Here is a 556,554-nt window from a genome sequence, read left to right as displayed (position 1 = left end):
ACTACTGGAATTAATCATGGGTGGTTTTGGTATGAGATCTGGGATGAGATAAGGGATCAAACAAAACATGCACTAGTGATAGAACCTCTCCGTGCATCCCTTGTAATCAGTGAAGCTCTTGAGGAGCATTTGTATGGTCCCATTACCCCTAGAGCAGAGGATGGCCATAATCCCATGCCCAAGACCATGCGGCAGCCATCCAGGAGCGCGTGACTGCAGCCGTGCCGGTGGAGGTGCCTGTGCTGGATGCGCCCGGCCCCCTCAGGAGCGCGCTCCTTATCGCGGACCCCATCCCTGTCTCGGGGTCCCCGGCCACGCGGCCGCGAGTGAGGGAGCGATGCCGCAGGCGCCGCGGGTGCCGTGGGCCACGAGCAGCCAGGAACCGGCATCGGCGTGGCAGGAACCGGGCATCGGTGTGGCAGCCCGCTCTGAGCACACGGCTCAGAGAGCCCTGCGGAGGGAGAAGCGGCGGTTTCCACAGTGACACGAGAAGCCGCGCAGCGCAGCGCCGAGCCGGAACGGGGCTGCACCCAAAGCAGCGTGGAGCTTGCGGAGCGGAACCGCTCACAGGGCACGGAGCCAGCGGCGATGGCAACGCGGGGCCGCGCAGAGCCCAGACACGCCGGAGCAGCGCCGCTCGGAGAGCGCGGAGCAGCCGCAACGCGGGGGCCCGGCCGAGACGTCGGAGTCGGCGAGGCGGCGGCCACGCGGGATCAGCAGCCACGACGAACACGCAAGCACATGATAGGAGGAGTTATAGCCACGAAAGTCACAGGAACTGTGAAATGGTACAATGTCAAAAACAACTATGGTTTATAACATGAGATGATACAGGGGAAGATCTGTTCATCCATAGAACTGCCATTAAAAGGAATAACCCTAAAAATTACCTGCAAAGTGTAGGAGATGGGGAAGTTATACAATTTGATATAGTGCAAGGAAAGAAGGGTTTACAAGCAGCAAATGTTACTGGGCCTGGAGGTATTCCAGTCAAAGGCAGCCGTTATGCACAAAATTATAAACAATATCCATCCCAGCAACTTCCCTACCCACAGCCTAATTTCCCCTTTTACCCTATACCCAATATGAACCCTTTCCTAAGTTTATCCCATCCCCAGTTTATTCCTAATCCGTTTTTCACCCCATGGCTTCCGTATACAATTCCCTTTCCCTACAATTCCTCTCCGATGCCGAGGGGGGGATGAAAAGGGGAGAGAAGAAATTAAACCCTCTCCTGCCTCAGTTTCCCCACAAAGCATGCCCGGAGAGTCCTGTCTCCCTTCTGTCAGCCTTAAGATGTTCCACAGAATCTGTTTGGACATTTAAAGACTCAGGAGGGTGGCTTGTTTTGTTTTGAAACTGTCCTGGTTATCTCATGTTTATCCAGTTGTTTTCAATGTTAAGTTTTAAATTCTTTTTGTTAAAAATAAACGGGTGAAATGTCGGGGTCCCTTCCCCCTGCCATGTAGCCCTGGCAGAGGGGTCCTGGGGGCAGACATGGGGTTTCCCTGGCCCTGGTCAGCCTCATTCCCCATTGGTTGTTTTGTGTTCCCCTGCGAGGGCAAGGACCCTCGGGTCCCGTGATTGAGAGAGTTCCTCAGCAGAGCCCCAGCCATGGGGCTGGAGAAATAAACATCTCTGAAACATCTGCCAAGAATTGGTCCATAGATATTCTTTTCCACAGGCCTCGTTGATTGATATGCGTGTTGCAGTATCCACACTGTAACAAACCTCCTCTATGCTGTTTATCAGGAGAAGATCAAGAGCAGAAAACATGTCCTGAGCTGTCATAAAAGCCCCATCATCTGTGATGTTACCCTCCAGTACACTGCTAGGGTTTAACAAGGTATACTGCATAGGGGAGACATGCAAGGTCCCATTTGGCAGGTGTATAAATGCTACTGGTGGAGAAGAATTTCAGGTCTTGGGGTCTCAGCAGTTGCTCAGCTCAGGGTCTTCTAGGAAGGAGCCAAGGCAAATCAGACTGGGCCAGGTTTTTAGCATATCCTTCTTCACAGTGCAATGTCTTGATCCCAAATCTATCCACCTGTGTGCTCCTTCTCCATCTCAGGGCTCCCCACTTACCCTGGCAATGCTCCCCCTCTCACAGATCCATTCACTGCAATTTCATCTGCTTAGTTTTCCTTCTTTTCCATACTCAACTGCACAAAAATATGTTAAGGCAAGTTTCCCATACCTAATCAGCAATGTAAGGTCCTCATGTTTCAATGAACCCAGCCTAAACTCTCCTGAAGGTGGATTCTGGCAAGAGCAAAGCACCAGCCAGCCCAAACTACAGACCAGTTGAGATCTCCACCATGAGGAAACAATATTTCCCTAGTACAGTCACAATCCTGCCCTTTAGTTCTTCACTATTTTGATAAACCCTTTTTTTTTTCTCTTTATACTCTTAGTGTTGGTCTCACTAGTTGTCCTATATTTTTTTTGGACCTCTAATGTGTTTATTCTAACAGCATTTGTTAAGATTTGAGCCTCATCTCCTCTGAGTACTACTCCTGTCCCTTTTTTGTCCACTTGTCACTCTGGGATTCTGTATGTTTTGTTACCTCTTCTTTTTACTAAGTACTCCTCTTAAAAATACTGCATTTGATTTTGCATAATGGTAGATCTTGCTCCTGGAACAACTCTGCCACCTTTCTTTGGCCAAATTACACATACATCAGTTATTAATGAAACATTATCTAACACGACACTAGGAGCTTTAAAAATCTATCCAAAAATCAACATTTAAGTACTTTAATTTTGCCATCACTCACCTGGCTATTGTGAAAAAGCATTACCCTCATTTTTAAATCACTGCAGGTGTTTTTGTGCAATAAAATGAAAACTGTACGTACTTGTCTTAAAAATCATCAGGGTTACTCATTATATTCTCTGTGTTATCACTAGAGATTTAAATGTACCGTGTGCTCTGCGGCCAATTAAAACACGTGCTCTGTGATTTCTATTCTAATTGCAGCAGTCAGATTGGAGTCTGGGTTTGGAGGGGTTTAGGGAGAATGGAGCAGGTGGGAAGCAGGATGGCAACAAGGGTCAAAACTTTGTTAATTCACACATGAAATACAGGAATATGTTTCAGTGAAATAGAAATTAAGCCTTAAGGAATCAAACCTTCTAGCCCAACCACATGGATAAATATCAGATGAGTCAGAACTTTATTATTGCTTTCATTGGTCTAGAAAGGCAGACAAAACTGTCAAGGTTTTGGAAGTGCACCTGAGGATCTCAACTGGTAATTGTAAAGTCAATGCAATTTGCTCCCTTTATCTCAAAAGCAGGGTGGTTCTGAAGTGCTGCATTAGAAAGGTGTCAGATACAAGCTGTTCCAGTGACAACCACCCTGTTTGAGAAGTCCAGCTACTGTGAGAAGAGGAGCAATACAGAGATTTCTGTTTTCTCACTCCAGCATGATCAGCTGCCCCTTTACACACCCCTTAACATCATGCAGGTATTGGTAAAACCTGCTGTGTTAAGCCTCACATGAGTTGTATCTCAATGGGGTTGAAAAGGTGACTTTAGCTCCTTTAGGTGGGTGGCTTTGGAGAGGTGTCTCTGTTCCAAATAGACTTGTTATCTGTTGCCCCTTTTCTGCCTGTACCTCTTCCCTTGTAACCAGGGACTGCATGGGTTATCTCCACAGCCCTGTGTAAAGAGTCTAGAGTAGCAGCCTCATTTCTTGCTCAAGGTTAAGGTCTTCACGACAGGAGCAGAAGTGGGACTCCTCACACACCTCTTCGCCCAGAAACACAGCAGCACGTGAGAAAATGTTGTCAGTGCCTCTGCTTGTCCTCCCCTCACTGCCTTTAAGTTTATCCCCCAAAACTGGGAGGTGAGATTGCAGTAAGACATGGTGCAACCTTACACGTTTGTTGCTCTGCTCTTTTTCCAGGAGGATGCTCAGTGGTTTTGGGCGGCGTCGTGTCTGTGTGAGTCCATTGCAATGCAGATTTTGGAAAATGGCTCAAACGATCTTTTTTTTCCTTGAATGCCTGGATGCGGGGGATGCAGGGAGTGCGTCCGCACGGCTCCCATCCTCCTCCACCTTTGGCTGCCACACTGGCCGCTCCAGCAGCAGCCCAGCGGGGTCTGCGCTGGGGATGCTCACCCTTGCCGGGAGGAATTGCCTGGGCGCGCTCTGTGCTCCCGTTTGCCGCGGAGGAGCGGCGGGGACCCTGGGGAGGGTCTGTCCCCTCCCGGGGTGCGGGGGCGCGGCGGGGCCAGCAGAGGGAGCGCACACGACGCGGTGCTGTTGCGGCCCCGCTCCCGGCCCCGCTCCCGGCCCCGCTCCCGGCCCCGCTCCCGGCCCCGCCGGGGGTGTTCGGGGAAAATGAAGGCATTTCGCAAACCGCTCCGTCTCGCCCTTTCCCCATCCCGGCGCGAATGCGATTTTTGCATCGTTTTACTTTGTAACGTGGTTTGGGCAGTTCCTGCTGTGGGGCTGAACCTGCACCTAAGGGTTGTGAGTTTTGGCTTTGTCCTCCAGAGCATCTCTTGTCTAGCCACACTACCAAATCCGCAGATACCTTTCTAAGCAGACACCATGTCTAGGAATGTCATCCTCAGTATGCTATTGAGGCTTTAAACGTGACCATCACCTCTGCAGTCCCCATGAGCATCTCTGATTACAAGTGCTGGAGCTTTCAAAGTCCCATAGAACATGCAGCCCAGAGTCACAACTGAGCTCTGTCCCAAACTCCAGTGGCCCTTGATGCAGAATTGGTTGGAATAAGTCTTTTGCATGAAAATGATCAAAATTTAAAAAGAAAACCAGGTCATACAAAGAAAAGAAAACTCTTGAAAAGACTTACTCATTAAAAAAAAAAAAAATTATTTCTGCATCTGCCACTCAGAAAGGACCAGCTGCTTTATAGACAAAATCCACCCCAAAGAGCCTGTGATATGAGACCCCAGACTCATAAACCAATGGGGAGCTCCTCCACCTTCACAGAAATCCATGGGTTTCAGGGGAGTCTGCACAAACCATTTTGCAGGAGTAGACCTGAAGCCAGTCACACAGATGGGCAATGTGACATCGGTTTGTCCATTGCCCTTCATTATATTCTTAGCCCCCCCTCCCCGTGCCCTAGCTAATCTTTATTTTCCATGTACAATGAGGGAAAATGGCTACTCCAGATGTCTCTAAGCTCCTCTCAAAAGCCATTATCTGGCAGGTCTCTCTAGAGGACTGTGCTAACTGTGGGAGTGTTGCTTAGTGGATAATTGTACCTATCCTCTATTTTCATGCTCCTAACAGTGAAAGATCTGGAGTTGTCTAATACATTTTCAAGCAAATCACCGAGACAAGCAATGGCAAGGATGATGGGGAAGGGGAAGAAAGCAAGTGTTGGAAGGACCTGGGCATTTTTGAGGAGGATTAAGACTAATCAAGCTTAGATCTGCAGAGCTTTTTTTCTTCTTCTTCTTCTTTCCTTTCCTGACAAGCCTCAAATACTCAGGCAGTGCCCTCTGAATATTTCTGCTCTCTACTTTTGTGTTCTTACTGTCTTTCTCTGACCTCTCTAAGACTTGGCTTGCAGCTGCCAAAGTTCCCCTCCATCCAGGCTGTTTCACTCCCAAACTGTCTTCAACTGCACCTTCTGAATTTGGAGAGATTAGGCAGTCAAAAGGAGGTAAAGAGAATGGTTTCTGGCTTGCAGAAGTCCCAAGTGTTTAGTGAGGTGGCAATACCTTCTAACACAGTGATTTCTTCTGCCACTTCTCATTTCTGAGTGCAGTCCCATCAGAAGAATATAGAGGGGAACCATGTGAAGGGGAAAGGAAGAAGCTTGTGTTGTTCCTCTCCTGTGCACTCTCAGAAACCTGGGGCTCCTTGGAGGCAGACACAAGGCAAACCTGGAACAGGCTCATCCTGGAGGAGACTGTGATTGCCAGTACAAGTCCTGCTGCTGTGCCATCCTCTCTCTAATTCCCCTGGTGGGACCAAAGCATTTCATACCCTCTGCCAGGAGTCCCTGATGGTCCCAGCGGCACTCACTCCATGCTGTGGGCCAGCAACACAAGAGGAATTGCAGGGATGGAAACTTGTTCCACTGAGCTGTATACATATTAATGTCCTGTCCAAATCCATCCAAAAGGCATAAATATGTATGCTGGGATTTCTGTACTAAGGCTGGAGGGTGGAAAAAAAACCTTTGAGACTAAGTCAAATCCATATGATTCTTCAGAGTTTGCCAGTAGACAGGGCTGTCTCAGGACACGAGGTGGGCAATTCCTTTAAGCGAGGGACTGCTTGAGGCAGCAAACCAGCCTGCAGTCTGTTCAGCTATTCCAGGGCACAGTGGCTGCTCTGGTCAAGGGTGGGATGCAGGAGTAGGCATCAAGGAAGAGCACTGCCTTGCAGAGGTAGGTAGCACTGTGTGCTTCTGGAATTGCTCCTTTTCCCACCAGGAAGCAGACTGTGTCAGTGTGTTTTGGCAGTGTCCATGGAGCAGCAAAAAGCAGTCTCACCTGCACTGACCAAGATCTTCCAGCTGGCTCTGCCCTAGGCTGTTGCTCAAATCAGGTAAGACGGTGAACCACATAAAATCAGATACTGAAGTAGCCACATAGATACATGCAGATATAAATAGATACCACCTATGCAGCAAACACAGAGAAAATAGCCTCCTCTTAGATGTATGTTTGAGCACTTCTGCTTTGATTATTGCACCAACAAATATCTTTGGAGGAAAACCTCTCAGCCTTTCTATCCTTTTACCAGAGAGGACATAGATTTACCTGTGCCTACGCATCCAAATAATACATAAGCCAGATTTACCTTACCCTCTTCTAAAGATCCCGTGACTTAACAAGATGTAGAAATTTGTTATTCTGTTTGTAATGTCTTCAAGACACACAGCTTATTGTAGGCTGTAGTACTGGTGCCTTACCTAAGATTGGGTCTACAGCAGCTCAGGCAGGCTTTTCTTTTCTTGTTGCTGGTACAGGTCTTTTTAGTCCTATTGGTATGTGACAAAAACTATGCACATGGCTGCAGCACTCTGATCCATGTTTGATACCAGGTTTGGAAGTGGTTGTGGCTAGTACATCAATCACAAGGGTAGCCAGAGGAGCCAAGCCATTGCCTTCAATTAGGTGGCCCACTTGGCTATGGGTGCTGCTGCTTGGTTCAATAACCTTTACGATATTTTTTCTAATCATCGTGTGCTTTTTCCTGTCTCTTACAAAACCAAATCCGTATTTTCTGTCTCCCTCAAGAAAGAAACTCAACCTTAACCACTAATAAATTCATTTGGGGGACCAGAGAACATTAATGCGAGGCAAATATGAGGCAAAGACGCAAAATTAGCCTGCATGCCACCCGTGTGATGAGGATCTATCCAGCTGTGGAGGGTTCTTATTTTACAGACAGTAGCATCCGCTGTGCTTAAAATACACCTCGAGGGCACAGCAGGAATTGTAACGTGTTAGAACCCTGTGCTGAATTGAGAGCCAGCCCCAGACCTTGCAAAAAGGGATGGTTGCTGCTCACAGCTTCAAGTGCAGCGCAGAAAGGACCTAAGAAAGAGGGGGAAAAAAGCAGGAAAGAGCTTATGCTTGGATGTCTAGGGCCATCTGCCACCGCAGAAGTACAATACTGGATTCTTGAAATGTAAAAATAGATCTCAAAAGAGACATGTTTTAATGAACTGAACACAAAGAAACATGGTCGAAATAAACTGAAAACAGAAGCAAGGTTCAAGGATCTGTTTGTTAAATGAACACCCAAAGCCAGAATATGTTTTTAGTGCTGGAGAATGCTGGCTGTCTGGTTTCTGCTAAAGCCTCCGGTCTCTCTTTGGGATGCATGTGGGAGAAGGAGGGGGTGAATGGCAGCCCTTGTTTGTCCTCTCTTGAGGAATCTAATTATGTATCAATTGATTTCAAAGCCTGGAATAGTAACTCTCTAGAAAACACTCGCTCAGAGACATTGTTCCAATTTTCGCCTGTTCATAATTTATTCACCTCCAGTTTCAATGAGAAGGGTGCTCCCTCATACTGATTCGCTCCCCACAAGTTGCACAGAAAATCACAAGTTTGTGGACTTTTAAAAAAACAAAACCAAACAAAACATGCACACACAGAGCAGCGCTGTGAGGCGAGGGGAAGGCGTCTGGGCAAGCAGGAGGGAACAAAACGCAGCCCCTGCATCACAGGGCTCGCCCACACCACTTTGGTGGGCAGCCCCCACCATGCCCAGCTGGGGCACAGCTCCTGCCCTTGCCCCTCGCTGCCAGCACAGCCTGGAATTACCGTGGGGGGCAAGGAGAGCTGTGCACCCCCAAAGGAGCATTGCCACTCACAGCACTGTGGTGCCCTGAGCATCGGGGGGGTGAGGTGCAGGCTGCTGCTGGTCTCCAGATGCTCAGTGGGCAGAAAAACCAAAGATGTTTTGGTAGCCCACCCTGCAGCCCTGCTGCCACCCCACCTGCTCAGGGCTGCCGGCTCACGGCCATCCTGGGGTTTCCCTCTGCACTGTGGCTCTGTGGGACCCCACGAGCCTCCAGCCCCCATGGAGGACCCCATCCCTGGGTACCCACGGGTCACCCCCGGGTCATCCCCGGCACCCGGTATGGAGGGTGACCAACCAGGCCCATTGCCCTGTTAGCCCACAGGCTATGTGTATGTGTGGGGGGAGTGTTTGTGGTGGGGGGGGGGGGTCCCCCGAAACTACAGCTGTTTGCTCGCAGCGGGAGGCACCCGGTGTCCAGTGCCCAGCGGCGCTGCCTTGTGCCCACCGAGGGCAGGACCACGGCCTCCAGCCGGGCAACCCCTCCCCCAGGGGCTGGGCCCCCCCAAAACCCCGCAACGGCAGCGGGTCGGGCGGCTGGAATCCATCCCTCCCCCCTCCCCAGAGCGGCCGAGCCACGAGTCTCCTGTCATTCAGCCTTCTGCCCGGCTGATCACTGTGAAAAGAGCCGCCCCGGTGACAGAAACACATGAATATTGACTGCAAACAAACCCCGGGGGAGCGGCACCTGGGGGGCTGCGAGCGCCGGTGCCCCCTCAGCCCGCGGGGAGCGCGCTCACCTGCAGCGGGGCGCGGGCACACGCGCGGCCCCGCACACGCGTGCACCTACAGCCGTGCACCTACAGCCGTGCATCTACAGCCGTGCATCTACAGCCGTGCATGCTCACACACATGCACGTCCAGCTCTGCACAAGCCCCTGCACGCCCATCCAGCCATGGCCGGCAGCCCCGGCCCGGCCCGGGCGGAGGGTCCGGCCGGCTGCAGCCCCCCGGGCCGCTCCTCCCCCGCGTACCTGCCGCGGGCCGGGGAGGCGGCAGCTGAGTCTATATAGCTGGTGGGTTATAATGGGGCTGTCCCCCGGGGGGGAGGACCATAAAAGAAACACGTTTCATTTACAAGTTTCCCCCAGCTGGCCCCCGACTTTAGTCCTTATTCCCTTTCTGGAGAGGGGGTGGGGGGAGATGGCTTCCCCCCTGCCCTCCCTTTTCATGTATCTACCCCAGGCCAAAATCTTTGCTTTCACTTCCAAATCCTCAAGCTTTCCCAGTTTAAAGGCAAGAGTCATGGGGGAAGGGGGGGGTAGGAGATAAAAACTCTAACCCGCACAGTTTTCTACTTCTTTTTGGGCCATGGCATCCCTGATTATCCCTTTCGGCTTTATCATCTCCATTAAAAAAAAAAAAATTATTAATAATTGCTTTAGAAAACTACTTTGGAACAACCCTTTACCCCCCTCCCCTCGAATTAAATAAACAGCATCTGGAAGCTGATATATCACCAAATGCCCCCCTCTTTTTTTTATTTCTTCCCTATTGTTTAGGATTAGGGCTATAAATAACGTGTCGGGTGGGTTTTATGGCCGAGCCACGTTTCTAAGGTGTCCCCCCGGTTATACCGTCAGCGCGGGCTGTAGGGTCGGGGGTGCAGGGGGCCGACTCCCCCCGCCAAGCCCCTATTAACCGCCTATTACTGCGGGTGGGGGCAGGGAAGGTGCAGATTTAAATGGCCTCTCCCCCCTCCCTTCAAACGCAGACAATTTTGATGAGTGGGTTTTTGTCCGGATGGTTTGTAATGGTGCCTGTTTTGGGGTGTCCCGGGGGGTCCGGGAAGCTTTAATTCGCTCACAAAGGCTCATTTGCAGGTCAATGCCATGGCACACTCGCCTCTCCCCTTTGCCTAAATCTCCTTTTGTTCCCCATCGCCTGCTCCTCATGCCAGATGGCCGCGGAAAATGCTAATTTTCTCTCTCCCCCCCCCCCCCCGCCCCCCGCCCCTTTTTTCTTTTTTTTCTTTTTCTTCTCTTTTTTTTTTTTTTTTTTTTTTTTTTTTTTTTTTTTTTGCATTTAATTGCAGCCCTTTGCAGATGGGGGCTGCGGAGTGTGTGCTTCATTCAAATGAGGTTTGCTTTTTGGTTTCCAGGCACGTTTCTAAAAGTCCGATCTGAGTCAGGCAGGGATTAGCTTGACAGGGAAGTGATCAGATTAAAATCCGTGCATGAGCTCGGCCTCCTCCCTCCCTCCCTTTAAAGCTCTCCTCCTTCCCCGCCGCTTTCCTCCCAGCAAAAAGGCAAATTCCTCTTTCCTGAGCTGGGGCAAGCGATTTAGGGCGAGAGGCAGAGTGGATTTCGCCTGAATCTAGGCAAGATTCCAGGGAAAATTCATCTTCTTGATGCCCATAGATAGCATCTTGCCATCGGTGGGGTCATAAGGCTGGATTTGCCTTATGAATATGAATGTATATGAAAGTTTATGAATGCAAATATAAATGCTGTGAAAATAGAAGTTTTCCCTCTTTTTGAAACTTTCTTTCGAAAAGGCAAGCGTTGGTCTTGATGGGCGGTGGGCAGCGGGTGCCACCACAGGTCTGAGTGTGTGAGGGTGGGGACTGCAGGGTACACGAGGGCAGCCGCTGGCACCACAGCATTTAAAACCCTCTGGGGGAAGCCGGCTGCCTCCAAACGTGTGGTGGAGACGGGAGAGCCACCGAAACGGGTCGGCAAGAGATGCTGAGAGAGGTGTGCTCTCTTCTTCGGAGGTGTCACTCAGTTTCAGCAGGATGAACTTGTCCTCGAATGGGGTCCGTGACCTTTGAAATGCCTTAAAAATGGTCGCGCTTAAATACTTGCTCTCAATGAGCAAAACAATGCCAAAAGAAGAAAAGTGGGGGTTTTTTGCTCACTTTAAAGACAGGTACACAGTGCTCGCAGCAACTGCACAAGATGAAACCCAAAGCCCTTCTCACGTCCTTTTTATCACGACGCAAATTATCGTGTCCCACTGCATGGTGGCAGCCGGCTGCTGCAGCACGGGGTAAGCCCTGGGCTTGGGCTTCTCCTTTTTGTGGGTATTTAAACGCCCTACTCACGGCTTTGTAACCTAGGGGGAAAGAGAGGAGGTTGTGCTGCTCTTGTTCACCCAATGGCAGGGTGATTTTGCCCCTGGGGTGGGTTTGGCTCCTGAATTTTCAGCTAGAAGGAGCCTTGTTCAAGGTAGGTCAGCCAGACAAGAATTTTAAGGCACTTCTGCATTTTGGGTGGCACTGGGTTTGGAACTGTGCTCTGTAGCAAATCCCTCAGCAGTAGAAAAGGCCCAAGGATCTGCCCCAGTTGCTGGTGGGGTTGGATGTGGTTTAAGGCACCACCAAGATTTTCAGATGGACCAAGGCTGGGGGTGTGCAGAGGCAGAGCTGTGGGTTGGCTCATAGTGAAATCAAAGGTGGCACCTTCACAGAGCTGTAGTAGCTTGGCAGGTGAGCGTTGCAATCTGGGCTCACAAAGGTACATGGTGGAAAAAGGAAATTAATGTCTGAAAAGCTTTAAAACTATTTAGTTGTGCAGAGAGGCAAGCTTAACAGACAGCTTATCATTTTCTGTGCAGTCACAAACCTTGATTTTTCCCATACGATTTGTTTTGTTATAGCAAGATGCTGACGTTTACTTGCTGATGTTGGATCATGTTAATCAACTGCATTGCTTGAGTTCTCCTTAGATTTCTGGCTTAATTAAAGCCACCCTGCATACACTGATCCAGGTGTTATCCATGGCTTGCAAATGGCTGGCACAGACACCTGGATCTGTGTGTGCAGGCTGGGGGAACAGCCCTGCAGCAGCAGTTGGCTGTCAGTACAAATTTATATATATATACACACACTTTGAATATTTGGGTTTTGAATGACCTGCCTATTGTGATTTTTGGACCTTAAGAAAAACACCCTTTAAAAAAAAATCCTTATCATCTGTGACTGACTGTGCCCCAAGAGAAAAACCACAGCTTCAGCTTTGGGACTTTTAGGTGTGAAGGAATTAAGCAGTGCCTTTGCCTACCAGGTAGGACTCTGAAGGAAGGTGGGGAGTGTGCATGCCCTCTGCTTTTTGCCTCTCTCAGTGCTGGGAAATCACAATTGGTCTGTTAAAAATGAATTATTGCACTGTTCTAATATTTATTTATTATATTGCATTACCCTAATTATTCTATTATTTCTGATATTGCATTACACTAGTTACTATTAATAGATCGTTGTGAATATGTGGAAGCAGCCATTCTCTTTGGATTAACTAGCAAAAATAAAAGCAAAATTACAGTAGAAAAAAGATTTAACCCTAGTATCCCTTAAATCTTTAGTAATTATTTCTTTCGCTCTCTCTCTCTCTCTCTCTCTTAAATTTGTGTTGGGGAGGGGCAAATCCCATATATTCTGGATTTTTGTTTAAGTTAGGTTTGTTTCTCTAAGAATTCAAGAACATTTATTTGCTTAAAGGCTTGCCAGTAAAAAGGCCCCAGGTCTAATCCCCTTTCTGCTACACACCAATGAAACTTAGGAAACTCTTTGACTATTGACTTTTTCACGTGGAAACCGATCTGCTCAAAGTGAAAAGAAACCATTTCTTGGAAGGGGGAAGAAAAAACTCTGTGAAACTCTATTTTGAAGAAGTCGCCGTCCTTGGCCTGTGGAGTAGCAGCAGAAGCAAAGGCTTTTTGATCCTCAGATTTGTAAACTTGTAGACATAATAATGCCATTTCTCTAGTGTTAGCAGGTGTCCTGTCTGGAAGTTGCTGCCTCAGCCTCCAGCAGAGCTGGGAATTAGAAAATTGTCTGTCTTTCCTGAACCGTGAAGTGCTGCTCTTAAATAAAGGCCAGGTCAGATGTTAAAGGGACATTCTTGTCTCCTGAAGCCGAAATAATCTACAGTCACGTCGAGAAATGAAGGCATCCTCCTCCCAAAATGGTCAATCTCTTTATCTCCCATTATAGTCCACAGGGTCAAGAAAAAGCCCCTTCCGTGCCGAAATTTTGCAATATTTCTGCTAAATCTGTAATTATTCTGGTTCTGCACAGCTGAATTTCAGGGAAATATGATAATTGGGAAAGTTTTATTCTCTTCCTTTTTCTTTTCCTCCCCTCCGCCCCCACTCCCCGTTGTCCTTCCTCTGATAGAATAGTTCAGTGAACTTAGATCAAGCTTCATATATAAATCCTGTATTTTCTCTCTGCTTGTTAAGAGCCTTCAAGTGAAACTAGGATTATTATTTTTAATTTAGTATGGTTAAAGAGAACTTTTGCACCAAGTCCTCGAAATCCTGCAGACGGGCACAAAACCCAAACCAACAAGCACGTCTTTTAATTCGCAGCCAACTCCCTCTGATAAGGTGTCTTTGCCCGCTGTGTTTTATGGGTGTTTGCTAACAGCTATTGTTATGGAAATGATCCCCAAATCTCCTGTTGTATCCCCCTGCAGAGGTGACTGCTGCTGCTTGGGGCTGCGCTGCACACCCGAGAGCAAACACGGACGGCTGCTTTTATTTTATTTACGCAGCAGAAAGGCTGTGCCGGGCTGTTTCTCAGGGGAGCGCCCAGCCCTGCAGTTGTGCGGAGAAAGGGATCCCACTTCCAGCTTCGGCGTGTCCCGCCTTTCCCCCCTGCCCTGCCCTGCTCCACCGCTCATGGGCTGGGCGCTGCAGGGGGAACGTGCAATTTGTCAGGGGAGCAGATTTTGCGTCAGGCAGTCTTTTGCCATCTCAGCTCAAATTAAATGTGTGTTGCCCCGTAACATCCAGTAACCTGCTGCATTCCCCGGGTTCCTCCCTTGTACTGCATAGGGTGGTGTAGAAATCCTGTATGGTTTGGAGAGGAAGGGTGAGAGTCTAGGAAGGCAGAGGTGTGGGTGCCACTGCACCCTCTCGTACAGCTCTCCAAGCAGAAAAGCCTGGTCATAGCAGCTCCTAAAGGTTTGTTCTTGGCACAAAAGACAGGCTTCTTCCTTTGGAGGGATATGTGTCTGGAGTCCCCCAGTCAGAGGGAAAAAGAAACAGGTTTTGCCTCCTGATGTGCAGAATAAAACAGAGAACCAGGTGCCAACACTCCCAGTCCTGCTCACTCATCTGGGTGAGAGAAAAACAAAAACAAACAACAGAAAAATCCAAAGCTTTTGGGATCACCAGTCAGAAGAAGGAGTGCTGTACAGCACCAGCAAAACTGAAATGATGTTAACTATATCCATTTTGAAAACATCTTGACTGAAGATCCTAAGAAAAGCTGGCTTTGCTAAACCAATTACCAAATGTATGAAAACAACTTAATTCATGCTCATTGTTTTCCAGAGCAAATTGCCCTAGATCTCAGTTCCCAGTATAAGGCTGCTTGATGTGACCCAAACAGGGACTTTTCCTCAGTACTTTCATGTAAAAACAGAGGCAGTGGTGGAGGTGTATTCTTGGGGAAGGGTGGTTTTGGTATCATTTGTTGGTTTTTGAGGTGGTTGGTTTGCACATTTATTGCCACCAGCCCCGGCAGAGAACAGCATGCAAGAGGAGCTGGGTACTCATGTTCCTCTAATCCAATATCACTCAAAACCAGCCCCAAACAAAGCATCTCCCTGCTCTGAAAAACTCCTCTCCTTCCTCCCACCTCTTAGCCAGGTGCAGAGGTGATTTCCTAGGCTTGCTGTGATGTCAACGATGGTGGAGACCACAGGCTGGGGCCGAGTGGCTGCACCTGCAGGAGTCTGGCAAATGGTCAGCAGGGTGAAGGTGGGACCTAGGGGTGACAGACAGGGATAAAAAGGTGAAAAGACTTGTCAAAGCTCAGGCAGTGATTTCTGTTAGTGCAGGGGCTTGGGGAAAAAAAAAGTTGAATGTTTTTTAGATTCTTATTGTAGATTACATCCAAGAAATACTCCGGTGTGATTGATGCGGAGCAGGTGAGGATGAGGGAAGACAGGGCCTTGGCTCTGCCCCCTTGTGTCTGTGCATGATGATAAAATCTTTTAATTAAATGATCGCATTGAGTGCACAGAGTGAACGGTGCTCGCTTTAATGAGCAGTTGCTCAATTTTGTTTTTCTCGACGTTCAATGGACGGTGCTACATCTTATTAACTGGGCACTATTCAAACCCTGCTCAAAGACATTATTAATGTCCCCACCAGATTTATACAGTGCTGCTCACGGTAGTAACCCATCACTTTCCAAATATTAATGGATTAAAATACAAGTGATGAGTGCTATTATCCCTGTTTAATGATGGGGAGGTAAATACCAAGAAATAGGAGCTAATAATTAATTTGGAGTGTTGGTCCAAGGTACCCCATGGCTGTTCCTTTTCAAAGCATGGGCTTCATCTGGCCAAAACCACATGCAGAGCCAGGCACTCAGTGACCCTGGCTGCAGCTGTGGATGCTCAGCACTTTCAGAAGTCAGACCCCAGCAGCTAGTATTAGCTGCCCAACAAACCTGGGCACAATTAGTGGCTGCTCATGAAAACTTGAAGCACCTGGTCCTGAACTGCACAAAGCCTCTGTTGCAGGAACAGGTCAGGAGGAGCCAACTGCTCTCTGAAGAATAAAAGCCTGTATTCAAGTGTTGGCATTGGATTAAACATGAAGGTATCCTTTAGGCTCTTGTTTTACTTTCTATGGCAGGAGTTTATCTGGAAGTTTCTCCTTTGCCGCATGGCCCAGATTCATGTGGCAAGGTGAAGCATTGGGTGAATTGGGTACTGTGTGTATCCCTGGGGGAAGAAATGGTGTGTATGGCCGTGAAAATGCACTGGGAACAAAAGATCTGGGCTGAAATTGTACAGACAGCTTAGGCACTTCCAAACCTTGAGGGCCAAACCTCCTTCTCTGTGTAATACAAGTGTAATGCATATGACAGGGAGCATCAAGTAGGCTAAAGAAAATCTGGAAGGGGAGAGTGAGTAGTCGTGTGATGATGTGAATGAAACCTAGTGACTCCTCAGCAGGCCTGGGGCATTTTTAGATCCCACACTGACCTGGGACACAGGGACAAAAAGGAGGAGATTATTGTCAGCACCCATGTGTAGATGAGTTGAGGGGAGGGATGGGATGTTACTGGATGAGTGTCATGGGTGTTTGCTGATAGCAGAGATGTGTTGGGGCTAGGCAGCCTCTGGAGGAATGTACAGGCTATAAATGTTGTGACCTGCTCCCTTCTCTCCTTCCCTTGGTGGAGTTTTGTGTCCTCTGCCCAGCCTCTTCCAGTGTACCCCAGCTGTGCTTCTGCTCCACCCATGCCTTGTTATCCCCATCCTAGGTAGTTTTTGGCACTGCCTCCTGATCCTCCTGTTCCCTCTCCCTGCAAAATGGCACCCACCCAACACCACAGATGTAGATGTGAAGCCACTGGTTTTCCTGGAGCAGAGGCTTGGCCATGTGGATTGTGGAAAGTGGCTCTGAAATTTAGTTAGTTCTGTGTTTAAAAGAGTTTGAGTCATTTCTTAATTCAGCAGGGCCTGTTTCAGGGCTATTTTTTGATTCAGCAGGGCCTGTTTCAGGGCTTTTACATTCTGTATAGCTCATCTAACTGTTTTACCATCTTTCATTCTCTCTTTTTCCCCAAAAAATCTGTCCCAACAAAGGTTTCTTGGAAACACATGCCTAAAAATCCCCCTTAGTTTAAAAAACAACTGAATAAACCGAAACACGAAGAACTTTCCATTGGGAATTTCACCACTGACACCAAAAAAGATTGTGTGGTCTTCAATATTAGATATTGTGTATATGTGGGGAAAATACTTAATTCTTTTCCATCCTCTGTGAGTCAGATATAATCCCATCCTTTGGTCTTAGGTAAAGACTTTTGGTTTGTGTTTTGACTCGCTCTGTTCCAAAAATGATTGTCAAGAGTAACATTTCTGAAAAGGTATAGGAGGGGAAGGCATTGGAAAACCATTCTAATTTTATCCTGTAGTGATGGTTGACAATGTGGCTTGAAAAAAATCCTGTTCCCTGATGACTTATTTTATACTCCATGAATAATTATTTCTTGTATATATATATATTTGCATATATGCTACTACTCTTCATATCTGTTTCTTTGCTTAAAAATGGTCAATCCAATTTGCATCTCTCTTTGTGGATCCTTCACATGAATCTCCCTGTGCAGCCATCCTACCAAGCAATCACAACTCATTGCAAGTGATTTTTTTATTTCTGTATCAAAACATAAGAAATTATTCTTTAAAAATGATGGGGTTTTTTCCCCATCCTGTTACGTACACCTCCTGCTCATTAGTAACAAATATTTGCTGAAGAACTGGAAAGCAGCTTTTTGTTTATTTTAAGTGATAATAGAACAAGTTTTGGCCCAGAAGGAAAAGTTGTGGCTAAGAAGGAGAATGATTCCCAGTGTCAACCATATGTTGCATTCATTTAACTGAAGTGGCTTAATTACTGGTAGATGTTGCTGAGCTCATAAAGATACCTTTTTGCCAAGATTGTTTGCTGATAATTGCATTCCCTAAAAAAAAAAAAAAAAAAAAAAAAAATCTGAAAGACTTCCTCCCGCCAAGTTTCCCTTCCAGGCTTCCTTCAGAGCCCTTTCCCTTTAGGCACCCACTACGGACTCATATCGAGAGATGCTTGTATGAAAAATTTCTGGAGGTCCAGCATTGTTAACGCCCTTCTCTAGGTCTCTCTTGGGGCAGAGAAGGAACTGCAGTAGCTGTGCTCCAAATGCACGGCCCTGCTCCTTGGGAGAGGGAGCGGTGGTGATTTTGGAGTAGATTATTCCTCTAATTGCGTAGCTGGTTTCAGTCTGGGATTAAGGCAGCTCAAATAATGACCTGACTTTTTGTAGCTGTAATGAGCAGCAAGCTCGGTCCTTCAAGACCCCTGATATTTTGAATCCTTTCCAAAAATATTCCTGTCGTCAAATCCAAAGTGGAATTTGGGATTTAGCGCTAAGGGGTAAGTGGGTTGGCGGTAACAACCAGCAGCCTCCCTCTGCTTCTGCCTATGCATTCTCATGATAAAGGGCACTTTAAAGCCCCTCTGACAATGAATGAGTCCTAGTTAAATATTTCAAGAACTTCTTTACATGGTTTCCTCTGATGCATGTACTGTTGAGACATCTGTCTTCCGTACTAATAAAGTAGTCTAGATTTAAAATGAACTTCATTGGATTGCTTTGAAACTATAGGCACATATGGTTCATAATTAGCTGGATATCTCTTATAGTTAAATGATTTTTTTTCTCTCTCTCTCTCTCTCTGTCGCCCATTCGCATCAATAATAGAAGCAAACAAAGTTCCAATTGTTCCCTGTTGCGGGACATTATGTGCCTGAATAAATGGATGTTGGCTGTGTCTACATGGATTTGCCATATGGCTACAAAGGCCGAAAGAATAGGGGCAGTGTGCTTTGTGCCGGGGCGAGCAGGGCCGGCCGGGCTGGGTGGGGCAGGGCGCGGGGGCGGCCGCACACCTTCCCGCACCCCCGGCCCTCCCGGGAGCCGGAGCCCAGGGGGCTGCGGGACGCGGCCCTCCCTGCTGCGGGCTGCCAACCCGACGGCTGCTCTAGGGCAGTGCCCATGAGCTGGAATTATTTGCTTTAGAGCCCCGTGCCTAAACTGTCCTCGCGGTGAGGGCTTTCCTCCTGAGCCAGGCTGGGCACACCTCGTGGCTCCTCCGGCCGAGGTATTTGGGAGCTCGGAGCAGGGATCTTTCATTGCAAAAAGTCCTATTATTAGTTGCGGGCTGGGACAATGGAGGTCCCAAAGGCACCTGCTTTCATGAAAGCGAGAGAAAAGCCCATAAATCCTGGAGGATCCAGCTGCCTCACTCCGGGTATTGTTGGCTTTCATAAGGAAAGGGAAAAGCTATTTTTCTTTTCAAAGCAGGGGAAAATCGTATTGAGTCAGCGGCCACTGATGCGGGCGTGTAAAATAATCCCGTTCTGATTAAGCGATCACGGAGCTGGAGGTAATCAATGTTACTTTTACAGCCAGGAGCGTTTGGCGGCCGTGACAGCGGGGGGAGAGGTTGGGGGATAAAGGGGGGGCAGAGAGGAGCGCTGTGACAGGGGAAGACCATGTGGGTAAACCTTGAGCCTATTCACCCTGAGCCTTACTCTCTCAGTCTCCCTCCCCCCTCCGTGGAAGTGTATCATCTAGAGATCAGAAAGCCAGGGAGTGACGCCCTCCTGGTCCCCCCCCAGCTGCTGGGTCCAGTGTGGGGGTACAGCATTTCAGAGGTGCAAGGTTGAGAGGTGGAGTCGGAAAGACAAAAATCAGTCCAGTCAGTCCCCACGGCTCTGGGAGCCTGGTCCTCCTCCCCAGCTGTACTCTCCAGCATCCCAGTACTGCAGCACCTGCAGCCAGCACCAGACCTGGTCTGTCCCCCTTTGCCGGGTAGCGCAGGGTTGGGGCCCAGAGCAGGGCGTGCGCCCCGACCCCCGGGGGCTGCGTGCAGATCCCACGGCTTTAACCTGCCCTCAGGCCACGGGGATGAGGTGATGTCGCCAAGTGCTGCGGGTTCATGGTTGTGACAGCACTGTCACCAAAGCACTGTCAAAATGCTGGCTATTTTGGCTGGTGGGAGGGTTCGTGTGTGTGTATTGTTTTGCTTTTTACGTCTTTTAGGGCGAGCTGAAACTGCTGCCTTTCCCAGAACTGTTGTTTGTCCTGTAAATCATTGCTGGGCAAGAGGTACCAGGAAGTGCTTCCCTGCAGTAGCCAGGGCTCTGGGCTCCAGGCTGGGGAGTGAGGGCCCGCGGCCGAAAGGCGGGGGGAAGGGGGAAGGTCTGCACAGCCAACACAGGGGCGTCCCCACCCGTGCTGACCCGCTGCACCAGTCATCCCCCGAGGCCGTCCCCAAGAGAGGGAGGCAGCAGCCCCAGCCCCGATGTGGGGTGAGGGGGGGCTCCCCGAGGGGGGCAGATCCAGCCCTGGGAAGAAAGGTTACTAAAAGTAACCATTACAACGTGCCAGGCCGAAGTCAGGGTGTGATGAAGGGCGTGTGCTCCCCTCATGCGCAGTTAACTCCAGCAGCGCGCAGCAGTTTGAACTTGTTTTTAAGGGAAGATGCCCTCCTCTCCCCTCCGAACCCTACGCCAGCTTTTCGCGGCGGGGCGGTGGGGGAAGCGCCCTGCCCGTGGCGGGGTCGTATTCCGGCGGTGCCCGTGGCCCCGCGGCGAGGGAGGACCCCCTCCACCGAGAGACGCAGAGCTGGACTTGGCTCCCCCGCCCAAGCCGCCGGGGCTGTGCCTGCCACCCCCCGCCCGCCGGACTTCCCCGCCAGCACACACCAAGCAGACTTGCGGCCGTTTCCTGACTTTTATTTGATTTTATTATTGAAGTTGTGGCATTATTTGCAATGGCAGTGGTACAGACCGGCTCAGGATCCATTGAAACAGATTTGCCTTCAAGTCTAAAACATATTTTGATTCGTAGCTACATCTTGTGAATGCAAAAAAAAAAAAAAATTCCACTATAAAAATAAATTTACATTTTGTGAATAACAAAAGCAAATATAGTGCCCTTTGGCTTAACCAAAAGAAAAAAAAAAAAAAAGACTATTGGATGTCAAAGTTATCCACGTTTCTGACATAAATAGAAAATATAAGTTAGTATAACTCTTAAAAAAAGTTTTGTACAAATATACACTTGTTTTTTTAATTTTTCCTTTTTTTTTTTTTTTTGCACTGAGAGCTCAGCAGAGATTAAACATTTCTTATAAATGACTTTTAAAGCTTTACACTTCTGGCCAGTGTACTCACATTAGGCATAATACATTTCTATACAGAACGTCATACATTGCACTGTTGTACGATAACACTGCTCCGTGCGCGGCCGGCGCTGCGGCTCCGCTCCGGCTCCCGCTCCCAGGCCGGGCGGGCGCGGGGGGGTCCCGGCTCGCCGCGCCGCCCGCCCCGACCCCCCGCGCCTCCGGGGCGTCGCGCCTCCCGAGGCGGCGCGCCTCTCCCGTGGGTGCAGTAGTGCAAAAGTCTAGGAAGAACAAAAAAGGAGGAGGAGGGAAAAAAAATAAGCAGGGGAAAAAAAAATTGGTCGTGGTATAGGAAATAACTAAGCGCCGCAGAAAGCGCCCAGATACCCTCGCCCGCTCCCGGGGCGCGTCTCACCTGGCTCACCGGAGCCGCTTGCGGGGGGTCTGCTCAGCCGGCACGGCGGCGGGGGGCGGCGGACAGCCGGCGGGGCGCTCCGCCGCCGCCTTGGGCTCCGCCGGCCTTTTTCTCCTCGCGAAGAAATCTGGATGGGGGACGGAGAGGAAAGAGGGGTCCGTCAGCCACTGCGGCGGCGGGACGCCCCCCGTCCCCCGCGCCCCCCGGCTCCCCACGCACCTGTGATGCGGGCGGTCGGGCCCCTCCGGCGGAGCCGCATGCCGCGGCGGCGGGGCGCGGCGCGGTTCTCCCGGCTCAGGCGGCCCCCGGGCCCCTTGCCGGCGGCGGGCGGCGGCGGCGGGGAAGGGGGTGCCCGGAGGAGGGGGACGCGGCACCGTCCCACCTGCAGAGTCTCCCGGTAGAAAGCGGGCACGGCGCCGGCCTCCACCTCCTCCCAGCGCAGGCGGCCGGGCCCCGGCAGCGGCGTGTCGGTTTGGAAGTTGTAGTCCCAGCGGCGCTGGTCGTCCTCCCCCATCTCCCGCAGGCGATCCCGCAGCTCCCGGCCCAGCTCCTCGTGGTCCACCGGCCCGAAGAGACTCCTGCAGACGGGGCTGCGGCCGTGCCCGGCCAGGGCTCGCCGGGCAGAGAGGCGCTCCAGGGCGGCGGCGCCGGAGAGGTGCACGTTGGACATCGCCGCCAGGCAGGACGCGGCGGGCCGGGAAGGCGTCGGTGCCCCCCCGCCGCTCCTCTCCTGCCGTCCCGTCCGCTCGCCCGCTCGCGCTCACACCGGCCCTGCCTCCCGCCTTTGAGCCCCTGCCCCCCGGCCCTGCCTTTTAAACCCCGCTCCCCGCGAGTGCGAGCAAAACACCATTAGCATAATAGTGTTTCCCTGCCGCCAGCCCGCCGCGATTGGCGGGGCCCCCCCCGCCGCCCCCCGGCCCCCGGCGGCAGGGCTCCTGCCCGCCTCCTCCATTGGCTGCGCCGGGCAGCGCCGCGCCGCCGCCGGCCGCATTGGCCCGCACTGGTCGGGCCCGGCCCCGCCGGGGACCGGGGGCGGCCCCGGCGCTGGCCCGGCCCCGGGGGGCGGCCGCCGCGCTCCCCACCCGCTGCCGGGCCCGCTCCTTTTGTCTGCCGCCGGCCTCGGCTCCGCTGCCGCTTGGAACCCGGCCACTTTCTGCGTTGTTCCCCCCCCTCCCCCCCACTCCGTGTTGCCTTTTCCGCGTTAAGGGTGCGTGTGGGAGTGTTTTTACTATTATTCTTACTATTATTTTGTTTGGTTGGGATTTTGTTTCTTCTCGAGGAGTGTCGCCAGGAGTTTCTCAGCATCCGTGGAGCGCGGGGGCTTGGGGCGGGGGAGATGATGCGTGTGGAGGAAAACGGGATCGTTTCTGGCTCGGGGATTTTTATTACACTGCTGCAAAACAAAGCGAGATGCTTGCAGATTTCAAAACAAGCTGAAGGCTATTTTTAAAAATAGGGCTTCTCAGCTGCATGGAAATAATAACTTGCAGCCTTAGTGAATAGAAGTACATGAAAACCACAGCATTTTCCTCTCCTAACTTTAAAACCCGCATAATACGTGTTTGTTCACTGCAGATGAACTAATCTCGCTATTGTCTTGCCAGGGATCAGCTGGCTTGTGCTTTACATTTTCTGCAGGTCACTGCAATCATTGCCTTTTGTTGTTTTGGGATGGAGGAGTATGAAAGGAAAAGAAGGGGGAGCATAACTGACACCATGCTAAAATTCATCCCAGAACATCATCACACTGTTGATGCATGTCTCAGAGGGTCATCATGGCAATGATTTTTTCCTCTGCAGACAAGGGGAAAGATGAACCTCTTTCATGCAGTGTGTTTGGGAACCCCCTCACTCCTCGTGTCCCTATGGCTCTTGCCTTTGGGAACTTCAAACCCTTGAGCAAAGACAACTTGGATCGTTTTATTCCCTAAAGGGAATAAAATTAATATTAATTCCCAGAATGTTCTGGCTCTGCAGAGACTGCCTCAGGTGCCAGCTTACTGTAGGGCTGGAGGGGTTACAGCTTTAGGCCCCATAGGTAGATCAGCTTCAAGAAGAGGAGCATTTGTCTTTGAATCCATGGAAAGGCCTTGCCAGGTGCACCAAAGTAAGTCTTTGAATGTGGTGTTTCCACATTCAGCCCATGTCTGTGACAGAGCAGCCCTCTGGCTGGGGACCTTCACTCCTGCACTTGCCATGCCAGTGAGGAGCCTGTGGCAGCTGGGACAGCTCCCACCACCTCCCAGGTGCTGCACCTTCAGTGGTGCTTCCAAAGTCTGCCCACACCAGGAGGTACCAGCAGTGCCCGTGGGTTTGGACCCATGGACCCAGGGTTGGCTGCTGCTGGCAGGGAGAATGTTGGAGCCTGGCTCACTGCACAGGAAGGATCTATCCATGCTCAGGCTTCTGAGCAATGAGATGCCGTGACAGGTTTGATCTCCTGAAGTCATTTCCTGATGTTTGTGAGGACAGGTGGGGTGCTCAGTGGGAAGGGTCTGTAGCTTCGTGATTGAGAGAAGAAGAGGCAGCAAGTGCCTTCAGGGTGCAGATCCCCACTTGTTTCCTGGGCAGGCATGGCGTCACACCTGGCAGAGGACTTTGCTGACCAGTGGTACAGACAGACCACTTTCATTTCACTAATGGTGGAAGCACTGGTGTTTTAGGAAATGTGAAGACTTTTTTCTTTCAAAGATGCCTGTTCAGATGTTATGTTCTCAACAGCCATTCTCAGTTTCCCAGGTGAGTTGGACAACCTACCCATGTGGCTGTTTTGGGTGGCTATTACCCCACTGTCCTTTCTGTCCCAAAATGGCCCTTGAAGGTAGCCATATGGGGGTCTCTTGGCCCCAAGGATATGATTTAGGGAGCAGGTCATGAAAAGGCTCTCTGAGTTCCTCATCACTAAGAGCACATCATCTTAAAAAGCAGGAGGTGAGCATCAGTTAGGCACAGGTTGAGCCAGGAGAGGTGAGTCTCACAAGTTGGGATGGTTGGAGAACGTGGTGAACATGGCACAGTGTTCACCTGGGGACTTCTCTCAGCAGCCATCAAACGCATCTCTCGGGATGTAGGTTGGGGTGGTTTTAGGAATAAATGTGCTATGCAGAGAAAATGCTCTGAGTTCCCCAAGAAACGTGCTGGAAAAGTGCCCTCTATTCAAGACTCAAGCCGAAAGGCAATGGCCAGGTCCCTGCAGACAGGGGCTCTTTGTGAGGAGTCCTCGCAAACCTGCTGCTGTTCTTCCCCCGTGCCGGCGAGGCCTTTCCTGTGTTCTGCCTCCTCCGTTTTAGACATTCCTGCCATGAAAGCTGAATGAGCAAGATCCCCTGCTATTTGCAAGATGTGGGCGTGCCCTCTGCAAAATCCAGGTCGTTGTCCTTCCAAACCCTTTCCAGAGGTGAGCCAATATTTACGCAGTGCTTGAGGGACGCAAGGAACGATGGTTCCAACGATCAGGGGTTGCTTTGTGTCTGAGGCCACTTCACTTCCAGCTCACCTGGGAGGTAAAGCAGATCAGGTTTGAGGTTACCAGCCCTGCTTTTTAGTTCAGCTTCCTCACTGTTAATTCTCCCTAATGCTTTGACTGGGGTTTTTTTGTCCCAATATACGTTTAGGTTTTAGCTGGTGGGGACAGTCCTGGGTACTTTCTGCTCACGAGCTGCCAGTTCTAGCAGTGTCTGGTTTTTTGTGTGTGGAGATAGAGAGCATCCAGCCCATTTGAGGAGGAAATACTGCATGCACAGAGAAATGTTTTTAATTTAGTGAATCTGTGAACTCTCAGGACAGAGGGGTAGGTTATGATCCTCTAAACCAGCAGTTTGCCTAACATGAGCTACAAAATCTTACCCAAGAGCTCTACCACCAAGCCTATTAACTTCGGTAGAAATTCCTGCTCCAGAACACTGAGCAGAGTAATTACTGCTATGGTTAGAACAATGCCCCATAAGAATGAAACATTTTTGCTCAAAACATCCAAGTCATATCTGCTTATGTCAGAAAACATAATGACTTTACCTATTGTGTATTCCTGCTGGCTTCTCTGTTTCAAAAGGGTGAGGGGAGGGAAAAGCAAACTCCTTTATGGCCTGTGCATCATTGCAAAGGGATTGCAATTTCAGGAAGTTTATTGCATTTGACTATTCCTGTTTGGAAAGGGTCCAGGTTGTCAGAGCCAGGGCTGAGTCTGATGGCTTGGCAGACAGGGGAAGAGAGGTCCTTGCACTGTAAACTGAGCAAGGAGTAACCAACGAGATTTGATAAGAAGTTATGGAGGTAACAAAAGAGAGATTCTCAGTGCTGTCATGCTGATGGGGCTAGCTCTTGTGCAGCTCCAGGTTAACTTATTCAGAGGAGAGGGTTTAGTGAGATGCTTATGTATAGAGGCAAACAGTGCCCATGACATGGTGCCATGGAAGAGCACTCCTCTGTCTTTTGGCAAGTCTTGGAGTGAACTTCTCCTGCAGGGATTGTCCTTGGCATGCTGTCAGACAAGCAAACCTGTTGTTGGGCCCTTGAGGCAGGGAGGTTTGTGCTTTGCTCTCTTCTCTTTTCCTTTAGTATACAGTTGTCATCTATGCTAAGCAATGTTTAACTGGGATTCTTCAAACATTGTGTGATCCACACGTGATTGCTTCATTTCAGAACGTTTTATATCCCATAATTGCTTTAGCAGAAGCACAGACCAATAGATATGGGTGCTTTATCTCCTTTGCACTTCTCTTTTACTATGCATATGATCATAAGCAATTTGCATTTATACCAGTGGCAATTTTGCTTGGTACTTTGGAATCCTGCTTAAATAAACTGATTACAATTAAGGTTCAAGTTAGGACAGACTACTCAAATCCTCACTGAGGCTTTTCTACCACCAAAGTGACAATTCAAATTATTCAAACTGGTATAGACTCAGAAATTTCCATTTCTTGACAAGGTCATAAAATGTCAAATTATTAGATTTGATAGCTAGGCAAAACCACACTAGATCAGGGGTTAAAATGGGGAAAGGCAATCTGAACAGAACCCTGAAAAATTCTGACAGTTTAATTTGGTTTGAATTGCTTTTTGTTGTGTTCTCAAAAAACCAAAAAGCATAAGCTAATATCTCAGAAAAAAATTGCTTCTTTTCATTTAATCTTCTTTAATTTTCTTTTTTATTATTCTTTCTCTTCTTGGTTGTTAATAGAAGTGCCAGCCTTGCTGTCCAGCTGCTGTGCATCATTAGGGTAGCACAAAGGTAGCAGTGAATTTAGCCTAATCTATTGATGGACCTGCCAGAGCACCAGGGGCCATTGCATTCTCTCTTCACACCCCTCTTTTGCTCTTTCCATCATGTTGTTTTACTAGATGAACTCCACTCACCATCTGGCCCTTCATCCTGTCTGGAAGCCCAACTCATTTGCAGGATGCTGTGCTGTTAACTTGGAAAGGCAGGCTGGGAATGGCAGGTACCAAGCAGCATTTTGAGCTCGCAGTACGTACCTGTGGAGGGTGGCTCTTCTCTGCTTACTGTCTGTGTAGTTACATTGGAGCAGTAGTTAAATACTCCGTTTATTTATATTCCCTGCTTTTCTGTTGGTGTAATTCCTGTCAAAGTCATGCTCTACGCTCACAGGTCCTGTTCATTGACACCCTTTGCATTAAACGAGAGGTTTGCATTTTGCTTGTTTTGACATTCTCCTCACCTTTCATCTTGATCCATGGTAATATTATTTTTGGAGTAGCTTTTCATAGGTTATTTCTACTTGATGTAGAGGGAGGTAGTGGTGAAGGGGCCATTACACAGGTTTTATTTTTGGTTTCATGTTTCTTAAGTAAACAGGTTTTTTACTGCTGGTAGTCTAGCACGAGTCCTGAAGCAGATCGTTCATGGCCTGGCCTGTTGCAGAGGGGAGGTGCCTGGTCCAAAAGCAAGCGGTAAGTGCACCAGAGGCATCTTCATATGGATCCTAGCACATGCCTAGAGGGAACAAAACCTAAAGAGTATGAAAAACTTCCCCAAAGCCCTATAAAAGCCTTGAAATCTGACTTTGAAAGCAACACACACTCGAGAAGTGGAGGGTGTCTGAAGAATCCTGACGATGAAGACCTTAAAAACAGTGTGAAGGGACAGTAGCCAATCCAAGTTTTACTCGCCCCAGTCCGTGCGGCGCTGGCGGAAAGCCGACCGGGGCGATCAGCGCTGGGGCCGTGCCCCCACCTCGTCCCTCCCCGTCCCGCAGCTCTCTGTCCCTCGCCGCCAGCCGGAGCCCCTGTCCGGCCGCGGAAGGATGCGGCGATGCGCGGGGCAATGGTGCCCTCTAATGTCGGCCGACCCGGAGCGCCGGGCGCTCGCCCGCCCCGCTCCCCCGCTCGCCCCGGGGAGCGCGGCCTCGCCCCGCCGCCGCCCCACCTTCCCCGCACCGGCAGCCCTTGTCTTCCCGCAGCCCCCCTGGCTTGTCGGCGTGCTGTCCCGTCATCCAGTCCCCGGGGGTGGCTGCGGGTGACCCAGAGGCCTGAGATGCTCTTCACCGCGTAAGGGAGCTCCGGGCTGGGCTGTACTTGGTAACAGGCTCTCTGCTTCCCCACAGAGATCTCTCAAGGGCATAGTTTGCTGGGGACACTGCTCTCCGGGCCACCAGCCTGCAGACAGCCCTGGGAAGCTCAAGGGAGACCAGGTTATGGAAAGGTGTGGATTTTAAATCCATACGGTGTGCACAGTGCTTCTAGAGTAAGGAAATACATCACAGCTATAACCACCATCCTAGAGATTTTTCAAGTTGCTCCAAGTTTGTGTGATTCTTTGACAAGATTTATTAATAGAAGAATACACTCACTTTACTTTGTGAAAAATTAGGGTTGAGGTGTAACTTGGCTATCATTGAATCATAGAATGGCTTGCATGGCAAGGGACATTAAAGATTATCTTGTTCCAATCCCCCTGCCATGGGCAGGGACACCTTCCACTAGACCAGGTTGCTCAGAGCCCCATCCAGCCTGGCCTTGAACATTTCTGGGGATGGGGCATCCACAACTTCTCTGGGCAACCTGTGCCAGTGTCTCACCACCCTCACAGTAAAGAAATTATTCGTAATATCTATTCTAAATAGGTATTTTGGTTTAGAACCATTAGCCCTCATTCTGTCACTACACTCCCTATAAAAATCCTTTCCTATCTTTCCTTTAGGCCCTTTTTAGGTACTGGAAGGCTGTTCTAAGGTCCTAGCTGTTCTAACTGTCCCAGTGTGTCACCATAGGAGAAGTGCTCCAGCCCTCTGATCATCTTCGTGGGCCTCCTCTGGACTCACTCCAACAAGTCCACGTCCTTATTTTGGGAGCCCCAGAGCTGGATGCAGCTCTCCAGGTGGGGTCTCATGGAAGTGGAATAGAGCAGCAGAATCCCATCCTTTGACCTGCTGCCCATGCTGCTCTTGATGCAGCCCAGGATGCTGCTGGCTTTTGGGCTGCAAGAGCACATGGTCAGGTCATGCTGAGCTTCTCATCTACCAATGCCCTCAAGTCCTTCTCCCCAGGGCTGCTCTCAATATGTTCTCTGCCCAGTCTGAATGTGTGCTTGGGATTGCCCTGACACGCAGGACCTGGCGCTTGGCCTTGTTGAACTTCAGGAGGTTCACACAGTCCCACCTCTCCAGCCTGTCGAGGTCCCTGTGAATGGCATCTGACATCATAAGGTATGGAATATCCCTTTGGTTAATTTGGGTCGGTGGCCTGGTTTTGTCCCCTCCCAGGATAGCGCTGATGCTGTGCCAGTGCTGCTCAGCAGTGGCCAAAACACTGGTGTGTTACCAACACTTTCTAGCCAAATTCCTTTTTCTCCTTTTCAGAAGTGAGCATTTTGTTTCCCCTTTTTCAGTCACCGGGAACTTTGCCAAACTGCCACTTCTCAAATATGACAGATAGTGACTTTGCTCAATGGCAGCTCTAATCCTGGCAGTCAAGACAAGCAGATACAGTTGTAGAGGATGCAGACCTTGAGACACTTGTCTGGCTTCACAGAGGCCTGGCATGTCTTGAGGAGTCCCAGGAGTTTTTTCTCTTATACATTTTCCTGCGGCAGGTTCCCTCTCCGTGAGCAGTTGGCAAAGTAATACAGTGCTGTGGGATCTGGCTGTTCCTTCTCTTGCACCCCAAGCTGGATTCCCTCTTCTTATCTGCCTCTCCCTCAGGGCTTGCTCCCTCCATTCCCTTTGATGGGGTGTTGAGATATCCTGCAATGACGCAGCATGATGAGATAATCTTTCCTCCCTCCTCACCCCCCAGCTTCTTGTTTGTATTCTTTGATTAATTTATCTTCTCGCCTACAGCTTTAAATTTGCTTTAAGGGTAGTAACTTTCTGAAGACGCAGCACTAAAATTTTATTTTTTTCTTAACCTAGAAAAACAATCACCTTGTAATCTCTCTGCTAGAATCATAGCATTAATTTTGCTGCGAGCATTGAATGTGGACCAAACATTGCCCAGCCAGTGGTGAAGCTGCAGAGGGAGTGGTTCAATGAGCTCCCTTGGGGAAGTCCATCACATTCATTTTACAGCAGTTTAACCATAATAGGGCTGCCATGCCCACAATCAGGTGGGGAGTTAATTGTACCTGGATCCAGCAGCACACCACAAGCACGTTTATACAATGCAGAACAATTGGTGCTGTGACTCATTGCTGGGAGCTCAGCCTATGTTATACGAGGGGCAGCATCTAGGGATACGTATGTGCCATCCACAACAGCACTCAGTACACATCCCATTAGTCTTCAGCATCCCACACATCCAAAGAGAAAACAATTGCCATGTCCCCTAACAGAGCAGAAGAGGTGGAAGACCACAGGTAACACTGGCCTAAAGGCTTTCTCTAATGATTTGCAGTACACCCACTGACACAGCTATTGCTTAATGAGACAGATCTTGAGTTTTGCACAGAGGCTGGAAGGACCTGTTTCCTGAGGTCATGGTTGGAAATGTTACTAAATACTCTGATTACATGTGGTTGTAATGTCCTTTGGTGGATGGTGGAGGCCAGGAGAAAGTCAAGTTTTTTCCTGTGCTATGACCAGGTTGAAAAATCATCAGATTATTCTGTGGCCTTAAAAGTTGCCCTTAGCAGTGGCTCTGAAACTTGTTTTAGGAGCTATTGCTAAAACAAGTGTGTAGGGCACTGAGCTCCAGGTGCCTGGTTCTGTTTCAAGTAGGATGAATTTTAGACTTTAGGACAGGACAATCAGGCACAAAGAGATGAATTTGTACTTCATTCTCAATTAAACTTTAATTCCATAAAGGTGCAATTAAAGACACACCCTGATGCTGTGCAAGATAGTAGATATCTCGCTGCCCCTCAGTGAGCGTGCATGTGAAGGCATTTCAAAATTACATGGACCAAATTCTTCTAGTGTGAACCATGAGACACATTCTCAAACATAGTCATGACCACATGGATCTGAAACAAATGTTTTCCTAACAGTAAAAGCAGAAGAGGAGCTGGATGAAAGACTCGAAAGTTAAATCCTGGCAGCATGGAAATCAGAGGCAAAATTCCCAGTGAACTGGGGTCAGGGTTTCAGTCTGAAGCCAAGTAATCCAGATTTTGTACTTCTCAAAGTAAAAGTGAGTCAGCTGGTCATCATTGGTATTCAAAGAGAAAATAGAAACCAGGTGAAATCATTTAAGCTGACAGTGGCCAAATGGTTGTGGGTTTGCTCTGGAAGGAAAGAAATATATCTGGAGGTGTTATGTTTACGGAATCTCATTGCTTTCTAAATCAAATGCACTTACTTTGCAGATGGAAGAATGGTGCTTTTTTCTTTCTTTTTTTCTTTCTTTTTTTCTTTCTTTTTTTCTTTTTTAACCACGAGGCTGCAAATTTAATCTAGAGTCTTTTCTTTTCATGCACCAGAGCCATTAAGCAAGATTTGCCTCTGACCTGCCCCAGCAATCCTGCAGCTTCTGAGGGCACCTCCAGTGGATTTGTGGTGGTTGTTGCTTCACCTGCGCAGAGATGGCTGAATTTGGCAGCTTGATTGATGAGGCTCAGAAGGAACATAACCCACTACTCCCCTGGCTGTACTGGGCAATAAATAAAAGGAATAAATCCTTATTGTTTTGAAGTTAGTGAGGAGAGAGGCTGGGCAGACCTGCTGAGTAGATTGGTGTCGGTTTTAACAGGAGCCTTCAGGACCCAGTCAAGGTTGGAAGTTGGGGAATTACTTCCCAGCACCCTCCCTGGGGCAGTTTTACAGAGCTAATCTAAAAATTTGTAGAACTTCCTTGATTTCTGGGTTGTGAGCCTGTGATCATCTTGGGATAAGCTTTAAAAGTATTTTGAAATAATTTTTAAAAACAAATAGCTCTTAGGGATTTTGTCTTGGGAAAATCTGTGTGTGCCACTCATGTCGTGATGCCAGGATTGGATCCTAACAGTGTGCAACGTTTGCTCTGATTCTTTACAAAGAGAAATAAATTTAATTCACAGGTCCTGGTGTTGTTCCAAAATAATTCTGAAGAATTATTATGAGAAATGAGCTTTCAAGAGAGAACAATTGAGCAGGTTTGGTGTTTTCTTGTGTCAGACATACCTGCAACATGTTAGAAACACATCCTCATCCTTTGTTCTGAAGGAAGGCCATGCCTATAGAGGTTGAAATTGGAAAGAAGATAATTGAATGGTACTATGCATATTCTGGCTTCTTACAGCAAAATTTCAGATATATTTGAAGTGGGATTTAAGTATATGGTAGAGTAGGTTGAGCATAGGGATGTGTCTTCTAAACTTTTCCACTCTCATCTATCTGTCCATGCTAGAGTTGTATTCAGTGTTCAACATTGGTTTTGCTGAATTACCTTGAAAATTTTCCCCAAACCACTGTGAGGATTCATCATATACCCCTCAAGAGCCTTTAGTGGGTTCCCCCTACAATCTCAGTGCTAAGGAGTCCATGAGGAATTCCCACTTCCAGCAAAGGTGGTTTGATTTCTTTTTGTCTCAGGTAAATTCAAGCAGAGGTTGGATGGGCAGGCCAGAAGGAAACAATGAAGCATCTCCAAAGCCTTTTGGTGGTTTGAACAAAAACCCCAGCTTTTGTAGGACTGTCATTGCTCTTGTATTCCTAACTAAAATCAAGATGGTAGTAGTTCTCCCCAAGTAGCCCTGGCTACAGCCTTTATTGCATATGCAGGGAATGCAGACCACCTAGCTGGCAGAGAGGATACCTCCAGGGACTGGTGTCTTTCAGAGCTTTGAAAACTTTGGTTTTCCTGGTTCAGTTGACTGACAGGCAGGGGTGCATGCTCTGTTCCAACTTGCAACAGTGTGAACTCCAGGATTTGGTCTGACCTTACAAGACCATTCAAGCCTTCATCTGAAATGAGGTGTTTTGCTTAGGGGGAGAAGAATAAGGACCTTGGATGAGGCTTTTAAAGTCATTTAGAGCCCAGCTAGATCAGGGGTTGTGTAGTCATGTTTGCACATTTCACCACTTTCAAGCTGCTGACAAATCCAGCCATGCATGACCCTGGATACCTCTGTTTCTTCCAGCCATAGGCAGCAAATATCTGCAACACAGGTTTATCCCCCACTCATGTAGGGGATGAAGCCATGGGGTCAGCTGTCCTCTTTCCACTACATGCTATGTTAGTTCCATGCAAGGCTGGGCAAGGATTTGTCTTACCCTTGTGTGCAGGGAAGCTGTATCTGGGATGTGCAAGGTTTTACAGACACATGCTTTGCCCTTTTCTAGTTGCTCTATACAGAAACACGCGCTAGCAGGAACACTGGATACACATCCGTGTTTTGTTTGTGCTGTGTGTAGCTTTGTTGGAAGGCTGAATGACAGAGAGATTCTTGTTACATTGTGTTGCTGGTGGTCTCCTGAATGCTTGAGATTTATAAATCAGGCAATTGTTTGATTCTGACACAGGAAAATGTTTTGGTAAAGGCAGAAGCTTGAGACTAGCTGAAAATGTCTGGGACTCCCATTGTGTGCAGAATGTAATGTGTGCAGAGGAAATCTGCAGCATTCCTACAGCAAACCACAACAAGAAGCTCCATACAGCCCCAATCAGTCACAATTCTCATATAAATTATAATGGCCTAAATGTTATTTAAATGATAAACAGCTTTTGCATTCCAGACATTGCTGCAATTCCAGGAGGTGGCTGCGCAATACCAGCTGAATGAAATATTGCATGTTGCAGGCAAAGTATGAGGCTCTATTTGTGTGTGCATCCGGATTTGTCACTTCTAGCATATTCTTTGGCTGTGAACCTTGGACTCCCAATGCACTGTGTGTATCTTGGAGCCCAGGGCTCCATCCATTATCCAGCAGCAAGTTGTCTGAAGACTGGGCATGCCAACATGCCAGGAAGCTGAAGACACAACCACAGAGGCAGCAGAAGCATTCATTGATTCTGCGCTGTCACCACGGCTTATTAGTGTGTGGAGCTTTGCCTGGACCCTGCTCAGCAGCTGATGGAATAACCAGACCTTCATCACAGTTTCCTACACAGATGGACAGGTCACACTTCCTTAAAACAAGTGTGGCTTGTGGAAGAAGAATGTCAAGTCCGGGGGAGACAATCATTTGCCCAGCAGCGAGGTCATGCAGCAGACTTGGGCTTTCACTAAGGGTCATCTAATTCTTGCTGATTCTTCAATGTTCTGGCATAACAGACTGGAGGCATTTGCTGTTTTTTGATGTCCCTGCTTGAAGGAGAAGCAGCCCAGCAGCCCTTCTGCACTGCATGGCAACAGCTCATTGAAACTTGAGGGGTTTCTGTTTGCTCGGGAGATTCTGGGTAGGGAGATGATCCAGAGGTGAGTTCTCTGGCTGAGCTGAAATCATCCTACACAAGGTGGCACTCAGTGTGAGCAGGCACAGGAGACTCCTGCCCTGGTGAGGTCCTGCTGGAGCCCAGGAGACTGGATGGGTACAAAGAACTGAGTTTTTCTTCCTATTTGGTCATGTTATTTTTGGTGTAACTCTCCTGAATTCAGGCCACAGGATTTTTCCAAAACTCTTTTACAATTGACACAGTCTCTGTCTCATCTGCATGTTCTGTTGTCAAATTCCAATATTCAGAAATGTTCTCTTTTAATTTTTCCAGAATATTAGAGAGAAGAAACTGCCCTGTGGTTAAACAAGGGAACCAAAGGATGATTGAATCTGACTCCAGCCTCTTCCACAGACTTCCTCTGTTTTCAGGGAAGTCATTAAACCCCTCTGTCTGTTAGAATCCCATCTGCAAGACAAGGAGGATTTAATACTTTTCCCTCTTCTGAGTCTCAACCTCTTTTTGTGTTTACAGGGCACCAAGCAGGGCCTCAATATTAGTTGGAGCTTTGGGAGTTTACCATTAAAAAGTTAATAATAACCAGCCATATTTCATAGAATCACAGAATGCTTTGTGTTGGAAGGGACCTTTCAGATAAAATGTGATTTGCAGTTTAATATGCTAAGTAACAAAGGCTTTACCAAGAGAATGAACAATAGGCTTTTCCATTTCACAAAATAATTTGCTAGGCATAATAAATACACCAGCATTTTTATAAAAACGAATTATAAATAATTGCTTTTTGCTATTTAATACACACATAGAAAAAGCCAAAAAAATACAGCAGCCACCAGGAATCTGATTTCATTGTCAATTTGGACTGTCTCTGCAGTTTTTATGAAAATCCCTGAAGACTGTGCTATTTTTTAAACTAAACATGGCTGGTTTGGTTGGGTTTTTTTGCTGGCCATGTGAAGTCTTTTTCCGTTCATTAGTGAGCTGCTTTTTTCATGGACACAATTAGACAAAGGAATAAATCAGTCAACAAACTTGGGATACAATTTTGGCAATACCAGGCCATCTATGCTCTTATTTGCTTAACTGTATAAATCTTTCACCAGAATACAAATGAGGCCCATTCCCTTAGTCTTGGGGTCGGGAAAAGAGAGGGATCAGGCCAGATCCTGCAGATTTGATGATTACCACCGACCATGGCTGGTGTTAAGCAGTTTCCCTCATTACAGCCGTTCAGCATTCCCACTATTGAGGAATCACTCTGAGATAATTCTTCCATTTCCTTTCTCATATTACAGAGTTTAAGAAACATCCCCAGGACAATGGCTCCCTGAGGACTGTGTCTCTGTGAAGGGTTGTTATGTCTCTCCTTGTCTGAATGCTGCCTGCCTCACTGTTTTTGGTGAGGTGGCCTCTCAATGCTCTTCCAAAGAGAGGAAGGGTTATCTCTGCTGCTTCTTGGGCAGGGAGATGAGGTATGTTCATAACGATTCATCTCACACCTCGTGTCCCTCCTGGCACCCCCAGTACACAGCACAGAGAGGTGCTGTTTCTCTTTGCAAGGAGAAATGAAGGTTTTGCTGGCAACAAGAGGCAGTGATTCCCTCCCTGGCATTCCCAGCCAGCTGTCATGCTTGCCATGGCTATGGATGTGTACCCACAAGGGCAGGGATTTGTGACTGATCTATGTTGGAGCAGGATTTGCTTTATCCCACTGATTTTTTGTGTAGCTAAAGAGACCAACCAGTTTAAATTCGTAGAGGATTGAGGCCTGAGAGATGCCCCTCATTTCTGGGTAATACATTTGCATTTTCATCCCTCTTCAAGGTTCTTTTGAGGCTGTAAAGCTTGTTTTGACCCTCTGCAGACTCCCACCCAGGGGACCTTGTATTCCTCCAGATCATATCAAGCTCCCTCTCTGAAAAAATACAAGGTCAGCGAAGGATTTGAGATTTATTTCCCCCCAGTTTATCATTTTCCAACCAACATTTTCAACTTGCGCTATTGATGTGGGTGGATTTTCCTTCCCTATGCATGTGCTAGCCTTGCTTCCCATTCCAGTAATTTAAAAAAAAAATCTGCCCAAGTAACATAAACAGTGAGCCTTTATGATTTTAAAAGATGTTCTCAGGTTTCCTGCTCTATTTTTTTCAGAGATCACCAGATAAATAGGCCTCAGGAAAGATATACCAGGAAGGGCAACTATAAATACTCCAAAATTGCTGAGAATAAGTGTCCAGGCTTAATGCATAACTAATGGACTGATCTGCAATTTTACCACAAGATATTTATCTCCTTGCTTGTTTTCATGGTAGTCTCCCTGAAATATATGTCTATTCAAAGTTTATTTATCCTACCCAAGAAAATTCATTTCCTCTTCATAACCTTTCCTCCCCAGTTTCAAAATTAATTTTGTGTTTCAAAGATGGCTTGTCTGTGACTGAGTGCTACCCATGGTGTAGTCTATAATTGAGCCAGAAGGAGCCTTTAGATAAAAGTGCAGTGCCAGCTTATGCCATCTGTCATTAGTGGTGCATTATCACTACAGGTATAAATGAGCTGGCCCCGAGCTGCATGGCTGCAAACGTGATGTTCAGCAGAGCATAGCTGGGAACAGGGTTAATCTTCATCATACTTAGGCTCCTGCAGACATTTTCAGTCAGACTTCTCACTCAGGGGAGGAGGAGAATTTGCCTTGTGTTGTTCACACTGGCTATATTTCCATCAGTGCTCCTGCTGCCACATTCAGCCCTTAGACCGACTGATTCATGGGGCAAGAGTCTAAAAATCAGGTGCTGAAAGTCAGGGAAGTCCCAGTTCCTGTGCAGAAGACCTTGCAAGAGGATACTGAGATGCTTTGAGGCTGCCAGCATCTGGGCCAGGTTTGGAGAATACAGCTCATCCCTGCATCCTTGGGGCCAGGGCAGCATGGACATGACCTGGCTCATGACTTGCAAAGATGGCTTAAAACTGCCACCTTCTTGCCTTTGTCCTGTGTGGGTCAAAGTGCTGGGATGGGGAGAGAAATTATCCTGCCCGAGGAGACTACTGCTAGAAGAGGATCACCTAGCTGGGCCCAGGGCACTTCCTTACTTGCAGCCTGATCTGGGATGCTAAGGAGCAGGCTTGGGTGCTGAGTCATCCAGGGGTGTACAGGAACTGATGATCAGAGCTTATTCTCCACGGACATCTCCACACCAGGCACCAAGTTTAGCTTCCTGCTTTTTAGAACTGTGCCTTTTGCCCCAGAGGCTGGAAATTAAACTCTCTGGTTTTTCACTCCACTTCCCTTGTCAATGCCAGTAAAAAGAAGCCAAATCCAAGGGAGAGCATGTGGCTGGCTAGCTGTTTGCACTGGCAGGACGAGGCTCCTATCTGGTGGAGAGTGGCTGCATCTGCAAGTCATTGCTTCCCCGGTCGCCTTGCTGGGATCTGTTTTCAGTTGCTGCTGAGACAAACTCACCAGTCAAAACAGTCCCAGGCAGGAAGGTTTCCTGTAAGCACTGTTTTACATTGCATTTGTATGAGTCTCTTTTTTGGTTGTCTTGAAACATCCATAAACAGAGTTCTGTCATTAATTTTACTCTTCTATTCAATGATAATTTGTGCACTGTGTCTATCCAGCACAAACCAGGGAGTGATGATATTGGTACTGTAGTGAAGGACATTCAAAGTGCAGGCGAATCCATTGTTTTGCTCTGAGATGAACCAAATGTTGAGCACTGATCCCTTGCTAAACTGGGACACATGCTGGGTAATCGTCCTTGCTCAGTAACAAATACAGATTCTGGCATCTTGTGAGCTGGGTCTGCTTGAGTGCCAGTATTGCTGTAGGAAAGTAATTTTTAAAGGTGCTTTTTTCACTCATGCTCTGCGTTTGTGAAGGGTTGTTTCTGTGCAATCTCCAGTGATATGGTACCCAACCCTTGTGAGAGATTTAACCTTTAGACTTCTCCCTCCTTTGCCAGGAGGTGGAGCCTGGCAGCCTTCAGCAAATCCCAGAGCTCAGTGGTGATATGTTGAGCAAAAAGGTGTGCCCAGAGATCTTACAGTTCACTCTCCCCGGGCTTGGTTGGAATCCTAGAGCTCTGACAACCACTCCAGACCCAAGCCAGCAGACATCTGTGTTGATGTGTCTGTGTCAGCCTTCATGGCGAGTCAAGACTCTGTTTCTGAGCAGAGGTGTTACTAAATTAGGGGGACTGAATGACATGGTCAAGCTGCAGCACAAGAAATTCAGATTGGGCAGTAGGAAAAACTTCTTTCCCAGATACTTAGAGAAGGGGAAAATCTCTTTTCTTGGAGATTTTCAAAGCTTGCCTAGAAAAAGCTACAGTTGAACTGATGTGTTCAAGCAGCAGGGTGGATGAGATCTCCAGTTCCCTTCCTTCCAAAAGTTCTATAATTCTACAAAGTCAGAGCATTGGAATCTCTGCCTTCTTTTTCTCTTCAAAATAAAGATAATCCTCAACCAGACTTCCAGGCTTCAACGAGTGAGAAAACAAACAAATAAACCCCCAAGCAAACAAGCAAGCAGACGAACAAATAAAGCCCTAAGTAAACAAGCAAGCAAATAACAAAACTCCCAAAGGCCAAATAAGTCTTATTTATTTCATTCCCCAGTCGGCAGTCAGCCTCATGATTTGTGTGGATTTAATACCTTTTTTTTTTTTAATGTTTTTGACCTTGGCTGGTAATCTGTAGTCTGAGTGGAGTCACATGTGAACATTTGCTAGCTCAGAATTACTATAAATTTGCAGCACCTGGTAAAGGAGGGAAAATGGCTCAAGTAAAGGTGTTGGTGAGAGGGGGTCTGACTGCATGTAAGACCTGTGTTCTGGGATCTGTATAAACCTTCTGGAATTGGAAATAGCTGTTCTGCTGTAAGCTTCACTTGCAACCTCCAAAAGTAAAAGCAAAGTGCCTTTAATAAAGAATTAAAACAGTCATCTCTCCTGAGCCACCAGAGGCAATAGAAGTGAAGGAAGTGAAACAGTTAAAAGAGTTGAAGAGCTTATCATGTGCTCTTGTTTGGGGCAATGTTCACTTTCACTTCCCTGGGACACTCCAGCTGATCTTTGTTGTGATGGGGCTTGGGGCAGTGAGCCCACCTGGGACAAGGCTGAAGAACCAGATCTGTGGTTTGATGCAGGGTTATTTTTGATCCTGCCTAGCAAGTAAGCAAAGGGAAGAGGAGAAAAGACAGAAAGAAACATTAAATCCACGGCATGCTGGCTCAGCACCTTTCACACTGTAAGCTTTGAACTGTGCACACAACTCCTGCGCCTTATCTACGCTTCACATTCTCAGCTAGGAAGTGCCTTCGTGTCATTTTCCAGCCTGTCCTGCAACAAGTCATTGTGCTGTGAGCATTATGAATGCAAAAACCAGCTCTGAAGGTGAGGAAGAAGCCTCAGGAATGAGGAATGAGACGCTGGGGAAGAGTGGCTACTTAGGAGAGGCCAAGAGGGGACAAGTGATCCGTGTTGCCTATGTGATTGCAGCCCTAGACCTGACCTTTCTCTTCATGCAGATGGGAGTCATGCCTGTGAGTATGGGTTCTCTTGCTTCACAGCACATCTCCTTCAATGCCAGGCTCTGTAGTTTTCCAGCAAAGTCAGAAGATAGCTTCTAGCAGGAAAGAGGAATGGTATTCTTGAAGCGGAAAGGAATACTTGGTATCCTTACTGAGCAGGCAGGCTGTGTCTCTCTCCAGGGTACACCCAGGCCATAAAAGCTGCTTTATTACATGGGCTGTAGTAGCACCAAGAGCCCTTTCCTGGCCTGAGGGCTCTGGGTGAAGCTGATGTAATTTGTGTCTTCTTGCTTGGACTGTGAGAGTGACCCAACCAGCAGCTATCAGGAAGCAGAGGTTTCAGATCAAAGGTGGGTTTTTCTGAGTGTGTAATTAACCAGCTCAGTGGGATTCATTGCTTCTCACTTACTGGACTCTTCTGTCTGATTTTATAGAATCAGTGAGGACTTTTAGTTGGAAAAGACCCTTAAGATCATTGAGTCCAATCAGAAACCTAACACTGTCCCTAAGTGCCACATGTACACATTTTATGATACCTCCAGTGATGGTGATTCCACCACTTCCCTGGGCACTGTGTTCCAGTGCTTGACAATCCCCTCAGTGCAGAAACATTTTGCAATATCCAATCTAAACCATCCCTGGCACAACTTGAGGTCATTTCCTCTTGTCCTATTGCTAGTTTCTTGTGAGAAGAGACTGACCTGACCTGGCTACAAATCCCTTTCAGGTGGTTGTAGACAGAGATAAGGTCTCCCTGCACCTCCAGGCTAAACAAAAATGTGACACAACAAAAAGATGAATCAGAAATAGCTGTCCCTTGAATATAAAGTATTTAAATTAAAAACTCCAAAGTATTGTGGCTCTTCAAGGTGTGCATCAGTGTTTTTTGCAATCTCAGGCTGTGGGTGTACCATCCAGTAATGGCAATATTTGCTCATCTTGTATTGATTCTGGCTTGCTTGATTAAACAACAGCTCCAAGGCTTTTCCATAGTCATCTCCCAAAGGATGCTTGGGCTGCTTCAGGTGCAGGGTCTGGAGGCAGGAAGGCACTTAAAACTTCCCTCATCCCCCTTAGCAGTTGCTGAATATGTGCAGCTGTGTTGAACTGCAAAGGTAAATGGTGATACAGACTTGTCACCTGGTGCAAAATTGATGATTTTGATCACATCCCCCTGTCCTTCAGGGTATGGGACAGAGACATTTGGTCTTTATTAACCAACCAGTGTCTGGCCTGAGGAAGATTTCATCTATAGGGGTGGGGAGCTGATGGAAGTCATTGTTTGGAGCTGTGATCTTCTCCACACAGACATTAATATGTTTATTCATAAATATAACATGATTCTTTTCAATTTATTTGTTGGGTTTGGTTTTTGGGTTTGTTTGTTTGTTTTTTAGTACTTGGCAAAGAGCCTAGGTTTGGACTCAGTGGGGTTTGGCTACCTCCAGACAATCTTCGGTGTCCTCCAGCTTGTGGGAGGCTATATTTTTGGAAGGTAAGTGAGAACGTTTCTCATGACCCTTTACATAGCTGAAAAAGGCCAGGCATTTTTACACTTTCATAAAAATCATTTAGTTCTTGATTGTGGTTCTGTTGAAATGTTTGAGGATTTCATAATAAGCAAGGGAAAAATAAATGCTATTATTAGAAATACTGCAGCATAGAAGCAGCCTTTATATTAACTTAGCTACCTTTTAATGACACACATTTAAGTGTAACAATATCCTGGGAATGGGCTTAAACCACCAGAGCCCTCAGAGCCCAGGTCCTAACAGCTTAATCCTGCAACTATTTTACAGCCATTTGTAACCTTAGAAGTGTCTTGTGACTGGGAAACCAAAAAAAAGAAGGGTCTTTATTGATGTTAAGTAGAGCTGTCAATGAAAATAATTGAATGTTGTGTCATTTCTTCAGCTGAATCTGCATCCATGTTGAATATGAATTTAGACTTGCATGGCCATTTAAGAACATCTAAGAATCTTTTAAGATTATCTATGAACTCAGCTATCAAAATAAGAAAAGAGTGGAAAAGACTAGGGTTTTCTGCCTCTTTACCCCATGGAACACACTTTCCTGTTCCATGTAAATAGCCCTAAAAAATTTGAGTGGTGGGAGAATGCATCCCTAAAGACCAGGAAAAATAAAACCTTGAAAAAGATGTATAATTCAGTGACAGAAAACTAAAATGAGACTGAGCAAATCTAACATCTCTTCTTAATCTTGCTACTGATTAACAAATTAATAAATGGATAGGGAGCTGGTGTGTGCTTCAGTTTTTGTGCATGGAATTGACTTTTCTGGCTGACGTAGATTGGGAGCTCTACAGGACCCTCTGGTACATGGGGTGTGGTGCTTTGAGCATCTGATCTCAGCCCTTGGACAAATTAAAAAAAAAAAAAATAACACCAACATTTAATTCTGCAGTACTGCTTGGAAGAAAATGTGTTCCTAAAAATGGAGATGGTGAAAAGGGCCCACTTTTAATGCTTTTTCTGTTAATACACAAACCTAGAGTAGTGTTTCTGTACTGGATGTGGTGCCACCTGCAATCTGGTTCTCCTCTGTGCATGTCATTCACTAATACCCAGAATCACTGCTGAAGGGAAGGAAAAAGGCAAACCAGAATCTGTCTGGGACTGAAGGTGTCTATTGCCAGATTGAAGCCAAAATTTGCAGTGTAGGTTTGAGATAAAAAGGATTTTTCTAGACATGAGACTGCTTTGATATCAGTGTAAGGGTAAATTAAATAGAAAATAGGAAGAAAGGGGAATTGGAGAGAATGTGTTGCTTAGCTCAGTCCTTTGGGTTCTTGCTTGATGCTGCTAAACCGACATGAGAACATAAAGCACTGTCTTTACCCTTAAGTAAAAAAAAAAAAAAATCCCCACACCAACAGTGTAATGATTTGTGGTCTTTAGGTTACAAACAGCAAATGTAAACTTCCCTGGCTTACATGTAAACAGCAAAGTTTTGACCTGTACCTCTCCCTCAACACAAAACCTTTTAATTACTTAAGCTTAGCTCTGTTTGTAGAGCAAACATGGCATTTTTAGGGAGCTGTTCCTCTTAGTGTAAGCACAACTAATTGCTATGCAAGGTAATGTTCCTCTGCCAGCTGTAATACGTAGCTTCAGTCAAGTGAAGGAAGGAGGAATTACCCTGAGAAACTCTAAGGCCTGTTTTATGGCCATCTTAGCCCCTGTTGCTCAGAGCCCTTTCTGTGGCACTCTCAGACTTTGTCCAACTTCAGCTTTTTAAGCATCTTGGACTTGAATTACAGCAAAGAGTTGGAGCTGGGTCAAAACCTGATCCAGCTGGGCTTTTTGCTTGTTTGTGTTTTGGGGCTTGGGGGGTTTGTTGTTGTTTGTTAGTCTGTTTAGATGTGGTGTTGTTTTTTCCCCTTAAATAGAAGCAAAACTGATATACTCTTATGAAGTCTTTGGGGTTTTTTTAAACCTAAACAGAAACACGACAACCTTGTGCCATTTCTGTACCAGGTTTGCGGATCAATTTGGTGCCCGAGCAGCCTTAATCCTCTCCTGTGCATCTGGAAGTGTCTTCTTCCTGCTTATGTCCCTCTCCACCAGCATCCCCCTCCTCTTCCTCTCCAGGCTGCCAGGAGTGTTCATGCATGGGATGCCAGGTAAGGTCAGTCAGGGATGAGTAGCTTTCCAAATTGCTTTTACTGCCTGATTCCCCCGCTTCTTGCTTGTTTTAGTGGAAGTCAACAGTTCAACAGCATGAAGGAAGGCAGGAGATCTCAGGGTACTGGTCCTCAGGGATTAGATGGTGGGAACATGAAGCAGCAGGTGGATTGGCTATGGAAAGCAGTGTTTAGTAGTCTGTAGTTCCAGGCCCATCTTCCTATATAATCTTGAGGAAATTGTTTGGCCTTGACCATCCAGACATAGGTAAAAGTCACTTGCTGACAGCAGTGTTATCCCAGACTTCTCAGATGCCTTCAGGAAAGCTTTTTTTACAGGAAAGCTTTTCCCTTTCTCCTGGTAAAATGAGCATACTGGTAAAAGGTAAAACATTATTACAAAAACACCTTCCATTACCCACTAAGCTGTTCTGTTTTGGCTGGTTCTGTTTTCCTATATATTTCATGTAAAAGACATAAACTTCAGCTACTAGAAGTCCATGTAACTCATGCAAGAGGACTTGATAATGCTTCTTGCCACTTCTGAAGTGGTTTACTTGAGTGGTTTGAATGGTTCTGTTTCTCATGACTGATGGGCTGAACCAATTCCACTCAGTGATGTGCATGAGCATGTGCCCTGGGATTGAAAGGACCATTTTGTGGCAGGCACTCTTTCTGTGGCATAAAGATCTGTATAGAATCATTGGGTTGGAAAAGACCTTTAAGATCATCGAGTCCAACAGAAACCTGGTCTCTGTAACTCTCCCCCACGCCATCACCACCAGGTACTCCCAAAGGGATTTGTGTCTCCACATTAAACTGATGGAGTGTCCCAGTGTAGCTGATAATCTCTGCTAATCAGGCTGTTGTGTTCAAAACTGATGGACTGTGGGGCTTCCAGAGGGGAGGGCCATTGTTTAGAGGTTCTCTTCCATGCAGAGTATGAAAATTATGAGCTGGGGAAACTGTCTGTGGCCAGAAACCAACCCAGAAAAGTTTTAATTGGGGAAAGAAATCCCCAAAAAACAACAACAACAAAAAGCTCTTAATGGCTTAGCAATAAAGCCATAGGAACTGCTGGAGCATCTGCTCAGACCCCGTGGCAAGCTTCTTTTAAGGGATATTTTTTCCCCCCTGCAGGTGCTCAGAAGGTTATTACAGATATGACTACTCCTTCCCAGCGTGCTGGTGCTTTGGGGAAGCTGGGCCTTTGCTTTGGAGTGGGCATCATTGCTGGTTCTGCCCTGGGAGGTGTTCTCTCCACCAAACTCGGGTGAGTGGCTCACTTGTTTGGTATTGATTTTGTTGCAACCATTGAGGGAGCTGGCTAAGAGATATTTTGCTGCCCTACAGCTTTTGGTATCTTACTCCTGGTGGCAGTAGAGGACCATACCAGAACTCAAAATTTTGCTTTCCATGCTGCTACAAAGAATGCTCCCACTGTTTTCAAGGAGATCTTGTTGAAAATCTCACCTTCTCCTACTTAAATATATTTTAAAACAAGCTGAATTGAGAGGTGGATTCTGTCCTTCTCCTGAATGTCTTATCTTCGGAGCAGAGTGTGGTAAAAAGCAGCACACAGGGCATAGCCTGCTTTTAAGAAATGGTGTTGTACAACTGAGAAATGGAAATGAGGAGCACTGTGAAGCTTGTGGAGAAAATTGAGTCCTTGGGGGATGCTCAGTATAGGGCAAGATCTTGGGATACAAGAAGGCAAGCTTGGGACAGTGGGGGAAGAGAGTGAGGAGGTCTAGCCCTGTCACAGCAAGATGAAGCACACACCTGACAATTCCATATTACCCTTCCACAGCCTGGCACATCATAGCAGGCTGCCACCTTCTCTTATAATGTGCAATAGCAAAGAAATGCTCAAAAGGTATGGTGTGCCAGAGAATTTTGCAGGCAGTGAAGTGCATGTGGCTGCAATCTCCTTGGAGGATTCCCCAGCAGTGCTCTGGTGGGGGGAAAAAAATCCCTTGTGAACTTTCAAACTTTTGTTTTGCTCTACTTCTTTTTATTATGGATACTTGCTTCTGCAGATTCAGGTTAAAATAACTCTACAATAACTCTACAGAATAGGATAGAGGGTAAAAATCCATACCATACCATAAGCTCTGTGGACTGTGTATGGTGACCATGATCCCCTGGGTGTTTTGCACAGGGCATGCTGGATTATGATGTGGGGTGCCATGTGTTGCTCTCTAAACCCCATTGTGCATTCTGGTGCTGCAGCAATGCTATTTTGTGTGTGAAATCCTTTCATAGGTTAATGGAGTAGAACACTTTAACCTTGCAGCCTTAGGGAGCAGCCCTGAAACCTGTTGGCTGCTGTACCTTGGCTGTGTTGGACAAATGACACAAGGCTGGCCAGGAAGATTCATTTTGTAGTTACATGGTTACATAAAATTAAATTGGAGGCATACATAACATTAACTGATCAGCATTTAAAAGTATTTGTAGACGTTGCTGGCTGAGTGCAGGTTTTAATACGTATTATTTTTTAATCAAATACAGTGATTGTAGACTTTTATGTGTTAACTGAAAGTAAAGGTTACCTCAGTTCTCAGCTTTGGTTATATGCCTGTATTTAAACATCAACATAGAAGCAGCATTGTTATCTAGCAAAAATTTATGGGGTTTCAGTTTCAGCGTGTGCATCAGTCACAGGTTTATAGAAAACCGGCATTGGGAGGCAATCTCCTGCTTCATTTAATTAGTCAGAGGCATTTACTTGAAGGCAGCCTAGCTTTTGGGTGTTAGGGCTTGGTGCTGTCAGACAACAGGAGGCTCCCAGACTCCCTGCTCTCTTTGAAAGCTTCTGGACCTTAAACTTTGTGTCTGCAGCGTAACGCAGAGAAAAGTGAACCTTGTCCGTAATTGTGGGAAAGTAAGGCAGCTGCAGGTGGAAAACGACCTAACTCTTTGCTTTCCCATGCAGGGGGTTGTTTCCTTTGCATCCTGCGGAGGGCAGCTCCGGCTCGCTGTTCCTGCCTGGCAGCCGAGCAGCCCGTCGCAGTGGATTCGGGGCTGCTCTTCAGTCCTACCTACGGCAGGACTGGGGAAAGCATCCTGTCCGCCAGCAGCATCTGTTTCATTCCGTGAGGATCTGTGCATCCCCCTGGAAGGACGATAGACGTTTCTATTAGCAAGGGACGAGCTCTACCGTGCTGGCAGGGCCCGCCTGAGCACCCCGATGCACAGAGAGGGTTGATACGGTAGCTTCAGGCTGAGAAAGCTGCTCTGGTGTTTGGTAGCGACCTTTGCTGCAGCCAAACCCCACTGTGCTTAGCTCCTCTGCCTGATTTCAGTGGAAAGATTAGAGGAACAACCCACCGGGCTTTAGTGTTTTGGCTGATATCGGTGGAGAGCAGGAACTGAGCTGACAAAAGCTCTGTGCCACCAAAGAGCCCCCAGAGCATCGCCATCGCCTCTGGCTGTGTCTGTGGCACCGACCTGGAGGGAAAGGAGTGGGTGTTGCATTATGGACACGCCCGAGGCTCCTTGGCCTTGCTGCTGTATCCCACAGCCTGGATGTTAATCCTCCCTCCCTGTTTCCCACATTTGTACAGGAAGGCTCCAGTTGTACTTAGAGCTGCGTAATCACTTCCATTTTTTTTCTTCCCCAGAAGAATGACCCAATCACCTTCCATTGAAAAGAAGCGGTTCTGCTGTATCATGGAAGAGCAAAGCTGGAGATTTCTGTCCACTCTGTGTTCTTTGCTTTCCCTCACCACAAAGCTGGCCAGCGTTCCCCGTCTGTTGTTGGCAGCGTTATTCATATGTTAGCAGTGCTTTGTATACAAGAGAGGGAGTAGAAATCAGTCTCAGTTGCTCAGCTGATGTAATTTTGGTATTATTCTTCTGTATTGTATTTACCATTGATGTGTTTGACCTAAAGAGCTGGTCTGTTCTTGTTTTCATTGTTGGAATAATATTTGTCAACTCTTATTTATTAAGGGAGCCCTGGGGAAGTTGAATGTCTTGTTCTGATTTGCATAGGATTTTTTGGATGTTAGATCCTGACCTCTGCTGTTAAGCTGTAACCGCCAGCTCCAGCCCTTCCTCTTCTTCTCTCTAAAGTGCTATGTTTCCCCTCGTGTTTTCCAAAACTTTGATGGTCAGGCAAATTTCACCACCTGAGGATGAGGTATAAGCCAATTTATTAACACAAGCAGTTGTAATCTTAACCATTTGGAAAGTGTTTTCTTTTTAATTGATGTTTTCTGGTAATTGATCAGTTGGGTCAGGATTGTGGATATAAAATACCTATCTTGAAAAGAACTCCTGTAGTTCAGCTGAGGTCTACACAGGTTCTTGGAGAGTGCAAACTCCCTAACAGCTCATCCACAAAAGGTGACTGAGAAAAGGAGTTCTGTTTGCACTCTGCAGAGGTTCTCCCTCCCCGTACATTTTCTGCAAAGCCATTGTGGGGCCACTTGCTGCAGGTGAGTGCATCCCTGGAGAGAGGTGATTTCGTATTTGCAGCAGACCCTGTGGGTGAAAGGTGAAAGAAGGCAGCTGGATTAGTTTTCAAAAGTGGAAAGATGAGTCTAGGTAGCTAATTACAGAGATTTCATCCTTTCTTCTGGGACTATGATTAATTGCATTTGGCTGCTTTTTGCTTTCCTTCTAACAAGGCTGTAGAGAATCTGTGCTGCATGACCCAGGAATTGTTTGCTTTCTATGGACACGGAGATGTGTCTTCATTTTAGTGACTCAGCTGTAGGCTTAAATCTCTTGGAGCAATTATTCTTTTGATTACAGCAGGCTTTGGGGATAGTTTGCTTTTTTTTTTTTTTTTTTTCCCTCCGGCTGTGCTATTATCCTTCTTCCTCATGGGGAAAAGAAGGAACTTGTTTGCCTGGAGTAGGGAATTGCATTTAATTTTTAAAAAACCCATTTGAACAATGTCCTCTGGCCGGGAATTTCTCATCGCTTCACGGCAGAGTGGAAAAACTGTGGGTGTTGAAAGGACTGAAGGTTGGGAGCTGGGAAGGCGGGTGGGAGCATGGCAAAGGGTGAGAGGGTTGTGCTCCCTTTCGGGACAAAGCAGGGCATTCTGCTTCTGGGAGCTGCTCCTGCTCCCTTCCAGCAAAAACTGTGATGTTTCTCTGCCTGGGATGATGCTGATCAGCCACGCATCAAGGACTGGGGACGCTTGTACAGGCATTGCTTTGTCCTTTGTATCAAGGCACTTGGGAGAAAGAGAGATGGAGTCTGCTTGCTAGCAAGCAAGTCATCCGTGATCTGCAACATGGCCTGTCACTGCTGGTTGAGCTCTGTGGTGCCCTGGGAGAACTGGGGACAGAAGTGCAAATGGGCTGGTTTTTTCAAGGAGCTGATAGTTTGGGGAAGGTGCAGAGGGCCTCAGTTGTGGCTTTCTCTGAAAAAATAAAACAGAATCTAAAGGGTTATTCTTATCACTTACTCTACATGGCAGCTATCTTAATTTGGAAGCCATGGCCCCAAACTTTATCTGTAAAGTCTGTGATAGAGGATCATGCATATCATCCCTCAACAACTTGCTGGTTCAGAAGTCAGGTCTAGGGCTTCTGTCCTCTATTCCTAGCACCAGAGTTTTCTCGTTCTGATGACTTGTTTAACCTATTCTTGAACCTAAGAAATGCCTCAGCGCAGTTTGGGTGGAGTTCACCTAATCTTAGACATCTACAGTGGAGATAGCTACATCTAAATTTGATGTTCAGGCTCTGTTGTTGGCAGAGAGGTACAGGTGCTTCTGCAGCATCGTTTACCTCCTCCTCATGAAGCTGTTCTGAAGTGGCTCAGGGTACAGTCTGCTTCCTAAGCTTTTTCTTGCTTGACGCCCAAGTCCCAGAACATTATTTCTGGCTATCAGCACATTGTACCTGTGGTCAGTGTCCTGGAGTTTGATGCTGGATTGTGAACTTACCAGAAGTCACCAGGATGCAGGCCCTGAGTAGTTTTCTGTCTGTGCTGCATTCATATGACAGATAGGTCTGCACTAAGCTCTTTCCCAGCTCTTCCTTCCTGCAAGTCTCTAACCTGCCTCCTGCATCTAGGCCACCAATTTTTAGGTTTGGGCCCCCTGGCTTTCTGCTATGTACCCGCTGGGAGATGATACCACCACTGCAAAGGTGCCCTTTTTCCCCCTTAGCCCATCTTCAGCAAACCTGGTTCTTCTGTGCTCTCCCTACAACCCCTGGTCTGAACTCCAGTGGAGGGAGGTGATGATGGGGCCAAGAGCTCCTCCGTGGTCCTTCACCCGTAGGTGGGGCCCTTTCCCAAGGGAGGAAGAGTGGGATTTAGGACAGGAGCCAGCAGCTCGTGGGAGGGAGAGCCCGTGCCTTGTGGCTGCCCTCAAGGCTATGGGGTGTGGCTGAGGAGGGCTAGGCTTGGGTTGAGCTAGTGGGGGGCCTGTTGGCAGCCCCTTCCTCAGCCTTATCAGGTGTACTCTCCATTTTCCTTCAAAACCCTCATTCCCACGTATCCTTCTGCAGGGATTTTGGTGGGAGGGCTCAGAGTGTGACTGTGCTGGCTCACAGGGGATGGCCACCTGCCCCTTCTCCTCAAAGCACCCTCCTTCCTCCTGGCATCTCTACCTTTAGGGGCTAGCTGCTTCATTTTCCAAAAGTAACTATGGTGAAAAGATATTTTAGAAAAAAAAAAAGTATCCAGAGCTTCCTCCTGTGACTGGCTTGTGCTGCTTACAGAGAGCTGAGGTTTGGAGGCTGCTGGGAATTGGCTTGCACCAGAGCCATGGGAAGAGGGACTCCTGGCAGGATTTGCCTGGTGTCCCTCCATGGACTGACAGCAGTTACCCAAGCAAACAGGCAGATAGAAAATAAAAGGCAGAGGGGGAAGGATATCTCCAGGGTAGCTAAGGAAATTTCCCTGCTTCCTTTTCCAGCTTTCATCATGCTTGTGCACTGGGGGAGGCTGCCCTGCCTTGCCACCCCATGCCTGGAGTCAGAAAGTGAGGGGGCGGTGGGTGAGCGAAACCCTGGTTTGTGTGCGTGGTTGCCAGATCACAATCAAAAGCGTGTGTGTTTGTGGAGTCAGCTCTGCTAAACAATTATGGATGTTTGAACGCTACTCCCCTCTCCTGATGCTTTGAAAGCCCTGGGTTTCTGTGCAGCACAGGGCCCTGCCTGGTTTGTCCTTAGCTGAGTCCCTGCGAGGCTGTGCAGAGATGGTGGCTGATTTTTCTTGTTAAACCTGGCTTAACAGCCCCAAGGAATAAGTAAAAAGTGGGGGGAAAAAATCCACAAAGAAACCAAGACTGGAATTTTATAAAAAGGCACAAGGTATTTTGGGTCCAGCCCTGCTAGCAGAGGTCGAGTTGGAGGGCTGAACGTGACCCTCACAGCGCAGGTTGCACAATGAGGCAGTGTCTGCTCGTGACTCACTAGAGCTTCATCTGCTCTTCCCACTCCTGGAATATTTCACAACTGGGCAGCAAATCCAGCAGTATCACTGGGGATTGAAATCCAGGAAAATACTGTTTTCTTTGTTAACAGAAAATAGAAAGCACAGAATAGCCTGTGGTTAGGTCCCTGAATTGGGATTTGGGATTTGGCTCTGCTGTGATTTTCCCGTGATGCGAGTAAGTTATCCCATCTTTCTGCACTGCTGTTCCTCATGCATAATACAGGGCAATGAGGTAGTGTTTCCTTCCCTCATCCAATACATTCACAATATTGCTATTTAGATTATACAGCCTTTGGGATGCAGACTTCCTCTATCACGATGTATGCTCATGCACATATCTACTACCTTGAGGGAATACATCCCACTTTTCCTGGATGTACACTCTTTTTCATCCCCTGGTGTCCTAGGCAGGCAGAGTCTTTGTCAGCCCAATTACCATCCCATTCTGGAGGCCTCGTATCTCTTTTTTTTCCTTTTTTTTTTCTTAGTTGTTTGAAAAGAGCCAGTGCCAGCTTTTTTTTTTTTGTCATGGGAGAGTCCCAGGTGCTGTGGGCTGAAGCACAGGGCTGAGGCCAGCAAGACGTAGCAGAGGAATCTTCAGGACAACCTGAGGTGGCCCTAACTTCCTCCCTTCGTGTTTGTACATATTCAAATGGGCAGCTCTCTCCTTTACTTCTCCTAATCCTTGTGATTCAAAGGGTCATGCTTATGTTTCATTCTGATCTGCTTCAGTGAACAAACCCAGCTTTGTGGCGAGGCTGGGGCAGGAAGGATGTGGTGCTTGTGTGGGAAGGACTATCAGACAAGGGAGGGAGGGAAGGTCAGGATGAACGGAAATGTGCGGATGTGGCATGTGAAGGGTGGACTGGGAGGAGTTAAGACTCCTGGAGTTAGGGAGATGAGGAGTGAAGCTCTGCAGGAAACAGATTCAGTGATTTTAGGTGTATTCTGTCACGTGGGGCAGTAAGATTAGGGCACCAAGGGGCTTGGGCTGCAAGGAAGGAATGTTTAAAGAGGCCTTCATGTGCCTCAGGGGAAGAAGGGAGCAGCACACCCACTGCTGCTGCTTTGCCTGAAATATGACTGCTGTAAAGGATGGGTGGAAAAGCAGCCCTTTTGGAAGACTTTGGGCTTGGCTTTTAAGCCATTCCCAGTGCTTTTCTTGGCTATTGCTGCTGGATTGGTGGCATGAGCAGGAGGTTGCGGGGTGGCTGGAGAGACCAAACACCCCATTGTCATGAGGTGCCAGTTCACTTGTAGGCCAGGGTGAAGGCCAGACTGCTTGAATGGGGTGTTTAGAATGAAATTAAATGGGTGTGACCTTCTCATGACCTACACTAGCTTCTGTGGCCCCACCCAGGGTTTTTGTTTCCTCACAGTCTCCTTATGAAACCCTGCTCACAGCCACACCACCAGAGCCAAAGGTATGTGAAGCATCCGGGCAGTGAATGCGGCCAGAGGGCAAAGGAGTTGCTGAATGGCCATCTCCAGGCTACCTCTGGCACTTGTTGGGGCTTGTCTCTTCCACCTGATAAACCATGGGATAGTGCAGCCCAGCAAGAAGGTATTTCCAGCATCAGAAACTTCTTGGTGCTCCTCAGAGTCCTCTCTGTCAGTGAGCAGCTGGAGTGCCTGGAGCCAGTGTGTGGAGCTCTGCCTGGGGATGGATGAAGAGATGACCAAGAATTTATGGGTCAGGATTAAAGGGAGGACAAGACAAGTGACATTGTAGTCTGGGTCTGCTGTAGGCCATCCAACCAGGAAGACTGAGCAACTGACACCCTCTATTCAGAGAGGAGCGGCCTCATGTTCACAAGCTCTGGTCCTGGGAGGGAGAGCATAGCTGGGCATAAGCAATGCAGGAGGAGAGAACTTCCTGTTCCAAGTAATACAGGAGCCAATGAGGAGAGGTGTTATGCTGGACCTTGTTCTCAGCAAGGAAAGGCTGGTGGGGAAGGTGAAGCTCAGGGACAGCCTTGGCTGCAGTAACCATGGAATGGTGGAGTTTGAGATCCTTAGTGCAGCAAGGAGGGTGCAGAGCAAGCTTTCTGCCCTGGACTTCAGGAGAAAAGACTTTGGTCACTTCAGGGATCTATTTGCTTGGTAAAGTACCATGGGATAAAGCCCTGGAGGGAAGAGGGGTCCAAGCAAGCTGGTTGATACTCAAGGTTCACCTCCTCCAAGCTTAGGAGAGGTGTATCCCAACAAAGCTGTCAGGAAAAAATGCATGGATGAACAAGCAGCTCCTGGAGAAACTCAAACAGAGGATGCCTCAGGGAAGCCTTCGGAGGGTAGAAGCAAGGGCAGGTAACCTGGGAGGAATACAGAGAGATTGTCTAAGTAGCCAGGGATCAGCAAAAGCACTGATGGAATTAAATGTGACCAATGACAGCGAGGGCAACAAGAAAAGCTGCTTATAGGCATGTGGTTGATAACAAGATGATGGTGGAAGATGTGGATCCTCTCCAGAAGGAAACAGTAGACCTGCTTACATGGGATATGGAGAAGGCTGAGGCATCAATGATGTTTTTGCCTCCATCTTCACTGGCAAGTGCCCCAGCCACACTGCCAAAGTCAGTGCCAAGAAGGCAAAAGCAGGAACTAGGAGAATCAACCTTCTGCTATAGAAGATGAAGCTCAACATGACCCAGCATGCTTGCAGCCCAAAAGGCCAACTGTGTCCTGGGCTGCATCAAGAGCAGTGTGGCCAGCAGGTTGAGGGAGAGGATGCTGCCCCTCTGTTCAACTCTCAGGACCACCTGGAGTGCTGCATCCGGCTCTGGAGGCCCAAGCATAAGAAGGATGTTGACCTGTTGGAGTGAATCCAGAGGAGGGCCACAAGGATGGTCAGAGGGCTGTAGCACCTCTCCTATGAACACACTTGAGAGAGTTGGTGGTTTTCAGCCTAGAGAAGAGGAGGCTCTGGGGACACCTTAGAGCATCTTCTAGTGCATAAAGGGGCTCTATAAGAAAGATGGAGAGGGACTTTTTACAAGGGCATGTAGTGACAGGACAAGAGGTAATGGCTTTAAACTCAAAGAGGGCAGGCTTAGATTAGATATTAGAAGTAAATTCTTTACTGTGAGAATGGTGAGACACTGGCACAGGTGTTGTGGGTGCCCCAACCCTGGGAGGTGTTCAAGGCCAGGTTGGATGGAGCTCTAAACAACCTGATCTAGTAGGATGTGTCCCTGCCCACGGCAGGGGGTTGGAACTAGGTGATCTTTAAGGTGCCTTCCAGCCCAAGTCATTCTGTGATTCTATCAAATGTTCTCTGTAGCATTCAGATTACACACTCCTGACTGCTTGGGCTGAGCCCTGTGCTATGCCAAGCGGTGCAGGAAATTACCATAAGCACTGCTGGCAAGCCGAGATGCTGATCCAAGAGGAGGGCAGTGCTCATAGTGGGGTCTGAGAGGCCAGACACCATGGTGAGAGTCCATTAGTGCACAGGGCTCAGCAGTGTGTGTTGAGCCAGCAGTGTGTCTGTGCCACAGCACACGCTGAAACACTCCCAGTTTGCCCAGTTAGCACTTGCAGGTGGCAGGACAAGGTCTTATGGGGTTGTATCCCACTTGGGGGGATATGGAGCAGCAGATTTGGAAGAGTAGCATGTCTTGCTATTAACTATTGCTTGGGAGATGGCTTGCGTGGCCTGAGAGAGACAAAAGCCTTATATGTTCATTGGAATTATTTACTTTGCTTTATCATCATGTAAGGGGCTCAACTCTCCGCTTTAGCTGCCCTCTTATGCAGAAGCAGTCACCAGCCTTTCCAGAAATGCCTGTGATTTTCTATGTCTCCCACTTGGGGATGCCTAATGTGGATTTTCAGCAGATAGGAATTTAGCACTTTTGGAAGTCTGATCCCTTCAAGGTAGTTCAGGATCTGAAAACTGTGAGAATTTTTGAGAATCAGAGATTTCCTTGTTTAGCTGTTATTACAGCAACTGTTGCTTCAATTTTAATTTATTTTTCTTTGAGGAGAGGGGGATTGTATGTCCAATTCATTGTGGCCTATATGCACTATTAACTTTCTCAGTCTCACTAAATGTTCCTTTATTCCATAATATTCTCGGCTAAAACTTCTGGTCTAATTACTTCTTTACAAAACTTCACTGTGAATCCCTTTGAAATCTGCACCATTTTTATTTTTATGGGATTTGGTTCAATTCTCTTTTACCCCAGGGTATGTGATCTGAGACATATTGAAGTCATTGTAAGCGTTTCCTTTGAGTTTGGTTTTAAATCAAGCTCTGGGTAAAGAAATTTTAGAGGAAGGAAGGAAAGTCCCAGAAACCTAAAAGATTCCTGCAGGATATTTCTTTAAAAGACCCTGAACAATTAGAAATCCCCTTGGAAAAGCCATCTGGGGAGCATCTGAGCAATGCTTGCAGGAGGCCAGAGCTTAAGTGCTGTTCTGAGACTTTAAAAAAAGGGGAGATGAAAGACAGTAATGGTTATTAAAGCTGAGGATGTTCATGCATCAGATGTTTAAACTTACTTCCTACAGAAGCTTGGAGAGGCTCTTTTCTGATATAAAGCTGTATAACAGATTCTGTATTGTGTGTGATGGGTTTCTTTCCCTCCCCTTTCCAGCTGTCCAGACACAGTTGGATATGAGGCAGATGATAGATCAATTCTTCTGGCTAATGTTTTCCAGTGCACTCCTGGTGGTTTCCCAGTCTTTCAGGAATTACTTCTCATGACAGAAAGAGGCCATCTTCTCGAAGGACCTATTGATTAGAAAAGAAATTTTTAAAGCATTTGTTGAATGACTGCTTTTGGGTAACTGGAGGAGCCTGTGGTTGGTGACACCAGGCTCACACCTTGCAACACCCACATGTGTTCTCATTGCATGTGATTACACAGTCTGGGATGTGTAATTGCCTGATTGTAATCTGTACACCCTACCAAAAATTGCATCATTTTGATTTTGCCTGGGTGCTGTGTGGCAAGCACTTTGCAGACAGAGTCTCTTGGCCCTTGAAGGATTATGTAAATTTTTTTCCTGTACTTTTGTATAAAGTCAGATCAGTATTTTTTTTTTATAGTTTTATTTCTTGGAGATGAAGGTTCAGCTGCGGCAGGGAGGAATTTGCAATAGCTACAGGAGTACATCCAAGGTGCAACACTTTTCTGAATAGCAGTGGGGCTGAATTGTTTCAAGGTCTTTCAAAACACAAACTCTTCCTTGAATATTGCATCATCCAGTGTGAGCAAATCCCATTTGTTCTTCTCCAAAATCCCATTTGTTCTTCTCCAACTGTGCTGGTGAGAGGCCAGGTGCCCACTGGGAAAGCAATCCAGAGCCCTGTGCTGCATTAGTCACTTACCTCAGCCTAACAGGACCCAAGGTCAGATGATGGAAAAATGAGTGACAAATACCTACCAAGAATAATCCAGCTGGGAGATAAGGCCTCACTTCTCTGCAGGGAGCTCAGTGGTGGCACCAAGTGAGGGGGAAAGCACAGGAATGCAAATGGCACGCTGTGACAGGGCAGTGAAGCCATGATGGCACACTCAGGCACTCTTTTACTGGGGAATGGGATCTATTTCTGGACTTTGGACATGAGCCATCCAAAAGTAAATGTTTAGTCAGCCTTGAAAGCTGTCTGAAATGCGTGACGTGCCTGTGACAGGGTGATTTTATGGGGATCAGGCTGACCTTTATTTGTCAAATGTGATTCTGCTATAAAGAAAATCTACAGTCAAAAGAGTTGCTAAGGTGTGGGAGAAGTTTAGTTTTCTGTTCTTGAAAGCTGAGCTGTAGGGGAGAAAAGGGAATCTGCTTCTTCTGCAAGCACTCATAAAGGGCATGGGGGGCTTTGCCTTGCATGGAGGTTGTACCCTTCAAAACAAGCCCTAAATCTGCAGATTTGGCACAAAACTGGGGGTAGCTGCCAATGTTTGTCTCACAGGCATGAGTGGAGCCACTTGGCTTTGAGTTAGGGCAGGCTTCTTGCTTTGACCAGGAGCTGTTGCCTGCGAGGGCAGGGAGAAGGGAGTGCAGTGACAAGCTGGGCTTGGTCACAGTGCTGAGGATGCCATGGCTGCTGGAGCAAATGGGGATGCCAGGGAACAACAGCCAGCTCTTGAGTGGAGCAGAGTGGGCCCACAACAGGACACTGGGTGGTGTGGGGTGAGAGGAGCAAAGGGCACCAGCAGCTGAGCACAATGACTGGGCCAAAACCAGGCTGAAAGTAGAAACCCAGATCTCCAGCCTTTGGCTGTTAGAAACCTGTAGCTCAAACTGTGGGCTGGGTTTGGGGCTGCATTTTACCTCATTTGGGAGAGGAGAGAGTTACAAAATGCGGATCTGGGTTCAGGTTACCGTTCTGCTCCCCTGGGCTATTCCAGGTGTTCAAATATGAACTTTTGGCCCAGGCCCATCTCTAATTAGGCATATTCTTTAAAAGTATTTTCCTTCCTTGGCTCCTGTGCTCTTGGCTTGCCTCCACTAGCCCTCTTTGCTATGCTAGAGCACGGTTTGCTGGATATATTAATTGAACTGTTTACACACCTGGTTTCCTGCAAGAATAGACACTTAGCTCCGTCTTTTGAAAAGACAAGCCCAGAGGCTGTAAACAGGAATTGTGCTATGTCTGGAAAAGCTGAACTGCTGCTTATCTGCACTCCCCCGGGCTGTGGGAGAAGCAGCTGCTGCAGACATGGGTCAGTTGAGCATGGAAACCAGCTTGTACACTCCTCCCGCCAGTCCTGTCCTGCCGCCCAGCTCAGGACCTCTAGCAGCTGAGGAGTCATCTTCTTTGCAGGGTTATTCCCTTTTATTGTGCCGGTGACAGGAGAGGCCCCACCTGGAATTTGGGTCAGCTTAGATGCATATTTTGTCTTGTGTGTGAAAGCTGGGGTGTCATCCTGCAGTTACGTCCTGTGCAGGATGGCTGAGGGGACCCTTCTTCTCTTTTCATGGCTTTATCTTCCAAAGTTTGTTTCTGTAGAAGCTCCCCAAAAGCAGTGGTGTGTTCATCACCCATTTTACTCTTCCAGTCATGGCCAAGCGACATCTTTCATAAGCCATCGTGTGGCTCAAAGAATGACTGTGGAAGACAAGGTTGGTACAGCTTGTGTGGTACTGAGCAGATGGAATCATCCCTCACAGTCTCTTGGGTTTAAAAAGTAAAAACATAAACATGGGCCATTGCAGAGTTTTGGTTGCAGAGTATAAGAGGATGACCTTAAAATACATTGATTTCTCTGGTCTTGCTCTCCGCCTCTGACTCCTGCTTTGCAGCTCACTGAGTTTTACGTTGCTGCTTCATCTCTTTGCTGAATGTGACTTGCACTTCACCTGGAAGGTACCAGCTCCCTGCTGTGTAGGGCCATGAGCTGGGAAGGTTGGTGTGCTGTGCTGCTGGTGTTACATAGGCCATGGAGAGCGGTCCTGATGTCTTGGGCCTTGGAATCTTTAACTCTCTGCACTATTCAAGGTTTCCAAGTCTGATGTAGGCCTCTGGAGGAGTCCCCCCAAGGCAGACCCTTGGAAAGGGGCATGCAGATCAATGGGCTGGGAATAGGGAACAGGAAATCAGATGCACCTTAGGGTAAAATTTGATATCCAAATTCCAGTCCAGCTAGGAATGGAAAGTGCTGCTGTTCCCAAATCACTGGGCTGGACTGGTATTACTCCAACAGCCTCCAGAGTGGACACAGTCATTCACTGGGGAATGCAAGAAGGCATGAGGGTAGCTTCTTGATGCTTGTGCTTGGGAGAACTCCAACAACTCTGCCCAGGAGCAGCACAGCTCCTAATCACCCAGCAAGCAGTGACTTTGTCATTGAACTTTATGTTGGCGTTGATCCCTGCTTGGCTGCTGAGTGTTGGTTACATGCCATGAGTGTTACAAGCTGCAAGGGCTGGGAAATGTCAGCTCTGGAAAAGGGGCCTGAAAGGACAAAGGTGACAGGTACTTTTGTCCAGGCTTGCGTCAAAACCCCTCAAAGAGGAAGAGAGGCTTATGCTATCACCCTGCTTACCTTCCCTCCTGCGCAATCAGGCCCCTCTGCCAAAACCAGGAATTGGGGCTTTTGCTGGAAGCCAGTGGCTACTTACAGCCACTGTAGTGTGGAGCGGCACAATCGCTCACGCTGCGCTCTGTGCTCCTGCTAATGGTATCAAATCAAGCAGGAAATTATTTTTGGAGCAGTGAAGCATGTTGAAACCCAGCAGAAGGCAGCTGTTTGCGTAACTGGAGTTGTGGGAGAGCTGCCTCCCTTGTTGCCAAGCACTTGACTTCCTATACTGGTGAGAAACGGCTTCCCCGCTCCCGGCGGCGTGAGCGAATCCCCTTAGGCTTGGGAGGCTGGGCTTGGTCCAGCATCCATCCTTCCTGTAGTGCCTGCTTCACTGCACTGAAAGTCCCCAGACACTTTTTTGGGGGGCATGGGAGGGGGATTCTTACTCCTTAGATCACTGCTGAGCCCTCTTCTTAAAAACAAGTTACCTCTGAAACAAAGGGTTTTCTCCAGAATTTCAAATGCGTTTCGGTTATCTCTCAGCAGAGGTCCATATCTGGCAAACAGCCCATGCTGGAAGTGAAACAATAGCTCTGCTTCAGTCTGATAATCTGCACCATGTGTTTACAGCCTGGCTGGGTTTCCAGCACCAGTTTGGTGCCCTGGCGGCACACACAGTGCCTTCGCAAGGATGTGCCCTGGCATGCAGCTCCTCTGGCTGCACTTCAGCACCTCCTTTTCAGTGCAACTCTTTCAGCAGCTCCCAAGTGTCTAACGGGGCTTGGGTTTTTTCTGTTTTTGGGGGGTGGGGTGGGCAGGGGCATGATCTTGGTGTGCTGCTTCTTTTTCACTCTCTAGCAATACCGCTTCCGTCTTCTCTTTCTGCTCCATCACTGCACGCTGGTGTCTGGTGTCTGGTCTCTGGCCTTGCCTTCACCTGTATGTTGATGTTTCTCTTACCCCAACAGGTCTCTCACCCTGGGCTCTGCCTGCCTCTTATGCCCTCCTACCAGAGCAGAAATAAATCCCTTCAGTAGTCTAGTGATATGCTGTGCCCCATAAAATGGCATTGTTAATGTGAGTTGTAGGATTGCGTTAGCCAGAAAGAATGAGATAAAACCATGGCTGCAGAGATGGGGCTTAAATTCCTGCCTCCAAAATGTGATGCTACTATACAGAAGGGAAGGACTAAGTGCAGAGAGGTTTTGAAAGCCACCATGTGGGTATAAAGCCTTTTTTGTTTGCGGAATTATTATGTCATCCCTCAGTCATGCAAATGTCGTCCCAGAAGAAGGACTTTTTCACATTGCTGCCCTGTTCTGGAGAAGTCCCTCCCTGATTATTCATGACCGCTGACTCCTTCAGCCATGTGCCCCTTTCCTCAGGGCTGTAGGGGGGAAAGAAATTCCCTGACGTAGTGAAAGGCAGGAAACATCCAGTGTACACAAAATGACTCAGTCTGAAATATTAATGGCTTTTCAATAGGGTAATTAAAATCTCATGCAGCCCAGTTATGGTCAAAAAAGGTGTCTGTCCTGTGTGAGGTTGAAGTTTGTAACAGTAACACGAATGTTTGTCAGCAATGAGAGCCCAGAGCTGGAACGATGGGCAGTGTGAGTTCCGTGTTCTGTCAAAGTCTTGGTGTGAAGTAGATTAAGAAATTATTTTTAAAGACACTGTTGTTTCACTTTATTGCAACCTTTCAGCACAAGTGCTTGATCGTTTCTGTGTGGTTTGGTACTAGATGATGGAGCCTTTTGTTTCTGTCTGTTCCATCCATGTCTACATTTGCAGCTATCAAATGTTTTGCTGTTTAGTGCATGTTTTTAGTTGAAGATCCAAGTAATTTCCCCTTGCTGCTTAATTGCTCCCTGTGGCGTCATTATGCCCTGTGCCTTTGGTTTTGCTTCGTTTGGTTTGTGAGGGACAGCACAAGGTGGGAACACCCTTGGAGACCTCCCAGGTCCATCGTGAGTATGCTTCCTGCCTTGTCTTTTAGCTCTGTTTCTTTTCTTTGTCCCCTTCATTGGCCTGAAGGGATGAAAGAAAACCTTTGAAAATCTCCTGTTTGGTGGCTGCTTTAACTGGTCCCTCAGGCTTTGCCTGCTCTAAAGCCATCCTTGGTCTACAGTGCTTTAGCCCAAATTTCTTGGGATCTAAACTGAAGCATTTATTAAGATGTAATCCAAAAGGGAATCATGTTTCCTTACAATAAAATCCAGCCCATGAAATGAAGTTAGTGTGAGCCTTAGAGGCAATGCAAAGAAAGGAACAGCTGCAGAGTGTGAGGAACAGTACATTAAATCGATCAGCTTGAAACCTCTAAGGTCAGTCCTGTTTCCTCAGATGAATGCCATAGGCTCTGTCTCAATGGTGCCTCAATTTCTCTGCTGATATTTTACCAAAGTGTCGCTGTAGGGAAGGGTTTAATTTTATTTTGTCACCTTATCTCTGGGAACCACTTCAGCTCCATTTCCATGACGTTCCTGAGGAGCGTAAGACTAGAAAGGGATTTATTGTGTCTTTGAACTGCCTTTTGCACCGAGGAATGAGGATATAATTGTAACATAGGAAGGACAAACAGAACATGTTCAGGCTTGTCCTGCCTGATCTTTCCCTGTTTCTTTTTTTTTTCTTTTGCCCCTTGCAGCTAGCACTCATGACTGGGACTTTCCAGCCGATAAAGTCTTGGCTTGCCTCGGGGCTAATTTGCTCCTAGCAAAACCAGCTCTCTGGCCGTCTGGATGTGTGGTTTCTTTTGATGCCAGCAGGACCAGGATTTGCCACCAGAGCATCCATCTCTCACTGTTCACATCTGTGGGATGAGTACAGGGGGAGTCCAAGGCAGATGGCTTTCATATTCCCCCTGGGATAATTTTTTCCACATGGTTAGTGATCTTTGAATGCTCTCTTCTCTTTTGGTTATGTTTGGATTTTACAAGAAGTAGGTCTGGGGAAGAAGTTAAAGGCATGTATTAACCAGATTTAAAAAAACCCACAAAGAACATCCCTAGAGCCTTCAAATTCCATGGTACTTTGCTTCTACGATATCACAGTGTAGTTGTAGGGTTTGTTGGCTATGTCTGTAAATACAGTAAGTTGTGCTCAGTTTGTGTAATTTAATTTTTAAAAATTGCCTTTGTCGGAGACCACTGCTAGACTTGATCTGAAGCAGGGATTAAAGGTAAAGATGTTGGTACCAAGCTCATACCACCTATTTACTCAACTGCTGCTCTCTGATAATTTATTGAAGAGCAGTGTATTTCAAGTCCTTTCCTGCTGCTAATCCCTATCCTTGTGCTCTGGCTGGGATCTTTGGATTGGGTGCTGCCATTTTGATTGGGACTGGCAGTCATCGCATCTACACTACTGATGTTGGGCATGATCTTAAACCATTTTTAGCTTTTACTGACTTTCATCTTTTCCATAGTGCCTGCAGTTGATCTATTCCAGCCCCTTTTCCATTATACCTCCTGCTGCAGCCAGGATCACAGCTTTTCTTACTAATTTCTCAGGATCTGCATTGCTTGTTTTACTCTCATCCTGTGGTTTTTGCTCAGTCCTTCCTCAGACAAGTTTCCACTGACTCAGATTCGTGCTTAAATTGAGTCAGGGCTCTAGGATGTGTCTCCAGGGTAAAGCCTGTTCCTAGGGCAGCTGGTTCTCGTGGAGCTGGGCCAGCTGACACCCGTGTACAACGTCAAGGCTCCTGGGGAGGAATTCTTGAAACAGTAATAGGGATGTCCCACATTTCAAAAATCTATGTGTGTGTGCATCTCTCATCAGTGGTGGTGTAATATGTAGGTGCTGCTGTTGTGTTGTCAGGGTGCTGCAAGACACAGCAAGCTGTGGGTTCCCATTGCATCACTGTTATGGCTGGGGAAGAAAATGGCTTTTGGGAGATCCAGGGAAAAGAAAGAGAAGAGGAAAATCGTGGTACTCTGGTCTGAGCACTAAACTTACATGTGAGATACCTGATTTTTAAGGCTTTTTATTTTCCACCATGGTCTTTATGGAATATTACTAGGGCACTCAGGTTTTCTGTGCTTCATTTCCCTGTGAGTACATCTGGGGTGTTTGCACCACCACTACCCACAGGGATTTTATGAAGATAAATTGTTAGATTTAAAGTGTGAGGTTTTTCAGCTGCCCCTGCATTAGGTCTGTTTCTGCAGGTAAGAAAGGAAAACTTCGTAACAAGACTCTTAAAAGGACTGATGCAGACACAGGTCTGGGGATTTGTGTACTTTGGACATCCCAGTATTTCCCTGGTGTGTACAGATGTATGTCCAACAGACTTGGCAGCACTCTGAAGTCCTTGTTTCCATGGTTTTGCCCTGCTGAAAATAAAATTGATGTGAAATGAAGACATAATTTTTTCCCCTGTGCATTGAAAAGAAAAAAACCCGATAGTCTCAAGGTAAACAATTTCCTAATCAATAAGTTTGTCTAAGTGGATGTCTTTGGTGCACTGAAAGCAGCCAGCTTCTGCAAGACTTCAGGATACCACAAACACCAGTCTAAAATTATCATTACTGCCGGCCACTAAATAACATGGCCCCTTGCTGTCTTCATAGCACCTGGAATACAGGTGTTCCCTAGGATGTCCTGCCAAAGAAGTGTGTGGCCTCTGGCTCTTGCACCACCAGATGGCTTGAAATGTAAATCTTCCAGCCACAGCAAACCCCAGAAGTGCAGCGGGCCAGCGCTTCTCCCCACAGAGCTACAGCAATGGGTAATCGGAGGTTTCCAAACTCCTCTGCAGACAGCTGGCAGCTCACACCTTGCTCACCCCTCCTTATTTCCAACTGCTAATTTGCAATTAAATGCAACTAAAAATACAGTAAACATTCTGCTCACAGTTTTCCCTACAAGTCCATGGGGTAGCTTGCTGCTGCTGCCATTTGGTGGTGAGCAGAGCGGGCTTGTGCCGTAAGCGAGCGGCTGGGTGGAGAGCTGTCCGTGAGGCTGCCTAAGATGTGGTTCCCACTGAGAGCTCCCACAAATACCAGTTCAGCATAATGCAGCTGATGCTAACTGGCATCCCTGTAGGTGGTCTCTGTAGCGGGGCCAAGATGAAATGTGGTGTGAAGAAAGAACTGAGTGCTTTCTCTCCCTAAGGGGAGTTCCTCCAACTGAGAGCAAAGGTGTGTGAGGCAGAGCTCAAGATGCAACTGCTGCAGCAGCTCTGTGGTTAAAGGGTGTTCTTGTTCAGGGCTTTGGCAATGCTGGAGTCCACCAAAACGTGCATAGGATGCATAGAAGCGTCTGCAATTATGTTTGACTGGTATGAAATCCATTAAATTTGCGTTCAATTCATTGCTCCAAAACGTGCAAGCAACTTTAGTTAATATTGAATTTGCTTTTTAACCCAAATAATTTTCTACTGTGCTAAACAAAGTAGTTGAGAATACATCACTCAGTGCAAAGTTTCTTAGCCATTCCTTGGCTAGTGTTTCTCCTACCAACTTGTAGAGGAGAAAGCTACTACAATTTGCAAATGCGAAACACAGAGCAACCTCCTTTCTGAATATATTTAACATGCAGAAACCATTGTCATTATGGATGAGGGAAACAAAGTACTTAATTGGAGGAGTTCAGTAAATACAGCAGCAGTGAGACCACTCCTGGCTAGGGCATACGAAGCCTGCCCAAACAAGCAAACTGTGCACCTTCAGTTAATGGTTTCGCCCATTATTGAAATGGAGTGACTCACTCATCTCATCCAGATGCCTCCTTCTGGGGTCAAACTCTTCAAGACATCAAATCAGCTGCCCCACAGCCCTCAGGCTCTGTCTTTGCTGAAGAAAGGATTGGTTTCAAGTGGCCTGTTGTGCAACCAGAGAGGTTGCAGTGGGATGCTGGAAAGTCTCCCACCTGACCCATGAAATGCCTTATTTGTGACTTTTGGGTATTAGTGTTTCAACACTGCTTCCCATACAAAATTAGTCTTAATGTGTCCTATTTCATTAAAAGGTCTTGCTAGACAAAAATGCTGGGGCCCTTCATTAGGCATGGCAACGTTTTTCACACCTTGAGGAAGGAGGTGTTGGCTGCCACTACTTGTTCTGAGGCAAGATCAGTCTGTGCCATACCTCTGGTAGGATGCTGCATTTACAGTTACTTACCTCAAGGTAAAGAATTAGCTTGTTTTGCCAGGGATTACGTAGCTTAAAAATGTCATTCACATGAGCACGGTCCTGGTAAGAGATGAATTTTAAGTGTCAGACTTGGCTAGCCAATGACTTCTCTACTTATTTACCTCAAAGCCTGTGGGTGTGGGGTGCAGAGGGACTCCTTGCTTTTGTGTGACACAAGGGTCACTCTCAGGGGTCACTGCAGTAGCATAACCAGAGCCCGGCTTGCAAAAGGGACTGACAGAGGCAGAAGCTAGAGTCCTTTGGTGGGCTGATGGTGGGACCCCTCCAAGTTTGGCAAAATAGGTTGTTACCTGTAGCATCAGACTATCTGCCTACAGTCCTGTTGTCTACTTGCCAGAGTGTTGAGAAGGCACAGTCTTTGCAGAAAGCCAGAGCATCTGGTGTCTGTGTCTGCTTTTGGATGGTGGGTGAGGTCCTCTTGGAAGTAGCAGTCACTGCCTCACTCCTTAGCGCCAGCAAAAAAGGCAGTGGCTTGCCAGAACTCTCTTAGTGCTTTCTTTGCCAGCCAAATCCTACCCCTTCCCCTCACAGGAACTACCCAGACCCCACCCCTCATCCTTGGGCAGCAAAATTCAGCTCTACCCACACACTGCTTTGAGCCAACTTTGAGTGAGTGAGTGAGTGCATCATGATAGGTGAGAGGTAACAACTCCAACCGATGCCAGGCTTGCAGATCTTCCAAAGCCACTGCTCTGAGTCGAGACTTGATGTGCTGGGAGTGCAGCTCAGGTTACTATAGCAAATCCTTAACAGTTTCCTGCCTAGCTGAGTCTTCTGGAGTCTGAAGCATTGTAACCTCATAAAAGCTGGAAAAAGCTTGAACTCATTCAAAGATTATTTCACACCACCTACGGTACTCTATGAAGTCAGACATGCTGTAACATATAATTAACGATGTGTTTGGTGGTGAGTCACTGAGTAGTCTAGCAAGCTCACCTTCAACCAGTCTGTGTGTGGGAGTCCTTACCCAGTGACACACCCAAACTGAGCATTTTAATAATTTACCACATTCTGAGCTTGGAAGAGTAGTTTTTGTTGCTTAATTAAGCAATTAAAAGAAAATACTTAAAGGCTTTGCTACCTGTTAGGGAACAAAGCTCCACCATGAAGGAGAAGGTGGGGGAGAACCCCAAAAAACTATTAGTTTGTAATACAGTTTTATATTACTTTCTTTGGTGTATCCAAGAAAAAGGTCAAGAGATGGGAGACTGCACCTTTGTGTTATATTAAACAGTCACTCGATAAGGTAGATGAACATTTCTTGGACTGAAATGTGGCATTACCCTTTCCCAACTGCATGTCCTCCCAAACATAAAGTTGAGAGCTCTCGTTATTCTGATTTATTCTCTAGAATGTTTAAGGGTTGCAGAAAAAAAAGCAGCATTTTCCAGGGAATGAGCAAAGATGTGCCTATCCAGCTTATGACATGGTGGTGGGAGACACGGTTTTGATCCCCAGTGTAGAGAAGGAAATTGCATTTGCATCTCAATGTGATCTGGTATCCTTATCCCTTCTCTGACAAAAATCTCAGTAAGAATCCTAGTGAAGAGCAAGAGTTGGACAAACTTGCATAATACTTCTCTGATTACTTTTCCAGCCTCCAACTATTTTCAGCTCAGGGGATTTCCTGACATGAATGAATGAATATGATTCATGATGCTTTAGCAACTTTCAGTGCATCATTCTTCTCAGTGCTTATCTAATCTCTCCTTGTACCTGTCCAAACCTTTTGCATCCACAACAACATAAACAACAAACTCCACTGACCATCTACATGTTGCAAGAAGAATTAGGCCTTTCTCTTTCCTTTGAACCAGTCTCTGACAGTTTTGTTCGGTGCTTCACAGTTTTTGTGGTGGAAATGACCATGTCACATCCTGTCTGCCTGCTCCAACTTTATTAGATGTCCCTTGGTCATCTCCTTCCTGGGATGAAAGCTCTCAGTCTCCTCAGGCATAAAACCAGTTACCATGAATTGTCCTTGTTGCCATCCTCTGAGCCTGTCCTACTCCTTAGACACCTTTCTGAGGGGAGGGCACCAGGATTCCATGCACTACTCAAAGTACTGGTGAACCAGAGGGTTATGGAATGGTCTAATGAAGTTCTGTGTTCATTCGCTGTTTCTTTCATGGCAATCCCTAATGTTTGATTAGCCGATGGTTTTGTGGAATAGTCCACGATAGTCCAAAAGTCTCATGCCTGAGTAAAAACAAGCTGTTCAGAAACTGTAATTTCATGTATGAATTTAAGACTTGTTTAGCCTGTGAGCATCTAATCTAACTTTAAATCTAATCTGCATTGACTTTCAGCTGCCATGCTATTGCCCAATCCCTCAGCCCTGTGAGGGCCATATGCAATTCCCCACTGGCTGTTCTTTTCCCCAGTACTCTTCTAGTAGCATATTCTCAGGAAAACAACATACTTCACTGCTGTGCCAGATTGTTCACAGATAGGTTGAAGAGCACATGTCCCAGCCTCACCAAGATGCCTCTGATGTGAGCACTGACCACCAACACGTACTTTCTGATGCCTATCTTGGCTTGTCCCAGCTCATCCAATATTAGCACTGCTGGGATCAAAGCCAGGTGTTGCAAGCCCCCATTCAGGGAGTGCAGATCATACTTGGTCCTTGTCTAGACTTCTCCATTTCTAGGCACACAGGGTGATACTGTATATAAGTGTGAGGCAAGCAATGCCTAAGCTGGCTAAAATCTTTTGGAGAATGCATCTTATTCCCCCATTTGTTATAAATTCATGTAAATGTGCAGGTGTTCAGTGAACCGAGATGCCAGTGGGATTGTCTATGCTGTGCAATAGGGAAGAGCAATAATCACACATACAAGTGAAGCTTTGAATTACGAAAGTGCAGTATTTGGAAATAGGGTGTTTTACCAAAAAAAGAGCACGCAAGACTAAATGATACTTGAAATTAGCAGCAGATTATGGGCCAAGCATGCAAATCCGCCCACATCTTATTGAAGCGTAACTGATATCCCTCTTCCGGCAATTAGGCGAGTTCCGCAGAAGAGCTGTGCTGGATCAGGCAGCACAACAGTCTGGTACGGCCAGGCTGCTCCAGCTGCCTGGGAATTAGCATCCTGCCACAAGGATCTCCTTCATGCTCCGGCAGCGGGAGCTGCCGTGCCTGAGCCGGGGCAGGGGCTGGCTCCTTCCAGCTGCTTTTCATTGCTGGGATTGTCTCTGCAGCAGGCACTCGGCGGGGACAGATCCCTTTGTTGCTGCAGAGCCCCTGATGGACAGCCAGCCTTATGCATTCACACAGAGCACTGTGTACCTAGGGAGCTCTGCCAAGGAGGATTTTCCCCATGGAAGAAGCCCAACTCTTTTTATTCAGTGCCCTGCATTGACCTAGTGTTTTTTCTTCAAGGTTGAGTGTCAAGCCCCACCAGCAACCTTCCTTGGGCTGGGTCAGAGACACACAGGAGTGAATGTCCTTTAAGGGAAGTTAATCCACAGGTGGCTCCAATGGCTTGGGATGGCTGTGAAGTCCTGTCCCTGCCCCATTTCTGATGTCCCCAGCACACGGCAGCTCTGATGTACTGCTGTGGTTGCACTCCTGGCTCTTTGCCCTGTTAATGCACCAGTACCAATCTTCAGCATCCCTCCCTCACTCAGTTCTGATGGAAGCAGGTCATGGAGGCTGCCCATACCCCTCTTCATATTTTTTTCCTTCCGCACCACACGAATTTTCCAGATGTGGCTGCCACTAGAAATAAGCAGTTGAATGAGCACTTGTCTGCGGGTGACTCATTCTCACCCTGTGAGGGGCTCTCTTGAGGGTGTGGATGTGAAGTCTCACTCCCTCCATGAGCAGCCTGCAATGATGTCAAGCTCATCATAGTGAAAAAAAGCCTCCTGCTCTGCCTGAAGCAGTGGCAGCCAACGTCTGCTGCTCCTCATCTAAAGCATATATGGCAAAAAGAACTCCCTTTTTGGTCATGGTTTCCAGTTCCATCAGGATGATGAACTCCCCCCTTTTCCTGGTGATGCATGGGAGGGGGTGGCTATCCACTCAAGTTTTGTGTTCTGTGTCAAGAGACAGAAGACACTTATCCATGTCTTTGTGTGATGTTTCTTTCCATGGGCACAGGAGTAGGAGCTGTAGACAGGAAGACTTGGGGAAGTTTTGTTTTCCTCTCAAAGGCATGGATAATGTGATGGGTGGTCCTTCTTCCGTAGTGCTGCCTTGAAGTCTGCTGAGCACTGGGTTGTCTGAGTTTATGTGTGTTATTGTGCTGTTTCTTGCCCTGGGCTGGGGAAGCTGGACTAGCTCTGTACATTGGCATGAACATCCTAGGAAATGTGGGAAAATTCTGTACGCTCAATAAGTCTTTTTTTGGTTGAGGCTTTTGTGGGTTTTGTTTTTTAAGAAGGCTTGGTGAAATTCTGTTGCTTGGGTTTCTTAGGGGTGTTTTCAGTTGGTTTTTGGTTTTGGTTTTTTTGTCTTTAGGCAGAATCTCCACAGTATGGACCAGACCACAATGGGTCAGAGATGAAATGCATTCAGTAAGGCAGTAAAACAGAGTTCCTTGAACAAAACTATCACTAATTTACAATAAGTTATGCAGTAAGTTTATATATCACTAAGTTACCAGGAACACAGTGGTCATTGCTCAGTTTCTTACAGACCTAAAGCTGGTTACCACAGCCCAGGGTTTGGCATAATGATTTCACCTGAGCATTCTTTTTTTCACTTCAGTTTTTTGCTTTGCTTTTCTTTTTAACTCACCAGCTTTTTTTCACCCATAGCTGCCCCTCTAAGGGTATGAGGGGATAGTGTGGCCAAACTGCAATCAAAGAAATATTTTGAGAGTCCTCTCAGAGCTGTTTAAGGAATCTGGGCCGGCTATGAATGCCGGCTTTATGCAGCACAGTTTTGAAGTAGGAGTGAGTCACTAAAAAACAATCTGTGCTGTCTCCATGTTCAACTTTGACTTTATTAAGAAAAAGAGAAAGAAAACAAACACAATCCCATTCACTGCTGAAATACACATTGATCCTTTAATCCCCAGGGAATCACTGGGAGCTGCCTCCTTCTCGAAAGAATCGCCGTACTGACGCAACGTTTAATTGTGCAATTACACGCGTGTGTTCTTCTCCTGGGCTTTGCAGAGCCGGGCTCTGTGGCTGGAATGCTAATGGGGAAGCCACTGATACCATCTCGTGGCACATGCAGCCTGAATGCAGCCTCCTGGCTGGCAGCAACCCCTAGGTACCTGCCTCCATGGTCTGTCCCAGGCTTTTCAGGCAGGAAATCAAAGATAGGAATTGCAGCTGGGCAAGAACTGGAATTTGGGCTGGAGCCCAAAACTGTGTCCCCTCTTGGTTTGTTGTAGCTGCCCTTGGTGGAAGCAGGAGATTCCGGTGCCCAATCCCTGCTCGGCGCTGCCTGAGGGTGGTGGCTGGCAGGTACCAGCTGGGATTCTGCTCAGGCTCCCTCTCTGTGAGCTGGGAACATGCCTGCAAATGCCTGGCCAGTGGCCTCTCTCCTGCTCCTGGTCCACTGCCTGATGCCCACATGCTGCACATGCCTTTGTGGCATTGAGTTTTTCATGGAAGTTTTGCTGAAAGCATTGCTTCAAAGCTACTGGGAAATGCTCTGCACATGTATTTGTACATATGTGTGTACCTATATACACCCACACGTGCTCGTTTGGCCAGGCCCTGCTTTCCATGAGCTGCATTTGCTATAAAGTTTGCCAGGTTATTCGGATGCTTCACATGTGCCACCTCTGACTTCAGGGGCGTGTGACAGGAGCTGGAGAGCCTCTGTGAGCCCTTGCTGTGTTACTGTCATGTCTTGATTCAGAAACTCTGGTTGCATTCATTTGGCTCATACTAATTGACCCTGATGGGAGTAGGTGGTGAAGGAACATGGAATAGCTCCTCACTTTGCTGCCCTTGGGAGGTGTAGTGAAGGTTGGGATTCACCTGCCAGTAAATACAGGGGCTGGCTAAGAGTTAGATGGGAAGAAATGCAACCCTCCTCCAGCTGGCTTTGGATCCCAGGATTTTTTGGGGGTTAATCTGTTTACCAGTACATTTCTATTAGTGGTTTCATCATCAGTTCTGCTTTCCCACCAGCATTAAGGATGGAGTTTCCAGATGGGTAATCCTAGCTGTCAGCCTCTCGTCCGTTTTCCACGGCCACAGGCTACCAAGTGAGCCTTGCACTGGGCCACACCATGGGTCCTGTGGCACATGGCCATCCCACTTTTTGAAACCATTTAGAACTCTTTAAAAGGATGCTTTTAATGCATCCACCACATTTTACCTATTGGCTTCAGGAAGGTGAAAAGGAGAGGCTTTTGTAGGTTGTGAAGCAGTGCTTGGCTGATGTTACGGATTCCTGGCCTCCAGCTCCCTCTGCTCATGTTCTCTTCCTGTTTCTCTGAAAGTTTTAAGTCAGGACAAGCTGCAGATAGTCATGTTGGCAAAAACTAGTCCTCCTTGAGCCTAGTTCCTCCTAGTCCTAGATTCAAGTGTTTGCCCCCTGCAGCCAAAATCTTTGCATCCTCCTGAAAGCAGGATCTTGGCACACATCAGTCCCATGCAGGATAGGAAAATGTGCTTTATTCCTCTGTTTCATGGCAAGACTGAAAACACAAAAAGAATAGTGGGCAGCTGTGGTCTTAGCTGACAGCTGAGGGGCTTTGCTAGCAGAAATCCCCAGGGAAGACCAAGGAGGCTGCTGACAAATGTCAGGAAGGGGCTCTCACTACAGATTAAAAAGCAGAGGAATTATAAATAACATGCTGAAGTACACAGATAAAGTTACCCAAGTTATTCTGACCATAAAGCCCAGGACAGTAAAGGCCCTTAATCTCTTATTAATCAACAAGAAGCTGGAAGAGGCCATATAATGAACTCAGCTGCCAAAGCTGCTGTGCCCTTTTGCTCCCTTTAATTTAATTGTATTAGTCCTGCCCGCAGCCTTTGTTCTTCCGCCCTGCTCAGGAAATCTGCTGCTGGGTTTGGCAGGGCTCACTCTGGTTCCACATGGCTGCTTTGTGGACAGCCAGGAGGGATGAGGGGGAGAGCAGGAAGGTGAAGAGGATGGGAAAAGGTCCCACGGGAGCAATCTGCTTGATGTACTTCATTTATCTTAATAGTGCCATTGCATCCCTTCCTGGTGAAGCTTCCTCCTGATAAGCCAGACAGACAAAACTGAATGCAAAAGGATTCTGGCTGATATCAGCAGAGCTGGGAGTTCATGTCTGAATTTTAAAATAAAAAAACAGTCGAGTGACCACGAGCCAGCTCTTGTTCAGCAGGAGCTCCTAACCCAGCAAAGCATTTCTACCACCAGCTCCCTTGGTTTCACTTCATCTCTCTTCAATGAGCCAACAAACAAATGCAAAAAGTGGTTTCCTGGACACAGGTGAGTTATGTCAAATTTCAGCATTCGTCCCTGCTGAAGGATGAGACAGTAGAGCAGCTACCTGGAGGCTGTACCTTCCTCACCTTTCCATCAAGGAACAACAGTGCTTAATGTGTGGAAAAAGATGGAGCACTTACAGAAAGATGTGCTTAGGAAGAGGGATTTTCAGATGACTTTGAATGCTTCAGGCTTGTCTGGGAAACACAGTTTTGAGCTCCATATTTTACTGGATTTCTCTGATTCCAGCAACTGGCAGTACAAAATTCCACAAAGCCATTTTATCAAGGCCAAGTTTTCCCAAATATGTAAATTGTCAAGGTTCTCCTCTCGCTTTCACAGCAGTGAATTAACGGTTCTGTGCTTGCAGTGAAGTAAGCACAGGGCATTGTTTGCTTATAGTTTTGCAGAGGGATCCTTCCATCATTGCTTGCTGTAGTTCTTCTTGGATTTAAAGAGTAAAACATGTTTACATTTGTATGTGGGATTCTGGACTACCTCGGGAGAAAGTAGAACTGGAAAGGAAGTTTTTTTGGCTGATGAAAAATTTTGAGATGTGTTTTTTACATATCAGAATGAAAGCTTGAAATATAGAAGCTGCCGGAAAAAAAAAAACCAAAAAAAAAACCAAAAAAAAACCCAACCAAACCATAAAACCCCTGCACATTTAGCCAGCTGCAGCTACTTATTTTGGGTTATTTTATCCTTTTTATTTTCTTAATAAATTTACTTTATGTCACAAGGCAAAGCAGAAATTCTGGATGTCTTGGATAAAAATTTTTCTCCACAAATTTGATTTCAGTAGTTTGGGAACTGCTTGGCATATAATTTTAATTTAGAAAGTGGCAATCTGCTGCACTAAAAATGAAAAGTAATGATCCAGTAAATGACTAATTTTGTGGTCTGAGTTAATTAGTGAAGCAGCTTGGTGGATAGAAGGCAGCAGGTCTAAATTACTGTGCTAAGTCCTTTTGCAGTAAGATATTATCTAGCTTTGTTGTTTTAATAATAATTAATGAGAATTAAAATATTCAGCTGGGATTTTTGCTGTTACTGTTAGCAGGAATATGCGTGTGTGTGTATATATATATTTATATTTGTTCTTTGATGCTTTCCTTGCTTGTTTGCATCTCAATCCTTGACTGTCTTGCTCTGTGACTTAAATAATACTCCAGAAATTATTCAGACTGTGCCTTTGTCTAGCATGGAGGAAACTTGAGGCTTTTACAATTAGTGCTGCTGGTTATTCCATGAAAAACATACACCGTAGTCTGACAAGGAAATCAGCAGTAAAAAGTCAGAATATCAGCAGTCTCTCATCAGCAAGCTCACAGGGAGCACCAGCTGGGGGCTCGCAGCTCACTTTTACATCTTGTTTTTGGCAGCACAGGTTGCTGAAAATGCAGGGATGGCACAGTCACGTCCAAGTCTGCATGGACCTGCACAACTCCAAAGTCCTCTCTGGTGAAATCCAGGCATTACTTTTCTGAAGTCCAAAATGCTTAAATTTTGGTGCCTTCAAGGCACCATGGGGGTCACTTTGTTTTTTGCTCTCCATGACACCAGCCTTTGGTGTTTCTGCTGGGCATTCCCACCCCAAACTTGCTTGCTGTGGTTGGTTTTAAGTACATGTTTTAGGAAACCCTACAACTAACTGGGTTCTCATGATGGAGGAGACTTTTAATGAGCTGGTTTAGTGGATAATTGCTTTCACTGTTAAAACAAGCTTCTCTGTGTTTTCAGCTCGACTTTCCTCAGTTTCAGTCTTCCAGCCCTGGACTTTGCTCTACTGTGTTTGTCAAAATTAAAGCCCTGTAGAGTGGAACCTTCCCACATACCCTTAAAGACTAGGAGGAGTCATTTCCTAATCTCCTTTTTTAAGAGGATAGTGATAATTGAGGACTAATTACAGGCTCTATTGACTTTTTGTGTTTGTGTTTTTTAGATAAGTTGTAATTGTTCCATTTTATGATTGTACAACTATAGTTAATAGCTGCTGTTCACTGTGCCTACATCCAAGGATGTGGCCCCACTTCTGTCTGGGGCTCTGAGGGACAGTTGAAGGGGTATTGGTTTGGTTTTGGGCACCTTTGGAGAAAAGTAAGTGCATCAGTCAAAATGCTGTTTACCTTCTCAGAAAGTTTTGTAATCATGTTTTTTATTTTTAACGCCTCCTTTTCAAATGGTATTGTGTCTCTGGTGGGTTTATTTCTGCTTGTAGGCCGTATTCTACCATCCTTAAACATCTGGAGTACTTTCTTCACTTTCCCTAGCTTCATTTGATTTCACTGAGAAATTTCAAGGAGTGAGATGATTACTTAGATGAATGAAATTGGGGATTAGACGGGGATTAGATGGATTCTAATAAGCAGATGCTGTGCTTTCTGTGGGAAGATTTCTAAGCTTCATTAAACTGAAAGAGCTCTTTTTCCCCTGACACTTAGGATTTAAAAACATTGTATAATACACTATTATTGATAAAAATTATAAACTATCTTGATGGCAATATCCATTTTTTGGTGAAATTTCTTACTGTGGTCATATCCAAACCCTCCATGAAAGGATGTGAGTTCTTTTAATGCCTTATGTACTGTGACTTCAAGAGGAACTGTTCCTCATCCAAATGCCCAACCCTTTGCAGGATGGAGGCATAAATATCTTGTTTATAGTATTTATCCAGTTACCTGTATTTTTTCTGTTTGCAGCATTTATTCTCCTACGTATGTTGGGCTGGTGGGAAGTCTCATCAACACCCTGATAGCAATGGTTTGGATCCCTTCACAGACTAAACCAAAGTCAGACCATCATGTACCAGAGAACAGTATGTATATGGTGTTTCTGATAAATAGTACATGAAAAGGGACAGGGGATTGACATGCTGCAAGAACTGCTGAAGGACCTTGGGGCTGCATTTAAGGACAAAAAGGTCCCAGCCTCGAGATGCTGGCACTTCAGTGTCTAAGCTGTGCTTACAGAAGAGTATTATTCTGGATATATAGATCACTCTGCCATGTAGAATTGCAGTCTTCCAGCCCAGACTTGTGTCTCAGAAAAGGTGATTGTGGACCCCTTGCTGGGGGTTAGTTTGGTCTGACAGGGGAGGCAACCCCACTGTCTCAGAGGGTTCCTCCGCATGCAGATGTGGCACCAGCTCCCAGCCTCCTGAGATGTGGCTTTTGGGTGGTGAACCTGAGCAGAGTCTCAGAGTTTCTTGCTTTCTACCCTTAACCTGTATAAACAGAGTATAAACCCATATGTCATCTTCTGCAGGAACATCTGGCAGCTTGTTTAGCATCAGAGAAATCCTGCGCCTGATGAAGTTTCCAGGAGTAATGGAAGTTTTCATAGTCAAGGTCTTTGCTGGACTTCCCATAGGTAAATCTCACCCATTACCCATGATTGCTGATGTATTTAAAATAGGATGACTTACACTAGACCAGGCTTGTCTCAAGTTACTGAAAGCACATTGCTTTTGATCACAGAGCAGTGAGGATTCACCTCCTAACTTCATGTTGGATATTTTCAGGTAGTCTCAGCTACAAGGGATCAAAACCCTGGGTCTTAATGTCAAACCCACTACTTGTCATAGGCTGCATCTGGGAGTTTTGGCAAATCACTTAATCTCTCCATCCCCCTCACTGCAAATGTTTTTGCCTCTTGTCTGTCACTTCTCTTAGGGCTGTAAGCTCTTCAGAGCAGCAGAAAATCATTTGTCCTCTGCCAGAGGAACTGAGGTCCTTCCTGATTTTACTTAGTGACTTTAAGTTGTACGTGTATCCTAACCTTTTTCCCAACAACTAAAAATTATTGATGGATGAGAGGGTCGGGCTGCACCCAGGGGAGCCACAGCATGTTCCTTCCCTTGCACATTCATGGTGGTGCTTTTTCTTCTCTTCCTCATATGTTTTGCTGGGGTTTTTTGTGTCATGGTAGGAACCTGCTGCTACCTCAAACCCTTCCAAAACCCATCTGTTTCCCTGCTTCCTCTGAGTCAGTTGCTGTCCTGGCATGGTCCAGATCTCCCTATTTGCCTGACTACATATCCTTGGCCATAATTTAATAATCTTCAGTTTTGCCTACCCTCTAGCTTCTTTCCCCACATACTTGACTAGAGGCAAGCTGCATGTCATCCTTGTCAGTGATGTGTAAGGACAAGGTGATGTTCTCTGCCCTTCCACACACAAAGCCTTCATGGCCCTTCTCCCAGTCAAACCCAAAAATGCAGTTTCTCTTGATGATGATTTCAAGAACTAAGTTTTGTGCACATCATAACACCTGTGTATCGTGCATCTGAACAAACTAAGACACTTCCCTTCCAAACAGGGATCCTAAGAGGGGACTTAAGGCACCCTAGCTTTTAGACTTTGCATCTTTTTCAATTCAGTTTTGTCTGGAGAAGCCCTTGAAGTTTAAATAACGTGAAGCATGATTTAAAAATCAAATTATAATTTGTCAACTTTGTAAATTCAGTTTAGAAATGAAAGTAAATTTGGCTATGGAGTGTGGCTGAGTCGGAAGGGGATGGCATTCCTGGGCTTGGTCAGGCTCATCTGTTATTCCTTGCTATGTCTCTGGGGGAACAAGTCCAACTGGAGTTGGAGAATAACATGCAGGGAAGTAAAGGATTTCTGATTTTTTTTTTTCTTTGTTGTGTGTAGGTGGTACTGGCAGAGATCACTAATGCCAGCTGGTCCTACCCCTGCCACTGGAGACAGGATTCAGTCTCAAACCACTGCTGGCTTGACCTAATAGTGTGATTTTTTTGGTTCTTAAGAAGATAAACTTTTAAAACTGTACTCCAAAAACTGTACTCTATAAAAGGACAGCATTTCACAGAATGGGAGAGATGTTTTAAGAGGGTTTTCTTAGCTGATTCTGGCTCATTTCTCAACTTAAAGCAGCATTCATTTCTCTGTTAAAAATGCCTGAGACTGGATCCATATGAGCTCTGCACAGTAATTTCCTGTGTGCTCTCTTTCTTCCAAAGGCCAGGCAAAATGCACTTTGCTTTAGTCATTCCTGCTGAAATGCAAATTCCTGCCTGTTACAGAATCCATTCTTTCTCTGTGCAAAGCAAAAATGCTCACCCAACCGAAAAAAACATCTCCTGCCCAAAACTGCAAGGCAATTCCTAGGCAAAGAGGATGGAGGCAGTGAAGCTGGGATTTAAGGCAGGCTAACAGTCTGTCACTGAATGCCTGGGAGTATTTCTGTAAGGGTAGGAGATGGTTCACTTGAGGCATTCCTGCTGTAGCACTCACACCACAGTGAGGAATGATTAAAATCCTACTGACTTCTCTTTGCAGGCCTCTCTTCTCTTCAGATCACTGACCAACTGATGGCAGCTGAAAGGGGTTCTGGCCATCACTAACTCTCTGCAGCTCACAGCTGGAGGCTGAGCTCCTCATGAGCTCATTTACCTTTCATCTCCAGGCTGCAACTGTATAATTAATTAGATTGCCCAAATTACAGACTGTTCTCTATTTACTTTGTAAACAAGTTTGTGATATACAGCAAAGAAAATCTTTTGTCCCTTATGGATCTCATTGTTGTCTAAAATTAGCTTGTTTGAGACTGAAAGAACCTCCCCAGGAGGGCTGCAGGGCTGGGAACCTCCTCCCTCTGTTGCACAAAAGCAAGGATGTGGGCTCTGTGCCTCTTGCAGGAAAGGAGCTGCCAGGGATTGGACAGGCAGCAGACAGCTCCAGCACAGCCAAGTTACCTACTCAGCTGACCTGGGAAAACAGAGCCTCATTACTTCGTGGTAGATAAGGGACAGAAAGAAAAACAAGAGGATAAAAATATCAAACGTAACTCTCATTGACAAGAAATCACCAGGGCCTTGAAAATACTGAAAAATAGCTGCTTGTGTGAATCTTTGGCTGCCTAATCCCTTTGGAAAATCTGGTTTTGACATGATTGCTTTAGCACCTGCATCCCATTTTTAAAGGATTTTCTTTCACACGTGGAGCAGGGTTTCGCAGTGAGCCTTAGGGGTCTGCATCCCATCACGTTTCCAGTCCAGCGTAGGAGGGCTGGGATGAGCTCCCAGAGGCTGTGCTTGCCTTCTCACACCATCTTGCAGTAAGGATTGCTAAGCTGGCCCTCCAAAACCACAGGCTGCTTTCAGACATGTCACATCGTGGTTTTTGGGTTTTTTTAAATAGGGTTTGCACTCCTGATTCTCCTTGGTGCTTTTTCTCATCATTCCTGCATCTCACAAATCATTTCCCTGCCTTCTGCTGCATAATCCTTGTTATTCATCCCACTGATGCCAGGTTTTCTAAAGAGTTCACTTCTTTCTTAGACCTCCTCAAAAAAGGCAAGGTTTCTGAGGGTATTTTATGCCATTTCCATTTTTTTTCACGCTGAGCCTCTCAGTGTAGACTGAGGGTTATCATTATTTATGTGGCTGCACTCAGCTGACCTGCAGCCTACTCAGCTGGGAACCTGCTGAGATCTTTGTAAGAAATGCTTGTTTCAATGAGTATAACATCTTTTTTAGTTCAGTCTGGGGCTTGCCTTGTGGGTTTCATCAAGAAATGTGTTACCAGTGGGAGAGACCCCCTTAGCTGCTGAAAGGAGAGGGTCAAAAGGGTCTCCCTCCTCCAGGTAGCTTTAAGGGACCATGCAGGCACAGGGGTGACACCCATCTAAAAAGGAGACCTTTGCATCTCCAGGGGAGCCATGCAATGTGTAACTCTAATTAAAGAGCAGAGCCTACTCCCCTGCTCTGAAAGCAAGCAGCTTGTTTGGAGGAGAAAGATCCAAATCTGCCTTAACTTGATGAGGGACTTCAAAGGGGAGAGGAGCTGTAGAAGCTGGAGCGAAGTACCAGGAAGAAGCATCAGGTATGTAGGAAAGCTGAGCCCCTCCTAGGTGGTACCTGCAGTGGGGTGCAGGATGAAGGGCAAGCGCCTGCCTCGATCTAATCTTCCTACAAGTGAAACCAAGTGTGGTTTTTCTTTCATTTCATCACGTGTGTCTTTTATAAACATGTGCAACCGTGTTGCCTGATTTGGGTGTTGTGAGTAAATAACTGGTATTTGCATGTTACCTTAAGCTGGCTTGAGCTGAGAACAATTTCAAAGTAACTGGGTAACGACGGGTACTGTCCATGGAGGGGTGTGGGGAAGCCATAGATCTTCATGAGCCCCAGCTCCCAAGCACCTTCTCCACATCCCTCTCTCCCAACTCCATGGAGCTAGCTGGGGTGCAGCCACTCCTGTTAAGGAGTAGGACATGTCTCCAGTAGGGTTCAGGAAGGCTTTGTGGCAGGTCCTGGATGGGAGGGCAGTGCTGCCTCCAGGAAAAGGCTTTAGGTGCTTGGAGGGAGGTTCTCCTTTCTGCAGGTGCTGCACTTGTAGTGCTGGGGTTGGGCTGCTGGAGTTGTGCTTGTTTGTTCAGGAGCGGGTCCCCTTCAGCATTTGAACCAGCAATCTGGAATCACTCTCTTCATCCTTCCAGGAAAAGCTGGCAAACCCTTCCCATGCCATGTCACTTTGCCAGGCCATCAGTTGTCTTCTCAGTCCTCACACATTGCCTCTTGGATTCTGTATTTTTCAGGAAGGAGAGGAACGCGGCTCCCTTTTTACCCAGTCTTTGTAACTCAGAGGCTCTTACAAGGAAAGGCAGGACTGCTAAAGGTCATCTGGGCTCTTCTTCTGTCCCAGAAGGATCAGTGATCTCCAACAGGCGCATTGTGGGGTTCTTCACATGCAGAGAGCCCCAGTTTCCTATTGTCTTGGTCCGTCTCAGGTGCACAAGACACTAGGGGAAGCAGCAGACTCTTACCCCACACCACAATTGAAGTGCAGTGTTTTGAGATAATATTTTTAATTTGATGGCTCTCTGTGTAGGATGGGAGCATGTGTGAGCATGCCTGTATTTGTGTGTGTTTGACAGTGAGGGAAGTGCACACTATTGTATTTTCATTTGAGATTGAGTGGACGTTCTCTGTTACACTTTCCAAAAATTGCCTCAGTTGAAAAGCAGAGTTGGTCTGTGCTCTTTCTGTCCATACTTTCCTGACTGCTTGTGTTGACACCGCTATCAGTCCCCACAAGAGGTTTTTCATGTGCCACCGACATCATTGCTGAGGTGTGCAGCGAAACCACTGCACTTTGGCTGATGTCACTGGGCTGTTCCCCATGGTGAATATCTGAAGTCAGGCAAAAGGGGCGAGGAATCCAATCAGATTATTTTTATGGTTACAGTCTTGTCTGAACAAATGTTTTCTTGCCGTCTTAATGGTTAGCCTGGCTTTGGTGATACAAATATTTACCAGTTTATAATTAACAGCTGAAACTACAGCCTACATAGTCACATTATTTAAAGATGAAAGTAAGGGGGATAAAAAAGTTAACATTTAAAGATTAAATTACTACAATGACTTTGGATAGGATTCTGCTCGTGTTTATACCCAGTGCTGGCAAACCCAGGGAGAGCTGCTGACTTGGACTGGTGGTGACTGGGAGCAGGATTTGGGCTATTACAGGCAGTGCAAGTATATTGATGTATTCTTTGCATTAACCCTCCCTCCAGGTTTGTTCATGATTATGTTTTCCATCATCTCAATGGATTTCTTTGGCTTGGAAGCAGTGGAGTCTGGATATCTGATGTCATATTTTGGTGTCCTTCAAATGGTAAGTGAAGTGCAAGTCCCTCTCTTAGACAGATTAGCTTGCCACACTGCTACATAGTTCACTACCTTTTGGACACATGCTCGTCCAAATCCAGGTGCATTATTGACAGGCAAATCCTAGCTCTGCCATATGGCATTTGGCTTCAGAAAGAGAAGTGACTCCAAATTTATTCTGGTTTTGGAATGGGAAGAAATTGGGGCAAGGAATGTCCTGAAAGCTTTCTTCCCCTTCTCCCTCTTTGTGGATCTTTAAGCTGTAGAGCTAAAATTTCCTTGGACTGGTATGTCCTGGGTGTTTTAACAAAATTTACATTAAAGCTAAAGTGCCTTCCTTGGCTGAGGTTTTGCCTGGTGCAGGTTAGTTGATTTACATTTATATAGTAGCACCCTGTACACTCAGGAAAGCAGACAATCTTACTGGTGTTTTCACCGATCCCTTCAGTGTAGAAGAACTTGTTTCTGCTGCATGGAAACAAGCACAGCAAGCTTGTGATTTCCAGAAAAGAAAAAAAAAAAAAAACAAACAAAAAAACAAAGCACAGAAAGGTGGGTGATGGAACACAGTTAAGAGACTACCAAAATAGATAAAAGGGAAAAGTCAGCTGAACTAGGCAGTAACAGGGTTGTGTTATAGCAGAGTGTTCCTTTTGGAGGAAGAGGCTTAATGATTTTGCAGAAAGAGCAGCAGATGGTTATGACCAAGCCCCAAGGTAGGAATGCGAATTAAGCAATATCCTGAAAAGAGAGTGGTCTTGTTATTAAATCCTCTTCATTTCCTGGATATTGCTGCAGAGTTCCTGTGGGATCTGGAGGAGCTTCTCATTTGGGGAATGGCAGCTTAAGTTGCTTCCCTTATGATTTGGATTTGGCATGGTGTTGTCAGTCACTTGGGCTCTGGCCTGGTCTCACCAAATCTGGGCATCTTGGTAGAGCGGCTGTACATCAGCAACTGGATTCTGCAGAGTAAACTGGCTGGAGCTGAGGAGATGGTGCCTTTGCCTTTGCCTGTGAGGGTGGCTTTGGACTTGGTCCTGTGAACATCTCCAACCAGCTGGATGCAGTCCCATTCAGCCTCATTGGAAAGAAGACCAGTTTGCCAGTCCACAGTACGGAAACAGTGTAAAAAGTGGGGAGATCAGCAGCTGCTTTCCAAAGCAAGCTTCTGACCCAAACTCCACTGCTTTCAGAGGCTTTCCCTATGTTAGCCTTGTATGCTGCCTGCTAGACCAGGGTCTGCAGGAATCACTCAGGTTTTAGAGGGACCAAGCCACTGTCTGATATCTTCTTCCCCATTTGAATGCAGAAGGACTCCCCACAGCTGGGCATTTAACTTAAGAAACACCAGATAAACTCCTGTTACATATGTCTACACTGAAATAAAATTTGGAGTTGCAGCATGGCTGTGGTTGTTCAGAGTTGGGTAACATGGACAGGAATAGCTCTTGTAAGGAGTGGCTTTGTGTTGCTAGATGGAGCCTGGATGCTGCTGTTAGGTCCAGGATATCTGTCTTGAGGACACTGCTGTTATGTCTGGAATATCTGTCTGCCTTCACTGCTATTGTTCCCTGGGTTAGTTTGGTTGAAACTGCTGTAGATAAGGTTACCTCCTCTGCTGTGCTGGGGCACCCCACATAGAGACACAGCCCTGGAAGATACGGGAATTACAGCATCCACTCTGCTTCCTAATGGATAATCAGATGCCAGTGCTAACCAGGGACCTGACCCTTCCCAGAGTCAAAGAGCTGCATCCCACAGAAGCCAATCATGCCTATTGCTACAGTTCAACCCAGCAGGGGCCTGCAGTCTCAGGTGAAGTATCTACTCTTCTGGGGAGTCTTTGCCTTGGGACATTTGGCACAGAAACTGGCTTTTATCAGCCAGGCAGTTTTCTTTCATCTGTCCATGTAGTTTCTATCCATGTTGCTATTCCTATTCACAGTGCATGGCTGCAGACATCAGAAATACAGGAGTGAAATGGTCACAGGGTACAAACTTCTTCATGTTGGCACTTTGAGGTTTGCTATCAGAACACCAAAAGGGGAAAAAATGCTCAATTTTTTAAAAGCCCAGGAGACCTGATTTTCGGCAACAGCAAAGCCATCTCACCTGAGAGCTTGCAAAGCACTGTTTTCTGCTTTGTCACTTCTTCTCTCCCCTTTATCACTGGCAGTTCTAAACTCTACTCTGGTTTATGCAGGACAAGATCCTCAAGTGGACCAAATTAAACTCTTCCTATTTAAATTATTTTAAAACATTAGAATTTGTGTCTTTACTTTCAGGTCTCCACCCACAGATCTCTCTTGAGGATGGTGTCGGGGTTAACATTTTATGGCTGCCTTCTGTTTGGGTTGCTGTAGCATGCAGGGAATAGAAGTGTGCTGGCTCTGTCCTGCTGAGCCCCAGAGCTGCTTGTGTGCCTTCCTGCTGCCTAAGCTGGCATTTCAGATGCATTTGTTTCTGCAGTACAGCGAATTGATACTGCTGAGATACAAATGCAGATTAAGGTGCAAGTGAATTCCACCAATCTGAGTAGGTGAACGATGATTAATATCTGCTGACTGGCTTCCCCACTTCACTGAGTAAATTATAGCTTTATTCATAAGGAATATAATATAATTTTCAAATTATTTCATCAACCAGATCCTCAGCTTTGATTTTTTTTTATTATTCCTTAGTTTGCCTTTCTGTAAATCATTGTAAGGATTTTCCCATCCTCTTGGACTTGTCCTGAGCCCTACTGTTAGAGGAAACCTGTCCCGCACGTTTGTATCTCTTCTTGGACTTGAAAAAAAGGTAGCATTTAAGGACTTTTATAGCTGGAAGGAGACATCAAAGAAATTAAGGGGAAAATTATTTCTTTGTGTTATTGTAGTTTTTATTTTTTAAATTAAATATTCTCAAAACTAACATATTCCTCTTTCAGAAGGCAATGTTGCACTCCCTTTCCCAGCCCGATCAGCAATTCCAGGATGACTCAAACAGTGATGGTGTCTTCCTGCCTTCCTCTCCCACCCCAAGGATATTATGCTCCAATTGCTTAATGTAGTTTTTCAGCTTCCCAACCTCATTTGACCTGCTGTGGTGAGAAGTGGCCAATGCACTGTAAGAATCTGTTTCTTCTTATTCCTCTCATTCAAGCCAGCTGCAGAGTACCTAGAGAGGAGATTTTGAGAGGCTTTGAGTCAGTCCTCCTAATTTTAAGTAGGCAACTGAAGTCCTTTGTCATTGCTATCTCAAACAGCTCTTTGCATGGGGAATCAGCACAGAATCACAGACCCTGCAGGAGGTGATGGGTTTTCCCTCTTTGCAGATGGAGGATGTTAGTTTAGGCACACCACTAATTCAGCCATCACCCAAGGGATCACATCCAGAGCTCCTCAGCCTCACCTCATCATGTGGTGAGCATCATCTAATAGCAGGGGATATGGGAAAGTGCAGTGAGGGTGGGAAGGAAGGTCTGGGTCAGGACAGAGCCAGGCAAAGTCAGAAAAGGGGAGGCAGTGGGACAGCATTGAGACAAAGAATTGTCTGATGAGGAAACAGAGTTGTGGCTTAGAAAATGGAATATGACCAAGGCTGGAACAGACTGATGGGGAAATGAAAATAGCACATGGGGGTTACTCAAGCAGTCCAGGTGTCTGCAGGGATTCTTGAGGCACCCTGAAAGTGTGGGGCTGTCTGATGAGCTGGGACTGTGCCAGCTGAAGAGAAGTCATATGGGAGATAACAAAATGAGGAGAGGAAGGCAGACAGCAGGAGAGCTGCCTCTGCACCAGGCAGCCTGCACTGCAGAGATTCCCTTGCTCATGATGTGCTTGAAGCATCTTTATCTGATCACTGATAGGTCTCCAGGCAAGAGGTATGAGAGCCTGTCAGGGACACAATCCCTCTGTCCTCCAGGGCTGGGCTTCCAGAGTCCTCTCATCTGAGAAACCATGCGAATGAAATTTCCCTCATAGTGAATGCCTGGGAGTGTGAAATGCCATTCAATCTCCCTCCAGAGAAGAATGAATTTCATACTGGCTTAAAATAATTTAATCTCGTGTAATGGGCAGAAATGAGCCTAGATTCCTTTTGTTTTTTGGAGTTTGCAAGTGTGATAGCATGGAGACCTTCCAGGTGTAGTATGTGGCTTGGAAAGTGCTGCTGGAGGATTAGGCAAGTGAAATACCTGGAGTCCCTGGCTGTATCTCAAGTCACATCTGATGCTTAGATTTCAAACCACAGTAGGGGGTGGGGGAAACTTTCCTTTAAGAACGTTTTCTCCAAAAAAAAAAAAAAAAAAAAAAAAAAAACCCAAAGCAAAATGCACCAAACAAAACTCTGGGTGGGACAAAGGGCTAGATATTTATAACCCTGAGGATCAAGAAATCATAAGACATCTGTTCTATTTACTGCATTTAAATTTGTATTGTTATACAAACTCCACCTCTAGCTGTGCAGCTTCTGGAGGGACAAGTTGGTACGGAGTGATCCTGAAAAGATGAGAGAGATTCCTGGAGGAGAGATTTACATTGCGTATCATCTTATCACCAGTCTGTCCCTCTCGCTTTTTTTTCCCCTGCACAGCAAAAGAGATGATTAAAGAGCCAGGGTTTTAATTACAGCCAGGTATGCCTAGGGGGAAAACCCACTTTGTGAAAGGACCTTGCAACAACAAACAGAAAGTTCTCCAGTTTCCTTGCTTTGAAGGATTTATATCTGTGGAGGGGGGTGGGTTGGAGGGGGAAAGAAAGTGATTAGGCTGGAGTTTGCAAAACACACCATCCTCTTCCCCGTTTGGCAAAGTGCTGCCTTCAGCAGTTTGGTCCTCACCATCAGCCCTCCTTCCAGTCCCACCGCCCTCCTGCTCCTCCACAAGACCTGAACTCCTCAAGTGATTTCTGGCATCGCTGTGTCAGTAAAACAGCTCCCTTCTCCCCCAGCCAGGGCTCTGCACCACGTTCAGCCCGTGCAGAGAAGCCCTGTGGTTTGTGCTGACCGCCGTGCTCTGCCCCAGCCGGTGCCCACCCGCGCGTCCCTCCCCAGCCGGCGCTCGCCTGGGAACTGCCAGCCGGCACCATTTCAAAGGCGAGATACGGGTCCAGGGCGTGGGAGGCTGCTTCTGATGTGAATCATGCTATCTGTGCTAGGGATGGGGCCCTGCATCTTCTCTACGAGGCTGTACCAGCTTATCGAGCCTGCTGTGTCTGCCTTTCCGACCTTCTCACAGCTTTTCACTTCCAAGCTGTCGGGTGAAAGGGAACTTATTGTTGCTGGGCTCTGTCAAGCTTTCAATTGGTGCTGATGGAAGAACCTTTAGAAACAGTCCCGCGTCTCTGAGCGCAGAGGACCAGCTGAGCATCTGCATAACTCTTCTAACCTCCACAGGTGAGGCCAGCTTCTTGCAGGTGCCAGTCAGCTCAGCAGCAGCTCCGTGCAGTAAGGCTAGTACTTCAAAAGTCTTCTGAAAACTAGCCCCTTGGACCTTCAAACAGAAACAATCTTTTCCATCCTGTAAGGAGTTCCTCAAATTTGTTAGAGGTTAACAGTCAAATGGGTAATTGGCCTTTCTGAGCGAATGGGAGCTGCTGCTTTCCCAGAACCAAATGCAATGATGGAGGCAGAGAGTATCTTTCCATGTGATTTGCTGGACTAGTGTAACAAATCCCCAGCTTGCTGAATCTAGAAAATGATGAATAGAGATTTGGCTGTCCTTACGCATTTATTGGGAGACTTATTTGCCTTTAAAGAAGGAGAGGGGGGAGAGAAAAAAGGATGAGTTGGTTTTTCCTGTGACATGTGTACACAGCCACAGGCAGTGCCTGTTATTTCACTTGCAAACAATTTCCTCTCTCTTTTGTTTATTGATGACAGAAGGCATTCCAGCCAGGTACACTGGCTCTTCCCCGACTTCAAAGAAGGTCAGGTTACAAAGGCAAGCACCATCCAGGCAAAATGAAATGCAGGAGGGGAAAGCCCATTGCAGTCGATCTCAAGGGGAGTTTATGTGCAAGCAAAAGCCCAGAACATACCAGTAAGAATAAAAATAAGGATAAATGCCATTTATCAGCTACCAGAGCTTGTCCATGGGAGCGGTGATGGCCAGGTCATCTGGGTTGTCCCTGTTACCTGCTGGTAAAGGCAGCACATGTCCAAAATCTTGCATGGGAGAGTGCACATGAACCGCCTTTCACTTTCACCTTCCCACAGGTGCCTGTGCAGGCGGTTGCTGCTCATGCAAACCCAGGGGCTCTGCACCCAGGGACAATTGCAGGCTGGAAGTAAATGGGTTTTCAGGTCTAAATTCAGACTGGAAAGTGAGGTCAGAGCTCCTGGTGACTGGAAGCGTTATCCAGCGCCTAAATCAAGGCTCTGCATCCAAAATCAGGATGATGGGCCTTGCCTGCCTGGGACTAATGGCTGGATCAGCAGTGCCTGTGCTGGGGAGGGAGGAAGGCAGGGAGCCCATGGGGGGGGAACTACCGTCTGTACAACCCAAGGATTGCTGCCCAGACCCAAGGGGAAAGCAGGTGACTTGAGCTCATGCCTGTGCTTGGAAATAGTCTCCTTGCCAAGCTAGTTGATTCAGCAGTGATGTTTTACTTTGTGCTTTTATTACCACAGCCCAAGCTATGGGAAAGCCATGGGGAATGCCAGCATTGGCACAAGGACCATCCCTCTGCTCTGCTCGCTCAGGGGACAGCTCATCCTGCACATCTCCAGGTCCTGCCTGCTCAGAGCCTGCCTCTGCTGCAGTGGTGCTTGTTGCCTTCACGCAGGGGCTCGTGTGCAGTGACGGCAACATTTTTGGGAATGCCACTCCCATGGCCATCGCACCAGGGATGTTGCTGATGATATACCCTAATGACTCAAGGAAGGGCAGGGACAGGGCTGTGCCTGCAAGGTGCATCCCAATTAAATACACCATTCAAGTCTGGGCAAATTGGGAAATGTTTCCTCTCCTCCAATGGCTCAGCAGAGCTGAACTGGGGCTCAGGTGATGCCACCCTTGAGTCAATCCATGCCCTGTGACAAGGCTCAGCCCCCATCCCATGTGACTCAGCACAGCCCCGGCTGGGGAGAGCCAGTAGGAGGGACTGGGGAGTTGCAAAAAGTTAATGACAATTCTCCCTTTTTGGAGCACTCAGCTTAATGAAGCGTTACTCAGCAGCTTCCCCACCCACCCCCGGAGTAGGAGCTGCTGGGGCTGGTATCAGCCTCCTCTCGTGGCCACAGCAGGGCTTTTGGTCAGGATGACTCAGGTCACCTTAGGCACTGTCCAAGCCTCGTGCCACAGCAAGTCCGCCAGTGTCCCAGAGGCCGCTTGGCAGGTGACATGACCTGGGAAGGACACACAGAGCCTGTGCCAGTGTCACGCCACAGCTGGGCACACGTGAGCCAAGATGTCGAGCCCTGGCCAGAGGCAGGGACAATGACAAAAAGGAGGCAGGAGCCAGAATGTCTTCCTGGTGTGACGTGCCCTCGTGTCAAAAATCCTTTGTGCTCTGAAGCAAAGGGAAGGGTTGAATTTTGATGGGTTTCCATTCAGTTGTATACTGTTGGAAATACTTTCATTCTGTAGCTATTGTTCTTTATGTCAACTTCATTTTCACTCTATTACTATTTGCTTTTTGGTTTGGGGTTTTTTTCTCTCTCTTTTTTTTTTTTTAATTTGCTTTAGTAATTAAATTGGGTTGTTTTTCCTGGACTGTTTATGATAGATTAACATTTCCTTTCTGCTTAATAACTTGCTTTCTCATTTATTTTGCACTCATTTCCTTTCAGCTGAGTTTGGGTTTCTGCCTCAGGATTAACACAGCAAGGCTGAGTGTAGTGTAGTGTCATTCCCGGTCCAAGCAGACCACTGAAGTTTTCTCCAGGATGGACTGCCACAGAAATGAAGCCCACCAAAGACACCCAACAAAGCATTTTGAACTAGAGTTCTTCTTTCAAGTCAGAGAGGTTTTCATTTGGATCAAACAAACCCTTTCAAGGCAGGGAAAGCTCAGTAGATTCTTATCTGTCCCTTGCAGTCAGTCAGATTTTGTTTTTACCATGATCTCTTCCAGCCTCTCTCCTCCTGTGTCCACTTGGGCCAGCATCACCTGAAGTATGGGAGATGCTGAACAGATAAATAAAAGAGGGAATCCTTGCTCTGCAACGTGCTGGAAAAGTCAAATAATTTCTCGGATTTTAATATTTTGCTCTTCCTTCCCTCCCCTTCCCCCCCAGTTTTTATTTAAAATCTGTAGAACCAGTTCCCCATCCTTTACATCTGCGTGTACTGCTGGGACTGGATATTAGCATCTCCGTCATACTTGTTTCCTGCCTAAAAATTATGAACCACCCAATTTGTATATTTATAGTTTAAAATAATGGCAAGAAAAGGTAGAGACATTTTCCTCCTCTGCTCTACAAATGTACAGTTTTTCTTTGGGAGGACTTGTCAAGAATGAAGACCGTGGTATTAACTGTATTTCACAAACACATCACAGGTTAGAAAAGATCATTTGTATCTGCAAGTGTTTTTAGAAAGTTTCAGTCACTGTTGCTGAGTAGGCAGTGATGGTAAACTCAGGCATACACACTAAGACTTCCAGCTGATAGGATGGATCTCTCTCTAGAAGGCAAAATGCTTGAAATAATGGATCACGCCTTCCAATCATTTAGTGTGGTAGTGCAGTCCTTTTTTGTCAAAAAAACCCTGATGGAAGAACCTGTTTCTTTGAAGAAAGTTCTCTTTTGAGTTTGTTTAAATGATGGTAAATATCAGGCTCATGGTGCTTATGTGCTTCTTTGCCAGGTTGTCCAGGGTTTGGTTGTTGGGAAACTCGCTAGTCACTGCACAGAGATGACCCTGCTCAGACTCAGCGTCCTCGTCTTTGCCGGCGTGGGCCTAGGCATGGTAAGGCGGGTGTGAAATCACCCACGAGGCCTTTAATAACGTCACAACCAGTGACATGAGGTCTGTGAGACCTGGCTGTGAGCTCTGCCCCTGGAAATTCCACCTCTGGCTCTCTCGGGTGGTCTTTGGGGCAGGGAAAACCAACTCTCCTGGGCCTCTGTGCAAACAGAGCTGCGCTCAACGTCAGCATTGCGCCAAACCGTGATAAAGAGCCGTGTGAGTAATAGTTATGGGGATTAAAAAATATATTAATCTTGCACAGAAACTTGCTAAGTCCCTCCTGAGTCACCGGATTTGCACAGAAATCCTGGCCTGGTCTTGTCAATGACTGCATTTCCTGAACTACCCAGAAAGTAAATGAAGATTACGGTGGGGAAAAATCATTGCCGTTGTATATTGCAGTGAGACAGCGGAGGTTGTGTGCTCTCCTTCTGGGGCTTTATTTTTGTCTAATCCCCCCACATAAGAGTATTTGGGGAAGGAGGTAGCAAGGCAATAATTTTGTTCCTCCATTTTGGGATAAGTGATGTGCTGGTTGTGTCCGCGTGGGCAACGGTTGATGCCAACCTCAAACAGTAATTGGAAAAGCGAGTGGATGTAGGCAGCTCTGCTGAGAACAGTGTTTGCTCAGACAAGCCATGTTCAGGGCACTGACAGCTCTGCCCAGGCCATGGGGATGGAGGAAAGGTGCTCACAGTCCCCAGTGGACCCAAAGGACAACTGAGCTGCATCAGCCTTTCAACATTCCCTGCAGGATTTGGCCTCGAGCCTTGCTGCCAAGACACTGGAGCTCCCACTGCTGCAAGTAGGATGAGTGCCATTCCCACTACCGCAGCCGTGAGGAGGTCAGGGCCAAGTCCTGGAGGGTGTTGAGGTTTGTGGTTCCCAGCTACATGGATGAGATGAGGCACCTACACACCTTAGCTAATCTGAGGCTAAATCATGTCTGAGATGAGGCTGGGAAGGGAGGATGCATGCCGACCAAGGGTTGGCTCTGCAGCTGGAGCGTGGTCCCTCTGCCTGGGATTTTGGAGGCTCACGGGGATTCTGTCAGGTGTAGAATGCTTGGGAAGGGTCTCTTCCAGTTGGTGGCATGCTGTTTTGGCTGAAATCAATATGCCCCCTTAACATGGGACATCTGCACAGAGCTTGATGCTTCTGAGCATGGCCTGGGAAGGACTTTAAAGGTCTCCCCACTGGTTTTGGGTCATTTGTGGGAGTAATTAGGTGGGACTAAGGTGGACCTGGCCCATCTGGAGAGCTGAGCACCCCTGACTGGTACAGGGCAAGGACTGAATCCTTGTGCTGAAGTCTGGTCCCATGGGAATCAGGCAGAGCAGCAACATGAATTATATGTTTTCTGTGCACTGAGGTGTCACTGACCTCCAGGGAGGGCTGGAGTCAGGTGGAGGTAGGAGAGAAAGCCTTGATGGAAGTGGAGGGGCACACAGGGCAGCACACATGTCCCAGGGCAGGAAGGCTCACATTGGCTGCACAGGAGGAGAACGAGGAGCCAGGAAGGGAAATCATCTTAGAGCTGGCAATTATGCCAAGCCTGGAGGGCTATGGACATCCTGACAGCACGGGCCTGGGGACAAGGGTCAGCAGTGACTTCCCACAAGAACTATTCATAGGCAAATGCAGCTGCGATCCTCTTTGCCTGGGATGCCTTGTTAAAAATGCTCTGTCCAAGTGGCTGCCAGGAAAACATCCGCTTCTGGGGTGGCTTTCTGTCTCGGTGGGGAAGAGTGCTGTCACAGCAGCAGCCCCAAATGCAGAAGTTACTGGGTGAAGCTTTTAATCCTGCACAGCTGCTGGTGGAGGAGTATCCCACCTGCTGTGCCCTTGCAGCATGTGGCCTCCAAATGCAGCAGTTCCCCTTCCCGAAGGATAGAAGTGAGGAGAAAAGCTAGCTGTTAAGAAAAGACACTCCAGAACTCATCCTGATGTCACTGGGAGGGGAGGTGGGCTGAAGCGTTTTTGGAAGGCTGGCACAAGCAGCAGCAGACAGACAGCACTGCAGCTGGGAAGAGGCTGCAGGATGATCCCAGCAACAGGCAGCTGGAGAAGGGAAGGGGTGGGCTGGGAGCTCAGCAATAACACCTGGATGAGGAGAGGAGGGAAGAACCCGTGTCTGATCTGCAGATGTGAGCTGGGAGAGCGTAGGCAGGGCTGTAGGAGGGCTTGGCAGTTGTGATAGGGAAGTTTTTCCCTTTGTCTGAAGGCACGGCTGTGCCTCATCCTGCCTCACTGCCTGCATTTCCCAGGCATTTGCTTTTTCAGTTGTCTGCTGAGGCTCCTGGTTCTGCCTCTCACCTAAAAAATGCTTTCAGATCTGCTCACCTCAAAAAAACTACTCACTACCCAGCAGCTGAGGAGAGGAAAGACTCGGCTCTGCCTGGCTCTGTTCTCCCTCAGCCCCAGGGAAGTGAGGAGCCATTTCCCCTTGTTTCACAGGAGACACAGACATGCCTCTGCTCTTTTCTGCTCGCTTGCTCCAGCCCATGAAGGAGTCTGTACAAAGCAGGAGGGATTAAAACTTTAAAACTGATTTTTTCTATGAGCTCCACAATGTTGTCCTGCAATGACATTTGCCCTAGCAAGGAATTACTCTCCTTCCTTTTGTTTATGTACCAAATACCTGTTCCTCTGTCTTTGTTCTCTGGTTCCTTAATCAGAAGTGCCTAGATCTTAACCAAAATCCAGGCAAAGAGCCCCTTTGAGGAGAAAAACCTGGCTGTGTGTGACTCTAGAGGGGAACTAGGAATAAACCTCAACATTTCCAAGCCATTAGTGTGCAATGTCTCTGGGCTCCTCCATCTTCTGTAGCCAAGAGGCAGGGACCAGATCTTAGGACAGAGAACCCCAGAGAATGAAACTTCTGGCTAAACCAGTGACAGAAATGTTTTCCAGCCACAATAACTCACCTTGAGACATGGGTTAGGGCAGGAGACTTGCAATAAAGGGGGAATTTCCTTTCCATGCCCCAGAGAAATCCATTCATTTGACCAGCAGGGCTTGTGAATGAGCCGGGAGCTACTCCAGCCCTACAGCTTAGGGAGCCTCACCGCTTTTGTTTCAGCATTAAACAGCTGGAGGGATGTCTCTGCTAAGAATATGTGCAATAACAAAATCATTACTCTCCCTAATTATGCTCGCTAATGTGCACTCATGGCCAGAAGACCTATTCCAGATTACTGAATTCGGTGAATTTATTAGCGGGGAAGCAGCAGAACAGGATTAGAAATCCCAAAGGTACGGTGTTACATAATACACCGTGCTCATTTATTTTGACAGGCTCAGTTTAGTTTTAATTATTTATGATAATGAACCAAAAAGCCTTCTCTAGGCTGTTTTGTATAAGTAATGGAAGCTTCCTGAAGTACACCACACACATCTGCTGTTCAACATTTCCTCGGGAGTTGGACAGAAGACAGAGGGAAGGGTGCAGGGACGTCACTAATTCCCAGACACTAAAAATACCCCCAGCAGTGCCGGGGAAATGTGCTGCCAGATTGTAGGGTATCGTTTGCTCCACATGCTTGGAATAATTCACTGCAGACAAATGGCAGGCTGTGAAAGACCCCGCAACGGCCAAAGCCGCACTGCCATGTATCATTTGTGGCTCCCACAGTTTACCCAAGTCATGGGCTTGACTCATGATTTTCTTCCAGGTGGTTTCTTGCCACAAAGTCACAGTTTGTGCCCTCTAATGATCTGTGGTCCGTTGTGTCCTGTCCCCTAGGCCCTGATGAGGACTGTGTGGCACTACTGCATCATTGCGGTGCCACTGGTGTTTGCCTTCAGCATGCTGGCCACCATCACCGACAGCATCCTCACCAAGGCTGTGCCCTCCTCTGACACAGGTAAGACTGACCAAAAACGATCAGACTGGCATTTTCTGAGTTTTGAGTCCATTGGGCACTTCCCAGCTCCCACCACAGCTGTGGAGCACTGGGGCACACTCCTGGTGACCGCCCAGATCTGGCTGGGCATGCAGGGGGTGTCAGCAGAGCAGGTGAACACGGACTGGTGGGGCTAATACAGGATGGACTTGAACAACCTTGAGCAAGCATCCCACGATCCAGTGCTTCCAGTCCTGTGCTGCCTGCTGACCTTCACAGTGGTGGGCACCGAAAGGGAAGGCTTTCCCAAACTCTCCTTTCCATGGAAAGCCAAGGTATGTCAAAAAAACCAAAAAACACTACTCTTCCACTGTGACAGTGACAGAGAGGGCTGCTTGTACACACCTTTTAACTTAGGCCATCAGGAGGGGATTCTGGATTACTCTTTGCACACATGCTTTGCCTGATGCAGTAATTGCCCCTCTCTCTCTGTTTTGGCCTTGTTTCAGTCAGAATTCCTGTATTTCTCCATGCAAGACAGCAGTGGTAGACACTTAAATCTTTATACCCGGGGCTTTAGTTTTGTTGATGAAGGAAATATGCCTACATTATTGTCATGGGAGCCTGGCTGAGTTTGTGCCAGGATGGAGCTGGCTTAACCCAGTTTGATGTCTTCTGCTCAAGCCCTTTCAGGGTTTGCTCCCAGAGCAGGCACCCAAGAGTGTCTCTGCTTTAGCTGAGGCTGTCTGGGATGCCAGTCTGCACCCTTCATCTTCCCTAGCAGCTGCCTGAGGAGATACCTCTGTGCAGACCCTACCAAGAATGCGAGCTGTAGTTTGCACAGCCCATTAGTGAAGTTTATAAAGCACTTTTCGGATGCTTCTGGGTGAAGAGCTTTTCTGAAAATCACTTCAGTAGTTTATTTGTAGAGGACCCACTGCATCTCCTACAAATGCTGGGAGCCTGTGATTTTTGAGTGGGATATTTCTACCTGGGAGAACCACTTAGCTCCAGTCTTCACCTCCCTGGGAAGAGTCTCAGCTCCTCTGCTCAGCCAGGAAGAAAATTTGCTGCTTCATGACTTGGAGCAATGTTCATGTGAGGGAGAACCAGGGGGGAAGGGCACCAAGCAGCTTTGGGATGCACAACCAAGCTGGAAATCATCCAGGCTCTTCTCAAAGGGATTTTGTGAGGAAAATCAGAGCAGTGCTTAGCTTTTGGAGCCTGGAGGCAAGCTTTGGTCAGAGAGGAAAATGAGTTTAGTTGCCTCACCCTGCTCCCTGCTTGCATATGTTGTTGGGCCAGCCTGTGCCTCAGCAGGATGGGTAGTGTCCCCATGGCAGGGCAGGATGGAGGCAGTCTGCAGAGCTGTGCAGATGCTCAGGAGCAGGTTGCAGGTCATCAGGGGATGCCATGGGCTACCGAGGGCTTCCCCCTGCCCGTCCATCCTGGGCTGATGTCACGCCAAGTGCTACTACAAATGCAGAGTTACAGCTGGCTCAAAACTGGGCATACCACAGAGGGACGCTCTGGCACAGAGCACTGTGGCACTGGGGGAAAACCTTGTCTCTGCCACTCCTCCCTGGCCCTCACTTTTCAAACTGTGCTTTTTCCTTGCAACTTTTCTGGGGGAAGAGGCATCTAATGGTCTTGTGCTTGTTTTGGATGTACCCGGGCAGGGGCCGGGGCGAAGGCAGGAATGCCTGACACAGCAGAGCCGGCAGGCAGCCTTTCCACAGCAGCTGCAGCAGTGATAGTGTGGGTGTCTCGCAGAGAAATGCAGCTATTAAAATGCCTGCCATCCATCCCTGGCCGTGGGTGGCACCCCGCAAAGGCTGCTCCACCCATACAGCAGCCTAAAGGCTGCTCCTTCCTCTGCGAGCCCGAGACCGGCTCTGCAAAGAGAGTTTTTAGGTGGCACATTAGAAACCCTCACTGTGAGCATGGAAATCTGGTTTCATGGAAAAGCTTTGCTGTCGCTGTGTCAAAAACCTTGGCACTCACTTGCAACAACTTTTAGTTGATGCAAGGAAATCACACATTGAGAATCTGCCTTTGGAAGGATCACTTTTGAGCCTTGCTGCTGTCTTTCCCTGATGTTTTTGTCAGCTTCCAGCCTGCAGAACCCGTGGAGGTTTTTCTTCGGGTCAGGAAAAGGCTTTCTGAAGGAGCTGGAGTTTGGGCTGAGCTCAGGTGTCCATCTCAGCACGGGGCTGGGATGAATGGGGCGTTGCAGGAGTGTAGCCTGTCCGCCCTTGGTAGACACTGAGTCACCTTGCATTTTAAACAGGCGTCTTGGAAAGCGAGCAGTGGGAGGTGGCAGAGCACCATCCCTTGCACCCATCAGCCTGCTTTAGATCCGATCCAAGGTCGCTTCCGTCCAAGACTGATGAGTTTGGCGCTTGCTCTTTGCTTATGGCTCAGGCTTTGCGCAGAAGCAAAGGTAGCAGAAATGATTTAATTAGTTTCCGTTTGATTGGGTTTTTTTCCTTCCCTTCATCTTCAAAGGCAGGAAGAGAAAATTCAGCCCCACATGTACGTGCTGTTCAGCTGGACGCGTGAGCTGGTGGGAGGGCAGCCCCGAGCCCAGGGGGAGTTGCATTCACAAAAGCACTCCTTGTCAACCCTGGTCCTTCCCCAAGAATGGAGGTCTTGTTCCTGCACAGATCCCCCCTGCTCCCGGGGGAGGGAGGCAGGAAGCCCAGCAGAGCCTCCATGCGTAACGGGCCCGTGTGTCCTGATTTTATTTGTGCGTCAGAACCTGGGGAGGAGAATTCGCAGCCAGGCGGGGCTCGGGGCACTGAACCCCTCAGCTTTGCTCGAGCTTTGCAGGTTCAAAGGCACCCGCTGGCGACAGTGACCTAATGGTTACACCCGATTGCCCCATGGGCGTGTGACTGATCTGGGCCAGCACCATCATCTGAGCGAGGCAACAGGATGTGAGCTGGAAAGGAGTCGCCCGTCTTGGAGAGCTGCCAGCACCCAGCCCTGAAACCTGCGGGAGCAGAGGAGAGCTGGGGTGGGAGGGGAGGATGGGCTCCCAGCCGGCACAGGTCATGCCAGGTATGGGGAAAAGGAAGGGAAACAAGCTGGAGAGGGAGAAAAAAGATCAGGGAAGATGCAGAAGGTGGGTAGCTATTGCAAAGAAGGTGAGCATGTGCGTTGGCTGAGCTGCGCGAAGCAACGCAGGTAATTTTCTGCTGATGCGGTGACTTGTCCCAGTTAAAGGTCTTGCCTTAAATGAGATCCATCACATGTGCAGCTTTGCCACAGAGCCACGGCCATGATGCAGAGCTGAGATTTACAATGTCCCAAAGCCGGGGGGCGTCTGACACGAGGGATCTAATTTAAGCCCATTAAACAGAAATTACCGTTCTCAGCAACATGTTGGAGAAGTGCAGAGGGAGAGCCCGGCCTTTTAAGACGATGGATTTCTGTTCCAGAAAAAAAAAAAAAAGGAAAGGGAAAAAAGTGCCTCCTCAATCATAAGAGCCAGTTTGGCAATTGCACGTAGTAATTAGTTTAATTCAAATACCTAGAGGGGAAAAAATAATTGCAAAACCTGCCCAGAGAGTTTGGTGGTTGTGGGATGGTTCCCATTGGCAAAGGGTCAAGGCAAGGTCCCACCCATGGCCTTTGTGTTCCCATGCGCGGGAGGAGAGCTCGGCAGCGCTTCCCGGGAGATTTCCCTCTCCACATGGTTACACCCTTGGCTTGGGCTCATTGCACAAGTATTTTAAGCATGCTGATAAAAGCCCAGCAGTCGCTGCCCAGCATTACGCGAACACCTGGCTGCCTGTTCTCTCTGGGAGCTTGGGGATCATTTCCCCGTGGCTGCCCACGTTAAATATTGCATTCAGCTCCCTATCTTCTTGCATACAGGACAGCATTCTCCTCATCCTTCCCAGGTGTGTGGTGACAACACCTCAGCGTGTGTCTTAGTGGAAAACTGATGCCAGCAGCCCAAATAATCATACTGATAGCAAAAAAATTATTGCAAACATCATTTCAGAGCTGGGCACAAGTTTATTGAATATGCTGCCAGCTTGCTGTTCCTCCAGTGTTGGGGGCTAATGATTTTCTGGCTGGCTGGGTGTTTTCTGCTCCTCTGAACATGACAGCTGTCCTGAACAAAGACTGCAGGACAAAAGAGCATACTGGGTGTGCGTGGGACAGCCTTGTGTCCCAGGGGATGTCCTGGCCATTCATCTGCACATGGAAAAAAACCTTGCCTTTGCCAAACTGGAGGTGCTTTCCCATCCACCGGGTTCCTGTTAAGGATGCAAATGTGAGGGCTGCTGGAGGGGGAACCGGCCCAGCCGGGCGAAGGGCTCGCATATCCATCCAAATGGAAATATCCGCTCTTTTTGCAAAGGGGGATGGGGGAATATCTCGAGGGGGTTTTGTCTTTATCTATGGTTTTATTTATTTGTTCTTAAAGACTTAGTTAGCCTCAACCCTCTCACTCCTGTTAGAGAGCCGTTTCTCTATTTCACACTAGAGAATAAATGGCAGTAGTAGCTTGGGTGGAACAGGGCCCACTCAGGTAATTAGGAGATTGGAAGAATCTGTGTGATTTGCTAGGGAGGCTCAAACATGACCCTAAAAATCACCTCTCCATCCCTAATCCCATGCAGTACTTACCAGCCCTGATGGGTGTGATGTGCAGCAGCATGCTCTGGTGCCAAAGGCATCCCTGGACGCTGGGGACGGCAGTGGTGAACACCCACTTGCCTTTTGGGCAGCGCTGTGATTGCCCAGACCACTCAGGGAACAGCTGAGCTGGCTCGTGGTGGAAACTGATCCCCACGCCTGCAGGAGTCCCTAACCAGAACAAACCCTAATTGGACCGCTATAAATTAATGCAAGAAATTATTTGAAGTGATTTGCTACTACTGCAGGGGAGCAGCATTAGGGATGAAGGGGATCCCGTGTGCTCTTCTCTGCTTTTCTGTGCCAGGACTTGCTCTCACCCTGTGTGCCATCTCTCCTAGGTGCCATGCTTGGGATTTGCGCCTCAGTGCAGCCCTTGACCCGGACGGTGGGTCCAACCATTGGTGGAGTTTTATATAAACAATTTGGAGTCTCCTCCTTCGGATATTTACAGCTTATAGTCAATTTAGGTTTGTTTATTTACCTCTTAAGGAGTAAAATCCCACTGGGAGAGATGAAAAGCCAATAATACAGTTGCAAGAAAGTAACCCCCTTATTTTTTCCATAGAAATGAATTCTTGAGTTTTATTTTTGATTCCGTAAACCTAGAATAAAATAATTTGAACAATCCTTGTATTTTGTCAACATTTCCATCTAGAGTAAGGGACAGATCAGTTTGCAAAGGTCTTGGAGCCACACTGGAGCAACTGGGGGCCATGGGACCCCTGGAGCTATCGGGTTCCCCCCAATTCCCCCCCCTGCAGGAGTGGCTGTCATGGCAGGCACCAGCCCCAGACCCTCAGCTGTTGTCAGGCAGCATTCCTGCTTGGATTCACTGAAACTGAAGGGATTAGGAGCCAGTGGCTTTGCTCTGGTTTGGCCTTTTATTTCACCACCCTGAAATTGTACCAAGAAAAAATGGGGGGTAAAACACATCTGCTTTTGAGCATTGTTTTGCTGCATTAAATGCACCTCCAGCATTCTCAGGTTAGAGGGGGCACGGAGGCCAAAGGCTTTCATGTGCTGTGGCCAGAGGTTTGCTACATCCACAGCTCAGTCATGTGCAACCCTGCCTCTGCACGAGCTGCCAGCAACGAGCAAGGAGGATGCAAAGCCCCGACGCACCAGGCTGCAGTGCCAGAGCCTCCCTGCTGCTTCCAGAAACTGGGCCAACCCTCCTTCCAGGTTTTTTCCCCCTTCCTGTACTAAGTCTCTCTTGCTCTTACTACAGGCTTATGCAATTGCATACTTTCCAACTTCCTCTAGTGCAAAGTCTCCTGCAAGAATTGCGCTGATATTGGGAAGGGGAAATTACCTACTGGAAATGACCGAGTTTGGAGCAAGTATTTTGCCTGCTACACTCACAGTCCTGACTGTGGGAGTCGAGTCGTGTGCTGCAGCATTGCTCTTGAGGAAGCCCAGGTCAGTTAGTGAGAATTAAGCCTCACAAAAGAAAACTTCAGTACTTTCATCCAAAAAAATCAGCAGATTTTTTTCTCCACGCTTCTTGGTCCGGGTGCTATAGGAAAAGAGCCTGCCTCCTTTTCTTCAGTTATCCTGGAGAAATTTAACTCTGGCTAGAGACTGCAGAGGTGAAGGAAGAGAGGAGAGCGAGTTCAGCTTGCTTTGCTACAAAGCTGAGGAATCCATGGAGCGTTGGCGCTCTTATTTCGAAACCAAGAATCCAGTTTTGTGCCTTAGCACACCACTAAGCTATGGGGGCTGGGGGAGGACGCAGGGCATTCGCAAAGGGCAGCATTTTCCTGTGGCAGGGAGCTCCTGCGCCTTCTGCAGCTGCCGTTACTCAATTTTATGGGAAAGAGCTTCTAGAGGAGCACTTAAGCAAGCTGTGGTAGGCTTTTCTATCTCCACCACTGACCAGAACTGAACCTCAACACCTTTTCTCTCCCTGGTCGGGAGACGAGGGCAAACACAAACAGGTTATCTGGGCTTTCTCCACCTCCCACTGCCCAGTCTAGGGCACCAAAAAGCCAAGCCTTACCCACTCTTTTTAAGCCACTTCACCACTGCCATGTCCACAGATATGCCTCAACAAAAGTTACTGCAGCCCAGAGTACAGTAATAAAAAGTGAACATTTCAAGTAATTTATTTGGAATGGACACATTAATGCAAAAGCAATATTAAGACCAGTAACTGCTGAAAGACATTCAACAAAATAAATACAAATATAGATACTACAAATAATTTAAACTGTGTTTAACACCACCAGTCAGTGTTGAATCTTCCTTGCATCTCATAAATAGAAGATAATAGTTCACAAAGCTGTGCCACTCAGAACACGTGGACGCTTTGCTAGAAGTCCTGTACGAAAGTCTTTGGTTTTTCTTTATGCATCTCAGGCAAAGCTCAGGGCTCTTTGCTCAGCAGCCACAACGGGCTTGGAGAAAACCAAGCTGCTTCCAGCTCTCTTCTTTGCTTTCCTTCATTGGTACCCTGTCCCATTTCAGTCCAAGACACTCGATCTGGTTTATCATCCAGTGGTATGCTCTAAAAGTACCAAGAGAAAGTGGGTTAGTTAAACAAGCAGGACAGAGAGGCACAGAAAAAAAATGGGGGGCTTTAAAGGGAGAGTAAGCATGAAGCATTTATTTTCACAGATTGTTTTTTAGCAGATTCTGTGAGGAAAGCACTGCCAAGTGCCATTTCTTATTCCCCACCACCCCCACGCCGTCCTCTCAGCACACTGCAGAAGTCCGGCTGCCAGCAGAAATTCCGCGCGATGCATGGGAAAAGGGGCCAAACCCGCTGCGATGGCTCGGGCCAAGGCAGCGCTCCCCGAAAGCCCCGCGCTGGCGCGGCCGGGCAGCACGGCCCGGCTTCGGGGCGCGGCCGGGGGTCCCTCCGGCCAGAACGGGGCCCGTCCGGCTGCCCGAAGCGGGCGCAGGGGAGTAAAATAATTTAAAAAGATCGAAGGAAAAGCCCACGAAGAGGCGCGGCAGCAGCGCCGAGGGGCCGGGCGGGCTCACCTGGGGCCGGGCCGGCCGGGCGGGCGGCGGCGCTCAGGGCGCCCGGGCCAGCCGCCGCTCCTGGGTGCCCGCCGCCTGCTCCATCTCCTGGCGGCTCTTGAAGTCCTGGATGGCCCGCTTGTTCTGGAAGTCGATGAGGGCCATGGTGATGGAGGCGTTCCAGCAGCTCTGGTCCGGACACCGAAAGTCAATCTCCTTGCGGTCTTTGGTGACGATGGTGAAGTAGATGTACTTGCCCGTGCGCTCCACGCAGTCCACCTTGAGGATGGAGCCGAAGCCCAGCTCCTTGCCCTTGGCCCGCTTGTGCCCGTCGGGGAAGAGACTGAGGCTGTCCTTGGTCAGCACCACCAGCTTCTTCTTCCACAGCTGGAAAAGGCTGTCGCTCCGCTTCTCCAGCTCGCCCTCGCGGATCACCTCGGCTTGCATCTTCATCCTCGCTTCCCGGCGGTGGCTCCGGCTGTTGCTCCGACTGCTGCTCGAGCGGCGATGACCGAGCCCAGGCGCGATGGGAACAATTTATTGCAATGAATCAGCGCCGGGCGCCTTCCGGTGCCTCCCCCGGGGAGCCCGGCCCGCCGCCCCCTCCCGCCCCGCCTCCCGCCCGCCCCCCGGCCCGCGCTCCCCGCCCGCTGCCGCCCGTGCCCGCGGGGCTGCGGGGATGGGGCCGGCGGCGGGGGTCCCCCGGGAAACGTGCGGAGGGTTCTGGGGGCTGCCCCGGGTGGGCCGGGTGTGGGGAGGGGGTGCCTCCCCCAGGGATTGCCTCCTGGAGGGCCCCGTCTCCGCTGCTGCCGTGCGCAGGGGCACAGCGGCCACCGCATGGGGGGACCCCAATCCTGTCTGTCCACTCCCCTCCCCACCCATGTTTTCTCTGCTTGTCAGGGATACCCCTCGCCCACGGTGAGCATGGGGCCACTGTGATCTGAGACAGCCCTCATCTTGCCCCTCTGAGCACTCCCTGCCACTTCTCAGATCCCCACTGGGGTACACGATGCTCCCAAAACCCTGTTCCTAGGGGGCTGGATCTGGGCATCTTCACAGCATTGGATCTGCCCTGGCATCATCTCCACCTGGGGCAGAGGGGTCCAAGCCTTGCCTGTGGTGGGTTTCTGCCATCTCCCATGGGCATCCGGTCTGAGTCCAGCCCCTGGTCACCCCAAGAGACTCAGCCAGGGTCTGACCAAGCCCACCAGCTTCGAGGCCCTGCCTCCTGCCAGCTCTGCACCATCACCATCAGCCCTTCCTTCGTCCTTTCCTCAGGGCAACCCACCTCTCCAGTTTTGCATTAACACTGTTCCCCCTTATTTTTATCCCCTTCAATCACTGGATTTATCCCATTTTCTTTCCCCTAGCCCACTCCCTCCTCCAGGGAAGGCACCACAGTTATAGCCTGGCCACTGACTGGCGCCATGGGGAAGTCAGTAAAGGCTGTGGCAGCTGGAGGTGATATTTAAGAGGCACGTGTGAGCCTGCAGACCCTTCCTCTTGGACACCTTTCATTTTGTCATTCCTTCATGACAGTTGACACAAGGCTGATCCAGCTTCCCAGCCATTGCTGTGCTTAATGCACTTGTTCACGCTGTCTCTCCAGCAGTATTTGCTCAGGTATGTACCATGTGCAGCATCACCCTTTGGACTTTGAGCCCTGTTCTCCTCCATCGCCTTCCCTGAATGACCGGCACCTCTATAGGTGTTTGCAAGCCCAACCCCAGAGGTGAGCTTACAAAGCAAGGCCTGGCCCCTTTGAAGAGGTTGGCAGCGTTCCCAGGGATGTCGGCAGGGTCAGAAGCCCATTTCCTGGGAACAAATCAGAGCTAGAGCCAAACCCATTTCCGCTGCGAATCACTCATCCGCTGGAGTATGGGGCCACGCTTTGATAATTCACGGCAGCGTGCACATCTGTGGGGAGGGTCAGAAAATAGGTGGGGGCTGTGTGGTGCTCCCGGGGTTGATGAATGAGGCAGGAATGGTTTGGCTGAGCTTTTCAGGGAGGGATGGGCTGGGAATTGCTCTGGGAAGACCATGGTGGCCGTCACTGCTTGTGGGGTAGGGGAGAGGCTGCAGAACATATGTGGAGCTGTGCCCTGGCATGTGAAGAGCTGCAGGCTTTTCCCTGGGAGCCAACACTGTATCTCACTTTTCAGTGTGATTTATTTTGTTTCAGTGAGGGGAACACCCCAGACTGATTTACAATTAGGCTGCACATCTACATTTCCAGGGCAGATGCTGGTCTGCTCTGTTAAACAACTTTCTGACCAAAAGGCCCTGTAAGAATAAGGGAGCTGGAGCCAACAAGGAGCAGAGCTGGATGTTAAGCAGAAATCATTAGGATATTTTTAATTTGGCCCCAAAATGAAACAGGGAATGGTCTTTATGCACAGGAAATGGGACACCACTTCAAAAAGAAAAAAAAAAAAGAAAAAAAAAAAAACCAACCAGGCAGCAAGTCAGGAGCATACAAGGAACATCTGGAAGAAGGCTCCTGGTGTGGAAAGGCTGCAGGACTTGGCATGTTTGTGCACACCTTGCTTCAAAAGTTCCAGTAAAAGAACCTGAATTTCCTTTTAAATGAAACTTGTATTTGTAGATGCAGGGTCAGCAGCCCACTTTTTTCTCTGTTTTTCTGCTTTTGCTTTCATCTGAGTGATTTTTGTTGTGCATTTATCCATCATTTTGAAATATTTAAAGCCTCCCTCAGCTGTCACCTCAGTAAACTTGCTTTAATGCTGGCCAAATTAGAAAACTGCTAGGAAAAAAAAAGGGGAAAAAAAGTGAAAATATTGCTCACAGTGGGAAAAGGTGTGTTCTAGCAGAACAGGAACCCTACTTTTGAACATACATCCATTGTACAAAGGCTCCACTTTTTTACCTAAGGTGGGTTAGTTAAGTGGATAAAAGAATAAAAAGGAAGTCCAGTACATTAAAGTACCATAATTTTAGGTCTCTGCCATTGTGACCATGCAGAAATTCTGTAAAGTAGATTTTAAAATTTAATTACACTCACTGAGACAGAAAGCAAAGGTGACTGTAACTGAATATAAAATGGGCAGCAGAGCCGAATCACAAGCAATCTCCTACAGGAACATTTCTCAGGAAAGAACAGAGAGCTGCAAGGAGCTCAGAGCAATCTGGTCCAGGAAACGTGGCAATTGCTTACAAGTAAGTAGCACAGCCCTAATCCTAATGCATGCCATGATAGCTGGTCACTGCTGATACAAGTATATAGCGTTAGTTTTGCCTGAGGAAAGAAAAAATATTTATACTGCCCTATTTTTTAAATAACAAGGGTTAATACCTTAGGTGGAGAGCTGACAGCAGGGTGCTGATTTCATCTCAGCACCTGGGGAGAGGGGTAAGAGATTTGGTGCAGCCCTGCATCGTACCCTGGCACCGAAGCTTGGGACAAGTGTCACAGCGTGGTGTGAGGATGTGTAGGTAGTGGAAGGCTTTGATCATTAAGGGCTGTGGCCAAGCTGCAGCTAATGGGAGCTCTGGGTGATTGCAGCTCAGGTGTTGCTGCTGTCTCTCTCCAAGCTGGGGCTGGCAGCTGGGAGGAATCTGTCACTCCCTTTGGTTTGGGTTTAGTTGTGTTACCAGTGAGAGAAAGAGAAGGGATTTTTTTCTTGCAGCCCAGCACATCACTGTGGCTGTGCCTTGACAGTGTGTGAGCTCCCAAACACAACCACCACGGCTGCCTTTGATATAAAATCATCAGGCACCGACCCTTCCTTGCCCCCCAAATACAAGACATCTTCAGGAATCTGAAAAATGTGGGGATTTGTCTCTGTTCGTAGAAAGAGGGGGGAAATAACGCAGTGGGGGCATGTGAAGCAGGGGAAGGTGATGGGAAATGGGCTGACATTCAGTCACAGGAGCCTCGTCCCACATGGCCATGTCCCTCTTCCCACGCTCGCCAGGGGTGCTGCCGCCACCCCCTGCTTTGCCCCAAATCCATTTCCAATCTACTAGGGGCATTTTTAAAAGCCTACGTGGCGATTTGGCATGGAGGTGTGGCTTCATGCCCCTCCCAGGAGAAGAGAACAGCACTGGCTGCTGAGGGGAATGTGTTTACATGTGTATGTGTGTTGTGTATAGGGATTTTTTTACAGGTGTAGGATGGGATGGCCACACTGAGCCTCGTGGATGGGCTGGTGGTGCCAGCTCTTGCAGGCTGCATCAATGGCTTTGCCATGACACATGTCTCTGAAGTGAGTGCCTGCTCCAGAGGAGGGATTTGATCATCATTTCCGAGGATGAGGCATCATGTACCCTGCTCCTGGCAACATCGGGTTGCCTTAGCTACGTGAGTCATGGTAACAAAGCACAGCAGCCATGCAGGCACTGCCAGCAGCAGCCCATGTTTTAAGGTCAAGGATAAGGATGGAGAGGGATCACACTGAGGAAAAACGCAAAAAAAAATGGGTTTTTCTCAATTTAACTTTGCAGCAACTTTCTCCACATGCCCATTGGTGGGACCTGCTGGCCTTTTTGTGGGATTTAGCCGTGCATTTATCCTGCTGAGGTTTCCAGCTGGCCCCAACATTGCATCTCCCTCCCAAAAGATGCAGGAGCTCAAGCTGCAGCTATCAGCCATTGCAGGGTACTGGCATTCCTGCAGCTGTCTTGGGTTTATTCCCATTGTCCCTCTGTAATCCTGGAGCTGTGCATCTCCTCTCCCAGGGGTCTGTCCCTGGAGAAGGACGCCTAATTTTACCAGCTTTAATGCAGGCTTCTCAGCAGCAGAGGGAAGTGGAGATTGAAGGCTGTAAAATTGCTTTTATTATAATGATTTCAACATGACATCTGTAGGGGAAAAAGCTGGTTTACAGGACTGACATTGTAATCCTGGCAGCTGAAGTCGATTAGTAACAGAGAAACATATGGTCTTGCATTGTAAATTGCTGCCCTCCATGTTTACATTAGGGCGTAGCTGTATCCACAGGCACTTTTAGCTGGAGCTCACTATAGTGACCACTGGGTCTCCTAGGAAACTTCTACTCAAAAAACCCTAAATAGCTGTAAACTAAAAGTGTGGGTTGTTACTGGGGAAGGTCTGTGATAAGGAGAGATTTTTCATGTTTTTCCCATTTTATTCCATTTTTTCACATCTTTATACTCCTTAAAATGTTTGGGGTTTGGGGGTTTTTGGTTTTTTTTATTAGACTGTTCCAGAGTATCTCTGGGAAGTTTTTGGTTATAGTTCCTTATTATTGTCTTCCTTCAGAAATGTCTTGGGACAAACTGGTGCCATTGGGCCCCTCCAAACTCCTCTGGTGAGCTGGTGGGTGCCAGTCCCTCTGCAGGCAGCAGCTCCTGGAAGGGTGTGGAGCACATCAGGGCCAGCTGCCCATAATGGAGATGCCCCATGAGGGGGCTCAGTCTCCCTTGGGGGTGTTCAGGTCTTTCCATAAATGCAGAGGGAGCTCAGGTAAGTCGCTCCAAGATGGCAAAGCTCAGGTGAAGAAGCTCTTCTCTTAGGGGCAGTTCACCTGGAAAGGTCTCAGCCATGGGGAGGAAGGCCACCAAGGCTGTTTGTTAGGTGATTACAGTAAATGATACGCAGCAGGGCTGGAGCTTCTGGGTTAATTTAAACAAGGGCAGCAGAGGAAGCCTCTTTGCTCAATCTGTGAGATTCTTTTTTTTTTGTACCATACACAATCCATGGATTAATCAGCAATAGCACGTAGCCCAGCTTGCTCAATTTACTAATATTTATATCTGACTAAGATTCTTTTTTCCTGAGAAGCTTGAAATGTCTCATCCCACTGACTCAGTGTGTTACCATTACATGTTGTAAACTGCTGCAGACAGTCATGGAGCAGTTGTGAGGGGCTGAGAAGAAAAGATGTCATTTCCCGTAAGCCAGTCCTTGGCTGTGCTCAGCAGCAGACAGCCAAATAAGGGTGGGAATGTGCCAAATCAAACCTGCTTAGGAGGACTCCAGGCCCTTAAGTTCTATACTGGGATTAAAAACTGGGGGGAGAGGGGCTGTTTTGCTCTCTCTTCCCAGCAGCCTGGGCATGACTGCATGTGTAGTGTGTTCCCCACTCTGGGACAATGTGTAGGTGTCCAGTCTGGTTACTAAAATAAAAATGAGAAAAGAAGTCTTGTGTTATCTGGTCTTTTGAGGTGTTGGTCCCCCTCCTAACACATGTATCTTTGAGCTTCTTGGTCCAATTTCAAGCCCATTTGGCAGAAGTACAACAGGTAGAGAGTTGCTGCAAGGTCCTTGTGTAGCTTGACCTGGCTTGGAGGAGCCTGGATGCATCTTCATGCAGGTGAGGAAGGTGTTGACCCCACAGGCTGGGTTTGGTCCAGAACTGCTGTTTAGATGCTGGTAGACCTCGATACAGCCAGTTCTCACAATCATCTTCACAAAGCAGCTTGCTGAGCATCATGGTGTATCCATGAATAGCCTGAGATGTCAGTGGGGAGGAGAGTCCCATAGCCTGGCTGCCGTGGGACCCACGGTGACTCAGTACTTCCACTTCTGCCAAGGGACTGGAAAGCCCAGCCAGTGGCTTGCCAAGCACTGCCCTGAACTATGAGGTAATTTACTGACCCCTCTGAATGCCATCAACATTTTCCCATGTCCAGTGAGCTCAGGAGATGGTTTACACTACAGCTCAGAATTTTAAAATGATGGGACATTCCCTCGCTGAAGCATTCAACTTCCCATACCAAGTCTGTTGGGACAAATATTTGGGATATCTTTATTTTTCAGCAGCAGTAACAAACGTCTGAGACCTCAGCCTGGGCTGACACTGATGAGCTCTTTGCATAGGAAGGCCCTGGTGGTTTCAGCTCATGCCATTCAGCCTGACATTGCCTGCCTGCTGCCAGCCAGATTTTATTACCCTGCTGTGCTACAGCAGTGGCTTTTAACAGAGATTGCAAAGGGCCAAGCCTTGCAGAAAATGCTGACATACATACTGAAGGTCACTGCTCCACATTACCTGTCCTTTCGAAATCTGCCAAGATCCGGGAAGTGACTGTTACCCGGCTTTGTCCCGTCTTTATGCGTGTGTGGAGGCTGTGGCAGGTCCAGCGCTGACAAGTGCCGGGATGTCCTGTGGCACACAGGCGTCAGCGTGACCTGTGTCCTCACGGGGCTGTCCTGACAGCACAGGATTGAGCTCCCAGCTTGGCGCATCCTCCTGCCCCCACATTCGGATTTTTGTCTATTTTTTTTTTAAACTGTGTATAAACTTTTAGAGTAAACACTGAAAAGGATCATAGGACTGCCTAACCACAACATGAGTAAACTTTAGGGAGTTGGGGGGAATATAAGGTCATGGTACTGTCCAGCTTTGGGATGTTTCCTGTCTCCAGGAGGGCTGGGAAGCCATCACAAACTCCTCCAGTGCATCATTCCCAGCAGTGGCCAGGACTGGGCTGTGGGAAGTAGCTGAAGGGGAAAGAGCATCCCTTCCCTCCTGGACAGCTGGGGTGTGTGTGGCAGGCCAGGTGGTAGAGCTAATACTGTGTTTCACCTTGTGCTTTGGCTGCCAGTTTTTCTTTCTGAAGCCAGACCGCTGCACTGTGGCAGGTGTGAAGGGAAGCAGTTTGATGAGGGTTTAGGATTTTTTTCTGTCTGTCCTCTCCCGAGGCTTTTACCTCCTTGCCAGTGTTGCCACTGCTGTGATCTTTACCTGCTACCATTACCCTGCTGCTCCCCCACTAAACCTGTGCCCAGGGCCAGGTCTCTGCTGGTGCAGTCAGTGGGAGCTGAGGATGCCCTGTTGCCTGGCTGGCAGCACTCAGGAAGGCTGGGGGAAATGGGTGTCTGATATGGTGGATTAAAATGCCAAAAATACTCTCTAGGCATCAGCTTCAGGTCTTTCAGTAAAATCTGAAAGCCATGGGAGAGAAAAAAAATCCTAAAACCATGGGACAGAATGGGGAACAGGAATCAGCAATGTGTATATTTCCAGTTCTGACTGGTTTTCCCAGGTCTAACCTGTTGCTGATTTGTTTCCCCACTCCAGCCACCAAATAAAAGGGTTTGGGGTGAGTTCAGCAGTCCTGAGCTGTGGATGTCAGTGCTTATAAACTCCATGTGTCTCCCAGTTTGTACCTGTCCTTTTCCTCGTGGTTCATGCAGCGGGGGATAGCAGCAGTCTGCTTGCTCCTCAAGTTAGTATTTGCCAATGGGGCTAAAATGTAAAAGTCAAACTTTCTTCGTTCCTGCTGGTTACTCAGCCCACCTCATGCTCAAACACCTGGCCCCACCTGGGCAAATATTTGCAATGAGTAGCTCACGGCATGTCCCACCATGCTGAGAGCTGGGGCTGGGGCTGGGCGAGCATCAGTGATGCTGTCATTCTCCTCCTGGTGGCCCCTGTGCCACTTGGCTGAGCCGGGAGGTGTAAAAGGGAAATCCTAAGCCTTAAAAAGCTGAGGATTGGATATTTCTTTTCTGCTCTGTTAGAGAAACTACAATTTGGTGGCAGGGAGAAATGGGTTTGAAGAAACCTCCGTGTGTTTTGTGGAGGGAGCAAAAAGGCAGCGTTTTAGGAGATGGGTTTGAGCCTGGTGGCCTGGTGGCCCAGGGCAGTGTGGGAGCCCAGTGACTGCAGCCTTTACGAGTGGAAAAAAAGATGAAGCGAGAAAGTTTGTGATAAAGCAGGGAGGCAGTTAAGAGGAGGAAATGAGGGTGCTTGGCACTTAACCTTGGCCAGGCTCTGCTCCCAGGGACAAGCCAAAAATAGATTTCCCTGGAGGCAGGACAGCCAGCACCCAGGGTAAAGCTCCTGAATGATGAGCTAGGGGGAGGCAATCATGGCACAGAGGATCAAGAGGGAGCAGGACAGAGATGTTATGCTCAGCCAAGAGCATTCTGCTGCTTTACTGTGGGCAGCTTTGTTCTCCATTCCCAGGGGTTTTCCCTGGAACCCGGATCCCATACTTTCTCCTTTGCACGTCCTCTGTCAGCTCAGTGGGGCTCTCCAGTGTCTGGTACAGCTGCAGGGGGGGGAAGTTATTTGCATTGATCTGAAAACTCAGGACCTTTCTAATGCTGTGTGATAGCTTAAAACACAGAAACCCCTTTCCTGTGGGGTAATCACTGAGAGCTGGCTGGGGCAAATATCACAAAAGTTTAGCTATTAATCCCAAATTACCGGTGTCCTTTAGAAGAGGGGTCTTTTCTTCCGCCAAGGACGGTGGCCCTGACTGCTGTTTACCACCCACGATGGGTTTATCTGAGCTTCTCTGGAGGTGTTGTAACCAGGGTTGCTACAGCAGGGATAAACTGCTTTAAATTCCTTGTTTCCTCAGTCCATTTATCGACTATCGAACATTTGAAGTGTGGAGCCATGCTGGCCTTTGGAGCCTGGAAATTACCTCCAAACGGAGCAAAACGAGTTAACAGGCTTGGCAGGCAGCCAGGATGACTAAGTCATTCTTCCAGCCTTACTGGAGCAGGAGTCAGGCATGGAACCGGACACATTTCCCATAATTGGAAAGCCGTGGTCAGAACTGCAGGATCCGTGGCTGCAGCAGAAGCCCTGGTGGGCTGTGAGTGGCCGGAGGGGCCATGGGCAGGGCGGCTCCAGAAGGGAGGTGCGTGGCCGTGACTGTGGCTGCTGTGCAAGAGCAGTAAGCAAAGGACACAAATAGCAAATCACACATTTGGCCAAAATACTGGAAAACGAGGCTGGAGTTTCCAACACAGACACTGCCAGCCCCCTGTCATTGCCAAGGCCTTCTAAAAGCCTGTTTGGACTCCCACGGGCACATCTCCAGCCTTAACTTTCCTCATGAGACCTTGAAGTGAGAAGCTATGTGAGAGCAGGAGGAAAAATGTTTGATTTCAGTGAGTTCATCTCCTTTCTTCCTGCCATGAAGGACAGGACTTATCTGTGGCCACTCCAGCAATGTGTGACAACAGCTGAGCACGCTGTGGGAGCCGTGTGGGTGCTGCAGCACCCACAGCTCATTTAACCACCCATTTAACCACCCTGTCAGCGCCACTTGGCCCATGGCACCACTGAAACCCATCATCACCACTGGATGCTGCCGGGAAATGGGCACTGGAAGAAGAAAAGCAGCACCCCCTGGGCTGGTGCCCTGGGCGGAGGTGTCCATGGCACTGGGATTTTTGGCTCTGGCTGGCCTCTGAGCACACTTCTTTGCAGCACACTCAGCCTACAGCCTCTCCCACGGCTGATAAAGAGCTCGACCTTTATCTTTGGTGACTCACAGCTGCTCCTGTTTCACTTGCCTGTCAAGGGCTGGTTGCCTCCTCCATGGGCAAACTCTTTGAGTGTTGACCAGGGGCAGGGGAAGCACAACCACACCTGCACCCAGAAATCCCCTTTAGCCACAGCTATTCCACCACTTATGGCCCTTTGGTGCCTCACTCGCTGCATCTGCTGCTCCTCTCATGGTGTGAAGCCAGGCTGTAATGAAGATGGCTGCTCACAGATGAGGATGAGGATGGCCTGCCCCAAGGGAAGGGCAGCTGCTCAGCGCTGCTGGCACCCAGCACCCTGTTCCCCAGCCTGAACTGCAGGAAGGCGGGTTTATTTTCATCCTCCACAAGCAGTTGCTGCATGTCATCTTGGATCAAGTGATTTCTCATCCAGCAGTAATGAGGGAAGAAAGGGGGAAAAGGCCTTCATCTCGTGAGAAAGCTGGGTACTGGGATGGAGAAGCAGCTGTCCCCGTGGGAGCAGACTGCATTTCTCTGGGAGATAACAGGTTGTGGGTCACTGTAAAAGAGTCCCCTCCACAAACCAGGCTGTGATGGATGATTGCTGGGCAATGAGCTTTTGTCAAGCGTCTGGGACCCCAGGGCAAAGGAAGTGGGAAGGCAGGGAGGAGGTTTGTGCTTGTAGGGGGCTGGCAGGGAGCCTGCAGCGGAATCTTAGCCCCGACCTTCAAAGGGAGGAGGCTGCTGGCTCAGTGCTGACTGTCCCAGCTCCCACCCGAGTGTTTAAAAGGGCAGGTTTAACTTCTCCCTGGGTAAAGGCGACCTTGTTCTCCCATCTGGCGCGGGGCTAGGGCGGCTGGCCGGCAGCAGGGGTGACTCAGCCTGCCCACGCAGCAGCCGCCAGCCAGCTCCAGCTATATCTGCCAGCAGGTGAACTGATCCTTGCTCACAAGGCCCTTGGACCTTGCCCCCTTTCCCTTTTCTTCCCTTTTCTTTTGCCCTTGCCCTCCGTGGAGCCACACGCTGCGAAGTGGCCATAGGGCAGCCCCGGCCACCTGCCTGCCTGCGGCCGCTGCTCCGTGGACACCGATGGCCTTGGGCAGCCCGGCCATGCCCGGCCAGCAGCTCGGTGGTCCTGGGGCCACCTGGCCCTGCAAGCCAAGGGCAAGCCTGGCAGCGGTGGTTGGGGCAGAGGGAGCACTGAGGGCGCAGTGCAGCCGCAGAGCCGCCAGCTTTTTGTCTTAATGATTTTTTATCTCTGTCAAGAGGAAGTCATAAAGCGATTACGTTTTATTGAAACACGATGAGGAAGGACATCCCAGCACATGGAACCAAGTCAAGGCCAAAGCTCCGGCTTCCTGGCTGCCAGAGAGAGCAATAAAACAGAGAGACTCAGCTGGCATCTAGGGCCCTGCAATTATCCCTGCTTCCCAAGACAGATTTCTACCATGTGCCTCCATTTTTCCCTCTCCAGTCATGCTTTAGGACAGACAGACAAGGTGGTGTCTACAGGAAAAATGAACACGTGAGCTGGGTGGGTCAGTCCCACCTTGGTGCTCACTGCATGGGGTCATAGGGAAGGTGTTCCTATCACAGGGCAGCTGCCTACTGCTTGGCATAAAATAAAAAAATAAAATAAAATGAAATGAAATGAAATGAAATAAAATAAAATAAAATAAAATAAAATAAAATAAAATAAAATAAAATAAAATAAAATAAAATAAAATTTTAAACCAGCTCCCAATTGTGGCTCTGCTTTAGCTTTCAGACACTCATCCCATCCCTGCAGCTCCTCCTGCCAACAAGCACCCACTACTTTATCCAGGAGGCGTTTCTGGCTGGTGCAGTATGTGGGGAGGGCTTGGTTTGGCTTCGGAGGGCTTTTTGGGGTTGGGTTTTTGTTGGTTTTTTTTTTGTTTTGTTTTAAGCTATTTGCTGCCCCTTTGATCTGCTGGCTCTGACACAAAAGAAAAAAAAAGAAAAAAAAGAAAAATGAAAAAAAAGAAAAGAAAAGCTGATTGCAGCTTGCCTGGGGGTGCGGGGGCAAGATCTACAACTGCCAGCAGCGTGGCTGGGAGGCATCTGGCTTCCATCTGCTCCCGCCAGTCAGCCCCCATGCAGACCTCCCAGCCCAGGGGGATGAGGGAGGAGCCCCCCGAAAACACTACTGCACCCCATACCCAGAGATCTCCCTTTGTGCCACTGACAAACTCGAAGGGGGTCGGTCCCCCCTCCCCTGCACCAACACCCCTTTAATTAAAAATTGAAATCATGTAATTGCCTCTTCATTAAAGCCAATTAAAGCCCGGCTGACAAGGGAGGAGGCGGCACATTTTGCAACTTGCCGCGGAGATGAGAAAGCGCACACCGCAATTACGGTGTCTGTTTGCTCTGCCTTCCCCCAACGTCTTCATCAGGGCTGGCTTTGAAATCGGACCCGCAGTGGGATGGTGCTGGCGGGTGCCTCGCACCCAGCAAACCCCGCGTACTGGTCGGGCTGGGTGCCGGGAGAGGCTGCCGCACATCGCGGTGGGAAAGGGAGGTCGGGCTGCCTCCTCTCCTTCCTCTGTCTCCTCTGTCTCCTCCTGCCCGGCACCCGCAGAGGACGCCAGGTGTGAAGGAAGGAGATGTTCAGGGGGATGAGGGGTGGAGAACAAGACTGGGGGGCAGCATTCCTTGTGCCAAGCTGTGCCAGGGGCTTGCTGGAGCTGGATGACTACTGCAGCTCTGTGTTTTGGTCTCCGTCTCCCAGGGATGTTTCAAAGTCATGGCCGGCTCTTTGCCAGGGCCAGGAGCACCCACAAAGGTGATCCCCACTGCTGCTTGGTTTGGGAATGGTGCTGACCTCACGCTGCGAGGTGGGGTGAATGTTCAGAGTGCTGCTCCTTCGCTGTCCCCAGCCATAACAGCAATCAGTTCCCAGGGGTTCAGTCCCAGGGTATTTATTTGCAGCCTCTTCGGCCTCACTGGGGGAAAGGGGCCGAAACACCTGTTCCCCAGAAGGCACAAGATAAAGCTGGGAGTGGAGGGAATGAGGGCTCTGTCCCCTCTTCTCCTTGGCTGGGAGATCCCAACACCAGCCAAACCATCTTTGTGACCACAGGAGTTTCCAGCCAAAGCAGCTCCGCCAAGTCTCCGAGTGCAGAGCAGAACACCCGTGGAATGCTGCAGTGCTGCTGCTCCAGATGCCGGCTCCGTGATTTACCCGCGTGCTGCGCGCCTGTGAAACGCCTGAGCAAGCAGCCCTTGCAAACGCTTTGTTGCACACACGCACTTGCCTACGTTTTGACCTGAACTGTGCTTATTAACCTCTGTCTTTTTTTTTGGTGTAATAACAGTCCAGTGTTCTTTGTAGGCAATCTGTCTTCAAAGATCTCCTTTTTGATCTTTTCATAGGCTAAGCAACAATTCATCCTATATAAATCTCAGATTGAAAGTACATAATTTGTTTTTCCCTGCTTTTTTTTTGAAGCGGTAAGAGATGAAACGGCTCAGGGGAATGTCAGCAGCAGTTATATCTTAATTGTTTTTTCTCTGCATCAAAACGCCTTGAACTATTCCCTTGTGTGCAGGAGCTCTGCATGACCTCTACAGCAAGTGCTGTAACTCCCCGTGCAAATTATATCCCATCACTGACTTCAGCAGTTGGCTTTGGTAGGAGCTCCAATACTCACTTTTCACCCAACCTTCCTTCTCTCACGCTCTTTCCGTTCAGGCAAATCAAAGAGTTTGGAATGTGCCTTAAGTCAGGAGCACAAAAAGGAAAAAGGAAGACCAGATAGCTGGGTTAAGTAAAAAAAGCAAAAAAAAAAAATCCCAACCTCCTTCTGAGTGTGACCTTAACAGAGCTGATCAAATAGACATTAATGCTGCAAACACCTAAGCAAGTTCTCCTTTATCCCTAAAAGGTGGATTTGAAAACCAGAGTGAATTTACTTTGTAGAAAGATCAGTTTAACAGCTCACTAGGAATATTTGTGAGTGCAAATTATTTGCATCAATGATAGACCAGATCATCCATTGCTGTTTGGTTTCTGCCCCAAACAGGGGCAAATTATTATTTTTTTTGTTCCACCCTTTGGGTCATGATGAATAATGAGTAAATTCATTTTCTTACTGTTTCCATTCTCTTCAGCCCTTTTTCTCAACCTGGGGTGGGTCTAGTATGGGTTATGTCCACCTTGCAGATGCTGGGGGCAAGCAGGGACGCAGGGGTGAGCCAGCAAGAGGCCACAGCATCAGTGGCGATGCTCTTTTGGGAAAGGAAGCTTCGCTGGGAGGGATCCTTTTTGCAGTGGGGACTGTTACCAGGAAAGCTCACAGAAGGCAGGAGGCTGTGAGGAGCAGAGCTGGCAACTGCAGCACAGGCTCACTGGGTTGTATTAACCTGGTTTGGCATCCCCACACGGTGTCCAAATTCCCACGGTAAAATCCGGAGGGTAAGGCAGCTTGTGCAAGAGGCGAGCACTGCTGGGTGGAGCGAGCGTTTTCGCTTGTGTAATGGTGAGGTGAACAAGCAGAGAGGAAAGCCAGTCTGGAAACAAAAGCTGGCACTTGACAAACTGCTCAGTCTTCATTCACATGATGCCTCATTAACAGCGCACAGGCTTGGATTTTTTTTTTTTTCCCTTTTCTTTTTCTTGGATGCTTGTCAAAACCAGAGTGACTTAGGGCATCTATTGTTTAGGATTCATGGCCCTGGACTGTGAGAGGCTGGTGGTATTTAGGACAGCAATATGAGCAAATGGAAAAAAAAATCTTCCTGCTATTAGTGTGATGACTGTAAACCATTTGGGACAGGGAAAATGAAGGTTCTTCCATGCACAGGTCGCAGCTACTGCAACAGAGCTGTTTGCACACAGATTTGTAGTGAAAAACATGGAAAACAAAGGTAAAAACTGTGAGGACTTCAGCTCCAGGGGAGGAGTCCTGAACAGATATTGACACAGCTCCCCATGAACTATAATTGGGGAATAATATAGGTATCTATCCTTGAGAGGAGGCAGAGGATAAAGAAGCATGAATGCAGCACTCCTTTTTTTTTTATACATTGCCATTTATCACAGACTCAGAATGGTTTGGGTTTGAAGGGACTTTAAGGACCATTTCGTTCCAAGCCCCTGCCATGAGCACTAGACCAGGTTACTCAGAGCCCCATCCAACCTGGCCTTGAACACTGCCAGGAATGGGACATCCACAATTTCTCTGGGCAACCTGTTGCAATGCCTCAGCACCCTCACAGTAAGGAATTTTTTCCTTATAGCTAATCTAAACCTGCTCTTTCAGTTTGAAGCCACTGTCCCTTGTTCTGTCTTGTAAATAGTCCCTCTGCATCTTTCCTGTAGGCTCAACTGGAAAGGCTGTTTGCTGAGCTAGAACTGTGTCCAGCAGGGCTGGAACAAAGATGCTTCAGAAAGAGGTGTACATTTCAAGCACAACTTCATGAGGTTGTGGTACCTCAGTGCAACGTCAGGCAGCCGGGCTGCGTGTCACATCTTGAACTCACCTCTGCATCACCGAGCTCACAGGGAGCAAGCAATTTCCTTGTGCTGAACTAGTCTGACCTCTTCTTACATGTCCCTCTGCAGTGTGGGGCTCCTCTGGACTGTGCTGTGCTGAGCTGGCTTCCCAGCAAGACCTCATTTGCTTGAGGAACTGCCGGCAAGGCAGCATTTAACTGAGCGTGAATCTATTACAAGTCTCCTTTATTTTAAAACAGGAAAAGCTTGTTTAATGAGGAGAGTGGAAACATACAGAGACCATCTTAATTTTTCCACTTACCACAACTCCTAACCAAATAACAAACCCCAAATAACTGAACATACTGAAATTGAACTGAGAGCTGTTATCCCAAATACCAAACTTTCAGGAAGGTACTGATGCTGTGCTTGAAGACTCCTGAGAAACCACAGGCTGTCCCTGAGTTTCAGCTGGCAGCAGAGTATTTGCCATTTGTTCCTGTATCAGATAGGGCAGCAGGACAGTACCTCCAAGGCTCTCTTCCTAGACAACCCAGGCACTGAGAGGCTATTAATCACGCTGCATCCTGAGCAGGCAACATGCCAGATGAATTTCTCTTGGAGTGTTTCCACCAGCTGCTTCAACTTTCAGGCCCAGAACTGGCATTTTTTCCTCTGTCAAATGAGAAGCCACCAACATGAAGGCTGCATCACCAAAGCATGTTCCCATGGACTGAACTTCAGGGTTTTTATCAGGGTGCTGAGATGGCAATCAGGCATGGATGCACATAGACTTTTCACTATCACTTCACCATTTAAAAAAATTCCCACTAGCTCTGCATGGGGAGTTCGTGTATTTGTCTCAAGGCCCAGTCTTCAAAACACACCAATATTAAAAAAACCCCCCTTCCATTCAAACAATAACTTGTGGTTTTTTGGCACACCCACACTCCTTGTATTTACCATCCAGCCTGGATTTATCTGGCCATGACATTCTGCCCACCACCTCATCAGTTCCTCATACTCTGTTCTGTTAGAGGAAGGAGCTGTACAGGTACCAGTTTGTTTCCTGTAGACAAAGTCTGTAAGTGAAAACAGAGAAGTCTAAGAATTGCTCATCTCTGCCCTTATCAGTGAGATCTTCAAGGGGAAGAGCACGGCTGGGTTTTGACAAGATCTGTTTTCTGTTAGGCTGTGTCAACCAGCATTAACTCTGCTTGAATGAATCCCAGCTCAGTTTTCCCATCGCTTTCCCTAGGATGAACATCTTGCTAGGCAGCTTCATTACCCACCCATCTCATTTGGCTCTCTAGATGCTGGCACATTTGCTCCACATGTTCTGGAATTTCCCGTTTTCTCAAAATTAAAGTCAGCCTTTCAGGATTCATGCACATAAATTACTTTGGTGTGCTAATTTGCAGATGTTTATCTCCAGGTAGCAGCACTCCCCTTTAACCATATAGTGGAAAGTACTGCTTGAGGATGGGGAACTATTATTCAGTTTCTTCCAATATAAAGAGAAACAAACCAGGTCAAATTTCGCTATTTGAAGTCCCTGACACTGTGCTGAGCCAGTCTGTGCATGGGCAAGCGCCATTTGTTATTCCCACCCTTGTAAGACATGTCTTCACACTGCTCTCCTTGCCTGCCATAGTGCACTGCAGTCAGAGCAGCAGGTTACAAAATCTCATTTTTAAAATAAAGCCCAGAACCTATCCCTATTCCTGCCTTCTTTCCTCATTCCTGCCTTAACACTATGGCACCTGAGCATTAGTGTTACATTTTCTGACTCTGAGGTCAGATGTGGGAGTACCTTCCCATTCATAAACCTGTTTGGCCCCCAGCACCTCATTCAATCCCTGACCAAAGTGCACGGATCATGTGGAATCTTGTAATGATGCTGCCTCCCTAAAAACCCCAACTCCTACAAAAGATGCCAGACTGTTTGTTTGCAAATTGAGCAAGTTTGTTCTGATTTACATCAAAGAACTGTGCACTGCAGTATTTACGAGGGCTCCTGTTTTGGCTTTTGGCAAAGGCAGATGTTGAGCCAGGAGCTGTATGGCCAAACAGCTGGAATGTGCTGTGTTAAACACTCCACCATTCACAATGAGATGTGCATTTCTCCTGGGAAGCATCAGGGACCAGACAGGCACCACCAATCATGTTTCACAACTTTAATAGAATATTCTATCTATTCTGTACAAATTGAAAACACTGTATTAAGTTACAAATGTGTAAGGTAAGGCTGGAGCACTCTACATGCCTGGTCACAGTGTTGATACAGCTGCTATTCAACTGCTGCCAGAGGTTGGCAATGGATGCTGAAACTAGAAATGTGTACCTTAAGTGCCACACAACAACAAAAGGTAGTTTTGAAGACTTCAGAACTTTAAATAAAACAAATTGCGGAATGGAATAATTTCAGTGTTGCAAGTAAGACACCCAAACTTCAGATTTATTGAACTGATTCACTTTGATAAGTTTCCGTGTTCATAGTGAAAGGTCCTTTCATGCTGGACACTAAGCAATAAGACTACTGGAAATTGTCTGGTTCTTTGGCTGCAACCCACTTCCACCAACAGCAACAGTTTGGCCTTTGCATTTTGATCTTCATCCAGAAGAGTTGTCATTTTGATGCGAGTTTGTTTCTTCTGTCTAGACTACTACATTGAGACCACTTTGAATTACCTGTTTTACAAGTACCCATATTGTATGCAAAAGAGGAAGAAGATTTTTCAAGTATATTAAAAACTATTAAAAAGCACTAATTCTGTCAAAGTACTTACAAACATGAATAAATAAATAGTAAGATGAACAACTAAGTCTCAAATATGACACCCTCTTCAATGAAGTAAAATTACTTCAACTCAACTGGTTGTACTGAGATAATAAATATGACATTTAAAGCTGCTCAAGCACTAGTTCAATTTGTAGGTTGCGAGAAACATTAAAAAAGGGGGGAGGGAACTAGCAAAAAAGTCATATTGCTCTATCTGTTTCAGCTACCATACATGTAATCCATTTACTTTAGCTTCTCAGCACATTGCTATTCCACGATTTTCAATGTTTAACAAGAAAATGGATAATCCTCACATGGTAGTCTGGACTATTCCCCTATGCATAGGGCAAAAGGCTCTAAAGGCCTATTGACATACTGAGCTACAGTGTACCAACGGCTGTAGAGTGTGCTTTATTTAAACCTCAGATTTCCCAAATGCATTGAAGTTGCCACTGTACATGTTAAGCAATAAAGTTAGTGAAAATCATGCATTTTAAAACAAATTAATTTTAAGCATTGTTAATAAGATTGTGCTGCAGCAATAAAATATCCTGAACTGCAGGCCAGGTATCCAACTATTTGTTACAAGTTGTTCAAATATCACTTCCAAGTGGTATTTCCTTATTACTGTTGTTTGCATTCAGCAGGTTGGCTGGACTCTTTCTGTATAAAAGGAAAAAAAGAAAATAACCAGTTAAAAATCAAATTGGCATAAAAGAAAACACTCCAACAAATAAACAGAAACTGGCTATGCAGTTCTGAATTAACTAGGTATCACTAGCATGTACAAAAATGCTACATGCAAACTCAAGCTACATTATAAAGGTCCAACAGAGTCACCACATTTATTGGGTTTCCCCTTGCCCCCAGCTGCTTGGTACCCCATAATTTTTAATCTTCTTTTGTGCTATTAACACTGCATCCTGTAGACCAAGGTTCACACAAACAAGAAAGCAAACCACCACCTACTCCCCCCAACCACAGGCTCTATTTGACTTCCAGCCCTCTTAAACAATTTTAACAACCAGCTGCCACCTCCTCCAGCTCTGAGGAGGGAGGAAGGCAGGCTGCTTATTCTGTAGCACGTCTGAGTTTTTCCTTAGGAGCCTTGCCCTTTCTGCTAAGGTGATAAAAATGTAATTAATGTGTTGATTTCTGCTAGGTTCTGCATCACCAGCAGGTAACTATTCAACAATTTAACACTGGGCAAGAACTCCGTATGTTAATCTGAATATGTAAAAGTAGAAACACCTTCATTAGGTAGTAAAACAACTTCCCCTTTGGCAAAAGGAAGTGTATTTGGGAATGAGAACAAGTACTCAAACAGCTAAAAACTTCAGATTTACACTGCACTTCTTGCTTTTTTTGCAATGTAAAACAGCATTCTTAGAAAGCAGAATTTATTCAGTGAATTTCCACTTTGCTTCTCCCCTTACCATTCTTAATATAGTTTATTATACACAAACAGCAGTAACAGAATCCTGCTGAACTCTAATAAAGAAAAATATAGGTATAAAACACAACACCCAGAATATCACTCATGCAAAGTAAGATGTTTCTTAGTTACTATCCTAAAGAGGAGCTTTATGTGTTATAAAAGATGTACTCATGCCAAAGTTCAGTATACATCAAGTAACCAAGAGCTAAGACAACTGACGCATTTTGCCTCAAGTGAGGAAGAACAGGTGCAACTAATTTAAACCTCCTTATCATGAAGTTTGCCCTTGATAATCTGCACTAAATCCAGGATATTTTTCTGTTCCTCACCTAAACTGCTTTAGGGTCAGAGTGGTCACTATCATTCCCACTGCAAGTCAGGATTAGGGCCAAATGCACAGATGTGTCTGAGACCATTCAGATTTCCTCCTTGTGGTATTCCTCCCCCAGCAACCTGGCTAACTTTACCTTTGTTCTCTCTCATCTGCCTGAAGTTCCAAGTAACACTGATGTGAATTAAACTGCACTGATTGGGGACTAAATACAGAAAAAGGGATATGTTTGCACAGAACACAAAATTAGCGTTCTTGCTCTTGAATTAAAATTTAACTGCCACTGGTAGTACATTGCATGCTATTCCTTTTTTTTTAGGGGCAGGCAAAACCCAGCAGCATGTTACCAAAAGTTTTCTAAAGGTCTGTATTTTTCTTTTAACTGCTTGGTATTTAAACATGGCCAGAGCAGTGTGAAGCATCACTTCCTCTCCCTCCCTGCATTCTGGATAAGAGCCATGATAAATAACAAACTATTCAAAATGTACTTAAAAATCTTTCCATCTCCCTCCTTCCTTCCTAGTCACCTGGTATATTTAGATCAAGGCACACAGGCTGACCACTGCAACCATTTCCGCCAAATTTTAATGATCAAGCAAAACACTTGTTATATTTTCTAATAAACTTCATTATCTTTTCCTTATTTCTGTAAACACTTAAAACATATTTATTGCATATAATTGTTTATCCTGTAAAAACTGAGTCACAGAGATCACAAAGTTCCTTTTTAAGGACCTTTCAGTGTTGATTACTGCTCTCAGATAAAAAAAAAAATAAATACAGTTTGAGGGGTTCCCGGATCTGAGTCAGCTGCTGGAGGATTTTGAGACAAATATGGCTATTTTATGCTATTTTTAGCTTACACTTGAGGGTGTATCTGTGTTGGCCAAACAAAATGTTTAAGCAGGCCCTAAGTATCAAGGCAGTATTTCAGACCCAGACTCCAACATAATCCATATTCTCCCACCATTCTAACACACAGCACAGCCCTTGCTGAGGAAGCCAGCACATGAGCTCCACGCTGCCTACAGCTACCTTCAGCCTCATGCAAAGCATCTCAGTCTAATCCCAGAGGACACCAGCACAAAGAGACCACAACTCCCTTCCAGTTACAGCTGCTCCAGCAGGCACAATGCACACTGAAACTTATCTCTGGCCTCTGCTAGCTCTGGTATCAGGGGGCCAGACCCCAAGCTGTGAGTGTGATGGAGAGCTGACATCTACACTCCCTCAGGCTGGGCTTTAAAGCCTGAGCCTGATCTCCCTGCAGAGCCCAGACTTGGTGACACTGGGTCAGCCAGTCTCTATCACTGATCTGCCTTAGCCCCTGTGCCATTTATCACCCCATCCTGGCAAGATTTCCATTCATACTCTACTTCCCTAAATTAATTCCCCATGGTATCTTAGAAAGGTAGTGAAGTGCATCAGCCAGGCAATAAAGACCAAAGAGACTTCAACTGGCAAAGACAAGGAGGAATTGCATCTTATTTTAAAATAAATTTAACAGTAAACACACATACTGAAGATCACTACCAGGGCTACAGAGACAAGAATTCTTCTTGTGGTAAACAGATTCTCTACAGTAACCATAAACAGACTTAAGTTCATCTTAAAATTGGTAGAATTTTAAAATTTTTATAACTTTAAAGTATTTCATATTTACTTATTCTGTGCAAGGAGTTTAAACTACTCTGGGCCTTAAATTTCAGTTTGAGATGCCATTCTAGTGGATATGAACAAGCTGAGTGAGACTCCCCCTATTTTTTCTCTTTTGCTAACAAAAATCAATATAAAGCTTTTTGTTACTGCCACTCATTTATTGCATCACTTGCTCAGAATTAAAAATGTCCCCTAAAATTTGCAAGAACAGAGGGCTAAAACAGAAGAAAAACAGGTCTGAGTTAATACTGCTTTCATGACTTTCCTACACAAACCCCACCATGCCTACTCATCCAGTTAAACTGGTATCCTAGAGAATGGGGATGCAAGTCCAAAATACCAATACCACTTATTTTAGCAATTTTGTTTTTCAAAACAGAGCCTGCTGAAGAAAACACTGAATTTCTATTAGTATTCAGTGTTTATACACACTAGGCAAGATACATTCCTAGGTGATTCAAAGAGCAATCAAGTCTCTATCTCCTTACTTCTCCAATTCAGTTTTTGGGAAGCTTCCCATCTGCTAAAGTAGCCATGCAGGAACAGGCAGATCATCAAGATCTCATCTGACCCCCCAAGAACTCTGCTGCCAACAGCAGGAACAAAGCAGGCAGCAGGCACTAAACCTGATGTCCTTTCCAGTGGAGAAGGTAGAAAGCCTTTCTGAAACATCTTTAATGAAATAGTCCAATCATAGGACCTAAAGCTGAACCTAATCTTTATTTCCTATTCTATGTTACTGAATGAGAAAAAGCAAGGATATCAAATATATACACAGGATGTAAACCCAGAGCTAACTGGAGTTAAGTAAGCAACCCTAACCCTAAACCTAAACTGCCTCCTTCCACAACTGGTTCTGGAAATGAATTTGCTGCTGACAGGTCCTGCCACTGTAACTCAGAAGACAAAGCTCCTTGAAGCCCATGCAGTGTCACACACAGCAGCTCTTTTGCTCATGATTCAAACCAGCACTCTGCATTACCCTGTCAGCTACTTCTCAATTCAAGCACAGCCTCAGTAAGGTGAAATAAAGGCAGCTAAAGGAATGTGACATGCAAGCACATAGAAAAATACAGCAGACAAAACAAACTACATTGTCCAGTTTTGTAGCAACTTCTGAAGCTACTTCAAATCATCTGACTGCTCAGTCATCCAAAGCCACAACTTATATATGGCACAAGTGCTTTGTGTAAGAGATGATAATGATCTGGTTGTATCTGAACAACTCAAATGTACTTAAAACTCACAGGAAGGAAGGAGGAAAAGTTACAAAGCAGAAAGTGTTGACATGCAGCAAATGTACTACAACAATAAAGGAGGAGGTAGTATGGAAATGACTGAAAAGGAAAAACTGGATTTGAAAGGAAAACAGACCAATTATTTTTGTGTATGTGAAAAAGAAAACTATTCTAGGTAAGAACAGCAGGGGGTGGGAACTAAAACGCAAAGAAAGGCAAGGAACAAGGAGAAACAGGACCAGAAAATGGCATGAGCAGGAGAAAGAATAGAAAACAGGACTGGGGTATGAATGTCAAAGGACAAAATAAAAGAATTCCAAGTTGACTTGAAAAACTGGAGCCAGTGGCTGACAATTTTTAACCACAGGGAGGGAACAGAGCTGTGTGAGAGACTTCAGCAGGACAACAGACAAGCCACTGTGACAACGGATGTTCTGCTACTGCAGGTGAACCACCCGCACCAAAAACCAACACAGAAGCACAGCTCCATTTTGAGTTTAACAAAGGCAAAGAAGGGCATTATCTATGCAGAGGGAATGAGCTGGAAGGATTATAGCTTCTTCTAAATAATTAAAATAAAAGGAGAGAAGCCTAAATGGGGGGGGGGGGTTGGGGGGAGGGCAGGTGGGGGAAAGAAGTATGGAGGCTGTTGCAGGCATTGTTCTCTGTGAGGAATGGGATGAAAGGTGAAAGATGACAGTATCCAACAAAGAACTTTTTCTTTCTTCTTTTAAATAAAGAGACAGATGAGCAGAAAAACAATATCTGTGCAGAATCATGAGAGATCAAGAAAAGGCTTCCAAGAGTGACTGCCTGCCTTTGTCAGGCAGCATAAATAAGATGCTGGAAAAGTCATACTAAGTAAGCTGATGTTACAAGATTTTAAGAAGAGCAGAGAAGATATTTAAGAAATAATTTGCAAGTGCATTAGAAACAGTAAAGAGATGCAACATCAAACCAGAAACAGGGAAAAATGAAGTCTGACAAGTCTCAGTATCTTTTATCATGTGTATATGAAATACAGTTTGATTGCTACAAAGGCAAAACAGAAAGTGTGCCAGGAAGGCAGAGTGTAATTCTGAAAAACCTACTTTAATTATATTATTTAAAGGCACTCATCTCTACACCCATTTCTTTCTGTTTTTTACTAATAAAACCTAAACTCTGAAGTCACCATTCCCCCATTTCTTTTCCCCATACAAGGAAAAAAAAAAAACAAAACAAAACAGAAAACCCTAGAAAACAAACCACATTGCATGACTACAAATGGGACTCTTGGAAGTTACGTATGAATGGAATTCCACCTTACCTAGAAATGTATGAATGATAAACAGACTTATATTACACCTAAATGGGAAAAAATTGAAAGGAACTGTCAGCATGGATGAAAAGTGAAATGTACAAAATAATACAGGAGGCAACAACCATAACCTTCCAAGATAACTTAAACTTTTTTTCCCTACAGAATACCAGATCCTCTAGAAGCATATTTGATACTTCACACAAACATATGTTGATATAGAACTAGCACTGTTTCTCAGCTGTCCAACTTTTTCCTGTAACAGGTACACCACTGCATCTTGATCCTACAGAGCAGTCAGAATACTGATTTCTGCCCATCTAACCCTGTTTGATTGATCTTTGTACAAGACAGACTTTCTTTAGTATAATTTCTCATTAAAGAAAACCAAACTTGATGCTTGATAGTGACAAAAAGCATTTACTAATGATACGATGATGTGCATAAAACTACACCAAAAGAATGACATGTCAAGCTGCTGTTAAGACTTTCATCCAAAGATCAAGCAGTTTTGCATGCCTTTCATTTTTTCATCTGTCTTTATAAAAAATTGAAAGCTGATGTTTTAAGAACTAAATGAACACAAGTCTGTCATCACTATCCCAGCTTCACCAAATGTAAGTGTTTACCATGACTGAAGAACTGAGAAATACCTGTCAGAAGGAACACTAACCCTTCAAGGCTGAATTTTAAGCCAGGTATCATAAAATTTAAAATTCAAAGTTGAGGACTGATTTTTTTTTTGATTTCTAACCAAGTACAGACGTGGAGTCTAACCTGCAGCCATCAGGACAACGATAAAGAACAATTCTAAGGAAAAGAAAATAAACAAACAAGCTAGTTGAGATTTGTCAGACTAATTCTAACTTGAAGTCCAGCCAAAGAACATATGAATATGACCTTTCTAAAGGAAAACTATAGATCAGCACTACACAGAGATGCCATTAAGATGCAAAGGCACACAGTTTGGAAATTATCTTAGTGCAGGTTGGAAGTCAAAACCTACATTTTCTCAACTGACAGAAACATTAACTTCTTTTTTAAGAGCAATTTGAGTGCTGAAGATAATGAAAACACTGCAGAGTCAGAAGTTAGGGTGTTTTTGGGAGTTCCAAATATTTATTGATCTCTTCACAAACTATTATACCCTTAGCTACACTGCTCATAATTATAGTCTGTGCAATGACTAAGCATACGAAGTCCTTACCTTAGGATCACTCTCTGCATCTTCCTCCTCTTCTCCCTCCTCTTCCCCCTCCAACTCCTATGACAAAATAGAGATAAACTAACAGAAATTAAAACAGGTTAAAAGTGCAACTTTTTGTAATGGATAAAAAGCAAAGTAGCAGATTAAGTTATCACTGTATTCCAGAGTGTTTCAGATGTCAACATCGGGCTGATTTAAAAGAACTCCAAGTTTTAAATGCAAAATCTTCTAAAGATTATATAAAGGTTTCAGTATGTCTTAAGGCAATCTTCCTATGTAAGCTGCTGCTGCAGTCCCACAGCAATTTTAAAACTTCTACCTAACAAATTATTTGGCATTTTATTCTGGTAATAGGTATATATGTCTGATTTTGTTCTTTGTTTCGGTCTCCCTCCAAAGAGTGTTTATTTAGATTACTGTGGACAGGCTATGCATTCCTGTGCAGGATTTTTGCACTCAGTTTTACACACAACCACATCCAAGTGATAACATCTGGCACTGGAGACTGATGAAAAATACACATACACACTCCTATCAATACCCAGCTTAAAAAATAAAAATATGAAAATGTTTAGCCACTTAACAGCCTAAGCACAGAGAAAAAAGAGACTGCATGCTGAAGGCTGCTAGCTCACATCAGATCAGCAGCTTGACAACTTCTGATGTACTCTGGTGTGGTGAACCTGACAGCCAGGGCTGTACCTTTGACAAATTAGCAAGAACAGCACAGTAAAAGCAGTTAAGCAAAAAATGCAAAGGGTATTAGTTCATTTAAGTGTGGTAACATTTAGAGATTTTGTGCAAAGCCTTTCACAGTGTGTTTGTATTCATGCAACACTACTGCAAACAGACCAGAGCTCTTAGTATACGAGAAATTCCAGCCTAAATTAAGCTTTTATACTAAGCAGTTACACACTTCCCCTTTTTACTTTATATTTAGTAAGACCCAGTCTTCAAGCTTATGACAACTAAAAGCTGACAGCTGAATTCCACTACCACCTAAGGAACAGATACTTATCATGCAGCACTCTAGAAAAAAACCCTTGTCTATAACTTTTGACTCATCAGAAAGCAGCTTTCAAAATACTAGAAAAAACATGGATAAATGCTCTTGCAGAAAGTACTCTTCTGAAGAGGAAAAACCAGCCACACTTTTGCAAGTCATGAATGCTGAACTCTTTTGTAAAGAAGTACCATGCACAAGGGCATTTATGAACAACTGTTTTCTGCTCCATATAGGAACTATTCCTGGCGCTGGAATGGAATAGGTAATCAGTTATCTATAAAAAATACAGTGTGCATCTCACCTCCTCTTCACCTTCTTCATCTTCTTCAAACTGAAAAACAAACCCAAGGTTTAATTAGCTCTGCTGGTATTTGCATAAAAACTTCTGCAGTAATATGTGTAGCATGTTCAAACACTAACTGAAACAAAACCCCTTCCAGGTGTAGATTAACAACTTACAGCAAGTTGAATGATTCTTTCCTATCCCCACGTAACAGGAATCTCTTCAGGGTTTTTTTTGTTATTCTCATGTTATTAATACTTCCCACTAGTCTAATCAGCAAAGGAGGAGAATTTTTCTGTCTATGCGCTGACTAATAAACAAAATGCTAATTGCATACATACGTTATCATCATCCTCTATAGCTTCCCCAGTGAAATACAGCACAGCACGAGGGACTATCCTTTCACGGAAGAAGTGTCCAATTTCAAAATCTGCTGCTAAAGTGAATTCTGAGTCTTCATCCTGTAAGGCAAGTCAGTTTGAGTTTTCTATGGCAAATGTGATGTGCTACACAGAAGCAGATGAAAATATTTCAACCTAACAGGTTTGGGAAAATATCACCCTGTCATTATCAACCTTGAGGTCACAGGTACTTTCAGTATACTTAACTTTGTAACAATAAAATCTAAAGTCTAAATCTAGATTTGCAGAATTGAGATTTTCTGTACAAGTTTCCTACTTTCTATACACACATTACTGTCCTGCTCTGGCACCTTCTATTAAAAGCTCATAGACTTGGCTGGCTCTGGCATCTGACATTACAGAACTGTTCAGAATGCTCCAGACTGATTTTTAAAGAAGTCAGGTACCAGCCATGCAGGAGTGCTGCATGGGCAGGGAAAATAATGACCTTGCCAACAGCAACCACTGGAGATGTCTTGGATCAGCAAGTCAGCTAACAGTGAACTGTCAATGGATTACTTGGAGAAGTCGACAGTATCCTTTCACTTTATCAAGGTGAAGCCCAGTTTAGTCAAAAGCAAAAATAACAATAATAATACACAGTACTTGATAAAAGAACTCTATAGTCACTATACAGTGACTTTGCAAAAAGGATGTGGCAAAGCGCAATTGTGCCATTTCAAAAACTTACCAATGACTCTCCATCACCAGATACTGCAAAAAGAAAAGACAACAAATTTAAGAAAAGCCTGTATAGTATCACCCACCTCAACATTCAAGATGACAAAACACAGTATAAAGACCTTCTCATACCAGAAAACACTGAGGTTATAAAGGCTTCACAAGGTAACTATTAAAACTATAATGACAATTCAGATTAGTATTAGTTAAACCTAGAAATTGTACTTTTAAGAATTTCATATGTTGTAGTTAGAGCACCAAAGCTGCCATTCGTATGTCAAAGATTTTTGCACAGGAAATACTCTTTCTACAAGGATGGGCTCAGAGGGCATGTGGATCAACATATTTAGTTTCTATATAAATACTGTAATTACAGTAACGTCATCTGGCTACAGCACTACAAATCGTCTCCTCTCCCCCAAAACAGTTAGCACCAAGCTGATGAACATTTTGACAAGAATCTGCAAAGCATTGTTGAGAGGAGGCTCAGTACCGTAACCAGCATGGAACAGGGTGGGTGTTTTGTTTGTTTAAAGACAAAACCAACCAACTAACCAACAACAAAAAAAACAAATCAATGCAAAAAACCCCAACACAAATCAAAATGTATTTCCCTTCTCTACACTACCATGTGGTCTACTGCAAAAGTGATCATTTGGTTTAGTCTGTTCTCAAGTTGAAAATGCAAGTGTCAACTGCCAGCAGATGTCAGTGTCTTATCTCATACAATTAATTCTAAAGTGTACCCTTTAAGTATTTAAAAGGGCAATATAACAACAGGAGACACATCTCCATCCCTTCCTCAAAGCAGCAACAAAATTTAAAGGGTATTTCTGTACCAAACCACCTCCAACTTTGGAAATACATACCATCCTGTGTTTCTTACCCCATGTACATGAGGATTTGCAGTGGTAATTAGGAGGGACAGCTAGTTCATAACAGCCCACAAGAGAATCAAGAACCACTTTGTTCAGTACATCTCTGGAATCACACAATGGTTTGGGCTGGAAGGGACCTTAAGGATGACTTAGTTTCAACCCCCCTGCCATGAGCAGGGACATGTTTCATGAGACCACGTTGCTGAAAACCCCATCCAGTCTTGAACACTTCCAAGAATGGGGTATACGTAACTTCTCTGGGCAAGCTGTTCCAGTGTCTCACCACTTCCACAGTCAAGAATTTCTTCCTACTATCTAACCTAAACCTGCCCTCTTTTGGGATACAGCCATTCCTCTTGTCCTGTCACTACATGCCCTTGCAAAAAGTCCCTCACCACCTTTCTTGTAGGGCCCCTTTAGTCCACAAAATAAACTACTTCCTTCATCTATGTTCGCAGAAGAGGATGATGAAAAATGTACCAAGAAAAAAAAAAAAGGCTTTGGAATCCATCTGAATTGTTTAATATGTGAGTACACATCTAACATCAGACAAGGAAAATGACATAATTCCATGTGGAGTATCAGGAAACCCTAATTAATCACAGAAGAAACTACAGGAAGTTCTGTCACTTGACACAGAGGTTTCGATCAAACTGCTATGCTGTAACTTGACCAACAATGGAATACATTTCTTTTGCATGTTAGAAACTGATCAAACTGATGCATGGAGCCATCCTGTGGTAAAACGTGTTAACTTCTTTAAGAGAGTCTACATGAGACTCTTTTCATACTATGAATCCTGTTTACACTGCACACCTACTGGCCAAATTCTACAGAATAACATCAGAACAAAATAATCTGGATGGGCAAGAGTTTGCAATCCTCCTCTAGTAAGCAGACAGTTTACAATGCAGCAGCATAAATAGTTTGAATGTTTAAGCCACATAAATACAAATATATATAAGCAAAACACAACCTATTTTAAGGATCCTAAATTCTTAATTTCCAAGCTTACCCTTTATTGGGCTGAAGAAGTTAAAAAATGAATCGTTAGGTACTTGTTTAGTAATCGTCCGAACTGTGCCTCGGCCCTTGTGTTTCTGTTTCTTCTTGATTGTTTTAACCGTGACATTTTTTCCTTTTTTCCAGTCAATAGTACACCTAGAGACAGCATGTGAGAAACAGCATTTTAACACAAGGCACCACAGAAAAGAAGGAACTGAGCAGCAGAGCAGCAACATCAAGGCCAAGATGGCTTATCACTCTCTAGATAAAGCTACTTGACAAGATATGAAGTGGATCATAGGCCTACAGATGATGGGTATTTGGACATATCAAATATTTCCCTAAATGAAAATGCTATACAAGTTTGTCTCAGCAGAGTAATCACTGCCCCCACTCTACTCATAATTCAATACCTCTTTGGCCCAACAACTGGACTTCTGCCACCAAGGACAGGATTAAACTATTTCAGAAAAAATCACACCAGTCAGACCATTACGAAACAATGCATTACATCCTCTCACTACAGGTCAAGGAAGTGTCCAGTTACCCTAAAAATGCGTGTCCAAAGAGTGGCCAGGGAGAGCAGTGTCTGAGCTCTCCAAAGAGCAGTGCTTAGATTGACTTGGCAGCCAAGCACATCAAGCTGAAAAGAGCCTAATCTCAGTTCCATTCTGCTGCTGTACAAACTGACACTCAATAAAAAGTCTGTCTCCATTCAACTAAGTTTTACCCAAAACTGCACATAGCAAAGAGGGGCAAACACAGCTAATTCTCCTGTCATGGAAATAACAGTGTCACAGTAACCCTTAAGTGCCTCAAAAATGTCCTATAGACAGATGGCCAGTCACCAGTTTTACACTTAACCTGTGTAACAAGTCACAGAAACATTTTCCTGCTCTACTTGTACCATATCTAACACCTTCATCAGGAAACATCAACTGAAATCAAAGTTCTGACAAATCAGCAACCTAAGAAAGTGTTCCTTTGTAATACTTTAACAGAAAATATTTTGCTATAATGAATTAAGTTTTCTTCAAAATGGAGTAGCCTGTTATTTAGGCACAACTTTCACTAAACATCCAAGCAGACTTTTTGCCTTACTGCAGGTGAATGCTCAATTCAATGTAGCACTAAAAGTCAAGAAGTTTTGAGGTTGTCAGCATGCATTCAAAAAACCAAGTATTTGGCATTTCTTAAGCGTGAATTAGAAAACCCCCAAAAAACCCCACCAAAACACATCCTTGAAGGAATAGAAAAAAACCCCCAAAACCAAATAATCACCAACAGAAAAGAATACTTAGATGCTGAGAAAAATAGAGTACAAAAGCCATTTTTCATTTGTGCCAGCTCTGCTCTGGTGTGGCACTGAAATTTGGTTATAGAGCAAAGTTCACGGACGGGAAGAGAAAGGGTTAGATTAGATGGAATGATTCTTTCACTCCCAAAAAACTCTAATGTGGTGTTCAACTGAGACTTTCAGGACAGACATGAGAATTTACCATCCACAGCTGTTTTCTGAACGTGTTTTGCAAAAACAGTAAAAATCAAATTCAAAAAATTTGCTGCATTAGCCACAGCTGCCAGAATCAAACTACATGGTCTTTATGTTCCAGCCTCAAAACAAGCTGAAAGAGTACATGATACATATGACTTATTCCTGCCTGATAATAATAAATCAATTCCTGCTGGAATAAAAATTGCTGAGGAGATAATAAGAATCCAAGAGAGTCTAAGGCCACTTACTAAGGAGGGGAGTAGTCTGAAAAGTAATGACTAAAAATAATTTACCCAGTTATCTGGAAATAAAAGGTTTGTTACCTCAATTAGAGAGCTGTTAAATTTGAAAGGTGTCCAATTTAAAATGTACACTATGTTAAAATACATCTCCATCTATGCATCTGTTACTTCTGCATGCTGAGGCTAACATCATCACTATCCCTACAAACATTCCCAGTTTTAAAGTCAGTAACAATTTTATCTTCACTAATTATTATCACAGAAAGCAAAAAAAAAAACCAACGCATTTTTACTTCAGAAGCTTTTTTGAGTTTGAGTTTTCCTTACCCCTCACAATCAACTATTTCAGGTCCTTCAAATGAAAAGGGATCTGTCTTGTCTGGCTCCGACTTCATCTTGTATGTTTTCGTCAGGACTGAGTTAGAGAAGTAGTCATTGGGCCCAAAGTGGAACTCTAATGAGAAAGACTGGAAGAAATTTTATGTTACCACTAACTTTCATCTGTGAAATAGTGCATCAGCATAATTATCATTAATCAAACTCTGAAAATACAAAAAAAAAAAAGATAATTTGATGGCAAACATATTTCAAACTACAGCAGAAGCAGGAAATTAAGAATGTCAATGAATTTCAAATGTAGCAAGAAGCTACAACAACCTTGGCTTAGATTTAAACAGGTAATTAGTACATTTCATTCACCTTCACATATAGAACTGCTGTCTTAAAAGCAACCTTAAAATAAGTATTTTGAGAGAAGTCTTGATTTCATTTCCTATGGAAGCCTCTCATCATCCTTGCACTAGGGATGAAGAAGTTGTTATTCTGAAGTCATTTTAACATTAGAACAATACCAAGTGGTTCCACTGCTCCTCCAAGTCTGATCAATACCATGATCTTAAGAGAGTGAATCAGATTTTATATCCAATTAAAGCACAATTTAGATTGCAGGAGTCTATTTAAATAGTACACTCCACCAGGAACCAGAGGGTTTTTTTCCATTTGATAATAGGAAATTCTGCAAAAGAACACTGACTTCATAAACTGAATCCTATAACCAACATGTCTCAACAGGTTACAGCCTGAAGCAGGTGTTTCTATTTATGTTTGAACCTCCTCTAGCACCCAAAAATTGTCTGCAGAGATTCAGTTTCTTACATGGAGAACAAAAGGCTCCAGTTACAGAAAACCACAGCATCCACGATGCATCAATTTTCAGATCTGTAAAGCTTTCTAAACTGCTTGCACCATGCTCTCTTTGCACTCAGGACCAACTATGAACTTTTTAAAGTAAACCAAAACTCAAGCTGTCTTGGAACAGGGAAAACAATAAAGGATAAAGGTTTTTGGCAGCATTGATTTAGTGACTTGAAGGGGAAAAAGCCAGCAGGTCAGTTCAGCACACTGGAAGGACTGAAAGCCAAAGCTCCCAACATCACTGCCCAGCCACAGCATGTGTAACAGTTACGTTAAATATTTTATTTACTCCCCCAGTAATATGCCTCAAGAATTAGCCCTAATCTGCACACAAAACAGACTACATAGCTGCCAAAAGACTGGTCCTGAATATACTTCCCCAGGCATTCTTCACACTCAGGCCAGAAAACTGTCTGTTATCACCAAGGAGGATGCCTTGCCATCCTCTTTTTCAAGGCTATTTATGCGCAGACAAGATAAATAACTCAGGACAACAGCTTGTTCATCAAAGATATTTATCTCTCACTCATCTCCCAAAGGCCCCTTAATCTTCCTAAGACTCCATGAATCTCCTCACATGACTCAAATCTGCAAAGAGAGTGGTCAAGGAGTGATGGAGACCAATGGCAACAGCAGCCTTCCCCACCCCCGTGCTTGCTGTTTAAGGACAGGAAGCCACTGGCACCCAGCACTACACTGGAATATCTGTGTTTGACTTCATATTGCCTATTTCAGCTTTACTCCCCTTTAAAGCAATTCAAGACAGCTGCACGGTTTGGAGGCTGTCTTCAGCAAAGACTAATCTCTCTCTGGCAAACATGCTCAGGGGAAGAGTTACAAACTTAGCTTATCCACTACCAGTGACGAACACCATACCCAAATAATCCCATAAACCATCACTGGGGCTATAAATAACCAACCAGTGGCACTACTTCGCATGCAGGATCCCAAGGGCTAGCAAGACAAAAATATCTGCACAGACTGCATTTCAGCATTTCATTGTATACCTGCTAATTAAGAAACAAGAGGCTTCAAGCTTCACATAGTATTTGAAGTCTTGCAATGACCTTTCCAGCACTCTTTATTTGGACACCTCTGGGGTTTTTTTATCAGCTATGTTCTCAGGAAGTTCAAAAAAAGAAAACTTCCCTTTTTTAAGCTATTTAAGTTATACCCAGATGCATCATCCAGATCTGAATATGCTAGCTAAGAATCCTGATGTCCAAATACGTACGTAAATAGAAATTATAATTATAAAATACATGTAAGTTTATCCATATGATTATAAATAAGTAAAAGCAAATGGCAATGGAATCACTTATGCTTCATGCAGATAAAAGTTTCTATGTGCAGGCCATAACAAACAGGACTTTGAAGCACTTTAACTTAAGTCAGGTAAATCCACTTTTGGAGTACCATAACTACAGTTAATTGTTTTGGGTGAACAGTAAATCAGAAAATTCCTAATTATCATGTATTTCTTTAGCAGCAAAACCTAATTCCTAGCAGAATTAGTGCATCTGTGACACTCTGGTTATGTGAAGTTCTTACAGTACAAAGCTACCACTGCTGCCCCAATTTTCAACAGAGAATTGCAGATAAGACAGTCACACAGCTGCAGAACAGGTTTTACTCAAGCAGTTAGGAACACATCCTTTGTCTCCAAATACAGAAGGGACATGGAATTTGTCAGCCTTCCATTTCTGGATTTAATGTAGCACTGGAATGGAACCATTGACAGAAAAATGCTGTCAAAAGGTTACGAACAGTGCAAGACCAGATAAATCCCTTGTTCCAAGAGTTCTCCAACTTAAGGTACTGTAAAACAAAGCTAAATGAGAGCATAAAAATGATGTAGGCAAAAAAACCTATTCCCATCTCATCCAGATGCCACTGAATAGATATGCTTCAAGATAAAAACAGCCAGCTTCTTAGAATACCTTACTTTGTGCTTAGACAATTCATTGTCTTCATAAAACTCATATCCTCTCCTTAAGCCCCAGCAATATTTAGAAACTTTATTCTCAGTTTTCCTCTGCCATACTACTGTCTTGCCTATTATCAGCTTGAGTTTCAGGACTAGTAGAAGAAAACAGTAAGGACTAAAAAACAAAACACAAAAAACCCCAAACCAACTTTTTATTAACCTTTAAAAGCTATTCTGAGAAAGTACTTCCATCTTTCTTATGGGACTGTTCAATGAAGCTTGTCTTGCATTTATATCAGACATTGTCAGAAGACCGTAACTCCATAAGGCAAAACAAAAAATACCAAATATAAGAAAAAAGCCACAATGATAAAATTTAAAGAAAGTATGTGTAGGCTCCAATTCCATCATTCTCCCTGCCTCCCCATCAAAGACAATTCAAGGAATAAGTATAGTCTGCATAAATTGAATAAGCAGCAGAACAACTTCTTTTCAACAAACACAGAGTCTGTTTCTGTACATTGAAGTTAAACAAGAAAACAATTTCCAAAAATAAAGTTGTACTTTAAGAAATACTCATTAGATACACTTTTTAACTTCTATCTATTTTCTATTCTTTTCAACAGGTACAGTATTCATAATAATTGATTAGTATTACCAAGTCACATCTCCTCATTTGATAAAATATTTGATGCCCAGAATTTTACCCACAATTCATTTTCAAATCAAAAACAGCAATGTAATTGTATTACTAAGAGCAGCTACACTTGAATTTGAGAGAGAAAAAGAAAGTAAAAACTAAGACAGAATTGGGCCAGAATTTTAATCTACAACCTACAGTAATGTCAGAGCTGTCCAGGCTAAGAATGAAAGAGCAAAGAGTCAGGAAAGCTGAAGATAAATCTTTACAAGGCAAAGCATGGAAATACTAGCTTAGAAAGAAAGCTCACACACACAATACAGCCAAAGAGAGCTGAATGAGTATTTTGGAATGCTGTTCACTTCATTACTACAATCTTCATGAGAAACAAGCCAAGAAAACTCACCATAGGCTGTCCTGGTTCAGAAAACTTAACTTTAATATCCTGCAGATGTTTCAAGATAGGTTCATCATATTCCTAAGCAAAAAAGAAGTAAAATCCAATTCAGCAGGCAATATTTAGAACAACAGCCTTTTCCCAAGCAAAAACCAAAGTCTGTAACTAATTCAACAATTTCAGCTGAAGTAAAGATCTGGATCTAAATTTCTTAATCATAGCTGCAAACACTATGTGCCAAATTCTCAATCATTAGGCCTTGTCTTCAGTAAACAATGCTGCCAGGATTATTACTGAAAATACAGTAACTTCATTCAGGGTATTTATTGCCAGTGAGTCACAGGAAGACACACTCCAGGGAATTCCTCTTTAACAGCATTAAAAGCAATTAATACAAGTGCAGGCATAACTACCTAAGCCATTTAACATTAATTCAACCAATCCATGGGTATTCCTATAACATCCTTGCAAAAATAATCCTTTATGGACTAAACCAAAAATGCTTGTCCATCTTTAGCCTTTCAAGCATCTTCAGGGATTCCAAAGACTCAGAAGATTTGGTGTATCACACACATTCCATGAGAATCAATTGACTACTAATGGGAAAAGCAGCAATTAATTTAACACAACAGAAGTTGCTCATTTCAGAGCAGAAACTTACTTGTACTAATTCACTTAGCATATCTACATTCCTAAAGATAGTAAACCAGAAGTCTGGAATTCCTTTGATATTTGTCTCTTCTGCTTTTTCATCTATTACCACTGCATTTTTCAGGTCTCCCTGGGAAAGAAATACAGAAACAGACAAGAAATTAAATTGTGACTTTTTAGTATATTTAATAAACAGAGACAGAAGTATAAAACAATTGCCATCTCTGAAGCTGTGCTTAAGGAACATTTGAAATCTACTTTTTTTGCCTCTGTAAATGAAGTTGAGAGATACAAGATTTATTTACGCAACTAAACATATACACATTTAATTTGGATTTACTTTCAATTCATTTGAAATTCTTCTATATGAAGACTAAATAGATCAAGTGTCTGCTTCACTGATTTGACAAACAGAAATAATTAAAACACCTTCTATCTTTCTATAAAGAGAAAAAAATATAAATGCCTTTCTATTTTTCTATTAATCACCTTTCTGTAGCTCCAGAAGCCATCTACAGCATTTAATCTAAAAATTTAAAATTTAACACTGCACTCTGAAATGCTGTTTCAGCCTCCCAATTTTGCAGAATACTTGTAAAGTTGTCTTTCATGGGTATTTTTCATTATTATGCTGTGTCCAATTATTACTCTTTTGGGAAACAGGATGCCCTCCACATAACTGATGTCAAATGTTATAAAACAGAAGAATGACTCAGTCATTTCTCAATCCCAAACAACCCTGGAAATTGGGAGTGTCAGTTAGTTGTATTGCACCTTTCCTTTTACACCACTAGATAGCAGCAGATATTTAAGATGGTTTTGGCAGTTACTTGGGTTATGACGAGCCAAGAATATGAAGCTGCAGTTTACTTCCCATCCAGACATTTTTCTGGTTTTTTTGTGTGGAATTTGGCCTGTCAATGCTGTATTTACACAGAGCCTAAGGAACGGTTTTTGCTCATGCACATGGAGTACTGTGTCATGCTAAATCTCAGGAGATCAGTAAAACCAAAGAGAACAATTCACTTCGAATACAGAACAGCATCAAAAAAAAAAAAAAACAAAACAAACCAAAAACCCAGAAGAAATCAGGCTAAGGAAAAAAGCAAAGAAAACCTGACAGAATGACAAACAGTTTTCTAAGTAGGTCGCTTTCCTGAGACAAAGCCTGAGCACACATCTCCAGAAATGATGCTAGGAAAGTAACAGGCAGCCTACAGACTATATTATGCCTCCTAAATCTAGACAGCTCCTACTCAATAGACAAGTAGGAATCCACCAGCCAGCACACACTGTATTAGCTCTGTGACTGTGTGCCAAGTGTCTCACCTGTATTCATGAAAATGAAAGCTAATGATGTCCCCCAAAATAATGGGGACAGGCAGAGAAACAACCAGCCTTTTATTATCTTGGGGTTTCATGTAGCACTGGAATGGAACCCATTAGCAGGAAGATGCTGTTAACAGGTTACGAACAGTGCCAACAAAGGCAACTCCTCAATTCCCTCAAGCCACAGATTTTTTGAAAAAAGACTGAACTAAAAGTTTAGAAGCTTTCACTGGACATAACAGTGTCCTCATCACAAGAACATACCACTGACACAGAAGTTAAGTCTTTCAATGGCAAGAACAGGAATTTAAATCTGACAATCTGATATATCCATAGTTTATGACCCAGCTTGTACTCACAGCCAGTTTTTCTTCTTCCTCATTTTCACTGTGCCATTCTGACTCTGCATCTGTGGGTTCAGCTTCCCCATTAATAAACTCTCTTCTCTGTGTTAAAAAAAACGAAGAATGTAATTGAAGATGTGAAACTATGTATATGCAACCAGAACTGACAAGAACAAAGAAAAATTATATACATAGTTTTCCCACCTTATCAAAAAGAGGTTGATAGAGTGCTGCATATTTTCTCTCTAAATCATGTACTTCTTCATAGAATTTAGCTTCTATATGGGCACATTTCACCTGGAGCTTTTTCAAGGCATCAATTCTTCTTATCACTGCTTTTGGAAAACTAAAAACCAAAATTATTTAAGGTTAAAAGTTAGTTGCCTCACCATTATTTCACATATTACTGCAAAATAAGCTGCTTACAACTATGTGCAATTTTTAAATAAAAGGCTTATGTCAAATATACATGTTTCTCCAAAACCTATTTCAAAAAATTGAAAGAATCCTCTCCTACCCAAGTTGTTCTCAAAGGTGTTATCTTCTGTTCCATTCCCTGGGGCCACTACCCTCCCCGTGTAGTTCAGAGATCAGAAATTAATACCTTTGTTTACACCTAAACTCTAAGACTAGATTTGTGTTGATCCATCTATGAAAACTAAGAACTGTGCATTCTACAGGGAAAGCTTTGAATCACAGGTCACACTCTGAAAGAACACACTGCCCATCTGCACTTTAGATTATCGAACACTTATAGAACTTATGTTTTTTCTAAAAAGAGGTCTACAGCCAGCTATTCTCAGTCAAGAAATAAAAGCACAAGTATTTATTAAAGGCAATATTTAAGTCTACTTTACAGTCAATCTAAAACTAAGCTTCAAACTAGGGATATACAGGTCCTGAACTTTCCATTACATCCTGGACAGCAATCTTACAGAAATCACCAATCAATGCAGCACATGCCCTGTCAGAGTAAGGGTCACAGAAGGAATCAAAGGAGGGCAGGGGAGTTATTCCTATCCAAAACAATAATGGCCACAGAAAATACTGAACTGCACAAAATTTTGTTTGCAAGTTTGCATAAGCTAAAACTTCACTCTTCCTTCCAGAAGTAAGCCACTGTGACTCATGGGTTAAGTAAACCATTTTTCTTAGTGAATCATTTATTCTAATTTCCTACCTCAATTACACAGTAATAATACTCTATTATGCTTTCAGTCTTGCAAGAATTTTATCATGCTCAGTACTTACGTTTCAATGTAACTTGAAGGAGTAAGTGATGTGTTGTCAAGACGTTCCTGAAGAGCTGCAAGGACCTGTGGATTTTGCATCACTTGGTCTGCCAGCTTTTCTATGAAGACAGAAAACCACTTTCAAACAAATTTGCATAGATTTATAGCACGTTTGTCATACTGTGTCTTACAGCAGTCACAGTAAAAATACTCATTATTTTCACACCTCAAATAACACCACTGTAGTTAACTAATAACACAAACAATTACTTCAGGACCAGATTTCAGGAATATAAAGTTGGATAATGATAGAAAAAGCATTTTTCTCTTTGCAAATCTATCTGTTGCTTTCACAAGCAAGTAGTACATTGCCAACACAAGCAAATTTCCTGTTTTCCCTTTTTGTGAGAAAGTGCAAACCGGAGTTTCTCTATCCTCCCTCTATATTAGCTGTACCTTAAAACCCACATATAAATTTGCAAGAGGAGAACCACTGAATTCCACTTCCAAGACATGTCTTCCAGTTAGCGTGACTCCCGAAAACCCTGCCAGCTACTTTGTGTACTGGACAATAAAGCAGCATAGCACTGTAACCTTGACAACTACTGATTTTTTACATCATTATGATTTTACAATCTGTAAGACTCCCCAGTCATCACGACACTTCACAGAAGACTATTTTTCAGGAGGTCAAATCTAAAATGCTTCTGATTAGGAGTTAAAAACCCTGACTAATAACCCCACATGGTGTCATGGTGGGAAGACCTTTGCTTTTCACAACTTTCCCTTCTTTCTCAGTGCTCTTCTCCCCAGACATTAAGAGGCTGATAAATTGCATAGAACTAACATTGTGAAGCTTTTATATGCTTGTGTGTTGCTTTGTTTTTCTCATTTATTTGGGGTTTTGTTGTTGTTTTTTATCAATCCAACTTGACTGTAAGAAGTATTCAATGGTGCCTAACAGTTCTCATGTGATTTCCAATTGCCAGTTACAAAGCATTTCTTAAAAAAAAAAAGAAATAGGTAATGAAGGAGACCTAAAGAACATTCAGTGACCACATATATGAAACACATTTCACTATAATTCACAAATTTGAGTATTTGGAGAAACAATGGAACTGTAGCTTTTCTGCATACAGAAGTATTAATTTGAAAAACACTATTCAACAGTCATCTGTAACCTTGCTACTGGAGAACAAAAACTTCCAAGAGGACATATTATAAAGATGCATTTTCTGAGATATAAGACACTAAAATCTAGCATCCAAAGAGAACAGTTCATTTTGATAATTATAACAAATACACATTGTTACAAGCCAGCCTTTGCAGGCCTTATTCCAACTGTCTAGTGGGACATTTTGTGCAATGGTAAAGCATCACAGTCACAACACATGCAAAAATACAGCCTTCACTCTGGTTTTGGCTGCAATAAATATGGAAAACATCAGAAAGTGAACAGCCTAAAAACCATTGTTTTGCTTACAGCTGTGAACACATGTTCAGCTTTAACTGCAAAGGCTTATTCCACTTCTGTAACGTTACCTACTACTATGTATCTTACCTTTTTTGTTGCTTGCATTTTTAGCAGCCTCCAGGGAATCTGAAGCAGTGTCTTCTGTTTTACTAAAATAATTCAAAAGGTAACATATTAAAATAGCATCACATTACAAAAATGTTAACATTTAAGAAGAAGATATTCTGAATTTTCAATTTACTACATACATGTTATATAGACAAGTATGCCAATAAAAGACATATTTATGTCTTCAAGCTTGTGAAAACTCAAAGGTTTGGATATGAAACTAGATCTCCAAAGATGAATAAGATGCAATGGCAAGGAAAGGTAAGGCCAAAAAAAAAGAAACAAACCAACCTCAAAACAAAACATAACAAGCCCACAACAAAAACCTTTGAGAGATAAATTCATCTCATTAGGTCAATGGGTGGCCATTCATGTGTATGATTCAGTCTGTGAATCCTGTGGCCATTCACTCTACACAGGAAAATGTTATTATTCACAAATGAGAATATGAGACACTTTTAGAGTAAGTGATGAAGAAAAACATAAGAAAGTACGCAGGTATGAAAGGAAGACGAACAAAGAGATAAAAGCTGTTTCCAACTTCTCTAACAAGCTGTTTTGATTAAAAAATTCTCTTCTACTCTAAAAGAGAGTACAGATGTCCTCCCCATCTCCCTGCCACAACGTCTTCCATCACACTTCATGTGCTGGAGGGAGAGGGCCCAGCATGAGTCAACAGCCAGCCAGCATTCCCTGTGCTCCCTGCCAGTTTAGAGGTCACAAAATGCACACTGGATATTGCTGAAATTAACCCTAACTCACACACAAAACCAGAAGAGATATCACATATACAAATGGGTATTATCAGGTACTGGACAGAACAGCTTATCCAGCACTGCAAGACTCAGAAGAGCAGCAGCACATACGGATTTGCAGCAGCTGCATAAAAATACTGTATGTTCAAAAAATACTACATAAACTAGAAAAAAAAGGTGCCTTTTGCATGCTTAAATTACACAGATTAGAGAAACACTGAGGCTCTTCAGTTCTTTAGAGCATTTAGAAAAACATTACCATTTTATTCTTATCCAAGTTTAGTAAGCCACTCTTCACAGGTTAAAAAAAAAAAACAAACAAAAACCTCTCCTGCAGAAGACCAGATATACAGCTGGCTCTAACTACCTTGATTTAATTTCAGGAAAACAGTCCAACATACCTGTTATCTGCCATCTGTGTGCCTGTATCCACCTGCAAGTTGAAAAGTAGTGTTTAAAAATACTTGAACAGTAATTTGTTTACCTCAACAGAAGATGAAAATAGAACAGGTCATTGTTTAAAACCTCAATACAAATTAACAGCTGCTGGTTTTGCTAAGAAATTCATTATGCATAATCCCTCACAGTAAACTAAATAGCTACCACAATACCCAACTCAAACTAAAAAGTTTTTGAACAGTCTGTCAGGTGGTTTACCCTCCTAGACCTTATTTCTTCTGTTAAATACTCCAGATACTAATGCATTTCTGCACAGTCGTGGGTCTTCAGTCTGAAGATAAGTGCCACAGTTTCCTAGATTAGCTCTGCATTCTATCAAAAAAATAAGCCAAAGAGGAAGACAGAAATGTATTATTTTCTAATTCCTTGACAGTATCACAGTAAATAATGAATTTTTCATCTCTGCCTATAGAGCATACTTGAGCTATAAACAATGGAAGTTCAAATGAATTACAATAACTTCCAAATGACTCTTTTATCACCAAAGCAGAAAAATATGTTTCACTTGTCTGTCTAATCAAGGTTATTTTTGTGAGTAGCTGCTTCTGATGCTCTACAATGTGCCTAAAACTGTTGCTAGATAAAGAGGAAAAAAAAACATTGAAGAGAAGAAAATTATTCATCAAGAGAAGGGGTTTTGACAGTAGCTAGGAAGGCATAATCCCCTGTATAAAGATTTGCCTTGAATTTATTTATCAGGAGTCAGAAAGCCAAGAGGAAAGAGAGAAGTTAAAATCTCATTATTAACAATGATTGGAACTAAGTTTAGCACAGCTACCCCAACCCCCAATATCTAAATTAGCTCTCCTGAGAAACCAGAGGGAGCCAGATTGTCTAACTTATTCTGCTGTTCTTTGTTTTCTGGGTTGAAACAACCAAGCCCGTACATGTATTTGAGTAACACAAATTGGGGGGTTTTACCCCCATTTTAAACAGCTGATCACAAATTCCAGTAATCACTCCCTACCATTCAGAAGCACAGGCAGTATTTTCCACTACCAAGCTTTCACGAAAGAAGACGTTAGTCTGCAAGTCAAATTCAGAACAAACAGTAGCTTCAATCATTTGTCAGAGTTGACAGGTCTGATTTCTCTGGTTCTGTGAAGGCCAAACAGTCTGATCTCAGGCCCAGTTTCCAACAGAGGGCTACCAAAGAAGAACCTAAGTGCTAATGCCAACTTGAGCGGCAGCCCAGAGATTGCATGCACTCTCCCATCTGGAAAATGCTGAATCCTGCTCTAAGCTGCAAAAGCAACACTTTCACAACCATTTCAAACAGAGGTGAAAAGCTTTGTTAATTTTTGACAGCACTAACAGCATACTTCAGGTTATTCCACAGGAAGTTGTTTACATCTCCCAAATAAGCCTAGGAGCCCACCCTACAGTTTAAGCCCAGGAACAAACAAAAAGGGGCTTCTGGCAGAGTAGGTGTTCCACCAGCTCAGGCAGATTTACCTCCAAACTCTTTCTCTTGCCCTAAACATAACAAGAGAAAGTGGCAATGCCAGCAATCACCTGCTAGAGCAAAACAGAAGATTTTTATAATGTTACAGGTGAAGAAATAAAGGAGCACAAATGAATCTTTCCTTCCTTGGCAACAGAAGGCAGGGGAAAAAAAGATACAATTAAAAAGGTAAAACAGAGCAAACTGACCTATTATCAGAGCTCAGCCAACAAGTTACATGATCTGAGTCACTATTAAAGGAGGCAACAGCAAGCAACTAAAAATGAGGACTCGCATTACTTAAAAATTATCCTCAAAGACTTGTGGCTTCCAACCTAGACCCAGAGACAGAGCTAATGGAAAAGACTCTGCTCCACATATAAATTTTTGTGCTCAGCTGGTTGTGCTGTATTTCCTGCAGGGAACTACTTCTCAAGCCTGCTGATGGAAGACAAGATCCTCGTTCGTGTTTGGAAAACATGGAATAATGTTTAAATAGCAGTTGAATTCATCTCCACTGGAACAGACATGAATTGGGCATGTTCTGACAAAAGCCATTCACCCAAGTAACAAGAAACAACAAAAAAAAGAAAAAAGAAAAAAAGACACCATTCTCTGATGCAAATACATACTTCAAGTCTTGTTTCACTCCCTAGAGTTGTGCCTTTGGCAACTGGAAAGTAAAAAGAAGTATATAAATAAAGAAACAGAAGAAACTTCCTTAGAAGACAGCTTGTGATTCCCAGCTGCATTCCAGCTGTCTTGCACTGACTTCAGTGCCACGGAGTCACCAACAAAACTGTTCAAGACAAGCTGGTGAGGGCAGCAGAGGGGAGACGAAGGTAATTTTAGAGATAAAGTGCACACCAGTTGAAGAAGAACAGTACCAAAGCACTGAGCCTTCCTGTCCATCATCTTCATTACCTTCCAAGCAAGTGAGCTCAGTTTTCAGCCAATAAAGACATGAAAAAGCAACCAGAACCCAAAGAAATAACAGCAGAAGGCATCGTTATTATTACCACCAGTAAGAGGCCAAATTAGTGCCTCATTTCTTCTGGACAGTTCTCCGTTTTCAAATGACTCACGCAGATGAAGCTTTGGGGAGAGAGGAGAGCAGATCAAGCCCCTGTCCCGCTGCTGTTGTTGCTACTGCTGCAACTTGTCTGGCACAACTATCAGACACCATCGTCATTTAAAACTGCAAGAAACTGTAAACTCAATGCACACTAGGATAGAAAGAGTGCATTAAAAGGACGATATCCTGAAGGACACAAAGGAAAAATCTAGACACTGGCAAGATGTACTCAGAAGTGTACACAGAATAAATCTTCTCTGCCTTGCACAAACCTTCTAAACACAACTAAAATACAAAACAGGAAACTGAAAGGCTCCTGAACTCACAGGAAGGCTCCCGCCCACAGCTGTTAAGTGTTCTTCGTAACTACAACAAATCAGAAGGGAAAGTTGCAACTTCCGTTTCAGAGGCACTGGGATGTAACCCCGTGGGAAGCCACAAACGTAACAGTCTGATACTTTCTGTAATGATAGTAAGAAGGAATCATAACAGAATAGTTAAAGAAGAAGCTAATTAACCTGTTCGACAAGCCCCGAACATCAGCAATACCTCACCTCGGAAGTTTTCTTATAGGAACACTATTTTGTTAAGAGACGACCTCATAAAAATTTTCCTAGCGATTCTGTTTTCACCTGTAACTCCCACAATCGCTTCTCTACCTTTGTATTTTCAAGCTTCGTGAGCAGATGTTACGGGAAGGGAGCCTAGCAAATCCTACGGGCACCAGTATTATGTGTAGTAAACAATCGCAGCAGCAGAGAAAATTTCAAACAAGCCCTCAACTGGGAGACAAGGAACTCGAAACGCAAACCCGAGCCCCCCGACTCGCCCGCCACGCTGCGGGAACACAACACCGTGGCCGAGGTCAGGCAAACGCATCGCACCCTAGCCAAGCGACGAAAGCCTTGACTCAACCCGAGCACGGCGGCGTGAGAGCGCCGGGGCCACCGCTGGCCACCAACAGCCCTCCCGCCCGCCTCCTCCCCCGCTCCCCCGGGAGGGCGGGGACAGGGCGGGCGCGCTGCCAGGAAAGCGCGGCCATACATGCAGCCGGAACCCCCGCGTTCCCCGCCGCCAGGCATGGAGCAAAGCGGGACCCCTTCCGCGGGCCCGAACTTCTCGAACCGGCCTTAAAAAGGGGCCGCGGCGGGCCGCGCGCAAACCCCTTCGGTTGGGCGGCTGCGGCCGCCGCCGTGCTCCGCCCCTGAGCGGGCCCAGACAGAATCCCCAGTCCCGCGCCGCAGCGGCGGCGCCCGGTTCATTCCGTCCGCCGTCCCCGCCGGGTGCCGGGGACGCAGGGCCCAGAGCCCGGGGCCGCCCGCCCTCACCTGCCCGCGCCCCTCACGCCGCAGAGGCCGCAGCGCCGCCGGGCTCCTCGCAGCCTCCTCGCTCGGGCAGCGCCGCCGCCAACAAAGCCGCGTCCCATTGGCCGCGGCGCCGGCCCCTCCCTCAGCAAGGGCGCCGCTGATTGGCCCCGGCGGCGCCGCGGCCGCCACGCCGCACGCGGGCCATGTTGACTGTCCGGCGGCGCGGCGCTCGGCCAATCAGAGAGCGCGGGCGGGGGGCGCGCGGGGCCGCGAGCGCGCGCGGGGCGAGCTCGTGATGAGGGGCGGGGCGGGGCCGGGGGGGGCGGCGCGTGCCCGCGTCCTTAAAGTGACAGCAACACCCCTTTCCTCCTTGGCTCCTCCAACTTCCATCAAAAAGTTATCTTCAGTAATCTGCAGGAACTTCCTGGACTATGTGTGCCGGGCCGTGCTGTCCCTCCAACAAATATCAGGGTGGCTGGAGCCCCACAGGAGAACCAGGGCCTGTGACCACGAGGCTGTTTCCAGCTGCCTCATCAACCTCCTCCTCCTGGTCTGGGCGCTGGTCCCAAACACCCACAACAGTGTCACCGTATCAGCCCTTAATTCTCATCCTAAACTCTCAACTCATTCATCTCTGCCTGGGTAGAGCTCAAGCAACTCCACCACCTCACCTCTCTGACCTGTCCTCGAAAGTACACAGCCATCCATGACAACATTCCAGCCATGTGGGCTATCCCATCGTATCTCAGCGATCACAATGAGATCCCTCCATGCCTCAGTAATTGCAATTTGTCACTAAGATTATTCATGCTGGGAGATTATCCATGCAATTTCTGAGGCACCGTGCCTGGCCTGTGAAACATGGTGCTGCTTTACAGCTCCTCTGCAGCGAAGGTGGATGCGGCAGTGCCCATCTTCTGCTTGGACACAATTCCCTGTTAAAGCAAGCCAAGAAAATCCCACTGTCAGCCCACGTTCTGCGTGCATGGCAGTCTGCAAGCATTGGTGTGAGGAACTGGGCAATTTCAGCACCTGGAGCCACTTCCAGAGTTTCAGTCATCTTTCACTCAATAGGAAAAAAATCTCTAACCCTTTTCTCCTGCCAGGGAATTCCCTTGTTCTAAAAAAAGGTTTTCTCCAGGTCTGCAGCTCGGATTTCTGTAACAACTAGTGTTTGGAAGCAATGAGAGCAACACTTTATAAATTAACAACTAGTCAATATATTAATGTTGGATTAATTCATTTGTGATAGGAATTTAAGTTACAGGAATAACTAAGGAATCTTTGACTAAATAGATACCAATACTGCAATTAAAAATGAAACAATTTTGAAAGAACTGAAGGAATGTCATAGCCAGTTGCACAAACAAGCAGATTTCGTGGGCCAGAGGACATGTTCAGTGGAAGGTTCCCCTTTACTTTGCTTCCAGCTCCCTTTCCCTGTTTCTCCAACCCAGTCCTTTTTGTAACATCAGCAGGTTAACAGCCTTCTCGTATTTCCATTAATCCTTAATTTTGGGGCAACTTTATTCATGGTAGTGGCTATGCCTAATTCTCAGTGTTCCAAAGAAGAGCATAACGAACTCTGAAAGAAGGGTTTATTTGAAGGTATTCCTACTCCACACTTTTGTGCTTGCTGCTGGCTCAGACCTATCAAGTATTTTTTAAGATTTTTCTGTCAATCACCATTTTGTTAAAAGCCACTCAGATGCTGAGTACAAACTCCAAACTTTGTCTCCTACAAAGATGTAAGAGAGGATCTAGCTGCACCTTTCTGTGTTTGTATATCAAGGTAAACACACATTTCAATTACCTTACACCTCTGGATTTTTAGTATCCCTCTCCAAAGGCATTAAATCTCCCATGATCAATGAAGGATTTTCGCTGACTGCTGTCTAACCTCTCGTAGCACAGTGCTACACTTCAGGACTGTGGATAAAGCACAATCTGTGGAGTCATCTTGCTGTCAGGTGCTGCTACCCTGCAGAGAGCCGCAAACAGATATCTGCTGAATCACCCTGGCTCGATCTGAGCACCCAGCCTCACATATAAGAGCTTGGAGAACCAAAACCGAGGAAAGGGATTGTGCCAGAGCTGCCAGACAGATGCACTTGACAGTGGAGAGCAAGCTTAAGCTGAGATCTGTAACTAGCATTAAACTGTCTGTGTCTTCTGCCCTTGGGTAGGTATTAATGGAAACTGCTCTCACTGGGTGAAATGCCAGACATTCACAGCCTAATGTGACATGTAAGACTTAGTCTGTCAATGACTTTTCCTGCAGGGGAGGAAGAAGTTTGATCATTGCTAAGCAGAGTCTTGGCACTAAATAGCTGATGTGCTTCTTAATTAATCTGTTCTGTCTCAAGGCACGTTAAGTACTATGCATGTGGTACATATAGAAATTGCCTTGTGAAATCACAGAGTGGAGTAAAATTCCTTCCCATATTTGTGTGGCAGAAGTTGTGTAATTAAAGAGGCAGCTGAAGTTGGCCCAACAACTACCACCAGCTGAAAATGCTTAAACTTACCTTCAACTTCTTTTTCTATATTTTAAGCTATGTCCTGTATGTGGCAGGGAATTGCTTATTTGCATGCTTAAAATGCATCCATGCCTTTGTGCAACAGCAGACAGCAAATAAAAATGTTAGGATAAACAGGTCAAAGAGAGTATCACAAATGTAATCAGCACTCATCAGTTGAAAGTCTTCAAAAAGATTGGTGGCATCAAGTTCACAGTGAACAAGTCACAGATTTTTCTACCAGTATCTGAACAAACTGAGTGATGGGAGGAATTTGTTCTCTTGAGTGGCGCAGTATTCACATTTGACATTAATGGCAATATTCACATCAGAAAGGCTGAAAGGCACACTCTGAGCAAGAGACAATTAAAATTTGCTGCTGCCAAGTTTGGCCTTCAGCCAAAGGTACAATTAAAAACAGAAACACCACTCTTTTATCTTCCCTTGCCATCTCTGAATAAATTCTTTGATAGGTGGGAAATTAAAAGCTCCACATTGTATAAGCAAGATGAGGTCTCTGTTCCAGGAAACTAAAATATTTTAAAATTCTAAGATTTTGCTATGAGGATTTTCATTTTCATGATGCTTAGAAAATCCTATTTCAGGCTGGCTTCTCTGAGAGTGTGTATGCATATACAACCTTAAAAAAAACCAAACAAAACCAACAAAAAATTGAAATACCATGTAGTTTGTCCTCTCCCTTTTTCTGGCTGAGTGAGACAGATGACTAAAACACTGCAGACCATTGCTGTTGCATTCCCTTCTCCTGCTTGCCAGGTCTCTCTCACAAAGCAAATGCAATGGAATTCACTTAAGTGGCACCTTGAGGGATTGCCAGGGAATAGGTATTGTCTGTGCAATTCAGTAATCCCACAGATCAATTGGCACACCCACACTGAAAAAGTCATCTTAAGCAGTGTGCATCCAAGCCTGGCTGCAGCATTCTTTGTTTGCTACCAAGTTTTCCTTCACCAGGATTTTATGCATACTGAATTTAAAAAAAATACCGAGGGAGGGAGGGGGAAAGGGAGGGAGGAAGCAGTGTGTGCATGTGGGAAGCATACGGAAAGACTGGAAAATAACCTTTGGAAAATGTGAGTCTGAAATGCTCCCAAGATCCATGCAAGTAGAGTTGTCCCAGAAAGAAAATGAAACATTTAGGAAGGAAAAAGGGCATTAAAAAAAATTCGTTTACATTGATATAGTAGGTAAGTAATGGAATTGGATTAGGTTCTACTAAAAACATAGCAGGAAGAGAAAGAAACAACATGGGGGGGGGGGGTGCAAAAGGCAGGACGTTATCATGGAGATGCCATAAGCTACAGTCCAGGACAGCAATGGATCAACAGCATCTTCTCCATAGTTAAATACTAACTCACCTTAAGTAAGTGCTAACTCAGACCACCAAAAAGAATTTCTGTATGCAAATTCCTGTCACTATTTGACATTAGGTAGCAGCTTGAGAAGCAGCATAGGCACGTCCCAGCCTTTCAAAGATACCATGAATGCACATGCATCTTCAGGGAGCATGCTGGGAAGAAAATGATGAGCTGATAATTCTGAAGGGAGTTAGGATCTAAAATGCTGCAAAAAATGTAATTGAACCTTTTCTGTTCCCAAACCAAAGGATGAAGAAGTTGCCCTCATGGCTGGGGCTGGCTGCTTAAAGTATCATTGTGCAGTTTAAACATGCATTTATATAACTGATTAGAAATTAGCAGAATAATCAAATACTGAATGCAAAATTAATTGAATTAGTAATAGCAAGCTAAAGGAAAAGCTCTGTAAACCACATTTCAAAAAGATGGTTGTGGAATAAAGAGAAGGTCAGTATTCTCCCCCACTGCAGAGAGTTCACATACAAATTGTACTTCACAACAGATTTTATTTTCTGCACACAAGATGCATGTGCTTTACTGACCTTAACATTATGTATGTTTTCAAAGGCAAATACAGGCAAATTAGAAAAAAAAAACCCTACTAGACCTTTCTGTTACTCCAAATAATGGGTTCATTCTTCAGAAGGAGGAATATAAATACAAAAATATGAAGGAAAAGCAAAGATGTTTTAACTCTTCATAAAGGAAAGGAACAGTCTGATGATTGTAGCAGGAACCTAAGAGTTGAGAGAGCAGAGGTGTCATTTCTGCAAGTCACCCTGAGAATATTCAATGAATATCATTCTGCAAATCAGACACTTGGCTGTTCTGGGCAGCTGCAAAGTAGGTGAGATATTTTTTAGGATTTCATGAACTTTAGTTCATTTAGTAGCTTCTGCCAGTGAAATGCATTGTTAGGCAACAAAGAGCTCTCCTTGCAGATATAATATGACCATACTACATTAGAAAGGTTATTATCTCAGGGTTAAATCATCATGTTAAAAACATCAGTCTTGAATACAGAGCCATGTCTAGCTGTATTCCCTAACTGCAACCAATCCACAAACTGTATTTCAGTTGGAAACCCTCTGTTAATTCCCCATGGCTCTGAACTGGTAATTAGGTACGGAGTACTTTGGGTAATCAGGTACTTTGTCAGGGCTCCTGTTTCCTTGAAGGGATAGCTCCAAGAATACACCACCTCTGCCATCAGCCCTTCATGTCTTTCCCACCTGTTTGTTCAATGCAGGTGCATTTGCCTTGTACTTACCCACTTGACTGCAACTGCAGGTTGATGATCTGTTCCCTTTTTCAACAAAGGGGCTGTTAACTTCTACTATGCAAAGTGTTCTGGGTATACTTATGTGAGTTTTTAATAACAGCAGCTAGAATAAGTATCATAGTGGAACTACCCACTTTTCCTGCTTATGTAAAGATACTAAAGTCATCTGGAAAATACTGTTCTTACTGTGGGGCAAATTACTCAGGTCCCACTTAGCAGTAAATTTTTCTGACTGTAACACTGGCTCTTAGATAGAGATCAGTTCACAGGACAAATTAACCAAAGCCTGGACAGCTAGAATGAACAGGAATCCTTATGTGGATTTGCTGACTGAGCAGCACCTTCACAAACAGAACTGGCAACCACCGTTGCTACTGTTGAGAAGAAACTTCTTACAGGTTGGCTTTTTTCTAATGATGGATTTTTATTGCATTTCCAGATGACATTATTAACCCACGTAAACAGGAATTTTGCTTTGCACGTAATAGAAAGTGTAAACAGAAATTTGAGCATCAGTATATGCTCACTTCTTCAATGGGGGCCCAGCACTCGCCTTCTAAATAAAAAGTCCCGTTGTTTTCAATTTGCACTTCCATTCTGAACCATTTGTAGATACTCCTTGTGTAGCTTTTCTTGGGTTTCATAAAGTTTCTTTAGCTTCTTAATTTGTCCTTTGCTAAGTTCTTTGCCTTCTGTATCATGGGTGGGAAATCCCTGAAATATTAAAAAAGAAAGAGTATTTAAGATAAATTCTTGGACTGCTTTTGTTCTTTATGAAATCATGTTTTAATAAGATAGGGAGATAATGTAATAATGACAGGCTGTCAGGAAGGGGTGTATCTTGGCTAATTTTAGTCACCTAGAAGTTTGACAGCTAACTTGGACTATTTCTGTGTGTTCCCTTCTTATTTAAAGAAGGGGCATAAGGGTGTATTTATCTTCTGTCCTGTACCATGCAAGAGAAGCTTAGACCACTAACTTCTAGATGGTTTTAGTTAAGAGAATAATGACTAATTCCTGAACAGATGGTTAAAATAATCTTTTAATCATACCAGCAGATTGAATTGAAGGCTAAAAGCAAAAGCAGTAAGAGATTTATGCTCTTGATGGAGAAAGTATGATCAGCATTTTTATGGACATTCTCTTTGGCTTGAAGGGGTATTTTCCAGTATTTATGCTCTCCATTCTGATTTGCTCCCAGGGCCTGAATTTGTGCAGGTGAAGGGGAGAGGCAGAAGCAGGATCAATGCCCCAAATCAGGTATTGAAGAAACAGTGCTTTATGTTTTCCAAGTAACACTTTTATCTCCAAAGGGAGCAATCAAGAGCAAAGTTATGCATACAGCCCCTTCAGAAATCCTTTGCCAGGAGTGAGCAAAACAGTGGGCAGGAGTGAACAGGAAACAAAGGACCTCTCCAAAAAACATCAGTTTTGGCAGAGTCGGGGAGTTTGTACTTGGAAATGAATACCCTGCCTTGCACCAGAGTAACAAATCTGTGAATGAACATCATTCACATTCCTACCCACAATATATATTTTGCTTTGCAATAAGAGGAGCCAAAGGAAGTGTACAATGAATGTACAAAGGAATGTAGAAGAAAAATACCCTTGAAATGATGGTTAACAGAGACCTTACTCCACAGTGCACAATAAAATTCATATATCACCTTTTCTTTCTCTCCTTCCCTCCTCTCGCCACATTAATAGCACTGCACTGGAGGTTTGGAACAAGACTGCTATAAATATATACAAATAAGTATGTACAACTGGGGAAGGAAAACCTCTTCCTGTATGAAGAAAAGTCTCTTACATGTTCATCAAACATGGAATATTTGTCAACTTCCAATTTAAACATTTCATGTGGTGAAATCTTCATTTTTTCCAGTTTTGCTGCCTGTAATATAAAACATGCATTAATATCACAGTTAATTACTGACAACCTGTCACATATGCAAAAGGAGAAATAGATTATAATTTCAAAATCAAAGAGCACTTAATTCATAATTGTTTATTATGTGAAAAGAAACTTGGAGTGAGGTGTTTCTCACTAGGAAGGAAGTTCCTCACTTCTTCTACTGAAGACTCAGTGGGTCTTAGCTGTGCTTGTCTGGGGGAAAAAATGGTTTAAACCTGTAGAGAACCACTTTATAAAATAGATACATTGCAGAAACTCAAAATAATTTGCTTATATACTCCAAAAACTACATCTGATTCTTGCTAATTTGGTTCCTTAGTCGACACAAAGTGAATAGTTGCTACAAGTAAAGAATATTCAGCAATTAACTCACTGCAAAGGGAACTACCTTTATCAACCTTCCTGCTGGGAAGCAAAGGTTTCTATGCAGGTCACAGAAGAATCAGATGCAGTAATTGCACCAAAAATAAACTGAACGCTCCCTTATCTGTAAACAAGCACATCTCAGAATCTTTTCCATGTAATTTTTGCCCAATGCAAGGGAATCACCTTTTTGAAAGAATGAAAAAAGGTACTTGGAATTTGTGGATGATAAATGCTATTTATCTTGTTTTATCTCTGTATCTGGTGCTCTCTAAAAGCTTTCTTCCTCTTTTAACACAGGATGTATTTCCTGTACTGTTAAAGTCATCAGCATGGCAAACAATATTTTCTCTTATGAGTTTACCTCCTCTGTCTGCCTACTCCCCATCCAAAGCCCAAAACCTTTGAGCTATCTGAATTCCGACCATAGAAGTAAAACATTTCACTGCTCAATCATAAGGAACAGGGGATTTCTAACATAGAAAAAGAAAAAACAAAGGAGAAAAAGAAACCCTTTTACATATACCTATGATACTAGAAAGGGAATAAAATAATAAATGACACAAGCAAAATCTTCTCTAATGGTAACAAGCATGTAAGACATGACTTTGTCAATTAAGGAAGTAATACTGTTTAGAGACTGAAATTAAGTGCTACAAGTTCTTCTGTAGTAGTTATTGCAGGCTTTAGTTGTGTTTTCAAAAATGGTTTCTCTATAAGAATTTAAAGTCCAAATCTGAACTGCAAGCCAACGTCATTCTGAGCAGGAAATTGTACACAAAAAAAAGAAATGGAGACCTGGTTAAGGCTGGGCAGAGAGCCTGTGTTCTAATGTGTTCTTTCCTGCATGTGACTATTGCTACCTACCACTTTCCTTCAGAATGAGGCTACTTACTTCCTGCTGTTGTTTTTTCCTTGCTGCTTCTTCTTTCTTCCTTTTTTTCTCTTCTTCTATCTGTGAGAGGCAGTGTTAGTGAGTAAAAGGTAATGCACTATTTCGTTTGGTTGTTTTCTACAAACCTGAGCCAGCTCCCCTGGATATCTAACTACAGACAGAACTGGCAGCATGACCTGCAGCAAACCCACCATGCCTTATAATTAGGATTGTCTGATACTTCCCACTGTATGACTTTGATTTCACTTGCTTTTATTCACAGCTAAACCAGTTTTAACTGTTCAGAATGCATTTTGCATGCAAAGTGGATACCTATAAAAGAATACCTAAAAGAAATTGTCCTGTCATTTTAGGGGGAAAAATGTTTTGCAAATGAGTTTTTTAAAAAGACTGTATTTCAGTGATATTTTAAGCTCTTGCCTCAAACTGTGAAGACATCACACTTTCTCAAGCAGCAGTTGTATCACTTGATGTTCCTAGGGAAACAACTATCCAAATTTAGCCAACTTGCTAAAAATCCCATCTTGCACTTGCCCAGGAGAGACCTGTCAGCTCTCCAAGGGTTCTGCCAGTGCTGAACATAACACTGTTTCCAGGGAAAAGGGACTCTGGCTGCAGGTCCTACCCAGCAGCTATAAGCAAACTGCCTTCAAATGTCATTCTGATGAAAACATCTGGAGTTGGCTAAAACAACTTTTTACTTCTCCCTTTTCTAAAAAACATCAACATGGAATGAGAAATGTTGGAAAATCCTCCAAGTGTTTCTAGTTATGATAGAATTTTACTATTTGGTAAAACTGAAGACAGACATATGAAGTGTTACTCTTAAATATCACAAAGTCAAACATTATGCTAGGAAGTGCCAAAAGCAGGGTTTCTGTACAGACCTTGGACATGTGAATTAGAATTCACAAGCTTTCTATAGTAACATGAATTCTTTCCCCCACATCCTGAATATCTCACTAATCCACACTATATTAATTAAGATTTAGCCAGTACATTTTTTCCTCACATATGAGATGAATACAAACTAGTTCTGTGGAAAATGTTGACTTCATTTGTACAAACAAAAGAAGTCTGAATTAGCTTCTCATTGGAATTGTTCTTCCAGAGAGAAAAGACAGTTTGAATGCAATACTTAACATCCCTTAATTATATACAGATCTTAAAAAGCAAACATAAAAAATCTTAGAGGTATTCTCTAGGTCCCATACAAAGTTTTCAAGAAGCTGTTTTGAAAAATTCTTTTTTTCAACACACTTAAATTTTTGTATCAATTCTCTTATGCCATTTTCCTTGTTGCTAGGCTGCTATTATTTTTCTTATGTATTAGCAAAGAAATGTAGAAGTATCCATAGCTAACACATTACTCTTAATTTAAAAAATATAGGATGCTTAAAATAGTAACCTTTTTCTTTTCTTCTCTTTCTTTCAATAATGTGTCCTTATCCACTAATTTAACCACGGTTGGAAGTCCTAAAGAAAGCAAAAAGAGATGGATTAGTTTCTTAATTAGTCAAAGGTAAATGTGTTCACCCTGTGATAACTGTTTGCTTTTTGCATGCTGAACGCAACTACCACTCAGTGACTACTCAAAAGTGACTAAGAAGTTAGGTGCTATATGAAAAGATGAAAAATACTGCAGTGCATGCTTTTTTATTCTGTACATGCATATATCCAGTTCTACATTATATATTAATACATATATACACCATTATGTATGGTACATATTATGTGCCATTATATATAGTATATATGAAATACATACATGGTGCACAGTTGATATGCTATAGCTTTGCAGTCCTTAAATTTATTGAATTATTCCAGATTAGTTTTGACAGTTTGTTTTCCCACTTCTCAGGAAAACAGCAGGGTTATAAAAACAGCTGCTACAAAGTTTCAAGAGATAACTGAGTACCTTCATGATCTTCAAGTCGAACTCCAAGTTCAGGCAGGATGTCATCCCGAAGAGCGTCACTCAACTGCAGCACTTCAGTTACTACAGAGCATGAAAAATGCTTTTAGGGAAGTCAGATGTGGCCGAGGTACACTTTTATGCAGCTACATAGTTACTTCAGTGCAATTAAGAAATTGCCACTCTCTCACACACACAGAGAAAGGTCTTTAAAGTGATAACTAAAGTAAATCCTGCTTTATTTCAGCTACACAGAGAAGCAGCATGTTTCTTTGCAGGGACTTGAAAATCACAAATTTCTTCTAAGATATCCTCACTGTTCCTGAAGGGGAACAGAAAGAAAATCCAAGGCAATTCAGAAATGATGCAGAAGTTCTGCCAGGGTATGGTGGAAGGGTACATGACTCAGGAAGATCCTAATGGTTGCTGTAGGATGTGCAATAAGAAAGGTTAAAAACCTAATTTTAGAAAAACCACAAATTAACATATCCTGTGCTAAACCTAACAGTGCCCTTTGAAGGACTATGACTTTGTTGATTTGATAACTACACACATATTTGTCAGAGGAACTGTAATCCCAACATCCTCTTTTTATTTCAAACAATCTAGTTGCAACAGAATGGAGAATTTTGGTTATCAGGACATCATGGCTAATATTTTTTTCCCTTGCAAACTTATCAAAGAACCATTGAAGACAGCAAATGGTTAAGAACTTAAGATTTAGCTGAAATATATGCTATCAGCTCTTAAGGGGAAAACAAATCTTCATACAGGTAATTTTTTGGATGAGAAATTGTATCAGCTGAGAAGCAGCAGAACAGTTAAGAGGAACTAAGTGCACCAAGGAGACCCAGAATGTTGTTGTTGTGAATTCAGTGGCATTTTTTATAGGCAGTCTGATATTTGGGAGGAACACTTAACCAAGTGTGACAGGACAGATACTTGGGTTAGATGTGCTTGTAATAAACAAGTGTTCTCCCTTTCAGCAATTCTTAGCTGGTTAAACCTAAGAAGTACTCAAGGTCTCAAAGGTATTATTTCAGGCAGTGGAAGCTTCCATCCAGGCAGTTTCCTAACCACTGCACATTCTGCTAGATGCAAGTACCATCCCTGAGCCTTCATCTCTTCCACAATTCTCAGAGAGCTGCAAGTGAACAGAGCACTGACTATCCTAAAAGTATAAAAAGGAACACCCTGTTTCAGTGCATGGTTGTGATCTGTGGCTCTCCCTTTGCATAGGAAACCACTGCAGTGTACAGAACCTCTTTTGTCTGCCATAAAAAGAGTTGTTGTTTCTCCTGATCCAGAGCAGTTACACACAGTGAACCACAGTCATGTTTGATGCAACTCTAAATAAGCCATTAAGATAAACCAGGGGTAAGATTACCTCACTGGCTGTTGACACTAAAAGGTGTTGGCTCTAACCTAGGCAAAGGAATTACACATATCATATCAAGACATATCGTATCAGAAACACCTACTTCTTATTCACTAAAACAGCATCTGCACAATTACAGATGTTTATTTATCTAAAATCAAGAATAATTGGAAGCTGAAGAAGAAGAAATCCACCAATGAGAAATGTATAATGAAACATATTATTTATGAGAGGACACATCCTCTGATCAATCCTGTCATCCAAAGGAATCATCATGGTGCTTCTTAAGGCTGAAATGTGCCTGCTCTTTGCATGTGGTACCTCCAGAGCAAAGATGTTTAGGATTGGGAAGGGCACTGTTTATGGGCTGCCTCAAGACACTAGGAGGCTAGTCTCACTGAGGACAGTGACCAGGAAACCAGCAGGAAAATGCCTTATCACCAGTGCCCATGAACATCCCAGCAGACGGACACTCCTTTGGCCTGTGACTATTTCCCAGACATCTCTTCACATTTTCTGTGAATTTCAAGCCAAAGAGTATCAGATGTGAAACAGATGTTGAGATGTTGTGAATGGGAACACTGTGATGGGGAGAAAAAAGAGAGCTTGAAAAGCATCTGGAGAATGCTGAATGTAAAGACTGGCAGCAAAAGACAAGAGCAGGCAATGCTACAATGAGAGAGCTTGTCCCAATTCTGGCCAGCTAATGACATATTTGGAAGAGGGCAGAAGGTGCAGAGGGCACTGTGTCCTAGAAGCAGCTTAGAACAAGATGCCATATGGCACCAGCACCACTGGCAGGAAATGAAGATGCAGGCAGAGTTCAGACATGGACACCTTTACCATGGGGTAGTCAATTTAAGCAGGTCTCCTGAGGCTGGTAATCAAAACCTGAAGGACTTGCTCTTGTTTAAATATCTGAATAACAATATGTTGCTAATAAGAATTCTTCCCAAGCATTGGGAGCTGCACTAGGCCACAGATCATCTCCACTGTGCATCCTTGCAGAGACAAGTCTACAGGAGTCTTTAGCTGGTCAGCTACCCAAGTGAAATGTCAGGATGTGCAAGACAGAGATGCTCTGACCAACCAGTCATTGACACATTTGGCAGAGGTTTTCTGCATTTCTTTCCCCTGTGCAGCCAGCACAGTGTTTTGCTTTGTCTGTTGACCATCATTGCTAGGTAGGTTCATAAATTAAGACTCAGATGCAAATGATCAGTGCAGGTGTCCAGTTTGAAAAGTAATAACCTTATAAAATAGGCAATTTATTTTACTAGTGTGTTTGAATGCTACCCATTCTGGATGATGGTAACATTTTTGCAGAGTATATGTATTTTGATTCTTACTAAAAAACATAGCCTTAAAAATGGCTATTCTGTGAAATGTTTTGTAGGTACATTTTCAAAGCACATGTATATGGATGGGGGCATTTGTAATACTCTGCAGGTTTTACAGAGCCACATACTTTTTATTTAACCTCTGAGAATACTTAAAGCAATACAGATTATTTTAACTAATATTTAACACAACCCTGCCAGCAACAGGCTGTGATGGGGAAACCCCCTTTGCCTAGAGCCATGCAGAGGCAATATCCCCAGCCACTCATCAGAACAACTTTTACAGTAATTTAATGCTTCCTGCAGGCAAGAATTTAATGGGTAAAGGGAAACAAATCTGTAGCATGTCAGGGCAGGTCCTGCCAACCACCACTCAGCTTCCATATATCAAATAGTTTAAAAGAAACATGCCTCCCTAGTTAAATTGCAGAGTGCTGTATACCCCAATCAAGCAGCAACTAGATCCAGTTTAATTCTTACTGTCCAGTATATTCCAGGCAAAAAATCACTGCCTTCCAAGCAGGAAATTCAAGTGCCAGTAAACAGTCTAGAGCCAAGTGCATTCTAAAAACAATCTACAAGAAGCCCCATGATATTTAAACCTTACCACTGCTAAAAGCAAGGATCAATTTAGCTCAACCATCAGAAAGCAAAGAAAAAAGAAGCTTCATATAAAAAAGTATTTATGTTAAATACCAAAAGACTAAAGCTCACATTTTTTGGCTGAGGATATATACATGAACCTCTTGAATTAGTTCAAGTTACAAAAAATATTTACTTACTTACTAATAAGCCTATTTCTCAGCATCAATTAGGCCTATAAGAGTCTGACAATAATAGCAGAGTAGCCACATTAGGAAATACAGTTTTGTGCTTTTAATGTAAACTTATTAGCTTCAGGACTCCAAACAGAAGCAGAATGAGAGTCCAGAGTCTTTTCCAGCTGAATAGGTTACCAGACACTACAAGTAATTTTATGCGTCTATGTAATATATGGGTTACTTATATGTAAAAAAATTAAAAATGCCCTGTTTTGCCTTCAAGTACAAATCCCAGTGTCAAAGTTTTAAGAAAACAAGAATCAAATACATATTGAAGACATGCAAAATTCCACAGGGAACAGCAAAAAACAGTGGAGCTCCTCCATTAGGAAATACCAGTAAAATCAAAGAAAGCTTAATGGAACAACCTTTTTAACACTCTATAGTTCTGCTGCCAACACACACAGCATGATCAAAGCTTTTCAGAGGGATTAAAAAAAGCACCTGAAACAACCTGTAGCAAACTCCCAGATGAATTCGCCAAAGAGAGCACTCCAATTACCATCAGGGGAGCTACGATTCCAACTATGCTAACAAATAACAGTGAACATCTTGGGCTATTTAAACGCAGACACTATTATTGTGTAGCAATCTACGCTTTTAAGAGAATGCAAACTCCCAGGGGAGGAGATCATGGGTACTTTCATATCTTGAAAGCAGGGAGTGCCCTAACCTAGAAAAACAGCAGCTACACCTCGTCATTCCAGAACTTTTAGATTCTTTAGGAAATTAAAATTAGCTTAGTAGCCTGTAAAAGAGTCCCAAATTAAAGAGAGAGGCAGCAGAGATCCAAAAATTCAAATTCAAAGATGCCTTACTTTTATTCCCTAAGCAAGGAGAGACTGTCAGCTGCCTCACACCCACACCTCCATCCTCTCCCCCAGTTTGGTTCCTATGACCTACAAGTCTCACGTGCAACAGTACAGGAAAAAGTGAACTCTCACCTTTCTTCTCTCTGGCGATTTGTCGCACTCCTTCTCTGAAGTCAGAAAGGACTTGGAGGTATGGCATCACTGTAGACTCAATCTGCGGGATCATTATTTCCACAGTTAGCTAATCATCATTTAGATATAAAACACGTCCCTACCCACTTCATATTTATGTGCTGATGGATGGAACTTGACCCTCAGGGCAGATCTGTATCAATAGAAATTGTCATTGCTCTATTGATGTCATAGGATAGACGATAATTTGCATTAGCTGTCAATTTTGCTTTTGTGCAGATAAAATCAGCTTGCGAAATTCAGCCTCTCCTCATTCCTTTCTCCTTTTTTCAGTTAGATCCATCATTTCCAGTTAGATCCATTCCAATTCCATAGGGTTATGCTACAGTCTAGCTAACTAACTCTAATGCAGTGCAGGGATAAAAACAGCACTCAGATGAATTTGGTCTTTCATGTACTGTGTTGTCTTAGGCCCAGCTCTTTATAAAAATAATACCATTATACCATGATAATAATACCAGGCAAAACTGATGTTAGGACACAGATCTGCTCCTGAGATTTCAGTTCATGCTAATTTCCTGTATTTCCAATACAGTGCAAATGTCTATAATCCTCACAGAATTGCCTCTCCCACAAGAAGTGGGGAAAGATTACTGTTGAATTATTTCAGGTGTAAGTAAACACTGGTCATGAAATCTCAGAGAAAAAGTCCTGTGAGTCTGGTCTCAATGGCAGTGAATAGCAACAGCAAGCACTTAGTGAACAGCTACAAAAACAACAGATCAGAGCCATCGGCCAACACTTCTCTGGAAACCCAAGAAGAAAAGCCAGGCCCTCAGGGGAAAGGCTAAATTAAAAGTTTCATTACTCTGGAGGGTGAGGGAGAGAAAAAAAGTTGCAAACTTTTCTCCTCTACAATTTCCGCGTCTTTTCTGTCTGTTAAATCTCCATGACAAATTTCTGTGCAATTAAGGGACAAGATAGTCTGTCATGCTCTAAAAGTGCCCCTATGAAAAGAACAGGGGAGGTCTGTTAAAACATTTTATAAATGTGAACACTGTGCAATCAGCTTCATAATCAGAAGCCATGCTGACAAGTTTGGCCCAAGGAACAGACTCTGGAAAGCGAGGAACAGTCTCATCTCCACTCTCTCTCTGCACTGAAACTACCTCTTCATGCAAATAACGTGGTGTTGAGAAAGCAGGCACTGTCATTGCTTTCTCAGTCATTTCAAGATGAAAGGTTTTTATTTCCAGAATAACTAACTTGAGAGAAATGCTGAATTCATTTGGAAAATGATATTATGGAACTGAGGTTTTCTGACTTCAAATCTCTTATATCCACTTTTCAAGTAAATTACTGACCCATGGTAACTAAGCTAGTTGTTCTTTCAGAGCTTTTGAAAAGGATTATGCCTTTTTTGGCAATATTGACCCTATTGGTTCTTTCATCTCCAATTTAAACAAAGAAACAACTGGCCTCACCCACAGCCTTCTGTAATGAGAAGTTTTTGAACCTTGGAAGTTCACCTCTTTTAATTTTTGCTAAGAAAAATCAGTATCTGCATGGAGGACTGAAAGGCAGTATAATATTTAATGAAACAGCCAAAACACTTGTGATATTATGCATTTTTATATTATACTGCTTAACACCAGCAATGACCTGGATGATACAAACAAAAGCTTCTTCTGTGTAAGAGATGTTAGCACAAGATTCTTCTGACAACTGTGCTAACAGTGTTGCAAAACGTGGAATATGTAAAATTTCCTTCAGAAAGGATGTTCTTTAATGTTTGATCTTTGTATCCTTTCAAGCCTAATCAACAAGAAGGGAGATTTAATCCCTGAAACAGAGAGCAGCTAACAAGCAAGCTCTAAGTGATGCCCAGGTGTCAGAAAAACAAACTACTTGTTGGTAGAATTGCCTTGTTAAGGTTTAGGACTGGACATGCTACAATGATCTCAGACCTTAGGGGAGGCTAACAAAACTTGGGAAGAAGGATGGACCACTGACAGTGGACACTAAGAATGCCACAAAGAATTTATGGGCCACATGGACACTTGGCAGAACTCCCAAGATAAGGGAAAAACTCATAAAGCCAACTCATCAACTGTGCTGGAATCAGCTCCCACGGGGTAAAAAGTAATTCCAACCACCAGCTCAGGGACCACCAACCCAAGAAACCCACTGGCTCAAAAGAACAGAAAGACTGAGCATGCAGACTAATTAGCATGGGAAGCAAGAAAATTATTAACCAAGAGAGGATAGAATACTAATTAATAATGTAACTCGTAGCCAATAAACACTAGTTCCTTTGTTTGCTAAAATGTTTAAGTAGTGAAAAGTTTTGATAGTTGGTGTGCTTGATTTGTGGAATACCACTGAGTACCCAGGCCTGCACAACTCTGAAACAAATAATCCATGTCTCTCTTGAGTGTGTAATCACTGGCTTGTTGCACATGGATAACAACTCCAATTTTTGTGGACAACAACATGTGTTAGCACGGGATTTTTATTTTTTCTGCACAAAATTCTTCTCACTCCACCACCCTTGGCAGTGTTATTTTCAAGGAGTGAAAGGACTTCGCTTCAAGCTATCACCAATCCTTCCATAAAGCATATCTATTGGAAACACTGCTTGAAGTGCTAAATACAAATTTAATTTTCATTTTCCCTAAAAAGGTAGGTGTTAAGAGTGCTTCCTTTCTTCTGAAATTCAAAATAATTCTGAGCCAAATTAAAAAATCACTGTTGATGGGCTTTGTAGGCAATACTGAACATCTTCCTTATTATATAATTAATAAGAATTTCCACAGCACACTAATGTAAGTATTTGCACGGGCAATTATCAGATGAGTGTTCATTCCCATTCTTCAACCACAAGCAAGCTTGCCAATTCCTTTGATAAATAAAAAGTTGAGCTTTTTTGTTACACCAGAAATGTTTCATTTAGTCCTTTTAAGGAGGAGCAGAAAGGTGCATGGTCACACTTTTAAATGCAGAAAAATACTTGAAAAACAGCACTGATGTGGCCACAAGAGATTTTTGGCATGAACAAAGTGTTGATGGCTTTCACATGGAGTTATTTCTCCTGCCTGCACCAGAAAATGTTCCAGTTATTCCAGAGCCCATCAGCACTTTCATCAGGTGCCTCTCAGGTATTTCCAGAAAAATTCTGCATCGCAGCAGAACTGCTGGGTGACTAAAGCAAAACAGCCTTTGAAAGCCACATAAAAACTGTGGCTGCAAATGAGAGCAGAAGAAGAGATTGAAATGTGGATAAAACTCCAGCTGCCTCCAGGCTGGTTTTTGGTGTACCACAAAGAAGTTTAATCTGTATAATTATATTTTTGAAACTACTTAGCATACAAATACTTGTAATGAGCCTTTAGACTGCAGCATGTGCTGCCTGTAGATCACATGTGGTTTATGAAACAGACTCATCATTCAGAAGACAAGATAATTCTTTTTCTGGTTGCTATACAATTTGTCTGTCATTAAATCAAACAACCTACAAAAACCCCAACTCTTGTAAAAGAAAAATCCTGCTTCCTAAGCCAATTAATTACATCAGATTGAAAAGCTAAAAGCAAAAAGAACGTAATTCAGCTACATATCAGTAATGTCATCACTTTAACCTAAGCTTTCAAAGGACACAGTAATTTTGAGTAGTGTATTTTGTCCTTCACTTACATTTATGTTTTGACTATTCCCTCCAACAGGAAAACCAATTGCTTCATCACTTTCTATGGCACCGAAAATCTGGTCAGGTAAAAAGAAAAGATTGTATACATCAATTCTCAGGTATGTGAAAACTAAGTAAAATCACATATACTAGGCCTTTGAATAGTTCTCATTTAAGCCAGAATTCACAACTCCAACAAGATGATGTTTTGATTTGTAATTGATACACCATACAAAGCATTGGCTTTCAGATTTATCTTTAATGCAGTCAGATTTCTCATTCTGACTTCATATTTTTTCTACTATCTAATTTTCCTTGCATGTACCCTTAGGGGCTCTCCACTATTCAATGGAACATTAGCTGAAAACATTAACGTAACATGGAGGACTCAAAATTGTTCCTGGTGCAGCACATGCTGCAGTTTGGGGTTGTTTTGGCTGGGGGATGTGTGGAAGATCTCTAGTCTCCTCTAAGATTTAAACAAAGACTGTACAGATCCCTCCATCCTTGAAAATACAAGTTATAACTGCCCAGTGCAATAACAGCTTACTCCTTGCTGTTACATACCTTTAGCATTTGAGTGAGATAGGAGCTGATGTTTTCTAAAAGCAGTCTGTTTGGCATCTGTCTGGAAGATTTCTTTGCAGCAATGTAGGAATTACTCTGGCTGACTAGCGAGCGCATTTCTTCTAAGACAGAGCGGGTGTCAATATTGTCACACAGTGCTTCATGAATTGCTTCCTTCTTCTCGTAAAAACTAAGAAGAAAAAGATTCTTTTTAACTACTCATGCCAAAAAACCTGAAACATACTCTGAAGAGTCCCTGTTAGAAGAGAAAGGGGATGTAAAAGTAAGGTAATTTTTTGTTGGTCATAGTTTATATTTGAAGGAAAAACAGATGAACAAGAAAAAAGGCATTATCGTGACACTGCTGTTTTGCTGCTATGGATAAAGGCAGGCAGGATAATCTAATTGGCAACAACTATCCAAACAAATTACATCAAACACTTTTTCAGCAACTGGCCTTTTCATGCAAGTTTAGTTTTTAAAGCAGTATAAATTGCTTATTTAGTGTCTTCTTGTGCTTAATTTTTTTTTTTTTTACAGTTTTGCATTCCTATCCCTGTGTACCAACCAAGCCCTCTGTTTAGTATCATTCCAGGAAGGAGCACCAATTAACTTACCACAACGTGAATTGTTATGAAGATATTACAAGTAGATAAAAGGAATAAAATCATGCAAACCTTTGTCATGTTAGTGACATGGTAGTAGGTATAATAAATAATACAGTATATTAGGTACCACTTCATCACACAAAGGCCTTCTGGTTTCAAGCAGTGTACTTTTTCCAAGAAAAAAGAAAGTGTAGAAGAAAGGAGACAAAACCAAATATCCACGAAGCATGTCTTCTATTCCTCCCACTTCTTTATCCCTCCCTTTTGACCTCTCTATTTCTTACTATTTCCCCCCTTTTTAAAAAAGGGGTTATCTTTACCAATCTCAAGTCGAAGATAAAATTTTCAGAGGGTATCACTACACAGAAACATCTACACTTAGTCCTCCAATAGTAACATTCCTGACCATAATAGTGAACTGAACTTTAATACTGTAATGTAAGATGCTTCTATTTTAAATTTCAGAAAAAACAGAAGTCATATAGGAAGCTGTTTGCATTAAAATTAATAATGGTAGTTATAAAAGCAAAATTGATATCACTGTCTCAACAACACATTTTCAAACACTGGCAGTCTGATCTGCTGTGGTTTTAGTCATGTCATTTAACTTCTGCTTGTCTCAGATTGCTCAATACACTTTGAAATGTGCAAAATTCTGTTTTTCCTGTTGTAACCACTGGGAATTATTGGTCACTTCTCAGAGAGAAGACAAGATTTCAAGTAGTGAAGAAAATGACAGCTATCTAACAGAAAAGTTCTCCTTCCTTTCACAAACATGGCAATGAGGCATGCCAGTGTACTTAACATAAACAAAAGGGAAATCAACCATTTCATCTATACCTCATAAAGCTGCCCCAAGATTAAACTGATTGCTTTTAAGACTTGGGATATTAAGCGGAAATTCTACAGACATAAATATCACTATACACATTGTAAATGATTTTGTAAAGAAAAAAGAAATAAACATGGAGCTACTCAATGGCTATTCAGGGAGAAGGAGGAATGCTCCACTCACTTTTTGTTCAGCTCTACCTCTTGGTTTTCCCATTTCTGAAACTGGCCTGTCACATCAGTGGGAGCTCGAAGAATATCCTTCACATTTAAAAAGAATTCCTGTAAAAGAAGAATAGAGCCAGAAATCAGTTTCAATTACACATAACCACTACTACTATGAAAGGGTATTATTTCTTAATGAGACTCCTAAACTTTATGGGTTCAACAATGTTTCAGCCAGGATCTATTGAAAGTCTGTCAAGACAATAAAACCCACACATTTCGCATAACTCTGTAAATCACAGTTGGACTGCAATTCATTTTTATCTCTTGCTCTGTTACTACAATATTCTACACCTACAATATTCTAACACCAAACTGCTCATACAAAAAAACCTCTTAAAAAAGTTTAGGCAACAGTACTTATGGCAGATTTTAAAGTGTGTTGCAAGCAATGGAAGCTGAAGAATAAAATGGCTTTATAGCAAGCATCTGTTTTAAACGGGCATCCAACTCAGTAAAAAGTCATTTTAACCTAATCTGTGGCCCAAACCAAACATTTTACATAAAAAGCAGAATAGCTTCAGCTGGAGAGACCAAGATCAACAATCTCAAAATGCTGTACAGTATCCTTGTGGGAAATGTGAGTTTAAATTATGGCTCCAAACTAACCAGGGACAGGAACTGTGCCTGACCTCTCACACACCTGCAAGGCATAGAGGCAAATGCTCAATGTTTGTGGTGAGGAGAGGAAGTGGGAACAATACTCATTCTTCCCCTTTGGCTACATCTGTGTAGAGTCTGACCTGGTAGAAATGTTACAAAGTCTCTGTTGAATTGAGTTCCATGAGCAAGTTCAACTGAGAAACTGATCTTGTGTGTAAGTGCCACGCTACTCAGAGATGTCAAAACTTGGAGAGAACACCCAGCTGCAGAGAAATGTAACAGTCCACAGAATTTACAAGACTTGAGTGTTCAATGGTAGCTAAATAAACACCGTGACATCCCACCTGATGAATTCAGAAGGCAAATACAGTCTGGAAATATGGCCTACATATCCTTGGAGTTCTATTCCTTGAAACATATATGGCAACACAAAATTTAAAGAGCTGGAGAAGGAATGGAAAACTTACTTACATTCATAAACTTCTCATACTGAATAGCTGACTCCATGGTATTATTTGAATAATCCAGTGTATCCTTCCAAGAGTGCATGAGGAAAGCCAGCCGTAACTGTCGTGCTAGTAGGAATTTCAAAATAAAGAAGGAAAGTTATCATAAGCTAAAGCATTTTCATGGACTCCAATACTACAGTGGCTCAGAACATAATCTTTAAAGTTCTTACTATCAGTATATCTACCAAAAAAGCAAACCCACTATTATCCATACAGATAAATACCAACAAGGATGAAAAGAACAAGGAAGCTGTTCTAAAGTAATCGAAGAAGAAAGATGCCTGAAGTTACCCTGAATAAAAAAATTATCACAGTCACCACTAAAAGTACATCAAAAGCATTCCTATTCCAAAATAATTTTTACCTGTATGTTTCTTCAGTGCATCTTTTATGGTAATGAAATTCTTCAAAGATTTGGACATTTTACAGCCAGCAATTGTTAAGTGACCAGTATGCAGAAAATACCGAACCCAGTGATCATTTTCAAAATATGCCTGCAGGAAAAAACCAAAACCCAAAGACCCAACACTGTTTACATCTGTATCATGAAGCAAGAAAATTCAGAGAATAAAATCCTGAAAACCAAAACTTGTGCTTACACAAAACACACATCAAGTTTTAAAAACGGAATTATGGACTTGTGTAAGTTGCAGTCAAAGCAAAGCATGTTGCTTTATCACTGCAGAAAGGTCACTTCATTCACCTCAGACTGTGCCAGTTCATTGTCATGGTGAGGAAACCTGAGATCAAAGCCTCCTCCGTGAATGTCCATCGACTCTCCCAGAAGGGATCCAGCCATCGCAGAGCATTCAATGTGCCAACCTGGACGACCCTGTTAACAAAAAGGCATTACTTGGTTACTAGTTACTGTCTTCCTCTTCTGCCTCTGTCTCATGCTCTCAGTTACACACCTGAGGAAATGGGATATGCTGTAACTAGGAGAAAAAGATTCTCAGCCACAGCTTCCCAAAAGGAAAGTGCCGCATTTAAAAACCAGCCTGGCAATACATCTGTAATGTTGTGATTACCTTGCTTAATCTTCTTTTAAAAGCTACATTAATATTTTTGACCACAAGGGGAAAAAAAAGGAAACAGAATTTACTGCAGATAAAGCCTGTCAATAAATAGAGGACAAACCACCAGTAACAGCCATGCTGAGCCTGCATGCAAACTTCTGCTTAAAAAGTATCAGACTGATAGACACATTCTAGATTATTAAATGAACATTACCCACAGAATCTTACGACTGAATACAGAATCTCCACAATTTATACATTGTTAAAATGACATGAGGCCAAAAACTTGTGTAACTGTGCTATTTAAATAAGTGTAGAAAATCCAAATCCTGATTATAATGTCCTTACCTTTCCCCATGGAGAGTCCCATGAGGGCTCTCCTGGCTTGGAGGACTTCCATAAGGCAAAATCATTTGGAGAACGCTTCTCACTTAAGCGATCAGCTGAGATGCTCAGGTCACCTTTCAAAAGAGAAAATGTAAATGTATACATTTTACACCAGCATTACTGATTTGCCTTGCTGTATCTCACATAAAGAGAATCTTAAAAAAAAAAATTAAAAAAAAACAAAACAAACAAACCACCAAAAAAAAAAGTTAAAAAACCCCAAACCACAAACCCCCAAATCACTGAACCCACAAAAATCCTCATTATTAACCTTGATAATCCTTTGGGTTTTGGTTACTGCTTGGCTGACAAGTATCTGACAAGTACCAGTTGCACTGCTTTCTAAATTTTGACATGAGATTCGTCTACATTCTCTCAGCAGGCACAACTCCAATATTGCAGTTACAGAAAAAGAAATACAGAAAGAAAAAGCCCCATACTCAGAGATAAGTAAGACTGCAGATTCAATTCCTTCCAAAGTTAGATGGATCTAAATTGAGACTATGATTGTCTTCATCTGCACACACAATCACAGTCTCATACAATATTTCTTCCCCTAATCTCAGTTGTTGCACAGAATGGTTGGTACTTGTTCAATAGCTACATTTACTGTTGTGTTACCATCAGAGATGTGTTATCATTATTTGCTGTTAGCTCCTCATGATAATTTAGGTGGCACTTTTGTTGTAACATCTTGAAACACAAGGAATTTACCATTTCTGCACCACTGTCCAAGACTAAAAGTGGTCAACAATACTCCCTACAGCATAAAAATCCAAGACAAGACCGTCAAAGTAAAACTTCTCAATTAGTTCTGCTGTATAGGTTGAGTTATTTGCAATCTTAACTGCCTAGAATATAGTACATTATACACTTTAAATCTAGATGTATTTTGCTTTTATTTACATTAATTGCAACTTTCAAAGCTTAGCATTTCTGCTGCTTGTAACAGTGAAAATTACATTATCTGTCAGAATAACAAAAATCATCACCAATGAGTCAAAGGAGCGAAGCTGACCAAGCAATCACTTGGTACCTGCATACTCTTGGTTAGTTACATTAATCACTCAGCATCAGCTCCTATTTGCAAAAGGACACAACTATTCAACAAAAGTGACTGGTTATGTGGTGGAAATTATATATTCATATTCCACAAATATGGTAGTTTAAGCTAGCACCTTTCATTTCACATAGAAGATTTCAGCTATAAGAATTTGAATAAAGGAAAAAAACCCATACCCATTTAAAGCACCATCTCTCAGATACTGCTAAATTCACCTACTGTATGAGTGTCCTGACTTCACCTGCTATGGGTATTATATTAAAACCTTTTAATATTCTTTTTATAGACTTTCTGCATGATATGCTAAAATTGTACAACTCTAGGAGAAGATAACTAATGAATCTCATTTACTGAGAATTTTAAGTTAATCCTCTGCTATAGCTCAATTTAAAAAAAATCTATATTTGGATTTAGTTCAACACAACAAGTTTACAAAGTAAAAAAAGAGTTCTCAGTATGGAAGAAGAACCCAAATATTTGTCATGAAATAACCCAGCCTGATGTGGAGAACTTTTGCCTGGCATGTGGAAGACCCAGCTTCAAGTCTTTGCTCTTACTCTGAGCCAGATGAAGGGGCAAAAAACTGAGCCATGGCCAAATGACTGAGCTATTCACAATTCTGACCCAAAAAACCCCACAAACAAATAAAGAGCAACCCAAAACCACCCTAGGATTAATAATATTTCTTCGTATTTTCCAATTTAAAACTTTCAGGAAAGTACTGGCTCAAGCTACAAAACTTTGGCAAAGAAATTGGTAAAGGAAGTGCAGCAGGTAAATCATTAAGCTCTGTGACTGATCCAAACATCAGTGAAATCAATTGAAGAGACCAACACATCATCAGTTTCTTCAGCAACTTAAGCCAATCTTTACCTTCACCCTCCTGAAGAGCCTTCTGATCACCTACAGCTTCAGGCACCAACTTAGCATAGGAGTGGTTTTCACTGGCATCAAACTTCATAGTATCAAAGTATACAGATCCATTGGACACATACCTGAAAAGTTAAAGATCATTATTTAGCTATTTTTCTTCCACAACTTAACTGAATTTTATCCCCAATATCACTGTCATAAGTTCTCTAGTAACTCCACTCACAGTATGGTACTGCTCAGTACTGTAAAGATGACTTTGGTGAGTCCAATTTTTAAGGCCTTACCATATGAAGACTTTGGAGAAATCATTAAAAGTTACAATAAAATTGATCAAAGAGAAAGCAACAGCTATTGTTAAGTTTTTAAGAGGTGAGATACCAGGTACAAGTCACAAGAATTACCATTTTTTAAAGTTTATGTTATTTACAACTGACTTCTAACTGTCAAGTGTCAATGTTTGACAATTTTTGATGAAGACCAGGAATCAAACACAGTTCAAGCAGATGGGACTTTGACTTTATTTTAATGAACAAGGATTTCACCCTACAGGACATCATAAGAAGCACATCAGGTGAGAAATAACAGCTCTTTTGCAAAGAAATCTGAAATGTCTTTATTTGATGAAAAACTGCTTCTAGCAAAGACTACTATCATATATGAAAACAGAGAAAACAGCTCACAGTTAAGTGCTGAAAGCAATTATTCTGGTACCCAGCAGCAAACTTACCCATAACCATTATCCACAATCTTCTTCACAAAATCCACAATTTCTGGCACATATTCACTAACCCGTGTTAAAACATCTGGAGGTAAAACCTAGAGATAAAAAGTAGAATTATATATATACATATATGTATATATACACACATGCAAATATGTACTAAATATATGTGTTATTTATTGGTTACAGATTTGCTCAAAAGCAAGTGATAATAAAATCTAACACTCCTACCTCAAGCTTTCTGCTCTGAAACAATGTGCTGTGGCCACTTTTTCCTCAGCTTTTAAGGGGATGGCAGCACTTCTGACAGAAGAGGCAATAAGTCCCTCTGATTTGCAGGTAAATAAATCAACCTTCACTGACCTGAACCACTGCCTGTGACACAGCATTTCATCTGTAACAGACAAATCTCTTCTTGATAGTTATCATCACATAATTTCTTAGTGGCTGAAGCCTCTTAAGTAGTCAGTCTAAATGCTGAGGTTGGCAGGGATCTCTTGTGCAGCCAACAGATTCCAGCTCAAATTTCTGATCAGTCTATGATTATTTGCCCATGTTACACCACGGGGATGGCATGGAGAGCACACATCAAACCTGATCACCAAGTAAGTGACGTGCAACAACCACAACAGATTTAAGATTGTGGGGATGAAAACAGAGCAGGTGCTAATTTAACATCTACCTATTCAAATTAAAGGAAATACTTTATCACTAAGCTGAAAATATGAGGTTCTTGAAAGCTATTAAGGAGCTAAATTGTATTCTGAGTACTGTAGAGCATAGAACATACATTTTTAGAACAGAAAACAGCTCATTTACTTACGTTGAGTGCTTCCATATCTTTATGAAATTCCCCTTCCCAGAATTTGGGGAGCTTTGAGAATATGGAATTGTCAGTCACCTGACTGCCAAATTTTGTGTCCAACCAGTCAGACAGCAAATCTTTGGCTTCTTCCAACAGTGTCTAGAAAACAATAATGATAAGAGCAACTGATCAAAGACTTGCCCTGTTTAAATTCTGCAGGAAGATCTTATTCTGAACAGAGAGAGGTTTGCTTAAGGAATAAGACCTTTGCAATGAGACACTTAGTTATGAGTACAGAGTACTCCATGTTTCTACCACATTTTCATCACACTGCCCTTCATAAATATAGATGAAAAAACCAGAGCAAGGAAGATAAACTGATATGTGATATCTGTTTTGATGCTGATCACTTAAACAGGCAGCTGGAACTTATGCTGTAAACATCAGACAGGACCTGCAGTTATACCACATCATCTGTTCCCCCACTGCTATTGGATAATCTAACAGAAGCCTTATTATGCACATTGCTAAAAAGTGTCCTAAAGACTAATTTGAACATCAGCAAGGATACCTTTTAGTCTTATATTAAAAGATTACAATTTCTTACACTGAGATATAATGCAGAAGGTGTGATTGCTTAGAGTTTAGTTGTTTTTAAAATTCCATTAGGTCACTATATACTCTTATAAAGGCACTTCTTATTAGAATAGATGGGCCTTTTAAAAAGACCCCATAATTTAGAGACAGAGTCTTCTCAAGAAGGGAGCACATACCCATGCATACCCCACAGTACTTACCACAAATAATCTGAAAGCAAGAGAAATGAAAATGGACATGGAAATCATTTACTACAAGACACTAGTTACATTGACTGACTTGGTTACTGGGACAGAACCAAAGCCCAATAAAGTCAACATGATTATTTGTCACTAAATGTAATTGTCTTTAATAAAAGTAATCCTGATCACAGCTTTGTGGGAGGTACTTTCTTCTCTGATCAGAGACAGAAACACTTGTGTAGAAAACTGCCATCAGTATTGGAGTGTTGGAAATGCATGCTCAGTAACCTATAATGAAACTAATTCCTCAAGACAAAAAAGTCAAAGAGAAAGTCTAAGTACATGCAAGATCAAAATCCTCACTGGAAAGGTAAAAACTGAACAATTATCACAGTGGGAGGAAAAAAAAAGTAATTGCTAAAAACAGCATCCAAAAACTCTGTAGTTGAATTGAAGAATCAAATTTCCTGTACTGAATGTGAAGTACTAAAACATTCTCAGCCGCACTCTTCCTCTTTTTATGAATAAAAGGTTCCATAATGTTTCAGGGAATCACTACAAGCTACATACTATCTTTAAACCTCCTAACAATTAAAAGCCAAATATAAAACATAAAGAGGAGCTCAAACATACCTCATGACATCTGTTGATCTCTTCAGCAGGGAGCTTTGCTTGCACAGCTTCTTGTAGAGGGTCAAAAGCAGACTTCACTGCATTTTGGATTCTTTCCAACATTTGCTTTTTATCTGGGTCTGTTGTTTCATTTAGTTTAACTGAAAAGGGCTACAATTAAAAATAAAAAAATTAGAAAGCCAGCTGCAGTACAGTAGCACTATGCTCCATACACAGAATATTATCTTAGCCACACAGTACCTTGCTAGTGATGGATAAGACATTATGCCATAGAAAAAGCTTTGACTTCAACTACTGAAACATGGAACATGCTCCTCATCAGAAATAAAGGTGCAATCACAAGATTTTAGTTTGCATCCAAATTACTTTTTTCAGAAAGACTTCATAAATTACTACATTATCATCACAATTACTGTTGTTTTCATTTTCTGTGCAGCTGATCACCTTAATTACACAGCTGATTACCATGAATTTGAAAAGGACAAGCTTTAATGTGAAACAGAGAGAGATTAAATGCAATGTTTAGAGACTATGTCAGGCAAAGATAGTTGGGCAAAATTTCCAGGCCTCCTATTCCCAGGCCTGTATTCAATTCATTAAAATGATAATCTCTTTGTGATATGTAGTTCTAAAAATTACCAGAGAATCACCTTCCCTCACCTTCAGTCCTGAATACACAATTTATTAAATCCTTAAAGCTTTCGAGCCTTTTCTTTCCAAGGTTATCAATGGTACAAAAGGGAAACCTCCCAAGCTTTAAAAGATTATGGATATACCATTGTTTAAAAACTCTTATAAAGGATTATTTTTAAAGTTTGAATTCTAACACACAAACATCCAAATGCTGTTTGAGCAATACATGCACCCACAAATAAGTGCTAAGATCACAGAAATCAGGAATGTCTTTTAAAGAATTTGTCAATTCTAAAACAATGTAAAAATCAAAGTGATGTGCAGTTCAAATAACAATTCTAATGTGTGTGGCACCAAAACTAAAACAAGCAGAAAGTTTAAGGAGGTAGCAAAATCTGAGGCATTTTTTAGATGCTTTCGTACATTATTGAATGAGAACCTAAAATATAAGCAGAGATTACCATACCCACCTCTGAGGCAGTTCTAACATCTTGAAGTAGCTGATCTGGGGTTGATTTGTTCTCTCTATATCTTTCAAAAAGGTAATTTTGTCTTGCTCTCTTGATGATCTGCAAAACAGAAACAGGGAAATATTTTTGTGAAGTGACACGTAGTTATACAGAGAGCAGATAAAATCTATTATGTACAAAAGGCATTTCAGAATCTCTATAAATTCAACAAGCTACAAGAATTACATATAAGAAGACAAATTAAACACACCATACAGTTGATCGACTGCCTCAACAGAGCCAATTAATTATCTCAACAGGCAAATAAAATAAATTATCTTTGTAAATACTTAGTCTTCATTATTTGTGACAATATACATTAATATACAACAATACAGGGTTTGCTACCATAGGAGTGCTAAAAAACTGAGAAGAACAATGCCTTTGTGTACAAAATGTACATCTCAGTTAATAAGTGTAAGATTTATCTTGGCTTATCAAGTGGCAATTACATGTGACTCTCTGACTTCCATTCTAAAAGTAGAGTATTTTAGACTGCAATTAAAAAAAACCCCTTTACCTTATCATCAATATCTGTAATATTCATACAGTAGAAAACATCGTATTTAAAATAATCCCTCAAGATTCTTCTCAGGATATCAAATGAGATGTAGGACCTAAAACCAAAAAGATACAGGGGTGTTTTTAGTGAACACTTGTATCATATATCTGTATCAAATAACTTTAACTTCAGACAGTAACTGTGCAGCAGTTTTACTTTGCCCCCATCTACTAGTTTTTAATCCCACAACGATAAAATATTATAACATGCTTTTAATCTTAAATTGCAAGCATTGAGTTGAAAGAGACCATTTTCTAGTAAAACACTTCTCTAAAGAATACCTTTTACTAATAGTCTTTTGCTTCCACTAGGCACTGTTATCACCTATGTCAAAGTAAGGAATGCAGTACCTGGCATGTCCCATGTGAGAAGCATCATAAACTGTTGGACCACAGCAATACCACAAGACCTTTCTTCCATTCTGAGGCTGAAATATTTCCTAAATTGAAAGGGAAGGTACAGTGGTCACAAGAAATTAAAGACATGACCTTGGGCCAGTAACACCCCATTTGGAGATTAAAACATGAAAACATGGATTATAATTACAAAAAACAAATAGTTATTCCATTCTCAATTTTACTGTAAGTAAAGACCACCACTAGCTTTATCCTGTAAGAGAGATAATGGGGTGTGGCTGCTTATGTTCTATGCATTCTTATCAATCAAGGTATCAGGTTACAAGGATTTGGACTAGGCAGGGTACTATTCAAACTGTTAGTAAAAGCTTTCTTTTGCACTGAAAAGGACTACACACTATAATCAGTTCACAGATACTTGAATACTACATCCCATGATACATCAATATTCTTAATATTTCCTCTTTCCCAAAGGACTTTCAAACAAGACCACAAGAAGTTTTACACTTTTTGTATTTCAACTATAATTGGTGAGACTTTTTTTACACAGGCAATATCTGAATAAAGAAACTGTGATTTTATTCTGCTCACACTGCCAACACTTATGTGTATTACAGTTGAATGTCTGGCTATTTTGCATGACAACTTGAAACTGGGAACTGAATATTATGCAATATGCACAAAGAGTCACACACTTGTAGTGTACATGTACTTAGTTTATGTAGTATTACACCTGCCCAGCAAATGCACCTGACTGGCACAGAGTTTCCGCCCCTGCTTGTTAACATGCCACAGAATACAACCCAGAGACCTGACTATTGACAGGGCAAACACTTCAGAAACAAGCATTTGATGACTGCTCTATTTATGTTTCTAGGGAAATCTCCACTTTCATTTACTCACCTTACTGCGAGTCAGGCTGTTGTAGAGGCAGAGCCTAGAATGTTTTGTCCCCTCAGGGGGAGACCAGGGGGGCTGCACACGTTTGCCTTTACCTAGGAGAAAAAGTAGTTTAAAGAAAACTGAAAAGACAGTTTCCACAAACATATTTGCAATGTAGCATTTTCTCCTCATCACATCATTATTTCAGAAGAAAAAAACCCCACATCTAAATGGAGAAAGCAGCTTCAATCCTAGTAATCCAGCTACTCCTGTTAAGAGCCTCCTACAAAGCCACCAAAACCGAAGAAATTATTTCAATCTAGCTTATTTTCTACTCTAACTTGCCATTCCGATTAGCTTTTGATCCAAGTAGCAGTGAGGAAGAGGGTACAAAAGTAAGAGCATGCAATTCAGGCAAAGTATTACCAAGAGTTTTGAAATTCAATGAATCATTAATGAAGTGTTATGGCAGACCTGGGCTTTCTGCAACGCCACTGATTTTACTGTGATGGCACATCACAGATCTCACACAGAATTTGCAAAATATCTCCAGAGTCCAGAGGTGGTGTCTACAGCCAATATTGACAGAGTATGTGCACTCAGGGTGAGAGGGAGAGGAGACAGAAAGGCTTAGAAACAACCTCAGCTTTTTATCATGCATTTTTACTACGTACACAAGGCATTTCTGAACACACTAGTTTACCACAAATATGCTCCACTTCAGCAGGAGCCTACATTTTGCCATTAAGGAAAGTAGATAAAGCCCAGGGTAATATTAGTGACAACATTATTGCATTTGTTTTCTCCTAAATTTTTAAGAAGCAACACAGTTGTTAAACTCATGGGGTTTTTTCAAAGAGAAGTATGGGCATGAGTTGTAGTTTGCTGTGCACTGGGCTGCTTACAGCTGTAATGATGTTAAACCAATTATCACATTAACTAGGAATGAAAGCAAACCAGGACATTCAAAAATGCAGCAAGTTTGCCAGCTTAATACACACAGCACTGTCTTTAGGAATTCTCATGGTATGCATTTTAACTGCAATTAAAAACTATACAAACTATTTGCTTTGACAAAAAAATTGCCTTTCTGATCCTGTGTCTCAGGGTGCTCTTCATTAACTCTGTTTCTCTCAATATCTTTATATGCATATTTTGGCTGAAAACCTTCAAGTAACGTAAACATTCACAGTATAAAAAAATTAATCTCTTCATCTTGCTTTTTTAAGTAACTGCCTAAATAAGAAAAAAATATATTAACTGTAGTACTCTCCCTCACAAAGGGACTGCACTTAATCTCCATGCTATGAAGCCATGGAAATATGTGTCCATTCTAAACATTTCATTGCATGAGGTACTTCTAAACAGAACACCTCAAGTTCAAGAGCAGTCTCTCCATAACAGGTCATACACCAAGGTATGGATTTGTTTACTCTTTGATTTACAAAGATTACTCTGGCATGCTTAATTGCGGCCAACGCTTCCCTCGGGGAAAGAAGCCTGTGTGGGTTAGTCTAATAAAAGATAAATCTGTAAAGCTTTCTTCAGTTACAACCACACGAACATAAGGAAAAACCCAGATACTGCATCCCATATTTCTCAGCTTCCAAGTTAGGTGTCACTTTTTATCCACTATACAGATGCCAAGGGCATAGTAAAAGGCTGGCAAAATATTGGTTAGTCTGTTCAAATACACCTCTGCCAGCCGACAGCCTTTTCCCTGGTTGAACTGAAGTTCATTTGCTCTAATCCACCATGGAGTTTTCTGGTACACCAAAAAGAACAACAATTAAGTATTCAAGGTCTAAGAAGTATGGCAGATTCATGTGTTACTTTCATAGTGAACACTGCAGAACACCATTCCAGGACTCCTGAAACACAGGCACCAATCATGCAGATAGAACCCTTCAGAAAGAGGGACTTAACAGTAAAGATTTCACGGTCAGGAAAATGGAAACCTTTTCTCTTATGGCTCCACCCTGATCCATGGAAATCTACAGATAATCTGTAGTTAGTGGATAAATCTGCTATCAGAGCCAGGGGTGCAGCTGAGATCCCTTCTCTGCTGGAAGGAAATAATAACCAGCACTAGCACTTGCAGGCACACACAACACACACAGGACCTACAGCAGTCTGATTTTAACTGCTGGTGTGTTAGGAATTGAGAACACAAATGGTGAGAGGTTGTCAGAAGATGGCATTGGAGTAATATTAGTCAACAACCAACAGCAAGAATGACAGACATGCATACATTTGTAGGTATTGCAAGCACTATACAACAGCTCTGTGTTGTTATTATTCATTATTTCATGACTCCTTGAGCAAGGATCTCACTGTAAAATTAGACTAGCTCATTGGGAAACACCTCAGGAGAGTGACATAGCTCCCAAAAATGCCTGCCCATGCTTACACAATGACCTAGATTAACCAGTTAATACTTCCTCAAATCATCAGCATGCCAAATTTATGAGGGTTAAAAAAGAACCTCAAATATTCTTTGTGAAGTTCAGGGTTAATAACAATCATAAGAAGAAGTATTCAGTTTATTTTATTGTGAATTTGTATATTATACAACAACTATTTCGTTAACCTTGAAAGGCAAAAAGTGGACTGAGCAAATCTTGGTGTTTCCAGGAAAAAGCCCAAACCCACACTTTTTTTTACAAACCAGAAGAGAGCCAGCTTTTTAAAGAAAATACACATAATTGAATTCTGTACACTGAGGAATTTTAACATTAAAAAAAAAATTGATAACAGCTTTTACATCCAAATAGGTCAGGATCTATCAATTACACAATAACTGTATGCAAGAATAATGTTATGACTTTGAATACAAATTGATACCATAAATTTTAAGGCGTGCAAGAGAGTATGAAAGGGAACTTCTGGGAATTCTCAGCAATAAAAACCAATACAATGTCAGCTAGTCTATAACCTGCCCGCCAGTTTCATATTACTCACTTGTTTGAAGTTTACAAGGCTCATTTTTTTCACTGCTGCCATCATAGATTGCTTCTATGTGTCTGTACCACCGGACAACATGGATATACTGGTCCACAGGTGGCCCCGAAAACTTTCTGAACACCTCCACATCTGCATGTGAAAATGTGAACCCCTGGATATAACTACGAGTGCTCAGGTACTCGTTCAGAGCCTTCACCCTGGCTTCCTCTTCACTAATGCTCAGAATAAAACTGTAGCTGGAAGCTGTAAAGAGAGGCACAGGACATTTGGTCAGAATTAAAAGAAGGAGATCCCATGACCAAAATATATCCTTATAATATACATCTCCCCCTGTAAATTAGATCTGGCAACTGGTAAGAAATTTGAGAAAATTGTATTTAATACAAGCTACCAAATAACTATGTATTTCCTATTGACAGTATTATGTTCATGCTGCCGTAAGTTTTTGAAGACATCTTTCAAAGAGTAATAAGGACAAGAACACAGGTCTTTTTCATGAGGAAATATAATCTACTATAATTGGAGAAAGCCCTTCACATAGAGCAAACCTAATCCGTCACTGTTTTCCATGCTGCTAAAACACTCATCCCGCCAATATTTAACTATGATTCATTTTATACACCGTGGAAAGGCTGTGAATTTGTCTACTGAACTTGAGCATGTAGTTACATCTTTGCAGGGCTGTTGCCTGCAAGCAGGCTCCCAGCACCATGCTTAGTTCCTCCTACTTGCTCTAGAAACTCAAAACTTCAGCTGCTGCTGTACATTCCCATACTTCTCCCATGCCCCTTTCCTCAGGCACACAAATAATATTTAAAATTAGTAAGATCTACAAACATGAACAGAAAGGATATCAGATCACGCTCCTCTCTCACAACTTTTTAATTCCATGATTTCTTTGGTATATAGGCAAGGCAGGTTCAGTTATGTCTCATCTTGACAAACATGGGGACACAGACGAAGCACCAACAAGGCTCTGGGAGTTGGTGGGGATGCTCACAGTAAGAGCACGCCCTGCGCAAGCCAGTGGGTACAAAGCACTACTAGGTTATGGCACTGGGCTAGCACTGCGTTAGGCAAAGCTAGCATTCACATTTTCCTCCAATGATTCAATGTTTGTAGTTCCATTCATGTTCAAAGTACTGTAATAAACATGAACATGACATCCTGCTTAGGTAGTCAGCCAGCAAGGTAATTTGAGCCAAGGTCAGTAAAGTGAGAGAGGCAGCAGGAGAGCACCTGTCCCTGCTCCCAAACCCCAACAGAGACCACAGCCAGAAGAGTCACTTCTCACACTGGCATGAGTATCTCCTGCAAGAGGAGTTCCCAAAGCACGGAGGTGCTCACAGAACACTGCTTTTGGAAAGGCAGGAACGAAAGGAGATGAGGGAGTAAAGGCTAGGAGAGGATGTGAGGGACTGCACAATTGAAAAGGTTTTCCAAACATCATCAGTTAAAACTTTATGAGCCACTTTCTATATGTAAATCAATTATTAAAGTATCCAGCAGCAACTCAGGATGACAGGGAAGTGGCAGCTAGATATCAAGCATGTTTGTATTCAACTCTTTGGGGTATAAATGAGATAGAGTGGCACAGCAGGAGAACTAATAAAAAAAGTCAATGATTTAAAAAAAAAATTTTAAAATCAAAGTTCACAAAAGATATTTAAATTTTATACACAAAAGCAAAGACAGATTCATGTAAAGTATAAATCCTTCTCAAGGCCTATCCATGTAATTGCTCAATACAGATAAGGGATACCAAGGAAATAATGGTTGATATCTTGACCTTATGGGCTTGCCTTACACAGCTGAATGGGATTCAGCTTCAGCCCACACAGTTCATTTTACTATAATCTTTTCAGGCTTCTAAATATTTACCGATGTTTATCATCACAGAACTTCACATGTTTATACACACAAAATAGTTTGAAATAGTTATGTTCATTAACTGTGGAAACCTAAGACATAAGTCTTCCTTGAATATGAATTTTGTATACATGAATCATATGAGGGAGAAGGAAAAAAAAAAAAAGGTATTACCAGAATGATCTGGGCAGAAATGAAACTGTATCTCAAAGAAAAGATCTTTTGCAAGGAAAAGCAACCCTCAATTTGCAGAGTATTATTATGGTTATTATGACCATTATTCACACATCAGGCTGCTAATGGGAAGTAAGTCAGTGTATCTGAAACAATGTAAGTGCTTTCCAACCACATCTGCAAACCAATCTAAAAGGGAAGTTGGCCAAACTTACACACAAATACAATAAATATGACAGCACTCATACCAGCTAATTTTGGCAAGGAGAGATGGCAAACACCGCCTGTGAATGTCAGTACCAGCTCAGCACTGATTAGCTTAACAACCAAAAACTTTTTAAGCAATCTTGGCACGGACATTAATATCTGAAGTTGTAATGTTTGGCAGGCTCACTGCCCCACTCCCAGTGTCCCACATGGGGACTCAGCCTGTGCTGAGCAAATGACTATGATAACACTGTCTTTTGGAAGGCAGTGCAGCAGTGCACCACTTTTTTTCAAGCAAAAAGAATCAGTGACAGCTATCTACATAAAAGTCTGCTCCAATTTAATTGATATGACGACTAAAAGAAGAATAGTAAATCTACAGAATCTAGCTTTCTGTGATTTCCATTCTGCATCCTCAGTTCCCCCCCCCTTCTTGAAATGCCCTCAATTTATTAAACACTCCCACTGAAATATTTCCTGGTACCTCCTAAGTGCTGCATCCCATCTTCCCATACACTTCAGTACCCCCATCTTCCTGCACAGCTCCAGCCCATCTTTGCTCAGCCTGCCAATGGTCTGCAAGACACAGCTGCCCACTGTCAAATTAATTGATTAATTAATACCAGTCAATGGATTCAGAAAGTATTAAGGGAGAAGGGCCAATGGATATATGTACATCTGACCTGTTTCCCTTGTTGCTTTAGGAAAACAGGCTAAGGAATTGCCCTTCTCTCTGACTGCAATTTTTTTCCACTCCCAAACCAGAAAGACTACAGTTGTTCCTAATCAATTGCATTAGGAAGTGTCTCCTTGGCAGCAGAAACATGGGAGTACTACAGAGCTGTTGCATAACACTGAATTTTAACTCATGTGAACAGAATGATCCATAGATATCGTATCACACAAGAGGAAACACGCACTGAGCACGAGTATTGGAGAGGTAGCAAAGTAACCTTGGAAAACCAGAAGAATTAAAGTTAACAACGTAACATTAAAAAGTTGTTTCAAAAAAATTCCATTGTAGACATTAATTAATCCAGTTCTCATACAATAACTGCTGGTGTACAATCTCTCTGGGTGATATAATTGTCATACATTCTTCTTTCCATGCACGGAGTGCTTCAGAGACTACTAAAGGACACTGGGAACTTGTCTGAGAGACTGCAGCAACACACAGACTCAAAGGCACAGGACTGCTTCTACCTTTTATTTGCACATAAAATAACTTTTGAAGTTTAATCAAGACACATAACCCCACAATATCAAATTTCATGGAAAATTTTCACTTTTATTAACTTGAAAATGAAAACCTCTGTTCCTTGAAGGTGTTGACAGCAAAGTAAGCACAGAAAAGCCATAAAGTAGGCAGTAAGCTAGCTGACACAAAACCAGGGAGTTACTTTGCTTCAGGGAAAAATATTATTTCCTGGGCTTCCCTGAACCTGCTAACCTTGTCAGTCATAATTAGATGACAATGTAAATGTTCTGGGAATTCTGCAGAGGCGTTCTCCAAAAAGAAATCTACCCATTTCTGAACATTTTGAAATGTAATTTCTCTTCCAACTTTGCTCTCACAAATTTAAGGCAACCCAGAAAACACAAATGTAACATTATTAATACAGCTCCAAACTAGCCATTTATCATCCTGGCTGGCCACTCTGGTATTTTTGAAAGGAATTCCAACTATCTGCTCAGCCAAGATGAATTCCCCTTTTCCATAAACACTTCACAAGAACCAAACCAATGCTGTGACTCCAGCTAATGCCAAACACTGCATACAGAGAAACAGAAAAACAAAGGACTTATCAAGACTCACACATGAGGAGCAAGAAGCTTATTTAGATGAGCTGGGATTTTTAAGACTGGAGTATCCCACACCAAGGACGAGCTTGTCAATCCTAGTCACTTGAGTCCTGAAAGTTTCACTTCCACTTTTCCTGAACTGAAACTAAATGTAACAACTGCAATTTCAGTAAAAAAAGCCCCACCCTAACAAAGAGTAACTAAAGAGTTTCTTAAAGTGCACCTGAACTGAGCCTTTGTTGGGTTTTTTCCCCCCAAGATACTGAAAAGACTTCTGAAAAAGCAAATCCCTTGACAACAAGAAATGTTTCACTTTAGCGGGAATACTACTTGTGATGAATAAAGAGCAAAGTAACATTCGGTAACAAAAAAAAGAGGGGAGCAAAAATATTTGTATTTACAGATCCTTAACTGGAATGACAGAAATTTCCAACCCTTTACATACCATAATGGTATTTCATACTTGCATGACTGGTATTCCAAGCTTCCATTTCCTACAGTAGTGCCAAAAATTATAGTGCTACCCCAGCCCTCTTTCCATATGGAAGCGAGCAGTACAACCCATCATTAAAACACGACCACAGAAAATGTCCGTAGAAGTCCAAAAGTTCAGGCGTGAGTTCAGGGGAGAACACTGATGGCTTGGGAAAGAGTACGGGAGACACAGAGACAGGTAAAAAGCACGGACAGCGCGCTGGGCAGAGCACGGACCGAGCGCACCCAGCCTCTCCCGGCACCCAGCGAGCCGGGGAACAGCTGTTCCCAGACTCGGTAACGAGCAGCTCCGAATTTTCTCCACAAATCGCCGAATGCCAACATCAGCCTTTCCACGCGCGGCGCGGCACACCGCGAGCCGCATCCCGCGGGACGCGCACCCACCGGGGCGCGGGGCCGCCCGGGGCTCTGCGGCGCGGGGTCCCCCCGGGCGCGCCCGAAGGATCCCAGGGGACGCTCAGAGGAGACGAGCCGGGCCGCCCCCGCCCCGCTACCGCCGTGACAGCGGCGGGGCCGCGACCCCGGCCCCCGCCGAGCCGTGACAACCCCGGCCGTCCCCCGGCCCGGCCCCGTGGGGAGCCCGCGGCGCCGCTCGCCGACCTACCGTGCTCGGCGCTGGCGGCTGCTGCCATCCCGGTGCTGCTGCTGCCTCTGCCTGCCCTCGCTCCCGAGCTGATGCAACAGCGCGTCCGGAAGCCTCGCCCCGCCCGCTCTACGCTACTTCCGACGGGCCGCGTCACCCGGGCAACGGGCAGCGCCTCACGGCCCGGCCCGGCCAGGGCTGAGCGCCCGGAGCGCCGCGGCCGGCCCGGGCCAGCAGCACCGTGCCGAGCAGGCCCGGCTCCCAGCGCCGCCGCTCGCCCGCCTGCCCTCACATAGCTCCAAGGACAGAGACGCCGCCGCCGCCAGAACAAAGTCCCAGAGTCAGCTTCCGTCTCAACCAGGCTTTTATTGCTGTGCTCCAAACATAACGGTGCTGAGCAGTCGGATACAAAACAAAAACGTTTCATAAAGCAAAGCATCACAATACTCTCTCAAAACCAGCAGCGGACTCGGTCCCCACTACCCAGGTTGGGACAGCATAGCACTGCCACACTAAGGGATGCACGAGCTCCTGGCTCCCAAGTGGGCGTCTAGCACCAGAGTTTAGTATTTCACAGCGCAAAAGTTGGAAGGTCATGAGAATTTGTAAACAACCCAGGCATTACAGCCCTTCTGGCTCTTTGCATGAAGTGAGGAGGGTGTCAACTCCATACATTAATTTAAAGGAAATTTGAAGACACTCGTATGTAAACAGGAATATTTTTACAAAACCCCATAAACCCCATAAATATTAATCTTCAGCTTCTACTTAACTTATTATGTTATTACTTTTTAAAGTCTCTTGTACATTGTAATAAGCCTTGGCATCTATATGCCTCAACGCATCCAGTAAATTAATAATACATTGTTTCTTTCCCAGTGTGTTTTTCCAGATGAGAAGCATCTGATAGGATTGTTCTTCTGTTATCAGGAAATATAGAAATAATTGTATCAATATCATTTTTCTGTAGACAAGTTTTCATAAGCCGCTTCCACTGATGTGGAGGTACTTCCTTTATAAAGATGTCAAAGGCATCTCTCAGTTCTGCAAGAAGAAACACACGACACACATTAGCTTGGATGGGTTTCCATAGCTCACATACGTGCTTTCCCCTTAATTTTCAGCCGATACCTGCACAGACCAAACAGCAGCAGCAAGGCAGGGTTTGGCATCTAAGAAGCAGCAGGACAAACAAGTTTTCTACTGAGAGGTCTTGCAAGCAGCTAAAGGTATTGGTGCACATGTCTCAGAAGTGGTCTCCTAAGGCAAGACACCATCCAGTAAAGGTGGTTTTGAGGAAGGCTTCATTGGCTGGCACATTCTCTTGGCAGGGCTACTGAAGAGGAAGTTTTAACCACTTCACTATGCTGCTGGCATAGGTTTGCCACACCAAGACCACCACGAGCAAAACCCATCACTTGAACATCCAGCACAACAATTTGCTGAGTACAGGTACATGTATGGATGTTTGATGTGGTCTTCCACGTGAGGGCACATTTGACAGAGAGATCTCCCACTCTGACCTACAGCTCACTCAGTAAAGCAGAGTACACTGCTGCAATGCAGAGTTGTTTTAAAACATTTTTTAAAAAAATTGTACCATTCTTACTCTTGAAATCATGACTGCACTATACTCCCCATGCAGAAAAATTATGCTCCAAAATAGAACAGTTCACCACAGGGATTACAGCTTCTCTCAAATGCAGCAATAATCCTGATTTTACAATAAAGCGGAAGCCTTCTAGCTCTAAGCAGTATTCCTTAGCTTCTTTATACTATTTCTTGAGTAGACTAAAGTCAACAGGAAAAAAAGCCACATTCCAAGTACTGCCAATTTATGGAACACTTACCCTTTTGAGAGAGATCTTTAACAATTATCTGACACTTTGGTTCTCATACCTGTAATAAAAAGTTGGACCATTACTCCAACAAATCAGGGTGCTTCACTCACAACTATTTTTTACGTATTTGACAGCTTGCTTTTACAGCACACACACCAAAACGGGGAAGGGGGCAAATTTCAGAGCAGATCTCAAAGTATTTGAGTAAAGAAAATTGCATGGTGAGACAAACACACTACTGGCTCCAAGGCAACATTTGCTGCTATCATGAAAGAGTAGCTTCTGTCAGGGAAATGAAAGTGGCAGAGTAAATTAAATGAAGAATTGAAGTTTTTTTTCCCCCAAGCTCTCAATTCCCATACTTTCTATTACATCTTTAAGGCAAAGTTTCCTCTATTGTTTTGCCTGAAAGCTCTAGGAATAGCTAAGAACTCAATTAAAGAGATAAGTATATTAGGGAAAATACAATTATAATTTCACACATTTACACTTATTGTACAATTTGCTGGAGTTCCACTCGGAACATTAGGTGGGGCATTCTGCTGAAAAGCAGAATTCTGAACAGGTTTTGCTGGCAATGAGGACAAAATCCTCCTCAACTACACTGTCATAACAGCACTTCCAGCCCCTACACAGGATGGTGCCCTGCTCAGAAACCACACTATTTTCCACTATTTTCTTCTGGAGGAAGAAAAGGAAATACTTGAAGTCACCAGATGTCAGAGAAATAAAAGGAGAGCTGATAATTTGGCAAAGTTACAGCCTTTACAGAATTAGACTTGAAATGGTTTCAGAGCCTGACTCTCCACCTCGCTGGCTGTTCTGCTCCCCCTGGACTGCAGGGCAAGGCTCACAAGTTACCTCCACAACAACTGCAGGAATCTTTTCCTTATGTTCTCACTGATACAGATTACTGCTTGCTCCTCTCTAGGTACAGAAGATATGCACCCCTCCTAAGACAGGAGGGGATTAAATTGCCTTGCTGCACCTGAGCTGACTTAACAGCACCAGGGGCCCCAAGCCTATCGCTGTATCAAGGCTGATGCTCTCAGAACTATTGCATGTCAGCTCCATGTAAATGCACTACCTTGGGCTTGCTTTGGCTGGATTGACGTTCCTGGCAGATTCACAAGCTATAATCAGTTGAAAGAAGCCCAGGAGTACCCATGTACACGGTATAGCTTTTGTGAGGGGACAAAGAGAGAAACCACTGAGGAAGGCTGCTTCATTTTTAACACTGTCAATTCATTATACAGGCATAGCCAGGGAGTACAGCACAACCTCAGCATGAACAGCACAAACACAAAGCAGAGTAGCATGTCTAGCTTAACAGCTAGTGCTAAAGCTAGCAAGCTTTAGGAATATTTTTTTACATGTGGAAAATGAGGATGAGGAGCTACTGTTCTGCCCCTGAGACTTGTGTCGTTTAAGGTACAGTCCCTTTGTAAGCATAAGCCAGCACACTTTCTGCTTGCACAGGGTCAGGGACCCACAGGTGACACCACCATGTGACCAACATGCATAAGCAGGGATGTGAGGGAGAGCCACCCCACATATCACACATGTAGTTGTACATCATTCTCACTGAGAACACTTTCTGTTTAAGGGTATAAACACATTAAAGAAGTTGATCTTATTTATACAGGATAATTCTTAAACAGGAAGCCAAACAACTGAAAGAGCAGAGCATGGCTGACACATTTTTTCAAAATCCAGCATCAGCTATTCAAGTATCAGCAGTTGTTGTGGGTTTTTCTTAAGAGAGTATGAATCATAGGTTCTTTGGAAGGGAAAGTGTGTTGGTGCCAAACTGTCCAGGCTCAGGACTGCATCAGGGTAACTCTCCTTAGCAATTAAGCTCTCACAGCAGCCTGAGCACTGCAAGTGCAGACTTTGCACCTGCCTGTGACTGCTCTTACATGAGAGACAAGTGGCCTGTGCACCAATTTGTAACTGCATCATTCTACAACCATTTTATTCAAATTAAAGAGATGTTATATTTGCCTATTCCTATGCTACAGCATTTTGACCAGTTTTATTTTTCTTCATCAGCTTCTACAAATAGATGAAGTGCTGCAAAGCTGGCCAGGGCGTGAAGGGAGACACAACCCAACAAAAAAACTGGGGTGTTTCACATATTTGAGCCACTTATGGACCTTAAAAAAAGATAAGAGCAGAGTTAGGGTGATACTTTGAACATATCTTTCAATTCTGTTTCTTCAGTCTTCAAGTATTTTTGACATAATTAAAATGCATTTAATTACTCAAAATGTTTAATTAGTAACATTTGACAAGAGCTCACACACTGGGTGGGAAGTGCATTGGTGAGGGGCAAGAGAAGCTCCAGGGAGAAAAAAAGTGCTGTACACACATTGTAAGAACAGTCTGGATGTTTTTCCTAGACCATCATCAAGACAAACATTTGTTGTGTCATTAACTGTAAAACTAAGACTGAGCTCATTTTTGCCTCGCAGTGCTGGTAGCAGTGTAGCTTCTAATTAGAGAAGCTAAATCCAGCTTGTATTTACCGCATCCAGTTTTGTATTTCTCTTGCAAAATGCTAGACTAGCAATAGTTTTTTGTCAGACTCAAACAGAAAGGTTCTGAAATAGTGTTTGACAACAGGATGCCAGGGTATGCCCAGCTTTAAGGTGCAACATGTGCCAGCAGCCAGTCTCAGCTGGATAAACCCTTTTTAGGGATATACTTTGGAACTGGCACAGTCTGAGCCCCAAATCCCCATCTCACGGGACTGCTTAGGACCAAGAATTTAGACTGTCAGGTCCTGGTCTGTAGCTTGTGACATGAGCCCAAGGCCAGGAAGATTCAATCACAGGAGTAGTCTTATGAACAAATAATTTGTAATCAAAATGCAATGGGAGCTCAAACACCACTATGGAGGTAAACAACAGCTGACATCAGTTGGGGAATACACATGTGAAGCAGCAAAAAAGATATTAATTGGATCGAGGTTCCACTTGGAGACAGTCTGAAGTGAAAGCTTGCCACTAGTCCAAGTTTTTTCCCCACTTCCAAAGCATCCTGGTCACAGGCTCTGAAATGTTTCCAAGTATTGAAAAGGCCAACTGCAGCAGACACATGCAGCTATTGAATGCATCAGGCACTTGCTAATCAGTATCTGACCTTGTATGAATCACAACTTGTTGCATCACAGGAACACATCCTAGCAGTGGTCTACAGTGAGACAAGCATTGAGGGCTGTGTATCAGGTACAATTAGGCTGTGAGCAATTAGACTGAGATGAAACACTTGATCTATCACATACTTACCAGACCTCCCTCTGCATCTTTATCAGTTGAGGCAGCTGAAAACCAAAATAAGTGTCTAAGAAACTTAAAGGAATTGCAGCAACTTAAACATGGCTGAATTCACACAAGACTTATATGCAATAGAAACCTTTGGAGCAGAAGTCAAAGCTTTTACAAGCCATTTAGTTTCTTTGACCTGTCATACATTTCACCACAATACTACCCTCAGCTTTCACCATCAACAAAAAATGCTGTGCCTGCATAGAGGGGAGAGTCCTGCTTAGTAAAATGCAGACCATAGGATGCAGTTTGGTTTAAGTCACTCTTGCAACCTCCTCCACTCCAGCTTTTATGATTCCCAGCATTTTTGTGGCCAATTGCAATACAGGGAAAAAGGCAGAAATTGTCTTTACTGCACTACAATCAGTAAGACATGATTTAAACAAACACAGCATTTAAAATGCAGAATACTTTTCAGTATTATTTTAACTACACTAGTAACAAAAATACTTTGAAACACAGTAGTGAAAATAGAGGTTTCCAAGGAAAACAGCTATTTTCCACTTAATAATAAATTCACACAGGACTTACCAACCTAACATTCACATTAAGAGGTTCAAATTACTGAAGTGCAACAATTTGTAGGGAAAAAATCTCCACAGCCAAACACAGTGAAAGTAATTAGTGATCTAATTAGTTGCTACTTTTTGCCCCATGCATCTGAACCCACACACAGGTTTTTCCTCTTTGCCAATACAAGGCAAGCAGATTGGAAAAGTCATTTTTAAGGACCTCATTATAATCTTGCTTTGAAGCAAAAGCATCTGTCAGCAAGATAAGAAAGCTCAAAGTTAAGGTTTACGCATTTTATTTACCAAACAAGCTACTCTTCATTTTACTGGACTTGTTAAACTCAATTGCATGCTAAATGAACTAGAACTTAAACAGGTTCCCCTGTAAGGCAGCACAAAACCCAGGGATAGCCCTAGTGCATGCTTTGCCTAGTTCTGGAAAGAAAATTTCATGAATAATAATCAAGCAGTTACCTTTATCACACTTCAGCTTTTTCAGAATGAAAACCAGCAGCAAAACCAAACCAAATAATACCATGAGAATAACCAAAACAAGAGCTCCCTTCCCTGCAAAGGGAGGAAAAAAAATAAAATTAGTACTGAAACAGTCCCCCAAAAAGATATTCCTTGCTGTCCTAGGGAAACACCTAAGCCCAGAACTAATATGACAACCCAGATAGCTTGTCCTGGAAAAGGCACTGGGACTGTCAGCTGCCCTGAACATAGGAGTAACTTGTTTGCACTGCACATCATTATCCCAAAGGCAGCAGGGAATTCTGCATAGAGCTGCAATACAACTTCTACAAGGTTTTCTGGAGAGACACTTAAGGGGAAACAAGCATGCAAAAGATGGTAGCAAGCTTTGGGTGCTGTAGCATGGAAAGTGTGAGTTCCCTCTTCCTTTGGCCTGGCAGAAGAGGAAGCTACTCCAGGCACAGCTTCTCATGCACAGAAAACATCTTTGCACTATCCATAACTTTCACCCGTGTCACCTTTACAACCTTAAGAACCCTGGCAACACATGCATCTTTTCACCAAGTGAAAGTTAAGGTGGTTTGCCCCTTCAGGGCCTGTCTTTAGCAAGTAACTCCCAGATTAAAATGCAGCTGCTGTTAAATACGTTACAGCAGTTGAAACCAGTGTTTTACAGAGTGCTCTGGTATTATTAGCCCGAAGCCACAGACCCAACAAACCAAGATGAGTGGGATTTGTGTACCAGACCTTGGCTGGGTGACCCACATCCTGGGTCTGTAGTATCGCTGCAATTCGGCGTGATTTCTTCCCTGTCCGGATGCCTGAAGTAGATGGTAACACAAGGTTGTATCTAGATTTCCAGAGCAACATGTAGCTCTGTCCAGGGCTGATTCTTTTTCAGACAGAGCTTAGAGTCATAAATGGAACATGCATAAACTTGGATAGAAGTGCACCTTTAAGCAATCCAAGATAATACTACAAGATAAAATAAAAGCAAAGCAGATAAAATTTATGTATGCTAGCTTCTAAGTGGGGGAGGAAAAAAAATCCACAGAGTAGAAGCATTATTCATGCACAGTTAGTTCCTTCAACAGGCAGTTCTACATCCTAAAATTTTGAGCTGGGTGCTAGAAAGCTCATTCAAGTGTGTATCTGGGGAAATACCAACCTGAAGACACAAAATATGCAAGTTTACAGCCATAAGCAACAAGCCAAATGATACCCAAGTCCACATCTTTCTAGGTCTCAACTTTACAGATCTTGATACCTAAAATTTAAATGCATGAATAATGCCATTTGGCTTCAGAGCAATTATTTACAGCCTGATGGCATGTGTGAGCTATTGGCACAGATTGGGCCACAGCTCTAACATTTCCTAGAAGGAAAACAGTCACTTATTCTCAAACTTACATTTGACTGTGTCTCTGACATATTTCACAGCCCTCATCAGCACAGAAATACCCTCGCTCGCACTGGCATTCAGCATTCTGTGTCAGAGTACAGGGTCTCACAATCATCTGACCTAAAAAAAAAAAAAAAAGTTAGCAAGTGCAAAAGTTATACTCAGGCCATAAAGGCAATTTATTTTTAAGTTCAATATGCCCAGTGTGGACCAGGTTTTCCACATTAAAAAGGGGGAAACAGTTACGGTTTCATCAGAGTTGTGCTTGGTACCCTCTTTGCAGTGTCTGCAATGCAAGCATTCCTCCAAGCCATTCTCATGGGCAGTAAAACCTTCTCCTTCCTTGCAAGAGTCACATTTTCCTCTCGAATGCGAAGCACTGCAGTGATTAGCGACAAAAGTACCTGTGGAAGAAGAGAACTGTCAGCAGCAGCAATCTCAGGGGAACTTTTAACAGACAAAGTGAATCAGGGGAGGGGGGGAAAGCAGAGGTTAAATGATTTACTAAGAAGCTGTTTGTTAAAAACGACGCATACAGTTTGCTCAACACTTATTATGCCTACCAAAGCAGGATGAGAAGATAGAAAACTATTGATAAAGGGAAGGAATCTTGACCAAAGATCCTGTTTTCAAACCTAAAACTAACTTAAACCAGCCTTGAAGTTTGGACTTGGGCCAGAGATATAAAGAGCATGTACAGGGAAGCAAGGTGAAAAGTTCAGGAGGAAGACTCTTACTTTATCTGGGAGACCCCTGCAATGTGGATGTTACATAACTTTCGGGCTCATTGTAATACTAGGCAAGGCTGGGTAATGAATATGCACAGGCATATTGGGAAACCCAGTGAATATGGGGTTTGTAACCTGATATGTACTAAATTGAAAGCAGCTGTTGGTATGCATGATTTTGGAGGAGCTGTGCATCCTAGCACTGGAATAAACATACATACTTTACTACTTATTCCAGTAATGGGGTCTTTTGTGCATCCCATTTTGGCAAGCCAGCATCGCGTATCAAAAGGGCTAAAATAGGATATTACAACAAAAATTTCTGGGAAGAGTTCAACCCTTCCTTGCAAATCAATCCCATGCCACATGAACCAAACAGCATAGGAGAGTCAGGATGCACATTCACAATTTGCCACTCAGACAAGGAGTGGTGCAAAACGAGGCATCCAGCAAGGCCTCTGCTGGGACACACAGGCACGAGGATCACCCATTGCAGTCACTCAGGGAGGGAGCCACATGGATAGCACCATTGCTGAAGAAATTTCTTCAATTCTCCCTGGCAAGCACAGGGAGGATTGCTTTCAATAAACTCTTTTCTCCTTTGAATTCCACCTAAATCCACCAATAAGCTTCTGATACTAAGGACAGGTTTCTTCTTGGTGCAAAACCTGTTAACTGCACACACTGAGCAAGGAGGGGAGAGCAAAACCAAACTGAAGTTTTGCCTATGGACACAGAAATATCAGAATTCCCCTAGGCCCATTCTTTATGTTAATTAAATCACTTGATTTCGAAGGTTTTTCTCCTAAACCACAAGCAGAGGCTTCCTGGCTTGATGCCAAAGCACCTCTCCCAGTCATCCCCTGTTGCACTAAGGGGTTCTCACTTCAGAATGGAACCAAGTCTTTGCAGCACTAAGAAGCCATCACAGCACCAACCAGGCTTACACTTTCACGGATGCAATGTAAAAAAAACAATAGCTATGAGCTGTAACTGCTCAAAGTCTTACCTGCTGGACAAAATATACAGCAGCGATCCTCATGCAAGTACTCTGTTTCCCCACAGGTCTCTGCTCGGGCTCTAGGCATTGTCAGTAGCGCCACCTACAGCAGAGGTAAGCAGGCATTTGAGTGATTCATCCTCCTAGGACACGGCAATTATCTAGATTAACTTGTGAAGACTTGGAAACACATTCTGAAGTTTACAGGAAGCCACAGAGGAAATCCAAACTAATTTCTGCTAAGTGCTGCTCACAGCAGTAATTGCCATCACAAAGCTGGGGTTAAGGCAGCACCGTGCAGCTGCTGATGGGTTTTAGGCAACTATTGCCGCACATCCTTGCCTCCATATAAACTTCTGTTTTCTTTCTGCTAGTTCACTGCAGTTGAACTGCAGACGACAAAGTTTCTGCGGTGTGCAAGGGATTCGTTTCTCCCTTCTCCCATCTTTTTAATTCATTGGAACCAGTGCTAGTCTTGCCCCTGCAAAACTGAGGAAATGCCCCACAGATTCATCCAGCATTTTTCACTGGCTCTAATCTTAAGCAGAAGACAAGCTGAGTCATCAGCAATGCTACAGAAGCATTGGGAATAGTTTTTTTTTTTTTAACAGGAAGAAACGTGCGGGCCGCGCACTCCGGGCAGGGCTCCCGCGGAGCCAGCACCGGTAGGTCAGGTGCTTCCACAGAGCCGAGCGCAGGCTCAGTCCCGGGACACCCAAGTCCATCCCTCACAAGACTCACACGGGAGAACAAAAGCGGGAGAAGTGGAAGGGACGGCCGCCGAGCTCCCCGTCATTCATTGCCACCAGCGGGCAACTTCTAAGCTAAAACCAAGAGGGTCCCGCTCTTTCAACTCTCTCCCCGGTGGACTGGAAGTCTTCCCCGTAACTACGGGGAGTGGAGAAAACTCCCAGCTTCACAGTTAAATGACATGAGGACTATTAAAGAACTCACTTCTGACTTGTAATTTTTTTTTTTTTTTCTTTTAGGAGAGAGAAAGAAGGGTGGCAGCGAGTGCGCTAGGAAGTGATTCGGGGACACGCTACTTGCTCCCATCCCGTCAGGCCGCTGCACTCACGCCCACGGCACCAAGTCCCTCGAAATATCAAACACGAACAGAAAGTTCGGACAAGTTACTAAAGACTCTTGAAGAAGAGACGGGTAGAAAAACTCAAGGGCTCTTTCACACTAGAGACGGAGGGAGACTTTTTCCCCCCTCAAAAGGTGGGATTTGAGCTCTGGCTGCGGACAGCTGCGGGCTGCCACTCGCGGTGGGCAAGCCCGTACCTGCAGATGGCAGCCCCGGCCAGGGTCCCACCCAGCACTCGCCAGCGGCAGTCCCGGCCAGTCCCACCCGGCACTCACCAGCAGCAGCCCCATCACTCGCCCGACTCCCATGACGACACCCAGCTCCGCACCACTCGCTCTACGCAGCGCTGCCGTCCCGCAGCTTATATAATGCTCCTGGGAGGGCGGGGCACGGGCGGTCTCCGGGACTTTTTACCAACCCTATCAGAAACCGCGTTAATAAATCAATCCCCCGATTCTCATCTTCAGTCAAACGTCGTATGCTGAAGGGCTACCCGGTCACAAAAAGCAGAGGGAAAGGGTAGAAGGAGAATTTTTCTGACATTGTGCAAACGAAGTGCATAACTGGGTTTTCTAAAGCCCTAAAAGAGTCCTCAGCTTTCTCCTCAGCAGTTATTCCTCCCAGAGAAATAACATTTCTGGCCATGATTTTCCTCAAGAATACTTTTAATTTCCCATGTGCATGTAACTGGCATGTAGGAATATTCACCTCCAGATGTTGAAATTGGATTAAAATTAATACAAGGCTGTTCCTTTTTGGGTTATTTTTTCATGCCCTGTGGCAGCAGCCCTAAATGTTGGAAACTCTTCTCTGCTGATGCTTCATCATTTTGTGTAGCTTGACAGTTTCTTTCACTGAACAGCTGCTCTTGTGGTAACTGTTTATTTTACTTACCTGCAGTAACAAGTCCCAGTGAAATACTTGTGGATGCATAGTTCAGTAAAACAGAAACAATCCAAACAATTTCAAGCACTCACATTCACACCTACTGAAGTCTTCCTGCTCAGCGCTGCTTCTCTTTGGCTCAGGTGGGCTTGGGTTGTTTGGGTTTTTTTCTGTTGTTTGGTAACCATTTCCCAAAGCCGGGATACAGCTGCACACAAGGGATGTAAATAGCCCTACAGAAGTGGAGAGGCTCCTATCCATAACTCAAACACATGGTCCCAAAGCAGGATGAGTGTGATGAGGAAGGCCAGAGATGTGCTGACTTGCTGAAGCATTCAAAGGAGATTGGTGGATGTGTTTGCACTACTTTAGGAGCAAACACTTGGAGGGTGCACACGGGACTTGGCACAGCCTGGCAGGCACAGGTGACCCCCTCTCACTAAGTTTTACACCACATGTGGCACAGGTCAGACTTCCTCAGACAGAGTGACTAGGGTGTTGTCCTTTAAAAAGGCACCCAATCTGGATCAATAATGTTCATATTCTTCAAGGATGTTTCCTCAAGGGTGAAGAGTACTTTGTTTTTCTGGAGACTTTTGCTAATAAAAAAGCTGTTTGTGATCAGTTTCGTGAATGCTGGCTTCCAGATGCCAGCTCTTGCCCTGCCTGTTCACATCAGAGAGCTGCGGTTCTCTCCATGGAACAATCTATTCACTATCATCATGTCACCTCCTTGATATAAAGGTTTCCTAAGTCCAAGACAAGTTTGTACGTTTGCATGTACAACAGTGAAAATCAAGGGAACCATTTCTCCTTCTGAAGAAGTTACTGTAATTAGAAGACACAATTTCAGCCAGAGGGGTTTCAAAACTGCTATTGCTGTTCTATCTTATGGCCTGTGTCTGAGATTCTTGGAGGCCACTTCCTGCAGCTTTTCCTCTATAGAGTGATTTACTTGTAAAATACTATCAGACACAAACCCAAAAGTAATTTTTCAGATAGACTGCCACTGAAAGTTGTGTGTAGTTTTATTTCAACATATCAAGCGCAAACAGGTTTCCCCTAACTGGGGAATATGACAAGGAATGTACTTAAAAATTTGGAAACATTTACATTGAAAGATAGCCCAGACTGGCACCACCACTAAGTATTTTAAGGCTGTATATATAGCAGTACTTACCACTTGGAACTACTTCAGGCCAGAAAAGAAAGGCTTAGTATTGTCTGCACTCTACAGAAAATATTGCAAATCTTTAAAAAATGGTGTAAAATAGGAAGACTATTAACAGGGTTGAACAACGCAGTGGCAAAACCCTCCCTCTTTCCTGACCTTTGACAATAAACGTGCCTAAGACCGAACACACGTAGACCCACATCGCTCCCATCCTTCTCACCTATGGTGGGGCAGTGGATTTCTCTCTACAATGCTAGTGTGTGATATTATAAAACAGCCATATAGCAAATAATAACAGTAATAGTAAGTGACCAGGTTTTACAAACAGGCATGTCTGACATCACACTCGATGGGCCAGACCCAGGATGCCAGTCAGCTCCATAACCAAATGATGAGCTTTCACTGAATGCTTCCCATTTCCTAAAGAAGAATGGCTATAGGAAGTTGTGCATATTTACAGTTTCCGTGGAATGGAAAATAAAACACATCCTGAGGTCCCATTCTGACAAAACAGATCATGACTTAATATCCCAGGGCTAGATTTTTTGGACCAGCTGCTCTCCCTCATGTAATTAAAGGCAGCCGGACAGGCAACCATGAACATCAGTTCCTCCCCAACTGCTCTCCCTTACTCCTGGAGTTACTCCAGGCCACCATGACTTTTCCAAAATGTTGAGGTGATTACCATTTTGGGGTTACCAATACTGCTGGGTAATTATTAATTGCATCAGAAAATGACAAAACATAGGAAACAAATTGCACAATTAAAGCTACATTTGGCTTCAGCATTAAGGCCCATACAGGTTAAGAGGTCCTTGAAGATGTACATGTAAAAGGCAAAAATGACATAATCTGCAGGAACGAAGTTTTGCAGGTTCCTAGGTCCCTTTTTAACCTCGTTTTTCCGCTTCCTTCCACCTCTGCCATGTTGGTTCTAAAGTGCTTTGGTGCCTCGCTGGGCTCCTTGCTCGAGTGGCCCCCTCCTGCAGCCAGTGATCATTATTGCTGCCAAACGTATTGTTTTTATTTGAAGACATAATTAATGAAGAGTTGACATGTAAGAAAGATGCAGAGGAGAAACCAAAAGCGAGAGTCCAGGAGGAAGCTTTCAGAAGAGGCCTTCCTGTGGAAGGACTTTTTGTTCAGAGCACTGAGGTTTCTGCAAAAGAAAGCAATGTGATTACTTGTGTGTTGGAGAGAGGTGTGCATTCACATGTGTGTGCATATCCAGAACTTCCACACCAGGAGGGATCCCTGTACTTCAGTGACATCCTCATGGGTAGAGCAGTGTGCCCCCACAGACTCTACCTCCCTCTTTCTAACAGGAAGGCTAGTGCTTCTGGCTGCAGCTGGTTGGCATGGGAAGGGCACAAACTCCAAGAAATCTCTTCATCTAGCACTCACTCATAAACCTATGAGTTTAACCTATGCCCTAACCTTCCCAAATACAAGGGCCTGCCCTGGACACCCCCAGGAGCTGCAGTGAAGCTAAAACCAGCGACTCTGGCATCCAGAAACGGTGGGCCTCATATGTGATCCCACCTCACTGAAGACTCAGGATGGTTGGATAATACTCCTTACACAGAGAGGAATCAGCTGGGCTCCCTGGAGCAGGTGTAGCAGTTAATACCTACCCACAGGAGTCTGCAGAGCAAAGCCCTCTGTCAGCAGCAGGTGTGGTTGCTGCTTCCCTCAGATGGCAACAAGCAATTTATACAAAACAATGGAGTTTAGTGCTTTTCACCATGGAGCCCAGTTTTTCAGACCATACCCCTGCATCTCTACAGCAAACTGAGGAAGTTCCTGATATGCTTGACCAGAAGAGAGACCTCAAACGTTCTTGCCTGGCAGAGATTTATTCTTAGCCAGGACCTGGCCCAGCCCCTCTCAACTTCTACAGCTGTTTTTCAGTCAGGAGTACCTTGAATCGTGTAACATCCTGAGGTGATGCTTTTTGCCCACAAAGAGAGTCTTAAGAGGAAGGGATTTCCTCCTCACTGTTTCAAGTAGAACATGGGTTTGTCTTTCTGGTGTGTTAAGTGGTTATTTTAACTGCAACAACTTGAACTGCAACAACTCCTGAGCTCATAGAGACACTCCAAAGGGCACAGTGAGGAGTTAAATGCCACAAGTTATCTTTAGCCCATTAAAGTCACTGATTTCATGACAGAAAATGGTTACCTGTGTATGTCCTGCTGGGCTTTCTGTAGTGATAAGACAGCTGAGTGAATTTCTTTCAGGTGATTCATTTCTTTCCCACATTGAGCGCACAGGCTTTCAAACCCTGTGCAAAAGTATTGAAGGACAATTATGTTTTGCAACACCATTCCGACGGTGTGATGAAACACAACACAGCAAGTGGGTAGCTGTGATCTAATTGTCACTGCTGGGGGGACACTTCCAGAAGGAAACATGGGGAGGAAGAGACAGGGAACAAAATCTTCCATTCAGAAGACTCAGACCACTGTAGCAGGTTCTTTGACTCTGACTCAGGGTGCTTCTCAGTCAGCTCTAAGGAAACAATGCTTCCCAGCTGAGGGGAGGAGAGAAGAGTACTCACACCTGCTCCACTCTCTCAAACATTCAAGGTCACCTCGAACAAAGCCAGAAAAAAGAGAAAGAAACAAAGCCTGTTTCCTATCTGTTGACTGGAATGTCAGTGTATTTTTCCAGTTTTGCCAGAAGCTGGGAAGTCCTTGTCTAAGGCAGAAACAGAAGCAGCACATACAGAGAATAGAAAAGCAGAACATTCTCCGTGCTGCCTGTGGGCTGTTGGCCCACGCTATTAATTAGGCCGGGAAACGTCCCAGGGCTGGTTCAAGGAATAAAGTACCAAGGGAAGAACATTAAAGCCTGACCCAGTGATACCCAAATACTTGCCATCATCATCTGAGAGCTCCTGCACTGACTCTGGCGTTGAACAGCTGCTCTCTGTGTTCTGGCTGTGGTTGGACGGCTGGTCACTGGTTTTGCGGCGCCTGCAGTCTTTGGCAGATCTCTGTATAAAAGAGGGATTAAAAGAGACTCAGTCTCCATCAAATTGAAGACTCGTGTGTTTGCTTGAAACAAAACAATTCAGGGAAATATGTGTGAGATTCTGAAGTTTGATTGCTTTCTCAGTGACTCCTAGTAGCTGGACTCTGGCAGCTACTTAGAGATATTACACATGCTCCTCATACAGAAGCATTTCCTCAAATGAAAACATTCTTAAGACACCTATCCAAATTATTCTTCTTCTAGCTTTAACTGACACATACTGTGGATGAACCTTATAGTTCCTTTGCTGGGTTGCATACCCAGCTCAACCAGGTATGTAAGAGAAAGGTTGAAAAGAAGAAAGAATTAGAATCAAATTCCTCAGCGAAGATTTTTCAGTAGGTGAATGAAGGATCTAAACATCACAGAACTTTTATGCCTAATTTCTTGATGCACTTTGGAAAGTTTCTCCCTCCCTCTCAGCTGAGTAAACAAAACACAATGATTCAAACTTCTCACTTGAGGGTCTGAAAAGCAGTTACCAACCTCAACTGCCCCACTGAATCAGAGATGATCAGATGTGGGGTATTATAAAAGAAAACTCTATGTACATAATAAGATGCAAGTTTTTCAGCGTAATATAGGTTATTCTTAGCTAGTTTAGGAGCTCTGTATTTGCAAAATGTGTTATGAATGCCATGTATCACTCTAAAGATGAAAGTAGTGAAATAGGGAAGTATCTCTGTTTAAGAGAAAGGATGGAAAGACATTTCTTGTCTGAGTGAGTGATAAAGGCTGATGGCAAGACTGAAACTGAAGTCATGGGATCTCAGTTGAGTACTCCAAAACCCATGGGAAGTTTTCTGCTTTGGAAACACTGAACAGTGAAGTTCAGCTCCGTCATGTGCAAAACTCAGTGTAAGAGTCTGTCACTAACATTAGGTGGAAGAAAAATGCCAAAATGGATAGAATACATCAATCGATAATTATAATTAATTGGATTTAATGATGGTATAATACTGCAGGTCTATGGTCACAAGCTGTATTTGCCTAAAACAAACCTTTCAGCTGTGCTTACAGGAAAATGCTGTAGAAAAGGGCTGCAAACAAACAATCATGAAGAATACTATATTCCCCAAAACATGCTTTTTACCTTGTGCCGTGTAATTTGATTGTTTATGCATGTTGCTTTGTGGTTTGACATCCTCGTGGATAAGTGTCTTTCCATTGTCTGAAGTATTCCATCCTTCTCAAATTGGGCAATGTCGTTCAAAGGATCCCAAGGTCTTAGACTTTCGAGACCAAAGGAAAAAAATAATCAGAAAAGCAAGAATCCCACATTAGGTGTGTTAAGACCAATACAATAATTCCACATGCATCAGTGTAGATATAAAAATGCTGCTAGCGAGGATTTTCTTGCTATTTTCTAAGTCCATGAGAGACTTTTCTCTCTCACAGAAGAGGTAGCAGAGTATGTAAACAACCAAGCCACCTGCAACCTTGAAAAGTCTTGTTTATGGTATAGTAGAAAGTATTTTGACAATGGATGTTTTAGGATTTTAGCCAATCACCCCAAGGGGTGGCTGATCCTTTGTCCAATTAGACTACAGAGAAAAAAGTCTGTAAAAGAGTTTGTAAAATAATTAAATAAATCAATCTTGCTGCACAATTCCTGCCTGCTGGATCTTCTCTCCTCCTCCTCCCTATGGCTGCGGGACACAGTGATATACCCTAGGGCCCAGGCCTGCGGTAATATTTGGTGCTGCCCAACGTGATTTGCACTCTCTGACGTGTCCTGCTGCTGTGAGCCAAGCTGAATTCCTGTAGAGGTACGCCGTTACTTTTCCCCCCGGGACCGAGAGGTCCAACAGGACTGAGAAATGGTGAACAGCGCCTCACAAACCGACGCTGTGGTACTGGTCTGGAAAGGTGTGTTTAGCATATTGCACACCTCCATTCCTGAAAACTCAGTCTGGGAATTATTAGACTGGACTACTTTAAAAGGGATTTCCATGGACAGAGATACTGCCCTGGACTTTGCCTTATGGCAGGAACTTGGCTGCGCTGTCGAGCATGAACTCCCGTCTGGGGACCCATCAGTGTTAGAATTATACCAAACCTGGCGTTCGTTATTTATTCTGCTGACCAACCTTGACTGTGGCAGCAGAGCTGGCTCACCTATTTTGGTGATAAGTGACGGAGGAATGTCCGAGGAGGACCCTGCTGACCGGGCTTCTGGGGCAAATGATGGTGGATTCGGAAAACCCCCCCGGCTCCACAGGCAGAGCTTGCGCCGGCTCACCCTGCACAATCGCAGGACTCCGCGGCCCCCAGGGACCCCGTGCCGGCAGAGGCGGGGGTGTCGGGGCAGCAGGAGGGCGTGCAGTATGCCTTGCCACTCAGCTCGGCGGCGGCCACGGCTTATCCAGGGCCGCGAGTTAGTGGCTTAGTGAATTGGACCCCCAGAGCGGCTCCTGGCTCAGTTCCGTATGCACCTGGATCTAACTTCTTAGCCGGCGTAGCGCCAGGCGTGAGTGCGCCGAGACTGCCCGGGTGTGGTCCGCTGCCCTCCTTGGCGCTGGACTGTTCTGCATCGCTGCAGAACCGAGTCATCGACCTTTTCATACAGCATCTGCCTTTGCTGACAGTTATCGAACATATCCTGAAAGCTGGAGGACCTGCTCAGCTTGCTAGAGCAGCTGCTGCGGATGCCAGAGGCACCCTGCAGCGCAGGGTGCGCTGGACCCGCGCTGCCCGCACCGCCCGCACCGCCCGCGGGAGACACAGCTCCAAACCAGGAAGCGGCGCGGCCAGCGGCGAACCCAGAAGTAGCGCTGCCGCGGGAAAACCCGGAAGCGGCGGCGGCGCCGAACGCAGCCGGGGAGCGAGAAACAGCAGCGGTTTCAGCAGCAGCGCCGAGCGCGGCCGCAGAGCAAGGGCCAGCGACGGCGCCGGACGTGGCTGCAGCGCATGGGCCAGAGATGGGGCCGAACGCTGCCACGGAGCAAGAGACAAGCGCAGCGCTGGGCACGGCTGCAGCCCCAGAGACGGCGGCAGCAGCTCCAGCACCAGTTCGGTCAGGACTGGCCGAGACAGCATCCCGTGAAGAAGCTGCTGTTCAAACTGCAGTGCAGCCAACTGCAGTCTGTGCTGTCTGTTATGGCTCTAGCGAACTTGGCCAAAGTTCGGCCCCTCTCTGTCCATCTCTGTTCACTCCCAGCACCTCAGAGTTGCCTTTGCCTGATGACTCATCACCAGGCAGTGAGGCAGATGAAGTTCTGGCCCCACGTCGTCAGGCGGCTGTAGCCGCGCGGCGAAGAAAAAGGCTGCGCCGGTCTCGCCCCTGGACCTTTCCGGACTGCATGGTAACAGTGTGTCCCACCCACTGCAGTCGCTTCTTGGAGTCAGTTAAGATGTGAGCATTGGAGGAGGGTGACTGGAGGTTATTGGAAACACTTGGAATGCCAAATAGATCTGAGGATTCTGGGGGTAACCAGGAAGCTGTTAAACTTCATACACAGGCTGTGCCAGAAGTTCAGGATGGTACTGGTTCCCCACAAGGGGAGATCCAAGCTTTCCCAGTGTATAAGGCTCTGCCAAATTCAGGCGAGCGTGATAAGCATGAGGTACTTGCTTGGAAAGTTGCCCAGGACCTGCAATCCAAGGTGGCACAACATGGGCTAGGTTCTGCTGAGGTTATACAGATAATAAGGGTGATAAATACAGATTTGCTTTCTCCATTTGGTATCAGACACTTAGGTCAAATTCTATTTCAACCTGTACAATTTACAGTTTTTGAGAAAACCTGGAGAAAGCTGGCCAACAAGGCTGCATTAGGGAATATGCTGCTCCCTGCTGCCGATCCTAGACAGACAGCAGGAATGGATGCTTTGATGGGGACTGGTCCCTTCTCTGATCCCAGCCTACAGGGTAACTTGTCCTCTAGCGTCCTGCAGCAAGCTCAACAGGTCGGCATGGCTGCCCTGTTGAAAACCATAGAGTTGTCTGTGCCCAGAAAGCGATATACTGAAATAGTTCAAGGCAAATTAGAGTCATTCCTTTCTTTTGTAGAGAAAGTCACTGCTTCTCTCGAGAAGCAGGTTGAGGATGACGAGTTAAGACAGTTGTTGTTAAGGCAGTTAGTGAGAGATAAAGCAAATGAGGAGTGCAGAAAAATCATAGATGCCTTACCAGGGGATGCGGAGGTAACAGACATGGTCGAAACCTGCTCTAAGGTGGGATCTGGAAACCAGAAAAGGCCTGCTTTGGCTGCATTCCTGCAGCCTGTTCACACATCTTCTGGTCGTGAACCAAAGCAACCAAAACAGGTGAAAAAATGGAAGCAGCCTAAGCTAAACCAAAAAGAGAACACAGTGATCCCCCAGTGCAAGAGGTGTGGCAGGCCAGGGCATTGCTTGGACTATTGTAGATCCCGGACTCATGCCGATGGTCGGCCTTTGTTGGGAAACTTCCGCCGGGGTGCAAGGAGGGGGAATTGCTCTCCGATGCAGTCGCTCCCCCAGAGAGTGGCACAGGTACAGGCACAGGCCTACCCAGCCACCCTAGAGACAGCACTCAGGGATCAGACAGCACCCACGGATCAGACGGGTTTGACGTCCATACCGCAGCCGCAGTCGTCTTAGACTCTAGCAGTATTTGTAAGGTTCCCTTGGATACATATGGACCCTTAGGCCAGGGATCCAGTGCAATGCTGGTGGGAAAACCTGACATTGCCCATCAAGGAATCTTAGTGCGCTCAGGAGTTATTGACGCTGACTTTAAAGGTCAGATTTGTGCTATGGTCTCCACGCAAAAACCCCCTGTCACCATTCCTGAAAAGACCTGCCTTGCTAAATTAGTGCCTTTTAAGTCTTGTGTCCCCAGGATAGAGCAACAAACTCACGAAGATAACGGCAGTGGATCTACGGGACTTCCGCAGGCCTTCTGGACTGCAGACATCTCTGACCAAAGGCCACAGATGACATGTACCCTGATCCTGCTGAACCCCCGTCCACCCTGGACTCAGCTTCGAGGTTTGATTGATACGGGTGCTGATGTAACTAACATCTCCTTCTCTGCATGGCCTCCCTCATGGCCTTTAGCCCCAGTGGGATCGGCCATCGCAGGATTAGGAGGAGCCACACAGAGCTATTGAAGCGAACGGCTTGTGGTGGTGAAGGACTCAGAGGGGCACACAGCTACAATTAGGCCATATGTTACTACCACTTCCCTTAACCTTTGGGGACGGGACGTGTTGGCAGCTTGGGGAGTACGGATTGGGACAAATTTTTAGCAGGAGTCACTGTGCGTAAGGGTGCACAGTATCCTACACTGCCTTTGTGGTGGTTCATTAACACACCAATCCGAGTCAGACTCTGCTGAGTTAGTTGAATTAAGGGCTGTTATCATGGCTTTTCAATGATTCTCACAGGAACCTTTGAATTTGGTTACTGAAGCTGACTAGCAAAAGCTTTGTATACAATTAATCACCTTACAGTACCACAAAATTCAAATAATCCTGTTATTCTGAATCATTTTCTCTCATTGCAGTCTTCAGGCGAGACACAATTGCCCCAGGTAAAAGTCTGGGTACGGAATTTACTCACTAACCAGTGGGAAGGCCCGCATGAACTTATCGTTTGGGGTCGTGGGTATGCTTGCGTTTCCACAGATACTGGGATACAGTGGCTACCTTCAAAATGTGTTTGCCCTGACCTACGGCACCAGAGGCAGAACAGGCAACCTCCAAATGATGACCAGAACGCCAACCATCAGGCAGATGGTCCTTCTACAGGCAGAGACTGGGATGGTCCTTCCACAAGCAGAGACTGAACTTTAAATTTCTTGTTATGGAGTCAGATAGTTAAAGCCTCAAAGACATATTTAGAATTAATAACTGATGTAAATTTCTATTTAGGATTAATAGTAGAGTTGTTATCAAACAAAAAGGGGGAATTGTAGATACAAAAATGCTGCTAGCGAGGATTTTCTTGCTATTTTCTACGCCCGTGAGAGACTTTTCTCTCTCACAGAAGAGGTAGCAGAGTATGTAAACAACCAAGCCACCTGCAACCTTGAAAAGTCTTGTTTATGGTATAGTAGAAAGTATTTTGACAATGGATGTTTTAGGATTTTAGCCAATCACCCCAAGGGGTGGCTGATCCTTTGTCCAATTAGACTATGAAGAAAAAAGTCTGTAAAAGAGTTTGTAAAATAATTAAATAAATCAATCTTGCTGCACAAATCCTGCCTGCTGGATCTTCTCTCCTCCTCCTCCCTATGGCTGCGGGACACGGTGATATACCCTAGGGCTCAGGCCTGCGGTAATACATCAGGGTAGGCAATCATCCCTGCGAGTAACCAGAGTTTCCAGATGCAGTGACAGGACTAACAGATACTTCCCTGCACATTCACAGTTCCTTGCAATAAGTAAGGGGGTTCAGTCTCCAGAGGCTTCACCCTTCTTGCCCGGGGGAGGAGAGCACAGCTGTTAACTTTGAACAGTGCAGAAAATCACTTCTAAATGACTCCACACTTAATTGCGCAATAGGGATTTACATCAACAGCACAGTGGATTTTCCATTGCCAAGCCATCGTTTCCAGCTGTTTCCAACTAGTATCATGAATATATATTCTAGAGATGACATGAAGCTGGAAAGAGGGCAAGCTCCAGACATAGTTTTGGGGAACAGCAGGGCTCCAGTTACACATCTGTAGCCCTGCTTGCATCCCTGGGGACTCGGGCAGCGAGGTCTGTTGGGAACCCCAAGCCCAGCACTCACTCCTCGTATTTGTAGCGCCATTCGTTGGTCCCAGCATCGTGCTGGAACAGCAGCGGTTTCCATTCCGTGCCGCTTTCCCTCCGCTCCCGGGCAGCATTCCTCTGCTCTTCTTCCAGCACAAACTTTTCCTGCGTCGCCTTGTGTTGGTCACCTTTGTTTATTGCACTGGTGACGTGCTGCCAAAGCCTAGGAATAAACAGGGAAGGAAGTTGAACCACGTTAGAACCGACAGTATTTTGCCAGATGGAACTTTAGAGCAGAAACTTGTTGGGTCTGTTGATACTCCAGTGGAACTGCGTCAGGATTGCTCAGCCTCTGTTTTAGCTTGTAAGTGAAAGGAACTGAGAATGGCAACAGTGAATGATATACTAGTGACCTGCTGAAGTAATCTTCTCTTAGATAACATCACCCACAGTAATCATTAAATTCCTCAGTGCCGTCTGTGTGTGTCATAAGGAAGTTGTGTTCAACTCACTGAGATCTGTGGCCGCTTTAGAGGTGATTGATGGAGAATCTGTTCTGTTTCTCATCCTTTCAGGCATTTCTGTTTAGAAGCCTTTGTGTCAATGTCCATCCCCAAAACAAAGGCTTTATATTTAAAGTTCAGAAGCTCTGGAAAATGAATTCATGTGCACATCTTGCAATTTCACATACAACATTGTACTCCTATGTAGGATTAGCAACCAGGTCTGTAGGAAGCGAATTCAATCCACAAACAACAACATGTCCTCATGCTCACAAGCTGCAAGCACCAACACAGGTTTTCACTTGTATGTGTTTGCAGCTGCCAAAGGATACCCGATCTGTCATGTAATCTGCTCTCACTATCTGCCCTGGGGACAGGATCTGCCTTTATCAACACCTTTTTTTTTACTGTAGCAAGCTGTGATCAGCCTCTCCATACTTCCTCTAATCAGAGCACTTTAATCATCATTTCAGATTGGAAATACTTCTGAGACTAGCAGCTAGCCCTCCTAAAACATTACTGTATGCTTTAGTGCTTAGAATGTGCACAGGAGATCCAGGCTGTTCCAGTATTCCCAGCTCCTCAAAACACCCGTCCGCAATTTAAAAGATGAATTAATTACTGCATTTAATTTGGAGCTTGTGGTGAAGCTCTTAATTTAAAAGTGATTCTGAAGCTTTCATTATATTTCTATCACCGTACATTAACATAGCACTTCCAAAAATGCAGCCTCTTAGATAATTCACTGAACGGAAAGCAATGCCTTCCTTCCCTTTGATTTTTAACAAGCCACTCCTATATTTCTCAATATGAACCTTTTCTCCCAGAAACAAAGAAAGGAAACTCATTGATGGGGATGCAGGAGGGAGGAGCAAAATCACAGCCTCAGAAAACACCGTGGTGGTGTAAAGCCTGTCCTAAGGAATGCAGCGGTGTAGAGAATGAGTCCTTTAATTCCAAGAACCTTAGAGGGACAGCACAGAACTGTCTGACAAGGGCAAATTACTCCATCAAGCGCTGCATGTGTCAGACAATGAGACCCTCTACAGTGAGCTGCATGATGGTATGAGCTTCAGAGATTCTCCAGCAATTGCAAAAATAGGTGATTTTCAGCACTGCAGGAAAGACTAAGCAATTCAGGCAGAATATAACCTGGACTAGATGGGAATTTATTCATGCAACTGTCAGCAGAATAAGGAGCTTGGAATGTCTGTTATGGATCTCTGTAACTCTCCCTTTCGCCTCCTTCCTTTGGATACATGTAGAATTATTTATCTCTGACAAATAGTGAGTCAGCAAAGTGAGTCAGCTCTGGCGGCTAACTCTGGTAAACAGAGAACTGGAGATTCTTTGCCAACAAGACCACGATTCTCCTTTAAAAGAATCTTCTTCTGTAGATGAATAGATAAACGCACTGTGGTCTGCCCTGCTCTGCAGAGTTAACAAATCTTCTCTGTAAATTACAAATACAGACTTTATTGCCCATAATGCCCACTGCTGTCCAGAACAAACTAAAGCTTCATGTGTTTTTATTATCATGCAATCTCTTTCTTTACCTTTATAAAAAGGGGAATCTTTTTAGTGCGATGTGATCCAACACCAAAATCAGATGTTCACGGAGAAGTGGACAATGTAATGCAGAGCCAGGCAGCAACTGCATGTGTTGGCTCAGGATGTCAGCTGGGGCTGGCTGAGTACAGTGCTGAGGAAACACACCTAGTTTGTTTAAAGCCACATCCACATAACTTTGCTCAAAACATAATGCTCTTGGTCAACAATTGTTCAGTGTGCATTAATCATTCCTTTATTTTCCTAAATGTATTGGGTTTGCACAACCTGCTATTTGGCAACAGGGATGCTATGGAGGTGGTTTGCCATCAACGGTAATTGATGAGTATTTTCTCTCAGTCCTTAACTCACGAACCTTTCATTAAATTTTCTCTCCTCTGTCCAGCTGCAGAGGGGAATGAGTGAGCAACTTCCAAGCGTACCTGGTATCTGACCAGGGTCAAATCAGGACACAAAATCATGAGTCAGAACTACATTTTTAGGTAACCTAGATCACCGTACAAAGCCCGGCGCAGACTTCATTGGAGATCTCAGCTGAGATTATGAGGCAGGGTTAAGTATCTCTTTAATTACATTAATTCATAAAATCCTGTTATGTGGTTCAAAGTACTGCTCTGCAGATGCCAGGAGTTCCCACAATTTCTACATCTACTTTAAGAGCTTGTGGTTGAAATAACCCTTCTTAACAAGATACCCAACCTCAGGATGACATCCTGCCCTTTCATGAAATACTCCAGCAGTTACAGTGATCTCTGGAGTCCAGGTGGAACTGTTATTTTAAGCAGATAAAATGTAGCCTCCACTATTTCTCAGCCCAGGTCTATTTCAGAGCTGTACTTCATGGCAATACTCCAGAGTCAATAGCCTGGAAAGAATCAGGTAAATGGCTGGGTAATATGTGCTGACAAAGCAGGTCACTGCCTTTCTAGGACTGTGCTGAGGAACTGGAGGAGCCCTGCTGATCAGAACCTTGCTTCCAGCAGAGAAGCAGCAGTGAGATGTTCCCCAAGCTTCCTACCTCTCTGACTCAAAGTCTGTCTGCTCCTCAAACAGCACAATGTGGCGCTTCAGTCTCTGCCTTCTCACTTCGCTGGTCGGGTTCCAGAACATTTCTGTGTTCCCATTTTTCAATTCATTTATATGCACTTCCCCATCCTGAGAAGGAAAATTAAATGGAAAGGTTAATGACAATCAGAAAGCCAAGACAGAAATTAATCCTGACAAATCAAAGCTGCTCCTGGATGTTGATAAAGGATACCCGTTGATTAGGAGGCTTCTTTCCTCCTCTATCCAATAAAATCTCACTGCCTGAAAGTTTCTGAAATGAATGAGGCAAGGCATTGCCAGAAACAGTGGCTGAATTGATCATTAATCAGAGTAGAAAGCAACCTGGTTCCTTCTGTTAAGTCTTGTCCCCAGACCTGAGTGCCCACAGAAGCCGTAAGATGCTCTTCATCCACCACTGTTTCTCCCAGCTACCACCCAGCATATATAAACAAGATCCCCAGATCCTTTTTCAATATTTCTTCTGTTCCTCAATGCTGAAATTTCACACAGAGCCTACTGAAATTCCATCTCCTAGAAAGGAAAGCTAAAGCTGAGATCTCTTCCACTTTTTTTTTTTTGTGTGTGTATGTTTCAGGTTTTTCTATTCTTGCTCCCAAATTTCATTTAGCACTTCAAAACGCCAAGGGTCTTCAATCCTTACTCCTTGCCAATTTAATTGGCAACCAACTACCAGCTGATCTGAGGCTGGCTAGACATTATTGCTGTGTCCCTGCTCTGCTAATCTGCTTCCCAGCCTTGCTCACAGAGCAGCAATGCCATGGAGCCAGAGAAGGAAGTTTACAGAGTGAAGAGCCTGACACTGACTGCGAGTGGAATGAATCTGATGGTTACAGCTGCTGAGCAGTGCATTGGTGCCATTCAGCTGCCTGGTCACCGTATGAGTATCAGGTAAGTCTTATTCAGGTCATGGCTATTGGCTTTGCCTGTAGCTGCCTAACTTCTTTGCATCCCATCGGCTGCATTTCTCCCCCTGCCCTGTTCCCTGAACTGTCACTCAAAGTCATCACATCTTCAGCTGTGAAATGCCTTTAACCCTGAGAAACTCTCACTCCTCCTCAAAGTCTCCCTCAGGACTTCCTCTGTCATGTCCCAGTATGCTAGTTCTAGGACTGATCCCAGGTCCCCAAGAGACCCCCAGTGTGGATAGGACGAGGCAGGCAGGCATTATCAAGCACCACTACATGCATCTCTAAGAAGCATGTATACAAGCACTCAGCTCCTGCTGTGATCCTAGGACTGAAAAGCATTGTGATTTGCTTCCCTTCTTTATTCAGGTGGGTTTTCAGGTCCTGAGGCAGAGGATTTACCTTTCAGATGCAAGGTTTCTGTCAGGAAACTGGATGGTGTCAGAGAAAAGCCAGGAGAACAGGCCAATACTCCCAGTGGGGATGGAAGAGAACCAACACCATCCTTACTGCTGCATGGCAGCTCCTCTGTTCACAGCACACAGCTGCAAGCACTGACTTAGGAAGCCACCCTTCCAAAGCCATTTAGCTTCTTTTATACGTCCCTACAGTTTTGTGCACCACAAACAACCACGACAAAGAACCAGGGAGAAGTGTATAAGCAGAAGGCTGGGAGCTGAGCACACAAAATCATGTGGCTCAGCAGGGCCCCTGGATTAGGGGCTCTCATGGGTGGTGTTGGCAGGACCCACTGCAGACAAGGTACTCCACAGCCCAGCACAACTCACCACTGACAGGGCTCATCCTGCAGGACAGGGAGCTCAGAAAGGAGCAAATCCCTTGTACATGTAGAAAGGGCAAATCTCCCAATTTCAAAATGGTCATTAGCTTTTTATGTAAAACGACAGATTGCGTGATAGGATGAGTCCAGTACCAAGGCTACACTGTGGTTAGGACTTCAGTATAGAAAGGGCTTTATCCAGGCACATTTCACCTGGCCTACTTTAAATACCTCCTTCAGGATGAGACAAACCTTGTCTCAGAAGTGGCAATTTCTATAGACTAGAAAGGGAGCACAGGCCAACTGTAATGATAGTGTAGATGTCCAAATGTTGCTGAGGGAAATGCCTAGGTGTCCAGCCCAAAGCTAGGGCTCACTGCTTTTGTTTCAGGTACTGGGAGTTCCAAACAAAATTAGACTACATCATTCACTGTGCAACTTTATTCTTGCTGGATTTTGGCTTGAGGGTAGCTTTGAGTGAATCGCTTATGTATACTGGGTGCACAAAGGTGCCAGGTGCTCTGCTGGCTGTTCTGAGCTGCCCAGACAGCCAGCACCCTCACCAAATCTCTGTCTCTGTCCTTCAACTGATGAACAGGGTAGCAACTGTCTTTTACCATAAAGGTTTGCTGTGAAAATAATGAATTCAAGGATCCCCATCTAACTGGGGAAATACTGAACACACTGGACAAAAGTAAGCCTCATGATCTTTGCAATCACACCTAATACACGCTCTATCTCCTGCCATCAGTGCTTGTCCTAAGCCTCAGACCCTAAATACAGAACCATTGGCTTTGATGGAGACGTTCCTAATTCCCAGCTTCGCCGCGAGCTCTGGGAGTGCATCATTACTCATACTGTACGATGGTTGTGACAGCTGAAGCATAAATGATGTGGGGAAGTACCTTGAGAGGTGTGGCCCAGGCTGTCTCACCTGCATGCCCTGGGGCTGGCAGGACTGACTGAGCTGCCAGTCCTCCCCCGAACCCTGCAGCTATGGGCACATAACCGGTCAGCAACTTCAATTAACAAATGTTACCCAGTGTCCAGTGAGACTCGCTAGCAGTTCCTCTCCACATTTAATCTTCCCCGAGATCTGATTAATGCTCGTGCTGCCACCGAAGAAGGGCTGTCAGGGGAGAAGAGAAAGAGGAAATGTGGTCAAAGTGAGGACTGGAAGGGAGCCAAACAGTGATGCAATAGGAGGGAAGAAAGTGCTTGACTTCCACTATTTCTGTGGTTAAAGCACAATTGAACATGGATTTTGACTTTCACATTGTGTCCTCTTGTAATACCACAAACACTGTAGTTGCAGATAGAGAGATAAGCCTTGAGGTGTATTAACACTCAGGAGTGCAAGACCTCATCTTTATTAGAAATATCCTTATTTATTGTCAGCCAGACATCAGGATAAGTGTATGTGGGCAACTCCTTCCCACTGTCCAGAATCATATTACAGTTTGCAGCCTTGTCCCAAGAAAAGGAGCAGCACTAGTGGTGACTCTTCCTGCTTATGGGACAGCAAAAGCAGTGTAGCAGTGTGTGAAGAAGCTCTTGTTAGCAGCAAAAAAACCCCACAAACCAGTCAAGGAAAAAGTCCCAGAACAATGGAAAATTCCACCCATCTCCTGGATGCCAAACACAGAAAACACCAGTGAGAATGTGAGCAGCTCTTCTATTCACAAGAACACATCTCTTCAGACATTTTAGCAGGCACTTTCCAATAACATTTGTGCAGAGAAACTTTGTGTGTGTGTGTGTGTGTGTGTGTGTATGTGTATCTGTGTATTAAATAACAATATAAACCCAAATTTCACACAACACCCATGGATAAAATAATTGCACTTATCTCAAGCATCAATCTGTGCAACCCAGCACAGATTGGTACATAGCCGAATTGTACAGGTACATAGCCAAATTAAAAACAAAGTTACGGCGTTTACCTTCTCACAATTCTACTAAAAATAGCAAGGAAATGATGCAAGAAGAGTATGTAATTAAGTCATGGCAACTTGCTGAGATACATTTGTATGAAGTATACTGTTTTCAAGCCAAAAAGGAAGCACTTTAAGCTCTGAAGTGTTTGCAGGTTTGAGATGCAATTCCCCCAAATCAGGGAAATATCTCACTGTCCATAAGCCAGTACACCAGGCCTATGGGAAGAACAGGTTTTAAAGACAAGCATGTACAAATGTCAGAGAAGTACATGGAGCAAGAGTTCCCTTTGTAAGGGCAAATAAAGACAGAAAAATATAATTGCCCTCAAAAAACTCACAGCTTGCAAAAGCTTCCCCTAATTCCAGTGATCTCTCACATTTTTGTTGGCTAAGGCTGCAGCTCTGAAGTCCTGCAGTCTCTTAGTTCTCGTTCTTTCATTTTATGCTCAGGCAAGAAATTGTTTGTTGGAGCAGAAGGGAAATGGATGCTCCTTAAAAAGCAACCTAACTGCCCAAGAAAAGTTACAAGTTGCCACTTTCCCTCCCAAATTTTAACACATCTAATAACAGGAATGCTCAAAGATGTCTGCAGACCACAAACTTGCATCATCAGGCTTTCTAGGGGAGGGACCAGCTACATGAACAAGTCAGTGCAAGACTTGCCAGTGTGACAGGCACTTAGAGTTACCTGCCTGACAATGGGCTCTCACCTTGCCATCAGGGCAAGGTCCTGTAGCCCTGAGAAACACAAGGTGCAGCTCACCATAACCCCTGCAAGGTAAGAGTACAGGTGTGATGGCTGCTGGAGAGCTACCCCAAAGATCCACGCCCTAACTTGTCTCAAAGTACTTTGTACACTCACTGTATTTCACAAGCAAAACTAATGGTCCCTGCCTAAATAGAAGCCAAACTTTTGGAACAAAATTAGGCCAGTAGCCACTGGTAGTGAAAAAGTCATGCAAAACTAAGGCTTTCTGAGGTCATTTTGAATTGCATAAGGCAGAACTGACTACAGGGTGATACCTTCTCTCCAGGCAGGTCCCACCCTGGTGCTGACATATATTGCTGGTATAGAACTGATCTGGTGTGTATGGTCAAACCCTGCCTGGGATGCAGGGTCAAGCCTGAGACCCACTCAAAATGGGGGCCACAATGTCTCTTACCTTTAGTTTGAATTCCAGTTCTGCCCTGTGGTTAGTTTTCTCACAGTCAATGGTAACTTTCCCTCCAAGCTCCATTGTCATGGTACCATATAAAAGTCCTGAAAGGGAAAAAACAGGCTTAAGAGAGGCCCCAATGGAAGCAACCTGCTGTCTCAAGTCAACCTGGGTCTTGCCAACACACTGTGAAATTCATTACTTGGCTTAAAGTTTTGAAAAGACAGAACTGGAGGTTTCTAGGAAATGGCTGTTTACTATAAGCATGAAGGATCTCCCCCTCAGCCCATATTCCCCATTTATAACACCAGCTAGGAAATAGCTTGACTGACAGGTGCTGTTAGTGCACCTGTGGCAAGCTGAAAGCGGGCCAGGAAAGATAAGGAAAGTTGTACCTAGCAACCTCATTCATACTAGTGCTTAAACAGACCCAGCCAGCTCTCTCAGGGTGACTGAAGAAGAGAGAAGTTGTAATAGATTCACCACAATCTGGGAGACTAGAGGTCATGCAGGGGACTTCTCAGAGATGTTTACCATTTGCTGAAGAGGTCATTTGCAGAAAAAGAAAAATTTGTAAGAAAAAGATTTAAGCACAGGAATACTTCCCAGAGGGCATGATATTATGAGGTTACTGTTTTCAGGTACCCAGGCCCTTCTAAACATAAGCTTAGAAGTCAATGTGCCAAGTTAAAAAATATTTAAACCCCAAAACTGGATTCAACTGCTGATTTTATCTCTGTGGTGCAATGCTTCCTGAGGAGCAGTGAATCAGCAGCCATGCCTCAACCTCAGCACACACTGGCTCCACAGAGCAAAGCCACACAGCAGCAGGTGTCAGCCTCACTGAGGCAGCTCATACTCTGAGAAATACAATGATTAGAGTAACAAAGAAATGGCAAGAGAAGTCAGGAATTCCCTTTATTTTCAAAAAGCCAGAAAATGTATCAAACAATTTCAGTGTTAACACAAGAAAAAACTTGTTATCCTCAGAAGCTCAGAAATGTAGTCTTATTCTTTCCATCTTCACTTTATCTGCAGTGCATGTACCCAGTATTTTTCTGTTTCTGCATAGCGTGAAAACTAACATTGATGGACATAATTCTCTCCTGGGCTACACACAGATAAACCAGAAAGACTTCCGCGAGGATTATCTCGCTGCTGAGCGCTATGACTGGTGTGGAGCTCTCCGGAGTTACCAGTCCCTGTGGTGTCAGCTACTTGAGAGGGGAGAGCCAATGCAAACTTAGACAGGAAGACACCATTTTGTTACTCTGTTTGCTTCCTATTTGAAGAGTCCTACCTTACCTTTACAGTGGGCATATGGCATAGTGATTATATAGTCTTCCCCTCTGTTTAGAAACATAAGCTTTGCTTTCCCATCCAGCAGCGCAGAAAGTGAATTGCCTAGAATTTAAAAAAACAAATACATACACCTTAAAAAATGCACATTATACTTGGTCCCTCCTCCTACTTTAGAAAAAGCATTTCCATTTAAATGTAGGTCGCTAATGAAAGAAGAGATGTGAAATGCTCGTAATTCAGGACCCTGCAAACCATGCACAGCTGGAGGCAGACAGTTGTAACAAACTCTTCTGTACTGCTCTTACTTGCTCTGGCACTTAGCCCCTCTTGCTGAAATAGCAGTAGATTAAACAGGTCATTAGTTGGGAGCTAAGCAATTTCTCAGGTCCTCCTGTTCTCACAACTTTTCTAGTTGTGGATGATCCCAAATGACAAATGAAATTGCCAGCAGGACAGCAAAGACTAAAACTGTGTCAGCAAACACTCTTAGCAGAGGACAGTAATTAAGAAATGTTTGTCTACACAAAAAAACTATTTCAAATAGCAACGCTGTTTCAGAGCCTGGAGTTGTGCTGTTTCCATTGACATCAAAAGACTGGAGGGCATTTTGAAGCTCTGGCGTTCAACTCTCAAGAGTCTGGCAGCCAGATAAAGGCTTAAATGTATTCAGAGGCTTTTGCGTTTGTTGGCTGGGGTGTTCACAGAGCTATAAAGTGACTCATCCATGAGCCAGTGCTTACTGACAAGCCCACACATTCTTATGAGCCTTTGCCTTATGAAAAACAGATTTTTAAAGCTCTCAATCTTTCTATCTGATTTTTTATTTAACATCAGAGTGGTGTCACACTGAAATGGTGGAAATGGAGCAGACTCAGGAGAGCCAAGACAAGGAATCAGGCTATCCTGGTGATATAGTTGTCAACCATTTCTTTGTTCCTAACCCTCAATACACCCAGAAATTATTGAAAAACAAACCGAAATGGATGCCACAACATTACCTGGCAGAGGCCTAGACTTAATGCCTTACCATAGAACTTGGACCTAGCTAGAATGCTCCCAGTAATGCAGAATCCATCCTTCCTATTGCTGACGTGAAAAGCTGACACTGGTGGGTGATGGGACACCTAGGATAAAATCAGGCAAAGGTCATTTAGAGCAGTCTGCACAGGCCAAGCAGAGGAGGCGGATGCACACTAAAGGGGGGGAACATGATACATGACACCATTACGTATGAGAGCTTTATACATCTAATCTTTCTTCCCCACCCTGTATTTTCTTGAGCTTGTGCATGTGAGATCACCTTTAGGCCAACAGGTAGAGTGTAAGGTTTTCAAGACAATACATGAACAGTGCAGAATTTTAGCGCAGCATTTGAATAACCTCCATGAAATGCATGCAGTGGCTGAAATAAAAATTTTACCAAAGCTAGAATTATCTGATTAAACAGAGCAAAATGTATGTGAAACAGGGAGTCCCTCTACAAAAGACAACACAGTTCTCAGATCCCTTTACTAACACTGTAAAACTCAAAACTGTAATTTGTCAGGCCAGTTAACTTATGAGCTCTGTCCTCTGTTTAATCACAAAGACATAGAGATAAGCCCTCTATTTACTCCTATTAAAATCATCATAGAAAGTTTAGAAATAAAAGATGGAAGGAATTTGTTGTATGTTTTATGCCCTTTTTGACAGAGGCAACACAACCCCCATTTATTAACAAGAAGAAAACAGTAGGGGAGAATCCCATGGAAAAGGTCTTTATTGAAGAAGCTGATATTATATATGGGAGACCTGCTTTTATACTCTTGAGTGCCCAGCAAACCTCACAAAATTTCCGTGCATCTGAAAAGAAAAAAGATCAGCAGCCGTGCAGTTACCCCATGTTCTGCTCTGACTGTTTACACAGAGCTCCAGGTTCCTCTCCTAGAGTGAGACGAGTAGTGTGTTTCTATGCATAGAGGTGCAAGCAGGTTGGTGTTTGCAACACCTGAGCATCCAAAGCAACTTACCTGTTCTGCTATGTAAAATGTGTGACTGTTCGTCTGAGGGTGAAACCAACAGCAGCGAAATGTCTCTCCCAGAATAGGGTTGTATGGCTTTTTTATTCCCTGAAAAACCAAGTAATCAAAACCTGCTACAAATGAAGATTTGCAATCCAATGCTACAGATGGCCACAAAACAATATAATAATTTTTCCTCTAATGTTTTAGACAAAGTCAATCACAAGAATAAAAACTGAAGAATTGGTCACATATCCTTCTAATCTAATCTAATCTAATCTAATCTAATCTAATCTAATTTTTAATCTGAGCCATGGATTAATCTGCTATTCTCACCAACTTAATATTTAATACTGCCCAGTCAAAGCCTAACAAGATGATTGAACTTTACTACTGCTGCTACTCTACATAGCATGTCTCCACATCAGTGCATACTGATGTGGGGACATGGCACAGTGGTGCTAATCGGCCTGAAGAGAGAAAGGAGACCTGCTCTCAGCAAAGGGAAGAATCTTGCATCCCAGGGCATGTTACTTGTTGATGACCAGTTTTGCTTTCTAGCTATCCACTGCAAAGGCTTTGAGGTTGATTGCCACTATTTTGCATTCATTAAATAGGGAAAAAATAACCAAATGCTCTGAAACCAAATGCAACCCCAGTTTTAAAAGTAATGGTCAAAGTCTTCTGAGCAATAAAAGAGGTAAAGTCTCAAAGGAGAGGCAATAGAGTAGTTAAACAAAACCATAGCAGAAGATTTCAATGTCCATTACAATCCCAACTTCATGCTTCACTTTACCTTTGGCTTCTTATAGAAGCCGGACAGATACCACCTCAAAACTTGCTTCATTCGAGTGTAGGCATCATCTTCAAGGACGGCCCTGCAGAACAGAACATAAAATGTTCTTTATACTGGTCGCACATCACATTAATTTCTTACCAATATAACACCAATTTCAATTGTATTTCCCCACAACTGAAGGGAAGTAACCTCTGTGCTGCTGCCAATGAAAATGGTGTCTCCCAGTCACACAGTACAAAATGTTAAAAAGTGGCACCCCTTGTCCCACACTTCTGCAAAAAGACTAATAAAATTACTGGGGTGTATCAGGTTTGATTGAACATTTGAGTGGGTTAATATGGGATTGCCACTCACACTAGCATTGTAGCACAGCTAGTAGAACAGTGAGTCATAAAAACAAACTTATACCACCAAAATAATTTTTTTTTTTTCCTTGGTTTTTCTCTTTCATAAAAGGTCTTTAAAGCTGATGTGCTACATGAACTCTATTGGTACTTTGAGATCGCATGCAATACTTCAGGTTGGAAGGGACTTCAAAAGGTCATCTCAGCCAGTTCCTCAAACAATGTTCAAAGATGAAGCAGGAAGTAAACAAAACCACAGGCAATTCCTGGTATTTCCAACCACTTACTCAGATCTAAAAATCAACTTTGGTAAGTTATTGCAAAATTCATTCAGAAGGATCATCCAAACCACAAATTGAACAAATTTTTCACAAAACCTCCAAACTTCTTGAAGTGTTCTTACATCTCAGCACTGAGAATAACTATTTCTTTAACTTCAGATGGTATAAATATGACAAACAAGGCTTGAAAATACCATGATTCTGTAATTATCCAGAGAAAATGGAATAAAAATGAGGAACTAGTGCTGCTATTAGAATACACTGGTTTTACAATCCACCAGGCATATCTCATTGAGAAGGCAGGTCCTATCTGAAAGCGTAACATCTCCTATTTTCTACTCTGCTGCTCCCAGCAGGCATCTCTCATCAACGGTTTTAAAAGATGTTTTGTATTTCTTTATCAACCATCATAATTATATTGCTTTGGGGAGCAGAAGTGCTTGACAATTTTGGTTGCTCTCTGTCCTCTTCCCTGTGCACACAAGTACACCAGGAAGTGGCACAGCTCTGTCCTGCAAAACTCCAAGGCATTGGCTGAATTCCCATCAGTTCCAGCCAACAGTGGCAAACACGTCCATGTGCAAAGGTGGGTTTGTCTGGAGTTTAACTTTTCCCTCCTTGGCCCTCACTGGCAGCAGTCTATCTGTAAAGAGTCACTGCAGCTGGTGCCTGGCTTCATCTGTGTTGAAGCCAGTGACCTCAGTATTATTTGGGAGCCTTTCTGGCACACAAAGAGATATTTTCACAAATATAAGGAAAGTGCCCAGGTGAGGCACACCCAGAGTGCTGCTTACTGGGAGAGCAGGTCGGCATGGTAGTAGTAGTCGGAGAGTTTGTTAAGGAATGAGCGTGGCTCCAGGATGAAGGTGGGCAGCACCACCCGTGACAGGTCCATGCCGGGCCGCAGCTGCTTCAGCAGGATCCACATCAGGCTCTTGTTCTCCTCAGAGACGGTTTCTGTCTGAGATGACTCCCCTGTCTACAGAGGCAAAGAGAACTTCAGGGCAGAAACAGGAAAACCATTCCTTGAGGGTGCATTTCTCTGGGGGGTCCGAGCTCACCCACGCACGCCAGGCCCTGGCACAAGGGCGAATGCTCTCCTACACCACTGCAGAGAGACATCAGCGATGTCTCAGTAGGAATGAATCCCCAAAGCAATGAAGTGAGTGGTGCAGGAAGCCCCGCGTGTCTGTGAAGTTTGGCATGAGGCAGAGAGCACAGCTCTGTAGTGCTCCTTCCTGAGCCACTACCTTGTGATGGGCCAATGTGGACCAACACCAGCCAAGGGGACTTTGCTCTGCAAGCCCTCAGGAGGTGTGGACATGCCCAGGGCTGTTACAGCATCCCCGTGGCCTGGTGGATGCGCAGAAGTGTTGTGGTGACCCAGCCCACTGCAGAGCTGGGGCAGCGTGATGCCAATCAATCCCAGCCCATCCCCTGGATCGAGTTTCCCAAAGAGGCAGACTCAGAGGGTGGGTTGATTTTGATTGATTTTGTAGATAACCTGAGGCTTGTAGTGGAAAGACAAGTGGAAGATCCGAAAACAAGAGAGCATATTATAATGAAAATTACAAAAACTAATGCAAATGATGCTTGTAAAAGAGTGATTTTGGGTCTTCCATTTGAACCTCCACTGACCTTAAGTGAAATGATTCATGCTTGCACAACATTGGTGCCAATTCATCAGCCAAATTTAAAAACAGGGAAAAACTTAATAGGAACGGCAGCCGCTGCAGATGCAACAGCATCTCAGGGCAATAGAGATGCTAATTGGGTGAATTGTGGCGAACCAGGGCACTTGGCCCAAAACTGCCAAGCCCCGGCTCCAATTAATCAGGGTTCCCAAGCTGTCTCCCCAGGGCAAATGTCATCACCTGCCGCCGACGGGATGCAGCCAAAAAACTGACAGGACTGCATGGAGTGGCAGAGCCATGCGGGGGAACAAATCATAAAACTGCCACTAGAAAAATGGTTACCACAACCACTGCAACTCAAATGGACTCGGTGACACCCCAGAGAATTGTCATGAGTTGCGAGAATCTGAGAGACTGTATATTATTTGTGTTAAAAGATGTTGTATATTCACCAGCTGACATTTGTGTTACACCAGAAATTGTTCAAGTGGGGCCACAAGGGTTGTTTACTGTCAATATTCAGTGTGTTAACCCTCCCTATTTTCTTGCTGCTAACCGAGTTGTAGCCCAAGCTATTCTCATGCCCAGTAGTCCATCACAGGACTACAACCCCTCTGTCTTCTGGGCTGAGGTAGTTGGGAACGACAAACCCATGCTTAATTGCAGACTGTCTTGCCAAGGCTCAGACATCTGCCAGCTTGGCAGGAATGATGGACACAGGAGTAGACGTGACAGTCATTTCTTCCCACAATTGGCTGTCACACTGGGAGCTGCAGCTGGCAGAAGGTATCGTGACGGGTATGGGGGGATCTATATCTGCCCAGAGAAGCAGGGCAGTTGTCCAAATTGAGGGTCCAGAGGGACAGATAGCATCAGTCCGTCCTTTTGCAATTAACTCTGGATTTACATTGTGGGGCAGAGATCTCATGTCCCAGTGAGGGGCTCAAGTTGAAATTCCATCTCAACCCCAAAATTTTTAGTAAAGGCCACTGCGGAGAGCCCCATCCATAAATTAAATTGGATCTCTGACAAACATATCTGGATGGATCAGTGGCCTTTGAAAAATGACAAATTAAAGGCGCTCACCGCACTTGTGGAGGAGCAATTGAAAAAAGGAAATATCGAACCATGTAACAGCCCTTGGAATTCCCCGGTATTTGTAATCAAAAAGCCAGGGAAAGACAAGTGGCACCTCCCACAGGACTTGCAGAAAATAAATGCAGTCATAGAGGACATGGGACCCCTGCAGCCCGGAATGCCTTCACCCTCCATGCTCCCCAGGCAGTGGAAGGTAGCAGTCATTGATATTAAAGACTGTTTCTTCCAGATCCCACTACACCCAGACGATGCACCCCAGTTTGCCTTCTCGGTCCCTTCCATCACCCGAAAGGCTCCCATGCAGCGCTACCAGTGGCAAGTTTTGCCGCAAGGCATAAAAAACTCCCCCACCATCTGCCAGTGGTATGTAGCTCGCATTCTGTCCCCTATCAGAAAGTTAGCAGCAAAGGCAATAGTGCTCCACTACGTGGACGATGTTTTGGTGTGTGCTCCTAACCAATCCTATTTAGACTAGACATTGGGGAAGGTAATCGAGGCCTTAGAGGCAAATGGATTTGAAATCCAGGCTGAAAAGGTCCAGAAAACCTCTCCATTTCAATACCTTGGACTGCAAATCCATGAACAGACTGTGGTTCCCCAACAAGTCAAAATTAATGATAACCCTAAGACCTTGCAGGAACTCCATCAGCTCTGTGGGTCCATAAATAGGGTGAGGCCGCTCCTAGGGCTGACGACAGAAGATATCACTCCTCTGTTCAACCTCCTGCGAGGGAAAGATGACCTCACATCACCCAGGCATCTAACAGAGGAGGCAAGACAGTCCATCTGTAAGGTACAGGAAGCGCTGTCATCAGGGCAGGCACACTGCTATGCCCCAGGTCTGCCTTTTCAATTTATTGTGTTAGGGGAAATGCCATATCTTCAAGGGCTGGTATTTTGGTGGGATGAGGTGCAGAGTGATCCCCTGTTAATCATTGAGTGGGTTTTCCTCTCACACCAGCCGTCCCAAAGTATCACAACATCACAGGAGCTCATGGCTCAGTTGGTGATGAAAGCTAGATCCCGCCTCCGCACCCTTGCAGGGTGTGACTTTACATACATCTACCTACCACTGACAACCGATTCACTTGATAACCTCCTTCAAAACAATGAGCACCTCCAATAGGCCCTAGACAGCTACACAGGCCAAATTTCTATACACCATCCAAAACACAGACTGTTTACTTTGGTCTTCAAACTGATTCCAAAAGAAATTCAAAGCAGAAAACCATTAAATGCCTTGACAATCTTTTCAGATGGCTCTGGTCATTCCTGTAAGTCTGTCATCACATGGAAGGATCCCTGCACTCAGAAGTGGGAGTCTGATGTGCAGGTAGTTGAAGGATCCCCACGAGTGGCAGAACTTGCAGCCATGGTCAGAGCATTTGAGTGGTTCAGTGAATCATTTAATTTGATAACTGATTCGGCCTATGTAGCAGGTGTAGTTTCCAGGGCAGAGAGAACCTTACTAAAGGAGGTTGCAAACCCAAAAATTCACAATTTGCTTTCGAAATTGATTCAACTGATCTCCCACCGAAAGCACCCATTCTATGACATGCATATGAGATCACACACTGACCTGCCAGGATTTATAGCTGAAGGGAACAGGAGAGCAGATGCCCTAGCTATGCCCATCGAGTTAGTGAATCTGCCTAACAGATTCCAGCAAGCCCAGCTGAGCCATGCAACGTTCCATCAGAATGCTCCAGCTCTCATTTGAATGTTCCACCTCACTAGAGACCAGGCAAAAGCCATTGTGGCGACATGCCCCAACTGCCAGAAACATCATCTTCCATCATTAGGTCAAGCGGTTAACCCCCGAGGCCTAGGCAGTTGTGAGGTATGGCAAACAGATGTCACCCACTTCCCCCAATTTGGCTGCCAGAAATATATTCATGTTTCTGTGGATACCTTTTCTGGAGCAACCTTTGCCTCAGCCCACCGTGGGGAGAGGGCCAAAGATGTCATCAACCACCTAGTACAGGCTTTCACTGTGTTGGGGACACCAAATAAAATAAAAACTGACAATGGCCCAGCGTACACCTCTGCAGAGTTAAAAACATTCACGAGTCAGTGGGATGTGGATCATATCACTGGCATCCCTCACTTGCTCACAGGCCAAGCCATAGTAGAAAGAAAGCATCAAACACTAAAAAGACTGCTTGAACAACAAAAAGGCAGCAGTAAGATCACTGCCCCCATCATAAGACTTTCCAAAGCGTTGTTCACTTTGAACTTTTTAAACTGTTCCTATGAGGAACCTGATCCTCCTATCCTGAGACACCTCACAAACTCTGCCAAACATAAACTCACTGAGAGACCTGAGGTCCTAATAAAAGACCCTGATACTTTACAAATACGTGGCCTGTACCCCCTAGTCACCCGGGGTAGAGGCTATGGATGTGTTTCCACCCCAGAGAGTCCAAGATGGATCCCTGGGAAGTGGATCAAACCCTTTTTGAGACCACCTGTGGATGCCAAGCGAACAAAAGAAGCTGCCACAGCCTGGAAAAGAAGAAAAACCAAGCCACCTGGAAAAAAGACTCCTCCTCCAGGCCTGAAAAACAAACCCTCCACCTCCCAGTCTCCTTAAAATGTGTCTGCCTTCCCAAAATGACCCCTCAGATTTGTTTTGAAAGAGGGGGAGTCCAAGGGAGTCATTGTTATTTAAGTTAATTGTATTTGTATTCATTTTATTTGTGTTACACTTTTCCTAAAGTTACCACCCGTGACTGCGTGATGACATCCTACCTGCTGTCCCACCTGCTGCTGCAGCTCCTCCTGTGCACCGGGAGCTCCAGCAGCTGGATTCCTTCCATGATCAAGGACATTGTATGGGGTTTCTTTACAGAGTTGTTAATTTTATTAGCCCTTCCCATTTTTAAGTGTTTGGTTTTGAAATCCCTTAAGCCTTCCGCCTCATTTCAAGGTAATAAAAAAGGAGGAGATGTTGCAGCGACCCATCCCACTGCGGGGCTGGGGCAGCATGATGCCAAACAATCCCAGCCCATTCCCTGGATCAAGTTTCCCGAAGAGCAGACTCAGAGGGTGGGTCGAGGGGCGGCTCAGAAGCCTAAGCTGCACCCCCCCGGGTGGTGCCCGGGTACAAGCCGCCTCCCCCGGTTCGAGAAAATTCTCGGTTACTCGGTTGTTCATTGGTTCTGTTATAACTCCCGCCTCTCGGTTTCCCCCAGTGGTTCTTGTTAAATTGTATCCTCCCCCTGGCTTGTAACTCATTGGTTGTTTTCCCCTTCCACCACGGTTTTCAAATTCCCTATAAAACTGAGGACGAGCCCCGGGGGAGGCTCCCATCGCATTCCATCCCTTCGGAGCTTATTCAGGTTGCGAAACTTCTAACAATGAACCTGTTAGGAGTCAGACCAGAACAGCCTCTCTCTTCCTTTGTCTCTGAGCTAATGTGAGCTGGTACCATCTGCTCCTGCCGTGTTCCCTCTGCAAAGATGCCAGCAAGCCAGCCCAGCCAGCAGCTCTTTTCCTGATGCCGAAGTTGCTTCAGTGACGCGCAGAAGTAATGCAGCTGGACTCTCTCTGACCTGGGGCACGCCAGAGCTCGTGCCTTGAGCACAAGTACTGCGTTACAGAAGAAGCTCCTCTCAATCCCATTCTCTGCAAATGAGAGACTGTAAGATTCACTAGGATATATGCAAAAAAACGTAGGAGGTAAACAAGTAATCAACAGAGAATAGAAGCAGTCCTCCAAGTTCTAGACAACACAAACTGGTGTATCAATATGGCAAAGGCCCACTGCCAGGTGAGAGGCACAAAAACTCCAGCACCTGCCAGTGCTGCTCAGAGCCCTTTGCAGCAGAAGTGTAGGTAAAAAAAGCCAGGGATCATGCTGTGGTTTCAGCCCTGTGTAGTTCCTATGCATTCAATGGGTCCACGAGATGTGCAACATGGAGGAATGGGCCTTTCAAGCCACCAGAGAAGGTAAATTAAACTAAATTTTCAAATACAAATGTCATTTTAATGTATCCTAGGCTTCATAGTTTATCAGGGAAAGAGAATACTTAGACTTTCTACTGATTTTAGGCAAGAGATCTCTATGAGAAAAAGGGCACAGATCCACTTTTGGAATGGACTTTGGTTTGGGAGAGGGCATAGCACATCACAACAGGATTTTCAGGTGGTGTAAATCACTAAACATTCGTTTTCACCACCTGAGCATTGCCACCATGTTGGCTCCTAATCAGCCCTACAGTCACAGCGAATTTACCAGTCCTACAGGGCTTGCAGGCTGATGGAATTTCAAACTGAGGAACAACAAAGCTCTGTTACTTTAATTGCTTTTCCATTTTTGTACCATTCTTCTTTTGACAGTCTGATGCAATACACGCCTTGAACCTCCAAGGATAAATGGAATACCACAGCATCAGCTAGGGCTTACAATGCACATGGGTCTGTCAGAACTCTCTTTATTTATCCAGGTTCTCAAGTGTGCATGTATTGTCAATATATATTAATGCCATGTTGAAATTGCTAGACAAAGTGTTACTCAGAATGAATCACTGCACAAGGGATGAGCAAAAACAGGAAGAGAAGAAGGTGCAGGAAGATATGAACAACCTCAAATAATTTCAAATAACCCTTTTTATTGAATCACGGGGATGGGAAGCAGGAGAATTAGTTTGTCAGGAACAACGCATCCAGCTTGGTCAGCATACCAGGGCAGGAAGAAAAGATAAGAGACCTCTGATAAAACCAGGGGGAGTCTCAGACAGATATCCTGTGAACTAGCTCAAACCAGTCTCAAAGGCCAGGGGTACAAAAGAACATGTGCAGGAGAGAAAGGTGAAAAGCTCAGGACGAGGAAGACCTCCTGACTTCATCAAAAAGACCCTCGGAGACCCCTACCAAAAAACACCAAACAACACTTCGCAAGTGCAACATGGATGCAAATGACTTTTGGGCTCATTATAATATGAGGCGAGGCTGGGCAGGGCTAGGTGATGAGTATGTATAGGTGTGTTGCAAAACTTAATGAATTTGGAACTTGTAACCCAATAAATACCGAGCTGAATGCAGCTGTCGGCACGCATGGCTTTGGAGGAGCGATCCCCCATGTGTCCCAGCGCTGGAATAAAACATACCTACTTTACTACTTCTTTAGTAGTGGAGTTCTTTCCGCTCTTCATTACAACTTGTTAAAACTAAAAGCTTGGAAAAAAATGGGGGATTCTTCTGTTATCAATCTACCTACTTAAGTGTCTATTTCGTGTTCTAGGCAACTTTTGCAATCTCGAAGTTCTTCTGACACCTTTCTCTGCCTTCACATTCCAACCACAAACAAGGCAAAACTGCAACTGGCCAAATGCACAAACACCTTCCAAAAGCACAGATGTGCACCTACCCACGTGCATATCTTTCAGATGAGCCCTCAAAGCCAAGCTGAAAATTTAACAGTGCCAGCTTGTGATCATTGTCCTGTGACACCCAAATTGCACACACACGGGCAGTTTCAATTTAAGAGGACGACTGACAGACTGACATTACTATTGGCATGTGTTTACCTTGGTACATCTCCACCCAGAGGAGCTACATCATTGCACAAAACCTCTTTTTGTCTACATTCCTTTCACCAGTGAATTCAGACTCAAAAACCAGTCCTACCTGTATGGCCAGGTGATGATAGCCCCATCTCTTGAAGAAATCTTACAAAACACCTAACGGCCAAGGTGACATGGCAATTCTTTTTGGAAACCCACTGGATGCTACCAGTGCCTGAGCAGACACACTACAGAGAGCCTTATTTAATGCTACACATAGTGTCACTCTACAACAGAAATGCAGTCTTTTCCACTTGCTTTGTAGTGCATTTTTTTCTTATTTTAATGTAAAACTGCAGAGGCCTCTCTCTTTCTCTCACACACACCCACACCCACACATCAGTGTAGCCTGTAAGGTTTGTGTATCAGCCTGCCATACCAATGCTTCTAGGACAAGCTTTTCATGTGGCAAAAGGTCATTTCAGAATAAGTAGCTGATAAAAATTAAGTTTGCTTTCATTTTGCTGCTGCTTAGTTGCACATTTATATTCAAAATCCCCCATTTGAACCCATTTATAATTTGCTGTGTGGCTGCAAGGGGATTTGAGAGGAAAAATGCACAAAAGAGAAGTTGGGTGTAATTAGGATATATTTGACTGTATTTTTTTTTGGTCCATATTAGTAGTACACTTTCAGGAAAACATTGAAAGAAGAGCATAAGAGGCTCGTGAAGGGTCTGGAGCACGAGTCCTGTGAGGAGCAGCTGAGGGAACTTTGGTGGTTTGGCCTGAAGAAAACGAGGCTGAGGGAAGACCTTATCACTCTCTAGAACTACCTCAAAGGAGGTTGCAGAGAGGTGAGCGAGTGATAGGAGAAGAGGAAGTGGCCTCAAGTTATACCAGGGGAAGTTTAGATTGGATATTAGCAAAAATTTCTCCACTGAAAGAATCGTCATGCATTGGAACTGGCCTGGAACAGATGGTGATGGAGTCACCATAATTGAAGGAACTTAAAAGCCATGTAGATGTAGAGGGACATGGTTCAGTGGTGGACTTGGCAGTGCTGGGTTAGTAGTTGAACGTGTTGATCTAAAGGGTCTTTTACAATCTAAATGATTCTGAGTCTGTGACTCTAAGAAAAAAAATAGCTTTCTAGCAGTGCATTTCTTTGAAGCAAAGACAAAACATCAGCTTCCTTGTTCAAAGCCATGGGCAAGCAAGTGCTCAGAGCAGAGTTCCTCTGCTGCCTGCTCAGACTGATTCTCACACAGCACACTTGGTTCCCCCAGCTCTCTATCACTGCCTTCCTCGGAGGTGTCACAGTGACATCCAGCTAACAAGGCTCTTATGTGGAACAGAAATGCATCCTCCTGCTGTTAAATGTCATGAGAAATGGCTTTCTGATAAGCAACCGACATTTAGCAATCAAGTGGCTCAAATCCTCCATTCAAACACAAAAAAAAGGATGTTCCATGCATAATAAAAAAAGGAAAGTGTCGTATTTTGTATCACACAAGGGCTGAGTACCCTAATTGTCCAGGACACATGCTCAGGATAATAATCCCCCCTCCCGCTGGCTCCACAAATGTGCCAGTGCTGTGCAGATCTTTAATGCAGTAACTGGTTAAAGCAATCACTGATGCTGGAAACACACCAAAGCACAGTAGCAGAGCTGCTGTTCATAATGCAGAATTATTAAAGCACATGATAACACAACGTAATTTAGCAGAAAACTGTGCTTTGCTTTATCTGTAAAACACCAGAACTCATGAAGTTGGCTGTTACCAGCCGTACAGCTAAAAGGCTGAATGACAAATACTATGAACAGATACATTTTAACAGGAACAGGCAGCAATCAAGATTTTTTTTTCTTACCTCCCCAAATTCTTCATAGACCTGCTCAATATAAGTGGTCCCCTTCCTTCCTGGAGAGACCTCTCCCTGTATTTCTGACTGATCACTCTCACTTTCATTTGTCTTCCGGCTGTTCTCATGTGCTTCATTCTCTGACTCCTCTATGTTGTCTCTCTCCGACTTGTCTGAAAAAGCATCATTTTCCAAATGGTGGTTGTTCTCCAGGGCTGATTCATTCAACCTGCAACAGACAGTTCATTACTTGCTTCAGTTTGATTCACAAAGCCACATTGCTTAAGGCTATTTAAACACAGTAAAAACACCCCCAGGACTCAGAATAGGCTGTGCAGCCCAAGACAGTCTCAGACATTGATTTCCTGAATAACAAGGGGTTTATCACAGAAAGAATGAGATATTTCCCATCAAAACCTTCCCCTCCAAACTGCACTTTTCAAAACATGCCACACAGCTCCACTCCACTTACCCACCCTTACACAGCTCTGCTGCTGGCTCCAGATGGGAGCCCAGAGACCGGAGGGATACAGAGCAAGGGCCCTCCAACAACTCTACACTGCTGATTAGAGAACTGAAGTATCCATCAGGAGAGATTTTTCCCTTTACAGAAGCCAATCAGTGGATTGCAGCACATATGAAAAATATGACATTATGGGATACCTTTTCTTTTCAGTGCTATTGCTATTTTATTTCAACAGAGGATGGTCTTAAGTCAGCCCTACACTAGAAAAGACAAATTCAAAAATCAACAGAAGCAAGTCTTTTCACACACACATACCCCTCCCTCATCCACCAGACCAACCTGGAGAATGTGCTTCCCCCAGATGATGCTGTGTGGAAGAACTGAGTTGAAAGCATGGACTGGACAATTACATTTAAGAAGAATGCCCAAGTTATACCAGCATCTAACGGAAAGCATGGAAGGTGTAACAAGCTTCATGCTCAGTGACCCAGACTTTACAGAATGCCAAAAATTCTCTTTCAAGTAACCTATAGCATCTCCATTTGAAAAAGCAGATGTGATTCATTTGGCAGATGGCAAACACGATTACATGGGCCAGAGGTCAGGTGCTGAAAACTATTCACTAAATGCACTTTTTTCAAGTGTTTTCAAGTGTTTCAAGCATTTATCACAGGAAACAGTTTTCTTTATTCATACATGTCTGCACACACATCACCTCTTCCATGGCTGGCCTAACTCTCACTTGCTGAGCTTTTCAGCTTGTCTTTCCTCTGAAAATTTCTTAACTGCGACCTCATGAAAAATTGCTCTTGGATAGAGCAATAAAAAAAGATTCCCACCTATACAAAGGGTTTCAGAGGATCTAAACAGGCCCTGAGCCTTGAAGAGTTTTGTTACTTCCTGTAGTCCATCTTTCTCTCCAAGATTGCTCAGTCCATGGGAATGTTCTCTCAAGAACATGATGGGCATTTTGCCAGACCATTCTGTGCATGTTCCAATTTTTACTACAGGTGAATGCGTAAAGTTCCCACCCTCATTATTCTCTATTTTTAAAAGATAATTAGGTATTGATAGGTAGAGCCAGATTAAGTTAAAAAAAAAAAACTAACAGAAGAATCAGAACACAGGACTGGCATCAGCTTTTCAGAAGATCTCAAATTCCAACTGTGCACTGAAATAAGCTCATGATTTTTAGCTTGCCAAGTAAACCACATTGTGACAGCCACAGCTCAGTTTCTGGCAGAGCCCAGTTCCTAGAGTTCTTTTGGAAGTGTCATCTTACATCTTTCTGTGCTTTTAGAAAATCTTTCTTTTAATTCCATTTGTAAGTATATGTATGTCTGTAGAAAATCTTTCTTTTAATTCCATTTGTAAATATATGTATGTCTGCATATGGGGGGTGTAGGGTATGCCCACTCACTGCTCTGGAGGGACATCTGCTGAAATAAGGAGATTGAGCAATCTCCCAGCAGAACTCCCCTGGAAAGGCAACCACTTTTTCAGTTACGGCAAGAAGAAGACAAACCCAGAATCCTCTGGGAGACCCTATGCAGATCCTTTGTAGCCCACTGGCCTTTACCCTCTGATACCCACCCCCTGTATCCCTATAAAGCTAGCCCTCTGCCCCTGTGAGGGCAGAGAGATGCTTGTCCCTGGCTCCCCTTCTCCAGACTAATAAAGCTCCCTCGTGTGGAACAGCTACACGAGCCTCTCGTCTCTCCCTGGTCTGGCCTGGAGGCTGCCCTGCAGAGCTGAGCTGAAATCACGAGCCCACAATCACTAAAGAACTGACAGCTTCTGCATGGGCCCTCCTAGCCAGCAGCTGACAGAAGACACCGGGCCTCAGGGACCATCTCTCCAGACCGGTCACAGCTTCCTCGGTCAGAGCTACCGACCCCTCACCGGCTGTCATACGGGGAAATATATATATACACATATATCTATATATATCTATAGATATCGATATATACAGTGTTTATATATACAAACCACAAGGTTTTTTAATTTACAGTTATACTGTGCAATAAAACTAAGATCATAAATCAGAGTCAATGGCCAGCACTAATAATTTGCTATCAGACATTGTGTCTTCATTGTTCTAGTGCCAGGATGTTACTTCTCTTTTTCAGCCAGGAAGCAGCAAATATAATGACTGATAACCAAATACACTGGAGGCACAGATCACACATACATTAATTTAAAATAATAAAGCAGAAAAAAGATGAGGCGAGAGCTGTCTGGAGAGATTATCCCACAGTTCCTCACCACAGTTGTTCCCTGGATGGTAGATCCAGGAAAATATTAGTTGTTGATCATTTAAATACCTCATCTATTTCTTAATTTTTCAATGGTCAGCTAAATATGTGAGTGTTGTCTGTGGTTGCTTTGCTCCCTTTACCTAGTAAAAGTCTTCTCCATCAGGTAAAAATGCTGGAAAGAACAGTTCATTGTAAGGCTTTTGGCTCGTGGCTGAGAAGTAGCACTTGTTTCTATTTCACATTTGTAAGAAGAGCAAGGGTTTTTCAGTGTCACCTGCCTCACATTTGGGAAATATTTGAAGTTTCAATTGAGTAAATGACTCTTTTCTTAGTTTTCTCTCAGCACCACCACCACCATCCTTCTGCCCCCACCAGTATTTTTTAAGGATTTCATATTTAGTCCAAGAGGGAAATCAGATTCATTTCAAATTCCCATCAGCTGTACACTGATTATCTACCACCAGAAACAAGGCAAGATTTATTACATCCAGAGCCATGGAACCACTCTGGGGAACCAAAGGGAAAACAAGATGCTTCTCATTCTGAGGATCTGAGATGCTGAAGTGCAGCCAGGCTCTTCCTCCAAAGAGAATCACCACTGTATACGTATGATATGCTAAAAACAAAAGCCATGCCATGAGCTTGGCCAACAAATCAATGTAAAGACTTCCCAGGGGCTTCCAATGAGATTTGGACCAGATTCCAAAAGCTGGGGGGAAATAACTATGCCACAAGTCAACACTGGATTTCCACCATGAACATGGGTAACCTGGCATTTTTCATAACTGATTTACTGTTTCAGCATGTTAGAGTTCTCTTACAGCAGTGCTTTATTCCCTAAGTGGCATTCCTGGAAACATCAGTTGGTGACCAGGACTTCTTTGGGTGTGATACCACAAAGGGTTTGATACTCTTCTACACAAAGCAAAGAAGAAACTTTGGTTCTTGTCAAACAAGTAACCACCCAGATTCCTGGGGCTGCTGGAGATTAGACATGGAAGCCACAAGAAATACAACTGCATATTAAAAAGAAGAGTGCCTGGTGCCCTAAAAGTCTCTTGTCTAAAATCACTGATTTACACAGTACTTTAGCCTTTGATTCACTCACACAGTTCTCTCTCTCATTTTTATATGCTGCTAAAGACATGGATTTTGAAATCACTGTATAATCTTGATTTGTTTCCCAGCAGGAAAGGAGCAAAGCAGCCAGCAGACAAATGCTCAACAGAAAATCCGCCTTTGCAGCTCCCAAAGGGGTTTTGTTCTCCCTATAATATCCATCATCTTCCCTTTCTTATTCTGTTCTTGACAGAGTAGTTTGGCTAATTTGAGGATAGAGTTAAATGTAATTAACTGGCCCCCTAACAACTGCATGCCAATTTAATTGGTAAGATTCCCCGTAGGAAAACATTTAATTAGAATGATTAAATCCCTGTGAGAAAGCCACTGTCACTGGCAAACCAAAAATTCTTTGCTCAGCACTTGCACAGTCTGGGGTTTGCATTCTCCCTTATTTAAATATTCTTTATTCCTCCAGGGATGACAGCAAGTCATCCTCCTGTCCTGCGACCCTCAAACTCCCCTGGGTTTTAAGCACTGGGGAATTTGGGTACACATTCAGAACCATGGTATGACTCAGAAAGGAGAGTGTACTGTCCAGATGACCAGATGCTGAACGCCCAGCTTGAACCAGACCCAGCTTAAATTTGAGCCTGTAAGAAAAATCTGGTTGCAATTTTGGGTACTCGGTCCTGGTGAAAACTCTGCCATGTGTGCTACTACTGCTGAACCCCATATTTCAAGGGGGCTTTTAATGCTGGACAACTAAGAGGCGAAATAGAGGCATCACTTAAGCATCATTCACGCATCATATTCTGAGGAAATACTTTACTACAGTTTTAACCCTATCTTCTGCATCACCTTACAGTGATGCAGATGGGTTTGCCTGAGTGTCCTCAGTGCCACAGGCTCCATTTTAATATTATGTATATTTCTGTACGCACATCCATCAGCCAAAAAACAAGTCCACTGTATTCTTAAATTCATTATCACAGTGAGTTCCCAGGCATAAGGAAACTATGAAACAAGCCCATGAGCAACAGATACATTTGCACAAGTACTAGGGCACATGATGTGGTGAGACATTCGATTTCCTTCTCTTCCCCCTGTAGTGGGTTGAACCTGAGTTGATGGACAGTCTTTTAGACTAATGACGCTTCTCACAATTTACATATTTAAACCACACGGAAAGGTGGGATTTCCCTTTTGTCCGAGCTCGGCTGCTGGAAGGTGGGGGGGCTCCAAGCCTCCAGGCCCCGCCGGGCCGGGCCGGGGTCACTGCCCCTTCCCCCCTTTCCCAACACTGCAGCACAGACCCTGGGTGGCTGGGGGGGGACTGCCTCAGAGCCACAGGCAGCTAAAACCAGCCATGGACTGCTCACAGCTAAACCCAGCCATGGACTGCTCACAGCTAAACCCATCCAGCGCAGCTTCTGGGGACAGGCGGGTCCCTCTCCTCTCCATGCGGAGCCAGCGGAGTCAGCGGGAGCCGGCAGAGCCTCCTGTCTGCAGCCAGCACACTTCGTGCTGAACTGAAGAAGACACCACACAGCCAGCAGCACAAAGGGAGCGAGGCTTTCCCCACCGTAAAGGCTGAACAAGAACACTCTTCAGCATGGCGGTGTCAGTCAGAGAGAAAGAGAAGTGAGTCACGTGGGACGGAGCTGGAAATGGCGGCGGGAGAAAAGAGGGCGGTGCCGCGATTCTCGCACATAGCTTAAAAAGACCTCCTGCATGCCGTGGTAAGAAACTGTAATACCACAAACTGTTTGTCTCTTTAATCCATTTGAAGTACATGGGGGATGGAGAATCAACGTGTAGCCTGTGAAGATTGTGAAGAGTGCCTATGCCAGGCTATATAGAAGCAGTGAGAGGTTTTTAGAGACTTGTGGCGAAGAAAGCCTTTGTGTGCAGGCCAAAATAACTTATCCTTAAAAAGATGAATAACCCCATGTGATGGCCCATGTTTTGCAGTGTGAAGGAACTGTGAGATTTTTCATGGAAGAGATGCTTAACACCACAGCAGATTGTTTGTTTCCGGGCGGATCTGCTGTTGGTGGCAGTTTGGGAACCACGTGCAACTGAAGAAAACCCTTTTTTTTCCTTAATCATAAGAGAGAGACTTTTCAAGAACTGGAACACTGACTAACATCCCATGTTCTGTTATCCTTTGTGCGAGTTGGGTAAAAGGAGAGAAGTGCTGGAAAGGATGGGGGGGGGGGGGGGATTTGCTTTAATTTCTTGTTACTTCTCTTTACTTTTAATTCTATTAGTAATAAAACTCTTTCATTGTACTGCAACTGTTTAAGGTTTGTGCCTGCTTTGCTTTCTCCTAATTCTTATCTCACAGAAGGAAAATAAGTAAGTAATGAATATTTTAAACCCAAACCACTACACTTGGTGTTTCTGCCCAGTTTTGAACTCAACCCGCTACACCCCCACTAACGTCTTGGGGTGACTTTATGATGTGTATCCCATATTGCTGCCCTATGCCCAGAAATTAAACTGAGCCTGAGAGGGGGAAGGAAAAACTGGGCAAAACGTTTTCAAAGCAGTTTGCAGCTTGTTCAAGGCCACACAGAGATAGTGACTTTTTTTTCCCAGCTGCCGTAGGGGAGTGAGGAAGCAGCTGGCTCGCGGTTTTTTTCCAGTCAGCGTTTGGCCAGTTTTTCAGTTTCTTTTGGCCAGTTTTTCCGTTTCTTTTTCTCCAGAGAGAGACTGAGAGTTGAACTTTTTTCCTTCCCTAGAATTTTAGATTTTCTCCCTTTTCTGCAGGACTGCTTCAATATCCAGAACACATCGGGAGGACTTTCCACCAAGCACACAGGGCCTGGCTCTGGGCCAACTCCCAGCTCCGAGGAGACCAAAGGGAGGACTCTAACACTTTCCCAGGCTTTTTCCCCACAGTGAAATTTTATTATTTAGCATTATGTACTAGTTTGAAAACAAACTAGTGGGAGGCACCAAGTCAGAATATCAATTTAATGGGGAAATTAAAGAAAAGGAAAAAATAAAACACTGGTTTGAACTGACCCAGTCAAGATACAACCTGACTCCCTGTTAGTCAGGGTGGTGGTGCAAGTCCGATAAAATGGTGGCTGCAGTCCTCCTGAAGTGGTGGATGTGGTTCTGTCAAAGCAGTGATCCTGTAGAAAAGGGTCTGCTCTTCCTCGGAAGGTCCAGTGGTGGCTATGTAGCTCCTGTCCTCTGGAAATCCAGTGGAAGGGTTGTCACTGGTGTTCAGAATCTCAGACTATATCCAGGATGGAATGCTTGGTTCCTCCCTCTGGGTGGAGCATCTCACAATGGGGTAATGAGTCATGAGGCAAAGTGTTGATTAGGCTCATTAACAGAAGATAGTCCAGAGGGAGTTATCTCTGAGTCATGTGGCAGGACAATGATGGGCCATTAACAGCAAGATAGTCTGGGGGGAGGAGGCAAGGAAACACTGCCCCACCTGATTTCAACAGCTCATGAGGATGGTAATAGAATACACTGCAACCCAGGACATTATCCACCCCTTATTCTATTATCATCTACATCATCCCAAATCAATACCTTCCTTAAACTCTATACATACACACACACACACATACATATATATACAATGAAACCCTACACACAGTTCTCACCTAAGATTAAGTCTCCTTGTGGTACACAACGTGTTTCCCCATCTTTCTGCATTACCCACCCAGTGTAACCAGGTCCTTGAGCAAAGACAATCCCACAGATGGGTTTGCCTTTGCCTGAGGTGGGATTAACCCAAACAGTCTTTCCTAAAATACCTCTCAGGTGTACCGCAGGGACTCTATCTCCATCCACTGTGTGCAAGGGCTCAGACTCGGCGGGACCAGCTCGATTGATGGACCCTCGGGTACTGACCATCCAGGTGGCCTTTGCTAAGTTCACTTCCCAATTTTTGAAGGTCCCCCCACCAAGTACCTTTAAGGTGGTTTTAAGTAGTCCATTGCAGCGTTCGACTTTTCTAGCAGCTGGTGCATGATAAGGAATACGATATATCCATTCGATACCGTGTTCTCTGGCCCAGGTGTTGATGAGCCTGTTCTTAAAATGAGTCCCATTGTCTGACTCGATCTTGTCAGGGGTGCCATGTCTCCACAGGACTTGCTTTTCCAGGCCTAGGATGGTGTTCCGGGCTGTAGCATGAGGCACAGGGTAGGTCTCCAGCCATCCAGTGGTTGCTTCAACCATGGTCAACACATAGCGCTTGCCTTGGCGGGTTTGGGGAAGGGTGATGTAGTCAACTTGCCAGGCTTCCCCATACCTGTACTTTGACCACTGCCCACCATACCACAGAGGCTTCACCTGCTTGGCCTGTTTGATTGCAGCACAGGTCTCACAACTGTGGATGACCTGTGAGATGCTGTCCATGGAAAGGTCCACCCCTCGGTCACGGGCCCATCGGTATGTTGCATCTCTCCCCTGATGACCAGAGGCATCATGGGCCCAACGAGCTAGGAATAATTCTCCCTTGTGCTGCCAGTCCAGATCCACCTGAGATACTTTCACCTTGGCAGCTCGGTCCACCTGCTCGTTGTTGCGATGCTCTTCATTAGCCCGACTCTTGGGTACGTGTGCATCCACGTGTCGAACCTTCACGGTCAGCTTCTCTACTCGGGCGGCGATGTCCTGCCAAATCTCGAGCAGCCCAGATGGGTTTCCCTCTGCGCTGCCAGTTGGCCTTTCTCCAGCGAACCAGCCATCCCCACAGAGCATTAGCTACCATCCACGAGTCGGTGTAGAGATAGAGCCTCAGCCACTTCTCTCGTTCAGCAATATCCAAAGCCAGCTGGATGGCTTTAAGCTCTGCAACCTGACTCGATCCACCTTGTCCCTCAGTAGCTTGAGCAGCTTGTTGTATGGGGCTCCATACTGCAGCTTTCCACTTCTGGTTAGCGCCTACAATTCGGCAGGAACCACCAGTGAAGAGGCCATAACATCTTTCAGTCTCCGGTAGCTCATTATATGGTGGGGCTTCCTCAGCACGAGTCACTTGCTTTTCCTCTTCTTCAGAAAATAATCCAAAAGTCTCACCTTCAGGCCAGTTTGTTATAATTTCCAGAACCCCAGGGCGATTCGGGTTTCCAATACGGGCACGCTGTGTGATGAGGGCGATCCATTTGCTCCATGTGGTGTCGGTGGCGTGATGCGTGGAAGGAACCCTTTCCTTGAACATCCAACCCAGCACCGGTAGTCGGGGTGCCAGAAGCAACTGTGCTTCAGTGCCGATTACCTCTGAGGCAGCTTGGACTCCTTCATAGGCAGCCAAGATTTCCTTCTCTGTGGGAGTGTAGTTGGCTTCAGACCCTCTGTAGCTTCGGCTCCAGAATCCCAGTGGTCGGCCCCGAGTCTCACCAGGCACCTTCTGCCAGAGGCTCCAGGACAGACCATTGTTCCCAGCTGCAGAGTAGAGCACGTTCTTCACCTCTGGTCCTGTCCTGACTGGGCCAAGGGCTACAGTGTGAGTGATTTCCTGCTTGATCTGGGCGAAGGCTTGCTGCTGTTCAGGGCCCCAGTGGAAATCATTCTTCTTGCGGGTAACCAGGTAGAGAGGGCTCATGATCTGGCTGTACTCAGGAATGTGCATTCTCCAAAAACCTATGGCGCCTAGGAAAGCTTGTGTTTTCTTCTTGCTGGTTGGTAGAGACATTGCTGTGATCTTATTGATGACCTCAATGGGAATCTGATGTCATCCATCTTGCCACTTTACTCCCAGGAACTGGATCTCTCGGGCAGGTCCCTTGACTTTGCTCCTTTTGATGGCAAAGCCAGCTTCCAGGAGAATCTGGATGATTTTCTCTCCTTTCTCAAACACTTCCTTTGCTGTGTTTCCCCACACGATGATGTTGTCGATGTATTGCAGATGTTCTGGAGCCTCACCCTTTTCCAATGCAGTCTGGATCAGTCCATGGCAAATGGTGGGACTGTGCTTCCACCCCTGGGGCAGTCGGTTCCAGGTGTATTGCACACCCCTCCAGGTGAAAGCAAACTGGGGCCTGCATTCTGCTGCCAAAGGAATGGAGAAGAAGGCATTGGCAATGTCAATAGTAGAGTACCACTTCACTGCTTTGGACTCCAGCTCGTACTGAAGTTCCAACATGTCCAGCACGGCAGCGCTCAATGGCGGCGTGACCTCATTCAGGCCACAGTAATCCACCGTCAGTCTCCATTCTCCGCTGGACTTATGCACTGGCCATATAGGGCTGTTGAAAGGTGAATGGGCCTTGCTGACCACCTGTACTAGTTTGAAAACAAACTAGTGGGAGACACCAAGTCAGAATAACAATTTAATAGGGAAATAAAAGGAGGGGGAAAGAAAAACAAAGAAAACCCAATAGAAGCGGATAACACTGGGTTAAACTGACAGAGTTAAGATACAACCTGGCACCCTGTTAGTCAGGGTGGTGGTGGTGGTCTGGTAGAATGGTGGCTGCAGTCCTCCCGAAGTGGCAATCCTGTAGGAAAAGGAAGGGTCTGCTCCTCCTCAGAAGGTCCAATGGTGACTGTGTAGCTCCTGTCCTCTGGAAATCCAGTGGAAAGGTCTCCTCTCTGGTTTTCAACCTCAGCTTATATCCACGCTGGGATGCTTGGTTCCTCCCTCTGGGTGGAGCATCTCACAATGGGGTAATGAGTCATAAGGCCAGGTGTTGATTGGGCTCATTAACAGATGATAGTCCAGAGGGAGTTATCTATGAGTCAGGCGGCAGGACAATGATGGGCCATCAACAGCAAGATAGTCTGGGGGGAGGAGGCAAGGAAACACTGCCCCACCTGATTTCAACGGCTGATGGGGATGGTAATAGAATACACTGCAACCCAGGACATTATCCACCCCTTATTCTATTACCATCTACATCATCCCAAATCAATACCTTCTTTAAACTCTACACACACATATGTATATATATATATATATATATATATATATATACACAATGAAACCCTACGCACCGTTCTCACCTAAGATTAGGTCTCCTTGCGGTACACAATGGGTTTCCCCATCTTTTTGCATTACCCACCAAGTGCAACCAGGTCCTTGAGCAAAGACAATCCCACGGATGGGTTTGCCTTTGCCTGAGGCGGGATTGATCCAAACAGTCTTTCCTAAAATACCCCTCAGGTGTACCGCAGGGACTCTATCTCCATCCACTGTGTGCAAGGGTTCAGACTCGGCGGGACCAGCTCGATTGATGGACCCTCGGGTATTGACCATCCAGGTGGCCTTTGCTAAGTTCACTTCCCAATTTTTGAAGGTCCCCCCACCAAGTGCCTTCAGAGTGGTTTTAAGTAGTCCATTGCAGCGTTCAACTTTTCCGGCAGCTGGTGCATGATAAGGAATATGATATATCCATTCAATACCGTGTTCTCTGGCCCAGGTGTTGATGAGGCTGTTCTTAAAATGAGTCCCGTTGTCCGACTCGATCCTGTCAGGGGTGCCATGTCTCCACAGGACTTGCTTTTCCAGGCCCAGGATGGTGTTCCGGGCTGTAGCATGAGGCACAGGGTAGGTCTCCAGCCATCCAGTGGTTGCTTCAACCATGGTCAACACGTAGCGCTTGCCTTGGCGGGTTTGGGGAAGGGTGATGTAATCAACCTGCCAGGCTTCCCCATACCTGTACTTTGACCATCGTCCACCGTACCACAGAGGCTTCACCCGCTTGGCCTGTTTGATTGCAGCACAGGTCTCACAACTGTGGATGACCTGTGAGATGCTGTCCATGGAAAGGTCCACCCCTCGGTCACGGGCCCATCGGTATGTTGCATCTCTCCCCTGATGACCAGAGGCATCATGGGCCCAACGAGCTAGGAATAATTCTCCCTTGTGCTGCCAGTCCAGATCCACCTGAGATACTTTCACCTTGGCAGCTCGGTCCACCTGCTCGTTGTTGCGATGCTCTTCATTAGCCCGACTCTTGGGTACGTGCGCATCCACGTGTCGAACCTTCACGGTCAGCTTCTCTACTCGGGTGGCGATGTCCTGCCAAATCTCAGCGGCCCAGATGGGTTTCCCTCTGCGCTGCCAGTTGGCCTTTCTCCAGCGATCCAGCCATCCCCACAGAGCATTAGCTACCATCCACGAGTCGGTGTAGAGATAGAGCCTCGGCCACTTCTCTCGTTCAGCAATATCCAAAGCCAGCTGGACGGCTTTAAGCTCTGCAACCTGACTCGATCCACCTTGTCCCTCGGTAGCTTGTGCAACTCGTCGTGTGGGGCTCCATACTGCAGCTTTCCACTTTCGGTTAGCGCCTACAATTCGGCAGGAACCATCAGTGAAGAGGGCATAACGTCTTTCAGTCTCCGGTAGCTCATTATATGGTGGGGCTTCCTCAGCACGAGTCACTTGCTCTTCCTCTTCTTCAGAAGATAATCCAAAAGTCTCACCTTCAGGCCAGTTTGTTATAATTTCTAGAATCCCAGGGCGATTCGGGTTTCCAATACGGGCACGCTGTGTGATGAGGGCGATCCATTTGCTCCATGTGGTGTCGGTGGCGTGATGCGTGGAAGGAACCTTTCCCTTGAACATCCAACCCAGCACCGGTAGTCGGGGTGCCAGAAGCAACTGTGCTTCAGTGCCAATTACCTCAGAGGCAGCTTGGACTCCTTCATAGGCTGCCAAGATTTCCTTCTCTGTGGGAGTGTAGTTGGCTTCAGACCCTCTGTAGCTTCGGCTCCAGAATCCCAGTGGTCGGCCACGAGTCTCACCAGGCACCTTCTGCCAGAGGCTCCAGGACAGACCATTGTTCCCGGCTGCAGAGTAGAGCACGTTCTTCACCTCTGGTCCTGTCCTGACTGGGCCAAGGGCTACCGCATGAGCGATTTCCTGCTTGATCTGGGCGAAGGCTTGCTGCTGTTCAGGGCCCCAGTGGAAATCATTCTTCTTGCGGGTAACCAGGTAGAGAGGACTCACGATCTGGCTGTACTCGGGAATGTGCATCCTCCAGAAACCTATGGCGCCTAGGAAAGCTTGTGTTTCCTTCTTGTTGGTCGGTGGAGACATCGCAGTGATCTTATTGATGACCTCAGTGGGAATCTGACGCCGTCCATCTTGCCACTTTACTCCCAGGAACTGGATCTCTTGAGCAGGTCCCTTGACTTTGCTCCTTTTGATGGCAAAGCCAGCTTCCAGGAGAATCTGGATGATTTTCTCTCCTTTCTCAAACACTTCCTTTGCTGTGTTTCCCCACACAATGATGTCATCGATGTATTGCAGATGTTCTGGAGCCTCACCCTTTTCCAATGCAGTCTGGATCAGTCCGTGGCAAATGGTGGGACTGTGCTTCCACCCCTGGGGCAGTCGATTCCAGGTGTATTGCACACCCTTCCAGGTAAAAGCAAACTGGGGCCTGCATTCTGCTGCCAAAGGAATGGAGAAGAAGGCATTGGCAATGTCAATAGTAGAGTACCACTTCGCTGCTTTGGACTCCAGCTCGTACTGAAGTTCCAACATGTCCGGCACAGCGGCGCTCAATGGTGGCGTGACCTCATTCAGGCCACGGTAGTCCACCGTCAGCCTCCATTCTCCACTGGACTTACGCACTGGCCATATAGGGCTGTTGAAAGGTGAATGGGCCTTGCTGACCACCCCTTGGCTCTCCAGTTTGCGAATCATCTCATGGATGGGAACCACAGAGTCTCTGTCGGTGCGATATTGCCGACGGTGCACTGTTGCTGTGGCGATTGGCACCTGTTGTTCTTCAACTCTCAGCAGTCCCACAGCAGAGGGGTCATCTGAGAGGCCAGGCAATGTACTCAGTTGTCTGATATCTTCTGTCTCCACAGCAGCTATCCCAAAAGCCCAACGATGTCCTTTTGGGTCCTTGAAATACCCATTTCTGAGATAGTCTATGCCGAGAATGCACGGGACCTCCGGGCCCGTCACAATGGGGTGTTTCTGCCACTCGTTCCCGGTTAAACTCACTTCAGCTTCCAGTACAGTCAGCTGCTGGGATCCTCCTGTCACTCCAGAAATAGAAATGGGTTCTGCTCCCACATACCTTGATGGCATCAGAGTACATTGAGCACCGGTGTCAACCAAAGCCGTGTATTTTTGTGGGTCAGATGTGCCAGGCCATCGGACCCACACAGTCCAAAAGACCCGATTCTCCCTTTCCTCTACCTGGCTAGAGGCAGGGCCCCTCTATTCCTGGTCATGTTGCATGTTGCTCCCTTCCGGTGAATACGTTCCTGAGGTCCCTTCAAGAGGATCGGTCATATTATCATTCCGGTACCGTCTGGAGTTCTGTGTGCGAGAGACCGGAGCAATATTGACTCTAGATGCGCTTCTTGTGGTAGTTGTCCCTCTTTTTAGTTCACGTACCCGAGCTGCTAAGGACGAGGTGGGTTTTCCATCCCACTTACTCATGTCTTCTCCATGTTCCTGAAGGAAAAACCAGAGGTTACCTCGTGGGGTGTATCCTCTCTCCCTGGTTGGGGGACGCCGGCTCCTAATGGCAGAGACTCTTGTTGGTTCTGGCAAGATCGGGTAAATCTCTTCCTTAAGTTCCTTTTTCAGTTTCTGATGGCCTTCTTCGATCAAGCTCCGGACTTGCTCAGCCAGCCTTGTTTCCACAGATGAGACATGAGTGCGAAATGGGGCTGTGACGGTGTCCTCGTAAATCCTCAGTTTGTTCACCAAGACACCCACCCTGTCCTCACCTTCCCTCCATTGCAGTGTTGCCAGGTAACGGGAGTATATCTCTGGTCCAAGGCGTGCGAACCTCAACCACATCTGTGATGTGCACTGGACACCATCTGGGCTCTTCGGAAATCTCTCATCTTCTGAGAAAATTATCTCCAGCACAGCCAATTCCCTCAGGCACCGGATACCTTGTTCCATTGTGCTCCATTTCCCTTGGTGCACCTGGAGGTCTTCTTTACAAAGGTACCTGTCCCTTACACTTGTAAGCAGTCGCCGCCAGAGGCTGAGAGTTTCTTGGGTTCTCCCGATCCCCTGGTCAATGACCACATCCCGGGACAGAGATCCCAGCTGCCTGGCCTCACTTCCGTCCAGAATGGTGTCATTGGCTGCAGCGTCCCAGATGCGGAGCAGCCAGGTCAGGATAGACTCGTTTGTCTGGCGGGTGAATTCCCTCCGCAGGTCTCGCAGCTCACCCAGGGATAGCGACCGAGTGATGATCTCTGGCTCTGCCTCTTCTGCTGGGTGCGAAGGTCCTGCTGCATCCTCGTCAGTCACTATGCGGACTGATTTGCTTTTTGATTTCTTCTTCTGAACGGGGGCAACTGCAATCGGTTTAGGCTGTTCTGGTTCAGTAACAGTTTGTGTGGAGATGCTGACAGCGCCTTTGGTTTTTTCCTCCTCTGCGTCAGTCTGCGTGGACATAGACGCTGCAGTCTTGCGTCTGGGTTCTTTCTCCTCTGCGTCAGTCTGCGTGGACATGGACGCTGTGGTCTTGTGTCTGGGTTCTTTCTCCTCTGCGTCAGTCTGCGTAGACATGGATGCTGCAGTCTTGCGTCTGGGTTCTTTCTCCTCTGCGTCAGTCTGCGTAGGGATGGATGCTGTCACTATGCTTTTGGTTCCTTTCTTCTTTGCGACAATCTGTGTAGACATTGTGCTTGTTGCTCGGCTCTTTTTTTTCCTCTCATCCTGGGGATGCTGTGCCATAGCTCTGATCCTAAGCATGGTGTACACAGTGCAGGTCATAGAGAAAAAAGAGAAGAGAACTGACAAGAAGATTATGCCATCCTTAACATCCACAGGGAACTCAATATTTTCAAAAACTGCTGTGTCCGGTCTGAAAGGCTGGAAAAAAGCATTCTTTAATCCTCCCCCCAGGGGCTGGGTATGATTGTTGAAGCCCCAGATGTAGCAGCCTAAAGTAGGACAAGCAGATAAAGTTGAGTATATATTCTGAATTATGTTCATTGTCTCGGAGGTTATCATGCAGTAGGCATAATAGACTAATAAAGCAAATTTTATACCATACCCTGGTCTACACAGGAGCATTGCAATCGGCAGATAGCTCCCCATGTGCGGAAAAATATAGAGAGCCAGGTACAAGACCCATGTAAGAATGTTGAACATCATAGTGAGTAGGTGGCTTCTACAATACGAAATTGTAATTCTGACTTTTCTCAGCAGCCTGCCCCACGTTGGGCGCCAAATTATGTACTAGTTTGAAAACAAACTAGTGGGAGACACCAAGTCAGAATAACAATTTAATAGGGAAATAAAAGGAGGGGGAAAGAAAAACAAAGAAAACCCAATAGAAGCGGATAACACTGGGTTAAACTGACAGAGTTAAGATACAACCTGGCACCCTGTTAGTCAGGGTGGTGGTGGTGGTCTGGTAGAATGGTGGCTGCAGTCCTCCCGAAGTGGCAATCCTGTAGGAAAAGGAAGGGTCTGCTCCTCCTCAGAAGGTCCAATGGTGACTGTGTAGCTCCTGTCCTCTGGAAATCCAGTGGAAAGGTCTCCTCTCTGGTTTTCAACCTCAGCTTATATCCACGCTGGGATGCTTGGTTCCTCCCTCTGGGTGGAGCATCTCACAATGGGGTAATGAGTCATAAGGCCAGGTGTTGATTGGGCTCATTAACAGATGATAGTCCAGAGGGAGTTATCTATGAGTCAGGCGGCAGGACAATGATGGGCCATCAACAGCAAGATAGTCTGGGGGGAGGAGGCAAGGAAACACTGCCCCACCTGATTTCAACGGCTGATGGGGATGGTAATAGAATACACTGCAACCCAGGACACCACCCCTTGGCTCTCCAGTTTGCGAATCATCTCATGGACGGAAACCACAGAGTCTCTGTCGGTGCGGTATTGCCGACAGTGCACTGTTGCTGTGGCGATTGGCACCTGTTGTTCTGTAACTCTCAGCAGTCTCACGGCAGAGGGGTCATCTGAGAGGCCAGGCAATGTACTCAGTTGTCTGATATCTTCTGTCTCCACAGCAGCTATCCCAAAAGCCCAACAATGTCATTTTGGGTGCTTGAAATATCCATTTCTGAGAATAGTCTATGCCGAGAATGCACGGGGCCTCTGGGCCAGCCATGATGGGGTGTTTCTGCTACTTGTTCCCAGTTAAACTCACTTCAGTTTCCAGTACAGTCAGCTGCTGGGATCCTCCTGTCACCCCAGAAATAGAAATGGGTTCTGCTCCCACATACCTTGATGGCATCAGAGTGCATTGAGAACCGGTATCAACCAAAGCCGTGTATTTTTGTGGGTCAGATGTGCCAGGCCATTGGGTCCACACAGCCCAAAAGACCCGATTATCCCTCTCCTCTACCTGGCTAGAGGCAGGGCCGCTCTATTCCTGGTCATGGTACACGTTGCTCCCTTCTGGTGAATATGCTCCTGAAGTCCCTTCAAGAGGATCGGTCAGATTATCATTCCTATACCGTCTGGAGTTCTGTGCGAGAGAGACCGGAGCAGCGTTGACTCTAGATGAGCTTCTTGTGGTAGTTGTCCCTCTTTTTAGTTCACGTGCCCTGGCTGCTAAGGAGGCAGTGGGTTTTCCAACCCACTTACTCATGTCTTCTCCATGTTCCTGACGGAAAAACCAGAGATTACCTCGTGGGGTGTATCCTCTGTCCCTGGTTGGGGGACACCTGCTCCTAATGGCAGAGACTCTTGTTGGTTCTGGTGAGATGTGGTAAATCTCTACCTTAAGTTCCTTTTTCAGTTTCTGATGGCCTTCCTCAATCAAGCTCCGGACTTGCTCAGCCAGCCTTGTTTCCACGGACGAGACATGAGTGCGAAACGGGGCTGTGACGCTGTCCTTGTAAATCCTCAGTTTGTTCACCAAGACACCCACCCTGTCCTCGCCTTCCCTCCATTGCAGCGTTGCCAGGTAACGGGAGTACATCTCTGGTCCAAGGCGTGCGAACCTCAACCACATCTGTGACGTGCACTGGACACCATGCAGGCTCTTAGGAAATCTCTCGTCTTCTGAGAAAATGAGCTCCAGCACAGCCAATTCCCTCAGGCACCAGATACCTTGTTCCATTGTGCTCCATTTCCCTTGGTGCACCTGGAGGTCTTCTTTACAAAGGTACCTGTCCCTTACACTTGTCAGCAGTAGCCGCCAGAGGCTGAGAGTTTCTTGGGTTCTCCCAATCCCCTGGTCAATGACCACATCCCGGGACAGAGATCCCAGCTGCCTGGCCTCACTTCCGTCCAGAATGGTGTCATTGGCTGCAGCGTCCCAGATGCGGAGCAGCCAGGTCAGGATAGACTCGTTCGTCTGGCGGGTGAATTCCCTCCGCAGGTCTCGCAGCTCACCCAGGGATAGCGACCGAGTGATGATCTCTGGCTCTGCCTCTTCTGCTGGGTGCGAAGGTCCTGCTGCATCCTCGTCAGTCACAATGCGGGCTGATTTGCTTTTTGATTTCTTCTTCTGAACGGGGGCAACTGCAATTGGTTTAGGCTCTTCTGGTTCAGTGACAGTTTGTGTGGAGATGCTGACAGCGCCTTTGGTTCCTTTCTCCTCTGTGTCAGTCTGCGTAGACATGGACCCTGTTGTTTTGCATTTGGTCTCTTTCTCCTCTGTGTCAGTCTGTGTAGAGATTGACACTGTTACTTTGTGTTTGGTTCCTTTCTTCTTTGTGACAGTCTGTGTAGACATGCTGTTTGTTGCTCTGCTCTTTTTCCCTCCCTCATCCTGAGGATGCTGTGCCATAGCTCTGATTCTAAGCATGGTGTACATGGTGCAGGCTGTACAGAGAAGACAAAGCAGAACTAACAGCAAGTTTATGCCGTCTTTGACGTCCAGAGGGAATTCAGTATTTTCAAAAACTGCTGTGTCAGGCCTGAAAGGCTGGAAAAAAACATTCTTTAATCCTTCCCCAGGGGCTAGGTGTGATTGTTGAGGAGATCCCAGACATAGGAGCCCAGACTAGGACAGCCAAACAAGATTGAGTATATATTCCGAATGGTATTCATCTCCTCACAGGTTATTATGCTATAGACATAATAAACCATTAAAGCAATTCTCATACCATTCCCTGGTTTTAACAGGAGTAATACAACAGGCAGGTAGTTCCCCATGTGAGGAAAAATAGAGAGAGCAAGATACAGTACCCATGTAAACGAGCTGAGCACCATGGTGAATAGGTTTCTGTTAATACAAAGTTGTAATTCTGACTTTCTCTAAGAGCAAGCCCCACAATGGGCGCCAAAAATATGTACTAGTTTGAAAACAAACCAGTGGGAGGCACCAAGTCAGAATATCAATTTAATGGGGAAATTAAAGAAAAGGAAAAAATAAAAGAAAACACTGGTTCAAACTGACAAGAGTCAAGATACATCCTGACTCCCTGTTAGTCCAGGTGGTGGTAGCAGTCTGGTAGAATGGTGGCTGCAGTCCTCTGAAGCAGTGATCCTGCAGAAAGGGCCTGCTCTTCCTCAGAAGGTCCAGTGGTAGCTATGTAGCTCCTATCCTCTGGAAATCCAGTGGAAAGGTTGTCTCTGGTGTTCAGAATCTCAGATTATATCCAGGATGGGATGCTTGGTTCCTCCCTCTGGGTGGAGCATCTCACAATGGGGTCATAAGGCCAAGTGTTGATGAGGCTCATTAACAGAAGATAGTCCGGAGGGAGTTATCTCTGAGTCATGAGGCAGGACAATGATGGGCCATTAACAGAAAGATAGTCTGGGGGGAGGAGGCAAAGGAAACACTGCCCCACCTGATTTCAACAGCTCATGAGGATGGTAATAGAATACACTGCAACCCAGGATACATTATTATCCTTTTCTCATGTGTTTGTTAAAGAAATAGTTTTTATCTCCTTCACTTTCCTTCGAGGAAAATTTATTTTTCCCAAACCTGGTGGGGGAGCGATAGTGACCTGCCTTCTCTCAGAGGATATATTTCTAAATTTGGCCAAACCAGAACAACTGCTCTTCAGTAAAGCTCTTCTTCAAACTATAGATATAAACCCGAACCGGTGTTCTTCTCCCAGACTGGAGAACACATGCTGGGAATACCAGAACCTATCAGGCCAAAGGGCAGATTGAAATGCTGCACCCCTTTGGTCCCATGGGGCCAGAGATACCTTCACACTCTGAAGAGGACTCAGACCCCAGCTGCTGTTACAACAGAGACCAAGAAAACCTCTTAATGGTGAGGTCCTGCTCTGCAAGGCATCATCTTTGCAGACTGCAAGAATTGCTACCCTAGAAACTGCATAACCGATGGTGCATTGCTGTGAACTCTAAAAGTCAAATTCCAATCAGCAGAACTAGAAATAGACAGTACCTCTCCCAGTTTTCACTCCAAAGGCCAAATGTCTATACCAGGAGGACATATGAAGTTGTTTATTCAGCTATAAGCAACAGAAAGGCCTGGGGCTGTTTAACGTGTAGAGAGCTTTGATGTTCCAAAATGCTGCAGTAACACCAGGAATATGAATAGAAAGGAGGCTGTGGGGACTTTTTCCCTTATGTAAAAATTTATCTGATTCATCAAGGAAGAAATTGGACGCCACTCAAAACCCCTAGAGAGAAAGTAATTATAAACTAAGGAGGCAGTGTATGCACTCTGCTGACTATGACACAGTATTACTGGGGAAGAGTACACATTATTAAAAAATAGATGAGACTCAGAGCCATATGTGCTAGCAACACACAGACATTGTTAGTGACTGTATCTTTGTAACTGCAGCAGCTAGATTTTGCAATCTTTACTCAGGCGCCTAAGGCATTTTTCATGCTGGCATCGCCAGACACCATTTTGGCCCAAGCAGGGAACAGAATAAAGTTCTTTATGTACAAATAAACACAGCTGAGATTTCCCCTAGCCCGTGTGTTCAAGCATTAGGTGGCAACACCAAGCCCATATATGAGTGAGGGATGCAGCAGCAGAACACACAAGCTGGTTTTTAAACAGATTTCCTCAGCGGACTCTGGCTAGATTACGCTAAAGCTTGAGCCATAATTGACACCTCTCTCTGCATTAAGGAGTAATAGCCTCATCTTACTGGAAGAAATCCTGGTCTGACATAGCACTGGTGTGCAAGAGGTGGTTGAGCCCCGCATGTGCAGAATCACTCGAGCAGTTCACGTCTCCATCCTTTCCCTGCTTGGAGGCACTGAGCCGGAAGAGGCTGGAACAACGCAGGGCAAGCTCCAAAGCATCCAGCCAGCATCGGCCTGTGGAAACAAAAGGAATTATTTAAGCATAGCAGAGTAAATAACACAATTCATGCATTGCTTCTCAAAAGTTTCTTGCCTGGAGTAAAGCTCATTATCATTATAATTCAGGAAGTCACTGTGCAGAATATATTTTTCCTATACATAATCTCTATTTTATCTTGCCGGGAATGGTGTGTTTTAGTGGCTGCATGAGTAATACATCTGCATGGGTGATACCATGGGAAGCTCACCCCAACTCCCTCTTCCCTAATAACATCTCCTTCTGATCTCCCACAACTTGTTCACATCCCATTGCCCCTTTCTGATTTAGTCTGAGATGCAGGGAATGTGTATGGGTACGGTGATTCCACACCACCCAGCATCTCATATCTGCAAGTAATGCACTCCCCAAAACACATTCAGCACTTGGCATCCCACCTCACGCACTTCCCAATGGCAGGGAGATACCGGGGCACTGAGCCGCACGGGAGAGGTCCCTGCTTACTTTGGGATCACTGAACCACAGCCTGCTCAGGGGTCCCTCGCTGGGTGTAGTGCTGCAGTAACCATCATTCCAATCAAGGTCCAGGACGGTCAATACGTGACAGAGTGATTGAGAAGAGAAAGTTGTCAGGCTGTTCATTTTCCCTCTTTCTTGGCTTTTTTTTTTTTCCATTCCTTCTCTCTGCCTCGTCCATCAGATAATCTGGGTGGGGCATTATTTTTTCTTGCCACAAAAAAAATCTTTACCTGAAGGGTTGATTTTGCAGAAACTATAACCGTGGCACAGAGCCAAGATAAACTGCAGTTCCTGTGCACAGCCACATTGGAATTCATTATGGCCTGCACAGGGCCCACAGACAGACAGCAAATGAAAAGCACAGGAAACAAAACTGAACCTCGGCTCCTTTTGCAATAATCCAGACAAGGCTACAAAGCTGTGTGCAAAAGCCCAACCACCACAGTGCTGGAGCTGCTGTACTCCTGGAAACACCTGAAAATAGCCTGCTTCTGTAGTGTAGTCATTAATGAGGCCAGGGCACATGCAAATTGGCTGAACATTCGAGAATTGAAGTATCAAGGGAGTCATCCTCTAATTTCAAGCTTGTAAAACAGAGCTCTTCATTACACTTCTCAGAACACATTTTGCAATAATCGGAAGTGTGATTGAGAGGCAGTGAAGGAAACAAAGGATTTTGCTCTAGCAATGGCAAGTGCTACAAACAGGGTTTCCCTGGACTACATTCATTCCTGGACCCATTTGGCAAAATTTTCCATTAGATTCTTTTCTATCACATAGCATCAAGCACATGCATAAATCTCACTGGGTCCTGCTGCTCTCTTGGGCAGAATTCCCATCAACTTCAATATGACCAAAATTTGTCTCTATAAGATCAATGAGAGTTTACAAAAAAAACCCTAGAACATGTATATAAAGAAATATTTATATACAATTTGAGCGGCTTTCAGTGCTTGCTTTGATACAAAGCTTCAATCAGTGAAATAAAAATACCTCAGATCTTTGAAGAATTGCACTTGAACATTTAGCTACAAACACTGCAGAGCCCCAGTCATTTATTCTAATTTCATCCCACAAATTCCTTCAGCATCAGCTTATGATTTAATAATAACATCACAAATAATGGTTAATAAAAGATTAGAAAGGTTGAATGCTGTTGGAATTGATTTCACACTATTTGGTATTTAAAAAATATTCTTTCATTAAGGCTTTACAGACAGAGATTTATTCCTTTCTCTATCCTATGTGGAGGATTTGCATGGATAACCCATTTGAGTTAATGGCTGCACTGAGCAAAAATCCACCTCCTCCTACACATCCCTTCTCCTCCAAACCCACCACTATCCAAATCTGTTTCAGGCTGTGCCATGCAAGGGAGCACACTCCTGCTCAGGCTCCCTGCTTTGACTCTCCTCTGCCTTTAAATTTGCTTTTCTCTTGCAGTTCCACGGAGTGAGAGCTGCATGATTTGACATTTGGAAATGCTGCATGTGTCAAGATATTTTTATATTAAATAGGCTGCTAAAATCAGGTGCTTTGACAGGTAGGTTGATTTGTAGCAGCTTGAGCCCTTTGAGGCAGCACCGAGGTCATCTCCTCAGTGCTCTGCAGCTCTCACATACACTCATTATCTATGATGGCTGAGGCAAGGGAGGCCCCAAGTCTCCCTCAGACATCCCCCTTACTGTTCCCCTGCAGCCCAGCCCTCCCTGGGGATGTAGGCAGAGCAGCCCATGCTGGCCATGACCCATGGGCAGCTCTTTATCCCCATCCTGCTGCCACGGATGTTCACCGGTACTGACACGATCTTACAGGCTTGGTCAAAACTTTGGGGTTCACCATGTCACCAGAGGAGATTTCTACACAATATACCTAGGGTTTCCATCTCTTTAGATAACTCTCTGGGAGGTGGTATGAGAAACTTGATTCTTTTCTGAACACTTATTCAAGGAGCTTAAATTAAAAAACCCCAAAACATTAAATATTCATTTTAATAGTCCCAGGCTGATACATAAAGCATTAGAGGAACTAGCTGTGCACCAGCAGTCAGCATTCCTTGTGCCCTGCAGCAAACAGAAATGGCATCAGTGTACACCCTTGTTTTCATTTCTAACAGAAATTGAGCCAAAGGAATGTAAACCAGAAATGGGCCTTCAGCCATCAGGTGGTGCTGTGAATCCAAACAAACATATGTCACTAATCCACATGTAAAATACGGGCTTCCCTCTGCAAATAAAAGGTTACATTCTCTGCAAGTCAATGGTGTGTTAATTGCAGCATAACACCATAAAATTACACCCTCTCCATTTCAGGGATTGCACACAAGATAAACCTGTTTCCTTGCTAAAGGCCTTTATGTAATGTTTTTACATCTGTGTGACCTTTCTATTGAGTTGTATTCTTCTGGATTGTGAAAATGATACAAAAATGCTAGCATTTGGATTACTTAATTGCTTACCTGACAAGTCTACTCAGTCCCTCAGGAACTGCAGAAGGGGAGAAATGAATATGGCCATGTAATTAAAGGCTGTCACCTACAGTCACGGTACTGCATGAAGGCTTCATGGCTAACTCAATTCTCACATGTTCTAATTTTGAGTGGGTGACTCAAGTAGGTTTTTTTGTATACAGGGTAATTAGATCAGGAAAGAATGTAAGATGTGGGTTCCATCAGAGAGGAATGGCAGCCCAAAAGGGTGTATAGGAAGGAAGCAAAAAAAAGGTTACAATAATATTCTTTTAGAAGGTTTGAGATGTTTAAAGCTGCAATGCAAAAAATGTAATCAGTTATAATTTTTCACACACTGTGACTTAAACCAAGCATTTGTTTTAATTGTGAAGAGAAACCCAGAAATATATTGTCAGCCTGTGGCAGAATCTTCCCACAGGCTTTTAAGCTCTTCTCCAATCAAAATATATAAAACAGAGAATTGTTTATGTTTGAAAAGACCTCTAAGATCATCAAGTCCAGCTGTTAATCAAGGACTGCCAAGTCCACCACTAAACCATGTCCCTAAGTGTCACATCCACATGGTGACTCAGCCACTTCCCTGGGCAGACTGTTCCAGTGCTCATCTACTAAGCAGGTCACCTTGTCATAGAAGGAGATCAGGTTCGCCAAGCAGGACCTGCCTTCCCCAAACCCACACTGGCTGGGCTCTTGGTTGTCCTGCACATGCTTTCAGATGGCTCCTGCAATACAGCTGTGCAAATGGGAATCACTATGGCTCCTTGCAGGACACTTCCTGGGTCAGCAGGACACATGCACCATGAAGAAACCTGGAGGCTGCAAGGCTGAATAGGAGCAGGCATGTGCTTGCACCAACTCCTTTTTTTTTCAGAGACAAAAGGAACTACTAAAACCAAGAGACAAAAATAATTTCTTCTCCATCTCGGAAAAAATAAATAATCAAAACAGAAGGTGCTTATCCTGCTAACCTAGGTTCAGTTCAAAGAAAAACTTGAGTCTGTCCTAGTCTTTGAAGAGATGTAAAATTAAAAAAAACCTCACAGGACAAAAACAGGCAGCACTGAAAACACTCAGCTATTCAGTTTTGAAATTCTTTGCACTCACCTAGAATAACTCATAATCTGATGTGCCAAGTCTATCTGCCACATTTTGCAGCAGCTGGTCATGGAAGACACAGCTAATGTTCTCTCAGCACTCACCAGAAAGAAAAATCTGCTCTAGATGGAATCACACCGTTACACACAGAAATATCAGTCTGGGACTACACTTCTCTTCCACTGCATTCCTGTAGCTACAGAACACCTGGGATGAATCTCTTGCCAATTAAGACTTCAAAAGGCTCATGCCGAGAAACCACACATTCCTCCCAGAGAGGCATCACTATGGGAATATTATTCTTCTTGAATTATTAGTCATTCAGCTTTGGCCTCATGCCTCACACTTACAAGATAGATGCTTTTAAAAATCAACCTGAAGTAGACTGTCACCTGGAAATGATGAATTCTTGCTCAAGTGCACACAAATCAGGAATCGTGAGGAAGAGGCTGATTTGGTTCAGCCAGTGAACATTAAGGTCATCGTGTTCAGCTGACTGCTTATTTTGCTGTACCACTTGGGTGCCTGCGTGCATGATTTCTAGCACTTTGGCTGTCAAGATGCAAGGACGTGAGCTCTCAATTAGCTGCAGGTGCAATTTATGCAGTGAACTTAATGAAATCTTGTTGCAAAAGCCTGGATTTTAAACTGCTGTGAAAGGTCTAAGGAATAAGAAACACAGACATAAAGCTAAAAAGAAAACTTCTATTTTCTCCAGAGCTACCAAGATCCAGAGATATATTTCATTGTTAACTTGGTTTCAAATTGCAATCTTCCTTGTGGTTCTTTGCTTCTGTGCGTGACGCTTATTTCATCAACCTAATTTCCTCCCCAGATGAGAGCATCAGTTTGGGGGGAAGGGCCAGATGCCTAGAAAAGAAACAACAACCCTGTAAGACAGACCGTCAGGATTTCCACACAACTCCATCCATGTTACACAATGAAGCCTCCCCAGAGCATAGAGGACAGACATAGGGAGTAAAATGTAAATGTGCTTTACAATTCCACTGTTAAGCTTTTAACCCTTGGTAATCTACCACTTTGAATTCCGTTAGTTAGAATACGCCCTGCGGTAGCAGTGCCCATGGCAAAGTGGAGATCCTCACTGTGAGAGCTAAGCAGGTGACTTAAAATGCTTAGGATGCACCAACTAGATCTCAGGAGCAGCTCCAGAATGGTCTGGGCAGGAAGCTTGGGACAGATTGAAACTATTAATTCTGAGTCACTCCTCAGCATAAATCTGAAATGCACGCATAGCGACTGGTTTAGAAAAAGCAGTCTTCTTTTTTGAAACTGCTAAGAAAGAAAGTCCCTGCACTTGTACAGGTTGAGCCCTGTAGGCTGACATGACCTTTCCAGAGGTTGATGTTTAAAACACCTCAAAAAGCAGATTGCTGTTCTAGTCTGCGAATGTGAGATCTGCTGTAGCTGGGCAGTGGTTCTGCAGATTGTCCAGAAGTCAGGATCTTAAATCCTACCAGCAGTCTGTCACAGATGGTACAGCAGAGGGGCAAAAAGGGATTTTGAAATGCTGAGAGAAGAAGTAGGCCATGTAGCTGCTGATCATGATGTAGCTGCCTGGATGGCCGAACTGTACATCTAACATATGCTGCAACTCAATATTCCCCAGCAAGTCAGAGGCCTCCACGAGTTAGTTATATTTGCCAAATGCTTAGTTGTTCATTTTCCACTACTAACATGAGAGACTGTGTTAAAAAGAACACAGCAAGGACACCCCCTTTAGAGACGCTGTAGATTCACATAGTATTGCACTATAGGGAAATGTGAACACACTACAAATATATACACAAGGGCCCAGATTCCACCTGCCCCCTTTGTCTCAGCAGGCTTAGCTCATTTTACCTCAATCTCCTGTCTCTCTTGCATCCTCTAGGTTTGTCCAGCATGTTAAAAAAATGAAACAAACTCAGGCACACCCTCCTGGAGATGCATCTTCACAACAGGTGAAGCAATGTAACAGCCTACAACCATTTCAGTCGTGTCTTCCAAGCTTAAAATCAAGCTGTATTAACTGCAAAGTACAAGCCCTTGCTGCAGTTTATAAAGAATTCTTTAAATGTAGAAGTTTCTATTCCTTGTGTCTTTGTTTGCATATGTTTACATGACCTAGTGACATACTATTTCTAAATCACTCATCTCCAAGTGTGACACCCATGTGTTTGGCCATTTGTCAGGACATGTGTTTGGGAGGGAGCTGTTCTTCCCTCTTGTCTGGAGAGTCACATCCTGCCCTTCTTACACAAAGTATGACCACTTCCCACAGCTCACTAACCTCGGCTGTGAAGTCAAATACTTTCATTCAGCTGAAAAGTACACCACTTTTCATGCTAATATTTCTGGTGCAATACAGTATCAATTTTTTTTTGCAATGTCCACTGCTAAATGGACAGATCCCAAAGCTTTGGCTGTCATGATCACCTCATCAGATTCAGAATCTACCAGGCATAATGTGGGCATTCCAAACCTGGGCAGGTGGCTCCAAGGCACTGCTGGTGCTGTTCAAGAGTTTATAACTTGTCTTGAACAAGAGGCCCTAGTTACTTTATATATACACATTTAGGATATTTGATTGAGAGGCATCTCGGTAACTCCTTCCCTTGACCACATTAGCTTTCCATCTAATATTAGGAGACGATTCTCTACTGGAGAGACGCAGCAAAGTAAAGGAAAATCACACTAACCCCAAAGTAACTCTGTTTTGATCTGCCTGACCACTGCATGCTTCCCAGGAATCTTGGCCAACATCTTGGCTTTCAAAATTTGTTCACTTTTTAAGCTCTTATGACACCGGAGACACGTAATAATTAACTGGGCAGAAAACTTCCCACAGGCATTCCAACACGTAAAATTCTCATGTACCAGGTATGGTCCCTTGGGTGCTTTTCCAGCATGTGTTGTACAACCCAGACAGAGAGATCACAGCTAGAAAAGCCTTACCTCCTATGATCTCTTGGGACTATTGCTACCTTAGGAGCCTTTATGGGTAAGATTAGTTAGAACAAATCTAAATCTATTCTACTCCATGTAACTGGCCTGTGGCAGACATTGTAAAAAGAGAGTAGAAGCTCAGCCACAGATCTCTTTCCCAGGCTGGCTCTATGGTTTAATAATTAATAATTAAACTAGTGGAAAGACAAGTGCATGGATCTCTAAAGAAATAATATTTTATAAAACCTGGATTGACAGATGGTTGTTGAAGCTATTTGGTTGCCTAAGAACTCTGTGGGATTGTTCTGTATATCTGTTCTGCAGGCTTTCTGTATAACTAGGGCTTGAAATGCCTCTAATTTAGCACCTCTATCCCACAGCACTTTTTTTTTCCCCAGAGGAGATCGTTGCATCAATCTATCCCTTTCTAGACAGGTGATATTTGGAGCCAGGTTAGAATACTGTATTCCTCTACACAAATAAGCTACAAAATCATAATATTTTAGGAAATAGATGTTTTTCTATGGGTCTATATAACTTCTGCTTATTTTCATATCATTTCACTACACTGATGTCCTGGGTTGCAGTGTATTCTATTACCATCCTCATGAGCTGTTGAAATCAGGTGGGGCAGAGTTTCCTTGCCTCCTCCCCCCAGACTATCTTGCTGTTAATGGCCCATCATTGTCCTGCCACATGACTCAGAGATAACTCCCTCTGGACTATCTTCTGTTAATGAGCCTAATCAACACTTGGCCTCATGACTCATTACCCCATTGTGAGATGCTCCACCCAGAGGGAGGAATCATGCATTCCATCCTGGATATAATCTGAGATTCTGAACACCAGTGACAACCTTTCCACTGGATTCCCAGAGGACAGGAGCTACACAGCCACCACTGGACCTTCTGAGGAAGAGCAGGCCCTTTCTGCAGGATCACTGCTTTGACAGAACCACATCCACCACTTCAGGAGGACTGCAGCCACCATTTTATTGGACTGGCACCACCACCCTGACTAACAGGGTGTCAGGTTGTATCCTGACTCTTGTCAGTTTGAACCAGTGTTTTCTGCCTTTATTTCTTTTTCTTTTATTTCCCTATGAAATTGTTATTCTGACTTGGTGCCTCCCACTAGTTTGTTTTCAAACTAGTACATATTTTTGGCGCCCATTGTGGGGCCGGGTGCTGAGAAAAGTCAGAATCACAATTTTGTATTGTAGAAGCCACCTACTCACTATGATGCTCAACATGCTTATATGGGTCTTGTACCTAGCTCCCTATATTTTTCCGCACATGGTGAACTATCTGCCAATTGTAATGCTCCTGTGTAGACCAGGGTATGGTATAAAATTTGCTTTATTAGTCTATTATGCCTCCTGCATGATAACCACCGAGGCAATGACCATAATTCAGAATATATACTTGTGGAGGAATTCCTTGTGGAACAGGGGCATATGATACCTCAGGACAGTCTGGGCAGTTTGGGAAACCCAGGGTTGGTGCAGAAGTGCCCCTGACAGGGCCCCAGGCTGAAGATAGGCTTGCAAGACACCTGCTAGCCGGCAGCCTTGAACAGGGAAAAGGCATACAGTGGTCGGCTCCCCCACTGCTTAGAGTCTGTCTCGTGGGAATAGGGCGTGTATCTTTGCAAAGTATAAGCTGGTGTAAGAAAAACAATAAATCAGAGCATGATGCTCAAATCGCATTGGTGTTCGTGTCGTGACTCTGGCTGGTTCCCCTGCACCCGGGACCTCCCCCCCCACCCTCGGCTAAACCTGGCGTCTGAACAGCAGGGACCTGAATGAGTTTTGCTACATGCAGGTTGGCTTAAACGCGGTAAGATTCTGAATTCATCGTATCGGTGTGGTGGATCCTGGGGAGTCAGAGCAGGTGGCCCCAAAGCCGAGTAAAGCCAGGAGCCCGGTCTCAAAGCCGAGTAAAAGGCCGGAGAATAAGCCCCAAAGCTGAGTAAAGCCAGGGGCTAAGCCTCAGAGCCGGAGTGGCCGGAGACCACAGTTCGCGCGGCCCAGCGAATGCCCACAGAGTGAGAAGCTATAGAAGTCGAGGCAGGGAATCGAATCCTGGCCAGTATTCTGTCTAAGAGAGACCAGATTGTGAAAGACCGAGATCTTAACGCCCTCGTTACACGGGCCTGGGAACATGGATTATTGAGATACAATTCGCTTTTGTTTTCAACTGAAGCGTGGTGGGAAGTTGGGAATGAATTGTGGCTGTCCACGATTGAGGGTGGAAAGGAAACTAAAGAAGCTAAAGCTCTTGGCTTAACCTGGAGAGCCGTAGCTAGCACTCTTGCAGGGATGAAAGCAGAGAGGACAGTGGCTGCGGCCACCATGGAAGCTTTAGGGGGTGGTGGCTCCGGGAAGGAAAAAGATGGGGGTCTTACGAAGCGGCGGCCAGAGACCAGGGTGGAGTCCAGGGTTGCACGGTTCTTCGGGCTGACCGCGGGAAGACCGATTAAGGGCACAGTGGCACCCATACGTTCGTTGTGGGAGTTGCTGGACTTGGCAGGGAAGGAAGTTACCCCTCCAAAGTCTGAGGGAGAAATGGCTGTGAAGGCGGAAGTTCCAGCGCCAGACCCAGGGGGCGGGGCACAGGCAGGCAATGGAGAAACGAGCGGTCCTGGCGCCTGGCGGTGCGCCCCTCTGCCGGACAGCGGATCAGCGTCTGACAACGACGCAGCCTCTGCGGTTTCGTCGCCTGTAGAGCCAGAGCCAGCCAGGGCTGCCGGGGGTCAGCCCCAAGAGGAAGAGAACCACCAAGAGATGATGCATGAAGTAATCAAAAAGCTTGCTGAATTATCTACACGGCAGGACACGCTGGAGTCCAAGGCCTGTGATACTACACCATCAGCACCCTGGCGTCCTTTGGCCCCACCAGTCAAGATAGCCACCAGAACTCCCACGTTCCCATCAGGAGAATCGGGCACAGTGCCTGCAGCCCTTCCCTCCTTGTGAGGGGAGGTGCAGCCATCATCTGTATCAGCCCTGACGGGGAGGACTGATCCATTGCCAAGGAGATGGAATGGGGTTGTCCATGACGCAGTCATCGAGGGTGACTGGCACACAGTGGATGCCCTTGCCTGTCCTGTACTGATACAAGGGGACACTGCAAAGTGAGGACCCCATGACTGGAAGCTCTTGCAGCAAGCCAAGCAAACAGTCACCACGTATGGCTTGCGGTCTGAAGCTACACGAAGCATTCCGCAGTTTATCTTTACAGCAGATGTCCTGTGTCCTAATGACTGCATCAGCATCGCACAGTTGTTGTTAACCCCTTCACAGTTCCTGCTCTGGGAGCGAACGTGGAAGCAGCTAGCACAAAAGCTAGCAAGCACCAAGGTGACACGCAAGACCCACTGTATGCGCTCCAAGCTGACATGCTAACTGGGAGCGGGGCTTATGGAGTGACGGTGACCCAGCTGACCATGCCCACAGTCATTCACCAGTTGTCACAGACTCTTGCTCACAAAGCCATGTTATCAGTACCTGATAAGAAGAAGTCACCTCCGTTTGCAACGATCCAACAGGGGCTGTCTGAGCCATTTGGTCACTTCATCGACCGTCTGTCAGCAGCCTTGAAGGATGCAACGGAGCTTTCTGAAGAGCTCCAAGAGCAAATGTTCCAGACCCTTGCTTTTGAAAATGCTAATAAGCAAACTAAGGCGATTCTTGCCATGCTGCCCCAGGGAGCAGGAGTAGCCGAGATGCTCGTGCGCACTAGTCGTGCGGAGCAGTCATCTCAAACAGCTGCTTTTACTGCAACACTGCAGGATGTCCTGCACAAACAGGGACAAGTCATCGCCGCAGCAATGACCAAAGGGGTGCAAGGACAGAAGGGGACGAAGGCTGCTGGCCCACCGCCTGGTCCCCGGACGGGCAGAGTAGCCTGTTTCCGATGCGGTGAAGAGGGGTACCTGAGGTGCACTTGCCAGAAACCGGTGTGGTGCCACCGCTGCAATTCTGGCAACCATGCCACCATAGCAAGCCACCATGCAGGAAATGGCCAGTGTAGCACAGTGGGGTCTCACGCCAAGACACAATTGAGCGCGCCAGAGAGCCACGAGTCGAGTGCAACCCTGGTGGTTTCCTTCACCAGAACCAGCCCACCACCCGAGGGAGCCTCGGAGTGGACGTGGCAACCTCAATAGAAGTCACGCTGACGGACCGCCAGGTCACCCTGATCCCGACCACAGCTAAGAGCCCCCTGTCATCAGATGGCCCTCGTTTGGGTGGCCTACTCGCGGGGCGGTCATCAACCAGCCGGCAGGGAATAGTGGTGCTCCCTGCAGTCATCGACGCCAACTACACCAGCGAAATGAAGATCATAGCTTACGCGCTGCAACCACCCGTAACTATGCCGCAGGGCAGTCGCATTGCCCAAATCATCCCCATTCCCCTAATGACTAACGGGGGACCACCAACAACAACGTCCGCTGAGACCATGGTTTTGGGTCCTCTGGGTTCAATGTGTTTTGGACATTGAACCTGGCCCAGAGACCTCAGAGGCAAGTGATCCTGTGAAGGGGAGCAGAAGCCATCAAAATACAGCCGCTTTTTGACACAGAGGCCGATGTTACCATAATTAACCAGGCGGTATGGCCACCTGGTTGGGGACTGGAAAAACCAGCAGCCACGCTGGTAGGGGTGGGAGGAACACAAATCCCCCATGTAAGTGCAATCCCAATTACCTTAGAGTTTGAGAACAATCAAGATATTATGTGTCGCCCCTACGTTATGAAGTTGCCTCACACCCTACAAGGCCTGATTGGATGTGACATCCTTGCACAGCTAGGCCTTGTGCTCACCACGGACCAGCATTTATGCTGATGGCCGCTGACAATCAGCCACCCATACAGGCTCTCACCTGGTTAACAGATGACCATGTTTGGGTTGAGCAGTGGCCGGTAACAGACAAAAGGCTGAAGACAGTAGAACAGCCTGTTGCAGAACAGCTAGCGGCAGGACACATCAAGCCATTGGTCAGCCCATGGAACACCCCCATCTTTGTGATCCCGAAGAAGTCAGGAAAACGGCACCTCCTTCATGACCTTCACCAAGTAAACGCACGCATGCAAACTATGGGGGCGCTGCAACCTGGGCTACCAGCTCCTACAGTGATCCCAGCGGGATGGCAAATCACTGTAATTGACTTAAAAGACTGTTTTTTTACAATCCCACTGCCTCCAAAGGACACAGAACGTTTTGCCTTTACAGTGCCCACTAAGAATAGCAGTGAGCCTACTAAGCACTACGAGTGGGTTGTTCTACCCCAGAGAATGAAAAATTCCCCCATGCTGTGTCAGCTATATGTTGACTGGGCACTACGTCCGATTCGACGACGCTACGCGGAAGCACTCATCTACCATTACATGGATGACATCCTGATAGCTACTGCTACAGAGTTCTCAGACCAAGAGATGCAATGGGTCAGAGAACACCTACATAAGATTGGATTAGAGATCGCCCCCCAGAAGATCCAGCAGACTGAACCATGGAAGTACCTGGGCCAGCACATATCAGACTCGCAAATCAGGCCCCAAAAGATCAAGCTACACACAGAAATCTCCACGCTCCATGATGCACAACGGCTGTTACGAGATCTGCAATGGGTCCGCAGGGTCGCGGGAATCACGAATGCCAACCTCGCCCCCTTCCTGCCATGGCTGCACGGGACGAACGCTGCCAAACCTCGGGAATGCTCCCCGGACCAAGCAGCAGCTCTCGCCAAGGTCGCAGCTAAGCTGCGGCATGCATGGGTATCGCACAGAGAAGAAGGAGTCCTACTCGCCATCCTCATCACCCTGATCGGTGCAGCAGGTTCACATGCCATCATCCACCAATGGCAAAAGATAAAGGGGGAGGACATCCGGATTCTTGAATGGATCTTCCTGCCGACTCAGCCATGCTTCAGACTGCAGTCCAGGGTAGAGATGGTGACGCTTTTAATCCAAAAGAGTCGTGACCGAGTGGTGGAGTCGGACGGCAGGGAGGCAGAGGACATCAGTACACCAGTCCAGACAGGAGACTTGGAGTGGATGCTACGCCACGCGGAGGCACTGCAAGAAGCTCTGCTCGGATTCACCGGCGTGGTCCATAACAAGCACCCACAGGGAAAGCTGGCGCAGTTGCTGGGGAGCTATGAGTGGCTGGACCGCCTGCTGAATGTAGAACGGCCGGTACTAGGGCTCACAGTGTTCACAGATGCGGGGAGGAAGACAAAGCAGGCCGCCTGTGCATGGAAAGAGAATGACCGCTGGAAGACTCATGTCATAGCGGGAGAACTGGCTGACAGCTTGCAAACACTCGAACTGCACGCTGTGATATGGGCCTTGCAACAGTGGTCGAAGGAACCGGTGAATGTAGTCAGCGATGCCCTATATGTCGTTGGAGTAGCCCAACGGATCCATGATGCAGAAATCCGGCGTACCAACAACGAACATCTGGGCAGACTGCTCATTACATTGTGGCACACCCTGCAACAACAGACACACCCCTACTGTATCCTGCACGTTCGAAGCCACCAGTGGAACATCGGGCTGGGAAAGGGCAATGCCCATGCAGATGAGGCGGTGACCTGTGCCCCCATAGTGCATCTCCCGACGGCGAGCACTTTTGAGCAAGCCAGATGTAGCCATGATTTGTTCCACCAAAATGCAAAATCCCTGCAGAGACAGTTTAGGATCCTGCTGACAGAAGCTAAAGGCATAGTACAGGCTTGTCCCCGCTGTAGCCATCACGGCCCGGGGTTGGGGGTGGGAGTTAACCCCAAGGGACTGAAAGCCCTCGAACTCTGGCAAATGGACATCACTCATGTCCTTGAGTTCAGTCGACAGCGCTATGTCCATGTAACAATTGACGCTTTTTCACACTTCCTGTGGGCTACCGCTCAAACAGGAGAGAAGGCACTGCATGTGGAGCGGCATCTGCTCTTGTGCCTTGCAGTAATGGGGGTACCCAAAAAGATCAAAACGGACAATGGGCCAGCATTCACTAGCAGTTGCCTAGAAAAATTTATGCAGCAGTGGGGGGTAGAACATATCACAGGGATCCCACACTCGCCCACCGGTCAGGCAGTGGTAGAGAGAGCCCATCGTACACTAAAAGAATATCTGAGCCAACAGAAAGGGGGAGAGATGGAACCAAGTAAGTGGTTAAGCAAGGTGCTGTTTACATTGAACTTCCTCTCTCTGGCCAGGGATAGGGAGGAGCCTGCAGTGGCAATCCATCATCAGACAGTTCGTAGGGGAATCGAGCAGGCCCTTCCAGGAATAAGTGTGTCGTACCGTAACGCTCGAATGGGTTTGTGGGAGGGTCCCAGCCCAGTGCTATTTAACAGTCCAGGATATATGTGTGTTTCCTCCCCAGAGGGACCGTTGTGGGTGCCCAGCAAGTGGTGCTGTGCGACGCATACAGGACCCCAAAGCAAGAAGGCGCAGTCAGCATCAGCTCCTGAGGAAAGTGATGCCACTACTTCATCAGCTGGAATTCCGGGATCCTCGTCCTGGGAAGCCTTGGGAGATGCTGCAGCCGCGGCTGAGTGAGGGGGCTGAGAACTTGCCAAGATCCACCACTCTCTGTAGCAGGAGAAATAGCAAGACTCTGTGGCGAATGTAACAACTGCCCTGGGTGGTTGCTAGTGACTTGTGGTGGGTGTCGGGGAACCCTCTCTGAAGGTGGAGCCAAGAAGGGGAATTGTGTAAATTCTTGCATATAGCACCAGACTCAGAGGTAGAGTGGGGAAGTGTTTTTCACTGTCTTGAGACAAGGGCATTGGCGGACATCTTTGATCGGTTGTCTGCCCATTTAGATCAAGTGAAGGCAGTACGGAGTGTTGCAGTGTTAGGGTGAGAGTGTAGCACTCTCATGTTCTGCTGCAGCATGTGGTGGCCCCCGAGCGCTGGGAAGTGACAAAGCAGCGCTGGGCCCGCAAACATTCTGAGACGTTTGCTTCTCATAAGCATCCTAACCGGGTCCCACGCAATGTTGACAGCCATCCAAAAGAGACAAAGCATGTTGTCACCCTAGCTGAATTAACGGGGCAAGACTCCATGTGTTTGAGCCTGGCCACACCAGGGGACCCATTTCGCACCTGTTTAATCGGGGTCCCATATTTTAACCCGCAAGACTTCCGAGGGATGCTAGACAACAGCTCCCTGATAGGGAACGCCACAAACAATGGCAAGTGTTCCGGGCTGATTGGACTCAAGCCTGTGCAGCAGCGTGCCTGCTGGCAAGGTGCATTCTTGAAAAGCATCAGTGTCACCATGGGGACACCAGAAGAGTTAGATCTACTGGGTTCCACAAACCAGACTGGGGATGGTTACATGACATTCAAGCCTCCCACTACCAATCAATTAAATGTTAATAAGCGCCTTTGGGCCACTGTTGACCCTCTTGCAGACTGGTTTCTGAGAAACCACGAGTCCGAAGTAATTTACCCCTGAATCAACCTCATGAGTCAAGCCCTGAAACACCTCCCCAGTGGTACATCTTAATATGCAGGGACCATGCGTGGAATGGAGTTCCTGCCAGCCCACATGGGGGTTCGTGCTGCTTAGGGAAACTCACCCTGTTCCATCCAGGCCTGCATCAACTCTTAAATATCACCCACCGCACTGAAACCAGGGTGCGGCATTCAATCCATGAGCTCAAATGTAAAAGAAATGAAGAGCCTGTCTTTTGGAGTCGTGGTATAATTTTGCTAGCATCTATGTTTTTACCTGGTACTTCAGCAGCCAGGGCTCACACAATTTTACATAAACTTGCTTGCTGGGCGAGGGATGAGTTAAACATAACTTCGCAGATGCTTGACGAGCTAAGTGCAGATTTTACTAGTGTTAGGCATGCAGTATTACAAAATCGGGCAGCCATTGATTTTCTACTATTAGCTCACGGCCACAGCTGTGAAGAGTTCCAGGGTATGTGCTGTATGAATCTTTCTGACCATTCTGTCTCAATTCACGAGCACCTCTTGGACCTCCAGAGGGGCCTACACAACCTTCGGGAGACAGACAACCCTATTGGAGATTGGCTTAAGGGTCTGGGTATCACCGGATGGCTGCGTACCTTGGTAGTAGAAGGCTGCCGATTGCTATTTGTAGTTATATTAGGCTTAATAGTATTTGGGTGTATTTTTTCTTGCATTAAAGCAGGGCTGCGAAAGATCATCAACCAGGCCTGGGTTGCCCAAAAAGAAATTGGGGGATGGGTAGAGGAATTCCTTGTGGAACAGGGGCATATGATACCTCAGGACAGTCTGGGCAGTTTGGGAAACCCAGGGTTGGTGCAGAAGTGCCCCTGACAGGGCCCCAGGCTGAAGATAGGCTTGCAAGACACCTGCTAGCCAGCAGCCTTGAACAGCCTTGGGAAAAGGAATACAGCGGTCGGCTCCCCCACTGCTTAGAGGCTGTCTCGTGGGAATAGGGCGTGTATCTTTGCAAAGTATAAGCTGGTGTAAGAAAAACAATAAAGCGGAGCACAACGCTCAAATCGCATCGGTGTTCGTGTCGTGACTCTGGCTGGTTCCCCTGCACCCAGGACCTCCCCTGCTGCTAAATATACTCAACTTTGTCTGCTTGTCCTATTCTAGGCTGCTACATCTGGGGCCTCAACAATCACACCCAGCCACTGGGGGAGGATTAAAGAATGGTTTTTTTCCAGCTTTTCAGGCCTGACACAGCAGTTTGAAGATATTTTGCAGTTTTTGAAGATCTTGAGTTCTCTCTGGATGCCAAAGAAAGTATAGTCTTGCTGTTAGTTCTGCTTTGTCTTCTCTGTACAGCCTGCACCATGTACACCATGCTTTGAATCAGAGCTATGGCACAGCATCCTCAGGATGAGAGAGAAAAAAAGATCAGAACAACAAACACCATGTCTACACAGACTGTCACAGAGAAGAAAGGAACCAAAACCAAAGCAACAGGGTCCATGTCTACGCAGACTGACACAGAGGAGAAAAAAACCAAAGGCGCTGTCAGCATCTCCACACAAACTGTCACTGAACCAGAACAGCCTAAACCGATTGCAGTTGCCCCCGTTCAGAAGAAGAAATCAAAAAGCAAATCAGCCTGCATTGTGACTGACGAGGATGCAGCAGGACCTTCGCACCCAGCAGAAGAGGCAGAGCCAGAGATCATCACTCGGTTGCTATCCCTGGGTGAGCTGCGTGACCTGCAGAGGGAATTCACCCGCCAGACAAACGAGTCTGTCCTGACCTGGCTGCTCTGCATCTGGGACGCTGCAGCCAATGACACCATTCTGGATGGAAGTGAGGCCAGGCAGCTGGGATCTCTGTCCCGGGATGTGGTCATTGACCAGGGGATCGGGAGAACCCAAGAAACTCTCAGCCTCTGGCGACGACTGCTTACAAGTGTAAGGGACAGGTACCTTTGTAAAGAAGACCTTCAGGTGCACCAAGGAAAATGGAGCACAATGGAACGAGGTATCCGGTGCCTGAGGGAATTGGCTGTGCTGGAGACTATTTTCTCAGAAGATGAGAGATTTCCTAAGAGCCTGCATGGTGTCCAGTGCACCTCACAGATGTGGTTGAGGTTTGCACGCCTTGGACCAGAGATATACTCCCGTTACCTGGCAACGCTGCAATGGAGGGAAGGTGAGGACAGGGTGGGTGTCTTGGTGAACAAACTGAGGATTTACAAGGACAGCGTCACAACCACGTTTTGCACCCATGTCTCGTCCGTGGAAACAAGGCTGGCTGAGCAAGTCCGGAGCTTGATTGAGGAAAGCCATCAGAAACTGAAAAAGGAACTTAAGGAAGAGATTTACCACATCTCACCAGAACCAACAAGAGTCTCTGCCATTAGGAGCAGGTGTCCCCCAACCAGGGACAGAGGATACACCCCACGAGGTAGTCTCTGGTTTTTCCTTCAGGAACATGGACAAGATACGAGTAAGTGGGATGGAAAACCCACCTCCTCCTTAGCAGCCAGGGTACATGAACTAAAAAGAGGGACAACTACCACAAGAAGCTCATCTAGAGTCAACGCTGCTCCGGTCTCTCTCGCACAGAACTCCAGACGGTATAGGAATGATAATCTGACCAATCCTCTTGAAGGGTCTTCAGGAGCATATTCACCGGATGGAAGCAATCTGAGATTCTGAACACCAGAGACAACCTTTCCACCAGATTCCCAGAGGACAGGAGCTACATAGCCACCACTGGACCTTCTGAGGAAGAGCAGGCCCTTTCTGCAGGATCACTGCTTCGACAGAACCACATCCACCACTTCAGGAGGACTGCAGCCACCATTTTATTGGACTGGCACCACCACCCTGACTAACAGGGTGTCAGGTTGTATCCTGACTCTCAGTTTGAACCAGTGTTTTCTGCCTTTATTTCATTTTCTTTTATTTCCCTATGAAATTGTTATTCTGACTTGGTGCCTCCCACTAGTTTATTTTCAAACTAGTACAACTGACATCTACGAGCAGTTTTCAGTGTCAAGATGGTGTCCCTCACCATGAACTGTCCTCTTTTCACAGCAGGAGGAAAACAGCACAGAAGTCTGTAATGAAAGAAGGTTCTCTCGTATTCTAAGTGTCATATCAAAGGTGCATTTGCATTGTCTCGTTTCCAGCCCTTAGGAAAATGTAAAACCTAATCACTGGACCAGAAGGACATTACTTTCAAAGCTCATTTTGCTCCATAAGAAGTCCTTATGTCCCTACAGTTACTGTAGATGAGACCCAAAGGAGCATATGGGAATACACGAGCCTCCTTGGTGGGGTAGGTGAAAAATCCCCATAAAATGAACAGCCTGGGTTAATTTGCTATGAAAAAAAAAATTACTCTGAAGGTCAAGTGGAATGAAAACATGTTTTTAATCTTCTTTTCTACTTACGAATCACTGATATTTTAGGTCTGCTAAAGTAACTTATAGAGATTCCCACATAGCAAGCTGGCGTGTCTGTTATATATTGACCTAAATTTACTTTCCATAATTTTGTGAATTCCCAGAACAGTATTTGACATGTGGAGTCACCAGCATCTGGGCCTGCTAGACTGAAAACCACAGCACAAACTGTTTACAGGAAAATTCAGGTGGCTGAAAGACATCTACCGACAGCTCTTTACTATTGCCACACCACTTTCCTCCAACAGATCCTAGTCTAAGATGTAGGCAGATAACACACTGAAGTCTCTGCTGAACTGAAGAAACAGTTAAACACCCATCTCACCTCAGTTTTGGGATCAGCTCCTTCCACCTTTTATACTGACTTGGTGTTTTTCCTCAATCAGAAGCCTAAGTCCTTCTTCCATACATATGGCCAGAGAGGTGGCTGTTCAGCGAGGGCAGTGAAATCTGCCAGGAGTCTGTTTGGCCTATTCTGATCATTGCTAAGAGCAGTATTTCAAGCTGGGCAAGCCACCATTTTTTTTTTGCATCAACCTATCTTCTTAACTAGCAGAAAGTATGCTATCTGGAGAAAGCAAACAAACCCCAAAACTTACCATCTGATTCGGAGGCTGCTCTGAAAATCAAGTAGCTGCTGGGAAGAGGCTGAGTGATCGAACCAACATTTTCTCCCTTTGGTCCCTGGAAATGCACACAGACAGAAAGATGTAAGGCACAGAAGCTGCAATGGACTGTTCAATGTCTTTCCACCCTTCCCAGGCAGAGTGTGCATGGTTGTGATAGGAAAGAAGGCAGGATCACATGGAGTAATTTGGAGAGACTCCATGATTAGTAATCATGATACTGCTGCTGCAGCTCCGAGGCAGTAATGAGCTCCTATGCAAATGGGGCTTGATCTAACCTATGCTCAGCCCAAAACCTACTATGTTTATTCAGATCTGCAGGAATGGAAGGATCTTATCGCTGTCACTTGGGACAAAATCAGTCAAACCTGTGAGCAACACCTGAAGGGACTGGTCCATGAGGTGGTCCTGGGGTCTGCCCACAGCCTGACACACTCACAATGAAACACCCTTCTCACACCACCACAAAAGCAGCAGAGCCACACCTTGTGCCGTGATTGCCTCAAGCAGAGAGGCAACAGCAGCTCTCCTGGAAGGAATAAAAAAAAGGGAACCTTCATCGTGAGTCTGTGGGAAAGGTGAGGAAAGGGAAAACCACAGACTGAGGACCAAAGGTCCCCCAGCATGGGCACATGTTGCTGGTTTGCAGTCCTTCACCTTTAAATCCAGAGAACCCTTATGCCGTGGTGCCTGAGGTGACAGCCACTTCAGGCTTTGCTCATTTGCCTTTCGTTTAGAAACCGTGGCCAAAAAAAAAGTGTCTTGTAAACATCCTGCCACCATCCTTTCAGCATGACCCTCCAAAAATGATGCCCAGGGAAGCAAAGTCCATCCTGGATGAGGCACTTCTTTGAGCAGAACCACAGGCTCCCTCCTTGATCTCCTCTCTGTTTCCTTCTCTTCTGAACTCCAGAAGATGCTAAGAAAAAGCAGTTCCTGTACGCAGTAAGCACAGCTTCATACTCTTCATGGTATGGATTTCATGCCATAACCTGACTGAAATAAATAGAAATCCCTCCTCCTCCATTGCATTTTCAAAGTGACTCAGCCTCCTCCAGCTCCTTCTCTTCCTCACTTTGTAACAAATAACACAAAAGCAGATCCTTTTTCAAACATGCAGACATTATGTCAGAAATAGAAGCAGGGCAGAAGACATCACCAATACTGGCATGACCACTGTGTTGCCTGCAGGGGGGGAGCAAGCCGTTTTCTCCAGGATGCTCCAATACAAACTTCCTTGACTTTCTAGAGAATACCAGACAATGCTGAAAATCTGTAGGCAGATTTTTGCAGTTTGAGTATTAATTTCCTCCCTTACATGGGCCTTTATAGTATCCAACCACATTCCTTGCAAGAAGGATTTCCCCCTCCCAGTTGATAAGCGTGGAACTGTGACTGCCACTGAAAACTGCTCCAGTACATAAGTGCCTCAAAGTTAAATAGTGATTTTATCTGGATTTTTAAGTTATACTCAGAAAACCAAAATTTGGACAGAATTAAGAGTAGGAAAAGGATCAAATTCTGAGTGTACGAAGACGCAGCATTGAGAAGACAACAGTCTCCAGTCAAGCTTCTTGCCTTCACATCTGTGGGGCTCCTCTGATGCCAGGAGAAACTGGGATCCTTGTTACTCACTTTCTTTTTCCTCTCCTCCCTCCCACAAGAGGTTCACAAAATTAAGACTGTTTACAGGCTTAATAGTCAGGACTGGCAAAGTTGAGATTTGATTAGCAAACCAGAGCAGAGCAGCTCAAGACATTACTAGTGACATTAATGCAATCAGGCATCATTCCCCATGGCATTTTTCCTTTCAGTATCTTGCAGCTGAGCAGGGTGTTGGAGAACTATTGGTAACACCATTACTTGTGTTTTCAGTGCAGAGGTAGATATTTGCTCTGCTTGAGGAAAACCCCACAACCTAATGGCACAGATACAGAGCATTTTAAAAAAGGGGGGAGATGGGAAGAAGATTAACACAAGATTTTAACAGGCATTTAGCCACGTGGATAAACTCAAGAAGCAGCCAGGTCACCCTGTCAAGGAAACATATTCAGTAGTAAGGCATGTTCACTCATGGAGGGGGCCATTTCCCACAGAAAAAAAAAGGAAGTGGGCCATAAAAATAAAACCAACATCTGCACAGATCAAATGATGTTCTGTATCTGCACAGTACAATGCACTGTCTCCCAGCCTTTGAGCACCATGCCAATGACCATCTCTCACAAAAAGTGAGTGTTATCCTAGCTGCCCCAGCACCCAGAGCCCAGCTGCAGCCCCTGTGCAGTACAACTAAGAAAGGATCACCTTTAGATTGTTCCTGTCTTTACAACTGATTTAAGACTCAAAAGGCATTATCAAACAGGGGGTGATTAGGTTTTGAAAAATGGAGAGGACTGACAGTTTTAGATAGTATGACATGACATCTTGGAGAGTCATAAACAAAGCTTAAACGGGGGGGAAAAAATCTCACTAACAGTGTTGTGGATAACTGTAAGGATGAAGATGAACAAACTGTGTTGTCTTCTGGAATGGAATAAACAACTGGAAAAGCCCAGAACAAGGACTTTTTCTTTAAAAGGAATGACTCAAGGTTCTTACAAACCAACAAAATTCAAATTATGTGTTTTCCCAGATGCAGTGCGTCTGACCCCAACTTACTTATTGTTCTAAATAAATGTCAGAACAGGCTGCAGATAATGAAAGCCCTCCCACACCATGCTGTTCAGCCAGCTTCTGAGCAAGCTTGAAGGGAAATACGACCTCTTCCAGGACACTTTTTGGGACAGGCAGACAAACCCTGCCAGTTGATAGCCCTACACTCCCTCTGTGAAGCAAGAAGACAGCCACCCATACCCTCACAGGAATTAGTAGGTTGGCATTCCCCAGTCTCCTGCAGCCACCTTGGCAAAATGTCTCTTCCCAGGAGCAGTGTGGGATCAGACTGCCTTCACACATTGGACAAAGCGCCTCTGCAGCAGCATTTGGGGCATGTGGGGGAAGCTTCTCTTACTGCTGCTTGCAGTTCTGGCTGATTTTGGGACCTTGACGGTTTTGGTCTTGGGTTTACAAGGGCCTGGATGGAACAAATAGATAAAAGGTCTAATCCATGTACACTGCAAAGGAGTTTCAGGCTGAAAGTCTCAAAAAGCCAGGGAAGCAGTGTAGAATAAAGAACTCTTTCCTTCAGCAATATGCTTCTAAGATAGCTCTAGACCCCAGAGAGCTTTATAAGAAAAACAATACCCTGGTGCATGTATTTAGCTTTCAACTACAAGCCATGGCCTTACATCTTATCTTGAAAGGTGCCCCAAAATCTCACCCTGCTCTAACTGAAGTTAAATGCCTGCACATCAAATTTATTTGGCTACTACTACCACAGAGGCCTATGGCAGTGCCTGAACCACACATTTGTTCCAGGTCTGAACCCCAGAGTTAGCTCCAAACATCTGCTGGGCAGCCAGGCCAATATGTACAAAGGTGTTCAGTAATTACCCTGAGTTAACTGCAAATCCACTGATGAGAGTGAAAGCTGGACCACCAACTCTAGTTTGAATAACCCCTGAAAATTTCACAAGCCATTCTGGCCAAGAGGGAAAGGCGTTTATCCAGATCTTATTTCTATTGTGATGGACAGCAATTTGGGCTTTTTGCTTAAGCTCAGGTGAATATGTATTTCATGAGAAACAGACTTTCTTTGCCTAGTTATACACAACCAATGTAGATCAGTCAATTCTCCTCCAGTTGCTTTAAAAGGAGGCTGTGAAATGACATAAAATAAAACAGTATTTTTAGCAGCTTCAGCCTTAAACTGTTGACAGAGTGCAGACAGCCTCTTTGACATCAAGCAGCTCACTGGTGGATTTCTTCCTGATGTGTATGTTGGTGTTTACCTCATGGCTGAAAGCATTTATCACACACAACAATCCAGGCTGAACTCAGGTTTCAGGGACTATCCTACTATGCAGCTCAAATATAGCTTTCTAAGTATGTCTCAGGAGACTTAGAATATTACTTTGACTTTAAAATTTAAACCTCTTTGGACTTCCTCTAGTACACAAACATTTTCCCTTCACATTTAGTACACTAATTCTTATTTCTACCATATTTTTTCTCAAGAGACACAAGAACTAGATATACATATTTAAATACATACATATACTAATAAAACCTCCTCTTTCTTTGGGATGCCTCACATCAAAGGAAGGGCATCCTAATGCAACACTTCAGATCTGTCAGCAACTCTGCCTTTCAGTATCTGACTGCACTTTTGATTCTATTTTTCACTACCTCCTCTGACTGTGCTTCTCAGAAGAATTCAGTTGACCTGTCAAGTCACAAGGAATGTTTTTGTTGACAGACAGTAGATCATCAACAACATTCTTAGGTGCATGCTCTGAATTTAAAAGGCCTCAAAACTCTCAAAACTGAATAACAAGCAAGGTAGCAATGAAACCTTTGGAACTTTAAGCAAAAGCAATGCATTTAGGCACAAATCAGAGCTGAGCTGTTGGCAGAAATCAGCAGCTCACACCCCTGGTTGCTGAGGTTAATTTTAATTCTCTCCTCCTACCTTATTAAAAATGGAAAGGCTTTTTATAGTGATTGTATAGCTGTGTTTAAAACTGTTCAATTAACTGCATGGAGGAGTGTGTCTACTTGATCTGCTCCCACAGGGCTTCTCCCTTTTGTCAGAACTTCTGATTCCATGACAAGTGTTTTCACTGCTCTCTCGTGAGTCTTTCCATTTCCATTCCCTCTGCTGACCACCTTGAAGCAAGGCATCAGCTTGGAATGCCTTATTTACACTCGTGATGTCTCCTAGAGAATTTATGTCTGCAATAACTCTGGTTTTGTCACTGGTTTTGACAGGGAAACAAATACAGCAACATTTAAGCTTTGTCTTCAGGTATCCAAAAGATGTGGCTCTTAGTGTCTCTCGGGAGGTACTGGGATCTTCCTCTTTGCACATAGGCAGTACATAATGTTTTTTCTTTTTTTGCCTATTCTTAAAGGGAAGAAGAAAAAGGAATACAGCTCTTTAACATTTGTGGGGAGTTATTTCAAGAAGTGTGAAAAACTGTTAATCATTTTTGTAACAGGGAGATCCAGAGGTCACTGCAGGAGCCACTGTGTGTATAGGAAGGGATTGTCTCAGCCTGAAGAATAACACAAAATGAAGTGGAGAAAATCCTGCTATTTCCATTTCAAAGAAGAGATGATAAGGGCTATCTGAAGTCACACTTTTGTGCAGCAGTCAAGGCTTGAGCAGAACACTGAGTTCCAAGTCCATTGCAAACAAATCCAAACCTCAGGGGCATTAGAAAAAAAAAATCAAATTATAAACCTGCTTTTTTGTCACTTTGCCAACCATCTCCTGGTATTGTGTGAATCACTTGGTGCTTTGTGTGTCCTTGTTTTGGGGAATTTAGTTGACTGTGTCTATGCCTCAACTCCTTTTAAAGATGTAGGCCATGGCGTGATATAGCTTCTAGGTATTAAACTTCTTTTCCTGCACTAACACATTTCCTTTTTCCTCAGTCTGTGCAGGCATCTGTACTCTGAGAACGATACATCTGTGGAACTAATCACAAGGACTATGTCCCTTTGATGTCATTCAATGATCAAGCTTTGGTATCTTTAATCTTTTTATACAGTCAATTCACCATTGCTAACAGCAACTGAATAACTAAATAGCATCAGTGCTAGGCAATACCAGTGCTCAGAAGATTTGGTGACCAAGAAGCAGTTGTTCGACTCATCAGGATTGTTACCTTAACAGCCCAGATGGATTGATCCAAAGGATGGAAGAGTTTAAAGCAAAAGCCATCCTTTTTGGAGGGTCTCTCGATCAGCTCACAAGAATGGAGCAGGATTGTCCCAACCCACTGTCCGATCTTTGGCGTCTTATAAATAAGCAGCACTCCTGGTTTCAGGACACACCACAGTTTGGTCCAGCTCTTCAGAGTCCCACGAATCTGGAAGAAAGGGGAAGAGACCAAAAAGTTGCGTCTATGTTGCTCCTTAGAAAAAAACCAACATTTATTCAGTATTTATACAGTATTTCCAGTGTGTTTATTCCAAGGCTGCACCACGATACATTTCCTAAGGAAAAGACATGGTGTTCTCTGAACAGCCCTAGGGATCTCACAGCAAAATCCCAGAACTTGGAAATCTGGCTATCAGAATTTAGTCTTCATATTTTTATTACTAGCTCAGTGTTAGCAGCTTGATTAAATTTTTATGCAATCAGCACTGCTGGCCCACATGAGAGTGATCTGTTAATAATCACGGAGGACATGCCAATTAGAACATTGCATATAAAAATGTTATAGCTAGCCTAACTTGACTTACAAGTCATTTTAATAGTGTTCTGCACAACACTGCTATTAATGGGTTTTGTCAAATACCCCATTTTCAAAAGTACTGTCTCCAGCTGGCTTACTTCTCTGTCAAGCTCAATGCATCTCTCTCTTATATAGAAGACATTAAATCTTATAAGAGTATATTAAAGATAACAGCTTAAAGGATGGAGAAGTTTCTCAGTAAGTTTAGATTTTGCCTAAGGTCTTCCTGCCTTCAGTGTGCACAGGCCAAACCTCAAGTCTTTTCTGTGTTCTGTTTTTGTGGCCCAGCATTATTTGCAACTCACCAGACGTTTCCAGTCACAGCAAACACGCAACAGGTACTTTGTATTTAAAAAATCTCAATATTTATTTTTCATTAGCAGTAAACACTACAGGAAGACTTTGTTGCCAATCTAACTTCTCAAATAAACCATAAGCATGTCACTTTTCTGGCTTCTAATAATAATTGCAGAACAATGTTGGAGGTTTTTACCACTAGCCAAATGCAACTATTGTTTCACGAGATCCTTAAGTTACTTTGTTTTTCTTAAGAGCTATGTGTTCGGCAACATTTGAAAATTAAATTTTGCCAATATAAAAGGTTCAACCAATTCACTATGATTTGAGAAAACTAAATGGCCCCAAAGGAGGAGAAAAACAGTGCTCATCTCTCAATGTCAATCCAGATTTACTTTGCCACACAGAAGTTTCAGGACTCCAATGAGAAGCTGTCACTACCCAAGTGTGTGCACAAGGAGAAATTGCAGTTGTCATCAGGTACAATATGTTTCATTCTGTGCTGTGACAACAGAAAATTCAATTGTCGATAGAACAAGCTGTATCTGCCCATTTTCAGGCTGTTACTCAGTCTATTCCCTCTTCAGTACAAAACCACATTTATGGGAAGAGGCCAACAGAGTCTTTCAGAGAGGAATAAAGAGAGAAACATCATCATTTCCCTTTGTACTATGCACTTTTTGAGTCCTTGTTGCTGCTTAAGGACATGGAATAGACCAACTGAGTTAAGGTGGAAAGTAAATACCTCCCACAGATCCACTTTCATAGAAGTTATTTAAATAAAACTTTACAGTAACTTCAACTCAAAATTATTCGGTCTTCGTTCACTTAAAAAAGTGCGAGTGCATAAGTCTCAGACACATCAACTACTTCTCACTTATTTTTTCCCACAGGCTCAGAAGAAATGATCTGTATAAAATACCTTCAGCCAGTCTGCTGTGATCACCACACTGGGATCCTTCAGAGCACTGAAGAGTTGTTTGGTAGCTCTTTTCTTCTCCTGTCTGTAATTTTTTTTTTGTACCTGGTTGAGAACAGAGAAAATATAGTAGCTGTAATCATGGCCTCTTTTGGGGAGGAAAGAACATAATGCATTAAGGACAGTTATGTATAGCACAGCAAGAACTTGACCCAGCACAGGTTCCCCAGAAATGAACACAAGGAAGAATAAAACCACAACACGAGAACAGGCATTTTCTTTGCTCCTGAAGTTTCACTAAATATAATCTAATTTGTCTTTTCTTTGGGGGGAACAGAAAGAGGCTGCATACCCAGTCCTCCTCACCCCTCAAATTCAAGAGCCTAAATCTAACTTCATTAATTTATACTTTTGGTTTGGTAAACAAGCAAGTGTTCAAGCTACAATTTGCTCAGATTCCCTAGGCAAGTCTGTCCTAACAAGAGCAGTGAAGGATTACAATCCTCTTGAGGTGCCTAATGGCTCTGGAACATACAAACACAGTGAAACAATTACACTGAACTGTTCTGCTTGCAGTATATAATCTAATCCTGTATATAAAGCCTGTAAATGTCCTTGGCCTACAATGACTCCTAGAAGGTTCAGAGGCTTCTCTGGGTCTTGGGAAATGGCTCTGACTTGTTCCCAATGGCTTGTTCGGAAGGTACCATTTGTTTTTTAAAAGAAAGTCAGCTGATGCTGACCTGGCTGCTTTGCACGTACCTTCAGTGTTTCCTTCTTCATGAATTTGGCTGTGGGAGACACACACTCTTTGTCAGACCCATTGCAAAGCTTATATTCGATCTAAAAAAAAGAGGGAGAGAAGAAAATAGGAATGTGTTAACATGAAGATGCTCAAGTTATGTTCTGATAAAGTGTTGTTTATAACTTTCAGGAATCCATGAAAGAGCTGATTGTAGACTTCAGCAGTGGAACACTAAGCAGGTGCACAAAATGCGTATCTACAGGGCAGGCCAAACTTCCTTTTTATACCCATGGCTGGATGGAAAATTCCCCACCAAATTTTCTTTGTATTTCTCCCATGCAGACATTAATCTTGGTTAAGAAAAAACAGAAACAAAAACCCCAACAAAACAGCAAAACAAAACAGAAAACCAAAAACTTATTTCTAACTTTGAAAACTGCCCAACTCTCTTCAGATCTGAAAGCATTTCAATTACTAGAATAAAACTCTATGGTGAATTTGTTATAGATTTTTCAGAACTAGACTTGATACTGGCAATGACTGTTGCACTGACTGAAATGTCCAAAAATATGGGTGGGCAAGAAATGAGCTAATCATGTTACAGATAATACAGGAAATCATCTTGGCCTTGCAAAGTGAAGCACCAAATATACACAGTCACTTCAAATCATGTTTGATAGTGTCAGTGCTGTTTAAATTCACTTTCAGAAGCTACAGACTGATGTCATGACCATGCTGATGGGCTGCAAAAATGCTTTACTTTCATTAGGCATAATCACAGTATTACTGTTACCAAAATAAAGGATGTTTAGAAAGTACAGCTCTCCAGAGCCCAGCTCACAACGAGGACCCCCACGTGTTCTGTCAGCACATTGTACAAAACCTGGGCAGGGTTAATGGTGACAGAATTATGGTACAGTCTGGACTCTGCTGCTTTTTATGTGACCTTGGGGAAGTTATTTCCTCTCTCTGTACCTCTCTTCCTTCCAACCTTTCATGTGTCTGATGCATTCAGACTGTGATCTTTTGGGGTCAGGCACTGTCTTTCCCACTCATACATGACAGTTTTGTAAAGAAAGCTCAGCCCTCGGCCACCTTGATTTAACGAGTGTGACACAAAAATGAGCTGTACTAAGGAAAAAATGTATAAAATATATTTCCCATGTATAAATTCACTGCCATGATGCGAAACAAACCCACTGAGCTTTCAGGCTTTCTCTCCTTTATGTCACAAATTGATGTAATAATTTTACAGCACCTTCAGTTTCAAGAGACCCACTTCCTTTTTTCCTCCCAGTGACACAGAAACCTCTCAGGCTACTACAGCCATGAACTATGCTGAACGTTAGTGTGAGCAGGAAAATGTTTAATGACAGCCAGGACAGTCCTTTTCACATGACTCAGAGAAAAGCACAGAAATGTATGACCAGATCACAGCAAACAACTGTGCCCTGGATACTGGGGCAGGAGCAAAAATGGGAGGTAAGGGTGCCTGCTCAACTGAGCAAAACTCCTTGTTCATTATGCAGCATTAGAAATCAGGGGCAGAAGGTGCAATTGGCAACAGTCATTGCAGAACCTATTACTTGTGCTCAGATACCCTTATAGTACTCTCTCACTAAAACCAAAACTACACGAGATACTTTAGAAACAGAGAAAGGAAAACTCTGTGATGACACACAAAGGCCAGTGAGGTCCCTGATCTGACTGTTTAGTTCACAAGTCAACTTGGATCCATTCAGAAAAAAGGCCAGCTCCTGGACTCCTGAAAACTATTCAGTGTTTGCCATTTTTGTTTTCACAGAAAGTGAAGCCTGCCTCCTCTGCCTGCAATGCAGTCTCTGATTCATATTTCGTGCTTTGGACTTCACTGTAAAAACACAAGGTTCATGGTGGGGACCACTGCACAGATGTGACGTCTGAGCAGAGAGTTGTGCCCACAGCACCTTTGTCACATTTCAAAGGGCAGTAGTAGACATTTGGGAGATATGCTATAAGACTTCTTTTATGAAGAAACTTTTCCAAGTGCTTAAATATCTCTGAGCAAGAATCCTTCAGAATTATTAGGAGATTATGCTTTCATGATTCGAGATGTGTGCCCTCTGAAATCAGTCAGAAGAATTCTTCCTCTTTCTCCCGATTAGCAGGAAGAATGTCCTGTCCTTGAGACACAACTATGAGCCAATTGTTTATCAGCAATTTCACTCCCTCCGGCTGGAGAGATCAGACAGAGAGAGAAACACTGCATACTATTCCTCATTAGCCAGTGAGAGAGGCAGAAAAACCACAGATGTTCCCAAGATTCTAGGAAATACTGCTCAGGTGCCTGCAAAACATCAGAATGCAAAGAATGCTTTTTGCTTAACTAATTAAAACAAGCTACAGCTGCTTGTTACCTAGACAATTACACCTTAGCGCTTACATAAAGAATGAAATTTTGGCCCCTAAGCTCACTTGGCTTGGGGAGATTTGCTTGCAGCTGAACTCAGAAAGGCTTCCAACAGCAAACCTGCTGCTTGTGGGGAACCAGCACTGACACAGACAGAGGCACTTCCACTGCTCTACCAGCCCCACCCGCCTCCTCCTCGGAGACTCTCTGGGTCATGCTAAAAATAGTTAAACAAGCACAAGACTTCAAACCTGGGATGTTCACACAGACAGACACACATTCTGACTCTTTGGGAGAGCTGACTGCACAACCAGGGACACTGGTGCCCAATTCCAGGCGATACTGCTGTGCATGCCATAAAACCACAGTGCAAAACAGCTGATGAAGGGATAATCTCCCCTGACACCACCACAGCCTGTAGGAGCTCAGTAAACACAGTCTGAAACCATTTCAAACTGGTACTTCACTTCATTGAAGCAGCTGGATGAACAGCTCTGGAGGATGCTGCGGTGGCTCCTGAACCACTGTGCTGCTTCCTTCAGGATCTCCCTCCCCCAGCTTTGGGCTACACCTGGTCATGCTGAATCTGTGAACTTGGCCTGTAAGGGGAAACACAGCCACAGGGATGGTGGCCACCAAGACAGGCTTGAGAGTGGATGAGAAAGAAGCAATAGCATAGGTACTCACTGCCCATATAAGAATTTCTAGGCATGGGAAAATAAATAGTTGTGCTGCTCTGTCTCAAAAACTGTGATATGCCTACCAGATGTGTGACCAATACCACAGCTCCCAGAGATGGTTGCAAAATGCTTTATGAAAAGAGAGCAAATGTTACTGTAACCAAGCCATGATTTTAACTAGGAGCCATGGACAAGCTTTCAGATGTGCCTGACCTGGGACTTCTGACAGCTCCCCAGTTAGTTTTTAACGAGTCAGACTGATTGCTTCTCCCTCCCAACTTTGCCTCTTGTTGTGCATCTGAGGATGCACCATCACTGATCCTAAATAGGAGTTTTCTGGCAAGGAAACTGGTGATCTCCAGGTCTACAGAGTGAAAAGCATTGCATTTCTGGGTTTAAAGTTCCTGCTTTTTCACAGGACAGATGGGATCTAAGCGTACCATAGGTCCCCATGCTGCTGATGGTAATGATAGTTCCCCTAGGTTTAACCTGCCAAGTGACTTGAAGTAATATGATTTCATGTTTTTACATTAATCTGTCTTAATGGTTTTGATTGTACCTTGTGGCATATGTAAGATTCAGTAAATTTGGGCCATCAGCTCTAAAGGTTCCCAAGACACAGCAGGGTCTCACATTGCTAAGACACATCAAGAACATTTAATGATGTCTTTCTACTGCCCTGCCTTTCTCAGCCTGGCAGAAAACTAAGAGAAGCCATTTGTCATCACAGCAAGTCTTCCAAGGATGCTGGGATAATGCCTGTGCAGGATATCAGAATCTGGCCCCCGCTCTCTGCAGCAACATGTGAACAATATTGGCCACAGATGAGACTTTGTACAATGGGAGAGTAAGGAATTCATGTTCTTTTTAAAGGAAGAAAAACCCACTGGAGTATTCTAATAAGAAAGCAGTAAGTATGCTTTCCATATAGTGGTTCCCATAAGGAGGGAAGTCTGTTAAGCTGCCAAAAACTTTCACCAGAGCATGCTGCAGCACTTGCAGGGAGAAGAAACTGTTGTCCCTTTTCAGTTCTCTAATCAAATCTGTCCTTTCACAGGAGTGATGACCTCAATGCTGACAATGGGCTGTACTGTACTCAAAAACATACTTTTTATCCCTGTTAAGTTCGTGTTCCCTTTCATCTCAGTCATGGAGCTCCGGAGATTCACTGCTGATTGTTAGCAGTCAACACAATACCCTCACACTTCTGCCAGGCTTTGTAAGAGAGCGTGCAGAGTCCTCACAATAGCGCTATTCTGATCCAGTGTGTTTCTGGTGACTTCATTTCCAAGAGGAACCAAACCATTTCACAGAAAAACAGCCTGTGATCAGCTCCAGTTTGGGGGATGCCAGCTGATCAGCATGCCAGCCCTGCTCAGGACAACAGCAAGAGGAATATCCTGTTACTTAGCACAAGCAATCCTTGCTGCACAACAGCCAGAATTATTCCAAATCAGAAACATTTCAATAAAGTCATTCTCAAGCTGTGCTGTGCATGGTAACAGCAGTGACAGCTTACGAGTTGCCTTCTCGTCTTCTTTGCATCCAAGCGACAGAAAGACAAGATCAGATGGGAATTTGAAGGCAGAACAGAAGGAGCTGGGGTCATAAGTTATGCTTGACAAAAGCAGTGGGAGACATGTCCTGGATCAGATGTAATTTCTCCAGTATCTTTTCCACATGTAATTGCAACAAATCTCGATCACACAGAAATAAAAGAAATGAAACAGAAGTTGTTTTAGTATAAAAATTATGGAAAAGCTGGGTTTGACATTACAACTGAGACTCCTTGTGAATATTCACAGACATCCCAACCAAATTTAAGCAAGTTTGGTTTCATTTTATTATAAGCAGTTCTTTTAAAAAACTTTTTACTTTTGTTGTGAATTAACAGCTCATCCAAAGCACAGTAGAGCCAGTGAAACGATTCTTACTGGCAAACGAGCTTTGCAGTAGGAAAGATTACCCTTCAACTGATATCCTGCTTTTCAGCAAGCTGAATAATCTTCAACTAAAACTTTCCAGTTGGAAAAAAATGAACATAAAGATACCTCTTATTTCAACAATGTTACAAGGATACAGCAACTGTGTTTACAACTCTGAAGTAGCATAATGATTAGCACAAACTGGAAAGCCTGTACAAATAAACAGTTGACAGCAACACCTGGGGAAAATAATTGGTGAAATTCAGCCATCCAAGCAACTTCAAATATCAAGTTATACCAGTGTTGAGTGGAATCCTTGGCTCCACTGCATCAAATTATGGTAAATAAAGAAAAAGTCACAGGATTTCTTACAGGATTTCTATTTGATCATTTAAGTGTGCCTTGCATGGGAAGTTCCTTCTGCAAGGTCAGAATACTTAAAGAACATTTGAGGCGAGATGGGAAGTTGGACACTGAGAAAGATGCTGTTTCACATGACTGTCACAGATTTAGTGCCAAGAGAAAGCTGAAACACAGTTTTTATTTCCCCTCTAGCTATAGGCACAGCTTTTGTCCCTAGGCTAAGCTCAAACAAACAAAGAAAGTGAGCAATGAAAAACAACCGGGCCTGCAGTTTAATACGTTTTGCTAAATCATTTAATAAATCATTTCAATTTCAACACCTCCATTTGCCTTCACCTTCCTCATCAGAAACACTAGGCTAAGGAATTATGATCACCAGTGACCCGACATGACAGGACTGCTGTGGCTTACCCAAAGCTACCAATTTTGAGTTACTACTCTCTACATTCACCTCTGTGAGGCACCCGGCTGTTTCAGGGCTTGTATGTACTTACACAAGTTAGGGATGCTCCATGTTTTCTATTTCACAGTGCAAAATCCCACCCCTCTTCAACATGATTTTCCCAGGATACTCCAGGCTACATCTCTGCTCAGTTGAAATCAGCTGCAGAGCCCACTGCGGACAACTGTGACTACCCTAAAGTGCTGCATGTGGAATCAAGGAAGGAAAGTGTACTGAGCCAGGGCACAGGAAATGACTGTAATTCTTCACAGAGACAACTGGCTCCAAAATAACTCCATTCACAACATGGAGAGCATGAAGTATGGTAAAGAAAAGACAGCAAGGGGCCAGTTGAGCACAGCACCACCTGGAAGGGCCAGAATCTCACATTAAGCCATACTTAACACACACAGGGGATGTTTCACTCCTGAGTCTCTCCAAGGTGATTCCTGCAATATCTGGGTCTGTCTGCAAAACAGTTTCTTGGTTTTCTGACTAAGGGAGAACAGAGGAAAAGGCACCCTTGTAAATTGCCACATTTGTGAATGACCTTCTGTGTTAGTCCCAAGTGTAAACATGACTGGAATTACCTCAGAGGTCAGGAGCATGACTCATAGATCTAGCAGGGAGAGCTTGAGACAGTATGGGAACTGTAGCTTAAATCTCAAGTGATCAGTATGTGCAGTTTCAAACCACTGTGCAGCTAAAATAAATTTCTAGCAGTCAGTTACGTCCATATTTCAGATTACAAATCACACAATAAAGGCCTGAACAATTCAGGGATGTGGAAAAACTCATTCACAATGCTTTGCCCTCCAATACATCACATAACTGCATGCAACAGCCACACTCCTACAATTTCATAGGCTTCATTGTAGCATTAGCAAGGGACTGAAACCAGTGAAGTACCACTGAGCTCCAGTTTCAGGATTTTTCTGAATATCCCTTAAAATACACCTCAATTCTTTGTGGCCCTGCATCCATATCAAGATAATCCAGCTGCCCTCCAGCAAGTAGTATTAATAGGTAAGCACAGGAAAGGAAGAAAGAGAACTTGCAGCACTGCATACTGCAATACAGGGTGCCTTAGAGGACTCTAACAGCATCAAATGAGGCACAAAACAAAAGAAAGGCACCTCCTGTCACACACTATCAGGTGTGTGCTAACTGGCTGCAGAGACAAGCCTGAGGCTTAGAGACAGTTTGGTGATACTTTCACACCCAGCTATGAGCCCTCATCCCAGAAAACAAGGCTAAAGAGCTCTAAAACAGAGAGAAACTAATATGAGAAACAATCTGAAATAAGCTAATATTTTTTTCCCTTTGAAAATGGAGATGAAAGAGACTCCACTTAAAAAATGGAATAGGAGAAAATGCACTGCAGGAAAGCTACCAACACAATATGTATCTGAACTGTGCCTTAAATATGTTCCAATAAAAGGTGGGTCAAGAAGCCACAGCTAAAATTACAAATACATATATATATATATATATATATATATATATAGTGCTAAGAACCACACAAACACATTGAAAGCAAATGTTCCTCCAGCATCAAATATTTGACTGTCTGTACGGATAGGACAACTGGGATGTGCTCACACCTCAGAGAGACCAGCCCACCCATGAGCACAGGGCAGTGTGGTTGCCATTAGAAGTCTTCACATTCTCTCTGCTAACCTGGGAAACCTGCAGCCTGCTCCAGCCTGCAATGTGCATATGGCCTGTGTGAACGAAATGCAGAACTGTTTCCACCTCACTGATGAAGATGTGAAACAGAAACACAATTAATCTGCCTTGGCAATGCAGGGAATCCAAGGCAGAGTTGGGAATTTGAAGTTCCCCGAGCCCCAGTCCAGGGATCGAATCACTTGACTGGCTTTCCTCTCCTTCTCATTGCTGAGTGAAAGTAGTTAATGTGCTGTGGTACCTCAAAACAGTGCTGCTGAAAGAACACTGATTTCCAGCAAGGTTTTTCATATCCACTGTACCAAAAGAAGGGCAAATGTTCATGGCATGGCTCTGTAACCTACAACATTTGCTTTTTAATCCATTAATTAAACCAGCATACCCTACAGTCCAGTTTCTAGGAATTATCCCCCCTGCTATCAGAAATCTAAATATGACCCAATTAGCACACACTTTTCCCTTTGTTTCAAGTAGGTGGAATCACTACTTATTTTTAAACTGAAATAGTGTGACAGATCCCTACTTAGAGTTCTGGAAAGCTAACAGTAAGGCTTTATTTTATGGCATTAGAGCTGAGTGGACATGAAAAATTACATATTAAACAAACAGACCACCACTTTGCCTGGATTTTTAAGGTACAAGACGTTTCACAATAAGGACTCCCTATTGTCACTGCCACTGCAAAGCATGACAGAAGGCAAGTTACATGGCTGGAGGAGAGCAAGGTGAAGCAGAGTGAAGTGAGAATGACAGGTGCTACAGCACAGGTCCAGTGAGGTGGAAATTCTCAGAATCAAACATCATGTGTCTAAGCAGAATATTCAGGCAGGAAAAAACCACCCAGCTCTGGCCCATCCGGCAGCCAAAGCAATTGCCTGCAACACTGCAAATGAGTAGGCAAGTTGAGGTTCAGTGTTTTGGTGTCCTCATATCTCTTTTTAGTCCACTGGTGTTTCAGAGCAATTTTGACTATTGTAAAACCAAAGGCTTGGGTTAGTGAAAGCAAAGCTCGTGTCCAGGTTCAGAGCCCCATTTCTTTTGATTCACAGATCTGATGCAGTTGTTTTGTGCTGTGCATTTCCTCTTAACTCTTCTTGACAATTGCTCTTGGCACTGTCTAGGAGAGGCCCACCAATGGCTCCCAGGTGCACACAAAGCATGGCAGAAATCGAGGTGGGCAGCCAAATCTTCCATGGGTGCTTCTCCTTTCAAAAGCACACCTGTAAGAGACTGAGCAGCAAGGAAGGCCCAGAGGCTGGGAAAACACAGCTGAGCCACGTTCTCACCCAGAAACATCTCATAAATACATTCCTATTCCTGCGTTCATCCTGCATCTCAGAAATCGAACTCCCTTTTGGGCAGCATTTCAGTGCTCTGAGCTGTCCTGTCTAGACAAAGGTCCTTCTTTATATTCCTAAGTCACTGGAAATTCAACACCACTCCACTGAAGGCGTGCAAAACATCTAGCTTTAAAACACAGCCCTGGATGCAGTTACCTGGTCCTTGGGCTTCTCCACTGCCAGGATAAGTGGGAGGCTGATTTTCCTTGAGGAACCTGCCTGAAAAAGCAAAACCAAGATTGGTTTGCAGCTTGCCAGGTTCCAGCAATAACAGAGGACATGTACACAAGTCCTTGTCGCATACTCCCAAAGCTCCTCTCATCACCATCTCCCTGTGCTGACCTCTGCCAGGGCATCCCAGCAGAACAACCTGCAAGCTCCAGGCAAGCACAAGAAAATGTACTGGAAGATGCAGAGATTATTTTCATGTCTCACAAGAAATCACTCGTCTGCAGTTGTTTCTTTTGTGATATATTTTCATTTCAGCTGGTGCCACTTGCATTTTATAGCTTCACAGTTTAAAATAAATTTAGTTAAAAATTTATTAACTGGTCTCGCTTCTATTTCTAGCTACCCTCCAGAAACATGTTAGGGAGCTGCAGCCAAAAAAGCTGTACATGAATCTCAAAGCCAGGTCTCATTTATAAGGTTGATTCCATCTCTACAGGAAATCAAACCCTGGCACTCTGTAACTCTTGATCTAGAGGCAGGTTTTGAGCAGTGAGATCCAGAGGCTTTAGATCCAGTTTTACCTCTCCCTAACAGGCTGGATGGAAAAAACTGTGTTCAGGAAATGTTGATTAATTTGTCTTCCTCTCCTGTTACACCAATTCCCAGAGCTCTCTCCCAGGCTCTCAACTCACTGTTTCAGATGCTGCACTCTACACTAAATACTACAGTTTTCTTTTGCAAAACAATTGCAAAAGATTTATGATTGCCTTGCTGATCAGGAACAGCAGGAGACACCTCTGCTGACAAAGTCAACCTTTCAACCATAATTATTCATATCTAATTACACTGCCTAATGAGGCCCAAATAAACCAGGGTCTTCTGTGGTAGGTGAAATCAAGCCAGAGGAAAGTGTAGGCTTCCTTGTCATCCCAACCATGCAGAAAACACACATTTTCTTTCCCTCAAAATATGCACACACAATTCCTGCAGAAACAGAGGGAGAGGCTTTCTCAATGACTTTAAAAAAAAATGAGTAAGAATGATAAATAACATCCTGAGAAAAATGAAAGCAAGACTGGGAATGGATCCCTATCCCAAAGTACCTTGCCAATGGAGTTCGGAGTCTGTGGTGTCTCATCCTTCAATGACGATGGGCTGTTTCCTTCCACGTCTTTTCCTGCAACAAAAAAATTGTGATTCAAAACCAGAAAAATGCTGTGCAAAACCATGGCTCACCATGGCCTCAGAAGGACTACTGCTAACAGCACACAAGGGAAGTTATCATGAGCAGAAGCAAGCACACCATGATCCCAGAGAGGGACTGTGTAGAATTTGAAATAGCCTCGATCCTCATGCTTGGGTAACAAGACTTCTCAAAAGTAAGGTCTCAAAACACCATGGAAAACCAACATGTTGGTTGCAAAGTCCAGCATTTGAAAGCTGGAAAAAAACAGAGATGAGGTTGCTTCTGCATCCTTAATCAACTCCCTTCTGTGTCTGCATTATGATGCAGTCTTTAATTACATTACCACAGTCTGCTCTTTCCTTACATACCCCATGCCTCGTTCGGTGCAAATAATAAATGCAATTCAGTTAATAAGCAGCTATTCAATCCTCCTTGGTCAGTGTCTGGCAACTATACACTGATGCACTTGATAGCATGCTTTGTTGGACAAATAATAACCATGATCACAAAATGTTACAGAAGACAGAAGAGTATCTAGGCATAATTAGTAAAACAAAATAAAAAACCCCAACACACTTGAAGAAGATCATCTTTTGATCAAGTTATTTGTTAAAGTCAGAAATATTTTAAATCTACAAGCAGTAAATGAGTACTATGACATTTTCTAATTGCTGTAGAAATATATCCTCACTACTCATATATCATAAACTTGCATATATTATATACCGGCATGAGTGTGTGCAGTCCTAGTCCAGGCAATAAAATGTAACAATAAATACTGTTCCTTTGGCCAAATGTAATCATGTCCTCCCAGTAAAAGAAGCACAGAGCTTCTATTAAAAAAAAAAGCCAAAAAATAACATCTGATAAGACTAGATTTTTAGTGCCAAGACAGTCATTGTTAACCAATTACAATGTCATTTTCTTCTCAGAATCACTGGCCATCAGAGCTTCAGAATATGGGATGCAGTAAAGAACCACAAAGACAGTGAAACACAATCCATTTGTAACACACTGCAAACATGGCAACAGTTGAAAATGTTCCTAACATTGCGTGGGGCAGCCTTGGAAACACCATCAAACCCAAAACCGGCAAGGGAAAACCCTGATTCTCCTGAAGTCAGCAGAAGCTGTCATAGATGTGTCAGAACCGTAATTCCTCCTGGAATTATCAGAACAGCTATTTAAGAAGCCAGCTCTGAGAAAAGTCAGCCACAAGCCTGTGCTGCCACAGGAGGTCTGGGAGAAGAGGGACAGCACATGCACCACTCATGTGGGGAAGTGGAGTGGCGTGGTGTGGCATGGTGTGGCGTGGAGTGGAGTGGAGGAAAGACCCACACAGACACGCAGGAAGGTGATGCAACAACAAGGGATCCATACCTTAACCTACTTTGTCAGCTGTCACGCCTCCCTTGGAAACACTGAGCCCTAAATAATGCACTCCGAAACCTGATGTTTGTGGGCAGGAGAAAATAAAAAGAAAAATCCCCAGTGGCCAGAGGTTTGACAGTGCCTTTGTGCTACCACGACAAGTGGGATGGCCATAAGCACTGCTGTGCATGGATTAGAATCTGTGTCTCCATACTTTCTCTTTCTCTCACGGCATTTTCATCTCTATAACCCCCCTTCTTCCTGAAAGAGGCAGAGGAGGATGGAAAAAAATCATAAAGCCATGTGGCTGCTGCACTTGTTTCCCATGAAAAGTATTTTCTGTGCATGTATGGGAAAGTAACATATGGTCTAAAAGTTCAAGTAAAGTTAATGGGAATCAGCTGCTGTCTGCTACAAGGGAATGGTGTCTATTAGCATAACAGAATTCACATCCATTCTTTATTGTCTAATTTCTTAAAGAAAGCTTAACTCCAAGCTTGTAGACATACAAAAAGCCTGGATGTGAGACATTTCTGCCTTCTCTCAGAAATGCAGTTAAAAGGATTTGCACCTGAACAATGAGATTTTCCCTGTTCCTGAGGTTCTGGACCATCCTGCTCACAGAGCATTATGGAAAAAAAAGGAACACACAACTGTCCGTTCTTACTGTATCATTTTCAAGGCTTCATTAGGTATGTCTATGAAGCAACATCTCCTAGTTTCTTATGCCAAACTCATTAAATCTACTGGATATGGTGAGGGAAAGGCTGTTTCTCAGAGGAGAGCTATCTTTGCAGTCTGTCTCAGGCAGACCTGCTGCAGCCATGCAGAAGGAGGGGGCCAGCCCTTGTTTGGAAACCAAACTTCATAGGAACAATGTGGAAGTTTCTCAAAAACTCAAAAACACACAGTTAAGTGCACAGAAAGCCCAAAAGTGGGAGTCTCACCCACAGCACAACAGACACAGCCACCTCAAGAAAATAAATAGGAAACCACAGAAAAACATAAAAGGAGCTAAACATGACCTGGCTATAGAAGCTGAAGCTCTTATCACCCTGATCAAGAAAACACAATGCCCACAGCAAAAAGAGAGCTGAATCTCTTGCAATTTAAAGTGCTGACTGCTACCAGGGCACACAAAGAAGGGTCGTCCACAAAGTAGCCCAAAAGTTCTGCACCAAATAACAAAAAAGACTTTGGGAAGAGAATCAGCAGTGCTTATGGAAACAGCCTTCATCACACTGTGAAGAAAATTGCCAATACTCCAGTTTTGTGGCTACAGAGTAGAATTACTGCCACTTTTTGTCCATTATTGTCATGCACAGGGAAACTAAATATTTAGTTCGTTTTCAGAACAGTAACAATTCCTTCTCTTTGGTTTTCAGCCTGGCATAAATCCTACAAGTGCATTTGCCTTTCCCTTTTATAAAGAGCAATAGAGCAAGCATGACTGGTAAACTACAAGAGGAAATATAAGCTCTGATGTGTGACAAAACTATTGTGAATAAAACCCATTTCTGCTGTAAATACCAGCCACATGACCCAATGTGAACACCTGAAATGTAGTTCCATGTATCCTTCACAGGAAAATTGCCATATTCATGAAAGTACATCTCTGAGGATGCAGATAAGCTAATCTAAATTTTTATTTCAAGACTGTGTGATCTTGCAGCCTAATCAGAAAGAAAAGATTCTGTAAAAATTTTTTTAGCTACTTGCCCAATAGATTTCCTATCCTCTGAAACAGAAAACAGAGAAAGGTTCTCTCTCCTCATGGCTAAGTGAAAGACAGACATGAACAAGGAATAAGAATTCATGTCTCTCTAATTTGTGAGGTCCCTATAAAAAGAAAATATCTTACTCAATTTTCTCTCAGTTACAAGAATCATTAGCACTTTTGTATGCAAGCAAGAGGCAAGAAGTCCAAAGTGTTATTTCAGATAGTGCCCTCTGCATTTCCCATATGTTCCCTTTGAAAAAAAAATAAATCCTCTTGCTGCACTGAATCTCCATAGCACAGCTCTCCTGGGGCGTAAAGTCTGTCACTCCCTCCTCTCTGAAGTATTTACTTGCACATCTTCATTGTTGGAGGGCGAATCCTAGGTGATGGTGCAGTGAGACCTGCAGCTCCAGCCACATCACAACCCACTGAATTCTGGGCAGGAAATCACTGGGCTTTGCTGCCCACTGCACCCGCTCAACACAATCAGCCCAGTGCTCACGTAAAGAAAACCTGCTGGGCTCAAGCAGCAAAACACAGACCACTGGAAAAGCCTCAAGAACTGAAAGCTCATGTAAAACAACAGAGAAAAATAGAGAAATACTGGATGCAGCTTATGGACACAGACCTGTGGCTTATCTGTGGTGATAGCAGCATTGTTCAGAGGAACAGGAGAAGGGAGGGAGAAGCACACATGGTTCAGGGGAAACAAGGCAGAAGCAGCAGCAAAGGAGTGAAAGCAGATCCTGCCATAGGAAATGACAGCTGAACATGAAGAGTAACATGCCCTTCTTGCAGGAAATATGAGGAAAACAAAGAGACAAGGCAGCTCTTTGGGGATGGGAAAAGAAATGAAAGGAGTAAAAGAGGACTAAGGATAGACAAAACCCCACACTCCCTGCAAGAAATCCCCTGACTGAAGGAGTAAATTCTGTTTGTTGAAATGGATATTCTCTCCTTTACAAATCCTTTGGCCTATGCTCTTCCTTTGCAATACTGAGGGCTACAGCCCTCACTGACACCAGTACTGGAGGTTTCCTGGGAGAACTGTGCAGCAGAAGAGAAGAGCCAACGTGGCTCAAGGCACTTGTTCTGCTGAGCCCAGCAAAGGCTGCCAGCAGGGATCAAGGAGAAACAAGGTGATGGGGGAAGCTGAGGAAGAGAAAACTCTTCCAGCCACCTCCTCCACACTGAAACCCTCAACTTTCCCTGGTTTCTAAAAGATTTCAGCACTGAAAGACCACTGTGAGGGAGTCAGTAACTTTTTTAGCATTGAAAATGCTGGTAAGAACTGAAGAAAGAACTGGGCAAATTCTAAGCCATGGCTCTCCATCACCTCAAAGCAAGGGGAAGTGAATACAGGCTGGAAAATCAGCCCTTCAGCTCCCAAGGATAACAGAAGTGAGTTATTTATTTCCCACACATTTGTACAGACTGTATTTATGGGCAGTCATCTGTTCAGATGTCCCTCCAGGTTTGAAATGTATGAGATTTTAGGTGTCCCATTTTAAATTGTTTTCAATTTGATTACTGAAAGGTTGTTGAAGCTTCCAGCCTCAGTGACAGCCAGGATTAGTCAGCACTGCTGAAAATAGGCTCCCCACGGCCTTACAGCAGACACTCATAAACAAAATACCTGCAAAATCAGAGTCCCTTGAAACCTTTGCACTTAAAGACAATTAGTTCAGGAAACCCAGACCTGGTTTTGTACTACATCTGCAAAGCCCATAGAGGCTGCTGGGTGCTACATCGATATGAGCACTGAAACCTTTTGACAGATGCTATGTTCTTTCTCCAGATATCAGTGTTTTGAAACCTCACGAAGGTGCTGTGAGGTTTGACTACTTAGCACTGACATGGCAGCTGCGGATGACAGCTCAACAAACTTGTGACTGCCCCCTGAAGCACTTGTTTACAGATTGGAACGGCAGCACTGTCTGCAAACTGCAATCAAGGAAAGACTCCAATGTTTACTGTGAGCAACAAATTCTGAAACAATAAAATGAGCTCTTTTCCCCTCAAGAAAGGTGCTAGGAAATTCAAAGCTAAAAAAAAAAAAAAAACAACCAAAACCCAAAGATGTAAAGAGAACGCTTAAAGCCAGTCTGCCATTCATTGCAACCTGTCAAGATTCCTGGTACTTGTAGTGCTTGTAGATATTTACAGAACATTAACCACAGAAATTTTGCTCTTGTAATATTTATCCTGGGCTCTAAATCTGAACAGGGAAACCTGCCATTAAACATCTGCAAATGGGGACAGTAAATTTTAAGCAAGTCCAATGCTTAGGGCAAAACACATCAAGTGCCTTAAAGTGGATGTGCCCGAAAACACTATGGTCATTTTATAAATGTAAGGCCATGCAGCATTCAAACAGTTACAAATCCCAATTCTCATGCCCTCCATTCCCACTTAATGCCATGCCAATGAAAAACAACAGCATCATGAAAGCAGCACTGTCTGGGATCCAGTGCTACCTGTGTTGCAGCAGCTTCTCTCACTTTCTGTTTCACATTCTTGTTTCTCTTTGTTTCCTGGCAGCATGCTAAAGTACCTACTTGCAGTCAAGCACCTAAGACACACTGCTTTCTGCACTGACACACCAGAAACCAACCTGGGCTGAGTGGGTAGATGTCATTGTCGGCCCCGAAGAACAGATTGCGCGTCAGCTTGCGAGGATCAACCTTTTGAGGGGTGGACGAGGCCGGACAGAGGGAGAACCTGCGACGAAGAAAGTTCTCCTCCTTCATGGCATGAGCTGTGGGGGTTTTCTGAAAAAGAAAGATAGAAATTACAGTTCATTTCAAGACACAGGAAATCAAAGTTTTCACACCTACATGGCTCCACTGCTTCAAAGCCACCTAATCCTATGCAGTGTACCAGATCTTTTTATAGAGTGCCAGAAGGCTATGCAGGGGAAAAAAACTGGTATTAGTTTGAAGCTACAATTACTGATTTGCTGACTCTCAGTATTGGTAAACTGTAGGGAAGAGGACACTGCTCCTCAGTGAATCCAGGCAGTATAACATCTTCCTGCCTACAAGGATCTATTAGGATAATAGCTACTCACTGGGTGCATTCAGTGCCTAACATTCAGAACACAGTGCCTGAAACTCTTTTTTTTAAAGGCTTTTGAGTCTCATAAATGCAACTCCATTGGTGCCAGCAGAGTTACACTGTCTCCGCACAAATCAACGTCAATCTGAGCTGTGTGGAGGAAGACCAGCTGCACTGGCTGCAGGGAGCAGCAAGAGGAGATCACACCAGTTACTCCCACCCTTATTTCCTATTACAACACATAGAAATGATTTTGGTTTCTTTAAAAAGCTGTTAAGATCAGCCCTGCAGTTTGATCAGTGAGATAACCATTGCTGCTCTGTGAGGGTAAAGACCAGCATTTGTGTCCCCAAAAGCCTCCCTGCATCCCTGTACTGGTGGTACTTTGCTCTTTACCAAGGCTTGGCTAATGCATTAGACCATCCTGGCTGGAATTAAAGGGGTTTTTTATACCCATCCAACAAGCAGTTCTTTCTTACCCTTTACAAACAGATATTATGACTGTCTCCTTCCCAAGTTACAGGCTTTATTCTCTCCCCATGTGCAGCCAGAGGCAGGGCTCCAGAGCAGTAAGTGTTAACCCAGCCTTTGGGTGGCATCCCTCACCACAAGGTCTGCTGCTTCTCAGGGGGACAGCTACTGAGGTAAGGAAAATCCTTTAAGGATAGCACACATTTCCTGAAAAGCATCTCCAAGTTTTCCCATCTCTTTTAGGCTACTGGGAAAACAAAGAAGAAAAGGTTGCCCAGAGTCACAGTGCAGTTTGGGAGGGCAGGACCAACATGCTCCTAAGGTGGCACAGGTGGGAAATGGGCTGATAACAGGCTAGAACACCCTATGCTACCCTTCCTGCCCCGAGGCCCACCCCTGTGCTTGAGCTGCCCAAATGCCCCAATTTCATGGGGAACCCTCCATGGCCTCTTGGAGCTCAGCCTTCACGGCCAAGACACCACCTAAGCAGATGCCATGAATGTGTCCCAGTGAGAAACTCCCCTCCTGTGTTTTATCTGGGCTCTGTAGCTCCACCTGCCCAGCCAATCCCTGTAGATAACAGGCCCAGTGTTCCAGTTTTGCAATTTTTAAAAATTTGTTTGCCCAGCAGGCTGCATCAGCTTTATAAACTAGCTGCTGTGTAGAAGGCAAGAGAGAATCTGCTCCTTTTTTCCCCCAAGAGAAGGCCTCAGTGCCCAAGAGCGTTAATTTGCTCTAAACCAGGCTGGACTCCAGCAATGTGCATGGGTTACCAAAACCACTTTGAGCAGCAGGTCTTTCTGAAACCAGCTCACCATGGGATGCCTGAGACATCAGGTGTGAGGGTCTGTAATATTCAGCAACAGACTAATGGGTTGCAGGTGGGGCTAACCCAAAAATGGGGCTCCCTCGGGCTACACAGCTGCCATTTGAAGGGGATGTGTGTCCCCTGTGGGCCTGCATCATCCGTGCAGGATGAAACAAGGTCTGTGCAGTGATCTCCGAGAACTCCAAAAGCCCTGTGTGTCAGCATGGCCCCACTATGAAGCAGTGTAAGACAGCACACACTCAGCAGCAGAACTTCACTGCAACCCCTTCACACAACTCCTGGGGAAAGGCTTGGTCTGAGCTCCAGGACACGGACGCTGGATGGGGCTGCCACGGGCAGAGCCTTCGCCTGGCACCTCCTGCAGGGCTGTGTTTCAGGCCAATGACATGTCATGCAGCTGGGTGAAATGAGGTGGCTGCAGCTTTCCACTCACTGCTGCCCTGCCTCCTGTCAATTCAACAGCTCAGGAAAGCGCTCCGCAAACACGTCCAGGCTCAAAACGTCCCCAGGTTCCCCCTGTGGCCAGCGGCATCTCCGAGGCAGCAGGTACCATACCTAACTTAGCAATGTAAATAAACCTCTATTTGCTTAGAAACTCTTGATTGCATACAGCTGGGGGGGCAGGGGGGTGGCGGGGAAGATACAAAACTTAACCGGTAACTTCAGAAAAAATAAGGAGAGAGAGGAGGAAAATACAGCCAGCTATGTGTCTGAAAGCAAAGTATTTAAAAATAATTTAGGTCTAAATAGCTGGGTTTGGAATGCTAACAGTGAGCTATTTTTTGTCCTTGTTCCCAGAAAGGCAGTCTCAACTCTCTACCTCTAGAACTGCTCGTAAGTGGCTCAGAACAAAAGCAGATGAGTGGGATATTTTCCCCAAAAAGCAGTGACCTGGTGAGGCTGTGCCAGTTGGTGCGGGAAGGTGTTCAGAAATCCCAGGCCCACCCAGAAGAAGCAGGCTGAAGAACAGGTTACAAACATAAACCATTCATCCATCAGCTCCTATGCCCTGACAAGGCAACAGAAAGGCTGGGTCCATCATCATTTTGTCTCAGAATACCATGAGCTGTGTCAGTGAAAAACTGCCAGCCAGCTCACACTGATGTCAGTAGCAAAACCTTAAAACACATTTTTCTTTCAACTGTTGCTATATTTACTAAGCAGAGAGACCGATACTCTAATGTTTTGCTCACTTATTATTTCACACTATTTAACTACAGAATAATTGTCAGAATTACTGTGCTGATGCTCTCTCATTCCCACAGTTACTTAAGCCATCAGCCTGATGGCAGAAAAATTCTGGAGGCCTTGTTCAACTGGGAACAGCCAGTAACAAAGGAAAAAGACTTTTCTCAGGTCTGGCTCTTCTCTTACATATCTTCATACAAACTTGTGGCAGCAGCTCATCTCTTTTTGACCACACAGATCAATTAGTGTAAGTTCCTCTTAACTGGTGCTTTTTGGCAGAAAGCACCCAGTGACTGAAGCTCCCCAAGAAGCAGCAGCAGAAATGTGTCTGTCACACACACACACAACCATGCAACGCACCGTGCCACCAGTATGGTGTTTTCTGGCTTGTTTTTCAAAGATATCTACGTAAGATACATTTGATCCTCATCCAGACAGGCTCTTGTGTAGCACAAAATCACAAAACCAAACTTTTTTTCTTTTGTATTTCGGGTTTTCTTAATATATTAGACATTTTTTTCCTTTTTGGGAGAAAATGCAGTTCACATTATTAAGATTCTATGATAAACTTGAAATATTTGGTTTGGTTTCCAAAAGACATCTGTGTGTGTGTCTGCATCTGTATCTAACCCTGTTTCATCCTCCCTCCCAATCCCTTTTGTCCCATTTGAAAAAGTCACAGAGCTCCAACAGGCATTAGAAAACTTGAAAATATTAGTTTCTTAAAAGTTGTATCTTCTTAAAATATCAGTGGCTAAAGAAAGAAGGGAAACTGTAAAGCTGTCCTCTGAACCCAGCTATTACCAAACATCAGTGAATCCAACATAAGCCACAAATCCATAAGAAATTGAGGCCTCATTGCTCACTTACTCAGAGAACTACTTGTAATATCTGTCTATAAAGGTTTGACTGCCCAAGCTGGCTTCAAATAACATAAAGCTAATGAGAGCTGTAGGGGAAGATGAACAGTAGATACCAGGGACAATTTTCCAAAGGGATGTAACAGGAAAGGGCGAGGTGCGTTCACTGCTTTTCACAACTGGGCTCTTTACACACCCAAATAATCCAGAAAACATACAAAAATTTAGTGCTGCCGATGTATCTGGTAAGAAATAAGCAACAACAGAAGACAAGCCTCTTCTTCAAAATCACTGTGAGTGATTTTGAGCCTCAAATATTCCACAGCTGATTTGAAGACAACACTGTTGTTCTGAAACCCAAATCTACTTCTAAATCAGTATTTTGGAGGTTGCTTCAGGATATGGCAGATGCTTCATGGGAACCAGTTCTGTGGGGGCTCATGGAATAGAGAGAAGGTAAAAATCAAAATTGGGCCAGAATTGCAGAGGGCCAAAAATTGCCATTCTGTTGCCAAATCACTTATGTAACACAAGGCAAGAAATGTCACCCACTGCTACTGCATTCCCTCCAAATCCAGCAGATGAGATGAAGATTGTCCTAGAAAGACAACATGTCTTGATTTGAAGATCCCAACTGGTGCAGAATCCATAAGCTCACTTAGGAAAATAACCTCATAATGAAAAGCCTTCATTCTAGCTCTTGCATGGATTTACCTGATTGTTAGCCTTGGTAGACTAAAGTGCCCTGAAGCTGGCAGCTCAGGTAATTTCTGCCCTTCCATTGTGTGCTCCTGATCCTAAAAATGAAGGAAAGGTAATACAGAGAGTATTGATAGAGCCACTAAACACAGTACTTTTCAGGATTGCTCCTTTTGTGTTGACAGCTCTCTAAGCAGTAATGGGCTGTTAAATGTGGGCTGTTCACCAGAGCTTGAAAAGGAATAAATAATTCAGCAGGAAGAAATAAATTTCTTACTAACCCTGTCTTTGAGACCTCTTTATCTTTTAAAAACGCAAAATACAGCAGAAGAGAAGTCTATGTCAAACGCCCATGGAGCACAGGACAAATGAAAGCGGTGAACTTAACGGGGTGCAACAGCACAGTGGGACTTCCCTTCCCAGGTGGCTTCAGGAATAACCAACGGAGAGCAATGGGGCAAGAATAAAAGTTACTTTATCAGCAAACCTCGTGGCTGCTAGTAAAGCAAATGGGAACTGCCACTGCTCTCCTCTTCTGGGACTGGACCCATTTGGATGAAGGCAGTGATTAAAACACGTAAAGATGATCACTGTGGCTGCAGAGATGCCTTTCACACACAGCTGTTCTGCATCCTGGGCCTTTTGTGCTTGCTGGGAAGATAGTGGTCACTTTCAGCATCAGGCTTGAAGCTTCTGGGGATGGAATTTTCCTAGCTCTTTCTTTAAATTTTCAAAGTTCCTGATATATAATTACCACACAGTTAAACACTGTGCAGATACTATGTTGTCCTTACCCTCTGAAAACTTGTGGGTAGGTTGGTTTGCTTACTCTCATTTCCAGCATTTTAAAATAGATTGGAAATATGTACTTCTCTATAAATAGTTAATTAGGGGTTTTATATAGTCAAGAAGGCTGTGCTAGTTAAGGGGGGCTCTTAATTTATTCAAAGCTTGCTTCCAACAACCTTTTCTTTTTCTGGTCACTAAGTATTCCCCAGAAATTAAATTAAATTGTGTTTTGTATTCAAAGCAGTCATTCACTCCAAAGCCTGCATCAACAGGGAAAATTAGATCTAAAGATACTGACATTTCCTGATTCAATTAACCCTGAGGAGGTAAAAATTTCATGAATGAAATGAGAAGGCAAATTGTTAGCAGATACATTTCTAGTGATTACAGTTCTAAGTATTCATAAGGAAAAACAGCAGCACAGATCCTCAATAAGGGTAAATTATTAGTTCAGTGCTGTGCTGGTGATTTACAACAGCTGAAGAACCACAATCAATTTAGGAAGTCTGAGAAATCTGTTTCTGAAAGCTATTCCCAAAAATGCCTATTAATAAGATAGATAATTGGACAACCAACCCCCTACTAACAGTTAAATGAAACCTGATACAGTAAAAAGTGGCTGTGCAGGCAGTGTTTTTCTCTACCTAATTCATGTTTGTTGACTAGAGAAATGGCAAAATGCACATATTGCAGCTGACACAGAATATTCTGGGCTCTTGTGGTGTGAGTTGGAACCTGAAGCAATGGAGCTTCACAGCAGGTGTCAGCTATTCTCTATTCCTTTAATTATTTAGGGTCAGCTATTTCGCTGTGGTGCAGGCAAGGGGACCTTTCCTCCCTGGTTGTACTGCAAGAGTGCTCTGATTTTATGCATGCCACAGTACTCAGCTTGCCAATCAGCCCCGGCTGGAAAATCAAGTAACGTGGGTTGCTGAAGACACCCATCTCCAACCAACGGATGGGCTTTGTTAAGATTATATGCAACAGATTTCTCTCAGCTGCTTTGGCAAGCTCAGGAGCATGGCTAGTCTGCCCCTACAGTCTAATTCAAAGCTCACATGTCCTGCAGAGTCCTTGGAGCTGCCTCCCTTGTGCTGTTTTTGTGGAAGTTGCCACAGCCACCCCAGCAATCTGCCCTTGCTTTCTCTGAGAACAGAAGAACAACCTCTTTCTATCACCTCCTGCCTCTCTCCCTGCCTTTTCCTGCACTGGGCAGTGAAACTCACGTAGTAATCAGGAGACAAAACTATTTCCTCCCTTAATTCTCTGTAAGACGTCTTGATTAATGTTTTCTTTGTATACACCAGAACATTTCCAGCTTCAGGCACACCAGCAGCACTCAGATGCATAATCTTCTTACAACTAATCTCTCTCTACGGTGAGCATTATGTACAAAGACTACAAACAGAACAACTGCAGGCAAAACCAGGCCCTGAATGCCTACATTGAGAAAAAGACATCCCAAGTCGTTCCTGCTGGGGATCCCTAACACAGGACTAAGAAATTTCAAGGTAGGGTCACATAGGGCAGAATGTTTTTATTTGACATGTAGGAAAACCTCATCTTCAGAATCATCTCTGGCTTGGATAAACATCTGTGAGCAAACAGCAGCCCATCACTAAAGTCATGCAGTGTTTGGGAAAGGGATCACTGCAACCTTATGGCTTAGGAAAGGGCACTGCAATAAGCACTACCTACACAGTCCTCATGCGGTTTGCTTTTTTCCATAAAACAGTTGCAACTGACTCAGGAAATGTTACACTGGCGATTTCTTCCAGCTAAGAATATCGAGTGGGTTGCTGAAATGAATGCTTAATGATTTTTACATCTACCTCCTCTGCCCTTTAAACTATAAATTGATTGTTATGCAAAGGCTATTAATTTAACAAAGCATATTAAATTTCCCACTAGAACTGAGGAGCTTCTCCTGACTTAGCACTCCACTGGTCTTTCCCCGTGTTAACTGCATAGATCATACCTCACTTGCTGTAATTACAACTAGTACATCAACATTAATTATTTCCCTGGTAATGGCAGGTGCATGCAGAATTGAAGGTCTAACCCACACTACCAGAAGGATGAGAAAGTCTCCAGCATTCAGTGAAAAATAGGAGTGAGACCCTTTCCTGCAGATCTTTTTATCTCAGTCCCTCACTTTATTTTCAGTAAATCATACTTTGCATAATCTCCTTTAGCCCCCAGTTCCTGAAGGCATCTCAATTCAATATAGCTCATGCAAAGGCATTTTCTTGAAGCACCAATCTATTCAGGAAGGTAAAGTGCTTGCTTGGAATCCTCTTCAGCCCTTTAATCCCATGTTCTAATATTTTCAACTGAAGAGATAAATCACACCTGTTAAGTATATACCAAGCACCTTATCCATCTCACTGAATTTTTATTTAAAGCTTACCATTATTTGTTACTGATATCTCTCATCAGTGTTCTTTTGAGCAGGAAAAGAAAGACAAAACTCAGATTAGCAAAGACTCCCCACCAAAACATAAAGTACAAGGAAGCACGTGTGCAGTGTATAGGAAGAAATGTGCCATCACAGATCACAACTCATCTCCTGATGCAATTTTCATAACAAACTAGCCAAGAAATTCCAGTAAGTATTCACTTTGAGACAAACTCAGGAATCAGATCTCTGTCTCTAAATTTCTGTTCATCTAGAAATACTTCCATACATCTTTAATTGAAAGTTTCACAGGGATGACACAAGCATTCACAGTTGCTTCTCAGCAGTGAACTCAATGCAAAATCAAGGTATAAGCACAACTTGGGCACATGCACACAAATTACCCTTCAGCTAGGTCACTGGAGTGGGGCTACAAGGAAGGCATCCAAGGCAGGCTAGAAATGATAGCTGAGAAATCAAACGAGCACCACATGGCCAGTTCATTCTGAAATCTATGCTGGTGCCTGCTACTTGCTCAAGCTTGTTCAGGTAAGCAGATATAAGCCACCTCACTTGCAATACAGATGACCCTTGAAACCCTGCTGCTTGTGCTGGAAGTGTGGGCACAGCTCCTGGGCAGCACACAGTGATTTGGCACTGCACATCCAAGCCAAAAGGCAACACTCCCTTTGACATCCATGGGCACGAGGCTCAGGCACAGACATGGTACAAAAGGTTAGGCACTAAAAAACAGTGTTGAAAGCTTTGTACTAGTTAAGGAAATAAGCACTCACTTATTAATTTCAATATAAATAATATTAGGCCCAAAGATGAAAATACTGGACATATAACTAAAAACTCACCACCTCAAAAGCAGACTTGAAGTGCTCTGCTTCCTTTTTGTTGTGGTTATTGATATCGACAGCTCATCCACCAGTGGCAGTTTTCATTTGAGGCCCACTGTGAACACAACATCTCCAGTCCTGGGCATTTCTGGAGCAAGTCTCTGAGTCCCATGAACAGTATTAATGAATTACATAATGGTAAACCACATCCACCTTTGACACATTGAGCTTTCCAGTAATTCTCCATAACTCACACAGTTCATATTGCTTGGGGAATGGCTATCCCACATCCCCTCATGCCCTGAAGTTTCAACGTGTGCTGTTAGCAATACCTTCCAATGACCTCCCACACAATCCTTTCTAACTGTAACTGAATATCTAAGAGAACAGCTTTCTAATAACCCATTTTTTCTAGAGATACCTCCAGGGTGAGAGACCCCAGGCTCTGGTAAGGGCCAGCCTGATGGATTCATGACGACAGGCTTTGGGAAGAGGAAGCCCAGTCCCTCATGGAACCTGCCATCTCCACTCCTGCAGGGGCTGACAGGATTTGGGATAAACTCAGGGCAGTGAGATATGGTATCAGGTACACAGAACCATAAATAAGACAGTAACTTAGCTGCTTTAGCTAAAGCTATTGGAGATTTAAAGCCATGAAAAGAACACTTTGCTTTGGACAGGAGGGCAGTTACATCATTTGCAAGCAGGCCACATCTTCAAGGTCAGTTCTTGCCTTGATATTTTTCTTTGAAAATACCATATTAAAGAGCATCATTACAGCCTCATCCTGCTATCTAAATCACATAATGAGATCATATTCCCTTTTAACAGAAGCATTCTACTTTTAATGACATTTTTAAAAATCCCAGATGACTGCAAGCCTCACTGATGGCTTTCTATGATATCCACCTCTGCCTTTATACAATTAAGTCTAAAAAGATTGTGCCTTGGGGCCACATTCCCACCACACAATTACTAGGAAATACCAAACTAATTTGAAGACCAGCTTTCATGCTTGATAGGGTCCTTCTGACATTATTCCCTTGTTTGTGAAATACTGCCCCCTCGTAACAAAGTAAACCAAAATCAATTTCTACCTCAAGTCTGTTAAGCCATTCCCAGGCTTGGGCTCCAAAGGGAACTTTGACACAGCAGTAAGGCAAAGGTAATGGCAGGAAAGGATGTTTACAGACCATCTTACAAGACAGAAAACAAGCGCTGTTCAATACCACAAAGATTCAGTTCCAGATTATGCCATGAGCATCTACTATCCCAAAGAATTTTAGATTATAAGTGTATTTCTGGTTTGACATCTTGTATAACAAACTATATTTCCACCCAGTGGCTCTGACCCCAAGCCTACTAAATTGTAGCTAACCAGCTCCCCTACTTCTGAAGAACAGGCAAACAATGGAGAAATGACCACATCCTGTGGGGCTCCAATCACGCTGAATTTTCCACTTCTCTACTTTCTTGTTCCTCCTATCAGATTCAGACAGGATCTGTAAATCTCAGGGGCCTTCATAAGGAGGGCTGAATAAACATGACCAAATAAATTTTAAGGAAGTACATCTATTTTTGAAGAGATCCTTATATGCCCCTGTTCAGCTTTTCAGACTTTTGGGCACTGTAGTATACCAAGATCTGTTGTACAGTGGTTTAAATTTAGAATCCACCTATACTTCCTCTGATATAGCCAGTCTCCCTGAAATTCTACGGGAAATTAATATACTGAGTATCTTTGCATAAACCCCACCCTATTTCTCAGATGAGAGCATCCAGCTCTTCCTTCAACAATAGTTGTAAGACGGTACTGCAGTTATTTTGGTCCTAAATTTTTAATTAAAAATCTCTGCAGGAGGAGGAAAACTAGACAACTCACAAGGAGCATGTAGGGTGGGATTTATGCTGTGTTAAATGACCCCAAAGGACTCAAACCATGCAAAGGCTGATTGAGCATGCACGATGAAACCCACTCTCAGCCTCAGTTCTCAGGATGAAAACCTTTCTGTGCCTACCTCAGTCCCTCCTTCTCTCCCAGTTTACCTCACACAGTGAAAACAAGCAGACAGGATAAACTCTTTGCACTGGGGCTTTCCTCTGATTCAGCCGGAGGGAATTTTAGGCACACAGCTGGATTAGCACACCCACGTCATAAAAATTTCACAGTGTATTTGTCTTTGCCCATCTCCTTTTACCTGTTCAACTAAAACTATCCCAGTATTTTTGCCAGTGACTACTCTGCTACTCATATAATTGTTCCACTACCAGGGGCAGCATGCTGGACATAAGCAAGACTGAAACTGAGTTATCAGCCATAAGCTAAAGCCCTGGAGAATCAGGACTCCCAGGCCTGTGGGGAGCAAACCTAACAATACAGCTCTTGATAAAAGACAACAAATCTGAAAAGCTGTGGAATTCAGGAATAGGGCTATTCTCATCACTTTAAAGATAACCTATACTGACACCAGCTTTTTTTGTCACTGAATGGAAAGATCCAGGCAAAAAAAAAAAAAAAAAAAAAAAAATCCAAACTGAAACAACAGTATAGCTCAGCTACAAACCCTCCTGGTTACAAGCACGGGCAACTGGAAATACGAGGGGGGGATCAAAACTACCCCTGCCTGGAGAGCTGGGAGCTCCCAGCTGGGGAGGGTAAGGGAAGCACTAACCATGCAGCACAACACCAACACAAGGATGTCCATGCCAGTTCCAGCACTGCCACGGGGCAGGGAAGAGAGCTCAAAGGAGGATATGGAGAACAAGGGGCACCTGCAGACCCCGCTTCTATAGATTTATGGATCACACTGACCTTCAATGGCTCCATGCCAAAAGAACAAATGTGGCTTTAAGCAAACATAAATCCCTGCCTCCCACACAAATGTGAGCTGAGGTCTGGCCCAAAAGGAAGATCAGGTCCTCAGTGTCCAAACTGGCCTTGTCTGAAAGGAAGCCAAACACAATACAGCCAGTTCACAGCATTTTCTTTATCGCAGTGCTAGGGGTAGCTATACAATGCTTTCCAATACAGAACACAGCAATTTATCACAGAGAGACAGGAGGTAGCAGGAAACACTTCCATTTTCTCTGCTATGGAAAGGAAGTGACAAAGAGAAGGGCTAAAAGGTGACAGACAGTTTTTATGAGGCTGGACTCCAGGCCCTCTCAGGGCTGACCAGCTCTTCTTCTCCACACCAGGAAAAAAGTGATAGGCTTCAGCAATGTGAGTCTCACACAACAGGAGCTGGAGCTGCCACACTGTGACTTCTCAAGACAAACAAACCAAAATGAATGAAAATATCTGTACTCTGTCAGATCCCCAGGCTGTGTAAATCAGGGAAGTTCTGTGGCCTCCTTAGCAGGGTGATGCTAACTGACAGTGGGGAGTGCAGGGCTGAGCATCTAGCTGGTGTAACAGAGGCAAGAGCCCATGGTGCTTCCTGGCTTCCCTGGATTTGGTCTGTGTTAGAAAAGCAGGCTTCAAAGTGGTTGCTGCCTACAAGCTCCAAACACAGAAGAGTTTATAAATGCAAGAGCCCAGATGGGAAAGATATGAAAAGTTTGGGAGGGCAACAGGGGAAAGAATAAACAAATATCTCTGAAATGAAGTAAGGAAGCACTTAAAATGGCAGAAGGCTAGATGGTCTGTACAGACTTCGTGGTGCCTCTAAAAGGTACAAAATCTTTAACATCCATGGTTGTGCACATGTACCAAATTCCCCTACAGGGCAGAAACACAGGCTGCTATTACCAACTGCTCTAACAAACACTATTGCTCAGCCATTAGCAATCAGGAGGCACAGCAATCCAAAGTGTTAGGAGCTGTACAAACACATAACAAATAATTGCCTCTGACTCAAAAAGCATATTGGGCTTCTATCATCTCAAGCAGCACTTGGACCCAAACATATTTGCTAAACAGCAACAGACTACAGCAGCTAATGTCTGAGTGAAGCAGAGAAAACTAAAGAGCGCAACATTTTAATGTCTTCCCCTCGATCAGGTCAGCTCATTCAGTGCCTTTCGCAGCAAAACTAATCTTCCACTGCAGTCATCTCTTCATCTTTAGAGAAATGTATAAACACAGATATTAACAGCTTCTCTCCTGTGCAGCATCACCTCAGACATGGGTGATGAGACTGCTGTAAGGACAACTGGGCCTTTTATAATGAACAATTTCCTATCTGGTTAAAAGTGAAGGCGAGGAGACAGACAAAAAGGAGCTTTTCAAAACTGCTCACCAGTCTATTCTGCAGACTCCTGTGGGAGTGGGGCCAAGCTGGGACTGCCTCTGTCTGTCAATCTCACATGAACTGTCCTGACTGCAAACCATGCTGCCAAGAGATGCAGGCAAGGACCTGTCTGATGTCTTTGCCTCTCCTTCCAGGACTGCCAATGTTGCTGGACTCTTTAAGGTGAAAGATCAGCTGTTGACAGCTTTAGTTCCCACCCGATGCAAACAGAACAGACAAAACCCATGAGTCAGCTCAGGGAAAGAAGTAATGTAACCCATCAAAAGGACTCCCACAGATCACTTTCCTCCTAGAAAGAGGCAGCAAAGACCAGGGCAAGCTGGACACCAGGCTGGGTTACAACCCAGCTGCAGATTTGTTCACGGTCAGCTGCTTGCTCTTGACGACCATACACCAGTTTTACCAACTGCTGCCTGCCTGTGCCACCCTGGCAGCCCCAGCACCACCCAGCTGCAGCCCCAGCCTGCAGGCAGAGACCCAGCCTGCTCACAGGAGTCACCTCTGCCACCATCACTGCAGTCGTGGGGACTCACAGAACTCAGGGAAAAAACAGCAGAGAAAATTTGCACCTTGCTCTGCAAAACAAGCCGCTTGCAGTTTGGAAAGCTGTTCCCCAGGCAGTGCTCAGTCTGGAGGTAATGAAGTTGAGAAATGCAGCATGGAAATGGCACTCACCACAAGCAAAGGTGGGAATTAAATGAGACAGAGGTGACACTAACTCATAGGAGGAAACTATTAGGTTCTGTGAAAATTTACTTCCCTCAACAACCTGACAGGGTAACTGTGCCAACAAGCAGCACAACAAAGCACGTTCCTTCTAACAGAGCTTTGCAGTTTCCTAATGGCACCAGCTTCTCCCCCCTCCATAAACTCCTTCACGTTACTATCACCTTGAAATAACTTAAAATAACCTCTTACCTTGCAGAAGAAAAGGATCCCACTTACTTTTTCTGGTAGAAGAGAACCTAAAAGCTTTAGTTAGGTCCCATGTTTCCAGACATCTGTCATCAGGCATGTGCAATTAAGACAGTTCTTCCCCAGAAGAGCCTAGTCTATCAGTGGTACTGCCTTCCCAAAAAGCTCTGAATATAAAGTGATTTTGGTAGCAAATGTATTTCTCCTTTGCCTGCAAACACCAAGAGTCTTCCCTACACATTTCTTGCTACAAGATAGGTCCTGGTCATCTAGATTAACCCCACCAATAAGCCATGATGTTTAGGATTATAGTGTCTGATTGGAATTTTTCAAAGTTTCACTATGTACTGTTGGTCTCTACACTGCCTTGCCCTACTGATGACTGAGGTTGATGACCACAGGTGTTTCACACCCACCAGGCATTTCCCCAGTGCAAGTGGATTTTCAGGACCCATTTTTGTGACATTGCTAAAATACCTGTCTATTTCCCTGACAGCTCAAAGGCACATCCAAGTAAGCATTACTGGAATTTACATCTCTGCCACTACATTGCCAATTGGCTGCAAATAAAAGCAATGGTCAGTAATCAGTTTGGAAGTGAATAAAATCTTAGGTACTTTATTTATAAATAAACAACAACCACGACTCACATGACTCACAGTCATGACTTTATAGCCAACACACTGGCCAGTTCTTAGTTTCTTAACTGTGAATAATACTTAATATTTAACATAATGACAGTAACACCAAGCCTTTCCACTGTACCTCTGGTCACAAAGACAAGATTATAAATACACAGCATATTCAACACTTGCTTGTCAAAAGAGTTACTGAGGCAGCCTGCAGACCAAGACTTGTTCTATACATGATTTTGTACCAGTTGACCCATGTTAAATTACAAGTATTATTTGCTGGTGTATTTCTGATGATACAACAAAAGCATGGATGTAACCAGAGCCAAATAAAAGTGCTTTATACTGGAAGAGCTGGTTCTTCTTTCCCACAGGGGAACAAGCCACACTGGTATAAGCATGTTCATACTGGCATAGCTGAATTCGCACTAGGGGAGGGTTGTATCAATATTACAGAACAGCAGTTAAAAGGTAGTGCAAGTTGTTTACATAGGGAAGACCTAATTTTGAAGAGAATTTGCTCCTAATCTCGAAAACACTGCTAAAACTCCTAATTCTACAAGCAATTTAGACACAGAGCAGAATTGGGCTGATCATGGGTTTAGCTGAATAAAATATACCGCAAATCAATACAGACTGCTGGATAATAATAATAACAACAACAGCAACAAAAACATATGGAATGGGCACACTTTCAAGTGGGCTCTCCCTAACAAAACCAGCTATACCAACCTTTTAGGTAGGTGAGGAGATACCCAACTTACTTAGCAGCTGAGGACAGTAAAATGGCCAACCTTGTTACATCAGTCCAAATTCCTTAAAATGTCAACTGATGAAGCAAATTGCAGGATGCCACTGCCACAGCTGCTGCTATCAGAATTCAAGCCTCAAGGGAGCTAGCTGAGTGCCGGTGTGGTTTTGAGCAGACAGGCAGAAATGCAAATAGGGTGTTCAGATACTTTTAAGTCCATTAGATAGAATTCCTGCCAGTCAAAGGTTCCCAAAGCATAAGGCTACTAATGTTCAGAGAGCCCACTGAAATTGCATAAGACCATGTCCAGCCTCAGAGGCAGGCAGATGGAAACAAAGAAGAGGAAACTGAAAGGAGGGGAGTAAGAGATGAGGGGAGAAGAGGAGGCCAGGTAAAAAAAAAAAAAGGGGGAAACTGAAAGGCATAAAGAAAGAGCCTACACAAAGGGAGGATTTTAGAGAGTTACAAGAAAGTAGGAAGGTTGGGATCAGTCTTGGGGAAGGGGAAAAGGACACTCACCGCAATGCTCGCTGCCTCAGACGGCAATCACTCTTCTCTCCCACGCGACACCTGCATTCAGAGCCCCCAGCCCTTCCCCAGCTCCTCACCGCCTGCTACATGCACAGAGGGCTTTCTGATCCCCGCCTGGATGCTACTCTGCTCCAAGCTGCAGATCAGCACAGGACGCAGAGAAGACACCCGCACGCACAGCCTCTGCTCCAGGGGCACATGGCACTCAAACACATCTCCCACACGCTGCCAGCACCCTGTCTGCGATCCCAGCTCTCGCTCAGAAAACCAGGGCGACTCTCTAACCACGGCGGCTGAGGAAGAAAATCCTGAGAAGAAGCACAACGTGATTCAACCCAGTGATATGTCCAAAGAAAGCCTTAGACAATAGCCCTGACGGGTGTGATCTGTTACTGTTTGGCAGGGGAAGTTCAAGCTGCAATGCCCATCGACAATAATTAATTGTCAGGCGCTGTTAACAGTTTCGCTGCTGATCAAAGCAGCTGGGCAGCACCGGGAGAATTACAGCCAGTTGCTGTCACTTCTCAAAGCACGGCAGCAATAAACAATATGCAACTCTGTGACAGGCTCTATTCCTATCGCACATAATCTCTCACTCACTCTCATTCTGTTTCTTTTTAGTGGCTTCTTAGCACACAGAATCCCTGTGCAATCAAAAGTAAAGAAAACCAAATCGAAGCAAACAAAACCCTCCCAGTTCACTCTTTTCTGTAATTAAACTGAAAGGAATAAAGTAAATCCTTGCAAGAGTGGAATCACTCAGTGCACTCTGCACGGGACTCAGATACAAACGAGTTTGACAAAGATTTCTCGGCTGATGCAGCTGAGCAGTAAAAGCATCATTTCCTAAGCTGTACAAAACCTAAACCTGCCATGCAGCGGCAGGTTTGCCAAGCACTGGTGCAGACTTCACGTACACTAGGACAGTATTACTGCTTTGGCTTTAAAAGCAATCCAATGGATATTGCTAGTTACAGTATCCCGTGGCAATTGTACACATATTTCAGTAGGCAAGCATTTCTAATTACAGCCCTGAATCACTCTGCATCTGGAAAATATCCACATTTTTTCCTTTGTGGGTTTTCCCAATACTGCTAAATTAAGAGATAAACACAGAACACACACCTCAGACAGAGCTCGATCACAAGGCTATTTGTTTTGCTGTTGCTCTCTCCAGGATGTGCTCTTCCCTGGCCCTCATCACAGTAAAGGAAGAGTTTTGCAAAAATATCTTTATCTGCTGGTGTCACCCACTGCAGTGTATCAGTCAGTGTCTTTTTGTACACAGTTTTACACCGACTTCATTGAATCAGAACCATACAATGGCTTGGGTTGGAAGTGACCTTAAAGATCATCTCGTTCCAAACCCACAGATACAACTTCCACTAGGCCAGGTTAACCAGAGCCCCATCCAGCCTGGCCTTGAGCACTGCCAAGGATGGGACATCCACAACTTCTCTGGGAAACCTGTGCCTTATCACCCTCACAGTGAAGAATTTCTTTCTAACGCCTAATCTAAGTCTCTCCTCTTTCAGTTTAAAACAATTCTCCCTTGTCCCATCACTATCTGCCCATGTAAAACGTTGCTCTCCCTCTCTTTTATAACCCCATTTAAGTACTGGAAGATCACAACGAAGTCTCCCTGGAGCCTTCTCTTCTCCAGGCTAAACAACTCCAGCTGTCTCAGCCTGTCCTCATAGGAGAGGTGCTCCATTCCTCTCACCATGATTATGGCTCTCCTTTGGTCTCATTCCAGCAGACCCACCTCCTTCTTGTGCTGAGGACCCCAGAGCTGGAGGCAGCACTCCAGGTGGGGTCTCATGAGAGAAGATGGGCAGGATCCCCTCCCTTGACACCAACTCTCCCTTCTCCTTTATTGGAGAGGGTGGGGGGATGGTACACTCTCTGGCCCTTCTTTTCTGACCACGGTACTTAAAGAATCCCTTATAGTTATTCTTCACATCCCTTGCCAAGTCCCATTTCATCTGTGCTTTACCTTTCCTGATCCCATCCCAACACATCCTAATGGTATCCCTGTACATTCTCCAGTTATCTGACCCTGCTTCCACTAGCTGTGCATTTTCTTCTTGCTCATCAGCTTCAGAGGAAGGTTCCTGCTCAGCCATGCTGGTTTCTGGCCTGCCTTACTTGATTTCTTACACATTGGAAGGGAGAGGTCATGTGCTCTAAGAAAAATGGCCTTAAAGAGTTGCCAGCTCTGGTCAGTCAACGACAGTTTCCCATGGAATCTCATCCACTAATTCTTTAAACAGCTGGAAGGTCACTGTTCTAAAGTTCAGGGTCCTGACTTTGCTCTTTGCCACACCCATGTTTCTTGAGATCACAAACTCAGCCAGGGCATGGCCACCACTACAGCCCAGGCTGCCTCCAATCTTAACCCCTGTATGGGCTCATTTGTGTTGGTGAACAGCAGGTCCACTAATGCTTCTTCCCTCATTGGTTTATCTAATACTTGGATCTGAAATTTACCCTTGATGCACTCCAGGAATCTCCTGGACTGCTTACAGCCAGCTCTGTATTGCTTTCCCAGCAGATATCTGGATGGTTGAAATCCCCCATCAGGATGAGAGTTTGTGAGTGCGATGCTTCCTGCAGCTGAGGCAAGAGGCCCCGTCAACGGGCTTCCCCTGGCCAGACACCTGTAGTAGACCCCACCCATGAGGTGTCTTTTGCTGGTGTGGTCCTTGACTTTTACCCACAAGCTCAACCTGCTCGTGGGTGTTTCCCAGAGGCAGCCCTTCACAATCCATCCATTCCTTAACAGAAAGTGCAATGCTCCTGCCCCTTCCCAGTCTATCTCTTCTGAAAAGCTTGTAGCCCTCAATTGCAGTGTTCCGGTTGTGTCACTCATTCCAACATGTTTCCATGATAACAATACAGCCACAGTTCTCTAACTAAAACATGGTTTCCAACTCCTCTTGCTGTGTGCACTGGGGTGTTGGAGCAGACTTGTGTCAGACCAGATTCCTCCAAGACACCCGGCACGGTGTGATATAGAACTTCAGAAGAACTCTCACTTTTTGCACTAATTTCTCATGAATAAATTAATACGACAGTGATAATAGTTACAATGAGAAGCCAGCATTTCTGAGGTATTTTACACCTTAAAAGTACTGTGCAAACAAGAATTAAAATGTATGCATAAACACCACCTTCTACACTTGACAGACCATTGTTTGCTGAAGCCGCAGCATCTGCAGAGACATGAACTTTTATTGGATCAGATACTTCAGCTATCAGAGACACTGCAGCAGCAGGAAACTAATGAAATCCTCATGGGAGGCAATGCTCGTGTGTCAGGCAGCACAAACACTGCCGGGATTCTAAAGCCGCCACCTTGGAGGAAGTGATAAATCCCAGTGAGGCGTCCGGCAAGGAGTGATGCCAAGGCCAGGGGTCCACAGCCCCTCTCCCACAAGGGGCTGGGAGAACCAGGGCCCCCAAAGAAACTGGAGTTACTAAGCAGGAGAGGATCTATGCAGAATGTACAGAACCCAAAAAATATCCAGCCGCATTTAAGAGGGCAGAGGAATTCTGCAGTAAATTCTGAAAGTAATTAAAAGAAAGAGTGGAAAGTAAAATTTTTTTACTGCCTGTCCCAGAATCTCAGGGACTCTTCACTGCAAGAGTGTTTCTCTCGCTTTCAGACAGTTTTTAAAGAAGCCCTCTGGGGTGGGGTATTATGAACCAAAAATAAAAACTAGGATGAATTTGAAGAGAAGGGCTCACAAGAACTAGCACTGCAAAGGGTCCGAGGTCTCCACTGAGATGAGGGGTTAGATGCACAGCTTCTGTCTGAGAAGGACACCCTGAGGCCATCCTAGCTGTGAAAACAGAGGGGATTTTTCAGGGCACATGAGACAAGGAGGTGCTAGAAACAGTTTTGTCCAGAAAAAAGATTTGATGGTCTCTGCAGCCCTTGGTTTCCCTTGGTTCACAGCTTCACCATTTTCACTGCCTCTTAAAGAGGGTGGAGAACTTTTGAACGGGTCCATGAAGAGGGAGCAACCCCTTCTCTGTATTGAACCACTAAATATCACAGCAACTGGGTGGCTCCTCACAAACAGTTTTAGACTATGGTCTGCCCTTGGCAGCCATGAGAGTCACTGGCTCCAGGCAAGGCACAACAATCCAGAGCAGGGAACTGTCACAGCATCATTTGTGAACAATAGCACATCTACCTCTGCCATCTCAGCCACAGAAAAACAATGGCAAACCATCAAATTTCTTCCCAGAAGGAAGCTATTATAACTGCTTCCAAGATGTCCTACCTCTTCCTTACACAGCCTAGCTCAGGATGAATGCCATAACAGGACTAATTTATGCAAACTGGTATGTGTTTGCCCTCTTGCCAGCTCGTACCCTTGGCTGGACTTGGGTCAGTGGTGACCTGCCTGAGGTCAGTGTGGGCAGGATCAGTCTTAACACTTCTTGATCTTAAAGGGACTTGCCTTGAAGTTATTTTCCATGTGCCTGGTAATCACATTCTCACTGTTTCTTTCTTTGTTTATGCTCCATTTCTGCCAAGTAACAGCATCCTCCCTGTAAATGGAAAAGCATGTCTGGGTCCCCAAGCTTATACGAGGTGACTTTCTCTATAAGTTTGGCTGAATTGGTTGCTTTCTTTGAAAGCAGGTAAAACACTTTGATCTTCAAAAAAGAAGGCAACAGTCAGAAAGAGCACTATTAAATGCTGTTAGAGAAAGGCCAAGCAGCACATGCAGTTTTGTATTACTAAATTAACAACGCAAAACCAGTCCTTAGAACAGACTGTCCCACTTAAAATACTTCCAAATTCTGATGCTTGCAATAAATCAATGACCTGATCAACTCATAACTAGAAAACAACTGAGCTGGGACATGGATTATGCAAGTAGGTTCAACTCCCATGCAGGAACTCATGGTCCAGCAGCAAAGCTGCTTCCAAAGACTGTAAATTTGGAAAAGCTTGTTAACCTGTCTAGGAAAATCTAGGAAAGCTCAGTATATTCCCACCACAAAGTCTTCACTGGCCCTTTTCCTCTGGGCATTTCTTACTCAGTAAAGACAATGCCCAAGTAACACAAAATACAGCTTCTTCCTACAGCTGAAGTAGCAAAGGCATCTCCCTTTGTGTCTTCCGATTTCCTGCAGAAAAAGGCACATCTTCTTCCTTGGAATCTGTCTGAATCATGGAGCAGGTGAGCAGCCCTTAACCCCCTTCTGGCCAGGCAGCAGGACACAGGCATTGCTGAGGAAGACTCCCTATGACCCTGCTCAGCCCTCCAGCCCCAGGAGCCTTTGGCCATCCCAGTGCGGAGATGCCATCAGGCCTTCTCCAGTGGTTCTGGCCCCGAGAGCTTAGTACAGCTGAAGCTCCCAGGCCTTTCCCTGATTGTACAATCTTCACAGTGTATTTCTAGCTCTAAAAAACCCCCACAAAACAAAGAAAATAAATGCAAATCAACTTGTTTTTCTTTCTCCTTTTAGACCTGGAATCCTCTTGAAACATCAGTGACATGAAAGAGATTTGGGCTTTGAATTTTTTTGTGATTGCAGAGTGATAGAAAAGGCTGTACAGTGTTGCTTTTCCATCAAGCAAAATGAGGAGGAGATGGAGGAAGAATTGCTTTCTGATATACACCTGGCCATGCTTTCTCACCACTTTCAGATTCCCTATTAACTGCTCATTTCCATAACTGCACATTTTGGAATGACACAGGCAAGCCCTTCATTTCTAGTAAGCACCAGATCAAACCATTTTATATCCAGAATTTTGATAAAGAAAAACCTTTCAGTTCTAAATTGCTATAAGACTGTTCTCAAACAGTCCTACAACATCCTTCTTGCTGCACCTTCTCATGCTATTTACAAACTAAACCTATTTTTTAAGCAAATAGAATTAATTCATCTGGCTTTTTTTAACTGCTTCCAAGATGCTCTGTGAACAGGGCCAAGTCTTAACCAGCTCCCTATCCTGCCACATAGTAATTTTTTTTTAAAGTGTAGAAGCTAACATTTCAATTTTTCAGAAAGACATGCTTATTTCTATGGTTTAACCAATTCTATAGGTTGTGCCAGTGGCTTTAGCAATACAGCAGCCAAACCAATCTCCTGCCTCTTCCTTAATTCCACTCATCTCAAGCCTCTAAATTTTTATATTTAAAATCGCTGCTATGGTTTTTATTTAACATTCAGATATATTAAGAAAACCACAGGTATAAAACAGAGGCCATCAAAAACAAATAAACTTCTACCAGTCCTACTTGCTAAAGAGCATCTTTTGCCTAAATCATTCTTTTTTGTCTGCAAACTAACGGGGCCATAGGAAGAGGGTTACTGACCATACTGAGGCATTCTTGCTACTTTATGCAAAGTACAGCTTTGACAGGATGCTGCCTTTCCCTGGCAGTTCTGCCACTGACAGCAACCCAGCTCATGCAAAGAAAGCAACCTTTTTAAATCACAGCACTTTCATTCCTGAAGAAAAATAGATTCAGCACTGATCCCATAGCCTGGTCTGAATATGGGACTGCAGGCTCTTCTGTGCTGGCAGTCCCCTGACAGAACACACATTCAAGACCTGGCCAATTTATAGCATTAACACATCTATTAACCAACACAGAACTTCCCTGCCACCACCACCATCAACAAATGTGATGCTGTGTCGCTACAGAGCTGATTTTCAGAGGAGCTGTATTTTCCTGCCTTCACAGGGGCTCCACTGTACCTGAGCAGTAAAATACTGTAGTAACAAGGTAGAAAAATAAAAAAAATGCAAGGCATTACAGGATCAGATTAAAGAGGTACCATTGTGGAGATTTACATATAAACACTTGAAGACACCTTTTTTTTTTTTTAAAAAAAAAAAAGGGGGAGTTAATTACAGCCAATTTCTCTTGCAGTTCAAAGAAATCAGGTTCCCAGGAGTCAAAGAGATGTGCAACAAAAGCCAGGCAGAAACATATCAGAAAATAAAAGCTGTTAGAAACTAATAAAGAAGTCTCAAATGGCAGGAAGAGGGGGACCTAATAGCCTAATAGTAGCAGCAAGAATATGTTCAGCACCCATCCCTCTAGGCAGATTACTCTTCTCAGGATGTTTCTGGCTAACAGGTTAATCTTGGGAATACTTCTGTTACATTTTCTGTGCCTGTTTCTGGGAACACAGCTATGAGAAATAAGCCTGCTTGAAAGTACGAGTAGGTCTGGGCTTTGAGCCCTAGCTAAGGGAAAATATAAGCCTTCCTCCAAATCTGTGATGAGGTCCCATCATCCAGGAAGAAGCAAGATAGCTAATATGTATTTACAAATCTTGCCACATCTGCTTCCAAACTTTCCATTAACAATTTGGTGAGTATCCAGTAACAGGAGGTTTTCCAGGGCCAGGACACTGAGGAAATACTGCTGTGTGAAACGTGCACTATTGTAATGATATTCCCAAATGACATGGTGAGGAGGTGACAGGATTTGTGCCTGCCAACATTAGGCCTGAATCACTGCCATGCTGCCAGGAAATGTCAGGGCTTTGGGTCTGGGGCGTTGCTCTTTTCCTCAGTTTAATAAACAAAAGCTGCAAGGAGAAGTCTTTTTCTTGAAGGCAGACTGCAAATGTGCAGAGGAGAAGAACAGGAGAGAGTTTGTTTTGCTGCTGCCAGGACAGAGACAAGGAGGACTGGCAGCCTCAAGAGCTGCCCAGTTGAGAACTGGAGGAAAAAGGCCATGGCTGAGTGAGTTCAGGAAGCCATGGGCAAACAGGTCAGTGCACCAGGCAAACTGGGTGCTCTGTCTGTTGAAAATCAGGACAAAGGCTGCTGGGACCAGTCTGGAGTCCACTGCTCCCAGCACAGAGGGAAGGCAGGACAGCGGTGCTCCTCAGCCACCCAAGTGTCCTCTGCTCCCAGCAGCTACAGAGCGCAAGAGACTGAAAAACTCCATATGGTGAAACATGTGCTGGCTGCTACAGGGCAATGTAAACTTTCTAAATAAACTGAGCCATCATTATTATGTGCAATCCTGAATGGTTTGTTGTGACTTTAGTTACTAAAACTGGTAGGAAAAAAATCACCCCTTAGTTTCATACATACAGTGAGAAAAAGGATGAAGAGGAAGTTGTTCTTCCTCGTGGCCCAACTTGCAGGAGAAGAACTCTGACTGACTTCTGCGATTAAAAAGGGAAAATGAAAAAGTGCTGTTTGTTAAATCATGCACTTGCCCTCTCAGCAGTGACAGCCTGCTTCCATGAACCAGCATGTCACCCTAGCTTTGGAAGGATTTTTTTCCAAATCAAATCACTCATCTGCAAAAATTGTAACTGTAACCACAGCTCTGGTCCATTTTCAGATTCACACATTTTCATACTCACACTTAGTGCTTGGTGCCAACATGTTTTGTTGTAAGTACTTCTTTATATTAGCACATGACAGACAACTTCTGAAAAGAAACAAGGCCAGTGAGGATGAAGTGGCACAAAAAAGGCTTTTCTTGGTAAGAGTTATTCAGATTTTTAAAATTCCAGCAAAAGGCAAATTTACCCAAACTTTCAAAAAGTCAGCTTTCAAAATGTTCAAAAGCTTGTGCTTTTGTGTCAGAGAATTTGGATGTCTGAAGAAATTCTGATGCCTCCTAACATGACTTTAATACTACTTTATACAGTAAGACCCACATACTTCAGACTATGCCAGTAACTTGTTCAATGGTCATTTTTTTCAGCAGTCTGTGCTCATAAATTGAATGTGTGGGGCACTTATGTTAAACTGCTCATTAGGCTTAATTTACATTAATTACATTAGCTGTAACTACTTAAAGATGAGTTTATTGTCTGGAGGTGTTTCAATAAACCAGGAAGGAAGGAACACCCATAAAAAGTAAATTACCTGATTTCTTCCAACACCTTTGTTTTTCATTATGGCCTTTTACATGGACAAACATTGTGTACTCTAGCTTAAAATTAAGGTAGAACCATGGGACTGGATATGAGGTGACTGATGTGTCAGCTTCCTTTGAATCCAGCTATAAGCAACTAGAGTCAGAAACAGCCTGTTCTGCTCTTCATGAACCCCTTGGCTTTAATGCTTTCAGTTCGACAAGGTTCTGCATTTACAACAGCTCCCAAAAAGAAAAAGATGTTATGGGAATGGTAAGAAAGCCAGTAATGGAGCCAGATGCAGTAAAAAACAACAGAGAGTCAAAAACCTCAGTAAAAGTCACTTTAAATACCATTATCTCTGCTGGTAAAGAACACACCAGACATGTGGAGCCAGATCTGCAGCTGGTGACCTGATTTTGATGCAAGTGAGGCTATTTACACGATGTCTTTTTATGTTTAGCAGGCAGCAGGGTCTGTTTGAGAGGACAACCACGAGGCTCTGGGCTGCCTTTGAAGTGCTAACACACCATGTCATGCTACAGATAGCTGGGTATCATGTGTTGCATTGGCTTCTGGTTTAAACTGTGCTGCCGTGGTTAAGCAGAACAGCTGCACAGCAAGGAGGGAATGACTCGCAGCCCAAGAGAACAGCCAGTGCCTGCACTCCACCCAGCAGGGTGCTGTATGCACTGGAGGCACAGGAGGACATGTAGCAGCTAACTCTGATAAAGACACTCAGACTTGAGTCCTGGATTTAGAAAATAGCCTTTCCCTGAAGGGGTAGACACTCAAAGGAAGGACCCATGGCCCCAAGTCTGCTCTCCACATCAAAGAGCGTGTTTCTAAATCCAAAGCAAGGAAGAAAGGTTGGAAGCAGCGTTTCTGACAGAACATGCCATTTTTTAAGTGGCAACGTAATGTGGCTACCAAAGGATTTTTTTTTCTCTAAAACCACACCTGTTTTAGTCTCTTCTGCCAAGAAAATCAATTTCTGCAGCTGTGTCATCAGTGACTCAGAGATTCCCTGATGCTGAGTCTCCAGACTTGTCCCATTGGTGGCCCAATGGCAACATGGGCAAGAAGAGATCAGCACAAGAGGACAGGGAGCCAGGACTAACATGTCAGAGCCAGGTTTGCTTCTGGAGTATTTTTGCTTGTATTAAACAGAGTGAATACACCAGTAATGGAAAACCAGACAAAAACAGATTGTGAGCTGTGATTCCACAGCTGGAACATGGCAGAAGAGGAACAGCCACACAAATGTCCTTTCTCTGCAGGCCCCTGCACTGAGCAGCAGGTGACCACAACAAGCAGAATACAAAACCTCATGCCTGCCACTTCTGGTCTAGCATTTTACAGCTTTTCCAGCGAGCCTGAGGTGACAGACTGCCATTACTCAGTTTAGGGTGTGACAACAGGAGAGACAAGCAAAGTGCTTCCCTGTGGGGACAGGCAAGAAGGTGGGTAACTGAGGACCTGCTGGTGAAAATAAACCAAGAAAGAAAACAAGCCAAGAGTACATTTAATCCCTTGAAATCTGTCTTCAAAGCTGGTCAACCCCAGGATTTTCAGGGATGTTAGATGGGCCTGGAATAGCTAAACATGACCTCGGAGGGTCACATCTCCCCCCTGAGCACTGTGGGAAACAGCTGACACCAACAGCAGAGTGTTACAATATGGGTGAAGCTGGATTAAAAAAAGGCAGAGGCTGTTTTTTGCTCAGATTTTTACATGGTACTATCCACCACACCCTGATGGTTCAGTGACAGAAGGATCCAACAGCATTAAATATCCACAAGTGCACACACAGAACACACATGTGCATACCCACACACATAGCAACACATGGATCTGCACACACACGTGTACAGGTTCCATACGACACTCTACCCCCACAGAAAGACAGCAAAATCTATCTGCAATGTAACACTGCAGTGATGATATCTTAACTGATTGCTATTTCAAGACACTGTCACTGGAAGAGATTTATATCTCTGTCTACTGTGCCCGCCCATGCAATTAGCCTATCTTTGTGCCAAATTATATTAATGGACAATGAGTGGAAAATTTCTATTTAAAAAAACATTCACAGGGAAAAATATCTATGTAGATACATTACCTTTAACAAAAGAGAAAGTTCAAGATGGAGAAAGCTTAGTGCTACAGTTCCCTGCTTAAAAAGCACTGGAAAATTCCAATTACTGCCTCTCAACTCTTACATATCACTTTTTTTGCTTATAAACAAAACAGATCACTGCGATTTAATCAGCAAGATAATAGTGCAGATGAGCTTATGGTGTGTGGAGAGACATAATTAAGCTTGTGAACCCTAACTCTAAGCCTAACCCTGACTAAATCTAACCCAACCCTTAATCCTAACCCCTAATCCTAACTATTAACCTTAAACCACACTCAGACCTTGGCAATGAACAATGCCTCTCAGAGCAGCCAGGACCAGGGAAACAACACCCACACAAGGGGGAAAACATCCCCCAGCTGTTTTGTTTTTAATTCTAAGTTGAAAAAAAAAAATAACAACTCCACATCGAAGGCAACATGCAAGACTAAATGCACATGTACAAGGTTGGACACATTCAGTCTCTAACACTCATTCAAAATCCACTCTATTCCAGCCCTCACTCAGAACACTCAGTTGAAGAATACCACTCCCTTTACCTGTCCTGGTCTTAAACAAATTCTTTGCAAGGATTTCCATTATGAGAAATGAGCTCCCCTCTTCTTCCTTGAACTCATCTCACAGTCCTTACATGACATTCACACAAAACAGAGTTTAGGCTTCAGAAAAACACATCTCTCTGGCATCTCACCAACTCTGTGCACTGAGCTGACTTTTACCAGAGCAGAAAAAAATTTCACAGCAACTCTCCTTGATCCCACCACTCAGCTCAGTCAAACACTGCAGGACTTAACAAGCCCAGACATCTTCATCAAAGCAAATAAAACAGTAATTACAAATGGAGCTTTTGCCAAGGAGAGACAGATAGGCAGTTACCATTTATTTCTTTATCAAATGCAAGGTAGGTACAGCATTTCACCAGAAGCAGAAAAACATCTCAGGATGAATACACCAGTGTCTTCACAAAGCAACAGGGTTTAGATCCTTCCTTGGTGAAAGCTGGAACCACAGTGCACAGTCAAATCTACCCAGTTTCCTTTTCCAGGGCACCCTGAGTCCAGGCACATGAGTTTAAAGTAGAGCTGTTCCTAAATTGCCACAACTGCTCTGCTGAAATCACAATTCATTTCAGCAGGGAGTCATTTTTACAAATGTTCCCTGCATAAAGGAGGTGATCCCACTGGAAACATTCTAATGCAAGAATTAAATGAGGTGATCCCATTGGAAACATTCTAGTGCAAGAGAAAACTTGTTGGGTTTTTTTTTAATAGAGACCAGCCTCTGATAATCTCCCACACAGCGAATAACACTGTACTGCACAAATAGCCTGACTGATCTAAATGTGTGGTTATCATGAGTAAGGCACTACTCACAGTGACCAAAGGTGATAAAAACATCTGTTCCTTCCTGGTTACCACAAGGAGGTGGCCTTCTTCTATGGCGTGTATGAGACTAATGGCATGTAGGGAACCAACTCATGTATTAGGCATGTCTTATCTTTAGAAGTAATGTTACACCAAAGAAAATGAAAAAGTGGATTTCTACCTTGTGTACAACAGGTGTCTTTAGGTAAGCAGGGAATACAATTCCTCTGTCCTCTGCTCTACACTATTTAAATAACACAAACACACAAAAGCAGGTTGAACAATGACAGACTGTCATGTTTGTGGTGAACATACCAACTCAGTTTTAAACATCTGAGATGGGCACTGGGCAATAGTAATAACCCATCCTGAGCTGATACTTCTGCTGTCCTCACATCAAGCAACAGCCGGGGTCCTGCCCTAAGCAGCCACTTACCCACTCCCCAACATAGTTCCCTAAAATGGTCTGAGAGAAGAACAAGCCCACAAAAGCTTTTACAGGACACTGAGGGGTTGAACACAATCACTCTGCAGAAAAGTAACATTTTTGCACATATTGTCCTAAGTATGTCTGTTACTAACCAATTACTATGCAAGACAAAAGTAAGGTTTTGAATTAACTCCTGCAACACTCCCCAGATTTCTCACCAGCATAATAGTACTGATGTTTCAAAAAACTGCATGGACTGAAAAAGTGAAACCAAACATTTCGCTTTAACTTTCTAATACAAGGAGAAAAATTTCCCTCTCTTCTGCTTCTCTCACACGTCCATTCTGAGAACTTCAGCTTTGTTTGCTCCAGAACAGCTTAAAGTGTAACAACACTCGGGAAGGGCCAGCTCTCCACCTGTCACCTCTGATGCTGAATATCCCCATGACTATGAAGCACCTTGTCATAAAGATCTGGTGATCTTGTGGATATAACATGGAAGTTAAAAATAAAACCCCAAACCATCTGCATTTCTGTTTTTTAGTCCGTGTTTAACTGTACAAACATGTAGGGTGGGAACTTTCACTCTTCCTGTTGGGCAATACATGAACACATTGGGTTTCTGACCTCACCCTAGAAAAAAACCCCTTAAACTGGAAAAAGAGCTGAAACTATTTGCAAGTGGAACAGAGAGACTTGGGATGCACCTTATGCCTGGAGGAATAGCATTACAGCTGATGAAAAACAAGCAGCAGCCCAGACTGCCCCACTCTTCTTCTCTGGCTCTCTGCTCTGCAAATCCCTGACATTCAGCTTCAGCAGCAGGGGAGCTGAGGAGTAAAAAGACTATTGTTCTGGCCTGCAGAGAGACTGCAATATCAACAAAAATGACACCCAGGCTTTCCAAGCAGATATCTGCTAGAAGCAGACTAGGACCTTGGAAAGATAAGCAGTACTAATACACAGAGACTGATAATAAACCCAGTTATACACCAGAACACAGGAGTCTATTTTTGATAATAGGTAACAGCAAATTCAACCCCAGAGTAACTACAGCAGGTTTCTGCTTGCCACAAGTCATGCCCCACCTACAGGAGATTCCAGGGAAATATATGTCCAGCAGGTAGGTATTCCAGCAGTGCTCTCCTCTTTCAGGAGGATCCTTGTTGCTGGTATTTACATTGCCCAACTTCTCAGAACAAATTATGTCTCCTAAATCAGGAAATTAGTCTCTGTTTTCAGTTGAAGGGGAGAGGCTCCTGCCAAGAGTGACTCAAAGCAGCAGCCTCTCTCAGCAGGACCCTGGTATTCCTCTGCTCTTAGGGCAGACATTGAAGTCCAACAGCTCCAAGCAGCAAGGCAAAATACCCACTGAAGCTCCTGTCCATTCCACTCACATACACCCTTTTCCGGGAAGTAAGTGCTACTTCTGGCTACACAGTCCTGGTTCCTGAACAGCTATTCAAATTACCCTTTTTTCTACCACTGAAATACCTTATAGAGATGCACCTGGGCCAAGGCTGCCTTATTCTCCCCGCCAAACCTGGCTGCAGCTGCACGTGGAAGCCTCAAGTGCAAATAATAATATTGCAAGGAAAGGGGAGAATTCCAAATTTGAGGTTTTCAAGATTTGCTACTCATGACCGGGAGCAGAATTTGGAGCAGCAGGCAACACTGTAACATTTATGAAATGCCACTGCATCGACTCTTGATACATTCCTTGCATAATTAACTATAGCTATGGTGTCTTTTTGATAAGGGGATGCAAAAGAAAGCAAATTACCACTTAAGGCAACATTCAGCAGGAGAAGTGAGAGACACATTACAAAATTATGTGAAATGGTTATTAACTCATGAATGTGTTCTCCTTCCATCCCAGGCTGAAAGAGATCTCAAACAGTCCTCTATTGTATTTCTTCCCCGTGCCTCTGCCCGAAGGAAGTCTGAGTGCATTCAGGCCATGCACTGGCAGGTATTTCTCCAGTATGCTCTTAACAACTTCCAGTGAGGAAAACTTCACAGCTTTTCCTCTGCAGCCTCTTCCAACAATTCATCATCTTTACAGTACATGGATTTTCCTAATGCTTGATCTGACTAATTTATTTACACCAGGAATGAGAGTACCACAGGCACTGCTAGACACACTTATTATCACCACTGCAGTGGCTTATAATTAAACTTACTCAACACTTTCCAGTAGAGGACTTGTACTCAACTGAATTGAGACTATTTGTGTTGAAATTCAGCATCTCAGTCAACTGCCTCAGGGTTGGTTTGAAGAACATTTCAACCGGAGATAATCAGTGATTTCTATGAATACATGGAGATACAATGTAAATTGCATGCTAGCCAGAGACCTTCCCTTGGAAAAACTTGGTATTGAAACCCTCCCCAGAGACCCACACACACCCTTGGAACTTGCAAATATATCCTAGCACCACTCCTATGGAAAAGTACTGAAATTTGGCCAAGCTGTGTGTTTTCCAGCCTTTCATACCACCACTGCTGCTGCAGCCACTTCACACGCAAAGGAAAGTAAAATCATGGCAGCTGAACCCAGTTCCCATGACAGCAGATCCTCACAAGGCACAAACAGCTCAGAAGCACACAACAGGTTGGAACAGGGACATATGTTCCATGCTGAGCCTTTCCAGTTGCCAACCGTGGCCCTGGTCTTGGCACACTAAGAACTGACACTGGAGTGAGATACAGGGCAGGATGCAACCAGAACTAAGTCTTCAAGAACACAGTCTAGGACCTGATGCTTTTCACTCTGAGCTCAGTGGCAAACCCCCTATTGTATTTCAGTGGAACAGAAGCTGGTTCCTAGTACCTGACTCACAATCTGTCCTTCCACCTCTCCAGTGAAGAAGCAGTGAAAAAGCATATGTTCCTGCTTTTAGTACAGGAATCTGCCTGCAAATAAATGGGGAACTGAGTCCAGAGTGCTGTCTCTTCATGGCTATAAAGTTTTTTAAAGTAATAGATAATCAGCCTGAAGACATAGCACTCCAATCTGAAGTTATAAACTCAGTCTCACAGAAGGCTCATACACCAACTTAAATTCTAATTACCTTTTCCCATCACAATGTATAGAATGGATTCTCACTGGCATGGTGCCTACAAGGTCATTCCACAAGCAGCAGCGGGCTTTTCACAGCTGGAGCATGGGAAGGGGCATGAATCACAGCAGCATTTTTCAAAGGGACCACTTAGGAAGAAGTTCTCAATTTGCAGTCACCCACCCAGTGAAAGGGAAACAAACAAAACCTTAAATGGCTCACAGCAGCTTTGGGGACAGGAAAAAAGCTTTAGAAAAAAACCCCACCTTTGATGTCTTACAGTGCAATTAACCATAATGTAACAACATACAAGTAAGGAGATGGAGATAAGCAAGGGCAGAACCCCTACAGAAACCCAGTATCTGGAGATACCATCATCTGTCTATATGAAATGATGTATGACACTTTGCACCTTAGGGGAGTTCTAGCAAGGATACAGCATTTCCAGAGAGCATAAAGTGATGATTTGATTAAATTTGGATTAATCTCCAAATATTTTCTTCATTCCTGGTTTTACACTGATGAGTAATTTCATTTCTATGATCATTCCTCTTTGTTCCATCTACACCTATACCTGAATCTAACACATTATTTATATTTACAGGTCTCTGCATGTATTAAACACTCTTTTTTTCCCTTCACTCTTGCCAGAATAGTATTAAATAACAGCAAAGAATCCTATTCAGACTGTGTCCAAGACAAAGGAGGGAGTCCCCTCAGTCTGTCTTTCAAATCAAAACTACCCCAAGTTAAAAAAATGAAAAGCCTCAAGTGCTTTCCTGCCTAATAGGCCTCTTTACACTGGTGAAATTATTCAATTGTGCAAATGTTTGCAAAAGAGGGGCCAGTCACTGTAAGCTTCCCATATGCACCTGATTCCAAAGTGTGAGCCAATGAGAGCTGTCTATCTAACAGCTCTCATATACAACAGCATATCCAGGGGCATTTGAGTGTGTGAGGGCTGAAATAAGCACAGCTGTGTTTGGACTTTGGCATTTTCCTGGAGAAACTGGCTGCTCATGGCTTGGACACTTCACTGTGAAAAAAACTGGCTGGGTGTCCAGGCCCAAAGAGTGTTGGTGAATAGAGTTAAATCCAGCTGTCAGCCAGTCCAAAGTAATGTTCTGCAGGGCTCAGTACTGGGGGCAGTTCTGTTTAATACCTTCATCGACGAGCTGGATGAGAGGATGGAGGGCTCCCGCAGTCAGGCAAGTGTAGGAGGTTCAACAAGGACAAGTGACTGGTTCTGTCCTTGGGTCACAACCACCCCAGGCAGTGCTACGGGCTGGGGCAGAGGGGCTGGGAAGCTGCCCAGGGCAAAAGGAGCTGGGGGTGCTGGTGACAGCAGCTGAACATGAGCCAGCAGTGCCCAGGTGGCCAAGAGGGCCAAGGGCATCCTGGCCTGGATCAGCAATCGGGTGGCCAGCAGGACTGGGCAGGGATTGTCCCCCTGTACTCGGCACTGGTGAGGCCACACCTCGAGTGCTGTGTCCAGTTCTCAGTTCCTCAGGACAAGCAGGACATTGAGGTGCTGGAGTGAGTCCAGGGAAGGGCAAGGGGAGCTGGTGGAGGGTCTGGAGCACAAGTCCTGTGAGGAGCAGCTGAGGGAGCTGGGGGTGTTTGGCCGGGAGAAAAGGAGGCTCAGGGGAGACCTTATCACTCTCTACAGCTGCCTCAAAAGTGGCTGTATTTAGGTGGGGGCTGGCCTCTTGTCCCAAGTAAAAAGCCATAGGACAAGGAAGCAACTGCCTCAAGTTGTACCAGGGGAGGTTTAGATTTGATATTAGGAAAAAAATTATTCTCCAAAAGGGTTGTTAAGCACTGGAACAGGCTGTCCAGAGTAGTGGTTGAACGAGCATCCCTGGAGGTATTTAAAAGTTGTGTAGATGTGGCACTTTGGGACATGGTTTAATGGTAGACTTGGCAGTGCTGGGTTAATGGTTGCACTTGATGATTTGAAGGTCTTTTCCAACCTAAAGGATTCGATAACTCTGCTATGTGCACGTTCCTATTCAGACCATGCAGGATTCAAACCTCTGCCATCTACAACAGTCTTGTCAATGTGCAGAGAGCAAGAACGTGCTGCACTCCTGGGGATGTAGCTCTCTTTTAAAGCTCACACCACTCAAACAACTTCCTACCAAACAGTTCCAGGAACCTTGTCCTTGCTAAAGGCCATGTAAACTTTTACAGACAGGTGTTCTGTATTACTCATTTACTTAATTATTCTAAACATAAATAGGGGAAAAGCATCATTTGGTCACTTCAAAAATCCCCAAATGTTCAAACACTTATTTTATAATGTTTTCTTCAACACCAAAATTATTTGTGTGAGCAGGCATGTGAAAAGCTGGAAGAAAAGTGTTTTGTTTCTAACCACTGCAATATCACTTTAATGGTGGGGAACGACCTTTATGGAAATCTGTCATATCTCTGTAAGGAAATGGACTTAATCATGTAAAAGGTCCTCTTACATTTTTCAACTTTTTTAGCATATGCTCCCTATTATAGCACTGGCATTTTGAAAACAGCCAGATATTCAAACTCTCAGTTTCATCTTGTCAGCTTGGAACTACACAGAGAGGAAGCTGCAAAACCAAAACCACACTCTGCACTACACTATTTTAAGACACAAAACCCAGAAACCAACACTTCTTCATGAGGGGAATTTCTCCATGTTCAGAAGACACCAGGACTGACCAGAGAAACACCTCTTACAGTGAAGCACAGGGCTATTTTCTGCAATTTTAACATACTTAGGCAAACATGAACTGTACCTTTCATGTAGATAATGAATGCTGGTCTTTAATAAGTGAGATAAAAAATATACAAAAATTATGCAAAGTAGCAGGTTTTTGTAAACAGCTGTTAGGTAGGTATTATGCAAAAATACCCCAAGCTAGGAGGCATCCCTCAAATGCAACAGCAGCCCGAACATACAGCAAAGGGAGAGCTCTTGGCTGAGAAGGCTGGCATTTCAGAAAACAAGCTGACATTCCCTCAGCCTTGCCTCCCATAGAATGAGTAAGCTAAACAAACAGTATCTGTGTGCTGTCAATGTGAAAAATCACTGCTGGTTTATGCACGATGGCTCACCCAGAACGGTAACATGAAATCAAAAGCCTAAACTCTTCCAATGTACTGCCTCAGACAGAAACAGAAGTTCCTGGCAGTGATGGAAGACATTGAGAAGAAAAGAGCAGCTGAAACAAAAGTTAACCTACTTCATAATGTGGTTGTTGGGGGATTTTTTCCCCTTGCAAGCATTTATGATTGCTGTGTAGCAGAAATAGCCCTAAAAATCAAATGGTGATATATATCTGAGGGCTGTAACTTATGCACAGCAATGCCAGTTTGGGCAGGACCAGCCAAGAAAAGTTTCCTTGGACTCCTCTGGCTTTCAAACCACTTTTCTCAGGCAGCAGCACAAAGAACATCCAACCAAGAAGCTCAGTGCAGAACACCAGGTGGCTGATCACGTGAACTAATTTCATAAATAGGTCCCACATAGGTATTGTGTAAGATACATGTGACCCCATGTCTTGTACCCTTTGGTACTTTGAGTCAGGCCTAAGGAGGTTATTACCATGCAGACAAAAACATTAGATTGCCCTTGTGTTTCAAACGACCAAGAAAACCTCTGCTGGGACTGGTGCAAGCAATGTCATTTGCTAACAAAAACCCAGTCCAACTGACCTGGAGCCTAGGAGTGGTTTTGCTGCCACACAGCTGGGAAAATTAGTCTGTGAGCTGACAAATGAGAAATGTGAACACCAGACATCCACGGCAGTATGTGGTACATATTACATTCTAAAATAGTCACAGCATGTTCAAAACTCCTAACAGACTTCAAATGTAAGGTTCCAGTTCAGGATTTCCATGTTTCCATCACAGACACTGTTATGAGGCCAGACTTTGGCTATGGAGCTCTCCAGGTGACTAACTGATTTCATGAACCAGTTATCTTCAGCTCTTTAGATATATCTGGCTGCGAGATGTCATTGTTCCCTCCCTACTGTCAGCCCCAAGTCTCCAGATTATATTTTCTGCTTTCTGTCCTTTTAACCTTCTGCTGCCTATGTTATATTAAGTCCAGACTATGACATGAAACTCCCTGTGGCAAGAGCTCTCACTGCATCTCTCAGGCACAGACTGTAATTTCTCTGCAGGACAGTCACCAGTAAAAGTTATGACACCAATTACTGGGCAGTAATACTCACACAACATTAAAAACCCCTGGCTTGTGAAAGTCTTTAAAGTGCTTGCTTCAGCAAATGACTTGCTTTATGTATTTTCCCATTAGCAACACATGAAATGATTAAACAGACCCCTTTTGGTGCCCTGCTTCCTTTGTGGCTGCAAGCATTTTCTTTCCAGTTGATGATGTGGCTTTTTGGTTTGGTTTGGATGAAGTGCCAAAGGAAGATGTCATTCATTCAGCACAACAGTGTATTTGTTTCACATGTCTCATGCCAAACTGAAAGCAACTTCACTTTGGTCCTGCATCAGGACCAACTCTCCACTTGCCAACAGCAATGAACTGACAGTACTCTGGGATTGCTTTTCCCTACATGTTCATCTTCTGCAAGAAAAAAATCTAAAACTAGTAAGAGCACTCACCAGCAATCTCATGGAGTCTGCTGCCAAGACACATAATAACAAGACAGTCCAACACAGTGATCTTCCCAGAAGTATTAAAATTACGTTTCACAATTTTCAACAGCCTGAAATTGTTTGCATCTAATAAGCAACTGCACTCTGCTAGCTCCAAGTGCTACCAACTCTAACCTGTCTTCCTGCCCCTTCCAACATGCAACTCTTTCAAAAACATTCAAATACGAAATATCCTAATTGAAATATATTGCATCCCTTCCCTCTCTTAGTATATATACACATAGATACATGTCCACATATATATCTGGATACACACACACCTAAATAGAAGAAGACATGAAGATAGGTACCAGCACTTACTCAAGTTCAAGAAGGTTTATTGTCCCACAACAGCTGTTTGTTTCCAAGGCAGCTATGAGTACGTGCCCTCAGGACTTGTGACTATCAGCTTTAGTGAGCCAGACTTCCAGCTCCATCATTTGGCATGGCTCAAAATGCCTGGTTCCTGCAGAACTGCCCTCCATCAACACCACTTATGCAGTTTTAAGCACCTTAAAGAAGCTTACAGAGATAAATATCCAATATTTTTCAACTGCGGTTTGGTCTGTGTCTTATGTCTCCCACTAAATTTCTCATTCCACAGGAATTAGGCTGAATTCAAGTATCCATGGAGCTGAGCTAACTACACACATTCCAAGAGGTGGCTTACATTCCAGATGAGCAGAACTGATGCCTTGAGAGGCCTCGTAGAAACAGAGACTAGACAGGAGTAAGGGAATAAAGGTCGGCACTTATTTGAAAGGCCTTCAAAGGTACCCCTGGGGAGCCAGAGGCTATTCTCAAAATGGACCCCAAGATGGATGACAGGTCACGAGTTCTTCACACTTTTACAGCTTTGGTTCATTTGCATATCCAATTAAATCTTCAGTTAATGATGTAATTTCCCCTCAGCTTACCCCCCCTTAGAGGCCTTTTGGTTTATACTTTTGGGCCTAGGACGATCTGGGTGTCCTTGGAGAGCAAGCCTGGAGAGGCTTTGTTATGTCTACCTAGCACAAGAGAGCAGAAGTTAACAGGCCACAGGAAACTTCAGAGTTACACACTAAACAGCACAGAATTTGAAAAATAGAGAAGTTAAAACCTAAGGCATCATTCCCCCCCGTCAGGTTTTGTGGCTGAGGCTGAATACAAATGCACAACTTGACAAAGAAAAACCTGATTTGCTGAGTACTTGCACTTATATTATGACAGGTTTTGTCCATTAAAACCAGGAACAGTGAGCAAAATAAATGTATTTGAAGAGATGCTTTTGCAACAGCCCCATCAATTAAAGTGATGTAAATTATTTATGTCCTTGTCCTGCAAAGACTGATGGATAGTCTCAATGCAGGACACCTGCTCCTCAAAAGGAGCACAAATATACACGTGCACGGCTCAACAAATGCAGAGATGCTCAAAGTAGCAGGACTCTAAAATTTGCAACAAAAATGTCAAACACATCATCTTCACCCATTCGTCAGAAACCAAAGCAATGCTGCAAGCACCAAGAGACAGCTGCCTATTAGGCTGCAACCAGAAATACCTACTGCTAAAGCTCAAAATGTACTGTTTATATTTATCTTTGACTGAGATTCATCTTCTCTCCCAAAGCTCACACTGTATTTCAATGTACACAGAAGATGGTTGTCTCAGCTAAGATCACATCCACATAAAGTTTGAGACAAGCTATTTACATAGAGAGAAGGCCTTTTAGTATTCTCCTGGTTACAACTATTTGGAAAGATCAAAAAGGCTTTGGTAGTCAAATTTAAATTAATATTTCCTAAAAGTGACTCCATGTCAGAGAGCTGCACATCTTTGGAGGTCTCCTCCTCTTTGTGAAAGTGATTAAAGATTTAATATCTCTGCTTCTGCCAGTTGTAGTTCATCTAATGCAGACCACTGGGACCGGTTTAAACGTATTCGGGTTTGGTTTTTTTTAATTAATGTGTTATTTATAAAACTGTACTTAGCATTGCATCAGCATTTCAATGCTAAGGACTCATTTTCTGGAATCTGGAATGTGGTTTTACCTGGTTCAGATAACATTCTTCCCTGCCTAAAACTTAGCAAAGAGATTTCCAGTAACAAAAATAAAGTTTTTATCCTGCTTCCTTTTGCTCAGTAGAGAAACTAATTTTTTGCTTCCGATTTGCTCAGTTCATTTTCACATACTCATTTTTGTTACCACAATAAGGACAAGTTTGGACAGCAGAACTTTCTCTTCTGTTTTCCTTGTAAATCACCATAGGGACCATATTCAATAATCTATTTACATTCCTTATTTGCCATTGATTTCATTAGAATAGGTCTGTGTTTTATTTGCTTTCCCATTCATTCCACCAAGAATAAAGAACTGAAATAGTCTCTTGTATCTGGCCTGAAGTATCTGCTCCGTTACCCCTTCTTAAATCACAGCCAGAAAAATCTTCTCCCAGCTCTTAATTGTTCTCCTCTCCTATTCCCAGTTACTGAATTTAACTCTGAACTCAACACGATTGTCTCTGTGAAGAGAAGGAGAGATCGATCTACATTAACCATGTTTTACAAGCACATCTGGGGACTCTTCTCCTGGGATCTGCCAGTGTAAGACTAAGAGTTAATTTGAAACACATTATCTCATTATTCATGGCAGAGGAACGAAGCTACTGGCAAGATGCCAAGTTATTACCTATTTTATGTCTGAATTGACAAACAGGCATCTGTTTTAAATGTAAAGCTGGTCTTTCCATGGAGGGTTTTAGGTTTGGTTTTTTGTTTTAAATAGGTATTCTGAGAGTGAAGCTGCTTGGCTGGTACATGAAAGGGGCTTCCAGCAAGCAAAATAATACAAATAATACATAAAGATGTGACTGGCAGATTTTCAGCATAATAGAGGGGTAGCATAGGTGTCAGACAAGAGCCATGGCTGAGACATGGAGAATGCTGCTGATAGAAGCAATAAGGGAATAATTTAGCTACAATTACTGTCCTCTAGGTCATGATTTGTGCTGCTGTCATAGTCTGCAGAGGCCACAGAGTGTCCAACCCGTCTGCCAACACTATCCTGAAAAGACAGCACTGAGACAATTTGTCCTGATTTAAGAGGCGAGATGATGCCTGGTTTATTAAACTGCAAATTCTTAACATGGAGCCCTGAAACCACTCTCCACCCCCAGAATCAATAAGTAGCAAATTATAAGCAGCAAATTATAGGCGTTGCTACTGCCTTCCCCCTCAAAGAGACACTGTCTGGGTAAGACCCACAGAAGAGAGGATGCTTGTCAAGACCAAGCCAAGGAATGGAGCCCCACAACCTGAGGTACAGGGCATGTGGGAAGTCTGTAGGAGAGCTGCTCTGTGTCAGGAAACTCCGCATCATTTCACAGCAAGCCCAGGCTTGACAGTTCTTTGTTGAGATCCTTGGCCACGACTCTGCTTTCTGAAGTAACAAGAACTTGAGGGATCAAGCTAAGCATCCTATTCCAGACGAGCAAAATTGTTCCGAGCTTCTGTGCTAAAACACAGCTCCTGTTTCCTCTAGAAGTTCTTCCAAAAGAGAAGTTTTTCCTATCTTGAAGTACCACCAACATGCTGAGGACAAAGGATACATGTGTCAACAGTGCTTTTGAAACAGATACCACCCTATATCGGCACTAAGCAAGAGGAACCTGCCTGGAATATGTAGCTGGATGGTCAACATCATTTTCTGTGTTCCTGCTGGAGAAGTCACAAGACAAGAGGGGGAGCATCCCAGAAGCTTAGAAACTATGCAGTTTCAGACACTAAGGCATTTTCCTTGTTCAGAGAGACTAGAATAATTGAGGCCGTATTTGTCCTTCATCATGACTCCCCGTGACTGCCAAGACTCCTGCACGTTCACAGAACTGCTAAGACACAGCACTACATACTCATGAGTCAAACTGTGAAACTCGTGAGGCCAACTTAAAAAAAACAACCAAACAAAAACCAACAAAACCACACCATGGGATTTTAAAATGTTTTTTTTCTGTTCTTTTATTTCCTTCCTGGTTTTCAAACAGGAGATACAAGATGCGCAAGATGTTTTAGCACTTTCAGGCTGCCTTTCTGGGCAAACCCCTGGTTCCCAGAACTGTGGCCTAAAGGAAAATATCATCTACCCCAGGTCTAATATGACAGAGAAAGGAAAGCAACAACTTAGGAAGACAACCATCTGAGAAAAGAATATGACGTTGGTTCTGGGTCTGTTTAAATCAGCTGGACTTGTACTGTGGATTACAAGAGAAGCCTCCAGGTCCTGTGCTCCCAAAAACCTAAGGGAGGGAAAGCCCAAGCAGATACTACTTTGGCTTTTCTCCAGTCCTTGTCAAAACAGAAAAAGGCAGCTTAAGAAAATCCATCAGCTTTACAGTGGTGTATCTGAGAATGTAACACTAACAGAGGAACTGTGCCTCTGTCCTAAACAGGAGCCCTGACTCTGCCCCGGCTTTGAAGAATTTCCCTGGAGCAGCTTAAGAAGTAATTTTAGGCTGAGATACTGGATTTTTTACTGCAGCTACCAGTGCATGTTACCTTCTGCTGTTTTTGTTATGGGTCCATTACACCCAGGAAAATACAGGGGCAGAGAGTAGCACCTTTTACAACTGCAGTAACAAGATTGTCCAGAGACCATCGATCAATGCCCAGAATATACAGCTCAGTAAAACACACAGGAAGATGACTGGACTGTGTAGGAGACGATACCAATCACTATTTTAAACAGCCCAGGGGAGTTCAAAGGGTCAAAGGTGTTTCATTCTTGCCCATATCCTCATTTAATAGCATTTTCAGGGGCTCATTTCAGAACCATCTACACTGCAATTCCAAACTATATGCAGAATGATTTGCAGCAATTACTGAACTTACATGAAAGAGAGGTTGGGGTGGATTTTTACCTCTAAATACTGAATGTCAAAACAGCTAGGATGGTCTGAAAGGCTCATGAGTAAATGCATGTGGTTCAGATTTAGGCACATTCTTATGAAAATTGGCTTTATATACTCTTTATATGGGAATATACTCACCTCGGTCTCTTCTTTTTGAATCAGCAATCATCTCCTGCAGACAATGGCTCAGGAACACCTGCCAGTCACTGATCTGAACTACCTTCCTACCCAACTGACTGCAGAGACTGTAAGAGTGGGCCTGATGCACTCTCCCCAGCTTTCAGCCATCCATGGAGCCCCTATCCAAAGCATCCCAAGATGGGAATGCAAATCCAGGACAGAGGCTTTGGCCCTGGGATGCCGGCTTCATCACACAATAGCACAACTTCAACAGTGAGACGCTCCCAAGAGGGGTACTGTTTGCTTCTCACTGGGAGGGAAGACAGCTCTGACCTCTTGTGTCATCACTGACAGGCACAGTGTGCTGATCCAGGCTGTTTAACCTTCCCAAAACAAATAAGATAGTTTTGTAGGACCCATTTTAATGTGCATGGGTGCCAGTTCAGAAAAAGTTCAATGGAGGGGCAACTGGGCCTCACATCATCTGAGTGTGACATGAACCTACACCCCAAATATTGATGCTATTTGGCATCTCTCCACAACAGATGGAATGGATGGATGTGTAACAGGCAGTTTTATTTCTTTGTCTATGAGTAACAGCTCTGCCACATATCCACTAGTGCAGCGCACCAATGTCTCCTTTAGATAAGGGTAAGAGAGATCCCACAGGCACCTGAGCTTACAGACATATGGAAATGCTTAGGGCTTTCAGTAGTTAGTTTTAAACAAGCTTCAAATTTGAAAGAGAAACAGCCCTCACACTTCTCTGGATGCAGCTAACAGCTTTTCCCAGTGTTTAAGAGCCAATTATACTCCTCAGTTTGAGGAAAAAAAGAAGGGGTCATTTTTGTTATACCAGTGATGAAAAGCACCTAGCAACTTGGACGTCCCAGTGGAGAGAATGCAAGAGAATCCACTTTCAAAGAGCTCAGCAGCCACATTTTGCAAGCCAGAATCTTCTCCAGCAGTTTCAAGTGGCATATCAAAGATATAAGCTAACCTGAAATCAGGACTGACATTTGAAAAACTTTGACCACTCCACATCTGTGAAATCTTTTCAGCTCATGCCCTGAAATCAATTTACATGTTGGATTTCCTAGGAGAATTTACTCAGTGAAAGAAAGCCATATATCTGGAGGCGAATTACAAGGCAGTATTCTTGCTATAGCTGTAATCAAACTGAAACCAAGAAGAGGGAACATTGAAGGCTTGGGACTGAGAATCATGATCATGACACTGCATTTAAACCCGATGAAAAGGAGACGGGGAAATGGGGAAAACAAATCTTGAGACCAGTGGTTCAAAACAAAATGTCCTCAGCTGAAAATACAGAGGTCATTATCAGAAATGTCTAAGCATAGTTTTAGTTCATTTAATAGAAGAATACAGTATCCAAAAAAGAAAAACTAAAATAATTAAGAATATATATTAAGACTATATATTCAAAATATATTATTGAATATTCAATATATTACCAATATTCCTGTATTAGAAATGTAAGAATAACATGAAAAGAATGTCTAACTTTGTGAAACAAAAGAAACCAAACCAAATATCTACCACATAAATGCTAGCATAAAAGGATCTAGAGAAGCAACCTCCTCTGAAGTATTTATTGCAGTATTTTAGGATTACATAGACTCAATTTATACTGATGCCAATCCAGCCTACAGAGACTGAACTGTACACCAGGGGTTTGTAGAGCAGGGCTGCTTGCTTGAATCAGGATGTAAAACTGACAGCAGCCATAGCCTTCGGCATGTGAAGAGTTCTGGGATAGCATTATTGCTACACACACAGTTTGGGGCTCTTGTGTTCAGTGTATTCTGTCATGAGGTATAAAACACTGCATCAAACAGGAAACTCGGAGAATTTGAATTAGCTTGGATTTTCTTTCTGTTCATATGCCCAAGTCAGAACACCTACCTTTCTTCCTAGTACCTCCTGCCAAATTTTAAAAACACAAGCATGTAACAAAAAAAGCACTCTAGTAACCTCTGTTGCACTAATCAACATCAAAGCTAATAACTCTCAGCTAATACCTCACACATATAATGTGATGATCTTTAAAAGCAAAGAGGACTTCAGGAAAGTTATTGGGAATTGCCCTTTCATATAATTTTCCCCAGATGATAAGAGACAATCATGTAAGGATCTAGCACAGCTCAACCATGAAACATGGAAAAATAAGAGGGAGTTTTGTCAGTGGCTTCAGCAAATGTGAGACCAAGGCGCAGGGGAACTCAAACAATGTGGAAAGGCAGACCAGGCAGTAAAGATGACACTGTGCCCCTAAACCCAGAATGTGATGGTCAGATATACACATCCAACTCCACAGCTGCACACCCAAATGAAACCAGCCTGGTTTCCAAGGGTCTGAGCAGCCACAGGTTTCACCAACTCCAACAGCAACTGCAAGATTCTTCACTCCTGAAAGCCAACAGCTTTCACACAAGTGCCTAAAGGACATCTCAGCTCAGGCACTGAGCTCTGAACATCTTAAATTTCCTTTTTCCTATTGAAAAGCTCAGAGATTGGAGTTATATAATAATAAATGCATTCATAAAATAATAAGGTGTCTCTACTGTACTATTTACTTCGCTGTGAAAACTTGCCTTTTCATCTTCAATTTAAAGGGTTTCAGTGTATTTTCCCATGTGAAACATGAACACGAGTCACATCAGCTTTTATTTAAGAAAATACAGGCTTCTAGCTCTCATAATAAAAAAAACCCATGAGAAGCGAAGACATTTATCAAAATGTCCAACAACAAACTAGGAGAGTTGATTGACAAAGCAGCTCAGGTGCTGAGGAAGCCTTGAGCATGTTTTTCCCACTAGTGTTGGCAATTCAATATGTATTCTGCTTGAACCTGTAAAAAATACCAACCAAAACACTGCAACTTGAAATAAGAACAGAGGCAAAAAAATTGCCCTGTGTGCTGAAATGCCATTTACCTGCCTGCTAACTGCCCAATTTGGGTACTATTTCAAAGACTCCATGTTACAACAGTTGAGATGAAAAGATATTTAGGTCCTTACAGAATTCATTGGTTTCAGCTGCTTCTAGAAATTGAGAGAACTAGGTTAGCATTTGCATTTCTGCATACCTCCAAGGGATGAAAACAAGCTGATAAATTGTTACGGCACAGAGAAATCAATGTGAAAAGCCATAAACTGTCCTCACAGTGCCAATGTGAGCTCTGAGCCTGCCTGCACAAAGTTCAAGCCCATCATGATCAAAAGATAGATGGTCTTATCAGAAGGAACTGGGTAAACACAGGAGAGAAATAAGTCATACCTAGAGGAGCTGACTTGAATGAAGAAGCAGCAGCACTGAATTTTTCTTTATATGTGACCACTCAGATTTAGAGCAATGAAGAGACTTTTATGAACATTTTAAGTTCTACATAAAGTATTTTTGTCTTCCCAGAAAAAAACTACAGGGTGTAATTCTTGTTTACATCAGCAACTGCTTTCCACTGATCTGTGTAAAGAGTCAGAAATGTAATTTTCCAAATCTAAAGATCCTTTTGCCTTGCCAGAACAAGAAACATTACAAGTGTGAGAAGTTTGTCTGGGAGGTTTCTTCTCCTTTTAAAGAGAATTGATGTTAAAATAAAACGTGCAAATAGGGGAAAGATACATAGCTAGCCTCTTGATATTCTTTATAGCAGGAATTAATCTGAAAGCTGTTTCAAGTAAGTAACAAAACCCATACCCATTAAAACCTACATAGATCTCATTGCAAGAGAAACAGAAACTGGGGAGGTTCTCACAGTGGAGCCTTTCCAGAGTCTATCTGAATTTCAATGATCATAGGAGGACTTCTGGTACAAATAGGAAAAAAGACCAATAACAAAGCAGTCTTAGATGGTGTTCATATAAAAATTTTAGGACACATAGTTGAGATAGCTGGGTTACTGAAAAATTAAACACATGCAGCCTTTAGAAAATATTTTGGAAGGATCTGGGGAACCAAAGGTCTCTATGGCTAATGTCTGTATCTGGCAACTTTGTGAAGCCTTTAATAAAGGACAACAGATACCCAGCTAAATACAAGCGTCTTGCAAAGTCAATACAGCTGCTGTAAGGGGAGCCCTGCCTTTCCAGCCTCTTGGAGTTCACACAAAATGTCAGCAGCCAAGTGAATAAAAGTGATTTATCTCACATAATCTGGATTTCAAGAAGAGTCGTGATAAAAATCTTCATCTAAAGTTCTTGGAAGCTAAAAGCTTCAGGATAAGAAGGGAAGTTCCTGAATAGAAGAAGAATCATTTAAAGGTTAGGAAACATAGGACAGAACTAAAGATTCATCTCCCGGTCAGGAGGTCATCAGTGAAGTTCATTAGGAGCCCACACTGGAGTAGGGAAGACAGCACTATAAATCCACAGCTAATTCACACATTGAATTCTACATGAAGCCCTGATCCTCTCACCTCAGACAAGACAAATTAGAGCTGGAATATGCCCACGGAAAGGCAGCAAGAATGATTAAAAGTCAGTCTAAGGAATGACTGAATAGTCTGGGACCCATTAGTCTGGAAAACACCTGACTTAGGGGGAAAAAGGTCTGTAAAAGGATGACTGGCATCAGTGTGGATAGTGACTGATTGCTTTGTGTCTCCTCCAAAGCAGGACCTTGAATCTACTAAATGAGCCAGCAGCACCTCTGCTCTTCACTCAGGCAGGGTCACCCTGTGAAAGGACACTGTGAGTACAAGAAGTTTACATACGCTCAGGAGGAGACTGAGTCAGAAAACTGAGTTTTCCTGTTAAGCAGAACACAGGATGCAAAATCTGGTCCCTGGGTTTCAGTCAAGGGCTTTAAATTTTGTCATCTTGCAGCTGGGCAGGCGAAACTGTTCAGGGGTTACTGCAATATACAGACATGCCAATAATGTCTCCTGCAGCAAAGTTAAAGGATGCCTACACTGAAGCTTCTGCATTCATTTTTACCTTCAATTTAAATCTCTTCCTTGCATCTATGAATACAGAGTCAGAATGTAGACAGAATCCAGTCCAAAATCTTTCTACACATTCCATTAGGGAACCACCCGATATTCATTCTGCAGTCACTACCTGTAAAATGAGCAAACAGCTCAACAGAACAGCAGATGTTGCAGAATTATTTCTCATCTCCTGGTTTATCCATTTCCACTACAAGGAAATCACAGCTTTGTCCAGTGTCATTTCAAAGCTGCAGCAGGCGCTTGCCATAAATGCTGGTCACATTTCCCCAGCTTCATTACAGGCTCCTTGCTGGGCTGGAAGCAGAAAGCTCATTAAACATGACTTGTAGGTCTAATAGTTAACTTACAGAACAATGAGAGAAACCTGCATTAGCTCGGTCCAGAAGGTGGCTGAACTTAATTGCTTCTTTCAAAGACCCGTTCCTTTGTGAAGAATGGTGGAGAATTGCTGATCATTATTACCAATTTGCTGGGACACTTAAAACATCAATCTCCTTACACAGAAAGCATTTGCTGAAATTATCGCCATTTACACTGCCTGATGAGCTTTTGCTCCTCTTTGCAATTTGGAAGTAGGCCACCCCATTAATAGATTCTCAGACAGGTTTAAGCAGGAAGGCATTAGTATGTCCCTGCTAGTAATAACAGTGTAGTGGTAAAAGTACCAGTGAGCCTACTGAAAGGCAATCACAGAAGTATCTATAATCTTTAGGCAAAATTCAATTGCAGCCATGGAAATTAAAATCAGCACTGGTTTGTTGGTTAATGAATGGCTGAGGTCTTACAGAGCAGTTCTAATTTTAATCAATTGAGGATAGAAATGTCAGTCAAGTAGATATTTAACCCTAAAACAGAAAAAATACAGTTCTCTGGCTGCTGCTGAATTAGGCTGGGGATGGAGCTAATGGCATAAAGACGACACATTTTGGTCCAGATCCATGCAACCTTATGCCAGGTACCTCTTCAAAGAACTACCCTTAAGGGATTCCTGAAGACCAGCAACAGCCCCCTCCTGACCCTTCACACCTCGCTAAAGGGCCTGAGGTTTAGGGGAAGAGCTCTAGTCCTCAGTTCCTTTACCTGACCTACTTCAAATCCCCCCTCAACACGGCACTTGCTGATAACAACAAACCAGCCACACTCCCAGCTCCTTTTCACAGCTGCATCCTCAACCTCAATCATTGTGGCACAGAGCCGCCGGTGTCAAAACAAAAGGGAGAGATTCTTCATGAAGGGCAAGTTCAGGAGTCACTTCTGCCATTTATCACTGCACTGAAATGCCTGAGAGTCCTAAAGGCAACCTTAGTTCCTTCCCATGTCCCATTTACTGATGTTAAGGCTGTAAGCAGGGATATCATGATGCAGAAACAAGAAATGAAGACACAGGAGGTAATCGTTTGGGTGGCTATTCTCCCAAATCCTGACTAAGCATTCTTCGGCACCCTGAAATCATTAATACCTTGTTCCCTTGGCAGCAGCTCATTTTAGAGCAGTTTAATTCCACCCAAGACTAACATGCAATGTTGGAAATTATTCAAGTACCTACTACCAACTTCCTCCCACAGATCCACACCACGTGAGGCAAGATTCAAAGTTTATTTCACTGGGGTTTTTTGCTAAACTTTTGCATTCAAAAAGCAACATAAAACCCCATCACAAGACCTGTACCAGGTCAAAATGAAGACAATTCCATTAAAATGAAGACTATTTTGGAAGGAAAGGAAGGCGCAGCACGCAGTTGGCAGCTGTGGCCCAGGGTGCTGCTCACCTGGCACAGCTCTTGCACAACGCAGCACATTGTGAGGGCTCAAAACCTTTTAATGAAAGAGTGAAGGAGGCTTGAGTAATCAACAAAGCAACCAATGATAACGCAACACCTTTGATCTGCTTTTGCTTACTCAAATATCAGCTCCTTAAAAATCTAGGAGGAAAGAAATGCAGTAACCAGACACACCTACAAGTAGACTCCTGGAGTTGTACATTTACTACAGCTGTACTACAGAACAACATAGGGCAAGTTAAGTAACTGCAAACTTGCAGGCACCTTTTAAAATGTGCTTTTAGCCAGCTGTTGAGAGCTGTGAATTCCCTTACAGTCTAGATGTTAAACCTGAAGACATAAAGGACTTCAAATACCAAGTAGTTAACTGCCAGTCAAGTTTAAACCAAGATAATTAACACACATACAAGGCAATATTTTCCCTGCAATTAGTTGTATGCCACATTGTTTCTCCCCAGCCCATTAACTTCCAACCCCCTCCTACCCAAACAAGCCAGAAATAGCTCTCTGATTCCTAAAAATGTCCCAGCTCCCAACTCCAGCCATTCTGCTACTCAAAACAGTCTGAGAGCTAAGACAGCCCTGCTGGCTACAGTCCTTACAAAGGTATACACTAATCCACCTTGCATTAGGGAAATTATCTCTCTTCCACCCTTTCATGCCATCTTCTGCTCAGGAAACATCTTTCCCTGCCAGGCAGCACCAGCATGTCACTAGAAATATGAAGAAGAGACAAAATTAATCAGGAAACCAGTAAGTTAAGGAAGGAAACAGGCCTGGGTGGGATGAAGTGACACAGTCTTGAGAAGTAAAATTAAGTCTAGTCCCACATCAAGCCTGGCTGGAGGCTTCTGTTCCCAACTTTTCCCTGCGACTGCTGTCACCTAAGGCCATCACCATGGCAAGTAATAAAGGCATAAAAGAAGAAAAGTCAAGTGCCCAGCATGGCCAGGTCCAAGGATGCTGTGCAGTCTCATGCACAGCCAACAAGCCAATTAGCTATTCTGAACAGTCACATTAAAAAACGACTTCTGTAGACCTTCTGTTCTGTTTGAAGGCAGAGAGACCTAAATTTGGATCTGAATGCTAAGCCTGGCACATCTCTGAAATAAGCTCACCAGCAGCAGCAGCCAGCAGCAGCAACAGAAAGCCAAGCGTAGGAGCCAGCAAAAAAACCAGAAGTGCAAGCTGTACAGTTCCAAGGTGGAAGAGATGTCTTGCTGGCAGGAAAAATACACTGTTGTTCCAAAGAAAAAAAAAACAAGGGGAAAAAAATACATCCCAAAACAAGACAACAAACAAAACACACCTGACCTCGCAAGCTTTAGGCACCCTCCTATTGAAACTGACTATGCAAAAGCTGATTTTCTTCCAAGGACAGCACCAGACCTAGGTGGACAAATCCCACTGGAGGCAGGGTTGCTGAGAAGGCATTTAAGATCAGCAAGATAACATTTAAACTCTCCATTACCACAGGAGGGGAAATTCCCATACTTTGTGCTTGCTGGGACACATTCACCTCTCCTTTTGCTGCACTCTGAAATTCAGTGTCTCAAACTCACTGCTACCGTTTCCCTTGCACACTGAATGTGCTCAGCATGTTCAACCCCATCAGCTACTCCACAACCCCCTTGAACTGAGAGGACACTAAAGGGTAGAAGAAAATATCAATCTGCTGTCAAAGCTCCTCATAGTGCATTCCTGCAGATAGTTGGCCATGCTCACAATGTCAGCTCACCTTTAACATTTTGCCCACAGTAACTCTATGGTCCTTCCCGGTAGGGCTGCACAAAAACCAGCCAGTCCCCAGCCTGGCTAATGCTACCATCCAGTTCAGCATATGACAAATACTCAGATTTACCCAAAAATAATACCCATTAAATTCCTTTGAAGTCTGTAATGCTGCCTCTTGTAACACAATTGTAACAGACTTAAGCCAAGTAGGAGTAACATGAGCCGAACCAACTGCTGCAGAAGTGCTGGAATATGCGGAAGCTTGCAGGATCTAAACCAAGGCAAGGACTTACAAGAGGCTCAGGCCAGGTCTTAATTCAAAGGAGTGTATATTTGACTAATGTTTGTCATGCAATTCCTTACCCAGAATTTCCCAATTTCTGTTTAAAGAAACCTCTTGTGCCCAATGATTGGTGAAATTGGCTGTAGTCCTGCAAATAGTAGCAAAACCCATTCTATGCTGCAAAAGTACTGCAAATATTCTCTGAGGCAACGAAAATGAAAACAATTTGATAATTGCTGTTTTACTGGGGAAAACAACATTTTCTAGCCGCTACATTTTTTTTTCCACAGGCACGAACCTTTGCCATTTCAAAACAAGCTGGTGTGATTGTCACTGATATATGGCATGCCTCTGTGCTACCTTGTTCTGTCCCTTCTTGCTATCATAAAGTAAGCCCATACATTCCTAAGACAACAAATACCCATCTTTAATAAACTAATGGTCTGTGTAACATCTATCACAATAGAGCTTTGACACTAAATTAGAAGCTCTAGGTATTACCAGCAAGTAAATAACAATTTTTTAGCCAGGATAACAACAAGAAGCCTAAATAAGCAAGTCCTAGCAAACAGCTGCTGTGGGCAATTGCTTGGCAGAAAAAGAAGTGCAGAAAAATGAAAAATAAACCCAAAAGAACTAGACTGAAATAGTGAACTTCCTCTTGAATATTCTATTAGAACTGACAAAAGACTCAAAACTCTCTGAACAGACTCTCTTTGTAAATTATATTTCCCAATATCATCTTCTAATAGCTGATTAAGCCCTGCAGCCCAGCAAGCCAAGGCAGCCTGCTATCTGATCTCTGCTCACACAGATACTCAGATTGTTCTCTCGGGTACGTAGGCTGCCTTGCCGGATAAACCAGAGTGTAAATCACAGAAAAGAACTGAGTACCACATTCCCTGTCGCTTGGCTTTTCACTTATATTCGTATAAAACCACACAGGATAGCAAAATATTTTCGTAGGTAGGAGGCATTTATCCACTGTAGCACAAGTGAAGTCAAAGGCCAGAAAACCACCACCCAGCCAACCTTCATGTAGAGTGCTTGTTGGGACAAAATCATGTGACCCTGTCTCCTTCATCTGGAGTAGGAGTTCTGCTACTGATTTTCAAGGGAGGAATCTCAGTGTCTCATTTAACATACCCAGAATTCCCATTAAATAGCTAAATCTACAGCAGATTACCTGAAATCAGGATTGTTATAGATGGGTTTTGCTGAGGTAGCTGGAGTCCATGAGCAGGAAGGGTCACAGAATCACAGAGTCAACTAGGTTGGAAGAGATCTTTGAGATCATCCAGACCAACCCATGACAAAAGACCACCTTGACAACCAGACCATGGCACTGAGTGCCATATCCAATCTTTTATTAAACACCTCCAGGGACAGTGATTCCACAACCTCCCTGGGCAGCCCATTCCAATGCCCAACCACTCTTTCTACGAAGAACTTCTTCCTACTGTCCAACCTAAACCTCCCTTTGCACAGTTTAAGACTGTGTCCTCTTGTCCTGTCGCTGGTTGCCTGGGAGAAGAGACTGACCCCCACCTGGTCACAACCTCCTTTCAGGCAGTAATTCTGCCAGCTGCCACTCCAATTAGAAAAGGCAATATCAAACTGATTTCTTGGAGCAGCACAGTAAGACACAGTAGTCTGTGAACTAGCAGGCTAAGTGTTCAACAAAATTAAGAGTAGCAAGAGAGAGATATTTTGGTCTGGAAGCATATGGACTGCTTGGAATTAATATGCTGGCTGGCACTTACCAACTATGATCAAAGGTGTATCTTAAAGCTTACCATAGCAACCCCATGATCCAACCACTCACTGCCTATTTCTGAGAATAACAGAGGAGGAAAAGAAATAAAGAAGCTAAGTCATTACTAAATGCATTTCAATATTTCTGCTCCTCATTTAACAGAGCTGGTGCAGATAAGAGAGAAGGATGCAGGGAAAAACATTGTTCGCTCCGAAATTTTCCAGCTTGTATTTGTATTCTGGATCCATCTTGAGACTGGATTGAGCTGCAAAGGAGCTGGGAGATGACAGAGGAGAGGCCAAAACAGCCATGCTATCTCACACTTCCTTCTAGCTTGCAACTGTAGAGATGTCAGAGCTTTCAGCTCATACACACCTGACACACTCAGTGGTGCAGCTCTAGATTTCCAAGGTTCCCATTAATCATTTCCCCCAGAGCTCCACAGTAAACAGCTTCATATTGTGTGACCTTAGGGGAGAGGGAATTCAATTTTTATTGTGTATCTTCCTGGGGGACTTTTCCCATTGACACACCAGTAGGCGCCTTGGCAGCTCACCACAAACCCTGCCACTGCAACAGATCCGTCTCAGCCTGGAGAAGCAGACTGGGTCAGCTGAGAGATGCACCTCTGGGCTCCTGGGGGAGTGACCTCAAGACACCAGTGTGACTGGGGAAAGGGCTGACAGCTTCACTTTATTTTGTTTAAACCCATACATCTGCTAAAATAGCGCTTAGGAGTCTTTATTGCCAGTACCTGGCCCTAACGCCAGGCTAGGGTTGCCCCATCCCACACCTGTCTTGGAGCTGTTTGCTAGGTAGGTATCCTGGCAAAACTCAGACTCTGATTTTCTACATTTTAATGCTGGAAAGTCAGCCAAGATCTCCAGGAATCCTACTGCCTATATGCAGGCACCTGAATTATACGTGAAAGTATTTATTACCAACCAAGTCTGTTTGGAACAATAGGGCATGTTCATATTCCAAATCTGGCACTGACAATCGGAAAAATCAATACCATTTTCAACCTTTGGCTACAAAGATATTGCTTTCTAGCACCTATTTGTACTTAACATGAAATCAACTTTGGGATCCATGTTTAAAATGGTTTCTAACAGTGTCTGACTGAGTAGCAACAGCCAGACTGTAGAAAACAGCTTTGTTTCTTAATTCAATTTGTGCCTCACAGAGGATGAGGCATTTAGCCAGATGGAGCAAAGCCTGCAGTACATTTTCCTGGGAGTTGTGCAAGGATAAGTCAACAAGCAACAACTTAGACTACACCAGTCTGCTCCAGCCCAACAGCAACAACTTTCTACTTGCTAGCTGCCAAAATTTTAAAAAATTAAAACCATTTAAAAGAAAAAAAAACCAGATGAGCGTACTAAAGGAAAAAGGATCAGAATGTTTCCTCACAGCACCCTATTACTTGCAGTATCATTTGCATAATATATAGCGTGCTGAAGAGGAGCTCCATCTCTACCCTTCAGGAGTTCACTGACAAGACTTTCTGTGTAAATTTGCTCGTGTAGATTCAGCTACAGGGTGTTCTGAGGTTATCAGTCAGTGTCCCTGGTTGTCCCAGTGAAATTTAAAACAGGTTCACTCAACATTATGAAAACAAAGAAACTCAAGCTGCTGATAAAACATAACCTTTTCAGATGACAGCTGTGAGCTGCCTCTGGTCCATATGACATTTTTCAACATATCAGCAGACAGCTGCAGCACAAAAAGATGATTTTGGAATTGAGGTCAGCTAGAGCTGTTCCACTAACACCTACCCAACTCTCTACCACAAAAAAATGCTTATCCCACAGGTCCTGTGAGATGTGGGACATTAACACCCTTTCCCATGTCCTGGGGGGGTCTGACTGTGCAGTTTCTGTGTAACCAGAAAGGGCAATAGCCTAAGAGTTGATGGAGAAAAGCATTTGCAGAGGATGTTCCTGCAAAGGAGGATGGAACAGTGAGCCACTGAGCTCTTGCCCCCCTTCAGAGTCCATTAAAGGTTTTAGGAGTGTTGTTCAGAGCCAACTCAAATAATGGTATTTTTTTACATTCAAAACTTCCTGGTATTAGAAAGGTATAAACAAATAGTTCACACAGCAAACAAGTCCCTGTCCAAGACCAAGCAGAAAACACAACATAAATGCTAATGCTACAGAGAGTCAAGCAGTAATTGTACTCTTGCTGCTGGTCCTCTTCCTCCAAAACAGAACTCTGGTTACGATCTTCTCTTTTGGACTTGTAGGAGAATTTTGCTCACACCTTTGGATATTGTGACTCCCTCCTACAAACCAATACATGGAAGCAGACTTTCCAACCCTACACCTGATTAACAGAGAGCTTTGCAAAGGCACCAGTGATGTGATAGTGTTGGGGCAGGGGGGGAAATATCATGACTGGGGCCCCAGATGTGAAATCTTAGGGATATAGCTCCAGGTTTTTATATATCTCAGAAAATGAGGACCTAATTTCACTGGCATACCCTCTGACGCAATGTTAGGATGCATAAGAAGATAGTATGGGATGATTAACTTGGTCAGATTCAACTGTGATCATCCTAAGAGACTCTTAGTAGACTTTTCAAGCCTTACACGTGACAGAGCCAATCAATTACAACCTACATCAATGGGGCAAGGAGGGAATATCCTCTTTTCTTCTGCTGAAGTTATGCTTGATGTGGGGATTTTATTTAATATGTTCCCAGAAATACACTCTTTCCTTCACACGTCTCATGCTGGAAATGAGAGCTGCTGGGGTTCCTCAATTTACATGAAAGGGACAGTGGCATATGAAAAAGGGACATGACAGTGCTAAGAAAGGCATTGCAAACTTGCTCAGGAAAAGCTACTCTGGTGTGCTCTTCAGCACTGGATAGCCTGCCAGGAACAGGGACACAGCCACTTTCCTCTGCTGCTCACTCAGAGTTACACAGTGCTCATGCCCTGCCTCCTGGTAAAAGGGGAAGATGCATTTATGTTCAAACCTTAAAAGAACCAAACAATGTGGAGCATGGAGGTGGTTGGGTTTGTACACCTCCTTCCACAGAATCAGCTTGTGCATGTGAAGCTAACCCAAGAAGAGTAGAAGAATGGTGAGGTAAGAACAAAACCAAAAAACTAAGCCCTTGTCAACCCACCCTTTCTTACCTGAAATTAAATTATATAGGAAAGATACCAAATCTAAAAGGAGAAAAGCATATTTAGAGATTAAATTTAAAAATTAAAGTGTGCTCTTCATGTACTTTGCTGCCAAGACAATTTTCAGTATGCTGGGCTTCCTCTGTGATATTTATAAGTAATAACTGCGCTGAAAGAGCACAAGGGTACCATCTCCTAGGAGATCAAGTGTAGCTGCAAGAAAAAGCACAAATACTGAACTCCAGTTTTGAGAAGGCCAAAAGCCCCCAGTGTGCCCTGGAGCACAGAAGGCCCACAAGAATGAAATTGAGCTCTGACAGTTGTTGGTCAGAACTCAACAGCATCAGCAACCACATGAAAAATATGTTCCACTCTGCTGGGGCTAACCTTAGGAGCAATGTGATAACCCACAATACTTCAGCCCTTCAATGTGATAACCCACAATACTTCAGTTTTGAAAGGTCCTCAGACAACACGTCTCCTCCAGGCTCCCACACAGCACACGGGCTGATGACTCTTAACACCAGCCTGATCTCTCCAAGACTGCTGATGGGCTGATGCCTTTCCCAAACATGAAGATCCAAACTCATGAACTGTAATTACCAACACTGCAGATGCATCCAGATTAAGGAATCAAGTTACAGGACAGGTTTTGCTCTGGACTATCTCTTGTGGTTATCATAAACACAACTTGGTTTCATCTGAAGGCAATGCAGTTTGCGTACTCCATAACTGCTCCACAACATGAAACAGAGCACAGGAACTGGAAGTCACTCCACAAGTGGAGACTGTATCTGCAAAGCACAATCCTTATCTGGAAACAAAAATGCTACTGGGAACACCCTGAAACCCCTCCCACTGCTCATTGTGTAGCACAGTCCTCAGCCTCAAAACCAGATGAGAGTTTAAGCATGTACTACACTTCAGTAGGTGCTATAATTCTGGTGGTACAAGCATGTGTGTAAAAATAGAAACTTGCTTTTTCTTTCCCTTCTGAGACTTGAACTCACATATGGACCACACCACATTTAATCAAGACTCAGAAAATCACCACAGCCAAGAAACTGAGGGGGATCACAGCTGCCTCTTGCTAACACCACATACTGTGTTTTCACAGAGGATCCACACAAGCCTGACTCATGCAGGTAAGCGGGAGGGAGAGAGACCACTCTCACAATCCTGTCACCAAAAGTGCCAATCTGACAGTCAGGGCCATGACTGTCACTCTAGCCACTGAAAAGGGAAAATTCGGTTTGGGGCTCTCCCAGACCGTACAGACACAGCATTGCAGGGCAGAACATCACAACACTCTACCAGCAGTCCCAAGAGCTGGCTCTTGGTTTCCTGCCTTGACCACAGCTCAGCTGTGCCTGCATCTCTTTGGTCAACAAGCAATTAGGAAGGAGCCTTTCTTCCTAGCTGAGCCTCTCAGTGTGAACTGCACAGGCTCTTTTCCAGTTACACTGTAAGACACAAAGCAAAAGGGAAAAAATTCCGTGTATCATGCATGGGGAAAGAAGACAAAAGACTATTTTGGGTGACAAAAGCCTGACATTTCAAAGTGATGGATCTGTGGTCTGTGTGAGGAGTCAGCCTTGCCATTTGCAGCCCACATTACAGCGCTCCAAAGCTATTCACGCAGATTTGCCAATGCCGGTATTGTGTCTGCATGCCTGGCACTCCTGGACTATTCCAGAATTTCCCCCAGCGCTGACTAGACACATTCTTCACCATGCTAAGAAGAGGGTGATCCATTGCTTCAGGCTGGGGGGAAATGCAGATAATTGCTTTTGAGATGCAAACCCACAATATTTCTCCATCTTTCTGGCACATGGGGGAACAGCTGGACCCTGCTCTCCCACCCAGCAGACCAGAACAGCAATGCCAGGTCAGTGCAGCTGTGCACTGACTGGTATTTATAAGGAATTTGACATTTATGTTCTGATTTAGAAAAGCATAGAGCTCAAGCTGTTCAAGAACTGGCTTTATCTGATTTGCACTGCCCTTCTGCCCCGGTGGCTTTGGTGCATGCCACACAGCACTGGTGCTTGTCTTGGTGTGAGTGACTCTGTTCAGCAAGCAGCAAAGGGAGCACCAAGCTCCATTCCCAAAACTGCTTCAGCTTATCCCCTCTCAGGAACGTGGACAGAGATTTCTCAGAGCAATGGCAGCTTTTCTGTTCACAAACAGTTCAAAAACCACCAAACCTCAAAATATTAACAGCAATCCTGCCTTCCAAAACATAACTTCAATAGACTTTGTCCCCCTTAGATTCATTCTGATTTATGCAATTACAGGGTGTGTCTGTACTTGCAGCTCTCCAGTATGCAAGTCAGATGCTCTGGAAAAATCTGGTTTCAATTATATGTGAGCAGTAGGGTATTCCCACTGAAAAATCCTACTGTCTGACAATGGTATTTTACGCCCGACCAAATACAGCCCTTCAGGTTTTCCAGTGCCTTTGGGACATACTAATTAAGCTTACAGTGCCTCAGTGACAGAAAGGAGTATCACCACAAACATGCAAGGAAAAACAGCCCAAGACTGAGAGAAAATGATAAATTACTTATGGATAAGTTAGAAAAGAGTCAAATGGTAATGACTTCCCCTAGATGGATCAGCAATAAGGAAAGAAGTTGCTGGGAGCCATTTCCAAAGGAATTCAGGTCCTCAATGTTTACTTTCACACTGCACTAGAGGTACTGATGGTGCTGAGGTGAAGCAAGGACCAATCCATCCAACTTGGTTCTTTGAATGAACAAGCTCTTAATGCTCAGAGGTAACAACCTTTAAGGCCTAACAATTGCCTTCCATACACACACTTTCCAGGAGAGGCATGTGTAAATTACATTATGCCATTTTATTTACTGGGGACTTGTTTGTTCAAGCACAGCAATATAAGTGGATAATGAAGTCAATGAGATTCCAAATCCAAGGCCTTACGTGTCCGTCTGTACAGGCAGATAGCAATCTCTGCATGAAAACAGTGTCATTTATACGAAACTACTACATTAAAGAAAAAAGCTATATACAGAAAGTACTGTATTTATCCTCTGCTATGGATAAACATTACTAGTACATAGTACAGTGGGTGTCATTACATATCAGCAAGGTCAACGTAGTGAGATAAAGGGGCGTCTCCTTGGTTGGCATCACAGATCACATGCCCTACAAACTGCACTCTATCATGGAACCAATAGCATCATTTTTCAGAGACTAAAATTAAATGTCAGTCTCTGGATAGCCTATAGAACATATCCACTAACAATGAGAGGGTGGAGAGGTGGGCATGGGGACACGGACAAACACATATAACCCACATATGAAGTGAACTGAAAATGATGTCACAGATATTGAACAAAATGTTTACAAGATAGTGTCTGGTTAAATAAACAGAAGGCAGAGACAGAAAGGAAAGTGACCTTGTTCTGCACAATAGAGGGAGTCATATGGGTGAACCAGATACCCCAAATTACCAGGTACTAGAACAGTACTGCAAATGTAGCTCAACCCCCAACATATTAAGTCCTGACTCAATCGTGTTTGCAACATGAGAAAATACAGATGAAATCATGTCAGTCACCTTTCTAAATATGACCATTTTCCACCTGCTAAAAATGCAGCAACATACTGAACAGAAGCTCCAGGTGGTATAAATCAGTTCAGCTCTGTTGACACCACGGATGGCAAAGGATAATGTATCTTTACAGTAGCTGTTCTCATGCAAAATCAAGTGCACACATTGCTTGATCACCCCTGGCAGCCTGCATGCAAAGGCATGAATGTGGACATACTCACTCTGAGACAAGTTTCACAAACCCACTGTGTTACGCCCCTGAGTTGTGGAACAATTCATATAAGGGGGTCTTAACTCTACTCTGCCCTTGTCCTTTTCTGGTCATCAAAGAGAGAAGATTATATGGATGACACAGTGGGAAAAGCTTCACTTCAATTTATTCAATAGAGATGTTTTCTTCTAAGGAGCACTAATCTGCAAGACTGTAACTTTCACTCTTCAAACGGAGCTCAAATTCCTGACCTTGGCACAGCATCACAGAGGACTTGTTTTCACTCACATGGATTAACTGTCACTGAACAGCTCATCCAGGATAATTGGCACAACCACTCCTCTTCTTCAAAGGTACCATTTCCTCACCTATTTTCCCTTCTTCCCCCAAAGAGTACACAACACACACTATTAAAACATGTAACAGTGACTTTAATTACCACCACACCAACTGGCGAGAGCCTTATCCTGAATGAAGCCTGCCAATTACAGCCAAGGAAGGAAGGCACGGCACAGAGTTGTATAAAAAGCACCTGCAAGTGCCCTGCTCCAAGCACCAGGTGCAGTTTATGCAGATGGCTATGAACTCTGCCTGCCCCTGGGAACAGAGCAGGGCAGGAGGAGCACCTGGCACACGCAGCTACCTTGCCTCCACGTTACAAGTAAGTGTGCCAGTACTGACCTCTTCCTATGGACAAACCTATATCCACTGCTCTTATCTGCACATATCCACACAGCTCACGTGCCAGTGGGGAGGCCTGTGATACATCCATGGTACTATCTTGGACTTAAGTCCAATATAATTTGTTCTGCGCTCAAACAAACGCCTTCCTCTGGCACTAAAGCTGCTATTTACAAACTTTAACACTTTTGGGCATGCAAAAGTGGATACTAAAGAGATATTGGCTCTATTTTGTGTTTCAACTAGGGCTGCCACGATTTGACATTCTGTAATCAATTTCACAGTATTTTTTTTCCTGTTAAACCTCAGGGGACTGCTTTGAAAAAAATGTTTGTTTGTTAGTAAAACCTGAAAAAAGCCCCACCTTTCTAGCTGGAGGGAAAAAAAAGCTTGGAAGTGTGTGTGGAACATAAACTAGAATTTTAAAAATTCAACAGTAAAGAAGGTTTCTTAACCCCCCTCTTTAAAGTTTCTATTTTTAAGCTTAGTTTCACAATTTCTAACATCCTCGAGATCTCCAAGACTGACGAAATTTTCCTTAATCTTTAATATTATCGCTAACAAATGGATGAGCAAGGTACTTTTTGAGAAGCATCATCACAGCTATTTTGACTATACCCACATACTAGAGCTTTAATTTTGAACACCTAGTCATAAGCAATCTGTCTCTCCAGCCTTGAATTGGTCTCTGTCTCATTTAAATTTGGGAAAAAAAAGCTGGAAGAATAGCTAGCAGTCCCAAAATAGGACACTATTTTGCCCACTCTCCCATCAGCAATTTTTAAAGGGCTGCAGTTCAATGCCCCACCGAACTGCACATCCCTCCAGCTGCACACTCCCTCCTCTTCCCTTACATCCAGCAATCATGTAGCCTCAGGATGTTCCTCGGTTTATGAAACACAAAGAAGATGGACCAGCTTCCTCTCACATCAGCTCAACTAGTCCCTGCATTTTATATGTGGGACACAGTGGGCTTGCACAAACAGATGTGCAGAAGAGCCCGATTTTCCTGCCTTAGGAACATAAGTCACCTCCAGGACAGTTAGGAACCCAGTGCCCACGCTCTTTCAAGGGATTTAGAGAGCTCAGAAAGCCTCCCTTGATAAATCCCAGCCCAGATCAACTAAAACGAAAGCAGATGACAGGAAGAAGTTAAATGCTGCTATTGTAAAGCACCTTCTTAATTTACTAGCACACCTCTGAAGCAGGCAGCAGCAATTAAACACCCGCCTTTGTAATTATAACACAGGAGCCTGCCTCCACCCTCACAGCCAGCTGGAACTGCTCCCACTTCTGGAGAGCTCTTCAGCAGCCACGCTCACCCACAGCGATGCTGCAGCTCTCCATCTAGCTTATTACTGTCCCAGACCACCAGCTCTGGGAGCTGTCTGAGCAGCACCTTGCCCTGACCGGACAGGGTAAGGACTTTGGGACACTGCTGCAATGCCAAATCTCAACAGTAGCGAAACAGGCCGAGCATCTTGTTTCTTACGAACTGAGGCAGCTGTAAGAGGAAGGCAAGAAGCTGGGGGAAACAAACATCAGTTATCACGCAGTGAAATCTTCTCTGACTTCATCCACAGAGAAAAAACAGTATCAGGGCCTGTCCAGGGCCCACAGTCATTTAGATGCCAACCTGATTTATCTATAGCAATTTCTGCTCCTACACCAGCTGTTCAAGTCTCTCCTGGGCAACTTGATTGGGAATTTTATCCAGTGAATGGGCCATTTCAACCACAGTATATCACTAGCTTCTCACAAATGCTCCTCTCTGCTTCGGGGAGGAACACTCATCCATCAAATACCTTGGTGCCTTCTCTGCTTGCCACTTGCTGCCAACTATTTGCTTTGGCACAGCAGATCTCTGGACAGCAAGCAGGCATGCTGTTATTTTCCCCAGCGACAGCACTGAAAAAGGAAAGCATACAAATTATGTCAGTCCTGGGGCTGCCTTCATTTATCCATCAAGGAATAGGATTTTTTTGTGTGTGTGTCCCTAGTGCTATTTTTTTTTAAAAAGATGCTGTAGAACTGCTCCCAGTTTTGCTTGCTCCAGAAGGGACAGTGCTGGATACATACCATGCTGGGGGGCTTGGCAAATAAAACTTCATGGGAAAAAAAAAATTTCAGCACAAGGTACCTGTGCCCTGCATGCCCTGGGAGAGTCAGGGAAGGTCCTCTGCCCTGTTTTTACACACATTTTGCATCATTTTACACTTGTAGAGCAGCTGTTGTGTGGAATGCCAGAAAATCCATGAACACCTAGTAAAGGGCATGTCCTGGTTCACCTACAAACATGGCAAGTCCCCAACATTGCATCACACTGTCAGTCCATGAAAGGTGCAAGGCTCAGAAAAACTGGACTACAGTGAAAGCCCAAATGTGTATGAAGATAATGCCTTTACATATTCAAGCCATGAGTACAACCCATGAGCTTGATTTCCTACTTGTTCCCATCATCCCCCTGTGCCCGTTCCCCAGTGTCCCCCCACTATCAACATAACTTCAGTGGGATTTAGATCAGGACTTAAATGGATATATAGAATCAAAAAGAAAAAAATCCATTGCAAGCTAAGGAGAGATTGGAAACAATCGATCAGTCTTTGAAAGTATTTGGATCACTCCTCCTGGGAAGGACTGCAGCAAACAAAGCAAAGCAACATGTCTACCTAGGGTGTTTGAAGCTGCAGGAAGATAGGTGTGGAAATAAAGCAAAGGCTGTGGGTTGTTGCAAGACTAATTAAACCTTGATTTAACTGGGGCTGCAATTTTAAATCTGGATTTTATTACTACTAATGAGGAGAGTTGCTGAAGCATTTCTTAACATAATTTTATCCAGCAGCCCTTGGAATGTATTCAATGTCAACTGGTATCTCTTTCCTGGGACAGACATCTACGCTGGCAGCTTCTACCACTGACACAACACATCAATTCACATAAAGGAAAAAAATCACCATTAGCTAAAAATATCTGAATGAAAACAAAATAGTGTTTCAAATGCCATGGTATTACCCTGCCTTTTTTTCCTTGGCTCCCTCTGTTTTCTGTGGCCATTGACATAGCCTCTGATAGCTGCAAAAAACTGCCTGATTTTGTATTAGTTTTTAAATAGCAGTGGGAGACATTTCCTTGAATTACATTTACGAAAAAACACCACCTGATACATTTCTTTTGTAAACAATCCTTCCAAAGTCTGAGAAGAACTAGTGAATATATCAAGAAAAGGCCCAGTAAATGAGCTGTGAACGGAAACAGTGGCAGGCATGACGTACTTTCCCCCCCCCACTTTCCAGAAGCTGCTCATTAAGTCCAGTTTTAAGTGGGGTGGAGACAAGCCACAGAAATTCCCAGGATAACACTGGTGTCTGATTAATGAGAAATGTAACATCCATTCAACAGACTTGTAAGGAAGATATGACTGTTGCATGCACACAGGCACATTACACCGTGTGTTTGCCCCAGAGCATCCTGCCCACCTGCTCCCTTCCTGTTCAACTCAAACCTTCCTAAAATTAGGACCATTTCTCCAGTCTCATTCAAAGTTTCCACCTTTATCTCTCAGCCTGCCAATGCTGATTAAACAAAGAATTTAGGAGCGGAAATGACTATATTCTGTGAGAGAGTCCAGAGAGCAGGAGGATGAGTACACAAACCCAAACAGAGCAGCGCCGGATGCTTTCACATGGGAAACCTTCTGCATCCTTTCTTACAGTAGAAATGGGCATAGAGAGGAAAGAATGACCTCCAGACGTAAGCCATCCTAAGAAAGTTACTTTAAAGGCAAAGCTGAAGATTTTGTCGTTTGTGTGCTAAATACAAACCCTTAGGGGTTTTCTCTTAAGTCTGCTTAGGTACTCTGCACACATCTGCTGGGTGGAAAGGAGCAGCATGTCTGTTTGATACAAAGCAAGTACAGAAACACACTACATTATCCTGCACAAACCGTTAAAACATTTAAATACAAAAGACTAGAAAAGGAGGCCTGAATGCAATTCCCCATGTTCCTTGGGATGGCAGGAAGCTGGAAATGGTCCTTTAGCCCCCTCACAGCCAATGGATTGTTCCAGCTCCAGCACATTTCAGCATTTTACAGTGCATCACACAGGGCCAGGACCAACATATATAAGGCTCTGTAAAAAAGTAAAACCCACCAAGCTTCCCAAGAGTGAAGTAATTCAATTGGCTGAAGTAATTCAAATGGCAAAACAGCATTTTTTTGAAATAAATCTATTTCAGGTGGATGTGGCTTGTTTCCAACACCAATTAATAGCAATATTGAATTCCTGGGTAGCTAAATATGCAGCTTCTGCCCACTGAACTTTCATGTAATGAGACTAAAAACCTAAAAAAACGGACTCTCTCTGACAGAGACTACAAAAGCTATATCCCCCTAATACAGACCTTTCTACACACCCCCTTTCTGAAAGGATTTACATTCAAATTCATTTTGAATTTGACAGCAAGAACTGCAGTACATAATTCTTCTGTCCACCATGACATGTAACTGTTATAATTCAGCTTTTTTAGACGTGCATTCTTAGGTATCTACAGGGGTGCTTTAGGGAAGGGTAGCATCAAATGCCCTGCTACAAGAGAAACAAGCTGGCACTCCCCTGCAAGACACTTTTGTTAATTTTCTGTAAAAAAAAAAAAATACACCAGCTCTGCTGCTTCTTGTGCAAACTAACAAACTACTCTAATTCACAGCACTAAAACTCACCAACCTGCCCCCAGGGCCTGCTGCCCTCACCAACAGTAACCTTTTCCCTTTGAGCTCCCTCACATCCACCCAGGGTCCCCATCAGGGATGGCGTCCAAGCATCTCCAACTTGACTGCTGATGCTTATCCACTGCCCAACCACTACTGTTATATTTAAGCCAGAGCCTTGCCTCCAACGGAGTGATCTCTGTATCAGAAAGCACCACGTGGAGTTACAATAAAAACAGCACTGCAGTTTCAAGCTGAGGCATCTCAGAGACAAAAATCAATAGGGAAGTTTGTAGCAAAAGGACAAAAAAAAGAGTATACAATGTTGTGTTTCCCTGAATTACTGTGCTTTGGCCATAACACAGCATTCTTAATAGGTGACACAGAAAGCCATTCCTAAAAATTAGGAATATGTAACTTTTTGTGAACCCTACACTATGGGGATGACTTTGGCCTTTTAAATCAACTTAATGTCTCACTTTTCAAGCATCAACTTCTAATAATTTCTTTCTGCTACTATAGTCAACATCCAAGGGACACTTTTTTCTTGCATCTTCCCCATACCCTGCTACAGGAAAGGACAAATCACTGGAATAGGGACCAGCAGTATCAAAAGAAAGCTGCTTTCTCATTTTTATACATTTGTACCCGCTGGTAATTCGTCTTCTACAAAGCTGGGGATGGCTGAAATTTTGTTACAAGGAAACCATGCTCTGTTTAATAACAAGAACAATCAAATGCCATGATTTGTAGGAAGCAACTTTTCTTCCTTGACCTTTTTATTACTGGCAAAATGTCAGCAGATTATTAAAGTGCGGAGAGCACAATCTATGATAAATAACCTTGTGTTGCCACACACCAGACCAAAACACCCCCTCCTCTCTGTCCAGACACATACCTTAGCTTTCCAAACCAGCTCTGATTTATAAAGAAATATAGATAACTAACAGAGTCTGCATGCCAAGTGCAATACCGTGGGTGAACAGAGCTTGCTCAGTTCCTGGAAGCATAAACAAGGGGGGAAGGAACAAAAAGAGCAAGAGCCAGAATGCAGCCTTACTTTTGTATGTGACAGCTGCAAGATGACTGCTGACATAACACATGCGATCTTCATTCTTACCTGAAGTATGGCAGCATGAAAAATTGGAAAGTACCCAGCAAAAAACCATAAGGCTGTCTCCAAGTCTAAAATCAACTGCAATGAGACTTAAGATGTTCAACCTACTTAACTAATCAAAGACATTTAAGGGATCACCTGATCATAGCCTGCAATCACTTAGAGGGAAAAGATGTCAGCTGGAAAAAAAGAAGGTAGAAAAATGCCAGATTTAGAGAGGAAGCACATATCTTTTACTGTAAAGAAAACTACCATTTGCACACATTTCTGAAGAGCACAAAAGAATCACCAACAGAAATTTAAAGGCACTACCTGCCTTAGGAAAAATGCTGTAACTCAACCAAAAATTACTAGATTTAAGAAATCCCAGGCTAAAATCCTGGCAGACGCAAAGTGAAATGACTGGGATAGGACTGATACATCTGGCTTTAAAATCCAGAATGCAAAGAAAAGCTGCATTGTCCACAAAGCAAACTCCAACCTTCCTACCTGAGTCCTCTTTCTCACCAGATAAGCACCTTAGGAGATGACCATGCCAAGCGTTGCAGAGCCTTTCTCCAGCTGCCCGAGCCCTGCACCTCGCTGCGCTGTAATCAAGCAGCAGAGCAGCCAGCGGCGGGCAGCTCGTGCTGCTTGTTAAACATTTCTAGCCCCAAACACTGCATTTCTTCTCCACTTAACTCTTCTAAGGTCCACTTCCAAATCAGCCTGAAGAAAATACTGTTTTGCAGACTTCAGTAAAATAAACCTTTTTATTATTTCATGTGCCGTTTCGTTTCCTGGTACTCAAAGCTAAGTGGCTCAGATATTTACAGTACTGGGAGCCTCATCTAAGACAGCCTCACGGAGCCAACAGCTCACAGCACAGTAGGACTGCCCATTAAAAACACTACGGAATAATTCCAGGCTTCCTATGGGCACCATCTATGCGTGCAGCTCAGCTCATTTTCTACACATTATTAAAAGCTACACTACTTAACTCACCATTTAATTTTGACGTTAAATGAAAGCAAAAAGCATGACAAAAGAATGGTAGTGAAAAAAAAAGAAAGAAAGAAGCTGTACCTGAAGGCTTCCTAGTAGCTTTATCCAGAGAGTAAACAAGCATACTCTGGCTGGATCTGAGCCAGCAGACAATGCCAAATAGGCCCAAGAGGAGATCAGACCCTCTCCATGCCCTCATAACAGAGCCCTGTAGGCCAACACAGGAAAATAAATAAAACGCAACCCCAAAACTTACTTTGTTATTTTTCTGGTGCAGACAGAGGCACAGAGGTGCAAGCAATCTCCCCACAGCTACAGGAGGTCTGTGATGGAAGCAGGAACTAACACTGATCTTCTGATTTCAAAGCCAAATGCCCTGACCACAAAATTATCCTACTTGCATTGCCTCAACCTGTCTCAATCCAGAAGAACCAAAATACTGGAGAAGGGAAGGAGGGAAAGGGGAAGAAAACAGAAGGTTTATCAGGAATATTTCTGGTCCACCTGGGAGCAAACACTGCTTACATTGGTGCCCCGTAATTGCACTCCAATGAATTTGGAACAATGGTATGAAGTTTAGTGCTCAAAGTACTCAGCTTTTTGAGAGTTTAAGCAAGGCTGACACAGCCCTTCTCTTAAAGCAAGAAAAAGCCCCATATTGCTTAATGCTTTTTATACAGGGGCCTGGAATGCTCAAGAGATTAAATAATTCACACACTGCCTTTCCCCAGGGGTTCACATCTAGCCCAGATCACAAGTGTCAAGTACAATCACATGTACTCTTGATAGACTTTGAGAGGTAAGAGCACGGCCCGAGTGCAAGTCCCAGGAGATAAATGCTTGTATGGGATAAGTCCCTGTGGATCAACTTAGCAGGAGCCCTACCAGGACAGCAAGAAATACTGCACAGAAGTGGTGTCTCGGACCCCAGGGTACAGAGGTGAATAAATGAGGGAACATATTTTGGTTTTCCCCTTGGACGGCATCAACTTCCAAAGACACAGTGAAAGCCTGCCCCAAATAAATCACTTTCATCCACCTGGAGAGGCAGATTGTGCTTACAGCAGCTCCACCTTAAAAGTGGCATAAAAGAAGCCATTCTCAATTGCATCAACTATGCCAAGACAGTGAGCTGGTGTGTTTTTACATGGGGTACACAACTGCACACCTTGTGATCTGCTCAGGCTCTCAAACAAGGGGGGCAGAGGGAAGCAACAGCACCAGCTGCCGCAGCTCCAGCACGGGAAGAGCAGCAGAGGCGGGTGCTGGCGGATGGCACGGAGAGCTGGGGTGCACCCACTCAACCTGCCCAGGGACTCAAGATGTTGCAACTTGCTCCAAGCAGAAAAGAGCAGCAAACCACGGCTTTCTCTGCAGTGTGGGCAAAGCAGGGAGGGAGCAGAGCCTCCGGGGAGCCATGCTCCACTGCAGTGCCTTCAGAGCTGCAATGGCATTTGCTGTGTGTGCCCCTGCTTGTGTAGCTTCAGGCTTGGCTGGAGGGTGCAATCTGCTTCTTCACGCTATTTCCACAGTCATTTTCACTTGGAGTGCCTGCTGTTTCCTTTCATGAACTGCTGCATCCCTGAGGTACAAAGGGCAGAAAACTCTTCTAGCAAAACCTGGCAGTCAGCAATAGAGAGGGGAAAATAAATTATTAAGGACCACATTGGGGCAGGTTTTCTTTCTATCTGTCTTGGGCAAAACTTAAAACACTTCTTCCTTCCCCCATCATGGCTACGGTAATAATGCACAACTATTCACTATCCTCATCTTAACTAGAAAAGCCTCCTTCAATTTAGCACTTATTATAATTATGGTAAATTAAATAGTGTCTAGAAAAAGTCTTACTTTTTCAGAGCTATTATCTTACCTCTATGAAACTCTATCAGTTAAAAGTGAAGCTAGCTATTAAACAATAAGGGTTTGTAGCTATTCAGTGAGCAGAAAAGTGAGATGTTCAGTGGAAAATTGTTCAAATTCTATTTCTAAATTCAACACCACATCTCCAAGGGAAAACGGGAGAATCTCATTAATGATATCGCAGCGTCCCTCTCGCAGTGCAGAGATAGTACTTGAGCACCAATTCTCTGTTCACTTGCCTTCACCCCAACACTTTTATAATATGAGGGGAAAAAAATCTGCATTTTATAAAATCACAAGGTAAATTATTGCCTTTGTGTGCTTTCAGCAAAAGCTCTCTCTGGCTAATGATGCATCATTAATCTGATTTCTGCAAGAGACATACAGGATAAAAAGACTTGGCTGCCATGAAGTCAATGGGAAAACGCACAGACTTTGAGAGGGTCACAATAAACAAAAACCAAAAGCCATAAATTTCCACACTGCTACTCTGAAAAAAAATAAAAACACAAAGCATCTACAACAGGTACTCAAGAGAGCCTTTTGGTAAATGGTTGTTCTGTGTTCTCCTAAATAAATCAAATGCTGGCTTGATAATACTTGGAGTGATACTAGAAGCATTATTTTTAACACAACATAAGCATACCCACCATCAGGCATAAAATATTAAGCAGGAGACATCTTTAATATATTGTTTTTCTACAACTGGGGGAACATTAACAATAATTAGCAGCCAGCACTGGAACTGCTCTCTGCTAACTGTGCATCTTGTGGGTAACAGCAAGTCTTATGTTAACACAGCGATGTCAACTGACAACAGCTTTATGGCAGAGAACAGCATATTGTGCATTTCTGGGAAAAGGAACCTTTAGTGCTGTGGGGATTAATATGGTTAAATTGCTTCTGAGTCACAGCCTGTTGTTGCTCAATATTTCTCAACTTGGTCCCTACCTACCTTTTATTTCCTCATGGGGATGCACCTGTTCAAAGAGAATAAAACTGCCACTGTTGCACCCACTGTCTTAGCTCATTTAGACAAGTTATTCAGTATCTTGCTTACATAATGAGATTCTTTTTATTTATATTGCAGAACAGCCCAGCAGAATCCAAGACAATGCTGCATTAAATATTGTGTGAATTTACAATGAGAGACCTTGACACCAAAGAACACATAATCCAGGCAGAGAGAGGATGAAAAAGGCATGGAAAGGTGATTGACACACCCTGGCCATGTACCTTCTCAGGGTACTCAGAAATGAGAGACCCTACACTACACTTCTCATGGCTAGGGGATCACCCAGCTTCTCAGCACACCTCACCCTCTTGGAAAAGAAAGCTTTCAGCACCTACGCTGAGGGATTCCACAAGACAGAACTTGAAGACCAGCTTGGGAAAAACTAGGTTAGATGCCTGACAGTCTAGGCTTGGTTTACACAGCCTCCAGCCCTGTCCACAAGTGGAGCTCCCCAAGTCTACTGCAATGCATAGGTGTATGAATAAATGAGTGCAGGTATTAAAAAATGAGTGCAGGTGTGCCAAGGTGCGTCCCATGACCTAGAGTCCAGAGAGAAATTCAGGCAGTAACAGCAGTTTGATTACAGGCAACAAAGCCTGGGTGGCTCGTCAGTCAAAAAAACCCCAAAACAACCAAAACAACCAAACCAAACCAAAACCCACAACCCCAAAAAACCTCCTCAACAACCAAGAAATTGGGCCTCATTTGCATCCACTGAACCTGAATTAAAACAAAACAAAACAATCTTATACATGATTATACACATTCTTATCAAATTAGATCTCCTCTTCAATGAGAAAGGTTACAAAGTCAGAGCAAGACAAGGAGGCTGGGCCAAATGACAGATGTTAAATGGAAAGAAGGAAATCTACTATAAAGGAAACTGTAAAATACAAAGACTGTGTATTTCATATCTAACACACCTGTGTCCTGCTCTAGACTGACAATAACAGAACTCCATGGAAGGCAGTTTAAATTACTGCCTTGCCCACTAGCGCTGTAATTTGTACAGTGCATTCAGTGCTCACTGAAAGCCTTCATAGTCCAAGTAAGGATTTGCAAATTTACAAAAAAAAAAAAAAAAAATTGCTTAGACCTGAACGGTCTTTGACCCACATATGAAAGAAAAGGTCATGAAATGATCTGCAAATCCAGATTACTTTCCTTAGTAGGGTAAGGGGAAAAAAAATAATTCACTGCATCAGCAACTGTCAGGCTTGCAGCAGTGCATGAGGTTCTTTTTCGAGGCAACACAGCAAGAAAAGACAGAAAGATTCACCTTATAAAATGGAAATCTCATTTATTTGCATCCATGACAGGAGCTTGCCAGAATAATCACCCTGACAGAGCATTAATTCCAGTGGCAATTTCACATTCACATTTCAGGGGTTTTACAGATGAGCCAGCAGCAGCTCCCCGAATGAGCTGTGCAATGTTTGATAAAGTGTATAAAAGCCTTGGTGACCTCCTACTACTACATAAAAGTGAATCTCTCCTGATGCTGAAGTCATACCAAAAAGAGAAAGTACAAAAATATCAAAACAATAACAAAAAAAAAAATTTAAATGGTTCTTTTTATTCTGCCAAGATTACTCACAATGATCAACAGTTACCCACACCATGCAATGGAGTAGAATTCCCTTCGTCTCCTTACTGGGACGTGGCTATATATTGCTGCGTGGAGAGAATTCCCCATCATTTTTATCTGAGAAAAAAGCAAATCAATTCAACAAAGCAATCCTAGCATAGGCTTTGCACTCTTAACTGGCATCAAACAACACAGATAACAAAAGCCAAGCTGTTTCTGCAGTACTGCAGGTCGGAAGGAACAATGACACTACAACAGTTGTCTGGAACAAAATTCATTAGCATGACAATTAAAGTGCTTTTTAGAGCAATCTCATGATTTTGCCGAGAGAAAACTGAAGGAGAGCTAGCAGGACACAGCTTTTGTGCCTGAAGTGCTGGGATGCAGAAGGACCAAGTTCACATTTAAGCTTTCCACTCAACACAGAACGAGATATTTCATCCCTCGATGCCTCTCTGCCACATCTGATAGATAAGCAGCATGTCTGCTTTTATCTCGGCCTCTGCTGATCGATTTAGACAGCACACCCTTCAGGACTCTACTACAGTAGCATTCCAGTTTGGGAATACACATAAAATAGCTATTACATTATTCCTTGGGGGTACAATTTCACATTGATTGATTCACTGACAGATCAGATAGGATGAAGCAGGCAGGCTCCATGTTGATTCCCCCCCTCCCCCCCCCCCAGGAGACCTGCACACGTCCCAGTTTATTAAGGATGTGAGTATTTCTCTCTTGCCTTTAGCGGGTTAATTTTTCTCTGATGCTATAATCATGCAAACTGGGTTGCCAAAACACTCAAACTCATAAAGCCCTGCAGTCAATTCCCAGTAAGTTGAAGCTTGGCATGGAGTTTAACAAAACACATAGAAAAACTACTATCAAGAAGATTGCCAGCATGGTAAAGTTATTGATATTGGAACAGAGCACAGACCTCAGTGACACATTGCAAAAAGAAAGCCCAGGTATACAGCTGTCTGTTTATTAAACAAAGAGGAGAACTGAGCCTTTTCAATTCAGACTTTGATTTATACACATATAAATCCTTCAATCCGAAAGGAGTGCAAAGGAAAAAATGGCACAATTACAACTGTAGCTCTACAAACTCTGAGACTAAAGAACAAGGGATATGCCCATGGTTTTTATGCAGCTTGAAAGAAATTAAAAAGCACCACCACACAAGCAGCTGGACTATTCTAACCTAAAAAAAAAAATAAATCCCCCTTTCACATCACTCCCCTTCTGTGATGGACAGAAACCATTTACAAGTAACTCTTACTAGCCTGCTGTTAGCTGCTTCCAATTTTGCAGAATATTCCCTTCTTGTCCCTTGATCTTTTTGTATTACACAGATGCATATACAGTTCCTAGAGCCACCTGATGCAAGCACAACACTCCCACGCCTTGAGCAGAGAAAGAGTATTTCAATAATTAAAAAATGTGGAAACCTGGGCAGTTTGTACACTGCTCCTTAGTCCTCCACAGAGGCTCAGCAGCTACTTATCAAAAGGGTGTTTTTCAGGACGGTTGTCTCCTTCCTCCTTCATTGCATGACCAGAAAGAACCACAGTGGTGGGGAGGAGCTGGGATGAAGGCAGAACCTGTGATTTGGACACAGCCCTGTACAATTAAATGCACCACAACCACACAGCTCCAAAATGAGGGCTGAGCAGCACCTGGGAGGAGTTTGCTCTGTCTCAGACGCCTGGTGCTCCAAAGCACAGCATAAACACAATGACAGTCAGGAGCCTCCATGAGGAGTGAGCAAGCCCAGACCCACACTGAGACAGGCTGGCAGAGCAGGTCACCATCATTCCTGCCCAAACTCGTGTGTATTTGGCATTTGGATTGTTCCCATTCCCTGAGCTGCTTCTTGTGTTTCCTTTACCTTAGTAACTACAGCAGGCATGCACAAACACCTACAATGTGCTGCCAGAGACATCTCATGTTGAGGAGTGGAGGCGTGAGGAGCAGCCTTTCTGGTTGAGAAAACACTGTGCTATTAATGCTCCAAAGGCAGGGAGGTCAGGAGAAAAAACACTAAATGCAGCTTTTCCCCCAAATAAAACAGGAGATCAAATAGCACAAACCTGTGCAGTTGCACAGGGAGGTCTGTGCTCCGCAGCTCGGAAGCAGCAGGGCCCTGCTGACACACTTCAGGGCAGTTTCCTTTTTACCTCTTCAGCCCCAGATCCAGCACTAAAAGACCTTCAGCACTGGCAACACTGACAATCTCACAATTACCTCCAGCAGACAGCAGCTCTCTTGGACATGAAGTGAGTCTAACCCAATTCAGATTAGCATAACCAAAATTTTTATGATCTATGAACATAGTAAGAATTAGTCGGGTCTCAGTTTTGCTCTGAGCACGGCACACTGATTTCAAACACTGCACTTTACAGATTATAGGAAGGGCCTTTCCTTAGAGATATCCTGGGTTCCAAACCACAGCACTGTATCAGAGAGCCATTTTGCTCCTGCTGTAGCCAAGAAAGCACCTTGCTAAATATCTAATCCAGCAATGGAAACTGAACCACCTGTACTGTACAAGCCTCCCTCCCACTCACCTGATGAATCAGTTTTGCAATAAAGCACATGAAAATTAAATTAAGCACCATGAAAAGATTAGAGCAGTAAATCCGCCTTTCAGTTACTTTCATGCATCACCATGATTAAATCATTCCTTAGGTTCACTTTGTCCACTTCAAACCAAAATAGGCGGTGGGCAGGACTATGGCCTGCATTTTCTCCCTGGAATCAGAGAACTGCTGTCTGCACCTCCATCAATAGGGCCACAAAGTAACCCCTGGAGCTGAAACTGACTCCCTTGCTGCCCCCACGCCCTTTCAGCCCAGCTCAGCTGTCCCCCTGCTTGCCCGGCCGGGATGGGGACACTCCCAGGGTCACCTACCATCCCACTAGGAGCTGCCCAGCCGAGAACACCCATTCTTCTCTTCTGGCAAGAGAACTTACCACACACAAAGCCTGGCTTGAGGCTTCTGTCTCTCCCTCCCCACTCACACCGCTTTGGAAACTTGCTGCCAAGGAGGAAAGGTGGCAGCTGGGGACACATCCAATGCAGTGGCTGTTCTCTGCTGTACAGACATTGCTGAATACTGTTGTTATCTCGTACATCAGTGCAAGGAGGGGGAAGGAATATTTTGACAACAAAGATACTGCTGCAGCTGGATGAAATGAGGTGACTACACAGTTTAAAGAACTTTCCCCCTCACTTATGTTAAACAATTGTTTCACACTACAACACTTTAGGTTTGCATAGCACTTGAAAAATACGGTTTCTGATCCAGCAGACAGTTGCACGTGCTTATATTTTTATTTCTCTAGGAATGCTGCCTTGCTTCACTTAGTGCAAGCTAAAAGCATTTCCAAACGAAGCTTTCCAAAATCTGGTTTTTAGATAGCGATGCTTCTAGTCTCCACTGTGGTATCTGTCAAAGCGCCTATAGGAAAGGTAATTACTATTGTCAATTAAATGTAGCCAAGTAGTAACAGTGCGGTCTCCTTACTAGTTCCTCACCATGCTGGAAGAAGTACATTAAAAATGCGTTCCACCTACCAGATATTCCCACATGTCTAAAGAAATCAGGTCTCCTTGACAGCACGCCATCCACACGCCACACCGGCCTCTTGCTGGCCCCCCAGCCCTGCCATGCCGAGATGTCGGGGGGCAGGGGGGTCACCCCACAGCTCCCATCACCAAACCCCAAAAGGCACACGTAGAAACGGCGACGCACAACCTGGGCACAAAGCACGGGCAGAGGCGGCAGGGTTACCCTCCCAGCGCTCAGGCCCTCACCAAAATCACGCCGCTCGCAAGACGACGCTGGGGTTCCACGTTATACTTAAAAATAGGCAACCTGGCAGCGCGGGGTACAAGAAGAACAGCTAGCACGGGAGGCGGGGGAATGGATTTATTGGGATAATTTAGGGAGGGGGGTGGTATATGCTTTTATAGAGTATTTCGGGGAGGATGGCTTTGGGGGGTTCGGGGGAGGACGTGGCTTTTGGGGGCAGGGGGGAAGCCCGGCGCGTCTTACCTGGCCGGGGCGGCCGAGCCCCCGAGCGGTGCCGCCCTCAGCACGCCGCGCCCCGCCGCCGCCGCCGCATCGCCGGGACACGCGTGGGACGGGAGCGGGGACACGCGTGGGCCCCGCCGAGCCGCTCGCTGCCCCGGCGGCACGGAAAGCGCGCAGCGCCGGGCCGCGGCCGGACAGCTGCTCGGGGGAGGCGGCGGCAGGAAATACCAAAAGACTGATCCAACCACGCTAGGGAGAGAGGGAGGGAAGAGAGGGGGGAATGGAGAAGAAAAATAGAGGGAGAAAAAAATAAAAACGGAGCGGAGGGGGAAAAAAAAAAGGGAAAGGAAACGTGCAAAATCCGGGCGGGATCGGCGCGGCGCGGAGCTGGCGCGGTGCTCGGCTCCCCGCGGGAGCGCCCCCGGGGAGCTCCCCGGCCTCTCCCGGCCGGAGCTCGGCTCCCTTCGGTTTGTTATTCCCCCCCACACTCCCCGCAGTTTGTTTCTTTCTTCTCCTCGGCACAGGGAGAGCCTGAAGCCAAGGCAGAGTAAATAAAGCAAAACCACCAACCTCCTAAACAAGAATCAGGCGGACCCCCCGGCCAGCAGGCAGCAAGCCATCCCTGGGGTTCACTGACGCCACGCGCAAGATAATGGAGAAAAGCCAACCTGGGGGAATCACCACGGCGAAGCCCTGCAGCTGCAGGAGCAGTTTGTCTCAGCATCCAGCCACACGCCGACGCCGTGGCTCAAAGGCGCCCGTGCAATATGCAGCCCTGACACGCAGCTGGGCACGCTCCCAGCTTCGCCTGTGCATCCAGAGCGAAAAATCAATCCCATGGCAAGCACGGACCCCTAAGCTCCTCCAGACGAGGAGGACAGTCCAATCATCGCATCCCTGGCCGCAGCCCGCCTGCCCTTCGGGGGAGGCATGACTTTACAGGCAGCGGGGTATCTGGTAAAGCATCACGGCAGAAAACGACCCAGCCACACGCATTTAACTGCTGCTTCCTCTCGCCTTCACTCTGTGAGTCCCACGGTTCAGCACTGGACCAAAAACAGGAAGCCAAGCAGGACTTCACACCGCCTTCATCTCCATGGGAAAAGGGATAGCAGAGTTAAAAGGCACCCAAACTTTCTGAAACCAAAATCACATGAAGGGATAATGTGAGCAACATGAGTCTGATTTGCATCACTAAAGTCTGAATCATCCAAGTACAGCTGAAGCTTTGGTGCAAAATACAGCATGAAGCTCAGACTCATGCTCTTGAAACCAGAAGCCTTAAATCATGTGCCTGAAGTGCTCTGCTACCCCACCCTTCACAGAAAAAGCCAGCTCCTTTTTCTTTTTAGTATGTGTAGCCTCTGAACCAAGACAAAGACCACTAGCTCTGATGTTCCTCATACTACCCAGGAAGCCAGCTTCCAGTGCTAAAACCCAGCAACTCATTACTTGAAAAGGTCTCCCAAATCTTAATGAAAAATCCTGAATTCACCCAAAGCTGCAAGCTCAGCTTGGACCAGGGCACAATTTCTCTTGCTCACTGCCTCCAGCCAACTCCAGCCCATGCACGGACTACAAGGCTTCACTCTGCGTCACTGATATCCATTTACCTAATGCAGTAGAGGTAGATGATTTTCTCCTAATGAGCTCAGTGGGACATAGAGCAGAATGCACTATACCTAGCTAGGAGTAGAGCATGGTGCTGGAAGGAGAAGTCACCATCCATTTTTGCTCTTTCCTGGAAGTTCTTGTACAAAGCAGAACTATAAACAGATCATAAACTATGAACAGCTCACACACCCTAAGCTGTCCCTGCTATTCAGGAGTCACCATAGCCCTTCTCTACCCTGTAAATAAACCCCTGAATCACTTGCATAGGGCAGGTGATTTTAAGTTCACCGGTATTTGTTGTGATTTCTGCCATCATCCATAAGGTGTGGAGAGTTGTCATGATTCCAGCTTCCTTCAAGTTAGTCAAGATTTTGACTTAATCCTCACCAAAACTTCACCCTGGGGGCAAGCCTGTACTGTGCAATGGGGCAGGGCACTGCATGGAGATGCCAAGGCCTCTCATCATCCTGGGCACTTCCAGGTTGAGCCACCCTCTTAGAGAGCAAAGCAGCTCCCCCTGCATCATACTGCCTTCTCACTCTCCCTGCTGCCTCCTGTTCTGTCCGTTCAGGCCACGCTGGGATCCTTTCTGTGTCCTCCACTCCCTTTACCCTTCTGCTTTTAGAGTTGGAACATTCAAATGCAGCCAGGTAGTTTGCCAGCACCTTGTCTGGTACAAATGTCTTTCTAACTAAACCATGGACTTGACATTGGTCTGGCTGTCTGTCTCCAGACTGGCTTTGTCCCACCGTGGCTTCTTGGCTAGTTTGCTACAGAGATCTACAGTTTTTAGCATCCTACATGAACCTCAGTGGGACTTAGAGTTCACTTCCCAGGGATTTCCATTTTAAACGTTTTTTTAAAACCCTTCTAAAAGTGCTTTGACGAAAGATTTCTACTAAATTATTTTCTTATCAGGCAGTCATTCCATGATTACTAGTGTTTCTTCTGTTCACTGCCACATTGCCACATACCACTCATTTGATAAAAAACTGAGCATCCAAAATTATTTCTGTCAAAACTTAGAGACCCCCATAAAAATAATAATACATTATGTTTTCCTATGTGCTCTAGGACAGTGCATGTGGCATTAGTGACATGGATACACAGAGCAAAATGCTTGTCAGTTAAATTGTCAATATTTTGTCTGTAAACTGGACCACCAGAGAAAATTTACCTCAGACTGATGCTTTGCATCATGCAGCCACAGCATTTCTTACGGTCCAGGGAGCCCTGAACTTACATTTGCTGTGTCTTCAGGCCTTGCACCAGATGGGTCCTCTGACTCTGGTTTAGAGCAATCCATCACTTCCCTGTCTGTCTGTCAAAGCTGGGACCTGGACCTGTTACCCCTTTATAAGTCCCCCACAGAAATGGGGGGACCAAACAAGGCAAACACTAATATTTTTAAAGACCATTTTTCACAGCCCTCTAGCGTCTGTTCTGTTAACAAGCATTCAGAGGACACATCTGCTGGTTATGTGCTGTCTGCAGTCCATGCAGATACACCTGAGCTGTGCATAAAACCCTGAGTGGGTAGATGTGGAGTACAGAGCTCATAACCCAGCCCTGCACTTGGGGTGAGCTTTGCTGTGTCCTAACGCCACCTGAGCTCCCTAGCTTAAAGCTAATTCTTCAGTGTCCCCCAGGTACGATATATCCCTTTGACAAAAGCTCTCTGATGGATGTACCTTGCAGTTAGAGCTGAGGACCTTCTGGCTTCAGCTCTCCTTTGCAAGAAATCAGTGTTCCTTTTAGGGGGTCTGCAGCTGTGTTATTTCCTTTGGGCATTTGCCAGTGTTTGCAACACTTAACGTTCCCACCACAGCAACATAGCTCCGTCCTAAAAGGGCTTGTAAACTGGTCTGAGCTCTATCATAAACAAGGGTGACAAAAGCAGCAAAGCAGAGTAAGCTTTAATTCTAGTGCTGGGAGAGTCAAGTCAGGGTGTTTCAACTGTTTACTCCAGTCCTTACAATCCAATAATGCAATTCAAAGACTTTGATAGTCAGAACACTGGAAAGCAGTTATCTCCTGTCTTTTTATGACAACCCTTAGAGATGTGCAACAACACAGTATCAGTGTTGTCTAAAAACTGTGGTAAATGCAGACAGGGAGGTGAGCTGCAGCAACAGACATCACTCAGTTCTCTCAGGTCAGCAGCCTGCCTAGGAAATGGTTGCAGTGCTTTCCCGTGCATCTTCCTTTTCAGATCCTCCACCTTTCACAACTGCTGAATGAGCTCCTCTTTCCCCCAACAGAGCTCAGACCCCATCTGTGTGAACTATAAACTCATATTGATTTTGTAGAGTCCAGCAGACTTGCATTTTATGCTTTCCTGCATCTCACAACATATCTACTATAGTTCTACAAGCTCCCGTTCATGGCTAGAGAGATAGTTAAATACCATTAAAGCCACAAGATATATTTATTGGCCTCTATTAAAATGAAAATGGAGAGGATCATATTCCTATCATTATAATTACTTACACTGGCTCTACAGCCATAACCACATTAATCAGACATCATATGAACGGTTGTTAGCATTGTAAGATACTTGCCCTTGAGCTTATGGCACATAGTGAGACAAGAAGCAGGAAGCTTTAAAACAAATGAGTTAAAAAAAATGTTATTAAACACGGGTCTTTGTGATTAGCCATAAGCTTCAACACAGTTGTATACAATTAATGATAAGGAAAAGATCAGTTTTACCCACAAGTGTTTTCCAGTGCAATGTTCCTTAGCGAAAACATTCAATGCCATATCTGGACAGAGCAGGACTTTCTTGTTAACCTGTGGATACAAAAATGCTGCTAGCAAGAATTTTCTTGCTTCTTTCTAAGCCCGTGGGATACTTTTCTCTCTCATGAAGAGCTTAGAAGAAGTTCTATAAACTATGAACACCTGCGACCTTGTAGAACTATGTTTATGGTACAGTAGAAAAATATTTTGACAGTGGATGTTTAGGATTTCTAGCCAGTCCACCCAGGGGGTGACTGATCCTTTGTCCAATTAGACTATGAAGAAAAAAGTCTGTAAAAGAGTTTGTAAAATAATTAAAGAAATCAATCTTGCTACACAATTGCTACCTGTTAGATCTTCTCTCCTCCCTGCGGCTGAGGGATACAGTAATATTTGGTACAGTAATATTAACCAATAGTAGTCTGTCTGTTTAGAGCTCTGAAAAAAACATGTTTGTTCATTTTACATTTTGGAAAACAGAGCTGCTGCTAAACCAGGATCCTAATTGCTAGTTTGCTGGAACAGGTCTCTGGAGAACTTAGTTAGAAAAACCACAAACATGTCCCCGGGAGCCACTGGAGACTGGAGTCCTCTTGTGGCAAAAGGTAGAGGAAAATTTCCAGTGACTGATTACTGCTGAAAGCTGGGACCTAGTAAGAGGTACAGGGAGTATCTGCTTTGTGAAGAGCTTCACGTCACATTGCAGAGCATAAAAGCAGCAGTGTGAAGACTTCGCAGCTGGCAGTGGGCAAGCATCAAAAGGAGCAGGATGCCACAATGTTTTGATACTGCAGACTGTGCTTCTGTTTACTGTGGTAGCTCCTGTCTGTTAGTGTGTTCCCTGCTGAGATGATGTTTCTGGCTGGGGCTTTTTGGTTTTTTTCTGTCTCTGTTAGCAGAGGTAATTTTTCCTGAGTGGTTTGCTAGCAAGAACTTTTCTCCTGGCTAATATATGCACTGTACAGTATCAGAGGCCAGCTCCTATCCTTCTTATCAGTCTGGTGCTGAGGCGGGCAGATAACACAATTCTAAGATCTTGTTTAACTCCTGCTGCTGTTAATTCCATCTCCTTTTCTGCTGTGTTGTTCCTGTCTGCAATAGACCCTAGGCCTTGAGCTCATCTGAGGAGACATTTCTATGAATGATGGATGTTGGCCATGTTAGTGCCGTGATCCCTGCCTGGGACAGCACTGCAGAAGATGGAGTAAGTAAATAACCTGCAAGTCTTTCTTGACCCACACACTGTGGTCAGAAGGCTTTCACATATCCACATTTGGGCTTGGGTTGCAGCAAGGAGGCTATCTGACTGGAAGTTCAACCCCTGGGCCAAGCCTCCAAAGCGCTTGTGAGCCCCTCACAGCTCTGATGATCCTGCAAATGAGATTTTGAACTTTCAGGAAAAAGCCTCCAGCAGGAGCTTGTAGCAGAGGCTTTGGAGGCAGCTTTAAAGACCTGCCGGTTGCAAGATAAAAGATCACAGATACTCTTACCTGGTTTATTTTCTCTATCCAGCCTATCAGACGCTTGGATGGTGCCCTGCTTTCTACAAACTTAACCTCAAGTGTGCTTTTCAGGAATCTGAATACAACACCATTTCAGCTACTTCATCCCAGACCTCATTCCAGAGAAATCATTTGTGATCTTAGGTATCTTTTAAACAAGACTTCTAGGGCAGACCTTACCTTCCCTACCCTGCAGCCTCACCCATGTGAACTTCTGTCTCAAGGGGTCTCCTTCAGGAATCCTAAATTAAGGTCTGTGTTGGGAAGTAAAACTGTTCCACATATGCAGGTCTTACTGCAGCTGGAGTCAAATGATGTTTAGTTGTGACCACCCAAGTTCTTAATTTCTTACTGTCCAGTTGAGGCCTGTTCACATCAAGCACCATTGACCTGTTTTGTTTTCCTCCAAATGTCTAAGCCAGCAAACTAAGCTGAATGCTGCCATTACGGCTTTGGTGTAAAAAATAGATCAAAGAGTTTGGCTGCCGTTGATTTGCTCCCATAGGCCTGGCCAGTAACTAACTGCAAGTATCATCTTGGAGAATAGCTCAACATGCTGAGCTGATCTGGTGAGCAGGGCTCCTTCTGCAGCTAGCAGCAATCTGGAAAGCAGCCGAGATATCCAGGATCTGACAAATTGTCCAGTGAAATCTGGGCTAGATTTCAAAACCCTCGATAAGACATGACATAAAAGCAATTTGGTATTCAAAAACATTCCAATAGCCCTTGTTGTTGGTCAGATTTCAAGCTAATTACAAAGCAAGCTAGCTGTTACAAAGTCTCAAAGGATTAAACAAAAACATTGATGCATATGTAAACATATCCATGAGTAGAGTCATAGCAGAGTTTGGGTTGGGAAGGATCTTTAAAGGTCAGCCAGTCCAACCCCCCTGCAGTGAGCGGGGACATCCTCAACTATGTCAGGTTGATCAGAGTCCCATTCAATCTGACCATATAAATATGTATATAAATTAAGTTCTAGCATGGCTGCAACACGAGTCCATCCCATGGGAAACAGTCCTCCCCAAACTGCTGCAGTGTGGGTCACTCTTCCATGGGGTCCTTCATGAAGATGCTCCAGTGTGGGCTCCTCTCTCCACGGGCCTCTCACAGGGTCACAGCCTCCTCTGAGGCATCCGCCTGCTCTGTTGTGTAGTGGGATCTCTGCATCTCTGTGGACCTCCATGAGCTGCCAAGGCACAGCTGCTTCACCATGGTCTTTACCATGGGCTGCAGAGGAATCTCAGCTCTGGCACCAGGGGCACCTCCTCCTCCTCCTCCTTTTCCACTGACCTTGGTGTCTGCAGAGTTGTTCTTCTCACATGTTCTCACCCTGCTCTTCTCTGGTCACAATTACAACTGTGCAATCACTTTTTTTTCCTCTTTTTCTAAAATATGCTATCACAGAGGTGTTACCACCGTTTCTAATTGGCCCAGCCTTGGCCAGCAGCACTTCTGCCTCTGAATTGCCAGGGACTGGCTCTGCTGGACATGGGGAAACCTTCCAGCAGCTTCTCCCAGAAGCCACCTCTATAGCCCCCATGCTACCAAAAGCTTGGCCGTGCAAACCCAATACAACAGATGTATCTGTATAAAAGGTTCTCCTATCAGACTCATAAACATAGACACACAGATCTTCATACGGGCCAGTACTAATCTCTCCACACATATTTAGTTATGTATTGACTGATCAATACTCCGTCCATAGATAGATCTGGATCTAGACAGATGGAAATCACAGCCTAATTCCAATTTGTTTACTACTTCATTCTGTCCAGAGAGGGGCATTTTGACTTACAGATGATTGAATCTAGTTCCTGACACTCGATGTATACTATTGATCTGGAGGTCAGACCAGAGAGTCACAAATCAGCTCTATTAGTGGCTTTGTAATAACACTGTATCATATTCCCAAGCTTGCAGTTGCTTCCCAGGATGTGTTTGTTCTCATTGTTGACCCTTTTAATTTTGCCTGACTCTTGACTCACTCTTGCAGCCAGCTCATCTCTAATAAATTATGGAACTTCTCACAGCTTCTTTCCTGCTCTCCTCTCTGAATTTCATCTTCTGGCTCCATTTGTGATCAAGCAAAAAAGTCTCCTTGGCTGTTACAATTCATTTTAAGGATTCTTTGTTATTGCTGATGCCTCCGGTGAACTCCCACAGGGGCTTGAAGGAGATCAGGAAGACAAAGTACAATAATATTTTTTGCGACTTCTGAAGGGCATCTGGCTTGTCTGCACAGAGGGGTGCCAGGCTTTTTGTTCTCCTTTTGCTTCAAACACCTGTTCGGTGTTACAGTCACAAGTTACAGTTATAGAAATAAAACACAAAATACTGAAGCCTGGATGAAAAATGTTTCCCCAGCACAGATCTAACACTATCAAAGACCATGCTCTGATTTAGAGCCCAAAAGGACAGCACACAAAGGTTTGTTCCAGAGCAAATTGTTCATCCCTTTTATGCCACAAAGGACCTGGTTTGATCCCAGCATCACTGATTAGATCTGTGCTGTTGAAGTCCAAACACAAAGGTACTCTTACAGAGGATGGCGTGATGTAGCTACTACTGGATTCCTGAAATAGTGGGATAATACCTTGGGAACGATGACGTCTACATGGGTGACCTGATGGTGGCTGCAGAGAACTGTAGATATTTGCTCCACCATTTTGCAAATTAAATTATTTATGTCCTAGCTGTTTTCAGCCCTGATGAACTTCGTTGTTCCCCTGTCAGTGACTGTGTCTCCTGATCCCTACATACAGTAAAACCGCGCTTGCTGTGGTGTGTGACTTTCTCATGCTGTTGATACATCAGCAAGCAGGAGCACATCTGTAGGGCAAAGAAATTGGTAGTGAGGATGCAACACACACACTATTTGCATTTCAGAGAACTGACTTTGGACTAGCTTTAGTCTGGTCCTGTCAAGTCAGCATCCATCAACAACTACAGCAAATTAGGCATGCTCCTAGAGTACATCTTCCCATGCTGATTCACTGAAAGGGGTTCCAGGTGCATGTACTCTGAGACTGCTCTGGCTATGAACCAAAGAGCAGCAAATAAAAACAATCTGGATATTTGCCTCAAAACCACATTGCTGATCTGTCTGAAAAAGAAAGAGAGCAACATCTGAGAAACTAAGAGACTGCTGACTGAAAAAGAAAGAGATACTGATGGAAAAAAGTACCCTGAATGCAAAGACACAGATTTTAGGATAACGTGTCACCTTATCTACTGACTGGTAACCTAAACCTGGCTCCTTAGGTTTGCATGAGCCTTGGAACATGTTGCTTAGCCCTTCTGCATTATGCTCCCTCAATTATACCTGATTATGAGGGTCAGGATATTTGTCCCTGTTCACACCCAGGGGAAAACAGGTGTGTGGAGCAGCTAACCTGCGTGGGACATTGCTGGAAGCAGGTCCCACAGCTGGAACACCGTAGCCCCACATTCCACCCAAGCTTCCACTGGGTACAAGCCTTGCCATGAGGCCAAAGGCTGCTTTCTTCAATCAGATACTGTCACATGGTGGTTTCATGCCACTGTTTTGAAGAAGAACTATGTTAAACATAGCAGCCTTTCACTTTGAATTCTCATGGTAAAGATACAGGCATTAAAAGTAAGACCAACTTCTAAGAACAGATGTCTTTAAAAAAAGGAATCAGTGAAAAGCATACCACAGTTTTGAACAACAAATGCTACCTGTCGTTACATTGACCAAGAAATTTCAAAAAATACACAAATATATGAAATGTGTTGGTTGACAGTGTTATTAATTGTATTTATATTTGTACAGTTAAAGGAGTAATGATCATCAAGTATATAGGAATGAAACCAGAGTTCAAGACCATCAATGATCTCTTGCTGCCCAGAACAAGAGACTCTCTGACATGCAATTAATCCTTGTCCTGCTTCCCACTGGCTACAAAGGAGAGAGCAGAATAATGAGTAGAATAAAATACTCTCTTTAGCTGATCTCAGAGTGAAACAAATAATTACATTTGAATATGGTGAGCTAACTTTATAGTGCTTTTCAAAAGTACCTTAAGTAACCCTTGGGAAAAGAGTTTTTTAAAGCAGAACAGAATCCAAATAAACGTTCCTGAGTGTGGGGTCATATTAAAACCTTCAAGTTCATCCTATTTTCATCAGAACTGAGCCAAATGTTTCAGCCAGCTTGTGCTTCTGCAGCAAAACTTCATGCTCCTCACAGCTCTGTCAACCTGTCCAGTGAAAGCAGATGAAAGTCAGCAGTTCTGGACCCAGTCAGAAAGCTCATAGGATGCCTGTATCAGCAGTGACAGTGATGCAAGGCTCTGCTGGTTAAAGCCAGAGGGAAGTCCAGCATATAGATTGGTTTTGAAAAATTGCTCTTGCCACTGACAGGAAATTCTTTTTGTCAGGGAGCAAACCCATAATGGAGTAGATCTGTAAAGGAGCAGTATCACTTGTCAGCTGGGGGTCTGGACATCATCACATATTCTTTTCTTTCCCCAGGAAGATTGCTCTGCATCACTGGATTATGTTGAATAGGCTGGTAATTTTTAGGGATATTTGAGCAAAATTTTTTCCTCTTCTTCTCCGAAATACATGTCTTGGAAACCTGCTTATACATGTACACACAGTTTCTCCCTGAACAGATGTTACTTTTCACAAAATTACAAGGATGTCATCTGTGATGAATACTAAGTAGTTTCAAGAAGTCTATTCTCTAAGCTGGTACAAAACATAGAACCCAAAGGAAGGAAGGGAGGATCTAGTGAGGAAAATAACATCCTCACCAGACCAGGTCCCAGTTCTGGCCTCAGATACTGAATTTCTCTTTGCAAACCTTTTATGCCTTCACAGTTCTTTGTGTGCAGAATGAAATATTTCCCACAGACTTTGCTTACTTACATTTTATACTCTTGATGTCAGTGCATGTCTTACCTACCATGTCTAGAATGGCAGTTACTCCTATTCTGATATAAATTACAATATTTAATTTCAGTTCAGTATTGCACTTCCACTCCTGTACAGAAAAACAGCCACTGACTCCTTCTCTGTTGCTTTCCACAGTTCATTAGATTTTCCCTTAAAAAGACTCAGGGAGTTTCTGAAAGCACCGGTTTTCAGAATGGATGATATTTTCAAAGCTAAAAAGACCTACAAAGAAGAAAAGTTATGTTTATGGAAGAAAAAAGTCAGTCAGGTGATATTCTGTGTTTAGGCTTTTTCCTGTGCAGAAGAAAAACCAAGCAAAAAATGTCTATGTGTCTTTTTTATAAGAAGGGCAGTAAGATACATGCTAAATAACATAACCCTAAAAGCATAAGGCCAGCCAATAATTTCTCTTTCCCTCTCCTTTTTTTTTTTTGTTGTTGTTGTTGTTGTTGTTGTTGTTGTTGTTGTTGTTTGTAACAGGAAAAATCTTGCTTGGTAGAGGGAGGCTGGGGATGGAAAGGTAGGAGAGCACTATCTGGGGAGAGGGCAGACTCTTAATTCTTACTCAAAGCACAGGTAAATGGAATCAGCTCCGGAAAACACAAAGGATTTGATATCTGGCAGGTGTCGGGCAGATTCTCAGCTCACTTGTAAATTATTTTCTGTTAGAATGGGAAAGGATCTTTCTAAGCACAAAATGAATATAAATAGATATCTGTGAGCTTATCTGTGCAGTTGTTTCCTCCTGGTTATACTGATCTAAAGAGGTGATTTATGTTAGACCAGGGTGGACATTCTGATTTTAGGTGAAGACGGGATCTTGTCAGAATAGCTTAAAGAATATGCAGCAATAGACAGTAAAAAAGACAGGCCTTGATTTTAGACACAAAATGTCCTCCTGGGAACTACTGCTGGTTTAATTAAAGAGGTTCAAAGTCTCTCCCTTTCCCTTTCTATTATAACTATCCCATGTTGATAAGCTGAGTTTGAAGAGAGACTGAACTGATGTCTGCTGCATGGCATTCGCCTTCACTTGAAAAGATGCCAACTCAGCTGACAAGTATTGTGACTGTTATGCAGTAAACATTAACTGTTTCACTTCTTAACAAAGCACACAAGGAAGTCAAAGGACCAGAGGGCCTGCAGAAACACTTCCCAGAATACAGAGCAAGCTTGGCTGCTGCTATGCATGAAATGAATCTATTTAAGCCTACCTACAGTTAAACTGCAAGGTAGTCAGAGGGAGGGCAGCAAATGAAATAATTTTTATGAAAAGGTTAGGGGAGGGCTCAGCTTTGAAATGCTAGAGAAATAATACTCTTGTTGACAGGTTTCTCTCTTGTCCCCAGAGAGACATCCCTCTTAGGATCTGGAAACTGGCTGCTTCCAGAGTCCTTCCAGAGCTATAGCTCTGATCTGATGGATGGGCAAGGGCTGTTGGGATGTTTTTAATGAGCTATAATGGCTTTCTTCAGGGACTTCGAGGGATCAAGATGCTGAGAATAGTTTGTCTCAAAGTATGACAAGGGAAAAGAATGATAAAGGGTACAGGGACAGGTAATCTGCTGAATTCATTGTACTGCACAGAAGTTATGCCTTGACAAACTTGCTGTCTGTTGATGAAAAAGAGGTTTTAAAATGGCAGAAGTAGGTAGTATTGATTGCTGCGGATGAGCTATATTCTGTGGTTTTGGAGGAATTCTGGGAGAAGCCTTCTCGGAGAGGTTCAGAAAATAATTACTGCCTGCTTTTTGAGCATATAGTGATGCCAGAAGCAAAGCTGGAAGCCACCTCTGCAAAAGGGGATTTGTATAAAATGTATCATCAGTTAGGTCTGAATATAGCCATCCTCCATCTCCAGCTTTCCTCGGCCACCACAACACCCAACATGTTCTCCAATGCAGAGAGGGTACCTGGCACACATAAATCCTCAAAAAATGGAGCAAGTCCAGCCCAGTGCTGTTAAAATTTCCCATGCAACTGTCAGAGAAGTACACATGCTCAGCAGCAAGCCAAATTAACTCTGGTCACAGTATCTCGTGCCTAATTGCTCCCATCAAGGCAGGGCTGGTCATCGTTCTTAGAGTTAAAAATTAAGAGTCTAGCTCCCATTACATGTGCCAGACCAGTAAAAAATCAACACAGTTCCTTACAGCATCTGTGAAAATCTAGAAACTCGGGATGGAAAAGGTCTATTGAGCCAGCTCAGTGTGTCTTGGTCTAAGATTGTTCCTAGTCCTTGCTATAAATTCCTCAGCACCCCAGGAAATCATGGCCACAGGTACCCATTTGCAGCACAAGGCTGCAACTGCTCAGGACTCCAGGTATGAGCTGGGGCACAGAAAGCCTGGAAAGAGAAGCTTTACTGATGACCACAACCAAATTAAGCTAAACAGATGCACTGCTTTGGGGTTAGTTGTTTTTTAACATTTCTTTTAAATGAGACAGGACAAGGTTTGTGCCTCTAAGATAAACTGTAATAAGCAGAATTTCTATCAGATCGTGCCCAGCTTTTCATGTAATATGCACTGGCAAACCCAGCTATAGTGCAGTGAAACTCTCCCTCTGGTCAGGTCCTGAAAGACGTTTTCTCCGAGAGCATTCAGAATCAAATGTGCATTTAACTTTTTCCATTTCACACTCCATTTCTAGTGATTAATGCTTGTGTTCTAGATGGATGAAAGCTGAAACAGATGTTATCCACTCACAATGCCATTCTGATAACCCTGAGCTAAAGGCTGAAATCCTTAGCAGATTAGCAGCTGAAATAAAAAATGGATAAGTAAAGTGGGGAGTACGGCTGAACAAACTCTTTTAGGTTTTATTTCTGTGGATAACAATGCACAGAGGCTAGGTAATCTCCATGCTGATCTGCCAGAGGAAAGATTAAATGGCAAAATTCCAGCACTGAAACCTGCAAGTCTTCTCTGCTCTACTCCCTCCGTGTGAGCACCAAACTTTTTAGCAGAATGTCACTGTGTACACTCTATTATGTTGTTAAAAATGTGAGTTTTCCAGCTAATTTTCTTCTTACTGAAACAAAATAACAGTTTTTCTTATACATTCGTATGACCTTATGGTATTACTGCCATTAGAAGTACTTGCAGCCACTGTATGGTTCATCTGGTGCTGAGAAGGCCAGAAAAAATATTTGAATTTTCACCTAAGTGAAACTTTGAGTGGCTTTTATCAAATAAGAAGACAGACTTTTTAGTGACTTTGGGACATTTTTTTATATTCTTTCATTCAAACCTTGGAAGTCTGTTGGAGCAATGAACCTGACATAGCTCTGACAGGGAAAAATTTAGTCTCCCTCCTTTGTTCTTTACCTCAGAGAGCTACAATATGTCAAAAAGCTGTGCTGTATTAATCTATAGGCAAGACAAACCAATTCAGCTGAGAACATGCTATTGGAAATAGAGGAAAGGAGGAGATCTGCAACATCAGTACCCTGAAGAGCAGAGAACTGGCTAGAAATGTATCAGTATATAGCTCAACTTATCAGCTAGCCCTCTCTTTTTTTTTTTAAGACCCTCCAATTACTTTCTTTAAAGTCCAGGAATGGGAACATGGATGCAATAATCTAGTCCATTATCCTGCCTCAGACAGTAGCAGATGTTTCTGGGGAGGGAACCAACAACCTGCAGTAGGCTGTTGTAGGATAAATCTTACCCCCCACACCAGATCAGATCACAGCCTCATCTTCAGTAGTTAAGAGACCGGCTAAAAGCAGAGCATTTAATATCCTTTTGAGAGGGTTTCCTACTCTGGCCACATTGATGATGAATTCCTTTCCAATACCCATCAGGAAGGCGAGTATCCTTTGTGTATCTGCTCTGTCTATCAGATCAAGTCTCCTAAGATGCTTAACATTGGAGAAAAGACTTAAAACACTAACTCAATCTACCTTTTCCAAATGGAGAGGAGGACACCCAGCTTGCTGTGTTTAACTTGTTGTTGTTTGTGGAATTCACAGTACGAGCTGCTTGAGGCCTCTTACATCATTGCCAGATTTGTGTTACTTCTATGTCTATTGATAATGCATAATAAATCATAGCAAAGCAATTGGAAATCCCAGCTCTTCCTCCTATTCTTAAGAAAAGGCCTAAAGACCTAGACAATAAAAGCATGATGATTGTGCTTTATAATGTAATGTTGACACAATAGGTGTAGAGCAAAGAGCAAGAAGATGAACAGGATCCTTTAAAAGTATGTTATAAAAAAGCACCTCCAGACTCATGAACCCCTTCCCACCACCACCTCCCAAGAATGGTTTCATTTTGTTAGAGAATGTAAGATGACTTAGCTGAGGAACAACACAGCATTGCAAGTTGCAGGGTATTTATTCTGTGGTGCAGAATTCTCTAGATCTTCAGTCCCCAGTAGGCACAGGAATGTGTGACTCCACATTGGTTCTAACCTCCAGACTCCACCTGGAGTGGCTGCAGTTAAGATCCCAGTTAAAACTATTACTAAACGTGCACCTTTCCTGGCTCTTCAGTGACACCTTCTGGGACAAAAATAGACCAAACCAATCTTAGTTTTTCTGCAGCTCTTTTTACCTCTAAGTAGGAGTCAAGTGAGACTTTTGGAAGCTGGTTGTTGAGAAATGGTTAGCCCACAAGAAACACTATGCAAATACAGCTGCCTGCACGCAGTGCCCTGAAAAGCACGAGCTCTTTGGAGACTGGGCAGGAGATGACTCCCAGATGGCCACAAATCTGTAAGCTTTCACTTCTCCCAACACGTATTTTGATTTCCTGAAATTGCGAACTGAGGAGAAAAAAAATCACACTTGAACAGCTGGATCCTCCCTGTAAGAGCAGTAAGGATGAAGGTGGAAGTTTATATTGAAATATCTTACTTTTAGTGACAGTGATCTTATCTTTGCTTGAGGGCAGGTTTTATACGGCTCTGTGGTGGGACTCCAGGACACAACTCTTATTTCACTCTGGCAGCACTGTAAAGGGCTGGACTGCAATTCCCACTCCCATGCAACCCCAGTCATAAAGGACAGGGGCACATAGGGAGGTTCCCTCAGCTGCAGGGGGAAAGACACCTTTTTATTCACTCCCAGGGGAACGTGCTGGAAAGACAAGCAGGCTTTGCTAGGTAGGGTATTAACTCACTGAATGGGCTAGAGCTTAGCTGAGAAAGTGAGCATGTTTAGCAAAGAGGTCTGATCTTGGGTGCTGACACACGTACAGCCCCAGAATTCAGTGTTACTCTGCAAATTTACTGCTGCTCAGACAAGTGGAAACATCTAATTTTCCTCTGTGCATAGTCTGTTGCAAATAAATGTACCTTTGATCACACTGTGCTCAGTTAATGACCCATTTGGTACTTTTTTGTATTTCCATCCTGTCCCTGGCCTATTTATCAGTCTATAGCTTTTTACTGTCCAATCAGGCATCTTGGGCAACAGCTCTTTATGTGTTTTGCAGCTACTGTTTTGCAAAGAGAACACACAGCAAGTGAAAAAAAATACTTAAAATCTGAGATGGTCTTCGAGTTTGACACACAACATCCTTTTGTCTGACCTGAACTAAAGATAAGCCAGAAGGGCATCGTCTCCACCCAGGGCAGCTGGCAGCAGTGCTGCAGTGGTGACATGGATGCTGTGCTCTGTGCCCAAAGGCAGAGGGTCAGCAATTATGTTAGTGTGACCTGCTCCAGTGTGTAAGTTAAGCTGCTCTGTGTAGCTCTTCCTGGACACTGACTGCTTTCATCAGTGCACATTTCCTGAAGTGGTAGGGTTTCTTTGCCCAGGAGGCAGTTTCCTTGTACAGGAGGTGTATCTAACATGACATGTTGGAGCACAGAGAACTTACTTGTAAATGGGGAGTGCTGAGAGCCACAGGTAAAGCTGGCAGTGTGCAAGGTAGACAATGTGATTTGTGACAAAAGCAGAAAGAAGTCACTCAGTATCCTCTGGACTGGTGCATTAATGATCCATGTGCTTCTGCTGGAGGGATGCTAATGTAACCCATGAATCATGCATAGCTTAAAAAGAAAAGAGGACCAAAGAATTGCTGTGCTATTGGATCCCTTCATTTCTTCTCTGCAGGAGCCAAAGGCTGACCTCTTTGCCTCAGGGTTAAGAGCTCCTAAGTGCACTGCCACGAAGCTGAAAATAAAGGAGAGAGTTCTCTCCATTTCTGTGCTCACCCTGTGGCTCCAGAAGAGTCCACATCTCGATGTGCTTCTTTCCTGGCCACCTGGGGATCCAAGTGTCTAATTCCAAAGGGTAGGTAGGGTTGTATGTCTGTTTTCACCACTGGGTAAGTAAATTGCTTCAATCAGCATCAATTAAGGCTTGCTCCTAGGCAGATGAGGTATTGCTAAATTGATGGGAACAGATCTGGGAATTGTCCTCTTGCTGTGGCTCTTGGTTTGGACAGTGGAGAGAATATTGCCCTCAAAACTCCCCTACTTCCCTTTCAAACTAGGGAATTATCCCTCTCTTATAAATTCCCAAATATGAATTCTGGCATAAGCCTGGATTTTTTTCTTATGCAAATCTATAAATTAGAGCCCCCAGAGAGGTTTTTCTGAGTATTGGCCTATTTCTGTATATTAGAGCTTATCTGCACATCTGAACATGATTTGCTATCACCCATTTTTTCAGGGTTAAAAGACAAATACCACATAAATTGTAAACCTCTGTGATAACAAGAAGGCTCAGCAAGATGATTTTCTGGCTTTTCTGCTTTAAAGAGACAGGATCTTATGATTACTCTTCACTCACGATATTGAGGCAGCCTGACCCAAATTGAGGCCCCAACACACTACGTTTGTTTCTCTATGCACATGAAAGCAGCTTGTGACAGTAGAAAGTTTCCAAGGCAAACCATCATGATTTACATTTGACCTCTTTAAAAAATTGCTCTCAGCTGTCCTCAAGAACTCTACACATTTTCTTTATACAGCTCTCTTACTCACAACCTTTGCCATAGGCTGCATCCTGCTTCATACCTCTGGAAGCACTGATTCACCAGGAGCTATGGGTCAGTGTTCCAGAGAAAGGGCTGGGGAGCACCTTCCCAGCCCACCATATTCTGGCTTCAGAGCCTCTTGTCCTGAATTTTGCTATCTCCACCTTCAAATCTAGCTTATGCCTTCTTGTTGCATATGACTCAGAAAGGATCCCCTGTCTTCTGCCTGGCCAGACGTGCAGGAAGGAAACACTTCTGTCCCTAGTAGCTGTACTAAAGGGGAGCATCCTCTCTCCTGGGCACCCTGCACAAGGTACCCAGGATGCCATGTGCCTCTCTGCCCCACTTGCAGGGATGTGTCAGCCTTGGAAAGGCCAAATGTTGGCCCAGGCAAAGCCAAATTGAGCTACCTCCACTCACTCAGGCCTCAGTGAAGCATCTGCCACTGGTGCACGTAATCTGGCTATCAACACGAGTTCTAGTGAGCTCATGTTTTAGGCATGTTCATGTTTTAGGCACTCTTTGCACAAATATTAATGAGTGGCTCAAGGGCATGGCAGCAAAGCACCAGGGTAGAATTATAAGCACACTTGGCATGTTGTATCAAGCAGCATGCCAGAGTGCCTATTATGGATTTTGGGTTAGTATTTGCCATTGACTATCACCACTCATCAGGAAAAGCAGTGTTTTTAATAAACTTTGAAATAAGGGATAGATGAATTGTCCTGACCGCAGCAATCCAGTCACTGAACTTCTTCTTGGACACAAGTTATCTTTGTTTTCTCCATAGCTATAGATTGTGAGGGACTGTAAGTTAACCTGCCATATGGAAAGAGTTCCCACCTTATACAACAACAACAAGGTGTTATTTCCTAGTTTGGAGTAACCACAAAGTCAGATAAATCCTCAGCAAAGCACCATGCCTGGAAATGAAAAGAAAAATTGTTCCCTGGGCTTTGTTCAGGTGCTCTACTGCAAGCGCCAGCAAGAGGGCCTCTTCCCTCCAACAGCAACAGTGACTGCAGGGCTGGGATCCTAGGAACAAGAGAGGGAGGAACAGGCTGGAAGCACCATCTAATTGAAAATGGTACCAGTTAGCCATGCCTAAACAGATGCCCCAGTCTGCCCACACTGGATCGGGCCTTGGGCTTTGGAAAACATCAGACCAGTAGAAAACAGGTAAAATGCTCCAATATTAGAGTGTGATGCGAAAGCCCAGAAGCTTTGGCCTTCCCTTGTTACTCCAGAGTGGTGAAGCAGAGGACAAGGCTGCACTCCTAAAGGGGTGAGCAGAGAGTTCTCTGAGTTCTGGCAGGCTTGGCACATCCTGCAGAAGCTCTGGGACAGCAGCAAGTGTCCCAGCATCACTAATTGTAAGGCTAAAGGAACCCAAAGATTTAAAGTTTAATAGTCTCTGTCGACATCAATCTTTCCAGAAGATAGAACAACAACAAAAAAGCTAAACAGAAGTTTTAGCAGCAAAACTGCTTTAACAGATACTATAGGTCTAGTGAGACTGCTAAGGAAAGATAGAAAGCATATGGAGATTTGACTTACTGGCACAGATTTGAGGACATCAGCATAGCTGCAAAAAACACCATTATCAAGTCTTTAAAAATAAAATAGTTTTTTAGTACAGAGAGATAGAAAAAAGAGGAGATAGGATATGGTATCTCAAAAAAAAAAAAAAATAGATACCTGCCTTATTTCATATGTATTTTTTGACTCAATTTTCCCTTTGCATAAATCAGTAGGAAAGTCATCTTCAGCAGCATATTTAAGTACATAATTAGCTTTAAGTGGATGCTTCATCCTGATTTAATCACATTGCTGCATTTGTGCCTAAATCAAAATGCTCCTAAGAATCTTAAAACTACAGTGGTATAAAAGACATGTAGGAGGTCAAAATCAGATACTCCAGGGTAGAAGGTAAATTGCCACTGCCAAGGAGCTGTTAGAACAAATGGTGTTATCTTTTACAAAGAAATTACACTGTGCTGTGTTATGACAGAGAATTTGTCTCTTCACCTGTTTCCTACTCTGTTTCCCATCAGCTGAAAATGACTGTGTGGGAGTCAGAGCCCAAAATACAGTCAAAATTATTAGGACAAAAGCTAAAATGCAGCAAACTTTGTGCATTACATTAAAGATACCTAATGAATTACACAAACTGCTTCCACAAATAAATGGAGCAGCTGGTAATTGCTAAGAGTTATTCAGGGTGACCTGGTATTCTCAGATTGTTACCCCATAAGAGAGTGTATGTTGCATGTCTAAATAATAAATACTGCAAGTCAGCCAAGTAGTTCAATGTGTGTTTTACTCTCATTTAAGAGAAGTTAAGACAGCACCCCATTTTGGGGTGGCTTATGCCTTAACATTGCTCATTTCAGTGAAGAGTAACACCAAATTCTGGGAGTTACAAGAACGTCTGGGAGCAACATCTAAGAAATCTCCATTAAAAAATAAAAGAGGAAGGTAATTTCACTGGTTTTATCTACACAGAATAGCACACTAATTCATTCCAACATTATGGATAGCAGAATAGATAACCAGTCAATGTTTAAATTGCCCTATAAGACAAGAACATAAAAAGATGCACAGCTTGTTTCAGAGCTAGTTTCTAATGGGATACTTACAGAATCAGCAAGCCAGAAAGTTTCTTGGCAACCCAGTGCTACATATCTTCACCTTGTTTTCCCATTGCCATTCTTCTGTCAAGAGAGTCAACTTGTGATTTTCCAACACAGAAAATCCTCTTGGAATTTTCTACAGGGACCCTCACACACCAAAACCTTTCCTGTATTCACGGTCTACCTCTTTTTGAAAAGCTAAATAAAAGTCTCCTTACCCTTGACATCATTCAGGGAGGAAGGAAGGAAGGCTAATGTAAGCACCTCAGGCCTATATTATTTTAAAAACAATGCCAGCTTCACACATCTGGCTGATGCCACACTGGCTGAAGACCCACATTGACCACAGTCTCTTCAAATCCCCTTTCATGCACTTTCTTTTCTCCTGAGTCAAACTGGGCTCTGGGAGCACTTCCTTTTTATTCTCTGTCTGTGCTAAACTGAACACCATGGAGCTGCTTGGTGTTAATCAGCCCAGCACAAAGACACCTCCCAGAGCAGCAAGCCACTATTTCCCACTACTGCCTGCACCCTCCACAGCCACCCACAGCAGGGCCTAGGACCAGCATTAGGGGCAGGGAAAGAAAACAGCCTTGGGAGATGAAATGAAGTGAGAAGATGCCGTGGGTGGGGGGAGCCACCTTGGGTGGGCAAGGAGGATGCACACACCTTTGTGAGTTTGGGTGGTGTGCATGAGTGGGTAATAGTGGAAGCACAATTGTTAACAATTAACACAAACAAGACAGTGATTAGCCCATGGCATTTGTCATTAAACCTTGATGAAACTCAGCGTGTGCAACCATCTTGGTTAATTGGCTACCATTAATAATGCATAACTAAACCACTCCAAAACACCACAGAAGGGGGAAAATATCCCTTAGTTTTGTCCCATCCCTCACTCTAGGGAAGAAAAATTATGATAGGTATGGCATTGCACTGGGACTTTAAGAGTACAGATGGAAAGCCTGCCTCTTTCTGGAAGCTGTAAGCCTTCACATAGTAAAATCTTTGAAATAATCTTGGAGTACTTAGATATTCAGGGCCTTGGACAGGCTTGCACTGCCCTGCTACATGAAGTCTGCTTTAGCACTACCTGATCTCCAGCTAGCTGGAATAAATCTGCCTCAGGAGCATCAGTGTTTTGAACTGATTTGTTCCACCTCACTTTCTTTCATGGGGCTAGGGCCTATGGCTCGAGCTAATATGTTACAGTGCCAGTTGAAATAAATGGGGCACATGTGCAAACACTCAGGCACCTCATTTATCCACCTGTAAAGAATTAGTTTGGTGCTTATGGTTCAGCACTGGCACATGTGGAGCTGTTGAAGCTGAAAGATTTCAATAAATGTTAGGGAAAACTGCCTGCAGGCTGCTGGCCTGTCTCCTCATCCCATGAGTGGGATAAAAAAAGCAAAGCCTTTTCTGGATCCTGACTAGTCTAGTACAAAGCTCTGAAGAGAAATAGAATAAAAAACAGGAGACAAGCCATCAGAGACACTCCAGAAATGCCTAGCACAAAGCCTGGACAAAGCTTTGCTCTCTGAATCCTGCAGTGCACCAGAGCATGCACTAGGAAGCCACCCTTGCCTACCAGCTGAGGGCTGGGCCCAGTAAGCAGGCAGGTGCTGGATATAAAAGAGAGCAATGCTTTGTGTTTAAGATGCTGCCTTTCACCTGCAAATTGTGTGCCTTTCTTATCTTTACTGGACATTTCTCTTGGGCATCAGCTCACCACGGTCACCATCACAGCTTACCTTAAGCCACCCTCTCTACAGAGATTTTGGCTGTCACCTGTTTAGAGATTCCCCACCTGACTTCTAGAAGGTTGTGGGGGTGAGATTAAAAACCACAAGCAAACAAACAGGGAAGGTACTACTTTTGTACATTAATTCTTCTGGCTTTTCTTCTAGCCACATCTTCTAGAAATGCCTTATGCAGTAAAACACAGTGCTGAGTAAGGAACCCACACCTGGAAGCGTACAGAGTCAGGACCCTGCTGGGAAGGCTTAAAGGGAGGATTTAGGAGATTTGTAAGCTTTGTGCCAGCCTTAGACCTGAGATAAATGTCTCTCCAGAATACAGAACTCTCTCATTTTTCCTGTAGCCCTTTCTCCCTGAAAGAGCTTTTTAGAGAGGGAACATTTTTCCAGCCTGACTGAGATTGACTAGCACAAATAGAAATTAATGTAACTAAACCTTGGAAGTGCAAAAAGAAAAGATAAATGAGACCCCAGTGCTACCAAGGATACAATTAGATGGTGTTCACATGGGACTGTTAACAATAGATGCTTTTCAGGAATAAATCCTTATGCTTTCAAGACATATGTCTTTTCAATCACCAGCTCTTTTAAGAGGTTCAATATAAATGAGTGCAAAGCAAATTAATGGAGAACATAACTTCGTCACTTAACATTCCTGATATTGATTCCATTTCATTAACTGGTAAGCACTTTATACTCTCACAAAGAGATTTTTGTCCCTCCTCAGGTATCTAATTACAAGAATAAAAATAACTATAATGAATCTTCCCCTTGAAGCCTACCTCTAGATATATTTCCAGAACTATACCTTTTTTTCAGTCAGGATTATGTAGAAATTTTAGTAGTGAGAAGGGCATGTGAGTAGTTTTTCTGCAGGCTTGAAGCATTTGATTTGCCTGTTAGAAACACCATCCATAGGACCAGCAGTCCTCATCCTCCAGGAAGAGTGGCAGAGAAAGCCAATAGATGAGTCAGGATGGTTTTCACTGTGCCCAAATTAGCAGTGGGTGTGTGCACATCAGTGTGTTTCTTTGGGGGTTGGCTTCCTGTTTGTGGAAGCCATTCCAGGACAAAGCTTGAGCCTTTCTGAGTCATGTTGGCCATTTCACCAGGGTTGCACCAGCACTGAGCTGTGTTTTAGCCAGAAGATGGTTGTCTTGCAGTACAACACAGGATGGCAACACAGCTCTCTGCCAGCCCAGCTGGAAAACAGAATACACTGGAATCATTCTCCATGGCTCTATGACTTCTCTGGCACTCAGGGTACCCTCTGCAGAACAATCTTGTGACTCTACATAGCCCTAGATTCCAACAAAGCATAAGGGGTTTCCCATGCAAAGCAGCTAAATAAAAAAGAAAGAAGACTAAAAAACATGTCCCTGGCTAGACAAAATTACTCAGGTCTACAGGTAACTTCAAGCTAATAATGCCTGATAAGAAAGGATATACTGGTCAAGAAGAGTTGGGGTCTATTGTAATAAGACTTTTTCCCCTCTCTTCCCTGAATTATTTGCAAAATCAACACAAATTTTCAAAGTGTTTTGCTGATTTTCAAATAGCTTTTTTTGCTGAACAAGATTCATCCACTTATAGCCCTGACTAGAATGGAAATGACAAAATAATGACAGGAAATTGCTTCTTTCTGCTGCTCTCCACGGCAAGTGTTTAAACGCAGAGAAATTAGCACATTTTTCAGAAATGGAAATCATCCAAGAAATTAAGGAAGTACAATATGTCTTAAAAGACTAAAGCTGCTCCAGTGTTTTCAAAACAATATGCAAGACCTGAGGTGTGTGACTCCTACTGGCACTAGAGAGTCACAACATCGCAGTACAGGTCTTTGAGATGAACACGTCTGAGACTTGATTTCACTAAGCTCTAAACCAGCACTGCCCTGCAAGAGCTTACAGCTTCCTGGGAGTACAGAGGAGAAAGCAAACGAACAAAAGTAGTGAAGAGAAAAATCTCTGAATAGCAAAGGCAATGTGTAAGGGAAAGGTAAACAGAAATGAAAGTATTATTTGCATTCATTGCCTAGAAAATTGGCAGTGATCAAGGTGAGGGTTTTAAAGAATGCGTAATCTGAGTTTTTTTAAATTAAATTCACCTCTAATATGAGCTGCAACCAGGTCTACACACATATTGACAGAGATAGACTGACTAAGTTGAACCTTTTTTATAAACACCTAAGCATATGTAGTAAAGAATAAACATCTTTGGAGTGAACTACAAATATCTAAAGTCATATAGTCAGTAGCATAAAAACTCCAGTTAATGCACAGCAACCCAAACCATCACAGATTAGTTAATCTGGTTTTAAAAAGGGCATCACTGGTGGCTAAAATGTTTTGCCCTCTGGAAATGCTCACTCTCACTGACTTTTGAAAGATTCCTACCAACCAGAAGTCTAATTAAAGTTAGATAAAAAAGTCTCTCAGATAGTCTGACAAGGTAAAATAACTTCTGTAGAGTTAAAAATTTGCCTGGAAGGCTTTTCTCAGATGGCATTTTAGAATTATTTTCATTAAAACAAAGATCATTTTATGATTGACTCAATGGGAGTACATTCCCATTAACGCCAAACATTTTGAGAATGTTGTGTTTGTTATATTCAAGTGTAAAATCACTGATTCGTTAGGGAGTGCTGTCAGAAAGTGAGCTGAACTTCCTCCAGTGATTTAATTTGGTCTGCAACAAATCTCACTAAAAGGGACAGTTATATCCTGAATATTAAGGTTTTCATGCAGAGGTTCACCAGATTTCACATCTCTACAAGAAGACCTTGTTTAACGGAAGGGATTTAAAGCAACTCCTCAAAAAGGGAGCATGCAGAAATTGGTTTGATTGCCTTTTTTTACCAGCAAGGCACTAGACAACACTGCCTGGCACGTTGCTGTGCAGACTGGCAGCCAGCTGAGAAGGAGCTGGGTATATGACCTGACTGTATTTCATTGGAAAATCATTCTCCTTACACCAAAGGCTTCTTCACCATCCTAAAAACAATCACATCAAGGAGATAAATCTGGCTTTTCCAGTAACATACTGGGGGGAAAAAAAAAAAGTAAGTTCTTGCCCCACTATTGACTTACAGATACAGCAAAATTCAGTATCTAAATCAGTAATCTCAGAAGACATGAGGACTTCCCAATAGGAGTCATGGTAGGGTTTTTCCCTCTACCCCATCCTACGTACTCCAGAGCCAGCCATTCAATCCTGCATATGCACCAAGAAAAATCAGTGATAAAACCTCCTTGGCAGGATCCTCTCTTCTGTGAGTTGCCAATATCTCAGCTGCAATCTCAGGATTGCTGTGAACTGGGACCATCTTTCCTTGCATTCCCTCCACAGACCCTGCTCAAGGCCATGGAGCACATGCTGTCACACCAGGGTTGAGATTATAGTCTACCACAATGAGTTTTTACTTTCTCAAGTAAACTATGACACTGACAAATGTTATCTAATAAAAACATTTCTAGTGTCAGGCCAAAGAAGAGGGTTGCAAGTTTAAATGCCATGGCTAAGGGTACATTGTTCTTCAAAGCAGAGGGAATATGAGGTGAAAAGAAGTTAAAAATCAAGCTGCAAAAATATTAGTGCTTCTAGGCATGTCCAGAAACAACTAAAGAGAGGATTGTGTTTTGTTTGATAGAAGGGGTCTGTTGCCCAAATTAAAAATAACTGAACTCTATTTCTCTGAATTTACTTCACTACTTTGCTGGCTTTATCTATGCCTGGCTTAAATCCTGAAGTAATTGGAAATCATTTAAATAGAATAATTCATACTTATAGCACTTGACAGTTCCATTTGGTGAGTTTTAAAAGAGTTTTTGCAAAAAGCTTACAGTAGGCCTAAATTTGCGTATTTGGACCTTTACTGGGACCACTATCTGAGCCCAGAGTGGCATGTTCCCTCTGTGGACACCCCAGGAAGCCACAAGGCAAAAAATTAGTGTGTGAGAACTGATGTTTGACATTCCTAGGCCAGCGGCCAGCCTGGCAAGCACAGCACTTGCAGGAAAAGGTTTAAACTCTACCATAGCAGCTGCAAGGGCTTTTGAAATCCTATCCTTTGGAAATCATAACCTATTTCTTCTTGGCTTCTGGCAGAGCCCATACTCCTCTTGTTAATAAAGCAAAGCATCTCCAAGGAATTCACAACCACTGGAAAAAAGTCTAATGTAAAGGAGCAATTTCATTTACAGAGCTCCTGATAAAGGCATTTTACTTTGGGATATGACATGAGGCTATCACTAACAAGACAACACACTTAACCATGAATACGGTATTTATAAAATTCCTTGACTACAAATACAGCAGAGCCAAGGCCATGAATAGTTGTGCTCCTGACTGGGCATCTTGCCCAATCCCAAAATTTGATGCCTTTGGCCCTCCTGCTCCTTTTGCAGGGTGGGCTGGCACAGCAAGTAGCCTTCCTTCCTGTGTCAGTCCCCTCCAAAGTGGAGCCTGGTTCCAATCCCACATTTGCTGAGGCATGTGGAAAGCAGCAGCTGCACACACCAAAAGGCCAAAAAACCCAGATCCTACTACTCTGGGCAGTCCTGGCGAGCTATCTCCTGGAAATCATTAGTAACCTACACAAAGATACATCCTAGCAAAATACAGCCTATTATCTTTAAAAATAGCTCTTTCCACTGAGTCCCACACTTGGGAGCAATGAGCAGGTGTATGGAAAAGAAGCAGGAGACCCAATGGCCCTGCAACATGGTGAAATGCTTCCCCAGGAAGGTACTCCAGACTGTTCAGTGGATTTTGGCTTCCTAGTCAAAGTCCCCTAATTTACATAAATCCTGATCTTTCTGCAATTCATGCTTGGTCATGCTCAACTCTGCTAATATTAAGGATACAATTGTTTTCACATTGTGTCCTCAGTTCCGTAGCAGTTCTGGACTCCAAGACTTCCCTTCAGCTTTTCATTCTTAATTGTATAAGATTATGGAACACTTGGGCAAATACTAGATGTTTTATGCCAGAATAAATGAAGGTCACTAGCTATGAGGAATCAACTTGTTATTAAATCTATTTGTGTATCAAAAGAAGGATCCAGACATAAGAGTACATATATTTCAAGAGAAAACTAATAGTATACTTTTAATATTCATTAGAACTCTGTATATTATGTATAGAGTCATTTTTGTGAGGCCAGAAATCATCATTGGTCATAGTCTGGCTTTTTGTTTGGAACAAGGCAGAAAATGTCACTGAACTCACTCATACATATGTTGTTATATTTTAAAAAACCCATACATCATCTTTATTTAGCAATTGTAAGAGGTGAAGGGTCCCCCCCAAGCACTGGTAAGTTATTTCAGTGATTGATTAGCCTCCTTCATGTAAAGATTACATTTATCTGCTTATCCTGCACCCCCAGTGCTGACTCTCAGGCAGCAGAGCCTCTGGTGTGCTGTCATGTCCAATAAGAGAACCCTCAGCAGGATGCAGAGCTGGGCAGAGATGGGTGAGGTAAATCAAGCACAACCAGCAGCACAGCCTCCAAGTACTGTTCCCCACCTGACCATGTTTTTCTTGTAAGGCAAGCTAATTTAGCCCATTTGGGGATGATCTAAGGCAGTTGCACTGCTCCTGGCACCCAGAAACAGCCGCAGGGAAGCAATTTGGGTGTTCCTACACAGCATCCTCTCATCAACATACACAGCTGATATCCACAGGCTGCAGTCAGCTGGCATGGGAAAGGAACTCCTCCCAGCACATTGGCAGGAGGCAAGAGAGCTCCCAAACTGCAGTCTTTGGTGAGAATATTCCAAAAACCAGCTGCACCTGACTACTTTCCCCATGGTACAGCTCAGCTGGTTCGAATGCCTGAGGAGAACCCCCTCCTCCTCTTACATCATAGCACAGAGATGTGGCCAGGTAGAAACACCTCATTTTCTTCCTGCACCCACCTCCAGCTGAGCCAGACAGCCCTGGCCCAGCATCCACCTTCTGCTTTGTGCTGCCTCTGACCTACATGTCACCTGCTGCCAGTGCTTTTGCTGCTTGCTTCCAGGTCACTGCCCTGCCTCTAAAAGAACATTCCCTCCACCTTCAAAACCTTGACAGAGTGATTTGTAGCAGCTGCTGTCAGCATCCACTGCTGGCAGCCTGGCCCTCAGCTGACAGCAAAGCAGACAGGTCCTTCCTCCTCCCAGTTCCTGCTCTATGTATGTATTTGCAGTAACAATAAAAGCTCAGGCACCTTCCCCATCACCATTCAAGACATTATAGCAGCCACAGGAAAAAGCCTTTTCCTCCCTGATCCTGCTGCTCACTGAACACGCGCTCCCTGCTCGTCCTCACTGCTGCCCAAATAGACTTCTATAACAAAAGCCAATCAACCTCAGGTAGCTACTGGAGGAGTCAAAGAAGACATGATTTGGTTAGGTCACAGTCTGATTGCAGCTCTGAATCTGCCTAAATCCATTAAAAATCCTAATGCAATCTTGTTCCCATCTATTGAGTGGATTATAATAGCAAATGTGTTTCCAGCTAAGCATTTTTAGGGGAATATTTCTCTGCAGACCCTTTCAAGAAAAGAACCCTCTGACATTTCTTTGCTCAGGAGGGTCTGAACATACACTGCACCCTTTTGTGTTGCACCTGATTGATCCTTGTGCATGCAAAACCAGTCATCCTCTCTTCAGGGGAGTGTGATTTTCTTCTCCCTTCCAGAGATTCTGGGGATGTGATCCAGCTGATGCACACAGTCAATAAATGGGACTCTCCCTGGAGATACAAAAACACATCTCCAGTCATTTCAGCTCTGGCAGCTCAGAGAAACCTTACTCTGCATCCAGCCATGGCCAGGACAGAAATGCCCTTTTCAGAGGAAGCTGGTGAGCTTGGCAAACCACATCCTCCTTCACCATGAGGGACAGAGGATGAACAAATCCCAGGCTTGCAGAACAAGGAGCATCAAAGTAGAAAGCTGCAACATATCCTGCCAGTGATTTTTTTGATGTGGAACTCAGGGCCAAGCTGGATGGGCTTGCCTCAGCCTTCCACTGCAGTCTGGGCAGCCTGTCACACCTCCAGGTGATATATTCTCAGCATTGGCCCTTGATCAGACTTTCCCTGTCATGTCCCTGGGCCAGTACTCTAACATCTGACCAGAAATGCCTCCTTTACCACATGGAAATTACTTCTAACATACACAGAGTTAGTTTTGCATATTTGCTATTGATGGTTAAGGAAATGAGGAAAAAAAATAGATGGTTTTTACTTATATTGTCAAATTAAAAATGTCTTTTCTTTCTTCTGGGGAGGCAAGGGACTATCCATATTTAGTGCTACATTGTTTCCCTTATGAAACCCTATCTTGTGTAATTTTTTGAAAGAAAATTGGTTAAAATTCCAAACAGGCCAATTCTCTGCTGCAGAAAAATGGAAACTAACTTCTCTGCGAGCACCATGTATTTACTTACAGTCGAATGAAGCTGAAATGGCACTTGCAAGTGACCAAGAGATGTCATTGATACCTTCCACGGGGCTGGGTACCCACTGGGTGGTGAACTCTACTGGCTTTGGCAGCACCCACCAAATGGTGCCAGGCAAAGTCCTGCCTTTCGGTCCGAGGTGGCTTTTTTCCAAGGCTTTAAATATTGCTCTTACTTTGAGGACAAGGACAGCTTGACTCAGAGCTAACGGGTCAGGATGACCTCAAGGATGCCCTTAAGAGTTTCTTTTCTTTTTAGTGAAGTGGCCCTGCAAATGGCTTATTAAAGTGGCATCAATTTAGCAGTGGTTTTTTGCAGTAGAATTTTGTATTTCAGTTTCCCATGGGGGGGTTATGCATTTCTGTTTTGTGCTCAGGAAGGAGGAGGCAGTTAAAAAAAAAAAGAAAGAGGAGTGAACTGAATATTCATGAGCGGGATAAAGTAACATCCCTCTCTTGAAGCTATGAAACCAAATAATTTTTAATGGAAAAATAGAATCATATTATCTCATATAATCTCAATAATCTACTATACAATGATATTTTCTTTTAAAAATGCAAGATATTTCATTAATAAAAAATCCTTTTCTTAGTTTTTCCTGAATTTGTTTTACTTTTTCTGGTAGCCAAATAAATTAATTTCAATAAAGCAGTAATATATCAAGTGTCAATAATAAAGATATTCCAGTATTGGGAAAAGATTAATTTCATTTTTTTAGGAGTTTGAGTTTGTTAAAAAGACAACTCTGCCCTGAGAAATTTGGCAACCTGTGTTTGAGTAGAGGGATTACAATATTATAGACAGATTACATTTGCTTTGCTGGCCACACTGACAATGTCTCCACAAATTTGCTTTGTTGAAAGCAAATATAAGATACACAAAAGGGGCCACACTCCTTTCCTGGTTAACTACCACAGCAACATCTGCATCTCCTTCTCTCTAAACACTGCAGACAAGGAGTCCTGCCAGCAGAAGTGATCAAGTCTAGAAAGATTCTGTGCATTGATGCAGCACCTCCTTATCTTCCCACAGACCACCTAATAGTTCTTGTATTTCCATACCTCTCTCCTCCAGTGTATTCACTTACTGCCTTCTGTATCCACCAACCACCAGAGGCTCAGGAGGATCATGAACTTGGTGATTCCAAGCAGAATCATGCCAACCACCTCACGCACGCCATGTGCCACATGCCACAGCCTTCCTCTCAAACTTGTCATAACCTGTTTCTGTTTGAGAGCTGTCCCCCTCTGATGAATTTTGCTGAAATGTTAGTGCTTCATGGACAACAGAATCACAGAATGGTTGAGGTCAGAAGGGACCTCTGGAGGTCATCCAGAACCCCAGTCATACCCTGGCATGGTTCTACAAGCAGCTGGAGGGTCCCTGCAGCCATGGACAAAAGAAGCTCTGCATCAGCCACCTTCTTCTGTGTGCAACTTACCATAAATTTTCCAATTCATGAACCCATGGGCTGGTTTGTGCTGTCTTTTTAGGAAACCTTTCAGGGCTTTTCCTTTTGCATAAGGATTGCATAAGCTTCAACTTCCTAGGAAACTGGGCTAAAAAAATTTCAAAGCATATTAAGTGTCACAGCTAAGATTAGAGCCTGCAGGCAGGGATATGTAAACCAAATGCCTGCCATGTAGGAAGCAACAGTGTAACCGAACCCACCTGGCTCCTTGTGAGCTCCTGAGGATATTTCACAGGTTTCAGATCTCTGATGGACTCTAGGATGCAGGAATGAACAAATCTTAGGTTTAGCACCAGAAGAGACAGACCCTGGGCACAGAAGAACTTGATTTGATTTACAAGCACCAACTGTCACATCCTATGATAATTAATTTCATTAACAGGCCTGATATCAACTTCTCATTACTAAAGGAAAGTGTCAGAAACAGCAGAAATTGCTGTCATTACACATCTGCTCCACCAAGGCCGATAAATATTCTGCTCCCATGCTGGCAGGACTGCCAGTGTCAGGAGAGCAGCTGCACCACTCTCTCTGCTGGCAAAATGAGCTTCCTTACAGACCAGCAAAGGCAACGTACTGTGAAGCTGCGTGTGAGGACCTGCGCTTTTAAGGATAAGGGACAAACTGCATGGCAGCCAGCTGACCTACATTTACAGCTGAAGATGTAAAGCTGACCCACAGGGACTTCTGTCTAACCTACAAACACAGAAGGAGTGCTACTCAAGCGGACCATATCTTTTAAAATTATAAACCGAGCAGGAGCGGCAGCATGGGGACAGGCTTTTCCTGCTGCCACATGTAAGAAGCAAACCAGTTCAATATACCATGGTAAAGCCACTGCCAGCAGGGAAACACATCCCAGGATAACTCCTACCACCTCAATACGCCTTGCTGCAGTGAGGAAAGCGGTTTTGCTATGTGGAGGCAAGCAGAGTGTGCAGTGCGATGGCAGCCTGGGCTAAGCTGGGCAAACCAGGCCCTGGGGTCCCACTGGAGGCAGTGAAGCTGCAGCAAAGCCAGTGCTGCTGTGCTGTCTCTGCTGCCAAGCTCATGGCATCGAAGCTCACACAACAAGCAACACCGAGCCACAGACACAGCTCACCATGTGAGCAAGGATAACCTCCAAAAAACAAAGGGGACAAACAGTGCTTTGTAGGGTTGCCAGGCCATAAAGAGAGAAGAGGAAGAGAGAGAGGCAAAACCTTCCCCAGGCACAGTGGTGATAATTGCATCAGCATAAGAGAATCACACGCATTTGGGACCAGGTTTTTAACCCCCACCAAAGTAACTCTGTTGAGATCAGTGCAGTGCTGCTTCACACTGTATGAGGAGGTCCCCATTGGCATAAATCAGCCTTCAGAAAAACAGGCTCCCAGTTAATTTGCTGAGTCCTCCCCTGAAAACCCTGATTTTTCTTGAACAGAGCATTCCCTATCCATCTGTGGAGCTGCAAGGTCACATGACAGCTGAAGAGTACATGAGCCCTTTTTCTAGCTACAGTGGTGAAGGAAAGATGCAAAAGAAAACTGAAAGTTACTGCAAGACAAAATTGCATATCCTAAGCCCACCTATTAAAGACAGACTGTAAGTGTTAATTAAGCTACCTTGCCTATAGCTAAATTACATCACACCATTTCATCCCTGAATGACAGCTCTGTACTCTGGAATTTTATGAGACAAAACCAAAGCAAGGAATAGCTCTGGTGGCCTCTGTAAATGTATGTAAATAACCACAGAAAGAAACGATCATTAATAAAGCCTGAATAGAAAGACATCTCCCAGATTACTCAGTATTAATTTCCTTTTAGTTTCATTTGCAGAAACCTGACCACCTTTTATCAAAACTTCACACAGACAGGACTTTTCCTGTGACCATGCAAATGCAGATGCAATAACCTGGGAGCCAGTGCAGCTTAGCTGCAGCATGAAGCAGGGACTGACTGCTGAGACACAGCCACGTGTCTTACCTGCAACTCAGAGCTTGTGTTGGTGCAAGTTGCTGCAGTGGGTGTCTATATTTATCACACACTTGACTGGGTCATGTTTATTACCTTGGTTCTCAGGTAGAAGTCACCTCCATATAGGGTCTTCATGGCATTTCTGTGACACCCTGATGGAAAGCGTGATGCCCGTGTATTGGAGCCAACAGGAGACATAAGCTTGAATAATGCAAACTATTCATGTTTTCATTCTTTGTCCTTTCACCTAGCCAGAGCCTTGTGCCATAAAAGGGGGATAAGAAGTTGACTAAATACTTCCTTTTTTTTTTTTTTTTGTATTAAACTTTGGTATCCACCATATTAAATAAGGACAAGAGGAATGAGGTTTGGTTTGGAGACCAACCAGGAACATTTAATATAAAACCCTAATTAATCTGCTGTGATAGAACTGCTTGAGGAGATTGTTGTTTCCTGTATCATGGATTCTGGAAAATAATTCAAGTCACAGAATCATAGAATCATAGATTATCTTGAGTTGGAAGGGATCCACAAAGATTATTGAGTCCAACTCCTGGCCCTGCACGGGGCAAGTGTTCACTGTTTTTTTCCTGAGACAAGTGCATTTTCCTCCCATGCTTATTTTCAAGCATAATCTTTTATATTACAAAGGTTGAGGCAATTACCAGGGACTATCCTAACAAATCTTATCAGTTCAACAAGTCAATTCCAAATTTTACTCCTCACAGATAACATTTCAGCAAGTTCATGATCAGCAATTCTTTGTGGCCAAAGTTAGGCCCTTTTTACTTGTAGGAAATAAAGACATTTATATTCATTCAAGGAAAATGGATGAGAAAAACATTTCAAAAGTGATTGCAGGATTCAATATCATAAGCTCCTAAACCACTTCTAAAATGTTGGAAGGTCAGAGGCTTTGAAGCTGCTTTTGACAACTTTTAAACATTTTACCCTAATCTTGAGCTACAGCAATTTACAAGAACCTGAGGAGATGACAGATCATTTCACAGTAAGGAACAGCCTGTCAGACATCATTTTTGTTAGCAACCATCTCCTCTAAGAACAGAGGTAATGACCAGCATATATTCCATGTGGCAAATTACATATTCCCTAAAATCTATACTAGTCATCTGGATTTATGAAACACTGCAGAACTCTCTCACGGGAAACCAAAATAACAAGTATATAATCCCTCTGTAGCCCAGCCTGACAATTACAGGCCTGTAACATCATATAGGGCATTTTCTTCAAAAATCCTTCCTAAGAAGCCAGCTGGAAAGAGAAGCCAGGTGTGTTGGGGACACATTTTCTATATTAGCACTACAGTATTGGCTGAAAGGTCACATCCCTCCTTGTTTTCAGTGTCTTATATCTGAGTTCCATGAAGCATCAAATTAAATGATTACACAATCTTTTAAAGTTCCCCCCTCCCCATTTCAGTTACCTATGTAGAAAAAAATTTTTTCAACTTTGTGCCTTGTACTAGCTCTCTGTGTGAGAGCCTATTTTAGCCTAGATTCCCACAAATTGCCATATTTTAATGGTTTCTTCATCAAAGGAGCAATGCCCATCTGGACACACTTAGCCAGCCATATTTCATCACACACTTGACATGATGCTTGGTACAGAAATGCACCATCTGCTTCAGGGTTTAAGCTTTCATATTGTGCCCATCTTTTGCAAAAGGTTAAGGGGACACAAATCTTTGCTTACATAGGGTCATGGGTGAGTCAGTTTGTGCCATTTTGCCATTTGCTGCTGCCAAACCAGAAGCTGAAACTACTCTGGGGGTGCTGCCAGTGTTGCAGTTGCAAGTAACCACAGGTTGCTGTCTTACTGATGAAACTTTCCCAAGGAGAGTCCAACAGGCTTTCCCTTCCCCCTGCTTCCATCCTGCATCTCCTTATCCCTGGAAGGTTCACATGAAAACAGCAAGGGAGGAAATCGCTTGTATTTGGGGAAGTAGAAGTGCACATCCACACATGCTTTGTAAACACTTCAGTTTACATTAAAGGCATGAGCTGTACATAATCATTATCATTTTTTGGTAGGAACACCTGGAAAGGTCCCAAACAGTGGCTGCCCACTAAGATCAAAGTGGCTACAAGAGCTACACCATAAGGGAGGACATGAGTTGCTCTGGAAAGATCCTATCACCCATCCATCTGTTGTGGCTGTGGGTGTAGAAACAGGGAGACTGGTTGTCACCTAGTTCCTGTTTTCTCCCAGACTGCACTGCTCTGCAGATGAAAATGAACAAACTTCAGCAAGCTTTGCTTTCCAAGATGTTATTTCCATGGAGATATTCCTGAATATCTCCAGCTGGTGTCCTGGCTATGGATTTCAGTTTTGCTTCTAAAAGGTATTATAAATAATGTGATTAAAAACAAATAGGTTGTCTTTATTCCAAGGGATGTGGGTATCAGGCTGGTGAGTTTTTTGGTGGTGCATATTTTTCACACACAAAGAAATTCTAATTTTTGTTTGCTTTGCTTTCTAAATTTCTCCTCTGGTTAGTTTTTATCTGTCTTTGCATGCCAGGCATCCTGGAATCTGGATGGTGCACCATGGAAAAACCATCCTCACATATTCTGTGAAAGAATGAAATTTGCTAGTGGGGAAAGACCCTTCTTGGTTTTATCCAGTGTGATTTGGAATGTGAGGAGGTTGCTGGCTCTGCTGCTGAGGTGGGTGCAACATGCTCCAACCCTTCAGTGTGGAAAACTGAGCTACCTAAGGTACCTTCTCCTGGTAGGGTCCACTCCCTTACTCAAGACAATATTTTGCTCAGAAAGCCCAGATCAAATGTTAGGTTCTGTATTCCCTGCAAATAAATGCCTTACTGTAGCAGAAGATGCGCCATTTGTCAGGCTGGAACATTGAAATGGAAGAACAATTCCAGTTCTCATTCCCACTTTTGATCTGGTTATCTATGCCACAGAGCATAAACAGTTTCTTGCCTTATTACTCCTAGCATGAATCTACAGCACATTAGGTTTACACATGGATATCGACAGTAAATATTTCATGTTATGACTCAATAATATGCTGGTTTATATGTAAGCATATTGCCTACCAGCTTCCTACTTACATACATGTTAATGGGATTATGTTCATATAGATATACAGAAATACAAATTCGCATCCAAGCTAACCAACAAACCCAAAAAAGATAAAAATAAAATCACTGCAGACAGTTCACATGTCATTCTGAATTCCAAGTGTTTTAAAATACGACTGCAATTTGCAAGTCCACATTCTAAATGAACATGCTGTAAGAGCATTGCATAGAAGCTATTTTAAACTGTCAAAATACAAATCAATGTATTTCCACTTTCTTAACTCAGGTCTTGAGCTAAAACCAAAACATTTCCAGATAAATGCTTTTCAAAGTCAAAGAAATGGATCTCTTGGATCCATTTCTGAGGAATTGCCAAATATAATCATTAATGAAGATCACAAGCTTTATGATATTTTTAGTCACCTCCTCTTTCTACTTTTCTCCATTTTCTCCCCTCAAGGCAAAATGACTAGAAATGCCGTTATCTTTTATCTACTCCAAGAAAACTGAGAAACTTGCCACATTTACAAGGCTGAAGGAGGCAATTGGAGTGCAAAGCACCACCCCAGAGGACTGACAGCAGAACAGCAAAAAGTCTGCCATTCTGTTCTGAGGCTGGCTGCAGTCATGGCCTTCCCACTGCTACAAGCTGAGGGGCAGGCCAGGAAAGGGCAATTCATCCCATGAGACTGAGTCTCATCCCCTGCCCTGCCACAGGGCCCTGGGCTACCCTCGCTTCCCTGGGACTGCTCAGAGATCACCAACACAGCTCAGGCACAAGGAGCACTCCTTGGATATCCATTCCACCGGTGCCTAAAGCGAGGCCACCACTACTTTTGGTTTGACAGTGACAGAAGTCACCAACATTTTGCCTATTGTGGCACATGGAATGATGGCAAAGGCTGAAAAAACAAGTCAGCAGCCTGTATCCAGCTCTTTCAGGGTTACTGTTTTGCTGGAACACACCAGCAGCACATCAGTAACGGGGTTTCAAAAGACCCTTTGAAGAATCAAGAGGATCACTCATTCCCCTCCAAATAAATTGCGAAGTGGCAAAGCTCCATTTCTACCATGGGTTACCTTCAGTGCTTTCTATTTAAATCTAAGACCAGCAAAATTCACATCTTCATGCACAGTTTCCTCCCCTTTTTCTTCTTTTCCAGTCTTACAACTATAACGGCCACAGATTGCAACTTCACAGATGCATGTCTGACATAAATACAAAAAACTTCTCCAGGAGGATGAACAGGTACAGAGTTGGTATGTCAACACTGTTTTTCACATTTTTTAAAGTTAAATCTTAACCTGAAATAATCTTTAATTCAGATTCCGCAAGAAAATCCCAGGAAATCACAAACACATCCATAGAACTAGGTATAAAATGGCCTCATCTTCCATATAATGGCAGAGCCTGTGGTTTCTAGAAAGGATGTTTGAAATCCAGTGAATATGAATGTCAGCTTCCCATGGCTCACGTGGAAGCCTCAGCCAGCAAGAACAGGAGCAGGAGTGGTGCAGAAACACAGGAACAAGCAAAAAGGCAATTTAGACTATTTACAGGGCCAACAAAACAAATGCTTAGGAGACACAGAACCAAAGTTTGTCAATGCTACCTGGCACGATTGCACAAAAGTCATACGAAACCATATTTGCTGCATCACTTCTCATTAATACAAAGTCTTACTTCACTCCCCTAACCACAGGTGATAACAGGGCCACATGGCTTCATGGATTGCCATTCCACTTGCCATGGGAGCCAGTTCAACAAGTTATCTCCTTCTGAGCTGAAATACAGACGAAATTGCACCAAGTGAAACCTCTCCTCCCCACTTGGACATGATGGGGAGAGTCCTCACAACTACAGCTGCAAATGAATGCTCATGTCTCTCCCCTACCTACAAACTTGGCCCTCCCACTCTGTCCTCTTCCCAGAGTAGTCAAAACATAACTTCCATACAGCTTGGGAAGGCAGCTGCGGTGCAGGTGATTCCAAGAGGCTATAGCCAGCCCCATGCCATTGGCTTCTGGCTCCCTAAGGAACCCATTGCATCCCAGGCCAGTATGGTACTGCAAAGCTATTCCAGCCAAGGCAAGTCATGAAGCTGCTCAGGTTCCCCCTTTGGCCCCCAGGAAGAAGAATGAAGAAAAGCATCATTGCCATCAACAGTTGTGCTGCACACATCCCAAGAGTTTGGAAAGCTCTAGCTTAGGAAACCTTTGGGGACTGTATATAGCTTTAATCACCTTTAATTTAATACATTATCTTAGCTCTAGGGAAGCTATATTGTCCCTGCACTTTGTTCAGCAGGGATCTGTTTGCAGAAAACACTGACACCCCACTTCCTGCACCACCTCTCCTAACAAAAAAAACCTATGAAATATTAGAGAGAGGTATTTTGATCAAGTACAGTGATAAAATGTTGTTTCCCAAAGCTGTCAAAAATACACATTTTCCAACTCCCCGCTGAGTGTCCGGGGCATTGCAGGTTGTTAGAGTGAAACTCAGTTTTTAGTGTCATTTTTGAAGCAGCAGGTATGACGCACTCTCAGGATTAGCTGCATCTTTGTATATTATAGGACTGCTGCAGTCTAAAAAGCTGCATTCCTTCATTCTGTTCCAGTGCTGCTGGTCAACCATCAATTCCTTAGGTAGCAATATTTTTGGGGACTCTTCAGAAATGTTTATCTAAAGGGCTGTTTGCAACTGATGTAGGTGCAATGCAGTATCCTGCCACTTTGAGCACCACAAACTTTGGGGGATACATTAAAAACATTCCCTTCCTTTGCTCTGCCCTATTTTTGCTCTGTGGCAAAGCACAACTTGCAAAACGATCCATAGCATCGAACTTCACAGAAGTTACCGTTAAAAAAGAAAGGGCAAGATTAATCAGCAATTTTTAGAAGACTTGAGCAAATACTAGCAAGCAGCTCTGGTGTTTTGAGTTTCCACTAGCAAAATAATAAAACCAAAGGAAACATTTTAATATCAACATCTTGCAGCTGCGTTTTGCTCTCTCATGGCTAAAAGCTTAAATCAATGTGTTGCAGCACAGGAAATAACCAGAGTAGGACACAAATGCAGTGTTTCAACTTATATCATTGCAACAGTTAATCGAGCATTCTGTGACAGCGAGCCATTTACCAAGTACATTTTTACATAATTAAGCAGCAAACGAGACACAGTCCACAGGAGCTGCACATTTAATTGTGTCAGCAATTAGATCATAAAGCACTTTACGCATATAGACGTGGCCATACAGACCTGTCTTTCTATACTCACCGTGCAGCAAGGCATGGGTGTAACGCTGGTCTCAAAAGAATTGCTTTAGAGCCCCAGGAAGAGCAACCTTCCTCTCACTCTCATCTCGGGCAAGTCAGTGTTTCTGGAAGGTGGCCAGGCAAGATCAGATTCATCAGCCAATAAAATTGTCTAAAGCTGCCGTTCCACAGGAGAGCGTTCCTCCGGCTGCAGCCTCAGGAGCAGCCAATAAAGGAGAAAATCAGCATCAGAGTGCGGGCGAGCATCTTGCCCCGTGCTAAGGGTCTGCTCTCCAAAAATCCAGCTTCCCCCTGCCTGTGCTGCTGTACACAGTCATCCTGCATGAAAAACAACTTGCATTTGGCTTGCCTGGCTAAAATAGGTACACAGCTATTCTGAACACTGACAAGGGTAAAGGAATCAGTCAGGCAGGTGTCTCATGAGCTGGGAAGCAATACGGTGACATTCGGAGCCATGGATTCATGCTGCTAGAGGGGCACCACAGCAGACCTAGCTTTTTGTGGGGCACTGGGAATTACTCAGTAATTAGCTCACACAACATTGCTTCACTCAAAGACAGACAGTTCATGGTGGGCAATGTGGAGACTGTGAAAACCTTACCCCTATTTTATCTTCCAGAGCTGGACCTGCTGCAGTGGCTGCGGGAAGCCATCCTGTCCTCAGCCCCACGTGTTTGTCCTGGACCTCATTGCCATTCAGAGGAGCCCTTGATTTCACCCTGCCAGTGCTACAGCAGCAGCAAAATATCCCAGTGTGCAACAAGGCTTCACAGAGGTGGCAGTCGTAGCTGTCTGGCATCTGGGGATCCTTAGGGCTTGCCTTTCCTTAGAAAAACAACAAAAAGCCAGTCCAAAAAAAAAAAATCAGTCTTACTATGTGTTATCTAACCAACAGTAAATCCTGAAGGTGACAAGGCATTTGTGGCAGTTATGCATGTTAGCAGGTCAAGAAAGGCCTTTGGAGGTCCTTACATAAAAATCAACAATCTGCAGAAGACCAGGCCTATGTGTCATCAGTCTGAACACACATATTTTGACAGCAGATGACAAACTTTGCCACAAAACCTTAGTGGAGAAAAAGCACAGGTGCTCTCTGCATACTATTTGACTGCCTTGCTGGCATTTACCTCTCCTAACCTCTCTGAGGTTAAAAACTATTTGGATTTGTTTCTACAGAAATTTTGCACCAAGGTGCTTTATCTGCAAAACTGAGTTGCCACCCAACTGAGGGCACCCCTGGTGAAATCCCACGTTCCCAGCAACATTTCTTTCAGTCTCCTGACACAAATGAACAGCAAACACCATCCAATCTTCACCAGTAACATTACATATCCTCACCTACATGTATTGGAGGAAAAAGTGGTCTGTAGTGCACACAGCCCTTTGGAGGGTTAAGACTTCGCAAAAAGTTACACTGCACCTTGAAATGGGAAGGGATTCATAATGAAAAAACAAAAGATAAGGAAAAAAAGATTAGAATATGAAGATTGGAAATTAGAATAGATTAGATATTAGAATCGGGTCAGCAAGATTGTCATTAACAATAACTGGTTTTCATTTTCACGTGCCATTGCCTTTAATCTCCTGGTTTATATGGATATATTTTTACATATTCATGTGACACCTCTGCTCTCTTTTTACATATTTATGCGAAACCTCTCCTTTCATGCTGGTACTACAGCTCTTTGGAGGACAACAAGCCAAAGATGTTTCCCCCAGAGCTCTGAAGGCAGTGTTACACTGGAGGAGCTGGAAAAGAGGCTCCTTGAGAGCCACAGTATGCTAAAATCAAGCTGCACAGAGGCACAGCCTAACCAAATTCAGCAGCCTGAACTTTGTACTCTGATCTCAAAAAGCCACATGTGCAAGCATTTATGATCTGGATTTTCCTTTGATGTGAATTGGCATAGACCCATGTCAATTCACAGAGCCTTTTCTTCCAGCTGGGGATCTTCTGCTATCTCTGGAAAACACAGGGTTCCATTTGGAGCCATGGTATGCTGCCATATTGCCCATTCAAGGGTAGTGCAGGGCAGGGAGCACACACTAACCTGAAGGCAAGTACATGCTGAGGGCTCCCTTAAATATGGTCTTGGGGCTTGGAAAGGGGTTTGTCAAGTAGTGACTTCAGAAAACAGTGCCCTGGCTGCAAAGAGGCAGCCAAGCTGGACATACACTTCCTCGGAGCAGCTGGCTTAAGGAAACCAAGGGACACTTGACAGCAGGTGAGGAGCCCCCTTACCTTTGGGAGCAGGAGAGCACAAAGCCAGCAGCAGGCCAGGACCCACACCAGGGTCATACGAAAGAGGGGGATGCCAAGCAGGTTCCCAGAGCAGCCTGCCTCCAGGAACATCTTCATTTTCACACAGCTGAAAAGAAAAAAAATCAGTCAGCCAAGGCAGCTGTGCTGGTGTCCAATCCTACTGGCAAGCATTGGGTTGGTTTAGGCTGGAAGTTGTGCACATTCTGCTAAAAACCTGGTGAATACATACATTTCCCTCTCCTGTGTGTTTGGAGTGAGGTCAAACTGCAGAGAGGGGTGCTGGTGCAGGGTTTGGTTTAACACTCATCATAAACTTTAGTTTCAGGATTTAAATGCCGTAATGGAGAACATTTTCCAAGCTGCTTTCTACACATATTTGAGGTAGTTTGGGCTCTAATTAATTTGGAACAGGGCAGGGAGTTCAGAAATTTTCCTTTTCTCTCTCTCTCATATCCCTGTGTCCCACTTTAGTTTTAAAGTGGCAAGGCTCATCTAGATTAAGGCACTAGGAGGGAGAAGGAAGAGAAAGAAAAGAAATCTAGCTGAATTAGAGATAGCTGACAGGGCATTTCATCAACCCAGTTGTGTACTCAAAGCTTTTCAGAATCCATAACACGAGTGGCCATGCAAATCAGTGAGTCATTGCAACAGCTGAAGGGGAAAAACCCTACACACACAAAAAAAAGAAAAAAAGAAAAAAAGAAAAAAAAGGCAAAAAAAGCAGAACTCTGCTCATCTGCTGAACCTGCTCAGTGAGGAGTTTCCATAGTGTGCTTGTGCTCTGCCTGGCCATAGCCCATTTTTATTCTCTTTAGCACATTTATCCTTTGTGAACTTTGTGAACTAGGGTGTTCCTTCTGGGAAAGCTACATCAATTTCTTACTACTAGGACAGCCCAGCAGCATGCAGGAAGCCTATGACACTTCAGGAACTGAAGCATATCTTTGTAGTTAGAGCTGAGGCTGTTAAATCTGCATTGGGCTTCTCTGTAACACAAGATCAAAAGCTGTTTCCCTCTTCCCCATCTCTTCCAGCATTTGGATATGCAGCTGGCATCTGTGTCTCCTCAGTGAGGGGGCTGGACAGTCTTAAGCTTTTAACAGCAGTCTTCTGATTTTGTATGTTTTATGGGCCCAGTATTTGCACGATTCTTTAATACTTATATTTTTTAATATATAGATGACCTCAGTGTTAAAAGAGAATGTATTGATTTCTGGGAGAAAACTGCTTTACACTCAACCCTTCACACCTACTTTGATCACAAAGGACACCAGGATGCTGTGATTTTCTGTAGTTTCACCTTTTCTAGCAAGGAGTGATGAAAGGCCATATATATGAAAAAATCATAAAACAACAGAAGAGCTTAGACTGTTTTTTCAGCCACCTCAAGTCTAAGCAGTCCCTGCTTGTTGAGACTGCAGAAACATGAAGAAAACCAAGTGCAATATGCACCAGAAAGCAGGCATTGGTCCTAGAGTACAAAAAAAGCAGCCTGCAAGACAGTAACAGAAAATTATTTCCCTGCAAATTGTCTCCCCCTGTGAGCAGTGAGATACCCTCTCTTGGAACAGGCAGGTCAGCAAGCACAGCACCCAGTGGCCCTTGCTTTGAGGGGGAAGGCTGCTTTAGAGTGAGCAGAATGTGGAAGAGGAGTCAAGATCGAAGAATTGGTGTTTCAGTCCTCAGCTCCACAGTCCTACTTCACACAGTCCCACTCCATGAGCAGCCTGTGATGAGCACAAGGGATGAAACCAGCTCTGCCAAAGCTGGGGGGTTTGCGTGGCAGGTATCTGTAACAAACACCTTCTGTCTATGGTGTCCTGTGATCTATCATGACAGATACCTAACTTACTCATTAACACAGGAAAGGAGACCTCAAGTGATTCACAGCTGGGGAAAGAAAGAAACAAGTCATGTTGCTCAGAGCTCTGATTCAGATGAAGCAACTCTGCAAGTCTAATAATGCAGCTTTTGGCCTTTAGAGTTATTTATGGGAAAAGTGAATTTGAACAGACCTGCTGGGTTTGTTCAAGAAAAGGAAGGGACTGGGTTTTTATTTACACATACACCCCTCTTAAATCAGTTCGACACTTGCAGTATAGACTTGATGCCCTCTGCTTGGCAGCCTCATTACCATCTGTAACGAGTGTAACATCTTATAAATAATTTATGTTGTAACAGCAAATACAGTTTAGAAGAAAGAAAACATTTAGGGAATCTGGGATCAGAAAAGGCTGGAGTGAGTCAACACGGGCCTCTCTGTTTCCATGGAATTAAGAGCATTACTCTACCCGCCTTAGCCTCAGTCAAACTGCAGCCCAGGCGACCAGGCAGGAAATATTGCATCAGATTATCAGAAAGGAAAGAAGAGCACTAAGCAGGGAGGAAGATCTCCCAGGCAGGGAGGGTGCTGGACTGGGACCCAGCAGGAACCAAACTTGTTTTCCGTCTCAGTTGCTGATTTCTGTCCCACTCTAGGCCGACCCCTAACTGTGATGGGGAGGAAATCTGTATAAATAAATGAAAAATTTTAGCAAACAGCCATTCTGGCGTAAATAGCTTGTCACATCCCATTTTCTGCTTGTTGAAACAAACTTTACCCATGCTTTCTCTGCTGCACTTGGACTAATTTATCATGCATTATGTATGTTCCTCTGTCTCAGAGTTTAATTATTCATTAATCCCTCCACCTTCACCTTCTTTCTCCTTCCATGTGCACAAGGACCAGCAGGCACAATTCATCAACTCAAGTCCTCCATCACCACCAGCTCTCAAGGTGTGAGCCTGCAGCCTGGCCCAGCTCTGGACATTGCTGGCTCCTGCCAGAGATCCCCAAATCCATGTGTTTACTGACCGGTTTGCTTCAGACCTCAGGAAGGCGTAGGAGCACTGCGTTAAACCTGGCTCCTGATGCACAGAAAGATCATTTCCCCTGGGGCTCCTTAACAACCCTCCGGCCCCTCGGGTGCTGTGGGCTGGGGAGCAGCCCGGTGTAACCCTTGAAAGTGTGGGGTGGCCACCAAGGTGGGCACCAGCAACCCCAAAGTGAGGTTTGAAACAAATTCTCCTCAGCCCCCACAGCGGCAGGAACCCTGAGGAACCACCTCAGGGCCCTGAGGGCCCTCTCGCCTGGGACAGGACTCGCTGTTTCTCCCAGCACCATTTTCAGTCCTTTTCTATCTGGAGGGAAATGTCTGAAGAAGGCAGACCCACCCACTGGGTGCCAGCTTACACAGGGACCTTGCCTGTCCTGTCCTGTCCCGTCCCCAGCAATGGCAGGAGCGGGGTAGAGTAGATGTGGTGGCCAGATCAGACGAGCAGCCTGGGCCTGCTGGCGGCAGCGTGGCCAGGAGAAGATCCATGCCTGGTGTGGTGCCCAGGTGCTGGCAGCAGAGGAGCGGCCACTGCAGGGAGAGGGGCCAGGGGCTGCCCTGTGACAGATCCACCCAAGTCCATGGATTCCTCCCCAGCCACACCACCATGCACTGCCCGACCTGTCCCTGAAACTGGTGCTGCCTGCGGGACAACGTCCTCCAGTGAGAGCACAACTCTCACCAGCAGCAAGAAGTGAGGGACACAGTGGGAGGAACAGCCCTGAGAGCAGCCCGGGGTGGAAGAGAGGTGAGGCAGCATGAGGAGCATTTATAAACCTGTGGAATGAGGAATTACATACAGCACAGTAGCTTTTTCTGAGAGCCAGGATCTTAAAGCTGTTCTCAACTGTGAGTGCCATGGGAATCTTGATTTGACTCGGGTGTGTTCTCATTATCATGCATGGGAGCCATGAAGCATAAGAAAACACTCCAGCCCAGTCCTTCCAAGTCAGCTCCCAGCACACACGTCCAGCCAAACTGAGAAAAAGTACAAAATTATTACTGCTTTCTGTAACTTAAGTGCCAGATACCATTGCTTGCATTTTATTCCAGCCCCCATTTCTAAACAGCCACAAATAGGTTTGTTTTTACAAAACCAGAGCACTTTTTTCCTATTTTTAGTAGCTGTGATATCCCCCAGTGTAGAAGAGGTAGAATATTCTGTCACCACTGCTGTCCTGGGCCAGTGCCCTCACCTGCACTATATTGCAACTTCATTTAGCACAGAATGCCTCAGCCAGCACCACTGGTGAATGCATCAAGTATGATGTGCTTTTTTTAACTTTTAAGGCTTCCCCTCCAGCTTGTATAACATTGCTCAGCTGATCTCTTAATTTCCTACATGCAAAAATCGAGCTCTTTGTTCTGAAACCACACGCTTTCATCTCCTGCCAAAGGGGAATCCATCTGGGTGCTGTGACTTCCACCCTTTGAAATGAGTCCTCCCCACACCCGTTAGCAGACAGAAGGCCTGTGGCCACAGTTCAGGATGCCTGCCTGGTTTTGGTTTACCAGGGAAGTGGGGAGGATTGGAGAGAGCAGGCATTCTCAGCCTAGTCACAAATCCTTCCTCACAGCTAAACCTCGCAGGATGGGGGGGATTTGCCCAAGTGTAGCAAGACCCTAACTACACTGTCCTTTCCATTTGCTTTCTGCCTTTGCTGTGAATTTAGTTAGGGGAAAAGATGGCATTTCATTTAACTGTAAGAGATATTTTGGGTTTTTCCATCCCTTAGAGCACTCTGGAATTGGTTTCCTGTGCAGTGGCTCTGCTTGGTGCAGAGAGCCCGGGGCTGCTGCTGGAGACTGGCCCATGAGAGGGAGATAAAGCCTTTGCAAGGCACGACTGTGAAACACTGCTCTGTCCACTGCAATTTCTTGGGCTGGCCCCTCTGCTGCTTTTGCATAGCAAGAACCAGATCATAAAGCCAGACACATCCTACAGCAACTGATCTATCCCAAACGTCGCGTCCCCCACCCACAGTCCTTAGCCCTGGCAGGTCCTGCTTGCCTGGCCACCCTCACACCTGCTGCCTGTGTCTCGGTGCAGCTCAGACCCCCACCTCATGTTTCAGTTTCATTGAGGCTATTTCTTGCTGTAATTAGTCAATTGATTCCCCCATATGTGAACACTGAGGCATCCTGAGACTGTCACTTCAAAAGGCTTTTGTCAGATTTGTCACCAATAATTAAAGCATCTCCACCCAAGCAGACTGTGCTTTTGATCAAGGATAAGCAGTTTGCTCCTGACTGTGGGCCAAGGAAAGCCATGATTTGATCACAGTGCTGGCAGATGTCCTAGTGAGCAGGGGAAACTCACTTTGTTATGCTTAGTAGCTCCTGCCTTTCAATCATGGGAAATCATAATTTGACTATTAGCATGTAAGAATTTTCCTTACACACCAGCAAAATTAAAAGGGCACTGTCAGCTTGGAACACAATGCCTTTCCTATGGAGGCTGATGAGAGGCTCCACACTAATCTCTCCCTGCTGTTTGCCTGTTGGTTTCTGGTACAATCACAGGCTATTGAGATGTTTTATTTTTTGCAATGGAAGAATTCAACTCTGCAGAAATTACTTACTTTTTCCTTTCTCCGTTGTGTGAAACAAGAAGCAGCACCATAGCTTGACTTCTGCAATATTTGCAGTATACACCTGCCATAAAACACACAGGTTTTCCCCACCACAGCAAGAGTGCTTTCTGCTTCCCCCAGCTTTGGGAAAGCAATTCACCCCCACAACGCAGCTGCTAGCAAAGACATCAGCTCATTTTGCAAATTCTTTTTGGGGTATTTCAAAGATGATTGTTTGTCTTTGTTAATGATACCAACATTGAATTGCCTACAAAGCCCTCTGATTTTATTCCTACTCCACCCATTTTGCTGAAAGGAACTACTTCTGAGAAGTTTGCAAAACTGCCTTCAAATGTCTCCTAAAAATTTTGTACCTAAGAAGTCTGAAAAGTGGTAGACAATTGCAAATGCTGCTTATTAGAGTGACCATGATCACCACACTGCTGTCTCATGCCTCAGTTGGTTGTGTTTATCTCCTGCCTCTGGCCATATCATTCATTGCAAATTCTAATCAGGAAATGGTCCTTCCCTCCTTGGCAGCTGTGTCCTCAGCCCAGAGAAAGCCGCCACCTGAGTCCTCCAGAGTCATCCTGCCTTTTCCAAAATAAACTAAATGGCAAAGTCCTTGGAAGTTGAAATGTTCACTGAGTAAAAGCTCAATCCCAAAAAAACTGCAGTGTTGTGGTTTTTCTGGGCGCAGAGAGCAGTCTCTGCAGACTGTGGTGCTGCTGGCTGTGTTTTCACTGGGATTCTGGCTCTGCCTTGTAAAAGCATTTACAACATATTGATCACTTCATGTAATAAATTGCAACTATGACAATGTTTCATCTGGAACTAACTGACTGTAGTTCATAGAATAATACTTCCATGTCCTCCTAATATCATTTAAAGCCAATGACTTTGAGAGAGCTATAGGGCTCTGGTTTGGTAATAACATTGTGCCGTCCTCAGGCTGACTTTTAAAATTTCATTGCAATAGAATAATGTAGCCAGAGGGAAAAAAAATTAAAAGTAAAAAGATATCTAACTTCTGTCTGTGAAATGGGAAGTGGATAGCTTAAATATATGTGATGGATGGCTCAGTGCAATGCTTTTCAGGAAAAGAGCATATACTTTCTACAGCTCTTCAGAATAAGGTCCTAACTCAAAATTATAAATCAGATAAGAAAATACTGCATAAAAAATACAGGTCTTTAAATAGGTCAACAAATAAAATACCAAAATCAACACATAGGAAAGCTGTTGGGGTTAGGGGAACTTGCCTTCAGTTCTATATGGCTCAGAATACCATCTGCAGGAAGTTTAAAAGGATATTACTGATTGACATCCATATACATTCAGATTCCCTATTCTCTTTCCCATCCTTTTCAAAGAAAAGGAGAGAGAGAGATAGAGAGGGAAAGAGAGAGGGAGAAAGAGAGAGGGAGAAAGAGAGAGAGGAAAAAAAGCTTGGTTTGCCAAGGCCCCATGCAAACTGCCTGCTCTACATATGCTTACATTCCTCTCTTGTCTGACTTGCAAGAATGGGGGAGGAGAGATAAGGTCGTGTTCCACATGTCACAGGAACCAGAGCTTTCTTTGGATTTCTCAGTATTTCAGTCCCTTTGACTAAAAAACACACTTTAGGAAACAAACTTGGAATACTTTCCTAAATGCTGATTGAAACAGCCATGTTCATCTTTACCTTCAATTGCTTTAAAAATATGTCCAAATGGTGAATAAATAAAATAGAAATTCCCAAGAATGATTTTTGCCAGGTGGAACTGTTCAAATCTTTCTTTAGTGGCATTTTTTAAAGGTAACACCTTCTAAAACCCTGAAAAGCTCATTTTCAAAATACCAAGTGGCAACATCGAGTGTCTTAACAGAAATAACATGATTGGTACTAATGTGATGCTAGTGACTTGACACAAGAAAATATTGATTGCAACAAACAATATGAAATGTATTTTCTGGCATCTCAGTCACACTTTAGATCCTCATGCAGAGGAAAACCAATTCAGTAGCTTTAGACCTGGCTTATAATTAAATTACAATGAGTTTAAAGGTTTGACTGATCTATATTGGTCACAAATTTTTCTTTGTATTTTGGTAAGTGGCCTCCAGAACTCAGCTTTCCTTCAGCACGTGACAACCTGGCCTGTCACTATCAGCACTGGGAGCATCACTTAGGCCAGGAGGCAGCATCTGAGAGCTGTTCAGCTCAGCCAAATCCTGCTCAGAGCAGGTCTTCCACAGGACCAGTGCTGATACACGAGCATGGGAAGTTCTGATGTGAAATGTTATTTCTAGTTTTGATTTACTCCTTGCTCAAAGGCTGAAGGATTTGTAAGCAGCTGGGCAGTTGTAGATAGATCTTCCAGAAGATTTAGAGCTCCCTCACACACCCATCTCCATTACTGCCTCGTTTGTAAAAAATGGATCTATCACTAGAGCTTTGTATTGAAATCTCACCGTATTTCAAGTGGGAGACAGAGGAAGCCAAAATCACTCAGCAGATGTTGCCGGATGCTTTAAAAGCTACATTTAAGATCTGCCCAAGGACCTGTGTAAAAAAAGGCAGGGAAAAGTCACGTTTAGTGTCACACACAAACAGATCCATTAAATGAAACAGCCTTTTAACTGTTACTCGTATTGAGTAGTACGAGCAAGCACGTCACTGTTTGCTGTCTTTATTGATGTATCTGCACTGTGTTCAGCAATCCCATAAATCTGTTATTGCTGGGAACAGCTGTGGAGCAGACTGATAACCTGGGAAATGAGCACACAGCTGGTAATGCTGAATAACCAGCTCCAGGCTGGTGCCAGCCAGAGCCCTTACACCTTGGAATACACATACCATCAGAAAATGCCGAGTTGTCAGCAACACTGAAGCGTGAGAGCACTTCCCAAGGTAGCAAAGGATTATTTGGCATTATCAGGCTATTACTGAGCTTAGGAGTTTCTGAAAAAGTCACCTGGCCAGGTGGATAACACTCTACAAATCCCTGTGGAGCAGGCAGACGGCCATACACAGGCACGGCGGCCCGGGCTTAGCAAGCGGCATGGGCAAGGAGAAGGAAAGGGAAACAGCAGAAGGAGAGGAGGGAGGTTATCAGAACCTGGGAAGGAAGTGAAAAAGGAGCAGCCCGGCAGGGAAAGCTTTCCTTGGAAAGACCAGCGGTATCATGTGCCATCTGGAGGCTTTAACCAGAAATGAACAGCATATATTTCCTTTCTGGCTTGACAACAACCACCTCTTACATAGATACATACCTTAATCAGAGCTGACATTAGATCATTATCATAAAACCTGTTTTCTTCTGATAGCATATTCCCAGCTCTGAAATCACCACATCAAAAATCTGCCAGACAAAAAAATAAAAGAAGTCTAGAAATCCCTTAGAGAGGATCCCTGATTTCCTGTCCATCCTGCCCCGTGGTGAAACAAGAGCACAGACTGGCACTGTGTGTGAAGAGCGCTCTGTCCCTCACACACTGAGCACACAGCTCTTGTGTGTCCCTAGAAATCCTCTTGTCAGCACTATTAATATACCAGGGATGTCCACAAGACACCAGCACTACCCTTGAACATTGCTCCAAACAATCTGGCTTTTCTCTGATTACTTCAGAAGTTGGAGATAAAACATGAATTCAAGTAAGTCACCTGGGATCAAACTAGACTATCTTTTCTCAGCAAGAGGGGATAATTTGCTAGTGTTGCTTTTGGCTGTCAGGAAATTATGTATATTAATTTAAAATTAAATAAACCCAGGGAAAGCAATTTGAATGAATAAATTCTGTTCTGCTAAGTAACAGGGACAAAGAAAAACAGGCCTGGATTCATAATCTCTTTCTTCAGATCTAAGAAATAGCTTGAGAAGGGCTCCCAGCTTCTCCCCCACGTGATATGTACGAACAGCTCCTTCCCTTCAGCTAACAACGCAGGCAGGAAGCAGCTCCTCCTGGTGCTTCCTACTCAGGTTTTCTGCTTCATTTGCCTCCTCCTCCCTCGCAGGCAGGAGGCTGGCATGGGCAAGCAGTTTGCTAAGTCCAAGTGTAAGGAAAATGGAATGAAGCACAAGATTGGAGAGAGGCAGTTTGGTACCAACATCAAAAACACTTTGCAAAGTGCTGAAAACAGAACAGTTTGCAGGCAGAGGTTTTTCAACACCATGAGTTCTTACGTGAGGTGCTGAAAGAGACTCCCTGAAGCAGTGTCACAGTAAAAGAAAGGAAGTACAGTAACTTTTCTGGTGAGTACAGGAGAGTGGAGAACACTGTACCTGCCCATCTCAGAAGCAAGTAAACTCTTGATCTTCGCTTGCCCCACATTCCACCACTTGACCATAGTGATTACACCTGCATTTTTAAATTAGTTTTTACTCAGAAAACCCAGGAGGTGTTAAGTCCTTGGTTCGCTCTTTTTGCTTCAGAATAGCATACTTTTCAGGTGTTTTTCCCTCCCAAGCCCCCATTTCTGACCCTTTTCCACAAAAACACCCACATGTTCATCTCCAAACTCCATTTGCTGCCTGATAACACCCATCCAGGAAGGGCATGCACAGGCAGCATTGATATATCCCATTTATGAAGCCCAGAACAGGGCAGAAACATTACATCCTCTCCTCTCTGACCTCCATCTCTAATCTCCAAGGCAGTAAAACTAACACATGACAAGACCAGGTACAGAATGTGATTCCCAGATATTCAGGTTCATCTCTACCCACCCAAACAGACAAAGGCTCCAAATGACAGCCAAAACAGCTGGCTTTCCTGAAGTTCTAATATTACAAGGCTAAGACCACCATCATGTGGCTGGCACATGGTCCCACCGAGTAATGACAAGACAATCACACTTGGCTCTTCCCATCTCACCATGCAGGCGTTTCAGAAACAGAACACAGCAGTTGCCATGGAGGATCACAAGATTTACTCCAGTGTAAGCACCCTGTGATGAACTGGAGAGCTGCTGTGTGCCAGTATCACACTCCAGGCATGTGATCCTCCTCAGGAGTGATTCAGATGGCAGTCAGGAATGGCAACTAAATAATTTTAGGAGAAAGGGACTTAACTGAGATAATCTTCTATGCATCTACAGACAGGTGATCTGTAATCCAGCAGCCAGCTATAACATCGCAAAAATATTTCTGCATCTCCTTCTATCACCACCTCCAGACAACACAAAGAGATGAAAAAGTCCTCACTCTTGTTTCTCTGGAAGCAAAGAAATCCTAGAAACATTGGTCCTCCCCCAAGGCTATTTCAGTGAATGGAAATCTTTTGATGGACCTTGGATGATGGTCCCGTTTCTTTACCTGGTATCAAGCTGTTCATTTAGAGAAGCTACCAACTGCCAGGACACAGTAACATCAGACCCAGGGCCTGCCAGGGAAGTCTGAAAGACAGATTAACACCCTCCCAAGGAGCTCCAGTGACTGCAATACACAACTGACTCAAGTGCCACCCCAGAGGATGGGGGCCCACTTTCCATTATGAAGTCCTTATGAAATGGGTATTTTAGCAAATTAATTTTATTCAGAACAAAATCCCAACAAAGGAAAAATAAGACAAAAAGTGCTCTGGGATGATGCTTTTTAATTGTTATTTTTATATTTTTAAAAACAAATCAAACCATTAAAAATATTACAGACATGTACTGAAATTTCCTGTACAACAAATATGAAAACAATAAAATTTGTACATCATTTCAAGATATTCAACAGTCACTTATTTGAAACACATCAACTTTTCCCTTCTTAAGCAGGCCCCAAATGGGAAAAAAGGGTAGAACAGAAATGCAAGAGATGGCAATTGTCACACAGTGGAGCTTTCAGTGGACAGCTTTAAATAAGCAACAGTGAGAGAAAACACTGACCAAAGAGACCAGATCTCAGCAATTATAACACAGAGAACATCAGAGAGCAGGGAGAAAACATTTGCAGGAATTCAAATCACCTTGACCAAGACAGATCCACAAGGTAGTGGAGCATTACCTGTAGTCCTCCTCTTCCTGCAGAGACATCCTACAAGGAATGTCCTCCTTATTCACACTGACACTATGCCCAACCATATGTTTACAACAGCTTAAGCCTTGCCAGCTTTTTCCACCTATACATAGAATCAACAGGTCATTTCCTTCAACCTTCAGTCTCCTCTCACAATGAATCAGTTTTGAAAAAACACCTGCATACAGTTCTTTAAAAATGGATACTCATTAGATGATGGCACAAGTGAGAATTTGATGCCTGCTTCCAACACCAAAATAATGGGACAGATCCATCTGTTTTCTGTAAGAGGATCTGGGCAGTGGTTAGGCAGAAACACATACTGTCCTAGCTTGTTTTCTGATGTTCTGCTGCAACAGAATAGAAACAACATGATCTAGCATGGAAGACTCATCTCCCTCTCCTCTATGCTATACAAAACAAGGGCCTTCTGGAGCAAAAGAGCACTTGCCACCCTAAAGCAGCAAGTTCTTGGGAGACCTGGAATAATGAATACTGGCTCTGTGCTCTGCACAGATGTGCAGTAACTGAAAGAGTAAGAGAGTTAAAGAAAATAACATGACTGCAAAGTGCAGACTTTCCTCCCTCCCAGTTCCTTTGGAATGGTTCTGTTTGGTCCAAGTGGTTTATCTTTGTCATCTGACAGCAGCTTAGGAAGAATGCAGGTGAGAGATCCACCTTCTGGGCTGCCAGTTTGGATGGAGCTGGGCAGGATCATCAACCTCATGATGAGGGTCTTTTAAAGTATTTCCAGAGAAAGAGAAACAAAATTATATTCAAGAACCCACAAGTGGCTGCTACAAAGAAAAAAAAAAAAAAAACAAACTACAAACAACCAAACCAAACCCCAAAACCTACCAACTGAAAGTGCACTGTGGTTTGTTCCTCCAGTTTTGCTTACACAGCACACCACAGTTTCACACCAGGTTGTGAAAAATTCCTCAGGATATTTGTAAAGTTACAGTTGTGCACCAGGAATTCCTATGTGCTCCTTCAGCTGACATTGGATCCTGTGAGGCTGCCAGGTTCCACTGTAAAGCCACATACACTCCTAGCATCTGTAGCTTTTCCTGACAACTCTACTAAAATAAAACCCACCAAAACAACGACAACAAAAAAGCAGCAGAATTCCAGGGACTCTGGTTATTAAACCTTCATAAGATTTTTTTCCCTGCTTTATCGCTATTCTATAGCATTATTCATAAACTTCATATTCATCTGCAATGCAACCAGTGCAACAATCCAAAACCCAAAAAACAGACCCTCCCCCCACCCCAAGCTATGTAAGTCCTTCATTGGTAATGCCTTCCTAAGTCTAACAGTTATGTACCAGCAAAATAAATCCAATCTGATCCTTGACTTGTGAAATCAGCAAACCGGGGATTTCTGCTTGTTCCTTCTGTTTCTAAAAGGATCAGTCAAAACAAAAGCAGCAGTATATTGCAAATAATTACAAAACAATTACACTGGATCAGTGAGATGCAGGCAGGTAAGATGTGTCTCAGTTTTGAATGGCTAAAACAACCAAGAAATTTGTCTTTACAGCAGAATTTTGTGCAATGTCTTTTGGTAGAAATGGTAAAGCCAGTCGATCCGTTTGGGAGTGCTTCAACACTTGGAACCTTAGTTTCAACATTTTCACAGATTTATATACTTGAGGAAAAACAACAACAATGATAAAAAGACACCAACCTGAGAAAAACTCTATTAGAGTGAGCATTATTCAGTAAATCATATATTGCACCTTTAAATAAATCATTATAAATTGTATAAAAACAGAATATCAGCCAGGAACAGGGAGGAGCTATTCTGTCCTTCATCCACACCCCCACACACTCCCCCGCACACACATTCACAGATTCACTTGCTCTGTTTGTAACTACAGTTAAAGCTCGGAGTGACAGACCACACTCCTTTTTCCTCTGGCAGAGGCACCGAAACATTAAGGCAGGGGATATTTGTGGTGAAATGCAAAAACAAAGCTCAGCTCCAAACTTCTGGAGAGTCCTGCCAACAGTGCAACTACAGTTAAGTTTGACATAAGCCTTATTTAAAAATCTGTGTTCTCATTAAGAGTTTCAGTACAAAAATAGAATCTCTGCTGTTTTTTTTCCTAGAGTAGCAACTAGAAAAGGCACAATTTCCAAGTATAAATGTCCATTTGAAGGAGCCATTTGTACTCCTTTTTTAAATAAAAAGGAACACAGAAAAAAATAGATCACAGAGGCACATATCTATTAACTAAGTAACCAGATACAGTAGATAAAATATGTTCCTGAAACTTATAATTAAATATATTAAAACAGCCCACAAACCTGGTGTCTGTAAATGAAATCATATAAAATTGTAATAAAAAGCTTGTGTTATTATTTCAATATTTAAATTCTAGTTCACTGTTCATACTGCAAATGCTATTTCACCTATCAGTACTGTTAAATTCCCAAGAAAAAGCAAGATTCCTCTGTTAACTTTAAAAAGTTTTGCTTGGGTTTTGTTGTTTGGGTTGTTTTAACATCAATCTGCAGCTCCTGCCAGCATTGTGTTTTTCCTCCTGTAGATCACACCTTTGAATGCAGACAGAACTGGAGAAGCCAGACATGAGACACTGCACACAATTCCAGAAAACACGAGTCGAACACCTCCCTTTCCTATGGGCAGGTAACACCTCCTGGAGGCACTGGGCTCCTTCTGGGCTATGTGTGGTAGCCATTGGCCTTCCCAAAGGCTGGCCCAGGTGCGAAGTTTTCATAGATTGCCATTGCTGTCACGTTTTGGTAGATAAGGTCAGTTTTCCTCTCTCTCTGGGATCTAATGATATCCATGACACACTGGTTTAGGAAGATGTACTGGTCCTGATGGGAGAAAAAGAGAACGTAATGCATTTCTAAAAAATACCTGAATTTGGAAGTAATTCTGCTTCTGAATATAGGTTTGGCTACTGCACTGTTATCACAGACCTTGTTTTAGAACTTTTGTGTATAGTTCATAGAAAATAGAGCTGGAAAGGACCTCATGATGTCATCTGATCAATCCCCCCCATAAAAAAACGAGGATCAAGTCTTGCTGTCTAGAACTAGGATCTGTCATGCCTAACGCTATCCCAACAGACTTGCATGATGGAGACTTTACACCCTTTTTCAAATCAGCTTGAGTTAGTCCACACACCTTTCTGGATCAAAGTGCTAATTCCCAGCAGGAACACTTGGATTCCTGCAGAACACAAAAGCAAAGATGCACACCGAGACCACTTGACTCCACATAATTCTGGCTCGCAGCTAAAGGATAAAACCCACATGGCTAAAAAAAGTCTGCTTCAGGATTTGATTCCTTCCAGCTGCAAACACCAGTCCTGCAAAGTACTCCACAAGGAGATTGCTTGAATGTACTATGGTCCCTGGCTGCGACTACTTTTGTGGGGACGAGACAGGAAGGAGGGAAGTTAAATGAAGAGTAATTTTATCTCCTTAATATCTTATCTTCCTGTAATTCAGACTACATCCAGACGATCACGCACACTTGAGGAATGTGCTGCTGGACGGGAGAGAGCCTCACCTCAGTCTGCACCATGAGGGGTCGGTGCATGCGGAGATCGTACACCACCCCATACACATCCACCGTGCTCTCCATCTCCATCTGCTGGATCAGGCGGTCGATGGCAATGAACGTCCCCGTCCTCCCAACGCCAGCGCTGCAATGACACCGACAGGCTGTTCGTGCTTGCTCTCAACCACCTGCTCACTGCTGGCCTCCTGAAAAGCCAGTCAGGCCAGGATGATGCTTCCTACTATTTCAGCGGCATGGGTAATAGAAATCTTGGCAGCACAGAGGGGTGGCTCTTACCACCACCAAGAGAGGCTTCTCAGCCTTACACGTGCACAAGATTTTACATATATAAACTCTTGAAAGGACAACTTTTCCAGCTCAGTTTTCCAAGCTAGGAGAGATGCTCTGTTCTAATGGCATTTTGTATCACTTCCTTTGCTATCTACACAGCACTCCTAGTTTCTGAAGCACAGGGCCAAGGTTTTAGTATGGCAGGGTAAATAGCCCATGTCCTTAGGCAAAGAGACTTTGGTTTTAATCCCACTGAAATAGAATTGGCTGTAAAAAAAACCACGAGACAAAAGTGTCTGACAGAAACACCTTCTTCCTACCTGCAGTGCACCAGAGTAGGAGAGTCCATTGGGTTCTGGCTGTTGTACTCATGAACAAGGTGCCTGAAGTTGATGAGAAGGTCTGTTGTCTCTGGCACTCCGTGATCTGGCCAGGAGGTGAAATGGAACTGGCGCACCATGTGGCTCTCAGGGGTGTTGGACTGCAGAAATAGACATTAAAGTAAAACAACCAACAGAACAACAAAAAAGACAATGAAAACTGGCTTCAGAGGAGCAACAGTTGGGCTTCCTGACACAGGCCAAGCTCAGCTTCATCAAAGATGCCTGTTACAAACTATGCAGTGATTTGACCAATGACATTCCAGTTTCCCTCTTCCTTCTGCTGTGGTAGAGAATACTTTGAAATAATTTCCTTTTACTTTACTCCAAGCTCATATCTGCTACATTTTATTTGCTGATGGGGCTAACTGTTCAGTGCAGAAGATATTACAGCTATCTGCATAAGCACAAGGTCATTTACACACTAACAACCAACAATCAAGGCAGTCCTTACCTTTTCTACAGTGAAGTCCCTTATTGTCCATTCCGGAAGGACAACTTCTGAGACCATTGTCACAATAATGTCACCATAGCTCTTGGGCTGTTTGTCTGGCCAGTACTGCTCACATTTTGTCTAAGAAGAGAGTTACAAAGTTAGACACATCACACACAGCAATGAAGCAACTCACTTTTAAGTAACACACCACCTGAAGCAGGGCTAGAAAGCATGTCACCCTTCTCAAGGCCTATTCCAGGGCAAGAGAAGATCTACCAAAATCATTCTTTAGAGAGAAGAACCCACCCTAAATGACAGTAATTCCACAGCCCTCCTGACAATCTGTTCTGGTAGTCAGCAGATATAAAAAGAGGAAAAAGCTAAAAAAAACCAACAAAAAAACCAAACCAAACCAAACCAAACCAAAACAAAAACACCCAAACCAAACCAACAACAACAAAAAAGAAAACTGCTTTTTTAATTTAGAAAACAGTCTTCCACCAAGAGGATGGTTGTTAAAAGATAGTGGTCAGCCTCCAAAACACTAAGGTAACAACAAAATTAGAAGAGATGCAGCTGCCTTCAAGAGACAATTCAGTACTGATAACAACATACCCGGGCTTGTTCCATACATTTTGTCAACATAACAATAGAGTATATACTCTTTTCCCAAATCATTCGCCAGAAGTCGTCTATAGTATTGGGTAACGGACCCTGTGCAGCAATAAATGCCTTCTTTGAGTTATAGCCCTAGGAAGAAAAAACCAAAATAAATAAATATATATATACCCACACATCAGTGAGAAATAAAAGCTGATTTTAAACATCAGCATGAGTTCTTATGCCTAAACCAAAAAATTCACAATATATTTCATTTCAGCTAAAGAAGCAACTTACAGGCATATAGTTTGCATTAATATAATCACCAGTTCCAGAGCTTTGATTTGAAAGTTTAACACGAGAAATATCATCTGCAGAAAGAAAAAAGGAAAAGAAAATTATGAATTTTAGAACTAGAACCTTTCAGCAAAATACTGTTTATTTATAAATGCATGGTTTCTAAGTAAAAGGTGTTCTAGAACAACGTGCGTTTTAAGAATAAGAATATAACTTTAGGAATCATAAATAGCAGTAGCCTTCAGAAAAAGGAGTGGCCAGGATAAACACTCTAGAAACACAGATTATTTTGGTTTTAAACACAGTTTGGTTTTGCCCATTTATATATTTTTAATCCAACACAAAATTTACTACAGTTTTAATTACTAGATACAAAAAAAGTGATTTGTCTCCTGCTACCATGGCAGCTGATATTTTTCCTCCAAAGCATCCTTAAGTACCTGTCACTGTTCACTTTTCAATTAATTCTGACACCTTGCTACATTGGGATGCCCACTGGCAGCTTGACAGGGCTTAAACTCTTACTTCATCTGCAAAGCTGGCCAGCAGGGTCTTAATATTTCTCATAGCTCTGCACATTTGTTTGTCTGTGGTCAACTGTTATCCTCTTGTGCTTTCAGCCTGGATTGCATCTGTCTCACAAATGGAAAATTAAAGTCAAGGGAAAGTTCTTTAAAGAAGCTTTCTGGAGAAATATCCTTGAGGGAAGGCTCCTTCAGGTTTGCTTATACACTGACTTCGGGAAAGCAGCAGTCCAAATTCATTCATTTGGAAAACGACATTTGAAACCTCTGGGTACTATTAAAATCCAGATTAGCCAAACCCAATGGTTTTCACTTAAAAACTCAACTGGCAGACTTTGCAAACACAAAGAGAGTAACTCACATGGTAAGACATTGTTGTATCTATTTTTCCCCCTGTTCTCAGGAAGTTCAGCAGCAAATTTGGGCTGATGAACACCAGCAGACTTGAGTTCCTGCAATAAAAAGAGGATTCATGAGCACCTGGTCCTGGTTCAGCAATCATACAGAAACGTGACAAACAGAAAAATAGTCCAAACACTCATGTCCTGTGCTGTAAAAGTAGGCATGTTACACTGGGATAAATGTCAATAAAAATCATCTTATTACAGAGTGGGAGGGTGACAGTGGCAAATCTGATAAGAGAAGGGATTAATACAGAAGGTAGGAATAGCAGCATGTTCAAAAGCCACAGATGGGCTTTAAAAGCCTGGAAAGAGTTCTGTGGAAGCAGACACTGATCTCAATGGCAGCTCCTTCTGTCCCCAAGGCAGAGAACTATGCATAAGCTCTGCAGACATTGCAAGGAGAGAGGAGCAAACACAGCACGAAGCGACTGAAGGAAGCAAAATCTGAGAGGAAGGCAAGGTGGAGCACCAGCCTGTGAAGTACAGCGAGACAGAATCTGAATAAGAAAGTCAATTAATAGCTTCAAGGAGATGAGAAAAAGAATGAGATTCTTTAACAGCAGACATGACATCACAGAATCCTCCCTGACACTTCCTTCCTGTCCTTTGGCCCTTACCACAACTGAGCTTTAGCACATTTCATAGAAAAACTCTTATGGTCAGTAAGAGAATCATAATTGCTGTTTCTCTGACTGAGCTATTCACACATGTGGTTTGCAAATCACACCCACACACTGGAGAAGTCAGTGAGATTAGCAACAGACCTGTCTTGATTTGTATAAAAAACCCCAAAACAACCCAAGATGAGAAAACTGAAGTGCAGAAAAATGATACAGTGTCCCCTAGGCTAACTCTATATATGACTAGGGCAAGGATTCGAGACACCTGTCTGTGGTGAGAGATCTGACAAGCAGGCCATGCTACAAGCCCACAGGCAGAGATAATAATTCAGGACAGGAAGTATTTATCATGCACTTCAACTAAATTTGGAGCTGCATAAGGGAAGGGAAGGCTACACGTACAGCTTAATCATCTTTATAAAAAAGGACCCTTCTCTTCTCCTTCAGTAAGCCTTGTGCATGCTCCATAGGAAAGATGATTTGTCTTTCCAAAACCATTTGTCATGAAGCTCTCTCTCCACTGAGGGCACATACCTCATACTCTTCAGCAAAACCACAGTTGGAGTCAGCTTGCTGCTTCTTAAAGTATGACTCAAAGTTCTCCACTTTAATCATTTTTGATCTAAAGTGAGAAAAGCCATGTGTCAGCAACTGGTATTAGGTAAATAAGCCATGAATTAATTCAGTTAATGTGTTAGAAAGTATGCTTTACTTACTTCTTGATTCTTCAGGAGAGAGTGAGGGGAAGAAAAAAAGGCTGATTAGACACATGCAGTTGTATTTTTCATTATGTGAATCTAAGACTGAAAGCATGACTGTTAGTTGCAGCCTCAAAACGGTGCATTTACACGGGACAGGATACCAAGCATAGCATTTAACTGCTCTGTTAAATCAAGGAGAGAACAGGATCCTTCAGGAGAGGAACATCACACAAGGTGCCACTCAGCTGCTTACTCCCATTGGATTGACCCCATTCCCTGGTGTATTTTATGTCAACAAAGTCTACAGAGGTGGGATTCCATGGGATGCTCTGGCCATGGCTTTCCAACAGCACAAAAATTGGTGCCAGAACCAATAACATGACTCAGCTGCAGTGCCTGTGACTTCCAATACATTGTGGTTACCCCCTCCATGGTCAGCTTTTACAGTCACAACATGATCTGAATTAATGGCTCAGCACAAAGTAGTCATTAAGAAAAAGAAGAATTCAGGTCACAGAACATATTTTGCCTTTGTGCACATTATGAAAAATTTGGATTGTTCCCTCAGTGTGCATGAAGCCTGTATTTCATTCAAACATCCTGTTTTTCAAAACCATGTGGAGCATTTGTGTGTCTAATAGTGATTCATGAAGAGAACACTCAAATCCCTGTGGTGGCTCTAGAAGTCTCCACCAACATGGTTATTTTTAGCCTGCATGCTGGAGTCCTTCAGTTCCATGAGGAATTAATACTTCAAAATTCTCTACAAAACTGCTCAGAAAGCAAATATCTGAGTTCCAAGTAATTTTTGCAAATATCACTTGAGCTCAGAAAACAACATGAGAAAAGATATGGACTTACTTAATTGGAGAAAAGGAAACTTCATTATTTCTTTTATCTTTCCTATAAGGTGAAAGAAAACAACACAATAGGTTCACAGTAGAATTCAATGGAATGTGTATGAGATTTCTTATGACACCTATTTCCTCTGCCTATTAAGAACAATTTCTCTTAAAGCTTCTCATTCTGTGAAAAAAACCCCAAACTCCTGAGGCAAACTTTATGTCTGGAATACAGAAAAACAACTTCATCCTTCTTTTGGTGATGATGTCCAATGGGACTGCTTCTTTCTGTTGGAACTAGAGTATAAAGTCTGGACACAAAGCACATATTTTGGTGGAAGATGCACACCTGAGGGATCTGCACCACTAGCTAATATCTCAGGAGAACTGATACCAATCCCAGAATCCCTACAGGAAGTGTTCAACAGTGATATGTCAGTCATTCACTAGTAGCTGAATGGAAAGAAATGTTCCTAGCTTTAAAGGAAGCTCTTCCCATGGTTGTACACAGCTACTGGTTAAAATTGTGAAAATAACAGCAGTTAATCAAAGAAACTGAGAAAACTGGACTAAGGGCCCTACAGCTGACTCCAGAGAAAGGATGTACTACGTGGTGAGAAGCAGGAAAAAGCCTTCATGCACTCTAACATCCCAGATTATGTGGGCAAGATTGGAAACAGAGACCAGCTCAAACTCATCAGCTTCTGGAAATTCCAGAATAGAAGTTTCATGTGACAGGCTATAAAGCAATTAAAAAGAATGACTAATCGATAATTTAAAATCAAACCATCTAAGGTACAATTACACCCAATTACTTTTAGCACAATAATTTGAGACGTTTGCTCACTTCTGACTGAATGACTTCATCACTATTCATGAATGATGAGGCACTGGCACAGGTTGCCCAGAGAAGTCGTGAATGCCCCATCCCTGGAAGTGTTCAAGGTCAGGCTGGATGGAGCTCTGAGCAACCTGCTCTGGTGGGAGGTGTCCGTGCCCATGGCAGTGGGGTTGGAACTGGATGATCGTGAAGGTCCCTTCCAACCAAACTCATTCTATGATTCCGTAATTCTGTTCCATGAATTAAGATTTCTTTTGTTTAGCTCTTCTGAACTCATTAATTTGTTAAGTTTTAAGTGGGGTTAAAGTTACTTAACAACTGGTTTGATACTTCAGCTCTAATCTGTAACATACAAACAACATTTTTAATACAGCGTATTTCAAAACATCTTGCCAGATGGGTATCATGACAGAGAGAGCCCTTTCTAGGAGAAAGATACTCAAGTGAAACACTGGTGCTCCTCAACACAACCAATACAATAACACACACACATTACCTTCTCCTTCTCCAGAATATGAAGCCCCCTACAGCGACTACAGCAAAGATAGCCAAAAGGCATCCAATAACCACTCCAGCAATAACACCTGATAAAAGAGAATGAGTATTACTCATTTACCTCTTCAGTAACTTCTAACTGAATCAACATGCTACAGCAGAACCTCGCCAGTGACAGAGCATGCTCCACTCTACTAAATATCTTGTCTTTACTGTCCTTTGGCAGTTCCAGTATTGACACCTCATTAAGAATAATAACTAGAGAATGTTAAATTAATATAAAATTGGGATCAAAGGACCAGTATCTGCATTCCAATACACCTGCTTCCAGTTTAACAGAACTGTGAGAACATCAGTTGCTATCCTCTACTTGTTGCTATACCAAAGTCTCAGTGTGTCATCCAATCCCTTTCAGCATGCCATGAGTAGCACAGCTTTTGGCTACTCCTGCAAGGAATTCTTACACAGAAAAAAGGGATTACTTGCAGAACTAGCAAGGTATGAATTTACAGAGCAGTGCCACTGCAAAGCTAGAAGGAAAGTTCATACAGGGAAACTAACAGGTGTTTTGATACTATGAAACTTGCCATAATTAAGGAATCTCCACACGCTGTGTATGTGCCAAGCCGCCAGTCCTATATTTGACATTAACTATACCTGGATCCTGGGGTAGTAAAACCGGTTCAGAACAGGGTGAAAATGATACATAACTATCTTCCCCCTCAATCATGTTGGCCATAAAGGTTATATTAGTGAAACCTGCAACACATGCCCTGTTGAAAAGGAGTAAGAGAAAAATAAAAACAGGTTCATTACAGGGTTTTAACAGCCTTTAGCAAGATCTGTAATCTTTCCATTAGATGATCTTTTAGATTCCAACAGCAGAAAACTTAACAAAAGAGTGGTTTGAAATAAATACCTGTATGAACGAAGAGGTATCAATGGTCCATTTTCATAGCCATACATTGTGTTTCCCTTGCCAACATTAATGATGTTTTTACCATTCTGGGAATGGGAAGAAGGTGATTCTGCCTGCTCTGTTTTTATGACATATGTAACATAGGCAGTTGTCTTCTTCTTCTTGAAATCTCTGTATGTGTTGTTCAATTTAGACTTCAAAGAGTCAGGACCTTCAGGATAAAATAAGAACATAGATACAATTCATCCCCTGATTTTGTATCAATTGCCACAGCGGCTGAGATGGTCAAATTAACCACAGTTGTCATTCTTCCACAAGTACTGCCTGAAATGAAAGGCTGAGAGCAACAGATAATCTCAAGAAACCTCTTCTACTGCAGTGCAATCTACTGCACTACCTCTCCCCAGTGTTGTTTGTTTTAATTTGCTTTTGGTTTTACTTCTACCGTATATAGTGGAGCTTCTGAATAAAGGTACATGAGTGTTGGAACCTGGCATCCTCATGGACAGGCTTCACCAGCCGAGTCAGCTATATCCATATGCATTCTATCAATTCTTGTATGTAGAGAGTAAAATGCAAATGGTGTAGAAAAAGACAATCAGTATTTGGCAACATTGTGCTACTCAAACAGCAGCAGGCCTCATTCAGGGTGACACTAAACTCGTCCTGACCTTGTTCCTTGTTCTATCCTACAAGAAGTCTCACACCTAAACTGTAAGAGATGAAAGAGGTAATTTCTGCCTTTCCTTGACATAGACAAGCACTGGACAAAACACTGGCCAGAAGAGTTTCTAAGAAGACCAAGAACAGGCTACCACAGTGAGCAGCGACCAACAGGACACCATTTGCAGAACAGCACCACCTTACAGTGTCTGTTGTTACAGCAAATGAGCCCTAGAAACTTGAGGCAATTATACAGTTGAGACACACGTAACCTAAGAGGTAATAAACAAAGTCAACCTACCACTTGTCCAACAACTCAAGAGCAAGTCAACTGACAAATCTTCCCAGTGTTGAGGGATATCAGAGAATCTCATTAATTTGACAGAAGTTTGCATACCTTGCTCTCTGCTGACTCCCTTTACAAAGCTAAAAGCTCCTTCTAAAAGTGGGTATAAAAGTGGGTATAATACTGAACTCACCTTTAAAAGAAGCCTTGCAGGAGGCTCTGAAAGGTGGAAAAGCTCTGGTAAGTTTCCCGGAGCTGGGCAGACAAGGGGTGATTTATTACCAGCAGCAAAGCTCTCCTCAACTGTAACTCTGCAGCAACAGGATGCAAGGCAACTCTTCTAAAGCACTAACTTGGTCTCATCAAAAGCAGATGAGGTTGCAATTAACTCAGCTGCCTAGAAATGGGTGTTCAATACTACCTGAGATGTGTTCTGTCCTGTCTTGTCCCTAGTTTCCATTCCAACAGGATGTACATCCCTGATTATACCTGCAGCTCCTTGTGAATGCCTTGAATATCACCCTACAACATTTCAAACAGCCTTAGACACCATGCCTTACACAACAGAACAAAGTCCCCTCTGACTATCCTAAAGGTAACCATGTCTATTTTAGAACAGAGCACCACTCTCAAGAATATTTGTGCTATTTCAACATGATAAAGCTGAAGCAATGCTTGGCTGTGAGGCTGTCTTCTGCTCCCATCAAAGCACTCATTCTACATTTTAAGTGTGGGCAACCTTCCTCCCTTATTTCTCTCAGTCACATCCTCCAGGTTCTCCTTCTTGAATACATTACAATCCAAACCACACAGAAGAATGCACCAAATCTCCTTGTGACTAACCAGGACTGGCTGAAGTTACAAGCAGAGCTGCATGCAAGAGACTGACAGTGAAATCAGCAATTCAGAGGCAGCTAAGTAGGTATGGGAAAAATAGGAATTTTCTGCACTGATGTGATGAAACATATATATACACATATATATGTACACACACATGCATTTCTTGGATGTGTATTGCATGGAGAACCACTGAAGGAAGATCTGTAGTCAAAATCCTGCAAAATGGATTTCCAGTGTTGTAACAAAGGATAAGCGTGAATGTCAACTCCCACTTAGCAGAAACTGTCTCCATCAGGTGCCTTATTCCTCCAGTGCACTGGCAAAAATGAAAAGTTGTTCAAGCGGGACCTATGCTGCAAAACTAAGTTCCTTAATTTAATGACTTATTACCAGACACTCACCTATCAGAGACATTTCCCAGTTTTGATGCTTTAAATAGACCAGTCTGATAGGCTACCCCCTAGTTTTCTGAGGCATTTAACTCCCATTAATGCTGTCAATGATTTTTAAGCCTTCCATCCGCATCCCATCTCTCTTAGTTAAAGTGTTTTGAGTAAAATCAGGAAGAAAGCTTTTTTCCTTTTATGACCTTACTGCAGGCATATTCCAGCTGAAGAAGGGAGGAGGAAAAACAATCCATATTCCAAAGCTGCTTCTATTAGCTGCTCTGAAATTATTCTGTGGGAGAAGAAAGGATACTATGCAATCTTGGGGAAGGGAATCACTGGCAAATCAAGATGGGAATAGCACAGGGGCAATACATATGAGATTTATGTACAAAGATAAGTCAGGCAGGAAAAGACTGACTGAAAATAGGGCCTTCTGAAAATAAGGAGTGACCTGACTTCAAGCAAGCAAGGTATTTACCTTACAATTCAGAAAAGTGATTGAAAATTCTGAGTCTGCTTTTCCTCTATCCATTTAGCACCTATTTAGAGTGTGAAACATAATGCTACCTGGTAAATTGTTTCAGCTACAAGATAATATCATGAACATCTTACCCTGATCTTCTGTTGTAATCATTACTGCGTAGGCTTCTAATGGACCATTCCGTGAATCAAAATCAGAGAATTCAACAGACAGTGAGCTGTGACTGACAGCCTTGATTGAAGGAACTTCACTTGGAGGAGGTGGGTCTATCAACAAAAATATTTTTTAGTTCAGTAAGCACTGATAAAAGTTTTCCAAACAAGAAAAGGCTGTGAAACTGACACTGTTCACATAATGTATATTTATTGCACATCATGCTAGACTATGAATTAATGTAGTGTTTTATTCATAATCTGCAGGCTGATAATGTAGTGCATACCAAGTCTGGTATTCTGCAATCATGAAGTTAGTATTTTTGTCCTTTTTCATTCTTGGATCTTAATGCTTACCAGAAATGCTGGTGTGACACAATTTGTCCACTGGAGAGCTTTTAGAGCCATTTGAAAGCGTTATGATAGAAACATTATAGGTGCTGAAAAAATTTAAAGATTCTGTTTGGAAGGCTTGCTCAAAGCCTTCTACTGTGCAGGGTGGAGCCAACTGTTCCCTTGAAGTATGTATATTAAATATGTTGATTTTGAAGCCAGAGTTGTTACCAAAAGGACATTTCCACTTCAGCATTAGGAAAGGCTGCTTGGCCACTGGTTCACACAGGAAGGAATTCACTGAGACAGTTACTGCCAAAAGAAAAAAGAACAACAAAATAAGAGGAGTAAGAAATCAAACCTTGTCCTCAATAGAAAAAGCTGTCTATTTGTATGTTATGTGTATAAATGCTTGTAAAACTTCAGTATTCCCTTCCCCTTTTAAAAAGATGCCTACATGGCACCTACTGCCTACACAAGGACTTGTTACCTTATGAGGAAGACAACTATTTCACACACTAAGTACACAGACCTATTCTGTGCTCTTTAACTCCTCTACAGACAGGGTTACTGGCAAAATTTAGGCTGAGTATCTATCAAGATCAGCAATGTTTTCAAAATACTGTTCAATCCTTTAACATACTACTCCCAAGAACATTTTTATAGTATGTAGACTGCCACTAAATCCCTCCATAATTATGTAAAACTCTTAGTGGCCAACAAATAAGAAAATTAATACAATCTCTGTCCATTAAGAGCACAACAGTAGCCATCCTTAAAAGCAGCAACTAGAACAAGTCAGTTTGGGTGAGAGTCTTCTAGGACATGATATAAAAACTGCAACCTTATGACCAGATACAGAAAGACACTTGAAAAGTTAATGTAGCAGTAACACTCAGAAGAAACGTCCCTCTAAACTAAACATCTTGTAAAACTTGGCCTTCAAGATCAAAACAGTTATAAATCTGCAATTACAACACACACCAAATTTATTTCCTCTCTTGGTAAGGGAAGTATTGGGTACTTTCAAATACAGGGGTTATAGACTCATGTATTAAATTATTTTGTTATTAGAAGGGGTATTATTTTAAGAAACTAAGGTTGTCTACCAGAAGCAACAGATTTAGTAAAAATAGATGTGAGTGACTGGGACTTACTCCTACTGCATATTATAAATATTTATTTTTCTCCAGTAACACTGTCAGTTACTCCTACAAATATGGTGAAATTATAGGAGATTACAGACAAACCCTGGAACAACACCTCTGACACCTGGTGACAACGGATGCCTGGTTTCTAGAAGAGTCATGACTTTTGAACTCTATCCTGTAGGAACAGTTAGATGAAGTATCATCAGCGCTCCATGGGAAAAGTCAGAGACCAGCATACTCCACCCTGATATGGACAAAAGAGCTAGGCTCTGTGAAAGTCATGAGGAGACCCCAGAAACACTCAGGAGTATTTTGTGACAGACAAAAAAAGCAGAGGCACAACCACGTTCCATGTTTTAGACAGACTGAGCATTATGAGTAGCCAAGCAGAACTTTCGGAGTACCAGTGACTTTCCAAGTTCATCCCAGAGCCCCTCAGAAAACCCACTCAGGAGCTCTGGGACAGATTCATTTCATCTCGGTCAAAATGGGACAGAACAAAGGAAAGGACAAGGCAGCACAGGATCACAACAAGGAGGAAAATAGTCACAATGCCTAACACGAGGAATGCAGGAGTAACTCAGCCATCTCCTGTAAGCTGATGAGCTGAGCAAAGCAGCAGGGCTGACAGCCACACCACCTAGTGCTGTGATGCTGTTTGGGGTTTTTTACCCTTTTTCTTTTACCTATTCTCTGTATCATTTACACATGTACTTGTAGCATTGTAGCTTAGTTTCGACATTTTCCTAGGCAGAAAGACAAAATAAATTCCAGGACCTCTATCCTATCTTGGTTCTCCTTAGAAACCAAGGCTGAAACCAGCTTTCTAAGATATACTTTTGTAAACAGAGCCTGGAACTCATCCTGAGGGGGGAGAATTTAGAAAGTACTAGAACTGGGGGGATTACTTTACCAGGGGAGTTCCTAATTTGGAGGTTCTTATCAGATATGCTAATTTTCAGAATCTATAAAAATGGTACACGCGTCAGGCACAGGGTACATCTTCGGCTATTTCTACCTGACTAATTTGTGCACCTAAGGATCCTCATACAAAGGTACTCTTTTATTACCCTAATTGTGTCTGACTTGTATTTTTAGGGCCAGAGAAAAAGGCATCAGCTGCCCAAGCCCAGCCACAGCCATGGGCCCTCCAAAGGGGGAAGTTCCCCAGGCACAATGTGCACTCTCTGAGAGCCTATCCAAATAGGAACCTGAGGGCCTCACCCAGAGGAAAGGGCAACAAAACCCCTTGCACAGAACCCCCTTCCACACATTACCACTGCTGACTCCAGGTAGGCTGTGTGCAGCACTTCTGCCTAACATAATATTGCATTTCAAACCCTGGGCAGGTGTGCAGAGACCTGTGCTGCACAGCAAAACACAGACCACCAGCAACAGGGATGCAAAAAACTGTGACTTACTTGTGTACAGGCCTATGGAACTTCCTTCTCCTTCTGTGGCATTATCAGCTGCTACAGCAAATACTGTGAAGTTGTACATTGTCCCAGGGATTAACTCGGTAATTTCTGCTTTGGTGTCATTGAATGTCAGGTTTCTCTTTGTATCATTTACAACCTCTATTCTGTACGTGTAGGAGTCAGAAGCACTGTCATTCACCATCCATTTTAGGATGACAGAAGTCACACCAACATATTCTGCCTTGAGATTAACAACCGAGCTGGGCTCTGTGAAAGGCAAACCAACAACTTGTTAACGTGCAGGAGCAGCTGCTCACAGACACAGAACACAACACAGCCAGTGCTTCACTTCCCTCACACCACTCATGGTCCAGAGTGCAGGAGGCACCCCAACAATATCAGCAGGCACTCCTGGACTCCTTAGTTGCACCAGTGGGCAGCTAAGACAGAAGTGATGGAATGTAGCCTTGAGTGGCATTTGTCTCCCTTTGACACTCTAAAGCAGAATACATCATCACATTGCCAGAGCTCCCAGGATTTTGCTTGGAAATTCAGAGGTGTGGTTAGGAGAGATAAAAGGTTGTAGGGGGACTGGAAAAAGAACATGGTGGTCTATCTGTGTACAGCAAAACGTAAGGAACTTCAAATATCACTGAAAAAGGAATAGAGGTTATGGAAGATGGCAAAGGAGCAGCTTGCCTAGGTCGTGCCATGAATGCACTCCTGAGCAAGTGTTATCTAAAGTTCATTCTGCTCCAGCCACAGGGCCCCAAATCACAGTATCTCTATATGGGAGCCCGTAACAAGAATGTTCTGAGGCCCTGATCCCCCTAGAAGTGAAGGCAACAGATGCACCCACAGATGCACCACACAAATCCCAGGCCAGAGGAAGTTTTTGGGAAGAGCTCTTTGTGTCACAGGCGTTGGTAAACAACTTCAACAATCATTGTTTTTGAGGTGTTTGTTTTACTCTGGTTTTTCTAAGAAGGCTATGTCTCTTTCACACAAACATCTCTGACTGCAGGCATGCAAAGCACAGCACCTCTGCCTGCAACACCATTAAATTTCAGCCCATGGGCAGGTGGGCACAGCCTTGTGCTGCACAGCAAAGCACAGACAACAAGGAATAGGGATGCAAGAAACTGTGACTTACTTGTATACAGGTCTATGGACACTCCTTCTCCTTCTGTGGCATTATCAGCTGCTACAGCAAATACTGTGAAGTTGTACATTGTCCCAGGGATTAACTCAGTAATTTCTGCTTTGGTGTCATTGAATGTCAGGAGTGACACTGTTGTATCATTTACAAACTGTATCCTGTACGTGTAGGAGTCAGAAGCGTTGTCATTCATCACCCATTTTAAGATGACAGAAGTCACACCAACATATTCTGCCTCGAGATCAACAACTGGGCTGGGCTCTGTGAAAGGCAAACCAACAACTTGTTAACGTGCAGGAACAGCTGCTCACAGACATGGAACACAAGAAACACAGCCAGTGCTTCACTTCCCTCACACCACTCATGGTCCAGAGGGCAGGAGCACCCCAACAACATCACCAGGCACTCCTGGAGGCTTTTGCCTTAATAGGTGGGTAACAGGAAATTGAGAATGAACCATCTCAAGCATAACTCATCTTCCTTTCACAGGCAATGGCAAGAGGGGTACAGGCCAACCCGGTGCCACCACTTGCAGGGTTTCACTGCCAATGCAAAAAAGTAGGCAGGAAGAAGAGAAGAGTGGAGGGGAAAGATACTGGTGGGGCAACTTTGTACAGCAGAAAATAAGGAAGACAAAATATCACTAGAAGAGGAACAGAGGTAATGAACCAGGCACTTCTCCAATCCTCATGCCCTGCACTTCATTCCCATGGAAGAGAGACCATCTCTAGACCCTCTGGAGACCCTCTCTCCAGCACCCTATTCTTTCTGCATGTTCAAAAGCCATTACAGACAGACAGGTCAGACTTTTGGGCATTGACTGTGCAGCTAGGAATATACATGCAGGTACATTTCAGGAAAACATAAATGACAAGAACAGTCATCTATTTTCCTTCAAATGCACTATGTGGAATGATCAGGCTGGGCTACTGCCTTGCAAGCCAGCTCCAAAATGGTCCCTCCAACACCACATGTCAAGACTTTTAATACTCAATGTGGCAAGGTGCTGGATAGCCAAAGGAGTTCTCCTCATGTAGCACTGCCTGAATCTCTCTCCTGGCTGCACCACAATGGCAGCTATAGGCCTCCAAATCACACAAGTTCACTCAGAACAATATGCTCTTTGTGGGACCCCCTTAAAATGAGAATCTCAGGCCCCCATACTCTAGGAAATAAATGCAATGCCCTCTCCCCAGTTTGGAAGAGATCAGTGCTCAGTGAAAAGTCTCTTCTCTTTGCTGACAGTCTTGGAGCAAACTTTACCATCAGCTTTCTACCAGGGCAATTCTGCTTCTACACTAACATCCTGTGCTCAGAGATTGGCCATCTCCAGCTCCAGGATGGAATCATCACCTCTGCCTGCAACAGTCTTAAATTACAACCCTTGGGCAGGTGTGCAGAGCCCTGTGCTGCACAGCAAAACACAGACCAGCAGCAACAGGGATGCAAAAAACTGTGACTTACTTGTATACAGGTCTATGGACACTCCTTCTCCTTCTGTGGCATTATCAGCTGCTACAGCAAATACTGTGAAGTTGTACATTGTCCCAGGGATTAACTTGGTAATTTCTGCTTTGGTGTCATTGAATGTCAGGTTTCTCTTTGTATCATTTACAAACTGTATCCTGTACGTGTAGGAGTCAGAAGCGTTGTCATTCATCACCCATTTTAAGACGACAGAAGTCACACCAACATATTCTGCCTCGAGATCAACAACTGGGTTGGGCTCTGTGAAAGGCAAAGCAACAACCTGTCAAGACAGAGAAATACAGAAAGAAGAGCCACAGCCACAATTCCCTATTCCACACAGAATGAGCACCACTTGGAGCCAAGCATCACTCCTACTGTACCAGTGCCCTGTTTCAGGCATTCATGCTGAGGCATCTTTGGAATGATCACAGGAGCTCTGGGGAATATTCTGTTTCATTTCATATGCAACAATTACTTATTTCCACAGTGGTTTTCCAGACAGAGAAACAGATGGAAATCAGGGAAGGAAACAGTTCAAGTTGACCTTGGTCTGTTAACTCAAAATTGTGCCCATGAGTCTCAATTTGAGAACTTCAGCCCGAACTCTCCTCAATATCAGGAGAAAGAAATGGGCTGCTTGAGCAGGTCCAACAGCTGGCACACCTTAGGGGGCTGTGTCTGCAAGCCCAACTCAGCATCAACTCCAGACAGATAGAACTCACCTCAGGCAGCTTAGACAAGCTTCTTGACCCAGTAGCAGCTCCAGGACACACTCCTCTAAATTGCTTTGTAGGGATATTGCGTGTTCTCTTTGCATTTCTGAGCTACACACAGAAGTAGTGTCTCCTCCTATCCCATCTATCTGGTCTGGGAAAAAGGTTCCTTGGCACAAAGCCAACAAGATTGGTACCACACTTGATAATGCAACCCTAAGAAGTGGGACAGTCACAGCCCACAGGAACCTCAGGCCAGAGACTGCAAGGAGCTCAAACCAAACTTTAAGAACAAAAAGTCTCTGTGACCCTGGTACCACATCCCTGCACACCACAGCTTTTGGTACGAGCTGTGATAACCCACTCCCAGAAGTGTTGTGAGGGGTCTGTTCAGCCCTCAAGTGTCTGGAGGAAAAGTCATGCTATTGTACCAGCTGGATCTCTACATAGCCTTGAGCAGACGTGCTGATGAAATAACTGATTTACAGGGGGCACGTACAAGCACAGAGACAATTTCAGTCCCTTTGCCAAGACTTCACTGCGTTCATGCACACAGACACCTGGAGCAAAGAAAGCAACATCACGACGAGAAATAGGACGAAGTTGGAAACCCAAAGTAAGAAAGAAGAGTGATTTGGTACAAACACATGGTTACTTGCAATTGCAAGGCACCATTTCCTTACTTGTGTACAGGTCTCTGGAACTTCTTTCTCCTTCTGTCTTGTTATCAGCTGCTACAGCAAATACTGTGAAGTTGTACATTGTCCCAGGGATTAACTCAGTAATTTCTGCTTTGGTGTCATTGAATGTCAGGTTCTTCTTTGTATCATTTACAAACTGTATCCTGTACGTGTAGGAGTCAGAAGCACTGTCATTCACCATCCATTTTAGGATGACAGAAGTCACACCAACATATTCTGCCTCGAGACCAACAACCGGGCTGGGCTCTGTGAAAGGCAAAGCAACAACTTGTTAATGTGCAGGAACAGCTGCTCACAGACATGGAACACAAGAAACACAGCCAGTGCTTCACTTCCCTCACACCACTCATGGTCCAGAGTGCAGGAGCACCCCAACAACATCACCAGGCACTCCTGGAGGCTGTTGCACCAGTGGGCAGCTAAGAGAGAACTGAAGACAAGCCATGCTGAGCAGCATTTATCTCCCTTTGATATTCCAAAGGAGAAGCTTTGGTCACCACTGAAGCTGAGCTCACAGGGAATCCAGAAAGATGGACAGGAAAGGGATGGGTATGGTCGACAATGCAGGCAATTTCAGTTTGGTTTACTGGTTGGGTTTTGGTTTAGCTGTTGTGAAGGATTTTTCGTTTCACGGAGGGGGGGTGGGTTAGAGGGAATTTGGTGTTTAATAAGTAAGGAAATAAATCAAGGCTATGTTTCTTCTATACATTAACCACTCATTCTTAGCATCTTGCCCAGGTAAGGCTCCTATTAAATTACAATCCTTGGGCAGGTGTGCAGAGCCCTGTGCTGCACAGCAAAACACAGACCAGCAGCAACAGGGATGCAAAAAACTGTGACTTACTTGTATACAGGTCTATGGACACTCCTTCTCCTTTTGTCTTACTATCAGCTGCTACAGCAAACACTGTGAAGTTGTACATTGTCCCAGGGATTAACTCGGTAATTTCTGCTTTGGTGTCATTGAATGTCAGGAGTGACACTGTTGTATCATTTACAAACTGTATCCTGTACGTGTAGGAGTCAGAAGCGTTGTCATTCATCACCCATTTTAAGATGACAGAAGTCACACCAACATATTCTGCCTCGAGACCAACAACCGGGCTGGGCTCTGTGAAAGGCAAAGCAACAACTTGTTAATGTGCAGGAACAGCTGCTCACAGACATGGAACACAAGAAACACAGCCACACCAGTGCTTCAATGGGCAGCTAAAAGAGAACTGAAGACAAGTCATTCTGAGGGGCATTCATCTCCCTTTGACACCCCAAAACATAAGCACAGGCCATCACAGTGACTGAAGTCCCATGTCCTCCCTTGGGAATCCAGAGGTGGGCAGGAAAGTGATAGAGTGGAATGGAATATTTACTTAGAAGGAACCTAGAACTATCCTAGTCCAACTCCCTGACCACCTCAGGCCTCACCAAAAATTAAAGCACATTATTAAGAGTATTGTCCAGATGTTTCAAACACAGAAAGGCTTGGGGCACTGACCACCTCTCTAGGATGCCTATTCCAGTGTTTGACCCCTCTGTCAGTAAAGAAATACTTCCTAAGGTCAAGTCTAAACCTCCCCTGAGGCAGCTTTGAACTACTCCCACTCATCATATCCCTGGACACCAGAGAAGAGATCAACCCCACCCTCTGCATTTCACCTCCTCAGGAAGCCAAGGAGAGCAATGAGTTCACCCCTCAGCTTCCTTTTCTCCAAACCAGATAAGCCCAAAGCCCTCAGCTGCTCCTCACAGGACAGGCCTTCCAGCCCTTTTACCAGCCTTCCTGCCCTCCTCTGGAGGCATTCAAGGACCTTTACATCCTTCTTCAATCATGGGGCCCAGAACTGCACCCAGTACACATTCAACTCCTGCATCCATACCTTTGATAAATACTTTGAGCAGCCCCCAGGATGGAGCCCAGAGGACCCTAAGGACAGCACTGGTAACTGCTCACCAGCCAGACACAGCCCCACTCACTGGAACCCTGTGAGCCCTGCCCTTCAGCCAGCTCCTCACCCAGCACACCATGGACCCCCTCATCCCACAGCTGGACAACTTGTCCAGAAGGATGCTGTGAGGGACAGGACCAAAAATCTCACTAAAATGCAGAAAAAATACATTGACCACCCTCCCTTCCCCATAGAAGGAGATCAAATCAGCTAAATGGGACTTTCCCTTTGTGACCCATGTCGATGGCACCTGATGACTGCATTGCTCTTTAAACACCTCTCAACAGTACCCAGTACAATCTTCTCCATAATTTTTCCAGGAACTGAGGTTGGTCTAACAGGCCTGCAGGTTCCTGGGTCTTTCCTCCCACCCTTCAGGTAAATAGAAGTAACAGTGGCTGGCAGAGACCTCTCCAGGCTCCCAAGGCCTTTGGTAGCTGATGGAGAGGGGTCCTGCCGTAACATCAGTGGGACCCTTCCATACTCAGGGATGAATCCCAACAGGCCCCATGGACTTGTGAACATTCAGCTGATACAGGTGGTCCCTCACACTTTCAGTGTCCACAAGTGGAAGCCACTGGCCCAGCACTCATGGGCCTCCAGCTCTGGGGCTCAGGCAGACCAAGGTCTATCGGTATCACCAAAACCTGAGGCAAAATGCACATTGAACACCTCTGCTTTTTCTTCATCCCCATTAGTCAGGTGACCATCTTCAACAAGGATCAGTCCAGTGTTTTCTTTAGACCTCCTTTTGCTATTAATGTGCTTTAAAAAGCCTTTCTTGTTATCTGAAACAGCATTGGCCAGTTTCTACTGTGACTGAGCTCTGGCCCTTGGTGTCTTCTTCATGCATAGACAAACCACAGCTCTGTAATCCTCCTGAGAAGCCTGACCTCACTTTCAGAGCTCATACAATTTCTCTTCTTCTTGAGCTCCACAAGGAGTTGCCTGTTCAGCAAAGCTGGTTTTCTGCCCCATTGCTTGACTTTTGACATAGTGAAATTGCCTGTTCCTGTGCTCCTAAAAGGTGGCTTTTAAAAACTGAACATCACTTGTGGACTCCTAAGCCCTCAAAAGCAGATTCCCAGGGTAGGCTGCTAAGTAGTGCCCTGAATAGCTTAAACTTTGCTCTCCTGGAGTCCAGGGTAGCAACTCGGCTGTCTCTTTTCATTCATTACACTGCAAATTTGAAACACAGTCATTTAATCACCATAGCCAAGTCAGCCACCTACCATCTCACATGAGTCCTACTCTACTCACAAACAGCAACTCTAGGAGGGCATCTTTCCTAGTTGACTCACTACTTGCCACAAGAAATTATCTCCCACACAAAGTGATACAAGAACAAAGATGGAGAGGAAGCAAGGTGGATTATGTTTGCCTGGTTTTTTTCTTTTTAAAAGCAAGGATGTATTTCTTCCACACTTCAAGACCCCATTGCTTAGTGGACATGCCAGATTAGGCTCCAGGAATAAGGCATCATGTCTATACACGACAGCGTTACATTTTAGCCCTCAGGCAGTTGTGCAGAGCTCTGAGCTGTCCACCAGGAATACGGTTGCAAGAAACTGTGACTTACTTGTGTACAGGTCTATGGACACTCCTTCTCCTTCTGTCTTGTTATCAGCTGCTACAGCAAATACTGTGAAGTTGTACATTGTCCCAGGGATTAACTCGGTAATTTCTGCTTTGGTGTCATTGAATGTCAGGAGTGACACTGTTGTATCATTTACAAACTGTATCCTGTACGTGTAGGAGTCAGAAGCACTGTCATTCACCATCCATTTTAGGATGACAGAAGTCACACCAACATATTCTGCCTCGAGACCAACAACTGGGCTGGGCTCTGTGAAAGGCAAAGCAACAACTTGTTAATGTGCAGGAACAGCTGCCCACAGACATGGAACACAAGAAACACAGCCAGTGCTTCACTTCCCTCACACCACTCATGGTCCAGAGGGCAGGAGCACCCCAACAACATCACCAGGAACTCCTGGAGGCTGTTGCACCAGTGGGCAGCTAAGAGAACTGAAGACAAGCCATGCTGAGCAGCATTTATCTCCCTTTGACATTCCAAAGGAGAAGCACAGGCCATCACTGTGACAGAACTTCCAGGGCCTCCCTTGGGAATCCAGAGAGGTGTGCAGGGAAGAGACCAGGATGGAGAGGAAGATAATTTAAAACAAGAAAACAAAACCATCAGGTCTATGTTTGTGCTGTAGAGCAATATCCCATTCTCTGCATACTGTCCAGGTCAGCCTCCAGGACTAAAATATCACGTCTTATACACAATAGCATTGAATTGCAGTCTTCACATATGCAGGCAGACCCCTGAGCTGCACAGAAAAGTACAGACCACGAGAAATAGAACTGCAAGAAACTATGACTTACTTGTGTACAGGCTTAAGGACACTCCTGTGTCATTACCATTTACCACTGCATATACAGTGAAACTGTACATCGTCCCAGGGATTAACTCTGTAATTTCTGCTTTGGTGTCATTGAATGTCAGGTTTCTCTTTGTATCATTTACAAACTGTATCCTGTACGTCTCAGGTTTCAAAGTAGCGTTAGCCACTGACCACGTTAAGATGACAGAAGTCACACCAATGTATTCTGCTGTGAGATTACCAATTGGGCTGAATTCTACAAAAAGAGAAAAAAAATTTTAACCTACAAGAATATTTGCTGACAAAGGCATACAGCACCCTCCTCCCTGCCACACCCCAGTGTCTGTATAACAGAAATTAGCCTGGGAAAACAGTCAAGCTACCTCTCTCTACTGCAAGGCCCACTTGCAAGCTCTGCCATCTACTCCAATTCCTCAAGCTTCACTTCATCTCAAGGAGCACAGCTGTCTAGGTGCAGCAATGATTTCTGTGCTGCCTCAGCTATGAGCTTTATGCAGCTTGCTGAGGCAGTGTGTGTTGGAACACACAACCCACTGTCATTTTTTTCCTAAACTGAATATCCCAAAGAGAGAAGCCTTTCTTAGCTGCAAGATTCACACATCTCTCCTGCAGATATGTGACACAGAATGTTCTGTACTAGGCAGAGGACTTCAGCTGTACCCCATCACTTACACATTTCAAACCTGTATGTCACAGTTAAGCTGTAACCTAAAAAGCCATAACAAGCAGGGAAGGGAGCCCAAGTCTAACATGGATAAAACTACTGGCCATGCACCAATCACAGTATGAAACTGCACTCCCAGTCAGGTGTGCAGACACATTTCTCGGCCTCATTCTCTACTGCAGTAAAGCAGTTGGATCCATGCTCCTGCAATGCTCTTTGCACTTTGAACTAGAGCTCAGGCTTAAAATGCTATCACAATATAAAAGTGCGAAACACCCCAAAGATTCACATCCCAGCCACATTCCAAACCACGGACATGTTACAGTGCTTAGATCACCTCTTGTTCCATCAGACACAGCCCTGGTCACTCTTCCACCTGCAGAGGTTCTGTTCCCACTTGCAGAGATTACTGATAAATCATCATTACTACTAGTTGCTGGTTCTGCAGTTACGTTTTTTGAGCTGCAATCCTCAGTGCCTGGAAGAAGAACACAAAACTGTGTTTTTACAAAATTTCTGGACTTCCCATTTGCACAAGTACAGTCAGTTACTGATATCACGCACAGACCCGCAGCCACTTCTGTTTTCCCAGTTCTATAGAAGCCTCACTGCACATTTCCTGGTTTTACCACTTTTCCTGGTTTCACCTCTTAACTTCTGTGAGATGATTTGAATTAGATTCAAGTGACTGCCACATTATTTCAGCCATCCACTGACTCTACATATGGTTTGGATGAAAGCTATCATGACCTGCTCTTTTCAGTACAGTTTTGTTTGAAAGGAGTTAAATCAACTTGCAGACACATTCTGTGTGTGTGTTTTCTTCATCTATTATCAGAAGTTTTGTTTAACCTGGCACAGCAATTTTGCCTCTTCCCCTCAGCATATTCCCCTCCTCCCCTCTCATATTCCCACAGTGCATTCCCACAAGGAAAGAAGAGACATGGCTCTATACCTAGAGCCAGAAAATTCACACTGATGTAGCACAGCCCAAAGCATAGAAACAGTTGATTCAGACCCTAGAATTTAAAGGCTAACTCATGTAAGCCTGATGTTCAATATTAAGGTAGAACTTAACTGCACACATTTTCAGAAATTTCTGCCACACGAAAACTTGTTATCTTGACCAGTGCAGCAGTTCTAGACTCACTTCAGAAATTCTTTAAAAGCATCACTTTGTGTGCCCTTTGGTTTTGGGGTTTGTTTGGTTTTTCATTGCCTTTCAGTGTATTTTCCCATCTTTCTAAGCACATTACACCTGTAATTGATTTTACCAGAACTCTCTACAAACTGAAAAGCAAAGGGATTACAGTACAGATTTATATCTTTAAATATCCTTAAGTGCACTGCAGGTATTACAGTCACTAAAATAACTGAGTATGCATTTTTAACTCCTATTACTAAAAATTCTTTCCAGGAAGCTTTTTTTTAAAATACTTTGCTTATACTGTTTGATCTTTCTTAAAAGAAATCAAGATAATGAGAGTTATACAAAAAACCAAAAAGCAAACAACAGAATGATACTTACAAGCAATTGTACATCTGACCTGGAAAACAAAAACAAATAATAGAAATTAAAACTTTAAAACTACTGGAAGTTCAAATAAAGTAACGACTGGTTTAATTAACATGAGGGGGGAAGAAATCTGTTAAAAAAAAGTCCAGATTTTTCAATCTGCAAGAGTCATACATAAAGTTCTACTGGTATAAAAATAACACCAAAAAATACACCAAACTAGTAGAGAAAAAAAATCTAAACATGCTGGTAAAAAGTTAGTTTCCACATTCTAAAAAAAAACTAGTTTATCACCAAAAAAAAAAAAAGTTTGAATAACATAAGCTGGTTATTTTGCACATAAAAATGTATAAACTAAATCTATAAGATCTTAGTTAAAACACACTTTAGTTAGTACCATCTCAGAAAAAAATGGCAGATGTCAGTTAGGTCTTTCTTATCAATAAGATTTTTCCTTTCATTCTTTTGCTGCATAAACCTTCTTATTACTTCTCCCAAAAGAATGTTTTGCATTTTCTGAAGTGAACTCAGGGTAGTCAAAGTTCAAAACACTCAATGCATGCTCTGGAATCCAGTTTACACATGTGCACACATCCATAACCTATCAGCAGTTGCCACTTAACTGCAGCCTGAAACTCCTCTGCTGGTAATACTGACAAACACACCAGAATTTTGCTTTGAGGATGATTTTTAGTCTTCAGACTTTGTACTTTACTTCCAAATAGCCACTTCCCTTCCTGTTGGTGTGAGATTTGGCCCATAAATTGTCATATTCATGTCTCTCCTGGTGGCGCCAAAAAACGCTGCTTACAGGAGTGAAGTAAAAGCCCCAGACTGCAAGAGGTCTGCAAGAAGCAGTCTTTTACTTAAAGCATTTGGAACTTCTGTCTTCTCTACCCACAATCAATTTCTTAGCTGTTTGTGCAATTCCATGAGCTAACTCAAAATAAGCAGCTACCTCACAACACCCTGATGCAATGCTTGAATCCCAAGTCACTCACTCCCCCAGCTGTCACGCTGCTGGTGCCACAAGGAGCTCCACCAGCAGCAGCTCCTTGCACCAGCCATGGGTGGTCCAAGCAGACACACCCTTAAAAAGTAGTCAGAAAATACCATTAAATCTTATTCCCATGATGGTCTCAGTGCCACAGCAAGAAGAGTTTGGGCACTCTTCCTAGGCAAAAAAAGCCCTTGTAAGCATCAAAGCCCTAATTCCTGGTCTTCTCTAGCACAGCCCTAGGGACAACGCAGCACACAACAGACATGGCACCGGATGCAGATGTCCTACTTACAAGTGTGAGGCTCCTCCTCAACCTGAGTTTTTGAGAGCTCAGCCAAACTGCAAGGCTATTTAGGAAGTGAGGAAATATTTGCCTGCACCCAGGTCAAGAGTACTTCTGCATTCCTTCACAAAGTGTCTGAGGAAGAAGAGCTCAAGAAGGAAACAGCCACTCAAGGCAGGAACACACTACCATGCAGGGTCCAGAGCAGAAGAGCTAAGCTGTGTGGAAACAGCTGCTGAATGGTGAGCAAGAGGTGAGATCCCCTGAAATGCAGGGCAATCTACAAGCAGAGCTGAAAGGATGTTATGTTTATTAAGAAAGGGAACTCACAAGAAGAACAAAATCAACAAGAAATGCCACAGGACTAAGCTACAGCGATTTCTGCAGCCCTACAGACAAAGACTCCAGAGCCTGACATCATTCACAACCCATCATCCTTCAGTTACTTTCTCTTCTGTAGAACTGCCTGAAAATGAACTTTCTCATCTCCTTCTCCACAAATTTTGAGTTTAGAGGCACAGCATCCTTCCCAGGCAACAGGAACAACAGATATTATAGGACTGTGAAACAGGTATGCCACTATCAAGTACCCCGAACCTCTCCTTTTTATCATCCCATTTCTTTCCTGCCAGCTCAAACAAGGAACACGTTGATTCCTGTCCCATGGGCATCCAATCTAATGGCACATAATGACCAAGCTGATAGAAATTTGGTTGTACGGTCACATGGGGTTTTATCAAGGATGCTCAAACAACCTCAAAAAGGAAAGTTACACTAAAATTCCTGTCACATGGTTAATGAACTGCATCCCATCACTCCACTTGCTTATCACACCCTGACAACACTCCCTCACAATACCCTTCTGACTTTCCAGAACCCTATGTGCAAATCAACTTCAAAAAATCACATCCCACTAGCAGCAGGTAGGCCTCCTTCTGAAACCCAAAGCCACACAAAACAAATGATCCCATTCCCAAGCATCAGCTTGCCTGACTCAGTCATTCCGTGCTGTATTTTTCAACATCAGCCATGAACCAAACTGTCCTCCAACCTGACGTTATTCCTTAGTGAGAATTTATACAAAACATTTGTTTATGATTTCAGAGGATATTTGCACTGAACACCTGATTCTCCTTGCGTTTGCATTTAATATATCACGAGGCCTGCCATCTTTGCTTTTCTTTTCCAATGACAAAAATCCCTATTATTCATATATACAGCTGGGTAATTTTTTAACTTCGGTGGAAATTTGGGTAGGGGTGGAACATCCCTAACCAAGAAAAGACAGCAAAATGCCAAATACTGACCATTTCAGCTGAGAAACAGGAGAGAAAAGTATACACAAACCCATCACTGTCATCAGCTATGGCAAATAAATTTTTTCACGTGTCACACAGCCATGCTTAGGGCCTGATCAAAGGCTGCACGTTCCAGAGGAGGTGAGGAATTCATCTTCACTTACACAAGGTCTGTCCTGCGCTCCTTATGTGAGCAGTTTATTACTGACCAGGAGCTGGTGGTGTGTGATACATGCTGAATTCAGCTCCATCCTCCTCAGGTGCACACTGGGTTCCTACCTAACTGAGGAATTAGTATTAGTCTCATGTGTGATCTTATCCAGGAAGAATTATGACTGCAGGAAAACTTCTTCAAAAATAGCGAGTGACTGAGAGGATCAAATCCCACTGATATTTGATAACCCAGAGTAAGATATTTTCAGGAGCAGGATTTAAAGCATGCCAGCTGTACACATGGACTGGGGGAACCATAAGGAAGACAGCAGGGCAGGACTTCAGCTCAGCTTGGCTCTGCTGCCAAACTGTGCCCTCTAATGAAGCTGGGGTTCCCGCTCTGGGGAAAACCCTTGTGGACAGTAGCCAACCTACCTGCTCCAGTTTTTAAAACAATGTGGTTTGGTTCATGTAAATATAAGGCCAAAAGCTGGCTGAATAGTCAAAGTGAGCAAACCAAAAAAATCTTAGGCAAAGAAACACTTAACCACAAATCCTTTCCAAGAACACCACTTGAGGTTGCTGCTTACTGTTTCTGGTGTGCTCACCAGTGTGTTCCTTGCAACTCAGATGCAGAAAGCCAGGGAGTTAATCGCACCCTTCTCAAAGCCAATGATCTTTCAAGTGTGTACCTTCAGATCTTATCTTCTCCACACACCCCTCCTCTCAGGTTTAGAGGAGTTTCACAAAAATATCAACAAGCTATCACAGCGGTCTCCAAATTGCTTCTCAACACCCTTTCACCAAAGCAGCAGCATAATTAGGATCACTGCCCCACTAGGCAGGGCCCCTGCTCTCACACCTTTTTTCCCCCCTCAATGTTCACCCACCATTAGTTGTCCCACGTGCATAACTATGGGCTTCAGGACAAGCCACCACACAGCACCATCGTGATGGTTTTAAGACTCCAGGCTTGGCTTTGCTGATGCGGTCAGTCACCACCACTCAGCCAACAAACACTAACCGGCAAAGATGCAGTAGCCTGGCCACTTACAGACCCCTCTATCACCTCTGATATTTCATACTTAGCACAGTCTTACTCAGGAAGCATTCCCACAGAAAGCTTTTACTGAAGGTCACACAAGGTAAGTGAAAATCAAAATCAGGAATGCCACTGGGAAGCCTGGGAAGTAATGGAAATGGGATTGCCCAAGTATTGCGTCCAGAGACTGATACAGCTTTCCAATACTTGCTGATTCTGTAGGATTTTTAAGGCATTGCCTGCTATTTCACCTGGGGACATTTTTGCACTCCCTAGGAGTGCAAAGTCTAGATCAGCAGGGAGTGACACCTTTCTGCTGGAGACTGTTGTCCTGCAGGAAGACAAGGTGGGTTTGGAAAGATGAAATGTTTCTGTCTCTTAAAACCCATCTCAGGGTTGTTCCATCTCATTCATTTCCATATTATTTCCAAATTAATGAAGTTTGTAGGCTTACAGCAGTGGGCAGAAGAATGAGCTCACCTGAATTGGGGCATAGAACTATGTGCTTAAACCTGTTTGAACCTAGTTCAAGCAACATGACTTATCTGGACAACGTCTAGGTTTCGGGGTGGAAAAAATCATACTGGAAAATGAGTCAAAATACACTTGGGTAACATATTTTCCAATTTCTTTATAAAATGTCATAAATCTTCAACTGCAAAGCATTTCTCTGCATTTAAGCAGAAAACTTCAGGTGCAAATCATTACACTATTACAAAACAGAATCATCGAAGTTGGAAGAGACCTTCAAGATCGTCCAGTACAACTGTCAAACCAGCACCACCATAATCACCCCTAAACCATATCCCCAAGTGCCACATCCAAACACCTCTTGAACACTTCCAGACAGCCTTTAATTTACACAAAGATATGCCAAGCCAAGAAAACCAGGTGTTTTCCCCTGTGCTTATTGTCCAACAAGAAAAAAGACTGTGGATAAAGCCTGTGTGCTGAAGGACTGCTAAGATAACAGTTCAGTTACCAATTCCAGTGGCATTTGTGGATACTCAGCCCTCCTGTATCAGGTCCTTACTACTTGAAGGAGGAAATAATCAACAGGAGGCTAAGCCAGAAGCTAACATTTAATTATGTTACATAGTTTTACAGAAGATTGATTACTTTCTGGATTCAGTGCTAGAGTTTGGGATCAGTTTTCTTTTTTTCCCCTTTCTAGTGTATATTTACTCTGCTAAATTCACTTTAACTGCAGTCCACAACAGTTCTGGGTTTTTTTCATTCAAATCAACTCCAGATGACCTCAATAATACAATGCATTCACTTCCAATGGAAAATAGGCTGTGGCAAGTGTCAGTTCCACCTGTTTTCCCTCTGGTATTTTATGCAGGTACTCACAGCCCATACACAAAACACCATTTCACAGAGTGTTTGCAATAAGTGGGTTTATCCTGGAGTAAAAAAGCTCTAATTTTAGAAACAGCACAAAGTTTTTACAAGATGTTTGGAGTCTTCTTTTAACTGTAAATGAGCAGCTCTGCTAATGAGCCTGCACAGGCCCAGATGGAGATGCAGAACTCAGAAAAAAGAAATAAGAGCTGGTGCTTGTTATGAACTGGGTGGGGCTGGACCCTCCTAGGCCACCCTGTTGCATTAGGGAACTGTGCAGAACACTGAAACAGCCACACACAACTGTGCACAGGCTATTTTGAGCTGTTATGCAGCTATGTGGGAGAGGAAAGACTATTTCCACTTTGCATGTATTTATATTTTGCCCCTGACATTTCTAAATTCTGACTTCCCTGAAGCAAGCCTTTCTGCAAAAAGAGACCAAATATAATTTTTTTTCCACTGGCTTTTATGAAAATATATGAGGACATTCCAGCCTGTGCAGCACCTCCAGTGAGCTAAAAATGCTGTGGAAGACAAAGCCTTTAAGAAAACCAAGATGAGACACCAAATAAAAATTTGTGATGACACATACTGAACAAAGTTCTTTTTTCCTCTCATGATTCTTCCAAGTTTTACCTGTATCTGCTTTTTAGCTGGCTAGCCTAGGAGCAAGGAGTTTTCTGGGCAACATACCCAAAATAAAGAGAAAAATATAGACACCAAAACCCAAACATGACTGCATTGCAACTGATAGCTCTTTCACCACTGACCCCAGAGAACACCATTAGACTTAATTCCAATGACTTCCAGATCAAACTTCAGTTTAAAATGTTTCCATGCAGGCCAGTAGCAGCTCTGTTTCACCCAGACCTCCAGGTCCTCATTACTTACAAGCACTAGGTGCTGCAGACCACCTCAGAGTTCAGCAGAATCATTCTTCCATCTGAGGAAACAACAAAACTTCATACCAAAGAAAGGCTGAAAAGCTTAAATAATTCACATAACCCAGTAAGTTGTACATGTAATGCTTTTTCAGAGACCATCCTGCTGAACGACTTCATAAAGGGAAGTGTGCTTACCTGACAATGGCAAGGAGTAACACTTAAAACAACTACTTACTAAACCCCAAATTGTTATCCTACTCAAGTTCCACATCATATTGTGCTGGTTTCACCTGGGGCAGAGTTCACTTTCTCCACAGTGGCAGGTATGGGGCTATGTTTTGGATGTGGTATTCGGTTGCTGGCTGAGGTTAAACCACAACACTTACTGACATGGGTGGAACTGCAGATGGATGTGCAAGAGCAGTGCTTGAACTGAGAAAAAACTTCTAAGAGGAACTTCAAGTTAACACTGCCAGTCTTTTTTTTTTTTCAAAACTGAGGAAGCATCAACTTTTATTTTATGTGAACAAGCCGCATTCCTGCATGCAGCTCAAGAGCACTATTTTTTCACTCTGAGTCATTACTCAGGCACACCCTGGAAGAAGTAGGATACAATGAAAAAAAGGAGAAAGGAATTTAAAAAAAATACCCGGGTGGCAATGACACAACACTCGCTGTCGCCAAGTCAGCAGGGCTGGCCACCCAGGCACCATGGAAAATGCTCACCACAGCCAGCAGCTGCCTGGCCTTTGCAGCACAGACACGAAAATGAGCAGCATTTCCTGACAGAGCCCTATTTCAGATCTGCTTAGCTGAGTGCAGTCAGGACTCTCAAGTTTCTCTTATCACAAGGAGATTTCACTATCCTGTGCCAGACACTTTGGACTCTGCACAGTCTTTGCTCAGGGAAGCATTAAAAAATACTTTACAAGGAGAATAACATTGAGCTGGATTTAGTTTGAGAGTTTTCCAAGTGAAGCTAGTTGTAAAGGGATCTTAAAACTTACACTAAAGCTCGAAGACAACATCAAGAAAGATTATTTATACTGACAAAAAGGACCAAATTTTTGATCTATGACACCCTGTCTGGTGGCAGGAGAACCATGGCTTGTGAAAGCCTTCAAGCTTGCTCACACAGAGCTCAAAACTGTCTCGTTACACAGAAAATTTTTTTTTTTTTCTGGCAGTCTTGATGGCGGTACATGAATGCTTTGCTCTTTCCTGCCTTAATTCTACACTTTTCTTAATACAGTTTATCTTTTGTCCTTACTGGGGTCCTGAAAACTTCCTAATCTAAAAATCTGAGGGTTGTGCAGCTGGGAGAAACCAGCCTGTGACCACTGCCCAACACAGACTTCTCAGGCTAACCTTCATCTCCTCCTTCACGCTCTGTTGCTGTTTATTGCCATTCATTTATGCTCCTTCAGCACATTCAGTTCTAACTCCATGTGAAATGCTCCACTAGAATCCAAATAAATTTTCTGTATGGCACTGCCCTCGCCCTGTAGCTGGGTAAACCTATCCGAAGGGAGGGAGGCAATCCTTCCCATCCCCGAACAGCTGCTTTGGTTCAGTAATGCAGTTTGAGACCACTAGAGGCCCCAGTAAAACCATCTAACTCCAGCCCGAGTGACTAACAGCAGGGAAATATGCCTGAATTCCCATAGAAGCTGACATTTGGAAAGCACAAGGCTAAGGATGACCACATTAAGAGTGTAAAATGTGGATGCAGATGTCAGCACCGCCTCAGATCCAGATTGTGGGAGATAATGACACCATGCTGAGCTAGCTTGGGCAGGCTCAGTGCATCTTCAAGCATCATAAACCTGTCACAAGGACAGTAATTTCATGCAATAAATTACTGGCTGGACCTTAGACTTTCTTCACACTGCTTATTTAAAAACTATCACATCTTCGCCTGCACTGGTTTATAGTGAATCTACATTTTTTGATGGGACCTAAAAATCAAAGCAGCTCGACTTCCTCAAAACAAATGCAAATTGCCTTACAAGCGAAAAATGTGATGTTAAACCTTTTCCAGCTCCAAAATAAGCCAGAGATCTGGCTGATCTACAAGGATCAGATTATCACAAACACAAACAATTTGATTAAACAATGTTTTCCCATATGCTGTTTCCACACGCAGCACCACAGGGCTGCAAGGGACACCCTTGGGGTTTGCCTCCAACTGTCAGCCCATTTAATCCTTTAATGAATTGAAACTGTAGCAAAAGACAAATGGACTGCAAGCGTTCAAAACATGTAGTAGTACTCCTGGGAGGGAACAAAAGATCTCATTGTACAGCTCCACTAAGTTCATCTGGGGCTCTGGTAGAGTCTCTCTTTCCTCCTCTTTGAACAGAAGCTGAATAGAAACAGGAATGAGAATTGGCTCCGCCATCACCCCATCGCCAGACTCGCCTCTGTGAATACACTGAGGCTGCATGAGAAGTTATTCACCGACAACAACATGGGCTCTCTCTCATTTACCAGTCAATAGGCACGTCTCTCAAAGGTCAACTTCATGGCCATCTGGGAGGACTGGCTACGGTGGAAAAGGGCTGGATGGCGCAGGGTCAGAACCCGAGATCAAACTGACAGAGCAGCCTGACCAGCTGCAAACTTTGTATTCCAGAAAAATAATATCCATGGCTTCTCTCTCCTTCCAAGACACATGAAGGAGTTACTGCTGATCTGTATATTTGACGTAGCTCTGATACAAATCAGCTAGTAGCTCATTTCAAACTCTAAAGAGGAAGATGTTTACGTTACTCATTACCAGTCTGGAAATACGCTCATTCCAAATAAATTGCACAGTGTATCACTGTGCAGCGTTTGCTTAGCCTTGTATATCGCTTGAAAAAAGAAACCAAACCAAACCTAGAAAGCCTTCAAAGCTGAGTGTCAATTTTCCCAACATCTTGGTCATTGTTTGCTTAGAGCAACAGTACCACTGATGTGGCTTCCCACAGCTTCTGCTACCTCCATACACTTACAGATTTTCTTCCACCTACAGTACAACCCAGAACACAAAAGCATACCTCTTTCTATTGCATGGTCTTGGCAGACAAATCCAAAGTTTTTATAAAAGATTACTGAAAAAAACTTTTAAAAATTGCAATTAAGTGAAAGACAAAGACAAAACTCATTAAATTTAGCCAAACTTCTATTACCACTAAATGAAGATCCACTCCCAGTGAGTTTAACGATGAAGCACAACTATTTCATCAGAAATTCCCCCTCCACTTGAGGATGGTTCTTGCAAATTTTAAACACACAAGATTTTTAAAAAAACATCTCAAGTTCTGTTTCTGATGACGCATCCATGCATATTTTATACAGCCAGCCTTCTGTTTCACAGACTGCCTTGAGAAAATACGTTAAATGCACTTTGAAGTTTTATTAGAAGTACAGGTACACTATTAAGAATAATTGTGTCACACAGGCCTTCACAGCATCTGACAGTGTTGCCCTAATAGAAGAGCAGAAAGGGGCAGCAACAAGTGGAGTACCAACCTCCAAGCACTTTGGCAGGTTCTCCCTTTGGCAAAGTCTGTAGTAGCAATTATTGCCTCAACCACGGCTAAGAAAAAGAAGTGCGACATTAAAAAGTACTAATAGTGGTCAGGCACTGACTCTCCAGAAGACACTGGGGGTAGGGGAAGGCTTCATCAGTATTTCTCTTTTTCCTACCTATGCTATTAACCCCTTTAGTCTAATTTTTTAAAGCATATTTGGGACAGTTAGAAATTCAAATGGAGGGATGTCCCTGAGGTATCCTCAATGTATTTTAGCATCTCTTAATATGTCTATACAAAATGGCAGGGTGAAAGATGAGCAGCAGGTACTACAATCAATCACAACTCATCCTTCCGCTTCATTTTTGCTGCTCTTCAACAACACATCAACACTTCCTTCAATTCATTATTCTTTGATTAAAATTGAAAGTCACAAGAGTAGATTTCATTTTATTTCACCCACATTGTATGTTCAGTGTCTTCGTAACAGTAGATGTGTTCTCTTTTGCTTCTCTGCCTTCAACAGACCACAAACATGGAAAGTGAAAAAATATCACTACTTCTCTAGAAGGTTTCTAACCTTGAGCTAAACTATAGAAAAAGTTTCCCTGCATCATTGCAAATTGCCTGGGAAACCTTGAAGGACAAGAACTTCATGATTTCCAGACAGACACATTTCTTTCTGGCCTGATGTTTAGCGTTTAATTTTTTATACTTTGCAATAGCTAAGGCATAACAGCTCTATCATATTCAGGGAGGAAACAAGGACATATCCAAAGCCAGCTAGCTAGAGCACATTCACTGCTATTATTTATTTGCACAAAAAACCCACCAAAAAACTAACCAAAAAACCCCAAACAAACAAAAAAACAAACCACCAAACCAATGCCCCCTCCCCAAAAAAACCAAACCCAAAACAAACAAAAATTCTGCAAACCAGTAAGGCTATGAAAATGCTCGCGGTATTGTATTAAAACACACCTAGTCCACAAACAGAACTTTGAATTATCTGCTAAAAATATGCTTCTAAGTTTCTCATCTGCCTCTTTAAGGCTGACAAGTACCAAAGCTCTGAACAGAAAAGCCACGTAAATGGGTCTGTGTTTGGAGCAAGAGCTTTGGGGAAGGTTAGAAGGGAAACCCTTCAGTTCACTGGGATGCATTTTCACCATGCACACATGAGGCAAAGCTTCATTTTCACCCTCAAAAACTAAAGCCACATTAAACCAGCTCAAAGACAAAGATGAAACTAAGTTATCCTTGCCTTGCATCATGTTTTATGTGCGTGCCACAGAAGGCTAAGTTATTTACTGTCCCTGCTCATGTAATAGCTGGAGTTCCCTCAGATTAGGGGGATAACATACATAGTGGTAACTATCTATAAACTGCTGCTTGCCAACCTGTAAAACAGCAATATAAAACAAAACTTAACTGCTCTGCACCACACTGCTGGTGGGATTTTGATACATCTTTAAACTTTGCACAATAAAAATTACACATGAACTCGGGCTGCTGAGTCACAAGTCAAAGCCTCGTATCAGATGACACAAGTAACTGACCTTTGCTACCCACCACATGGCTGTTTACCTGCACGAAATGTGCAGGCAGGGGAGACAGGAAAGAGTGAAGAGGAAGTTAATTGCATTCCAGCTGCTAAAACCTCTTTATCTTTGTACCTTTTAACTGATGAGGTTTTACTTCCACATCACCTTCCCTGAACTGCTCCTCTAGTGGCCTCAGGCTCTTTCCCCACCTTCCAACAAGGGTTAAACGGAGAGTAATTCACAAGCTGGATTCTTTTGCACTTCTCCTGTCTCTAACAGAGATAGTCAAAATGTCACAGTTATATAATGCTGACAGAAACGTGACTACCTGAAGAACAGGTTTGAATATAGAATGTAAAACATTTATAAGAACGTCTATATCCCAGAACAAAGTAGTGCATCCTTCACAGGCTATGGCAGCTTCTCCCTTCTCTAGGAGATACTGCTTTCTTTATTCCTCCTTACACTTCAACTGCAGCAAACTAACAAGAAAAAGCACTTTGGAACAGTTTGCCTTATTGGTGAGAGCTGACAGTGGAGTTTGATCCACCCCCCCACAGGGTTTGATCCCTGGCCTGCATGGCAGCACTTCCACCCTGTGTTTCAGCAGCAGCGAGAACAAACCCTGCAGACACTACCAGGAAGAGTTTCATCAAGAGGGAAGACTCAGCTAAGACGACACATACAAATGAGACCGAGGGCACACCAAGCCAAGTCAGACTAAAGACCACTGTTCACTACACCCAGACTGCCCCTGAAAAGCTAAAACACTTTTCAAAGGACCGAGAAACACATTAGCTTGAATACACTAGTGCACACAAAGCCCTAGTTTAGAAAGATGCCTGATCCACCACCTGATTCAAGCTATGAAAATGAAAATGTACCCACAGACTTTTTTCCTGTCATGTATTGGGACACATGAGCCTCCAGATGCCAAAAGGCAAGATGGCAGATGTCTAGACAACCCCGAAGGGCTGAACATCTGTATCAAGACATTTTCTCCTTTTCTTTTCTAGTGATATATCCAGTCTGCATGACCCAGAATCTTTTAAAATCCACTGTTACAGCACTTTCTCCCCTGCCACATAGTGATTTTTAAATCTATGCTGCCTCTAACAGCAACTGCACATTGCTAAGTCTGTGTTCAGAGCCCACTTTAAATGCAGACTAAGTTTTAGAGCCCAGTCCCTGTTCTGCCTCCCAAAGACACTTACCAAAGCACATTCTTTACAAGTAAGCCAAACAAACTGAAAAGTGTTTGGATAAGTAAGGAGTTTCCTTCTTGTTTGAAAACAGAGGAGGGACCAGCAAGTATGTGGTCTTGCACTGTCACCCAGGGGGTTCAGATGCAGGTAACCACAAAGATGAGCTCTGATCATACAGGACACTGTTGCATGTAAGAGGGAAGACACAGCATCACTCGTGTCTCAAGATCATGGGTTAAAAACCAAAACAGAACAACACCATGAACAAAACCACCAAAAAAAAAAAATCCTCAACATCAACTAGAATGTCTTATTGGGGATAGCTCTAAAATCACAGGTATGTTTCTAGAAACATTTCAAGATTGAAGCCTTCTACAAGAAGCAAAAAGGTAGGCTTTGAAGCTGCCAAAGGAAAAAAAAAGAAAAAAATTTTGCACTGAATGTACTTCAAAAACCATGTTTTATTACAGACTGCAAGAACATGAAGTTACCTGCTTTCATTCATTCAGACATTACCACTCTGGTGCCAGGAATGCAGCACCAGCAGAGACAACCCAAGCACAGAAGAAACCAAAAGAATTACCTTTTTACTGACAGAGGCCAGCCTAGGGGTAATCCTGCACTGAAAGGAGCAAGTACTACAATAAAAGACAATAATTAAACAGGAAATTCTCTGGCAACACCTGTGAATTTTTCGATCCAACACCTACCACTGGATATTTCCTAGCCAATTTCCAAAAAACTTATGTTAGATGACATGACTTATCAGAATTTAACCTTCCTATTTAAATGAAAGAAAACAACTTGCAGTTATGGTATTTATAACTCAAATCATTCATATTGCAGGTTAACCAAAACTGTCTCATCTGAATTACATCCTTTATACCCTACATTCAACCTTCCCACACTGGAGACTGGTGACTGAAAAAACTAAGGGAGAGGATAGAACATTATTCTTTCTACTCTTTATGCTGATTTAACTAGAATTGCATCCTGAAAGATATTTCCTAATGACCATCTTATCCCATTTCAACATATATTGTATGAAGATCCCCCATTCCAAATATGATCACAGTAACATTTTCAGCTCTTACACTGTTCTTTCACATACCCCTCCCGTATCATAGGAACACTTCATGTCTCTATCAATTCTTATCCCCTATAATATTCAACCCTTGAAGTTTTTAATTCAGTTCATTAGTATAAATTTTATTGCAATTCCATCAACAGAGTATAGAGTGTATTTATAGCAGCCATCAGAAAAGCTGGGTGTAAATGGCGGCTCAGTCACCCCAGAAACAGTATCTGCATAGCTACACAACCCAAAATAGACCCAAAACATCATCTTCCAACTGAGCTGATCTTCTGCAGAAAAAACCTTTACAGTAAAGCACCAGAGCTTCCTCCTTCATTTCAAACACTGATCAGACACGCAAGACACAGAACAGCTTTGAATATGTAGTTTAAAACGTGTAATAGTTTCCTCTCTTATTACAGAGGGTTTATGTTGCCTCATAGATACCTTGTTTGTGTTACCATATGAGCTGGTTCCTTCTACTGCAGTACCAGAGCTTTTGCTGCAAAGCTCTCTTTTTAAAGTTACAGGCTTATTAAAAAAAAAAAAAAAAAACAAACCAAAAAAACAAAAAAAACCAAAAGAAAGCCCAGTAAAATAAAAACCTTCCCCTGACTGCAGGAGTCAGGTTTGCTTATCAGCTGATCTGGATCCACACTGCTCATAACAGCCTAAAGACTATACAATAATAAAGAAACAAGCCCAGCAAATTTTAATATTGCTGCTTCTGGATAGAAAGGGTTTTTTCCCCTTGCTCAATCATTTATTCATTAAGAAACAGTTTCAGGGAAGACTAAACTATTCATGAATTTGGGCTGAATTTACAGAAGGGTTCACTCGAGGACAACCCCCTCCAACTCGCATTGAAACCAAGGCGGGAGATCGAAAGGAACTATTTCGATCCTGACAGAAACGTTCAGATGCTGAGCACAGGGAACAAAAGCCGAGGCAACAAAGGGCCACATTCAGCCACAATACGGTGAACGTGGTTCCCAACACCCAAATGGTCACAGCGCTCAGCTGGCACACAGCAGATCCAGGCTGGAATCTCCTCGCTGCCTGGCCACAGAGGGAAGGACAAAGTGGGAATGGGGCAAGAGCCGCCAGCCCAGCTCAGACCTGCCCTCACCGTGTGCCCCGTTGTCCTTAATTACCACCAAACTCGGAGCACATTCCTGCCCGAGACAGACCCGAGGTCAAGCCCTAATGAGGAAAAAAAGCTTTAACAAAGCACATACAGGGATGTGCCACTGGGAAAAACATGGGCTGCCCCTTTTCTCCCACTGCCTTCCCCTCTACTCCTTCCCCTGGGGCTCCTGGGTTTAAATACAAACCACACAGGCATAAAAGAAGCCCAAGGTAAACCACTCTAACATGAGGTCACACCAAACAGTCAAATTACCCTAAACTACCCAAATTGTGGGTTTGTGTTGCTGCAAGACTTCCCCTTGTTCCCAGCCTCCACCCCCATCCCCACTATAAGGTTGAATTGCAACAATTTTTCCCTTTGAAAATGTTTTTTTGGGGGGGAAAGTTATTTTCCCATATCTATGCCACCGAATGCAAAAATAAAGATGTCGATTTTTTGTTTTCTTTTCATGTTGTTAAAAAAAAAAAAAAAAAAATCAAAAAAACCCCCGGCCACTGCAGAACTGTGTGCACTTCAGTGAGGGTGAGTCTGAGACACATTCATATTTTATTAGCACCTAGAAGCCAACAGCTCTGGGAGCAGAAAATCCTGTAAAAACAATAAATAAACATTAAAAAGAAGCACAGGGGAAAGGCATTTGTTTGCACTCCAGGGTGGGGCGGCAGCAGAGTACTAATGACATAAATTATTCTTTTTGCTTTCTGTTTAGCTTTCTGCATAATCCCTCTAAATAGCAGTAATTTGGGGAACAGCATTAAATTCCTCTCTCAGAGGCCACTCTGTACATACCCCTTATTCAAATGCAGTTAGAGCACAGTGGTAAGAATTATATTCGTTACTTTCTGCTGCTCAGGGTGAGACTAAATCTACTCAACAAGCCTGTATAGAGACACCTAAAACACATCCACAAAAATTATAAGCCTGGGGAAGGAGGGATCTGAAACATTTAATCCCAGCTTTGTTGATAGGCAAAAATAGCAGGAACTTAGACCCAAAAGTCATTTAATTATAAGAAGGACAACAGTATGAAATGGCAGCAGTGAAATCATAATGCAACACTCTGACTCACACCATGTATGCGCAGCAACACAAGATTCTCCTGCCTGGGGTATTTTGGGAATCTGTGTTCTAATATATGCTGTAATTGCAGCACTCCAGCCTTCTGAATTAGGCCCAAACAGCTCCTTTTATTATGGTACCTTTACTGGAGAAAAAATACTGTGTTGTAGCAGCAGCTTCTTACCTAGAAAGTGGCCATTCATACACAAAACTACTCTTTCAGTACCCACACAGCTTTCGTGAGGCATTATACGCAATTAAGTCCCAGCAGGGATGCCTGTCAGTGATTACTCAAGAGACTGGATGTTTCCAGCTCTATGGCTTTGGACACAACTTGCAATCAGCTGGAAGTGCTGCCCCATTTACCCAAGCGCGTCCATCTCTTGCATCTTTACGATCGATCTGCAAATTTAGCCCCCCCGATGATAATAAAAAGTAAATAATTAAATATAAAAGAGAGGTTAGCTGCTGAGGTCGAACTGAGGTTTGCACTTCTCCCATAGAACAGCTTCTGTGAACTGCTTTTCCCACCTGCTGCTCTGACACCTGGCCAAGCTGGCAGGACCCTCTTCCCAGCCCCACTTCCCAGTCCTGAGCGAGTGCAGCAGCAGCCACTTGGCACAGGAGATGAGGCAGAGGAAAGCCTCCACCCTGCGGCACAGCTTTTTCAATCACCACTCAGCCTCAAGACTTCTAAAAACAAGATCAAGACAATGAAAGATCTCAGTGATATGATGGGAGCCAAAATTGCCCTTTTTTTTTTTTTTTAAATGTGCACACAAATGAATCAAAAGTTCCTGTCTGATAATGTCTTCCAGCACACAACTCCTAGCCAGTGGCACATGCCAGGCTGGGGTGGAGAGCTCCAGGCATTCATGGCTCTAACTGGAAGGACACCCAGTGCCTGGCAGTATCAAGAGTCTTATTTCCTAATTTCCACTCTCAAAACAGCTGGTGCAGAAAGAAATGCATGTGGTGAAATATTTATATATATATATATTTATTATTTATGTATAAAAAATATTTGTATGCCTTAATAAAAAGAAAAATCAGTATTTGAGATATCTTTTCTGTTATTGATTCTGGATTAATGTTCTGACAAGCAGCAAACCTCTGTTTTTTCAGGATCTCTTGTTGCTCCATATACCAGACAGTTGCTTTAAAATAATAGGGAAAGAAAAAAACCTTTTAGCATTTTCCCACAGTTCTAACCCCCACTAGCAAGAGCAAGGCTTCAAATATATAAATAGCCTGGCAAGTGTGTAGCATAAACCACACACCATCTCAGGGCCATGGTCTAAAAGAAAACTATTAATATTCAAAATGGGACGTTGAGAAGGTGGTTAAGGGCTGTACTTGACATATTTCTGTATATACTTTTGAAGAACACCAAGTACCTCACACAAAAATGTTGTACCAGGTACTCTCCCCCCACCCATTTTATTTTCCATGGGCAGCTCTCCCAGCCCCACTGTTATGTGCCTCCTCCTGAAGCCATGACAGCTTTTAATTGAGGACAATGGCTAACAGAACACAGGATCTGAGGTTTGGAGGGGAGAGGGGTCCCCTGCAAGAAGCAAATACAGAGTTTCAGGATGTTTAGGCAGGAAGATGCACATCTTTCTGCATGACCAGCCTGCTGCAGAGGGATTCACCCAAACACAAGAGGGACGTGGCTGCCCCAGCCTCCACCTTGCTCCAGGTTTCCAGAGCAATTGCACCAGCAGGAGCTACAGTGTCCTCTCATGAAACTGGATATTTGACACCCAGGATGACCCCCCACTGCCAAATAAAAAAGAATGCAAATTTCCAGGCAATACACACTACTTCTGTGGAGCACATTTTTATTATAGTTACAGGAAGTTGCCAAGAAGTAAGATCTCAGGAAGCTGAGAAGAGGAACCAGATCTTTGGGAAACTAACAAGAATCAGAAGAGCTGCAGTAGGACTGCTAAAACAGAAAAAGTAGATCCCTTAAGGGCAGGATTAAACCTTGGACTTCAGTTATAAAGCCAGACTTCTTACTGCTGAAGGGGAGGTGGAGAACCAACACGGAATCTCTCTCCATAGATGAATTTGAAGTTCTTTGTTCTGCCAGAGCTGGAAGTACCTACCTTTCACGGGCACTTTCCCCTCTTGCTGCACAGTTCAAGTGAGGGGTGGATGCAGCCTCCATGCCCCCATGAAAGCAGCTCACAAATAGCTGTGCCTTGAGTGAGTAAGAGCAAAGAGAAGAGGGCTCCCCGAGAAGCCGAGGCTCCACTCACTCTGCCGAAGCTGGAAACTCCAACCTCAGCCTGGCTGTTCTGTGTCTGCCGAAAGCCTTTGAAGTGAATTCTTTGAAGCTGGCCAGAAGCGGCTCTGAACTGGGGAGAGTGGCGAGGAGGGTGGATGGGGCCCGGCCAAGGGCTTTGATTCCCACACAATCAAGTCCAAGTAAAGCTTGGATTCAGCAGTTAAAAGTGCATTTTTTAAAAGTCAGCATTCATTTTACAGATAAAAGGTGATGTAAATCCTAACTCAAGTTCGCAAGATGACCTGTGGGACAAACTCCAAGTCTCAACAAGTGCCACAAGAACAGAACTGTGCACTTACTTCAGCCTCACACTGCTGCAAACATCACCCCTTAAACACCGCTGTGATATGACTGGACTAGGCACCAAAACCCTTCACTGTGGGTATTTCTGCAGAAATGACTGAAAATTCCCTTAAAGCTCTCTGCAGCATTTCTGCTACAGGGACAAAAGGAGCTCTTAAAGCAAGTCTGAGTTTCTCAGGGGCAAGTAAGAGGAGGAACTGTGTAAAACTGGCATTTTCTAGAATCCTTCTGCAAAGGGCATCTCTAATCCTCATTTTCAGTACTTAACATAGCATCACAGAGACTGTAATTCTAAGGGTTACATCTTTGGAGAGTAGCAGCAAGAAGTCTGGTTTAAAGTACCAGCCTGCCTTAAAGCAACCCTGATCCACTGGGACCTGGCAATACATTATCCCTCTGAGCAAGGAGCAAAGGAACACAATAATAAAATAAAAAAACAGCTGAAAGTATGACACACTAGAACCATTTAATCCCCCTTATGACACCTGAGAACCAAAGGAACAGAGGCAGTACGTGCAAGTGCTAAACACATGCAGACAGTTTTTTAGCAAACTGATGAATGAGAATTAGTGAAGTTTCTGTTGGACAGAATAAGGAACCAGGCACAGCAGGCAACCAGTATTTGGCCCACAGAACTATGAAAATGTTAGACATGATTTGATCATTCAAAAAAAAAAAAAAAAAAAGAAAAAGAAAAAGTTCAAATGAAACCAGTTGCATAGAGAAGACTGCACCAGGAATAAAGCACCCAAAATTCTGGGTTTAGTCATACTCAAGTATTGCTTCTGTTTTCCCTTTCCCAAAAGCTGTATATTCTTTAATACAATTAATTTCCTCAATAATTTAGAGCTTATTGTAGAAATGTTTTCCATTCAGTCGCTGACCAGCTGCATGTAACAACCAAGAGGACAGATGAAGATTTTCTTTCACAAGTTCTCTTGCTGAATTTTATAACGATTTCTCACAGACCTTTTTACAACCCAGTATTTTTAATACTCTTGGTAAGGAAAAGGAACCTGTCAACACTATTTCCTCTTTATTTGCTCTGCTAATTTAGTGGCTTTTTGCAACAGACTAAATCAAATGACTTTCAATTTTGAAATCTAAAAACGCTTTGCAGCCTGTGTTTAACGCATGAAGATTTAGAGTACACCTATTATTTGAAACACAATACAGCAACATCTCATAGTGAAAGGAAAACATTTCCCTATGATAAAAAAGATGCAGGATTTGTGGTATAGCCCTGAGTATAAAGGTCTTTAAGGCTGCTACAAATGGTGCAACAGTTTCTACATTACTGTATCTTGGCGAATTGCACATTAAATCTGCAGAGTTCGCAGACAAGTTGCCAGTGTTACTCTATCCAACCTCACTGGGTTGTGGTTTTCTGTTTTGCTTTGCTTTTTAATTAGTTACTTCAGATCTGCAATTTGAAGTCACTTAACAGTTCCACTGTGCTGCTTTTAGGAACACTTCTCATCTCCTTGCCTACAGAAGCATAAATTGTTAGAAACTACATGAAGAAATATTACAGTTCTAGTGCAGGAAGAAGAGGTTACTCAAAATAAGCACAGCAGCAAATGTGTTAAGCAGAAATATATTTAACTGGCCTGCTGACCATGGCCGCTTACTTAGCCATGGAGATCCTTATGCAAAGTAGCTTCAGTTAAAACCACCCAGTACTATTTTAAAAACTTTCAGTTTCAGCAGTGTTTAACCAGATAAAGTTTGGGTTTTAGCACTAAGATCTCCAAGACAGTCTCCAGACATAAGAATTTTTTCTCCTCACAGACACTGTAACATGCAAATGAAAAGATTTTGAACTAGACCCTGAGCTAAGCCCTCTCAAGTTGTGTATTTAGCATGTCATCAACACAATGAGCCAATAAATTGCTGCCCCTTCCTTCCATGCTTTGTTTTTAAAGGCTTCATTGTATTTTATTTCAGTTTATTTAAGCAAGATTTCTATCGCTGCTGGTACAGAAATGGGCAAAAGTTGTTATCTTTGCAAATACGAAAAAAGCCTCTGAAAATACATCCATATATATTAATTGCTCTGACCTTACAATTTAACAACTTAAATTTTGTTTGTTCACTCTAATCAGCAACCACAAATCAATATGCCTTCAAACCTTGACAAGTTAGGGAAATAAACAACATCAGGAGCAGCACTTTGAACATTTTCCTTTTTTTTTTTTCCCCTGACAACCTCCAAGATCAGCAAGAAAGCCAGGCAATGCACCAGTTGTAAAACGATTATGGAGCTTGCAGCACTTTCCTGAACATACAGCCTCTAGGAAGACTTTGACACTGAACAAGAAAACTTCACACTAATGAAAAAGCTGAAGGCTAATTACTGCACATCGTGGGGACTTCCTGCAACCTCACAGACACTAAAGAACAGATCTGAGGGCAGCTTCCAAAGATTTTCTCAGATCAGCTGCTTGGGTTCTGATGCACACATGGGTGTCAGCAAGTACTGTCTTGACAGACCTTCTCCTATTGCCTGCTTTCTGAAACACCCCAGACATTCAAAATAAAGACATGTGACTCATTTTCCCAACCAACTGCTTACAAGGATTATTGATTTCATGGGTCATTAGAAACATTCCTGCCTTTTTCATTGTCTCTGCTGTGGAGTGGGGATGGGAACTCAGCACTTTCAAAATAATTACGAATTTAAGAGCAGCAATGACAGAGGAGAAAGGGGAAAATAGAAGAAAAAAAAGGAGGGTGGGTGACAGAGATGACATGGAACAGAACACCAGTAGTTTCAGCACAAGAATTCCCAAAATACACCAAGGAATGCCAAGCCCTCTCTTTCTTCCCAAAGCACCATAAGGCAACAGCAAACAAGAGGAAAAGTTAGATAAGGAAAGAGCTGCAGCAGAGCTGGGAACTGTGTTTGCTGTTTGCTTCCCTGGTTGTGGGTAAACATCCAAACATTTGTATGACTAACTGATCCTCATCATTAGATTTGTGTTAAGCTTGCCTGTATCAGAACTTTTCATCTGTGTATATTTAGAAGAGAGGGTTTTGCTGCTTTTTAAAAATTCTCTTTTATTTCAGAAGCCTAAAAAACATGGGGCATAGACTATTTTATTCTCTGCTTACTTTCTGCATGGAGAAACTCCAATGAAACATGGTCAACAACACCTCAAATAGCTTAAAACAGGTAACCTACATCCATACAACTGCATAAAAAAGGCCTGCTTATATTATGAACAACTGCACACAGCCCTTCTCTGCAGCAGCTCAGTGCTAATGCTTTGGCTGAGCACTTCGAGCAGGAAGAGGTGCCAAGTGACAATGGGAGAAAAGAACTTTTGTTTAGCTTTGTTCTTCTCACTCCAACCTGCGATTATTATTTTGATCCTCTCCAAAAGGACCAGGTCTGCATTCTGAGGTCTCTCTGGGTGAATGAAGCAAGCCCCTCTCTCTGTAGGGGACTACAGACAAGAGGGAAGCTTTCCTCCCATTCCTGATTACACAGAACACTCCTACAATCGCTGTTATCAAACAGCCTGGTGCTCCAGCAGCCAGGTCCAAATTCCTGCCCACCCACACGGTTCCCCTTGCAAAGCTCTGCTGCTTTGCTTCTCTTTTTCAGGTGCAGGATGCAGGCAAGCTGACAAGTGGCAAGTTTCACTGTGGAAATTTAAAACATCACCAAGCCAAGCTACCAACCCAGTCCCTGCCAGGCAAGGCAGGTAATAAATTACCAGCGCAAATTTTGTCAAAGGACCTTTCAAATTCTTAGGAGAATCCCATCTGCCAGACTGCTCTGACCCATGTAGCCCCTACATGAGTCCCAGCTCACGAGCCACCTGCAACAACTTCAGAGAGGAAACTGCACCACAAAAAGAGCCCCAGGTTCACCTCACCTAATACCTCTCCTTAATCAACTCCCACGAAAACAAGACCCAAAACCCATGGTGGGTTTTCCCTACCACTTCTGTTGAAACAGTTATTAAGTGTCATGTTCCACATGGAGGCAAAAAGAAAAATTCAAAGGCACAAAAATCACACTGAATAAAGTCTGCAGTATTTCTGTCTATTTTCACATCACCATTTTCACTGAGACCTTGTTCATAGGTACAGATAAACACAAAATAAAGGTGGATTGCACACATATGGACATAACATTTACAAGTGAAAACATCTGGCAACAGTAGCTTGAAACTGCCAGAGCTGTAGAGAGGACTCCAGCCTGCCTTGGAGCTTTTCCTGGTAAAAACTAATAGGCTTTAGACTCAGTCTTCTGACCAGAAGTAATTCCTTACCAGCATGACTACAAGAAAAGTCTAAAAATCACCTTTCTTGTTAAAAAGTGTTACAAACATCTTAGACAGTATGAATATTAAGCCTCAATGAAACAAAATGTGTTTGGGGAACCAGATAAGAGCCTTTGGCTAAAATAAACAACTAAGAAACAAAAATTAATTCCCTAATGTAAACTGGAGGAGGAAGAAAAAATATTTGCCAGTAGATTCCCATGTTCTGACCTCTGCATGAACTCTAAGTAACCAGTCTGCAATTTCGAACAGCAACAAGAAAGTGCATAGGAAGATACTGAAGGATCCCAGTCCTTCCAACTTTTGCTAAGCAGACAGGACTCAAATCAACTCAAGAAAAAAAGATAAACCTTACACTGCACAAAGCTGCAGCACTTTGTAGCAGAACACCAAAATACTTAACTGCAACCATTACAGGTGGAACGCTGCGAGTCACAGACCTACACATGCCTTGGGGACCAAGGCTCGACTTCAACTGCAAGTTTCTTCCCAAAAATCTGTGTATGCCTTGGGGTTTAGCTACATTATCAGTTCAAGGTAAAATCAGCTTGATTTAGAAATGCCAAATACTGGATAATCTATCACAACCCAATGTTAATGATTCCCCAGCTTAATTAGTGTTATCATAATCATCTGTATCTACTCCAAAAGATAATGTGTTGTCAGACAAAAATTATTTTAGGGTACTTGAACATGAGGATTTTCTAGGCTGATGCCGAAATAAATAAAGCCCAACTGCACCCATTGAATACGACAGAAAAGTTAGAGGAGATCTTCAGCAAAGTAGGTGTTTTGCCTTCATATAGTGTTAACAAGCAGTAACTACTCAAATTAGTGTGGATAAACTGCTCTTAGAAGTGGCAGAAATATTGGAATAAGGCAAGATTACAGAGTCTATATTACGCCGCATATTTTTATAAAAAGAGGGTTATTCCTAAGTAATTAAGAAATTAACCCTTGTCACTAGCCTCAGGTTCAGCAAGACAGACATACACTAATGCTTTCCTTCTCATATCCCATGGTTTGTAGCAGACAAGTCTCCAGGAAAAGCTGGTAAGTTCATTTTGTTTTGGCTGATAGGAAATAATTTGCTTTTGTCACAGAGGTGTGCAACATTGCCACCACATTATTTCCAGTTTTCTTGAAAAAAATAAAAACAGGTTCAGAAATTATTTTTAAAAAACCTGATTTTTATGCTTGGAGGAGCTTCTTTGCAGCTGTAGAAGAAACTGAATGTTGAAACAACCTCATCGACCATGAGCATATTGCCATTTCCATCACGCTGGGCTTTGATTTGCTCTATTAAAATGGTTCACACATTTAGCTCTGAAACTGGCATTTGATTTGAGGTTTACAGAGGTGGATGATGACACTGCATAAGAAACTAAAATACTATGAATATAACTTTTACTACTACTGCTGCAGAATGAAGCTGACCCTACCAACGCTGGCCATTCCTCCTCTCCTCAGGCTGCCCTCACCGAGGCATAGTCACCCACCTGACTGCACAGCGAATCTGTTTAAGCAGATCATTTGGCAGAGAGCTTCTCTTCCAGAACAATGGGAATAGCTTTCTGCTAATTTGGCTATCTCACCCAGCCCAACACGAGGTCAGACACAGGCCAGCAGAGTGAAAGGGAGCAGCTCACGTCACTGGGTGACACAGGGAAGTAGATGGACATCAGATTGCCTCAGCTATTTCGTAAGGCCTCACCCTCTTTCAAACAAAGATCTAGCACTTACCCATCTCAACAGAATTTGAGGCAGGAAAACGTTCACCTTCCGCCAACAAGTCATTTCACAGAGGTGACATATTTCAATTATGTAAAATAAGTAAACAGAATCATTTGCCTATTGCTCTTCCTAGTGAAAGCTCTACTGGTGGCCTACAAAATGAAAGCATGTTCTTTTCTGACCAGGAGTCTCAAAAGCACCTCTCCTACAATCCACTCGTTCCCTGCCTGCTTGCCTCACTTTCCTGTCTTTGGCCCATGTGAACCAGTTGAAAGACACGAGATGGGCAAGTGACTCCTTTAGAAAAACCACACCAATTAAGGTCCTTCTGCCTTAGCAGTGTGCATTGCTGGACATGAGAACACCCCTTTAGAAAGACTGATTTCAAAGGCACTCTCTATTCCAGGCACGCTACTTTATCATTGCCATGACTGAGATGCACAAGGCTCTTGCAGAGGGATTATTCTCACACAGCAGGAACAAATCATCTTTCAGCCAGCACCAACAATGAAATGAATTAACCAGTTGGGAACCCTGATGCAATTCATTAGACAACCTGCACTACTCCTTAGCAGAGGTTAGTACAGTATTTATTCACAACAGAAAAGGTACCATGTGTTCTTCAAGTAATTACTATAAATACTGCACAAATTAACTGCCATGAATTACTTGTTTTTAAATAAACTGTTCTCCTTCCTCTGTGCAATAATATTAGTAGAGAACACAAATACAGCAGCTTGAAATAGCAGAACTTGAAGAAAGTAGGAGGAAATTTAGCACCCTTTATTTTGCCTGTTCATGCAAATTACATATATTTGCACTCCAATAACACTCAGAAACAGAAACCAGGGAACCACTCTGCTGAGAACTCTGCTCACATCTGGCAAAACCAGCTCCTGCCCATTGTCCTTTCAACCCAACCACAGCAATACAGGAGGGTCTTTAAGGAAGCTGGCAAATGCAAAGGATTTATCCCTTTCCACCAGGGCAAAACATTAATTCTATTTGCCATGACACGTGTTTTGAAAGACGAATCTACAGCATTCACCTGACATAAATACTACATGGTCCAGAAAAGGCTCAGCCAGATAATCACCTTTTGTGCTCCACATGGAGGGTACAAACTGTAGGAATGACAAAGTGAGGTAATTTACCCCTCCTTGTTTTAGACGTTATTTCCAAACTTCTGCTTCTTTGGCAAGGAGACTCAAGAACGTTACTAAGATCCAGTGGACCAAGGTTAAGAATTAAAAACCTCCAACTTTGCAAAAAGAGAAAATTAAGTCAGAAGAAATGCAAAGCCAGCAGCACAAAAAAAAAAAAAATTTCCTTTGGCACAGAAAGGGAACAGGCAAGTGAGATGTCAGAAGAGTTAAGCGGTCACAAGCTGCAACTCCACTTCCCATCATCAACAACCAAAAGGCATAAGGGTTCACTTCACTAGAGAACCAGATCTCCCATCTTCCTTTAGAAGAGGAAGAATTTTCACCTGGGGCAGGTGGTGATGCTGAAAATGAAATACAAATTCAAAGGGGAAGAACAGAGTAAGTGGCTAAAGCCCTTCTGAGATGTCCAAGGGAGTCTGTAAAAGATGGTGGGAGAAATAATGTCCCAGCAGCTCTTCACAGCTCTAAGTGCCGTTTTACAAAATGGTAATTGAACTCTATGCAGCCAGTCAAGAATGTGTAATATGCTTTCCTTAGTGAAATAATGAGAATATTTTCCTTATCGTTCCAATAAAGTGAGATAAAAAAATATAAAGAACTCATAAAAGAAAAAGGGAAGCTGCATAAAAGTCAGGATGTTCAAAACAATTGCAAGAACCACTATTAAGGTGTGCTTTTCTGTATGTAATAAAACCTATTATGTATAATCACAGAATATATTCAAGCAACACAAAATGCTATGCATTCATTGAAAGATTAGACAGATAGCTCAGTGCAAAACAATGCACTACCTGTGCACTGAGCTGTTCTGATGAGCAGCAGGAGAAAATCAGAATTTCTGTTGCTGTACATGCCAAACAAATCGTACTACTCTAAGCCTTCTTCCAACATTCCCTTAAGTTAAGTTATCTCTATTGATAAAAGCAAAAAATGAGTTAGCTCGATTCACTGAGCTCAGCATCACCAGAATTCTAGCTTGGAAGTTGCACTGTTAATTAGATGTTTTTTCTCTGGTTTTAATCAGTTGAAGATATTTATTAGGGATAAGCACAGTTCCTGAAATCTAGGAAGACCTGTGGGTTTACAGACACATCTTATTGCTACCTACAGTACTTTTTCCTTCCCTGTTTTGCATCTGCCACATGCAACATGACCCAAAACACAGAGCAAATGAAACACTGACTTGGCCAAAGTGCTGCCAAAAGCTTCAGAGGGAAGGATACTCGTTTTGGGGTTGTTTTTGAAAAAACTTTCAGCAGTAATCATATTTGGGGTCACAGCAGTAGAAAAGTGTCATTAAAAAAACTAAAGCAGAAGAGCTGCTGCTTTACAACTTCACCAAATCTATTGGATTAGGTACTAGAAGAATTTAAGATAATTTAATCTAAACCTTCCCCAAAAGAACACAACAGACTTCCCCAATAGACTACACCAAGTGGCCATTTTTAACCCCCAGAAGAGGTAATTTTTCTGAGATGGATCCAACCCTTCTACAAAAACATAAAGCCTTACAACAGCCACCAATACCTTCATTTCTTCTTCCTATATATACATTGTATTAAACCAGCTTCTCAAGACCAATGTGGAAAACTGAAGCAAAAAGTGAAATGGAGAATATAGAGTATATATTTATACATCCAAAAGTAAGGAAAGTTTACTCAACGTTAATAAGCAACACTGAAATACTGAAAGCTAGAGCATACACCCCAAGGTGAATGACACAGTAAGAGTAGAGCCCACCTTACTCTGCAATTTGTTTTATTTCATAAAGATTTGTAAGGAAATGTGGCTCACACAGTGTGTATTCATTGCAATCCCCGGTTATCACAATTCCTATTACAGAGGACTGCACAACAGGTGCTACTTTCAAGGACTAAGGGGAGGCAGTTGGGTATTTGGGGGGAAATATTTTGGGGCTGTAAAGAACTGTTTTTGTTTAATGAGTAATAGGCCTTCCTCATCCCCTCCACAACTGAAAAGTCAAGGAAGGAAAGCAAACACTGAGCAAGGTTACTGCGTTACAGCACAATTTGCCTGTGCTGCTTTTAGCTACTCATTAACTTCCACACATATTAACCAGACAATAAAAGAGAGACAAACTCCGTTGTTTCCCCCTCCATACCAAGAAACAAATGAAGCAAATGATAGGTTCAGAACCATCAAAATCACTCAAGAGATGCATTCTACCACGGACAACAGCAGGATGGCTCCCCACTCAGTGATGGATCCCAGCTACTGCCATGGGGCCAAAGAGATACCAAACACACACTCCTGGAGCCAGAGTTTTATCTGGAAATTCCCAAACTGTAATGTAGTCAGATCCAGCACAGCAAGAGATGCCCAGAAAAAAACACACACCACAAAACACCAGTTAGTTGTCATTTCAAGCACCTGACCTAAGAAAGCATTCTTGTCAATGCAAGGCCTCAAAAGTAGGCATAAGGGTGACTGACAATGCACAGACTTCGACATCAGATAGATTTTGGCTCCAGCAGTTCTCAGGATTTAGATTTTGCCCAAGGCAGTGTGTGAGGCTCTAGTGACGGCTAGGGGAGGCTCAGTGAGACAGGTAAGAAGCCAGCTGAGGACTAGAGCTCCTGACATCAGGGAACAAAGGAGTTGATAATGTTCCTCCTCCATGAGGACACCAAGGTGGTACAGGTCAGCCCCCACCTGAGAAGGATGCCAGCACCACCACCATCCATCAACGCCAGCGTTCCTACAACTCCAATCAAGCAAACTCACAGCAGGTGCTGGAGGATTCCTCCCCATAAAAGGGCTTTCTTTTTATTAGCAATGAAACATGAACAAAACCAAGACCACGAAGCACAAACCCCCCTGTTGTGACCCCTAAAACGATGCACAGTCTACAAAAGACAAACTAAAATGGACAGAGCAATGGACCTTTCACTCCCTTAATTCAATTCTCTCCTTTAAGTCAGTGCACCATTATTGCCCTCGTAATGAGACTGCAACACTGAAGTTTTTCAGCTTGATGGTAAAATCACGTAGTGTCCATCCATCTCCAATAATAGCAATATTGAGACAATGAACTCTATTGAGGCATCTAATAAGGCAGATAGTCATTTGCATAGTACATTTTCTGTGACTCTCTGTAATACAACATCTCAAAGACTCAATTCAGACTATTCTCCTTTCCCACAGACATTTTAAAAAAAGGATTCTTTTACTAGAAAAAGAAACAATGACCCCTCCCATAATAGGATAAAGCAAAAGATAGAATTTTCCTGCCTACTCTGGATGCACACTTCTGCCTGTGTATTTTTATTTGGTTGGGCTAGCTTCTTTTCCCTTTTCTTTTTTTATTAACTCGATGTGCTTTTCATCTCTATTGTGGCTTGAATGCCCACAAGTATATTTCTGATTTTGTTCTAACAGGCTTCTGATCAGGAAGCACTTTGGGATCCCCATCCACCAGCACAGGAAAATTTCATCTTTAATTCCTGTCCTACAGTCTTTTTCTTCATGTCTTGCGATACTCCTCTCTCCTGTGTGACTCCCTGAATTGTGATTTGCTGGACACACCATGGTTCTGTAGACACACAAGCCCACTTACGAGCCCTGATGGGCTCTGCAATGCAGTACTTGGGTAAGTTTGACAAATCACTTTCTCTCCAACAGACTGTAAAAGCCTAGAAGAAAATGTACACACACATAATGTAGGCTGTGCCTCAAAGTTCAGCTCAAATAACGCCTCCAACCACTGCCTTAGAGAAGCAGCAATGATTATGTCCTTGCTCCTCACAATCCTTCTACTTCACCCTCTTTCCAGTAACAAATCCTGGACTCTGTCAGTGTTTCATTTCACACAAGGAAGCACACGTATTACTCCTGCAGGTAGTTAAGCTATCTCTACCTGTACAGTAAAGACACATACCCAAAATACCACCTCAGTGTTCTCCAGCAGCTCCTGCCTGCTCTGCCCTCTGTCCCTCAGCATAGTCCTAAGCAAACTCCAGATTTTCCTAAATTTTCTACCCCATTTTCTTTGCCAGAGCCCACAAAAGGAGCAGCATGAGAGAACACACACCCGTAACTCATCACCTCAACTCCCAGCCCGTGATAAAATCACTGATCCACCTTTGGCCACGAACACAAGCTCTCTGCAGCCAGGCCAGGTTGCAGAGGAGACAGCCACTGAGCTGCTGAAGTCCTTGGACACTCCCCTGCCACGTCCCAGGACACCAGCGGTGACAATCACTCTTCACATGGGTCAGGCAGAAGGCTGAGCCACAGCACTGCTCTTAGGTTAACCTTTGGCAACTCAGTGTTGGGCTCTTAGGAAAACGAAACTAGAGGGATTTTTGGCAAGTCAGAGAAGGTCAGCAGAAAGGGAGAAAAAGCTGCCACACAACAGCCCTAGTGAGGAACAGCATTGCACTCTTTGTCCAAGTTTCTGATTTTATCAGATTATGCCACAGTATTAACATTGTTTATGGCCCTATTTTGTGTCTGTGAATCACCCACTCCCAGAGACTCTTCCTCCACCCCAGATTATAAATAGCACCATATACAGAATGGAGCCTGTGAAGCAAAGGAGACTTGCTGAAACAAAATAATGTATATTGAACCGACAAAAAATCTTTCAAAAGCCTTTCTCATTTATTTATAGCGCTGGCTAGACAGGCAGATTCCCACATTTCGTAAACACTGTAGGTCACTATCTCCATTGCTCATTCACAAACAATTCTGCTAAAAAAAAAAAAAAAAGCCCTCTGGTTATAACTGAACTTACTCCCTGGCACACTGCTTCTTGGCACATGCCTTTTGAAAAGAGAGATTTTTAAATAAACAGTATTATGTATTTTTCCTATTTGAGGGCAACATATGTCTAGACCATGATATGACAATATGACATGATTTATGTATCTGGAGACATTCAGACACTGCCACCAACCTCTCAGAGCTCTATCAGTACAAACAAGTAATTTTCTACCATGTCATAGCAGACCGTGACTTAAATTTCCATCGATTCTATTTTCATAGGAAAAATACATCCTCAATAGCAAGCACAAAATCCATCACATGTTTCTTAATTCCCTCTTTTCTCCAGAAATGAATTGCTTGCAGGGGGAAGTTCACAGTGCTGTCATCCAGGAAACAAAGCAGACAAAGAGGTATGTGACCAAAAGCTGTAGAGAACAGGCTCCTGGAGTCCAAACGTACATGACACCTTGTTAAACCAAGACATAATGAGCTGTAGGCCTTACGAGCCAAACAAGCACAAGCCTGGGCACTAAAGAAACTCAAGTTCCCTCAAGCTGGAATGGATAGAAAGCGAGCCTGCACGTTCTATTTTGGCAAGGAAAACCTTCAGCGCTCTTGCTGAACCCCAGGCAACTCATCCCATCTTTCCATCCCCACGCTTGGATGCATTTGCCACACGTCAACTTCACACCAGAGAAGGATCTGGACTGGATAAACGTCAGCCTAGCAAGGGACTGCTGGGCTCAGACACCCACATCAAACCCACACTCACAAATACACACCACTACAATGTCCCCACCAGCTGCCAGACCCTTTTTACCAGGCAGACACACCAACACCAGGGATGCTGGGGCTGGAAGAAACCCTTAATTTTTCCTTCAGTTACTGAGATGTGGTAACACAAAATGCCTGTGAAAAGACATCCTGCCCAGAATCGACCAAATAGAAAAAGAAGAGCTACTGAAACAATCCTGGCATGTTCTACTGATGAAATTCCTTGTTAAGTGCCTAAGGTGAAGCCATTCAAGTACTTCACTATTCAAGTCACCATTTTTCCCCCTGCCATTCATCACATGGTTATTTGTCAAGCTAATGGTTCCTTAATCAGTTGTAGAAGTTAAAACCTGATGTAGCAAGGTTCCTCTTTAGAACACAAAGGAGGAGTAAGACAAAGCACTCCAATGCGTATTTCAGGAACAGTTAAATGTATTAATACTGTGGTTCTTTTTTATTTTGTAGACTCAACAAAAACCAACTGTTTATAATCCTAGCAAAAAAGGAAAATACTAGTGCCTGGAAAATATCACAGTAAGTCTGGACATCATTTAAGCCAAGTACATGTCTTCTTTTTTTTATTCTCCTACTGCTTATCTCAACACACAGTTCCTTTTCCTTTAGCCTCTTTCAAACAATACTTCATACTAAACAAACAAAACTAAATAGCAAAATAAATTATTTCTCACTAAAGGCTCATTTCTTCTCTCCTGTTCTACATTTACAAATATATACGTGTGGGCATACATATATATAGATATATAATTATATATATATATATATATTTACACACACGTATACACACACATATATTGAACTGGCTAATGCCACTTAGGGTATTCTATAATCTTACAGTTAGACAAAAACTGAGTAGTATTAAAAATGACTTTTTGGCAGACAGCAAAAACAACAGTAGAGTCCTCTTGCAATGACACAGCAGCACTGAAATTCAGAAAGTCCAAGCTGTGTGTCATCACCTCACTGTTACTTCAGACCCTCATGCCTTTTTCTCCACATTTAAGAACAGAAGTATTCCCAAGGGCTCAACACATTGATTTTCATCATCACTCTGAAATACTGGCCAAAGGACCTACAGTAGCAATATTTAACCCTCTGTAAGCTCTTTCCACATAAAAAACGTGTCTTAAAATCATAAATCTTTGTTAACATGTCTGATCAACAAGAGGGAACTACGAGATCACGAAACAGCACTGTGACACAATAACAGTGATGGGGATCTCCCACGTAAGTTCTCATTTATGCACACAAAGGGGAAACAGGGAGGAAAAAGAAATTTAATTAGAGCTGACTAAAAAGTGAGGCGTATGGTTCACAGGAATCTTTGCTTTCGATTAAAACACCATCCTCCTCCTCGGCAAGCTAAATAAATACAAATGAAACCAAACAATTCATGTATATGCAAAATTGAATATAAGCATGAAATAAAATTGGAGTGGAAGCTGCACCATAGACCACAGGCAACTACAGTCTGAGTTCTGCAAAAAACGTTTTGGCACCAGACTACTACAGGCACTTATTCCTCCCCATCATCACTGCATGTAACTATCTGTTTACCCCCCATTAGTGAAACCCATTCCACCTACGTATCTAAAATTTTACTTGAGGTGTGGGCAGAAAAGGAAAGGGGGAGATAAAAAGTTATAAAGAACAGGGCTGAATTTTAGCAGGAGACTTTTTAATAGAGAAATCATATTCTGAAGTTTCATACTAATAAAAATGCTAAAATATGAAAATAGCCAGGTTTCTAAAATAACATATTACAGGGAACCGTGTAAAAGACAGGGCCATTAAGGATGGATTTTCAATCAAAATGACAAATTTCAATTATGTATATACAGAGAAGACTTAAGAAAATGGGATATATTTGATTTAGAAACAAGTATGAGAAATGCTATGAGAAAAACCATCCACACTTGCATTAAGGAAACTCAGAATGGGTGGACCTTTCCCCCACTTTAAGTGGCAGCAGGATTATCTGGCTCAGAGAAGGAAGAGTTCAGGAAAGGCTGTGACACTGAGCTGTGTCCCAGCTCTGTTGGGGCTGCACATCTCAGGTGTGCTTGGAGATTTCACCAAGTGTCCACCAAGACACCACAGAGTCTCTAATTGAGGATGCTCTCTCACACTGTGCATCCAACACCACAGAGCTTGGTTTGGGGTGAACATCTGCAGCAAGACAGGAGGCAGCAGGAGAAAGAGCTGTTCTGTATGACAGGGAGGCAGGCACTGATGCTCTGAAAATCAAGGCCAACTAGTTTAATGAGAAATCTGAATGGTAATTCACAGGATGTAATGTGACATTACCCAGGGGTTTCCTATCAGAAGATCCCTCTTCATAACTTACCCCAAGTGCCTCAGTTTGGAGGGAAAGTTTTAAGACTACATGCCAAATCTGCCTATATATATTTACTTAATTATGAAATGTTGCAACCAAAATGCTTCAAAACACTGAGAAAGGTGGAAAACAGACTGCTGTGCCAGTGCTAAATACCCTAAAGACCTTTTTTCCTTATGGTTCAGCAAGAAATGGACTTTCCCTGACCCATTTAGTGCTTCCTTTGCTATGGCTGCCCTTGCTGTAGCTAGGAAAAGCTTACATATTTCAGAAATACCTAGGATAGCAAAATAAAAAGTCTTAATTGACTTTTGCCTATTGGAGCTTTTGCAGAACTGGAGCAATGGGGGAAAAAAAATACTCTCACCTCAGCTTGAAAGCTGATCAAAAAATGAAGGAGGGGCAAACAGACCTCTTAGCAAGGCTGTGTATGGGCAGCTGCCCTGGGACACCCTCTATCTACATCCCAAAATGCATCCAGGCGAGCCGAAGCTTCTCGTGAGGGGGCTGCCACTGAGCAAAGACAGCCAAGCATGGGGAGAGCAGGAGAAGAATCAGTACTCTAGGTTCTGCCTCCATCCTTTGGAAAAGGGCAGATTAAAGTCAAATGGGCAGCTTTAATTCCAACACTTCCTGGGTTTTCAGAGATGGATTATGCAGTCATAGAAATGATCCCTAAATTTAGACTGTGTGTTTACACACATACATGCTTAAAATAACACACATTTGGGCATTTCAGAACAGGCACTGCCTTCCCATGCATTTTCACATCAAGCAAGGTAGCTCTACTCCCAGCTAGGGAGCTTTGAGCAATACCCTGAAGTGTATATATATATGTGTATATATGGAAGCAAACAGTAACACCAGTCACATCCTTCCCTCAATAATGGTCACCCTAGACTGGAGACTTCGCTGCTGTGTAGTGCAGCAGATGAACCAGACAGGCTCACTCCTCTTAAGCTCTCAGATCATCACGGGTTGACCATCAGCAGACACTGACCATCATCATCTCATTGCAAGCAGCAACACACAGCTGGTGATCTCGTGTAGAGAGAGCCTGCAGGTTCAGCAATAGCTGTCCAGAAATGCCTTCCATCACTTTTAAACAGTATCCAAGTTAGAGGGGATAGTGCCATGTTATCACAGCTGTCAAGTGTGCAAAGGTCTGGGGGTGGCGGGTGCATGTGAATTTGGCCTCCCTCTCCTTTCAGGAAGGGATATCTCATCCCAAGAGGATCTAATTAAGAAGGAGGTGGATGGGTTGGTTTCATTTCAGAGGGAATGGGATCCAGCTCTGGGTAATAAAAAAGCACATACTTGGGCACTGCTTCAGTGGCTGAGGCATGCTGTTAGCTTACACAGGCTGCAGCAATCTTGCTCCTCAGGTACACTCTGCGTTTACTCATCATCCTCCCCCGACAAGCTACTTCCTTTTCATCAGGAACTTTCCTTCTGGTTCCACAGAGATGGACAAGATGGAGTGATTACACCAAGCTCAAGTAGCCTCTTGTACACTTGTCATCCTCAGCTGTACCCACACACAGTTCTTGTTCAGCTCTCTTTGCCTCATTAAAGCAAGGACAGGAACACCTCAAGTTAAAGTCCTCCAAACACCACCCAACACACACAAACCACAGACCAGTCACGGCCCTACAGGACATCCAGAAACAAACTGTAGGTTTTGTTGGTCAGAAAAAAGCAGTATTTGCTGTGCAACAAATGGGTTTGTTTCAGTTATGTACAACACACACTGCCTGGGGCTAGAACAGCCTGATGGAAGCCATTTACAATGCAGACATTTTACCAGCATACTGGTTTTTGCACCTTTTCAATATAATGGTTGTTATCTTTAGCAGGATCTGCACAGCCATGTGCCATCCCTTCAGAAGCTCAGAGGTCCAGTTTGTTCCCCAGCATCGCAATGCCTCTTGCTGTCCCACTTGCTGTGAGTAGCTGCTTCAGAACGGGGACTTGCTCCGTGACACGTATCCAGGGTGATATTCACTGTCCACTAAATGCCTGCCAAGGTTTTGCACAGCCTCACTCACACTCCTACTCGCTTTTCTCAAGCACTTGAGTGGTTTACCACAGGCTGCCCTGTGTATAGAGGTAAATGTCTATCTCACCACACAAGAACCCCTTCCCCATCTGTGCCCGATGTAAGGAATGCCTTTCCTATCTACAAACCCACCAAGAATTAGCCAATTCACTTACAGAAGAAAGAGACAAGACCCCACAACCCCGCTTTTGTCTGATTTATAACCCATTCATGACCAAAAAGGAACCCTGTATTCACAAATACAGGAAGTTGTATAAAGGAAGCTTTTTTTTCCCCTGCAGCTCTGATTTTTGATGCAGTTTGTGAGCAGAAGTGAATCCTGGTGGAGACAGGTGAGGTGGGGCACTATGTTGACTTCCTGTATGCACCTGCTGACTGAGAAAGATTTCTTTTCTGAAGTCACTGCCAGAGATCCTAACCCCACAAGATTCCTTAGTAGTAGCCACGTACAAATGCAATGTCCCATGGCATTTACAATCTCCAGGTCACAAAACACAACCTGTGCAAGAAAGGGGAGGAAAATGCAAAAAGATACGAGGGGTGGCAGGGGAGCAGCTCCCAAGTCCCTCCAGCAAATCTTGACACAACAACCGACTGCAAGTCCGAAAACTTCTCAGTCATTAACTTTATCTTCAAAACTCCAGCAGGATTTCATCAGTGCTATGTTTTATGCTGGAGCATGAAACAGCAAATGTCTGACTTCAGGAAAGCAAAAGTAAGAGGTCTTTGTTCAGACCGGAAACTGAAGTTTGGCACTATCTTATCTCCCATCTTTTCCACACATTTCTACAGGAGGAGACAGAATGTTCAGCTGACCAGTTCTCACTGCAAAACTCAGATTAACATTCATGGAATGAATTTTGATGAAATCTGAAAACAATAGTGACAAATACCCATGTAGCAATGACTGAATAAATGTCTACATATGAGATACCTGTTTTTCATCTTGCCTTTTTCCAATTACAAAAACATCATTTACAAGACAGAAGCAACTAAGGCAGCCAATTTACAGAAACAAGACTGCAGGAGACTCAATCTGCAGCAACAGGTTTTTTGCAGAGCTGGGCATTACAACTTAGTGTTCTTAGCTTGAAGATGGAAAATAAATAAAAAATAGCAACTGAGTGTGGTGTTGTGAAGCCCTAAACTGTGAAGCCCTAAACTTAAGGAGAGCAAGAATCACTGCACATACTGCTTCCAAACCATAAATGCACTGCACAGAATTCTGCATGCAGCATAACCTGTGGGGCACAGTGAAGGTTATCAGAAATTACTTTCTGTCCAGCAGCAGCACTGCAGGCAGACAATGGCTCTGCTAGGATGGAGCAGGAGCTGCTCTGTGTGAATCACCCAGTCACTAACTTAATGACTTAACTGCTGGATGGACAGCAGTCCCTTCCTGCAAGTTGAAAACAAAAACCGTGCAAGTGAGTGATAAGCACTATTTTTTTTTTGTAGGCTGCTCAAACTTTGCTCAAAATTTAGAAGAGAACTATCTGCACCACTTAGATGAAGTCCTAACCAATTTCACCATAAAGAGAACTAGACTCCATTACCAGTGGAGAGGGAAAAGCTTGCTCTGCAGTAAACAAATAGCAGCTCTGACCTTCTGCTCACTCCTCCTGCAGTGTTGTGCTTCGCACACTGAACCAGGAAATAGTTGAACAGATACATATAAAATTACGAAGACTGAGTCAGAAGACAATGGTTGAAAAAATACCAGTTAAACCACATACCGTGGATCTGTCTTGTAGGACTGGGAAATGAGTATCGCCTAAGGCTGTTCCAGATATTGCATCCACCTGCAACTATTTGCTGCTGGCTAAAACTCAGCACATGCACTCTCATCAGCAGTGGCAGGACTCCGCAAAATATTATGGACAAGAAAGAAAAAGTCAGCTTAATTCAGAGTACAACAAACTAATTATATCCTTGAATTATGAAAAGCATATAATAGCTTGTTGGAAGACTTTTTTAGTTTGGGTGTGTGGTGGTTTTTTAAAGCACGTTATAAAGTTAGTTAAGGATTTAGCTCTTTTTTTTCCAAGCATTTTAGGCCTTCAAATTCATGAATATAGAGAGCTGATTATTAGCTTCTTTAATGTGGCTGTTTTACTGCAAAAGCACAGCAGACATCAGAAACAAGAGTGTCACAGAGGAATCAGGCACACACACTAAAAGCTCAAAAGAAATTACACTTTCATTATATAGTCTTAAATCCACATAAAAATATATTAAGACATTTATATTTTAGATCAACTACCCTTCAGCAATAGTGAAAAATCATTGGAGAAAAAGACAACAAGAAGATAAAAATGCACTAAAACAGTGCTGGAGGACTTGGCCATTAAAGTAATTTCTTATGAAGAAACAGCTAAACACTTTATAACAATATTTAATCTCTAACTGTTAAGCTGGAAAAAAGGCCAGTCTCCAAATGGATTCAACGGGGGTTTTGTGTTTCTGTTAACTGGCTAGTTTTTTTTTCCTCTGGAACTACCTCCCCAAAATTTTAACATGTCCAAATGCAAGTCCTTGATAAGTTATAGATAAAGGAAAGTTTTCTTTCTTTTAATAGGGACAAAGGAGTGTATTGTTTAGATTTGTCATACACATACAATTACCTGCATTGTTATGGAGATTACAGAACAAAGGCCCAACAGATCCACTTCCAGATCTTACAGCCTTGTCCTTTCCCATAATTATGTCTTAAAATTGGATTTCAGTTAACACATTCACAATACCAATATCTACCAGTGCTTTGCATGTGCTTAGGGATAGTTTCAATTATTTTAAAATGGATGTGGAAATACATTTAATTTATGCCTGATCACTCAAGTGAACATGTTCAATTTGATAGCACCAATAAAGTGAGGGGTTTTTTAGTTGGTTGTAAGAAGTCTTAAAACAAGTCCAAGGTTAATTAGAATAACTGAGTCTATCACTTGAAAAAATGCAAAACAAATTAAAAAAACCCAACAACAACAAAACAAAAAAACCCAAAGCTTTTTATTCTGCAAATATTAATGCCATTCATTTACCTCCTGTAAGAGTACGTCGGTCTCCTCTCCTCAGCTGTCAGATACAAAATCTGTTGGAAACTCTGAGTTTAGAACACCAGGCCTGTGTCTGTGATATGCCCAGTGTGCCAGCTAAAAAGGCCAGATCCTGACCTCAAAGCTGGGCTGCTCATTTCTCCCCGGTGCCCAGCTGCCCGGAACTAGAGGTGAATTCCCCTGAAAGAGCTATGTAAACTGAACCAGAGATAATGAACTTCCCCTAAGAAAGAACTTCTTTTTTTTTTTGTTGAAGATACCCATTTACAAAGACTGTAGGAAGGAAACTGTGGCTACAATTCCAACATTTCCCCTTTATAAAGTCAAAAAGTATAAATCCATAGAAGGTGAAACCATCAAAGACCTCAGTTAACCAGGCACAGCCTACTTAGCAAAAAAAAAAATCACTACAGAATTGACCAGAAAAAGGAAATATAATTCATGTAGCAGGAAAGCCATGGACCCAATTCCAAAGTTGGTTATAAATGGGCAATTATAGAACATGCAGTGTCAAGAAGACTTTAGAGCTCCCATATCTGCCTTCACCACAGAAAAGCAAATAAAGAAAAACAGAATTTGATTATTTAAAAGGACCCTACCAATTTACTGCTGTCCATTTTATTTCCTCCTCAATTTGATGTATTTACAAGTATGTAAAATTCCTGCAGAATCAGAGATCATGATCACAGAATGAAGAAAACCCTAAACTCCCTTATTAACACAATACAATTTTACATCTGTAAAATTTGATGCCAGCCACAGGCATCACCTCTTTTCCTTCACATTGTGTTTCATAAAAAGTCACATTTATTGTTTAAAAAGTACAGTGAAACCATGGCACATCTATTATTGTACTAAAACCACCAGCAAGACTGAGTCAATCTCTCTTGATGGTTCCACACTTCTACTTTCTGCTAACGTGCATTTCTTTCACCTGCATCCCAGAAGGGAACAATGGAAGCCCTTCTCTTTGTCAGCCAAAACCACATCTTGGTCTCAGAGAGGTCATTTACCCCAAATCCCTGCCAGCACACAAAACTGGTTACCTTTCCAATCCAGATGTCCCTGGTGGTGGATGCCTCGTCTACTTCCACTCCAGCATCCACCCTGCCCTTTCCACTTCACAGCACAGAGGCCACCTTACACACAAAGTCAAGCAGCAGAGCAAGTTTTGACAAATAAAGACAAAGATGGGACCTCTCTTACTATGAATTCACACAGTAACAATTCACCTGTCCTTAACCTGACTCAGACTTCGGACAGATGAAGGTAACTTAAAATAAAGTCTCAAAATTTTCCCCTTCAGGAAAATTAAGTTCCAAGTTTCAATGGGACAGTCTGGGAATCAGTTGTCTGAGCCACTCTGGGCATGAGGACACCCTGGGAAGGAAAGGCAGCAGAAAGAAGCAAGCTCCACTGACCCACAGGGACTGTTGATACTGCAGGCACAACAACTGCTACAGGGAGGCAGCAGGAAGCTTTTGCAGTCTGTAATACCACGGTTGGTCCCACGCTTTGCTATTTATATAGGCTGGCCTGCCCCAAAACTAAGCTCTGCTGCCCCATCCTTTGCAGCATCCTGCTGTCTCATGAGTCAATGTGGCACTCACAAACCAATCCTATGGCTGGCATCCTTTGCATGGCTCTCTTCTCACTTCGAGAAACAGAGCTGGTAGAAAATACAATTTGAAAGTGAGGACTCAAAAGCAGATATGTGGAAACAGACTTGCCAGCAGTGACTTGTTCATGTGTATATATAAGAAAATAAACAAGGAAGCTGATTAAAAGGGCTCTAACTTACTAGGATCCAAGTGCACAAGAGGAAATAACGACAAAGTTCTGTATAAGCTCCGCCACGATGGGGAATGCAGAAACAAAAGTCACCAGCATTCCTGTGCAAAAACACCCTCCAGAGCAATTTACCATTGCAGACACAAACCACCAGCAAGCAGAGCAAGATGTGTAACATCAAACTGGACCAGGAGTCTTCTTACAGGCATGCAGAGTTCCCTGTCCTACCACCCACCTACCAAGACATCCATGAATGATTCATTTTGACACACTCCATTTAAAAAAAATAATAAATCCTGCTGAACTAGCAGAAGCAGAGGCTTTTAAATATGCATTTAAAGCCATGCCAAGCTACAATCCCTCAACAACCAAGGACAGACTGGGTTTCCACAAAGCTGGTCTGCACAAATAACCTTCCTTGGGGAGCACTCCCGTGCAGGCTAGGTTCAGCCCAACTGCTTGCAAGCTGACAGACACCAAAAAAAAACCCCTATCAAAATAGTGCCAAAAAGAAGTAAGGAATTAATCTGAGAATGCACCTAATCACAGAGCCAGGTGTGTTGCAGATACAAATACAATGGCCTAACAAGGGAAAGCTCCCAGGCACTTACATCTCTCCACTCACCTGGGCTATGATGGGAGAGAGGGCTCCAGCACTTTGGGGCTCAGAAGTGCTAAGAGACTGCATCTGCTTACCAGGCCACAAGAGACAGACTGTAATTTGCAATACGGCTTTGCACCTGATGTTCAAGTCTTTATGATTTTACAGTCTCAGGAGCAAAAATTTCTTACCTTCAATGAGGAAAATGGGGCTGAAGTTCACACAAATTTTTCCTTATACTCAAGCCCTGGCTCATTTGGTGCACAGTACACAGAAACCAGTGCTACAGTATGTAGACAGCCTTTTCCTGCACACCACAAAGCCAGACCAATCAACCAAAAAGCCATTAAGCCCTTCCAATAAACAAAACACCCAACCCAACACTTAAAGAAAACCCCCACATTCTCAACCCTAAAGCAGAAGCCCACATGCAGAACACAACAAAACCTTTGCATGCATTAGGAACTTCCCAGTGACATACTAGGTATTTCTTTTACTTGTTCAGTTTGGTTAAAACTGTACAAAAGAATGAGCAAAGTCAGAAGTGTACCAAACAAACAGGAGGTACAACAAGAACAGGAAAAGGAAACAGAACAAGCAGATGGGCAGCACTGGAGAAAAGGACTTGCAGGCATCGGCTAGCAGAGTCTGAAGGTGATCCTTACAGGGGTCCCTTCTCCCCCCCGAAGCCATACTCATGTCAAACACAGCCTTAGCCCTCTTCCCCACACATACCAGCTGGGTTTGAAGCACCAGGTAAAGCCAGGGTCAGTTACCGACCGCACAGGGCTGGTGCCACAGCATAGCCCAACATCACTCCTTCCTCCATTTAGAGCTGCCATTTCTTCTTCCTCCTAGGTGCAATTGCTTCAATTCTGAGACACAGTTACCTTTTCTCCTATTACATTTCTACAGGTGGAGAACAAAGCTTTCCTACATGGCCTTTGGTATCTTCACAGAGAGCACAGAAGGAAAAGAGTGATGGGTGGACTGCTTGGTTTCTAAAATCAAGGGGTTCTTCGAATTTCCTGATGATGGTAAGAAAATAACCTCAACTACATTCAGTGATGGGCCAAATACCAGCAACATTTATGGAAAGATATGGACATATCTTTCCCTGCCTTTTCTACTGAAAAGGCCCATGAAGGTCATAGAAGATAACTAAATGAGGACATGAGTTTATTGATTCAGCTCTGGTTGGACCACACTTACCTGTCCATTCTTTGTTAGATTACAGAAATACTTTTCCCACTTAATCTTGGATTTTCTCCTGGAATTTTGGATTCATAGCCCCAGGAGGCCCGTTTATGAGCAGATACTTTTGGGAACAGCTGGAAAGCACTTAGAGAAAAGCCTTGGTGCAGCCTTCCAGAGCAGTGCATCTGTTTTGTTCTTTTCTTCCTGTGATGCTTGATCACTCTCTCTCCCCCATACTCTTTGCTTTCTAACACTACATATTAGCACATGTTCACCTACACCTCATTTTCTTCCCCCCCTCCCAATTAAAGTCCTCCCCTGTACAGTCATCTCCTGCTGAAAATTAATTTCCTACTGATGACTCCATTTAAGGCAAAGCTCTTTCACTCACCCATTCCTACATAGCAGTAGGCCCTTTCTGCTGGAGAAAATTCAGCTGGCTCCTCCTACACTTCCAGAAACCTTTCATGATGTTCAAGGTACTACTTACATTCAAATTTTGGAGTCATACTAAAAGCACCAGGCTAACAACCACATGTGCAGCCACCAACTGGTTTAGTAGTGTCTCTCACCTTTGCTCATACCGAGAATCTTTCAAGCAGGCAAGTAAACGTCATAGATAGGCTTTGCACCTACAAACATCCAAGTTCCCAACCACTCTCCAGCACTGTTGATATGCTCCCTCTATGATACACTGTAATTCTAGTAGAAAGAAAGAAATGCATAAATTAAAATTATATAGATTATGCCCTACACAATGAACAACCAAAGGTTTTAAAACAGCAGCAATTTCACATGTATTTAGAAATGCCAACCAAAAAAAAATTACATGCCATGAAAATTCTCAACAACAAACTTGCATGTAGCTCACATAATTGAGGAAGTACTAATAATAGCGTGGCTGTTTGCACAGACAACATTTCCACTGTGGGCCTGAATTCTGATCTCAAATATGCAGAAGAAGATATTTTGTTGTGTGTTGCTGGCTGGAGACTCAAAGTATTGGAAACCATGTGAGTGTGCTGCAATGTGCAGCCAGCCTATGCCTCTAAGGAAGCGCTAGGCACATCCATGCCACACTGAAAACAAAGCCTCCATTGAGTACTGCAGAAGGTGCTTGTGTTGTGGGGTTTTGTAAGGAACATAAAGAAGCTCAGGAAATTAACCTGTGTTGCAGTTTTAAACAAAAACGAAAGCAGTCATCACATAAAAATAACCTGGCCTGGCAGACGAAAAGTTTCTAAGCTCCTCTGACACAAGCAAACTCTGTTCACAGCTACAGCTTCCCTTTCAGGTCTATGCTGCCTAAGTTCAGGCCTGCTCAGTTCTCCAGATAAGCAATGCTCATACCTGTGTTTTTAATAGTGGCCATTGCCACTCTGGTTACCCTAGAAGTGCATGTATAGAAGCAGCAAGGGAGCCTCACATTTCTCAAACTTTATGACAGGTCTACATACAGCCCATTTAGAGGCTTACCAAAGAATAAAGTTAAATGGAAATTACTATTAACTTTTTCTTCAGCATGTACTGAAGATTACCCAGAATAATTCCACAAACTAAAATTTAAACTTTGTGTACTATATAGGAGAAGACTCAACAAGGATGGTCAATAATGACCAATATATAGCAGAAATTATCTCACATGCAACATACACACATGGAAAGCCCCCATTTGAGATAAGATGGTTCTTCATTTAAACTCCTCAGCTGGAAATTCAGACCAGTAATTAAGTCATAATCCTGTATAATCAACTCACATAGTATCAGTAGTTCTGTGCATGGAATAAGCTGTAAGAACAAGCTATTAGGTCCACATAAAAGGCATTTGTAATTCTAAGCACCAAAGCAAGCACACAAACACCGTCTGTTGCTCTTTTAGTAGTAGATGTTGTCATATCACTAATATGATCACTCTCAATAAAAAACAGGCAGCAGGGTTTGTTTTTTAGCAACTCCAACCTTGCCCACTACATTGTAATTCATCAGAAGCAAGATGCTTATCCTCGAGTAAAGACACCACAGAAAGATCATGTGCCCATCACACCACTGAGGAGCTGCCATGACACAGCCGTTCCACAGCTCCGGCTGCTTCCCAGTCCTGCGCGTGTTTGGGCTGACAATGGTGTCAGTGTAAGGAGCGCTGTCCCCTCTCCGACCCCGCAGGCATCTGAAAGGCAACGTGGGGGCCAGACCCAGACAGGAGCTACTTCCACCCCACTTGCTGCCTTTCCACTCCGGGGCTGGCTGGGAGACTGCAGACAAGGGCAACAGTTCTGACTGGCACCACACGAAGCCCAGCTCATGCCACATGGCAATCCTGCCAGCTGCTGTCACCTTCCTACACCAGCTGAATAGCTCCCCAGGTAGTGCCAGGCCGTGACCCTGTACCTGAGCACGTGCCACACCTCAAACAACACTGCCCAACTCTAATACCCGCCTGAACCTATGCAAAGAACCCAACACAAAGAGCAAAACCGTGCCCTGTTAGACAACATCCTCATTTTTAGAGGGCAAGACGATGTGAACAGCACTGGAATGGGCAACAAGACTACTGTGCTTAAAGCATTGCCTCCAAGCAAGGCTTTATTGTGCGTCCTTACTGCTTACGGGCTATAGAAACATAATGACCTTTTCAAACACGAGTTATCCCCCCTACCTGATGTAAGTGGTCATGGTGAAATTTAGTCATTTCAAGTGAGTGGATGATTTGCAGGATCACACCATCAGCAAGTACCTGGTTTACATCCCACTCCTCTAAGGAAAGAATCCTAAAGGACCTTTTGCCCCATCCCTCTGCGGTTCAAGCACGTCCTCCTGATGTTCAGAACTCCACCAGGTGCTGATCAGCACTGGTTAAGAAGCCTGGTGAACTGAGACTTCCTTGCCTCAGCCTGCACATTCACAGGCATAATTAAGTCACAATCAAGAATATTGTCTTCTGCAGTTTCAATAGTGACACCATGAGCTGCAGAGTTCCCACCTAAAATTACAAGCCACACCATGATCTGCAGATCTGACTTGTGTCCTGTAGCTTGTTGATGGGAGCCCTGATAACATCAAGGGACAACAAGACCTACTTGAGGGTCTGCAGCTGGGTCCCAAGATGATGAATACATAAATATAACTACATATAACTGGGGAGAGGATCCACTGTTTTTAGTACTAGACACCAATTAAGAGCCTGGCTTAGAGAACATTAGAGATCACTAAGTCAGAGGATTTCATACTCAGCTTGAGAAGAAAAACTACAAACAGCAGAAGTCACGGCAGGCAGATCCTGCAAGGCTGTACCGAAGGACAGTCCAGGCCTCCTCTGTGTTCTTCCAAAATGCTGGTGTACTTTACTAGCCAATTCAGTTTTAGCTCTTTATCAGAAGAGATTTTTAAACATAGGCTTGGTACAACAACAAACAGAGATCAAATGACAAAACACTGCAAGGTACCCCAAACTGAAACAGACAAGAGGAGGAAGCAAAGGTTTACAACAGTCATGGGCTATAATCACAAGCTGGTGCCAATGCAAGGTAAGGAAAAAGTAGTCAAAAAAGTAAAGCAGCAGTACAGCTCTGTTCTGCGGCTCTCAGGCAGATCTGTCACCACAGATTACTGTGCACGTTGGTTCCTATTCAACACACATTCACACTTTTGGAGCAGAAACCATTGAAGCAGAGAGGGCAAGTGGGTACACCTAGAAGCAAAAGTTCAGCAAGCCCCAAAACATTAGTTCAGAGCAGTCATGACGCTCTCCTACAGGAACACTGAAAACACCATCAGCTGAGGGAAGCAAGGGTGAGACTGTGCCGGCATGCTGAGTTGGGTCACCTGGCAAGCAATTCTGATTTCCATCACTAAAAGGTGTTCTTGGAAGAACATCCTGCAACACACGTGGGAACAGAGCGGGGCCTCAAAGCCAAGCGTGCTGGCCAAGGCCTCCTGCTGATCTGCTGCCCTGCACCGCCAGGGCTGCTCGCTCCGCACCACGGCAGGATTTTCCCGTGGAAACTCCGCGCTGATCCCGAAGGCTGTAATCCAGCGGGTGATGTGCACCACCGGCACGGGCAATGCGCAAATACACTATTACTAATTAACCAGCAGCGACACGAGGAGGGCAGGCTACAACACTGGGGAGACGGGAGCCGTCCCTGTTGTACCCAGGGCAGCTTTTACCCACGAAAACAACCGAGGCAGCCTCATACCCCAAAAGGATCTCCGCGGCTGCCGGGTCAAGCCCCGGCAAAGCCCCCGCCTGCAGCCGGGCGGGGGGCAGGGGGAGACCGGGGGGATCCCGCCCCAGATGAGCAACGCTCCCCCGGACCACGCCGCGGCCCTCCAGCTTCCTCTGCCCTCCCCTCCGCGGGCGGCACCGGCGGAGCCGCTGCGGGACAAAGCCGGAGCGCGGCCGCACACCTGCCCCGCCGGCTCCCCGCCGAGCCGCGGCAGGGGCAGGTGCTGCAGCCCCCCGCCTCCCGCAGCTCGGTCTCACCTCGGCCGGCAGCAGCAGCAGCGGCGGCAGCAGCAGCAGCAGGAGGCAGGGCAGGGGCAGGGGCAGCGGCAGCCGCCTCATGGTGGCGGAGAGCGCTCCCCGCTGCGCGCACGGCCGCTCAGCCCGACGCCGCCGCCCCCGGAGACATGGCCGGGCTCAGCCCCGCACCGCCCGGCGGCCCGGCCCTCCCCCGCGCCCCGCCCTAAGGAGAGGCGGGGGGAACCGAGCCGCGGGGGAAGCCCTGCGCGGGGCGGGGTGAGGGGCGAGCGGGCCGGCGAGCGGGGCAGCGGCCGCCGGAGAGCCAGGCCGGTCACCTTCCTGCGCCGCCGCTCCTCGCCTCCTCCCGCCGGCCCCTCGCCCGCGGCTTAAATGGCCGTCTGGCAGCGGGCGGAGGGGCTGCGGCTGGCGCTTCCCCGCCTTCCCCCCTCCCTCTCCCCCTGCCGGCATCTGACATCTCCCCCCGCCAAGCCGGGCCGGGTGAGGAAGTGGCTCCCTCCGAAAGTTTCCCGGTCTCCGTGCGCGCCCGCGGAGGGAGCGGCACCACGGGGCGCGCCCCGCCGCCCGCCCGGCCCTGGCACGGTGCTCGAGGGCGGGCGATCCGCAGAAGGGTCAGGGGTAAGGCGAGGTTAACTTGGCCCCGGAGACTCCGCTGCCCGGCCCGCCGCCGGCCAGAGGTGAACGCTGCCACATGCCAGGCCACCCCGGCGAGGGTTTGTGAGGGGCTTTGCTTGTTGCACCATTCTTCAACCCCAAACGGTCCCTCAAAAGAGTCCCGTCCCGCTCCAGGCACTGTTTTGGACATGTTTTATCCCTGTCATCAAAAGGGACGTGAGATCATCAAACGCAATCACTTTTATAACCTTACTTTACTTCCCAGGCTCAGTGAAGTGTTCCACATTTCATTCATCTTGGATAAGGGAAAGGGGGAGGCAGGGACAGTTTACAGAGCATATCTTTAATTACGGAAACACTGGCAGTCCTCATTTTCTCAGAAGTTCTGAGCTCACATGTTTGTAATTTCCCTGCCTTTTCTGAGCCCTCAAAACATATGCATAGCATTACAGAAGCAACTATTTCCACGGGAATTCATGGGAAAATTCACAAGAATAAGGGCATTGGGGTTGTTCAGCCTGGAAAAGAGAAGGCTCCAGGGAGACCATATTAGAACCTCTCAGTACTTAAAGGGAGCTTGTAAGAAAGATGGGGACAGACTTTTTAGCATGGCCTGCTGATGTAGGACAAGGGGGAATTGTTCTAAACTAAAAGAGGGTCAATTCAGACTAGATATAAGGAAGAAAAGTTTTACAGTGAGGGTGGTGAATCACTGGAACAGGTTGCCCAGGGCAGTTGTAGATGAACTGTCCCTGGAGATGTTCAAGGACATGTTGGGCAGGGATCTTAGTAACCTAATGGAGTTGGAGATGTTCCTGCTTATCACAGGGCAGCTGGACTAGATCACCTTTAAAATTCCCTTCAAACCCAAACTATTCTGTCATTCTCTAAGCGCACACACATACCTTGTTAGGGAGGCTGAGACCTGCAGCTGGAGTTAGACAGTGTAGAGGCATCCCTTCATATCAGTAAGATTTGTAGAAAATAGATAATTACTTCAGAAAAGGGGGGGGGGGTTTGATGTTAGGGCGTACTGAAATGAGGCAGTAAACACTATACAAAAAACATTAAAACTTTTTACACTTCCCATTCAGTGCAAAGCACCTGAGAATTGTTTTCCAGCTGAAGACTCCTCCTGGTAAACCACCCACCTGACAGCAGTCTCACTGGCTGCTGTGAAGTTGTTATGCTGACATAACTTCTGCAGATCAAACCCTACCATTTGGAAATTACAGCTCTGACTCATAAAATAAATTCCCTGTTGCTGCTGCCTGTGCCTGGGCAGACCCCCAGTGGGTCTAAGTTGCCAAACTGCAGCTTCTCAGCAGACTGGGTTCCACTGTCTGGGTTGCACCTAAAGTGCCACAGCTGCACTTGAGCGAACACACTTGGTCATCCTTGGCTCCAGCCCAGTGGGAACAGCGTGGCTTTTTTTAATTGCATACTTTTCCAGTACAAAAACCTAGTAACTAATCCAGTTGTCCTTGAAATTCAGTGGGAATCTTTTCACTGATGCCAAAGTAATGGCAACCAGCCCTGAAAGAGAAAATTAAATTTAAAAATAAATAAATTTAAAATGCACCGAGAAAGCAAGAAGTGGGATTCTCACCTGTTAAAATTTTAAGTATCTTCAAGCTGATGTTGTCATCTCCAGACTCTAGATATCCTTGGACTCTAAGTTCACTCATTCTTCTTCATTTAAGAGGCCACAGAACCCAATTTAGAAGCAAGGGACATTATATTTCTCAGGCTATGTTAATTCTTTGCTCTAGAGTGCAACTGAGCAGCTACATCACTGTATATATATGTAGGAATATATATATATGTATATATATAAAATATAGGAAGCTGAACTCCTTTCACCACACCACATCTGTCTCGATCTGGTATAACTGGTGGGGCTTTTCAAATACAAGCTACATGGAATCTGTAATTAATTACTTTCTCATTAACACTTTGTGGCCGAGTGTATGTCATATGACTGCTTGTATGTCAAGTACCTGAACCAGGAGGCCTATGAAGTTCTGGGACACAGCCTCATTTCTGGAGCATCCAAAATAGCAGAGAACTGCATTAAATTTGCCTGTAGAGATCTCTAAGCAGAGTATTTCTAGGATTGTAGCATAAAATTACCCTACAGCATATCTTTAATTATAACCATAACTAATGCCATCAGCAGGATTTATGCACAGTGGGTTAAACTGGCACACAGAGATCATGGGTTTGTTACTGTTTCAGGGTATCTCTCTGACTGACTCTTACCAGACCTCAAGGAAAGGACTGACTCCTTTCCAGGGACATTTCTGGGGTGTTGGAAGTATCCAGCTTCCAACTGGGTCTGCACTGAAGGAGTGAGCTATGAAGATTCATAGACATCTGAATAAACTAAGATATGTATGCTGAAGGTGGCCACAAGAAAAGAAAAAAAAGTACCTAGAAACATCAGGCACTAAAAAGTGTAATTATTTTGTAACATAAAACAGAAATGCAATTTCTGTTTGATTCATTGGAGGAAAAAAATGAAAACAACTGATAGCAAACAAACTTTTTTTTTTAATGTACAGATTCTAAAGGAATATTTGTCTCCTTCTGACTGCTTAAAATTCTGGGAATAGGGCTCCAAAAAAGCTTTTCTGATTAGATTTTGAGAGTTCCATGGCGAAAGAATCACACGTGTACCTGATTGTTTCCTTCAATCAACGCTTCTGCCCTTTAAAGCACGCTCTGGTTCACTGCTACCCATGCACACCTCAAGGAAGAGATGGATGTCAAGGAGCTGTGATTCATGCCAGAACTGGAAAATGGAAAAAGAGAAATTAAAAGCCAAATTTCTAAAAGTTCTTCCAGGTGCTAATTGCTCAGCAGCAATAACCATCACAACACAAGCAATTTCCTAGGAATTAGAGGCTCAAGGTTGCATTTCAGGCCATAGGCTCTTCACAGCTTGTTACTAATCTTCTGGAAATTCCCTGAATTACAGCTGCTACTGCCTAATTTTTTCTATAGGTGAGTTTTGTTTATTCTACAGGCTCTTATTAAAGCTGTATGTGTGACAGGCTTATGAAACTGGGTAGGTGTTGCTTCTGGGCTAAAGCTTCTACTTTTTAACTCACTGGAAGTTAATTTGTGCATCTGAGTCATAAAACCTCTTCAAATGGAAGTGTCAGAAAGAAGTGATTCCACATCCTTATGATCAAGTTTTTGAACAAGAGACGTAAGTTTAAGTCATGTTGGGCCCCTGCACACAAATCCAGGAAGAATGTGCGTATTACTTATGGGTGCTCTAGTTCACACCATAAAGAACACTACTAATGCTCTGGGCAGAAAGGGGAGACTGAGAAAATACAGTGACCCAAAGCTGTCCAATTTGGAGTAGTTACCCTGGCTGGTAATATTTGTCTTTCACTGAAACTGCCAATAGAATATGGTTTAAAAAAGAAAAAAAATCAGAATGGCCATATTTAACTGTATACCACAGCCAGCCTTGATCACAATAGCATATTCTCATTAGTAATTCCCGGTTTCATTCATCAGCTCAATGTGCAGTGTCAGCCAGAAGAAGCATCAAATTGTTGAGCATCATCAGGAAGGGAGTTGAGAACAATGCAGAAAGCATGTTTTTGCCCATGTGCAAAACGCAGGTGCACTCACATCCTGACTGAGGCTTGTCACAGCTCTCAGCATTGCAAGACGGACAAAATGGACTGAGGGAATGTACCAAGAAGGGCAGGTAAAGAAATGTGGATGATAGTGCAGCTGTCTTATCAAGGCAGCCTTAAAAAGCTGAGAGTTCTCAATTAAGAGAGGAGAAAGCTCCCTGGAAATAAGATGAATGAAAAACTTGTTCACTAAATCCAATTTAACAGTTATAATAAAGTGCTTTCTTAAACGGCAGGCAATGAGCTTGTGGAATATGTAGTCACAGCAGGTTTTAAAGGCAAATAGTATGAGCAGTTCCAAAAAGAGGGTAGATACATTCATGGACAATATGTCCATAAACAGCGAGAAGGCAGAGATGAGTCTGTAACGTCTGGATGCTGGGTATGGTACTCAGATAGCAGTCAGGTTTGTTTGCTCTTCCTGAACAGAATCTGCTAATGCCACTGCTGGGCACAGGGTACTGGGCTGGATGGATTCATCACTGACTGGGAAAGTAGCACATTCCTTGGCTACTGTTTACATTCAAAACAGTGCAAAGCATAAGGATATAGCTTATCAAGAAACAAGTGTATTAGCATGTGGCTCACTACCTCAGCAAGACAGGCAACATGTAACAGTGGATGTTACTACTGTCATTCGCAAAGGAGGAAGCTCTCTGCTGTGATTTCAGGCTGAGGTCCAAGAGGTGCTGTGGCTTTGCTTACCCTTGCAAGTCCTCAGATTCAGACATTATGGGACCTCTGTGACTCACACAGAATTCCAAATGAAATTCTGTCCTGTCCATCACTGCTGAGTGCCCTGGAGCTACGGGAGCCAAAAGTGCGCTTTCTGGTTGACATTGCTCTGGCTCTTAGTTACACCACTTCAGACCCTAAAAGGGTCCTCCAGGCTTCCATGTGCCAGCAAACCCAGAGATGAGTCTTTTGGGAACAACTCTCAAGCAGAACTACAAGTTCCTTTTACATTGCAACAGAGGAAAACAACACTAAACTCTGCAGCAGCTTTGGTGAAAAAACAGAGTGGCTAAATGCCTCACCTGGGGATGGTCCTAGCATCATGAGGGATGCGGGAAGGTTTCAAATGTTGGATGTGGCTCTAACCTGGTTTCTGCTGGTACAAGCTCTCCACAGCCTGTAGCTGCAGGGGGTACTGGTAGCATTTTAACTCCTAAACAGTACCTATTTATTTTTTCATCACAAGGAATTAAAGGTGCACTGAGCTGCTAGCAGAGCCATCTTTCAGATGGAGGGTAAAACAGACAGGCTATTCAAAGAAAACCTGTCACTTCTTACAATGAGAGGAAACTTGACCTGAGTTCTGGTCAGGCCAGGTTTGAGATGATTTTATTTTGAATGAGGGGGAAAAGAAAATTTTTGCTGTGGGGGCCAGCAAAGAAAAACTGAAAACATTTTTTTTGTTCTTTTTTTTTTTTTCTTTTTAAATGGAACTTTCAAAAATACTTTAAAGTGCCATAGCTGAAAATTACTTTTTGGAAGTGGGTAACGCCTTCGATCCCTTAAGTTCACTCAGTGGCCAGCTTCCTTTGTGTGGGAATGCAGGTGAGTGGGAGGATATCTTTCACATAGCAATTGAAGGGAAAATATGCATTAAAACCCCACAGACTAGCACGCTCCAAAGCATTGAGTCAGCTGCCCTGGCAGCCACGAGGGCCAACTGTGTCCTGGGATGCCTCAGGCACAGCAGCAGCAGCCTGTCAAGGGAGGTGAGGTCAAGCGAGGTGATTGTCCTGCTCTGCTCTGCATGGGTGCAGCCTCACCTCGATTCCTGGGGGCAGTTTTGGGTGCTACAATATAAGAAAGATATAAAGGTATGAGAAAGCATCTAAAGAAGGGCTATGAAGATGATGAAGGGCCTGGAGGGGAAGCTGTATGAGGAGCAGCTGAGGTCACTTGGTCCATTCAGCCTGAAGGAGACTAAGGGGAGACCTCACTGCAGTTACATCTTCCTCGTGAGGGTAAGAGGAGGGGCAGACTCTGATCTCTGCTCTGTGATGCCCAGTGACAGGACCAAAGGGAATGGCCTGAAGCTGTGCCAGGGGAGGTTCAGGTTGGATATTAGAGAAAGGTTCTTCACCTAGAGGGTGGTTGGGAACTGGATCAGGCTCCCCATGGGAGTGGTCACAGCACCAAGCCTGACAGAGTTTGGACAATGCATATGGTGTGATTTTGGGAGTTCTCTTGTTCAGGGCCAGGAGCTGGACTTCTTGGGATCCTTGTGGGTCCCTTCCAACTCAGCATATGCATGATTCTACAGTACCTGAGCTACTTCTAACACAACAGAACATTTTTGTAAGTGATTTGAGTTCAAACAGCCACCAGCCTTTTAAACAGGTCATCTTCTATGCAGGAACGAATGGGCTCTGTTCCAGTAGGAACATGGTCCTACAGCTTGTCTCACCAATGCAAGGTCCCATGTAATCACTTGGCTTCAGCCAGGAGTAGTGTCATGGGTTCCAAAGGGCTCTAGCACAATAAATATACATCAGTCTTACTCAGACTTACAGAAAGGGCAAGAGGAAAGCCCTGCTCAGGATAGGTAGTCCCTGTCATATTACCAAAAGGCACAGCCATAGCTCAGCTGCCCAACACAGCAGCTAGAGCTCTGAGGTGGCATAGAGAGCCAGGAAGCAGTGACTGGCAGGATTCTGGGAAATACCAGAAGCTGGCAGAAACATTTCCCCTTCTCCACCTGCCAAGTTTTTTGTCCTTGTCTCCAAGCTCAGGAAAGAAAGCCATACATTTTTCTCAGCGTATAAAGCTTCAGCGGAATCACTTTCAATTACTATTTAAGTCCCATAAATGACACCATATAATCCAAATGAAATAACACCAAGATAACTTGGTGCTACAAAACATTACGACAGCTGAGTCTGCCCTTGAGAATGAGTGAAATCACCTGTCTCCTGTAAACCAGCAGGTGTGTGCATGACTGGCAACCTCTGTCAAGGGCATTAGAAAAGGGAGTGGCTGGATACCTCATGCTGTCCTCAAGTCCCATCTGCCATGACCTTCTACAACACATCCTGCCACCTTTAAGCAATAAAACCTTAGGAAACTTGTCAGAAAAACCATGGTTGTGACACCACTTGCGAAAACATTGATGGTTAAACAGCACGAAGATTTCCACATCAAAGGATTGTCGTTCCAGAGTCACAGATGACCACTGAAATCCCAAGGTGACAGATATCCATTAAAGAAGGAAAAAGTTAAAAGGTTAAAAATTAAATCTACTGAAATTCTTTGACAAAATGAGTGAGCCTCCTTTTCCTTTTCTTTTGACATTATAAGTTGTGGTGGGAGGGTAGAGCACAGTTTGAATGCTGGGCTTTTATAATGTGTTTTTGCTTATTAACAAAACTCTAACCCTACCCCCCCTGCTTCTCCCCATAAATAATAATGTGGAGAAATGATGCAGAAGTACAGTTGTCTTCCAAGTGTGATGCATGTCAACCATATCAGGAAAGGACTGTTTATGGACATCCTAGGAGACCAATTAGCATCTTCAGGGTCGTTTAACTTTTGGTCCATTGCAGAGATTGCCCCTAAAATATAGGCACATCATCTTGTGCTCATTTAACTGATGGTACTGAAGCATGGACTGTTTTCATGGCAATGTATATTTGGCAATACCATGAAAGTGGGAGAAGCAGTTTTCTGAGCAATAAAACTACTGGCTGGAATGCAACTGGCCTGTTTTACACATAACCAGTGTTTTTCTGCACAAATGCCTGCTTTAAGGTAAACTTCTTTTTACAAAGGTACACAAAAATGACAGGAAGCAAAAAGGTGAAAAGGAAGAGGTGAGACTGAATCCCTGAAATACTTGGATCCATCATTGTACATCAGAAAGATATCTTAAGGCTTCTCTTGGTGGGTATCAGGTCCTATTTACTGTGCTCAAACTGCTGTAGTTGAATTGGGATGGTTTCAAGCAGCTTGGCAGCGACCCTTAGCTTAAACAGCAAGATGGCAAGAAGGCTAGGAAGACATTTGCCTGGGAAGAAGACAAAACCTGACATCAAAAATTATCAGTTCACATCCCAGCTATCATGGTTGAATTCCCTGGCTCTGAATTTGCATCCCTGCACTTGCAATTCTAATGCCTGGTGATGTGCTCTGATCTTTGTTCGTTTACTTGTCCTGTCTGACTGGAAATGATGTTTTGGCAACAGCCTGCTATTTACTGTGGCACAACAGCCCTAAACATCCTTTAAGACATGCTGAGGCTTAGCTGGCCAAATTCTTATGCTGGCCTTTCAACTCTCATTGAGAGCCAAGTGCCTAGCTTGATACATGCTTTTCAAAAATCCCAGCTTCTGGGTTTTGGTAACATTTTTTCAAATATCTATTTTTAAACCTCCCTTCCATCTACCACTTGAACCCAGTCAGTGCTGTACAGCCTCCCGATGCTGCTGGGAAAAGCTTTTACATGAATGTTCACTAAACTCTAGTAAGTGAAATAATAAACCATGTATCAAATAATGAAGTATTGCTATTGCTGTTCCCGTCTCCTTCTTGCATGAGAACATTGATGCACCAGCAGATTGCTTTTAGGATTATTAGTTTGTGTGTGCACTGCTTCCACCTGCAATTCCTTAGTTAAACAGGCTGTTCTGAACAGTGCTTCTGCTCCCCAAGTAAACAGGAGTCCAAAGGGCAAGGAAGCCACATCCACAACTAACAATCTCTGTGGAAGGTAGAAATCCTTTTAAAAACTGATGGATTAGATTCAATCTACTTCAATAGGCACTCACCAGCAATAGTCCAAGTTAATTTTACAGCTGACATCTTAAAAGGTTGGGTGAATAATCTGTCCTCTCAAAAGGGAAAACTTCCTTTTTTCTGAAAGATCCTGAATTTCCCAGAGTGCATCCATACAGATATAAGTTGTTGCAACAGCTTTACAGGTTATGAAAACAAGGAATCGTTTGTTACTTTCTATACTTGTCCTCTCTACTCACTGCTGAAGAGCAGAGTAATTCCAAGGCACACCTTGCAGAAGGGCAATGGCTCCATGAACTATGTTCTCTGCCAGAGGTGATGTGGCTTTGCAGTATTTTCATCCCCAGGAGTGCCTGGCAGAGGAGCTGTACCTGTCACCTCTGTTTCTAGTTGAGAGATTAAGCACATAACTCCTTCCAGGTCAATACTATATGTAGTTCTACAGCAGTACAGTTGCTCAAATTAACTGTGTCACTGCAAAACCTCTCTTTTTTGGCAAGAAATAACAGTGTCCAGTGAGAATGGAAACAGGAAGAGAATAGAGTGAGGGGAAAACGGATATCAGGGCATAGCAGAAAATTTTGCCTTATTTCTCCACAAAACTCATACCTCCAGGTGACACCAAAGCAAGGAAATAAAGATTTAAAGCAGCTGATAAGGAATAAAACAAACTGTCCAAACATGAAATCAGGAGGTCAAAAGCAAGAAAACTTTGAAAGTAGGGTTTTTTCTTGTTGAAGGAGCATTGCTGCTACTGCACTAAGCAGAGGTAAGACTCATTCTATGGCTGCAAGCACTGCAGGAGAGGCCATAAACACACTGCATGGGTTTTCTGTCAGACTGTGCTGTCATCTTTGACAAAGCAGGCAGTGCTGAGGCTTTCTGCTAGGACTAAGTTCTTCCCTCCCAGTCACTGGCTTCTTTGTGCTAATGCACTCTAAGAGAGACACTTAATGACAGACGCAGGGAAAACAATCATTGTCATGAGAGTACTCACCATGCCCATCTACTGCAACGATGTGACCAGCCTTGCCTGGGTTTCAGGCAGGTGGGTGTCTTGTAGTTTCAAAGCAGTGTGCCCTTTTGAATGATTTCTAATCCCTGTAGCTGAGGAAAGCAGGAGATAATGGAGGATGTGCTTATGCTTCTCAGTGATTATCAGAGGGAATTATAATGGAGCATTTTCAAAATTAATTCATTTCCTATATCCAGCATACTTAATTAATCTGGGGAATAAAACTGATTAAGTTTCTCTTCTAGAAAGCATATTCTTTCTTCACCAGAACTTGATCTTGCTTTTACTATTAATATGTGGTTTGGTGAGATAACTGCGACCCAATTTATATGATTTGTTGCAGCATCAATCTTACCTAGTCTATAAGCCAGTTCTGATTCTACAAGGAGTATGTATCTCCAGGATGCAGCAAGTCTTTGTCTAAAGGTAGATGATTCAAAAATTAAAGTTAAAACCATGAATATGTTGATCTGAGTAGCCAAGAGATTGTGATTAACTGTCAAAATTGTATTTGCTGCTCTCCTTCTCAAGAGGTCCTCAGGTTTTAACTTGCCCAGGTCTTAAGATACAGAAAAATTAATCTTGATTGCTGTCTGCATGCTCATTAGAAGTTTCGATTTTCTAAACAAGCCTTATAGATAAGAGAAATAATTTAGGTTTTTCTTTAGCGGATTAAAGACTTGATGGAGTAACTCTCTCCCTTTCCTGTATGCACTGGCCTTTCTGATGTGGTCTTGTATAAAAGCATGGGCTGAGGTAGAAGTTAAGATGGGCATAGGCAAAAGAAAAGCAAGAGCTTTAGCAGAGAAACAGAAGAGGTGAGGAATTTATTTAGCGGTAATTGGTGGTGCTATTCCTTTCTAGAGAGTCACTGCCAAGAAGATTCCCTAATTTGCCTCCCCTTGTTCCTCAGCCCTCCTCCTCTGGACACAGAAGACTGCCATTCATGTCCTGTTACTTCTATAACTCATTTATCCACAAATGTGGGCCATGTTCCCTTTTGGTATCCCACTAGCTACAGCACTTGCTTTGGCCACGTGAGCTTTACTGCCTCACCTAGGCTCTGGGAGAATACGCTGAAAGATAACTGTTAGCCAACAGATAACCTTGCTCTCAGGAGGCCCTGACAGGCCCCCTGCCCTTCCCAGACATCGGCAGATAGCCACAATGCATTCTCTAGGAGACACCCATGGACTAGTACAGCTAGTAAGGAAGTAGCAGCGGCCTAAATACAGTGCAAAGTCTGATCTTGCTTCCAGCCAACTATAAATAATTGCAGTCATCTCTATTTCTCTGATTTAATTTCACTTCGACTACAGCAGCACCACCTTTAAGAGTGTGGCTGCCAACCTCATGACAGTGGGTTTTTTCTTTGCAGAAGGACTTGCATTTGCGTCACAAGCGGGAAAGACTCTAAGCTTTTTTTAAAATGAAATATGGTTGGATCCTGAAAAATGATCCAAAAGTTCCCTAAAGAATCATAACCCAGAAGGTGGGAGGGGTGGGGCAGAGAACACATGATTTCTAAGTTCTTCTCATGATCTCTGAACACCTGGCAGAGCCAGAAGGGGTTTGAGGAGCTTTTGACACTTTAGAGGTCACAGACTTTCATTCAGTCCTTTGTCATCTTTAACTTGGGTCACAAATCGACATTCAAGATGCATGAGGTAAAGAAGGAACACCTTGAATTTTTGAGTTCCTGCCACTGCTAAAGCTGTTCAGTGACTGAAACCCTGACCCTAAAAGCCTGGCCTGACCAGACAGTGCTGTTTGGACAAGGAAAGTCTGCCCAGGTGCTTTTAATTACCAGGAAAGTAGTTTTCCAGAAATAGCTTGCTGGCTGTTTGCCAGATCTATTTCTTCCGACAGGAAAAGCAAAATGTAAACATCCAGCACTTCATAACAGACCACAGAAATCCCTCTCCAACTGGAGCAGGACTCTGGAAAGACTGTGCTATCCTCTTGTCTCCTAACCCTGGGCTACCTCCTAAACAGAATTATCCCACACACCTTAGCAGCTTGCCATGGGGAGATTGTGGGAGTTCCCTCAGGCTGCAGGAGACATTGCAGTGCTGAGGAATCCACTAGGTCTTGGTACAGAAACATTGCTTGGGAGAGCAGATCAAACAGGGAGCTACTGCCATGCAAACGCTTATAAAGCCCATGGGTACTGCTGAGAGAGACCAGTCCCGCCCAGCTGCCTCTGAGTGGCAAAACTGGGCCCATCTGAAACTGATTGAGAAGGGTGTTCTCATTTAGTCCTGTCTTTGGCATTTATTTCTTCTTCAAACCTACTACTGTGGCTGCTGACAGCTTTTCCTGGACTTCAGAACTTTTTGGTTATGTGGTACTGTGCTTACTGGTGATACAGGTATAGAGGTACCTTATGGTATCTCATATGTTGTAACATCTGCAAAGGCCGCTCTTTAGGGAGTATTTCACTTTCCCTTTCCTTGATCTGTGCCTGGGAATGTCTTACAGGAGGCAGACCCCTGAGAAAAGTATCTCCTGATAACTCTAAGCATATGGGGAGGTAACAAAGTGTATTTTCTGGGTTCCGTCACCTATGCACAACACTCTGGCAGGAAGAAGATGAGACAGAGAATGTTACAGTGAATAAATAGAGCTTCGCTCTTTGCAGTAGCTGCCAGGCAGCTCATGCCTCCAATTCTCCCTTTGCATCCTTGTTCCCTGCCGGCACAGCATCTGTGCTGAGTCTTTCAGCATTCAAAGTTCCCTATTTCTGGAACCTTTAGCCAAACTACATGACAAGAGATACATTCTTATTAGTGCTCTAGTTTCTAGTTTGGCAATTTTTGGAAGACATCCAGAGGACATGTTAAAGGATAAGGAAATGGTGTGGTTTCATTACTCAGATATTCCTCTTAATTCCACTGATGCCTTGGGATTATAAGGAGCAAAGTTTCTTTGCTGGTAAGTGCTACACAAATATGTAGGATAACATTTGCAATAAGGAGATGATGGAGAGAAGGGGAGACACCGATAAGGGAAGTTGTTTAGAGATGGCACAGTAAGTGCTTAAGGAGCTTGCCCGAGGTTGAAGAAAGAGATTGTGTGAGAGCCAGAAACAGAGACAATGTCTGCTGAGTCATAAAACACGAGTTTACTCATCTGAATTTTTTCCCATTGCATAAATACCAAGGAACTCGTCTGCAATGTAACACACACAAGTTGCTTAAATGCAACTGAACTCAGTAAACAGAGGGTGGTTTCATGGGCTTAAAGAAAGGAAGACCTTCATCTTACAGAGGGTGAAAAATAAATTACTTCTTTGCAAGGAAGGCATTGGCTGGGCAGTGTCACTATTGTGCTTGGTTCCAACAGGGAGATGACTCAGAAGTACTGACACTGATGCTGCTGTTGGTCTCCCTTGCACATCTGACTTCCTTGCTTTGGGCAGCTTTTGCAACTGCACCCATCCTCCACAGGTCTCCAGCCCATTTAAAGTCTCCACAACCATCCCCATTCAGAGTCTCCATAGCCACAGTTGGATCAGGAGGGAGCTGTGTGGAAATACTGCTGTCTGCTACGTGTACAATGCCAGGGAAGGCTTCCAGCTCAATGAAGTCCTTGCAATTTACAGTAAAGAGAGGCTGGAAGAGGACGTCAGGAGGGAATTGCATTGCAGAGCACTGCAGCTTGAATTGGGAATTTCTCCTCTAGAGACCAGTTGTGAAAAAAACAAAAAAGGATCATCTTGCTTCCTCTTCACAAGAGGTCACGCAAGGCAGAGAGTTGGTGTCAGCCCCAGCCAGATGAAATTAGCAAGAATTAGCAAAAAATCCAGTGTCCATAAGTAACCTTCGTAAAAATTAAGACCCTTATATGGCACCAAATAATGCAAAGGAGAGCTTCCCAAAGAGGACTTTGGAAAACATCAGCACAGTGCCATGGGCAAACATGGGCAAAAAACATCAGCACAGTGCCATGGGCAGCTAATTCAGTCACTAAAGAGATCTGATGCTTTCTGGGGAGGCTCTGGGAATTGAAGAGGTGGTATGATACAGGGTGGTAAAGAAAGAATCAAAGCCGGAGCAGAGGGTCCCATTGTATAGGAAAAAAGCTCCATTTGGCCAGAGTCTGACTGTCTGCCCTGTCAGCCTCTGATCTGGCAGAGTTCTGTCAGCTCTTTCTTTAACTTGCATTATTTACCCAATTTGTTGAAGACAATGTGGCTGCATCTGGGCTTGAGTATAACACACAAACTAAATGCTCTGCTGCACTGCTGCCTTGAAGTGCTTCCCAAAAACACTAGAATGAGCCTCTCTGGCATTGCCTACACTACAGTTTTGCTAAACATTTCCCACCATGACATCAGCTGTCATGGAGAGACAGCAACGGTGTGGACTCTTGAGCAAAGCAGACTTCGAATTTGCATATTAAAAGTCTGAGTCCATGAGAAAAGATTTTTAGAAGGCTTAAATGTATTAGGAGCTTAGCTAGCATTGATTTGCCCATTCTAGAAAGAAAATCTGTACCTCAGAATACATCTATAAGTTTCTAGAAAAGTAATTTGACTTTCAAAGTAGCACCTGTTCTCATCTCCAGTGGGACTTGCACATGCCCAGAATTTATGAAAAAGCAAAATATTCCTCTGTAGGAGGCCAAACCTAAACATTTATTAACGTAACTTTAAACATCTACATTTTCAAGATGTTGACCTTCTTCTAAAATATAATTTTACTAACCAATTTTTTCTCATTATCTAAAAGTTGTTCATGCAGTGCTGTTTAATAAGGTGGGTGTGAAATAGGTCACACCAAAATTGTGAAATCAGGTGCATTCACACCCAATAGGTGGAGTGTGAAAATGAAGACTATGTTAAAACAAACCTAAAAAAAAATTATTGAAAATTTTGGTCTGTTTGGGTGGTTCCTGCAATTTGTCTTTTTGTAAAACAGCTTCTTGCCTGAGGAAAAATTTAAATGCTCTTAGTTTTTGAATATTGTCCAATGAAAATTTCTGAAGGTTATTTTTTTCCATTTGAGAACAGAAACATGTCTGCTCCATGGTCCCCTGCCCACAGCTGTTAAAAGATATGTAAAAGCACAGAAAGGAGCCCAACCCAAAACAGTAGTTATTAAACTTCCCCCTTCCTCTTATTTTGCAATAACAGTTCAGAAATATGCACAGTTAACTTTTCATCATGAAAACTATTCTCATCTAAGTTGCTAATACACCCATGGAACTGATAAGCTAAGAATATTTCCTGGTTTTTTATTATTTCCACTATTTATTTCCATGCCAAGCAGAAGCGTGTTCTCTACCCACTTTGAAATTCATACTCAAAGATGCATTACCTGTAGAAAGGCAGACTTTAGGAGGTTATTTTTCTTCTTTATTTTTGTTCTATCTAATGCTTTGCTGGTTATAGAAAGATGTTCAAGAATCTGATCACTCAGAGTGCTCTGAAAGAACTTCTATTAGTAACAACCAAGGCTAATAGGCCAAGGCAGCGCATAAACAAGAAATTTCTTCTTTTAACATCAGGATCCCTGAACAAAGGGATCTCCTGATCTTCTGAACTGTAATGCAGAGCACTCTGCTTTCTGTATGTTGCCTGCAAAAGTTGCTCTAACTTCCTGACAGGAAAATGATGCCAGACTGACTTCATAAATCACCTAAAAATGGTTTGAGCTCTTGTGAAAACTGGAAATTACATGGCTATTCTTAATACTCTTATAAATATTACTAATATTCTCTTTTAATAGGCTGCTAAGAAAATTCTGTATTATCTTCCTCTGGTAGCTTTTACTGAAGCAGCATTCTGCAGGTCCTTACTACATAAGCAGACTTCTTACTCCAACACACTTTGGTAGTGGCAGGAAGAGGATTTGGAGCACAGACACCCACAACACTTGTCACAGGACCCTCAGAGGACTTCTGTGAGTGGGAGCTCTGTTTCTGCTCAACTCTGCTGCTCTTCAGTCTCATGAGCATTGCTGGTGTTGGCCTTGCTCGAGTGAAGTGTCCCCCAGATGACTCCCTGCATTTGAGCATGAAGCCACCCAGCCTTGCCATCCCAGGGACCGTGGTGTGCTGCCTCAGGGCTGTGTTACTTGGGATTTGACCAGTTTGGTAGGACTGGCCACACCGGGTCTCAACCAAGTGAATAAGTGACAGCTCTGTTTCCGTGGCAGGTGCTTGTGCTCTGCAGGAAGTGAGGCCTGAGAGATGACATCAAATCTCCTGTTAGTCTGATATCCTCTAAATGACAATGACCAGTAGCAGCAGCCTTGGGAAGAAAAGGAGAAGAGAATAACTCCATGCTAAGCATGTAGTAATGGTTTCCCAGAGTCTTGCCAGCAGGTTTTCTGCAGCATCCAATCTGCAGCTCAGGGTTCTAGGATGTGAAAATACAGGAGTTTGTAGTGCATCTACATGGTTAGATCCTGGCACTGACACTTTTCTGTGTGAAAGAACACAATTCGAGAAGAAGCAAAATACAGATGTTTCTTTCTTCAAAAGTTAAATCAGGCTGTTAAATACCAGAATCATTTAATGTAAGCCTGGGGGATTTTATGGGAAAGGGAACTAAAGAGCAAGAAAGAGGGAACTTTCCAGCCTGCCCTGAACTCATATTCCCTTGTCTGCACCCCACCCATTTGACACTGTTGAGCTGAACTGGTATCAATAACATGATAAACTGCAAACTGGGTGAGGTTATGCCAGTAGTACAGGCAGTCATCCCTTCTTAGCAAAACCATTTTCAGAGGAACAAGAGGAAGGACTAGGAAGACCTTTGTAAAGTGCACAAGTGTATCAGTGCTTTTATGGCTTGGTTACTGGAAGCCCTACACATGTTTCTGTTGATAAGGCAATCACAAGGTTTTCATTCTCATCTGAATAAGAATATTTAATCTTTGCAGCTTAAAGTCCCATGTGCTAAATTAAATTTCCTGCCAGCTCAGCAAACAGTTTTGCTACTTTGAACTGCATTGTGCACGATTTCCTTTCATCACAGGATGCATTCTGTCTTGAGCATCAACAGCCAAGAGGGAAAAGCCCAGTCTGCTCCAGCACAAGCATCAGCATGCTGTGGTATTCAGAACAACCATGCACCAGCAAGCAGCTGGTGGGATGCAGATGACCAAGCAGAGGCACCTGTAATGGGGACGAGTGTGTCTGAACGAGGCACTGCAGGCTACTTTAACTGTCCATGGACATAAAAGGCTACTTGGAGGCACAGTGCAGCCTATCTGATGGAAGTGCCTGGTCAGACACCATCCTAAAAGTTCCTCTTTCTCTGCATTGGTTTTCAAGGATGTGTGGAAAATTAGCTCAGGTGTAGACAGCCACATTGCAAATCTCTGTGATCAGGAGGGAAGAATCTGACTTCCAGTTTCCCCCCATTTCTAGGTAATAGAAGCCTTTGCCACAGTAGATTTGGGGAGGCTTCTCTAGGTCGCCTCCTGCAGCTCATTCATCTATGAGTATGTTTCAGAATGCTTCATGCTTATAGGCTAAATTTTGCCATTTCATTCCTGAGTTACCTGAAAACCTAAAACAGAGAAAAATGGTCATATTTTTCTTCCAAGGGAAGAGAAGGAAGAGGGGGAGAAATTATGGCATTATAGCAAAAGCAGAGGTGGTTTTTTCACATCATATACCCTCAACAAATTTAAAACATTGCATCTTGATAAAGTTCACCAAATGTCTGTGCTGATTTTGTAACAAAGTTTTATCTGGTTTAATTATTGGTTAAACTTTGCTTATTTGCATTTTTGCTATGTAAGAGTGGGTGACAGTTGTGATTACAAAGACTTTCAACAAACAGAATGGATGCTACAGTACAAAGCAAAAGGGAGACTGGGGTCTCCCGTTGTTAGGGAACAGAAATTCAGTTGCCCATTAGTTAACTCCATTCACAGCTCAGCCCCTTCCCAGCTTTTCTTGCATCATTTGGAGTTCATAGCATTTTAGAGATTTGCTGACACAAGTTCAAAAGTACAGGAATTTTGGCTATTAAAATCAAACTCAAAAATACACTTTTCTTTGTTCGACCAGTGAAATTGACAGGAAGATGAGTTTGACATACAAATCTCAATTCCTCAGTATCTCAAACCCTAGCCTTACTTGACCAGAGTAACTGAACATATCTGAAGAGAAAAAGCTTCATCTGCTATAAGAAGGAATTAAATGTGTATAAACAGACACTAGGTTTTGGCAGGCTATTCTCTTTCCCAATCCTCAGTATTTCCCCAATTACTCTACAGCCCAGTCATTCTACATAAGTTGTTTTTATTAACACTGTAAGAGGCCATCTGTCTGCAAATACCCAGTCAAATAATAGAAACCAACAGAAGAATAATCAAATTCAACTACTGACAGATCGAAAAGATTTGTGTGCAGAATAAATATTTACTTTTTTAGGCACTTCAGTATAATTCTGGGAATTTTCCAAGCATTTATCATTGCAGGGTGGCAGGGAACGGTAACAATTCTTTCTCCACCCACTTCAAGAATTTTTACTTTCAATCACCAAAGATGATGTAACACGAGGCCTTTCCAATCTGCATCATGTTGTCACACCCTCAAAATACTGAGCATGCTGTGACTGTTACAAGCTCATAAAAAAAAAAAAAACCAAACAACCAAACCAGCACATTTTGAACTCCAAAATTTTGACTCTTAGAGGCGTCTCATCCAAAAGATCAGAGTTGCTCCACAAAACTGTGGCTGCAAAAATGGGCTATTTCTCTGAATGGTACTCTGAATCAATGTAGATGGATTTGGTTTAGCAATCAAAACTAAAATACTTGGATTAACTGTACAGTTTCTGTTGAGAGCTCTCCCACCAGGCAGCTTTTCCAACCACTCTGCCCCCAGCCTGCAGGGGGTTGTGACCCGTATGACACAAGTTGCTGTATTTTCTAGCAATGACCAGCAGGTTGTTCTATGCAGCATCCCCATTCTTCTTCTTCTTCTTCCTCGTTTTCAATGGAAATATTAAATAGGACAAACAATGCTGATTTAATACTGAAGCACTTAAAGGAAGCTTCTTTGCAAATTGGTGTGTTTAAAAAAAAATAAAAATTAAAATAGTTTCTTCTCCCAGGTAACAAATGATAGGTTGAGAGGAAACAACCTCAAGTTATGCTGGGGAAATATAGATTGGATATTAGGAAAAATTTATTCACCAGAAAGGTTATCAAGCAATGGAACAGGCTACCCAGGGAAATGGTTGAGTCATCATCCCTGGAAGTGTTCAAAAGCATGTGGATGTGGCACTTGGGGACATGGTTTAGTGGTGAACCACAGCTGGGTTTACGATCTTTAAGGTCTTTTCCAACCTTGACAGCCCTGATATTGTGCTGTTATTCCCCTCCATCCAAAGTTTCCTTGGAGACTGAGAGATTGAAAAGACCAACTAGGCAGTTGCAATATGTCTCTGAGCAATGAGCGTAACAAAATGCATGCAAGGGTGGAAGAGAGTGGTTTCCCTTCATGTTCAAGAGTCTAAGAAATGATAGCAATCCAATAGTGTGTAGCTGTTTTCCAGCTGCTCCTCAGCCTCCATATTTCACCACTGCTCATCCTCATGCCTGAGAGAGAGGAATACCCCCCTACCCAGGGGCAGTTACTGCACTGTGTACAGACAGCTGTACAGCTCTGCACGTCCCACTTTGCCACATGCAGGCTACAGCTCCCAGCCTGTCAGGAGGGCACGTGCTTGTGTCTGGCCCTGATGCTGGAAGGAAAACATCCAGCTATGTTGCAAGCACGCGTGATTGCTCTGTTACCTTGATTTTCACCGACTTGCCTCAGAACTGAATTTGCCTCAGTGGCCATAATGATTCTAACCTGTAATTGTGGGTTTTAAATAAGGTGTCAAAAATGTATCAAAAGCAGCTGAGCACAATGAAAGCCAATTAAATATGATGATGAAAGATCTAAAGAGTTTTGTGAAAATAGACTAGATTGCCTCTTGAATGATTATCTCTGCTTGAATACAGAGATGCTTTAAATAAAGCTTGGCTTTCTCAGAAAATTTTGCCTTCAAAATAAATTTCTGGTTTTTAAGAAAATGAAATTACAGGAGGGATATCTTTTTATAAGTATCTTACACTGCAGAGTTGTGCTATACTGAGAACAATACCACAGTAACTAAAAAGGTACACATGTAGTAGGTTTGTATAAAAAAATTCCATGAATGTTTGCAATATGGTCTGAAGTACTATCATTACTGCTTAGGGAACAAAAACTTTTCACCAGGGATAACTACAGCTGCCAAAAATCAACTATTATGTAATAGCTGGGGGGAAAAAAAGAGTGAAAGGGGGAGAGGAAAAAAAACTCCCACTCTCCATCTCCTCATGGTCCCTGGAGTATCTATGCAGACCAGATGTTAGGAGGGAAGGATGTGCTTGTACTGCCTGCTGCACAACAAATGATTATGCCTTTTGCAATAGGGTAAGTAGAGAGGTGTCAGAAATGCTGGGGTACTCGTTCTCATGGAAAGCAATGGGCAGGATGAACCCCCTGTTCTTAATTGTAGGTCTCACCTTCAGAGGATGAGGGGCCGGTTCCTGTCTGGGATGTTTGGTATATTAACTCCTCACTTTTTGTGCCTTGGCCACCTCAATGATGGCTTAAGCCAAATTGCAACTATGCATTATTTGGAGTCATGTTAAAAATTGACTCATTAATTTTGAAATCACAGCAGTCATGGTAATAGATATTATTTATTATACATTGCTGTACAGTAAGATAGTTGTTATAAAATACATTTGTATCTGCTTTGCAGATAAAAAAAAGTGCATTTGGAAAACAGTTCTCCAATGACAAAAACTCCACTAATAAAACATATTCCACTTCCTGCTTAGGCTATACTGTTCTAAGACACTTACCACCCACATAGCTCAGCAGAGTGAAGGCAGTGAACTTCAGAGCTCAGAGAGGGACCAGCAATAAAAAAGGCTCTTCAGCTGTTAAAGCCACACACCATTTTGCTGGGCCTGAGAAAAGGATGGACAAGTAGCAGGAGAGTTAATGTCAGGAAATAATAATAACACTAATACTTCACTAATTACTCTTTTCCTCTGCACTCGATCAAAAGTGAGATTAGGAGTGCAACTAACCAAAAAATAAACCCCCAAAAATTTATGTTAAGAATAAGAGGATACATCTGTTTCCTGCCTTAGCCAGATCTGCTCACCCCTGCCATCAGAATAGCTATACTGAGATGTGAAGTTCTGAAGATTAAAGCTGAGGGCCACTATTTTTGCTCAGAAGAGCTCCAGAATATGCGTAAGAGTAGTTTATTATGTCATCTCTGCCTGTGACAATGCAGAAGTGCTGCCAAACGGGGAAACTCCTAATTGTGAAAAGCTCGTTTGAGTGAATGCAAGTAAGAGATTAAGGATTAAATACCTGTCCCAAAAGAGTTCTTTATGCCATTTCTGGAAGTCAAAAAGATGAGCTTGCCATGGATTTCAGTAAGCACAGCGCTGACATTTGGCTTCAGAAGGATTTTGCCAGTTTGTCCAATGTGTCTCAGCTCCTACAGTGGAAAGTCTTTTCAGAATTTTAGATCTGGAAAAGAGACATTTTGAAAATGGACTCCTTCATTTAATTTTTCATTTACATACTTCCAGTTTTGGCCTGCTGGCAAGATTTCTTAAAAGATGAAAATTGCTAGCAAAAACTATAGAGTGGGAATACCTAGTCACACTGACAACTTATAACCATCTGTCACTGGTTACTCATGAGTGGTTGGAGTCCCCTTTGTGCTAAGCACTTCATGTATGCATAGCAAATGAGAAAGTGCCTGCCCCAAATAGCTCAGAACAGACAGAGCTAAGATTTGCCTAAGACTGCAAGATGTACATGGCAGAATTGGGAAATAAGCCCAGGTTCTCTCATTTCAAATCCAATTCCAATTCATCTTTCTAGATGAAATGGATTGGAACCTGTCCTATGTCTGTATGGAAAAAATTTCTGCACCACTGACAAATACACACAGGGTTTTGGTAGTCTGTGGCTAAACACAGGAGGATATCCTGATGCTGTGAAGGAAAAGTCTAAATTATTGTTTAAGCTGAATGAAGGTGGAGGCTCTGATACTGCCCATACTGTTCAGAGTGACAGCAGCAGAAATAATCACTTTATTTCACACAGGCTTCTCTCCCTGTGAAGCCTCCTGTCCTAAAGGAAATAATGGTGTGGGTTTTGTCATCCTTTTACCCCCTTCCCTAATATAAACCCCATGACTTTTTGTCATTCTAGCAACTTTTTATCTTCAAAATGCCTGAACCAGGTTTCTACAAACCAGAAAAATATTTGCAATCATTTTTAGTTGTCTTGTTTGGGTTTTGGTGGGTTTTTCATCCAATATCTGAGAATCTGATTGGACAGAGCTCTGAGTGGGGAGGAAGAAAGGGAGAAAAGATCCCTGCTCAAATAAACAGCCTGTTCCTGCTCCTCTTTGCCCAAAAGATCTGCTAATATCACAGCATCTTTGTTGTAGATCTTCATAACATCTTGAACCATTAATATACAGCACCTGGTGTTACTGCACTCCTAACTCCCACATTCAGTCAGATGGAACAAATCCCAGCCCAGGGATATTCCTGGATTACTGGTATATATGCCCCATCTCTGGCAGTATTCAAGGCCAGGTTGGATGGAGCTCTGAGCTACTTGGTCTAGTGAAAGATGTCTCTGCCCATAGCAGGGGGTTTGGAATGAGATGCTCTTGAAGTTCCCTTCCAACCCAAACCATTCTATGCTTCCATTGGAGGCTCAGAGCCTGGGAGGTGCAGGAAGTCCAGAGAAGCCATGTGCAGGAGTTGCAGGAATTGGTGCAGCGATTCCTTCTATAGCAGGCAAACAGCAGGAGCTGTCATGTGCCCAAGGAGACATGTCTCTGTTTGTCCTACTGATCTGCAACCAGGTCTGCTTCTCACAGTCATTCCACGCAGGAACAGAGCAGGTCACAGCTACTGCTGCAGGCCAGGAGCTGTGGCAGTGACCACGCAGCTGCTTTATGCTGTGTCTGCTTTAACTTTGTATCACCACCGATTCTGGAGCCCAGGCTTTCCTCACACAGAGCTCTTCTGCCCCAGCTTTGCAAGGAATTAGTTTTTGGAACTAAAAGGCTCTTAATTGTAATGTAAATGAAGAACCATGGAAGGTAGTGCCTGGGTTTTTGACAGCATGATTCACAGTGGTTGCTTTCGTCCTTTCAATGGAAGCGATGTAATTAGGGAAAGCACAGTCAGATCGAGTTTGCCTTGCAGGAGGAGACAGAACTACAGTGATGAAGCACATAACAGAGCAGTGGAAAATCAGCCCTCCTCCACAGTTCATGCAGCACTCACAGTGTCAGCTTTGAACTATTCTGCAGTGTATTTTGAATAACACATTACATATATGCCTGGAATAAAGCATTGGGACCTTAACACTACATTGATTGGATTTTGTAAGTGGTTAACTCATAAATCCTCTTAATGAAACAAATGCATCCAGGCTGAAGATTGAGGTTGGCTTTAGGATTTTTTTTTTAAGTCACTACTGCCAAATTTTAACTGTAAGAGAAGGTGTTACATGTGCGATTTCTAAAGTTACTGCTCAGCCTGCAATGAGATTATGGTATTGTTAAAATGAAGGAATTCCTGTTCTGTGGTGTTGGTTTTGGCTGATCCTGTATTGTGAGTTAACCTCATTTGATGTATTTTCTTTAGAACAAATTTCCTTCAATTCATCAGCAGAGGTTCAAGCTGCTCTGCTAAGAGTTTGGGACATTTTTTTGGAAGTAGTTATGAACTCACCAATGCAAAGTTAACAGATTGTCAGGAACACTCCCTTGGGAGTGACGTTTCTAATTTTTCTTTATCCTTTCTCTTTTGTTTATTCTCTTTTCCCTTTCAAGACTGTATCTTTCCAGCCCAGAAAAACTGTTGTGTGGAGCTTTTGACACAATCCTAGAGAGCTGCAGAAGAAGCCAGACCAGAGAAGAACATTCTAATTATCCAATAGAATGGAGGCCTTGAGCAACAGATATTCAAGAGCAAACCTTCAGTCTGTTCCTGGCTTTCTCTCAGACTCATTGGATAATCATAGTCAATTGATTACAGTGGGGTATTTCAGACCCAACCATAAAGACAACCGACAAATAATCAGTGGGGCAATTGGTGCAGAACCAGCAGGTCACCTGGGGAATTACCTCTCCACAAAAATAGGTTTGTGTTCCTATGCTTCACAAAGGGCAGAAGCAGCCAACACATAGAGTAAAACTGGAATGAGCTCTTTGACAGAGTATCCTGGGTCATGACAAGAGTATGCCATTAATTGTTTAGTCAGGGGAAAGAGGTATGTGATTGTAGGTAACATAGCTAAGTCATCAGTCTTGGTAATTATAGGTATGAAAACAGTATACTCAGCCAAGCACTGGAGACAGATGGATTAAAATAATATGATGTCAATAAGAAAAAGAAGTGACAAATTCTTCTGTTTTCAAGCTAAAGAATGCTTGCAATTTATTTTGCTTTGAAGATCTTTGTATTTTATACAAATGGACCATTTTGAAAAATTCTAATTGGCTCACTTCATACAAATGCCTGTCCAAGTCTCTTCAAATCCTTTGAGAAAGGCAGAGGAGACTAGCAAGATGAAAAAAACAATGGAAACAGTTAATGAATGACCTTGTCTTATAGTCCTGTTCAAACATACACTTTCCTTAACAAGTGCAGTAAACTGCAACTTTGAATTGGATACGGAAAGAAATATCCCCCCTGAAAAGTAAGATTTAGCTTGGCCATGAAAGCTGTTCTCTTTAATGTGGCAACAACAGGAATACAAGAGCTTCACATTCCCCTTTTATATGTTTAACCTTTGACAAAAAGGTTAAACGCTTTCCTCACAACTGACTCACATCAGGAAACACAAGAACTCCACTCTCCAGATGAAGCCTGGCTAGCTGAAAATGCAATGTCAGCATCCAAGTGCATTAAGACAAGGATTCCTTGTGCAGCTCCTAGTACTGCTACAGGGGCAGGAAGTGGGTCTTTTACAGACAGGAGGGAGATGAAATGGTGCCGGGAACAATACGGAAGTTCAGGGTGGAGGGAGAATTAGTTCCAATTACAAACATCTCACTGAGATCTATTTTAAACACGTTGATATATTAAAACCCCCCTAGCAACATAGCAGGAAAGTTTACAAAACATTAAATGGAATACCTATGAAAGCTTTCCGTGTTTTCCATTCTTTGTCTTACAGATATTTTAGGGCCGGATTCTCATCTGGTGTCAATGTGCCTAATTCCCTTCACTTGGCTGATGAATGTAAGCTCAAGTTTGGCTGGATGTGTTGGTTTGTTCATTGGAAGACTGGTGGCCAAGCTCCTCAACCGTAGCAGCTCCAAAGTCAATCAATTCTGCAAGTACCTAATACGTCAAAAATTCAGGATGGGGGACCAGATAGGGCCATTGATTCTTAGTTCCCCAGCTGGCTAGAGATGTCCAGCCGGATAAATCCAGGCCCTGTCAGGTGGGACAGAGTTGCCTATGGAGTGCTGAAGAATGAATGCTGGAGGAAATGAGGAAGTGCTGAGCAGGGACCCAGGATAAAGCACAAAGAAATGATCAGAGGTGAGTCCACGGGTGACTCCTCATCTTATCTTAATATTTGTAGGGGCCACCTACACAGGTAAGAGTGTACCTGCACACCCAGCATAGTGCAAACCCAGGAGTGCAGTCCCTCTACATGGAGCATGATGGGGAATGGGAAAAGAAGAGAAATTGTTCAGAACATGGCAGTCAGCATCTGGAAGCAAGGTCTACCTGCATCCATGGACAGACCATGGCTGGTATGACAGCCAGACAACAGAGATCCTGGAAAGGTCTTGGTGGGGGTAGATGGTGCTACTGCCCTCCCCCATACTCTGTGAGGGAAAGTGGAATGTGAAGAACCAAGCACTGTTTTCAGGAGCAGATCCTCTCTGAGGTGACCCCTGAGCTTGCCATCTGCCCCAACTTAATCTCTCTCCTCTAGCCCTCACTGCTCTGTTCAACCTTCTTCCTTCTATATCTTGGTCTGACTCATTCTTCCCTGGCAGAGGAAAATCCACTAGAAATAGTCATAGTGCTCCAGGACTTTTTTGCTCTGCCAGGCTTCCTAGCTGCTGCACCTTTCCGTGCTGCTCAGCCAACCCCACTGCCCTGCTCACCCTTCTCCTGACATCATATGGCCTCATGCAACCTGTGCTTTTGGTGGCAACAGCATGCAGGGGAACATTTCTCCTGCCTGAAGCCTGCATTTTAGGGTAGAAGGGTGAGCTGGCACCCCTTCTTGGCCTAGGACAGAAAAGCTCTTGCAAACCACAGCACAATGTAAGGAGCTTAGGAAATGGTCGTGGCCAAGTTCCTGGTTCCCTTCTGCACAGTGAGGCAATTGTGAAACTCTGTAGCTCAGCAAAGCATGGGATGGTGTCCCAGTGTTGTCCAAAAGTACTCCCTCCAAGACAATATGCAGAGAGGATGTGAGGAAGAGGCCATTCCAGGACTCCCTTGACTCAGAAGGAGCAGAATTGCTTGTCACAGCAGAACAGACCCCTTCAGCCAAGTTGGTGTGGATGCAGGATTCACAGCATATTAGGGCACGGAAATGGAGTCTTCTCTGGACTGAACCCACAAGGAGGTGATGCTAAACCATGAAATAAAATTATATAATAAAATCAGATCTCTAGGTGTCATCTGCCTAGCATATCTAGAGATTACAATGCTGTCCTGAAGGTCTATCTCCTGCAGCCCTCATTATATGTGCAAAACAGCAAAGGATAAATCCTAGCTTCCGAACCTTGTGGGACTTCTCACTTTAAGGGAAGCAGAAACTGGCTCTTGATAAGTGATTCAATGTTTTGCTAAACACCAAAGCCATATAAATGAAAAGGAGCTCTTCAGCATTTGAAGAGCATTCAAAAAAGAGAAATTTTCTTGGGCACTGGGATGAAGAGGTGAACAGGTATTGCCAGTACACCGATCTGCAGCACCCGTTGCATTGCATAGTGCTGACAGGGGACACAGCCACCACCTCGGTGTCCCCCAGCAGACCCACCCTGCAGTACCCTACAGGGTTACACTGGCTTTACAAATGGCACTGTGGTGGCAACCACCATATTCCAAAATCGTCACATACCCAGGCTCCAGCGTTTTGGTATCAGCTGTGCCCATCCTGCCCCTCTCACAAGGAGCGTTTTGAGCCAAATATTTTACAGGAAGCCCATAGCATCTGCCACAGAAATTGTCATAGTAACGCTGCGTTTCCTGCAGCTTGGTATACGATGCAGCAGGCACCAGGTGGCGATATCATTACAAGATTAGCTGCGACGTTACAAAATCATGTTGTAGTAGAAGCGTTAAAACTGTTTCCTAGACACTGTCATATATCATTATTGATCCAAAATGAAAATTTTATCACTCTCTAGCAACTGCCTGATTTTGTCACGCACTGACTTCCTGATCCTCTGCAACAGGATGGGTTTGACCTTTAAAAGACCAAAAGGGAGCTTACGTCGGTGTGGGATAACTGACAGCTGTCAGCAGGAATTTCTGAGACAGATTCTGAGTGGGTTTGCTCGTGGTTTTGTGTGCACACGCACATGTGTGTTTCAAAGAGTCAGAATAACTTGTGAATGGGCAGAATGAACTCCTGCCCTGCTCGTGGAAATGGCAGGCACTGTGCACCACCGCACTTTGCAACAATTCTCTGCTGGGGGAGAAAGGGGGGGAAAGGAGTGGGTAGAACAGTCATGTAAGGGCTGACTCAGTGAACAAATGCTCACTTAGTGGAACAAGCAGAAGAAAGTAATAAGACAGTAAGGAACATCCCAGCTTGCTGGCTGGAATAGCTGGCACCAAGCACTCAGACCTGCAGCACTAATGGGCTCTCCAAGTCAGGATCAGGAGCAAACAGACCTCCGGCCTGTTTCTCCTCTCATCAGGAGTAGCAGATTAAAGTCAGCAGAGCTATTCTGACATACATTCCCATATCTGGTTGCCAGATGGGAAATAAGTAACACATTTTTAAGAGTGAGAGTGACTAACTATTGGAACAGACTAGCAGGGGAAGCAGCAGATTCTCTTGTTTCTGAGCCCAAACTGGATGCCTGCTTTGTGCAGGCTGTGTTTTAGGGAGACACACAAAGCTCATTGTGAAGACAGCAGCCTAAGATCTGTGATTAGAGAACATACTATTCAATCTGGCTCTTAATTCTATTAATCTGTAACAGTCCAGAGTCTATAAGAGGAGAACTGGGCCCTGCATTATTGTTTCCCAAGTGGGTGTGTGGACCAAGCTTCTGGTGTATTTGCAATGCAGAATTCAAAGTTCAATTTTTCATAACTCATCTACTGGTGTAATCATGTAATTTGAAATTCATATTAGCTCATCTAAAGTGGTTATAATAGAAGTTAATTATCTTCCTGTTTTTTGGAATTAGTACCTTTGCTCTGATTTTGGATGAGCAGGATAATGCTTAATTTACAGGCAAAATCAGTGACCCCAACTCTTCTGTTTTATTCTTGCATTTCTGCTGGTTAATCCCACTTACAATTCCAGCCAAATTTCAGGAGATGGACAAAAATTGTTGAGGTAGAATTTTCCTCTCTCTGCAATAAAGTACAATTTTGAAAGTTCAAAATATATAATAGCAGTCTCAAAGATCCCTTTGCACATCAGCTCTTCCAGATGGCAAAGCCTGTGAGGTAGTTAAAAAACATTTCTTATCAAAAAGACATATCATTCTCTCCAAACAATTAATACAGTTTGAAAATGTTTGTCTTTGTGTCCTCACATGCATGAACTGTGGTACAAGAATATCCAATGAAGATGGGTCCATGCTACTGTAAATAGAAACTGGCAAAATTGATTCAAGAAACTTCATCAGCTGAGTTTTGTAAAAAGTTCCAGACGAACCAGCTTTTGATAAATGATCTAAAGTGCACCTACACTTTCATTTCCTTTTCACAACAATGAACATGCCACCAGCCATAACGTTTTGCGCTGGCTCAATTAATCCTGATGGTCTGGTGCATGGAAGAGGTGAGATATAATATCTCTAAACTGTGACATTTTATTCTTGGTGTTTCATTATTATTCATTCAGTATTCATTGCAAGACATCTCATCTTGATTAATGCAGTGAATATTCATGTGGATTTCCCTTTACTTCAATTAAAACTGTGTTATAATTCACAACTGGCATAACTAATTGAAGTAATGCTTTCTTTTTCAACCACATAATCTATTCATTACAAAAGTATGTAATAGTCCTATTGTCTGCTCATTAGGAAGTTTCATGAAAAGAATCGACCAGAACTCTGTTTCTTGAAATAAAAGAGATGAAAAGCTTATTTTCTTCTGCCATTTAAATATATAGATGGATGTGAATATTTGTGAATTTCCCATTCACACATGTGCCCATCTCCATCTCCAAGCATCACTGCAGATAAAAAAAGGAACTATTCTGTTCAGAAAGGAGCGGCCCAGAGCAGTCCCAAGATACCTTACTGAACTATATGCAAGAGAGCACAGCACTTTGTGTCTGTCCATCCACAAGCTCCATTTCCAGCCACCGTGCCATTCTGCCCCCCATGTAAAACAGCTGAAGCTATTTGAGATCTCAGCTGCCTTCTACCTTTAGAGTTCAGCATAAAAGACACCTTCTGTACTGCTCTCAGGCAGACAAGGCTGAATCCCCAAAGGACTGACTGCACTAGAGCAGGCAAAAACACTTCTCTCTGCCACCACAGGACCCAGCCTGACAGTACTGGTGTTCAGAAAAAGCTGACTCCTTCCAAAACCTCAGCTTTGGGTCCCAAGTGCGTTTTTCAAATTTTGAGATCAGAAAAAGATCCACATAATTGATGTCATTCAGGGATTAAGTCATGTGCTATGGTCAATATGGTGAATGAGCCCCTGGTTTTGGTCCCTATTTTACAAAGTGCTGCAGAAAGTGGACTCTTCTCAGAATTTCTACGCCTGCCTGCACATTTGCACTCTTGGGTCATTGCCCCTTTTCTTGAACAGTGTGGTTTTAACACTAAACCAAACTAAGCAGTTCCTCACAGTACTCTTCTAGTTTTACCATCTCCGTTCTTTACATTGAACAGGATTTAAAAATTTGTTCCGAACCCATTTTTGTCACACTCTTGCACTGCACCAAAGTTAAAAGGTACATTTTCTGGGGTAGGCAGATACTCATTCTCTTTTCAGTTACTGGTGTGTTTTGTAAAGCACAAACAACAGACAGCTATTTCAGCAGAGCCCAGATTAAGCTGTGTTTTCCTGGAAAAATATATTACCAAGCAGTCACAAACACAGCTGTTTGGTTTTTGTTTTGGGTCAGGTGGTAGGAGATCTGAAATTAATTCAATCTCCGAGATTCAAATCCTGAATGAACATAAATAATATGAAAATCTACCACTTGGGAAATTATAGTATATGTTCATTTTTCACTGCCTCTCTTTTAGGAACAAATTCTACTTGCTATTACACCAATGTAAATTCACAGCAATAGCACTGGTGGTGATGTTGCACTGAAGTACAGCCTTGTATATCAAATTAGGGGATGGTCCTCCATCTAAAGCAGAAAGGCATTGTATGAAAAATGCTGATTACTTATTAACAGTGGAGTGCTGCAGGGTCACTACCAGCTGAGCTAATATGTATTTTCAAGTTCCTGAGGATCACTTACTAACAAAGCTTTTAAATACATTTTAAGATACAAATTTAAAAAATGGAAATCCTGAAGAAAGCATGTGTTGGTTTTTAGCATTTCTCCCCACTACTCTGAGAAATTTCTTCAAAATCCAGGAGAAAAGCACTGTCATGCACCCCTAGGTGCATGACTATGGGCTAGTCAGCTGTGTGATCTTTTGGACAAACCTCTGGCCCGAGGACCCCAGCAGCCAGACCCTACTGCCGCCCTGCCATGACCTCTCCTAACCTCACTCTCTGATCTCTCCATCCTGCCTCCTGTGCCTTGCTTAAACTTCAAGCCAGGAAAGTACCACTCTTTGGGGCAGTCTTGAAAATAAATCTCACAAGGGACTGAATGAAGCCTGTGTCAAAACACTTGGCTGGGGCTGGTAAGTGTACACTTTTGGGCCACAGTCCATTTGGCCAGGGCTGGCCTCCAGGAGCCATGGCCAAGCTTTAGCTGTGCTGGCAGAGCCCCTTGCAGATACCTGTCCTACAAGGACTAAAGGAGTTTCCCTGAAAGCATTGCTACATCAGGGTGCCTTCCTCCCCATGCCTCCAGCCAAACACTGTACTATAAACCTGCCCTCAATCCATCTGCATCTTCCCATGAACACAACAGCAATCGCTTACAGCTTTCCCCCACTGATGTAATAGAGAGAAGCTGGGCTCAGAGCCCTAAGCAGGACTACAATGGACCCCAGTATCACCAGGCAAAGGCATGTGTGGTGGGACAGTAGCACAGCTAATGCAGAGCCGCCCTCTCCAGTGCAGCGGCAGCTGCTCCACTTGGGACTCAAATCTGAAATCTTTGCAGTGCTGCTCTTTAACTAACAAATCAATCTCTCATACGGATCGAGCTGTTAATTAAAGAGGTTCCTTTATGCTCCAAAAATCTCATTTCAACATGCAAATCCTTCTCCTTGTTCTCTGTTCCCCTTCCACCTTGTCCTATCTTCACACCTTTGGTTCCTTGTCTGAAATTGGCACCTAAGTTATTCTCTGTGAGGATGTAAGGGGGTCTTTCTCCTTCTGTACTATTTTTTTTTCCTTTTTGGAACTGCCCTTGCCATTTTGCAGAAAGTTCCCAACTCCAAAAGAACAGTGCATAACTGCTGTGGGTGTTATGTGAACGGAAATTACATGGTTTGGATTTTTACTTGAGAATTCCAGAAGGAGGCAAAATGTTGCACATTACCTTCATAAATCATTTTAAACAAAGCTGAGGAAATGCCATCATGATTTCGCTCTCAATATCTAAAAAAGAAGTTCAGAGTGTTCTGTGACTCCTGTTAAGTAAGTATGTTTGCTTAAGATGTAATTGCAAAAGTGCTGTGTTACTGTTTACATTTTCCATTTTGTATCTCCTGTCCAGGCACAGCTCACTGCTGGCAGCTCTTAATTTGTACTCTGCATTACTTCATCATCCAAAAAACAGTCCCTCTGGGGCTATGGAATAAATGGCTGGAGGGAGATAGGTACGAACCAAAACGTCTGGGGAAGGCTGGAGCGAAAAGCTGGTGACATCTATGGAGCTGTGGAGTTACTGCAGTTTCCTTTGCCCTCCCCTTTCCTCAGTCATTCGGGATAGGAAACAACCCTTTACTCGGCGTGGGATTCCACACTTAAAACACCGGTCTGCTTATCTGTTGTCCTGTACTGCCTCACACATTTATTTATGTCCATACAAAATCCTGCATAAGCAGATTAATGTTTTTTTAAGGCATGCTCTTTTCAGATGGACAGCCAGACAGCAAAGAACCTGGCTTGTTTAGTCCAAGTCAGTGATGAGTATTGACTGGGGAGGAGATACATTCTCTACTGTAAAACACCAGTTTTAGTAACCAACTTCAAGGAAACAAAGTAAATTTTACCAATCAGAGATGTAGTTTCAGGACAGCAGCAGATATCTTGTTACATTATCCTTTGACACCCAAAGAGAGGCTGAAATGAGATTTGAAAACAAAAACAACAACACTTAGAGCATAACAGTGAAGTTTAGGAGTTTCTGATCATTCCCCTTACTGATCTGCCACTAGGCTTAAAGGTAGGATAGTGGATGAGCTGCTTTTGAGCTGTTTTGTGAGCATATGCAGTTAAAAAGTCCTCTCTTGCATCATTGGTTTTATATGAAGAAAATAGTTGTTTACAGTCAAGTCTGTTTACTTGCATTTCTCCCAAGTAAATTTTATACTGTTCAATACAAACTCACCTGTCTTCATAAAAAGATAAATTTTACATATTTACTGTGTAAAAGCAATAACAGCACATCTCACATTAATTTCAAGGTGTTAGAAATAATTTATTTACCTTCTTACACCTATTTTTACTTCCGTATTTATTGCTTAGCTGCCCCAGGAGGGTTTGGGTTCCAATACATATATTTAGTGAGAAATGGCCTCAGTCTGGGTGCTCTGATACAAGACAGAGAGAAAAACTATTATCATCCTTTTTTCTTACTAGAGGGAACTGAGGGACATGGTAATTTGCTCATACACTCCAAAGGTCTACGTCAGAGATGGAATTTTAATTTGGATCTCTTGAGTCTCTTGCAGTGCCATTTCTAGTGTCTCAGTGCAAGCAGACTTGCATTTCTGTCACATTTCTGAAGGCAGAGGGCCTCACACAGGCTTCCTTCAGCTTCCATATATGACTGCAATGCCTCTGAGAGTTGCTCTGAGTGACAGGAGGCGCTTTCTTTCCCTGCTGGCAAGATAAGTGTGTTTATTATTTTTTCAACCTGCATTTTGGAAGGTTACTTATGCAGGCTTAGAAGTTCACATGTGACTTTTCCGAGCCAGTACTCAAGAGTCATGGGCCCTGCTGCTGAATATTTGCACTGCTCTTTTGATCCACAGCTTTGAAGAGAGATCTATCAGAGAAGAGGGGGAACTGCCACAGCTGTCTTTTCTATAAGTAATTATTTATGCTTATAAAACCAGATGGGAAAGGTGCCCATCCTGTGCTCTAGGCACTCCTGACAATTGTTTAAAAGCACAGTATAACAGGAAGATAAAACCAGTAGACCTACACAGTAGTAGCCTTTGCTTAGAGCCTACATCAAAACTGAGAGAGTAATACAAAAGAAACAGAATATCCAGGCCTCTGGGGTGAAAAAAACCCCATGCATCAAGAAGCAGTCATGTTTCTAAACACCCTAGAATTTTCCAACTTCTCCAATCACAACAGATTTTGGAATTCTTTAAAAATATATGGTAGAAGTACCCAGGTCAAGCAGTCTGACCAAAACAGAGCAGGTCCCAAGAACATCCAGAATGTTGTCTACCTATGCAAATTAAAACAAACAAACAAACAAAAACCCCACCAAAACAAACAAACCACATACTAATATTACTTGATAACTGAAGAGCTTCTCAAAATTTCTGAAGTAATCTGCTCATCGTTGGTCACATGTATCAATAACTCCACATAAAAATCCCCCACTGGCTCTCTCTTGATCATGCTCCTAAATGTACCAGTGATAAAATATAGCACCTTCACAGTGTCTGCTCTGATCCAGTACAACATCCTTCAAACACAGGATGCAACCACACACTTTAATGAAAACAACAACAAAAACCGAAAACCAAACTTACAAAAAAATATTGACAAATGCCTTCCCCCCCCCCCTCCCCCCGCTCTCCTTCTGAGTCTTTTCTAATCATTCAGTGCCATTCACTGGAAGCTGGTTTTTTCTCCCAGGAGGTGACAGCTGCCTTGAGAGAGCATTCCTGAAGTACCTTAAGTGGCTTTCAGAGCCAGAGGTGATGCAGGCAGAACAACCAGGAGGTTTAGAACGCCTCACTGGAGGGGCAGCTGAGAGCTCAGAGTGCCTCAAGACGCAGGATTACAGCCCCCCTCAGACAGGAGGTAGGAACTGAGAACCAAATTTCAAATATTTCAGTGAAATCCCATCCATTCCAGGTGCAATTCTTTGCCTTCTTGCAAAGAAGTTGAAGTGGCAGCCAAAAACTAACCTTGTATTGCAAGAAAATATGCTATTATTTTCTTCAAAAATCATGTCCTATATTCATATTTTCCTTAGATGATAGTTTTCTAGAAGGTTCAAGCTGGTTTCTGTAGTTCTGGTAACTCCAAGCAAGCTTCTTGAAAAGTCTCTGCGTTTGACATGTTGGAAAATATTTGGACAGCAGGAAAGTTCACTGAATTTAGGCTCTTATCAGACCTATTTAAGCATCTCTAAACTGGTAACCAGATGTCCCTTGGGATGGGGACAGTTTGCTAAAGTCATTGGCTTAGGTTTCAAAAGGCATTTTCCAGATAAAAATATAGTCTGTCTTCAGGCATCATGAACCACTTATGCTTGTGACAGAATCACAGGCTTCTGGAATTTTACGTTAACTATTTTTTTCCTCATAAGGCACAACCATTTCACCCCACCCAGGTTTCCAAACTCATAACACACTGTTCTTGTATATCTTGCATTCTTCCATTTGTCCTGCCACACGTTCTGTTGGATTTCTCCCTGACACCACTATCATGAACATGGTAGATGAGGAGATTGCTTCAGTCTCCTGATGCCAAGAGCCCTGGCTTTTGCTCCTTCTCACCAATAAACTTCATGTTTTTGAGCCAAACTGGAATGGTTCCGAGTCACATCAATGTTAATTTGTCTGTGAACTTCAGTAGCTCTGTCTTGTGCTTTTTCAATTCAGTCCCAGCTGAGTTCTCCTGTTAATTCTGAATAGGCACAAGGTAGGACAATCAACAGTGTGCCCTGGGACTCATCTGGGCTTAGGCAATTTAGGGAGACCCAGTGGGTTGTCATGACAATCACAAATTACTCAGGTGACACAGATACAAGTCAAAACCAGAGACAAGTGAAACTGAATTCAAATGAAAAAATCAGAAGTTCAGGAAACATAGTACAGCCAATTCACTTTGGGACTACAGAAATATCTGAGGCCTCCATTTTCTAATCAGCACTTACTGTAACTTTTCAACCCACAGAAAAGAAAGCATATCAATATTACTATGTTTGGCCCAATTCCTGATAAACACGAATTTTCAAACACCAGATTTTGACATGGGACAAAATGTTTACATTTATTTTCTCTTTTACTGCAGAGAGTGGGAAAGAATCCTAGGCATAATACTTCTGCTTTTAGACAGAGGGATGGAGGCACAAAGAGACTGAGCTCTGACTGATCCAAGCACACAAAAACCTAGTAAATCACCCAAATGACTCTCAGGAGCCAGGAATTCTGACTCTTTGTCCATTGCTGAAATGATTAAATAATGATGCCAGCCATGATAAAACCATATAACAGGAGAAGGTGGGCGTTAGAACACCTGCAATTAGCAACGACTAGGCTAATTTTATGTAGTCTGTGTAATCCAAACACTTTAAAAAATACTTTCTCCAACCCACAGAGGGAAATTGTATCACTCTATACTCCTACAATGCATTGTAGTACATTTCTTGTTAAAACAGTATCAATAGTTTGTGTAACACTCTTTACTAGCACATTCTTAAGCTGGAAATAGGAAGTGAGTAATACCACAAGCAAGAGCATCTCCTGTGTCACTTTTGTGTGTGTTTGCAATATATTAGTGATGTGTATCACTGCTCTGAACCAACAAGAGAGACACCGGGTCACTTGAGTCCTGGGTGGCATTAAAACCAAAGGTCACCCTTTTGTTCCTCTCCTGCTCTCAGAGGCATTACATCAATAAATATAGACAGGACTTCCACGTTGTAAAAGAGTTAATGTCCACAGAATTGACATTTAAATGAAGGGACTAAAATACTGTGAATTTAACAAGCAAAATGGATCTCAGATAGAACTGACTTTGAAATATGGGTCTAGTCATGCCTCAGTGCTGCTTTAGGCAAGTGTCTCACCATCACATTGAAAGGGAAACTGGAAGGGATCTTTCAGTTGATACTTTGGCAAATAAATAGGAACTTGTTCTTAACTCTTTTGTTTCGTGATTGTTGAACTGTTCCAATATCTGTTTGCATTCAAACAGCTCTAGGCAGTCACATGAAGAATATGGAAAGAGAAGAATCAAACTTGAGGCCGTTTAAGAGTTAGTCCATTCTGGATACTAGTAGATATAACTTGCATCAGCTTCAAAAGGAATTGCCCTGGCTTATGCCATGGACGAGTGTGGCCTTGGAGCATGTTTGTTTTCTATACTAACTCAAATACATGCAGGTATGAGCTCAGAATAGCCCCTGTAAAGTTAGGCCTGGAGCAAGAGGTTAAGGAGGCAGTAAGACAGCTTTGTCCACAGCCATGCAGTTTAAATAAATTACAAAAGTTTGAAGTAAAGTGAGCTCTGAAGAATTCAAGAAAATTAAATACTTAATAGTGTTGACCTATCATTTTGGTTTAGAAGGAATTTGCCTATTGCTTCAGTTAACATTCTAATATATTATTTTGCTGATATTTGAATCTTCAATGACACTAATACACAAAATAGTACTGCAGAGTCATCACACAATGTTCCATCCTGACCCTCCAGACCAGGAATGAGAGAGAGTCCTCAGGCTGTGAGACCCTTTTCTTCCCTCATATCCCATCCACTCCACTCAGTGAAGTCCCAGTGCCTGGAGCCCTCTCTGGTGAAGCCTGAGAGCACAGTGATACCCAGTGATTCACTCTCGGCCATTTATCCAAGTCATCATAGGAGCTAGGTGGCACTACAGGAAAGTCAAGTTGCACCCCCAGAGACAGTCACTAAGGCTTCTCCCTTTGACAACTGCAGCCAGAGGGAGACTTTTCAACAAGTTATAGTTAGGAGGTACAGTGCTGGAATGAATCCCTCCCTTTTCTCCTACAGTACCAAGCCATCAGGTGGGCATTAACAAGCCAGGTAAAACCAAAACCATTCTCAACAGCCCATTTTCAATTAACCAAGCCCAATTTCCCTGGACAAAGTAGCACTTTGCAAGAGGCCCTAATGACCAAGGCTCACTGTTCCAAGCTTGGCTATTGCTTTGTTCTGGTGATGTTATTTTATATAGGAAATAGATGAAAAGATGAAACCTAACTCCCTCACTCCCCCTGCAGCAGGTTGGGGGAGAGAATCAGAAGGGTAAAAGTGGGAAATCTCATGGATTGAGGAAAAGACAGTTTAATTTGTAAAGCAAAAGCCCCATGTGCAAGCAAAGCAAAGCAAGGAATGGATTCCCCCCTTCCCAAGGGCAGGTAGGTGTTCAGCACAGGATGCACAGCCGGGATCCACCACACGTAACAGTGACTGGGGAAGGCAAGCGCCATCACCCCAAACATCCCCCATTCCTTCCTCTTGCCCAGCTTTGTAACTGAGCCTGATGCCATATGGTGAGGAATGTCCCTCGGGTCAACTGTCCTGACTGTGTCCCCTCCCAACTTCTTGAGCTCTTCCAGCCTCCTCACTGGTGGAGGGGTTGAGAAGCAAAAAAGGCCTTGGCTCTGTGCAAGCCCTGCTCAGCAATAATAAAAATGTCCCTGTATTACCAACACTCTTTCCAGCACAAATCTGAAACACAGCCCCACAGAAATTACTGTGAAGAAGTTAACTCTAGCCCAGCCAAAACCAGCACAACCAGTAATTCTCAAAGCTGCATAGCTCAGAGAAAGTGCACTTGCTTTCTTTCGTAATACCCATTTACTTCTTGCCTCCTCCTACTCAGGCCTGTGACAGTCCGCCCCTGCTTCATTTTAAGAAGATAAAGCAACTGAGTATGGATAAAGATGCAGGGTAGGGATATAGATGTTATATCACTGTATGTAGTGCTACAACAGCTGACCAAAGGTAACCCATTTTTTAAATCTTAAGATGAAGCTCTCTCTCCAGCTGAAGTTTGGATGACCTTTCAGTTTCTCTTGCTGAATTCCATGCTCAAGTGCCATATGGATCCCATGTCAGCTACTCCTACTGTGAGTGTCACATGCACCAACTGGTGTGCTTTCCCAAGCACTGGATAATGGGAATGGCTTATTTCTTTCTCATGTGGTTATCACAAAAAGTTAAAGTTCTATGTTTCTCGCAGTGTATACTCTTTAACAATGCTCATATGTTGCACATAGAGAGGTAATAAATTGCATGGCAGACAGGGCTGTTAAACAATAGCAATAAGGCTCTTCTTACTTAGATTTTTTCATTGTCATTCTTGATCATTAATACTTTTCAAATGGGGAAAGCTTGATTCATAAGTTCCCATATGCCACAGCTTGGAGTAACTTTTGAGCAGTGCCTGGTGAACTGGCTTTGTCACAACAGGCAAAAAGAAAGGGCGCTGCGGCTGGCAGTTCAGTAGAGCTAAGTGACAACGAGACTGGCAACGAATACCAACTAGAATAACTCAAAGAAAAAGCTTGACAACAGCTTCAGGTGCCAGACAAAGCAGTCTTGCAGAGCATATGCCAACTTCTGATGACTGCACATAATATGTAGGTCCTTGGTTTCTTAATCAAGTTATTTTCAGCAAAGGGGTATATATATCTTGTCTTTACATTACCTGCCATGATGTATAAATTAAAATTCTTAGCTGATTATATGCCCTGAAACCTAATTAAACCAGAGAAAAATATTGTCTTTTACCAATATAGTAAAGGCATTTTTCTAAGACATCAAGATACTATTAAAACACAAAGAGTCATTTTCTATGGTGGTGATCTCACAGAAATACAATACTGAAATTATCTCTGCTCAGGGTATTGATCATAAGGCCCTGATGAATCTGATTTCCCTGGTTCAGTATTTTAGCCTGCCGTCCCTCAAGGTCCCCATTATTCATATACATCCTTTACATCTCTATGTACAACCATAATTGCTGCTATATACTGGCAATGAATGAACTTCAGTAGCAAAGAACATTTATCACAGACACATGGAAAACTTAGAAATTATCACTTTCTGAACAAATTATCTGAATTCCCATATTCTCAAATATTTCTGACCTTGCTAGGGCTATTTTGAGTCAGAAATACTTTCTATGGAACATTTTTCTATGGTGCTCTTGGCCCAAATGTACTTGTTTGTGTTTTTGGATGATTTTGGACATAAATTTTCTCAATTCTGGATCAAGAGGATTATTAAATCAGACAGATAAACAGGTAAAAATCTTTAGCTTTACCCAGCTATAGAGACTCCAGCTATCTCAAGTGTCTGTCAGTGCTGCTTAGCAGCAAGGCATGCTGTGAAAGGCTTGTTTACTAATATTTGCAAGACTACAACAGATGTACAAAATGAGCTAGGCTACAGTGAACATTAAGAAAGGGCAGCTGATTGTTTAATCTAGAGAGAGGGAATTTGCTAGAAACACCACTAGCTGTTTGCTGGCATGGAAATTTTTGTAGTCAAGAGCAATATTCTCTACAGTATCATCCCTTCCTTTCAGACTTGTGCTTTTGCCCCCCAGAAATTGCTGAAGCTGGACTATGGATTTTTGTTTATAGGAAGGTCTGGCTGCTGATTGCTGTTGGTTTTGCCAAAACTTTTGTGATTTGACTATTTGTATGTAAAATATGCAAGAGCAAGAAGGGAAAATGCATGCAGAGACAATGTTTTCAATGCTAGATATGGACAGGAGGGATCCTGCAGAGAGATGAAATCAATCTAGGGATAAGTGGGGTACTTTAATGCTTCAGGAAGATGACGTGTATTAAAGGGCAACATTTTAGAATTGACTGTACACATCTCGTTGGTTTCTTCACGGTTAGGTTTACACAGCAGCCATTAGTCCTTTTTCTTATCAGCTAATACAACACATTTTCATGGCTGTGAGTATATACATATATAAAAATATATATATGTGAGATAATATGCTGCTCAATTCAGATTGCATCTAAAATCCAGCTCCTGTAGTTTCATGCTTTTGTAAGTCTCACCTGCTTTGTTATGACTGAGCCCTGTTGAGATGGTATAGAAAACTACAGTCCTGGCCTCAGAAATTTACTTTCCAATTTGGAAAAAGATACTTTAATCAGTGATAACAAGTATCAGGGGAAAGAGGAAGAACAATACGGGTGATAAGATCAGGCAATTACATAAGTTAACAAAATTACTTTGATTTTAACATTTCCCCATCAAATCTTAATACCTAATATTTTGTTAATCTTTTTTAATAACCATTTCAAAATCAGCCTTGCCCAACTGAGCAGTCCTGAACTCTCAAGAGTGCCAAAAAGTGATTTTGAAATTTTAAATGCAATGCATTTGTGGGTTCTGTCTCAAAACTACCTCCCAGTACCTGACACCGACAAAGCATAGAACACCCAGTGATTTCTGTAAGCAGTCTCAAGCTGAGCAGCCACTAGCACCAACGGTCCCACAAACACCAGCTGCTTTTGGAAGTATGTGCATTGTCTGTTTATTTTAGTTCCTTTTTAGATTCACACATACAATGATCTAAAGCTCTTTCACTTCTCATTATCAGACCATTTTCAAAATCATACATTCTCACAGTGTCAGAGCTCTTGTTCTCTGCTGCAGCAAAGGTCTCTCATGCTGTAGCTATAGAGGTCTGCAGGCCTGATCCCCTGAAAGCATCCTGCCATCAGTATACTTTTTGTCCTCAAACAAGGAATAGCAAACTGCCATTCTGATTTCCTCTGAGCCATATGCTTCGGCATCTTGAAAGCATCCAAGCCAAGACTTCCTTTGCTTTGCTCGAACCTCTGAAATGAGATAACCTCACAGTCCCAATCTTATACTTCTGGATTTTTTTTATTTCTGACTTTTGTGCAAATTGAGGTTTATAACTCAAGCAGAAATTTTGCTCCCAAAGTTTTGAATACAACTGTGTTAACCTTCTGCAGTGTGCATTTATCAAAATAGATGCTGGTGACAAAGCTGAGAAGGGAAACCCCAGGACATGTACCATATGGTGACAGGGACAGCAAAAGAAACAGTAAGAAATAGTAATTACTAAATAAAACAATCCTTCACGGTTTCAAAATGGCTTTTCCAGGAAGTATTAATAACTGCTGGTTAATTCTTCCTTGTGACTACTTGATTCTGAATAAACACATCTCTTTCTCAACTTTGGGAAAAGTTTTTTTTTTCCTCCTTCTGCCTTTTTTAACATTTGAAATATAAGTAGTATTATAGTAACCATGGTATCCTGATGACATAATGGTTACCATGAGAACAAAGCTGAAATAGTGTCATCAGAGCCCCTTCTCTCTGCTGTGTATTGAGTTTTATATTTAATAGAGATGGCCAAACTGCTGCCACCCAGCCTGGCCAATTCTATCTGCCTTCATGGTTTCAAAGCTCATAAAAGCAAAGCTGCCCTGTGCTGCTGCCTTCCACTTTGGTACAGTCAGTTTTGCTTCAGGGCAGCTGTGCCACCAGCTTATAAGACAGGTCTGCATAGCAGCAGGTAAGAGGATAACTGTTGTAAGAGATTGCCCCATGACAGTGGCATTTGTCATGTCCCTAGGACATCCTCCAGTATAGCCCTTGGCCATGTGTAAAATGGCAGTTCTTGGTCTCCATTTGCCAGACAAACCAGATTTTAAATCATTTTTACTTAACTGTGCTAGAAGATTTCTCTGCTAGCCCATACAGGGTCTCTCAGTGCATGATTGTCTGTGGTCCAGTCCTGCAATAACCTCGGCCCAGAGAGTGCTCTGCACCCGCAAAGGAATCTGCTGCCCACTGCCAAAACTCTACCCAGAGCGTAGCTCCAGCTTCAGACAAGCAAAAGCCATTCCCAGATAGTTTCCTCAGAGAAGATCCTCTTTCTTTTACTGCAAGAACCGCTGGACATGACTCACTGCATATTGTTTGTTCATTTTGCTATATATATTTCCCAAATGCTATTTTAAGTCGCATTTCTCCCTTATGCTCCTACCAAGTTTACTGCATGAAAACAACCCTCTAGTTTTAATTTCATATTTAACCAAAACAAATGTGGCGTGGCTCTGCTCACTTCAGTAAAGCACTCTGGGGTTTTTTTCTGCATACAGATATAAGAAAGTTGGTCAGAGGGAAAGACATGGAAGGTACTACAGAACAAAGGGGCCAACAAAGCAGGCAGCATTTCATACAAAAGCTCCCTGCATTCTGCCTGTGTTTCCACACTGTCAGAGACTGAAAATAGTTCATGCCTCAAACATTGATATAGTTTTGCTCATTATAAAGAAGCTACAACCGAAGAAGCTTCCCTGAAGAGTGGGACTTTGAACTGAAAGTCAAACTGATGATTAGATAAAGGGAAATGCATTGTTCAGTCACTTCAGGCTGAGGGAAAGTTATGCATCCACAAAAGGCCAAAGCCACCAGCTGCAACTATCTCCAGCTGAGTTTGGGATGGGGGGAGAGCACAGCTCACAGAAGCCAGGTTTACACAGACTCCCCCCAACCGAGGGGGGAGGAGGAAATTTTGGGTGCATGGTGCAGCCTCTGGTGAGAGGCAATAAACACCCATCCTCTGATTACACAAACTGGCCCAGCTGTGGAACCCCCATCCCCACAGAGCACATCCACGGGGCTTTCCCGTGAGAGGCTTGGCCCCACAGGGCTGCACATGGTGCAACAGACCCAGAGTCTGCTGTGAGACACTGCCCCCCACCCCAGGGGGACATGGCTGGACATGCCCACCCAGCCTGAGCATGTACACCCATGGGACTCTGTGCCTTCTGGGGGGACCTTCACCACCAAGAGACCAGCTGGAGAGGATCAGCCAACATCACTGGGATCCACAGAGTGGTGATATTTTCCTTATTCTGTCCCTGTCACTCTTTCTGTCCCCCCACCTATCTTCTACTTCTTTCTTTCTTTCTCTCTCTCATATTTACCATCAAATAAAACCCTTACTATTGTCACTGGCATATGGTCTTGTTTGCACCCTAATTTGGGCAGAGGCATTTCTAAGAACCTTAAAACTGGATCATAACACACACCAACCCAATTCACTTCCTGCAGATGGTTCACATGCATTTTCTTCCTCCTCTAACCAAAATCCACTGCACAGGCTCTTCCTAAAGATTCTGGCCATAACATTTCTATTGTAGCCCCTTTTCAGTACCTACTATCCAATGGGTTTACCCCACTGGTTTCACACAGTTCTTCCTTTTTCGTTGCCTTCACCTTTTTGGAAAATCAGAATACATACAATCTCATTGTCAAAGACCAACTGTAAAGATTTCCCCTAAATCCATAGAATAATTCAGGTTGTCATCCCTCTGAACAGCAGCCCCAATGTGGTTTCAGCTGTGAAATGAGGGGACAGTCTGTCCCCTCATGTAGGTCATTGATATTGATGTTAAACAACAACTGCCCCAGAGGGACATTGCTAATAAGTCACCAGAAAAATTTTGAATTGTTGACCCCTACCCCTCAAGCCCTCAGGCTCAGCCAACTTTTCACCTGACTGTTATTCCATACCTCTCCAACTGTCTGCAAGGATACTATAGGAGACTAAGTCACACAATCCCAGAGTGGGTCAGGTTGGAAGGGACCATTGTGGGTCATCTGGCCCAACCTCCCTGCTCAAGCAGGGCCATCCCAGAGCACATTGCACAGACTGTTCCTGACTATCTCCAGTGAGGGAGACTCCACAACCTCTCTGGGCAACCTGGTCCTGTGCTCAGTCACCCACACTTTAAAGAAGTTCTTCCTCATGTTCAGGTGGAACCTCCTGTGCATCAGTTTCTGCCCATTGCCTCTTGTACTATTGCTTGGCATCACTAGGAAAAGCCTGCCTCCATCCCCTTGACACTCTCCCTTCAGATACTGACAGACATTAAAGAAGTTCCCACTCAGTCATCTCTTCTTAAGAATGATCTGGCCCAGCTCCCTCAGACTTTCCTCATAGGAGAGATGCTCCAGACCCTTAACCATCTTTGTAGCCCTCCACTGGACCCACTCCAGGAGCTTCATGTCTCTGCTGTAGTGAGGAGCCCAGAGCTCAGCACAGTATGGCCTCACCAAGGCTGAGCAGAAGGACAGGATCACCTTCCTGACCTGCTGGCAATGCTCTTCCTAATGCCCCCCAGGACTCCACTTGCCTTCTTGGCCACAAGGACACACTGCTGGGTCGTGGACAGCTTGTTGTCCACCAGGACCCCCAGGTCCTTCTCCACAGAGCTGCTTTCCAGCAGGTCAGCCAAAGTCATATGGGTCTCATGTCCAGCAGGTCAAACAGGAAACAAAACCCAAAGTCATTTAGAAACCATATGGATTAGATTTTTCTATTTCTTTTTGGACCATGAAATCAAATGGACATAGACTATTAACAAGGACACAAATACAGCAGCGCATCAACTTCAAATGTTACAAATTCCCAGCTATTCCTACCTTAACCCTTACCAGGATCCTTAACAGCTGCCTCAGACACAGTATAGTGCAAGTGCTTCACTCTAGGCAAGGTCAGACTTTTATACAAAATTCACCAATAGCCTCTGCTCTATAGCTGTATCAGTGGGTGCCCAAAAATTATTTACATCTTCTGCACACTACTTCAAACCTGCCATGTACCCAACCCCAAATTATGGCCCTTTTTTTTCTGACACAATTCTAACAGCAAGTAGGTGGTTGGCCAATTCCACCATTTTCTCTGCAGAGAACAGTTGGCGGAGTACACGGTACCCAAATTTTGTTATTCAAAATCAGTTTGGGCAGATCTGGGTTGTTTTTCAGTGAAAAATTGCCAAGAAACACATGTGGTTTTAATGTCAGACCTCCTGCACTTTGGTAAACCCAAGAGGCAAAATGATTTCTCAGAACAAAGCAGAGAAACCCTGCTGCCTCTCAGCTCTTTGCTGCTGCCAGCCCCAGAACCCTGCAAAGCTACTGTGCACCCCACAGCAGTGAGCAATAGATGGCTGGTACAGTAGCTTGGACCATTTGGGAATAAGGAGAACTGATTCCATAGTCCACTGAAGTCTTTCTGAACTCTCACAGGAGGTCCCATCACAAGGTGATACCAGGTTTTCATAACACTGACTTTTGGAAGGGAAGAGGATACTGACCTAGAGAAGTAGTAACTGATGAGTTTAGTTTTGCCTTACATCAAACTGACTCACCCTGCACTGATACCAACTTACAATTCTCTTAATTGGGAGAATCACTAGGATAGTACTCACTGCCAGAATTCTGGGTCATAAAGTCATTCTCTGACTCAGAAGAAGGTTTACAACAGCTGTGGCAGTGATATGTACTGTAGGTGAGTCATGTTGAACTATTACCACAAATATAAGAACCTTATAAAACAAATACATGAAGGATTGCACTGACCTATCTAAATTATAATGATATAGTCATTGTTCTACAGCAAAAGACTTGACAATGCTTTATTGTGTGCTCAGTTTTCAGGAACACAAAATTTAATAAATCAAGTTTCTAAGACACTTCTCCCCACAGAAATCAAAAGCAGCTTTTTTTTAAAATTCAGAGGCTAAAATTTTAGCTGGTATAAATTTTCTGGCAGGAATTAAATTTGTGGAGGCATACTGGTTTAAAACAGCTCAGAATGCGATTCTAGATTCATGGGACGAAACCCCATGTTTATTGATTATGTAACTGCAAATGCAGATATGTCTCAAGTGCAGCATGCAATGTATGTACCAGCATATAACAAAATATTCCATGCATATTCAGAAGCAGAAAATGTTCTTTTCAATTTAAATTGTATGAGATTTAAATAAATAAATGAATACTTTTGGGTATTCAAATCAAGAATTCCAGTGAATAAAATCAAGAAAATACATAAAATATTAGTTAAAGGAATTACTGATCTTCACTGAATGGATACTGAGGTAACTTCACTAACTCTGTAGTCCCCCACTACCTGAACATTTAATCCTTTGACTGTGCAGTAAGGCTACTAAAACTAACACCACAAACAAAACTCAACAACAGTCACGTCAAAGCACTGGGACAACCTCTGGTCTCCAGCCAGAGGTTGTGAAGTGTGTGTTTAACAAGTCACAAACATTTTTGGGACAACTGATCTGAGAGAAAAAAAGGATTACAAGGCTACCCCACAGTATCAACTAATCACTGGGAAAACCAAGTGGGGTTAAAGTGAACTTTGAGATAGTTTCCTACCTCCTATTTCTTCTGGACAAGAGTCCTAGTTCAGGTATTAGGTGCTGGGTTTTTATGAGTAGAAAGTGAATTGCATTTGGTGGAGCGAAGTGGATTTATAGATGAGGAACTAACCAGTTCCTGTGGCATCTCTAAGGCCACAGTCGTGTCTCCGGCTTCAGAAGGCATCAACCTTCCACCTTCTGCCCTGAGCGAACAAACCCAGCAGAGGCATCGCAGTGTCTTCAAGCGGCCTCTCAGTTCCCTCCGAGCAGAGATGCCGGGGGTGGGCCGCTGGCAGTCAGCGGCCGCCGGCTCCCCTCCCTCAGGAGCCCACAGGGACCGGGGGCAGCCCACAGGGACCGGGGGCTCCCCACAGCGCCCGTGGCCCCCCCGCCCACCTGGGCCGGCCGGCGGAGCCCACCGCCCCCGAGCATCACTGCGGCAGCGGCCCCGGCGCTCCCGGGGGCCGGGCCAGCTGCTCCCGCTCGCTGCCCGGCTGTTTCATTCATGATTCTCCTTCGCCATCTCCCTCTCCGACTGAGGGGAAACGGGAGCGCGCGTGGGCGGCCGCTGGAAGGCTCCCTGTCAGTCAAGCGGCCGAGCTGAAAAGAAGGCGAGCGAGGGAGAAGGAGGCAGAACAGCTTTCCCGGGGGAGGGGGCGGCTGTTGTCGGCTGCCAGCCTCGCAGCCCTTCCCGGGGGCATCTGCAGAGACGGGGTGGGGGGGAAGGCGGGAGCGGTGTTGCGCCACAGACCTTCCCACCGGGGGGAAGCGGCTCTCTCCCGCCGCTCGTCACCTGTCCCCCCCTCCACGCACACGCACCCAGCGGCGACGGGGCGGGGGGCGGCGGCCACCCTGTCTGGCGAGCACCGGGCGCAGGGTCCGTACCCCCGCCGCTGTGGGGGCTGCCCGTACGTGTCTGCCGGGGCGGCGGGACGGCGGAGGGGGGCGAGGCCGGAGGGTGTCAGCTGCGGGGGGGTACGTGGGGCGGCGTGTCCGCCTCAGCTCTCCGCAGGACCGGGGAACTTCCTCAGGATGAGGGGTGCTCCGTAGTGCCGGCACCAACCGCAGCACTGGGGGCTGGTGAGGGGGCTTTTGAGGGGAGGCTTGGGGCAAGTTGCACGGTTTTGGGCGGGAGGGCGGCCCCTCAGCGGGCCGAGGTGGGCTGGCGCTCGGTACCGGCAGGGGAGGGGAGCGGGCGGCTGGCGGGAGCGGGGCTCTGGTGCAATGCGAGCCCGCTGCCCCCCACCGCTCCGCAGCGCTGCCTTTGTGCTCCCTCCGCACCTGAGCGCCGGGCTGGGAGGGACGGCGCAGGTGGGGGCGGGCACGGCAGCAGCGGCGGCGCATCCCCGGAGCCGGGGCGGGGAGGTAAGGCGAGGCTGTGCCGTGCTGCGGCGGCCGCTCCCGGGGCTGCGGGGGGCGGCTGCAAGCTGAGGGCTGCGCCTCCGGCCGGCGGCGGGGGCGGCGGGCAGGGCACGTCCCTTGCTCGGCTTTGCCTGCAGCCGTTTCCCTTTTCGTCCTGCTGCACACAGAGAGATGCAACAGCGACAGCCCGGTCCCCCGGGGAAGGACGGGGCTCGGAGGTGGGCGAGTCGCATCAGCCCGGCCAGTGCACGGTGGGGCTGCCGGGCGAGGGGCCGGGGCCGGGGGGAGCAGCCGGCGGTGCCCTCCCGCTCCCGCGGTGTCCGCGCAGTCCCCGCGGAGCGCTGAGGGCGGCCACAGCCCGGCTCCTCTGGCGCCGCTCGCACTCCCGGGGTGCCCGCTCCGCTCCGCACCCGCAGGGCCCGGGCGCGGACAAGGCTGGGCATTTCCCCCGTTTTTCCCCGCCACAGAACGCCGAGATACGCGGAGCGAATGCTGGTGTATGCGCTTAGCGGACCTCGCTTGCGAAGGGCTGGGGGGTGTGGGGGAGGCTGCTCTCGATCCGGCACAGCCGGTAGTGAACTGCCGGCTGCAGTTAAAATTTTAGCAGCAGCAACAGCTTTGCGATGCTTTCCGAGAACGCTGCTGCCTGGGAGCTGATGTTCCAGGCGGCCCGCGGTACGCCGCCGCTCTCTCCTAGATGGCAGTGCTGAGAGCTGGAGAGCTGCCGGTGTAGGCAATAAAGTGCTCGGAACCTGGAGACCTGTGCAGCTGGATTTTGGTAGAGTTATGGATGGAACAGAAGAGCATTCACAAGTGCCCTGTGAGCTCATTTGCAATTAAGGCAAATTTTTTTCTTCAAACTTTACGTATGGTTATCTTGTTATGCAATTACGTTTTGGTGAGACTGTGATTGTTACATTATGTGAGAAAGGAAAAACAAATTTAGTAGGTTAAGCCGTGGTATTGCAGCGTTATTTACAAAGTTGCCGAGGTTCGGATCCAGCTCCTCTGGCTGTCGCCTGATTGGCAATGATTTACAGCTGGTGATCAGGTTCCGTGCTTGTGTTAGTGCAACAAATCGCAGATTCAGAAGAAATGTGGCTGCATTACCCACTATTTTTTTTTTTTTTACTTCCAAAATGTTGCATATACCGAGGAAGCAAATTTTTTTGTTTGATCACAATGTTTTCTTAGTCAGTTTGAGATAATAACTTCCTTGTTGTATAAATTGTGCAGTTAATGGATCAAGTTCAAATCTCAGGGAGACCCAGAGCTCACATTGATTTCGGCACAAGTTGTGCGGTACATGACAGAGTGCTGAATTTTACTGTGTGGGATAGCTGAAGTAAATTTTCTCACTGCTTGCTCTACACTTACAGCTTGTTCCTTTGGAGTAGCAGAATGTAGTGATTTTGCCAATGTTCTCATTGATATATTTCAGTTAGTGTTGTGTGTCTGAAGCCAAGGATTGTTCAGGGGTGCAGTACGAGCCCATTGAGAGAGAAAATTTAGCCAGTTGACTTGAATGTGGATAAAATGGACACTAGAACTCTAACTCTACATTTGCATATAATGAGTCCAAACATTCTCAGTAGGTATGTGCAGAAAGGTGAGCACATCACATTTGCTTGCTTTATTCCTTTTGTTATAACTGTACAGACATTACTCTTTTTGTAGTATTGTGCCATTGGTTTGTTAGATTTTTTTTTTTTATTATTTCTTATTTAGCAGTATTATAGTTTAAGGGCTTTAAAATATTTGTCACTCTACTGCAGAAAGAGTTGCCAACTGGATATCATGCATGTAAAACTAGAACACGAGCCTTTAAATAGCAAAACCATCAATTTAGTAACAATTTAGTGTGGCAAATGGCAGAATACACAAAAAGAATGCAAATCTGAACACCTATAGCATGCATATTTTGGTATTAATATTGAATAAGTGCAAAGCACAAAAGGCAAATAAACACATACAGCTTTTAAGCACCTAAACTGGTTTGAAATGGAAAAGCTGTTTTCTGGTTTTTTTCTGTTACATGGTTTATGCTTTTAAAAAAAAGCGTGGGGTGGGGGGAAGATCAGAGAAGTTTTTATGAGCATTTATTTTGTTTTCTGGATCTCAGAATTCCATTATGTAGCAGGATGCTTTCCAGTATCTGCTTTCTCAGTATCTGGAAAGGCAGATGTTGCTGCAGCAGGAGCAATTACACTGATTTGCAGTACAGTAAAAAAATGATCTGTTCTTTCTGCCTCTGTCTAAAAAGGTCAGCCATGCAGCTCTGGTGTGGGCTTGTCAACAGAAGAGATGAGACGGGGAAGTTAAGTTTGTTCAGCAAAGGGAGTGTAGTAATGTACAGGTAGGAAATCTCCATTTCAGGAATAAAATGAGTAAATTTGCTTAACCAACTGCACTGAAGAATTCCACTTGCTTGGCTTTACCTCACAATTGTCCACAAACTAGCCCTTGCTGAAAGGCAGGGACTTTTCCTAGGTTTGGTTGGTTGTTAGTTGCTTACCCAGATCACTCTGTCCTGTAGAATGTTGAGTCCAAAGGTGGAAGAGGCAGTGGAGACTAGAGCCCTGTAGGCTTTTGTAGAAGAGCCTTTCTGACTTGTAGCTTTTTAAAAGGTGCGTGACAGAATCCCCTGAGAATTGTGCTCTCACAGTTCTTTTCAGTTCCCTGCTTACCCTGTGTAGGCCACAGCAAAGTGTAACTGATGTGACCCAAGATTAAACCTATGATACAGCCTTGGTTTAAACTGATGCTTAGAGAGTTTGTCTTGAGTTTTCAGAGATAATGTGTTTCTACTTTAGAGAATATTTGAGACTTCCTTGCAAAGAGAACATGCAAATGAAATTTAAGAACTGAAAGACTGACTTGCACTAGAGCATCTTTAGCAGAATAAGGCCAGCAGAGATGCAGGGTGTGTGTGTGCTGTGTGTATCCATGCTACCACATAGAAAGCATGCCAGGATATTCAAGAAGGGCAAGGGTTTTGAACATCTCTGGAAGGTCACAGTATTTTTTATCTCATGATGGAGCTCATGGTCTTGTCAGACTCCTCACTTAATTCTATGGAACCAAATTGTCCTGTGATTTTGAGCAACTTTAAAGACCTAGTATGGTAATAATTCACATGTTAGAGATCAAATTCAGGCTCCTGTGTTGTAAGAGCCCTGATCTGTGACCAGCAAGAATGACAATAAGTTGTGTTTTGTTGGTTTGTATCTTTTTTACTTAGTCCTTCCTCGTTTAGTGACCTGCTGCATGTAACCTGACTCCTAATCTGTTTGGGACAGGAGCAGCCTTTCCTAACTTGCTTCCGTTGGGCTCAGATCCTTGTTTGCAGCTCTAAGAGATGGCTGTAATAGAAAGTAACAGTCTGACCCTGGTTTAAGGTCATGAGTAGCTGCCCAAAATATTAAGTATTTTTAGGACTTTGATCTCTAAAAATTTTGTTTCTTGTTTCCTTTGTGATTCAGCATCATAACCAGTTTCATTCTGTGTTTTACTTCTGTGTGTATGCATATAACAGCTAGGCAGTGCAACTTTCTGTATTTTTATAGCAATTCTGTCCTGTGGACACAACTGCATGTGCTAACAGGAACTCATTTTTGACACAAACTCACCCTTCAGGTGTAAGCAACTTGCTTAAGTTACAGTGAGATTGTAACCTCCATTATCCATCATCGGTAAATACCTTTAGTTGTTGCAGTATATAATAAATCCATTTAGACCATCTTTTATAAAAGAATTAAATATGTGAGGCTGGGCTCAAACAGCAGTGCGTGCCAGCAAGAGTGAAAACGACATGTAATATATTTTATGTACATGCATTTGTTTAGGATGATGACTGTCTTCATAATCCTGTGTGTGCAAACCTGGTACCTCCAGATGGGCCAGAGCTTCTGGCCATTGAAAGCTTCAATGATAAGTTACCAACCACCAGTTATAGCAGTATGTCGAGCCTGCTCCTCACTAGTTTTGCCCACTGCCACACCCACAGCTCACATGTCACCATCTAAACTGGTGCCTGTGTGGATACATTGCTTCATCAAACTGCATAAGCTGTGACACAGCTAGTCTTAATTACACTGCTTTTTAAAAATCATTCAGTGTTGTCGTCCATGTATCTCTAGAATTGTTCCGCCCCTCGATTGTGTGCAGATCATGTTTCATTAAAAGTGCTGATGAGCACCCAGGACTCTGAAGGCAGCAGTTTTGTGCAAGATAAGAATGTTCCTTAAAGAAACTGATGGAGGATAGAGCTCCAGAGTTCCTGGCAGACACTGACAGCATAAGATGTCACTGTAGTCTAGTCTGAAATTGTATGTCTGAAGGAGAATTGGATGTCCTTGACTTTACAAGAAGTTTTTGCGCTGAAGAAACTTAATAGTGGGTTAGAGACTGCTTTCAGGACCTGTGTAGGTATGTTTGTTTCTGTTCAGTTGCACTAATATGACTGGAGCAACTAGGTTTTCTCTACAAATGAGTGTGGATTGAAGCACGGTACATTAGAGGAAGAAATTTTATTTATCTGGTGAACCTGTGATCTGCGCCCATCAGTTCCGAATGACTTTGTTTCCTGAACTGCTTGGAAATCAGGGAGATGGATGGTGTAAGCTGTACAACATAACTGGTTCCAAAGGAGTCTCTGTTTGGAAGCTGTGTGTTCCAAAGCTGTTGGTTCACTTGTAGAAGGCTCTTTGAAACCTGCAGTTGACAAAGGTCATGAAGTCCTTGATGTAATGAAATATGCAAAATGTCTCATATGAATGATTTCCATACTCTTGCAAAATCTGTTTTTATTGTTGAGGCCTTTTGCAGTGTAGGCTCCTGTCAGTAGGGAACAGGTTGGAAGTTGGGAGGCCAGGACACTAAGACTGCACGTGATGCCCTGAAATACATTCCACAGTTGTAACCACAATATTAAATACAAACCCAACACAATTCCTGGCAGATAACTGATTGATCACTACTTTGGGGGGAAAAAAAATCACTGGATATTTTAGTGGGCAAGTCCAGTGGACTAAGATTTTCCCATTTCAAAAAGTGGAAGAATCTTACCTCTGTCTTCCATTTCCTTTCATCTTCATTTCACAGTAAAAAACAACAAATGCAGAAAGAATCTTGTGAAATACATTTCTGTTTGTAAGTAGGCAGTTATCAAATGCTGTCTCTCATTCCTATGTGACCCTGAGAGATGTGGGAGATGGATTTATTTAATTGGGAAATGGAGGGCTAATTTACATATGGAAATTCACTAACATTTAGCATACCAAACTTATTTTCCACACATGCATGGCCCTTATACAATCAGACTGTGAACTGGAAATGTATACACCTAAATATTTGGAATGGCTATTCTGGTGTGTAGCCCTGTGTAGACAGACTCTTAGGTTTGAATTACTGTTGCAGGAGTTGGTGAAATCAAATCTAAACCTAAAGGAGAATAAGACAATGAAAGGAGCCCTTTAAGAGTGCAAGTAGAGGTGTAGCAAGAGCACAAAGATCTTTGAGGTACACGTGCTTTGGCAAAGATACACATTTTCGTCTGTGAACCCAATATGAGAAGTTAAGGTTAAAAATCCTCTTAGATACCCACTCCTTTGTTTGTTCTGTATATATTGAGTGAACAGACTATTTTCTGTTTAAGGGAATACTTTGTATTTGCAGCTGTAGGTGTTTCTTCAGGTAAGGATGTATCTTGCGTTGCTAGTGCAGCAAAGTGACTCTTTGATGTTGGACTTTATCCTTGTGCGTCCCTTCCAACTCAGAATATTCTGTGATAAATAAGGTTTGTTACTTCTTGCAATGCATGTTTAATGAAATCACAGTTATACCTAGAAATCCCAATGTCCCTAGATCCCACGAGTTCTGTGTGTCTGGAGATGTGTACATCTTTATTAAAATGCAAGGGGTACAGATAAAGATAACTCACATTATGTGCTATTAATAATTAGCTGTTGAAAATTGGTGTATGAATAGCACTAGTCTGTAAACTAAGTCAGTAAAGTATAAAATTGTTTTAAATAAATGGCAAAGGAAGAGCAGACATGGGACAATGGGGGCTGTTGATATCAGGGAACAAGCAAGATGCTTGAAGGAAATTGTCCTTTCAAAAAAAAGGTGAATTATTTGTTGAAAATCAGTTAGCAGTTTAGATTTTCTTTATAGTGCCCAAGGTTTAAGTTATGTTTTTCATGTCTGACAGTAATTGACGGTGGAATATTTGCACTGTGGGACCACATCAGCCTATGAACTCATTTGAAAAAAGAGTCAAAAGATGTATTACAACAAATTCAGTCTGGCTTGTGAGAAAATATATTCTAAAATTGTGATTAAAATTGAAAATCTTTTATAAAAGAAGGTTTTATTGAGGAGATATAATTTGGGATGTTTTGTTTACCTTCACTTATTTAATTAATTTTTTGAACAACCTACCTGTATTGCTTCTGACTTTCTTAGAAGCAGAGACTTGAAACTTTCACATTCTCAAAGACTGAACAGGACCATTTGTATTTACTAATACTACATTTGTGCACAGCTCCTTTCATTTTGAAACTATAGCATACTACTTAGGTTACTGCTTAATTCCCTTCTGATTTCACCTCTTAGTGAGGGTGGCTTAGATAAATTTAGGTGATGACTTCATTTGGACCAGAGTACACATCACTTTCAAGGTGAGGTTGTATCTTTTTTTTCCCCCTAATTCCACACTCCAGAAAATAGCAATCCTTGTGGTATCTACCCTGAGACAAACATTTCCTTTTTTCCCCTCTAGATAGTTGCTACTCCCCTTCAGTGGGAAGCCATACTCTGTTCATAACATCAGTGATACGAGCCTCTAATGGTATCTTAGTGCTTGTTAGAAAATAGACGCTGGCATTTGGTAAAGAAGTCTTCTGGATATTGTTGAATAACCAAAACCACTGGGGGAAAGAAGCTCAGAATTTTGCACAGTGAGGGTATTTGTTCTGAATTTTATCTCTCAGTTGCTATAAATAATAACCATTTTCATAATAGATGACTTGCAGTCTGTAAAAGCAGGTCATTCCAATTGTTACCTTCTTTCTCTTCCCGCTGTTTCAATGGCAGGAGATTTTTAGCATCCAACAGCATTGCAGGCATTTTTAGGTGGATGTGACCACTTCATGGGTGCAAGATAAGGGAAAGGCTCCACTGGGGTATAGCAAGCTTTGTGTGCTTTGGGAAGGCAGGATTTTAAAGGCCAAACCAACAGTTACCATGGGTTTTGTAGCCCCATTCCTGCCTCCCAGCCGGAGCACAGCCTTATTTCACTTGTATAAAATGACAGTGGTTAAGTGCACGTTAGGGGATGGGGAGAACTGCACTTGAGAAGTTTCTTCTTTGGTTGAGAGAAGTCCAGGGGAGCAAAACAGCCTATTGAACTTGCTCACTGACCCCAGCTGGTCTCTGAACTTTGGGTTGTCACAAGCAGTCCGTGGGTTGTAGGTTGGCAGTTTTCACATGCAGCTGTGGTGTTAACACAAACAGCAGCAGCTTTTCAACACAAACACTCTGGAGACCTGTTCTTGCAATTAGCTGTTGATTAGCTACCTACTCAAAAGGCAGGCTGCTGGATCTCCCTGGATGCATTCCATGTGTTTCATTTTGCAGCTCATACTGGTGTCTTGGAATTGACCAAAGTTTGGGATAATTAAAATACAGGCATATACTCCCATAAAATGGTAAGGAAGGCAGACCATTGCAGGCCTGCTAATGGTAGTGAGAATCTATATGGGCTTGAGGTTTCATTTTTCTCCACTCTTGCAAGATTTGGGTCGCAATGTTGAGGTCAGGACCCTTAGAAGCAAGCAAGGCATCTTGATTGAGCCTCCCTAAGAGAGTATTTGTTTTACTAGAGATGTTATTTGAAGCATTCCTTGGATATGTGATACCACTTTTGAATTTACTGTCAGTTCACTGAATTACACTTGCCTGTTTGTTTTTTATTTTGGATTGGTTTGTGTGTTTTGTTTTGTGTTTTAATGCAGGTAAATAAAGTATGCTTAATATTTTTTTTCCTAGCATCATCCAGGGATTCTAGGGAAGGGAATTAATTTTATTTATCAGGCAGTGCATTTTTTTCTGGTGGTTCTGCAGAGTCTTTTTTACTTTTAGGAACAGAGACTTGCTGCTTCCTTCCTGTACCTTGACTGGTTGAGTATGGCTAGATTTGTTTATTTTCTTTTCTAGAATGCCTTCCATTTGGTACTCCAACAGCATCTGTTCCCTCATTTTCAGTATCAGTAACAGTGTCTGTTACCAGACTGGGGCTTGGCTGAAGCTGTCTCTTTCAGGAGAGGAGCCTCCCTTGCCAATGGAGATCGCTGCCACCATTCCATTACCCTGACCAAAGTCTCTGCTCCTTAAGTCTCAGAATAGCAAGCCAGAGAGGTGGAATAATTTAAGTAGTTGCCCTGTTTCATTCCTCTTCTAAACATGGAAATCGGAGCCTGCAAACATTCGTAAGATGAAACGTTGGCACAGACATGGTAATTTCTGCGAAACTGCAGATGTGACTACTTTGTTATGAAACTGCTGGGAGCTTCAAGAATTAGTGTAACAAATCATGTGACTAAAAAGCATGTAATGGCTATTTTATTGTGCTGGTGATTGCTTTTGTGCTTCAGAGTCTGTTTGGAATGGTCACGTAATTAAAATAGTTATTATTTTCCTTTAAATTAGAAGAGGACTTCTCTCATACTTGCATGATGCCTGACTTGCACCAACAGACACAAGGAGCCGAGTGCCCAAATGCTGTCTGTATTTTAGCTTGATAGTTATTGTTTTAAACCATGTTATCAGATGGTGCTCTGTTCTTTGTGGTAAATTACTGCAAGCACGTGTTAACATTCTCCATGCTATGTACATTTTCTATCATCCTTAATTTCTTAACTGGGTCCCCAAAGCAGACACTGCCATTTGCTCTTTTATCTCCTTTGAGCTTTTTGCATTGTTTACAAGTAGGAAAAAACATCATCCCTTTGAATTTCCTATGAGCTCTCTAGCACTGTAACCCCTCAGACTCCTGATTGGAAGTGCTGTAGATCTGGAATGTAGTTTTGGCCATGGTCACAGGTTTGTGTGCTGCCAGTGGGCAGCAGATCACAAATGGAGACTCAGTGCTCTAAAGTTATGTAGTGATGCTAAATAATGAACCAGCAATTAAGCAACCATGTTTTATCTGCAGTGTAGTCTGTGCAACTCAGAACATCAATTTTTCAGTCTGTTATCCATGAGTAGATTAGATTACATTATATTAGTTTAAATTGAGAACTGTTGCTTTGTGTTAGCCCTGGGCATGACTTTAATGTTAAACTTACTAACTTTAATAAAGGGGATTTTTAACCCCCCCAAAAAATGGTGCCAGTGGTAAGATACTGATTTAGGCACAATGCTGATTCCAGTGTTTAGACAGAAGAGCTTATTGTCTATGCATCCAGGATTTAGAAAAAGATTCTCTTCTGCTTGGCAAGCTTGCTTCAAAGTCCTGCTAATGCTAACTCTGGCTTCACTGTGTTCTGTCACAGTCTAATGGCCTGGGATTTGTAAAGCTGTGCCTATGAGATTGCTGATTACACTGGGAAGAGAAGGCAGTCCAAAGCTAGCTGGGATAGTATCTGCTGTCATTTGGGAATTTGCTTTATTAAGGCGTTCAGCTTACTCCCTTGGTCGTTGATGCTGAACAGAAATTGAGGGTAGGGTCTCTAAGCTAATTTATTGTCTGTCCTTGAAACCAGATGTTTATTCCTTTTTGGAATATAGAGTTTCCTGTCTGTCTACAAGCTTTTCTTCCTTCTTTTTTTCCCAGCTGATACCAATCTCTGCTGCTCTGTGCATGGCTTCCACCCTGTCCATCTGTGTCCGTCACCTCTCCAGCCCAAGTGTCAGCTCCTGTAGCTTTGTATTTCTCTTCCTCTCAGAAAGAGCTGAGTAACCTTCTGCCACAAAGGTTTCAAACCAGGGAAGTACAAACTGCCCTCTTTGTCCACTACATCCTGTCAGATTAGCAGCTTCTGATTGATAGTGATATTGCCAAATATGAAAGAAGCAGCTTTTCCCCAGGAGCTGTGGAATCCCTTGGTTGTTAAGGGACTTCATTGCAGGCTGAAATGAGCTGATGGCCCACCACCACAGGATATATGAAAGTAATTTGCTTCTGGTTTTTTTGTTCCTCCTCTGCAACTGATTGCTATGGACATCATTGTGATTCTGAGAACACAGCAGGTATTCGGAAACATCATCCTGATGTCCTGGAAAATGCCTCATTAATCCATCCAGCCATTTTTAGGCCTTTTCCCGGAATACTGAACTTAAGCATTGCATTTAAACCTGGTTGCAATTGCTAATTTTCTTCCTTGGTTGCTGCATGATTTTAGGAGCTGATGCTTCATAAGTTACGAGGGGTTGAGATGAGCAAAAATCTGAGATCTTGCTAATGTGTCAGGCTAGATAAAGCCTTGCTTGCTTGTCATAGTGATTTGCATGGTATTGGTCTTTTTCCCCAGAGAAGCATTTTTTTCCTGTTGTTTGAGAACAGGTCTCAGACCTTAGATCAGTGTAAATTTCAGAGCTTCTCTGCTGTGCTAATCCCTCATTGCATTGTTTTGGAGCTGCTAATTGATGGTAATTCTGGATGCTTAACACATTTTATCTGAGGATTCTTAAACCTTTTTCTGGCAGACTCAGTGACACTGGTTGATGCGGGGAATGGTTTTGGGGAAGCAAAGGGATTGGAAGGCGGAAGAAGCTGTTTCTCTTTTGTGCCTTTTGTGTGCAGTGGAGCCATGAAAAGCAAGAGCTGGAAAGGGTGAGAGAGTGATTGTTCCAAACCCCCTCTGCACCTACCAGGCTTTCATATTTGAAGAGTATGATGCAGAAGCAGAGCTCCATCTGCTGATGTTCCCTTTTATGTGAGATAGCCCCTTAAAGAAGGGGGTCTTACATAAATGACTTTGCTATCTGTGGACATGTTGTTAACTACTGCACAGAAAAGGAAAAGTGAGAAATCAAGTCAGTTCCAGGGCTGGAGAAAGTAAGCACCCCTTTTAGTTGTATGTGAGTCATCATTTCTAAGCAAGGTTTAGCATCTTCACAAAATTTGGACCAAGATAACTTCAGACATTTACCCCAAAATGAAGCTTGGTTTTTCTTCATGTGGAACTTGGATGGCAGAGGGAACAAGGTCAGATTATGTGGTGTTGGCTGGCAAGTAGGGAAATTTCAAGGCCTGTCCACAAAGGCATAGGTATTTTTTTCTGTCTGGAAGGATTCTGATACTCAGCTGAGGGGCAAAATCTGCTCTTCTGTTTTGGTTTGAAGTGGTGTCTAGGGAAGAGGAAAACAGTATTGGCAGCAGCTTCATTTGCTTTGAGCATTATGTCTGTCTATCCCCTGGAGAACTCATTAATTTTTAAGGCTG

The 556,554-nt window shown here is 44.0% G+C and overlaps 8 protein-coding genes across 12 annotated transcripts; 1 reads left to right on the top strand and 7 right to left on the bottom strand.

Annotated features, from left to right (window-relative positions):
• Positions 1-20,547: 20,547 nt before the first annotated feature.
• Positions 20,548-22,143, bottom strand: CDKN1C (cyclin dependent kinase inhibitor 1C). The gene is made up of 3 exons (XM_082283654.1): positions 21,587-22,143; positions 21,368-21,494; positions 20,548-21,233 (listed from the first exon to the last, which is right to left on the bottom strand). Exons 1-2 carry the CDS (start codon positions 22,035-22,037, stop codon positions 21,373-21,375), a joined length of 573 nt encoding a protein of 190 aa, XP_082139780.1. The 5' UTR covers positions 22,038-22,143; the 3' UTR covers positions 20,548-21,233; positions 21,368-21,372.
• Positions 22,144-39,171: 17,028 nt separating this feature from the next.
• SLC67A1 (solute carrier family 67 member 1) lies at positions 39,172-98,815 on the top strand (the record flags this gene model as incomplete). The annotated part of the gene is given in 13 exon segments (XM_082283255.1): positions 39,172-39,195; positions 39,197-39,309; position 39,443; positions 39,447-39,680; positions 41,066-41,163; positions 43,166-43,311; positions 44,452-44,584; positions 74,963-75,078; positions 75,528-75,632; positions 80,802-80,902; positions 89,687-89,788; positions 93,534-93,654; positions 98,628-98,815. Coding segments are annotated over 13 exon segments (1,482 nt in total).
• Positions 98,816-100,715: 1,900 nt separating this feature from the next.
• On the bottom strand, positions 100,716-101,716 carry PHLDA2 (pleckstrin homology like domain family A member 2). The gene is made up of 2 exons (XM_082284278.1): positions 101,275-101,716; positions 100,716-100,795 (listed from the first exon to the last, which is right to left on the bottom strand). The coding sequence occupies exon 1, from the start codon at positions 101,704-101,706 to the stop codon at positions 101,308-101,310; it is 399 nt and encodes a 132-aa protein (XP_082140404.1). The 5' UTR covers positions 101,707-101,716; the 3' UTR covers positions 100,716-100,795; positions 101,275-101,307.
• Positions 101,717-119,047: 17,331 nt separating this feature from the next.
• On the bottom strand, positions 119,048-147,322 carry NAP1L4 (nucleosome assembly protein 1 like 4). 4 transcript variants are annotated; one of them, XR_014226466.1, is made up of 16 exons: positions 147,189-147,322; positions 143,284-143,315; positions 142,108-142,168; positions 140,565-140,666; positions 139,518-139,659; positions 139,329-139,415; positions 137,651-137,770; positions 136,999-137,070; positions 133,159-133,298; positions 131,105-131,250; positions 129,222-129,244; positions 128,471-128,590; positions 128,148-128,177; positions 126,841-126,918; positions 125,643-125,680; positions 119,048-120,330 (listed from the first exon to the last, which is right to left on the bottom strand). XR_014226466.1 is itself a non-coding variant. In XM_082282953.1 (16 exons), the coding sequence occupies exons 1-15, from the start codon at positions 147,284-147,286 to the stop codon at positions 125,675-125,677; spliced, it is 1,236 nt and encodes a 411-aa protein (XP_082139079.1). In that variant the 5' UTR covers positions 147,287-147,322; the 3' UTR covers positions 119,048-120,330; positions 125,643-125,674. The 4 variants fall into 4 exon arrangements, 2 of the variants coding, with proteins under 2 accessions (XP_082139079.1, XP_082139080.1); XM_082282953.1 differs by having other exon boundaries at positions 126,841-126,897; XR_014226467.1 differs by lacking the exon at positions 125,643-125,680.
• A 4,752-nt stretch (positions 147,323-152,074) lies between these two features.
• Positions 152,075-186,379, bottom strand: CARS1 (cysteinyl-tRNA synthetase 1). The gene is made up of 23 exons (XM_082283054.1): positions 186,282-186,379; positions 181,127-181,372; positions 178,187-178,278; positions 177,278-177,366; positions 176,886-176,982; positions 176,327-176,425; positions 175,224-175,373; positions 173,830-173,970; positions 173,013-173,101; positions 172,286-172,407; positions 170,311-170,423; positions 169,650-169,778; positions 169,311-169,440; positions 168,909-169,012; positions 167,794-167,891; positions 166,171-166,360; positions 165,612-165,680; positions 161,919-162,000; positions 157,439-157,519; positions 156,929-156,996; positions 155,521-155,580; positions 154,158-154,241; positions 152,075-153,061 (listed from the first exon to the last, which is right to left on the bottom strand). The coding sequence occupies exons 1-23, from the start codon at positions 186,307-186,309 to the stop codon at positions 152,927-152,929; spliced, it is 2,496 nt and encodes an 831-aa protein (XP_082139180.1). The 5' UTR covers positions 186,310-186,379; the 3' UTR covers positions 152,075-152,926.
• A 3,770-nt stretch (positions 186,380-190,149) lies between these two features.
• On the bottom strand, positions 190,150-196,944 carry LOC309574092 (tumor necrosis factor receptor superfamily member 5-like; the record flags this gene model as incomplete). The annotated part of the gene is made up of 8 exons (XM_082283444.1): positions 190,150-190,257; positions 191,246-191,296; positions 191,392-191,426; positions 193,182-193,237; positions 193,827-193,938; positions 194,091-194,222; positions 195,556-195,649; positions 196,834-196,944. 8 exons carry the CDS (start codon positions 196,942-196,944, stop codon positions 190,150-190,152), a joined length of 699 nt encoding a protein of 232 aa, XP_082139570.1.
• A 2,774-nt stretch (positions 196,945-199,718) lies between these two features.
• On the bottom strand, positions 199,719-370,532 carry OSBPL5 (oxysterol binding protein like 5; the record flags this gene model as incomplete). 2 transcript variants are annotated; one of them, XM_082284502.1, is made up of 23 exons in its annotated part: positions 370,410-370,532; positions 295,819-295,975; positions 290,031-290,104; positions 288,913-288,975; positions 279,946-280,026; positions 279,187-279,288; positions 277,395-277,598; positions 271,597-271,681; positions 251,915-252,086; positions 231,176-231,395; positions 221,857-222,041; positions 220,435-220,516; positions 219,648-219,746; positions 218,666-218,762; positions 217,642-217,740; positions 216,343-216,440; positions 214,282-214,371; positions 211,507-211,643; positions 208,454-208,639; positions 202,825-202,963; positions 201,576-201,693; positions 200,877-200,979; positions 199,719-199,854 (listed from the first exon to the last, which is right to left on the bottom strand). In XM_082284502.1, exons 2-23 carry the CDS (start codon positions 295,952-295,954, stop codon positions 199,719-199,721), a joined length of 2,706 nt encoding a protein of 901 aa, XP_082140628.1. In that variant the 5' UTR covers positions 295,955-295,975; positions 370,410-370,532. The 2 variants fall into 2 exon arrangements, with proteins under 2 accessions (XP_082140628.1, XP_082140627.1); XM_082284501.1 differs by lacking the exon at positions 370,410-370,532 and adding an exon at positions 311,411-311,473.
• Positions 370,533-425,349: 54,817 nt separating this feature from the next.
• On the bottom strand, positions 425,350-497,074 carry PTPRJ (protein tyrosine phosphatase receptor type J; the record flags this gene model as incomplete). Its single annotated transcript, XM_082282965.1, has 24 exons — positions 425,350-426,265; positions 426,966-427,101; positions 427,568-427,728; positions 428,082-428,201; positions 428,679-428,813; positions 428,961-429,034; positions 429,846-429,936; positions 431,043-431,130; positions 432,071-432,112; positions 433,389-433,476; positions 434,045-434,160; positions 434,307-434,517; positions 437,097-437,231; positions 437,475-437,762; positions 440,023-440,286; positions 441,173-441,439; positions 442,643-442,906; positions 444,045-444,308; positions 444,907-445,173; positions 447,585-447,851; positions 448,397-448,651; positions 449,418-449,558; positions 450,609-450,627; positions 496,994-497,074. 24 exons carry the CDS (start codon positions 497,072-497,074, stop codon positions 426,107-426,109), a joined length of 3,933 nt encoding a protein of 1,310 aa, XP_082139091.1. The 3' UTR covers positions 425,350-426,106.
• Between the last annotated feature and the right edge of the window lie 59,480 nt (positions 497,075-556,554).

The sequence above is a fragment of the Coloeus monedula genome, assembly GCF_965178545.1.
Source record: "Coloeus monedula genome assembly, chromosome: 6".
NCBI classification, from domain to species: domain Eukaryota; kingdom Metazoa; phylum Chordata; class Aves; order Passeriformes; family Corvidae; genus Coloeus; species Coloeus monedula.
This window is presented reverse-complemented; position numbering and strand designations above follow the sequence as displayed.

Bases quoted from the DNA above. Each gene is read 5' to 3' on its own strand.
- PHLDA2 (XM_082284278.1), bottom strand. From the start codon at position 101,706: ATGAAGATGCAAGCCGAGGTGATCCGCGAGGGCGAGCTGGAGAAGCGG.
- CARS1 (XM_082283054.1), bottom strand. From the start codon at position 186,309: ATGGCAGCAGCCGCCAGCGCCGAGCACG. The intron at 172,408-173,012 runs GTAAGTTTGCTG...TTAACTTTTCAG, and splicing joins ATTGTGGATAATGGTTATGG to GTATGTGTCCAATGGATCTG. The intron at 155,581-156,928 runs GTTACTATTTTA...TGCCTCTCACAG, and splicing joins AAAGAGAAGAAAAGAAAAAG to ATAGAAGAAGAGAAAAAAAG.
- NAP1L4 (XM_082282953.1), bottom strand. From the start codon at position 147,286: ATGGGACGCGGCTTTGTTGGCGGCGGCGCTGCCCGAGCGAGGAGGCTG. The intron at 128,591-129,221 runs GTAAGTTTTTGA...CTTGCCTTACAG, and splicing joins CTGGTGATGGAGAGTCATTG to GATGAAGACTCAGAATTCAC. The intron at 128,178-128,470 runs GTATGTATGCAA...TTTGTTTTTCAG, and splicing joins CTATAGAGGATGATGATAAC to TTTGAAGAAGATGAAGAAGG.
- CDKN1C (XM_082283654.1), bottom strand. From the start codon at position 22,037: ATGTCCAACGTGCACCTCTCCGGCGCCGCCGCCCTGGAGCGCCTCTCT. The intron at 21,495-21,586 runs GTGCGTGGGGAG...TCCCCCATCCAG, and splicing joins CCCGACCGCCCGCATCACAG to ATTTCTTCGCGAGGAGAAAA.